This window comes from Nuphar pumila, chromosome 1 (assembly GCF_984573655.1).
Source record: "Nuphar pumila chromosome 1, dmNupPumi1.hap1.1, whole genome shotgun sequence".
Classification (NCBI taxonomy): domain Eukaryota; kingdom Viridiplantae; phylum Streptophyta; class Magnoliopsida; order Nymphaeales; family Nymphaeaceae; genus Nuphar; species Nuphar pumila.
This window is the reverse complement of record NC_143249.1, coordinates 76403344-76980059: the sequence shown is the minus strand read 5'-3', so window position 1 is coordinate 76980059 and position 576716 is coordinate 76403344.

Sequence of the window (576716 nt, the reverse complement as noted above, 5' to 3'; positions counted from 1 at the left end):
AAAAACTATGAACTCCCTCCAATCGAGTTTCTCTACAAACATCAATTCATGTCAATCATGACATTGCTTTATGTCACTCCTCTCATATCAAGCATCAAATTTTTTTGTCCTTTTTTATCTCACCCTAAATTCGTATAGAACATCACCCTTTCTTTATGTCTATTCTCACTCCTTCTACTCATATCCATAAAATACTTCTTATATAAGAAATCATTACTCCTCACTCATGTATGTCTTTTGTTTTCTTCTAAAGTTATCTTTCACGAATTTAGAATACTTTCTCATAAAGTAAAAGATCATTTAAAGTTGTTTGTTTTATTAGGCCATTATTCATCTCACATGATATGGCTCTATAATACTCCTTCACCTTCTTTTCACGAATTGCCTTTACTCATCACAACAACCTGTGGATATCTTCAAAATATATCAAAGAACACTCCTCTTTAAGCTTACTCTTTCATCCCATCTTATTCTCATTTTTTTTGCTACTTCTAATAAAACACTCCATACTCAAGTTGTGTCTCACATCACAACATCGACAAACTCTCACACTATAAAAATTTCTCTAAGTAGAAAAATAATGTTTAAAATTATTCTATCAACACTATCTTCCAAATAATGATTTGATCTATCATTCACATGAACTTTAAGTTACAACTCACGTATTCTCTTTTCAACTAAAATCTAAAATTCAAATGTCACTCACTTCTTATCATAATTATTTTCTTCTTTCTATTTAATAGATTGATTCATCCCTCACCAATTTACTCGAATCTCTATCATCCTTCAAGCCTTCACCCTCTCCAAGTCTTTATTTTCTTTCAAAAGCTTTCATTCTCTCAAGCCCTTTGAAAATGGCCTCCTCTTCAAGATCATCCGACATCAACATGATTGAAGCTTCGGATATGAGATTTCTAGATCTCATTCACACATATCATTCCATTAGCTCCATGCCCATCCAAACCGGCAAGTTAGTTCATCTTGAATCTTTTCCATCATTTGATCTACAAACTTCACTATCCTAATTTATTCATGTCCTAGCCTCTCCCCAATCTATGACCATTTATCCACATCTCATCAAAGTTTTCTACACCAATCTTTCAGTCGACCACGACCACTCCACTGTCACTTCCATGATTCATGGAAAAGTCATCTCCTTCAACATTTTTCAGTTAGGCTGTATTCTAAATATTTCTTCCTACGGCATTGAGCTCCCTAACATAGTTCCTATCGACCGAACTGTGTTTAAGAAAATCCTCCTCTCCACTCGCTTAACCCATCTTCTGTGGCACATAAGCAACTTGAAGCCTCATGCTCTGTTGTTGTCACAAATCCTTTCCTCAAATGTAGTCCCTAAGTCACCTTCTAAGGGATTTATTGCCAATGAAATCTCACTCCTTCTCTATGCAATCTTCTGTTCCTTTCTAATAAACTGGTCCAGTGTCATCTTTAATAACATGATTAACTTTCGCTCTTTTTGCTCTCTTCCTTTCGGGTACCTCATCACCCTTCTCCTTCAATACTTCGAAATACCTCTTGAAACCGATGTCGTCCACTACTCCAACCGCACGTTTGATGACTCCTCCCTCCCTGAGGAAGAGTCCCCTCAACTCAACTCTGACGACGAAGGCCCTCAAGAAGCAGATCCAGCAGCAACTTCTAAACTCGACTTCTTCTCAATAATTGTCGATGTACAGAACACCCAGGATCTTCTTCTGAAGAGTCAAGCATCTCTGCATCAAGCCTTCGAATCTCTGAAAATCGGCCAAGATGCATTACTTCAGAAGTTTCACCCCTCATCCGGCTCAGAATGAACTATTTTTTATTGGTCTGTAATAACTTTTATACTCTGATCCCCTCCTTTTTGTCCATGACAAAGGGGGAGAAAAACCTGTCTTCAATATTGGAGAAAAATACTCTGACATTTTTCTACATTTTTTATGCATTTTTTTTTATATTATTATTACTATGCATAATGGCTTTTTTGACAGGGGGAGCATATTTTGTCATCATCAAAAAGGGGGAGAATGTTGAGAAACTATATTTTGATGACACACAATATGATACACTGTCATATATGATATGATAATATGCCTTCATGAATGATGTTATATTATGACTGGATATGTCATGTATTTAACAAGTATTTGATGCAAGGTTAATTCACCCAAAAAGGATGGAGACCTTCTGCTCAAGTACAACCTTGGTGCAATCATACTCCCTGAAGAAAAAGCTTGATGGGCCATTCATTCTTAAAGATCATCAAAAGAGATTGGCTACATCAAGATGAAGATTTTTTTATTCTTCTTTAGAGTCCTATGTAACAGAACCTTCAGAAGCATGCATATTGCATATTACATGCTTTTATCATACAAGCCACTCATTCACAAAAGCTATGTTTCATAAAAATATACGACATTTTCAAAAAGCACCTTTTTGAAATCTAATCATTGTACCTTCTTACAAACTTTTATGAAAAAGGTATTTTGACAAGATATAATAGCTCATGATTTCAAAGCATTAATTGTACCTTCTATCATGTATAAGACAACTTGAAAAGAAATAAAAAGTAATGATTTCAAGTATGTAAGGAAAAAGACAAACATAAAAATCGGCTAGTTGAACTAAACAAAGAAAACTAATATTATAATATGTTTAGAAAAGACTTTAGTTACTTTATACAACTCAAGAATGTCGACTTACTTAAAGTCATCATTCTTTCTGTAAAACATTAAATACTACATCAAAAACTCTTTTGTAAATGACTATCTTAACCCCACTCAAGAATGTCGACTTGCTTAAATCTTCATTCTCTCTGTAGACATTAAGTAGCACATCATAAAGTATTTTTTTAGATATGACTATTTACAAAATAAAGAACTCAAAGCATTTATTGTACTTACACCCATTTAAGTAAAGAAGTGACGATTTCTAAATAAAATACTAAAGTACTACAAATCATTAATTTGAATAAAGACAAAACTACATGATGGTTTAAAATCCAACGTTCAATGTACTACACATCATTTATTATGAAAATAGACTTTTTACATAAAATAATCATACCTAAAATACTACAACGAATAGTGTACCCCAAATATTACACTTATAGAAAGAAGACTTTTTCGAAAAATACATAAAGTTGTTTTTGAAAATGACTTGACATCTCAGATTCCAAAAAGACAATAATTTCAAAAAAGGCAATGACTATTTTTTGAAGGCTATATAAACACAAACAAAATAGTTCTTCAAACAAGGAACATGTGAGCTTACAACGAGAAAAATTCCTATTCGATATTTGAAAAGAGAGCCTAGAAAAAGAAAGAGAAAAAGTCAAGAATAGCTATTTGACAAAGAGAATCATCTGAGTGAAAAGAACAGAACATTCTGAGAATCCTTCATTCGTGCATTCATATCATTCTGAAGGTTCTATAGGAAATATTGTAACTTTTTGTTATTCACTGTATTCCTTCTCTGTTGAGAGAACAAGACCTCTGTGGAAGAGGGTGTTCCCCTTCTCTGTTGAGAGAAGAAGACCTTTGAGGAAGAGGGTGTTGTACTATTTATCCGGTAACTCGGATGTTATAGTGGAAAGATCAAGTGTTTTGCTTGGGGACTGGATGTAGGTCAGTGACTCGACCGAACCAGTATAAATCCTGTGTTTTATGTGTTGTGCCTTATTGCATTTATTTTTTAATTTATCGATCTATTTCATATTTCACTATTCACCTGCCCTCTAGTGGAATTTCAATCATTTCTTTTTCTAGAGTGATTAACATGACTCAAATCCCTATGCCAGCCATATTTTTAGAGCCATCAAAGAACAGATTCCAAACTGGGGGCTGTTGGATATTGCAGATATGCTCATCAGGAAAATCATCCTATGCTTTAATTTCTTCTGTCAAAGGAAAATCTGCCAACTGATCTGCGATCGCTTGGCCTTTAATCGACTTTTGAGAAACATACTCTAAGTTATATTGCATCAAGAGGACTTGCCACTTCGCAATCCGTCCAGTGAGAAATGGTTGTTCCAAAATGTATCTGAGAGGATTAAGCTTTGATAGGAATTTGATTTCAGATGCCAACAAGTAATGTCTTAATTTCTGGCACATCCAAACCAGAGCTAGACAAGTTTTCTCCATCTGAGAATACTTCTTTTCGTAATCAATGAAAGTTTTGCTCACATAGTAGATGGCGTGCTCTATCAGGCTGCCTTCTTCATACTGTGCGAGGAATCCACCACAGGCATTCTGATTGACGAAAATATACAGTAAGAGAGGCTTCCCCAACTTTGGCGGCTTCAGAATTGGTGGATTAAGGAGATACTGCTTGATGCGCTCAAACGAGAGTTGGCATTTCGATCCCCATTCAAATTTAACTCCTTTTCTTAGCAAATGATTGAAAGGTTCACACCTCATAGCCAAATAGGAAATGAATCTGCGAATAGACTGAATATGCCCTTGGAGGCTTCGCAGTTCCCTGAGATTAGTTGGAGGCGGCATGTCAATAATGGCTTTTGCTTTGGCCAGGTCCACCTCTATTCCTTTCTTGTTGATGATGAAGCCGAGCAATTTGCCGGACTCTACCCTAAAAACACATTTCTAAGGATTAAGCCTCAACTTATATAGAATAAGTCTTTCAAAAACTTGACCAAGAGCATCAAGGTGATCCTCTTCTTCTTTAGACTTGACCAGAATGTCATCCACATATGCATCCATATTTTTGTGCATCTGGTTATGGAAAATAACGGCCATTTCCCTTTGGTAAGTTGCCCCGGCATTTTTGAGCCCAAATGGCATCACTATATAGCAGAAGGTTCCCCATGGGGTAGTAAATAAAGTCTTAGACTGATCACGAACGGCCAGCTTGATCTGATTATAGCCTGAATATCCATCCATAAAAGAAAACATGGCATGGCCTGCCGTGCTATCGATCAGAAGATCAAAATTGGGAAGTGGATAATCATCCTTCGGGGTAGCCTTATTGAGATCCCTGAAATCAATGCAAATCCGAACTTTTCTGTTCTTTTTAGGAACTGCCACGATATTTGCTAACCAATTTGGATAATCAAAGGCTCGGATGAAGCCTGCTTTTAATAAATCTTCAAGCCCTTCCTTGACTTGCTGCTCAACTCGAGGGTCCAATTTCCTCAGTTTCTGCTTGATTGGTCTGGAATCTGGTTTCAACTTGAGTCGATGCTCAACCAACATGGGATCTAATCCCGGCATATCTTCATAAGTCCAGGCAAATACTTCTTGATGTTGCTTAAGAAATTGGATGAGTCTTGCTTTTTCAAATGCATTTAGACTTGAACCGATTTTGAGGATTCTTGGATCATCTCTCGAACCAATGTTGATATCCTCAGTTGGATCTTGAACCAAAGACGAGGGTTCATCCTGCTTTTGAATATGAGCAAATTCTGGCAATTCCTGGATAGTGAAATCAAATTCTACTAGCTCTTCGATCTGCTCTGCTGCTTGGCTGACCTCTGCTCTGACTTTCACCTTAGGAATCCTTGCCAATTTTAAATCTTTGGGATTGATAATGAATTTCTTCATTGATTCAGGAGTTATGATCCTGAAAATGTCAAGAAAGGTTTTTAAGAGAAAGTACAAGCCAAAAACAAGCTTTTTGTACATAGCAAAGAATAATGGCATAGACAATATATAAGAAAGCAATGATAGATGCCCAAAATATGAAGAGAAGATTGATCTTTCATTGATTGGAAATGAGATATTTACAAGTTTTGACAAAAAGATGGGACTGTGTCGTCCCTACAAGATTATCAGAAAAATAAGAAAAGAAAGCAGGAAAACTAAGGCATCATCTTCACTTGTTTCCTCTAACAAATATTGTTTTCTTGCTGGAATCTTGGCCGGTGAACCCCAACCCTGAGCTGTCTGAATGCTGAACGGGAATGATAGGCTCCACTATGCCGTCCTCATTTTTTCCTATGCCTCAGAATGGCTGGTATCCATGTTTTATCAGTAGATCAAATCATTTTCTTGCTTTGGAAAATTATGGAAATAGAGGATGATCTTTAAAGGAGGTGTAGTTGATACGTCCTCCTAACTTGAAGAAACAGGGTCCCTGCCATTGGACTACTGCGGGCATATTTTCTCCTTCCATGACATCTTTCAGCTTTAGCATTTCTAAGCTCTCGCTGAGGTTGATTTCATCCGCTTCCCGGATGCTTGGAATATCTGCCGTAAATGTTGGGCGGGGAATCATAGGTTGTGGCAGTCTTTCTTCGGGATCCTCTCCCAGAATGGTGGTAATCATTCCTCCCTTGGACCATTTTATGCACTGGTGGAGGGTTGATGGAACGGCATTGGCATTATGGATCCATGTTCGTCCCAACAGAAGATTATAAGTTGGCGGCACGTTGACGACATGGAATAAAATTGTATGCACCGAGTAATTAATAAAAATTTCTAGAAAGATTTTGCCCTTGGCGGTCTGCCCGTGATTGTCGAAGCCATAGATGGTAATAGGATCAGACACATATTCCTCTTCTTTCAATCCTAAGGCCTTCGCTGTCATTTCTGGGAAAATGTTGAGGTTGCTGCCTCCATCAACAAGTACATGCGGGACAGTCATGCCCCTGGTCCTTACCACGATGTACAGTGCATTGTTATGGAAAGAATGAGGTTTTGGCAAGTCCTCATCAGAGAAGGTGATAGGCGCATTAGTCATTGCCTGATTTACGATCTGTGCCATGTCTTCTGGTGTAGTGACCGGCTTCACCTTAATCTTCCTCAGTAAATCATCTAGCATTTCTTGATGCTTGGGGGAATCATGAGTTAATTCAAAAATGGAAATGTTGGAGAGCGCTGTGATTGGCTTTTGGTGACTATTGGTCCGCTCTTCTGCTGCCTTAGAGGTTTCTGCTTCCTCTGCGCAGGCTCCTTTCTTAAGGAATCTTTTTGGAAAAACTTGAGTTTTTCCGCTCTCAACTGATGCATTCATTTGGTTCAAAAATGAGAAGATATTCATCTTCTGAGATGTAGGTTGATCCTGATGTAGAACCATTACCTGATGCTGAAGACTTATGTCTTCACTGAAGCATGAATGTATATGGTTTTGTGGAAGGAATGAATGTTCTGAAATGGTTGATGTGGAATGGTTTGGGAATGGAGCTGATAAAATTTCCATTTTTCCTTCCTCTTCATCTTCTACGAGAATACTTTTTTCAATGCAGTCCTGGATCAAATGTTTCAGGACGAAGCAATGTTTTGTATCATGTCCCATTGCCCTATGGAATTTACAGAACTGCTCTTTGAACTTTCCCATGATCACTGGTGGATCTGCGACTTTGGAAAGTTTCACCATTCCGTGGGACAATAGATATTCCAAAACCTTTTCTAGAGGTTGGTCCAAAGGAGTGAATTTCCGATCCTTGCTCAAATTGATGTGCTTGGGCTTTTCCTGAAGATCCCCTTTTTGTTGAGGACCATTCAAAAGAAGCTTATCATTGTTCTTGAAGAACTCTCCTTTTCTTCCTCTGTTCTGCTCAGACTTCGTGCCACTGCCACTGTCGTTCTTGCTACTGCTGCCCTGATTGTCACCTGGAGCATCGGCTGAGTATGTAAAATGTGCCTTCTTCTTCGGATCCTGGACATTCTTGGCCAAAGTGACACCTTCATACATTCCATTTTTCACTCCCATTTCGAGTCATTATGCTCGTTCTGTCAACTCAATAAATGATTTGGACAGGTATGAAAAAATGAGGCTTTTCAGGGGCTGAGAGAAGTTATTGAGGATGAATTGGAGAGCATGCTCCTCAGAAATGAGATTCCTCATCTTATTACAAATACTTCTCCATTTGTGAATGAAATCCCTGGCCTTTTCATTGGGCTCTTGCTTGAGGTTGCATAGGTGATTGAGCGTAGGCAGAGCTTCTGTATTGAACAGAAAGCGCTCAACAAACATATTAACAACTTTATCAAAATCCCTCAACTCGATGGGATTGACATGCTCAGCATACCATTTGGCAGCTATCCTCTCCAAACTGCGAGGGAAACAGAGAAAAAGGGCATGGTTATCCTCGCTGAACCTGGCACATTCTGCGAAAAACATTGCCAAATGGGCCTTGGGATTGCCGGTTCCATCGAACTTAATGAATTTCTGGGGGAGGTTCTCCAGATTGTTATCCCCTTCCAATCCGAGATAGAAGTCCTGCTTGGTGTATGACCTCTTCCCTTTGTCTCGGATTTGCAGATCCTTGACTATCTTTGTTAATGTTTGGATCGGATCCTCCGCAGGTGCCCCGTACTTGAGTTTCACTGATACAGGATGTTCAACTGCCCTCTTAGGCTGTCGCAGATGCTTGGGGACATACATCAACTGCTCTTCTTCTTCAGAGTCTTCTTCTACCGATTCTGAATTCTCAGAAGTACTGTCACGCTGTACTTTCTATTTACTGATTTTGACAGGCTTTTTCATGGGCTTTTTCTTAATCTTGCTTTTAGCGGCTGCTTTCCTTGGACCAGCCTTAGCCTGCTCTACCATCATTTTGGTCATCATTTTTTAAAAAACTCTGTACATAGCAGGATCGACATCACTTTCTTCCCCTGAGTCATGTTTCTTGGATGATCTGGGAGAATTCATTTCTTCTTTCTCGCTGTCGCTGTGCTGCTGAACAGTTTGCTTACCAGCTCTAGTCTGAACCATTTTTTAGATGCCAAAGTCTTCCTGCGAAATACAGGAATAGTTAGAGTATGGAGGAAACTTTTCTGAAAACCAGAATTTTTTGAAAAAAAGGAATGAAGGATTTTGGTAGACAATTTTTTAAGAGATTATCCCATTACCCGAGATTGGGTCGTCACAAGACTTGTGATAATTTATGTTACAATTTTTATGATAACTGAGAAATATGCCTTGTTATCTAGGCGAGGTCGTCAACCATGATAAAAGATATTGAAGAAAAGTAGGAGGAATGTCCCATTTACCCAGGATGAGGTCGTCACCAGAATCATGATCATTTGTGCTATAAAACAAAATAAAAGAATAGAATTTGGCCAAAAAAAATAATTTTTATTAATAGTAATATTCAAAGACAAAGAGAGGGTGGGCAGACAGTTTGCCACCACTCTTGATATTCAGAAGATACATTTGATCCAAGAAATACAGATAGAGAAATGAAGGAATCCCAAGTATATTTGGTGACATGGTATGCCCCAGACTACTGATCTAACTGCAGATTGAATTCTGGTATGTTGTCTGTTGGGAAGCGAATGTTGGCACAAACCTGTCACTGCGAGAACTGTCTGAGACATCTTTTTGGCTGATAATCGACACAGAAGAAGGGGCCGAGCAATCTTTAGCGCTTGCTGCGAGCATAGGTGTAACGGGGAACTGATTCTTTTCTGTTGAAGAAGTCCCAAACAATCTCCTCCTGATGTAGTTTCTCAATCAATGCTCCACACTGAATGGCAGACTTTGGCTTTTTGCTGTTGAATCTAAAGGAACTAGCCTTTGATGGAACATGTCGCAGGAACCACGACTGTAGGGCATAAGTGCATCCTTCCACCAGAATGGCCTCTCCAAGAGCGAAACGAGCCAAGCCTCGGTAAAGAAAGGCTAAAGCGGCCATAGAAACTGAAAGCTAACGGGTCTGCTTGCTTCCCCATCTTCGAAAGAGTTGGGCAACTCTGACATCCATGAAATTCTGACCATCTTGGAAGAAAGCTAATCCCACTGTGCATAGGATCATGACATGCTAAATTATGTCTTTCGCTGCTCGAGACAAGGTGTCAACCTCTTCGTAAGCTCCATACTTGCGATAGAGTCCGAATAGGTCAATGAACTGATTTCCATCGATCTTAGTGAGAGGCCAAGATCTACTCTCTGTCGCTCTGGCCAAAGCTTCTCGAACATCCACACCTTTGATGTTGATTAGGAATTGCTGCTCAACAGGATCATCTGGTTGACCAGCTGGTTCGGGCAATCCCATAATATCATTGAATTCGTCCATTAGTAGAGTCATCTCTCCCCATGGAAACCAGAATGTGCAGGTACGTGGATTCCACCGTTCTGCCATAGCTTGAATCAGACTTCCATTGATGGTTCGCTTGCCTACTACCGATGCAATCTCCAACCCACAGTCATCTAAGTGGTATGGGAACATACACGAGAAGGTGGCGAACCAAGAATAATACCACTGAGGGAAGAAAGGATGAGACTGGATGACCCGATGATCCGGGGATCCATCCTGTTTCTGATAGAAGACATGATCTCTAGGAAAGACAACATCGAGAGAATTGGACGCCACTGGAATAATACTAGGGCAAAGAAGAGATGGAAGATCAGATAGAATGCAGGACTTACAAATAGACTCTTAAAGAATCAAACCTGGAAATTTTTGAAAGATCGAGGAAATTTTAAAGGAATTTTCCAGGTTTTTTTTGAAGAAAATTTGATCAAAAAAGAGAAAAGAAATGTAGGTAGAGGAAAATATACACCTGGGGTTTCTGGAAAATAGGGAAAATTTTGAATAATACACCGAGAGTTTTTGAAAAGGTTTGATACATATATATAAGAGAATAAGAGAAACATCGCATAACCAAAGCTGCACAAACAAGGATGCGCACACAACACTCCCTAAAGGCTGACTCTAAATGCAATATTTGAAATGGCTGATAGGACCTTAATCCTAACTCTAAGGTTTCAGATCATCTGATTCCAATCAAGATACGCCGATATACTCAAGCCGAAGCTCGAAGTACGTGGCATAGAAATATTTCTCTGGTTCTAAGGTAATGGCTTCCCAACATCCTTGAGCACCTACCGATATACCTCAGACTATGGCCCTTAGGTACGTGGTAGGGGGGTGCGAACCCAAATAAGTGGTCCAGTTGTGAGGCTCTCTCCCGAACTATGGTTCAGTGAGACAACCCAGCAACGTGAAGACCGGGACAATATAGGTAGGGATGTTTTCAAAAACATGTTCAGCATGCAATAAAATCAGATGTCTCTAATGCAAGTCCTAAAAGAGATAGATTAAAATGAAGAGAAGCATACACTTGCATACATTGTTTACATTCAATCCCTAAAATTGAGGAGAGTTGTATTTCAGACCTAAGTCTAATGTGAGCATGGAATAATCTCCTCAATATGGTCCTATCAAACCATACTTAAATCCTATATGCAATTATGTCAGCTTAGGACAGAGTCTAGGCCCCTAAGGTTTGCATGGAAATGAAGCTGAAATTTGAAGAATAAAGACTTAGATAATAGCAAAGCAAATCAAAGGTAGAGATTCAACCGGACGGAGACGTGTCCTATCACGGTCGCCAAAATTGTGATCATCGCAGAATTTTTCTTCTTGTGGTTTCTCTCTCTTCCTTCTCTTTTTCCTTTCCAACCTCTATTTCCTCCTTTTTGAAAGGAGAAAATAAAAAGACAGAAAAGAAAAGAGAAGAGAAAAGAAGAGAAAAGAAGAGAAAAGAGAGGGAGGAACTCTTTTGCGGGGTCTCACTTGACCTTAATTTTTAAGATATTTAAAAAAAATAACTCGCCTCCATTTTAAAATATTTGCGGGAAAATTGGGAGACGAGATTCGCTCGTCAGTACGAGGTTCGATCGTTCCTGACGCCTTTTTCAGGGGTAATCGAACCAAGGGTCGAATTCATGCCTTTTTGCTTTGCTAAAAGATTATCTAAGAATTTATTCTAAGTCTAAATGCACAAAGAATCATGCTTGTGCAATGCAAGGATGTATGCTCTTTTTGAAAAGTGATTTGGAAATCTCCAAGTGTTTCTGAGATAATAGAGTGAAGAAATGGCTTCTGAATCCTAACTTAGAACTTTGAGATAGATTAGGAGAGATATTTTGAAGTTCTAAGTCTTTGAAAATAATCAGAGTTTTGGGAGAATAAATCTAAACTTTGAAAGGAATGATTTTTGAAGTTGAGATAAAAGGAGAAGAAAGGAAGTTTCAAAATCATAAATGGACTTTGAACTGGAACTTTAAACCTAGATGTATGTTTGAAATTGAATCCTAACTTTGAAGTTTGAAATCAGAATGAGATTTAAGAAGTCCAAATAGGATTAAGAAATGGAATTGGATTTGAGAGTTGGAATTGGGAATAGAATTTGATTTGAAATCTGGAATTCAAAATGGAATTTGAATCAAAAATCTGGATCCTAAATAGAGTTGAAACCCAAGATGAAATTGAATTCTGGATTTAGAACCTTCAATGAGAATTGGATCTGAAATCTGAGATCCAATGATGCAATTGGATCCGAGATTTGAAATGGAATTTGGATCTGAAGTCTAAGATCCAAGATGGAATTGAATTCTGGATCCTAAATGGATTTTGAATTTGAAGTCTGAGATCCAAGATGGAGTTGGATTCTGGATCCTAAAATAGATTTTGGATCTAAAATTTGAGATCCAAGATGAAGTTGGATTCTGGATCCTAAAATGAATTTTTGGATCTGAAGTCTGAGATCCAAGATGAGGTTGAATTCTGGATCTAGGATCCTAAATGGGGATTGGATCTGAAGTCTGAGATCCAAAAGTGGAGATTGCACTTGGAAATCTGGATCCATAGTTGGGATTAGGATCTAACTTGGATTTGGATTTTGAAAGTCCAAATGAGACTTTCGAAGATGGATCTGGGTTTTGAAAACCCAGATTTAAATTTTAAATTTTGAGGAAGAGTAAAATTTTGAGATTTTAGAATCAATTTCAAAATTTGATTCTGAATTTGAAAATGAGAAAATAAACTTGATTTTTGATGCAGGAGATGACTTCAAAGTTAAATTGAACTTTGAAGTTTGGATTTTGTTTTGGAAATTAAAATTTGAATATAACATGAATTGGAAATTTTAAAGTCAATTTGGACTTTTGAAATCAAATTTGAATCTTGAAAATGAGATAGAATTTCGAATTTGAAATAGAAACTTGAAGAAAAGATATTTAAAATCACTTGGGTTTTTGAAAATATGATGCCATTCTATCCTAAATGATGAATGAATTTAAGAAATTTGAAATTGGATTTGAAAATCATATCCCATCCTTTAAATGAATTAGAAATAAGATTAAAGATATAATACATTCCTGACTATGGTCATTGAATGTATTATATAATAATCATATTTAAATTCAAGTGAAGAATAAAATACATTTTGGTGCTTTTACAGAGTTTAAAGTGAAATTAATTCTCAGTATATTCTGACTATGGCCATTGATATATGTATTGAATTGATTTTAAACTAAACTCTGATAAAAGAGGGAAATATTTAAAGAAAATATGATGGATTTTGAAAAGGATCCGGTGTGGATCCAGTGTTATTTTATAAAAGATAAAAATCCTAAGTTTTGTTTACATCCTGACTCTGACCATTGATGTAAATCATCAACTTAGGATTAATTACCTTTTGCAAAATGGTGCACGTGCCATTCGTGGTCCCATTTGTGAAATTTTTGAGAAATAAGATGAAAATGATATGAAAAATAAGCGATTTACATGCTCATTCATTCTATCTAGTGCAGAAAATGTAAATTCTCATTAACATATAACTATTACATCATTGAATTGAATTCGAAATGAAAATTCCTAATCTAGGAAGATAAAACAAGACCGTCCACATTTCCCCTCCAAAAGTTGAGTTAGTAGTAAAGCAGAAGAAAATATGAGATACAGTAAATGATGGAAAATATGATGTCAGAAACACAAGTGTTTATAATTAGGTAGGATATCTATTACAAAGTATTACATGGATGTACAACTAGACAAATACATGTAATGGAGAAGCTTATTACAATGAACCTATATAAGGGGACTCACCAATGAGTGGTGCCTATCCACCTAATTCCTGAATGCATGTTACCTAATTATCATGCAAATGCCATACATGATTTCTGGATGCATGGGGGCCCAACTACATTGATTCCTGATTGTATGATATTCCCACATTTGGAACAACAAATGATAGGAGTGTGATGGCAATGCAGTGTATTGCTGGAAGTGCAATGATGGTGCAAGGATGGTGACAGGGAATAGGTGATAACAAGTGATGGCTGGAGTAAAAAAAAAAGGGTAAGTGTTGCTGGATGTAAGTTACAGGAATTTTGAGGGAGTGCAGTACAATGAGAAGTGAAGCGGTGGATGCTAAAATGCTTTACATTCAGACCTATATGAGAATGCAGCAGGATATGGGTACAATACTGACAGCAAAATGAAGGTGTAAAGAGGGTAATGTATTATGCAGGAAATGTGGAAGGAAACAGTGATGCTACCATGTAATGCCATATGATGCAGATGAGGAAATGTTGCTGAGGAAATGTTGCTGGTGTTTTATGGGGATACTGACAGCATTTGATGGAATGTTTGGGCAAACAGGGAGGCTTTAAGAGGGGATAGAGAAGTGAATGGAAAGACAATATGTTGCATCAAATTTGTAGTGACAACAATAGTAATATAATAGTGGAAGTATGGTTGTGAATGGAAATACAGTGACATGGCTGCTTTATGATAGAAAACATGCTGGAGGAGTGCAATGTAGATGTCCTACATCAACTTAGTACCAAGACGTGGATGACAAACCTGACATGCTAATGGGGAGTCTAGACACCTATTTCCTTGGTTTTAATGGGTATATATCATTATGCGCAAAATCTCATGACTGTGTACCTCTCTGCAAAGGTTTCAGACCTATTTCTCATGTCCACCGAATATTTTCAAGTTGTCCCAATATTAACATCATTCTCAGAAATGCCCCGGTGTGTCATTGAGACTCAGCCCAACACATGACCTCCACACCAGAACTCGATAAACAATAGTGATGGCATAAAGAAGAACGAAATGTAGGAGCAAACATGAACAATAGAATGCATGCGAAGCGATAGATGAAAGCCCCCTTCTAGAAAATTAGGTGTTTCTGGTATATCCCGAAATGCAACAAATATTACTCTTAACAATGTGTAAACTAATTTTATCTGAATCTGATAAAGGCAGAACAGAAAGAAAAAAAAAAAAAACTTAACAGATACAAATACAGAGGCTAATAGAGATGCATGGCTTCTAGCTAGTTCCTATATAGAACAGTAGGTTTTGCAGAAAGCCATAACATCGCATATGCTGCCTAGTGATGGCGCGGCTGGAGCATTGCTTATGAGGGTATGGAAAACACCCAGTTGAGATGTAGTGGGGTGCAAGAATACAGAGATAAACAGTAGTGATTACAACTGCCACAGAATGGATTTTAAACATCTATGTGTTACATAATTTTCAACTACCCAAACTGTAGCAAACAAACAATATATATGAAATGCTAAAATCGACTAAAAAAAAATAATCACGAATCCTTACCTGCAAGCTGAATCCTTACGCAGGTCCACCACCAGGCCTTTATTGTTCCACCTTAAAAAAAAGGAACTCTGGGATAGCCACACAAATCTGAGACTTCCAAAAAAAAAAAAAAAATTCAAAGTTAGACGATGATGCTAAAATCCCATATAGATAGTTGGGTTTCTCCAGGGCCAGAACTTTCAGAGGGCCAGACTGATAGATTTTCTATTTTAATAAAATCAAAGTCATAGCTATGAGACAGTTGTAAAGTGTAAGTTATCTGTTAAACGATGGGAACCATGATAAAGTGCACAGGAATAAGTAGTTCTATCGAACCCAGAAAATTCTGATCCAAGGAGGAAGTTGGTCCGGGTTTTAGTGGTATATCCACTAATGCTGAGAAAGAATAGGCGCCCATTTCATCATGCCATTCCTAACGTGAATGCTATATTGAATTACTGCGGAAAGAATGGCTTGTTTCCTAAAAATCTTATGACAATGACTAATATCATCTCCAAAATGGGATATTTCCAGAACAACCAATGAACACAAGAAACACACTTGCTAGGAAATATTTCCACACGATAGCTATTCCTTTTTTATTAGGATGAGAATTAGAATTCAATAACCCATATTTCGATTTTGGAAGGTCGAAACTCCTATGATCGGTATCCATGCCACAGGTAAAGCCCCAATTTCGTGAGTTTCTGACAAGCTTTCATTAGGGCTTGAAAGGTCATCGCTCCGATACCTTGCTGGTTCAATTGTAGGTATAAGAAGGACGGTCATGTAATAGAGCAATATGTAGATACTGTGTGATATGCAAATTAGATAGAACCTCCCCTTCTTTTTCTTTTTTTTACAGCAAACAGAACTTTGTAAGGGATTGGATCTGCTATTGTAGGCAAAAATCAATGTTAATTTTGTAACAGCTTACCAATGAAGATGTTGATCACGCCAGCCAGTAATACACAGAGGCAACTCAAACGATGATTGTGAAAGTCACTTGATGGCAGAGATGATTTACAATAGAAACTTCAAAGGGGTAATGCCGATTTAAAAAAAAAGTAAAAGTAAATGATGCAATATGTCATAACAGGTGAAAAGGAAAACAAAGATAATGAAAAAGAAAAAGTAAAACGGAATGCAAATATGAAGGACTGGAATATGTAAGGCAAATGCACCAATCCGTATTTTCATAAGGAGAACGAAGTGAGGTTCTCTAATAAATTTCCCGGATTGCATTGCACGATTCATCGGCAAATGGGTATTCAATACCCATCTGCCTCAATAGCATGACATAACCAGATAGGATTTATGGGAAAGGCAATTACAAGAAAGTGATAAAAAGAAACAAACGGATGCAACAACCCCAGAATGAATGAAATCTCCTTCTGATGCCGTTTAAAATGGGATTGAAACGTAAAAAGATAAGTAAATAACAAAAGAACAGGAAATCAGATGTGGGAGCCAGGGACTCCATTAATTTTGCACTGTCGTGGATCGATTTGCCATGGGCAAATCGATACCACAGGGGGTGCTTGAATGAGGACGATGAGAGAAATAGAAAGAAAAAGAAAAGAAAAAAAAAGAATAAAAATAACAAAGAGAAGAAGGGGAAGCTTTACTTACCGTAGGTTGATCGAGAGGGAGTAGGAAGCTTTCTTGATATAGCCAAAGAGTAGGTCGATCTTGTGGGAGAGAGTTGGAAGGAGATCGGGAGGAGAAGACGTAATTGTGAAAATGGAAAAAGTGGAAAGGTGAAAAACGGATGATGCAGGAGAATGGCTGCGTGAGAGTGGGTGATTGCATGAAAGTCGATGGAAAAATGGATCCTCTCAGGAGGTGATTGAGTGCCTCTTCTTAAAGAGCGGCTGGAAAACTCGAGAAAGGGAACTGTTGAAGATGGAAGGTGGAGAGGAGAAGGGTTTGTTGAAGATGGAGGGTAGAAAATGAGAAAGAGGAGTGCGCGGAAATGAGGCCGTTTGCACTTTTCTTATTTTCCAAAAAGAGGATTCTTTTCAAGAAACTTTTTTGTAAAATGGTTTTTCAAATGAGGTTTTTAGCAAAAATAGCTTTAAAAAGCTTGAAACCATTCATTTTTCGCATAGTTTTTCCATTTTTTTTGGTTTTTGTGTTATTTTCCCATGTTTTTGTATTTTTAGAATAAAATCCTAAGATTTACGAAGAAGTAAAGATTTAAAACTAATAATTAATTTTTTTTGTATTTTTGAGAAATATTTACAAAAATAGAGTTTTTTTTTAGAATTCAAGGCTATTTTGGGGAAATTTCTTCAGAAAATGGTTTATATCCAGATTTTTAGGAAATATTCGAGGTATAAAACCTCGAATTGAGAAATACAGGGCTGCGGATCCAACAGGATACCAGATGGACTGTCTGAGCTTTTCAAAATTTATTTTTGATATTTTGAATTTTTTAATTTGAAAATTTGGATAACGAGGCCCAGATTTGGACTTTAAACACTGGATTCAGATCTGAAATCAAGTTAGATATATCCAGATAGAATTTTAATTCAGAAAATTTGAAGAATAACTGAAATTTGGTTTTGAAATTGCTTTGATTTTCTCAGAAGAATGGGGCCAGGGGCAAAAAGGTCATTTTTACAAGACTTTGAAAAATTTGGGGTGTTCACAGACCCGTCTCCGTCCAGTCAAATTTTTGCCTTTTGCTTTGCTTTGATATCATCTAAGTCTTTATTCTATAAATGTCAGCTTCATTTCCATGCAGACCTTAGGAGCCTAGACTCTGTCCTAGCTGACATCATTACATATAGGATTTAAGTATGGTTTGGTAAGACCATATTGAGGAGATTATTCCATGCTCACTTAGACTTAGGTCTAAAATACAACTCTCCTCAATTCTAGGGATTGAATGCAAAACAATGTATGCAAGTGTATGCTTCTCTACATTTTTTTCATCTCTTTAAGACTTGCATTAGAGCCATCTGATTTATTGCATGCTGAACATGTTTTTTGAAAACATCCCTACCTATATTGTCCCGATCTTCACGTTGCTAGGCTGTCTCACTGAACCATAGTTTGGGAGAGAGCCTCACAACTGGACCACTTATTTGGGTTCGCGCCTCCCTACCACGTACCTAAGGGCCATAGTCCGAGGTATATCGGTAGGTGCTCAAGGATGTTTGGAAGCCATTACCTTAGAACCGAAGAAATATTTCTATGCCACGTACTTCGAGCTTCGGCTTGGGTATAACGGCATATCTTGATTGAAATCAGATTATCTAAATCTTAGAGTTAGAATTAAGGTCCTATCAGCCATTTCAAATATTGCATTTAGAGTCAGCCTCTAGGGAGTGCTATTTGTGCATCCTTGTTTGTGCAACTATGGTTATGCGATGTTTCTCGTACTTTCTTATATATATGTATCAAACCTTTTTCAAAAAAAACCCTGGGTATATTATTCAAAATTTCCCTTTATTTTCAGAAACCCCAGGTGTATATTTTTCCTTTTACCCACATTCTTTTCTCTTTTAAATCAAATTTTCTTCAAAAACCCTGGAAAATTCTTTTAAAATTTCCTCGATCTTTCAAAATTTCCAGGTTTGTATCTATTCTTCAAAAGTCTATCCATAAGTCCTGCATTCTATCTAATTCTCCTCATTCTTCTTTGCCCCAGTATCATTTCGATGGCGTCCAATTCCCTCGATGTTGTCTTTTCCAGAGATCATGTCTTCTATCAGATAAACGATGGACTCCCGAATCATCGGGTTATCCAGTCTCATTTCTTCTTCCCTCGGTGGTATTATTCTTGATTCGCCACCTTCTCACGTATGTTCTCAGACCACTTGGATGACTGTAGATTGGAGATGTCATCGGCAGTAGGCAAACGAACCATCAACAAAAGTCTGATTCAGGCTATGGCAGAGCGGTGGAATCCACGTACCTGCACATTTTGGTTTCCGTGGGGAGAGATGACTCTACTGATGGACGAATTTAATGATATTATCAGATTGCCCAAACCAGCTAGTCAGCCAGATGATCCTGTCAAGCAGCAGTTCCTGATCAACATCAAAGGGGTAGATGTTCGAGAAGCTTTGGCCAAAGCAATAGGGAGCAGATCTTGGCCTCTCACTGAGATCAACGGAAGTCAGTTCATCGACTTGTTTGGACTCTACTGCAAGTACGAAGCTTACGAGGAGGTTGATACTTTGTCTCGAGCAGCAAAAGACATAATTCAGCATGCCATGATCCTATGCATAGTAGAATTAGCATTCTTTCAAGATGGTCAGAATTTTATCGATGTCAGAGTTGCCCAATTCTTTCGAAGATGGGGAAGCAAGCAAACCTGTCAGCTTTCAATTTCCATGGCAGCCTTAGCTTTTCTTTACCGAGGCTTGGCTCGTTTCACTCTTGGGGAGACCATTCTGGTGGAAAGATGCACTTATGCTTTGCAGTCGTGGTTCCTGCGACATGTTTCATCAAAGGCCAGTTCCTTCAGGTTCAACAGTAAGAAGCCGAAGTCAGCCAGTCAGTGTCGAGCCTTGATCGAGAAACTGCATCAGGAAGAGATCATTTGGGATTTCTTCGACATGAGAGAATCAGTTCCTCGCTACACTTATGCTTGCACCAAGCGCTACAGATTGCTTGGCCCCTTCTTATGTGTCGATTATCAGCCAGAAAGGTGTCTCAGACAATTTTCGTAGCAGCAGGTTCATGCCAACATTCGCTTCCCGACGGGTAACATGCCAGAATTCGATCTGCAGTCGAATCAATGGTCTGGGGCATACCATGTAACCAAGTATACTTGGGATTCCTTCATTTCTATGTCTGTATTTCCTGGATCAAATGTATCTCCTGAATATCAAGAGTGGTGGAAAACTGTTTGCCCACCCTCTCTTTGTCTTTGAATTTATCATCAATAAAATTTACTTTTGTTCTATTGAGAAGCTTTTTGGGCCAAATTTTATTTTTTTATTTTATAAGCATATATGGTCACGATTCTGGTGACGATCTCATCCCTGGCAAAATGGGACATCCCTCCTATTCCTCTTCAAATATCTTTTATCATGGTTGATGACCTCGCCTAGGTAACAAGGCACATTTCTCCGTTATCACAAAAATGGTAACACAATTATCACAAGTCTTATGATGACCCAATCTCGGGTAATGGGATAACCTCTTAAATTTGTCTACCAAATCCCTTCATCCTTGCTTCTCTAAAAAAAAAAATGGTTTTAAAAAAAGTTTCTTCCACACTCTGACCATTCCCTTTATTCTACAGGAGAACTTTGGCATCACAAAATGGTTCAGACTAGAACTGGCAAACAAACTGTTCAGCAGCACAGTGACAGCGAGAAAGAAGAAGTGAACTCTCCCAGATTGTTCAGAGGACATGACTTAGAAGAAAAAGATGATGTTGATCCTGCCATGTACAAAGTGTTTTAGAAAATGATGTCAAAAATGATGTCTGAGCAGGCTGGTGCTGGTCCGAAGAAAACATCATCTAACAGCAAAATCAAGAGAAAACCCATAAAAAGCATGTCAAGATCAGTAAGCAGAAAGTCCAACATGACAGCACCTCTGAGGACACGAAATCGGTAGAAGAGGGTTCTGAAGAAGAAGAGCAGGTGATGTATATCCCAAAGCATCTGTGACAGTCTAAGAGGGCAGTTGAAGAGCCTGTATCAGTGAATAAACCTAAATGCGGGGCCCTCGCAGAAGATCCAATCCAAGCGCTGACCAAGATAGTCAAGGATTTGCAAATCCGAGACAAAGGAAAGAAATCATATACCAGGCAAGACTTCTACCTCGGATTGGAAGGGGATAATAATCTAGAAAACCTCCCCAGGAAGTTCATCAAATTTGATGGATCCGGTGATCCCAAAGCCCATCTGGCAATGTTTTTCACAGAATGCGTCAGGTTCAGCGAAGATAACCATGCTCTCTTTCTATGCTTCCCCCGCAATTTGGAAGGCATAGCCGCTAAATGGTATGCAGAGCATGTCAACCCCATTGAATTGAGAGATTTCGACAAGGTTGTTAACATGTTCATTGAGCGATTTCTGTTCAATATAGAAGTTCTGCCTATGCTCAATCATTTATACAACCTCAAGCAAGAAAGCAATGAGAAGGCCAGAGATTTCATCCACAAATGGAGAAGTATTTATAACAAAATGAGGAATCCCATCTCTGAGGAACATGCCCTCCAAATTATCCTCAACAACTTCTCACAACCTTTGAGAAGCCTCATTTTCCCATATCCGCCCAAATCATTCATTGAGCTAACAGAACGAGCAAAATGGCTCGAAATGGGAATGGAGAATAGAATATATAAAGGCATCACTCTGGTAAAAAATGCACAGGATCAGAAGAAAAAGGCACATTTTACTTACTCGGCCGACACTCCAGGCGGCAATCATGGCAGCAACAACAAGAACGGTAACAGCAGTGGCACGAAGCCTGATCAGAACAGGGGGTGGAAAGGAAAGTTCTTCAAAAACAGTGATAAGCCTCTCTCAAGCGGTCCCCAACAAAAAGAAGATCTTTAGGAAAAGCCTAAACACATCAATTGGAGTAGGGATTGCAAATTTACTCCTTTAGAACAACCTCTGGAAAAAGTCCTGGAATATCTATTGTCTCATGGAATGGTTAAACTTCCCAAAATTGCAGATCCATCAGTGATCATGGGAAGATTCAAAGAGCACTTCTGCAAATTCCACAGGGCAATGGGGCATGATACAGAGTATTGTTTCGTCCTGAAGCACTTGATCCATGATTGTCTTGACAAGAACATCCTCATAGAAGATAAAGAGGAAGGTAAAATGGAAATCCTGTCAGCGTCATTCCCAAATCATTCTGCAGCAACCATCTCAGAATGCTCATTTCTTCCATAAAACCATATATGTCCATGCTCCAGTGAGGACATAAATCTCCAACATCAGGTAATGGTTCTGCATCGGGATCAACCTACACCCAAGAGAATGAACATCATCTCAATCCTAAGTCAAATGAACTCGTCAGTTGAGAACAAAAGGGTCCCTCGATTCTCCAAAAAGTTCATCAAAAAGCAAGCCTTTGCAGAAGAAGCAGAAACCTCTAAGGCAGCTGAAGAGCGAGTCAATCTGCTTCAGAAGCCAGTCACGGTGCTCTCCAACATTTCAATCTTGGAAATAACTCATGATTCCCCAAAGCATCAAGAAATGCTAAATGATCTGTTAAGAAAAATCAAGGTGAAACCAGACACTACTCCAGAAGATATGGCACAGATTGTAAACCAGGCGATGACCAATGCGCCTATCACCTTTTCAGATGAGGACTTGCCAAAACCTCATTCTTTCCATAATAATGCGTTATACATCGTGGTAAGGACCAGGGGCATGACTGTCCCACATGTGCTTGTCGATGGAGACAGCAGCCTCAATATTTGCCCAGAAATGATAGCGAAAGCCTTGGGATTAAAAGAGGAAGAATACGTACCTGATCCAATTACAATCTACGGCTTCGACAACCATGGGCAGACTGCCAAGGGCAAGATCTTTTTAGAAATTTTCATTAATTATTCAGTGCACAGAGTTTTATTCCATGTCGTCAATGTGCCGCCCACCTACAATCTTCTGTTGGGACGAACATGGATCCATTATGCCAATATTGTTCCATCAACCCTCCACCAATGCATAAAATGGTCTACGGGAGGAATGATCACCATCATTCTGGGAGAAGATCCTGAAGAGAGGCTACCACAGCCTATGATTCCCCGTCCAACATTTACAGCAGACATTCCAAGCATCCGAGAAAGTGATGAGATCAACCTCAGTGAGAGTTTAGAAATGCTGAAGCTGAAGGATGTCCAAGAAGAAGAAGACATTACTGCAGTAATCCAATGGCAAGGACCCCGTTTCTTCAAACTGGGAGGACGTATCAACTACACTTCCTTCAAAGATCATCCCTTATTTCCTCAGTTTTCCAAAGCCAGAAAGGGATTTGGTCTGCTGATAAAACACGGGTACCAGCCATTCTGAGGCATGGGAAAAAATAAAGACGGTATAGTGGAGCCGATCATTCCTGCTCAACATTCAGATAGTTCAGGGTTGGGGTTCATCGGCCAAGCTTCCAGCAAAGGAACAATATTTGTCAAAGGGACTAAATGAGGAGGATGATTCCTTAGTTTTCCTACTTTCTGTTCTTGTTTCTCTGTTAAATCTTGTAGGGATGACACAGTCCCCATCTTTTGTCAGTCTTGTAAATGTTTTATCTCCAATCAATGAAAAGTTATTCTTCTCTTCATATTTGGGCATCTATTATTCGTGCTTATATTTTGTCTGTGCCATTTTTCCTTTGTTTTTTTACAAAAGGCTTGTTTTTGGCTTGTACTTTCTCTTAAAAAACCTTTCTTGATGTTTTCAGGACCGTCAAAACATAACTCCTAAATCGATGAAGAAATTCATTATCAATCCCAAATTCTCCCAAAGGAAGTCAAAACTGGCAAGGATTCATAATATAAAAGTCAGAGCAGAGGTCAGCCAAGCAACAGAGCAGACCGAAGAGCTAGCAGAGTTTGATTCAACTATTCAAGAATTGCCAGAATTTGCTCACATTCAGAAGCAAGATGAACCATCATCTTTGGTTCAAGATCCAACTGAGGATATCAACATTGGTTCGGAAGATGATCCGAGAATCCTCAAAATCGGCTCGGGCCTAAATGCAGATGAGAAAGCAAGACTCGTCCAATTCCTTAAGCAGCATCAAGAAGTATTTGCCTGGACTTATGAAGATATGTCAGGATTAAATCCCAAATTGGTTGAGCATCGACTCAAGTTGAAACCAGATTCCAGACCAATCAAGCAGAAACTGAGGAAATTGGACCCTCGAGTTGAGCAGCAAGTTAAGGAAGGACTTGAAGAATTGTTAAAAGCAGGCTTCATCCGAGCCATTGATTATCCGGATTGGTTGGCAAATATCGTAGCAGTCCTTAAAAAGAACAGAAAAGTTCGGATTTGCATTAATTTCAGGGATCTCAATAAGGCTACCCCAAAGTATGATTATCCACTTCCCAATATTGATCTTTTGATCGATAGCACAGCGGGCCATGCCATGTTTTCTTTTATGGATGGATATTCAAGCTACAATCAGATCAAACTGACCATTCGTGATCAGTCAAAAACTTCCTTTACTACACCATGGGGAACCTTCTACTGTACTGTAATGCCATTTGGGCTCAAAAATGCCGGGGCAACCTATCAGAGGGCAATGGCAGTTATTTTCCATGATCAAATGCACAAAAATATGGATGCATATGTGGATGACATTCTGGTCAAATCTAAAGAAGAAAAGGATCACCTCGATGCTCTTGGTCAAGTCTTTGAAAGACTTATTCTTTACAAGTTGAGACTTAATCCTCAGAAATGTGTTTTCGGAGTAGAGTCTGGCAAATTGCTCGGATTCATAATCATTAAAAGGAGAATAGAGGTAGATCCTGCTAAAGCAAAAGCAATTATTGATATGCCACCCCCAACTAATCTCAGGGAATTGTGAAGCCTTCAAGGGCGTATTCAGTCTATTCGACGTTTCATCTCCAATTTGGCTATGAGATGTGAACCTTTCAATCATTTGCTAATAAAAGGAGTAAAATTTGAATGGGGATCGGAATGCCAACTCTCGTTTGAGCGTATCAAGCAGTATCTCCTTAATCCACCAGTTTTGAAACCACCAAAAATGGGAAAGTCTCTCTTATTATATATTTTCGTCATTCAGAATGCCTGTGGTGGATTCCTTGCACAATATGAAGAAGGCAGCCTGGTAGAGCACGCCATCTACTATGTGAGCAAAACTTTCATTGACTATGAGAAGAAGTATTCTCAGATGGAGAAGACTTGTCTAGCTCTGGTTTGGATGTGCCAGAAATTAAGACATTACTTGTTGACATCTGAGATCAAATTCCTATCAAAGCTTAATCCTCTCAGATACATTTTTGAACAACCATTTCTCACTGGACGGATTGCGAAATGGCAGGTCCTTCTAATGCAATATGACTTAGAGTATGTTTCTCAAAAGTCAATTAAAGGCCAAGCTATCGCAGATCAGTTGACAGATTTTCCCTGACAGAAGAAATAAAAGCAGAGGATGATTTTCCTGATGAGCATATCTACAATGTCCAACAGCCTCCAGTTTGGAACCTATTCTTCGATGGATCTAAAAATATGTCTGGCATAGGGATTGGAATTTTGCTAATCACTCCAGAAAAAGAAATTATCCCTTATTCTCTCAAGCTTGGATTCCAATGCACTCATAACATGGCCGAGTACGAAGCTCTAATACAAGGCCTCAAAATTCTGCAAAATTTCAATGTCAAGAGAGTGCATGCCTTTGGCGATTCGTTACTTGTCGTTAGTCAAGTTAACACTGAGTGACAGGTGAAAGATTCAAAATTGATCCCGTATCAGAAGATCGTCCTAGCTCTTGTGGACAGCTTCAAAGAATTTCAGCTCAATCACATCAGAAGAGAGCACAATCAGATAGCCGATGGCTTAGCTAGCCTGGGCTCTATTTTATCCTTCAAGGGCAGCAAATCATGTCGTTCTTTCAAAGTTGGTAGGCTTGAGCAACTTGCTTTCATTTTAACCATGCAAGTAAACCAGGTCAATCAGAAGGAGAAGCCTTGGTATCAAGATATCAAAAATTTCATTAAGACTGGTGAATTTCCACCAGAAATGTCAAAAAGAGAGCAACGCGCAATTCAGCACATGTCTGCTCGTTATTTCATCCTTGCCAATGTTCTATACCACCGTGGGTTCAGTTCTGAGTATGCAAGATGCTTAGACAAAGATGAAGCTATGGAAATTATCCAAGAGGCACATGAAGGGATTTGTGGTGGCCATGTTGGCTATCAAACTCTCGTCAAACAGATCGTTCGAGCAGGGTACTACTGAAAAACCATGCAACAGGACTGTCATCGATTCGTAAGGAAGTGCGTCAAGTGCCAAATGCACGCACCTTCCATTCATGCGTCAGCCGCATATCTACAATCAGTTGTTTATCCTTGGCCATTTTCTATGTGGGCTTTCGACGTCGTAGGCCCAATTACTCCTTCTGCTTCTAACGACCACAAATCTTTTCTGGCTGCTACAGAGTATTTCACCAAATGGGTTGAAGTTGTTACTCTACGCACAGTAGAAGGCCGCCATGTGGTTTCTTTCATTCACAAGAACATTATTTGCCGCTTCGGCATACCACATGACATTGTTTCAGACAATGGAAGCCATTTCAAAAATGAGAAGATGAAAACCTTCTGTAATAAATTCAAAATTTGCCATCATTTCTCAGCTCCCTACTATCTTCAAGGGAACGGCCAAGCAGAGGCTACCAATAAGATTTTGATCCGCATTTTAGAAAGAATTGTGAGAACAAGTCGAGATTGGCATGAGAAAATTCATGATGCACTTTGGGCATACCAAACCACCATTCGGACTCCGACCAATGCCACTCTATCAGAACTTGTTTACGAAATTGAAGTAGTGTTACCTCTCTATGTCCAGAAGTCTGCTCTCAAATTTGCCTCCCTTATAGAATTGCCACTTGATCAATATCAGTAGAAAAGATTGGTGCAGCTGGATCTACTGGATGAAATAAGGCTCAGGGCAGCAGAGCATGCTCAAGCTTATCGTCAAAGGGTAGCTCGACACTATGCCAAGTCCGTCATTGAGAGAAAATTCTGAGTTAACAATTTGGTACTCAGATCGACAGCTCATCTCAAGCACTGACCACGGGGCAAGTGGTCGCCCAATTGGGAAGGCCCTTATGTGGTTAAGGAAGCACTTCCTCGTAATTCATATTGTCTGATCAACGCAGATGGGGTGGAAATGCCAGATCCTGTCAATGCTCTACATCTGAAGAAATTTTATACTTGATATGTTCATTCTAGCCTTTGTACTATTCAAAGAGCCATTTTAATAAAAGAATGATCTTCTATCAATTCTCACATTCTTCTCCATAATACTGGGGCATTTTATTTTAGATTCATCTGTCTTCCCTTCATCATATTGTTATCATCGCAAAAATTTTTAACTTTTGCGAGTCAAACTGACCTTTGAAAAAGTTTTTGAAAATAACTCGCCTCTGTTTTAAAATGCAGGATAATTCCGAAGAATGGGACTCGTCTGTCGGTACGAGGTTCAACTGTTCCTGGCGCCTTTACCAGGGGTAATTAAACCAAGGATCAATCTTATACTCTGCTCTATTCAATTTGTCTAAACCATATTCTAATTCCTAAATGCACAAAGAATCAGGCATGTGCTATAAATTTTCTGAAAATGCATTTTTGAAAAACATGATGTTTGCTTTGAATAACTGAAGTACTTGGAAAGGATATCACATGGAAAATCGTGAATTAAGGTTGAGATGCTGTATTTGAGAAAGTGAAAATCGATTTCTGAAGTATTCAAGAGATTTTTGTGAAAATCGATTTTGAGAAATGTGAAATAACTTTGGAAAACTTGATTTCTTTGAATTAGAACTTTGAAATTGAAAATATAACTTAGAAAATTGAATTTGGAACTTGGGAAATACTTGAAATATCATTGAAAAATCACTGTTTTGAGAAAATCGACTTTTGAATAAGACTTAAAAATTTTGAGAAAATGGATTTTTCTGAATTGAAATTGGAATTTGTAAATGCATAAATTGAATGAATATGGATTTGAAATACTTGATTTTGAGGAATTGAGAAAATCTTTTTGTATTTTTGAGAAATGCAGTGCATTTTGAAGTTAGCCTAAGAGTGTAGGCTGAATGTGGCTAATACGAAGATTACAAATCTGGGTATCATTCGTATTCTGACTATGGCCATAAATACAAATTCCACCAAGTTTGTCAACTCCATAAGAGCTAGTGCATGTGCCATTCGTGTAGACCATAGTGAATTTATGAAAATGTGCATGAATGATACATTCATCAGATATTAATATTTGCAGAATTAAACTATATGCAATGCAATCCTAGTCTAAGCTGAAATTTAAATTCTTATTCCAAATTTAATTTAATTTACATCACTATTGAATTTAAATATAAGAAATTAAAGGAAAATAAAGTCTTCAATGTCCCTGCAAAACTTAGAAAACTTTATTAGTGATGATATGTTGGCTTTTCTAGGTTTACCCAGTAATATCTAGAGATTACTGGATTTTGCTAGATATAAGCATTTTTGCCATGATTCCCTTAAATCAAAATGATGAAATATGAAATAAAATTGAATAAATAAGGAAGATAAGATATGAAATTTCGAAATTGGGGTCAAAATGACCAAAATACCCCTGATAGCAAGACTATGGCCTTGAAATCAGGGTTTTCAGAAAGATATTTTATAAAATGCAAGTTTTGAAATTCAAATGAAGATAAATCAAACTAAATATGATGTGACATGATTAAAAATATGGAAATTAGGGTTTAGAATTTCGAAATTGAGGTCAAATGACCAAATTGCCCCCGATAGCAAGATTAGGGCCTTGAAATTAGGGTTTTTCAGAAAATATTTTGGTAAAACTTAGGTTTTAGGCACTAAATGAAGTCAAATAAGCATCAAATTAAACCTAAAGCATCCTAATATGATTATGGACATGATTAACCCCTAAAAATATATGCTTATACACGAAAATCCAAGAATATCACAAAAACTGTGATTTTGACAATATTTCAGGATTCTTCGGGTACCCTGTTTTGCAACTTGCTTAATTGAGCCATCAATCGGATTCTAAAATTCATCAAATTTGGTACCTGCACTTATTATAACCGTAATATCGGATTGAAATTATAAAAATAATTTTTTGACATTAATTTAATCCAAAAATAGCATCAAACCCTAAAAATATGCTATTTTTGACCTAGTTCACCAACCAGTCTCAGTTCAAGACCCGAACCAGGGGTCAATCCTCCATGAAAATTTTTGATTTTTGACAGAAACCAAATAGACAAGAAAACAAAATTTTTCTTTTTTACAGATCTGAAAAAGCCTTTAAAACCAGGGAGATCCCATTCCGGCAATCCAGCCTTGAATACATTGATTTTAACTTTGGTCCTAACTGATACTTTCAATTGAAAATTCCGGGATAAATAGCAGCACTCATTCAAAATATCTGAGATTTTAACAGTGAACAGTGATTAAAAAAATAACAGTACTCATTTTCTACAGATCATAAATTAGATCTATATTTTGGGATTTATGAATAACACAAGTCTGATTAGGGTTTTGGTAAACCCTAACGAGTTTTAAATTGAAAATCAGAGTCTCTGACAGAGGCAAAATACTCAACAGTAGTCAAAAATTTTCAAAATTTCACAGTAGATAGATCTAATCAATGTGAATCCATGGCACTTTACAGATCTAAAATCGGATATAGGATGAGAAAAATATCATCATAGCAAGTTACCTTCTTGATTTTAACAATGATTTTAAAGCTTTAAAAACCCGATTTGATGCCTGATTTTTATGACAGGGTTCCCGAAATCCAAAATCTCTGATTTTTTCACAGTAGTTCATTTACATATGCATGTATTACATATAAAAAAATCAGTAATTAACAGTGAATATTTCAATCTGAAATAACATTATCTTTACTGTTCTAAACCTAAAACACACAGAAATCTAAGAAACTTAAGAAACCATGCATTAACTAATGAAAATCAATAAAATAAACCATAAAACAGTAAATAAAAATTATTTCTATAGTGTAAAACGTATAATAAGTATGAATAAACCATTAAATAAATAAAAAATCAGGGAATCAATGGCTGGAATTCGATTTTACCTTTAAAGACATGGATTTAGCCCATTAAAAGGGTAAATCACATGTTTTATTGGTTAATAATGCAAAAGATAGTGCTAAAATCGATTCTAATGGATTAGAATCCCTGAAAACACACAAAAATAGAGTTAGATCATCTTCTTGGACCGTTCTTGATGGTTCTTGAGGTTGAATCTTGATTGAATCCACATAAGGAGGGGTGTCCAAGGCTAAATCTAGGTTTAAATCATTAAAAACACTAAATAAAATATTAAAAATTGAAGAAATTATTTACCTTGGAGTTGCAGAAATGGAGGAAGGTGAAGGTGCTGGAGAGGAGAGAGAAGCTCCAAGATTTGCTCAAGAGGTGGCTTGAAAAATCGTCCCCCCTATAGCCCCTTTTTATAGAAAATTTTTAGGTTTTAAAAAAAAATGGAAATTTTGGACTCTAAAGGGGGGGCGATTTTGGGGTGTAGTTACTATCCTACCCCTAGCCTAAATTATCCTATTTAATACCTAATTAACCCCTAGACTCTCCTAAAAAATCCCCAAATGTAATGCCACTTGGCATTTTTAACATTTGAGTTTTAAAACACCTTTTAAAAACCTTTAAAAACACTAGTTTTAAAAACTAACTTTCAAAATGAGTTTTCAAAATAAATTTTAACTCTTCTAAACCCCTAACACTAACCAAGACACTGACTAACCCTAGTCTAGCCCTGACTTACTCGAATATGGCGCCACCCCGAGTGGGCCCTACTTGAGTTTTTCAAAAAGCGATTTTAAAACTTGAAATTGAAGGAGTTTTCAAAAGGATTTTCAAAAGAAATCTTAAAATTAGAATTTTTTAAATGGCATAGGGTTCTAACCGAGTCAGAACTCCTCTGGATATGGTGCCAACTGAGTGGGCCCACATCGAGTTTTGAAGAATTTTGAAATAAACACTGAAAATGGTTTTGAAAAGGGGTTAAAATCAGTATTTGAAATTCAAGATCTTTGAAAATAGGGTCTCAAGCGAACTGGAACTCTGAGTTAGAGTCCTGAACTCTTAGGATTCTGAGATTTTAGATTTTAGAATTCAAATGGAAGAATTTTCGAAAGATTTTATCAAAAATTGATGAAATAAGTCAAAAAAACATAGTCAGGGTCAGACCCCTAACTCGACCGACCTCTAAAATAGAGTCCTGAATTAACTGGACTCTGTAAAATGACCTAAATTTTGAAGACAATGGAAAAAGACTGACAATGAGAGTAAAACAGACCCCCGAACAGACTCCTAACTGGATTAGGACTCTGGGACAGAGTCCTGATCTGATTGAAACTTTCAAAAATTTGAGAAATTTGATGAATAAGAGGATCCAGAAGTGACACCACCTCAATGGGCCTCATCTGTGAATTGAAATCGATTGAAATTTGAAGTTAAAATGAATCCAGATTGTTTTCTGAGAAAATATTTCGAAATATGAGGTCCTGGGGTTGGAAAATGATAGAATGTTGACTAAAAACCCAGGTTTTGAAATTGAATTTGAAAGCAAGCTTTAAAACTCAAATCTGGATTGAATGTTTTGAAAACAGGAGTGCTGGATCTCGAAAATGAGATGGGATGACATGCAATGACATGCAATGCGATGAAATGATATGCAAAATGTGTGCAGTGATATGCAATTACATATGAAATGGACAAACACTGGATGAGGGTGAAAATTTGGGGTGTTTACAGATGCCCCTCTTTGCTACTAAGCCGGTATAGGGCCGAGCTTAGTGGCAAAGAAAACATACCAAATTTGAACCATAAAAATGCCCCAGTTGGATAAATCTGACTGGGTATGAAAGAATTAATCCAAATGATGATGGTAGATATGAAATGGAGAATAAGGAGAAAATTTTACTTCAAAAAGAAATGGATGGGACGGGAAATACCTCGTATGGAACGAAGCTCAGGCTTAACCCTTAACCTGACCGGGTTGAAAATGGAATACCTCATCAAAGAAGGCTCAGGTTTGTACCCTTAACCTGATTGGGCAGAAAATGGAATACCTCATCAAAGGAGGCTCAGGTTTGTACCCTTAACCTGATTGGGCAGAAAATGGAATACCTCATCAAAGGAGGCTCAGGTTTATACCCTTAACCTGATTGGGCAGAAAATGGAATACCTCATCAAAGGAGGCCCAGGTTTATACCCTTAACCTGATTCGGCAGAAAATGGAATACCTCATCAAAGGAGGCCCAGGTTTATACCCTTAACCTGATTGGGCAGAAAATGGAATACCTCATCAAAGGAGGCTGAGGTTTATACCCTTAATCTGATTGGGCAGAAAATGGACGGAATCCTCGAAAGAAGAGACCGTGATGGAACCTTCGGATTTTCGCACAATGAATCCGATAGGGGTTTTGCAAAAGGAAGAAAATTGGGGTCCCTAAAGCTTGAAAAGGGTTTGATTTTGGGCGTCTCATTGCTGAGACTAAATAGCTTTTGAAATTGCCTTTTGCTGAAATTGGTGGCCTAACCTCAAGCCGAAATTGGACTGTCTATGGTGGGACAGTGGGGACACAGGGAAGTGTGCAAATCTGAGAGCCCGTGCGCTCAGATTATACCAAAGAAGGGAAGGAATCTTGAAAACTCCCATAATCAAGTCCTAAAAGGGATGGTGTCAAGATGCGCCAAAGATGAACCTCAAGCTCTCGCTTTATGCCAGGATAGCTAGAAAATATTGTCAAAATGTTGAAAATTGTTGTTGATTCAAAATAATTGAAAATGATGCACATTGGTGTGAAAATATTCCCTCTTTCCTCCCTGAAGTATTACCTCCGACTGGGCTTAACTCCGAAGAATCAAGATTCGAATTCAAATTGCTTGCGATTGACTTTCTTTCAAGGAAGCTATCAATTTCCTTGATATGGACGGAAAAGAAAATATTCTTGATATTGCGAGAGCTATTGGTGAAAGAATATTGATAAAAGAATTTCACAAAATTAAAGAAGATTCTTGATAGATTTGGCAGTCTGATATCCTGAGATTCTTTTCTCATGATGATCTTTCTGCACTCTCTTTTTAGCAGATTGGAGCTCTCTTGGATTTTTCGGGAATTACATCATCCTTCATTTTGGAGATGTCCTGACTTTTCTCTCTCTTTGGGAAGGGTACGTGTAAACACCCTAAATTTTTACTCACCTCTCCAGCATTTCCACCAAGCATCCCCATTCAGCCTCTGAAATTGCCGGAGGGAAAAATGGTCATTTTCTGAGCCCAGACCTTGCGAAAGTCCAAATTTCACCTGGAACTCTCAAAATTTCTCTATTTTTAGCTCAGATGTTCAAAATTTTATTCCTGACCGGAAACAAGAATCTCCAAATCCCGGTTTAGGATTGCATTTCATAAGACTTGTCATTGCATAGCATTGCATGAACATTTCATATCACTGCACTGCACAGCATGTCATTTCGAGGTCCAGAACTCTTGATTTCAAAATTTTCAATCCAGATTTGAATTTCAACTCTTTTCAAAATTGATTTCAAAACCCTGGGTCTTCAAAATTATCAATTCTTCCCATTTTACCCCCAGGACTCTGAATTTCAAACTATTTCCTCAGGAAAACGATCTGGATAGTTTTCAATATGGATTTCAGCCACTTTACCTCAGATTTTGCTCTTTTGTCAGTTATTTCAACTATCATTCTTTTACAAAATCGCCCTACAGGGGCCAACTCTTTTCAAAAAAATTCTGTTTTACCAATTAGTCCAGATTTTATGAAAATTCCAAAAAGAAGTTGTTGTTTTATCCTTATTTCAATAAAGAAGCAATGTGGGACCCACATTGAGGTGGTGTCACATAGGCTTTTCTTTTGAAAAACCTGAATTTTGAAAAGCCCAAAAATATAGGAGCCTTATCCCCTGGATTGGCGCCACTTGTCTTTTCTCTCTCCTCCCATTTATCTGCCAAGTGTCAGTGTGGGGCTACCTTAAGAAGCCGCCACATGTCATTCCATGCCATGTGTCAGTATCCACCATATCCATCCTGCGCCATGTGTCATTCCAAAGATCACCCTGAGATGCCAAGTGTCATGTGTTGTCCTGTCCAAAAAAAGTAGAGCTTGTCTCCTCTGAGGTGGCGCCATTTGAAGTTTGTCTCCTACAGAGGACACATGGCATCCTCTACTCTTCTCAGAAAAAGCAGGTGACATGTGTCAATCTCTCATTTCCTCAGAAAAAGTAAATGCCACGTGTCATTTCCTACTCTCTTCAGAGAAAGCTAGAATTCAAACATTCAAATCTTTCCAGAGGTGGCACAAATCCTGAACTTCACCTTTTCCATTTTGTCTGAGATGGCGCCACATGGCTTGGACCTCCTTCTCTTCCCTCTGCCACGTGTCCATCTCTGCTTCTTTCAGAAAAAGCAGGATGACACATGTCTTTCCCCTACTTTTCTCAGAAAAGTAGATGACACATGTCATGTCTAGCTTCCTTCAGGAAAAGTAGATGACACATGTCACTCTTGGCTTTCTTCAGAAAAGCAACCATTCAAAAATTTTCAGACAAGAGCTAGGTGGCGAAAATCCTGGAGTTCTACCTTTTTCTACTCTGTCTATGAGGGCGCCACATGTTCCTTGCTTTTCCCTCCTGCCACATGGCATTGTAGGAGCCACTCTGAGGAAATGCCACATGTCCATCCTTCATTTCTCCAGAGCCAACCTCCATTTGAAATTCAAATCTCCTTCTGAGGTGGCGCCATTTGAGAAAACTCCTCCAGACAGCTGACACTTGTCTGCCACATGTTCAGACCTCCCTGCATCAGAAAAAGTAGAAAACCCCCCTCTGAGGTGGCGCATTCTGCTTCTTCCATTCCTGTTCTCCTGCCACATGGCAGTGTGGAACCACCCTGAGGTGGCGCCACATGTCAGCCTCTCCTTTCCTGCAGAAAAGTAGAATTTGAATTCCTCTGAGGTGGCACAGTCTGCTTCTTCCCCTCCTGTCCTTCTGACATGTGTCAAGAGCTTCTAGAGGTAGCGCCACATGGCATGCTCCTACTGTTTTCAACTTTACACCTCAGAACACCTTTTGAGGTGGCGCCAATCCAGAGCCCCACTTGGCTTCATTTCTTTTATTTATTTTATATTTTTAATAAAAATAGCTCCTGAGGTGGCGCCATTTGAGAAGCTTCAGAAAATTAGGAATTTGAATTTCAAACTCCAAGAGAGCACCCTCTGAGGTGGCACAATCTGGGAGCCTTCTGCAGAGAAAATCAAGCAAACCCCAATTTTGAAAATTTTCAAATTCTACTGAGGTGTCTCACCCACAAAATTTCCCATTTTATTTTCTCAAAAAAATCAAAATAGCACCCCTGAGATGGCGCCATATGGAGGGCTCAGATTGAGCCTGTTTGAAATTTAAATTTTTTAGAAAAATTCTATAAAAATAAGGCTCCACGCCCAGCCTAGGGGAGCTCCTTTTGGACTTTGAAATTCAACCTAGATTTTCTTCAGAACACGATTTTGAACATTGGAATTCACGCCCCATTTGGCCTCAGTGGAGAAGGTGCAGTGAAGTACCTACAGTGCTCGTGCTGTGGCCAATTCGATTCAAGCGTGGGTCGACCTTGGTGAATCATCCGAAGCCCGGAGCGAAGGACGAACAAAGCCCTTGGTAGCAGTCTCTTTCAAGAGTTTCAAAGCTGCGTAACGAAGCAAGGTGCACCTCTTGATTTCATATCATGATTTGATTCAGTAGTCGTTTGAAGAAAGGGCTCATCCGAGGGATGGATTGAGCCATTCTCATTAAACGACATATATAAAAATACATGATTATGCTTCCTTGATGATTTTTAGCATTCATGCATTTAGCTAGATTTAACTTGCATTTTATTTCGTTAATTTAGCATGTTTCATGAATTAATTAGGATTAATTTAGCATTTATTTCAATTCTGCTCAGTTTCAGTAGTTCTCTGTTTTTGTCATTCAGTCCACACATTATTTCATGCATTTAGTTTTTATTAAATATTAAAAAAAAATCATGGAATGCGCCCTTAGATGTCCCTAAAAATGTGAAAAAAATTCGGAAGCATTTGAATTTGTTTACTACGGTAAACATTCAAAATGGAAAGTCGGGTTGTGTTACCCGGGATGGGTTTTAAAAACTCTTTTCCGACTTGTGAAATCGAGATCTCCCTCATGGGAGATTCGATTTTCGATCCGAAAGATGTTCTGAGCTCCGGAGGATGGCTAGTTTTTAACCTGATTTTTTCCGATTTTTCTGATTTTTGTTTATATCTGACAAAAATCCGAGAGTGCGGGACACGTGTTAGAGCCTGATTTGGTCCTCTGAGACTTTGGATCGAATTAGGTCGATAGGTTCTCTTTGGGTATTGCTCCAAATCCGAATCTGTAAAAAATTAATGTTATGTCCGAGATGTCCTTTGTTTGCATCTGAAAGCTCGTGATTTTTAGAACAGTTGTGATACCTGTTTTGGATTTTTCTTGTCAGTCCTCTGTTTTGTCACATTTGTCTGTTCTGTTAATTTAGGCATGAAAAGTTATATTTTTATATGTGTTTCTGTTGATAAAATGCAGAAGTCATGAACATGAAAGTTGTCCATGTAGATGTCTTGAGTTACTCTGTTAAATATCAGAAATTTCCATGGCTGTTTTCTATTTTTTTAGCATTTTATATTAGATTAAGTAGATTTTACCTTCATCAGAACCAAATCCCTGCTACCGAACTCACCATGGCTCAAATCCCGAGACTATAAAAACCAAAAATGTTCCATTTTGGGTCCTTTAGTAGTCTGCAAAATATCATAAGTTTTAATGGTGTAAATTTTGTATTATCATATTAAGCATTGCATTTGGTTCGGGTCCGTAGGCGAAATCCACCATTTTTAGGACTTTCTTTAAATTTTAGCATTCAAATCATATCATTTCGTAAATTTTAGCATTCTAGGCTGTTTATCAGAGTATATAGATGCTTCATACTGAATTTGGTGTAATTTGGAATTCATTTGAGGTTTGATTTAGCCATATCATCAAAACAAGGCCCCGCGGGACCCGGTTTTAAGCGAAAAACAAGCGAAATTCATTATTTTGGATAAATTGCAAAATGTCAAATTCTGATTTTACAGTTCTAATGTGTTTAGCAGCACGTCATAATGTCTCATACTGCATTTCATCATCATTTGATTCAATTTGAATTTCGAAATCTCAATTTTACCAAGTTTTCCTTCAAAAAACCCTGATTTTAAAGGTATAACTTTATAATTAGGGGTATTTTGGTCATTTTGACCACTATTTCGAATTTCAAACTATTTTTTACTGAATTTCTTGCATTTTCCTTATTTCAAATATCAAGGAAGCATGAGAATAGGGTTTATATCCAATTAAGTCCAATAAATTCGTAATATTATTGGAAAATCTTGGAAAAACCCACATATTTGAGCTAACCTTATTTCAAGTTTGGTAGGGACATTCAAAAGAAGGAGCTGAAGTCTGCAATTTCCATTTATTTCATTTATTTAGTGATGTAATAATGTAAATTTTGGAATAAGAAATTTTATTTTCTGCTTAGACTAGGATGCATATCATATAGTTTGAATTTATGCAATATCCTGTTTCTATGATTCATACATTTTATTTCAAAAGCACTATGGATGTTCACGAATGGCACGTGCACCAACTCTTAGAGAGTTGACGGACTCGGTGGAGTCCATATTTACGGCCCTAGTCGGAATATGGACGAGACCCAGATCCATCATCTTTCTACTAGTCACATTGAGCCTATACTCTTAGGCTATCTTAAAATGCACATCATATTTCCATTATTTTCAAAGCATTGTGCATTAAATCAACTAAACTCTGAACATATTCATGGCCACATTCAGAATATGTGAAGGATTTATTTTGACTTAATACACATTTTTCCAACAAATTTCTTAGAAAATCTTTCAAAGTGCATTCATGAATCCATATCATTTGCATCATGAAATGATTGGTTTTCTCATGATTTTCTCAAGAAAACTTCATTCTCAAGAAAATCGATTTCTCAAGAAACTCTGAGGATTTTCCAAAATCGGTTTTCCCAAGTCAAGTTTTTCCACAGTTTTCCATGGGAAAGGTTATTTTCCCAAGATTTTCAAAAAGAAATCTCTCACCTTTCTCAAAGATCAAAATCGATTTCCAAGTATTTCAAGGGTAAGATTCCCAGGATTTCAATTTCCCAAGTTCAGTTTCTTCTCCAATGAGTTTTCTTATAAATTTTCCATCATTTCCCTAAGAAAATTCTCAAAGTCCGAGTTTTCCTGAGAAGTGTTTCCCTTTTCAAATGTTCACCTTTTTCTCAAGAATCACTTCTAATTTTCTCAGGACTTTCAATCATTCATGATTTTCCCAAGTCTTCATAAACTTTCTCAGGATTTCAAATCTTTTCATTAGAGTTGCCTGAGAAATCGATTTCCATCTTTTTCCTGAGAAATATTTTCCAAGCCCAAATGTTTTCCAAGCATACATCATGTTTTTCCTACTTCCATTTTCCAAAATCTCATAGCACATGCCTGAATTCTCTGTGCATTTAGGATAGAACACAATTTCGATAATTTCACTAAGTCAAGCACAATTTTGGTCCTTGGTTTGATTACCCCTGTTAAAGGCGGCAGGAACGGTCGAACCTCGTACCGACAGGTCGAGCCCCATCCCATGGATTTTCCTGCAATTTTCAAAACGGAGGTGAGTATTTCAAAACAATTTCCAAAATTCGGTCAAGTTTGAAGCGCGAAAGCATTTTCCTCTTTCTCTTCCGCAAGGAAGGGAAGACGGGGAAAATTTCGCGACGATAACAAGTTTGGCGACCGTGATGGGACCTGACCTTGCCTGACCTGAATTGTGCTTGACTTAGTTCAATTATCAAAATTATGTTCACAAAATGTCAGCTCTTTACTTTTTATATCATGTGAACCTAGGAGCCTAGATTCTGACCTAGCTGACATTGACTGCATATAGCCTAGGCATGGTTTGGTAGGACCAGATTGAGGAGAAATTTTCATGCTCACATAGACTTAGGTCTAAATACAACTCTCCTTAATTTAGGATCTGAATGCAAACAATGTATGCTTCTTCAAAAGATTTTCAAAAGCTATCTCTCTAGGACTTAGAGCCCTCTATTTCTTGCATGTGATCATTTTTCAAAACCTCCATCACCTATCATTACCCGGTCTTCACGTTGCTGGACTCTCTTCCAGAACCCTAGTTCGGGACAGAGCCTCACAACTGGGCCAATTATTTGGGTTAACACCCCCCTACCACGTACCGCGGGCCACAGTCCGAAGTATATCGGTAGGCGCTCAAGGATGTTGGAAAACCTTACCATAGAACCGGAGTTGAAATTTTATGCCACGTACCTCGGATTTCGATTCGGGTATATCGGCATAACTGGATTGGACAAAGATGATCTGAACCTAGAGTTAGGGTTAGGGTCCTACAGCTGTTTTCAAAGTAATGCATCTAGAGTCAGCCTTTTAGGGAGTGCTGAATGTGCATAAATGTTTGTGCAGGATGTGATTGTATGATACCTTTATTTCTCTTATATTTTCTCCAAAAATATTTTCAAATATCCATATTCTCATCTTTTCCTTCATTTTCTCAAACCCTGGATGATTTTCGCAAATATCCAATTTCTTTCAAAACTCCAGGCGATTTTCCATTCTACCTTTCTACTGGATCTCGAATTTCCAGCTGCATTTTTATCTTGCCTGTAATTTTCCAAAATCATATGTTTTCTCTCATTGGATTTTAAATCCTTTTGTCTATTTGCAAAATTCTTCACCATGCATACCTTGATTATTGCAATAGAAATTGTTTATCCCTTTATTCTAAATTCGTTTGCGGATTGTTTTTCCAAGAGATATTTCTTTCCTTCAAAAATGGTGTTTTCCTCGTGGTTGACGACCTCGCCTAGGTAACAAGGCACATTTTCTGTTGTTTATTTCCCTTGCAAAAGGATGACAACACAATTGTCATAATCCTTATGACGACTCAATTTCTATTAATGGGATAATCTTCCAATGGTCTACCATATTTTCTTCAATATTTCCTTCCAAAAATCCAAAAAAAAATCCTCAAAATTTGATCCTGTCTTTGCCCTGCAGAGTCATGCAAAGAGCCTTCTTTAAATTTTATTTCCTCTTCCCAGTTACACTGGGGCATCTTTTGAAAATTTGTTTTCAAACATTCTGTATGCAGGCAGGATAAACCAATCTCTCATTTTGCATATATATGCACTCATTTGCATCAATTTGCATTCATTTGCACTTCATTTGCATTTCATGTGCATGTGCATTGCATTTGCATTAACTATGCACCCAATTCCATTTCCCATTCAGGATAAGGGATAAATCCTGAGACTATGAATGATTTCCCATCTTAATCATCAATCTCTGACTCTAGTCTACAATCTCTGGATAGGATCCTCTTTTCAAAAATCCAGTTCCCGCATTGACAATTTGCAAAATTGTGTTCCCCTAACCGGGTTCTCTTTTGAAGATCCGAATTCCGATTCAGCTTTCTTTCAAACTCCAACTTTCAAGTTGGTCCATATCTTTCCTTTGTTGATCCGAGTTCCGACTCGTGATCTCTATAGCTTGTTCGAGCTCAGATTCGAGCTCTTCATTTTTCTTTTGATGATCCGGGTTCCGACTCGAGATCTCTTTATTTACTCGAGCCTTGACTCGAGCTCTTTATTTTTCTTTTGTTGATCCGGGTTCCGACTCGAGATCTCTTTATTCATTCAAGCTCTGACCCGAGCTCTTTATTTTCCTTTGTTGATCCGGGTTCCGACTCGTGATCTCTTTACTTTATTCGAGTTATGACTTGCGCCATTCATTCTTCTGCATTGATCCAAGGGTCAGTCGATTTCTCAAATTTGATATTTTGCCCACCAATTCCAATTCAAATCCTCGGGTCATTCAATTCTTCAATTTCGACCTCCGGGTCACCCAATTTCCAATTTTCAAATTACCAAAATTCTCAATTTCGACCGCCAGGTCATCCGATTTCTATTTCCTGTTCAGGATAAGGGGATAATCCTGAAACCATTCATAGAAGCGATCCAACTCTCTATAATGGTCCTCGTTCTTCATTAAACTGATAAGTGTTCCCAAGCGAACTGATAGTCGTTCTTCATCGAACTGATAGTGTTCCAAGTGAACTAATAGTCGTTCTTCATTGAACTGATAGTGTTCCAAGTGAACTGATAGTCGTTCTTAATTGAACTGATATTATTCCTACTGATGGTCGTTCTTAATTGAACTGATATTGTTCCCAGCGAACCGATGGGCGTTCTTAATTGAACTGATATTGTTTCCAGCGAACCGATGGTCGTTCTACATTAAACTGATATTATTCCCAGCGATGGTCATTCTTAATTGAATTGATATCGTTCCCAGTGAACCGATGGTCGTTCTTAATTGAACTGATATTGTTCCTAGTGAACCGATAATCGTTCTTAATCGAACTGATATTATTCCTAAAGATGGTCGTTCTTAATTGAACTAATATTGTTCCTAGTGAACTGATAGTCGCCTCCTTTGGGGAAAGGAGGATAATTTTTGTCACGGATGTGTTGAGTCGGACCTCAAGTACTCTCTTTCACCAAGGATTTCAAGAAAATTTTGTCAATTTGTCAACCAGATTATTTGTTGATTCCAAAAACTTTGTCTTACAAATTTTACATCAGTTTACCTTTAGCATTACTTCCAAAAGAGTGAAGCTTTTGCGAGAAGAGATTCAAACATCAAATTCTTTCTATTGGCCAACCAAAAGGATGAAGGATAAATCCTTGATATGGCCAGAAAAGAAGATTCAATGTTATTGAAAAGCCGTAAATGATTGATATTGATCGCAGTTATGGCACATCTCTAAAGATTATTCTTGTAAAGACGAGGCAGTGGAAATATCCTGAGTGCTAGAAAAGAGAGCATTTACCTAAACCCTGTCTCCTCAAAATCACCTAAGCTGCAATTAAATATCCGCAAAAGGGATCTCTCAATTGTCGACAAGATGAAGGCGAATTAAGCGAGTAGACCCCCGGGGCCAAAGAAGATTTGAAACATCTCCAAGATGACGGAGTTTGTGACGGATCCTTCCAGGGAAAGTCCAAAGCACTGTCGAGATGAAGGCAGATTCAATGAACCTATCGACAATCCCTAAAAGATATTTAATTTCAGCTATCCTTCAAAAATCCCCAACCAATTAGCCAATATCATCAACATGACCCCTGAGGCAAAGAAGGATCGAAACATCTCCAAGTTGAAGGAGTTTGTGACGTACCCTTCCAAAAGAGAGAAAAAGTAAGAACATCTCCAAAATAAAGGAGAATGTAGCCAAAACACCAGAGAGCCAAAAGAGTGCAGAAAGATTATCAGGAGAGAAGCTCCCAGGATATCAAACAGCCAAATCTAGCAAGAACCTTCTTTAAATTTGTGAAATTCTATTATCAATACTCTTTCATCAATCGCTTTCATAATATCAAATTCTCTTTCCTATTCATATCAACGAAATTGATAACTTCCTTGAAGAAGGTCAATTGCAAGCAATTTGGGTTTCCAATTTCGATTCTACGAAGTGAACCTTGTTTGGAGGTAATGCTTTGGGTAGAAAAGAAAGAATATCTTTGCAACCACATGCAACATTTTCAAAAACTTTGAATCAACAACAGAATTCTCAATATTTTGACAATATTTTCTTGCTATCCTGACGTGAAGTGAGAGCTTGATATCCGTCTTTGATACATCCTGACACCAATTTTAAATCCCTCTTAAGGACTTGATTTCTTCCCTTCTTTGAGAGCATGAACTCTCAGATTTGAACACTTCCCCACTGTCCCACCATAGACAGTCCCATTTCGATTCGAGGTCGAACAACCAATCATTCTCTCGCAAAAGGCAATTTCAAAAGCTGATTTTAGTCTCAGCAATGAGGCACCCAAAACCAATCCCTTTTCAAGCTTTAGGGACCTCATTTTCCTTCCTTTTGCAAAACCCCTGTCGGATTTACTGTGCAAAATCCGAAGGTTCCATCATGGTCTCTTCTTTCGAGGATTCCATTCCATTTTCCGCCCGATCAGGATAAGGGTATAAACCTGAGCCTCAATCAAAGAGGTATTTCATCTTCCACCCGATCAGGATAAGGGTACAAACCTGAGCCTCATTCAAAGAGGTATTTCATTTTCCGCCCGATCAGGATAAGGGTACAAACCTGAGCCTCATTCAAAGAGGTATTTCATTTTTCGCCCGATCAGGATAAGGGTACAAACCTGAGCCTCAATCAAAGAGGTATTTCATCTTCCGCCTGATCAGGTTAAGGGTACAAACCTGAGTCTCATTTCAATGAGATATTTCATTCCCCCAATCAGGTTAAGGGTCAAACCTGAGCTTCGTTCCATGCGAGGTATTTCTGTCCCATCCAGGTTAAGGGCAAAAACCTGAACTTCGCTCTCATAGAGCAAATCTTTCCTCTTCATTCTCCATTTCACATCTACCATCTTCCTCGTGCTAATTTCTTCACACCCAGTCAGATCCTTCTAACTGGGGCATTTTTATGTATAGCCCAAATTTGGTGTGTTTTTCATTGTCACTAAGCTCGGCCACAAGCCGGCTTAGTAGCAAAGAGGGGCATTTGTAAACACCCCAAATTTTCACTCACCTCTCCAGCATTTCCACCAAGCATCCTCATTCAGCCTCTGAAATTGCCGGAGGGCAAAATGGTCATTTTCTGAGCCCGGACCTTGCGAAAGTCCAAATTTCACCTGGAACTCTCAAAATTTCTTTATTTTTAGCTCAGATGTTCAAAATTTTATTCCTGACCGGAAACAAGAATCTCGAAATCCCGGTTCAGGATTGCATTTCATAAGACTTGTCATTGCATAGCATTGCATGAACATTTCATATCACTGCACTGCACAGCATGTCATTTCGAGGTCCAGAACTCTTGATTTCAAAATTTTCAATCCAGATTTGAATTTCAACTCTTTTCAAAATTGATTTCAAAACCCTGGGTCTTCAAAATTATCAATTCTTCCCATTTTACCCCCAGGACTCTTAATGTCAAAATATTTCCTAAGGAAAATGATCTGGATAGTTTTCAATATGGATTTCAGCCACTTCACCTCAGATTTTGCCCTTTTGTCAGCTATTTCAACTATTATTCTTTTACAAAATCGCCCTACAAGGGCCAACTCTTTTCAAAAAAATTCTGTTTTACCAATTAGTCCAGATTTTATGAAAATTCCAAAAAGAAGTTGTTGTTTTATCCTTATTTCAATAAAGAAGCAATGTAGGACCCACATTGAGGTGATGTCACATAGGCTTTTCTTTTGAAAAACCTGAATTTTGAAAAGCTCAAAAATATAGGAGCCTTGTCCCCTCGATTGGCGCCACTTGTCTTTTCTCTCTCCTCCCATTTATCTGCCAAGTGTCAGTGTGGGGCTACCTTAAGAAGTCGCCACATGTCATTCCATGCCATGTGTCAGTATCCACCATATCCATCCTGCGCCATGTGTCATTCCAAAGATCACCCTGAGATGCCAAGTGTCATGTGTTGTCCTGTCCAGAAAAAGTAGAGCTTGTCTCCTCTGAGGTGGCGCCATTTGAAGTTTGTCTCCTACAGAGGACACATGGCATCCTCTACTCTTCTCAGAAAAAGCAGGTGACATGTGTCAATCTCTCATTTCCTCAGAAAAAGTAAATGCCACGTGTCATTTCCTACTCTCTTTAGAGAAAGCTAGAATTCAAACATTCAAATCTTTCCAGAGGTGGCGCAAATCCTGAACTTCACCTTTTCCATTTTGTCTGAGATGACGCCACATGGCTTGGACCTCCTTCTCTTCCCTCTGCCACGTGTCCATCTCTGCTTCTTTCAGAAAAAGCAGGATGACACATGTCTTTCCCCTACTTTTCTCAGAAAAGTAGATGACACATGTCATGTCTAGCTTCCTTCAGGAAAAGTAGATGACACATGTCACTCTTGGCTTTCTTTAGAAAAGCAACCATTCAAAAATTTTCAGACAAGAGCTAGGTGGCGAAAATCTTGGAGTTCTACCTTTTTCTACTTTGTCTATGAGGGCGCCACATGTTCCTTGCTTTTCCCTCCTGCCACATGGCATTGTAGGAGCCGCTCTGAGGAAATGCCACATGTCCATCCTTCATTCCTCCAGAGCCAACCTCCATTTCAAATTTAAATCTCCTTCTGAGGTGGCGCCATTTGAGAAAACTCCTCCAGACAGCTGACACTTGTCTGCCACATGTTCAAACCTCCCTGCATCAGAAAAAGTAGAAAACCCCCCTCTGAGGTGGCGCATTCTGCTTCTCCAATTCCTGTTCTCCTGCCACATGGCAGTGTGGAACCACCCTGAGGTGGCGCCACATGTCAGCCTCTCCTTTCCTGCAGAAAAGTAGAATTTGAATTCCTCTGAGGTGGCACAGTCTGCTTCTTCCCCTCCAGTCCTTCTGACATGTGTCAAGAGCTTCCAGAGGTAGCGCCACATGGCATGCTCCTACTGTTTTCAACTTTACACCTCAGAACACCTTTTGAGGTGGCGCCAATCAAGAGCCCCACTTGGCTTCATTTCTTTTATTTATTTTATATTTTTAATAAAAATAGCCCCTGAGGTGGCGCCATTTGAGAAGCTTCAGAAAATTAGGAATTTGAATTTCAAACTCCAAGAGAGCACCCTCTGAGGTGGCGCAATCTGGGAGCCTCCTGTAGAGAAAATCAAGCAAACCCCAATTTTGAAAATTTTCAAATTCTGCTGAGGTGTCTCACCCACAAAATTTCTCATTTTATTTTCTCAAAAAAATCAAAATAGCACCCCTGAGATGGCGCCACATGTAGGGCTCAGATTGAGCCTGTTTGAAATTTAAATTTTTCAGAAAAATTCTATAAAAACAAGGCTCCACGCCCAGCCTAGGGGAGCTCCTTTTGGACTTTGAAATTCAACCTAGATTTTCTTCAGAACACGATTTTGAACTTTGGAATTCATGCCCCCTTTGGGCTCAGTGGAGAAGGTGCAGTGAAGTACCTACAGTGCTCGTGCTGTGGCCAATTCGATTCAAGCGTGGGTCGACCTTGGTGAATCATCCGAAGCCCGGAGCGAAGGACGAACAAAGCCCTTGGTAGCAGTCCCTTTCAAGAGTTTCAAAGCTGCGTAATGAAGCAAGGTGCACCTCTTTTCCTCTTGATTTCATATCATGATTTGATTCAGTAGTCATTTGAAGAAAGAGCTCATCCGAGGGATGGATTGAGCTATTCTCATGAAACAACATATATAAAAATACATGATTATGCTTCCTTGATGATTTTTAGCATTCATGCATTTAGCTAGATTTAATTTGCGTTTTATTTCGTTAATTTAGCATGTTTCATGAATTAATTAGGATTAATTTAGCATTTATTTCAATTCTGCTCAGTTTCAGTAGTTCTCTGTTTTTGTCAGTCAGTCCACACGTTATTTCATGCATTTATTTTTTATTAAATATTCCAAAAAAATCATGGAATGCGCCCTTAGATGTCCCTAAAAATGTGAAAAAAATTCGAAAGCATTTGAATTTGTTTACTATGGTAAACATTCAAAATGGAAAGTCGGGTTGTGTTACCCGGGATGCGTTTTAAAAACTCTTTTCCGACTTGTGAAATCGAGATCTCCCTCATGGGAGATTCGATTTTCGATCCGAAAGATGTTCTGAGCTCGGGAGGATGTCTAGTTTTTAACCTGATTTTCTCAGATTTTTCTGATTTTTGTTTATGTCTGACAAAAATCCGAGAGTGCGGGACACGTGTCAGAGCCTGATTTGGGCCTCTGAGACTTTGGATCGACTTAGGTCGATAGGTTCTCTTTGGGTATTGCTTCAAATCCGAATTTTTCAGCCTCTGAGGATTTTTTCTTGTCAGTCCTCTGTTTTGTCACATTTGTTTGTTCTGTTAATTTAGGCATGAAAAGTTATATTTTTATCTGTGTTTCTGTTGATCAAATGCGGAAGTCATGAACATGAAAGTTGTCCATATAGGTGTCGTGAGTTACTCTGTTAAATATCAGAAATTTCCATGGCTGTTTTCTATTTTTTTAGCATTTTATATTAGATTAGGTCGATTTTACCTTCGTCAGAACCAAATCCCTGCTACCGAACTCACCATGGCTCAAATCCTGAGACTGTAAAAACCAAAAATGTTTCATTTGGGGTCCTTTAGCAGTCTGCAAAATATCAGAAGTTTTCATGGTGTAAATTTTGTAATATCATATTAAGCATTGCATTTGGTTCGGGTCTGTAGGCGAAATCCACCATTTTTAGGACTTTCTTTAAATTTTAGCATTCAAATCATACTATTTCATAAATTTTAGCATTCTAGGCTGTTTATCAGAGTATATAGATGCTTCATACCAAATTTGGTGTAATTTGGAATTCATTTGAGGTTTGATTTAGCCATATCATCAAAACAAGGCCCCGCGGGACCTGGTTTTAAGCGAAAAACAAGCGAAATTCGTTATTTTGGATAAATTGCAAAATGTCAAATTCTGATTTTACAGTTCTAATGTGTTTAGCAGCATGTCATAATGTCTCATACTGCATTTCATCATCATTTGATTCAATTTGAATTTCGAAATCTCAATTTTACCAAGTTTTCCTTCAAAAAACCCTGATTTTAAAGGTATAACTTTATAATTAGGGATATTTTGGTCATTTTGACCACCATTTCGAATTTCAAACTATTTTCTACTGAATTTATTGCATTTTCATTATTTCAAATATCAAGGAAGCATGAGAATAGGGTTTATATCCAATTAAGTCCAATAAATTCGTAATATTATTGGAAAATCTTGGAAAAACCCACATATTTGAGCTAACCTTATTTCAAGTTTGGCAGGGACATTCAAAAGAAGGAGCTGAAGTCTGCAATTTCCATTTATTTCATTTATTTATTGATGTAATAATGTAAATTTTGGAATAAGAAATTTTATTTTCTGCTTAGACTAGGATGCATATCATATACTTTGCATTTATGCAATATCCTGTTTCTATGATTCATACATTTCATTTCAAAAGCACTATAGATGTTCACGAATGGCACGTGCACCAACTCTTAGAGAGTTGACGGACTCGGTGGAGTCCATATTTACGGCCCTAGTCGGAATATGGACGAAACCTAGATCCATCATCTTTCTACTAGTCACATTGAGACTACACTCTTAGGCTATCTTAAAATGCACATCATATTTCCAATATTTTCAAAGCATTGTGCATTAAATCAACTAAACTCAGAACATATTCATGGCCACAGTCAGAATATGTGAAGGATTTATTTTGACTTAATACACATTTTTCCAACAAATTTCTTAGAAAATCTTTCAAAGTGCATTCATGCATCCATATCATTTGCATCATGAAATCATTGGTTTTCTCATGATTTTCTCAAGAAAACTTCATTCTCAAGAAAATCGATTTCTCAAGAAACTCTGAGGATTTTCCAAAATCGGTTTTCCCAAGTCAAGTTTTTCCACAGTTTTCCATGGGAAAGGTTATTTTCCCAAGATTTTCAAAAAGAAGTCTCTCACCTTTCTCAAAGATCAAAATCGATTTCCAAGTATTTCAAGGGTAAGAATCCCAGGATTTCAATTTCCCAAGTTCAGTTTCTTCTCCAATGAGTTTTCTTATAAATTTTCCATCATTTCCCTAAGAAAATTCTCAAAGTCCGAGTTTTCCTGAGAAGTGTTTCCCTTTTCAAATGTTCACCTTTTTCTCAAGAATCACTTCTAATTTTCTCAGGACTTTCAATCATTCATGATTTTCCCAAGTCTTCATAAACTTTCTCAGGATTTCAAATCTTTTCATCAGAATTGCCTGAGAAATCGATTTCCATCTTTTTCCTGAGAAATATTTTCCAAGCCCAAATGTTTTCCAAGCATACATCATGTTTTTCCTACTTCCATTTTCCAAAATCTCATAGCACATGCCTGAATTCTCTGTGCATTTAGGATAAAACACAATTTCGATAATTTCACTAAGTCAAGCACAATTTTGGTCCTTGGTTTGATTACCCCTGTTAAAGGTGGCAGGAACGGTGGAACCTCGTACCGACAGGTCGAGCCCCATCCCATGGATTTTGCTGCAATTTTCAAAACGGAGGTGAGTATTTCAAAACAATTTCCAAAATTCGGTCAAGTTTGAAGCGCGAAAGCATTTCCCTCTTTCTCTTCCGCAAGGAAGGGAAGACGGGGAAAATTTCGCGACGATAACAAGTTTGGCGACCGTGATGGGACCTGACCTTGCCTGACCTGAATTGTGCTTGACTTAGTTCAATTATCAAAATTATGTTCACAAAATGTCAGCTCTTTACTTTTTATATCATGTGAACCTAGGAGCCTAGATTCTGACCTAGCTGACATTGACTGCATATAGCCTAGGCATGGTTTGGTAGGACCAGATTGAGGAGAAATTTTCATGCTCACATAGACTTAGGTCTAAATACAACTCTCCTCAATTTAGGATCTGAATGCAAACAATGTATGCTTCTTCAAAAGATTTTCAAAAGTCTATCTCTCTAGGACTTAGAGCCCTCTATTTCTTGCATGTGATCATTTTTCAAAACCTCCATCACCTATCATTACCTGGTCTTCACGTTGCTGGGCTCTCTTCCAGAACCCTAGTTCAGGACAGAGCCTCACAACTGGGCCAATTATTTGGGTTAACACCCCCCTACCACGTACCGCGGGCCACAGTCCGAAGTATATCGGTAGGCGCTCAAGGATGTTGGAAAACCTTACCTTAGAACCGAAGTTGAAATTTTATGCCACGTACCTCGGATTTCGATTTGGGTATATCGGCATAACTGGATTGGACAAAGATGATCTAAACCTAGAGTTAGGGTTAGGGTCCTACAGCTGTTTTCAAAGTAATGCATCTAAAGTCAGCCTTTTAGGGAGTGTTGAATGTGCATAAATGTTTGTGCAGGATGTGATTGTATGATACCTTTATTTCTCTTATATTTTCTCCAAAAATATTTTCAAATATCCATATTCTCATCTTTTCCTTCATTTTCTCAAACCCTGGATGATTTTCGCAAATATCCAATTTCTTCCAAAACTCCAGGCGATTTTCCATTCTACCTTTCTACTGGATCTCGAATTTCCAGCTGCATTTTTATCCTGCCTGTAATTTTCCAAAATCATATGTTTTCTCTCATTGGATTTTTAATCCTTTTGTCTATTTGCAAAATTCTTCACCTTGCATACCTTGATTATTGCAATAGAAATTGTTTATCCCTTTATTCTAAATCCGTTTGCGGATTGTTTTTCCAAGAGATATTTCTTTCCTTCAAAAATGGTGTTTTCCTCGTGGTTGACAACCTCGCCTAGGTAACAAGGCACATTTTCTGTTGTTTATTTCCCTTGCAAAAGGATGACAACACAATTGTCATAATCCTTATGAGGACTCAATCCCTAGTAATGGGATAATCTTCCAATGGTCTACCATATTTTCTTCAATATTTCCTTCCAAAAATCCAAAAAAATTTCCTCAAAATTTGATCCTGTCTTTGCCCTGCAGAGTCATGCAAAGAGCCTTCTTTAAATTTTATTCCCTCTTCCCAGTTACACTGGGGCATCTTTTGAAAATTTGTTTTCAAACATTCTGTATGCAGGCAAGATAAACCAATCTCTCATTTTGCATATATATGCACTCATTTGCATCAATTTGCATTCATTTGCACTTCATTTGCATTTCATGTGCATGTGCATTGCATTTGCATTAACTATGCACCCAATTCCATTTCCCATTCAGGATAAGGGATAAATCCTGAGACTATGAATGATTTCCCATCTTAATCATCAATCTCTGACTCTAGTCTACAATCTCTGGATAGGATCCTCTTTTCAAAAATCCAGTTCCCGCATTGACAATTTGCAAAATTGTGTTCCCCTAACCGGGTTCTCCTCTGAAGATCCGAATTCCGATTCAGCTTTCTTTCAAACTCCAACTTTCAAGTTGGTCCATATCTTTCCTTTGTTGATCCGAGTTCCGACTCGTGATCTCTATACCTTGTTCGAGCTCAGATTCGAGCTCTTCATTTTTCTTTTGTTGATCCGGGTTCCGACTCGAGATCTCTTTATTTACTCGAGCCTTGACTCGAGCTCTTCATTTTTCTTTTGTTGATCCGGGTTCCGACTCGAGATCTCTTTATTCATTCGAGCTCTGACCCGAGCTCTTTATTTTCCTTTGTTGATCCGGGTTCCGACTCGTGATCTCTTTACTTTATTCGAGTTATGACTTGCGCCATTCATTCTTCTGCATTGATCCAAGGGTCAGTCGATTTCTCAAATTTGATATTTTGCCCACCAATTCCAATTCAAATCCTCGGGTCATTCAATTCTTCAATTTCGACCTCCGGGTCACCCAATTTCCAATTTTCAAATTACCAAAATTCTCAATTTCGACCGCCAGGTCATCCGATTTCTATTTCCCGTTCAGGATAAGGGGATAATCCTGAAACCATTCATAGAAGCGATCCAACTCTCTATAATGGTCCTCGTTTTTCATTGAACTGATAAGTGTTCCCAAGCGAACTGATAGTCGTTCTTCATCGAACTGATAGTGTTCCAAGTGAACTGATAGTCATTCTTCATTGAACTGATAGTGTTCCAAGTGAACTGATAGTCGTTCTTCATCGAACTGATAGTGTTTCAAAGAACTGATAGTCGTTCTTAATTGAACTGATATTATTCCTACCGATGGTCGTTCTTAATTGAACTGATATTGTTCCCAGCGAACCGATGGGCGTTCTTAATTAAACTGATATTGTTTCCAGCGAACCGATGGCCGTTCTTCATTGAACTGATATTATTCCCAGCGATGGTCATTCTTAATTGAATTGATATCGTTCCTAGTGAACCGATGGTCGTTCTTAATTGAACTGATATTGTTCCTAGTGAACCGATAATCGTTCTTAATCGAACTGATATTATTCCTAAAGATGGTCGTTCTTAATTGAACTAATATTGTTCCCAGTGAACTGATAGTCGCCTCCTTTGGGGAAAGGAGGATAATTTTTGTCACGGATGTGTTGAGTCGGACCTCAAGTACTCTCTTTCACCAAGGATTTGAAGAAAATTTTGACAATTTGTGAACCAGATTATTTATTGATTCCGAAAACTTTGTCTTACAAATTTTACCTCAGTTTACCTTTAGCATTACTTTCAAAAGAGTGAAGCTTTTGCGAGAAGAGATTCAAACTTCAAATTCTTTCTATTGGCCAACCAAAAGGATGAAGGATAAATCCTCGATATGGCCAGAAAAGAAGATTCAATGTAATTGAAAAGCCGTAAATGATTGATATTGATCGCAGTTATGGCACATCTCTAAAGATTATTCTTGTAAAGACGAGGCAGTGGAAATATCCTGAGTGCTAGAAAAGAGAGCATTTACCTAAACCCTGTCTCCTCAAAATCACCTAAGCTGCAATTAAATATCCGCAAAAGGGATCTCTCAATTGTCGACAAGATGAAGGCGAATTAAGCGAGTAGACCCCCGGGGCCAAAGAAGATTTGAAACATCTCCAAGATGACGGAGTTTGTGACGGATCCTTCCAGGGAAAGTCCAAAGCACTGTCGAGATGAAGGCAGATTCAATGAACCTATCAACAATCCCTAAAAGATATTTAATTTCAGCTATCCTTCAAAAATCCCCAACCAATTAGCCAATATCATCAACATGACCCCTGAGGCAAAGAAGGATCGAAACATCTCCAAGTTGAAGGAGTTTGTGACGTACCCTTCCAAAAGAGAGAAAGAGAGGAAAAAGAAAGAGAGAAAAAGTAAGAACATCTCCAAAATAAAGGAGAATGTAGCCAAAACACCAGAGAGCCAAAAGAGTGCAGAAAGATTATCAGGAGAGAAGCTCCCAGGATATCAAACAGCCAAATCTAGCAAGAACCTTCTTTAAATTTGTGAAATTCTATTATCAATACTCTTTCATCAATCGCTTTCATAATATCAAATTCTCTTTCCTATTCATATCTAGGAAATTGATAACTTCCTTGAAGAAGGTCAATTGCAAGCAATTTGGGTTTCCAATTTCGATTCTACGAAGTGAACCTTGTTTGGAGGTAATGCTTTGGGTAGAAAAGAAAGAATATCTTTGCAACCACATGCAACATTTTCAAAAACTTTGAATCAACAACAGAATTCTCAATATTTTGACAATATTTTCTAGCTATCCTGACGTGATGTGAGAGCTTGATATCCGCCTTTGATACATCCTGACACCAATTTTAAATCCCTCTTAAGGACTTGATTCCTTCCCTTCTTTGAGAGCATGAACTCTCAGATTTGAACACTTTCCCACTGTCCCACCATAGACAGTCCCATTTCGATTCGAGGTCGAACCACCAATCATTTTCTCGCGAAAGGCAATTTCAAAAGCTGATTTTAGTCTCAGCAATGAGGCGCCCAAAACCAATCCCTTTTCAAGCTTTAGGGACCCCATTGTCCTTCCTTTTGCAAAACCCCTATCGGATTTACTGTGCAAAATCCGAAGGTTCCATCATGGTCTCTTCTTTCGAGGATTCCATTCCATTTTCCGCCCGATCAGGATAAGGGTATAAACCTGAGCCTCAATCAAAGAGGTATTTCATCTTCCACCCGATCAGGATAAGGGTACAAACCTGAGCCTCATTCAAAGAGGTATTTCATTTTCCGCCCGATCAGGATAAGGGTACAAACCTGAGCCTCATTCAAAGAGGTATTTCATTTTCCGCCCGATCAGGATAAGGGTACAAACCTGAGCCTCATTCAAAGAGGTATTTCATTTTCCCCCCGATCAGGATAAGGGTACAAACCTGAGCCTCAATCAAAGAGGTATTTCATCTTCCGCCCGATCAGGTTAAGGGTACAAACCTGAGTCTCATTTCAATGAGATATTTCATTCCCCCAATCACGTTAAGGGTCAAACCTGAGCTTCGTTCCATGCGAGGTATTTTTGTCCCATCCAGGTTAAGGGCAAAAACCTGAACTTCGCTCTCATAGAGCAAATCTTTCCTCTTCATTCTCCATTTCACATCTACCATCTTCCTCGGGCTAATTTCTTCACACCCAGTCAGATCCTTCTAACTGGGGCATTTTTATGTATAGCCCAAATTTGGTGTGTTTTTCATTGCCACTAAGCTCGGCCACAAGCCGGCTTAGTAGCAAAGAGGGGCATCTGTAAACACCCCAAATTTTCACTCACCTCTCCAGCATTTCCACCAAGCATCCTCATTCAGCCTCTGAAATTGCTGGAGGGCAAAATGGTCATTTTCTGAGCCCGGACCTTGCGAAAGTCCAAATTTCACCTGGAACTCTCAAAATTTCTCTATTTTTAGCTCAGATGTTCAAAATTTTATTCCTGACCGGAAACAAGAATCTCGAAATCCCGGTTCAGGATTGCATTTCATAAGACTTGTCATTGCATAGCATTGCATGAACATTTCATATCACTGCACTGCACAGCATGTCATTTCGAGGTCCAGAACTCTTGATTTCAAAATTTTCAATCCAGATTTGAATTTCAACTCTTTTCAAAATTGATTTCAAAACCCTGGGTCTTCAAAATTATCAATTCTTCCCCTTTTTACCCCCAGGACTCTGAATTTCAAAATATTTCCTCAGGAAAAGGATCTGGATAGTTTTCAATATGGATTTCAGCAACTTCACCTCAGATTTTGCCCTTTTGTTAGCTATTTCAACTATCATTCTTTTACAAAATCGCCCTACAGGGGCCAACTCTTTTCAAAAAAATTCTGTTTTACCAATTAGTCCAGATTTTATGAAAATTCCAAAAAGAAGTTGTTTTATCCTTATCTCAATAAAGAAGCAATGCGGGACCCACATTGAGGTGGTGTCACATAGGCTTTTCTTTTAAAAAACCTGAATTTTGAAAAGCCCAAAAATATAGGAGCCTTGTCCCCTGGATTGGCGCCACTTGTCTTTTCGCTCTCCTCCCATTTATCTGCCAAGTGTCAGTGTGGGGCTACCTTAAGAAGCCGCCACATGTCATTCCATGCCATGTGTCAGTATCCACCATATCCATCCTGCGCCATGTGTCATTTCAAAGATCACCCTGAGATGCCAAGTGTCATGTGTTGTCCTGTCCAAAAAAAGTAGAGCTTGTCTCCTCTGAGGTGGCGCCATTTGAAGTTTGTCTCCTACAGAGGACACATGGCATCCTCTACTCTTCTTAGAAAAAGCAGGTGACATGTGTCAATCTCTCATTTCCTCAGAAAAAGTAAATGCCAAGTGTCATTTCCTACTCTCTTCAGAGAAAGCTAGAATTCAAACATTCAAATCTTTCCAGAGGTGGCGCAAATCCTGAACTTCACCTTTTCCATTTTGTCTGAGATGACGCCACATGGCTTGGACCTCCTTCTCTTCCCTCTGCCACGTGTCCATCTCTGCTTCTTTCAGAAAAAGCAGGATGACACATGTCTTTCCCCTACTTTTCTCAGAAAAGTAGATGACACATGTCATGTCTAGCTTCCTTCAGGAAAAGTAGATGACACATGTCACTCTTGGCTTTCTTCAGAAAAGCAACCATTCAAAAATTTTCAGACAAGAGCTAGGTGGCGAAAATCTTGGAGTTCTACCTTTTTCTACTTTGTCTATGAGGGCGCCACATGTTCCTTGCTTTTCCCTCCTGCCACATGGCATTGTAGGAGCCGCTCTGAGGAAATGCCACATGTCCATCCTTCATTCCTCCAGGGCCAACCTCCATTTGAAATTCAAATCTCCTTCTGAGGTGGCGCCATTTGAGAAAACTCCTCCAGACAGCTGACACTTGTCTGCCACATGTTCAGACCTCCCTGCATCAGAAAAAGTAGAAAAACCCCCTCTGAGGTGGCGCATTCTGCTTCTTCCATTCCTGTTCTCCTGCCACATGGCAGTGTGGAACCACCCTGAGGTGGCGCCACATGTCAGCCTCTCCTTTCCTGCAGAAAAGTAGAATTTGAATTCCTCTAAGGTGGCACAGTCTGCTTCTTCCCCTCTTGTCCTTCTGACATGTGTCAAGAGCTTCCAGAGGTAGCACCACATGGCATGCTCCTACTGTTTTCAACTTTACACCTCAGAACACCTTTTGAGGTGGCGCCAATCCAGAGCCCCACTTGGCTTCATTTCTTTTATTTCTTTTATATTTTTAATAAAAATAGCCCCTGAGGTGGCGCCATTTGAGAAGCTTCAGAAAATTAGGAATTTGAATTTCAAACTCCAAGAGAGCACCCTCTGAGGTGGCACAATCTGGGAGCCTCCTGCAGAGAAAATCAAGCAAACCCCAATTTTGAAAATTTTCAAATTTTGCTGAGGTGTCTCACCCACAAAATTCCCATTTTATTTTCTCAAAAAAATCAAAATAGCACCCCTGAGATGGCGCCACATGGAGGGCTCAGATTGAGCCTGTTTGAAATTCAAATTTTTCAGAAAAATTCTATAAAAACAAGGCTCCACGCCCAGCCTAGGGGAGATCCTTTTGGACTTTGAAATTCAACCTAGATTTTCTTCAGAACACGATTTTGAACTTTGGAATTCACGCCCCCTTTGGGCTCAGTGGAGAAGGTGCAGTGAAGTACCTACAGTGCTCGTACTGTGGCCAATTCGATTCAAGCGTGGGTCGACCTTGGTGAATCATCCGAAGCCCGGAGCGAAGGACGAACAAAGCCCTTGGTAGCAGTCCCTTTCAAGAGTTTCAAAGCTGCGTAACGAAGCAAGGTGTACCTCTTTTCCTCTTGATTTCATATCATGATTTGATTCAGTAGTCGTTTGAAGAAAGAGCTCATCCGAGGGATGGATTGAGTTATTCTCATGAAACGACATATATAAAAATACATGATTATGCTTCCTTGATGATTTTTAGCATTTATGCATTTAGCTAGATTTAATTTGCATTTTATTTCGTTAATTTAGCATGTTTCATGAATTAATTAAGATTAATTTAGCATTTATTTCAATTCTGCTCAGTTTCAGTAGTTCTCTGTTTTTGTCAGTCAGTCCATAGGTCATTTCATGCATTTATTTTTTATTAAAAATTCCAAAAATATCATGGAATGCGCCCTTAGCTGTCCCTAAAAATGTGAAAAAAATTCGAAAGCATTTGAATTTGTTTACTATGGTAAACATTCAAAATGGAAAGTCGGGTTGTGTTACCCGGGATGCGTTTTAAAAACTCTTTTCCGACTTGTGAAATCGAGATCTCCCTCATGGGAGATTCGATTTTCGATCCGAAAGATGTTCTGAGCTCAGGAGAATGTCTAGTTTTTAACCTGATTCTCTCAGATGTTTCTGATTTTTGTTTTTGTCTAAAAAAATCCAAGAGTGTGGGACACGTGTCAGAGCCTGATTTGGGCCTCTGAGACTTTGGATCGACTTAGGTTGATAGGTTCTCTTTGGGTATTGATCCAAATCCAAATTTGTAAAAAATGAATGTTATGTCCGAGATGTCCTCTATTTGCATCTGAAAGTTCATGATTTTTAGAACAGTTGTGATACCAGTTTCGGATTTTTCTTTTCAGTCATCTGTTTTGTCACATTTGTCTATTCTGTTAATTTAGGCATGAAAAGTTATATTTTTATCTGTGTTTCTGTTGATCAAATGCAGAAGTCATGAACATGAAAGTTGTCCATGTAGGTGTCACGAGTTACTCTGTTAAATATCAAAAATTTTCATGGCAGTTTTCCATTTTGTTAGCATTTTATATTAGATTAGGTCGATTTCACCTTTGTCAGAACCAAATCCCTGCTACCGAACTCACCATGGCTCAAATCCTGAGACTGTAAAAACCAAAAATGTTACATTTTGGGTCCTTTAGCAGTCTGCAAAATATCAGAAGTTTTCATGTTGTAAATTTTGTATTATCATATTAAGCATTGCATTTGGTTCGGGTCCGTAGGCGAAATCCACCATTTTTAGGACTTTCTTTAAATTTTAGCATTCAAATCATATCATTTCATAAATTTTAGCATTCTAGGCTGTTTATCAGAGTATATAGATGCTTCATACCGAATTTTTTGTAATTTAGAATTCATTTGAGGTTTGATTTAGCCATATCATCAAAACAAGGCCCCGCGGGACCCGGTTTTAAGCGAAAAACAAGCGAAATTCGTTATTTTGGATAAATTGCAAAATGTCAAATTCTGATTTTACAGTTCTAATGTGTTTAGCAGCATGTCATAATGTCTCATACTGCATTTCATCATCATTTGATTCAATTTGAATTTCGAAATCTCAATTTTACCAAGTTTTCCTTCAAAAAACCCTGATTTTAAAGGTATAACTTTATAATTAGGGGTATTTTGGTCATTTTGACCACCATTTCGAATTTCAAACTATTTTTTACTGAATTTCTTGCATTTTCATTATTTCAAATATCAAGGAAGCATGAGAATAGGGTTTATATCCAATTAAGTCCAATAAATTCGTAATATTATTGGAAAATCTTGGAAAAACCCACATATTTGAGCTAACCTTATTTCAAGTTTGGCAGGGACATTCAAAAGAAGGAGCTGAAGTCTGAAATTTCCATTTATTTCATTTAATTAGTGATGTAATAATGTAAATTTTGGAATAAGAAATTTTATTTTCTGCTTAGACTAGGATGCATATCGTATAGTTTGAATTTATGCAATATCCTATTTCTATGATTCATACATTTTATTTCAAAAGCACTATGGATGTTCACGAATGGCACGTGCACCAACTCTTAGAGAGTTGACGGACTCGGTGGAGTCCATATTTACGGCCCTAGTCGGAATATGGACGAGACCCAGATCCATCATCTTTCTACTAGTCACATTGAGCCTACACTCTTAGGCTATCATAAAATGCACATCATATTTCCAATATTTTCAAAGCATTGTGCATTAAATCAACTAAACTCTGAACATATTCATGGCCACAGTCAGAATATGTGAAGGATTTATTTTGACTTAATACACATTTTTCCAACAAATTTCTTAGAAAATCTTTCAAAGTGCATTCATGCATCCATATCATTTGCATCATGAAATCATTGGTTTTCTCATGATTTTCTCAAGAAAACTTCATTCTCAAGAAAATCGATTTCTCAAGAAACTCTGAGGATTTTCCAAAATCGGTTTTCCCAAGTCAAGTTTTTCCACAGTTTTCCATGGGAAAGGTTATTTTCCCAAGATTTTCAAAAAGAAGTCTCTCACCTTTCTCAAGGATCAAAATCGATTTCCAAGTATTTCAAGGGTAAGATTCCCAGGATTTCAATTTCCCAAGTTCAGTTTCTTCTCCAATGAGTTTTCTTATAAATTTTCCATCATTTCCCTAAGAAAATTCTCAAAGTCCGAGTTTTGCTGAGAAGTGTTTCCCTTTTCAAATGTTCACCTTTTTCTCAAGAATCACTTCTAATTTTCTCAGGACTTTCAATCATTCATGATTTTCCCAAGTCTTCATAAACTTTCTCAGGATTTCAAATCTTTTCATCAGAGTTGTCTGAGAAATCGATTTCCATCTTTTTCCTGAGAAATATTTTCCAAGCCCAAATGTTTTCCAAGCATACATCATGTTTTTCCTACTTCCATTTTCCAAAATCTCATAGCACATGCCTGAATTCTCTGTGCATTTAGGATAGAACACAATTTCGATAATTTCACTAAGTCAAGCACAATTTTGGTCCTTGGTTTGATTACCTCTGTTAAAGGCGGCAGGAACGGTCGAACCTCGTACCGATAGGTCGACCCCCATCCCATGGATTTTCCCGCAATTTTCAAAACGGAAGCGAGTATTTCAAAACAATTTCCAAAATCCGGTCAAGTTTGAAGCGCGAAAGCATTTCCCTCTTTCTCTTCCGCAAGGAAGGGAAGACGGGAAAAATTTCGCGACGATAACAGTACGTCACAAACTCCTTCATCTTGGAGATGTTCCGATCCTTCTTTTCTCTCAGGGATTATATTGATAGTTATTAGCTCTTTGGTTGGAAGTCTCTTGATGATAGCGGTAATTAAATATCCTTTAGGGTTTGTCGGTAGGCTCATCACACTCGCCTTCATCTCGACGGTGATCTGAACTTTCCCTGGAAGGATCCGTCACAAACTCCATCATCTTGGAGATGATCCAAATCTTCTTTGGCCCCGGGGGTCTACTCGCGTAATTCGCCTTCATCTTGACGACAGTTGAGAGATCCCTTTTGTAGATATTTAATTGCAGCTTAGGTGATTGAGGAGATATGGAAATTGAGTGGATTTTTCTGTATCACCCAGGATATTTCGACTGCTTTATTTTTCAAGAATGATCTTTAAAACCGTGACATTGACTGCGATCAATATCAATCACTCATGGCTTTGCAATAACATTGAATTCTCTTTGTTGGCCATATCGAGGATTTATTCTGCGTCCTTTTGGTTGGCCAATAGAAAGATTTTGAGCTTTGAATCCTTTTTCGCGAAAGCTTTGTCCTTTCGGAAGTAATACTGAGGCTATTCTGAGGTAATAATTTTATGCAATAAAGATTTTTGAAATCAACAAATATTTAATGACAAATTGGCAAAATTGTTTCTTGAAATCCTTTGTGAAAGCGAGCATTCGAAGCACAACGCAACACATCCGTGACAGAATATGTCTTCTCCTTTCCCCAAAAGAGAAGATTCAGAAATTGGAATTAGAAATTACTCCTCTCTTCCCTGAAGAGGAGGTGTTTGCAAAATGAACTTTCGAAGAGAAATTAAGCTTTCGTCAAAACTTTCTAACATTAGGCTTCTCTTATGGAAAGGGGGCCAGAATTGGTGAGATTGGTAAATTGGTCATGAAGGAACTAGTTCATCACACTCTCCCTGAAAAGAGGGTCCTTCATGATGAAGTGGCCTAGTCTGAAATTATGGGGTCACAAGGAAGGCAAGTCTCCGTCGAGTCTCTCCCTATAAAAAGGGTTCCTTGTGTGAAATTTGGAATTTTCTTTTGCAAACGGTTCACAAAGACACGAGTTCCTTCAAACTCTCCCTGAAAAGGGGCTAAGTGAACGAATTGGATAGCATACGAAAAGAGCGAGCTCCCTCGAACTCTCCCTATAAAAAGGGTCTCTCGCAAGAGAAAATGATTGAAATTGGGTATTGGGTGACTCAAAAGGGTCGAATTTTGGAAATTGGAATTTTAAAATTTGGGTTCTGAAATTTGGTATTTGAAATTGAAAGTTGGAAATCTGAAAATTGGGAATTTAAAAATTGGAAATTGGAAATTGATTGGCTAAAAAGGTCGAAATTGTGAATTGGTTTACTGAGAATGACATGGGTTCTATAGGGATTCAGCCTAAGAACGACATTGGTTCTATTGAGAACGGCATTGGTTCCGCAGAGGTTCAATCTACATACTATCAATTCCATAGAAATTCAACCTAAGGATCATAGCTTAAGAAGGAATGATTCCAACTCATGAGCTTTGAATGGACTAGGTACTAAACTGGGTTTTTGAGGAAAGTTTTGAATCGGAATTCAACTCTTCAAGAAAAACTAGATGAATTGGATTTTGAAAGAAAATTCGGGTCGGAACTCGGATCTTCTAGACCAACTTGCAGGGTAGTTTGAGTAGAAGTTCAAACTTGTAAAGGAAAGCTAAGCGAATTGGATTTGAAAGAAAATTCAAGTCGGAACTTGGATTTTCTAGACCAACTCTGAAGGAAAAGAAAACTCGAGTCGGAACCCGAATCTTCGAAGGAAAACCAGGTCCATTATGGAAGGAAAAGAAATCTGAGTCGAAACTCGAATCCTGAAGGAAAGGCAGATCAATTTGGAAGGAGAAGAAATTCGAGTCGGAACCCGAATCCCAAAGGAAACTAGATTAACTAGAAGGAAAGAAGATTCGAGTCAGAACTCGAATCCCAAAGGCAAACTTAAACCGGTGTGGAAGGAAAGGAAATTTGAGTCGGAACTCGAATCCTGAAGGAAAACTAGATTAACTGGAAGGAAAGAAGATTCGAGTCGGAACTCGAATCCCGAAGGAAAACTAGACCGATTAGAAGGAAAAGAAATTTGAGTCGAAACTCGAATCCCGAAGGAAAACTAGATTATCTAGAAGGAAAGGAAATTCGAGTCGGAACTCGAATCTCAAAGGAAAACTAAACCGGTTAGAAGGAAAAGAAATTCGAGTCGGAACTCGAATCCCGAAGGAAAACTAGATTATCTAGAAGGAAAGGAAATTCGAGTCGGAACTCGAATTCCAAAGGAAAAATAAACCGGTTAGAAGGAAAAGAAATTCGAGTCGGAACTCGAATCCCGAAGGAAAACTAGATCAATTAGAAGGAAAGGAAATTTGAGTCGGAACTCGAACCTCAAAGGGAAACTAAACTGGTTAGAAGGAAAAGAAATTCGAGTCGGAACTCGAATTCCTGAGGAAAACTAGATTAATTATAAGGAAAGGAAATTCGAGTCGGAACTCGAACCTCAAAGGGAAACTAAACCGGTTAGAAGGAAAAGAAATTCGAGTCGGAACTCGAATTCCTAAGAAAAACTAGATTATCTAGAAGGAAAGGAAATTCGAGTCGGAACTCGAACCTCAAAGGGAAACTAAACCGGTTAGAAGGAAAAGAAATTCGAGTCGGAACTCAAATTCCTAAGGAAAACTAGATTATCTAGAAGGAAAGGAAATTCGAGTCGGAACTCGAATCTCAAAGGGAAACTAAATTAGTGGACACTGAATTTTAAAGTGTACCAGTGCAAACACCGGATTTTGAAAATGTGCCAATACAAGCATTATGTTTTGAAAAATTACCAGTACGAATACCGGGCTTTTGAAGATTACCAGTACGAGCGCTGGATTTTGGAAAATTACCAGTACGAGCACTGGATTTTGAAAGATTACCAGTACGAGCACTGGATTTTAAATGGTTACCAGTACGAGCACTGGGTTTTAAATGGTTACCGGTACGAGCACTGGGTTTTGAAAGTTTACCAACACGAACACTGGATTTTTGAAAAATTACCAGCACGAACACTGGATTCTGAAGAATTACTAATTGATTTTGATGGAAGATTTTTAGTCTTCACCCTTACGACAACTTGGACAACTGTCGGGGCCTCAGGATTTATCCCTTATCCTGAATGGGGAGTTCAATGCAAATTGATGCAGATGAATGCAGATGAATGCGAATGAATGCATGCAAATGCAAATGAATGTAAATGGGTGCACATGTGTGCAAAATGAGAGATTTGTTTGATCCTGCCTGCATACGGGGTATTTGTAGATAAAATGAAAATTTAAAAAAAAAATGCCCCAGTGTAATGGGGGAAGAATATTTTGAACAAAAGGGTAAATGATTGATGTTCGAAGAGCGCTCTCTGAAGGTGACACGGCAACTGGCTTTTGATTGATTCAGAAGAGACTCGGAAGAGGTCATTCCTCATAAAAGAACGTCTTGCGAGAAAAATTGACAACTTTATTGATGTATTGAAGAAAAGGTAACAAATAAAGGAGAGACAAACGGGATTACATCATCTCTTTAAAATAATAAAAGCAAGACGGGAAATTGGGAAAGCGCTAGTGTTGTCAATTTTTTGAATGATTGAGGATGATCAGGATGATTGGTCCTCCTTTTTATCTTCAGCGAGGAGATTCTTGTCAATGCTATCTTGGACAATATTTTTAAGGACAAAACAATGCTCGGTATCGTGACCCATTGCCCGATGAAATTTGCAGAACTGATCTTTAAACCTTCCCATGGTCACAGGAGGATTTGCTATCTTGGGGAGTCTAACCTTCCCTTTGGCTATCATGCATCCCAGAACTCGCTCCAGTGGCTGTTCTAAGGGAGTAAAATTGCGATCGTATCCCCAACCATCATGCTTTGGTTTTCCTTGGAATTTTAATTCGAATTGGACACTTGAGGAAGACTTGTCATCTCGCTTGTCCATTTTATCCTTCTGACTTGCGAGGTCATTTCTCTCTGAGTTTGGATTTCCTGAGCCTCCAGTATGATTTTTTCTATCTCCTCTTTTGTTTTGTCCATTGCTATTTCTGGTGGAGTTGGTAGAAAATGTGGAGTGAGCCTTCAGAGACCCGACTGTATCTTTTGTGTGCATGTATTCCAAGAAACTCCCGAGTATTTGATCTAACGGGGCCATCTTGTGGTCCTGGTTCGGATCATCACGCTGCATCTCTTGTCGAGTACTTGATTTTTGCTGAGACTTGGATAAGACAGTTGACCAGTACTCTTTCTCATTTTCAATAAAGAGATTCTTGTCGATATGATCTTGGACAATGTTTTTGAAGACGAAACAGTGGTCTGTGTCATGCCCTACTGCCCGATGAAATTTGCAGAACTGGTCTGTGAATCTTCCCATGACTGTGGGAGGATTTGAGACTCTTGGAAGCTTTACCAATTCCTTGGCCAACATATATTCAAGGATTTCATCAAGAGACTGCTCGAGAGGAGTAAACTGGCGATCGCAATCCCAGCCGTCCCGCTTTATCTTTTCTTTGTATTGACTCAATTTTCCACTCTGCTTTAAAGATTTCTCTTTCTGACTTGTATGATTGCCTTTGTTATCCTTGCACCTCTCGTGGTGGGCCTTGACAGAATTTGTCTTTTTTGAATCTTGATTATTCCTGACGGGAGTGATGCTCTTGTAGAAATCTTTGCTCGTGAAGACCTTCTTGCCCTTGTCACGGGCTTGCAAATCTTTAATCTTCTTTGCCATTTCCTTCAGCTGTATTTGGACCGGATCATCCATTGCTTGATTTTTCCATTTATAAGTTGTCCCTTGCCTATGAGGGGATCTTTAAAGTGCTTGCCAGACTTCATACTCTTCATCAGTGTCACCTACTGATTCTGATTCATCAGATGTATCCTCGTGTTGGATATGTTTCTTGGATAGTTTCAAGACTTTCTTGGCTGACCGGCCTTTTGCCCTCTGCTTGACCTGGATCTTTTCTGTACTAGCTTCAGCTTGTTCTGTCAACATTTTGGTCATCATCTCTTTGAACATAGCATATATCTGGGGATCAACATCATCCTCTGCTTGCTGACCCTGACTTCTGACTGATCGGGGTGAGTCCATTTCCTCTTCTGAAGCGACTGAGTATGCAATGCCTTCAACTGATGAGGTTTTCTTTTCTGACCTTGTCTGAACCATCAAGTATCAAAAATGCTCTCCTGAATGTTACTGATGCTCTCTGCAAGGTAGAACTGATGGTTAGGCTTTTGAAAGAAATTGGGTTGGAGGAAGATATTTGTTGAGAATTTTGGTAGACAATTGAAAGAGTATCCCATTACTAGGGATTGAGTCATCGCTAGAGTTACGACAATTGCGTTGCCATTCTTTGCAAAATAAACAACTGGAAATATGCCTTGATACCTAGGCGAGGTCGTCAAACCAAGATGAGATGTAAAATTTTATTGAGGGGAAAAACATGATTTTATCAATAATACACTTGACAGAGGGGAGGGGGACAGACAATTTTCCACCACTCCAGATAATCAGAAGACACACGAGGGCCAGGAAAAATAGTAAGATTGACAAAGGAATCCCAGCCATGTCTGGCAGAATGGTATGCTCCGGACCACTGGTCTGATGCGAGGTTGAACTCTGGCAGAACCCCTGATAGTGGATGAATCTCTACGCGCTTCTGCCTCTGAGAGAACTGCCTGACACACCGCTCTGGATGGTAGTATGCGCAGAAGAACGAGCCAAGTAGCCTGAATCGCTTGCCGTATGCATAAGTGTATCTGGGAGGTGATTCCTGACGATCGAAGTAGTCCCATACGACTTCTTCCTCCTGAAGGTTATCGATCAAGAACCAGTATTGCGCAACTGGTAGAAGCTTTTCACCATTGTATCTGAAGGAACTGGCTCGAGCTGGCACATGCCGGAGGAACCAAGACTGCAATGCGTAGGTGCACCCTTCGACTAGAATTGATTCTCCGAGTGCGAAACGAGTCAACCCTCGGTATAGAAAGGCGAGTGCGGCCATGGCTATCGAGCGGCGGCTGGTCTGTCGACTCCCCCACCTTCGTAGAAGCTGAACCATTCTGATATCCATATAATTCCGTCCGTCGGGAAAGAAAGCTAATCCCACCATGCACAGAACCATCGCATGCTGAATTCTTTCTCGAGCTGTCCTGGACAACGAGCTGACTTCTACGAATGTCCCATACTGTTTGTAGATTTCGAGCAGATTCACATATTCATTTCCATCTTCCTCGATCAGCGGCTAAGACTTACGCCCTATCATGCGAGCTAAAGCATCTTTAGGGTCCAGACCCTTGACATTAATCAAAAACTGTTTCTCCAATGGATCTCCAGGCTGACCGGCTGGCTCGAGCAATCCCATGATTTCTGAAAATTCATCTATCAGCACCGTCATCTCGCCCCACGGGAACCAGAAGGTAGAAGTGCTCGGATTCCATCGTTCTGCTAGTGCATGGATCAAATTGTCGTTAACTGTCTGCTTTCCCACTGCGGACGCCAGTTCTAACCCACAATCGTCCAAGTGGTCTGGAAACATACGAGAGAAATTCTTGAACCATAAATAGTACCACCGGGGAAAGAAGGATCCGGTGCTGAGGACTCGATGCTCGAGAAGACTTTGTCGCACCTCGTAGGAGATGTGACCCTCAGGGAAGACTGAATCAAGCTGACTGGATGCCATCAGACTGGAAAACATGGAAAATTGGAATAAGACTTGGGAAAATACAAGAAATTTGAGGAAAATGCAGGCAGGATAAAAATAAAGCAGGAAATTCGAGATCCAGAAGAAAGAAAGGATGGAAAATAACCTGGAGTTTTGAAGAAAATGGAGGGAAATTTGGAAAATCGTCCAGGGTTTATTGAAATATAAAGAAGTACTTCAGAAAATGAAGTATTTGAAAATCGTCCAGGATTTAAAACCTGGACAGTACATGGACATGGATTGGGGATTTTTGGAAAAATCGTCCAGTATTTTTTTTTTTTAGAAAATTGGGAAAATATGGAAAATAAAAAGGACATGATTATAACACATTCTGCACAAACAAGTATGCACATACAACATTCCCTAAAAGCTGACTCTAGATGCACAAATTTTGAAATTGCTGTAGGACCTTAATCCTAACTTTAAGGTTCAGATCAACTGTGTCCAATCATGCTATGCCTATATACTCAAGCCGAGACTCAATGTACGTGGCATAAAATCAATTTCTTTAGTTCTAGGTTCAAGTTTTCCAACATCCTTGAGCACCTGCCGATATACGTTGGACTATGGCCCTTGGTACATGGCAGGGGGGGTTTCACCCAAATAGGTGGCCCAGTTGTGAGGCTCTGTCCCGAACTATGGTTCTGGAAGAGAGCCCAGCAACGTGAAGACCAGGACAATATAGGTGGGGGTGGTTTTTGAAATATGAGCACATGCAAGAAAACAGAAGGCTCTAAAACCTAAAGAGATAGAGATTTTGAAAAGTTTTGAAGAAGCAAACATTGTTTTCAATCAAACCTAGATTAAGGAGGGTTGTATTAGACCTAAGTCTATGTGAGCATGAAAATTTCCTCCTCAATATGGTCCTACCAAACCATACTTAGTCTATATGCAATTCATGTCAGCTGGGTTCAAGCCTAGGCTCCTAGGTTCACATGATAGCATAAATTAAAAGCTGACATTCCATGGAACACGATTTTGACAATTTGAACTAAGTAGAGCATTAAATTGATCAGGCGAAGACAGGTCCCATCTCGGTCGCCAAACCTGTTATCATCGCAAAATTTTTAACTTTTGCGAGTCAAACTGACCTTTGAAAAAGTTTTTGAAAATAACTCGCCTCCGTTTTAAAATGCAGGATAATTCCGAAGAATGGGACTCATCTGTCGATACGAGGTTCAACCGTTCCTGGCGCCTTTACCAGGGGTAATTAAACCAAGGATTAATCTTATACTCTGCTCTATTCAATTTGTCTAAACCATATTCTAATTCCTAAATGCACAAAGAATCAGGCATGTGCTATAAATTTTCTGAAAATGCATTTTTGAAAAACATGATGTTTGCTTTGAATAACTGAAGTACTTGGAAAGGATATCACATGGAAAATTGTGAATTAGGGTTGAGATGCTGTATTTGAGAAAGTGAAAATCGATTTCTGAAGTATTCAAGAGATTTTTGTGAAAATCGATTTTGAGAAATGTGAAATAACTTTGGAAAACTTGATTTCTTTGAATTAGAACTTTGAAATTGAAAATATAACTTAGAAAATTGAATTTGGAACTTGGGAAATACTTGAAATATCATTGAAAAATCACTGTTTTGAGAAAATCGACTTTTGAATAAGACTTAAAAATTTTGAGAAAATGGATTTTTTTGAATTGAAATTGGAATTTGTAAATGCATAAATTGAATGAATATGGATTTGAAATACTTGATTTTGAGGAATTGAGAAAATCTTTTTGTATTTTTGAGAAATGCAGTGCATTTTGAAGTTAGCCTAAGAGTGTAGGCTGAATGTGGCTAATACGAAGATTACAAATCTGGGTATCATTCGTATTCTGACTATGGCCATAAATACAAATTCCACCAAGTTTGTCAACTCCATAAGAGCTAGTGCATGTGCCATTCGTGTAGACCATAGTGAATTTATGAAAATGTGCATGAATGATACATTCATCAAATATTAATATTTGCAGAATTAAACTATATGCAATGCAATCCTAGTCTAAGCTGAAATTTAAATTCTTATTCCAAATTTAATTTAATTTACATCACTATTTAATTTAAATATAAGAAATTAAAGGAAAATAAAGTCTTCAATGTCCCTGCAAAACTTAGAAAACTTTGTTAGTGATGATATGTTGGCTTTTCTAGGTTTACCCAGTAATATCTAGAGATTACTGGATTTTGCTAGATATAAGCATTTTTGCCATGATTCCCTTAAATCAAAATGATGAAATATGAAATAAAATTGAATAAATAAGGAAGATAAGATATGAAATTTCGAAATTAGGGTCAAAATGACCAAAATACCCCTGATAGCAAGACTATGGCCTTGAAATCAGGGTTTTCAGAAAGATATTTTATAAAATGCAAGTTTTGAAATTCAAATGAAGATAAATCAAACTAAATATGATGTGACATGATTAAAAATATGGAAATTAGGGTTTAGAATTTCGAAATTGAGGTCAAATGACCAAATTGCCCTCGATAGCAAGACTAGGGCCTTGAAATCAGGGTTTTTCAGAAAATATTTTGGTAAAACTTAGGTTTTAGGCACTAAATGAAGTCAAATAAGCATCAAATTAAACCTAAAGCATCCTAATATGATTATGGACATGATTAAACCCTAAAAATATATGCTTATACACGAAAATCCAAGAATATCACAAAAACTGTGATTTTGACAATATTTCAGGATTCTTCGGGTACCCTGTTTTGAAACTTGCTTAATTGAGCCATCAATCAGATTCCAAAATTCATCAAATTTGGTACTTGCACTTATTATAACCCTAGTATCGGATTGAAATTATAAAAATAATTTTTTGACATTAATTTAATCCGAAAATAGCATCAAACCCTAAAAATATGCTATTTTTGACCTAGTTCACCAACCAGTCTCAGTTCAAGACCCGAACCAGGGGTCAATCCTCCATGAAAATTTCTGATTTTTGACAGAGACTAAATAGACAGAAAAACAAAACTTTTCCTTTTTACAGATCTAAAAAAGCCCTTAAAACCAGGGAGATCCCCTTCCGGAAATCCGGCCTTGAATACATTGATTTTAACTTTGGTCCTAACTGATACTTTCAATTGAAAATTCCGGGATAAATAGCATCACTCATTTAAAATATCTGAGATTTTAACAATGAACAGTGATTAAAAAAATAATAGTACTCACATTTTACAGATCATGAATCGGATCTATATTTTTGGATTTATGAATAACACAAGTCTGATTAGGGTTTTGGTAAACCCTAACGAGTTTTAAATTGAAAATCAGAGTCTCTGACAGAGGAAAAATACTAAACAGTAGTCAAAAATTCCCAAAATTTCACAGTAGATATATCTAATCAATGTGAATCCATGGCATTTTACAGATCTAAAATCGGATATAGGATGAGAAAAATATCATCATAGCAAGTTACCTTCTTGATTTTAACAATGATTTTAAAGCTTTAAAAACCCGATTTGATGCCTGATTTTTCTGACAGAGTTCCCGAAGTCCAAAATCTCTTATTTTTTTACAGTAGTTTATTTACATATGCATGTATCACATATAAAAAAATCAGCAATTAACATTGAATATTTCAATCCGAAATAACATTATGTTTACTGTTCTAAACCTAAAACACACAGAAATCTAAGAAACTTAAGAAACCATGCATTAACTAATGAAAATCAATAAAATAAACCATAAAACAGTAAATAAAAATTCTTTCTATGGTGTAAAACGTATAATAAGCATGAATAGACCATTAAATAAATAAAAAATCAGGGAATCAATGGCTGGAATTCGATTTTACCTTTAAAGACATGGATTTAGCCCATTAAAAGGGTAAATCACATGTTTTATTGGTTAATAATGCAAAAGATAGTGCTAAAATCGATTCTAATGGATTAGAATCCTTGAAAACACACAAAAACAGAGTTAGATCATCTTCTTAGACCGTTCTTGATGGTTCTTGAGGTTGAATCTTGATTGAATCCACATAAGGAGGGGTGTCCAAGGCTAAATCTAGGTTTAAATCATTAAAAACACTAAATAAAATATTAAAAATTGAAGAAATTATGTACCTTGGAGTTGCAGCAATGGAGGAAGGTGAAGGTGCTGGAGAGGAGAGAGAAGCACCAAGATTTGCTCAAGAGGTGGCTGAAAAAATCGTCCCCCCTATAGCCCCTTTTTATAGAAAATTTTTAGGTTTTAAAAAAAAAATGGAAATTTTGGAAATTTTGGACTCTAAAGGGGGGGCGATTTTGGGGTGTAGTTACTATCCTACCCCTAGCCTAAATTATCCTATTTAATACCTAATTAACCCCTAGACTCTCCTAAAAAATCCCCAAATGTAATGCCACTTGGCATTTTTAACATTTGAGTTTTAAAACACCTTTTAAAAACCTTTAAAAACACTAGTTTTAAAAACTAACTTTCAAAATGAGTTTTCAAAATAAATTTTAACTCTTCTAAACCCCTAACACTAACCAAGACACTGACTAACCCTAGTCTAGCCCTGACTTACTCGAATATGGCGCCACCCCGAGTGGGCCCTACTTGAGTTTTTCAAAAAGCGATTTTAAAACTTGAAATTGAAGGAGTTTTCAAAAGGATTTTCAAAAGCAATCTTAAAATTAGAATTTTTGAAATGGCATAGGGTTCTAACCGAGTCAGAACTCCTCTGGATATGGTGCCAACTGAGTGGGCCCACATCGAGTTTTGAAGAATTTTGAAATAAACACTGAAAATGGTTTTGAAAAGGGGTTAAAATCAGTATTTGAAATTCAAGATCTTTGAAAATAGGGTCTCAAGCGAACTGGAACTCCGAGTTAGAGTCCTGAACTCTTAGGATTCTGAGATTTTAGATTTTAGAATTCAAATGGAAGAATTTTCGAAAGATTTTATCAAAAATTGATGAAATAAGTCAAAAAAACATAGTCAGGGTCAGACCCCTAACTCGACCAACCTCTAAAATAGAGTCCTGAATTAACTGGACTCTGTAAAATGACCTAAATTTTGAAAACAATGGAAAAAGACTGACAATGGGAGTAAAATAGACCCTCGAACAGACTCCTGACTGGATTAGGACTCTGGGACAGAGTCCTGATCTGACTGAAACTTTCAAAAATTTGAGAAATTTGATGAATAATAGGATCCAGAAGCGACACCACCTCAATGGGCCTCATCTGTGAATTGAAATCGATTGAAATTTGAAGTTAAAATGAATCCAGATTATTTTCTGAGAAAATATTTTGAAATATGAGGTCCTGAGGTTGGAAAATGATAGAATGTTGACTAAAAACCCAGGTTTTGAAATTGATTTTGAAAGCAAGCTTTAAAACTCAAATCTGGATTGAATGTTTTAAAAACAGGAATGCTGGATCTCGAAAATGAGATGGGATGACATGCAATGACATGCAATGCGATGAAATGATATGCAAAATGTGTGCAGTGATATGCAATTACATATGAAAGGGACAAACACTGGATGAGGGTGAAAATTTGGGGTGTTTACACATATGCAGGCAGGATTAGACAAAAACTCCTTTTCTCAAATTCTACCAATTTTCAATTGATCTTATGATCTTTATTAATTTCATTCATTTGGTTCATTTCTCAATTTAATCAAATTTTCATCAAACTATTGCCAATTTTTGTCAAATTTTAACAATTTTTCGTCAATTTTATTATTAAATTTTATCCATCTTTATTTTTTTTTAAAATACCCTTTCAGGTAAAGGGATAAACCTGAATCCTCCTTTCAATGAGGTATTTTTTTTATTGTTTTCCTCGTTCAGGATAAGGGGATAAATCCTGAAAGCGGACCACATACAGTTAAACTATGATGGTCCATTGAATTGAGAATTTTCACCAAGAATCTTTGCTTTTAAAATTCTTTTGAAAATCGAGCTCGTCTTTAAAACCTAGTCCTCGCACTGGTTACTTCTCGAAATTTTCAACTATGCATCAAGCTCATTTTCAAAATCCAGTCCTCGCACTGGTTACTTCTCGAAATTTTCAACTATGCATCGAGCTCATTTTCAAAATCCAGTCCTCGCACTGGTTACTTCTCAAAATTTTCAACTATGCATCAAGCTCATTTTCAAAATCCAGTCCTCGCACTGGTTACTTCTCGAAATTTTCAACTATGCATCAAGCTCATTTTCAAAATCTAGTCCTCGCACCGGTAACTTTCTAAATTCAACCTTCTGATCAAAGTTTTTCCTTTTACAAATCGAGTTCTGACTAGAACTTCCTAATTCGACTTATTTCAAAGGATCCATCTTTCGTTGGTCATATATCTCAAAAGACCTAACACTCGTTGGTCATATATTCCAAAAAAGATCCAACACTCGTTGGTCATATATCCCAAAGGATCCAGCTCTTGCTGGTCATGTATTTCAAAAGTCCCAGCTCATGCTAGTTGAGCTCCCAAATCAATTCACTTCATAATCAAACCTTCGGGTTTCAGTTACCCAAATTCTATCATTTCCAAAACCTTCAGATTTTTTATCTCTCAATTCTATCAGTTCCCAACCTTCGGGTTGCAATATTCTCAAAATTTCATCATTTTCTCAACCCTCGGGTTATAATCTCCCAATTTCAATCATTTTTCAAACCTTCAGATAAAATCAAAATCCAGTATTTTTCACTGGTCGGGATTATCAAAATCCAGTTTCTCATAACTGGTCAGAATTTCAAATCCAGTATTTTTCACTGGTCGAGTTTATCAAAATCCAGTATTTTTCACTGGTTGGGATTATCAAAATTCAGTTTCTCATAACTGGTCGGGATTATCAAATCCAGTTTCTCATAACTGGTCGGGATTATCAAATCCAATATTTTTCACTAGTCGGGATTATCAAATCCAGTATTTTTCACTGGTCGGGATTATCAAAATCCAGTTTCTCATAACTGGTCAGGATTATCAAATCCAGTTTCTCATAACTGGTCGGGATTATCAAAATTTAGTATTTTTCACTGGTCGGGATTATCAAAATCCAGTATTTTTCACTGGTCGGGATTATCAAAATCCAGTATTTTTCACTGGTCGGGATTATCAAAATCCAGTTTCTCATAACTGGTCAGGATTTCAAATCCAGTATTTTTTTCACTGGTCAGGATTTCAAGATCCGGTTTCTTATAACTGGTCAGGATTATCAAATCCAGTTTCTCATAACTGGTCGGGATTATCAAAATCCAGTATTTTTCACTGATCGGAATTATCAAAATCCAGTTTCTCATAACTGGTCGGGATTATCAAATCCAGTTTCTCATAACTGGTCGGGATTTCAAATCCAGTATTTTTTTTCACTGGTCGGGATTATCAAATCCAGTTTCTCATAACTGGTCGGGATTTCAAGATCCAGTTTCTAATAACTGATCGGGATTATCAAATCCAGTTTCTCATAACTGGTCGGGATTATCAAAATCCAGTATTTTTCACTGGTCGGGATTATCAAAATCCAGTATTTTTCACTGGTCGGGATTATCAAAATCCAGTTTCTCATAACTGGTCAGGATTATCAAATCCAGTTTCTCATAATTGGTCGGGATTTAAAATCCAGTATTTTTCACTGGTCGGGATTATCAAAATCCAGTATTTTTCACTGGTCGGGTTTATCAAAATCCAGTTTCTCATAACTAGTCAGAATTATCAAATCCAGTTTCTCATAACTGGTCGGGATTTCAAATCCAGTATTTTTTTCACTGGTCGGGATTATCAAATCCAGTTTCTCATAACTGGTCGAGATTTCAAGATCCAGTTTCTCATAACTGGTCAGGTTTTCAAAATTTAGTTTCTCATAACTGGTCGGGATTATCAAAATCCAGTTTCTTATAACTGGTTGGGATTTCCAAAATCTAATGTCTTTCACCACTCAAGATTTTCAAAGTCTGATTCTTACACCATTCCTCTAAATTGTAGCCAAAGGTCTCATCAAAATCTATATTGAGTGATTATTTCACAAAAGGATTCTGGAATATTGTGCCAATTTGCTAAAAACATTTGTTGATTCTAATATTCTTACTACACAAAAGAATTACCTCAGATTACCTCTAGTGTTCTTTCCAAAAAGGTGAAACTTTTTGCGAAAAAGGGATAAAATTGAAATCTTTTCCCTGTTGATCATCCTAAAGGATGTAAGAAATATCCTCAGTATGATTAGTGAAAGAAATATTTAATGATGTTGAAAAGCCAGAAGCGAATTGATATTGATCATGGCGATGGCGCATGTTTTAGGACGACTCTCTGGCAATTAGGCAATGGAAATATCCTGAGCGATAAAAAGAATCTACTCAATCCATGTCTCCTCGTCCATTTAAGCTGCAATCAAATATCTGCAAAAGGGATCTCTCAATTGTCGTCAAGATGAAGACGAATATGCGAGCTAGACCCCCGAGGCCAAAGAAGATTTGGATCATCTCCGAGATGAAGGAGTTTATGACAGATCCTTCTAGGGAACGTTCAGATCACCGTCAAGATGAAGGCGATTGCGCTGAGCCTCCCGACAAACCCTAAAAGATATTTGATTTCCGCTATCCTCTAGAGATTTTTGACCTTTTGAGCCAATATCATCAGCATAATTCCTGAGACAAAAGAAGGATCGGAACATCTCCAAGATGAAGGAGTTTGTGACGTACCCTTCCTCGAAAAAGAGAGAAAAGTCAGGACATCTCCAAATGAAGGATGATGTAAAAACCAAAAAAGCTCAATGATTCAAAAAGAGTGCAAAACGATCATCATGGGAAAACACCCAGATATCAAACTGCCAAAATTGCCAAGAATCATTTTTTCTTATGCAACATTCTTTTATCAATATCTTTCCACTACTTGCTTTTATGAAATTAAGAATATTTCTTCTCTTCTCATATCAGAGAAATGGATAGCTCCCTTGAAGAAAATCATCAGCGCTAAAAATTTGAATTTGACTCTTAAAACCGAGGGGTTAACCTCGTTGGAGGAAATACTCTAGGTAAAAGAGGGAATGTCTTTTGCACATACGTGCACATTTTCAAGCGTTTGAGTCAACTGCAATTTTATCTTATTGGCAAAATTTTCTAGCTATTCCTAGAATGAAATAAATATTCAATATCCATTTTGATGCAACCTAGCGTTGTTTATATCTTCTGAAAGAGTTGCCTCATCCAGGAGAGGTATCCCTTCCTGTCCCATCACGGTTTCTTCATTCAAGAAATCCGTATGGTCGTTCCCACTCAGGTTAAGGGTCAAAACCTGAATTTTCTGTGAGAGGTCATCGATTTCAAAAGTTGATTCGGTCTCAGCAATGAGGTGCCCAAGATCATCCATTTTTCCAAGCTTTAGGGAACTCCATTTTCCTCCTTTCACGAACTCCCTTCGGATTTGTTCGTCCAAACTCTGAAAGGTCCCATCATGGTTTCTTCGTTCAAGGATTCCATTTGGTCATCCCCTTTAGAATAAGGGTTAAGCCTGAACCTCGCCCCTCGAGGTATCTTCCTTTTTAGGTTTGGGTTAAACCTGAGTCTCGTTCCGACGAGATTCCCCATTTCGATAAGGTATTTTCCTCCAGTCCTATCATGGTTCTTCCCATCGAGGAATCCATGCTTTGTATATCCATTTTGTGAAGGATCATACTCGAACTTCATATTACAGGGCATCTTTCTCAAAAATGTCCCATCGAGGTCCTCATATATTTCCTTTCCTCATTGAATTCATCTTGATATATTTTCGTCCCATCCAGGATAAGGGCTAAACCTGAGTCATTCCAAAAAGCTGATCTCGTCTCACCCATGAGACTTGACCAAAATTCTTATTTCTCACCATGTCTGGGATCTTTGCCCAAAATCCCATCACGATTTCCTCATTTCTATTATTCAGTCATATCATTTTCGAGGATTTCGTCCCCCCCAGAACCATTCAGGATAAGGTGTTTAGCCTGAAAAAAATCATGTTTTTAAGATAAATTCTTCCACACCCCGTTCAGATCTGCTGACTGAGGCATTTTTCAAAATTTGGAGTGTTTTCTTTGCCACTAAGCTCAGCTTTCAACTGACTTAGTAGAAAAGAGGGGCATCTGTGAACACTCCAAATTTTTTAAAATCTTGTAAATATTCCCTTTTCGCCCCTGGCCCCCATTTTCTGAGTAATTGAGTCAGTTTTAAATCTAAATTCCAGTTTATTTCTCAGATTTTACTAAAATTAAATTCATTTTATATATCTGACTCGATTTCGGATCCGGATCCAATATCAGAATCTAAATCTGAGCTTTGTTATTTAATTTTTAAACCAAATTCTCAAAATTACCAAAATAACTTTTGAAAGGCTCAGACAGTCCATCTGGTATCCTGTTGGATCCACAACTCTGTATTTCTCAATTCGAGGTTAAAAACTTGAATATTTCCTCAAAACTCAGATCCAAACCCATTTTTTGAAGGATTTTCCAAAGAATAGCTTTAAAATTCTCAAAAAAACCCTCTTTTATAAATATTTCTCAAAAATACAAAAAATATATATAGTGTTAAATCTTTTGTTGTCCTGTAGTTTCGGGGTTTTGTTTCAAAAATACAATATATATATATGGGAATATGAAGAAAAAGCGGAAAAATTCAAAGTAGAAAAGAAAATCGGTCCAGAGACCCCTTTTAGAAAAATTCCTTTCAAAAGAACCCTGTTTTTGAAAAACAGAAAAATTGCAACGGTCTCTCTCCCGCGCTCTCTCCCTCTGGAAGCCTCCATTGAGCCCTCCATCCTTCAATCGTTCGCCTCTCGCTCGACCCTCGATCACCAACAACCTCCCCATTTCTAGAACCCTCCTCTTCCTCTTTAAAAGAGGAGCACGCAGGGGACTCCAGGCATCGGTTCTCACCCTTTCCCCTTCTGCCTTTTCTCTGGAGTTTTTCCTTTGATCGACGGGAGGGCCTCCAATCTAGCAAGAACAGAAAAAAGGTAAGCAGTTCAGTTCTTCTCCTTCTTTTACTTCATTTTACCTTTTAATTTCTTTATCGTATCTTCCTTGATTCTGCACAATTTGTTTTCTTCTTTCCTTCTTACCATCATTATTCACCGAAGGCACTTTTGCATCTTCGACCTGCCTATCGCAGCCTCGATGGTGCATATCGCCACAACAACGTCGCCTCTAACTCAATGTTCACTATATTGGAGGACACAACAAATCTGTGTTTCTAGTATTCCATCATCTCTGTTGTTCCCGGCATTTTGGTTTAGTTTATCTCTCTTTTATTTGTCACCAATTAGCATAAACATGCTTCCCTTTTTTTTTAAATTTTGAAATCTTTCTTTTATTATTTCCTGTTTACATTATGGTCAAATATGCTTTCTAATTCGATTTTCTATTTTTACGCGATTCTCAATCTATATTTTTCTCTAATTTCTCGTTCCTTTTGATAATCATCTTTTGGTTTTTTTTATTTTCAGTCTTCGGTTTCTGCATTTTATAGATTCCCGATCTCCTATTTTGTTTTGATTATCTACTGATTCTGATCACCTGTTCTGTCTGAATCCCCTACTTCCTCTCTGTATATTACAGCATCGATTTCTCTGTCTCCCCTGCATTAATTTGTTTATTACATACAATCATGGCATAGTAAATGCAATTTAGATCTTGCTTCATTTCAGTTGCTTCTTCCCATCTAATTTCTCATTTTTCTCTAAATACCTCAACCATCTTGAGTGATCCAAGTGGAGGAATCGTCTTATTATTATGTGTTTTCTGAAGGTAGTTGAGGTGTTTGATCAAATTAGTGGGTTCTGAAGGTTGCTTGTTTCGTATTTTATGTTCTGATTGACATATTCCATAAACCTGGTCTCAAGTTGTATGTCTTAGAGTTGCAGCAATTGTTTCTCATTGGTCGATCCTGGTTCATCGGCAAAGCCATTATGGGATATAGTCGTAGTTCTTTTACCCTACTTACTTTATTCATAATTTCCTCATTCAATCAAAAGAATTTTTTTTTCTCAACAATTGAAGCTTGTAATAGATTCCATAAACTGAGCATACTGAAGGAAATATTGCTGAAACCAGTTTGAACTTTTATTGGAAACGCTAAAGAGCTTCCAGGCTTTTAAAATTCTGCAATCAGTTTCATGAAGTTTGTTCCCTTGCGATAAGCTGATTCACTGGTCCAATCCCTGCACATCAACACAATTAACGTGATCACATTTTATTCTCACCCATTTGGTATGAAGCAGGGAAGAGGTTTGTTGCAGAGAATATGATTGGATTCATATTGTCCTCATTAAATTTGCTGAAGAAAGGCACTTGCAATTTTGCAATGTGTCTGTTATAATTGCTCGACTACCTCGCTGACTAGAGATTGTTTGCCCATTAGAGGGAAGTCTTGGGATGGTTATTTCCAGGATAATGTCTAAAGTCGTACAGGCTATGTTGTTGCTGCAAAATAGTTATCATCTTCACAAGCTCCTAATAGGGGTCCCTCTTGGAGCACTTACACATCAGCTTCTGTATGCACTCTCTGTGTTGGCACATCCCTTGTGCACATTTGCTTCCCATCACTGTACCCATCTCTACCTGTCATCACCTCATTTTACTAAGCACAGCCTCCTTGCATTCACTCTTAGTCATTCACTATTCATTTTCACCTGCACATTAACGTTATCTTCTGCATATGGGGGTGCCATAAGTTATGCATCTACTCCTGAACATCGAGCCCTCAGCACCAGAACTTTCATTTCCCGGTGGTATTATTCAAGGCTCAAAAGCTTTTCTCACATGTTCCCGGACCATTTGGTTCCATCGCTCTGCCATTGCATGGATCAGGTTGTCGTTTACTATCTGCTTTCCACCTGCTGACGCCACTTCTAATTCATGTACGCGGGGGTACATGCACTTTTTGGTTCCCATGGGGAGCGATGACCCTTTTAATGGATAAATTTTTAGAGATCATGGGATTACCACAACCAGCCGGTCAGCCAGGAGATTCGTTGGAGCATCAATTTCTGATCAATGTTAAGGGTTTGGACCCTCGAGATGCCTTAGCTCGTATGACAGGCCGCCGATCTTGGCCGCTGATTCAGATGGATGAAAATGAATATGTCAATCTACTTGAGTTATACCATCAATACGGGACCTTCATCGAAGTCAGCTCACTATCAAAGACAGCCAGAGAAAGAATCCAGAATGCAATGGTTTTATGCAGTGTAGGATAAGCCCTTTGTGAACACCCCAAATTTTTCAAAAATTCCGTAAATATCCCCTTTTTTCTCCTGGCCCCATTTTCTGGGTAATTGAGTCAGTTTTAAATCTAAATTTCAGTTTATTTCTCAGATTTTGCTGAATTAAATTCATTTTATATATCAGACTCGATTTTGGATCTAGATCCATTGTCAAAATCCAAATCTGAGCCTCGTTGTCCAATTTTCAAATTAAAATTACAAAAAAACCAAAAAATAGTTTTGAATGGCTCGGGCAGTCCATCCGGCATCCGTTTGGATCCACTGCTCTGTATTTCTCGATTCGAGGTTTAAAACTCGAATATTTTCGCAAATCCCGGATCTAAACTTCTCTTCTGAAGAAAATTCCAAAAAGATAAACCTAAATTCTCAGAAAATACTTCTTTGATAAATATTTTAAAATTTTGCCAAATTAATTTAAAACCCTTTAGTTTTCAAAGTTTTTATATCAAAAACATCAAAAAAAAATAGAAAATGCAAAGAAAGAGTAAAAAAGATAATAAGGGAAAAGAAAACACAAAAAAAAAAAGTTTTAGAAACCCCTCTTTTGAAATAGATTTTGCTAAAAACCCCGTTTGGAAAAGCCTTTTTGAAAGAAGCCACGTTTTGGAAATTTTTTAAAACTTTTTGGTGAATTTTTTCTAATGCTTTTCCCGTTATATATACGAGCCACAGGGGGGTCTCGAAAAGATCATCAATTCCTCACCCCTCTATTGCGTAGAATCACGATCTTTTTCTTTCCCCATCTTTTTCTCCTTCCCCTCTCTCCTTTCTTTCTTCCGATCCCTCTGGTTTTCTCCCACTTGACTGAAGGAAACCGATCGCCATCAAGCAAAGTAAGGTAAGTGTTCTTTCTCATCTTGTTTTCCTGATTTCTTTTTCTTTTGTTTACTTGCTTCCAGCCCCATTAATGCACAGCCAGTGGTGTCGAGTTGTTTATACAACATCAAACCGCTTCCGTGCAACAGTAACAGATCATTTTGTCCAACATTCCCTTTTATATTTATCAAATTTCTCTGGTTTACAGACTAACATCTGTTGATATTCGGTATTTTCCCTGTTATAATCTATGTATTATATTATCTATCCTTCACTCTTAACATCTTATTGATATCATTTTCTGCTTTGAAATTCTTTCGTTGTTAAGCACATAATCATCATTTGAGTTATCCTGTTCATTAACACAGTTAGTCACTTATCTCTGTTTCAATGTGCTTGAATTCCTGTTTTACTTTGTTCTTTTTCATTAATTCTTGTTTTGATCTGCGTGATTCCTGTTTTGATTTCTGTTTTGAATGGCTATTTCTGTTATGATTATTTTAACGCATATTGTTTCCTGTGTTTCCGGCATTTAACCTTTCATCATCGTGTTCTATGTTCCCTTCCTTATTTCCATTTTGATTTTCCTGTTTCTTTTTTTTTTTCTGCATTTCTGATTCTACTGTTGAAACCCATGATATCTCTAGATCGAAGTCATCATATGGCATCCCATTTAGCATAACTTGACAGTCTCGTTCATTCCCCTGTATATATTAATCAACATAAGCATATCTTCATGTTGTTACTCATCGATCCAGCGTATTTCTCTCTGCTATTTCTTTGATGTTTCTGTAATTTGCGATATGGGGATGTTGTTTGTTTTTGTGATTTATGTTTTCTAAAATTCTATCTGTGCAATTTGCAAATTATTTTGATGATTTCCATCCTTTTGGGACATGTTTCTGCAAGCCATGATTCAGATAGGTTGTTCATCACAAACTATTCTTATGTCCCCAATTCTTATACTAAAGGCAAGTGAGATAACTGATATACATACCACCATGTGTGGGAAACGTGAGATAATATTGATGATTAAATAAGGTTACCATGGGTCGAACTGACCCAAAATGTCTGTAAATGCCATGCAAGATGGGATGGTGGCCAAGGAGATCAGTGTGAGGCACCCACCAAACAGGCTTAAGTTTTGTCCCATTCAAATGAGCAAAGTTTCTGTAGACCTTTGCTGTGTTGCGGTCTTATGGAATCCCAAAGGCTAGCCAATGCGTCCCTGAGAAAGCAGAACTCTGTACCATAAGGGCTCTAGCCACAGGATGACGCCTATCTCCAGTTGTGAAGGCATTCATTACCATCTCACCCTTAACAGAAAATCGAAAATTCCAATTTCAAAATTGGAACATGCGGCAAAATGCAGTGCTATATTTTTTTTTTATATAATTCAAGACATGTTCTTTATTATCATAAGTGATGTAGTTCTTTGTTCCAAAGTTATGTTTATAGCTTATGCCATTGTAGTTTTTTCTATTGTCTTTTTTTTTAATTTAGTCATGGGTTTTATTATCGCAACTAGCGAATTACTTTGGTTCCAAAGCTAAAATTAATAGCTAATGTAGGCATAGTTTTACAGTAGAGATCACTGCGCATGAAAACCATAACTGAGGAAGGTTTTGAGAATGTTTAGTAGTTGCATTTTTTTGGGTAAGAATTCCAATGCAACAGTGAGAGTTTATGCATCTTGTAAGACTTTTTGCTTATTGCTTTGTTGGAGTTGCTAGCTGAAGTTGTTCCATAAACTTCCATAAGTGGTTGTAGTGGATTTGTTCAGTAATTGCAGCATTCCTCATCTGAACTATGGGCATTCCTAAGGTGGCAAGTCAACTTCCATCTTCTGTGAGGCACTAGAGCAATTTGATGGTTCAAGAAGCTCGTAATTTGCAGTCCGTAACATGGTCTGCCAATTCCAGTCCATAAGACCGAATGAGTTCACCTAGTTATATTGGACAATCTCTTTGGCTTTGTTTCTGGAACACAAATTTTTGGCCTGATTTGACATGTTCTTTCCTGGTATGACCCTTAGAAGTGATTGTGTGGCCTTTTATCTTTCCTTTCAAGTTACTAATCATGAGGTGTGCATTCCCCTTAAGGATTTCTTGAAAATTATGTCAAGCTTTCACTACCATTACAAAGAGTTGTGGTGATCATAGCTGGTATGGTTAAATCCATCATTATGATCCTTCTGGCAGTTGTCATACATTGTAAGAGGATCTCAAAGACAAAGTGTAGCGCCGAAAGCAAAGTTGTTCTGGGTTTTAGATGTTACTGGTTCTGCTGCTTTGGTCATATCTGCTGAAGAACTTATTGCCTTCTAGAGGCAATCTCATAAATGTGTAGATTATAACCACCACCTGTGTTAGCAATACCTTAACCATCATCTGTCCAATGCACTTGTACTGATACCTTCCCCCCTTGAACTTCATTGTCACCTATACATCTTATAAAATTCCCAGCACCTTCACCTTCTTCTTCCACTGTACTTATACACTCCTGTGTAGCCCTCTCTGCTGATATATTTCCTCCATGCCCCTGCACTATTAGATTCTTCACTGACCACTTACCTTATATCAGTCTTCTGTCATCACTGAACATCACCCAAACTCCACTAAGGTACTGTTACATTTCCAACACCATCAAGCTTACACTCCACCTACTATTATCTTGTAACATTCATTAATAGTTACCTATTGTATAAGCAACGTCCACCACGGCCATCCCTTAATGAAATTGTTCACCTACAACACATCGTTGCTGTCACTGCCCTACAAGCATTCTAACCCCCATGTTACCCTCATTACCATCATATTTATAACAATACACACACTCCACTGTGGTGGAACCTCCCTCCCAAGACCATCGCTTGAAGCTGTAGCCTTTTTTTCCCAGCTACAGCAGTGCTTAGGCACTGCTGCAGCTCCGCTTCGGATGATTGCAATAGCATCAATCCGGCGATTTCCCACATCATCTTACCAACAACCTCATCACTAGTCATCTGTATTTTCGGCATTACAACATCCCTTTACTGCTACCTCCATTCATCCTCCTTCCTGTTATCGTCGCGAAATTTTTCCCGCCTTCCCTTCCTTGCGGAAGAGAGAGGGAAATGGCTTTCGCGATTCAAACTTGACCGGATTTTGGAAAATGTTTTGAAATACTCGCCTCCATTTTTGAAAATTGCAGGAAAATCCATGGGATGGGGCTCGACCTATCGGTACGAGGTTCGACCGTTCCTGCCGCCTTTAACAGGGGTAATCGAACCAAAGACCAAAATTGTGCTTGACTTAGTTAAATCATCGAAATCGTGTTCTACCCTAAATGCACAGAGAATTCAGGCATGTGCTATGAGATTTTGTAAAATGCAAGTTGGGAAAACATGATGTATGCTTGGGAAACATTTGGAGTTGGAAAATATTTCTCAAAGAAAAGGTGAAAGTCAATTTCTCAGGAAACTCAGATGAAAAGGGTTTTGAAATCACGAGAAAGTTCATAAAGATGTGGGAAAATCATGAATGGATGAAAATCCTGAGAAAATAGAAAGAATTCTTGAGAAAAGGGTAAACATTTGAAGGGAAAATACTTGTCAGGAAAAGCTTCAAGTTTTAAAAGCTTTCTTTGGAAAATGATTGAAATTCATTGAAAAATTCTTTGGGGAAAGAAAATTGAAACTCGGGAAACTGAAATCCTGAGAATCTTAGCCTTGAAACACTTGGAAATTGATTTTGATCTTTGAGAAAGGTGAGAGACTTCTTTTGAAAATCTTGAGAAAATAACCTTTTTCCATGGAAAACTGTGGAAAAACTTGACTTGGGAAAAACCGATTTTGAAAAGTTCTCAGAGTTTCTTGAGAAATCGATTTCTTGAGAATGAAACTTTTTTAAGAAAATCCTGAGAAAATCAATGTTTTCATGATGCAAATGATATGAGTGAATGAATGCACTTTGAAAGATTTTCTAAGAAATTTGTTGGAAAAATGTGTATTAAGTCAAAATAAATCCTTCACATATTCTGACTGTGGCCATGAATATGTTCAGAGTTTAATCGATTTAATGCATAATACTTTGAAAACATTAGAAATATGATGTGCATTTTAAGATAGCCTAAGAGTGTAGGCTCAGTGTGACTAGTAGAAAGATGATAGATCTGGGTCTCGTCCATATTCCGACTAGGGCCGTAAATATGGACTCCACAGAGTTCATTAACTCCCTAAGAGTTGGTGCACGTGCCATTTATGTACATCCATAGTGCTTTTGAAATAAAATGCATGAATCACATAAACAGGATATTACAGGAATTTAAACTATATGATATGCATCCAAGTCTAAGCAGAAAATTAAATCTCTTATTCCAAAATTTACATTATTACATCACTAAATAAATGAAAGAAATGAAAATTGCAGACTTCAGCTCCTTCTTTTGAATGTCCCTGCCAAGCTTGAAATAAGGTTAGCTCAAATATGTGGGTTTTTCCAAGATTTTCCAATAATATTCTGAAATTATTGGATTTAATTGGATATAAACCCTATTCTCATGCTTCCTTGATATTTGAAATGATAAAAATGCAAGAAACTCATTAGAAAATAGTTTGAAATTCGAAATTGGGGTCAAAATGACCAAAATACCCCTAATATTAAAGTTATACCTTTAAAATTAGGGTTTTTGAAGGAAATTTTGGTAAATTGAGATTTTGAAATTCAAATTGAATCAAATGATGATGAAATGCAGTATGAGACATTATGACATTCTGCTAAACACATTAGGACTGTAAAATCAGAATTTGACATGCTATCATTCATCAAAAATAACGAATTTTGCTTGATTTTCGCTTGGATCGGGGTCCCGCGGGGCCCTGTTTTGATGATATGGCTAAACCGAGCCTCAAATGAATTCCGAATTACACCAAATTCGGTATGAAGCCTCTTTCTACTCTGATAAACAGCCTAGAATGCTAAAACTCACGAAATGATATGATTTAAATGCTAAAATTTAAAGAAAATCCTAAAATGGATGAATTTCACCTACGGACCCGAACCAAATACAATGCTTAATATGATAATGCAAAAGTTACACCATAAAAACCTATGATATTTTGCAGACTGCTAAAGGACCCGAAATTGACCATTTTTGGTTTTTACAGCCTCGGGATTTGAACTACGGTGAGTTCGGTAACGGGCATTTGGTTCTGTCGGAGGTAAAATCGACCTAATCTAATGTAAAAATGCTAACAAAATAGAAAACAGCCATGGAAATTTCTGATATTTAACTGAGCTACTCACGACACATACAGGGACAACTTTTATGTTTATGACTTTGGGATTTGATCAACATAAACATGGATAAAAAATACAACGTTTCATGCCTAAAGCAACAGAACAGACAAATGTGACAAAACAATGGACTGACAATAAAAATCAGAAACAGATCTTAAAGCTGTTCTAAAAATCATAAGCTTTCATATTCAAACAGAGGACATCCCGAACATGACATTTACTTTTTACAGCTTCGGATTTGGAGCAATACCCAAAGAGAACCCATCTCCTTAAATTGATCCAAGATCTCAAAGGCCCAAATCGGGCTCTGACATGTGTCCCGAACTCTCAGACTTTTTTCAGATATCAAAAAAATTCAGAAAACTATCATAAAATCATGTTAAAAACTTAACATCCTCCCGAGTTCAGAACATCTTTCGGATCGAAAATCGGACCTCCCACGAGAGAGATCTTTATTTTACAAGTTGGAAATGAATTTTTAAAATGCATCCCGGGTAACAAAACCCGACTTACCATTTTGAATGTTTACCGCCGTAAACAAATTCAAATCCTTCCGATTTTTTGGCACATTTCTAGGGACACCTAAGGGCGCATTCCACGATTTTTTTAGAATTTTTAATGAAAAATAAATACATGAAATAACGTGTGGACTGACTGACAAAAAAAGAGAGTTACTGAAACTGAGCAGAATTGAAATAAACACCCAATTAAACCTAATTAACTTATAAAACATGATAAATTAACGAAATAAAATATAAATTAAATTTAGCTAAATGCATGAATGCTAAAAATCATCAAGGAAGTATAATTGTATTTTTATATATGTCGTTTTATGAGAATAGCTCAATCCATCCCTCGGATGAGCTCTTTCTTCAAACGACACGTGAATCAAATCATGATATTATGAAATCAAGGGGAAAGGAGGTGCACCTTGTGTTTTTATGCAGCTTTGAAACTCTCGAGATGGACGGCTACCAACGGCTCCTTTCGCCCTTCGATTCAAGCTTCAGGTGGTTCACGAAAATCGACCCACGTCTAGATCAAATTGGCCACGGCACGAGCAAGGTCGGTGCTTCACTGCACCTTCTCCACTGAGCTCAAAGGGAGCGTGAATTCCAAACTTCAAAATCGTGTTCTGAAGAAAATCTAGGTTGAATTTCAAAGTCCAAAAGGAGCTCTCTTAGGCTGGGCGTGGGGCCTTGTATTTGTAGCATTCTTCTGAAAATTTTGAATTTCAAACAGACTCAATCTGAGCCCTCCATGTGGCGCCATCTCAGAGCATGCCATTTGGAATTTTGAAATAAATAAAATATGAATTTTGTGAGTGAGACACCTCAGCAGAGTTTGAAAATTTTCAAAATTGGGGTTTGCTTGATTTTCTCTGCAGGAGGCTCTCAAATGGCGCCACCTCAGGGGGTGCTCTCTTGGGGTTTGAAATTCAAACTCCTAATTTTCTGAAGCTTCTCATATGGCGCCACCTCATGGGGCTACTTTTATAAAATAAATAAAATTAAATACAAAAATGGAGCCAAGTGGGGTTCTGGAATGGCGCCACCTCAAAAGAGATTCCGAGGTGTAATGTTGGAAACAGTAAGAGCATGCCATGTGGCGCCAACTCTGAGGAGCTCTTGACACGTGTCAGAAGGACAGGAATGAAAGAAGCAGAATGCGCCACCTCAGAGGAATTCAAATTTCTGCTTTTTCTGCAGGAAAGAAGAGGCTGACACGTGGTGCCACCTCAGGGTGGCTCCACACTGCCATGTGGCAAGAGGAGAGGAATGGAAGAAGCAGAATGCACCACCTCAGAGGGGAGCCTTTTCTACTTTTTCTGATGCAGGGAGGTCTGGACATGTGGCAGTTCAGGATGATTATGCCTTTGACAAGTGTCAGCTGTTTGAAGGAGTCTTCTCAAATGGCGCCACCTCAGAGGGAGATTTGAAATTCAAATGGGGGTTGGCCCTGAAGGAATAGAGAGTGGACATGTGGCAACACCTCAAGGTGGCTCCTACAGTGCCATGTGGCAGTTGGGAGGAGCAAAGAACATGTGGCGCCCTCATAGACCATCTGGAAAAGGAAGAACCCAGGAGTTGCACCACCTAGGCCTTGTCTGAAAATTTTTGAATGGTTTGCTTTTTCTGAAGAACGCCAAGAGTGACATGTGTCTTCTACTTTTTCTGAAGGAAGCTAGAAATGACATGTGTCATCTACTTTTCTGAGAAAAAGTAGGGGAAGACATGTGTCATCCTGCTTTTTCTGAAAGAAGCAGAGATTGACACGTGTCACCTGCTGCAGGAGAGAATACCTCAGATGGTGCCACCTCAGAAGGAGACAACTCTACTTTTTCTGGAGGAAGCCAGGAGTGACATGTGTCTCCTACTTTTCTGAGAAAAGTAGGGAGAGACATGTGTCAGTCTACTTTTCTGAAGGAGGGAGAGGTCGACACGTGTCCTCTACAGGAGACACACTTCAAATGGCGCCACCTCAGAGGATACAAGCTTTACTTTTTCTGGACAGGACAACATATGACACTTGGCATCTCATGGTGACTTTGAATGACACATGGCACATGGTGAAGATGGTGGATACTGACACATGGCATGGAATGACATGTGGCGGCTTCTTAAGGTAGCCCCACACTAACACTTGGCAGATAAATGGGAGGAGAGAGAAAAGACAAGTGGCGCCAATCCAGGGGACAAGGCTCCTATACTTTTGGGTTTTTCAAAGTTCAGGTTTTTCAAAAGAAAAGCCTATGTGACACCACCTCAGTGTGGGTCCCACATTGCTTCTTTATTGAAATAAGGACAAGACAACAAAACCTTTTTTTGGGAATTTTCACAAAATCTGGACTAATTGGTAAAACAGAAATTTTTGAAAAGAGTTGGCCCCTGTAGGGCGATTTTGTAAAAGAATGATAGTTGAAATAGTTTGACAAAAGGGCAAAATCTAAGGTGAAGTGATTGAAATCCATATTGAAAACTATCCAGATCGTTTTTCTGAGGAAATATTTTGAAATTCAGAGTCCTGGGGGTAGAATGGGAAGAATTAATAATTTTGAAGACCCAGGGTTTAAAATCGATTTTGAAAAGAGTTGAAATTCTAATCTGGATTGAAAATTTTGAAATCAAGAGTTCTGGATCTCGAAATGACATGTTGTGCAGTGCAATGATATGAGATGCTCATGCAATGATATGCAATGCCATGTCTTATGCAAATATAATCTTGAACCAAGACTTGGAGATGCCTGTCTCCTGTCAGGAATAAAATTTTGAACATCTGAGCTAAAAATAGAGAAATATTGAGAGTTCTAGATGAAATTTGGACTTTTGCAAGGTCCGGGCTCAGAAAATGACCATTTTGCCCTCCGGCGATTTCAGAGGCTGGATGCTGATGCTTAGTGGAAATGTTGGAGAGGTGAATGAAAATTTGGGGTGTTTACAGATGCCCCTCTTTGCTACTAAGCCGGCTTGTGGCCGAGCTTAGTGGCAAAGGAAAACACAGCAAATTTGGGCTATATAGAAAAAAAATGCCCCAGTTAGAAGGATCTGACTGGGTATGAAGAAATTAGTCCGGTGATCAAGATAGATATGAAATGAAGAATGAAGAGGAAAGATTCACTCTGTGAGAGTGAAATTCAGGTTTTATGCCCTTAACCTGGATGGGACAGAAATACCTCTCATGGAGCGAAGCTCAGGTTTTAACCCTTGACCTGATTGGGGAATGGAATATCTCATCGAAATGAGACTCAGGCTTGTACCCTTAACCTGATCGGGCGAAAGATGAAATACCTCTTTGAATGAGGCTCAGGTTTGTACCCTTATCCTGATCGGGCGAAAAATGGAATACCTCTTTGATTGAGGCTCAGGTTTGTACCCTTATCTTGATCGGGCAGAAAATGGATATCCTCTTTGATTGAGGCTCAGGTTTGTACCCTTATCCTGATTGGATGGAAGATGAAATTCCTCTTTGATTGAGGCTCAGGTTTGTACCCTTATCCTGATCGGGTGGAAGATGAAATACCTCTTCGACGGAGGCTCAGGTTTGTATCCTCATCCTGATTGGGTAGAAAGTACCTCTTCAAATGAGGCTCAGGTTTCTACCCTTATCCTGATCGAGCGGAAGATGAAATACCTCATCAAAGGAGGCTCAGGTTTGTACCCTTATCCTGATTGGGCGGAAAATGAGATACCTCTTTGATTGAGGCTTAGATTTGTACCCTTATCCTGATCGGGTGGAAAATGGAATACCTCTTTGATTGAGGCTCAGGTTTGTACCCTTATCCTGATCGGGCAGAAAATGAAATACCTCATCGTAGGAGGCTCTGGTTTGTACCCTTATCCTGATTGGGCGGAAAATGAAATACCTCATCGCAGGAGGCTCAGGTTTGTACCCTTATCCTGATTGGACGGAAAATGAAATACCTCTTCGCAAGAGGCTCAGGTTTGTACCCTTATCCTGATTGGGCGGAAAATGAAATACCTTTTCGCAAGAGGCTCAGGTTTGTACCCTTATCCTGATCAGGCGAAAAATGGAATACCTCTTTGAATGAGGCTCAGGTTTGTACCCTTATCCTGATCAGGCGGAAAATGAAATACCTCATCGCAGGAGGCTCAGGTTTGTACCCTTATCCTGATTGGGCGGAAAATGAAATACCTCTTCGCAAGAGGCTCAGGTTTGTACCCTTATCCTGATCGGGCGGAAAATGGAATACCTCTTTGAATGAGGCTCAGGTTTGTACCCTTATCCTGATTGGGCCTCTTTGATTGAGGCTCATGTTTGTACCCTTATCCTGATCGGGTGGAAAATGGAATACCTCTTTGATTGAGGCTCAGGTTTGTACCCTTATCCTGATCGGGCGGAGAATGGTATGATGGAACCTTCGGATTTTGCACAATAAATCCGACAGGGGTTTTGCAAAAGGAAGGAAAATGGGGTCCCTAAAGCTTGAAAAGGGGTTGATTTTGGGCGTCTCATTGCTGAGACTAAATAGCTTTTGAAATTGCCTTTTGCGAGAAATGATTGTTGGTTCGACCTCGAACCGAAATGGGACTGTCTATGGTGGGACAATGGGGACACAGGGAAGTGTGCGAATCTGAGAGCTCACGTTCTCAAAGAAGGGAAGGAATCAAGTCCTTAAGAGGGTTTTAAAAATTGGTGTCAAGATGTATTGAAAACGGATATCAAGCTCTCACTTCACGTCAGGATAGCTAGAAAATATTGTCAAAATGTTGGAAATTTTGCTATTGATTCAAAATTTTTGAAAATGTTGCGCATTGTTGCAAAGATATTCTTTTTTTTCGACCCAAAGCATTACCTCCAAACAAGGTTCGCTTCGTAGAATCGAGATTGCAAATTCAAATTGATTATGATTGCCCTTCTTCAAGGAAGCTATCAATTTCCTTGATATGAACAGGAAAGAGAATTTGATATTATGAAAGCAATTGATGAAAGAATACTGATAATAAAATTTCACAAATTTAAAGAGGATCCTTGATAGATTTGGCAGTTTGATATCCTGGGAGCTTCTCTCATGATAATCTTTCTGCACTCTTTTGGCTCTCTGGTGTTTTGGCTACATTCTCCTTCATTTTGGAGATGTTCTAACTTTTTCTCTCTTTCTTTTTCCTCTCTTTCTCTCTTTTGGGAAGGGTACATCACAAACTCCTTGAACTTGGAGATGTTTCGATCCTTCTTTGACGGTATTGGCTCATGGGTTAGAGATCTTTGGATGATAGCTGAAATTAAATATCTTTTAGGGATTGTCGAGAGGTTCATCGCATCTGCCTTCATCTCGACAGTGCTTTGGACTTTCCCTGGAAGGATCCGTCACAAACTCTGTCATCTTGGAGATGTTTCAAATCTTCTTTGGTCCCGGGGGTCTGCTCGCTTAATTCGCCTTCATCTTGACGACAATTGAGAGATCCCTTTGTGGATATTTAATTGTAGCTTAGGTGATTTTGAGGGGACAGGGCTTGGGTGAATTCTCTCTTTTTTTTTCTAGCGCTTAGGATATTTCCACTACCTCATTTTTGCAAGAATAATCTTTAGAGATGTGCCATTGACTGCGATCAATATCAATCATTTATGGCTTTGCAATAACATTGAATCTTCTTTTGCTAGCCATATCGAGGATTTTTCCCTCATCCTTTTGGTTGGCCAATAAAAGGAATTTGAATTTTGAATCTCTTTTCGCAAAAGCTTCACTCTTTTGGAAGTAATGCTGAAGGTAAACTGAGGTAAAGATTTATGCAATAAAAATTCTTAAATCAGCAAATAATTTGATTGACAAATTGACAAAATTTTCTTGAAATCTTTGGTGAAAGTGAGCATTTGAGGTTCTGCTTAACGCATCCGTGATGAAAATTATCCTCTCCTTTCCCCAAAGGAGGCAACTATCAGTTCACTGGGAACAATATCAGTTCAATTAAGAACGACCATCGGTTCGTTGGAAACAATATCAGTTAAGAATGCCCATCGGTTCGCTGGGAACAATATCAGTTCAATTAAGAACGACCATCGGTGGGAATAATATCAGTTCAATGAAGAGCGACCATCGGTTCATTTGGAACAATATCAGTTCAATTAAGAACGACCATCGGTTCACTGGGAACAATATCAGTTCGATTAAGAATGACCATCGGTTCACTGGGAACAATATCAGTTCGATTAAGAACGACCATCGGTTCACTGGGAACAATATCAGTTCGATTAAGAACGACCATCGGTTCACTGGGAACAATATCAGTTCGATGAAAAACGACTATCAGTTCACTTGGGAACGCTATCAGTTTAATGAAGAACGAATATCAGTTTGCTTGGAACACTTATCAGTTGGATGAAGAACAATTATCAGTTCGCTTGGAACACTTATTAGTTCACTTGGAACACTATCAGTTCGATGAAGAACGACTATCAGTTCACTTGGAACACTATCAGTTCAATGAAGAACGATTATCAATTCGCTTGGGAACACTATCAGTTCGATGAAGAACGATTATCAGTTCGCTTGGAACACTATCAGTTCACTTGGAACACTATCAGTTCAATGAAGAACGACTATCAGTTCACTTGGAACACTATCAATTTAATGAAGAATGATTATCAGTTCGCTTGGGAACACTATCAGTTCGATGAAGAACGACTATCAGTTCGCTTGGAACACTTATCAGTTGGATGAAGAACGATTATCAGTTCGCTTGGAACACTTATCAGTTCACTTGGAACACTATCAGTTCGATGAAGAACGACTATCAGTTCACTTGGAACACTATCAGTTCAATGAAGAACGATTATCAGTTCGCTTCGGAACACTATCAGTTCGATGAAGAACGATTATCAGTTCGCTTGGAACACTATCAGTTCACTTGGAACACTATCAGTTCGATGAAGAACGACTATCAGTTCACTTGGAACACTATCAGTTCAATGAAGAACGAGGACCATTAGAGAGTTGGATCGCTTCTATGAATGGTTTCAGGATTATCCCCTTATCCTGAACGGGGAATGGAAATTGGATGACCTGGCGGTCGAAATTGAGAATTGAGTGACCCAAAGGTCAAAAATTGGGAATTGAGTGACCTAGAGGTCAAAATTGAGAATTTGGGTGACCCGGATGTTAAAATTGGAAATTGAATGATCTGGAGTCAAAATTGAGAATTTGGTAATTGGAATTGAGAATTGGAATTTGAAATTGAAAATTGGGTGACCCTGGGGTCAAAATTGGGAATTGACTGATCCAAAGATTTGAATTGAAAATTGGTGGGCGAAATATCAAATTTGAGCAATTGACAGACCCTGAGGATCGAAATGACTTGGATCAACAAAGGAGAATGATGAGTTCGAGTTAGAGCTCGAATAAAACACAGAGATCACGAGTCGGAGCCCGGATCAACAAAAGAAAATGAAGAGCTCGAGTCAGGGCTCGAGTAAGGTAATGAGATCACGAGTCGGAACCCGGATCAACAAAAGAAAATGAAGAGCTCGAGTCAAAGCTCGAATAAGGTAATGAGATCACGAGTCAGAATCCGGATCAATAAAAGAAGATGAAGAGCTCGAGTCAGGGCTCGAATAAGGTAATGAGATCACGAGTCGGAACCCGGATCAACAAAAGAAGATGAAGAGCTCGAGTCAGGGCTCGAGTAAATAAAGAGATCTCGAGTCGGAACCCGGATCAACAAAAGAAAAATGAAGAGCTCGAATCAGAGATCGAATAAGGTAAAGAGATCACGAGTCGGAACTTGGATCAAAAAACAAAATAAAGAGCTAGAATCAGAGCTCGAATAAGATAAAGAGATCTTGAGTCAGAACCCGGATCAACAAAGAAAATGAAGAGCTCGAATGAATAAAGAGATCATGTAAACACCCCAAATTTTCACTCACCTCCCCGACATTTCCACCAAGCATCATCATTCAACCTTTGAAATCGCCGGAGGGCAAAATGGTCATTTTCTAAGCCTGGACCTTGCAAAAGTCTAAATTTCATCTGCAACTCTCAAAATTTCCCTATTTTTAGCTCAGATGTTCAAAATTTTACTCCTGACAGGAGACAGACATCTCCGAGTCTTGACTCAAGATTATATTGCATAAGACATGACATTGCCTATCATTGCATGAGCATTTCAAATCACTGCACTGCACAACATGTCATTTCGAGGTCCAGAACTCTTGATTTCAAAATTTTCAATCCAGATTAGAATTTCAATTCTTTTCAAAATTGATTTCAAAACCCTGGGTCTTCAAAATTATCAATTCTTCCCATTTTACCCCCAGGACTCTGAATGTCAAAATATTTTCTCAGGAAAATGATCTGGATAGTTTTAATATGGATTTCAGCCACCTTATCTCAGATTTTGCCCTTTTGACAATTTCAAATATCTTCCTTTTACAAAATTGCCCTACAGGGGCCAACTCTTTCCAAAAATTCCTGTTTTACCAATTAGCCCAGATTTTATGAAAATTCCAAAAAGAGGTTGTTGTCTTGTTCTTATTTCAATAAAGAAGCAATGTGGGACCCACACTGAGGTGGTGTCACATAGACTTTTCTTTTGAAAAACCTGAACTTTGAAAAACCCAAAAAAATAGGAACCTTGTCCCCTAGATTGGTGCCACTTGTCCTTTCTCTCTCCTCCCATTTACCTGCCATGTGTCAGCATAGGGTTCACCTAGAGTTGGCGCCACATGTCACCTTCTCTCTTCTGCCACCCTTTGACACGTGTCAGTGTGGGACCACCTTAAGATGCCGCCACATGTCATTAGTCATCCTCTTTATTTTATGCCACGTGTCAATGTCTACCATCTTCATCCTGTGCCATGTGTCATTCCAAGGTCACCATGAGATGCCACGTGTCATGTGTTGTCCTGTTCAGAAAAAGTAGAACTTGTCTCCCCTGAGGTGGCACCATTTGAATTATGTCTCCTGCAGGTGACACATGTCACTCTCTCCTTTCCTCAGGAAAAGCAAGCGACACGTGTCAATCTCTGCTCCTTTCAGAAAAAGCAGAGGACACATGTCTCCCTCCTATTTTTCTCAGAAAAGTAGATGACACATGTCATCTCCAGCTTCCTTTAGAAAAAGTAGAAGACACATGTCACTCCCTGCTTTTCTCAGAAAAAGCAAGTGACACATGTCACCCGCTGCTCTTCTAAGAAAAAGCAAGGGACACGTGTCTCTCTCTGCTTTCATCAGAAAAAGCAAGTGACACATGTCACCCTCTGCTCTTCTCAGAAAAAGCAAGGGACATGTGTCTCTCTCTGCTTTCTTTAGAAAAAGTAGAGGACACATGTCATTTTCTGCCTCCTTCAGAGAAAGCTAGAATTCAAATGTTCAAACTCCAGTCTGAGGTGGCGCAAATCCTGAACTTCACCTTTTCTATTTTGTGTGAGATGGTGCCACGTGTCCCTTTTCCTCCCTCTTGCCACATGTCATTGTAGGAGCCACCCTGAGGTGGTGCCACATGGCAGTCTCTCCTTTCCTCTAGAAAAAGCAGAAATTTAAACTTCAAACTCTCTCTGAGGTGGCACCATCTGAATCCTCTGCCTTTCCTTCTGACACATGTCAATGAAGATGCTCTGAGATGGCGCCACATGTCAGTCTCTCCTTTCATCAGAAAAAGTAGAATTCAAACCCCTCTGAGGTGGCGTCTTCTGCTTCCTCTGCTCCTACCTTCTGACACATGGCAATGTGGATGCTCTAAGATGGCGCCACATGGAAGTCTCTCCTCCTTCCAGAATAAAGCAGAATTTGAATTTCAAACTCCAAGACAACACCCTTTGAGATGGCGCCACATGGAGGGCTCAGATTAAGCTTCTTTGAATTTCAAAATTTTCCAAAAATCTCTATAAATACAAGGCCCCATGCCCAGCCAAGAGGAGCTTCTTTTGGATTTAGTATTTTCACTCTGAGAGCCCTGTTTGAGAATTGAACTTCAGAATTCCATTTTCATTCTTTCTTGGTTTCTTCTGGATTCACGCCCCTCTGGAGCCCATTATCAAGGTAGCCACTCATTTTGGGAGTTCCAAAACCGCTGGAGAACACAAGGTAAGCTTCCATTCCTATTGATTTCACTATGATAATTCTTTTGGTTTGATTCGTGTTGTCGTTTGAAGAAAGAGCTCATCCGAGGGATGGATTGAGCTATTCTCATAAAACGACATATATAAAAATACATAATTATACTTCCTTGATGATTTTTAACATTCATATAGTTAGCTAGGTTTAATTTGCATTTTATTTCATTCATTTAGCATATTTCATGAATTAATTAGGATTAATTTAGCATTTATTTTAATTCTGCTTATTTTCAGTAGGTCTCTGTTTTTGTCAGTCAGTCCACACGTCATTTCATGCATTTGTTTTTTATTAAAAATCCCAAAAAAAGCACGGAATGCGCCTTTAGGTGTCCCTGAAATTTTGCCAAAAATTCGGAGGCATTTGAATTTGTTTACTGCGGTAAACATTCAAAATGGCAAGTTGGGTTTTGTTACCCGGGATACGTTTTGAAAATCATTTTCCGACTTGTAAAATCGAGATATCCCTCATGGAAGATCCGATTTTCGATCCGAAAAATGTTCTGAACTCGGGCGAATGTCTAGTTTTTAATATGTTTTTTTCAGATTTTTATAATTTTTTGTACATCTGACAAAAATCCGAGAGTTCGGGACACGTGTCAGAGCCTAATTTGGGCCTCTGAGATCTTGGATCGACTTAGGGCTATGGTTTCTCTTTGTGTGTTGCTCTAAATCCGAAACTGTAAAAAGTGAAAGTTATGTTCGTGGTGTCCTCTGTTTGCATCTAAAAGCCTGTAATTGTTAGAACCGTGTTGACCCCTGCTTCGGATTTTTCTTGTCAGCCCCCTTTTTTGCTACATTTGTCTGTTCTGTTAGTTTAGGCAGGAATAGTTATATTTTTTCGGTATTTATGTTGATCAAATGCCGAAGTCATAAACATGAAACTTGTTTATGTAGGTGTCGTGCATAGCTCTGATTAATTTCATAAATTTCCATGGCCGTTTTGTATTTTTTTAGCATTTTACATCAGATTAGTGTGATTTTTACCTCTGTCTGAACTAAATCCATGTTATTGAACTCACCATGGCTCAAATCCCGAGGCTGTAAAAACCAAAAATGTTCCATTTCGGGTCTTTTAGCAGTCTGCAGAATATCAGAAGTTTCCATGGTGTAAATCTTGCATTATCATATTAGGCATTGCATTTGGTTCGGATCCATAGGCAAAATCCATCATTTTAGGACTTTCCTTGAATTTTAGCATTTAAATCATATCATTTCGTGATTTTTAGCATTCTAGGTTGTTTATCAGAGTGTTTAGATGCTTCATACCGAATTTGGTGCAATTTGGAATCCATTTGAGGTTCGGATCATCCATAATACCCAAAAACAGGGCCCCGCAGGACCCGGATCCAAGTGAAAAACAAGCGAAATTCGTTATTTTGGCTAAATTTCAAAATGTCAAATTCTGATTTTACAGTCCTAATGTGTTTAGAAGCATGTCATATTGCATTTCATCATCATTGAATTCAATTTGAATTTCGAAATCCCAATTTTACTAAGTTTTCCTTTAAAAAACCCTGATTTTAAAGGTATAACTTTATAATTAGGGGTATTTTGGTCATTTTAACCTCAATTCCGAATTTCAAATTGTTTTTCACTGAATTTCTAGCATTTTAATCATTTCAAAATATCAAGGAAGCATGAGAATAGGGTTTATATCTAATTAAATCCAATAATTTCATAATATTATTGGAAAATTTTGGAAAAACCCACATATTTGAGCTAACCTTATTTCAAGTTTGGCAGGGACATTCAAAAGAAGGAGCTGAAGTCTGCAAATTTCTTTTATTTCCTTTATTTAGTGATGTAATAATGTAAATTTTGGAATAAGAGAGTTAATTTCCTGCTTAGACTAGGATGCATATCATATAGTTTGAATTTATGCAATATCCTGCTTATATGATTCATGCATTCTATTTCAAAAGCACTATGGATGTTCACGAATGGCACGTGCACCAACTCTTAGGGAGTTGATGAACTCGGTGGAATCCATATTTACGGCCCTAGTCGGAATATGGATGAGACCCAGATCCATCATCTTTCTACTAGTCACATTGAGCCTACACTCTTAGGCTATCTTGAAAATGCACATCATATTTCCAAAGTTTTCAAAATCATGTGCATCAAATCAACTAAATTCTGAACATATTCATGGCCACAGTCAGGATATGTGAAGGATTTATCTTGACTTAATGCACATTTTCCAACCAATTCCTCAGAAAATCTTCTCAAAGTGCATTCATTCACTCATGTCATTCGCATCATGAAATCATTGATTTTCTCAAGAAAACTTCATTCTCAAGAAATCAATTTCTCAAGAAATTCTAAGGATTTTTCAAAAATCGGTTTTCCAAAGACAAAGTTTTTCACAGTTTTCTTTGGAAAATGATATTTTCTTAAGAGATTCAAAAGAGTTTTCCAATCTTTCTCCAAGATCCAAAATCGATTTCCAAGTATTTCAAAAGGGTAAAATTCCCAGGATTTCAACTTCCCAGGTTTTGAATTTCCTTCTCCAATGAGCTTTCCTATGAATTTCCATCATTTTCCTAAAAAAAAAAAAAACTCTCAAAGTCCAAGTTTTCCTAAGAAGTGTTTCCCTTTTCAAAAGGTTCATCTTTTCTCAAGAATCACTTCCATTTTCTCAAGATTTTCAACTATTTCTGATTTTTCCACATCTTTATAAGCTTTCTCATGTTTTCAAAAACCCCTTTTTTTATCTGAGTTTCCTGAGAAATTGACCTTTTTCCTGAGAGATTCTTTCCAACTCCAAATGTTTTTCTAAGCATACATCATGTTTCCCAAGCTGCATTTTCCAAAATCTCATAGCACATGCCTGAATTCTCTGTGCATTTAGGATAGAACATAACTTTGATAATTTAACTAAGTCAAGCATAGTTTTGGTCCTTGGTTCGATTACCCCTGTTAAAGGTGGCAGGAACGGTCGAACCTCGTACCGACAGGTCGAGCCCCATCCCATGGATTTTCCCGCAATTTTCAAAAACGGAGGCGAGTATTTCAAAACAATTTCCAAAATCCGATCAAAGTTTGAGGCGCGAAAGCGTTTCCTCTTTCTCTCTTCCGCAAGGAAGGGAAGACGGGGGAAAAATTTTCGCGACGATAACAGATCACGAGTCGGAACCCGAATTAACAAAGGAAAATGAAGAGCTCGAATCAGAGCTCGAATAAAGTAGAGAGATCACGAGTCGGAACTCGGATCAACAGAGAAAAATGAAGAGCTCGAGTTAGAGCTCGAATAAAGTAAAGAGATCGCCAGTCAGAACTCGGATCAACAGAGAAAATGAAGAGCTCGAATCTGAGCTCGAATAAATAAAGAGATCACGAGTCAGAACTCGGATCAACAGAAGAAAAATATGGACCAACTTGAAAGTTGGAGTTTGAAAGAAAAAGAAGCCTGAATCGGAATTCAGATTTTCAGAAGAGAACCCGGTTAGGGGATCAAAATTTTGCAAATTGTTATTGTGGGGACTGAATTTTTGAAAAGAGGATTCTATCTGAAGAATTTTGAGGGAAAATCAACAGAGATTGTAAACTGGAGATTGATGATTAAGATGGGAAATCATTCATAGTCTCAGGATTTTTCCCTTCTCCTGAATGGGATGTGAATTGGGTGCATAATTAGTGCAAATGAAATGCACATGCACATGAAATGCAAATGAAGTGCAAATGAATGCAAAATTAATGCAAATGAGTGCATATATATGCAAAATAAGAGATTGGTTTATCCTGCCTGCATACAGGATGTTTTGAGGTATTGATAAATTTTCAAAAAAAATGCCCCAGTGTAACTAGAAAGGAAAATTTTGAATAAAAGAAGGATAATTGATGAATAAGGCGACAAGCTTCTTGACTGGTAGATGTCCTCAAGATCATTCCTCACAAGAGAGACATTGTGAAAAGGAAGAAAAACAAATAAGATGGCGCCAAGCTATTGGAAAATTTGATGATTTTATTGATACTTTGAAATCAAGGAAAGAGAATGGGATTACATTATTCTTTTTGAAAAAGCAAGATGAGAAATGGGAAATTGTTGGCATTGTCATCTTCTTGAATGATTGTAAAAAAAAATCTTAGTCAGGATGACTAATCCTCCTTTTCATCTTCAACGAGGAGCTTCTTGTCAATGCAGTCTTGAACAATGTTCTTAAGGACGAAGCGGTTTTCTGTATCGTGCCCTACTGCTCGATGAAACTTGCAAAACTGTTCTTTGAATCTGCCCATAATTGTTGGAGGATCAGCGACTTTAGGAAACCGGACAATGTCTTTCGCAAGCATACACTCGAGGATACTCTCGAGTGTCTGATCCAGAGGGGTGAATTCTCGATCAGTTCTCCAGTCCTTGCGCTTTGATTTTTCCTGATCTTTCTTTTGATGCTGAGGGTTCGATTGGAGAGGTTTATCATTGTTGATGTCCTTCCCTTTTTGCCTTTTGATTCTCTCTAAACTGTTGCCATGATCATTCTTGTTGCCTTTGCTATTATTGAAATATTTGGCCGCAAAAGTGAAGTGAGCCTTCTTCTTTTGTTCACCTTGAGGGTTATTCTTGGAAAATGTGAAGCTTTCATAGACTCCATTCTCCATGCTCAGCTCGAGCCATTCTGCTCGCTCAATGAGATCAATGAAAGATTTGGAGGGTGAGGTAGAGATTAATCCTCTCAGAGGTTGCGAAAAATTATTGAGGATCAGCGATAGAGCATGCCTTTTTGATATAGGATCCCTCATTTTGTTGTAGGTCTCTCTCCATCTGCGAATGAAGTCCCTCGCCTTTTCATTTTCATTCTGCCTTAGATTGCAGAGATGGCTCAATGTTGGGAGCGCTTCAGTATTGAACAGAAATTGCTCAATGAATAGATTGACCACCTTATCGAATTCTCGCAGCTCGATTGGATTGATATGCTCAGAGTACCACTTGGCGGCAGTGCCTTCTAGGCTACGAGGAAAACAGAGAAATAGGGCCCTATTGTCTCTCTTAAATTTGGAGCATTCGGCGAAGAACATGGCAAGGTGGGCTTTGGGATCACCAGAACCATCGAATTTAATGAACTTGCGGGGCAGATTTTCCAGATCTTCGTCTCCTTCTAGACCATCATAGAAGTCCTTGCTAGTGAAAACTTTCTTACCCTTGTCGCGGGCTTGCAGATCTTTAACCACTCTAACCATTTCCCTGAATTGTGCTTGCAGGGGCTCTTCTGCAACTTGACTTCTTGGTTTGTGGCCCCTCCTTTGGCCACGTTTCTGAAATGTCGGAGGCACCTCATATTCTTCATCGGTATCATCTTCATCTGAAGTATCTTGAACATTCTCCTCGGAGGACTTGGTTGACCTCTTGGCCACACGATCTCTAATTTTCTGACTGAATGGATTTTTGTCTGAGCTGGTGCCAGCCTGCTCACTCATCATCCTCTTCATCATTTTCTGAAACATCGCGTACATCTGAGGGTCGATACCGTCATCTTCTGTCTGCTCTTGGTCTTTGTCTGACCTTGGCGAATTCATCTCTCCTTCTGATGTTGATGAGTAGCTGAAATGCTGCGATGATGTTTTCCTTCCGGACCTTGTCTGAACCATCAGATGCTGTGAAGGCTTTCTTGTGTTCTCTTTCTTTCTCTTTCTCTGCAGGACTCTGCAGGGCAAAGATAAGATCAAATTTTGAGGAAAAATTTTGGATTTTGAGAAAAATATGGTAGACCATTGGAAGATTATCCCATTACTAGGGATTGAGTCATCGTAAGGATTACGACAATTGTGTTGTCATCCTTTTGCAAGGGAAATAAACAATGAAAAAATTGCCTTGTTACCTAGGCGAGGTCGTCAACCACGAGGAAAACATCATTTTGAAGGAAAGAGATATCTTTTGGAAAACAATCCGAAAATGGATTTAGAATAAGGAGAAGTCAAGTGGGTAAACAATTTCCACCACAATAATCAAGGTATGCCTGAGGAAAATAAGATGAAGAATTTTGCAAATAGACAAAAAGGATTGAAAATCCAATGAGAGAAAACATATGATTGCAGGCAGGATAAAAAAAATGCAACTGGAAATTCGAGATCCAGTGGAATGGGAGAATAGAAAATCACCTGGAGTTTTGAAAGAAATTGGATATTTGAGAAAATCATTCAGGGTTTGAGAAAATGAAGGAAAAGGTGAAAAATATGGATATTTGAAAATAGTTTTGGTGAAAATATGAAGCATAATCACATCCTGCACAAACATTCATGCACATTCAGCACTCCCTAAAAGGCTGACTCTAGATGCATCATTCTGAAAAACAGCTGTAGGACCCTAATCCTAACTCTAAGTTCAGATCATCTTTGTCCAATTCAGTTATGCCGATATACCTGAATCGAAATCCGAGGTACGTGGCATATGATTTCAACTCCGGTTCTAAGGTAAGGTTTTCCAACATCCTTGAGCGCCTACCGATATACTTCGGACTGTGGCCCGCGGTACGTGGTAGGGGGGTGTTAACCCAAATAAGTGGCCCAGTTGTGAGGCTCTGTCCCGAACTAGGGTTCTGGAAGAGAGCCCAGCAACGTGAAGACCGGGTAATGATAGGTAATGGAGATTTTGAAAAATGATCACATGCAAGAAATAGAGGGCTATAAATCCTAGAGAGATAGATTTTGAAAACTTTGAAGAAGCATACATTGTTTGCATTCAGATCCTAAATTAAGGAGAGTTGTGTTTAGACCTAAGTCTATGTAAGCATGAAAATATCTCCTCAATCTGGTCCTACCAAACCATGCCTAGTCTATATGCAGTCAATGTCAGCTAGGTCAGAATCTAGGCTCCTAGGTTCACATGATATTGAAAGTAAAAGAGATGACATTTTGTGAACATAATTTCAATAATTGAACTAAGTCAAGCACAATTTTGATCAGACAAGGACAGGTCCCATCACGGTCGCCAAACCTGTTATCGTCGCGAAATTTTTCCCGCCTTCCCTTCCTTGCGGAAGAGAGAGGGAAATGGCTTTCGCGATTCAAACTTGACCGAATTTTGGAAAATGTTTTGAAATACTCACCTCCGTTTTTGAAAATTGCGGGAAAATCCATGGGATGGGGCTCGACCTGTCGGTACGAGGTTCGACCGTTCCTGCCGCCTTTAACAGGGGTAATCGAACCAAGGACCAAAATTGTGCTTGACTTAGTTAAATCATCGAAATCGTGTTATACCCTAAATGCACAGAGAATTCAGGCATGTGCTATGAGATTTTGTAAAATGCAAGTTGGGAAAACATGATGCATGCTTGGGAAACATTTGGAGTTGGAAAATATTTCTCAGGGAAAAGGTGAAATTCAATTTCTCAGGAAACTCAGATGAAAAGGGTTTTGAAATCACGAGAAAGTTCATAAAGATGTGGGAAAATCATGAATGGATGAAAATCCTGAGAAAATGGAAAGAATTCTTGAGAAAAGGGTAAACATTTGAAGGGAAAATACTTGTCAGAAAAAGCTTCAAGTTTTGAAAGCTTTCCTTGGAAAATGATTGAAATTCATTGGAAAATTCTTTGGGGAAGGAAAATTGAAACTCGGGAAACTGAAATCCTGAGAATCTTAGCCTTGAAACACTTGGAAATTGATTTTGATCTTTGAGAAAGGTGAGAGACTTCTTTTGAAAATCTTGAGAAAATAACCTTTTCCATGGAAAACTGTGGAAAAACTTGACTTGGGAAAAACCGATTTTGAAAAATTCTCAAAGTTTCTTGAGAAATCGATTTCTTGAGAATGAAATTTTTTTAAGAAAATCCTGAGAAAATCAATGATTTCATGATGCAAATGATATGAGTGAATGAATGCACTTTGAAAGATTTTCTAAGAAATTTGTTGGAAAAATGTGTATTAAGTCAAAATAAATCCTTCACATATTCTGACTGTGGCCATGAATATGTTCACAGTTTAATCGATTTAATGCACAATACTTTGAAAACATTAGAAATATGATGTGCATTTTAAGATAGCCTAAGAGTGTAGGCTCAGTGTGACTAGTAGAAAGATGATAGATCTGGGTCTCGTCCATATTCTGACTAGGGCCGTAAATATGGACTCCACAGAGTTCATTAACTCCCTAAGAGTTGGTGCACTTGCCATTCGTGTACATCCATAGTGCTTTTGAAATAAAATGCATGAATCACATAAACAGGATATTGCAGGAATTTAAACTATATGATATGTATCCTAGTCTAAGCAGAAAATTAAATCTCTTATTCCAAAATTTACATTATTGCATCACTAAATAAATAAAAGAAATGGAAATTGCAGACTTCAGCTCCTTCTTTTGAATGTCCCTGCCAAGCTTGAAATAAGGTTAGCTCAAATATGTGGGTTTTTCCAAGATTTTCCAATAATATTCTGAAATTATTGGATTTAATTGGATATAAACCCTATTCTCATGCTTCCTTGATATTTGAAATGATGAAAATGCAAGAAATTCAGTAGAAAATAGTTTGAAATTCGAAATTGGGGTCAAAATGACCAAAATACCCCTAATATTAAAGTTATAATTTTAAAATTAGGGTTTTTGAAGGAAATTTTGGTAAAATTGAGATTTTGAAACTCAAATTGAATCAAATGATGATGAAATGCAGTATGAGACATTATGACATGCTGCTAAACACATTAGGACTGTAAAATCAGAATTTGACATGCTATCATTCATCAAAAATAACGAATTTTGCTTGATTTTCGCTTGGATCGGGGTCCCGCGGGGCCCTGTTTTGATGATATGGCTAAACCGAGCCTCAAATGAATTCCAAATTACACCAAATTCGGTATGAAGCCTCTTCCTACTTTGATAAACAGCCTAGAATACTAAAACTCACGAAATGATATGATTTAAATGCTAAAATGTAAAGAAAATCCTAAAATGGACGAATTTCACCTACGGACCCGAACCAAATACAATGCTTAATATGATAATGCAAAACTTACACCATAAAAACCTCTGATATTTTTCAGACTGCTAAATGACCTGAAATTGACCATTTTTGGTTTTTACAGCCTCGGGATTTGAACTACGGTGAGTTCGGTAACGGGCATTTGGTTCTGTCGAAGGTAAAATCGACCTAATCTAATGTAAAAATGCTAACAAAATAGAAAACAGCCATGGAAATTTCTGATATTTAACTGCGCTACTCATGACACATACAAGGACAACTTTCATGTTTATGACTTCGGGATTTGATCAACATAAACATGGATAAAAAATACAACTTTTCATGCCTGAAGCAACAGAATAGACAAATGTGACAAAATAGAGGACTGACAAGAAAAATCCAAAACAGATCTTAAAACTGTTCTAAAAATCATAATCTTTCATATGCAAACAGAGGACATCCCGAACATGATATTCACTTTTTACAGATTTGGATTTGGAGCAATACCCAAAGAGAACCCATCTCCTTAAGTCGATCCAAGATCTCAGAGGCCCAAATCAAGCTCTGACACGTGTCCTGAACTCTCAGACTTTTGTCAGACATAAAAAACCTTCAAAAAATCTCAGAAAATCATGTTAAAAACTAGACATCCTCCCAAGTTCAGAAAATCTTTCGGATTAAAAAGAAGACCTTCCACGAGAGAGATCTCGATTTTACAAGTTGAAAATGAATTTTTAAAATGCATCCCGGGTAACAAAACCCGACTTACCATTTTGAATGTTTACCATAGTAAACAAATTCAAATCCTTCCGAATTTTTGAAAAATTTATAGGGTCACCTAAGGGCGCATTCCACGATTTTTTTAGAATTTTTAATGAAAAATAAATATATGAAATAACGTGTGGACTGACTGACAAAAATAGAGAGTTACTGAAACTGAGCAGAATTGAAATAAACACCCAATTAAACCTAATTAACTTATAAAACAAGCTAAATTAACGAAATAAAATATAAATTAAATTTATCTAAATGCATGAATGCTAAAAATCATCAAGGAAGTATAATTGTATTTTTATATATGTCGTTTTATGAGAATAGCTCAATTCATCCCTCGGATGAGCTCTTTCTTCAAACGACACATGAATCAAATCATGATATTATGAAATCAAGAGGAAATGAGGTGCACCTTGTGTTTTTATGCAGCTTTGAAACTCTCGAGATGGACGGCTACCAACGGCTCCTTTCGCCCTTCGATCCGAGCTTCAGGTGGTTCACGAAAATCGACCCACGTCTAGATCAAATTGGCCACGGCACGAGCAAGGTCGGTGCTTCACTGCACCTTCTCCACTGAGCTCAAAGGGAGCGTGAATTCTAAACTTCAAAATCGTGTTCTGAAGAAAATCTAGGTTGAATTTCAAAGTCCAAAAGGAGCTCTCTTAGGTTGGGCGTGGGGCCTTGTATTTGTAGCATTCTTCTGAAAATTTTGAATTTCAAACAGACTCAATCTAAGCCCTCCATGTGGCGCCATCTCAGGGCATGCCATTTGGAATTTTGAAATAAATAAAATATGAATTTTGTGAGTGAGACACCTCAGCAGAGTTTGAAAATTTTCAAAATTGGGGTTTGCTTGATTTTCTCTGCAGGAGGCTCTCAAATGGCGCCACCTCAGGGGGTGCTCTCTTGGGGTTTGAAATTCAAACTCCTAATTTTCTGAAGCTTCTCATATGGCGCCACCTCATGGGGCTACTTTTATAAAATAAATAAAATTAAATACAAAAATGGAGCCAAGTGGGGTTCTGGAATGGCGCCACCTCAAAAGCGATTCCGAGGTGTAATGTTGGAAACAGTAAGAGCATCATGTGGGGCCAACTCTGAGGAGCTCTTGACACGTGTCAGAAGAACAGGAATGAAAGAAGCAGAATGCGCCACCTCAGAGGAATTCAAATTTCTGCTTTTTCTGCAGGAAAGAAGAGGCTGACACGTGGTGCCACCTCAGGGTGGCTCCACACTGCCATGTGGCAAGAGGAGAGGAATGGAAGAAGCAGAATGCACCACCTCAGAGGGGAGCCTTTTCTACTTTTTCTGATGCAGGGAGGTCTGGACATGTGGCAGTTCAGGATGATTATGCCTTTGACAAGTGTCAGCTGTTTGAAGGAGTCTTCTCAAATGGCGCCACCTCAGAGGGAGATTTGAAATTCAAATGGGGGTTGGCCCTGAAGGAATGGAGAGTGGACATGTGGCAACACCTCAAGGTGGCTCCTACAGTGCCATGTGGTAGTTGGGAGGAGCAAAGAACATGTGGCGCCCTCATAGACCATCTGGAAAAGGCAGAACCCAGGATTTGCACCACCTAGGCCTTGTCTGAAAATTTTTGAATGGTTTGCTTTTTCTGAAAAACGCCAAGAGTGACTTGTGTCTTCTATTTTTTCTGAAGGAAGCTAGAAATGACATGTGTCATCTACTTTTCTGAGAAAAAGTAGGGGAAGACATGTGTCATCCTGCTTTTTCTGAAAGAAGCAGAGATTGACACGTGTCACCTGCTGCAGGAGAGAATACCTCAGATGGTGCCACCTCAGAAGGAGACAACTCTACTTTTTCTGGAGGAAGCCAGGAGTGACACGTGTCTCCTACTTTTCTGAGAAAAGTAGGGAGAGACATGTGTCAGTCTACTTTTCTGAAGGAGGGAGAGGTCGACACGTGTCCTCTGCAGGAGACACACTTCAAATGGCCCCACCTCAGAGGAGACAAGCTTTACTTTTTCTGGACAGGACAACATATGACACTTGGCATCTCATGGTGACTTTGAATGACACATGGCACATGGTGAAGATGGTGGATACTGACACATGGCATGGAATGACATGTGGTGGCTTCTTAAGGTAGCCCCACACTGACACTTGGCAGATAAATGGGAGGAGAGAGAAAAGACAAGTGGCGCCAATCCAGGGGACAAGGCTCCTATACTTTTGGGTTTTTCAAAGTTCAGGTTTTTCAAAAGAAAAGCCTATGTGACACCACCTCAGTGTGGGTCCCACATTGCTTCTTTATTGAAATAAGGACAAGACAACAAAACCTTTTTTTGGGAATTTTCACAAAATCTGGACTAATTGGTAAAACAGAAATTTTTGAAAAGAGTTGGCCCCTGTAGGGCGATTTTGTAAAAGAATGATAGTTGAAATAGTTTGACAAAAGGGCAAAATCTGAGATGAAGTGATTGAAATCCATATTGAAAACTATCCAGATCGTTTTCCTGAGGAAATATTTTGAAATTCAGAGTCCTGGGGGTAGAATGGGAAGAATTAATAATTTTGAAGACCCAGGGTTTAAAATCGATTTTGAAAAGAGTTGAAATTCTAATCTGGATTGAAAATTTTGAAATCAAGAGTTCTGGATCTCGAAATGACATGCTGTGCAGTGCAGTGATATGAGATGCTCATGCAATGATATGCAATGCCATGTCTTATGCAATATAATCTTGAACCAAGACTTGGAGATGCCTGTCTCCTGTCAGGAATAAAATTTTAAACATCTGAGCTAAAAATAGAGAAATTTCGAGAGTTCCAGATGAAATTTGGACTTTTGCAAGGTCCGGGCTCAGAAAATGACCATTTTGCCCTCCGGCGATTTCAGAGGCTGGATGCTAATGCTTAGTGGAAATGTTGGAGAGGTGAATGAAAATTTGGGGTGTTTACACTTCCTTGTACCCGGACATGGCATTATCTGCACTTCCATTTTCCCGACTTATTATGTCCCCACTTCACTACTTTCATGCATAATCTCATGTAAACTCAGTTCACTGCACTACACCTCATTCATCATTGTTGCGCAGCCTCTCAAAATCACCTCTACACTTCCACTATCCAGCCATTTCTATTTCCTGCTCATTGCACTTTCACCAACCTCCCTGCACTCTTCCATTGGCATAGGCAGCAACACTAGGCACCCTGTAATCCACACCATCTGCATCTTGTAATGCATAAACATCCCATTATGCCTCCTCACCTGTGTCATATATATATATATATATGTATATACATGCATATGTATATATATATATATATGTATATGTATATGTATATGTATATATATATATATATATGTATATATACATTACTTACCATCCTTACCACCCTCTATTCACTTGTATGACCATTTCTCTACTCATACCTCTTTTCATCAATGCACATACATATACCCTTGTATAAACCTTTGGCATATTGCATGAATATTTCATCAAACCAATATATGTATTTCCTAATCCCTATGATACATTGAAATTTGCATTTGAAATGCAAATCATATGCATGAATCGCTTGTCACTACCATTGTATATTATGTAAATTTCCTTTCATATGCATATTTTACTCTGTGCTAACTTGAATTTTGCAGGAATCGTGCAGAAAATGTCATTTTTTCCCTTAGATTAAGAGTTTTAAATTGTAATAACTAGATATAATGAGAATTCTTTACATTTCCAATCTTAGATAGAATGAATGAGTATATAAATGTCATAAATCGCTTGTTTTCCATATCATTTTCATCTTATTTTTCAAAAATTTCACAAGTAGGACCACGAATAGCACATGCACCATTCTAATAGGAGGTGGTTTAATTCTAAGTTGATGATTTGCATCAATGGCCATAGTCAGGATGTAGACAAGACTTAAGATTTTCATCTTTTATGGAATAACATTGGATCTACACTGGGTCCCTCCTCAAAAATCATCATATTTTCAAATATTTTCTTCCTTTATTAAAGTTTAATTTGAAATTAACTCAACATATATATCAATGGCCAAAGTGAGGATATATTGAGGGTTAATTTCATCTTAAACTCTATAAAGGTACCAAAATATGTTTTATTCTTCACCTGAATTCAAATATGATTATCATATGATACATTCAATGACCATAGTCAGGGATATATTATATCTTCAATCTTATTTTAATTCATTTAAAAGAATGAAACATGCTTTTCAAATCCAATTTCAAATTCTTTTTCATTCATCATTTAGGATAGAATTACATCATATTTTCAAAATTCTTTTCCAAAATCCAAGTGATCTCGAATATCTTTCTTTAATCTCTATTTCAATTCATTCTTCTATCTTATTTCAAAGATTCAAATTTTAATTTCAAAGTCCAATTTGACTTTGAAATTTCAAATTCATTTTTTATATTCAAAATTCCATTTCCAAATTCAAATCAAATTTCAAAGTTCAATTTAACTTTGAAATTCATGATTCATCTTCTAAAGTCAAACCTCAAAATCAAACTTATTCTTCATCTTCAAAGTTATACCTAAAGATTGAGTCTTAATCCTCAATTCAAAATCAAAGTTTTGAGATTGATTTTAAATCTCAAAAATTCAGTTTTCCCTAAGTTTTAAATTTAATCTGGGTTTTCAAAACCCAGATCCTTCTTCAAAAGTCCCATTTCTGATCTTCAAAAGATCCAAAATTCCACCTTGGGTTCTAAATTTAGAATCCAATTTCATATTGGATCCAAAATCTTCAAAAACCAACTCAATCTGGGATCTCAGACTTCGGATCCAAATTCCATTAGGATTCCAGATTTCAGATTCAACTTTATCCCGGATCTTAGATTTCAGATCTAATTCCATTTAGGATCCAGAATTCAACTTTATCTTGGATCTTAGACTTCGGATCCAATTTCATTTAGGATCCAGAATTTAACTTTATCTTGGATCTTAGACTACGGATCTAATTCCATTTAGGATCCAGAATTCAACTTTATCTTGGATCTGACTTCATATCCAATTCCATTTAGTATCCTAGAATTTAACTTCATTTTGGATCCCAGACTTCGAATCCAATCCCATTTAGGATTCCAGAATCCGGATCCAACCCCATCTCGGATCTCAGATCCAATTTCATCTTGGATATTAGACTTCAAATCAAAATTTCATTCTAGATTTTCAAATCTAATTTCATTCCCAGATTTCAAAGCCAATTTCAAATTTATTTCTCAAGTCTAAATTCCAATTCAACTCCTGTTTAGATATTGAATTCAAAATCGATTCTTGAAAATTGATCCAAATTCAAGGTCTATTATGACTTTGAAAAATCATATTTATTTCAAAAATTCCAATTCTAAATTCCTTTCTCTTCATCCATAGACTTATCTCTCCAAATCCAAGACTTGAAAATTTCAGTCTCTTCTTCCAGATCAATTCAAAATCTAAAATCAAATTTCATCTTTTGAATCATTTCTTCACTCCATTGTCAAGTTCATCTCAGAAAACTTGGAAATTTTCAAATCATTTTTTCAAAAAAGCATACATCTTTGCATTCACACAAGCATGATTCTTTGTGCATTTAGATTTAGAATAAATTCTTAGATGATATTTTAGCAAAGCAAAAAGGCATAAATTCGATCCTTGGTTTGATTACCCCTGGTAAAGGTGCCAGGAACGGTCAAACCTCGTACCGACGAGCGAATCCCGTCTCTCCATTTTCTCATAGATTTTCAAAACGGAGGAGAGTGATTTTAAAACATTTTCAAAATTTTGGTCAGATGAGACCTTGCAAAAGAATTCCTCTCTCTTCTTCTTCCTTTTCTCATTCTCTCTTCTTTTCTGTCTTTTATTCTCCTTCAAAAAGGGAATAGAGGTTAGAAAGGCGAAGAGAAGGAAAAAGAGAAACGAGAGAAAATTTTTTGCATGATCACAAAAGTTGGCGACCGAGATGGGACCCGTCTTTGTCCGGTTGGATCTATACCTTTTTCTTTGCTTTGATATTTTCTAAAGTCTTTATTCTACAAATGTCAGCTTCATTTTCATGCAAAACCTTAGGAGCCTAGATTATGTCCTAAAGCTGATATCATTGCATATAGGATCTAAGTATGGTTTGGTAGGACCATATTGAGGAGGTTATTCCATGTTCACATTAGACTTAGGTCTGAAATACAACTCTCCTCAATTCAAGGGATTGAATGCAAACAATGTATGCAAGTGTATGCTTCTCTTCATTTTAAATTCTATCTCTTTAGGACTTGCATTAGAACTTTCTGGTTTATTGCATGTTGAACATGTTTTTGAAAACATCCCTACTTATATTGTCCTGGTCTTCACGTTGCTGGGCTGTCTCACTGAACCATAGTTCGGGAGAGAGCCTCACAACTGGACCACTTATTTGGGTTCGCACCCCCCTACCACGTACCTAAGGGCCATAGTCTGAGGTATATCGGTAGGCGCTCAAGGATGTTGGGAAGCCTTTACCTTAGAACCAAAGAAATATTTATATGCCACGTACTTCGAGCTTTGGCTTGAGTATATCGGCGTACCTTGATTGGAATCAGATGATCTGAACCATAGAGTTAGGATTAATGTCCTACAAACCATTTCAAATATTGCATTTAGAGTCAGCCTTTAGGGAGTGTTGTGTGCGCATCCTTGTTTGTGTAGCTTGGATTATGTGATGTTTCCTTGTATTCTTCTATATATCAAACCTTTTTCCAAACCCTGGGTATATTATTAAAAAATTCCCCTTATTTTCAAAAACTCCAGATATTTTTTTCCTTTATCTACATTCCTTTCTCTTTTAGATCAAAATTTTCTTTAAAAGCCTGGAAAATTCCTTCAAAATTTTCTCAATTTTTTCAAAAATTTCTGGGATCTAAATCTATTCTTCTTGTTTTTAAAAGTTTATCCGTAAATCCTGCATTCTATCTAATTCTCTTCTTCTTTGCCTCAGTATCATTCTGATGGCGTCCAATTCCCTTGATGCTGTCTTTCTCAGAGATCATGTCTTCTATCAGATAAAGGATGGATCCCCAGATCATCGGGTTATCCAGTCTCATTCATTCTTCCCTCGGTGGTATTATTCTTGGTTCGCCACCTTCTCGCGTATGTTCCCAGACCACTTGGATGATTATGGATTGGAGATGACATCAGCAGTAGGCAAGCGAACCATCAACGACGGTCTAATTCAGGCTATGGCAGAACGGTGGAATCCATGTACCTGCACATTTTGGTTTCCATGAAGAGAGATGACTCTGCTAATGGACGAATTCAGTGACATCATGGGATTGACAGAACCAGCTGGTCAGCAAGATGATCCGGTCGAGCAGCAGTTCCTGATCAATGTCAAAGGGAAAAATGTTCGAGAAGCATTAGCCAGGGCCACAGGGAGCAGATCTTGGCCTCTCACTGAGATCAACGGAAGTCAGTTCATTGATCTGTTCGCACTCTATCGCAAATATGGAGCCTACGAGGAAGTTGATACCTTGTCTCGAGCAGCGAAAGAAAGAATCCAGCATGCCATGGTCCTATGCACAGTGGGATTAGCATTCTTCCAAGACGGTCAGAATTTCATCGATGTCAGAGTCGCCCAACTCTTTCGAAGATGGGAAAGCAAGCAGACCCGTCAGCTTTCAGTATCCATGGCAGCTTTAGCCTTTCTCTATCGAGGCTTAGCTCGTTTTGCCCTTGGAGAGACCATTCTGGTGGAAGGATGCACTTATGCCCTGCAGTCGTGGTTCCTGCGACATGTGCCATCAAAAGCCAGTTCCTTCAGGTTCAACAGCAAGAAGCCAAAGTCTGCCGTCAGTATCGAGTTTTGATTGAGAGTCTGCATCAGGAAGAGATCCTTTGGGATTACTTTGACAGACAAGAATCAGTTCCTCGCTACACTTATGCTCGTAGCAAGCGTTACAGATTGCTTGGCCCTTTCTTCTGTGTCGACTATCAGCCAGAGAGGTGTCTCAGACAGTTCTCGCAGCAGCAGGTTCGTGTCAACACTCGTTTCCTGGTGGGCCACATGACAGAATTCGATCTGCAGTCGGATCAGTGGTCTGGGGCATACCATGTAACAAAATACACTTGGGACTCCTTCATTCCTTTGTCTGTATTTCCTGGACCCAATGTATCTTCTGAATATCGAGAATGGTGGCAAACTGTCTGCCCACCTTCTTTTTGTCTTTGAATTTGTCATCAATAAAAGATCAACTTTTGTTCTGTTAAAAAGCTTTTTGAGCCAAATTTTATTCTTTTATCTTGTTTTATAGCATAAATGGTCACAATTCTTGTGACGACCTCATCCCTAGTGATGAGACATTTCCTTCTATTCTTCTTCAAATATCTCTTATCATGATGGACGACCTCGCCTAGGTAACAAGGCGCATTTTCCGTTATCGCAAAAATGGTAACACAATTATCACAAGCTTTGTGGTGACCCAATCCCTGGTGATGGGATAACCTATTTAATTGTCTATCAATTCCTTTGTTCTTGTCTTTTCTCATAAAATTGTGTTTTCAAAAGTTTGTCTGCGCTCTAACCATTCCCTTATTCTGCAGAAATCATTGGCATTGTCAGAATGGTTCAGACAAGAGCTGGAAAGGAAACAGCCCCTCAGCACAGTGACAGCAAGATTGAAGCAATCGACTCTCCCAAGTCAGTCAGAGGGTAGGGTCAAAACAAAGGCGATGATATCGACCCCACCATGTACAGTCAGTTTCAAAAGATGATGGCCAGAATGACGTCAAAGCAAACTGAGGCCAGTCTGAAGAAGGTTGTTCCGAAAAGCAAACTGAAAAAGAAGGCTGTGAAAAAGCAAGTCAGGATTGTCAGAAAGAAGATCCAGCCTAACACCACTTCTGAGGAATCAGAATCAACCGAGGAAGAATCAAAAGAAGAAGATCAGTTTGTTTATAGTCAGAATCCTCCGCGACAGTTCGTCAAGATCACTGCAGAGCCCGAATCTGTGAACAAATCTATTCTAGTTGAGGACCCAATGCATGAGCAAATGAGAGAAATGACTCGGGCAATTAAGGACATTTAGGCCAAGAGCAAAGGCAAGCAGACCTATTCTAGCAAAGATTTCTATAACGGCCTAGACGGGGATGATAATCTGGAAAATCTCCCTCGCAAATTCCTCAAGTTTGACGGAACGGGCAACCCAAAGGCTCATTTGGCCACGTTCTATGCAGAGTGCGGTCGTTTCAGGAGAGACAACAGAGCTCTGTTGATCTGCTTTCCTCGCAGCCTAGAAGGTACAACAGTCATATGGTATGCGGACCACATCAACCCTATCGAACTACGAGAGTTCGATAAAGTCGTGAATCTTTTTATTGAGCACTTCATGTTCAACATTGAGGCCTCACCAACTCTCAACCATCTATACGATTTGAAACAAAATGAGAATGAAAGAGCTGGCGAATTCATCCACAGGTGGAGGAGCACCTGTAACAAAATGAAAGTCTCCATCCCAGAGGAGCACGCCCTGCAAATTATTTTGAAAAACTTTGCTCAGCCTCTGAGGAATCTCATTTCCACATCTCCTGCCAAATCATTTATTAAACTAATTGAGAGAGCTGAGTGGCTCGAAACAGGACTGGACAATGGCCTATATGAAGGTTACCCTTTCATCCAAGGGAACTCTGAGCAGAAGAAGAAAGTACATATTGCTTATTCTACAGATTTCTCAAGCCACAGCAGCAGTTCTGGCGGCAAAAAGAACAAGAAAATTTGCAACAAGAATTCAGGACACTCCAGGGCCGAAAGAACAAACTCTGCAACCCAGAAAGGGAAATTTGTTAAGCCACAACCCGTCCAGCCAGTACAACAACCTGAAGCAAAACAGCATGAGAAGCCAAGGCATGAAGGATGGAGTTATGATCGGAAATTCACTGCTTTAGAGCAATCCCGGGAAGACATCCTGGAATACATGTTATCAAAAGGGATGATCAAACTCCCCAAAGTGGTGGATTCTCCAGTTACTATGGGTAAGTGGACCGATAAATTCTACAAGTTTCACCGGATTTTTGGACATGACACCGAACATTGTTTTGTCCTTAAGAACATCATCCAAGATTGTATCGATAAAAAATTATTAATCGATGATGAGGATGAGCAACAGCCCGAGATTTTGTCCAAACCTTTCCCAAAACATTCAGCTTCAGTGATTTCAGAACAAACAGTCTTTCTCAAGAACAGTATTCAGCCGTGTTCCAGCCAGGACATCCAGGATCAGCATCAGGTCCTAGTCCTACGTCAAGCACAGTCTTCCACCAAGAGGGTGGATATCACTTCATTTTCTAGCAGCAAGAAACCAACTAAGGAGCCAGCAAAGGTGACGACAGAAATTGCCAAGCCAATTCCCAGGATTCCGAAGCGCTTCATCAAAGCAGCTTCAAAGAAGAGTGAGACATTAGGATCAGTTCAGAAACCGATCACGGCATTATCGAACATTTCCATCCTGGATCTGACCCATGCTTCACCTGAACATCAGCAAATGCTAGAGGACCTATTGCGGAAGATCAAAGTCAAGCAGAACACGGCCCCGCAGGACATGGCTCAGATCGTCAACTAGGCCATGACGAATACGCCAATAACATTTTCAGATGAGGATTTGCCAAAGCCTCATTCATTCCACAACAACGCCTTATACATAGTGGTGCGAACCAGGGGCATGACAGTCCCTCATGTGCTTGTTGACGGAGGCAACAACCTCAATATCTGTCCAGAGATGACAACCAGGGCCTTGGGCCTCAAAGAAGAAGAGTATACCCCGGATCCGATCACGATCTATGGTTTTGACAACCACGGGCAGACAGCCAGGGGGAAAATCTTCCTTGAAATTTTCATCAACTATTCTATGCATAGAGTTCTATTCCACGTGGTAAATCTGCCACCCACATACAACCTTCTGTTGGGACGCACTTGGATCCACAATGCCAATGTTGTTCTTTTAACCCTGCAGCAGTGCATCAAATGGTCAAAGGGAGGCATGATTACCACAGTTTTGGGAGAAGATCCGGAAGAGAGACTCCTGCAGTCGATGATCCCCCGTCCTACTTTCACTGCCGACATCCCAAGCATTCGGTAGGTCGATGAGATTAAGTTGAGTGAAAGTTTGGATATGCTGAAGTTGAAAGAAGTCCAGCCAACAGAGAATGTCACCGTAGTAGTCTAGTGGCAGGGACCTCATTTCTACAAGATTGGTGGATGCCTCAATTGCACTTCTTTCAAGGATCACCCTCTTTTCCCTCAGTTCTGAAAAACTAAGAAGGGATTTGATTTACTGATGAAGCATGGCTATCAGCCCTTCAGAGGCCTTGGTAAAAACGAGGATGGCATGATAGAGCCAATCGTCCCCGCTCGGCATGTTTATGGTACAGGCTTGGGTTTTACTGGTCAATCCTCCGGCAAAAAGACTACCTTCATCAAAGAAGCAGAATGAAGACAATGCCTTTGCTTTCTGTTTTTCTTTTCCTGTTCTCCTTATGTCATCTTGTAGGGGCAAGTCCACCCCAGTTTTCCTTTCTTCATCAACAATCATCTGTAAATATCAAAGTTATTCAATCAATGAAAATTTTGTTTCATCTTCTCATCTTGGCGTACACGATTCTTTGCTTATATCTTTTTTTATGTCATCATTCTTTCCTATACAAAAGGCTATTTTTGAATATCTTACTTTTTTCTCAAAAACCTTCTTTGCGCTTTTAAGGGTTGCCAGAATCATGGCTCCTAAATTGCTCAAAAGGCTCGTTATCAATTTCAATTTTTCTCAAAGTAATTCCAAACCAGCCAGAATCTGCAAGGCAAAGGCAGGGGAAGAGGTTAGCAAAATGGCAGGACAGATCGAAGAATTAGCAGAGTTTGATTCAACGATTCAAGAATTGCCAGAATTTGCCAGTATTCAGAAGCAGGATGAACCATCGCCATTGATTCAAGATTCGACAGAGGATGTCAATATTGGTTCAGAAGATGATCCGAAGATCCTCAAAATTGGTGCTAATTTAGGTTCAAATGAGAAGGAAAGGCTCATCCATTTTCTCAAACAGCACCAAGAAGTCTTTGCCTGGACTTATGAGGATATGCCAGGCTTGGATCCCAAGTTGGTCGAGCATCGTCTCGTGCTGAAACCAGACGTTAAGCCAATCAAGCAGAAATTAAGGAAAATGGATCTCCGCGTGACACCACAAGTTAAAGAAGGACTTAAGGAGTTGCTAAATGCAGAATTCATCAAGACTTGATTATTCAGAATGGTTGGCGAACGTCGTAGCAGTTCCCAAGAAGAATGACAAAGTCCGAAGCTGCATCGATTTCAGAGATCTGAACAAGGCCACCCCAAAAGATGATTATCCACTCCCCAACATCGATCTTTTGATCGATAGCACGACAGGCCATGTCATGTTTTCCTTTATGGATGGATACTCAGGCTACAATCAAATTAAACTGGCCACTCGTGACCAATCCAAAACTTCTTTTATCACGCCTTGGGGTACTTTTTGCTATACAGTCATGCCGTTTGGGCTCAAGAATGCTGAGGAAACCTATCAGAGAGCGATGGCGGTTATTTTCCATGATCAGATGCACAAGAACATGGATGCCTATGTAGATGACATCCTGGTCAAATCAAAAGAAGGGGAAAATCATCTTGATGCTCTCGGTCAAGTCTTTGAGAGACTCATTTTGTACAGATTGAGACTCAATCTGCAGAAGTGCGTCTTCGGAGTGGAGTCAGGCAAGTTGCTTGGATTTATGATCAGCAAGAAAGGCATAGAAGTGGATCCTGCCAAGGCAAAGGCAATCATTGATATGCCTCCTCCCACCAATCTAAAAGAACTGCAAAGCCTTCAGAGGTGCATTCAATCGATTCGCCGCTTCATCTCTAATTTGGCCATGAGATGCGAGCCCTTCAATCACTTATTGAGAAAAGAAGTGAATTTTGAGTGGGGACCAGAATGTCAACTCTCATTTGAGTGCATCAAGCAGTATCTTCTCAATTCACCCGTTTTGAAGCCACCAGAACTGAGGAAGCCACTTCTTTTATATATTTCTGTCAACTAGAATGTTTGTGGCGGATTCCTTGTACAATATGAGAAAGGCAGCCGAATAGAGCATGCCATCTACTACATAAGCAAGACTTTCATCGACTATGAGAAAAGATATTCTCAGATGAAAAAGACATGTCTAGCCTTAGTGTGGATGTGTCAGAAGCTGAGACATTATCTGATGGCCTCAAAAATTAAAATTTTGTCAAGACTCCATCCCCTCAAGTACATCCTTGAGCAGCCTTTCCATACTGGACGGATTGCAAAATGGCAAGTCCTCCTGATGCAATACGACTTGGAGTATGTTTCTCAGAAGTCAGTCAAGGGTCAGTCCATTGCAGATCAGTTGGCAGATTTCCCATTGACAGAAGAGATCAAGGCGGAAGACCATTTTCCCGATGATCGCATCTGCAATATTCAGGAGTCCCCAGTTTGGACCCTTTTCTTTAATGGAGCCAGAAACATGTCTGGTATAGGGATTGGGATCTTGTTGATCACTCCCGAAAAGGAGATGATCCCTTATTCTCTCAAGCTCAACTTTCAGTGTACTCATAACATGGCCGAGTACGAAGCTTTGATACAAGGCCTCAAAATTTTGCAAGACTTCAATGTCAAAAGAGTATATGCCTTCAGCGACTCATTGCTTGTTGTCAGTAAAGTTAATGCTGAGTGGCAAGTCAAGGATTCAAAATTGATTCCCTATCAGAAGATCACCTTGGCTCTCATAGACAACTTTGAAGAATTTTAGCTCAATCATGTCAAAAGGGAATACAATCATATAGCCGATGGTTTGGCCTATCTTGGCTCCATTTTGTCGTTTAAAGACAATGAATCTTGTCGTTCCTTCAAGATTGGCAGACTTGATCAACCTGCTTTCATTCCAACAGAGCGAGTAAACCAAGCCACTCAGAAAGAGAAGCCTTGGTACCAAGACATCAAAAACTTCATTGAAACTGGTGAATTTCCATCGAAAATGCTGAGAAAGGAGCAACATGCAATCCAACGCATGTCGGCTCGTTATTTCATCCTCGCCGATACTCTTTACCATCGTGGGTGCATATCTGAGTATGCCAGACGCTTAGATAAGGATGAAGCCATGGAAGTTGTCCAAGAGGCACACGAGGGAATTTGTGGTGGTCACGTCGGTTACCAAACACTCGTCAAGCAAATCATCCGGGTAGGATATTACTGGAAAACCATGCAGCAGGATTGCCATCGTTTTGTAAGGAAGTGCGTAAAATGCCAAATGCATGCACCTTTCATTCATGCGCCAGCCGCATATTTACAGTTCGTGGTTTCTCCTTGGCCTTTTTCAATGTGGGCATTCGACATGGTAGGTCTGATCACTCCTTCTACATCTAACAGCCACAGATACTTTCTCGCAGCTACATAATACTTCACCAAATGGGTCGAGGTTGTAGCTCTACGAAGGGTGAAAGGCCGGCATGTGGTTTCTATTATTCATAAGAATCTTCTTTGCCGCTTCGGCATCCCACATGATATTGTGTCAGACAATGGCAGTCATTTCAAGAATGAGAGGATGAAGACCTTCTGCTCAAAGTTTAGGATTCATCATCACTTCTCAACTCCTTATTATCCTCAAGGGAATGGCCAGGTAGAGGCCACCAACAAGATCTTGATCCGCATTCTGGAAAGAACTGTGGAGACAGGCCGCGATTGACACGAGAAGATGCATGATGCACTCTGGGCGTACCGAACCACCATTCAGACCCCAACCAACGCTACTCCTTCAGAGCTTGTTTATGAAACTGAAGTAGTGCTACCTCTTCATGTTTAAAAGCTTGTATTCAAGTTCGCATCTCTCATCGAACTCTCACTTGATCAGTATCAGTAGTAGAGGTTGGTACAGCTTGATCTGTTGGACGAGAAAAGACTCAAGGCAACAGAACATGCTCAAGCTTATCGACAGAGGATAACTAGACACTATGCCAAGTCAGTTATTGAGAGAAGATTTCGAGTTAATGATCTTGTGCTTAGATTGACAACTCATCTCAAGCATCGGCCACGGGGCAAGTGGTCACCCAATTGGGAAGGCCCTTATGTGGTTAAGGAGGCGCTGCCTCGCAATTCCTATCGTCTGATCAACACAGATGGGGTGGAACTGCCAGATCCTATCAATGCTTTACATCTGAAGAAGTTTTATGCTTAAAATGTTCATTCTATCTTTTGTACTCTTCAAAGAGCCATTTTCAATAAAACAATAATCTTCTATCAAATTCTCACATTCTTCTACATGATACTGGGGCATTTTATTTTGATCTATACTTGTCTTCCTTCATCATATGTAGGCAGGATCAGACGAACTCTTTTTCTAAAAATCTTATCAATTTTTCAGCTAATCTTGTTATCTTTATTAATTGCATTCATTTTATTTCCCAATTTAATTTATTATCCATTTTATCATTTTTTGTCAAGTTTTTATCAATTTTATTAAAATTTTAATCTTTATACCCTTTCAGATTAAGGGACAAACCAGATGCCTCTTTTCAATGAGGTACTTCTTGTTCTTTCCCCTTTCAGGTTAAGGGATAAACCTGAACCTTCACCCGCGAGGTCCTTTTTCTTTTCAAAGCAAGGGATAATCCTGAAGTCATTTATCATCAATTTTCCCTCAAAATTTCTACCAATCCTTTTTTATTGTTGATTTCACTAACTTTATTGATTCTTTCCTTTCATCAATTCCTTTTATTCTTTGTCAATCTCTATCAATCTTTTTCAATTTTTGTCAAATTCTCTTCAGGATCAGGGATAATCCTGGAAGCCATCATAAATAAAATTCAAATCTTAGGCCACCTTGGGTCGAGGATCTTGAATAAGTTGCTCATCTTCATCGTCAGAATCTATTCAGGCTTTTTGTCAATTCTTCCAGAATCCGACTCCCGGGTTGGAATCATTTCCTCCCCATCTGAGTTCCGGCTCAGGTTTTCGTTTTCTTTTTATTTTTCTTTAAAAAAAAAAGGGTCTCGGTTCTGACTCAGGTATCATATATATTCTTATTTCCGGAGTTACGAGTTCTGACTCGGGCTTCCTTTTGGTTCCGATGTTCACATTGGACCAATTGTTACATCGAGAATTCGAGTTCTCAAAGTCAATTTTCTCATACATTCTTTTATTTTGAAAAATCGGGTTCCGACTCGGGTTTTTCCTATTATATATATTCTTATTTTTGGAGTTACGAGTTCCGACTCGGGCTTCCTTTTGGTTCCGATATTCGCATTGGACGAATTGTTACATCGAGAGTTTAAGTTCTCAAACTCGATTTTCTCATTCATTCTTTTATTTTGAAAAACCGGGTTCCGACTCGGATTTTCCCTTTTATATATATTCTTATTTCCGGAGTTGCGAGTTCCAACTCGGACTTCCTATCGGATTCAACGCTCGTGTTGGAACCGATCGTTCCTTGGAAAATTCGAGATTCCAAAAACTTGATTTTGTCTTTTGTCTTTTATTTTGAAAAGCTGGGTTCCGACTCAGGTTTTCACTTTTGTATATATTCTTATTTCTGAATCTTTGAGTTCCGACTCGGACTTTTTATCGGATTCGACGCTCGTGTTGGAACCGATCATTCTTTTGAAAATTTGAGTTGTCAAAACTTGGGTTTTCCATTTCGTCATTATTTTGAAGATCCGGGTTTTGACTCAGGTTTTTCCCTTTTTTATATCGTTTGAAGTTTCGAGTTCCGACTCAGACTTCCTATTGGATTCGACGCCCATGTTGGAACCGATCGTTCCTTTGAAGATTCGAGCTTTCAAGCTCGGGTTTTTCATTTTATCTTTGTTTTGAAAATCCAGGTTCTGACTCGGGTTTTCCCCTTTATCTTCCATTTTTGTGATTTCGAGTTCCGACTCATATTTCCCCTTTTGATCCAATGCTCGTATTGGACCAAAGTCTTCCCTACTCCCCTTTCAGGTTAAGGGATAAACCTGAACTTCCCCTAAAGGATAAGGGATAATCCTGAAACATCGGCAATCATTCTCGCGTCAATTTCCAAATATCTTAGGAGTGTCAGTCTCTTCTTCAAAATCCAGTGCCCGTACTGGTGTATTTTCAAAAACCAATGCTCGTACTGGTGTGTTTTTCTAAAATCCAGTGCCTGTACTGGTGTGCATTTTCAAGAACCCGGTGCTCGTACTAGGGCATTTTCAAAATCTAGTGTTCGTATTGGTGCATTTCAAAACCCAGTGCTCGTACTGGTGTGTTTTTTTCAAAATCCAGTGCTCGTAATGGTGTGCACTTTCAAAAACCCAACGTTCGTACTGGTGCATTTTTGAAAACCCAGTGCTCGTACTGGTGTGCACTTTCGAAAACCCAATGCTCGTACTGGTGTGTTTTTCAAAATCCAGTGCTCGTACTGGTGTGCATTTTTGAAAACCCAGTGTTCGTACTAGCGTATTTTTGAAAACCCAATGCTCGTACTTGTGTGCACTTTCGAAAACCCAACGCTCGTACTGGAGCATTTTCGAAATCCAGTACTGGTGTGTCTTTTAAAGCCCAGTGCTCGTACTGGTATATCTTTTAAATCCAGTGTTTATGCTGATACATCTAGCGCTCGTGCTAGTGTTTGGTTGACTGATTAGTCAACCCTCCAGGTTCAGTCTTTGTACTAACCATTCATCAGCATTCAAGCTCTAAATTCTTAATTTCAACCTTCGGGTTACCATTTTGTCAAAAATCAATCCTTTTCTCTTGCGAAGGACCCTCTTCAGGGAGAGATCGAGGGAGCTCGTTCCTTTCGCATGCAACCATCTTTCGTTCGCAAGAACCCTCTTCCAGGGAGAGTTTCAAGGGACTCGTTTTCTTCGCGAATAGTTTGCAAAACAACAACCAACTTTACACAAAAGAACCCTTTTTCCAGGGAGAGCTTCGATGGAAGCTCGTTTCTTTTTGTGGCCCCCATTTTTCTCATCTTTGGCCAACCCCTTCGCGAAGGACCCTCTTCTAGGGAGAGTGTAATGGACTCGTTCCTCTATGATACTTTCTCAAACTTTGTTTTTCGACCGCCTTTCCATAAGAGAAGCCTAGAGATAGAGAGTTTTGACGAAAACTTAATTTCTCTTCGAAAGTTCCGTTTTGCAAACACCTCCTCTTCAGGGAAGAGAGGAGTATTTCCAACTTCCCATTCAGGTAAGGGCTAAGCCTGAGTCTCTCTTTTTGGGGAAAAAGAGAGGAAAATTTTGTCACGGACGTGTCGATCAGACGTCAAGCAATTGCATTCATCAAGGATTTCAAGAGTATTTTGCCAATTTGCTATCAAAAAGTCATTGTTGATCTCAAAGCTTTCATTGCACAAAGAATTTTCCTCAAACTACCATCAGTATTGTTTTCAAAAGGACAAAACTTTGCGGAAAAAGAGCAGAATTCAAGCTTTTTCTGTTGGTCAACCAAGAGGATGGAGAAAAATCTTCGATATGACCGGCAAAAGAAAAATTCAATGATGTTGAAAAGCCATAAGCGAATCGATATTGACCATAGCTATGGCACATTCTTAAGGATCATTCTTTTGGCAGTAAGACAATGGAAATATCCTGGGCAGTAAAAAGAACCTACCCAATCCATATCTCCTCAGTCATTTAAGCTGCAATCAAATATCTGCAAAAGGGATCTCTCAATTGTCGTCAAGATGAAGACGAATATGCGAGCTAGATCTCCGGGGCCAAAGAAGATTTGAATCATCTCCGAGATGAAAGAGTTTGTGACGGATCCTTCCAGGGAACGTTCAGATCACCGCCAAGATGAAGGCGACTGCGATGAGCCTTTCAGCAAACCCTAAAAGATATTTGATTTCTGCTATCATCCAGAGATTTTGACCAATGAACCAATATCATCAAGTATAATTCCTGAGAAAGAAAAAGAAGGATCAGAGTATCTTCAAGATGAAAGAGTTTGTGATGTACCCTTCCCTGAAAAAGAGAGAAAAGTCAAGACATCTCCAAAATGAAGGATGATGTAAAAGCCCAAGAAAGCTCCATGACTCAAAAGAGTGCAAAAGATCATCATGGGAAAAGCCTCAGGATATCAAACTGCCCGAAGCAGTCAGGAATCATCTTTATTTATGTGAAATTCTTTTATCAATATCTTTCCACTCAATTGCTTTTATGAAGCTAAGAATATTTCCTCTCTTTTCATATTAAGGAAATTGATGTCTTCCTTGAAGAAACTCAACAACAACAAATTTGAATTTGATTCTTGATTCTACAGAGTTAGCCCAATTGGAGTTAATACTCTTTGTAGAAAGAGGTGATATTTTCACACATAAGCACAATTCAATCACTTTGAATCAACTACAACTTTTGGCATCTTTTTGGCAATATTTTCTCGTTATCCCAACATGAAGTAAGAACTTGACGTCTGTTTTGATGTATTCTGACGTCATCCCTTCTTAGGACTGAAAAATCCTTTCCTTCCGTCTGATCTGAGCACTCTCAGATTTGCACGCTTCTTTGTGTTCCCCACTGTCCCGCCACGGGCAGTTCCCACTCAAGATAAGGGTTAAACCTGAACTTTTTGCAAAAGGTTTGTTATTGTCAAAAGCTATTTCAGTCTCAGTAATGAGGCGCCCAAGATCAACCCCTTTTCAAGCTTTAGGGACCCCCATTTTCATCCTTGTGCAAACCCCTCTTGGACTTGTTGTGTGAAGCCTAGAGGTCCCATCACAGTTTTTCTCGCTCTTTGAGGACTCTGTATCCGTTCAGGCTAAGGATTAAACCTGTTACCTCGCTCCTCGAGGTATCACCCAAACCTTCTGCGAGAGGTCGTCTGTTTTTAAAAGCTGATTTAGTCTCAGCAATGAGGCACCCCAGATCATCCCTTTTCCAAGCTTTAAGGAACCCCATTTTTCTCTTCTTGCAAACCCCTTCCAGATTTGTTCGTCCAAATTCCGAAGGTCCGATCATGGTTTCTTCATCCGAGGATTCCGTAAGGTCGTCCCTTTCAGGATAAGGGTTAAGCCTAAACCTCACTCCATGAGGTATATTCCATTCAGGTTGGGGTTAAACCTGAGTCTCGTTTTGACTGGATATCCTTTCTAGTCCCACCACGATTTCTTCATTTGAGAACTCCGTACAGTCTCCCACTCAGTTCAAGAGTTAAAACCTGAATCTTGCTTTGGCGATGCATTTCTTTCTATCCCATCACGGTTTCTTAATTCTAAGATTCTGTATGGTTGTCCCTTTCAAGATAAGGGTAAAGCCTGAACCTCGCTCCACGAGGTACCTACCATTCAGGTTTGGGTTAAACCTGAGCCTCATTTCGACGAGGTAATCCTCCCAGTCCTATCATGGTTTTACCCTATAAAGGAATCCATGCTCTATATACATCCATCCAGGAAAGGTTTATACTCAAGCTCCACCTCACGAGGCATTTCTCTCAAAAATGTCCCATCAAAGTCCGCTTATATTCCTTTCCCCATCCAAATTATCTTGATTTATCTTCATCCCCTCCAGGTTAAGGGCTAAACCTGAGTCATTCCAAATGTTGATTTTGTCTCACCCATGAGACTTGATCAAAATTCTGATTTTCCACCATTTTGGAACCTTTACCCAAAGTCCCATCACGACTTCCTCACTCCTGTTATTCAGTTATATCATTTTCGAGGATTTCGTCTCCCCAATACCATTCAGGATAAGGTATTAAGTCTGAGAAACCATGTCTTTCAAACAAATTCTTCCACACCCAGTTCAGATCTGCTGACTGGGGCATTTTTTTAAAAATTTAAAGTGTTTTCTTTGCCACTAAGCTCGGCTTACAACCAACTTAGTAGCAAAGAGAGGCATCTGTGAACACCCCAAATTTTTCAAAAATTCTGTAAATATCTCCTTTTTGCCTCTAGCCCCATTTTCTAGGTAATTGAGTCAGTTTTAAATATAAATTCCAGTTTATTTCTCAGATTTTGCTGAAATTAAATTCAATTTATATATCTGACTCGATTTCGGATCCGGATCCATTATCAAAATCCAAATCTGAGCCTCGTTATCCAATTTTCAAACTAAAATTACAAAAATACCAAAAAAATAGTTTTGAATGGCTTGGGCAGTCCATCCGGCATCCGTTTGGATCCATTGCTCTGTATTTCTTGATTTGAGGTTTAAAACTCGAATATTTTCGCAAATTCTGGATCTAAACCTGTCTTCTGAAGAAAATTCCAAAAAGATAAACCCAAATTCTAAGAAAATACTTCTTTGATAAATATTTTTAAATTTTGCCAAATTAATTTAAAACCCTTTAGTTTTCAAAGTTTTTATATCAAAAACATCAAAAAAAAAAATAGAAAATGCAAAGAAAAAGAGTAAACAAAATAATAAGGGAAAAGAAAACACACAAATAAAAATAAGTTTTAGAAACCCTTCTTTTGAAATAGATTTTGCTAAAAACCCCGTTTGGAAAAGCCTTTTTGAAAGAAGCCACATTTTGGAAAATTTTTAAAAATTTTTGGACCTCCTCTGAAATTTTTCTAACGATTTCCCGTTATATATATGAGCCGCAGGGGGGTCTCGAAAAGATCATCCATTCCTCACCCCTCCATTGTGTAGAATCATGATCTCTTTCTTTCCCCATCTCTTTCTCCTTCCCCTCTCTCCTTTCTTTCTTCTGATCCCTCTGGTTTTCTCCCACTTGACTGAAGGAAACCGATCGCCATCAAGCAAACTAAGGTAAGTGTTCTTTCTCATCTTGTTTTCCTGATTTCTTTTTCTTTTGTTTACTTGCTTCCATCCCCATTAACGCACAACTAGTGGTGTCGAGTTGTTTATACAACATCAAACCGCTTTCGTGCAACAGTAACGGATCATTTTGTCCAACATTCCCTTTTATATTTATCAAATTTCTCTAGTTTACAGATTAACACTGTTGATATCCGGTATTTTCCCTGTTATAATCTATGTATTATATTATCTTTCCTTCACTCTTAACATCTTATTGATATCATTTTCTACTTTGAAATTCTTTCGTTGTTAAGCACATAATCATCATTTGAGTTATCCCGTTTATTAACACAATTAGTCGCTTATCTCTGTTTCAATGTGCTTGAATTCATGTTTTACTTTGTTCTTTTTCATTAATTCTTGTTTTGATCTGCGTGATTCCTTTTTTGATTTCTGTTTAGAATGGCTATTTTTGTTTTGATTATTTTAACGCATATTGTTTCCTGTGTTTCCGGCATTTAACCTTTCATCATCGTGTTCCATGTTCCCTTCCTTATTTCCATTTCGATTTTCCTGTTTTTTTTTTTCTGCATTTCTGATTCTACTGTTGAAACCCATGATATCTCTAGATCGAAGTCATCATATGACATCCCATTTAGCATAACTTGACAGTCTCGTTCATTCCCCTGTATATATTAATCAGCATAAGCATATCTTCATGTTATTACTCATCGATCCAACGTATTTCTCTCTGCTATTTCTTTGATGTTTCTGTAATTTGCGATATGGGGATGTTGTTTGTTTTGGTGATTTATGTTTTCTAAAATTCTATCTGTGCAATTTGCAAATTATTTTGATGATTTCCATCCTTTTGGGACATGTTTCTGCAAGCCATGATTCAGACAGGCTGTTCATCAGAAACTATTCTTATGTCCCCAATTCTTATACTGAAGGCAAGTGAGATAACTGATATACATACCACCATGTGTGGGAAACGTGAGATAATATTGATGATTAAATAAAGATACCATGGGTCAAACTGACCCAAAATGTCTATAAATGCCACGCAAGATGGGATGGTGGCCAAGGAGATCAGTGTGAGGCACCCACCAAACAGGCGTAAGTTTTGTCCCATTCAAATGAGCAAAGTTTATGTAGACCTTTGTTGTGTTACGGTCTTATGGAATCCCAAAGGCTAGCCAATGCGTCCCTGAGAAAGCAGAACTCTGTACCATGAGGGCCCTAGCCACAGGATGACGCCTATCTCCAGTTGTGAAGGCATTCATTACCATCTCACCCTTAACAGAAAATCGAAAATTCCAATTTCAAAATTGGAACATGAGGCAAAATGCAACGCTATATTTTTTTTATATATAATTCAGGACATGTTCTTTATTATCATAAGTGATGTAGTTCTTTGTTCCAAAGTTATGTTTATAGCTTATGCCATTGTAGTTTTTCCAATTGTCTTTTTTTTTTTTAATTTAGTCATGGGTTTTATTATAGCAACTAGCGAATTACTTTGGTTCCAAAGCTAAAATTAATAGCTAATGTAGGCATAATTTTCACAGTAGAGATCACTGCGCATGAAAACCATAACTGAGGAAGGTTTTGAGAATGTTTAGTAGTTGCATTTTTTTGGGTAAGAATTCCAATGCAACAGTGAGAGTTTATGCATCTTGTAAGACTTTTTGCTTATTGCTTTGTTGGAGTTGCTAGCTGAAGTTGTTCCATCAACTTCCATAAGTGGCTGTAGTGGATTTGTTCAGTAATTGCAGCATTCCTAAGGTGGCAAGTCAACTTCCATCTTCTGTGAGGCACTAGAGCAATTTGATGGTTCAAGAAGCTCGTAATTTGCATTCTGTAACATGGTCTGCCAATTCCAGTCCATAAGATCGAATGAGTTCACCTAGTTATATTGGACATTCTCTTTGGCTTTGTTTCTGGAACACAAATTTTTGGCCTGATTTGACATGTTCTTTTTTGGTATGACCCTTAGAAGTGATTGTGTGGCCTTTTATCTTTCCTTTCAAGTTACTAATCATGAGGTGTGCATTCCCCTTAAGGATTTCTTGAAATTTGTGTCATGCTTTCACTACCATTACAAAGAGTTGTGGTGATCATAGCTGGTATGGTTGCATCCATCATTATGATCCTTTTGGCAGTTGTCATACATTGTAAGAGGATCTCAAAGACAAAGTGTAGCACCGAAAGCAAAGTTGTTCTGGGTTTTAGATGTTACTGGTTCTGCTGCTTTGGTCATATCTACTGAAGAACTTATTGCCTTCTAGAGGCAATCTCATAAATGTGTAGATTATAACCACCAACTGTGTTAGCAATACCTTAACCATCATCTGTCCAATGCACTTGTACTGATACCTTCCCCCCTTGAACTTCATTGTCACCTATTGTGATCATTGCAAAATTTTTCCTCTCTTTATGGTTTTCTCTCTTTTCCTTCTCTTTTCCTTTTCTAACCTCTATTTTCCTCCTTTTTGAAGGGAGAAAAATAAAAAAAAGAAAAGAAAGAGAGAAGAGAAAAGAAAGAAAGAAAGAGAGAAGAGGAACTCTTTTGCGCGGTCTCACTTGACCTTGATTTCAAAAATATTTAGAAATTTAACTCGCCTCCGTTTTTGAAAATTTGCGGGAAAAAATGGAGAGATGGGATTCGCTCGTCGGTACGAGGTTCGACCGTTCCTGGCGCCTTTACCTGGGGTAATCGAACCAAGGATCGAATCTATGCCTTTTGCTTTGCCTAATTATTATCTAAGAATTTATCCTAAGTCTATATGCACAAAGAATCATGCTTGTGCCATGCAAAGATGTATGCTTCTTTTAAAAAGATGTTTTTTGAAAATTTCCAAGTGCTCTGAGATGAACTTGGTAAAGGAGTGAAGAAATGTTTGAATCTAACTTTAGAACTTGAGATAGATCAGAGAAGTTCTAAGTCTTTGAAGTAAATCAGAATTGGAAAAATAAATCTTGATTTTGAGAAAGAATGACTTGAAGCTTTTGAAAATGAAAGGAAAATGAAGTTTCAAAGTCAGAAATGGACTTTGAATTTTGAACTTGAATTTAGGAAAAGAAATGAATACTTGAGATGGAATTGAATTTAGATTTTGAAGTTTGAAATTGGAATGGACTGAGAAAATCAAATGGTATTTAAGAATAGAAATGGATTTAAGAGATTCAGATTAGATTCGAAAATGGAATTGAAATCTAGAATTGGAATTGGATTCTGAATCCTAAACAGAATGGGATCCGAGATTTAGAATCCAAGATGGACTTGGGTTCTGGATCCTAAAATGGAGTGGATCTGAAGTCTGAGATCCAAATATAGAATTGTGTTCTGGATCCTAGAATGGAGTTTGGATCTGAAGTCTGAGATCCGATGTAAAAATGGGTTCTGGATCCTAGAATGGAGTGGATCTGAAGTCTGAGATCCAAAGTAGAGTTGGGTTCTGGATCCTAGAATGGAGTTTGGATCTGAAGTCTGAGATCCAAAGTGTGATTAAATTCTGGACCCTAAAATAGATTTGGAGTTTGTTAAATTCAGAAGATGAATTAAGAACTTCCAAGTTTGAATTGAGCTTTGGAAAATGAAATTTTGGAATTTGAATCTTGAATATACAAATGAATTTCAAAGTCAAATTGGACTTGAATTTGGAGCTTGAATTTGGAATTTTTAGAAGATGAAAAGAATCTCAAAGTTAAATTGAACTTTGAGTTTGATTGGAGTTTTGAATATAAATTGAATTTGGAATTTCAAAGTCAAATTGAACTTTGAAATCTGATTTGAATTTGAATATAAAAATGACTTTGAAATCTCAAAGTTAAATTGAACTTTGAGATTGAAAATGAAATTGAATTTGAAAAATGAAAGGATGAATTGGATTTTACAAGACTTGAAGATAGATTGAGGAAGATATTTACATTTACTTGGAGTTTTTTTTTTTTTTTTTGAAAATATGATGCAGTTCTTTCCTAAATGATGAATGAATTTGAAGAATTTAAAATTTGGGTTTTGAAAAGCTATTCCATTCTTTAAATGAATTAAAATAAGATTGAAGATATAATACATCCTTGACTATGGTCATTGAATGTATTATATAATAATCTATATTTAGATTCAAGAGAAGAATGGAATATATTATGTGCTTTTATAGAGTTTAAAATGAAATTAACTCTCAATATACCCTGACTATGACCATTGGTATATATTTTGAGCCAATTTTAAGTTAAACTCTAATAAAAGAAGGAAATATTTGAAAATATGATGATTTTTGAAGAGGATCCGGTGTGGATCCAGTGTTATTTTATAAAAGATAAAAATCCTAAGTTTTGTTTACATCCTGACTATGGCCATTGATGTAAATCATCAACTTAGGATTAATTACCTCTTACGAAATGGTGCACGTGCCATTCGTGTTGCCATTTTGTGAGTTTTTGAAGAATAAAGGCAAAAATGCATGAAAAACAAGCAATTCATGATATTTACAATGCTCATTCATTCTATCTAAAGCTGGAAATGTAAATTCTCATTTTAAAATCTAACTATTACAACATATAAGATCAAATTTACAACTCCAAGTAATGATATTTTTCACACATTCACTGCAAAACACTTTAGTTAGTATGAAAAATAGAAGAGAAATCGCCCAGATCATGTAAATGTTTAATGATGAAGTGCTCATGTACCGAGATACAAATGATGGGAAAGATGGAAAATGATATATACATGTATGCATACCTATGTATAGATACATGCCTATATATAAGAGTTATATATATATATATATATATATATATATATATATATGTCACATATATACATTCAATATAGGTGGATGAAAGTGATAGTGTTGTAAGCACAATGGTGCTTGTGGGAGATGCGTGTGTGTAAATGTAAATGCTATGCAGGTGCATCTGTAAAATGCATGTGTAGGATGCCTACGATATCTGTACATCATGAACTAAAAGGTTATGAACTTATGCGAAGGAGACGAATCCTAAGCGAGATGAATATACAGTTGGAGATAATGACATTGGCGGGAGTGCTCAACATTGGTGGCTAACCACCGGTTAATGAGAGAAAGCTTCTCAACCTGAAGGCAAATCAAGTTCAGCCAATTGAAGTCCCCTAACAATTTGACTTCTTAAATTTGATGTATCATAGCACCATAACTGGATGAATTACCTTCAGCAGCCATAGATTGATTTACAACCACATTGTTCAAGGGATCTCAGCAGCCTTGATATATTTCATACAGCAGTCACTAATCAATCCTGGGATTGTTTAGTAAATAAACTCTTTTTACTTAATGAATCAGGGTTCTGAATGGCTAGTGACTTAACCTGTGTGTACCGAGTAACTGTATAGGTGGAGATAGAGACTGCAGATGTAATGCTGCAGATTGGTGTGAAGGTGGTGGGAAGTAAAACAAAATATGTGAATGAGTTGTTGCCTAGCAAGTGGTAGGTAATTGAATATAGGGGATGCAATGGAGCTACCTAATGTGAGTTTACATTCATAATATAAACAAATGAATGTTAATTAATCTCTAGAATACACCTGTGAACTATGTAACAAACTAACATTTGAATTCATGAATTCTGGTAGGATGGTGATTCAATTTGACACAATTGAAAGACGACATCAAGAGATTTGATACAAACTCTAACTCTGTTCAGTGTACCACACAATTTGCTGGAATTTGAGGCTTTAGCTACGACCCTCTAAGGCTGATTCAACATAGAAACAGGTACATTATTTCTAGTTATAAATTTTATTGATATTGAATGGGCTATCTCTAAGGAAAGAGACGTGAGGTGGAAATGTTTATGAAGCCAAATGATAGGCCCCTCAATCATAAATCCTCTGACCTCTCTGAGTGTAAATGATCAGATTACAACTTGTCATGCTTTCAGAAAGAAAAAAAAAACAAACAAGAAATGTATGAATATGTAAAAGTGTATATTGTTTCTGCCCTCAACTTTGCAGAGCCATACCTTTCAAATTATAAAATGTTCTTCAATGAAATTTAACATATGGACTTACTGTATGCCAATGAATGTACATACAAGAGATGGTCCCAAAATCATAAGTGGGCTTCGATATATCCGAATGAGAGCATGGCTGAAAATCAAGGCTGCACACCTGCGAAAAAAAAACAAAGTTATATCTATCCTGCGATTCTACCAAAAGTTGATCAGTTATGCCAATCATTCTTCTTCTCCTCCTTTTTCTTTTAGCTGCAAACCTTTATTCATGCCTATCTACAAACTCAGACGTATGAGGGCCAAAACTTTAGCCTTTAAGCAGTGCATAGATTGATCAGGATTGGCTTTCAAGGGTGACAGTTCTGGGTGTACACAGACACAGTGAATGGAAAGAAAGAAAGAAAAAAAATCCAGATGAGATGAAGTGTACAGGTGCTGTTATGCGTGAGAGAGTGATGTGAGAAAGGGGAGTGCTTGATGGATGCCAGTGCGATGGTGGTAAATACATCAGATACTTCAATTAAAAATGGGCCAAGGAATAAACACGGGGACTGAAGGTCGACGCAGGATGACAGTGAGTGCAGTATACCTACAGTGGAATGATGAGATAGTTATGAACAATATTATTTGCAGCCTGTAGATGCTTCAGATCCCAATTCGTACTAACACTTGCCTATGACTATGAAAATTTCTAATTAAGGTAAAATGAGAACTATCCCTAATCAGATGATAATTTCACAAAATATCTCTTGCGACATATCAAAATTTTGAGGTTTTTGATGGTGGGCATTGACCCCAGCATATTCCAATTTGTTCACGTCAAGAGATACCTTGATCCTTCTGGTGTTTCTGCTGCACAGTGGCTTCACACCACCGTAGTTGGTAATGGAGTTATGGCTACGCAGGAAATTACAAGTCCATGTTAGGACTTTTCAGCAAACCCAAATATTGTTGCAAATATAACAAGCAAACTTTTGAGCAGGGTAGTCCACGACAAGAATGTACAGGGCAGTGTTTGCAGCGACCAATGGAAGTTCCTTCATGATACCCACCAGACTGAAAAAAAATGTCAAATACCAGCAAATTCTGATGGTGTTTGCCATTACTTTCATACCTTGATGAGGGCCGATCCAGGTATGTCTCTCCTTCAGTAGGGGACTGTTATTGAGACTGGTCCAAAACCATTGCTGGAGCAGAACAATTTTGAATATGGTTTGTATTGCAGTGATATAAAGCACAACCTGCACTCATAAATCTACTTAGGCCACCAGCATTATTCATTAACAATGTGATCACTGTAAGCATATTTAATGGAGGTTACTGGTTCAAGAGCAGCGGCTTGGTTGCCTGCGTGTATATACGTACACTTCTGCTCACGCAATCTCTCCATCTTCAATCATTCAGGGCTTGGCTTAGTAAAATGGCGAATTAAACACCCATAAGTAAATGTAAACCACATTGTTCCAACCCTTAATAACGTGATAGACTCTCCTATGTGAAGAATCTGGCGTTTCACGATGATGACAAAGAAGATTGTCCAACCCTCAGGAGTATAGGCCAGAAAACTTAGAGCACCAGATGCTGAAAAGAACGTCATAGCATAAAAAAAAAAGAAGAACTCCTTTTGCTCTGGAGCATCAAAACTTGAACTCAGAGAGAGACTGAATGAAGGGCTTAACACTTAACATGCCACCAGGGGATGTTTAGCAGGGCTGATGTTGAGGGTGCGATGATGAAGCATAGCGAGATGCTAAAAAGAAATAAAATATAACAACTGAAAAAGAGATATGAAAAGCATGATGAACAGATGAGCAGGGCTACACATATATATAAAAAAAAAATGCAAAGCCTTAGAGCATGGTCCCTAGATGTATATACACTATAGTTCTCAGATTGCGATGGGGAAGACGCAGATCTTAGTGGACAGATGGTTTTATAGACGCCTAAATCATGCTAATGAAAATGGCATCCTGTATACAAAACTGATAATGATGCTAAATGATCCTTGCGACCGATGGCTATTCCTGAAATTAATAAGAAATTCAAACAGGAAGAGATTGTCATATTCATAAAACCAAACGAGGAAAACATAGTGAATGAAAATGATGAAGGAAAGAGAATGTAATGTGCGAGATGTAAATTGCCTCAGGAAAAATACTGAGTAGAAAATAAATGAACTTAGCAAACAAATGAAAATAAAATAAGAATAATAATGATAAAAGAACAGGGAAACTGGAAATCAGATACAGTATAAAACTAGATATAAGGAAGAGGAAATAAGATGTTGGGACCATATGTCCCCTTTTGCTGTAGCACAAGGGTGGGCTGGTGTTGCACAAGCAAACCCACACCACCAATAGTGCGTCGATGGGAAGACGAAAAGGAAAGAGGGCTAAACAGAAAACTTAGGAAAAATAACAGAGGAGGAAGGGAATTTTCTTACCTGTTTGCTGCAGGGATGTAAATCGAGGAGGGCTAGGGCCGATCGAGCTCCTTGGTGGTACCTTTGCAATGAAGTCGACTTACCTCAATTGGTGGAGAAAGCCAGAGGAAGAAAACAAGAAGGGGATGGTGCAGAAGAGAAGAATCGTCAAAGGGGAAGGATGGGAACCGAGTGTGAAGGGGGAAGAAGAAGTGGGGAGGTGAAGAAGCGGTCCCCGGAAAGGTTTTCGTTTGCCGATTTTAAAAGGGAAGAAAAAGGTTTCGGTTGGGGGATGAGAGGCTAGAGAGGAAGTTGTTGGCGATGAAGGGCTTTTGAGAATGGAGGGAAGGAGAGGTTGCACATGGTGGTTCGAGAGTGAGAGAGGGAGAAGGCGGCTGAGGGAGAAAACTCGAGAGGGTCTCCCCCCCAAAACCCTAACTCGACTTGTGAGTTTTGCAAGGGTTTTACTTTTTCCAAAAAGAGGTCTTTTATGAAAAGATTTTTCTAAAACGGGTTTTCAAAAACCATTTTTTTGCAATTTCCTTCATTTATTTTTGATTTTTTGTTCTTTTCTCGGTATTTCTACATTTTTTTGTATTTTTGGAATAAAAATCCTAAAATGTACGGCAAAACAAGGATTTAAACTAAATTTTTTGTATTTTTGAGAAATATTTACAAAAAGAAGGTTTTCAAGGCTATTTTGAGGAAATTTCTTCAGAAAATGGGTTTGGACCTAGGTTTTGAGAAAATATTTGAGTTTTAAACCTCGATTTGAAAAATATAATTCGATGGATCCAAACGGGTGCCGGACGAACTGTCTGAGCTTTTTCAAAAAGTTATTTTGGAAATTTTGAGAATTTTAATTTTAAATTTTGGACAACGAAGCTCAAATTTGGATCTTTTATCTGGATCCGAATCCGAAATTGAGTCAGATATACAAAATGAATTTAATTTTAGAAAACTTGAGAAATAAAATGGGATTTATATTTAAAAGTGACTCAATTACCCAAAAAATGAAGATAAAGGGCAAAAAGGGAATATTTACAAACTTTTGAAAAATTTGGGGCATTCACACCTATACATCTTGTAAAATTCTTAGCACCTTCACCTTCTTCTTCCCCTATACTTATACACTCCTGTGTAGCCCTCTCTGCTGCTATATTTCCTCCATGCCCCTGCACTGTTAGATTCTTCACTGACCACTTACCTTATATCAGTCTTCTGTCATCACTGAACATCACCCAAACTCCACTAAGGTACTCGTACATTTCCTGCACCATCAAGCTTACACTCCACCTACTATTATCTTGTAACATTCATTAATAGTTACCTACTGTATAAGCAATGTCCACCACGGCCATCCCTTAATGAAATTGATCACCTACAACACATCGTTGTTGTCACTGCCCTACAAGCATTCTAACCCCCATGTTACCCTCATTACCATCATATTTATAACAATACACACACTCCACTGTGCTGGAACCTCCCTCCCAACACCATCGTTTGAAGTTGTAGCCTTTTTTTCCCAGCTACAGCAGTGCTTAGGCACTGTTGCAGCTCCACTTCGGATGATTGTAGAAGCATCAATCCGGCGATTTCCCACATCATCTTACCAACAGCCTCATCACTAGTCATCTGTATTTTCGGCATTACAACAACATCCCTTTACTGCTACCTCCATTCATCCTCCTTCCTTGTACCCGGACATGGCATCATCTGCACTTCCATTTTCCCGACTTATTATGTCCCCACTTCACTACTTTCATGTATAATCTCATGTAAACTCAGTTCACTGCACTACACCTCATTCATCATTGTTGCGCAGCCTCTCAAAATCACCTCTATACTTCCACTATCCAACCATTTCTATTTCCTGCTCATTGCACTTTCACCAACCTCCCTGCACTCTTCCATTGGCATAGACAACAACACTAGGCACCCTGTAATCCACACCATCCGCATCTTGTAATGCATAAACATAACATTATGCCTCCTCACCTGTGTCATATATATATATATATATATATATATATATATATATATATATATATATATATATATATATATATATGCATATATACATTACTTACCATCCTTACCACCCTCATTACCATCATATTTATAACAATACACACACTCCACTGTGCTGGAACCTCCCTCCCAACACCATCGTTTGAAGCTGTAGCCTTTTTTTCCCAGCTACAGTAGTGCTTAGGCACTGTTGCAGCTCCACTTCGGATGATTACAGAAGCATCAATCCAACGATTTCCCACATCATCTTACCAACAACCTCATCACTAGTCATCTGTATTTTCGGCATTACAACAACATCCCTTTACTGCTACCTCCATTCATCCTCCTTCCTTGTACCTGGACATGGCATCATCTGCACTTCCATTTTCCCGACTTATTATGTCCCCACTTCACTACTTTCATGTATAATCTCGTGTAAACTCAGTTCACTGCACTACACCTCATTCATCATTGTTGCGCAGCCTCTCAAAATCACCTCTACACTTCCACTATCCAGCCATTTATATTTCCTGCTCATTGCACTTTCAACAACCTCCCTGCACTCTTCCATTGGTATAGACAACAACACTAGGCACCCTGTAATCCACACCATCCGCATCTTGTAATGCATAAACATAACATTATGCCTCCTCACCTGTGTCTTATATATATATATATATACATTACTTACCATCCTTACCACCCTCTATTCACTTGTATGACCATTTCTCTACTCATACCTCTTTTCATCAATGCACATACATATACCCTTGTATAAACCTTTGGCATATTGCATGAATATTTCATCAAACCAATATATGTATTTCCTCATCCCTATGATACACTGAAATTTGCATTTAAAATGCAAATCATATGCATGAATCTCTTGTCACTTGCATTGTATATTATGTAAATTTCCTTTCATATGCATATTTTACTCTGTGCTAACTTGAATTTTGTAGGAATCATGCAGAAAATGTCATTTTTCCTCTTAGATTAGGAGTTTTAAATTGTAATAACTAGATATAATGAGAATTCTTTACATTTCCAATCTTAGATAGAATGAATGAGCATATAAATGTCATAAATTGCTTGTTTTCCATATCATTTTCATCTTATTTTTCAAAAATTTCACAAGTGGGACCACGAATAGCACGTGCACCATTCTAATAGGAGGTGGTTTAATTCTAAGTTGATGATTTGCATCAATGTTCATAGTCAGGATGTGGACAAGACTTAAGATTTTCATCTTTTATGGAATAACATTGGATCCAGACTGGGTCCCTCCTCAAAAATCATCATATTTTCAAATATTTTCTTCCTTTATTAAAGTTTAATTTGAAATTAACTCAACATATATATCAATGGCCATAGTGAGGATATATTGAGGGTTAATTTCATCTTAAACTCTATAAAGGCACCAAAATATGTTTTATTCTTCACCTGAATTCAAATATGATTATCATATATTACATTCAATGACCATAGTCAGGGATGTATTATATCTTCAATCTTATTTTAATTCATTTAAAAGAATGAAACATGCTTTTCAAATTCAATTTCAAATTCTTTTTCATTCATCATTTAGGATAAAATTACATCATGTTTTCAAAATTCTTTTCTAAAATCCAAGTGATTTTGAACATCTTTCTTCAATCTCTATTTCAATTCATTCTTCTATCTTATTTCAAAGATTCAAATTTTAATTTCAAAGTCCAATTTGACTTTGAAATTTCAAATTCATTTTTTATATTCAAAATTCCATTTCCAAATTCAAATCAAATTTCAAAGTTCAATTTAACTTTGAAATTCATGATTCATCTTCTAAATTCAAACCTCAAAATCAAACTTATTCTTCATCTTTAAAGTTATACCTAAAGATTGAGTCTTAATTCTCAATTCAAAATCAAAGTTTTGAGATTGATTTTAAATCTCAAAAATTCAGTTTTCCCTAAGTTTTAAATTTAATCTGGGTTTTCAAAACCCAGATCCTTCTTTAAAAGTCCCATTTCGGATCTTCAAAAGATCCAAAATTCTACCTTGGGTTCTAAATTTAGAATCCAATTCCATATTGGATCCAAAATCTTCAAAAACCAACTTAATCTGGGATCTCAGACTTTGGATCCAAATTCCATTAGGATTCCAGATTTCAGATTCAACTTTATCCCAGATCTTAGATTTCGGACCCAATTTCATTTAGGATTCAGAATTCAACTTTATCTTGGATCTTAGACTTCAGATCCAATTCTATTTAGGATCCAGAATTCAACTTTATCTTGGATCTTAGACTTCGGATCCAATTCCATTTAGGATCCAGAATTCAACTTTATCTTAGATCTGAGACTTCGGATCCAATTCCATTTAGTATCCTAGAATTTAACTTCATTTTGGATCCCAAACTTTGGATCCAATCCCATTTAGGATTCCAGAATCCAGATCCAACCCCATCTCGGATCTCAGATCCAGTTCCATCTTGGATATTAGACTTCAAATCAAAATTTCATTCTAGATTTTCAAATCTAATTTCATTCCCAGTTTTCAAAGCCAATTTCAAATTTATTTCTCAAGTCTAAATTCCAATTCAACTTTTGTTTAGATATTGAATTCAAAATCGATTCTTGAAAATCGATCCAAATTCAAGGTCTATTATGACTTTGAAAAATCATTCTTATTTCAAAAATTCCAATTCTAAATTCCTTTCTCTTCATCCATAGACTTATCTCTCCAAATCCAAGACTTGGAAATTCCAGTTTCTTCTTCCAGATCTATTCAAAATCTAAAATCAAATTCCATCCTTTGAATCATTTCTTCACTCCATTGTCAAGTTCATCTCAGAAAACTTGAAAATTTTCAAATCATTTTCTCAAAAGCGCATACATCTTTGCATTCACACAAGCATGATTCTTTGTGCATTTAGATTTAGAATTAATTCTTAGATGATATTTTAGCAAAGCAAAAAGGCATAAATTCGATCCTTGGTTTGATTACCGTTGGTAAAGGCGCCAGGAATGGTCAAACCTCGTACCGACGAGCGAATCCCGTCTCTCTATTTTCCCACAAATTTTTAAAACGGAGGCGAGTGATTTTAAAACATTTTTAAAATTTTGGTCAGATGAGACCTTGCAAAAGAATTCCTCTGTCTTCTTCTTCCTTTTCTCATTTTCTCTTCTTTTCTGTCTTTTATTCCCCTTCAAAAAGGGAATAGAGGTTAGAAAGGCGAAGAGAAGGAAAAAGAGGAACGAGAGGAAAATTTTTGCATGATCACAGAAGTTGGCGACCAAGATGGGACCCGTCTTCATCTGGTTGGATCTATGCCTTTTGCTTTGCTTTGATATTTTCTAAAGTCTTTATTCTACAAATGTCAGCTTCATTTTCATGCAAAACCTTAGGAGCCTAGATTCTGTCCTAAAGCTGACATCATTGCATATAGGATCTAAGTATGGTTTGGTAGGACCATATTGAGGAGGTTATTCCATGTTCACATTAGACTTAGGTCTGAAATACAACTCTCCTCAATTCAAGGGATTGAATGCAAACAATGTATGCAAGTGTATGCTTCTCTTCATTTTAAATTCTATCTCTTTAGGACTTGCATTAGAGCTTTCTGGTTTATTGCATGTTGAACATGTTTTTGAAAACATCCCTACTTATATTGTCCTGGTCTTCACGTTGCTGGGCTGTCTCACTGAACCATAGTTCGGGAGAGAGCCTCACAACTGGACCACTTATTTGGGTTCGCGCCCCCTACCACGTACCTAAGGGCCATAGTCTGAGGTATATCGGTAGGCGCTCAAGGATGTTGGGAAGCCTTTACCTTAGAACCGGAGAAATATTTATATGCCACGTACTTCGAGCCTTGGGCTTGAGTATATTGGCGTACCTTGATTGGAATCAGATGATCTGAACCATAGAGTTAGGATTAAGGTCCTACAAACCATTTCAAATATTGCATTTAGAGTCAGCCTTTAGGGAGTGTTGTGTGCGCATCCTTGTTTGTGCAGTTTGGATTATGCGATGTTTCCTTGTATTCTTCTATATATCAAACCTTTTTCCAAACCCTGGGTATATTATTCAAAATTTCTCCTTATTTTCAAAAACCCCAGGTGTATATATTTTTCCTTTACCTACATTCCTTTCTCTTTTAGATCAAATTTTTTTTTAAAACCCTGGAAAATTCCTTCAAAATTTTCTCAATTTTTTCAAAAATTTCTGGGATCTATATCTATTCTTCTCGTCTTCAAAAGTTTATCCGTAAGTCCTGCATTCTATCTAATTTTCTTCTTCTTTGCCTCAGTATCATTCTGATGGCGTCCAATTCCCTTGATGTTGTCTTTCTCAGAGATCATGTCTTCTATCAGATAAAGGATGGATCCCCGGATCATCGGGTTATCCAGTCTCATTCCTTCTTCCCTCGGTGGTATCATTCTTGGTTCGCCACCTTCTCGCGTATGTTCCCAGACCACTTGGATGATTGTGGATTGGAGATGACATCAGCAGTAGGCAAGCGAACCATCAACGGCAGTCTGATTCAGGCTATGGAAGAATGGTGGAATCCACGTACCAGCACATTTTGGTTTCCATGGGGAGAGATGACTCTGCTAATGGACGAATTCAATGACATCATGGGATTGACAGAACCAGCTAGTCAGGCAGATGATCCGGTCGAGCAGCAGTTCCTGATCAATGTCAAAGGGACAGATGTTTGAGAAGCAATAGCCAGGGCCACAGGGAGTAGATCTTGGCCTCTCACTGAGATCAACGAAAGTTAGTTCATCGATCTGTTCGGACTCTATCGTAAATATGGAGCCTACGAGGAAGTTGATACCTTGTCTCGAGCAGTGAAAGAAAGAATCCAACATGCCATGGTCCTATGCACAGTGGAATTAGCATGCTTCCAAGACGGTCAGAATTTCATCGATGTGAGAGTCGCCCAACTCTTTTGAAGATGGGGAAGCAAGCAGACCCGTCAGCTTTCAGTATCCATGGCAGCTTTAGCCTTTCTCTACCGAGGCTTAGCTCATTTTGCCCTTGGAGAGACCATTATGTGGAAGGATGCACTAATGCCCTGCAGTCATGGTTTCTGCGACATGTGCCATCAAAAGCCAGTTCCTTCAGGTTCAACAGCAAGAAGCCGAAGTCTGTCGTTCAGTATCGAGTTTTGATTGAGAGTTTGCATCAGGAAGAGATCCTTTGGGATTACTTTGACAGACAAGAATCAGTTCCTCGCTACACTTATGCTCATAGCAAGCGTTACAGATTGCTTGGCCCTTTCTTTTGTGTCGACTATCAGCCAGAGAGGTGTCTCAAACAGTTCTCGCAGCGGCAGGTTCGTGTCAACACTCATTTTCTGGTGGGCCACATGCCAGAATTCGATCTGCAGTCGGATCAGTGGTCTGGGGCATACCATGTAACAAAATACACTTGGGACTCCTTCATTCCTTTGTCTGTATTTCCTGGACCCAATGTATCTTCTGAATATTGAGAATGGTGGCAAATTGTCTACCCACCTTCTCTTTGTCTTTGAATTTGTCATCAATAAAAGATCAACTTCTGTTCTGTTAAAAAGCTTTTTGAGCCAAATTTTATTCTTTTATCTTGTTTTATAGCATAAATGGTCACGATTCTCGTGACGACCTCATCCCTAGTGATGAGACATTTCTTTCTATTCTTCTTCAAATATCTCTTATCATGATGGACGACCTCGCCTAAGTAACAAGGCGCATTTTCCATTATCGCAAAAAGGGTAACGCAATTATCACAAGCTTTGTGGTGACCCGATCCCTGGTGATGGGATAACCTGTTTAATTGTCTATCAATTCCTTCGTTCTTGTCTTTTCTCAAAAAATTGTGTTTTCAAAAGTTCGTCCGCGCTCTAACCATTCCCTTATTCTGCAGAAATCATTGGCATTGTCAGAATGGTTCAGACAAGAGCTGGAAAGGAAACAACCCCTGAGCACAGCGACAACGAGATTGAAGCAATGGACTCTCCCAAGTCAGTCAGAGGGCAGGGTCAGAACAAAGGCGATGATATCGACCCCGTCATGTACAGTCTGTTTCAAAGGATGATGGCCAGAATGATGTCAGAGCAAACTGAGGCCAGTCTGAAGAAGGCTGTTCCGAAAAGCAAACTGAAAAAGAAGGCTGTGAAAAAGCAAGTCAAGATTGTCAGAAAGAAGATCCAGCCTGACACCACTTCTGAGGAATCAGAATCAGCCGAGGAAGAATCAGAAGAAGAAGAGCAGTTTGTTTATAGTCAGAATCCTCCGCGATAGTTCGTGAAGATCACTGCAGAGCCCGAATCTGTGAACAACCTATTCCAGTTGAGGACCCAATGCACGAGCAAATAAGAGAAATGACTCGGGCAATTAAGGACATTCAGGCCAAGAGCAAAGGCAAGCAGACCTATTCTGGCGAAGATTTCTATAACGTCCTAGACGGGGACGATAATCTGGAAAATGTCCCTTGCAAATTCCTCAAGTTTGACGGAACGGGCAACCCAAAGGCTCATTTGGCCACGTTCTATGCAGAGTGCGGTCGTTTCAGGAGAGACAACAGAGCTCTGTTGATCTGCTTTCCTCGCAGCCTAGAAGGTACAACAGTCAGATGGTATGCGGACCACATCAACCCTATCGAACTACGAGAGTTCGATAAAGTCGTGAATCTTTTTATTGAGCGCTTCATGTTCAACATTGAGGCCTCACCAACTCTCAACCATCTATACAATTTGAAACAAAATGAGAATGAAAGAGCTGGTGAATTCATCCACAGGTGGAGGAGCACCTGTAACAAAATGAAAGTCCCCATCCCAGAGGAGCACGCCCTGCAAATTATTTTGAAACTTTGCTCAGCCTTGTAGGAATCTCATTTCCACAGCTCCTGCCAAATCATTTATTAAACTGATTGAGAGAGCCGAGTGGCTCAAAACAGGATTAGACAATGGCCTATATGAAGGTTACCCTTTCATCCGAGGGAACCTTGAGCAGAAGAAGAAATCACATGTTGCTTATTCTACAGATTTCTCAGGCCACAGCAGCAGTTTTGGCGGCAAAAAGAACAAGAAAAATCGCAACAAGAATTCAGGACACTCCAGGGCCGAAAGAACAAACTCTGTAGCCCAAAAAGGGAAATTTGTTAAGCCACAGCCAGTACAACAACCTGAAGCAAAACAGCATGAGAAGCCAAAGCATGAAGGATGGAGTTATGATCGGGAATTCACTACTTTGGAGCAATCCCGGGAAGACATCCTGGAATACATGTTATCAAAAGGGATGATCAAACTTTTCAAAGTGGTGGATCCTCCACTTACTATGGGTAAGGGGACCGATAAATTCTGCAAGTTTCACTGGACTGTTGGACATGACACCGAACATTGTTTGGTCCTCAAGAACATCATCCAAGATTGTATCGATAAAAATTTATTAATCGAGGATGAGGATGAGCAACAACCTGAGATTTTGTCCAAACCTTTCCCAAAACATTCAGCTTTAGTGATTTCAGAACAAATAGTCTTTCTCAAAAACAATATTCAGTCGTGTTCCAGTCAGGACATCCAGGATCAGCATCAGGTCCTAGTCCTACGTTAAGCACAGACTTTCGCCAAGAGGGTGGATATCACTTCATTTTCTAGCAGCAAGAAACCAACTAAGGAGCCAGCAAAGGTGACGACAGAAATTGCCAAGCCAATTCCCAGGATTCCGAAGCGCTTCATCAAAGCAGCTTCAAAGAAGGGTGAGACTTCAGGATCAGTTTAGAAACCAATCACGGCATTATCGAACATTTCCATCTTGGATCTGACCCATGCTTCATCTGAACATCAGCAAATGCTAGAGGACCTGTTGCGGAAGATCAAGGTCAAGCCGAACACGACCCCGCAGGACATGGCTTAGATCGTCAACCAGGCCATGACGAATGTGCCAATAACATTTTTAGAAGAGGATTTGCCAAAGCCTTATTCATTCCACAACAACGCCTTATACATAGTGGTGCGAACCAGGGGCATGACAGTCCCTAATGTGCTTGTTGATGGAGGCAGCAACCTCAATATCTGTCCAGAGATGACAGTCAGGGCCTTGGGCCTCAAAGAAGAAGAGTATACCCTGGATCCGATCACGATCTATGGTTTTGACAACCACGGGCAAACAGCCAGGGGGAAAATCTTCCTTGAAATTTTCATCAACTATTCTGTGCATACAGTTTTATTCCACGTGGTAAATGTGCCACCCACATACAACCTTCTGTTGGGACGCACTTGGATCCACAATGCCAATGCTGTTCTTTTAACCCTGCAGCAGTGCATCAAATGGTCGAAGGGAGGCATGATTACCACAGTTTTGGGAGAAGATCCAGAAGAGAGACTCCTGCAGCCGATGATCCCTCGTCCTACTTTCACTGCCGACATCCCAAGCATTCGGGAGGTCGATGAGATTAATTTGAGTGAAAGTTTGGATATGCTGAAGCTGAAAGAAGTCCAGCTGTGAACACCCCAAATTTTTCAAAAGTTTGTAAATATTCTCTTTTTGCCCTTTATCTTCATTTTTTGGGTAATTGAGTCACTTTTATTTCTCAAGTTTTCTGAAATTAAATTCATTTTGTGTATCTGACTCAATTTCGGATCCGGATCCAGATAAAAGATCCAAATCTGAGCTTCGTTGTCCAATGTTTAAAATTAAATTCTTAAAATTTCCAAAATAACTTTTTGAAAAGCTCAGACAGTTCATCCGGCATCCGTTTGGATCCATCGCGTTATATTCCTCGATTCGAGGTTTAAAACTCGAATATTTTCTCAAAACCTGGGTCCAAACCCATCTTTTGAAGAAATTTTTCAAAATGATCCCGATTTCTCAGAAAACTCCTCTTTTGCGAATATTTCTCAAAAATAATTTTAAAAATCCCCCATTTCCCCATAGATTTTAGAATTTTATATCAAAAACGCCAAAAAAAAATATATTAGGAAAAACAACAAAAATTCAAAACAAAAAGAAAATTACAAAAATGGTTTTAAGAAAAACCCTTTTTCGAGGATAAACTTTTGAAACAAGCCTTCTTCTGGAAAGTTTGTAAATTTGAAGGACCCCCTTTACAAAACTTTTTTTTAGGGTTTTTGTAAAAGGGTCGGATGGGTTACAGCGCCTTCGCCCCCCATGTGCGACCCCCATTCTCATCCTCCATCCACCCTTCATCTTCAACTGTTTCCCTCCTTCGCGAACCTCCTTCTCCCCTATAAAGGAACCATGCAACGAAAACCCTAGGCACCACGTTTCACCCCCGCACCCCTCTTCTTCCAGCAGCAGATCCATCTTCACACTTCCATCGCACCTTTCCTTCAGCCATCCAGCTTCACCCTCTCACCTTCTCCATTACGATCTACCATTCCCTCGATTCCTTCTCCTATTTTATATCTGAGGGCTTCACCTTGGAGTGACCAAAAAAGTCGATTGTGGTTCAGAAAGCCACAGGTAAGTAAAGGCCTCCTTCTTCTTCTCTCTTCACCTTCTGCAAATGTTTTCATATAGTTATCCTGCTTCAAGATTTTATTCCTTCTTTTGTTTTCTTTTCCCATTCTTTTAAGGCATTAAGGGAAAGATTGATCTGCATATAGCAGAATCGACCTACCCATTGCCATAACAATGGAATCTATGATTCCAACATTCCCTCTATATATATATATATATATATATATTTTTATCATTTTCTTGGTAATTCCTCTGATATCATGGTTTTAATGAATGTTTATGCCTCTTGTTATGCTTATGTGATTTATTTTTATTTTTATTTTTTTTCTTTTTCTTTATATTTTGTTCTTGTTCATTGCATCATTTTACTCAGATTCATTATCAATGTCGTATGCCATCCATTCCACATGTTCGCATACATCCTTCATCCTCCTACATCAATTATATGAATTCGAAGATGTCCTATCGATCTAATTTAGCAATCAAATCAGGTTTTACTTTGTCCCATGTTTTAACCCTATTTTGGTTCCATCAAAGGGGCACCGCAGGTGTGACCGACCTGCACATGGCAGAATCAATCCATCTGTTTCCTCGGTAGAGGAATACGCTATTCCAATCTACTTCATTTTTTTTATTTTTTTTCTGATTTCTGTTCTTCTTTTTTTTTTTTTCTTATTAATGATTTCTTGCTTGCATATGGCCTTTAATCTCATTTTGGATAAACCAGCATGGAATCATTGAGTTCCATTTCACTGTCTTCTGCTGGTCGTGATGGCCTATGGGGTCTGAGCTTCCATTTTTTTTAGATATATATCTTCAACACCTCGTTGAAGATATGTTGTTCCTGAAGTTCTAATGAGTCTTTATTGTTTCTGCTCTTATTAAATATCATCCACATCGCATCTCATTATGAATCACCTGGGTGTTTCCTAACTAGCATTCTCTGCATCATATATATTTACCTTGTAGATTCATCTTTGATGTTAGTCCATTTAAGATATCATTTTAGGTGATCTGTTGTGTGGCTTATAGGTGGATCCAACAGAAACCTACCTGCTGTGATTTGGTTGATCCACTTCTTGAAAAGAGGTTAAGTAGCTAAAATCATATTCGGGTTTGCCATGGTTCTGCAAAATTTTTGATCCAACAGAATTTTCATTATGTATCTTGGTCATTCGCCCATTCATCGTTGCTTTGGATCTGCTGTGACTTTGATTAATATTTGCTGCCTCAAGTATTGTGGTTTGTAGCCGTCAATATCCCTTTCAAATTATCTGATATCGTATACTGTTCCAGCTTCATCTCGTGTCAAGTGTAAAACCCTGCACATTGTCTTTACAACATTTTTTTTAAGTTTGTTTGGTGCTGGTCATTTGTATATTGGCTATAACACTTAAGAGCTGTCATGAGCAGGTTGTGATTACCTACTTATTTCAGGGGTCATAATAAGTGAAAGCTTGTTTGTGGATGTCCAGATTCAATAATGCCTAATCTTATACTCATATTGTAATGCGTGTTCGAAGATTGCCATCATGAGGGCTCCATGGATTTTATTGATTAATGAGAGACAATTTTCAAAAGTCCAGATATCTCTTATTTTAACCCTATTTGTCTGTAAGTTGTTTTCTCTGTTAAATATTGCTGTATATTACAATCTGTTTCCTGTATCTTTGTTTCCTGTACAGTAGGTTTTCTTCTTTGGCAGTTCAATGTTTGAATCTCTAATGCTGCGATCAACATTCCAGGTTTAGTTATGCATTTCTTTATTTTATTTTCTTCTTCTAATTGCTATACTTTTGATGTTATGTTTTTTTTTGTTTTTTTTTATCCCTTGTTTGGCATCCCTGTCATCCTCTTTGCATCTATGTAAAACACTCTTACAGAGTGACAGAGCACATCACAGTATGTATTTGAAATCCCCTGTGGGTAACGATGAGGCCATCGTTTCTCACGCCAAGGTTTGTTTGTATCAGTTAAATTAGAGCTAACACCTTCGATGAGTGATGATTGCCCAGAAAATTCAGAGGATACACTTGTAAAATCCAAAGTATAAAAGCCATTCTCTTTAGTAGTCATCTTGAAGGTTTTTTATTACACAACCATCATCCATCGGCAAGTAGTGGACTGATGAAATCTGGTGAATAAAGGGTGTTCCATCAATCCCTCATGATTTAGGTGGCATTGATAATAATTGTTCGGATAATGGCCATAAAAACAGTTTCAACAAAATTTCAAGAGAGTGTTGTCTCCAGCTCGTCTAGGTGATGATTCCTGTCAATTGTTGATGTGCTGTTTGCATTCACAAATTCAAAAAGGGTGAAACAAAAGTTGGCACCCCATCATGATGTCCTGCCCATATACGTCCCAGCCACACTTTCCTTCACTTGGTCTTCCACTTTCAGTCCCCTACTGTACCATATTCACAACCTCCCTCTGCAACATATGACTCCCACCAGCATGCACATCTGTTGGTTACATTCATCACCATGGTATGTCCTGCACTTCCTTAAACATGCAGCAACCTTTTTTTTATCTTTTTTTCGCATATTCTATAGCATTTTGCTTATATAGATAGCCTTTTTACAAACATGCTGTAGCCTTTTCTATATATTGTAGTCCTTCTAAACTTGGTGTAGCCCTTTTATATACTGTGGCTCCTCTACAAATATGTTATAGTTTTCTTTTTCCTTTACTACAGCCTGTTTATATAGCCCTTCACAACCTTATATTTTTCTGCAAGCAGCACTATTCGTCCTCCCCCCCAGCTGCGCTCTTGTAATGTCATTATTGCACGCAGCATCACCCTGCACCATATCACACCCACAACACTTCATCTCCCACATTACATTGTTATCACCACCAGCATTTATTCACACCCTTCACCTGCACATAACACTTTTATTTCTGTTGTAACATTCCATTCACCTACAATCTTCCACATGTTCTACCTATACAAGCATTGATTGATTCCAGCATGTTCCTAGAGTGTATTGAATGCTCAAATTACCAAAGCCACTGGTGTTTGTTTTTCTGTTGTAAATTTTATTTACATTCATGGACTGTATAACTTCATCTGTATCCATGAACCAACACACCATCAGCACACCAGCCTCCTGTTGCAACTTTGTTCCAGCACTTTCACATGCACAACAAATCTACCCCTCGTACATCGGCAGCTAGTCTCAAAAGTGAACATCTAAAGCCGACTCACAACAACAAATGTTGTACCTTTTACCGCATATATCTCATTATATCCATTCACTATGGGCGTCCGAGTCAGTTTATTGTAAAGTATTTTTTTCCTACCACCTATTGGACACCTATCATTTCCACTACCCTCATTGTTTTCCATTTTTAATACCCCTGCAACCCTTTTACTATCACCATGCCTTGGCATCTACCTTGTTATGTTCTCCTTGCACTTACAGCGGTGTAAGGCACGGCTGTGATTTCTTTGAGCCCACAGCAGTGCAAAGCACTGCTGTGTCCTTCTTGCATTGCAGCAGTGCAAAGTACTGTTGTGTTCTCCTTGCATTCACAATAGTGCAAGGCACTGTAAGGTTCCCCTTTGCACTCACAGTCGTGCAAAGCACAGTTGTGGTTCATTTGAACCTACATCAGTGTGAAACACCATTGTGTTTTCTCCTATCATTTGCAACAGTGCAAAGCACTGCTGTGAGCTCATACACCCATGACATTTTGTCATAAGCATTCATAAATCATCCATTTCAAGCATCCTCAGTAGCATATAACATCTACTTGCAACATCTTGTATATTTCCATTTGTTACATCTATATTTTCGCATTGCATTCTTCATCAATGTCAAAACTTGCTCATATACGTTCATGTTATCATTAGGCATCTCACATGCATTTTATTATGTGTCTCTCTTTTCGTTTATGATAACCTACTTTGTTTTGCAGGAATTAAAAAAAAAAAAGAGAGAGAGAGAGAGCAGGGGAATAATATATGTTATTTCTCTTCTTAGCTCAGAAGTTGCGAATTTCAATTTCAGAATTGAAATAGCTAGGATATAAAAGAGAAATTTGTATTTCCAGTTCTAGATTAGAATGAATGAGCATTGTAAATATCATAAATTGCTTGTTTTTCATGCTTTTACCTTTATTTTTCAAAATCTCACAAATGGGAACACGAATGGCACGTGCACCATTTCATAAGAGGTAATAAATCCTAAGTTGATGATTTACATCAACGGCCATAGTCAGGATGTAAACAAAACTTAGGATTTTTATCTTTTATAAAATAACACTGGATCTACACCGGATCCTTTTCAAAAATCATCATATTTTCAAATATTTCATCTTTTATCAGAGTTTAACTTAAAATTAATTCAATATATATACCAATGGCCATAGTCAGGGTATATTGAGTCAATTTCATTTTAAACTCTATAAAAGCACAAAATATGTCTCATTCTTCACCTGAATTTAAATATAGATTATTATATAATACATTCGATGACCATAGTCAAGGATGTATTATATCTTCAATCTTGTTTTAATTCATTTAAAGAATGGAATAGCTTTTCAAAAATCCAATTTCAAATTCTTTAAATTCATTCATCACTTAGGATAGAACTGCATCATATTTTCAAAATTCTTTTTTTCAAAACTCCAAGTGATGTAAATATCTTCTTCAATCAATCTTCAATTCTTGTAAATTTTCAATTCTATTTCAGTCTTCAATCTCAAAAGTTCAATTTAACTTTGAGATTTCAAATTCATTTTATATTCAAAGATTCCAATTCAAATCAGATTTCAAAGTTCAATTTGACTTTGAAATTCCAAAATTCAAATTATATTCAAAACCCCAATCAAATTCAAAGTTCAATTTAACTTTGAGATTCTTTTCATCTTCTAAATTCCAAATTCAAACATCCAATTCAAAGTCTAAATTGACTTTGAAATTCATTTGTATATTCAAGATTCAAATTCTAAATTTCATTTTTTAAGTTCAATTCAAACTTGGAAGTTCTTGATTCATCTTCTGAATTTAACAACTCCAAAAACCATTTTAGGATCCAGAATCCAACTCTATCTTGGATCTCAGACTTCACATTCAAATCCATTGTAGGATCCAGAACCCAATTCTACATTGGATCTTAGACTTCAGATCCAATCCCATTTTAGGATCCAGAATCTAATTCCCACTTTGGATCACGGATTTCAGATCCAAATCCATCTTAAGATCTAGACTTCGGATTTGAATTCCATATTTCAAATCAAATTTTATTTTCAATTCCAACTTTCAAATCCGATTCCATTTCATTTCCAGATTTCAAATCCAAAATCAACTTTCAGACCTCATCTGAACTTCCTAAATCCATTTCTATCTTTTACCATTTGGATTTCTCAAATCCATCTTGATTTCAAATCTTAAATTCAATTCCATTTTCAATTTTATCTCTTCTCCTAAATCTAAGTTCAAAGTCCATCTTCTAAACTTTGAAAATTTCTTTTCTTTCCCTTTTATCTCAGCTTTAAATCATTCTTTTTCTCAAAAATCAAGATTTATTTTCCCAACTCTGATTATTTCAAAGACTTAGAACTTCTCTGATCTATCTCAAAGTTCTAAGTTAGATTCTACCATTCAAAACCATTTCTTCACTCCATTATCAAGCACTTGGGGATTTTTCAAAACATCTTTCAAAAGAGCATACATCCTTGCATTGCACAAGCATGATTCTTTGTGCATTTAGACTTAGGATAAATTCTTAGATAATATTTAGGCAAAGCAAAAGACATAAATTTGATCCTTGGTTCGATTACCCCTGGTAAAGGCACCAGGAACGGTCAAACCTCGTACCGACGAACGAATCCTGTCTCTCCATTTTTCCGCAAATATTTTCAAATCAAGGTCAAGTGAGACCCCGCAAAAAGAGTTCCTCTTCTCTTTTTCTTTCTTTTCTTTTCTCTTCTCTCTTTCTTTTCTGTCTTTTATTTTTTCTCCCTTCAGAAAGGAGAAAAATAGAGGTTGGAAAAGGAAAAGAGAAGGAAGAGAGAGAAACCACAAGAGAGGAAAAATTTTGCTATGATCACAGTTTTGGCGACCGTGATGGGACTGGCGTCTTCGTCTGTTCGAATCTATGCCTTTATTCTTTTATGTCAGCTACATTTTCATGCAAACCTTAGGAGCCTAGACTCTGTCCTAAAGCTGACATCATTGCATATAGGATCTAAGCATGGTTTGGTAGGACTATATTGAGGAGATTATTCCATGTTCACATTAGACTTAGGTCTTAAATACAACTCTCCTCAATTCTAGGGATTGAATGCAAACAATGTATGCAAGTGTATGCTTCTTTTCATTTAAATTCTATCTCTTTAGGACTTGCATTAGAGCCTTCTGATTTTATTGCATGCTGAACATGTTTTCAAAAACCTCCTTACCTATATTGTCTTGGTCTTCACGTTGTTGGGCTGTCTCACTGAACCATAGTTCGGGAGAGAGCCTCACAACTGGACCACTTATTTGGGTTCGCGCCCCCCTACCACGTACCTAAGGGCCATAGTCCGAGGTATATCGGTAGGTGCTCAAGGATGTTGGGATGCCATTACCTTAGAACCGGAGAGATATTTTTATGCCACGTACTTCGAGCTTCGGCTTGAGTATATCGGCGTACCTTGATTGGAATCAGATGATATAAATCTTAGAGTTAGGATTAAGGTCCTATCAACCATTTCAAATATTGCATTTAGAGTCAGCTCTAGGGAGTGTTGTTTGCGCATCCTTGTTTGTATATCTATGATTGTCTGATATTTCCCTTATATTTTCTGAAACCCTGGGTATATATTCTTCAAAATTTCCTCTTTGTTTTTAAAACCCAGATGTATTTTCTTCTTCTTCTTTTGATTTCTTTAAATTCTTCTGATTCTGCCTGCAAGTTCTTCAAATTTTAAATCTTTACCATTTATTCTCAAATTCCATTTTTCCTCTCATTTTCTTCTGATTTTATATTCTTGTTTATATTTTTCATAAAAATCTCTTTCTGTCAAGAGATATCCTTTTCAAAATAATATTTTCTTTTTCATATTTTTAGTTAGTTACTCTCCCTCGTAGAGTAAACAACACAATTGTCACAAATTTTGTGACGACTCAATCCCTAGTAATGGGATACAATTTTTTTAGATCTCAACCTAAATCCTTCCTCTTGTCAAAACTTCTCGAAAAAGTTTCTTTGGTCTAAAAACCTCCACTTTCCTCCACAGAGAGAGTGCTGATATTCAAAATGGTTCAGACCAAAGCTGGAAAAGAAACAGTTCCTCAACACAGCGACAGTGAGGCAGAAGGGATGAGCTCTCCTAAATCAGTCAGGGGACAGGGTTAGAACAGGGGAGATGACATTGACCCCGCTATGTATGATATGTTCCAAAAGATGATGGCAAGAATGATGTCGGAGCAAGCCGAGGCCAAGCTGAAAGAGGCAGTTCCTAAAAGCAAGCTGAGGAAGAAGCCTGTAAAGAAGCAAGTCAGAATCATCAGAAAGAAGGTACAACCAGATACCACTTCTGAGGAATCAGAGTCAGTCGAGGAAGAGTCAGAAGAGGAAGAACAGATTGTCTACAAACAGGATCCTCCAAGGCAGTCCATAAAGATGGCTGCAGAAGAGCCCAAATCCGTCAATAAGCCCAAGTCTGGGACTCCAGCAGAGGACCTGATGAGCAAGCAGATGAAGGAGATGAATCGAGCGATCAAGGACATTCAAGCCAAGGGTAAGGGCAAGCAGACCTACACTGGCGAAGATTTTTACGATGGACTAGATGGGGATGATAACCTAGAGAATCTTCCTCGCAAGTTTCTCAAGTTTGATGGAACTGGCAACCCTAAAGCCCACTTAGCCACATTCTATGCAGAATGTTGTCATTTCAGAAAAGACAATAGGGCTTTATTCATTTGCTTTCCCCGCAGTCTGGAGGGTATAGCAGCCAGGTGGTATGCCGACCATATCAATCCTATCGAACTACGAGAGTTCGATAAAGTGGTAAATTTGTTCATTGAGCGCTTCCTGTTCAATACTGAGGTTTCACCAACGCTCAATCACCTTTACAACTTAAAGCAGAATGAAACTGAAAGAGCAGGAGAATTCATCCACAGGTGGAGAAGCACCTGCAACAAGATGAAAGTTCCCATTCCAGAGGAGCATGCATTGAAAATAATCCTCAGCAATTTCTCTCAGCCCCTGAGAAGCCTCATTGCCACCTCTCCGGCAAAATCCTTTATCAAGTTGATTGAGCGAGCCGAATGGCTCGAGGCACGAATAGAAAGCGGAATTTACGAGGGCATGCCTCTGACCAAAAATATCCAAGACCAGAAAAACAAAGCGCAGTTCACTCATGCAGCTGATACCTCTGGCAATGATCATGACAGCAGCAGAAGAAACAGAAATGACAACAAGAATAGCCAGAACCACGGCGCGGCTCAAAGGGAGAAGCCTTCCAAGCAGAATAACAAGTCGTCTTAGTCTAACTTTTCATAAAAAAAAAGATAAAGCGCGAAGGTTCGAGTAATGATCGTGAGTTCACTCCTCTGAAGCAAACGCTCGAAGAAGCCCTTGAATTCATGCTGGCCAAAGGATTGGTTAAACTCCCAAAAGTCGCGGATCCTCCCACGGTTATGGGAAGGTTCACAAATCAGTTCTGCAAGTTCCATCGAGCAGTGGGGCATGACACCGATCACTGCTTCGTCTTCAAAAATATTGTTCAGGATTGCGTCGACAAGAGTCTCTTTGTTGAAGACGAAGAGGAAGACGAGCTAGCCGTCATGACCAAGTCTCTCCCGGGCTACTCAGAAGATTGAAGATGCTAGAATTCTCCTACTTTTCTCCCCTTCGCCAGTCACCTTTGTAGGGGGGCCAGTCAGTCCAGTCCTTTTGTGACCTTTTGGTCAAAATACTTGTAAATATTTCAGTTCTTTGTTATCAGTTTTGCTCATCAATGAATGTCAATTTTCCTTTATATCTCTGATATCACAATACTTATTTCCTCTGCCACATAGGGGCATTTGCTTTTGAAAATCTATATTTCAAAAAAATCTCTTCATCGGCTTCTATAAAAAAACACATTTTTCCTGTTCTTCTCAGAATGCGGGACCAATCCTGACATCATTCACGAGAGAAATGATATTACCTATGAGGTTTTTTTAAAAATCATGAAATTTTGAAAGTCTTCATAAACAAAAAGTTCAAATATTTTTTTATCCAATTTTTGTCAAAGATCAACCCTCGTGTTGATCATATTTTCCAAAAAAATAGGTTTTGAACCATTGCATTGAAAAATCAACCCTCGTGTTGATCACATTCTCAAAAATAGGTTTTTATTGCATTGAAAGATCAACCCTCGTGTTGATCATATTTCTAAAGAAATTGATTTTCAAACCATTACAAAGAAAGATCAACCCTCGTGTTGATCATATCTTTCAAAAATAGGCTTTCAAATCATTATATTCAAAGATCAACCCTTGTGTTGGTCTTATCTTCCAAAATGGGTTTCAAATTATTATATTCAAAGATCAACCCTTGTATTGATCTTATTTTCATAAATCAGATCTATTGTTGATCTTCTTTTTCAAAAATTGGTTTTCAAACCATTGCCTTAAAAAATGGACCCTCATGTTGATCTCTCGTGTTTGATTCCCTTTCAGAGATTCAGTCCTCGCACTGATCATTCTTCTCACAATTGATTTTCTTCCCAAAAATGATTTCTCACTTATCCTTTTTAAATGAACATCTTCCTTTCGAGATCCCATATGCAGGCAGGATCAGAAAAAACTCCTTTCTTTCAAATCTTATAAATTTTTAGCTGATTTTGTTATCTTTTATCAATTTCATTCATTTTATTTATATTTTTATCAAGTTCTATATCAATTTTATCAAAGTTTATCAAGCTTTATTAAATTTTCCTCAATCTCATCAAATCTGAACCCTTTCAGGATAAGGGATAAACCTGATGCCCCTTTTCAATGAGGTATTCTTTTATTCTGTGTTCCCGCTCAGGTTAAGGGATAAACCTGACCCTCGTTGTCCGAGGTGTTCCCATTCAGGATAAGGGATAATCCTGAAACCCCTTGTAGGAGCAATTACGCTACCTATGAGGATTCTTTTGTAAATACAAGTTTTGCCAATCTTTATTGATTTTCTAGATTTATATCAATTTTCCTTCATTTAATTTTCTTAAATTCTATTCTTTTTCCCATTCAGGATAAGGGATAATCCTGAAACCCCTCGTAGGAGAAATAACGCTACCTATGAGGATTCTTTTTCAAATTTTCTCGATTTTGTAAATGTCTATTAATTTCTCTTTATTGATTTTCTCCCAAAATTCTATTCTTTCACGTTACCCTTTCAGGTTAAGGGATAAACCTGATGCCTCTTTCCCATGAGATATTTCCTTTATTCTTCTGCCCTTTCAGGTTAAGGGATAAACCTGACCCTCGTCGTCCGAGGTGTTCCCATTCAGGATAAGGGATAATCCTGAGACCCTCGTAGGAGCAATAATGCTACCTACGAGAATTCTTTTGCAAATGCAAGTTTCATCAATCTTTATTGATTTTCTAAATTTATATCAATTTCTCTTCAATTTTATTCGTTTTCCCATTCAGGATAAGGGAAAATCCTGAGACCCCTCGTAGGAGCAATAACGCTACCTACGAGAATTCTTTTGCAAATACAAGTATCCTCAATCCTTATTTTCTAAATTTATATCAATTTTTCTTCATTAATTTTTCTTAAATTCTATTCTTTTTCCCATTCAGGATAAGGGATAATTCTGAAACCCCTCATAGGAGAAACAATGCTACCTGTGAGAATTCTTTTCCAAAATAAATTCTCAAATAAATTTCTTTTCTTCTTCTCCATTTTTATAAATTTTATTCTTTTTCCCCTTTCAGGTTAAGGGGTAAACCTGAATCATTCCTTTCTAAATTCTCATCAAATGTCTATTCCATTTCCCCTTCAAGATAAGGAAAAATCCTGAAAACACCGACAACCATTCTCGCTCAATTCTCAAGTATCTTAGAATGTCGGTGTCCCTTTTTTCTTCAAATCTCCGTCAGAAAACCCAGTACTCATACTGGGGCATTTTTAAAAAAATCCAGTACTCATACAGGTAAGCCTAGCACTCGTGCTAGTGTCTGGCTGACTGATCAGTTAGCCTCTCAAGATCAATCTTTGCACTAACCATTCATCAAAAATCAAAGCTCTAAATCCAATGTTGACCTTCGGGTCATTCAAATCTCAAATTCAAGCCTTCATGTTACAATCTTTCCTCAATTCTCCTTAAATTCTGCCAATCTTCTTCTATCCCTTCTCATCAATTCTCCTTTGAGATTCGAGTTTCAGCTTGAACTTCCAACTCTTTCCTTGAGATTCGAGCCTTGACTCGAATTTTCCAACTTTCCTTTGAAGATTTGGGTCTTAACTCGAGTATTCTTTCCTTCAAAAATCTGAACTTCCAAGTTTTCCTTCCAAATTCAAGCCCTGACTCGAACTTTCCTGCTTTCCTTCGAAAATTTGTGTTTTATCTCGAGTTTTCTTGCCTTCAATAAATAAACCTTCAAATTTTGATTCGAGCCCTGACTCGAACTTTCCTGCTTTCCTTCGAAAATTTGGGTTTTATCTCGAGTTTTCTTGCCTTCAATAAATAAACCTTCAAGTTTTTATTCAAGCCCTGACTCGAACTTTCCTGCTTTCCTTCAAAAATTTGGGTTTTATCTTGAGTTTTCTTGCCTTTAATAAATAAACCTTCAAATTTTGATTCGAGCCCTGACTCGATTTTCCTGCTTTCCCTCGAAAATTTGAGTTTTATCTCGAGTTTTCTTCAATAAAAGAACTTTCCAAGTTTTCCTTCAAGATTCGAGCCCTGACTCGAATTTTCCTACTTTTCCTTCCAAAATTTAGGTTTTATATCAAGTTTTCTTGCCTTCAGTAAATGAACCCTCAAAGTTTTGATTCGAGCCCTGACTCGAACTTTCCTGCTTGCCTTCGAAGATTTGAGTTTTATCTCGAGTTTTCTTGCCTTCAATAAATGAATTTTCAAGTTTTCCTTTGAGATTCGAGCCCCGACTCGAACCTTCCAGTTTCCCTTTAAAGATTCGAGTTTCGACTCGAATTTTCTTGTTTTCCTTGTAAAAACCTGAGTCCTAATTCGGTTGGTTTTTCAAAACCAACCTCTGAGTTAGGCTTACCTTTAACATCCAGTTTTATGTCAAGCTTACCTTCAGAACTTTAAATCTACATTTACCTTCAGAATTCAGCCTCATGTTGGATTCTTCCCCAGAATCCCACTGATATATCAAAATTCGATGTTAAGCAAAGGTTTCGTCATCAAGGATTTCAGGAATATCTTGCCAAATTGCCATAAAACAGTTGTTGATCTCAAACTCTTATTACATAAAGAATTTCCTCCAATCTTGTAAGACCCGCAATTTTTCAGAAAATATCTGAATAAAATTCATGAGGCATTTACCGGTAAAAATGGCATTTTTCTCAGAATGCGAAACGAATCAATTCCTGCGAGCCAGTTACACTTAGGATATTCGTCGAATCGCGAATATATGCTCAAACACTCTGGAAGCCATAACTTCCTATCTGAACAAAATCAAAGGATTCCTGCGAGCCAACTTTCTTAGTGGCATCAATACGAAGATAATGGCGTACTCAGAATTTTTCGTAAAAAAATCGCCGAAAACCCGAAATTCTTGCGGGACCCACAGAAATATGGGTGGGACCCACAGAAATATTTCTCAGAAAATATTCTAGAAGATTCTAGAATATTCCAGCACCTTCCAGCACCTTCCAGAGCCTTCCAGCTCCTTCCAGCACCTTCCATGGAAGGGATTCTCAGAAAAGCCCAAGGGTAAAGAGGGGATTCTGAAACTTGGGGCCCAAGTTTCAGAACCTATAAATAGAGGACCCCCCCCTCCTTTAGAAAATCGCCAACCCCTCTCTCTCTCCTCCTTTTCTAAACCTCCCCTACCTAGCCTAGCCCACCTGAGCCCACCTGACCTGGTCTGAGCCTGCCTGACTTAGCCTGAGCCTGCTTAACCTGGTCTGAGCCTGCCTGACCTGGTCCTAACCCACCTGACCTAGGTCTGAACCTACTTGACCTAAGTCTGAACCCAGTTGACTTGACTTGAACCTGGTTTGGTTCAAAGTCAAAGTCCAAGTCCTTTTTCGTCCGAAGTTCGAAGTTGATCCTTTTTCGAAGTCGAGCCTCGTTCGAAGCGTTTGAAGCAATCGGAGTTGTTTCTTCCTCAAATTGAAGTAAGTTCGCTTCATTAAACCATCTCTCTCAAGTATTTGATTGTTTGTATATAGCATATACTTTCTGAAGTAGTATCTTGCTTTAGTTCTTGGTTGAGCCCTCTAGGACACTTCGGTGTTCACGCGCTCGCCTCGTAACTATCGTCGGATATATATGTTTGAATACGCAGTATATGCGTTCTTCAAAATAGTATCTCACCCTAGTTCTTGGTTGAGCCCTCTAGGACACTTCGGTGTTCACTCGCTCGCCTCGTAACTATCGTTGGATACAGATCTAGGTGTATATCTGCTGATACTGCCGACGCGTCTTATATCGCACAGGCCATGTAATTTACCTTTGCCGTCGCGTCGTATGATGCCAAGGCTCCCTGCTTTCTGTACTTCCGATTACTGCACTTTCGATTATGCATTTACTTACGCCGTCGCGTCGAACGATGCCAAGGCTCCTGCTTTCTGCAATGTATTTACTTACGTCGTCGCGTCGAACGATGCCAAGGCTTCTGCTTTGTTATATATGTAGAATATTTCGTTCAGTTACACACCCTGAACAATAGTATATGCATTTTCTTTACGCCGCCGCTGTATAAAGCACAGGCTTCTGCTTATATTACATACATGGCGCGTAAGTGAGCGTTCAAACGGAGATCAACTCCAAAATCGCCCATGCGATTCCCTTACCGCTCCTCGTACAAGATTCTGCTTGACGAATGAAGCCCCTATTGGAAAGGCTTCGCCTTTTGGCAAAATGCTCTTTACGTAAAGACTAAATCAATTACGTATGGTCTGGCTATGGCCCAAGGTTCCTGCAACCTTGATGGATGCAAAGTACGCACAACGGTGCGCACCCATTTCCTGAGTTAAGCGTAGCGACTTCCCACCAAAGAGGGGAGATGCCGCTGAAACGGATAAAAGAAACGCACGCTTTCTCCGTAAAAGAGAGGAAGTGCTGCTGAAATTCCTGAAGGAGCTAAGAATGGCTCAGAAAGAACGTAGCAGAAGTGCTACTCAGTTATGGAACGCCTTCTACGATGTAGAAGGGTTCGTCGCACCACTGCCAGTAGAGCAGAGAAGGTGTTGACAAAATGGTTGGCAGAAGAGCTGCCAAAACCAGTTAAGTGGCACAATGATGTCCTTTGTGGGAACGATGTCAGAATGACTCGTCTCCCTGACACCTGCAAGGGCATCATACTTGTAAGAGCCGTTGCGCCAAAGTAGTGGTAGCGCCTTGACAAGGTCCTGAGCTTGTTGCGTAAAAATACGCCGAGTAGCCGATCCGTAGAGATCGAGTCATGTGCATGCTCATTAAGAATTATCAGACAGCCAGACTCGTAAGGGCCGCTGAGCCGGAGTGTGTTGTTTCCACCGAAAGAGGTGAAGTGCTCGTCAAGGCCGAAGTGCCGAGAGCAGAGTTAAGCATGCATATGAATAAAAACCTTTGTTCCACGGTGAAAGCCGTGTGGTTGATTGGGGTCGGGTACATACTTCTCAAAGGCTGCCCTATAGGCATGCAATGTTCGTCAAGTAATTGTAAGACCGGCAGGCCCCTTTCAGAATTTCTCACCGAGGAAGACGGTGATGGCGCAGCCTTGAGTGACATATATTTCACCCGAACCTGATAGAGTTCATTGATGGCCTTCGTCACTCAGAGGTATGGAGGTCGTGGTTATCCTTAAATATCTAAGGATTGAACCCAACTACTGCAGTAGCAGAATGCATTCGGATACCTAGTAAGGATCTCTTCTGGTATGCTGTACCGTCCTACTAGGGGGATGGGGTCAACAGGCCTCTGGGGTATCTAAAATACATAGAATAATCAACCCCCAGATCGTCGCGTTGTCGCCCAGATATGAGTCTCCTAAGCCCAGGGAGAGGTGCAATTATCGAAACAAAGCATTAGCTTAGGTACAACGCTATTTTGAATGTATGAGTGGATGACGTTGTTGAGTCAGTCCTGCATAACCTTTGTGAAGGTGTCATAGTCGGTATACTATTGGACCGATTGGGAAAGAACCCCATTGATATCCGTACGACTAAGTGAAGCTCGGAGAGCTGTCCTTAGATTCGTAGGATACGGATGTGCCAAGCATAAAGGCTTGAGCTAGACATCCATTCGTGACTCTGAGGAAGTCAAGGCTAAGTCGTAGAGACTTGAGAGGTTATTCTAACTCACAGCCCTGAAGAGGCTTATGCGAAGTCATGACGACTTGCGTGGATGTTCAACTCATAGCCCTGATGAGGCTTGTGCGATATACGCTAAGTCATGGAGGCTTGAGCGTCGTATTACGAACTGCGACCCTGAGTGGTCTATGCATTTACTTGAGTTGAATAGATAGGTGTTTGCCTACTTACCAGACCATCAGTGGTTCTGACCCCGTTTAATGGGGATTTCAGGTGTTGAACCTGCGTGGCGATATGCAGAGCAAGGCGGCATCAAGTTCCAGGGTTTCTCTAGACAGAGTTGTACTGCTTCCTTTTTATTGAACCTTCACTGCTTTTCTAAGCAGTAGTGTTGTAATAAACATGTGCTTTCGATAAAATGGAACACTTTGGTGGTCAATGAGTTGCTTGGCTACATACCTGCAACGTGCTCGGAGTTTTCTAAAACCGACGACTCATTATCGTCTTATTCCGCTGCTAAAAGCTTTTCTAAGTTCCGCTGCAAAGAAAAAAAAAAAAAAAAAGAAATCCATGAAAATTTTAACTTAGCTTTGTTTTGAAAATCCGGGGCGTTACAAATCTCCTTTAGTATTCCTTCCAAAAGGGTGAAGCTTTTGTGAAGAAAGACTCAAACTTCAAATTTTTTGTTAGTCAACCAAGAGGATGAAGAAAAAATCCTCGATATGACTGGCGAATGAAAACTCAATGACGCTGAAGAGCCATAAATGAGTTGATATTGATAATAGCTATGGCACATCCCTAAAGATTATTCTTTTGCAGTAAGACAGTGGAAATATCCTGGGCAGTAAAAAAGGGACCTACCCAATCCATATATATCCTCAGTCCTTCAAAGCTGCAATCAAATATCCGCAAAAAGGATCTCTCAATTGTCGTCAAGATGAAGACGAATTATGCGAGCTAGATCTCCGGGGCCAAAGAAGATTTGGACCATCTCCGAGATGAAAGAGTTTGTGAAGGATCCTTCCAGGGAAAGTTCAGATCACCGTCGAGATGAAGGCGAGTGTGATGAGCCTACCGACAAACCCTAAAAGATATTTGATTTCTGCTATCATCTAAAGACCTTTTTACCGACATCATCAAGCCTAATTCCTGAGAGAGAAATGAAGGATCAGAGCATCTCCAAGATGAAGGAGTTTGTGACGTACCCTTCCCCAAAAAAGAGAGAAAGTCAGGACATCTCCAAAATGAAGGATGATGTAAAAGCCCAAGAAAGCCCCATGACTCAAAAGAGTGCAAAAAGATCATCATGGAAAAATGCCCAGGATATCAAATTGCCCAAACTGCAAAGAATCTTCTTTATCTATGTAAAATTCTTCTATCAATATCTTTTCATTCAATTACTTTTATGAAGCTAAGAATATTTCCTCTCCTTTCATATCAAGGAAATTGATAGCATCCTTGAAGAAAACCAACAACAAAATTTGACTTTGATTCTAGATTCTATAGAGTTAACCTGGTTGGGGGTAATACTCTAGGTGGAAGAGGGAACATCTTCTGAAAGTGCTTACCTTAAAGTTACCTTGAATCAACTATAAATTTTATCACTTTGGCAATATTTTCCAGCTTTCCTGATAAGAAACAAGAACTTGACATCCGTTTTGATACATCTTGGTATTGCCTTCTCCGTCTTTCTCTTTGTCGAGAGACTCGCCTTCTCCTTGATGAAAGGATTGCCTTCCTCGTCTTTCGCTTTGTCGAGAGACTCGCCTTCTCCTTGATAAAAGGATTGCCTTCTTCGTCTTTCGCTTTGTCGAGAGACTCGCCTTCTCCTTGATAATAGGATTGCCTTCTCCGCCTTTCGCTTCGTCGAGAGACTCGCCTTCTCCTTTCTAAAAGGATTGCCTTCTCTGTCTTTCGCTTTGTCGAGAGACTCGCCTTCTCCTTGATAAAAGGATTGTCTTCTTCGTCTTTCGCTTTGTCGAGAGACTCGCCTTCTCCTTGATAAAAGGATTGCCTTCTCTGTCTTTCGCTTCGTCGAGAGACTCGCCTTCTCCTTTCTAAAAGGATCGCCTTCCCCGTCTTTCGCTTTGTCGAGAGACTCGCCTTCTCCTTTCTAAAAGGATCGTCTTCCCCGTCTTTCACTTTGTCAAGAGACTCGCCTTCTCCTTTCTAAAAGGATCGCCTTCCCCGTCTTTCGCTTTGTCGAGAGACTCGCCTTCTCCTTTCTAAAAGGATCGCCTTCCCCGTCTTTCGCTTTGTCGAGAGACTCGCCTTCTCCTTGATAAAAGGATTGCCTTCCCCGTCTTTCGCTTTGTCGAGAGACTCGCCTTCTCCTTGATTAAAGGATTGCCTTCCCTGCCTTTCGCTTTGTCGAGAGACTCGCATTCTCCTTGATAAAAGGATTGCCTTATTCATCTTTTGCCTTAATCAAAAGATTTGCCTTCTCCTTGTTAAAAGGATTGCCTTCTTCATATTTCACATTTTGCCTTCTCCTTACCCAAAGGATTGCCATCTTCATATTTCACATTTTGCCTTCTCCTTACCAAAAGGATTGCCATCTTCATATTTCACTTTTGCCTTCTCCTTGCTAAAAGGATTGCCATCTTCATATCTTCATATTTTACCTTCTCCTTGCTAAAAGGATTGTCATCTTCATTGTCATCTTCATATTTCACTTTTGCCTTCTCCTTGCTAAAAGGATTGCCATCTTCATATCTTCATATTTTACCTTCTCCTTGCTAAAAGGATTGCCATCTTCATTGTCATCTTCATATTTCGCTTTCACCTTCTCCTGTCCAAAGGATTTGCCTTGTTCCATCTTTCGCCTTGTCAAGAGATTCTTCTTTTCCTCACTAAAAAGATCACCTTATTATCTTTCACACCCTCGAAGGGTTTGCCTCCTATTACCTTATTCATCGTTCATTGCCTCACATCTCCTTATTTTCCATCTCTCACATTTCCAGAAGAGTTGCCTCATTCAGCTGAAGTATCTCTTCTGTCCCATCACGGTTTCGAGAAATCCGTATGGTTGTACCCACTCAGGTTAAGGGTCTGTGATCATCGCAAATTTTTTCCTCTCTTGAAGTTTCTCTCTCTTCCTTCTCTTTTTCCTTTTTAACCTTTATTTTCCTCCTTTTTGAAGGGAGAAGAATAAAAGACAGAAAAGAAAGAGAGAAGAGAAAAGAAAGAAGAGAAGAGAGGAATTCTTTCGCAGGGTTTCACTTGACCTTGATTTGAAAATATTTAAAAAATAACTCGCCTCCGTTTTTGAAAAATTTGTGGGAAAATGGAGAGACGGGATTCGCTCGTCGGTACGAGGTTCGACCATTCCTGGCGCCTTTACCAGGGGTAATCGAACCAAGGTTCGAATCTATGCCTTTTGTTTTGCCTAAATATTATCTAAGAATTTATCCTAAAGATCTAAATGCACAAACAATCATGCTTGTGCAATGCAAGGATGTATGCTCTTCTTAAAAAGATTTTTTGAAAATTTCCAAGTATTCTGAGATGAACTTGATAAGGGAGTGAAGAAAAATGATTGAATCTAACTTAGAACTTGAGATAGATCAGAGAAGTTCTAAGTTTTTGAAGTAAATCAGAGTTTGAAAAAATAAATCTTGAAAGAATGATTCGAAGCTTTGAAATGAAAGGAAATGAAGTTTCAAAGTCAGAAATGGACTTTGAATTTAATCATGGATTTAGGAGAAGAAAATGAAATTTTGAAGTGATATTGAATTCGAATCTTAGAATGGATCTGAGAAAATCAAATGGTATTTTAAAATAGAAATGGATTTAGGAAGTTCAGATGAGATTTTAAAAAGGGAATTGGATTTGAAATCTAGAATTGGGAATGGAATTGGATCTTAAAATGGACTTAAGATCTGAAATCTGAGATCCGATGTAGAATTGGGTTCTGGATCCTAAAATGAATTTGGATCTGAAGTCTGAGATCCAAAGTGGAATTGGATTCTGTATCCTAAAATGAATTTGGATCTGAAGTCTGAGATCCAAAGTGGAATTGGATTCTGGATCCTAAGATGGATTTTGGATCTGAAGTCTGAGATCCAAAAAGTGGAACTGGGTTCTGGATTCTAAAATGGATTTGGGTCTAAAGTTTGATATCCAAAGTGAAATTGGATTCTGGATCCTAAAATGGATTTGGATCTGAAGTCTGAGATCCAAAGTAGAGTTGGATTCTGAAAAATGGATTTGGATCTGAAGTTTGAGATCCAAGATGAAATTGGGTTCTGGATCCTAAGATGGATTTGGATCTGAAGTCTGAGATCCGATATGAATGTTGAATCCTGGATCCTAAAATGTATTTGGAGTTTGTTAAATTAAGAAGATGAATCAAGAATTTCCAAATTTGAATTGACCTTGAAATTTATAATTTGAATCTTGAATATACAAATGAATTTCAAAGTCAATTTAGACTTTGAATTTGAAGTTTGAATTTGAAATTTAGAAGATGAAGAGAATCTCAAAGTTAAATTGAACTTTGGATTTGATTTGGAGTTTTGAATATAAATTGAATTTGGAATTTCAAAGTCAAATTGAACTTTGAAATCTGATTTGAATTGGAATTTTGAATATAAAATACATTTGAAATCTCAAAGTTAAATTGAACTTTTGAGATTGAAAATGAAATAGAATTGAAAATGAACGGATGAATTGGTTTTTACAAGAATTGAAGATTGATTGAAGAAGATATTTACATCACTTGGAGTTTTGAAAAAGGAATTTTTGAAAACATGATGCAGTTCTATCCTAAATGATGAATGAATTTAAAGAATTTTGAAATTGGATTTTGAAAAGCTATTTCATTCTTTTAAATGAATTAAAATAAGATTGAAGACATAATACATCCCTGACTATGGTCATTGAATGTATTATATAATAATCTATATTTAAATTCAGGTGAAGAATAAAATATATTTGGTGCTTTTATAGAATTTAAAATGAAATGAACTCTCAATATACCCTGACTATGGCCATTGGTATATATTTTGAGTTAATTTTAAGTTAAATTCTGATAAAAGGAGAAAATATTTAAGAAAAATATGATGAATTTTGAAAACGGATCTAGTGTGGATCCAGTGTTATTTCGTAAAAGATAAAAATCCTAAGTTTTGTCCACACCCTGACTATGACCATTGATGTGGATCATCAACTTAGGATCAATTACCTCTTACGAAAATTGTGCACGTGCCATTCGTGTTTCACCATTGTGAGAATTTGAGAAATAAAGGCAAAAATGCATGAAAACAAGCAATTCATGATGTTTATAATGCTCATCCATTCTATCTAGAACTGGAAATATAAATATTTTCATTATATCTAACTATTACATTATAGGAATGAATTCTGAAGAGATGGAAAACATCTATCTTGAAAAAGGGAAATCCATAATCCTGCAAAACAAAGTTAGCTCAAGGTGAATGAAAGATATCATATCAGAGTACAAGTGCATGAGTCTATACTTACTTCACTTTAGAAAATGCACACGCAAATCACTGCTCTTATGCTAAATTGGAAATATATTTGCATGACTTAGTGGGAAAATACACACGAAACTTCTAACTACCATGCAGCTGATTAGGAAGTCTATGTAAAAATTGATCTACATATTCGGTGAAGATATCTAACAGATGTCAAATATGAAGAAACCCTAAAAACTAACTATGGGCGGTGGTGGGATGCACTACTTGATGAAGAGACAGCATGCTGTGAATGGTAGTGAAAGGCTGTGAAAGAGGATATGTTCAAGTATAGAGTGATGACAGTGTGAATGAGAAGGTTACAGCAGCTGTCTAATTGTAGTAGCTGAGGGTGAATTTCACAGGTAAAATGACAGCAGCAGGAGATGAAGTTTTCCAGCAGTATGATGATGAAGTGGCATGTGTGGAGAAATGATGCAGTGGCAGGTGGATGAGGGCACAGGTAGAATGGAGGGTGCTGCAAGGGTAAGGTGGCTGAAGGTCACTGCTGGTTATGATGAAAGTGTAAAACCGGGTGGCTGAAGGTAATGTACTGTGTGCGTGAAATGAGAAAGGTGATGCTGTGGAAGGTGATGCTGTGGAAGGTGTAGTGGAGACGTGCTGTGAGGTGTTTGTGAAGGTGGCTGTAGGAAATTACAACAACTGCTATAGAGGGTGGTAGAAATGGTGGTGCACAGGATATATGGTGATTAGTGTTGCAGGAAAAACAAATCAGCATAGGTGTAAACACCCCAAATTTTTCAAAATTTTGTAAAAATGACCCTTTTGCCCCTAACCCCGTTTTCTGAGAAAGTCAAAGCAATTTCAAGGCTAAATTTCAGTCATTCTTCAGATTTTCTGAATTGAATTCCATATTGGTATATTCAAAATTAATTCTGGATCCGAATCCAGTATTTTAAATCCATATTTCTTCAAAATCCGGATCCAAAACCCATTTCAGAAGAAATTTTCTCAAAATAGCTTTTAAATTCTCAGAAAAATTCCATTTTGTAAATATTTTTGCAAAAACACAAAAAAATTAGTTTTAATCTTTGTTTTCTCACAAACCTTAGGATTTTATTCTAAAAATACAAAAAAATTGAAAGATAACGCAAAAATCAAAAAAATCGGGAAAATTATGAGAAAAACGAATGAGTTTAAAACTTTTTAAGTCAATTTTGCTAAAAAAAATCATTTAAAAAAAAAGCACTTTTTTGAAAAATCTGGTAAAAGAGCCTTCTTTTTGGAAATTACGTGAAAAATCTGAGGGACCGAACATTTTTTTAGGGTTTTCTCGCAAGAGGTCGGAGGCCGAACATTTTCTCCCCTCCTCCAGAAGCTTCTCCCTCTCTCACTCTCGAAGCCCTCAGTCGCACTCCTCCATGGCCCTCTTTCTCTCCTCCTTCGTCCATCGCGGAAAAATCTCCATTCTCAGCATCTCCAGCCACCCATCACCAACCGCATCCTCGTTCTTCCTCCTTAAAAGGGGACTCAAGAAACCCTAAACGGCATCCATCTTCTGCCTCTCCACCTTCTTCTTCTTCACTACCGCTTCTTCACCTCCCCATTTCTTCTTCTCGATTTTCTTCCTCCCTCCTTCTTCTCTTCGATTTCCTCTTTCAAGCCCTAAAAATCCTGCAAATAATAGATGCCGACAGCAGCACCAGTTTCCCCTTTTCCCTTCTTCGGATCCTCTCCTTCGAGCAATCAAAGGATCTTCGGCTCCCGGCAAAAGAAGCAAGAGGTAAATGCCTCATCTCCCTCTTTCCCTTTTCCATTTCAAGTTTCCTTATGATTCCTTTCTTTTGTTTTTATTTTGTTTTACCTTTTTTTTTTTTTTTTTTTTTTCCCCATTCTTCTTGCGTTTTTCTCCACGAAAGCATCAGTGGTAAAAACAGGTTTACTTGTGGTAAATCAATCCTTCACGCTGCTACATTAACGGAATTCTTATGATTCCGACATTTTTTTCTTATTTTATTTTATCTTTTTCATTATTCACCGATCTTCTGTTTCCCGATAATCACCCATTGTATGTGATTTCTTACTAATATCATTGAATTCCTGCGTTTAGTCTTTTGTTTTTTTTTCCTCCTCTAGCTTTATGTTGTGCATTACATTACCTGTATTTGATAAGCAATGGTTTCTTTTTCTAAAATTTGTTGGATGGAAATGATTGGGTACTTTTCCTATTCGATTTTATTATAGTATCCTCACCCATTTAATTTCTTTTCTTTTCTTCTTTTTTTCTTCATATATACTTTTAGTTTATGTTCATGCATTTACATCTTTTTGATCTGAGAAACGAGCATTAATGAATCGGGAATGAGAAAGTATACTTTCGGTTCGGTACATGTGAACTTCTAAAGAAGGGTTTGATTGCAGAGGAATGGGTATTCAAGAATCAGCAATAAGAAAGTTTGCTTTCAGTTGTTTGCATGTGAAGTTCTGAAGAAGGGTTTGACAGATTCGATGCCTAGCGTGTATTGAGATTTTGGTCGATGTGTTTAATGTGTTATGTCTCTTCAAGGAGAGTCCAGGAGGGAGTACTCGTCCACTATGAGCATCCTAATGTAACTTTAGATTTTCTATGGATGGTTATGCATGTGCCTGATTGTTGTCTAGGCTCCTGTAAGTGAAGTTTGCACTAAAAGCATCTTTCTGGTTTGATATCACTGTTGATCTAGCTGTTGTTTTGTATATGATCCTCATGTGCAATGTCTATAGATGCTTGCATTACATTTTCTAAATATTATGCCTGATCTGCACCAGTTAAATCGGATTCAGACTCCTGCCATTGGCTACTCATTTCTAATAATATCATCTTCAGTGGAAATGGTTTTTCTTTTTATGTAGAGATTATAGGCATAAGGAAATATCTTATTATCATCAGAAGCAATCTACTGCTTGAGTTATAGAGACTGAGCGTCAATAGCTCTTTCACGATTTTCGGTGGCCATTTGCTTGAGGTTCTCATCAAAATATCCATTGTTATGATGAGGAATCTGCTCAGTTGATACTTGTACCTGCTGAAATTGTATCGGAATGTGAGGGCCTCTTTGGTGCACTTCCTAGTTCTAATTAGTACCAACACCCTGGCATAAAAGCAAGAAATGACTCAGCATTCTGGTGTTCCCAAAGTTCTCTCATGAATCCGGACTCCTAATTCTGGAGGGTGAAACCTCAAAGTAAATCCTGTATTTCAGGTGGGTATGTTTAAATAATCAAGGTGACTCAGCAGGTAATCCCAGACTCAGTAAGTTAAACTCATGCCACATCTTCTCCATTTGCCTACCACACATTTTTTTTTTCTTTCTTCTGTTGACATTCCCATCAGCGTTTTTTTAGGCATATATCAGTGACCTTGTTGTTCCATCCCCTGTGTAATGTAGATTTCTGTTCCTAGCAGCATCAATATTTTGCAATAAAAGATCACCTCATATAACTCTCAAATCGATGATGTTATTTCTATTAAGATATCCTTATATAAAAAAAAAAGTCTTATTGCATGCTTTAAAATCATATTTGCTTGATATATGATATCCTGATCATTTGATTCATTGAGGTTTCAAAACCAGGTTTTGAGTTTTGCTGAAAATCCATTGAAGTGTTAGTTGCAAACTAGATTTTAGTGCATCTTAAGACATGCTTTACTCATTAAAGTTTTGAGTTGTGATTTCCTGCATATTCAATGTACATTGTATATGAGCCCTAAACCAATTCACAATGAAAATTCTGTAATATAGTGATCTTGACAGTTTTGAGTTATAAGATGGAAGGCCTGAAAGTGTGAATGATCTTACTATTCAACTCTATGGCACAGGATGCCACTTGTCGCGGTAAGTCTGGAGTTTTATGCCCATCTTTGTTTCCGGTCTTACCTTGCAGCACCCTGCGATATAACAGGTTTTTGGAACTTTTGCATAATACTGTATGTCATTTTGTGGACTTCTGAGAGTTAGCAGGATACATTTGATGCTAATCATGATTCAGAATAATGGTGACAATGATGTTGCTGTTTACTGCCGGGCAGTCCTCAGATTTTAGTAATCTAGTAACTCTGATTTGATTATGTTATAATCAACAGATTTTTCTGCTTCGAGCTGCTATTTTCATCCTTTTCCAGTCTCTATTTATTGTAAGTTTTTCCTACAATATTCTTCATGGATCTGAATGAAAGCATATCAGGTTTTGGTTTGTTAATACTCCAACTTTTTCTCTTCTCGTGGGTTAGGAGGGTTCTTGGATCCATCATGGTAGCATGTGTGGTAGCAATTATGACTATACCTTTGCTTGCAAGTTATTCATTGATGGCAATATTCTCAGGGTTCATCCTTTCGTTCACAATCAATTTTGCATTATTGTTGAAGAATGTCCCCTATGTAACAATTAATATTGGACTATTTATTCTGCAGAAGAATTTTGTGCCTCAATGCCAAAGAGGAGCTGCAAAGGCAATCTCACTGATAGGAATGTCACTTGCAAGAGCAATTGGCCCTGCAGGAGGAGGTTCACTTTTTGCTTGGGCATAAGCATGCCAACGTTCCTCCTTCTTACCAGTTTGCTGGATAGTGGTATTGATATAAGCATTAATGGAGTCCCAGGGGTATGTACCTAGAGAGCTTAATGTCACATAATCGGGTACATTTTCTTATTTTCATCATATATATGTCCATTATTTTGCTGCAATAATTCCCTCTCATGCTGCATGCTGTAATAGAATGAGTCACGGAAATGTTAGCAGTTCAAGGTTAACTCTCCAGCTTTGACTTGATAATAATTTGGGCTGCTTCTGCAATTTATCCAGAATGTGTGTGTGTTCGGCAGGTTGAATACAAATTTCTTGTGCTCTGTAATTTTGGTCTTCATCGTCCATGTTATAGGTCCCTTTCTATAATAATCCATCATACTTGCCATTCAATCACCCAATCTCAGCACAACATCAACCATGCATGCTTCTGCACCGGTTATATAAGCCACGTGCATTCACCATCTACAGCAGTGTTTGGTATTGCTGTAGTCACCTGCACGTCTATAGCAGTGCCCATGTGCTGCTATGACCCTCTTTTGCTACCCATTTCATATATACAGCATTTCCTGTATACATCATGCCTGTTACACTTGTCACTTTCACAGCGACATTTGCACTTACATTTTCACATATAGTTCCATTATTCCATCGCAGCCCACACTGTCATACCACACACTCACCTTCAGCTATAGCAGTGCTTGGCACTGCTGTAGCTTTTCATAGATTTACAGCAACTCCAAGGCACTGCTGCAATACCTCCCTTTGCGCCTACAGCAGTGACAATGCCCTGTTGTGGTTTTTCCACCAAAACTCTACAGTAATGGCCAAACATTACAGCAATCCCACACCACCCTGCAAAAACCTACACAGCACCTACCCACTCTCAGCACTTTATCTAAATACATGGCACCACTTCTTATTTTTTCCAGCACCCATACCACAGTCACTATCTCTGCACTTCACTTATGCCTTCATTCATCTTTAATACCAATCTTCAAATCTGTTGTGAGCTCCTCACAGTGAATCATAGTTTCTGTAGTTCACAACTGCCGCCTATGTTAGCATTTCCTTTGTACCAGCTGCTACAACAATTTTCAGCAACAAATTACCATCATCAATCACCTATTCTACATTCACATTATATGTATATATACATACATATATATATATATATATATATATATATATATATATATATGTGTGTAAGAATATATGTATATGTATATATATAGGTATATATATATATACATACGTATATATATACAAATACACTGAATGGCTACCCTTCCATGTCTTGGATCACCTACATTATTTTGAGGTATTAAGTGCAAAGTAAGTATATAAATGTCTCATAATTCGTATCTTTGAAATCAACATGATATATGTAAATTTTCCTTTGTTTGATTGTAGTAACTATGTGTTTCGCAGGGAATATGTGGAAGATATCATCATTGGGAGTTGTAAATTCAATTTTGGTATATTGTAATGGTTAGATCTTAATGAAAATTTACATTTCCTGTTTTAGATAGAATGAATGAGCATTGTATACATCATGAATTGCTTGTTCTCATGCATTTTTTCCTTTATCTCTCAAAATTCTCACAAATGGCAACACGAATGGCACGTGCACCATTTCGTAAGAGGTAACTAAATCCTAAGTTGATGATTTACATCAATGGCCATAGTCAGGATGTAAATAAGACTTAGGATTTTTATCTTTTACGAAATAACACTGGATCCACATTGGATCCATTTTCAAAATTCATCATATTTTCCTTAAATATTTTCTTCTTTTATCAGAATTTAACTTAAAATTAATTCAAAATATATACCAAATGGCCATAGTCAGAGTATATTGAGAGTTCATTTCATTTTAAATTCTATAAAAGCACCAAATGTGTTTCATTCTTCTCTTAAATCTAAATACAGATTATTATATAATACATTCAATGACCATAGTCAAGGATGTATTATATCTTTAATCTTGTTTCAATTCATGCAAAGAATGAAATATGATTTTCAAAATCCAATTTCAAAATTCTTTAAATTCATTCATCATTTAGGATAGAATTGCATCATATTTTCAAAATTCTTCTTCATAAATTCAAGTGATTCTTTCCCTCATTTCTCAGATCAAATCCTATTCATAAATTCAAATTCAACTCTATTTTCTCAAAAGGATTCAAGAATTCAATTTCAAGGTCCCATTTGACTTTGAAACTTCAGAATCATCTTATATTTCAAATTCCAAATTCTATCTCAAATTCAAAGTCCAATTTGACTTTGAAATTCCAAAATCATTTTTGTATTCAAACTTTAAATTTCCAATTTAAATTCAAAATTCAATTCAAAGGTCAATTTAAACTTTGAAATTTCTGATTCATCTTCTGGTTCCAAATTCAAACTTCAAATTCAAAGTCTAAATTGACTTTGAAATTCATTTATATATTCAAGATTCAAATTCTAAATTTCATTTTTCAAGTTTGATTCAAAACTTGGAAGTTCTTAATTCAACAACTCCAAATCCATTCTAGGATCCTGGATTCAACATTCATATCGGATCTCAGACTTCAGATCCAATTCCCCCTCAGGATCCAGAATCCAACTCTACCTTTGGATCTTAGACTTCAGATCCGATTCTACTTTAGAATCCAGAATCCAATTCTACTTTTGGATCTTAGACTTCAGATCCAATTCCATTTTAGGATCCAGAATCCAATTTCACTTTTGGATCTCAGACTTCAGATCCAATTCCATTTTTAGGATCCAAAATCTAATTCTACCTTGGGTCTCAGACTTCAGATCCAATTCCATTCTAGGATCCAGAACCCAATTCTACATTTGGATCTCAGACTTCAGATTCAAAATCCATCTTAGGATCCAGAATTTAATTCCATTTCCAAATTTTAGATTTCAAATCAAATTCCATCTACAGATCACATCTGAATTTCTTAAATTCATCCCTATTTTTAAATACCATCTGGATTTCTCAGATCCCTTTTAAATCTCCAACTTCAAAAATCTAAATTCAATTCCATCTCAAGTATTCATTTCCTAAATTCAAAGTTCAAATTCAAAGTCCATTTCTGACTTTGAAACTTCATTTTAAAGCTTCAAGTCATTCCTTCTCATTTATTCTTCCAACTCTGATTTACTTCAAAGACTTAGAACTTCTATGATCTATCTCAAGTTCTAAGTTAGATTCTATCATTCAAAAACTATTTTTTCACTCCATTATCAAGCACTTGGAGATTTTCAAAAACATCTTTCAAAAAGAGCATACATCCTTGCATTGCACAAGCATGATTCTTTGTGCATTTAGATTTAGAATAAATTCTTAGATAATATTTAGGCGAAGCAAAATGCATAGATTCGATCCTTGGTTCGATTACCCCTGGTAAAAGCGCCAGGAACGGTCGAACCTCGTACCGATGAGCGAATCCCGTCTCTCCATTTTTCCCGCACATTTTTCAAAACGGAGGCAAGTTAAATTTCTAAATATTTTCAAATCAAGGTCAAGTGAGACCGCGTAAAATAGTTCCTCCTCTCTCTCTCTTTCTTTCTTTTCTCTTCTCTCTTTCTTTTCTGTCTTTTATTTCTCTCCCTTCAAAAAGGAGGAAAATAGAGGTTAGAAAAGGAAAAGAGAAGGAAGAGAGAGAAACCACAAGAGAGGAAAAATTTTGCGATGATCACAGTTTTGGCGACCGTGATGGGACCCGTCTTCATCCTGTTGGATCTATGCCTTTGCTTTGCTTTAATATTATCTAAGTCTTTATTCTTCTATGTCAGCTTCATTTTCATGCAAAACTTAGGAGCCTAGACTCTGTCCTAAAGCTGACATCTTTGCATATAGGATCTAAGTATGGTTTGGTTGGACTATATTGAGGAGATTATTCCATGTTCACATTAGACTTAGGTCTTAAATACAACTCTCCTCAATTTTAGGGATTGAATGCAAAACAATGTATGCAAGTGTACGCTTCTCTTTATTTAAATCTATCTCTTTAGGACTTGCATTAGAGCCTTCTGATTTTATTGCATGTTGATCATATTTTGAAAAACATCCCTACCTATATTGTCCCGGTCTTCACGTTGCTGGGCTGTCGCACTGAACCATAGTTCGGGAGAGAGCCTCACAACTGGACCACTTATTTGGGTTCGCGCCCCCCTACCACGTACCTAAGGGCCATAGTCCGAGGTATATCGGTAGGTGCTCAAGGATGTTGGGAAGCCTTTTACCTTAGAACCGAGAGATATCTTATATGCCACGTAATTCGAGCTTCGGCTTGAGTATATCGGCATACCTTGATGGAAATCAGATGATCTAAATCTTAGAGATAGGATTAAGGTCCTATCAGCCATTTCAAATATTGCATATAGAGTCAGCTTTAGGGAGTGCTATTTGTGCATCCTTGCTTGTATGTCTATGATTGAATGATATTATATATGTATATATCTTTCTTATATTTTCCAAAAACCCTGGGTATATATTATTCAAAATTTCCTCTTTTAAAACCCCAGGTGTATTGCCTTTTCTTTCTGATTTCTTCAAAATCTTTTTTATCCTGCCTGCTATTTTTCAAAATTTTTAAATCCTTGTCATTTATTTTTCAAAATTTGTTTTCCTCCATCATGAGAGAAATGATATTGCCTATGAGGATTTTCAAAATCATAAAATTTCTGCAAAAGTCTTCAAAAATTTAAATATTTTGATCTAAATCCCTTTTAAATAAACTAGCATGCTGATTTTCCTTTTCCAAATTAGGATTTGAAAACCATTTGTCTTCAAAAAATCATCACCTCATGTTTTTTTTCTCTTTCAAAACTGGTTTTTAAACCACTGTCCTCGAAATCAAACCTCATGATGATCTCTCATGATGATTCTCCTTTTTAAAGGATCAGATCTCGCGCTAATCGTTCTTCTTACAAATAAATTTTCCTCCCAAAATGATTTCTCACTTATCTTTTAAATAAACATTTTCCTTTCAAGATCCCATATGCAGGCAGGATCAGAAAAACTCCTTTTTCTCAAATCTTGTAAATCTTCAGTTATTTTTATATCTTCATCAGTTTCATTCATTTTATTCATATTTTATCAAGTTTACATCAATTCTATCAAGTTTTATCAAGTTTATCAAATATTTCCTCAAATTCCATTAAATTTTATCAATTCTTTTACCCTTTCAGGTTAAGGGATAAACCTGATGCCTCTTTCCCATGAGGTATTCCCTTTATTCTTTTCCTCCTTAGGTTAAGGGATAAACTTGACCCTCGTTGTCCGAGGTGTTCCCATTCAGGATAAGGGACAATCCTGAAACCCCTTGTAGGAGCAATAACGCTACCTATGAGGATTCTTTTGTAAATACAAAGTTTCGTAAACCTTCATTTGATTTTCTAAATTTATATCAATTTTTCTTCATTTAAATTCCTTAAATTCTTTTCCCATTCAGGATAAGGGATAATCCTGAAACCCCTCATAGGAGCGATATTGCTACCTGTGAGAATTCTTTGTGCAAAACAATTTTTCTTCAATCTCTTTCTATTTTTGTAAATTTTTATCAATTTCTCTTTTAATTTTTCCCAAAATTCTTTTATTCTTTACCCTTTCAGGTTAAGGGATAAACCTGATGCCTCTTTTCCCATGAGGTATTCTTTTATTTTTTCTTTCTCACTCAGGTTAAGGGATAAACCTGACCCTCGTTGTCCGAGGTGTTCCCATTCAAGATAAGGGATAATCCTGAGACCCCTCGTAGGAGCAATAACGCTACCTATGAGAATTCTTTTGTAAATACACGTTTTGCCAATCTTTATTGATTCTTTGTAGATTTATATCAATTTCCCTTCATTAAATTTTCTTAAATTTTATTCTTTTTCCCATTCAGGATAAGGGATAATCCTGAGACCTCTCGTAGGGGCAATGATGTTACCTATGAGAATTCTTTTTGCAAATACAAGTCTCATCAAATTGATTTTCTAAATTTCTTTTATTAAATTCTATTCTTTCCCCTTTCAAGTTAAGGGATAAACCTGAACCTCGACATTCGAGGTATTCTTTCTCAGGATAAGGGATAATCCTGAGATCGCTCATAGGAGCAACAAATGCTACTTGTGAGAATTCTTTTACAAAGTAAATAAATTCCCTCAAAATTTTCTCCATTTTTTTTCATCAATATTTCATCAAATTTTATTTTCCTTCTATCTGTTTAAATTTTATTCTTTTTCCCGTTCAGGACAAGGGGTTAATCCTGAAAATTGGATCACATACAGCCAAATGTGCTGGTCCATCTAAATCCTAGATCATAAATCATAAATCTTGTCATCCCTTCTAAATTCAAGTCTCAAGTATATCCTCAAAAATCTCCTTCCCTCTCAGGTTAAGGGATAAAACTGAATCATTGTCTATTATATCCTAAATTCTCACCAAATGTCTATCAATTCATCAAATGTCTTTCATTATCAAGCCCTCGGGTTACCATTTTATCAATGTCTATCATCTTCAAGCCTTCGGGTCACAACTTCATCAAAGCATATCATTTTCAAGCCTTCGGGTCATAATTTTATCTATATCTCTCAAAATCTCAAGCCTTCGGGTTACAATCTCATTCATGTCTATTAAATCTCAACCCTTGGGGTTACAATCTCATTTCACATCTATCCTCTTCAAAGCCTTCGGGTTACAAATTCATTAATGTATGTCAAAAGTTCAAACCTTCGGGTTACAATCTCGTCAAATATCCATCATTCTCAAGCCTTCGGGTCACCACTCTATCAATGACAATCATTTTACCAACTAAAATCCTGCTTTCGAGCTGGTCGGGCAATCAAATCCTGCTTTCGAGCTGGTACTTCCAAAAATCCTGCTTTCGAGCTGGTCGGTCAATCAAAATCCTGCTTTCGAGCTGGTCGGTCAATCAAAATCCTGCTTTCGAGCTAGTCGGTCAAACAAATCCTGCTTTCGAGCTGGTCGGTCAAACAAATCCTGCTTTCGAGCTGGTCGATCAAACAAATCCTGCTTTCGAGCTGGTCGGACAAACAAATCCTGCTTTCGAGCTGGTACTCCCAACAAATCCTGCTTTCGAGCTGGTCGGTCAAATAAAACCTGCTTTCGAGCTGGTCGGGCAATCAAATCCTGCTTTCGAGCTGGTCGGGAAACAAATCCTACTTTCGAGCTGGTCGGGCAAACAAATCCTGCTTTCGAGCTGGCCAGTCAATCAAAATCCTGCTTTCGAGCTGGTACTTCCAAAAAATCCTGCTTTCGAGCTGGTCGGGCAAACAAATCCTGCTTTCGAGCTGGTCGGGCAATCAAATCATGCTTTCGAGCTGGTACTTCCAAAAAATCCTGCTTTCGAGCTGGTCGGGCAAACAAATCCTGCTTTCGAGCTGGTACTTCCAAAAAATCCTGCTTTCGAGCTGGTCGGTCAAAACAAAAATCTAAATATTCCCTCCCAAGTTTCAACTCAAAAGTTTCGTCAAAATTTATATTGAGTGATTATTTCACAAAGGATCCTTAAAAACTTTGACAATTTGCTAAAGATACTTGTTGATTCCAATATTTTGACTACACCAAAAGAATCGCCTCTATTTATTTCTAGTATTTCTTTCCAAAAGGGGTGAGACTTTTTGGCGAAAAAGAGGTAAAATTCAAATCTTTTCCCTGTTGATCAACCAAAAGGATGAGAGAAATATCCTCGGTATGATTGGCGAAATAAATATTCGATGACATTGAAAAGCCAAAAGCGAATTGATATTGATCATGGCTATGGCGCATGTTTAAAGACGGCTATCTGGCAATCAGGCAGTGGAAATATCTTAAGCCATAAAAGAATCCACTCAAATCCATGTCTCCTCATTTCATTTTAAAGCTGCAATCAAATATCTGCAAAAGGGATCTCTCAATTGTCGTCAAGATGAAGACGAATAGGCGAGCAGACCCCCGGGGCCAAAGAAGATTTGGATCATCTACCGAGATGAAGGAGTTTGTGAAGGATCCTTCCAAGGAAAGTTCAGATCACCGTCGAGATGAAGGCGAGTGTGATGGGCCTACCAACAAACCCTAAAAGATATTTGATCTCTGCTATCACCTAAAGACCTTTTGAGCCAATATCATATATAATCTCTGAGATAAATGAAGGATCGGAACACCTCCAAGATGAAGGAGTTTGTGACGTACCCTTCCCTTGAAAAAGAGAGAAAAGTCAGGATACATCCAAATGAAGAATGATGTAAAAGCCCGAAAAAGCCCAATGACTCAAAAAGAGTGCAAGAAGATCATCATGGGAAAACACCCAGATATCAAACTGCCAAAATTGCCAGAAGTTATCTTTTCTTATGCGAAATTCTTTTATCAATGTATTTTCGCTACTTGCTTTTATGAAATTAAGAATATTTCCTCTCTTCTCATATCAGGGAAATGGATAGCTTCCTTGAAGAAAGTCATCAGCGCTAAAATTTTGAATTTGACTCTTAAAACCGAGAAATTAGCCTCGTTGGAGGAAATGCTCTAGGTAAAAGAGAGAATATCTTGGCACACACGTGTACATTCTTCAAACATTTAAGTCAACTACAATTTTATCCTATTGGCAAATTTTTCTAGATATTCGAAATAATGAAATAAGCATTTAATATCCATTTTGATGCAACCTAGCATTGTTTATATCTTCCAGAAGAGTTACCCCATTCAGTTGAAGTATCTCTCCTGTCCCATCACGGTTTCTTCATCCAAAGATTCCGTATGGTCGTCCCTTTCAGGTTAAAGGTTAAGCCTGAACCTCGCCCCTCGAGGTATCTTCCTTTTTCAGGTTTAAGTTAAATCTGAGTCTCGTTCTGACGAGGTCCCTCGTTTCAACGAGGTGTTTCCTTCCAATCCCATCATGGTTCTTCTCATCGAGGAATTCATGCTTTGTATATCCATCCAGAATAAAATCATACTTGAACTTCATCTCACGAGGCATTTTCACAAAAAAGTCCCATCAGGGTCCTCATATATTCCTTCCCCCCATTCAGGTTGTCTCGATATATCTTCGTCCCATCCAGGTTAAGGGCTAAACCTGAGTCATTCCACAAGATTGATCTTGTCTCACCCATGAGACTTGATCAAAATGCTTATCTTTTATCATTTCGGGATCTTCACCCAAAGTCCGATCACGATTTCCTCATCTCTATCATTCAGTCATATCATTGTCGAGGATTTTGTTCCCCCAAGCCATTCAAGACAAGGCTTTAAGCCTGAAAAGCCATAATTCTTCCACACCCAGTTCAGATCTGCTGACTGGGGCATTTTTCAAAATTTGGAGTGTTATCTTTGCCACTAAGCTCGGCTTTCAACCGGCTTAGTAGCAAAGAGGGGCATCTGTAAACACCCCAAAATTTTCAAAATTTTGTAAAAATGACCCTTTTGCCCCTAACCCCGTTTTCTGAGAAAGTCAAAGCAATTTCAATTCTAAATTCCAGTCATTCTTCAGATTTTTTGAATTGAATTCCATATTGGTATATTCAAAATTAATTCTGGATCCGAATCCAGTATTTTAAATCCATATTTCTTCAAAATCCGGATCCAAAACCCATTTCAGAAGAAATTTTCTCAAAATAGCTTTTAAATTCTCAGAAAAATTCCCTTTTGTAAATATTTTTGCAAAAACACAAAAAAAATAGTTTTAATCTTTGTTTTCTCACAAACCTTAGGATTTTATTCTAAAAATACAAAAAAAATGAAAGATAACGCAAAAATCAAAAAAATCGAGAAAATTATGAGAAAAACGAATGAGTTTAAAACTTTTTAAGTCAATTTTGCTAAAAAATTCATTTAAAAAAAAAACACTTTTTGGAAAAATCTGGTAAAAGAGCTTTCTTTTTGGAAATTACGTGAAAAATCTGAGGGACCGAACATTTTTTTAGGGTTTTCTCTCAAGAGGTCGGAGGCCGAACATTTTCTCCCCTCCTCCAGAAGCTTCTCCCTCTCTCACTCTCGAAGCCCTCAACCGCACTCCTCCATGGCCCTCTTTCTCTCCTCCTTCGTCCATCGCGGAAAAATCTTCATTCTCAGCATCTCCAGCCACCCATCACCAACCGCATCGTCCTTCTTCCTCCTTAAAAGGGGACTCAAGAAACCCTAAACGGCATCCATCTTCTGCCTCTCCACCTTCTTCTTCTTCACTACCGCTTCTTCACCTCCCCATTTCTTCTTCTCGATTTTCTTCCTCCCTCCTTCTTCTCTTCGATTTCCTCTTTCAAGCCCTAAAAATCCTGCAAATAATAGATGCCGACAGCAGCACCAGTTTCTCCTTTTCCCTTCTTCGGATCCTCTCCTTCGAGCAATCAAAGGATCTTCGGCTCCCGGCAAAAGAAGCAAGAGGTAAATGCCTCATCTCCCTCTTTCCCTTTTCCATTTCAAGTTTCCTTATGATTCCTTTCTTTTGTTTTTATTTTGTTTTACCTTTTTTTTTTTTTTCCCCATTCTTCTTGCGTTTTTCTCCGCGAAAGCATCAGTGGTAAAAACAGGTTTACTTGTGGTAAATCAATCCTTCACGCTGCTACATTAACGGAATTCTTATGATTCCGACATTTTTTTCTTATTTTATTTTATCTTTTTCATTATTCACTGATCTCCTGTTTCCCGATAATCACCCATTGTATGTGATTTCTTACTAATATCATTGAATTCCTGCGTTTAGTCTTTTGTTTTTTTTTCCTCCTCTAGCTTTATGTTGTGCATTACATTACCTGTATTTGATAAGCAATGGTTTCTTTTTCTAAAATTTGTTGGATGGAAATGATTGGGTACTTTTCCTATTCGATTTTATTATAGTATCCTCACCCATTTAATTTCTTTTCTTTTCTTCTTTTTTCTTCATATATACTTTTAGTTTATGTTCATGCATTTACATCTTTTTGATCTGAGAAACGAGCATTAATGAATCGGGAATGAGAAAGTATACTTTCGGTTCGGTACATGTGAACTTCTAAAGAAGGGTTTGATTGCAGAGGAATGGGTATTCAAGAATCAGCAATAAGAAAGTTTGCATGTGAAGTTCTGAAGAAGGGTTTGACAGATTCGATGCCTAGCGTGTATTGAGATTTTGGTCGATGTGTTTAATGTGTTATGTCTCTTCAAGGAGAGTCTAGGAGGGAGTACTCGTCCACTATGAGCATCCTAATGTAACTTTAGATTTTCTATGGATGGTTATGCATGTGCCTGATTGTTGTCTAGGCTCCTGTAAGTGAAGTTTGCACTAAAAGCATCTTTCTGGTCTGATATCACTGTTGATCTAGCTGTTGCTTTGTATATGATCCTCATGTGCAATGTCTATAGATGCTTGCATTACATTTTCTAAATATTATGCCTGATCTGCACCAGTTTAATCGGATTCAGACTCCTGCCATTGGCTACTCATTTCTAATAATATCATCTTCAGTGGAAATGGTTTTTCTTTTTATGTAGAGATTATAGGCATAAGGAAATATCTTATTATCATCAGAAGCAATCTACTGCTTGAGTTATAGAGACTGAGCGTCAATAGCTCTTTCATGATTTTCGGTGGCCATTTGCTTGAGGTTCTCATCAAAATATCCATTGTTATGATGAGGAATCTGCTCAGTTGATACTTGTACCTGCTGAAATTGTATCGGAACGAGAGGGCCTCTTTGGTGCACTTCCTAGTTCTAATCAGTACCATCACCCTGGCATAAAAGCAAGAAATGACTCAGCATTCTGGTGTTCCCAGAGTTCTCTCATGAATCCGGACTCCTAATTCCGGAGGGTGAAACCTCAAAGTAAATCCTGTATTTCAGGTGGGTATGTTCAAAGAATCAAGGTGACTCAGTAGGTAATCCCAGACTCAGTAAGTTAAACTCATGCCACATCTTCTCCATTTGCCTACCACACATTTTTTTTTCTTTCTTCTGTTGACATTCCCATCAGTGTTTTTTTAGGCATATATCAGTGACCTTGTTGTTCCATCCCCTGTGTAATGTAGATTTCTGTTCCTAGCAGCATCAATATTTTGCAATAAAAGATCACCTCATATAACTCTCAAATCGATGATGTCATTTCTATTAAGATATCCTTATAAAAAAAAAAAGTCTTATTGCATGCTTTAAAATCATATTTGCTTGATATATGATATCCTGATCATTTGATTCATTGAGGTTTCAAAACCAGGTTTTGAGTTTATCTGAAAATCCATTGAAGTGTTAGTTGCAAACTAGATTTTAGTGCATCTTAATACATGCTTTACTCATTAAAGTTTTGAGTTGTGATTTCCTGCATATTCATTGTACATTGTATATGAGCCCTAAACCAATTCACAATGAAAATTCTGTAATATAGTGATCTTGACAGTTTTGAGTTATAAGATGGAAGGCCTGAAAGTGTGAATGATCTTACTATTCAACTCTATGGCACAGGATGCCACTTGTCGCGGTAAGTCTGGAGTTTTATGCCCATCTTTGTTTCCGGTCTTACCTTGTAGCACCCTGCGATATAACAGGTTTTTGGAACTTTTGCATAATAATGTATGTCATTTTGTGGACTTCTGAGAGTTAGCAGGATACATTGGATGCTAATCATGATTCAGAATAATGGTGACAATGATGTTGTTGTTTACTGCCTGGCAGTCCTCAGATTTTAGTAATCTAGTAACTCTGATTTGATTATGTTATAATCAACAGATTTTTCTTGTTCGAGCTGCTATTTTCATCCTTTTCCAGTCTCCATTTATTGTAAGTTTTTCCTACAATATTCTTCATGGATCTGAATGAAAGCATATCAGGTTTTGGTTTGTTAATACTCCAACTTTTTCTCTTCTCGTGGGTTAGGAGGGTTCTTGTATCCATCATGGTAGCATGTGTGGTAGCAATTATGACTATACCTTTGCTTGCAAGTTATTCATTGATGGCAATATTCTCAGGGTTCATCCTTTCGTTCACAATAAATTTTGCATTATGGTTGAAGAATGTCCCCTATGTAACAATTAATATTGGACTATTTATTCTGCAGAAGAATTTTGTGCCTCAATGCCAAAGAGGAGCTGCAAAGGGAATCTCACTGATAGGAATGTCACTTGCAAGAGCAATTGGCCCTGCAGGAGGAGGTTCACTTTTTGCTTGGGCATAAGCATGCCAACGTTCCTCCTTCTTACCAGTTTGCTGGATAGTGGTATTGATATAAGCATTAATGGAGTCCCAGGGGTATGTACCTAGAGAACTTAATGTCACATAATCGGGTATATTTTCTTATTTTCATCATATATATGTCCATTATTTTGCTGCAATAATTTCCTCTCATGCTGCATGTTGTAATAGAATGAGTCACGGAAATGTTAGCAGTTCAAGGTTAACTCTCCAGCTTTGACTTGATAATAATTTGCGCTGCTTCTGCAATTTATCCAGAATGTGTGTGTGTTCGGCATCTTGAATACAAATTTCCTGTGCTCTGTAATTTTGGTCTTCATCGTCCATGTTATAGGTCCCTTTCTATAATAATCCATCATACTTGCCATTCAATCACCCAATCTCAGCACAACATCAACCATGCATGCTTCTGCACCGGTTATATAAGCCACGTGCATTCACCATCTACAGCAGTGTTTGGTATTGCTGTAGTCACCTGCACGTCTATAGCAGTGCCCATGTGCTGCTATGACCCTCTTTTGCTACCCATTTCATATATACAGCATTTCCTGTATACATCATGCCTGTTACACTTGTCACTTTCACAGCGACATTTGCACTTACATTTTCATATATAGTTCCATTATTCCATCGCAGCCCACACTGTCATACCCCACACTCACCTTCAGCTATAGCAGTGCTTGGCACTGCTGTAGCTTTTCATAGATTTACAGCAACGTCAAGGCACTGCTGCAATACCTCCCTTTGCGCCTACAACAGTGACAATGCCCTGTTGTGGTTTTTCCACCAAAACTCTACAGTAATGGCCAAACATTACTGCAATCCCACACCACCCTGCAAAAACCTACACAACACCTACCCACTCTCAGCACTTTATCTAAATACATGGCACCACTTCTTATTTTTTCCAGCACCCATACCACAGTCACTATCCCTGCACTTCACTTATGCCTTCATTCATCTTTAATGCCAATCTTCAAATCTGTTGTGAGCTCCTCACAGTGGATCATAGTTTCTGTAGTTCACAACTGCCGCCTATGTTAGCATTTCCTTTGTACCAGCTGCTACAACAATTTGCAGCAACAAATTACCATCATCAATCACCTATTCTACATTCACATTATATATGTGTGTGTGTAAGAATATATGTATATGTATATATATAGGTATATATATATATATACAAATACACTGAGTGACTACCCTTCCATGTCTTGGATCACCTACATTATTTTGAGGTATTAAGTGCAAAGTAAGTATATAAATGTCTCATAATTCGTATCTTTGAAATCAACATGATATATGTAAATTTTCCTTTGTTTGATTGTACTAACTATGTGTTTCGCAGGGAATATGTGGAAGATATCATCATTGGGAGTTGTAAATTCAATTTTGGTATATTGTAATGGTTAGATCTTAATGAAAATTTACATTTCCTGTTTTAGATACAATGAATGAGCATTGTATACATCCTGAATTGCTTGTTCTCATGCATTTTTTCCTTTATCTCTCAAAATTCTCACAAATGGCAACACGAATGGCACGTGCACCATTTCGTAAGAGGTAACTAAATCCTAAGTTGATGATTTACATCAATGGCCATAGTCAGGATGTAAACAAGACTTAGGATTTTTATCTTTTACGAAATAACACTGGATCCACATTGGATCCATTGTCAAAATTCATATTTTCCTTAAATATTTTCTTCTTTTATCAGAATTTAACTTAAAATTAATTCAAAATATATACCAAATGGCCATAGTCAGGGTATATTGAGAGTTCATTTCATTTTAAATTCTATAAAAGCACCAAATGTGTTTCATTCTTCTCTTAAATCTAAATACAGATTATTATATAATACATTCAATGACCATAGTCAAGGATGTATTATATCTTTAATCTTGTTTCAATTCATGCAAAAAATGAAATATGATTGTCAAAATCCAATTTCAAAATTCTTTAAATTCATTCATCATTTAGGATAGAATTGCATCATATTTTCAAAATTCTTCTTCATAAATTCAAGTGATTCTTTCCCTCATTTCTCAGATCAAATCCTATTCATAAATTCAAATTCAACTCTATTTTCTCAAAAGGATTCAAGAATTCAATTTCAAGGTCCCATTTGACTTTGAAACTTCAGAATCATCTTATATTTCAAATTCCAAATTCTATCTCAAATTCAAAGTCCAATTTGACTTTGAAATTCCAAAATCATTTTTGTATTCAAACTTTAAATTTCCAATTTAAATTCAAAATTTAATTCAAAGGTCAATTTAAACTTTGAAATTTCTGATTCATCTTCTGGTTCCAAATTCAAAGTCTAAATTGACTTTGAAATTCATTTGTATATTCAAGATTCAAATTCTAAATTTCATTTTTCAAGTTCGATTCAAAACTTGGAAGTTCTTAATTCAACAACTCCAAATCCATTCTAGGATCCTGGATTCAACATTCATGTCGGATCTCAGACTTCAGATCCAATTCCCCCTCAGGATCCAGAATCCAACTCTACCTTTGGATCTTAGACTTCAGATCCGATTCTACTTTAGGATCCAGAATCCAATTCTACTTTTGGATCTCAGACTTCAGATCCAATTCCATTTTAGGATCCAGAATCCAATTTCACTTTTGGATCTCAGACTTCAGATCCAATTTCATTTTTAGGATCCAAAATCTAATTCTACCTTGGGTCTCAGACTTCAGATCCAATTCCATTCTAGGATCCAGAACCCAATTCTACATTTGGATCTCAGACTTCAGATTCAAAATCCATCTTAGGATCCAGAATTTAATTCCATTTCCAAATTTTAGATTTCAAATCAAATTCCATCTACAGATCACATCTGAATTTCTTAAATTCATCCCTATTTTTAAATACCATCTGGATTTCTCAGATCCCTTTTAAATCTCCAACTTCAAAAATCTAAATTCAATTCCATCTCAAGTATTCATTTCCTAAATTCAAAGTTCAAATTCAAAGTCCATTTCTGACTTTGAAACTTCATTTTAAAGCTTCAAGTCATTCCTTCTCATTTATTCTTCCAACTCTGATTTACTTCAAAGACTTAGAACTTCTCTGATCTATCTCAAGTTCTAAGTTAGATTCTATCATTCAAAAACCATTTCTTCACTCCATTATCAAGCACTTGGAGATTTTCAAAAACATCTTTCAAAAAGAGCATACATCCTTGCATTGCATAAGCATGATTCTTTGTGCATTTAGATTTAGAATAAATTCTTAGATAATATTTAAGCAAAGCAAAAGGCATAGATTCGATCCTTGGTTCGATTAACCGTGGTAAAGGCGCCAGGAACGGTCAAACCTCGTACCGACGAGCGAATCCCGTCTCTCCATTTTTCCCGCACATTTTTCAAAACGGAGGCAAGTTAAATTTCTAAATATTTTCAAATCAAGGTCAAGTGAGACCGCGCAAAATAGTTCCTCCTCTCTCTCTCTTTCTTTCTTTTCTCTTCTCTCTTTCTTTTCTGTCTTTTATTTCTCTCCCTTCAAAAAGGAGGAAAATAGAGGTTAGAAAAGGAAAAGAGAAGGAAGAGAGAGAAACCATAAGAGAGGAAAAATTTTGCGATGATCACAATAGGCTATGGCGAATGCCAAGGAGGGGAATGCAGGTATTGTGCAACAAGGCATAAGAGTTATGCTGGAAAGTAGCCAGTACACGTAGAGGTGTGAATGGATGATGGCGACTTCAGTCCAGATGATTCTATCTAACACTTTAAGGTGTTTTTACAGAAAATCCACAGGTAATGTCATTAAGCCTGACACCTTCACCAACTTCCAGTGACAGCTGAATTTTCAATGACTTTTCAAAGTATCATAGCTCAACCCAGATGTTGCTGCAAACACTTCAACTATTGGCTTGGTACCACCACTATCTGAAACACAACATGTAATCTTTAGAACAGAGCACTCCAGTGCAAGAATAGATAGAACAGCGTTGACAGTAGCTGATGGAGATTCCTTCACGGGACCTACTGTGCTGATATCAACATCAGCAGGCCCTGATCACTTTTACACCTTAATAAGAACCGACCCAGGTATGTTTTCTCTTTCAATAGATGGTTGTTAGGAAACAACCATGAACCAAATCCCTTACAATGTAAAACATAACTCATGAATAACAGGAGTAAGCTGCAACCTAAACATATCTGAAACAAGATGGACAAATCTGTAATGAAAGAGAGAAAAAAAGAAAAGAAACCAAGGGATACAAGACGCAATAGAAGGATCCATCTGCATCAATTTATTTCGCTTGAAGAAAATTTTGGATCATTGTTGTAAATTCTGAGGCTCGACTTTCCAGCTTCCTTCACTGCTACAACGTAAATCAACCTGTGGCCAAGGAACATTTTCACACAGTCCAGCACTTGACTAAAGCTCCACATTCTGCCAAACGTGCTGAAGGTGGCCTGCTATCCTCATGATACCTATTCATGTCAATCTCGGAACCAGATGGACCAACTAAATAGCAGAAAGCCTATAAAATGCTGATTTTACCAGTGATCTATGAAAGACTTCGCTCTGCTGCCCAGGAACCGAACTGAATATAGGTTTAGTATATATTTCAGATTAGGACAATGCCAGCATATTGGTGGCTTACCCCACGAAAAAAAAAGGCAATCAAACAGGAATAGAAAGAAAAATTGCTAATGGGAAATTAAGACTTAGAAGAAAATTAAAATACAGATAGCAAGTTGAGAATCAATGAGAGCATCAATCATAGCCCAGGATCCAAAAGGGAATAAGATGCAATCTTATGATGCTTAGAATGATTTAATCACAAAGATGTATGAACTTGCAGAGGAAAAAAAAATCGTGAATGAGATTAGCAAAATATGCTACCGTGTCACTGCTAACGTTAATGCTGGGAATGCATGACCATGTCTATGATGCTATACATGATGCGAAAACAGGGAGCTGGGGATCAAGAGTGGCAGATTGTATCAAGATTTGGGGCAAGGTTTGTCCTAAAAAAAAAACGTTTATATTGATGCCACCAATATGGACCAAACGATCCATTGGTACTAGCACAACCTCCTAACTTCCCCTTTAGGTGTAGGTGTAAACAGATAGGGAAGAAGTTTATGAAATGACGTCTTGACCAAGCACAGGGGAGATGGATATCGATCAGACTGGTGGGGGCATGACAACGCAGATCAGCAGATGACGCCATCTAAATGTAGACAAACCAAATTGGAAGCAGGCATCAGACACTGTGGGGATGCAATAAAACAGAAGATGGTCATGGCAAACTGTAACATGCGATTAAGTAAAAAAAAATACTTGTCGAAAATCAGGTGAACTGGAAATCAAACTAAGAAGAAAATGTAATGAGCAATTACATGTAATATATAAAATAACAAAACAAACAAAACAACAAAAGAAAAAATGGATGAGATGTCATCGGATATAGCCTCACTTGCAGAATTTGCTGAAATGGAGGCAGTGATGTTGTTGCATCATGTAGCATCAAGGCTGCTAGTAAACAGATTGATACTACAAGCATGCCTTTATGGGTAGTAAAATGAAGGAGAGGGAAATCGAGATCATGATGGAGCCAAACTAGAGTGAACTAAATGGTGAGGAAGAAGGTGACATAAGGTAACGAGGCATATGAGCAGAATATAGGTAAGCTAATCACCCAAATGAGGTGCAGAGGTGGGATAATGAAGTGAGAATCAACATGATGATAAAAAAATAAATAAATAAATGTACATCGTGATAATGAAAAAGATGCAGGGCAAACTAACACACTTTTTAAATAAACATGGGGGGAGATAAAGAGAAATGAGACACCCATAAACAAACAATAAAAAAAAATAATTAGATAAATTGATGGTAGGGAAGAAGCACAAATTGTAAGAAACAGGGAGGAATTGATGTTGGAAGGTACTATATAAGATGAAGCTGAGCCTCTGATGCAAGTTAGAATTCGAAATAAGCATAGGAAATCCACAGCGTAAAGGAAAAATCATTCAAGGCCAATCAACGAAGATAGGATGTAAATATCTAATCAAGTTCTGCAAAAAATTAACTAGATTCTAAAAATAAGGGGGAAGAAAATGTAGGAATCGACGGATTCCATTGATGTTGCAAGAGGTGGGTCGATCCTCTTATCTGCAGGTCGACCCTTCCCTTTGTGCCTCAAAAAAAAAAAATAACAATGAAGAAGGGTGAAAACTTAAAATGAAATACCATGAATAGAGGGAGAAGGAAAATAGGGAAAGAATTTTAACGGAGAATTAAAAAAAAAACAATAACGAAACAGTTACTTACCTGTAGCTTCGCAGGGGAGGGGAGGTCGATCAATTTCCTCCAGCCGAAGGAGAGAAAAAAAAAATTGATCAGATCAGAAGGGTGCGAGGGTGAAGCTGGATCAGAGGATGGGATAAATGGAGAGGTAGGAGACAGATCCTTCCATCGACTGCTGTGTGCTCCTTTTAAACTGGGAGAAGGAGGATTCGAGAGGTAGTTGGTTAGAGATGGAGGGAGGAGAACCCAGGCGATGGTTTTGTTGAAAATCAATGGTGGGAGGCGGAGGGAAGCCGTTGCAAATTTCCTCAAATTCCCAATAGAGGATCCCCTTTTAGGATTTTTCTAAAAAGTGGCTTTTGGTTTCCAAAAAAAGAGGTTTCTTTTGAGAAATTTTCTAAAAAAATAGTTTAAGATGAGGTTTTTAGTAAAGGTTAGCTTCAAAAGGCTAGAAATTATATGTTTTTCTCGTAACTTTTACAAATTTTTGGGTTTTGTGTTATTTTTCTTTTTTTTTTGTATTTTTGGAATAGAAATCTAAGATTTACGAGAAAACAAAGTTTAGACACTAAAAAGTTTTTGTGTTTTTCTGAAAAATATTTACAAAAGTGTTTTTCCGAGAATTTCAGTCCATTTTGGGAAAAATTCTTCAGAAGAATGGGTTTGGACCCAAGTTTTGAGAAAATGTTCGAGTTTTGACACTCGAATCGAGAAATATAACGTGATGGATCCAAACGGATGTCTGATGGACTGTCCGAGCTATTTTAAAAACTATTTTTGGTATTTTCTGTAATTTTAATTTAGAATTTGGACAACGAGACTCAGATTTGGATCTGGACAATGGATCCAGATTCAAAATCAATTTAAACATATAAAATGAATTTAATTTCAGTAAAACTCGAGAAATGAACTGGAATTTAGATTTAAAAATGACTCATTTGCTAAAAAAATGAATTTAGGGGCAAGAAGGGAATATTTAAAAGATTTTGAAAAATTTGGGGTGTTCACAGATGCCCCTCTTTGCTGCTAAGCCGGTTGAAAGCCGAGCTTAGTGGCAAAGAAAACACTCCAAATTTTGAAAATGCCCCAGTCAGCAGATCTGAACTGGGTGTGGAAGAATTTATTTGAAAGACATGTTTTTCAGGCTCAAAGCCTTGTCCTGAATGGCTCAGGGGAGACGAAATCCTCAACAATGATACGACTGAGTATAAAATGAGGAAATCGTGATGAAACTTTGGGTGAAGATCCCGAAATGATGAAAGATAAGAATTTTGATCAAGTTTCATGGGTGAGACAAGATCAGCCTTGTGGAATGACTCAGGTTTAGCCCTTAACCTGGATGGGACGAAGATATCTCAAGATAACCTGAATGGGGAAAGGAATATGTGGGGACCCTGATGGGACATTTTAGAAAATGCCTCGTGAGATGAAGCTCAAGTAGGATCCTATCCTGGATGAATATACAAAGCATGGATTCCTCGATAGGAAGAACCATGATGGGACTGGAGGAAAATGCCTCGTCAAAACGAGGGAAAAACTCGTTGGAACGAGATTCAGGTTTAACCAAAACCTAAAAAGGAAGACACCTCGAGGGGCGAGGTTCAAGCTTAACCCTTAACCTGAAGGGGACAACCAAATGGAATCCTCGAAAGAAGAAACCATGATGGGACCTTCGAAGTTTGGACGAACAAATCCGAAAAGGGGTTTGCGAAAGGAGAAAATGGGGTTCCCTAAATTTTGAAAAAGGGATGAACTTGGATGTCTCATTGCTGAGACAAAATCAGTTTTTGAATTTAATGACCTCTCGCAGGAAGTATAGGTTTTGACCCTTAACCTGAGTGGGAACAACCATACGGGATCCTCGGGTGAAGAAGCCGTGATGGGACAGGAAGAGATATTTCACCTGAGTCAGGCAACTCTTCTTGGAATGTGAGAGATGGAAAATAAGGAGATGGCAATCCCTTTGGCAAGGAGAAGGCAAAAATGTGAAATATGAAGATGGCAATCCTTTTAAGAGAGAAGGCAAAATGTGAAATATGAAGATGACAATCCTTTTAAGAGAGAAGGCAAAATGTGAAATATGAAGATGACAATCCTTTTAAGAGAGAAGGCAAAAATGTGAAATGTGAAGAAGGCAATCCTTTTGGTAAGGAGAAGGTAAAATGTGAAATATGAAGATGACGATGAAGATGGCAATCCTTTTAGCAAGGAGAAGGTAAAATATGAAGATATGAAGATGGCAATAGTAAGGAGAAGGCGAAATGTAAATATGAAGAAGACAATCCTTTTAACAAGGATAAGGCAAGATGGGAGATATGAAGAAGGCAATCCTTTTGGTAAGGAGAAGGAAAAATGTAAAATATGAAGAAGGCAATCCTTTTAACAAGGAGAAGGCAAAATGTAAGATATGAAGAAGGCAATCCTTTTAGCAAGGAGAAGGCAGGATGTGAAATATGAAGAAGGCAATCCTTTTGGCAAGGATAAGGCAAAATGTAAAATATGAAGATGGCAATCCTTTTGGCAAGGAGAAGGCAAAATGTGAAATATGAAGAAGGCAATTCTTTTAACAAGGAGAAGGCAAATCTCTTGATAAAGCGAAAGATGAAGAAGGCAATCCTTTTTATCAAGGAGAAGGCGAGTCTCTCGATCAAAGCAAAAGACGAGGAAGGCAATCCTTTTATCAAGGAGAAGGCGAGTCTTTCGACAAAGCGAAAGACGAAGAAGGCAATCCTTTCATCAAGGAGAAGGCGAGTCTCTCGACAAAGCGAAAGACGGAGAAGGCAATCCTTTTATCAAGGAGAAGGCGAGTCTCTCGACAAAGCGAAAGACGAGGAAGGCAATCCTTTTATCAAGGAGAAGGCGAGTCTCTCGACAAAGCGAAAGACGAGGAAGGCAATCCTTTTATCAAGGAGAAGGCGAGTCTCTCGACAAAGCGAAAGACGGGGAAGGCGATCCTTTTATCAAGGAGAAGGCGAGTCTCTCGACAAAGCGAAAGACGGAGAAGGCAATCCTTTTATCAAGGAGAAGGCGAGTCTCTCGACAAAGCGAAAGACGGAGAAGGCAACACCAAGATGTATCAAAACAGATGTCAAGTTCTTATTTCTTTATAAAGAAAGCAGGAAAATTTTGCCAAAATGATAAAATTTATAGTTGTTTTAAGGTATTTGAAGGTGAGCATTTTTGAAAGATGTTCCTTCTTCCACCTAGAGTATTACCCCCAACTAGGTTAACTCTATAGAATCCAGAATCAAAGCTAAATTTTTGTTGTTGGTTTTTCTTCAAGGATGCTATCAATTTCCTTGATATGAAAGGAGAGGAAATATTCTTAGCTTCATAAAAGTAATTGAATGAAAAGATATTGATAGAAGAATTTCACATAGATGAAGAAGATTCTTTGTAGTTTGGGCAGTTTGATATCTTGGGCATTTTCCCATGATGATCTTTTTGCACTCTTTTGAGTCATAGGGCTTTCTTGGGCTTTTTACATCATCCTTCATTTTGGAGATGTCCTGACTTTTCTCTCTTTTTTCGGGGAAGGGTACATCACAAACTCCTTCATCTTGGAGATGCTCTGATCCTTCATTTTCTCAGGGATTATACGTGATATTGGCTCAAAAAGGTTTTTAGGTGATAACAGAAATCAAATATCTTTTAGGGTTTGTTGGTAGGTCCATCATATTCGCCTTCATCTCGACGGTGATCCAAACTTTCCCTGAAATGATCCGTCACAAACTCCGCCATCTTGGAGATGTTTCAAATCTTCTTTGGCCCCGGGGGTCTACTCGCTTAATTTGCCTTCATCTTGACGACAATTGAGAGATCCCTTTTGCGGATATTTGATTTGCAGCTTAGCTGACTTGAAAAGACATGAATTGGGTAGGTTCTTTTCTGACTGCCCAGGATATTTCCACTGTCTTACTGCCAAAGAATAATCTTTAAGAATGTGCCATAGCTATGATCAATATCAGCTCATTTATGGCTCTTCAGCATCATTGAATACTTCCTTTACCGGTCATGTCAAAGATTTTTCTTCATCCTCTTGGTTGACCAACAGAAAATTTGGAGTTTGAGCCTTTCTTCACAGAAGCTTCACCCTTTTGGAAGGAATACTTAAGGAGATTTGAGGAAATTCTTTATATAATTTTGAGATTAACAACTACTTTATGGCAAGTTGGCAATATATTCCTGAAATCCTTAATGACGAAACCTTTGCTTAACATCGAATTTTGACATATCAGTGGAATTCTGGAGAAGAATCCAACATGAGGCTGAATTCTGAAGGTAAATATAAATTTAAAGTTATGAAGGCAAGCTTGACATAAAACTGGATTTTGAAGGTAAGCCTTTGAAAGAGTATTCGAATCAGGACTCGGATTCTACAAGGAAAACAGGGAAATTCGAGTTTAAAACTTGAATTTTCAAAGGAAAACTGGGAGGTTCGAGTCGGGGCTCGAATCTCAAGGGAAAACTTGAAAATTCATTTATTGAAGGCAAGAAAACTTGAGATAAAACTCAATTTTTCGAAGGACAGCAGGAAGGTTCGAGTCAGGGCTCGAATCTCAAAGGAAAACTAGAAAGTTCATTTATTGAAGGCAAGAAAACTTGAGACAAAACTCAAATTTTTGAAGGAAAGCAGGAAAGTTTGAGTCAGAGCTCGAATCTTGAAGGAAAAACTTGGAAATTTATTGAAGGCAAGAAAACCCGAGATAAGACTCAAATTTTTGAAGGGAAGCAGAAAAATTCGAGTCAGGGCTCGAATCTCGAAGGAAAACTTGAAAGTTTAGATTTTGAAGGTAAGAAGACTCGAGTTAAGACCCAAATCTTCAAAGGAAAGCTGGAAAATTCGAGTCAAGGCTCGAATCTGAAAGGAAAACTTGAAAGTTTTATTTATGGAAGGAAAGAAAACTCAAGATAAAACCCAATTTTTCAAAGAAAAGCTGGAAAGTTCGAGTCAGGGCTCGAATCTGAAAGGAAAACTTTGAAAGTTTTATTCATTGAAGGAAAGAAAGCTCGAGATAGAACTCATTTTTTCAAAGGAAAGCTGGAAAGTTCAAGTCAGGGCTCGAATCTTGAAGGAAAACTTGGAAGTTCAGATTTTTGAAGGAAAGGAAGACTCGATTTAAAACCCAAATCTTTGAAGGAGAGTTGGAGAGTTCGAGTCAAGGCTCGAACCTCGAGAACAAAAAGTTTGAAGTTCGAAATCGAAACTCGGATCTCAAAGGAGAATTGATGAGAAGGGATAGAAATTGATGGAAGATTGACAGAATTTGAGGAAAATTGAGGAAAGATTGTGACCTGAGGGCTAACTGATCGGTCAGCCAGACACTAGCATGAGTGCTAGGTTTACCTGTATGAGTACTGGATTTTTCAAAAAAATGCCCCAGTGTGAGTACTGGGTTTTCTGATGGAGATTTGAAGAAAAAGGGGACACCGACATTCTTTAAGATATTTGAGATTTGAGCAAGAATGATTGTCAGTGTTTTCAGGATTTTCCCTTATTATGAAGGGGAAATGGAATCGACATTTGATGAGAATTTAGAAAGGAATGATTCAGGTTTACCCCCTTAACCTGAAAGGGAAAAAGAATAGAATTTAAGAAAAATTAAGGGAGAAAAATTGATATAAATTTAGAAAATAAGGATTGAGGATATTTGTATTTGCAAAAGAATTCTCGTAGGTAGCGTTATTGCTCCTACGAAGGGTCTCAGGTTGATCCCTTATCCTGAAATGGGAAAAAGAATAGAATTTAAGGAAAAAATAAGAGAAATTGATACAAATTTAGAAAATAAAGGTTGACGAAACTGGTATTTACAAAAGAATCTTCGTAGGTAGCATTATTGCTACTACAAGGGGTCTCAGGATTTTCCCTTATCCTGAACGGGAAAAAGAATAGAATTTAAAGAGGTTTAATGAAGGGAAATTGATATAAATCTAGAAAATCAATAAAGATTGGCAAAAACTTGTATTTACAAAAGAATCCTCATAGGTAGCGTTATTGCTCCTACAAGGGGTCTCAGGATTATCCCTTATCCTGAATGGGAATGCCTCGGACAACGAGGGTCAGGTTTATCCCTTAACCTGAGCGGGAAATGGAATAAAGGAAATACCTCATGGGAAAGAGGCATCAGGTTTATCCCTTAACCTGAAAGGGAAAAGAATTGATAAAATTTAATGGAATTTGAGGAAATATTTGATAAACTTGATAAAATTGATGTAAACTTGATAAAATATGAATAAAATGAATGAAACAAATAAAGATACCAAACATTAACTGAAAATTTATAAAATTTGAGAAAAAGGAGTTTTTCTGATCCTGCCTGCATATGGGATCTTGGAAGGAAAATGTTCATTTAAAGATAAGTGAAAAATCATTTTTGGGAAGAAAATCTACCGTAAGAAGAATGATCAGTGCGAGAACTGATCCTTCAAATCAAACATGAGAGATCATCATGAGGGTCAATTTTTGAAGGCAATGGTTTGAAAATCTAATTTTTGAAAAAGAAGATCCACAACAGATTTGATTTCTAAAAATAATAGTTTGAAACTGATAATAAGATCAATACAAGGGTTGATCTTTGAAGATAATGTTTAAAAATCAATCTTGGAAGATAAGACCAACACAGGGGTTGATCTTTGAATATAATGATTTAAAACCCATTTTTGGAAGATAAGACCAATGCAAGGATTGATCGTTGAATATGATGATTCATAACCCATTTTGGAAGATAAGATCAATGCAAGGATTGATCTTTGAATATGATGGTTTGAAAAACCATTCTTGGAAGACAAGACCAACACAGAGGTTGATCTTTGACTATAATGATTTAAAATCAATTTTTGGAAGATGAGACCAATGCCAAGATTGATCTCTGAATATAACGTTTTGAAAAACCACTTTTGGAAAATATGATCAACACAAGATTTGAGACCTATTTTGGAAGATAAGATCAACACAAGGGTTGATCCTTCAATGCAATGGTTCAAAAACCTATTTTGGAAAACATGATCAACACGAGGATTGATTTTTCAATGCAATGGTTCGAAAACCTATTTTTGAAAACATGATCAACACGAGGGTTGATTTTTGACAAAGCTTGGACCGAAGAATATTTGAACTCTTTGGTCATAACGAAGACTTTTTGAAATTTCATGATTTTTTAAAAGCCCTCATAGGTAATATCATTTCTCTTGTGAATGATGTTAGAATCGGTCCCGCATTCTAAAAAGAACAGGAATTTAAATGCGGTTTTAATAGAAGCCGATGAAGAGATTCTTGAAATATATAGATTTTCAAAAAGCAAATGCCCCTATGTGGCAAAGGAAGAAAGTATTGTGATATTACAGATATAAAGAAAAATTGACATTTCATTGATGAGCAAAACTGATAACAAAGAACTGAAATATTTACAAGTATTTTGACCAAAAGGTCACAAAAGGACTGGGCTGATTGGCCCCCTACAAGGTGACTGGCAAAAGGGGAGAAAAAGTAGGGGAATTCTGACATCTTTAGTCTCTTGAGTAGCCGGGGAGAGACTTGGTCATGACGGCTAGGTCATCTTCCTCTTCGTCTTCAACAAAGAGACTCTTGTCGATGCAATCTTGAACAATATTTTTGAAGACGAAGTAGTGATCGGTATCATGCCCCACTGCTCGATGGAACTTGCAGAATTGATTTGTGAACCTTCCCATGACCGTGGGAGGATCTGCGACTTTTGGGAGTTTAACCAATCCCTTGGCCAGCATGAATTCAAGGGCTTCTTCAAGCATTTGCTTCAGAGGAGTGAACTCACGATCATTACTCCAACCTTCGCGCTTTATCTTTTCTTTCTGCGGAAAGTTAGACTGAGACAGCTTGTTATTCTGCTTGGAAGACTTCTTCCCTTGAGCCGTGATGTGGTTCCGGCCATTCTTGCTATCATTTCTGTTTCATCTGTTGTTGTCATGATCATTGCCAGGGGTATCAGCTGCATGAGTGAACTGCGCTTTCTTTTTCTGGTCTTGGATATTTTTGGTGAGAGGCATTCCCTCGTAAAGCCCGCTTTCTATTCCTGCCTCGAGCCATTCGGCTCGCTCAATCAATTTGATAAAGGATTTTGCTGGAGAAGTGGCAATGAGGCTTCTTAGGGGCTGAGAGAAATTGCTGAGGATTATTTGCAATTCATGCTCCTCTGGAATGGAAACTTTCATCTTGTTGCAGGTGCTTCTTCACCTGTGGATGAATTCTCCTACTTTTTCAGTCTCATTCTGCTTTAAGTTATAAAGGTGATTGAGTGTAGGGGAAACCTCAGTATTGAATAGGAAACGCTCTATGAACAGATTGACTACCTTATCGAACTCTCGCAGTTCGATAGGATTGATGTGGTCGGCATACCACTTGGCTGCTATACCCTCCAGACTGCGGGGAAAGCAAATGAACAGAGCCCTGTTATCTTTCCTGAAACGGCAACATTCTGCATAAAAGGTGGCTAAGTGGGCTTTAGGGTTGCCAGTCCCATCAAATTTAAGAAACTTGTGGGGAAGATTCTCCAGGTTCTCGTCCCCATCTAGACCATGGTAAAAATCTTCGCCAGTGTAGGTCTGCTTGCCCTTACTTTTGGCCTGGATGTCTTTAATCGCTCGATTCATCTCCTTCATCTGTTTGCTCATCAGATCCTCTGCTGGAGTTCTAGACTTGGGCTTATTGACAGATTCGGGCTCTTCTGCAGCTCTCTTTATAGACTGTCTTGGAGGATTCTGTTTATAAACGATCTGCTCTTCCTCTTCCGATTCTTCCTTGACTGACTCTGATTCTTCCGAAGTAGTGTCCGACTGTACTTTCTTCCTGATGATTCTGATTTGCTTTTTTACAGGCTTCTTCCTCAGCTTGCTTTTAGGAACTGCCTCTTTCAGCTTGGCGTCGGCTTGCTCCGACATCATCCTTGCCATCATCTTTTGGAACATATCATACATAGCGGGGTCGATGTCATCTTTCCTGTTCTGACTCTGTCCCCTGACTGATTTAGGAGAGCTCATCCCTTCTGCCTCACTGTCGCTGAGTTGAGGAACTATTTCTTTTCCAGCTCTTGTCTGAACCATTTTCGAATATCAGGGCTTTCTGTAGAGGAAAGTGGAGGTTTTAGACCCAAGAAACTTTTTGGAGAAGTTTTTGACAAGAGGAAGGATTTAGGTTGAAATCTAAAAAATTGTATCCCATTACTAGGGATTGAGTCCCCAAAAAATTTGTGACAATTGCGTTGTTCACTCTACGAGGGAGAGTAACCAACTAAAATATGAAAGAAAATACCATTTTGAAAAGGATATCTCTTGATGGAAATAGATTTTTATGAAAATATAAACAAGAATATAAAATCAGAAGAAAAATAAGAGGAAAAATGGAATTTGAGAATAGATGGTAAAGATTTAAAATTTGAAGAACTTGCAGGCAGGATCATAAGAATTTTTGAAAATTTTTAGAAGAAGAAGAAGATACACCTGGGTTTTAAAAAGATGAAATTTTGAAGAATATATACCCAAGGTTTTGGAAAATATAAGGAAGATATAAAATATCACAATCACAGATATACAAGCAAGGACGCGCAAACAACACTCCCTAAAGCTGACTCTATATGCAATATTTGAAATGGCTGATAGGACCTTAATCCTAACTCTAAGATTTATATCATCTGATTCCAATCAAGGTATGCCGATATACTCAAGCCGAAGCTCGAGGTACGTGGCATATAAGATATCTCTCCGGTTCTAAGGTAATGGCTTCCCAACATCCTTGAGCACCTACCGATATACCTCGGACTATGGCCCTTAGGTACGTGGTAGGGGGGCGCGAACCCAAATAAGTGGTCCAGTTGTGAGGCTCTCTCCCGAACTATGGTTCAGTGAGACAGCCCAGCAACGTGAAGACCGGAACAATATAGGTAGGGATGTTTTCAAAATATGATCAACATGCAATAAAATCAGAAGGTTCTAATGCAAGTCCTAAAGAGATAGATTTAAATAAAGAGAAGCATACACTTGCATACATTGTTTTGCATTCAAACCCTAGAATTGAGGAGAGTTGTATTTAAGACCTAAATCTAATGTGAACATGGAATAATCTCCTCAATATGGTCCTACCAAACCATACTTAGATCCTATATACAAATAATGTCAGCTTAGGACAGAGTCTAGGCTCCTAAGTTTTGCATGGAAATGAAGCTGACATTTGTAGAATAAAGACTTAGACAATATAAAAGCAAAGCAAAGGCATAATTCGACCAGACGGAGACGAGTCCCATCACGGTCGCCAAAACTGTGATCATCGCAAAATTTTTCCTCTCTTGTGGTTTCTCTCTCTTCCTTCTCTTTTTCCTTTCTAACCTTTATTTTCCTTTTTTTTGAAGGGAGAAGAATAAAAGACAGAAAAGAAAGAGAGAAGAGAAAAGAAAGAAGAGAAGAGAGGAATTCTTTCGCGGGGTTTCACTTGACCTTGATTTGAAAATATTTAAAAAATAACTCGCCTCCATTTTTGAAAAATTTGCGGGAAAATAGAGAGACGAGATTCGCTCGTCGGTACGAGGTTCGACCGTTTCTGGCGCCTTTACCAGGGGTAATCGAACCATGGGTCGAATCTATGCCTTTTGCTTTGCCTAAATATTATCTAAGAATTTATCCTAAAGATCTAAATGCACAAAGAATCATGCTTGTGCAATGCAAGGATGTATGCTCTTCTTAAAAAGATTTTTTGAAAATTTCCAAGTATTCTAAGATGAACTTGATAAGGGAGTGAAGAAAAATGATTGAATCTAACTTAGAACTTGAGATAGATCAGAGAAGTTCTAAGTTTTTGAAGTAAATCAGAGTTTGGAAAAAAAATCTTGAAAGAATGATTCGAAGCTTTGAAATGAAAGGAAATGAAGTTTCAAAGTCAGAAATGGACTTTGAATTTAATCATGGATTTAGGAGAAGAAAATGAAATTTTGAAGTGATATTGAATTCGAATCTTAGAATGGATCTGAGAAAATCAAATGGTATTTTAAAATAGAAATGGATTTAGGAAGTTCAGATGAGATTTTGAAAAGGGAATTGGATTTGAAATCTAGAATTGGAAATGGAATTGGATCTTAAAATGGACTTAAGATCTGAAATCTGAGATCCGATGTAGAATTGGGTTCTGGATCCTAAAATGAATTTGGATCTGAAGTCTGAGATCCAAAGTGGAATTGGATTCTGGATCCTAAAATGAATTTGGATCTGAAGTCTGAGATCCAAAGTGGAATTGGATTTTGGATCCTAAGATGGATTTTGGATATGAAGTCTGAGATCCAAAAAGTGGAACTGGGTTCTGGATTCTAAAATGGATTTGGGTCTGAAGTTTGAGATCCAAAGTGGAATTGGATTCTGGATCCTAAAATGGATTTGGATCTGAAGTCTGAGATCCAAAGTAGAGTTGGATTCTGAAAAATGGATTTGGATCTGAAGTTTGAGATCCAAGATGAAATTGGGTTCTGGATCCTAAGATGGATTTGGATCTGAAGTCTGAGATCCGATATGAATGTTGAATCCTGGATCCTAAAATGTATTTGGAGTTTGTTAAATTCAGAAGATGAATCAAGAATTTCCAAATTTGAATTGACCTTGAAATTTATAATTTGAATCTTGAATATACAAATGAATTTCAAAGTCAATTTAGACTTTGAATTTGAAGTTTGAATTTGAAATTTAGAAGATGAAGAGAATCTCAAAGTTAAATTGAACTTTGGATTTGATTTGGAGTTTTGAATATAAATTGAATTTGGAATTTCAAAGTCAAATTGAACTTTGAAATCTGATTTGAATTGGAATTTTGAATATAAAATACATTTGAAATCTCAAAGTTAAATTGAACTTTTGAGATTGAAAATGAAATAGAATTGAAAATGAACGGATGAATTGGTTTTTACAAGAATTGAAGATTGATTGAAGAAGATATTTACATCACTTGGAGTTTTGAAAAAGGAATTTTTGAAAACATGATGCAGTTCTATCCTAAATGATGAATGAATTTAAAGAATTTTGAAATTGGATTTTGAAAAGCTATTTCATTCTTTTAAATGAATTAAAATAAGATTGAAGACATAATACATCCCTGACTATGGTCATTGAATGTATTATATAATAATCTATATTTAAATTCAGGTGAAGAATAAAATATATTTGGTGCTTTTATAGAATTTAAAATGAAATGAACTCTCAATATACCCTGACTATGGCCATTGGTATATATTTTGAGTTAATTTTAAGTTAAATTCTGATAAAAGGAGAAAATATTTAAGAAAAATATGATGAATTTTGAAAACGGATCTAGTGTAGATCTAGTGTTATTTCGTAAAAGATAAAAATCCTAAGTTTTGTCCACACCCTGACTATGGCCATTGATGTGGATCATCAACTTAGGATCAATTACCTCTTACAAAAATGATGCATGTGCCATTCGTGTTTCACCATTGTGAGAATTTGAGAAATAAAGGCAAAAATGCATGAAAACAAGCAATTCATGATGTTTATAATGCTCATCCATTCTATCTAGAACTGGAAATATAAATATTTTCATTATATCTAACTATTACATTATAGGAATGAATTCTGAAGAGATGGAAAACATCTATCTTGAAAAAGGGAAATCCATAATCCTGCAAAACAAAGTTAGCTCAAGTTGAATGGAAGATATCATATCAGAGTACAAGTGCATGAGTCTATACTTACTTCACTTTAGAAAATGCACACGCAAATCACTGCTCTTATGCTAAATTGGAAATATATTTGCATGACTTAGTGGGAAAATACACAGGAAACTTCTAACTACCATGCAGCTGATTAGGAAGTCTATGTAAAAATTGATCTACATATTCGGTGAAGATATCTAACAGATGTCAAATATGAAGAAACCCTAAAAACTAACTATGGGCGGTGGTGGGATGCACTACTTGATGAAGAGACATCATGCTGTGAATGGTAGTGAAAGGCTGTGAAAGAGGATATGTTCAAGTATAGAGTGATGACAGTGTGAATGAGAAGGTTACAGCAGTTGTCTAATTGTAGTAGCTGAGGGTGAATTTCACAGGTAAAATGACAGCAGCAGGAGATGAAGTTTTCCAGCAGTATGATGATGAAGTGGCATGTGTGGAGAAATGATGCAGTGGCAGGTGGATGAGGGCACAGGTAGAATGGAGGGTGCTGCAAGGGTAAGGTGGCTGAAGGTCACTGCTGGTTATGATGAAAGTGTAAAACCGGGTGGCTGAAGGTAATGTACTGTGTGCGTGAAATGAGGAAGGTGATGCTGTGGAAGGTGTAGTGGAGACGTGCTGTGAGGTGTTTGTGAAGGTGGCTGTAGGAAATTACAACAACTGCTATGGAGGGTGGTAGAAATGGTGGTGCACAGGATATATGGTGATTAGTGTTGCAGGAAAAACAAATCAGCATAGGCTATGGCGAATGCCAAGGAGTGGAATGCAGGTACTGTGCAACAAGGCATAAGAGATATGCTGGAAAGTAGCCACTACACGTGGAGGTGTGAATGGATGATGGCGACTTCAGTCCAGACGATTCTATCTAACACTTCAAGGTGTTTTTGCAGAAAATCCATAGGTAATGTCATTAAGCCTGACACCTTCACCAACATCCAGTGACAGCTGAATTTTCAATGACTTTTCAAAGTATCATAGCTCAACCCAGATGTTGCTGCAAACACTTCAACTATTGGCTTGGTACCACCACTATCTGAAACACAACATGTAATCTTTAGAACAGAGTACTCCAGTGCAAGAATAGATAGAACAGCGTTGACAGTAGCTGATGGAGATTCCTTCACGGGACCTATTGTGCTGATATCAACATCACCAGGCCCTGATCACTTTTACACCTTAATAAGAACCGACCTAGGTATGTTTTCTCTTTCAATAGATGGTTGTTAGGAAACAACCATGAACCAAATCCCTGACAATGTAAAACATAACTCATGAATAACAGGAGTAAGCTGCAACCTAAACATATCTGAAACAAGATGGACAAATCTGTAATGAAAGAGAAAAAAAGAAAAGAAACCAAGGGATACAAGACGCAATAGAATGATCCATCTGCATCAATTTATTTCGCTTGAAGAAAACTTTGGATCATTGTTGTAAATTCTGAGGCTCGACTTTCCAGCTTCCTTCACTGCTACAACGTAAATCAACCTGTGGCCAAGGAACATTTTCACACAGTCCAGCACTTGGCTAAAGCTCCACATTCTGCCAAACGTGCTGAAGGTGGCCGGCTATCCTCATGATACCTATTCATGTCAATCTCGGAACCAGATGGACCAACTAAATAGCAGAAAGCCTATAAAATGCTGATTTTACCAGTGATCGATGAAAGACTTCGCTCTGCTGCCCAGGAACCGAACTGAATATAGGTTTAGTATATATTTCAGATTAGGACAATGCCAGCATATTGGTGTCTTACCCCACGAAAAAAAAAGGCAATCAAACAGGAATAGAAAGAAAAATTGCTAATGGGAAATTAAGACTTAGAAGAAAATTAAAATACAGATAGCAAGTTGAGAATCAATGAGAGCATCAAACATAGCCCAGGATCCAAAAGGGAATAAGATGCAATCTTATGATGCTCAGAATGATTTAATCACAAAGATGTATGAGCTTGCAGAGGAAAAAAAAAAATCGTGAATGAGATTAGCAAAATATGCTACCGTGTCACTGCTAACGTTAATGCTGGGAATGCGTGACCATGTCTATGATGCTATACATGATGCGAAAACAGGGAGCTGGGGATCGAGGGTGGCAGATTGTATCAAGATTTGGGGCAGGGTTTGTCCTAAAAAAAAAAAACGTTTATATTGATGCCATCAATATGGACCAAACGATCCATTGGTACTAGCACAACCTCCTAACTTCCCCTTTAGGTGTAGGTGTAAACAGATAGGGAAGAAGTTTATGAAATGACGTCTTGACCAAGCACAAGGGAGATGGATATCGATCAGACTGGTGGGGGCATGACAACGCAGATCAGTAGATGATGCCATCTAAATGTAGACAAACCAAATTGGAAGCAGGCATCAGACACTGTGGGGATGCAATAAAACAGAAGATGGTCATGGCAAATTGTAACATGCGATTAAGGAAAAAAAAAATACTTGTCGAAAATCAGGTGAATAGGAAATCAAACTAAGAAGAAAATGTAATGAGCAGGTACATGTAATATATAAAATAACAAAACAAACAAAACAACAAAAGAAAAAATGGATGAGATGTCATCGGATATAGCCTCACTTGCAGAATTTGCTGAAATGGAGGCAGTGATGTTGTTGCATCATGTAGCATCAAGGCTGCTAGTAAACAGATTGATACTACAAGCATGCCTTTATGGGTAGTAAAATGAAGGAGAGGGAAATCGAGATCATGATGGAGCCAAACTAGAGTGAACTAAATGGTGAGGAAGAAGGTGACATAAGGTAACGAGGCATATGAGCAGAATATAGGTAAGCTAATCACCCAAATGAGGTGCAGAGGTGGGATAATGAAGTGAGAATCAACATGATGATAAAAAAATAAATGTACATCGTGATAATGAGAAAGATGCAGGGCAAACTAACACACTTTTTAAATAAACATGGAGGGAGATAAAGAGAAATGAGACACCCATAAACAAACAATAAAAAAAAAAAAACTAGATAAATCGATGGTAGGGAAGAAGCACAAATTGTAAGAAACAGGGAGGAATTGATGTTGGAAGGTACTATATAAGATGAAGCTGAGCCTCTGATGCAAGTTAGAATTCAAAATAAGCATAGGAAATCCACAGCGTAAAGGAAAAATCATTCAAGGCCAATCAACGAAGATAGGATGTAAATAATTAGTCAAGTTTTGCAAAAAATTAACTAGATTCTAAAAATAAGGGGGAAGAAAATGTAGGAATCGGCGGATTCCATTGATGTTGCAAGAGGTGGGTCGATCCTGTTATCTGCAGGTCGACCCTTCCCTTTGTGCCTCAAAAAAAAAAATAACAATGAAGAAGGGTGAAAACTTAAAATGAAATACCATGAATAGAGGGAGAAGGGAAACAGGGAAAGAATTTTAATGGAGAATTAAAAAAAAAACAATAACGAAACAGTTACTTACTTGTAGCTTTGCAGGGGAGGGGAGGTCGATCAATTTCCTCCAGCCGAAGGAGAGAAAAAAAAAATTGATCAGATCAGAAGGGTGCGAGGGTGAAGCTGGATCAGAGGATGGGATAAATGGAGAGGTAGGAGACGGATCCTTCCATCGACTGTTGTGTGCTCCTTTTAAACTGGGAGAAGGAGGATTCAAGAGGTAGTTGGTTAGAGATGGAGGGAGGAGAACCCAGGCGATGGTTTTGTTGAAAATCAATGGTGGGAGGCGGAGGGAAGCCGTTGCAAATTTCCTCAAATTCCCAATAGAGGATCCCCTTTCAGGATTTTTCTAAAAAGTGGCTTTTGGTTTTCAAAAAAAGAGGTTTCTTTTGAGAATTTTTCTAAAAAAATAGTTTAAGATGGGGTTTTTAGTAAAGGTTAACTTCAAAAGGCTAGAAATTATTTGTTTTTCTCGTAACTTTTCCAAATTTTTGGGTTTTGTGTTATTTTTCTATTTTTTTGTATTTTTGGAATAGAAATCTAAGATTTACGAGAAAACAAAGTTTAGACACTAAAAAGTTTTTGTGTTTTTCTGAAAAGTATTTACAAAAGTGTTTTTCCGAGAATTTCAGGCCATTTTGGGAAAAATTCTTCAGAAGAATGGGTTTGGACCCAAGTTTTGAGAAAATGTTCGAGTTTTGACACTCGAATCGAGAAATATAACGTGATGGATCCAAACGGATGTCGAATGGACTGTCCGAGCTATTTTAAAAACTATTTTTGGTATTTTCTGTAATTTTAATTTAGAATTTGGACAACGAGACTCAGATTTGGATCTGGACAATGGATCCAGATTCAAAATCAATTTAAACATATAAAATGAATTTAATTTCAGTAAAACTCAAGAAATGAACTGGAATTTAGATTTAAAAATGACTCATTTGCTAAAAAAATGAATTTAGGGGCAAGAAGGGAATATTTAAAAGATTTTAAAAAATTTGGGGTGTTCACAGGGTCAAACCTGTATTTTCTGCGAGAGGTCATCAATTTTAAAAGCTGATTCAGTCTCAGTAATGAGACTCCCAAGTTCACCCCTTTTTCAAAGCTTTAGGGAACCCCATTTCCTTCCTCCTTTCGCAAATCCCTTTCAGATTTGTTCGTCCAAACTCTGAAAGTCTCATCACGGTTTCTTCATCCAAGGATTCTGTATGATCATCCCCTTCAGGTTAAGGGTTAAGCCTGAACCTCGTGCCTCGAGGTATCTTCCTTTTTCAGGTTTTTGGTTAAACCTGAGTCTCGTTCCAACGAGTTTCCCTCGTTTCGACGAGGTGTCTCCTTTCAGTCCCATCATGGTTCTTCCCATCGAGGAATCCATGCTTTGTATATCCATTCAGGATAGGATCCTACTTGAGCTTCATCTCATGAGGCATTTTCTAAAAATGTCTTATCGAGGTCTTCATATATCACTTTCCCCATCCAAATTACATTGATATATCTTCGTCCCATCCAGGTTAAGGGCTAAACCTGAGTCATTCAAAAAACTGATCTCTTCTCGCTCATGAGACTTGATCAAAATCCTTATCCTTCACCATTTTCGGGACCTTCACCCAAAGTCCCATCACGATTTCCTCATTCCTATCATTCAGTTGTATCATTTTCAAGGATTTCGTCTCCCCAAAGCCATTCAGGATAAGGTATTAAGCCTGAAAAACCATGTCTTTCAAATAAATTCTTCCACACCCAGTTCAGATCTGCTGACTGGGGCATTTTCAAAATTTGGAGTGTTATCTTTGCCACTAAGCTCGGCTTCTTACCGGCTTAGTAGCAAAGAGGAGCATCTGTGAACACCCAAAATTTTTCAAAAGTTTGTAAATATTCCCTTTTTGCCCTTTATCTTCATTTTTTGGGTAATTGAGTCGCTTTTAAATATAAATCCCATTTTATTTCTCAAGTTTTCTGAAATTAAATTCATTTTGTGTATCTGACTTAATTTCGAATCCGGATCCAAATAAAAGATCCAAATCTGAGCTTCGTTGTCCAATGTTTAAAATTAAATTCTTGAAATTTCCAAAATAACTTTTTGAAAAGCTCAGACAGTTCATCCGACATCCGTTTGGATCCATCGCATTATATTCCTCGATTCGAGGTTTAAAACTCGAATATTTTCTCAAAACCTGGGTCCAAACCCATCTTCTGAAGAAATTTTCCAAAATGATCCCGATTTCTTATAAAACTCCTCTTTTGCGAATATTTCTCAAAAATAATTTTAAAAATCCCCCATTTTCCCTTAGATTTTAGAATTTTATATCAAAAACGCTAAAAATATATATATATATATATTAGGAAAAACAACAAAAATTCAAAACAAAAAGAAAATTATAAAAATGATTTTAAGAAAAACCCTTTTTCGAGTATAAACTTTTGAAACAAGCCTTCTTCTGGAAAGTTTGTAAATTTGAAGGACCCCCTTTACAAAACTTTTTTTTAGGGTTTTTGTAAAAGGGTCGGATGGGTTACAGCGCCTTCGCCCCCCATGTGCGACCCCCATTCTCATCCTCCATCCACCCTTCATCTTCAACCGTTTCCCTCCTTCGCGAACCTCCTTCTCCCCTATAAAGGAACCATGCAACGAAAAACCTAGGCATCGCGTTTCACCCCCGCACCCCTCTTCTTCCAGCAGCAGATCCATCTTCACACTTCCATCGCACCTTTCCTTCAGCCATCCAGCTTCACCCTCTCACCTTCTCCACTACGATCCACCATTCCCTTGACTCCTCCTATTTTATATCTGGGGGCTTCACCTTGGAGTGACCAAAAGGGTCGATTGTGGTTCAGAAAGCCACAGGTAAGTAAAGGCCTCCTTCTTCTTCTCTCTTCACCTTCTGCAAATGTTTTCATATAGTTATCCTGCTTCAAGATTTTATTCCTTCTTTTGTTTTCTTTTCCCATTCTTTTAAGGCATTAAGGGCAAGATCGATCTGCATATAGCAGAATCGACCTACCCATTGCCATAACAATGGAATCTATGATTCCAACATTCCCTCTATATATATTTTTTTTTATCATTTTCTTGGTAATTCCTCTGATATCATGGCTTTAATGAATGTTTATTCCTCTTGTTATGCTTATGTGATTTATTTTTATTTTTATTTTTTTTCTTTTTCTTTATCTTTTGTTCTTGTTCATTGCGTCATTTTACTCAGATTCATTATCAATGTCGTATGCCATCCATTCCACATGTTCGCATACATCCTTCATCCTCCTACATTAATTACATGAATTTGAAGATGTCATATCGATCTGATTTATCAATCAAATCAGGTTTTACTTTGTCCCATGTTTTAACCCTGTTTTGGTTCCATCAAAGGGGCACCGCAGGTGTGACCGACCTGCACATGGCAGAATCAATCCATCTGTTTCCCCAGTAGAGGAATACGCTATTCCAATCTACTTCATTTTTTTTATTTTTTTTCTGATTTTTGTTCTTTTTTTTTTCTTTCTTATTAATGATTTCTTGCTTGCATATGGCCTTTAATCTCATTTTGGACAAACCAGCATGGAATCATTAAGTTCCATTTCACTGTCTTCTGCTGGCCGTGATGGCCTATGGGGTCTGAGCTTCCATTTTTTTTAGATATATATCTTCAACACTTTGTTGAAGATATGTTGTTCCTGAAGTTCTAATGAGTCTTTATTGTTTCTGCTCTTGTTAAATATCATCCACATCGCATCTCATTATGAATCACCTGGGTGTTTCTTAACTAGCATTCTCTGCATCATATATATTTACCCTGTAGATTCATCTTTGATGTTAGTCCATTTAAGATGTCATTTTAGGTGATCTGTTGTGTGGCTTATAGGTGGATCCAGCAGAAACCTACCTGCTGTGATTTGGTTGATCCACTTCTTGAAAAGAGGTTAAGTAGCTAAAATCATATTCGGGTTTGCCATGGTTCTGCAAAATTTTTGATCCAACAGAATTTTCATTATGTATCTTGGTCATTCGCCCATTCATCGTTGCTTTGGATCTGCTGTGACTTTGATTAATATTTGCTGCCTCAAGTATTGTGGTTTGTATCCGTCAATATCCCTTTCAAATTATCTGATATCGTATACTGTTCCAACTTCATCTCGTGTCAAGTGTAAAACCCTGCACATTGTCTTTACAACATTTTTTTTAAGTTTGTTTGGTGCTGGTCATTTGTATATTGGCTATAACACTTAAGAGTTGTCATGAGCAGGTTGTGATTACCTACTTATTTTAGGGGTCATAATAAGTGAAAGCTTGTTTGTGGATATCCAGATTCAATCATGCCTAATCTTATACTCATATTGTAATGCGTGTTCGAAGATTGCCATCATGAGGGCTTCATGGATTTTATTGATTAATGAGAGACAATTTTCAAAAGTCCAGATATCTCTTATTTTAACCCCATTTGTTTATAAGTTGTTTTCTCTGTTAAATATTGTTGTATATTACAATCTGTTTCATGTATCTTTGTTTCCTGTACAGTAGGTTTTCTTCTTTGGCAGTTCAATGTTTGAATCTCTAATGCTGCGATCAACATTCCAGGTTTAGTTATGCATTTATTTATTTTATTTTCTTCTTCTAATTGCTATACTTTTGATGTTATGTTTTTTTTGTTTTTTTGTTTATCCCTTGTTTGGCGTCCCTGTCATCCTCTTTGCATCTATGTAAAACACTCTTACAGAGTGACAGAGCACATCACAGTATGCACTTGAAATCCCCTGTGGGTAACGATGAGGCCATCGTTTCTCACACCAAGGTTTGTTTGTATCAGTTAAATTAGAGCTAATAACACCTTCGATGAGTGATGATTGCCCAGAAAATTCAGAGGATACACTTGTAAAATCCAAAGTATAAAAGCCATTCTCTTTAGTAGTCATCTTGAAGGTTTTTTATTACACAACCATCATCCATCGGCAAGTAGTGGACTGATGAAATCTGGTGAATAAAGGGTGTTCCATCAATCCCTCATGATTTAGGTGGCATTGATAATAATTGTTCGGATAATGGCCATAAAAACAGTTTCAACAAAGTTTCAAGAGAGTGTTGTCTCCAGCTCGTCCAGGGGATGATTCCTGTCAATTGTTGACGTGCTGTTTGCATTCACAAATTCAAAAAGGGTGAAACAAAAGTTGGCACCCCATCATGATGTCCTGCCCATATACGTCCCAGCCACACTTTCCTTCACTTGGTCTTCCACTTCCAGTCCCCTACTGTACCATATTCACAACCTCCCTCTGCAACATATGACTCCAACCAGCATGCACATTTGTTGGTTACATTCATCACCATGGTATGTCCTGCACTTCCTTAAACATGCAACAACCTTTTTTTTTTCTTTTTTTCGCATATTCTATAGCATTTTGCTTATATAAATAGCCTTTTTACAAACATGCTGTAGCCTTTTCTATATATTGTAGTCCTTCTAAACTTGGTGTAGCCCTTTTATATACTATGGCTCCTCTACAAATATGTTATAGTTTTCTTTTTCCTTTACTACAGCCTGTTTATATAGCCCTTCACAACCTTATATTTTTCTGCAAGCACTATTCGTCCCCCCCAGCTGTGCTCTTGTAATATCATTATTGCACGCAGCATCACCCTGCACCATATCACACCCATAACACTTCATCTCCCACATTACATTGTTATCACCACCAGCATTTATTCACACCCTTCACCTGCACATAACACTTTTATTTCTGCTGTAACATTCCATTCACCTACAACAATGCCTAGCATTGTTGTAATCTTCCACATGTTCTACCTATACAAGCATTGATTGATTCCAGCATGTTCCTAGAGTGTATTGAATGCTCAAATTACCAAAGCCACTGGTGTTTGTTTTTCTGTTGTAAATTTTATTTACATTCATGGACTGTATAACTTCATCTGTATCCATGAACCAACACACCATCAGCACACCAGCCTGTTGTTGCAACTTTGTTCCAGCACTTTCACATGCACAACAAATCTACCCCTCATACATCGGCAGCTAGTCTTAAAAGTGAACATCTAAAGCCGACTCACAGCAACAAATGTTGTACCTTTTACCGTATATATCTCATTATATCCATTCACTGTGGGCATCCGAATCAGTTTATTGTAAAGTATTTTTTTCCTACCACTTGCTGGACACCTATCATTTCCACTACGCTCATTGTCTTCCATTTTTAATACTCCTGCAACCCTTTTACTATCACCATGCCTTGGCATCTACCTTGTTATGTTCTCCTTGCACTTACAGCAGTGTAAGGCACGACTGTGATTTCTTTGAGCCCACAGCAGTGCAAAGCACTGCTGTGTCCTTCTTGCATTGCAGCAGTGCAAAGTACTGCTGTGTTCTCCTTGCATTCACAATAGTGCAAGGCACTGTAAGGTTCCCCTTTGCACTCACAACCGTGCAAAGCACAGCTGTAGTTCATTTGAACCTACATTAGTGTGAAACACCATTGTGTTTTCTTATATCATTTGCAGCAGTGCAAAGCACTGCTGTGAGCTCATACACCCATGACATTTTGTCATAAGCATTCATAAATCATCCATTTCAAGCATCCTCAGTAGCACATAACATCTACTTGCAACATCTTGTATATTTTCATTTGTTACATCTATATTTTCGCATTGCATTCTTTATCAATGTCAAAACTTGCTCATATACGTTCATGTTATCATTAGGCATCTCACATGCATTTTATTATGTGTCTCTCTTTTCGTTTATGATAACCTACTTTGTTTTGCAGGAATTAAAAAAAAAAAGAAGAGAGAGAGAGAGCAGAGGAATAATATATGTTATTTCTCTTCTTAGCTCAGAAGTTGCGAATTTCAATTTCAGAATTGAAATAGCTAGGATATAAAAGATAAATTTGCATTTCCAGTTCTAGATTAGAATGAATGGGCATTGTAAATATCATAAATTGCTTGTTTTTCATGCTTTTACCTTTATTTTTCAAAATCTCACAAATGGGAACACGAATGGCACGTGCACCATTTCATAAGAGGTAATAAATCCTAAGTTGATGATTTACATCAATGGCCATAGTCAGGATGTAAACAAAACTTAGGATTTTTATCTTTTATAAAATAACACTGGATCTACACCGGATCCTTTTAAAAAATCATCATATTTTCAAATATTTTATCTTTTATCAGAGTTTAACTTAAAATTAATTCAATATATATACCAATGGCCATAGTCAGGGTATATTGAGAGTCAATTTCATTTTAAACTCTATAAAAGCACAAAATATGTCTCAATCTTCACCTGAATTTAAATATAGATTATTATATAATACATTCGATGACCATAGTCAAGGATGTATTATATCTTCAATCTTGTTTTAATTCATTTAAAGAATGGAATAGCTTTTCAAAAATCCAATTTCAAATTTTTTAAATTCATTCATCACTTAGGATAGAACTGCATCATATTTTCAAAATTCTTTTTTTCAAAACTCCAAGTGATGTAAATATCTTCTTCAATCAATCTTCAATTCTTGTAAATTTTGAATTCTATTTCAGTCTTCAATCTCAAAAGTTCAATTTAACTTTGAGATTTCAAATTCATTTTATATTCAAAGATTCCAATTCAAATCAGATTTCAAAGTTCAATTTGACTTTGAAATTCCAAAATTCAAATTATATTCAAAACCCCAATCGAATTCAAAGTTCAATTTAACTTTGAGATTCTTTTCATCTTCTAAATTCCAAATTCAAACTTTCAATTCAAAGTCTAAATTGACTTTGAAATTCATTTGTATATTCAAGATTCAAATTCTAAATTTCATTTTTTAAGTTCAATTCAAACTTGGAAGTTCTTGATTCATCTTCTGAATTTAACAACTCCAAAAACCATTTTAGGATCCAGAATCCAACTCTATCTTGGATCTCAGACTTCAGATCCAAATCCATTGTAGGATCCAGAACCCAATTCTACATTGGATCTTAGACTTCAGATCCAATCCCATTTTAGGATCCAAAATCTAATTCCCACTTTGGATCTCGGATTTCAGATCCAAATCCATCTTAAGATCTAGACTTTGGATTTGAATTCCAGATTTCAAATCAAATTCTATTTTCAATTCCAACTTTCAAATCCGATTCCATTTCATTTCCAGATTTCAAATCCAAAATCAACTTTCAGACCTCATCTGAACTTCCTAAATCCATTTCTATCTTTTACCATTTCGATTTCTCAAATCCATCCTGATTTCAAATCTTAAATTCAATTTCATTTTCAATTTTATCTCTTCTCCTAAATCTAAGTTCAAAGTCCATCTTCTAAACTTTGAAAATTTCCTTTCTTTCCCTTTTATCTCAGCTTTAAATCATTCTTTTTCTCAAAAATCAAGATTTATTTTCCCAACTCTGATTATTTCAAAGACTTAGAACTTCTCTGATCTATCTCAAAGTTCTAAGTTAGATTCTACCATTCAAAACCATTTCTTCACTCCATTATCAAGCACTTGGGGATTTTTCAAAACATCTTTCAAAAGAGCATACATCCTTGCATTGCACAAGCATGATTCTTTGTGCATTTAGACTTAGGATAAATTCTTAGATAATATTTAGGCAAAGCAAAAGGCATAAATTCGATCCTTGGTTCGATTACCTCTGGTAAAGGCGCCAGGAACGGTCGAACCTCGTACCGACGAGCGAATCCCGTCTCTCCATTTTCCCGCAAATATTTTCAAAACGGAGGCGAGTTATTTGCTAAATATTTTCGAATCAAGGTCAAGTGAGACCCCGCAAAAAGAGTTTCTCTTCTCTTTTTCTTTCTTTTCTTTTCTCTTCTCTCTTTCTTTTCTGTCTTTTATTTTTTCTCCCTTCAGAAAGGAGGAAAATAGAGGTTGGAAAAGAAAAAGAGAAGGAAGAGAGAGAAACCACAAGAGAGGAAAAATTTTGCGATGATCACACCAGCCAACAGAGAATGTCACCGCAGTAGTCTAGTGGCAGGGACCTCATTTCTACAAGATTGGTGGACGCCTCAATTGCACTTCTTTCAAGGATCACTCTCTTTTCCCTCACTTCTCAAAAACCAAGAATGAATTTGATTTACTGATGAAGCACGACTATCAGCCCTTCAGAGGCCTTGGTAAAAACGAGGACGGCATGATAGAGCCAATCGTCCCTGCTAGGCATGTTGATGGTACAGGCTTGGGTTTTACTGGTCAATCCTTCGGCAGAAAGACCACCTTCATCAAAGGAGCAGAATGAAGACAATGCCTTTGCTTTCTGTTTTTCTTTTCTGGTTCTCCTTATGTTATCTTGTAGGGGCAAGTCCACCCCAGTTTTCCTTTCTTCATCAACAATCATCTGTAAATATCAAAGTTATTCAATCAATGAAAATTTTGTTTCCTCTTCTCATCTTGGCGTACACGATTCTTTGCTTATATCTTTTTCTATGTCATCATTCTTTCCTATACAAAAGCCTATTTTTGAATATCTTACCTTTTTGTCAAAAACCTTCTTTGCGTTTTTCAGGGTTGCCAGAATCATGGCTCCTAAATTGCTCAAAAGACTCGTTATCAATTATAATTTTTCTCAAAGTAATTCCAAACCGGCCAGAATTTGCAAGGCAAAGGCAGGGGAAGAGGTCAGCAAAATGGCAGGACAGATCGAAGAATTAGCAGAGTTCGATTCAGTGATTCAAGAATTGCCAGTATTCAGAAGCAGGATGAACCATCGCCATTGATTCAAGATTCGATAGAGGACGTCAATATTGGTTCAGAAAATGATCCGAAGATCCTCAAAATTGGTGCTAATTTTGGTTCAAATGAGAAGGAAAGGCTCATCCATTTTCTCAAACAACACCAAGAAGTCTTTGCCTGGACTTATAAGGATATGTCGGGCTTGGATCCCAAGTTGGTCGAGCATCGTCTCGTGCTGAAACCAGACGTTAAGCCAATCAAGCAAAAATTAAGGAAAATGGATCCCCGCGTGGCACCACAAGTTAAAGGACTTGAGTTGCTAAAGGCAGGATTCATCAGGACTATTGATTATCCAGAATGGTTGGCGAACGTCGTAGCAGTTCCCAAGAAGAATGGCAAAGTCCGAATCTGCATCGATTTCAGAGATCTGAACAAGGCCACCCCAAAAGATGATTATCCACTCCCCAACATTGATCTTTTGATAGATAGCACGGCAGGCCATGCCATGTTTTCCTTTATGGATGGATACTTAGGCTATAATCAAATTAAACTGGCCACTCGTGACCAATCCAAAACTTCTTTTACCACACCTTGGGGTACTTTTTGCTATACAGTCATGCCGTTTGGGCTCAAGAATGCTGGGGAAACCTATCAGAGAGCGATGGCGGTTATTTTCCATGACCAGATGCACAAGAACACAGATGCCTATGTAGATGACATCCTGGTAAAATCAAAAGAAGAGGAGAATCATCTTGATGCTCTCGGTCAAGTCTTTGAGAGACTCATTCTGTACAGATTGAGACTCACTCTGCAGAAGTGCGTCTTCGGAGTGGAGTCAGGCAAGTTGCTTGGATTTATGATCAGCAAAAAAGGCATAGAAGTGGATCCTGCCAAGGCAAAGACAATCATTGATATGCCGCCTTCCACCAATCTAAAAGAACTGCGAAGCCTTCAGGGGTGCATTTAATCGATTCGCCACTTCATCTCTAATTTGGCCATGAGATACGAGCCCTTTAATCACTTATTGAGAAAAGAAGTGAAATTTGAGTGGGGACCAGAATGTCAACTCTCATTTGAGCACACCAAGCAGTATCTTCTCAATCCACCCGTTCTGAAGCCACTAGAACTGGAGAAGCCACTTCTTTTATATATTTCTGTCAACCAGAATGCTTGTGGTGGATTCCTTGCACAGTACGAGGAAGGCAGCCGAATAGAGCATGCCATCTACTACATAAGCAAGACTTTCATCGACTATGAGAAAAGATATTCTCATATGGAAAAGACATGTCTAGCCTTAGTGTGGATGTGTCAGAAGCTGAGACATTATCTGATGGCCTCAGAAATCAAAATTTTGTCAAGACTCAATCCCCTCAAGTACATCATTGAGCAGCCTTTCCTTACTGGACGGATTGCAAAATGGCAAGTCCTCCTGATGCAATACGAGTTAGAGTATGTTTCTCAGAAGTCAGTCAAGGGTCAGTCCATCGCAGATCAGTTGGCAGATTTCCCATTGCCAGAAGAGATCAAGGCGGAAGATGATTTTCCCGATGATCGCATCTGCAATATTCAGGAGTCCCCAGTTTGAACTATTTTCTTTAATGGAGCCAGAAACATGTCTGGTATAGGGATTGGGATCTTGTTGATCACTCCCGAAAAGGAGATGATCCCTTATTCTCTCAAGCTCAACTTTCAGTGTACTCATAACAAGGCCGAGTACGAAGCTTTGATACAAGGCCTCAAAATTTTGCAAGACTTCAATGTCAAAAGAGTACATGCCTTCAGCGACTCATTGCTTGTTGTCAGTCAAGTTAATGCTGAGTGGCAAGTCAAGGATTCAAAATTGATTCCCTATCAGAAGATCGCCTTAGCTCTCATAGACAACTTTGAAGAATTTTAGCTCAATCATGTCAAAAGGGAATACAATCATATAGCCGATGGTTTGGCCTGTCTTGGCTCCATTTTGTTGTTTAAAGACAGTGAATCTTGTCGTTCCTTTGAGATCGACAGACTTGATCAACCTGCTTACCTGCTTTCATTCCAACAGAGCGAGTAAACCAAGCCACTCAGAAAGAGAAGCCTTGGTACCAAGACATCAAAAACTTCATTGAAACTGGTGAATTTCCATCAGAAATGCCGAGAAAGGAGCAACGTGCAATCCAACGCATGTCGGTCTGTAATTTCATCCTCGCCAATGCTCTTTACCGTCGTGGGTTCAGTTCTGAGTATGCCAGATGCTTAGATAAGGATGAAGACATGGAAGTTGTCCAAGAGGCACACGAGGGAATTTGTGGTGGTCACGTCGGCTACCAAACACTCATCAAGCAAATCATTCAGGAAGGATATTACTGGAAAACCATGCAGCAGGATTGCCATTGTATTGTAAGGAAGTGCGTAAAATGCCAAATGCACACACCTTCCATTCATGCGCCAGCCGCATATTTGCAGTCTGTGGTTTCTCCTTGGCCGTTTTCAATGTGGGTCTTCGACGTGGTAGGTCCGATCACTCCTTCTGCATCTAACGGCCACGGATACTTTCTCGCAGCTACAAAATACTTCACCAAATGGGTTGAGGTTGTAACTCTGCGAATGGTGGAAGGCCGGCATGTGGTTTCTTTTATTCATAAGAATCTTCTTTGCCGCTTCGGCGTCCCACACGATATTTTGTCAGACAATGGCAGTCATTTCAAGAATGAGAGGATGAAGACCTTCTGCTCAAAGTTTAGGATTCATCATCACTTCTTAGCTCCTTATTATCCTCAAGGGAATGGCCAGGCAGAGGCCACCAACAAGATCTTGATCCGCATTCTGGAAAGAACTTTGAAGACAGGTCGCGATTGGCATGAAAAGATGTGATCATGCATATAATTCAGGGTTTATTAACATTTAAATATGCATGATTTTATGAAATAATGTTTCAAAAACCCAATTTTATGTTAGTTTTTGAGTAAATGTGCTAAAATAATTTAAAATTAGAAAATGAATAAAAAAATAGTTTTATTTTACATTCTTATGCCTATTTTAGTTTTAGTTGGTTTTAGTTTTTATTAAAAAGAAAAAAATTAGAAAAATAGTTTTATTCATTTTAAGTGTTGTGTTTTTTTTTTAAAAAGAAAAGAAAAAATATAGTAGATTAGTTTTGAAGTTCTTTTATAAAGAGTTTTGTTTTTGAAAATTTTCACAGTTTTCTTTACTTTTGAAAAGAATAAAAATAAAAATAATAAAAAAAAAATAATAATAATAATACAAACCGGGTGGAACCGGTTTGTATTTATAAAAAGAAGAAAGTGAAAACCAAACCGGCTGGAACCGGTTTGGAAGTTTTGAAAATAAACAATGGTTGTTTCAAACCGGTTCCAACCGGTTTGAACCCTTTTAAAAAGGGGCGTAAAGCAGAATCGTGGGGGTCTTCCCTTGTGCGCCAGATTCCTCTTTTTCCCCTCTTTTCCCTCTCTTTCTTCCCTCTACCACCGGCCATTCTTCCCTCCTTCTTCCTCTTCTCCCTAGTTCTCTGTTCTTTCACGCCGGTGGAGGTCTTGCAGTCGGATGAAGGCATACAGGAGGAGGCCGAATTCTTTTCTAATCCTTCCAGGTGATTCACGGTAAGAACTTCTTCTTCTTCTTCTTCTTCTTCTTCTCAATCTTTTTCTTTTCAGCATAATCTGGTTCTTCATCTTCTTCTACTCTACCTCTCCTCCGTTCTTCTTTCAATCGTTCATATTTCTGTTAGCATATTAGATTAGCATATTTTGTTTGCTGAAAAATCAAAATAAAAATAAAATAAACACTTGTTATCGGATATTGATTTCTGTTCCTGTTTCATTCCTGTTGTTCGTCTTGTTCATCTTTAGTTTTTTTTTGTCTCTTTCAATTGTTGATTAAAGTTCTGTGTAATTCATCGTAAATTTTCTGTGTTGCATTCAAGTGATTTTCTGTTTGTTTGTTTTGTTCGTTGATTTGATTTTTTTTTGTGTGTGTTTTTTTTTTTATTGTTTCTCATTCAGCGCACCTCCTGTTTCTTCCCTCTCTGCATTATTTTGTGTTGTCATTCAATATTTTTTTCTCTGCTTTTATTTCAGCACGATCTCCTGTTCTGATTAATAGTTTAGTTGTAGTTTTCTTTTTCCTATGTTTTTTTTTCTTTTTCTTTCCCCAATCAGAATCCGATCATTCGCTGATCGTGAATACATTACATTTGTTGGTTACAACATCTAATCAAAGTCTGACTATGGTATCTGTGTGGTTTTGCTGAGAGAGCCGACACTTCTGGATTCATCAGATCTCAAATTTGGGTGATCAAGAGCTACTGAATTGAAAGATCGTGCATGAGTGAATCCAGATCTAATTCAGCATCTCTGTTGTTGATCTCTTTTCCACAGATCAATTCATCAGTAGTGGCATTTTCATCTAGCATTCAGTTACACATACTTTACATTCTTGTGAAAATTTGTTTCTATCACATTCAACCGTCAACAACATCTGATCTGCTTCAGCATCACCACCGTGAATTCAACACTGATTCACTTGAAATTTAATCCTTGCTGCTGATTTAACATAAGACTCCCATAGGGTCTATTGTGAAGAGTTGTTGCTGGAACCCCTTTTTGAAAGTTACTGTTGCAGGTGGAAGTATTGTGTAAGCAAGAGTAAGATTCGAATATAAATGCCATATAGTGTGTGAATAGTCCTGTTAGTGCCATAGAGCTTTTTACAGCAAGAGATAGTGAGAAGGCCTAATCCAGTTTGAATTTTGATTAGTTGTTTTGAAACTAGATTTACTTAGTAGATTTGAAATGATGAGCATTAAATAATAGCATTGTAAGACTTAGCTAATTAGTAGTTAGTTATACTTCATTAAGAACATGTTAGTTAGTTTTCGATATTATGTTTAGTCTTAGAATTAACTAGTGAATTGTCGTCAAGTTTACATAGTTATTGTCATTTGGATTTTTTTTTTTTCTTTCCATATGGTCTTTTATTGTTTTTATCATTAATTAGCATATTCTGCGTAGTGTAGTCTTTATTGGTATCTTGTGCTGCTCGTGTCCTTTTGACTTGTGCAGGATAGCACGGGACTGAAGCGGAAGCGATTACATGACACGAAGTACGAAGAATAAAGCTTCCTTTTGCTTTTATGTTTAAGAATTAGAATTTTAATTGGGTTTGTAAATATTGCATTTTACGCCCTCTGCGAAGGGTATTCATTTGTTGTAATAGTTAGTTGTTTTTACTTTTCTTGAATATTTTACATTTCAAATAATTTGGCAATAAAGATTAGTTTAGATTTGTGTACTTGAATACGATATATTCCCGTTCCCTGAGTTCGACCCGGTCTCATCCACTAGTGAGAACCGGTTTTTATTATTTGATGTCTGGTTTTCACATGTTTTACATTTAAAAATCTTTTCAAAATTACAACGATTTAAAAAAAGACATCAAATTTTTGGCGCCGTTGCCGGGGAACGGCATAATATTAGTATTCACTTTATTGCCTAGTGTTTGCTTTGCATTTAGGTTTAGAACCACGTATGTGCATATCTTAGAGAAGAGCTTACTTTTCTGCACAGCTCACCTATTAGGATTCCCTTAGAGGTGGCTGTGTACGATTGGTACCGTACACATAGATTTTATATTTCTTTGCATAATCTCTGTTATGTGTAACTGCGTGGTGTTTGTTTAGTTTTTGTTGTTTTTAGTTTACTCGCTTTGTGGTTTGCGTGGTTTGGCCGCTTAGTGCGTTAGTTAGGTAGAAAACCCAAAGTTAGGACGTGAGCTACACCGGTCTACTCTAAGGTGTATGCAAGGGCGACGCTCACTTGACCCTGAGCTGGTAGAGCCGATTGAGGACCCCGAGTCCCTTATTAGGAGAGCCCAGAGATCTGCAACCATGGCTGAGAATCAACAGATTACTCGTCCCCTTAGGGAGTACTTCATGCCTAACACCTATACTCCCGCCTCCTGCATCACAAGACCTGATGTAGGAGCAAATCAGTTTGAGATTAAGGCCAGTGTAATCCAAATGTTACCCTCATTTTATGGCCTTAGCAAAGAAGATCCATATCGTCATCTCGACGAATTCTTAGAGATTTGATCTACAGTGAGAATAAACAACTTTGGAGATGATGCTATGAGGTTGACCCTGTTTCCCTTCTCTCTGAAGGATAAAGCCAAACACTGGCTGAAGGCATTAGATACAGTTAGAATTACCACATGGGAACATATGCAAAGAGAATTTTTAAAGAAATATTTCCCAATTGGTAAGACGAATCAGTATCGAAAAGTCATCACCAGTTTTACGCAAATAGAGGGGGAACTGTTTCATGAGACTTGGGAGAGGATGAAGGATCTTCTCCGCAAGTGTCCCCACCACCAGGTGCCTCGATGGCAACTGGTGCAATATTTCTATGACGGTCTTACTGAGAAGAATCGTCAAATGGTTGATGCCGCATGTGGGGGCACTTTCATGCTCAAGAGTGAGGATGAAGCGTGGTTGCTCTTTGAGACATTAAGCGAGAATTCGATGCACCACGCGACAGCTTCACGGTCTGATAGAGTTACACCTGTACATGATAGTACTAAGAAGGCAGGTATTTTTGAAATAGGGATGAACCTTGAGTTAAGCAACAAGGTAGACCAACTATCCCAGAAATTAGATCAATTATTGTTGGGTCCCTCTCCTGCCATGCAGGTGTGTGCGTTGTGTGCGAGTCCTGCACACCATGTTCTCCAATGTCCAGCTGCGCCACAGTATCCTGAGTTTGTCCAAGAGCAAGCTCAGATAGCTCAAAACTTCGCTAGGCCCGCACCCAATCCATTTGCCAATACTTACAACCCGGGCTGGCGAAACCATCCAAATTTCTCATGGCGTAACTCACAGGCTCAAGCCCCTAACCCTTCCCATAGTCAATCCAGACAAGGTGGTTATACACCTGGATTTCAAAGATCCAATGACCCTCCAGCCCAACCTGCTTATACTCAACCCCATTTTCAGGAGCCTTCATCTAGTCAATCTTTTGAGGATAAGATTTTGCAAGCTTTGAGCTCACATACCCAGTCGATTGCAAAGTTAGAAACTCAAATGGGGCAGCTCGCTGAAGCACTTAGCAGGAGAACTGAGGGAGCATTGCCTAGTCAGCCTATAGTTAACCCTAGGGGTAAAGAACCTCTGCAGAGTTTGCATATGACAGATACACATCAAGAGCAAGCTCAGGCAGTAGTAACCCTTAGAAGTGGGAAGCAGTACCATTCGAGGGAGGCTGCAGAAGAAAGAGAGAAGATAAGTAAGAAGCAGCCTGTCCCTAATGTTGTACCCCAAGAAAGCGAGAAGGTTCTTCCATTTGAGCCTTCCACAACCCATATTCCTAAAGCCCCCTTTCCTGAGGCGTTAGAGAAACCGAGAGCATTAGGTAAGTCGGGAGTAAACATGCAAGAGATGCTTGAGATATTCAAGCACGTCCATATAAACCTTCCCTTACTAGATGCCATCCAGCAAGTCCCTGCATATGCAAAGTTCCTCAAAGAGCTTTGTACGCAGAAAAGGAAGTTGAGGTCCCATGCGCAGAAGAAAATATATTTGACGGAGCAGATCAGTGCAGTATTGCAACACCAGACTCCACCCAAACTTAAGGACCCAGGGACCCCTATCATATCATGTGTCATAGGAAACATTACTGTTGAGCGTGCTTTGCTTGATCTTGGGGCAAGTGTTAACATTTTGCCGGGTTTCTTCTATGACAAATTTGGATTGAAAGAGATGAAATCTACACCTATGACGCTTCAATTAGCAGATAGATCGATTAAGGTCCCGAGAGGGATACTTGAAGATGTGTTAGTCAAGGTGGAGGATTGTTATTTCCCTGTCGACTTCGTGATATTAGATATGGAGGGAGTTGATAGCATCAGACAAACTCCTATTATTCTTGGTCGCCCTTTCCTAGCTACCGCCAATGCGTGCATTAATTGCCGCACTGGTAAAATGGATGTTTCATTTGGAAATAGGAAAATGAGGATGAACATTTTTTGTGCATCGATGGAGTCTGATACTGAAGAAGCTTCTTTTGAGGTTGATATCATTCAAGATATTATAGAAGCTGAACATGATTGGTTGTTGAGTGATCCACCTCAAGAGGAGATTGATGAATCATTCAAAGAGGATCGCTTTGATATGATAGATAGTGAGGCAAATAATGTCAGTGGGATTTGGCATCCTGAACCACTTCCAGAATTAGCTGAGAAGCCCGCAAAGCCATCAATAGAGAGTCCCCCAGAGTTGGAGTTGAAGCCTTTACCAGCTTCACTCAAGTATGTCTTTTTAGGAAAAGAGCAGACTCTCCCAGTTATTATTTCTGCAAACCTGACAGATTCACAGGAGCATCAGTTGTTACAGGTTTTGCATGAGCACAAGGAAGCTATTGGATGGTCTGTGGCGAATTTAAAGGGGATTGACCCCTCCTTTTGTATGCATCGGATCATTATGGATGAGGGAGCTAAACCTTCAAGAGAATCACAAAGGAGATTAAATCCTCACATGAAAGAAGTGGTGAAGAAGGAAGTAGTTAAATTGTTAGATGCTGGGATTATTTATCCTATCTCTGATAGTCAGTGGGTGAGTCCTACCCAGGTTGTTCCCAAAAAGTCTGGGCTCACTGTGGAAAAGAATGAGAAAGGAGAGAGCATTCCCATGAGGATTACTACGGGATGGCGAGTATGTATTGACTATAGGAAGTTGAACATTGCAACTAGGAAAGATCATTTCCCGTTACCGTTCATCGACCAAATTTTAGAAAGACTTGCAGGCCAGCAATATTATTGCTTTTTAGATGGATATTCCGGATATAACCAGGTGGCCGTTCATCCCGAGGATCAGGATAAGACGACATTTACATGTCCCTATGGTACATTTGCATATAGGAGGATGCCGTTTGGGCTTTGTAATGCCCCGGCTACATTTCAGAGATGTATGATGGCGATTTTCTCTGACATGATGGATGATGTCCTTGAGATTTTCATGGACGATTTCTCGGTTTATGGCTCTTCTTTTGATAATTGTCTCCAAAAATTATCTCGTGTACTTCAGCGCTGTAGGGAGACAAATCTAGTGTTGAGTTGGGAAAAGAGTCATTTCATGGTACAGCAGGGGATTGTTCTTGGACATATTGTGTCTGAGAAAGGTATTGAGGTCGATAAGGCAAAAGTGGAGACCATTGTCAAATTAGCTCCACCGACCTCTGTGAGGCAAGTGCGTTCATTTTTAGGGCATGCAGGTTTCTATAGACGGTTCATTAAGGATTTTAGTCAGATTTCTAGACCGTTGTGTAACCTGCTGTCGAAAGATCAGTCGTTTGTGTTTGATGATGCCTGTCTGAAGGCATTTTTAGCCCTAAAGGAAGCATTGACCACTGCTCCTATTCTCAGATCTCCTGAGTGGTCAGTGCCTTTTGAGATTATGTGTGACGCTTCAGATTATGCGGTTGGAGCTATTTTAGGACAGAAAATTGAGAAACGATCTCATGTTATTCATTATGCTAGTAGGACTCTTTCTGACACACAAATGCATTATACTACCAATGAGAAGGAGTTACTAGCCGTTGTATTTGCACTTGAGAAGTTTCGATCATATTTGTTAGGCTCCAAAGTTATCATTTACTCAGATCATGCTGTATTAAGATATTTGATGAGTAAAAAGGATGCTAAACCACGTCTCATTCGTTGGATTCTTCTGTTACAAGAATTTGATATTGAGATTCGAGATAAGAGTGGATGTAAGAATCTTGTAGCAGATCATCTGTCTAGACTGACTATAGATTCATCTATTGATCAAGGACAGATTGTTGATTCTTTTCCGGATGAGCAGTTATTTCATGTCAAGCGTTTACCTTGGTTCGTGGATATTGTAAATTTTCTGGTTACTAGAGAGTATCCTGCGCACTGGAACCGGAATGAAAAAGATAGATTTTTTGCGCAGGTAAAACATTATTTTTGGGAGGAACCAGAATTATTTAGATCTTGCCCGGACCAGATGATTCGAAGATGTGTGCCCGAAGAAGAGTATCATTCCATTTTATCCTTTTGTCATTCTTTAGCTTGTGGAGGTCATTTTTCTAGTCGGAAGATCGCTGCAAAGGTCCTTCAGTCTGGATTTTGGTGGCCCACACTTCATAGAGATGCTCACGAATTCTGTAGGAAGTGTTTGCGATGTCAGCAAACAGGTCGCATTACCAAGCGCGGCATGATGCCTCTTTTACCTATTCTGATTGTGGAAATTTTTGATGTTTGGGGCATTGATTTCATGGGTCCTTTTCCGCCATCATTTGGATTTACATATATTTTAGTGGCGGTTGATTATGTTTCAAAATGGGTCGAGGCTGTGGCCACCCGGACCAACGATCATAAAGAGGTGCTTCGGTTTATTAAGCACAACATTTTTAGTCGGTTCGGAGTTCCTAGAGCGATCATCAGTGATGGTGGGACGCATTTTCGTAATGTGCAGGTAGCTTCCTTACTTAGGAAATATTCTGTGCATCATCGGATTGCTACACCTTACCACCCACAAACCAGTGGCCAAGTTGAGGTATCTAACAGGGAGATAAAGAGGATTCTTGAAAAGACAGTCAGACCAGACCGCAAGGATTGGTCTCAGCGCCTTGATGATGCCTTGTGGGCTTATAGGACTGCTTTCAAGACCCCGATTGGTATGTCACCATTTCGATTAGTTTTCGGTAAACCTTGCCATCTTCTTGTTGAGTTAGAACATCGAGCATATTGGGCTATAAAAAAATTCAATTTCAACATGACCCAAGCTGGAGTCCAGAGAAAATTACAGTTGAGTGAGCTAGAGGAATTGCGTAATGAAGCCTATGAGAGTGCAAAGATTTACAAAGCTCGAACTAAGCATTTTCATGATCGATATATTGTTAGGAAACAGTTCGAGCCTGGGCAAAAGGTATGGCTTTATCATTCACGTCTTTATCTTTTTCCAGGTAAGTTGAAGTCAAGATGGAATGGTCCATTTGTTGTGCATAGGGTGTTTCCATATGGAGCAATAGATCTTTTTGACCCTCGTACGGGTGCTATTTTTAAAGTAAATGGGCAACGGCTGAAGCCTTATATCTCAGATATTGTGACAGGACAAGACATTGAGGATGTTGATCTTTTAGAAGTTTAGGACTCACACATGTTTGTATATATTTTAAAAAATTTGTAAATATTCATAGAAAAACAATTTTTTAAGAGTACTTTCATATAGTTCATGTGCATAATTCATAAACCATAATCATGGTAGGCATATTTTCACATTTTAGATTTCATTGAGTTTACTTTCTTTCCCTCATTGATTTTATCTCATGTGCATTCACTTAGTTTCACATAAGCATGGGGGAATGCCACTGGGACAGTGTAATTCAAGCATGGGGGAGGGTGTAGTAGCTCACCAGAATATTTTTGTCTACGTTCTTGCACATGTTTACACATCTCTCATAAAAAGTAGATTTTTAAAGAAAGAGTTTGAACTTATATGAATGTTATTTCAAATCTGATGTTTTTAGAGGATTTTTAAGCCCCACGAAATTTTTTTTCTGACATAGATCTAAAAATTATGGTTGTTTATGTGGATTTCGAGGAAATGATGATAGATACATGTTAGAATTTATTTTGAGTCATAAATATGAATATGCACAGTTCTATTTTTGAAAAACTAAGCAAATGAACAAAAGCATAAAAATGAGCTCAAAAAGTGAGAAAAAGCATGCGTTAGGTTGTTTGGATAATTCCACAATCCTTAATAGATGGAACTTAGATGTAAGTTGAAACTTTTAAGTCCATTTGCATAAGGGAGAGTGGAAAACTTCGTGATCCTAAGTAACTGAGAACAGATACAAGTTGAAATGTTTGACTCTCATGTTATAAGGGTGAATGAAGGAAGTCACTTTTATGTCTTAGTTGATATCTTTTGGTATGAAGAAAAAAAATATAGAAGATATTGACATTGCACAAGGTATAAAAGCAGACCACACGCAAGCTATAAGAGAAAAATAAGTGCGCAAAAAGAAAAAGCGTGAAAAGAAAAAAAGAAAGGAAAGAGCTTAAAAAGAAAAGTTCAATGCTTAGAAGTGTGATTGAGAAAACCTGTGCAGAAAACATATGAGTGAGGATAAGTAAATAATATGTTTTTATTGGATTTTCTAAGAATAAAACATAAATAATTGTGATTTTTAGAAAAGTGAAAGAAATTCTTTTTCTATGGTGGTACATAAAAGACTCTAATTATATTTTGATTTTGAAATAACAGGAAATATTTGTAAAAATAAAGTCTTTGATTACCTACTGATTATGAGGATGTGTAATATTATGCATACATGACAGAGATGTTTGTGGGTAGCATCACTGCAAACCCTCACGAGACCTTACTCGTCCACTGGGGTAACCCAGGGGGTGAAAGGGCTTGTTGCATGAGCTAAATGCAACCGTGATTCCTACGAAAGTGAGTTAGGTGATAGTTTGATTTCTTGCATTTTTCTAGTTTGCTCGAGGACTAGCAAAACATAAGCAAGGGGGTATTTGATCATGCATATAATTCAGGGTTTATTAACATTTAAATATGCATGGTTTTATGAAATAATGTTTCAAAAACCCAATTTTATGTTAGTTTTTGAGTAAATGTGCTAAAATAATTTAAAATTAGAAAATGAATAAAAAAATAGTTTTATTTTACATTCTTATGCCTATTTTAGTTTTAGTTGGTTTTAGTTTTTATTAAAAAGAAAAAAATTAGAAAAATAATTTTATTCATTTTAAGTGTTGTGTTTTTTTTTTAAAAAGAAAAGAAAAAATATAGTAGATTAGTTTTGAAGTTCTTTTATAAAGAGTTTTGTTTTTGAAAATTTTCACAGTTTTCTTTACTTTTGAAAAGAATAAAAATAAAAATAATAAAAAAAAAATAATAATAATAATACAAACCGGGTGGAACCGGTTTGTATTTATAAAAAGAAGAAAGTGAAAACCAAACCGGCTGGAACCGGTTTGGAAGTTTTGAAAATAAACAATGGTTGTTTCAAACCGGTTCCAACCGGTTTGAACCCTTTTAAAAAGGGGCGTAAAGCAGAATCGTGGGGGTCTTCCCTTGTGCGCCAGATTCCTCTTTTTCCCCTCTTTTCCCTCTCTTTCTTCCCTCTACCACCGGCCATTCTTCCCTCCTTCTTCCTCTTCTCCCTAGTTCTCTGTTCTTTCACGCCGGTGGAGGTCTTGCAGTCGGATGAAGGCATACAGGAGGAGGCCGAATTCTTTTCTAATCCTTCCAGGTGATTCACGGTAAGAACTTCTTCTTCTTCTTCTTCTTCTTCTTCTTCTTCTCAATCTTTTTCTTTTCAGCATAATCTGGTTCTTCATCTTCTTCTACTCTACCTCTCCTCCGTTCTTCTTTCAATCGTTCATATTTCTGTTAGCATATTAGATTAGCATATTTTGTTTGCTGAAAAATCAAAATAAAAATAAAATAAACACTTGTTATCGGATATTGATTTCTGTTCCTGTTTCATTCCTGTTGTCCGTCTTGTTCATCTTTAGTTTTTTTTTGTCTCTTTCAATTGTTGATTAAAGTTCTGTGTAATTCATCGTAAATTTTCTGTGTTGCATTCAAGTGATTTTCTGTTTGTTTGTTTTGTTCGTTGATTTGATTTTTTTTTTTTGTGTGTTTTTTTTTTTATTGTTTCTCATTCAGCGCACCTCCTGTTTCTTCCCTCTCTGCATTATTTTGTGTTGTCATTCAATATTTTTTTCTCTGCTTTTATTTCAGCACGATCTCCTGTTCTGATTAATAGTTTAGTTGTAGTTTTCTTTTTCCTATGTTTTTTTTTCTTTTTCTTTCCCCAATCAGAATCCGATCATTCGCTGATCGTGAATACATTACATTTGTTGGTTACAACATCTAATCAAAGTCTGACTATGGTATCTGTGTGGTTTTGCTGAGAGAGCCGGCACTTCTGGATTCATCAGATCTCAAATTTGGGTGATCAAGAGCTACTGAATTGAAAGATCGTGCATGAGTGAATCCAGATCTAATTCAGCATCTCTGTTGTTGATCTCTTTTCCACAGATCAATTCATCAGTAGTGGCATTTTCATCTAGCATTCAGTTACACATACTTTACATTCTTGTGAAAATTTGTTTCTATCACATTCAACCGTCAACAACATCTGATCTGCTTCAGCATCACCACCGTGAATTCAACACTGATTCACTTGAAATTTAATCCTTGCTGCTGATTTAACATAAGACTCCCATAGGGTCTATTGTGAAGAGTTGTTGCTGGAACCCCTTTTTGAAAGTTACTGTTGCAGGTGGAAGTATTGTGTAAGCAAGAGTAAGATTCGAATATAAATGCCATATAGTGTGTGAATAGTCCTGTTAGTGCCATAGAGCTTTTTACAGCAAGAGATAGTGAGAAGGCCTAATCCAGTTTGAATTTTGATTAGTTGTTTTGAAACTAGATTTACTTAGTAGATTTGAAATGATGAGCATTAAATAATAGCATTGTAAGACTTAGCTAATTAGTAGTTAGTTATACTTCATTAAGAACATGTTAGTTAGTTTTCGATATTATGTTTAGTCTTAGAATTAACTAGTGAATTGTCGTCAAGTTTACATAGTTATTGTCATTTGGATTTTTTTTTTTTCTTTACATATGGTCTTTTATTGTTTTTAGCATTAATTAGCATATTCTGCGTAGTGTAGTCTTTATTGGTATCTTGTGCTGCTCGTGTCCTTTTGACTTGTGCAGGATAGCACGGGACTGAAGCGGAAGCGATTACATGACACGAAGTACGAAGAATAAAGCTTCCTTTTGCTTTTATGTTTAAGAATTAGAATTTTAATTGGGTTTGTAAATATTGCATTTTACGCCCTCTACGAAGGGTATTCATTTGTTGTAATAGTTAGTTGTTTTTACTTTTCTTGAATATTTTACATTTCAAATAATTCGGCAATAAAGATTAGTTTAGATTTGTGTACTTGAATACGATATATTCCCGTTCCCTGAGTTCGACCCGGTCTCATCCACTAGTGAGAACCGGTTTTTATTATTTGATGTCTGGTTTTCACATGTTTTACATTTAAAAATCTTTTCAAAATTACAACGATTTAAAAAAAGACATCAAGATGCATGATGCACTCTGGGCGTACCGAACCACCATTCGAACCCCAACCAATGCTACTCCTTCAAGGCTTGTTTATGGAACTGAAGTAGTGCTACCTCTTCACGTTCAAAAGCCTGCATTCATGTTTGCATCGCTCATCGAACTCCCACTTGATCAGTATCAGCAGCAGAGGTTGGTACAACTTGATCTGTTAGATGAGAAAAGACTCAAGGCAGCAGAACACGCTCAAGCTTATCGGCAGAGGATAGCTAGATACTATGCCAAGTCAGTTATTGAGAGAAGATTCCGAGTTAATGATCTTGTGCTCAAATCGACAGCTCATCTCAAGCATCGGTCATGGAGCAAGTGGTCACCCAATTGGGAAGGCCCTTATGTGGTTAAGGAGGCACTGCCTCGCAATTCCTATCGTCTGATCAACACAGATGGGGTGGAACTGCCAGATCCAATCAATGCTCTACATCTGAAGAAGTTTTATGCTTAAAATGTTCATTCTATCTTTTGTACTCTTCAAAGAGCCATTTTCAATAAAACAATAATCTTTTATCAAATTCTTACATTCTTCTCCATGATACTGGGGCATTTTATTTTGATCTATACTTGTCTTCCTTCATTATATGCAGGCAGGATCAAACGAACTCTTTTTCTAAAAATCTTATCAATTTTTCAGCTAATCTTGTTATCTTTATTAATTGCATTCATTTTATTTCTCAATTTAATTTATTATCCATTTTATCATTTTTTGTCAAGTTTTATCAAGTTTTTATCAATTTTTTTAAAATTTTAATCTTTATACCCTTTCAGGTTAAGGGGCAAACCTGATGCCTCTTTTTAATGAGGTACTTCTTGTTCTTTCCCCTTTCAGGTTAAGGGATAAACCTGAACCTCGTCCCGCGAGGTCCTTTTTCTTTTCAGAGCAAGGGATAATCCTGAAGTCTTTTATCATCAATTTTCCCTCAAAATTTCTACCAATCCTTTTTTATTGTTGATTTCACTAACTTTATTGATTCTTTCCTTTCATCAATTCCTTTTATTCTTTGTCAATCTCTATCAATCTTTTTCAATTTTTGTCAAATTCTCTTCAGGATCAGGGATAATCCTGGAAGCCATCATAAATAAAATTCAAATCTTAGGCCACCTTGGGTCGAGGATCTTGAATAAGTTGCTCATCTTCATCGTCAGAATCTATTCAGGCTTTTTGTCAATTCTTCTAGAATCCGACTCCCGGGTTGGAATCATTTCCTCCCCATCTGAGTTCCGGCTCAGGTTTTTGTTTTCTTTTTATTTTTCTTTAAAAAAAAAAGGGTCTCGGTTCCGACTCAGGTCTCATATATATTCTTATTTCCGGAGTTACGAGTTTCGACTCGGGCTTCCTTTTGGTTCTGATGTTCGCATTGGACCAATTGTTACGTCGAGAATTCGAGTTCTTAAACTCGATTTTCTCATTCATTCTTTTATTTTGAAAAACTGGGTTCTGACTCGGGTTTTCCCTTTTATATATATTCTTATTTTCGGAGTTACGAGTTCCGACTCGGGCTTCCTTTTGGTTTCGATGTTCGCATTGGACCAATTGTTACATCGAGAGTTCGAGTTCTCAAACTCGATTTTCTCATTCATTCTTTTATTTTGAAAAACCGGGTTCTGACTCGGATTTTCCCTTTTATATATATTCTTGTTCCCGGAGTTGCAAGTTCCAACTCGGACTTCCTATCGGATTCAACGCTCGTGTTGGAACCGATCGTTCCTTGGAAAATTCGAGTTTCCAAAAACTCGATTTTCTCTTTTGTCTTTTATTTTGAAAAATCGGGTTCCGACTTGGGTTTTCGCTTTTGTATATATTCTTATTTCTGAAGCTCTGAGTTCCGACTCAGACTTCCTATCGAATTCGACGCTCATGTTGGAACCGATCATTCTTTTGAAAATTCGAGTTGTCAAAACTCGGGTTTTCCATTTCCTTATTATTTTGAATATCCGGGTTCCGACTCAGGTTTTCCCCTTTTTTATATCGTTTGAAGTTTCGAGTTCTGACTCAGACTTCCTATTGGATTCGACGTCCATGTTGGAACCGATCGTTCCTTTGAAGATTCGAGCTTTCAAGCTCGGGTTTTTGTTTTGAAAATTCGGGTTCTGACTCGGGTTTTCCCCTTTATCTTCCATTTTCGCGATTTCGAGTTTCGACTCGGATTTCGCCTTTTGATCCAATGCTCGTATTGGACCAAAGTCTTCCCTACTTCCCCTTTCAGGTTAAGGGATAAACCTGAACTTCCCCTTCAGGATAAGGGATAATCCTGAAACACCGGCAATCATTCTCGCGTCAATTTCCAAATATTTTAGGAGTGTCGGTCTCTTCTTCAAAATCCAGTGCCCGTACTGGTGCATTTTCAAAACTAGTGCTCGTACTGGTGTGTTTTTCAAAATGTAGTACTCGTACTGGTGCATTTTAAAAACCCAGTGCTCGTACGGGTGTGTTTTTCTAAAATTCAGTGCTCGTACTGGTGTGCATTTTCAAGAACCCGGTGCTCGTACTGGGGCATTTTCAAAATCCAGTGTTCATATTGGTGCATTTCAAAACCCAGTGCTCGTACTGGTGTGCTTTTTTTAAAATCCAGTGCTCGTACTTGTGTGCACTTTCGAAAACCCAGCGTTCGTACTGGTACATTTTCGAAAACCCAGTGCTCGTACTGGTGTGCACTTTCGAAAACCCAAAGCTCGTAATGGTGTGTTTTTCAAAATCCAGTGCTCGTACTGGTGTGCATTTTCGAAAACCCAGTGTTCGTACTGGCGCATTTTTGAAAACCCAGTGCTCGTACTAGTGTGCACTTTCGAAAACCCAGCGCTCGTACTGGTGCATTTTCGAAATCCAGCGCTCGTACTGGTGTGTCTTTCAAAACCAGTGCTCGTACTGGTACATCTTTTAAATCTAGTGGTGGTACATCTAGCGCTCATGCTAGTGTTTGGTTGACTGATAAGTCAACCCTCTAGGTTCAGTCTTTGTACTAACCATTCATCAACATTCAAGCTCTAAATTCTCAATTTCAACCTTCGGATTACCATTTTGTCAAAAATCAATCTTTTTCTCTTGCGAAGGACCCTCTTCAGGGAGAGATCGAGGGAGCTTGTTCCTTTCGCATGCAACCATCTTTCGTTCGCAAGAACCCTCTTCCAGGGAGAGTTTGAAGGGACTCATTTTCTTCGCGAACAGTTTGCAAAACAACAATCAACTTTACACAAAAGAACCCTTTTTCAAGGGAGAGCTTCGACAGAAGCTCATTTCTTTTTGTGGCCCCTATTTTTCTCATCTTTGGCCAACCCCTTCGCGGAGGACCCTCTTCTAGGGAGAGTGTGATGGACTCGTTCCTCTGTGATAATTTCTCAAACTTTGTTTTTCGGCCGCCTTTCTATAAGAGAAGCCTAGAAATAGGGAGTTTTGACGAAAACTTAATTTCTCTTCGAAAGTTCCGCTTTGCAAACACCTCCTCTTCAGGGAAGAGAGGAGTATTTCCAACTTCCCATTCAGGTAAGGGCTAAGCCTGAGTCTTTCTTTTGGGGAAAAAAGAGAGGAGAATTTTGTCACGGACGTGTCGATCGGACGTCAAGCAATTGCATTCATCAAGGATTTCAAGAGTATTTTGCCAATTTGCTATCAAAAAGTCATTGTTGATCTCAAAGCTTTCATTGCACAAAGAATTTTCCTCAAACTATCGTCAGTATTATTTTCAAAAGGACAAAACTTTGTGGAAAAAGAGCAGAATTCAAGCTTTTTCTGTTGGTCAACCAAGAGGATGAAGAAAAATCTTCGATATGACCGGCAAAGAAAAAAATCAATGATGTTGAAAAGCCATAAGCGAATCGATATTGACCATAGCTATGGCACATTCTTAAGGATCATTCTTTTGACAGTAAGACATTGGAAATATCCTGGGCAGTAAAAAGAACCTACTCAATCCATATTTCCTCAGTCATTTAAGCTGCAATCAAATATCTGCAAAAGGGATCTCTCAATTGTCGTCAAGATGAAGACGAATATGCGAGCTAGATCTCCGGGGCCAAAGAAGATTTGAATCATCTTCGAGATGAAAGAGTTTGTGATGGATCCTTCCAGGGAACGTTTAGATCACCGCCAAGATGAAGGCGACTGCGATGAGCCTCCCGGCAAACCCTAAAAGATATTTGATTTCTGCTATCATCTAGAGATTTTGACCAATGAACCAATATCATCAAGCATAATTCCTCAGAAAGAAAAAGAAGCATCAGAGCATCTCCAAGATGAAGGAGTTTGTAACGTAACCTTCCCTGAAAAAGAGAGAAAAGTCAAGACATCTTCAAAATGAAGGATGATGTAAAAGCCCAAGAAAGCTCCATGACTCAAAAGAGTGCAAAAGATCATCATGGGAAAAGCCCCAGGATATCAAACTGCCCGAAGCTGTCAGGAATCATCTTTATCTATGTGAAATTCTTTTATCAATATCTTTTCACTCAATTGCTTTTATGAAGCTAAGAATATTTCCTCTCTTTTCTTATCAAGGAAATTGATGTCTTCCTTGAAGAAACTCAACAACAACAAATTTGAATTTGATTCTTGATTCTATAGAGTTAGCCCAATTGGAGTTAATACTCTAGGTAGAAAGAGGTGTTATTTTCACACATAAGCACAATTCAATCACTCTGAATCAACTATAATTTTTGGCATCTTTTTGGCAATATTTTCTTGTTATCCCAACATGAAGTAAGAACTTGACATCCGTTTTGACGTATCCTGACATCATCCCTCATTAGGATTGAAAAATCGTTTCCTTCCGTCTGATCTGAGCACTCTTAGATTCGCACGCTTCCCTGTGTTCCCCACTGTCCCGCCACGGGCAGTTCCCGCTCAGGATAAGGGTTAAACCTGAACTTTTTGCAAAAGGTCTGTTATTGTCAAAAACTATTTCAACCTCAGCAATGAGGCACCCAAAATCAACCCCTTTTCAAGCTTTAGAGATCCCCATTTTCATCCTTTTGCAAACCCCTCTTGGACTTGTTGTGCGAAGCCTAGAGGTCCCATCACAGTTTTTCTCGCTCTTTGAGGACTCTGTATCCATTCAGGCTAAGGATTAAACCTGTTACCTCGCTCCTCGAGGTATCACCCAAACCTTCTGTGAGAGGTCGTCTGTTTTTAAAAGTTGATTTAGTCTCAGCAATGAGGCGCCCCAGATCATCCCTTTTCCAAGCTTTAGGGAACCCCATTTTTCTCTTCTCGCAAACCCCTTTTGAATTTGTTCGTCCAAATTCCGAAGGTGCCATCATGGTTTCTTCATCCGAGGATTTTGTAAGGTCGTCCCTTTCTGGATAAGGGTTAAGCCTGAACCTCACTCCATGAGGTACATTCCATTCAGGTTAGGGTTAAACCTGAGTCTCGTTTCGACTGGATATCCTTTCTAGTCCCACCACGGTTTCTTCATTTGAGAACTCCATACAGTCTCCCACTCAGGTCAAGGGTTAAAACCTGAATCTTGCTTTGGCGATGCATTTCTTTCTGTCCCATCACAGTTTCTTTGTTCGAGGATTCTGATGATGCATAAAATATACATTTTATTAACATGTTTTCACTGCATAAATGCATCATCTATAGGTTAAGGGCATACACTTAGGTGCATAATGATGTTAGGAAGCTCTGGATTGAATTTCATCAAAATCGGAGTTAATTTGAAAGAATTAATGCATTTACAGTGTAACGGGTCAAATCTCGGAGCCGATTTAGAAGATTTGGATCCAGACACCTATTTGGATCTTGGATTTAGGTCAAAACACATGGATTCAACCCAGCTCTAGCCCATTTGAGTTTTTCATAAATACTTTTCTAAAAACCCTATGCAGAAAGAGGCGCCCAGAAATTATTTTGTTTTTAACATTGTTTTGGTAAAAACGCCCAAAATAGCAAAATCGTGTATAGGGGTGTAAACACCCCAAATTTTCACCCTCATCCAGTGTTTGTCCATTTCATATGTAATTGCATATCACTGCATACATTTTTGCATATCATTTTATCGCATTGCATGTCATTGCATGTCATCCCATCTCATTTTCGAGATCCAGCACTCTTGTTTTTAAAATATTCAAATCCAGTTTCTGGTTTTTAAAACTTTTCTTTCAAAAACAATTTTAAAACCTGGGTTTTTATTCAACATTCTGTCATTTTCCAACCCCCGAGACCTTATATTTTGAAATACTTTCTTAGAAAAATGATCTGGATTCATTTCAAACTCAATTTCAATTGATTTCAATTCTCAGATGAGGCCCATTTAGGTGGTGTCGCTTCTGGATTCCTTCATTTATCAAAAATCTTAGAGTCCTAGTTGGATCAGGACTCTTTTTCCAGAGTCTTAGTCGGATCAAAACTCTACTTTTCACTACCTTTTTACCTATCTTTGAAGAAAACCTTTCAAAATCTTCTGTTTTGGCCAAAATTTCAGAGTCCTAGTTGGATCAGGACTCTTCTTCAAGAGTCCAGTCGGATCAGGACTCTTCTTCAGAGTTTCAATTGGATTGGGACTCTAATCTTTTATAGCTATTTTTATCCATTTTCAATCAAATCTTTCAAAATGAGTCAGAAACTCAGAGTTTTAGTCAAAATAGGACTCTGTTCAGAGAGTCCTAGTTGGATCAGGACTCTGATCCTGATTTCAATTTTGAGAGAATCTTTCAGAAATCTTTCAATCTACCAAAACTATTACACTTTTATCAAAGAATTTTAAAATTCTGAGGTTTTATCTCAGAGTCCTGATCAAATCAGGACTCTACCCCAGAGTCCTGATCGAAGTAGGACTCTATTCAAAATTGGTTTTCATATTTCATTTTCACTGGTTTTCAAAAGCTTTGCTTAAATTTCATCCTTTACTTACCAGAAAACCAAAACTTCTTAGAATTCTGATCGAATCAGGACTCTTCCTCAGAGTCCTAATCAAATCAGAACTCTGAACCAAAACTTCGATTTTATCCTGTTTTTAACTGTGTTTCAAGATTCTCTCATTTGTTTTCTCAGAAAATCCAAAAATCTGAGAGTCCTAGTTCAATCGGGACTCTGTCCTCAGAGTCTCAGTTGAATCAGAACTCTGTTTTATTTCAATATTTGTTATTGTTTTCACTGTTTTGACAAGTTCTTTCAACTGTTTTTCAGAAAATACCAAAAAAAAATCTAGAGTTTCAGTCCGATCAGGACTCTGTCCCAGAGTCCTAATCCAGTTAGGACTCTATTTTAGAGTTCGGTCGAGTTAGGAGTCTAACCCTGACTGTGTTTTCTGACTTATTTCATCATTTCTTAATAAAATCTTTTGAAAATTCTTTCATTTGGCTTTTAAAATCTAAAATCTCAGAGTCCTAAGAGTTCACAACTCTAACCCGGAGTTCCAGTTTGCTTAAGACTCTACTTTCAAACTTTGAATTTCAACTATTGATTTTAACCCCTTTTCAAAGCCATTTTCAGTATTTATTTCAAATTTTTAAAACTCTGATGTGGGGTCCACTCAGTTGGCTCCATATCCAGAGGAGTTCTGACCCAGTTGGAACTCTATTCCATTTCAAAAACTTTTAATTCCAAGTCTACTTTTGAATCTCTTTTGAAAAACCTCTCATTTTCAAGTTTTAAAATCGTTTTTGAAAATTCAAGTGGGGCCCACTCGGGGTGGCGCCATATTCGAGTAAGTCAGGGCTAGACTAGGGTTAGTCATTGTCCTAGTTAGGTTAGGGGTTTAGAGGAGTCAAAATCAATTTTAAAAATCCATTTTATTTAACTTTTAAACCATTGGTTTTTAAAGGTTTTAAATTCAGGTTTTAAAAACCAAATGTGGGTCCATACTAGGTGGTGTCACATTTGGACTTTTTAGGGTTTAATTAGGTATTAATTAGAGTTTAATTAGAGTTCATTTAGGGTTAGGAAACTACAAAAAATCGTTGCCCTTAGTGGATTTATTAGAAAGAGTCCTGAAAAAATGAAAAACCTCTTAATTAACCCTAATTAAGTGACTTTTTGAAAATCTATAAATAGGGGACCTAAAGGGGGTCAAAGGGGAGCTCTTTTTCTCTCAAATTTTCGTGGTCTCTCTCTCCTCTCCAGCACCTCCACCTTCCTCTATTGCAGCTGCAGCCCCAAGGTGAGTTTATTTACTATTATTTTATTATTATTTTATTAGTTTTTATGATTTTTCAATAGATTTCACCATGGAAACTCTTGTGTTCATGGATTTAACCATGGATTTCGTCCAAGAACCCCAAAATCGACCCAAGAAGATGATCTAACTCAGTTTGAGGGTGATTTCAAGGATTCTAATCCATTAGAATCGATGAGAGGTACGTTTTTCATGTTCTTAACCGACGAAACGTGAGATTTACCCGTTAAATGGGTTAAATGCATGATTTCAAAGGTGAAAGCAAATTCAAGCCATGGATTCCCTGTATTTTATTTTTTTATTTGCTTATTCATGTTTATTACACGTTTTCCGGCATAGAAATCAATTTTATTTTACTGTTTTAGTATTTATTTTATTGTTTTTCATTAGTTAATGCATGTTTTCTCAAGTTTATTAGATTTCTGTGTGTTTTTAGTTTAGAACAGAAAAGAGCATGCTGTTTCGGATTGAAATATGTGCTGTTAATTTCTGATTTTTTTATATGTGATGAATGCATATGTGATTGATCTACTGTAAAACAATCAAAGATTTTGGACTTCGGGAACCCTGTCATAAAAATCAGACATCAAGTCGGGTTTTTAAAACTTTAAAATCGTTGTTAAAATCAAAAAGGTAACTTGTTGTGATGATATTTTTCTCATCCTATATCCGATTTTATATATGTAAAGTGACATGGATTCACATTGATTAGATCTATCTACTGTGAAAGTTTCAGAATTTTTTATTACTGTTTATTATTTTGCCTCTGTCAGAGACTCTGATTTTCAATTTAAAACTCGTTAGGGTTTACCAAAACTCTAATCAGACTTGTGTTGGCCATAAATCCCAAACCACAGATCCGATTCATGATCTGTAAAAAGTGAGTATTGTTATTTTTTTGTCTACTATTTACTATTAAAATTTCAGAGATTTTTGTTTAGTTTTTATATTTATGTTTGTATTTTTAATCTGAAACAGCTGTTTTAATCCCTGTTAAAAGTGATATACTTTAGCTCAGATTGCTGGAAAGGGTTTCTCCCTAACCGGAGATGCTTTTTCTGATATGTAAATTGGGAAATCTCTGTTTTCCTTCTTAGTTAGTCTCTGTAAAATTTCATGGATTTTCATGGAGATTTGACCCCTGGTTCGGGTCTTGGACTGAGACTGGTTGGTAAACTAGGTCAAAAATAGCATATTTTTAGGGTTTAATGCAATTTTCGGATTAATTTAATGTTAATAAATTATTTTTATAATTCCAATTCGACATTAGGGTTATAACAAGTGCAGGTACCGAATTTGATGAATTTTGGAATCCGATTGATGGCTGAATTAATAAAATTGCAAAACAGGATACCTGAAAGATCCAAAAACACTGTTAAAATCATATTTTTTGTGATATTATTGGATTTTCGTGCATAAGCATATAGTTTTAGGGTTTAATTATGTTCATAAGCATCTTAGGATACTTTAGGTTTAATTTTGTAGTTATTTGATTTTATTTAGGGCATAAAACCCAAGTTTTTACCAAAATCTATTTCAGAAAACCCTGATTTCAAGGCCATAGTCTTGCTATCAGGGGTAATGTGGTCATTTGACCTCAATTTCGAAATCCCTAACCCTAGTTTTCACATATTTAAGCATGTCACATCATATTTATCTTAGTTTATTCCATTCAAATTTCAAAACTTGCATTTTATCAAAATATCTTTCTAAAAACTATAATTTCAAGGCCATAGTCTTGTTATTAGGGGTATTTTGGTCATTTTGACCCCAATTTCGAAAATTCAAATTTCATTTTCATATTTATTCAATTTTATTTCATATTTTATCAATTTTGATTTAAGGGAATCATGGAAAAGGCTTATATCTAGCAAAATCCAGTAATTTCTAGATATTACTGGATAAACCTAGAAAAGCCCACATATATTCACTAACCTAACTTTCTAGTTTTGCAGGTATATTGAAGACTTTATTTTTCATGTATTTAAATTTCAATAGTGATGTAATTTGTAATTAAACTTTGGAATAAGAATTTACATTTCCTGCTTAGCTTAGGCTGCATTGCATATAGTTTATTTTCTTTTTAATAATGTTAATGTGTGATGGATGATGATTCATGCATATTCAAACTCACCATGGTCTACACGAATGGCACATGCACTAGCTTTTATGAAGTTTATAAACTTGGTGGAATTCGTATTTATGGCCATAGTCAGAATATGAAGGATATCTAGATTTATGATCTTCACATTAGCCACATTCAGCCTACACTCTTAGGCTAACTTCAAAATGCACTGCATTTCTTAAAATACAAAAAGTATTTCTCAATTCCTCAAATCCATATTCATTCATTTCATGCATTTGCCAATTCCAATTCAAATTTCAATTCAAAGAAGTTCATTTTCTCAAATTTTCCTAAGTCTTATTCAAAAATCGATTTTCTCAAAATATGGATTTGCCAATGATATTTCAAGTATTTCCCAAGTTCCAAATTTGATTTTCTAAGTTATATTTTCAATTTCAAAGTTTGAATTCAAAGAAATCAAGTTTTTCAAAGTTATTTCACATTTCTCAGAATCGATTTTCACAAAATCCTTATATTTCTTCAGAAATCGATTTTCACTTTCTCAAATACAGTATCTCAATCATGATTCATGATTTTCAAAGAGTTTATTTCCCAAATATTTTCCAATCTTTGAAGTAAACATCATGTTTTCAAATATGCATTTTCAGAAAATTCATAGCACATGCCTGATTCTATGTGCATTTAGAAATTAGAATATGATTTAGACAAGTTGAATAGAGCAGAGCAGTAGATTGATCCTTGGTTCGATTACCCCTGTTAAAGGTGGCAGGAACGGTCGAACCTCGTACCGACAGGCGAGTCTCATTCTACGGAATTTTCCCGCATTTTAAAACAGAGGCGAGTCATTTTCAAAAACTTTTTCAAAGGTCAGTTTGACTCGCAAAAAGTAAAAATTTTGCGATGATAACAAGGGGTGAGGGGCACCCATTCCAGCCTTGTCTTTGCTTTGGTTTTCGTGCCCTAGGTGCACGAATCTAACTCCAGCCCCCTTCTTAACCCTCACCTCCTTCCATCTCCATTGAAGCCATGAATCAAAGCTTGAAATCCAAGCATTATTCGTGCCTCCCTTCCAAATCTTTCCAGTTCTTAATCTCCCGTGTTGGTTAATCTCATGGTGGCTGTGTTTTGCAGGTGCAGCAGAGGTGGGAAACATCTTTTCTCGTATGGAAGTGTGAAACACTCCAACAAGAAGGGCCGACTCTACCTCCATCCGGTCTTCTACGCCCCCCGATCGAGAATCGGTTCACACTTCATCTTCGGTGGATTTCCAACGTGTTGCAGCTGTAAGATATGGTACCATGGTGTATTTCCAGCATCAACGAGGTTCCGAACGGTGCAAAGCCAAGCAAAGTCCGCTCTTTTTTCCCCCTCAGTAGTCGGATCGCCCTGGAGGTTGGTTCTCTCATCCCTTTCTTCTAGATAGAACCTAATCATGTGCGTGAGTTGTGTGTGTTGTGTTTTCTGTATTTTTGTCCAGCTTTAGCATAGATTTGTCGTGCATAAACCAGCACATAGTGTGTTTAGGGGTTTGGTTTATTAAAAATAATCTTTTTATTCCAACGTTGGAGTTTTTAGATGTTATTGGGTATGTGCGTGTGCTTGAAAGAATATTTTTGTGTGTCTGCGTCTTCCTTGTGTTTTCTCAGCATTAGTTAGGTTTGAATGTGTTTTCTTAGCAGTATACTTTATAGATCTTGTCATAGTTATGTCATTTTTTATTTTCTTAGCCATTTGAGTGATTTTAGTAAATAGCGATTTATGGAGTTAGCTTATTTGATTGCAGTCTGTTGTAGCATGTCTTCTATATAATTTTCTGTAGATAGATTAGGTGCTTAGTTAATTCCCTGTGTAGATCTAGGTTGATTCAATATGATAGTTAATTTAGATTATAGTTTTCATTTCTGTTTTAGTTTTAATTAGTTGATTAGAATAAATTTCTGTGTTATCATTTTTCTGGTTCAGCGTTTTCTGATTTTCTTACAGCATGTTAGGTAGATTAAGAAGTTGTGTTTCATAGTTTTAACATTCAATTTCATTAGCATGTATTAGTGTAATTTCTATTTGGCGTTTTGATCTTAATCGCATGTAATGTAACTAGTTAGAGAATGTTTTCGGTTTTGTTTAAATTTCCAGCATGATTAGTCATTTCAGTTTGTGTGCTTTTAGTTTACTTAGTTAGTAATATTCAGATGTTTAGCTTAGTTTAATTTAGCTTTGTAATTATCATTGTGTTTTTAGTTTAAAACTAGATATTTTATTTTTGCGTGTAAGTGTAGTCATCTTCTCTATAGGTAGGGCGGCCATTAGAGGTCCAGCAAGGTAATAAAGTCCATTTGGTAAGTTATTAAGTTTTAGGAAATTCTAATTAGTATTATGTCTAGGTTCAGTGTATTAGTTTTAGTTATTTTTGTAATTAAATTGTGAAATTCGATTTTGGTGTAGTGTTTAATTAGGTTGTTTTTTGCAATTCGTGATTTAGGTAGGTATAGTCTTTGCATTAATTATAAATATGTTATTTTAGCTAAGGGTAGTCTAGTTTAGCCAAGTGATTCAATTTGATTTGTAAATAGAAGGGCAATGTGGTCTTTAAAGTGAGAAGACGTTTTTGGTAAAAGACTACCTCCTCCAAATTTGTGAAGTGCAATTAAGGAGAGCTCTATTTTCCAGCCAAGTCATAAATGACTTCTCCTTTCCAATGTGGAAACCCTTTGGAATTCCAAAAGTCTTCCTAAAAGTGTCTATACCTTTTGGGCAAGATTTGAAATTCTAAATGTCATTTAAAGCCAACCCAAAAACGTGTGATGCTTTGGGAAATGTTTTCAAAGAGGATTTAAAGCTTGGAATTTCAAAAGAGTTTCCAAAATGGTTTATACGATTTTGGCAAAAATTTAAATGTTATCTCTTCTTTTAAGACCAGCCAAAATCGTATTGTGTGTTTTAAAGAAGGTTTTCAAAAGGCTCTTTTGCTTTTAATGAAAATATAGGAAAACGCATGAGTCTTAATGGTTGGACGGTTTTTGAAATGAATACTGTAAGACCCGCAATTTTTCAGAAAATATCTGAATAAAATTCATGAGGCATTTACCGGTAAAAATGGCATTTTTCTCAGAATGCGAAATGAATCAATTCCTGCGAGCTAGTTACACTTAGGATATTCGTCGAATCGCGAATATATGCTCAAACACTCTGGAAGCCATAACTTCCTATCTGAACAAAATCAAAGGATTCCTGCGAGCCAACTTTCTTAGTGGCATCAATACGAAGATAATGGCGTACTCAGAATTTTTCGTAAAAAAATCACCGAAAACCCGAAATTCTTGCGGGACCCACAGAAATATGGGTGGGACCCATAGAAATATTTCTCAGAAAATATTCTAGAAGATTCTAGAATATTCCAGCACCTTCCAGAGCCTTCCAGCTCCTTCCAGCACCTTCCATGGAAGGGATTCTCAGAAAAGCCCAAGGGTAAAGAGGGGATTCTGAAACTTGGGGCCCAAGTTTCAGAACCTATAAATAGAGGACCCCCCCCTCCTTTAGAAAATCGCCAACCCCTCTCTCTCTCCTCCTTTTCCAAACCTCCCCTACCTAGCCTAGCCCACCTGACCTGGTCTGAGCCTGCCTGACTTAGCCTGAGCCTGCTTGACCTGGTCTGAGCCTGCCTGACCTGGTCCTAACCCACCTGACCTAGGTCTGAACCTACTTGACCTAAGTCTGAACCCAGTTGACTTGACTTGAACCTGGTTTGGTTCAAAGTCAAAGTCCAAGTCCTTTTTCGTCTGAAGTTCGAAGTTGATCCTTTTTCGAAGTCGAGCCTCGTTCGAAGCGTTTGAAGCAATCGGAGTTGTTTCTTCCTCAAATTGAAGTAAGTTCGCTTCATTAAACCATCTCTCTCAAGTATTTGATTGTTTGTATATAGCATATACTTTCTGAAGTAGTATCTTGCTTTAGTTCTTGGTTGAGCCCTCTAGGACACTTCGGTGTTCACGCGCTCGCCTCGTAACTATCGTCGGATATATATGTTCGAATACGCAGTATATGCGTTCTTCAAAATAGTATCTCACCCTAGTTCTTGGTTGAGCCCTCTAGGACACTTCGGTGTTCACTCGCTCGCCTCGTAACTATCGTTGGATACAGATCTAGGTGTATATCTGCTGATACTGCCGACGCGTCTTATATCGCACAGGCCATGTAATTTACCTTTGCCGTCGCGTCGTATGATGCCAAGGCTCCCTGCTTTCTGTACTTCCGATTACTGCACTTCCGATTATGCATTTACTTACGCCGTCGCGTCGAACGATGCCAAGGCTCCTGCTTTCTGCAATGTATTTACTTACGCCGTCGCGTCGAACGATGCCAAGGCTTCTGCTTTGTTATATATGTAGAATATTTCGTTCAGTTACACACCCTGAACAATAGTATATGCATTTCCTTTACGCCGCCGCTGTATAAAGCACAGGCTTCTGCTTATATTACATATATGGCGCGTAAGTGAGCGTTCAAACGGAGATCAACTCCAAAATCGCCCATGCGATTCCCTTACCGCTCCTCGTACAAGATTCTGCTTGACGAATGAAGCCCCTATTGGAAAGGCTTCGCCTTTTGGCAAAATGCTCTTTACGTAAAGACTAAATCAATTACGTATGGCCTGGCTATGGCCCAAGGTTCCTGCAACCTTGATGGATGCAAAGTACGCACAACGGTGCGCACCCATTTCCCGAGTTAAGCGTAGCGACTTCCCACCAAAGAGGGGAGATGCCGCTGAAACGGATAAAAGAAACGCACGCTTTCTCCGTAAAAGAGAGGAAGTGCTGCTGAAATTCCTGAAGGAGCTAAGAATGGCTCAGAAAGAACGTAGCAGAAGTGCTACCCAGTTATGGAACGCCTTCAACGATGTAGAAGGGTTTGTCGCACCACTGCCGGTAGAGCAGAGAAGGTGTTGACAGAATGGTTGGCAGAAGAGCTGCCAAAACCAGTTAAGTGGCACAATGATGTCCTTTGTGGGAACGATGTCAGAATGACTCGTCTCTCTGACACCTGCAAGAGCATCATACTTGTAAGAGCCGTTGCGCCAAAGTAGTGGTAGCGTCTTGACAAGGTCCTGAGCTTGTTGCGTAAAAATACGCCGAGTAGCCGATCCGTAGAGATCGAGTCATGTGCATGCTCATTAAGAATTATCAGACAACCAGACTCATAAGGGCCGCTGAGCCGGAGTGTGTTGTTTCCACCGAAAGAGGTGAAGTGCTCGTCAAGGCCGAAGTGCCGAGAGCAGAGTTAAGCATCCATATGAATAAAAACCTTTGTTCCATGGTGAAAGCCGTGTGGTTGATTGGGGTCGGGTACATACTTCTCAAAGGCTGCCCTATAGGCATGCAATGTTCGTCAAGTAATTGTAAGACCGGCAGGCCCCTTTCAGAATTTCTCACCGAGGAAGACGGTGATGGCGCAGCCTTGAGTGACATATATTTCACCCAAACCTGATAGAGTTCATTGATGGCCTTCGTCACTAAGAGGTATGGAGGTCGTGGTTATCCTTAAATATCTAAGGATTGAACCCAACTACTGCAGTAGCAGAATGCATTCGGATACCTAGTAAGGATCTTTTCCGGTATGCTGTACCGTCCTACTAGGGGGATGGGGTCAACAGGCCTCTGGGGTATCTAAAATACATAGAATAATCAACCCCCAGATCGTCGCGTTGTCGCCCAGATATGAGTCCCCTAAGCCCAGGGGGAGGTGCAATTATCGAAACAAAGCATTAGCTTAGGTACAACGCTATTTTGAATGTATGAGTGGATGACGTTGTTGAGTCAGTCCTGCATAACCTTTGTGAAGGTGTCATAGTCGGTATACTACTGGACCGATTGGGAAAGAACCCCATTGATATCCGTACGACTAAGTGAAGCTCGGAGAGCTGTCCTTAGATTCGTAGGATACGGATGTGCCAAGCATAAAGGCTTGAGCTAGACATCCATTCGTGACTCTGAGGAAGTCAAGGCTAAGTCGTAGAGACTTGAGAGGTTATTCTAACTCACAGCCCTGAAGAGGCTTATGCGAAGTCATGACGACTTGCGTGGATGTTCAACTCATAGCCCTGATGAGGCTTGTGCGATATACGCTAAGTCATGGAGGCTTGAGCGTCGTATTACGAACTGCGACCCTGAGTGGTCTATGCATTTACTTGAGTTGAATAGATAGGTGTTTGCCTACTTACCAGACCATCAGTGGTTCTAACCCCGTTTAATGGGGATTTCAGGTGTTGAACCTGCGTGGCGATATGCGGAGCAAGGCGGCATCAAGTTCCAGGGTTTCTCTAGATAGAGTTGTACTGCTTCCTTTTTATTGAACCTTCACTGCTTTTCTAAGCAGTAGTGTTGTAATAAACATGTGCTTTCGATAAAATGGAACACTTTGGTGGTCAATGAGTTGCTTGGCCACATACCTGCAACGTGCTCGGAGTTTTTTAAAACCGACGACTCATTATCGTCTTATTCCGCTGCTAAAAGCTTTTCTAAGTTCCGCTGCAAAGAAAAAAAAAAAAATCCATGAAAATTTTAACTTAGCTTTGTTTTGAAAATCCGGGGCGTTACAGAATTGGTATCAGAGCAAGAGTCTGAGAAACCTGGTTCGAGATCCGTCTTGTCCACCATATCGCACTGTAAGTATATTTTGTACTTCTTGTTCTGATCTGGGTGCATCTTTGTATAGATGGCAACTCACGACTCCCAAGGATACTGCTATCGTTGCGGAATCATGCACGATGAGTGGGTATGCCCATATGAAGTCCAAGACTGCCAGTATTGTGGCGAAGAAGGGCATTCCGCCAACGAATGCCAAATGAAGCATACCGCCGATATGGGTCGGCGGGGATCGCTTGGTCTTAGGGATGAGACCTCGCATGTTAGTGGGCCACATTACTCCAGTAGAAGGAGTAGCCGTACTCCAGCAACTTCTGATGAACTACCGTCTCTGGTAGGATTTGACTTGAACTTCCTTGAGGGATTTGGTCAATCGCAAGGCTATCAACAGACATCATGTACGCCTAGCTTGCACAGTTGGGAGGAGGGATGCAACAACTCCTGCTATAATCCCATTATGATTTCAGATTCCTCGAATCAAAGTACTATTATATGGGGGAACAGAGCGGCTACACCAACGCCGAGTCTGAATGGCCAGGAAGAGGGATACAACCTATATCATCCCGTTATGGTCTCGGATTCTCCGAGCCATGATGCCACTGAATGGGCAAGTGGACCGGCATCACTGATCTATCCACAAGAGTCGCTTGAGAGTGCGGAAGTGCCGCCCAAGCCAAAGCTAGTTGTGCCTGCACCAAGGCAATGTGGAAGTAAACGATACTTCGGGTTCTTTGGGTCAAGAAAGAAATCCAGTTTCTAGAAGAGACTGGTAGTGTTTTGGAGTCAATAGACTCATGTACCTAGTTTCTCAATGCCTAAAAGTCTGCCAGTGCGGCATGACGTTTTGTTTAAGGCGATGCTTGTGTAAATGTGATGTATATTAAGTAAATAAAACTTTGCTTTGATATATACATTGTGAAACTAAAACACGTTGTTTGTATGTGGTAGATAAATGGCTCCTACGACGAGGAGAACCATACCAAGCGAGGAGTCCCATACTCAAGGATTTCTGCTGGAAACACTCAACAATTTGGTTACTGCCATTCGAGAAACAAGGCCAGAACCAGTCGCACCTCGAAGCAAAAACCTTGGTGGAATAACCTATGAAAAATTCCTTAAGCTTGATCCACCAGTCTTCGCCGGTAGAGCCGATCCTGAACTGGCAGAAAGTTGGGTCGAAGAGACCGAACGCGCCTTCCTGGTGCTGGGAGTACCAAAAGAAAAGAAGACCAACTTTGGCACGTACAGGCTGAAAGACAACGCACGGAAGTGGTGGGATACCACTAAGATTATCCAGTTCTCGGAAGTTGAAGTCATTCCTTGGACTGACTTCCGGAGAGCTTTCATGGATAATTACTTTCCATTACACTCCAGAAACAAGAAGAAGATGGAGTTTCTGGAATTGGAGCAGGGTGGCACGAATCTGATTGACTATACCACCAAATTTCAAAATCTTGAATGGTACTGCTCCCGGTTATTTGAGACCGACCAAGAAAGGGCCGACAAGTACATCAATGGACTGCGAGAAGGGCTAAGGTCACGGGTTATCACCAGCATGCCCCAAACGTTTCAAACGGCTGTGGCAGCAGCTTCAAAAATACAAGTGGATTGGGAGCGATCAAAAGTGATCATAGCAAAAAGGCCCATAGTTGATGGTGGGAACAAGAAGAGAATGTTTCCAAGTGGCCAGGGTTCACGACAACCCTTTCAGAAGAAAAGGTTCCAAGGTGGGAACAATACTCAACAAGTTGTAAGGCCAAGGCAGAACATGGCTCCAAACAACTTGCAGTCCAACCCAAACTGCCCAAAATGCCATGTTAATCACGCAAGAGGACCATGTCCACGTGACACAGGTGGATGCTTCTACTGTGGCAAAGTGGGCCACATTGCAAGACAATGCAGGAAGAAGCTTATTGATGAGCAGAGGAGGAATGACGGATATGCCGGACCCTCTCAACAAGTACCACAACGAACACTAGTCCAACGACCCCCACCTAGAGTAGAACAAAGGCCTGCTGCAGGTCGTGTATACGCTGTAACGACTGAACAAGTCGAAACCGGTGACCTCATTGAAGGCACCGTACCTGTTAATGGACATGCAGCTTACGTCTTGTTTGATTGTGGTGCTACTCATACGTTTATCTCCGACAATTTCACCGAACAACTCCACGCCTCGGTGCAACCGATTGATAAAATGATCGAAGTATATAACCCGTTGGGTTCACGCACCAAATGTATCCGGTGTGTGAAAAATTTGGATATTGAGATAGCAGGGCAACACTTGCGTACTGACGCCATCCTGATCGATATGATACAGTACGATGTCATTCTGGGAATGAATTGGTTGGCTCAGAATAATGCCAAGATTCTGTGCCGCGAGGGCAGAGTGATTCTATCTCGACCCGGATTACCTAAGATGGAATACCGGTTATCCAAACCAGTTCCACAAAAAAGGCTCATATCAGCACTTAAGGTACAAAAATACCTTAGGAAGGGTTGTGTGGCCTTCCTGTTGAGTCTCTCGGCGGAAAAATCCAACGACCAACCCCTTGAGAGTTTGGAAGTAGTGCGGGAGTTTCCCGATCTGTTTCCTGAGGAATTGCCAGGACTTCCGCCACTTCGTGAGGTTGAATTTGGAATTCAATCCTTACCTGGAACAGCGCCAATATCCAAAGCCCCTTATCGTATGGCACCAGCTGAACTCAGTGAGTTGAAGTGTCAGTTGGAAGAACTGATGGAACAAGGGTTCATCCGACCAAGTATGTCACCATGGGGAGCCCCGGTACTATTTGTAAAGAAGAAGGATGGATCCCTTCGGTTATGCATCGATTATTGGATGCTTAACCAGGCAACCATTAAAAATAAGTACCCGTTGCCTCGGATTGAGGACTTATTCGATCAGCTCAGAACAGCGAGAGTGTTCTCCAAGATCGACCTCAGGTCTGGATACCATCAGCTCAGAGTTAAGGAGGAGGATATACCTAAGACTGCCTTCAGAACGAGATATGGCCATTATGAGTTCGTAGTAATGCCCTTCGGACTTACAAATGCGCCTGCTGTCTTTATGGACCTGATGAACCGAGTGTTCAAACCATACTTAGACACTTTTGTCATCGTCTTCATTGATGACATTCTCGTGTATTCAGAGAATGAGGAACAACACAAGGAGCACTTGAGAATCGTCTTGAAAACCCTTCAAGATAATCAGTTATATGCAAGTTTTCAAAATGTGAATTCTGGCTAGACAAAGTAATGTTCCTTGGCCATGTGATCTCAAAAGATGGAATCGCAGTAGATCCTGCGAAGGTCGAAGCTGTGATAGACTGGAAGCAACCAGAAAATATCACTGAGGTCCGCAGCTTCCTTGGACTTGCCGGATATTATCGGAAGTTCATACAGGACTTCTCCCGAATCGCCGTACCAATGACGAAATTACTGAAAAAGGGAGTCAAGTTTGAATGGACTGACCAGTGTAAGGAATGCTTTGAGGTTCTCAAACAGAGGCTTACCACTGCCTTTGTCCTTACCTTACCTTCTGGTCAGGGAGGCTTCATTGCTTATACCGATGCCTCGGGAACAGGTCTGGGTTGTGTATTGATGCAGCATGGCAAAGTAATCGCCTATGCATCCCGTCAGTTAAGAATTCATGAGAAAAACTATCCAACCCACGATCTTGAGCTTGCCGCGGTAGTGTTCGCGCTTAAAATCTGGCGACACTACCTATATGGAGAGAAATTCGAGGTCATGTCGGACCATAAAAGCCTAAAATACCTCTTTTCTCAAAAAGAACTCAATATGCGGCAACGGCGATGGCTGGAATTCCTCAAAGACTATGAATTCACGCTTTCCTATCACCCTGGAAAAGCGAATGTTGTAGCAGATGCCCTTAGTCGCAAGACTGTTGGCACTCTGGCCAGCCTCACCGGACAATGGAAGCTGATGGAGGATTTTGTCAGTTGGAAGCCATTCCTGGCTGACCCAGGAAAGATTCGATTGTCATGCCTGACAATCCATATCGAGATCCTCGATCGCATTATAGCCGAACAGTTCAAGGACCCCCAGTACTTGGAATTAAAAGCTCGTGCTGCAAAAGATGACACTTTCTTCCATTTAAAAGAGGATGGAGGAATATGGATGGAAGAAAGAATTTGGGTTCCAAATAACCCTGAGCTAAGACAGGAAGTACTTCAGGAGGCTCATAACAGCAAATACACCATTCACCCTGGAGGTACGAAAATGTTTCGGGACTTACAGAGAAAGTACTGGTGGAGGGGTATGAAACGGGATGTGGCTACATTTGTCTCAAGGTGTTTAATCTGCCAGCAAGTAAAAATTGAGCATCAACGACCTGGTGGAAAAATGCAACGGATCGAGATTCCAGAATGGAAATGGGTGGGCATTACGATGGATTTCATCGTTGGATTGCCTCGGTCCAAGAGACAACACGACTCAATATGGGTGATCGTAGACAGACTCACCAAGTCTGCTCACTTCCTGCCAATCAACACTCGATACTCAACTGAACGATTGGAGGAGATCTACATTCGGGAAATCGTTAGACTCCATGGAGTGCCGATTTCGATCATATCCGATCGTGACCCGAAATTTACCTCTCACTTTTGGGAGCAGCTTCAAAGAGCCCTGGGGACGAAACTCAAGTTCAGTACAACATTCCATCCCCAAACAGATGGGCAATCAGAACGAACCATACAGACTCTCGAAGATATGCTAAGAGCCTGTATGCTAGAATGGAAAGGTGATTGGGATTCCCACCTAGCGTTGGCTGAATTTGCTTATAATAATAGCCACCACGCTAGCATTGGGATGGCACCGTATGAAGCCTTGTACGGGCGACCCTGTAGATCACCAATCCATTGGGGTGAAGTGGGTGAGCGAACCTTGGACTCACCCATAGTGTTGCAGCATTATACTGAGCAGGTCCACATGATCAGGAAGAAGCTACTGACTGCTCAGAGTCGACAGAAGAGCTACGCTGATCAGCGGCGTAGGGAACTCACTTTTGCGGTTGGAGATAAGGTTTTTATCAAGGTCTCCCCAACCAAGAGTGTGTTTCGTTTCGGAAAGAAGGGGAAGCTCAGCCCCAGATTCGTTGGTCCCTTCGAGGTTTTGAGCCGGATAGGAGAGACCGCCTACAGAGTAGCATTGCCACCGCAGTATACACAGATACACAATGTATTTCATGTGTCAATGCTTAGAAAATACGTTCACGACCCTTCCCACGTCATCCAACATGAAGATATTGACATCCAGGAGGATATGACAGTGGAAGAAAGGCCAGTAGAGATCATGGACCGACGGGAGCAAGTGCTAAGGACAAAGGTCATTCCAGTTGTCAAAGTAAGATGGCAACATCACGGAGTCGATGATTGCACTTGGGAGCCCGAATCGGATATGCGGGATAAATATCCTGAACTCTTCACCTTGTACTCTTAGCTGAATTTCGCGGACGAAATTCCTTTAAGGGGGTAATGATGTAAGACCCGCAATTTTTCAGAAAATATCTGAATAAAATTCATGAGGCATTTACCGGTAAAAATGGCATTTTTCTCAGAATGCAAAACGAATCAATTCCTGCGAGCCAGTTACACTTAGGATATTCGTCGAATCGCGAATATATGCTCAAACACTCTGGAAGCCATAACTTCCTATCTGAACAAAATCAAAGGATTCCTACGAGCCAACTTTCTTAGTGGCATCAATACGAAGATAATGGCGTACTCAGAATTTTTCGTAAAAAAATCGCCGAAAACCCGAAATTCTTGCGGGACCCACAGAAATATGGGTGGGACCCACAGAAATATTTCTCAGAAAATATTCTAGAAGATTCTAGAATATTCCAGCACCTTCCAGCACCTTCCAGAGCCTTCCAGCTCCTTCCAGCACCTTCCATGGAAGGGATTCTCAGAAAAGCCCAAGGGTAAAGAGGGGATTCTGAAACTTGGGGCCCAAGTTTCAGAACCTATAAATAGAGGACCCCCCCCTCCTTTAGAAAATCGCCAACCCCTCTCTCTCTCCTCCTTTTCCAAACCTCCCCTACCTAGCCTAGCCCACCTGAGCCCACCTGACCTGGTCTGAGTCTGCCTGACTTAGCCTGAGCCTGCTTGACCTGGTCTGAGCCTGCCTGACCTGGTCCTAACCCACCTGACCTAGGTCTGAACCTACTTGACCTAAGTCTGAACCCAGTTGACTTGACTTGAACCTGGTTTGGTTCAAAGTCAAAGTCCAAGTCCTTTTTCGTCCGAAGTTCGAAGTTGATCCTTTTTCGAAGTCGAGCCTCGTTCGAAGCGTTTGAAGCAATCGGAGTTGTTTCTTCCTCAAATTGAAGTAAGTTCGCTTCATTAAACCATCTCTCTCAAGTATTTGATTGTTTGTATATAGCATATACTTTCTGAAGTAGTATCTTGCTTTAGTTCTTGGTTGAGCCCTCTAGGACACTTCAGTGTTCACGCGCTCGCCTCGTAACTATCGTCGGATATATATGTTCGAATACGCAGTATATGCGTTCTTCAAAATAGTATCTCACCCTAGTTCTTGGTTGAGCCCTCTAGGACACTTCGGTGTTCACTCGCTCGCCTCGTAACTATCGTTGGATACAGATCTAGGTGTATATCTACTGATACAGACGACGCGTCTTATATCGCACAGGCCATGTAATTTACCTTTGCCGTTGCGTCGTATGATGCCAAGGCTCCCTGCTTTCTGTACTTCCGATTACTGCACTTCCGATTATGCATTTACTTACGCCGTCGCGTCGAACGATGCCAAGGCTTCTGCTTTGTTATATATGTAGAATATTTTGTTCAGTTACACACCCTGAACAATAGTATATGCATTTCCTTTACGCCGCCGCTGTATAAAGCACAGGCTTCTGCTTATATTACATATATGGCGCGTAAGTGAGCGTTCAAACGGAGATCAACTCCAAAATCGCCCATGCGATTCCCTTACCGCTCCTCGTACAAGATTCTGCTTGACGAATGAAGCCCCTATTGGAAAGGCTTCGCCTTTTGGCAAAATGCTCTTTACGTAAAGACTAAATCAATTACGTATGGCCTGGCTATGGCCCAAGGTTCCTGCAACCTTGATGGATGCAAAGTACGCACAACGGTGCGCACCCATTTCCCGAGTTAAGCGTAGCGACTTCCCACCAAAGAGGGGAGATGCCGCTGAAACGGATAAAAGAAACGCACGCTTTCTCCGTAAAAGAGAGGAAGTGCTGCTGAAATTCCTGAAGGAGCTAAGAATGGATCAGAAAGAACGTAGCAGAAGTGCTACCCAGTTATGGAACGCCTTCTACGATGTAGAAGGGTTCGTCGCACCACTGCCGGTAGAGCAGAGAAGGTGTTGACAGAATGGTTGGCAGAAGAGCTGCCAAAACCAGTTAAGTGGCACAATGATGTCCTTTGTGGGAACGATGTCAGAATGACTCGTCTCCCTGACACCTGCAAGGGCATCATACTTGTAAGAGCCGTTGCGCCAAAGTAGTGGTAGCGCCTTGACAAGGTCCTGAGCTTGTTGCGTAAAAATACGCCGAGTAGCCGATCCGTAGAGATCGAGTCATGTGCATGCTCATTAAGAATTATCAGACAGCCAGACTCGTAAGGGCCGCTGAGCTGGAGTGTGTTGTTTCCACCGAAAGAGGTGAAGTGCTCGTCAAGGCCGAAGTGCCGAGAGCAGAGTTAAGCATGCATATGAATAAAAACCTTTGTTCCACGGTGAAAGCCGTGTGGTTGATTGGGGTCGGGTACATACTTCTCAAAGGCTGCCCTATAGGCATGCAATGTTCGTCAAGTAATTGTAAGACCGGCAGGCCTTTTTCAGAATTTCTCACCGAGGAAGACGGTGATGGCGCAGCCTTGAGTGACATATATTTCACCCGAACCTGATAGAGTTCATTGATGGCCTTCGTCACTCAGAGGTATGGAGGTCGTGGTTATCCTTAAATATCTAAGGATTGAACCCAACTACTGCAGTAGCAAAATGCATTCGGATACCTAGTAAGGATCTTTTCCGGTATGCTGTACCGTCCTACTAGGGGGATGGGGTCAACAGGCCTCTGGGGTATCTAAAATACATAGAATAATCAACCCCCAGATCGTCGCGTTGTCGCCCAGATATGAGTCCCCTAAGCCCAGGGGGAGGTGCAATTATCGAAACAAAGCATTAGCTTAGGTACAACGCTATTTTGAATGTATGAGTGGATGACGTTGTTGAGTCAGTCCTGCATAACCTTTGTGAAGGTGTCATAGTCGGTATACTACTGGACCGATTGGGAAAGAACCCCATTGATATCCGTATAACTAAGTGAAGCTCGAAGAGCTGTCCTTAGATTCGTAGGATACGGATGTGCCAAGCATAAAGGCTTGAGCTAGACATCCATTCGTGACTCTGAGGAAGTCAAGGCTAAGTCGTAGAGACTTGAGAGGTTATTCTAACTCACAGCCCTGAAGAGGCTTATGCGAAGTCATGACGACTTGCGTGGATGTTCAACTCATAGCCCTGATGAGGCTTGTGCGATATACGCTAAGTCATGGAGGCTTGAGCGTCGTATTACGAACTGCGACCCTGAGTGGTCTATGCATTTACTTGAGTTGAATAGATAGGTGTTTGCCTACTTACCAGACCATCAGTGGTTCTGACCCCGTTTAATGGGGATTTCAGGTGTTGAACCTGCGTGGCGATATGCGGAGCAAGGCGGCATCAAGTTCCAGGGTTTCTCTAGACAGAGTTGTACTGCTTCCTTTTTATTGAACCTTCACTGCTTTTCTAAGCAGTAGTGTTGTAATAAACATGTGCTTTCGATAAAATGGAACACTTTGGTGGTCAATGAGTTGCTTGGCCACATACCTGCAACGTGCTCGGAGTTTTCTAAAACCGACGACTCATTATCGTCTTATTCCGCTGCTAAAAGCTTTTCTAAGTTCCGCTGCAAAGAAAAAAAAAAAAAAGAAATCCATGAAAATTTTAACTTAGCTTTGTTTTGAAAATCCGGGGCGTTACAAATACTTTCCTAATGTGTTTTTAAAGCTAGAAAAGGAGAGTAAGTCCATTACCAAATTCGTGGATTCATATTCATTAGCCCTCTTTAATGTTTTCTTATTTAGTAATTAACATTGATTTAGTACTAATTAAGTTAGTCATTATTGTCTTAGATTAGGTCTAGTAAAAATCGTTTGACATGTTTTTAGGAAAATTGTGATCATCGCAAAATTTTTCCTCTCTTGTGTATTTTTCTCTCTTCCTTCTCTTTTCCTTTTCTAACCTCTATTTTCCTCCTTTTTGAAGGGAGAAGAATAAAAGAAAGAAAAGAAAGAGAGAAGAGGAACTCTTTTGCGCGGTCTCACTTGACCTTGATTTGAAAAATATTTAGAAATTTAACTCGCCTCCGTTTTGAAAATTTGCGGGAAAATGGAGAGACGGAATTCGCTCGTCGGTACGAGGTTCGACCGTTCCTGGCGCCTTTACAAGAGGTAATCGAACCAAGGATCAAATCTATGCCTTTTGCTTTGCTTAAATATTATCTAAGAATTTATCCTAAAGATCTAAATGCACAAAGAATCATGCTTGTGCAATGCAAAATGTATGTTCTTTTTGAAAATGATTTGAAAATTTCCAAATGTTTCTGAGATGAATTTGATAATACGGTGAAGAAATGGTTGAATCTAACTTAGAACTTGAGATAGATCAGAGAAGTTCTAAGTTTTGAAATAATCAGAGTTTGGAAAATAAATCTGGATTTTGAAAGGAATGATCTTGAAGTTGAGATAAAAAGGAGAAGGAAGGAAATTTCAATGTCATAAATGGTCTTTGAATTTAGAGTTTTGAATTTGGATGAATGTTTTGAAAATGGAATTGAATTCTAGCTTTGAAGCTTTAAAATCAAAATGAGATTTTAGAGATTAGAATAGAATTGAGAAACAAAGTTGGATTTGAAAAGTTGGAATTGAGAATAGAATCTGATTTGAAATCTGGGATTCAAGATGGAATTTGAATCCATAGTCTGAATCCTAAATAGAGTTGAAATCCAAGATGAAGTTGAATTCTGGATCTGGATTCCCAAATGGGAATTTGGATCTGAAATCTGAGATCCAATGATGAAGTTGAATTCTGGATCTTATTTGGATTAGGATCTGAAATCTGAGATCCAAAATAGAGTTGGATTCAGGACCCTAAGATGGATTTTGGATCTAAAATCTGAGATCCGAAGTGGAACTGGGTTTTGGATCCTAGAATGGATTTGGATCTGAAGTCTGAGATCCAAGGTGGAACTGGGTCTGGTAGTTCTACCCCATCGGCATTGATGAGCCGATATGAGTTGTGGGGTAATACTTCTTTGATGACATAAGGACCTTCCCAATTTGGCGACCATTTCTTGCTGGGATGATGCTTGAGATAAGTTGTGGATCGAAGTACTAAATCATTAACTTTGAATCTCCTTTCGATGACAGACTTCGTGTATTGCCCGGCTATTCTTTGACAATAGGATTGAGCATGCTCTGCTGCTTTTAGCCTTCTCTCATCGAGCAAGTCTAACTGTACCAGTCACTGCTGCTAGTATTGATCAAGAGGTAATTCTAGAAGGGATACAAATTTCAAAGCGGGCTTCTAAATATGTAGAGGCAATACTACTTCGGTTCCATACACCAATTCTGATGGAGTAGCATTTTTTGGAGTGCGAATGGTGGTCCGGTAGGCCCATAGTGCATCGTGGATCTTCTCATGCCAGTCACGGCCTGTTTCTACAGTTCGCTCCAAGATACGAATTAATATCTTGTTGGTAGCTTCTGTCTGACCATTCCCTTGAGGATAATATGGAGCGGAGAAATGATGATGAATTTTGTACTTTGAGCAGAATGTCTTCATTCTTTCATTCTTGAAATGACTGCCATTATCTGACACGATATCATGTGGTATGCCCAATTGACAAAGGATACTCTTGTGGATGAATGAGACCACATGTCGTCCTTCTACTGTGCGGAGAGTAATAGCTTCTACCCACTTGGTGAAATATTTTGTTGCAGCAAGAAAGTATTTTTGGTCATTTAAAGCAGAAGGAGTGATGGGACCTACGACATCAAAGGCCCACATAGAGAACGACCATAGAGAGACAACAGATTGCAAGTATGTTGTCGGCGCATGAATAGAGGGTGCATGTATGTGGCATTGAACACACTTTTTTCACAAAATGGTAATAGTCTTGCTGCATAGTCTTCCAGTAGTAACCTGCTCGGATGATTTGCTTGACAAGGGTTTGGTAGCCGACGTGGCCACCACAAATGCCTTCGTGTGCCTCCCGCACGACTTCTTTGGCTTCATTTTCCTCTAAGCATCTGGAATACTCGGAACTGAATCCATGATGATAAAGGATGTTTGCCAGAATGAAATATCGGGTAGACATACGCTGGATTGCTCACTGCTCTTTCTTTGAGAGTTCTGGAGAAAATTCACCGGTTTCTATGAAGTTCTTGATGTTGTAATACCAAGGTTTCTTTTTTTGCTCAGCTTGGTTTACTTGTTTTGTTGGAAGGAAGGTAGGTTGGTCAAGTCTACCAATTTCAAAGGAGCGACAAGATTCTCCATTTTTGAATGCCATAATGGAGCCCAGATTGGCTAGGCTATCAGCCACTTGATTGAAATCTCTCTTGAAATAGAAGAGTTGAAATTCTTCAAAATTGTTGGCAAGAGTTGAGATGATCTTTTGATAGGTAAGTAGTTTCTGATCCTTGACTTGCCATTCGACCTGAACTTGATTGACAACTAGAAGCGAGTCGCCCCAGGCATGCACTCTTTTGACATCGAAGACTAGTAGAATCTTTAGACCTTGAATTAGAGCTTCATACTTGGCCATATTGTGGGTGCATGGAAAATCGAGCTTAAGAGAAAAGGGAATCATCTCCTTTTCAGGAGTGATTAATAAGATCCCAATGGCTATTCCAGCCATATTCTTGGAACCATCAAAAACTAAATTCCAGACTGGAGATTGCTGGATATTGCATATTTGCTCATTACGGATGTCATCTTCGGCTTTCACTTCTTCTGCCAAGGAAAAATCTGCCAATTGATCTGCAATTGCTTGACATTTGATTGATTGCTGAAAGACATATTCTAAGTCATACTGCATTAGTAAGACTTTCCATTTGGCGATCCGTCCACTGAGAAAAGGTTGTTCTAGGATGTACTTGAGAGGATTGAGTTTGGACAGGATTTTGACTTTAGATGCCAGCAAGTAGTGTCTTAAGTTTTTACACATCCATACTAGAGCTAGGCAGGTTTTTTCTATTTGGGAATATTTCTTTTCATAGTCTATGAAAGTCTTACTTATATAGTAAATGTCATGCTCAATCAGACTACCTTTTTTGTATTATGCCAAGAATCCGCCACATGCAACTTGATTAACTGAGATATATAACAAAAGGGGTTCTCCCAATTCTGGCGGTTTCAGGATGGGAGGATTGAGGAGATACCTTTTGATACGATCGAATGATTGCTGACACTCTGATCCCCATTCGAACTTCACTCCTTTTTTGAGTAAATGATTGAAAGGCTCACATCTCATTGCCAAGTTGGATATAAATGGCCGGATTGATTGCATGCGTCCCTGAAGGTTACGCAATTCTTTAAGATTAGTTGGGGGCAGCATATCAATGATGGCCTTTGCTTTAGCTTGGTCTACTTCTATTCCCTTTTTGCTAACCAGAAAACCCAACAGTTTACCTGATTCAACCTCGAAAACGCACTTCTGAGGGTTGAGTCTCAGCGTATAGAGAATGAGTCGCTTAAATACTTGATCAAGAGCTTCAATGTGATCTTCTTCCTCTTTGGATTTCACGAAGATATCATCAACATACACATCCATGATTTTGCGCATTTGATCATGAAAAATGATGGCCATTGCTCGTTGATATGTTGCTCCAGCATTCTTGAGTCCAAACAGCATAACAGTATAACAGAAAGTGCCCCAAGGCGTAGTGAAGGAAGTTTTTGATTGGTCGTAGGCGGCCAACTTAATCTGATTATAGCCGGAATATTCGTCCATAAAAGAGAACATGACATGTCCTGCCGTGCTGTCGATTAAAAGATCGATATTTGGAAGTGGGTAATCATCCTTCGGAGTTGCTTTGTTGAGGTCTCAGAAGTCTATGCAAATCCTCACTTTGCCATTTTTCTTTGGAACAACGACAATATTGGCTAACCAATCTGAGTAGTCAATAGTTCAAATGAATCATGCTTTGAGCAAGTCTTGGAGTCCTTCTTTGACTTGTTCTATTCTTGGATCCATTTTCCTCAGTTTCTGCTTGACTGGCTTAACACCTGGCTTCAAAATGAGGCGGTGTTCGACTAACTTGGGATCTAAGCCCAGCATATCTTCATATGTCCATGCGAATACTTCTTTATGTTGTCTGAGAAGATTGGTGAGCCTTTCCTTCTCTTCCAAACTCAGACTGGTGCCAATCTTGAGAATCTTGGGATTGTCTTCTGAACCGATGTTGACATCCTCAGTCGGATCTTGGACTAGAGTGGATGATTCGTCCTGCTTTTGAACTGAGGTGAATTTTGGCAATTCTTACAGAGACTGATCGAATTCTGCATACTCATCTGACTGCTTTGTAATTTTGCCATCTTCTGTGCTGGCTTTGACTCAGTGAATTGCTGTCGACTTATGGAAAGCCTTTGGATTGAGAACGAGCTTCTTGATTGCTCGGGAATGCATTCTTAAATTTGGAGAAGAAACTTGATTCAGGGGAAGTCGCCTATCATAATACAAATAGCATTTGAAAAGAGTCATGAATGAAATTGTGAAATGAGGAGATAGAGTAAGGAGATAGATGGCATCCAGATAGACAAAGAAACTTGGAATTTTATTGATTTTGAATTGATCAGAGACATTGATAGAAAGAAACATTTATTTTGAAAAGAATAGAAAGGAAATACAAAAAATGATTTTCAATGTGCCCCCTTAACAAAAACAGTCTTCTTTGGTGAGCTTTTGCCAGAAAATCCTAGTCCTGCTCTATGATGATGATGCTCTGGAATCATTGGTTCAATGCGACCATCTTCATTTTTGCCCAATCTCTTGAAAGGTTGGTGGCCATGCTTCAGGAGTAAATCAAATCCTTTATTGACTTTCATGAACTGAGGGAATAACGGGTGGTCTCTGAGAGTGTTGTAGTCGAGTCGACCTACGATCTTGAAGAACTGAGGACCTCTCCATCGGGTCATGGCCATGGTATGCATGGATGGCTCTGGTGTATTTCTAAACTCTCTCTGAGACTGACTTCTTCTCTTTCCCTGATACTAGGGATATCTGCGGTGAATGCGGGTCTAGGGATCATGGGTTGTGGGAGCCTTTCTTCTAGGTCCTCTCCCAATACAGTTGTGATTATCCCACCTTTGGACCACTTTATACATTGATGCAAAGTGGAAGACACTGCATTTGTATTGTGGATCAGGGTCTTCCAAAAAGCAGATTATAGGTGGGTGGCACATTGACCACTTGAAAGAGCACTGAATGCACTGAGTAATCAATAAACACTTCTAAGAAGATCATTCCTTTTGCCGTTTGACCATGGTTGTCAAATCCATAAATGGTAATTGGATCTGGAATATACTCTTCTTCTTTGATGCCTAGTGCCTTTGCTGTCATCTCGGGACATATGTTGAGGCTACTGCCTCCATCAACCAGCACATGGGGTACTGTCATTCCCCTTGCTTGAACGACGATGTACATGGCATTGTTATGGAAAGTATGAGGCTTTGAAAGTTCCTCATCTGAGAAGGTGATTGGTGCATTAGTCATGGTTGAATTTACAATTTGAGCCATATCTTCAGGCGTGGTACTGGGCTTAACTTTAATCTTTCTAAGCAAATCGTCCAGTACTTGTTGATGCTTGCAAGAGTTTTTAGCTAAGTCCAAAATTGAAACATTGGACAAAGCAGCTAATGGCTTTTGAGTTGACATTTCTCCCTTTTCTGGCATGGGCTTGATAAACTGATTAAGGAATTCAGGAATTCCTTTTACTTTCTTAGGGGATGTCCTTATAGGTTCTTCAGATACTTTCAGCTTGCCAAATGCTGAAATTATATTCATCTTCTTAGTGATTGGGGGTGCTTGCCGTAGTACCAAAACCTGGTGTTGAATTTGCAGATCTTGAATGGAACATGACTTGATGTGTTCTTGAGGCTGGAACGACTGTTCAGTGATCACTGTGGTGGTGTGCGGAGAAAATTGTTGATTTAGAATGTCCATCTTCTCATCTTCAGCTCCTTCCACCAAGATATTCTTGTCGATGTAGTCCTGGACAATATTTTTTAGAACAAAGCAGTTCTCAGTGTTATGTCCCACTGTCCGATGAAACTTGCAGAATTGGTCTTTCCACTTCCCCATTGGCACATGGGGATCAGCTAGTCTAGGCAACTTGATCATCTCTTTTGATAGCATATATTCGAGCACCTCTTCGAGTGATTGGTCAAGAGGGGTAAATTTTCTGTCGTAGCTCCATCCTTCATGCCTAACTTTCTGTTTTGGTTCTGACTCTGGCTGAGACTTGTTGTATTGGGGAGCAGGCTTTCCTTTCGACTTGCCCTTGGAACTGCTAGCGCCATAGCAATAGTCTTTCTTTTGTTCTTTATAGTGATTGCGACTTTTGCGATTTTTATGGTTGGCAGAGTATGTGAAATGAGTCTTCTTCTTAGATTCACTTGGATGGTTGCTTTTGGCGAGGGTGATGCCCTCGTATACGCCATTTTCCATACTCAGCTCGAGCCATTCTGCTCTCTCTGTGAGCTCAATGAAGGAACGAGATGGTGAAGTCGAAATCAAACTTCTGAAAGGCTGTGAGAAGTTGTTAAGAATGATTTGGAGTGCATGCTCCTCAAAAATGGGGTTTGTCATCTTGTTGCAGGTTCCCTTCCATCTACGAATGAAATCTCTTGCTTTCTCATTCTCCTTCTGCTTCAAACTGCAGAGGTGGTTCAACGTGCGAAGTGCCTCAGTGTTGAACACGAAGCGTTCAACAAAAAGATTCACAACTTTATCAAACTCCTTAAGCTCGATGGGGTTGATATGCTCAGCATACCATTTAGCTACAACTCCTTTCAAGCTATGGGGAAAGCATAAAAATAGTGCTCTGTTGTCCCTCTTGAACCTTGAGCACTTTGCGAAGAACATGGCGAGATGGGCTTTCGGGTCGCCAGAACCGTCGAATTTGATGAATTTACGGGAAAGATTCTCCATATTTTCATCCCCTTCTAGGCCATCGTAGAAATCTTCACTGTTGAAGATTTTTTTGCCCTTGTTGCGAGCTTGCAGATCTTTTACTGCTCGAGCCATCTCTTTTAGCTGCGCTTGAAGTGGATCTTCTGTTGGCTGGACATTTGACTTGCGAATCACTTCTGGGATGATCTCATACTCATCATCTGCGTCCTCCGTTGATTCTTCTTCATCAGATGTATCCTCTAGCTGGATGCGTCTCTTGGAAGATTTGTTCAGTCTCTTGGTTATATGGCTCTTAAGCTTCTGGCTGAAGGGATTCTTGTCAGTACTGGTACTGGCTTGCTCACTCATCATCTTTTTCATCATCTTCTGAAACATTGCGTACATCTGAGGGTCTATGCCATCATCTTCTGGATGCTCTTGGTCTCTGACTGATCTTGGCGAATTCATCTCTCCTTCTGATGCTGATGAGTAGCTGATACGCTGCGATGATGTTTTCCTTTCGGACCTTTTCTGAACCATCAAATGTTGTGAAGGCTCTCTTGTGTCTCTTTCTTTCCCTTTCTGTGCAGGACTCTTGTGTCTCTTTCTTTGCAGGACTCTGCAGGGCAAAGACAGGATTAGATTTTAAGGAAGATTTTTGGAAGGAAATATTGAGGAAGATATGGTAGACCATTGGAAGATTATCCCATTACTAGGGATTGAGTTGCCGCGGAAATCACGATAATTGTATTGTTATTCTTTGCATGAGAAATGAGCAACGGAAATGTGCCTTATTACCTAGGCGAGGTCGTCAAACCATAAGAGAAAGAGATAAGGAAAATTTATTGAAGAAAGAATGTAATTTTATTGATCTTGACGAAGAGGTGGAGGATAAACAATTTTCCACCATTCATGATAATCAGCAGACACTTTAGGACCAGGAAAGAACTTGAGAGTAACAAAGGAATCCCAGTCGTAGCGGGCAAAATGATATGCCCCGGACCATTGTGCAGAGGTGAAGTCGAATTCGGCCATAGCTCCTGATAGTAGCCGAGTCTCGATGTACTGCTGCCTCTGAGAGAACTGTCGAACACATCGCTCCGACTGATAGTAAGTGCAAAAGAAGGGTCCCAGCAACTTAAACCGCTTGCCATAAGCATATGTGTATCTGGGAGGGTATAATTGTCGATCAAAGTAGTCCCAGATGATGTCATCTTCCTGAATGTTGTCGATCATGGACCAATACTGCACTACTGGAAGGAGCTCTTGACCATTGTATCTGAAAGAATATGCTCGGGTTGGAATGTGCCAGAAGAATCATGATTGAAGCGCGTAAATGCATCCCTCAACTAAGATGGACTCTCCGAGTGTGAAACGGGTCAATCCTCGGTACAGGAAGGCGAGCACTGCCATGGCTATGGAGAGACGGTTGGTTTGTCGACTTTCTCATCTTCTCATGAGCTAGATTATTCTGATATCCATATACTTTTGTTCGTCTGGGAAGAGGGTGTGATCATGCAAATTTTTTCCTCTCGTTCCTCTTTTTCCTTTTCTTCGCCTTTCTAACCTCTATTCCCTTTTTGAAGGGGAATAAAAGACAGAAAAAAGAGAGAATGAGAAAAGGAAGAAGAAGAGAGAGGAATTCTTTTGCAAGGTCTCATCTGACCAAAATTTTGAAAATGTTTTAAAATCACTCGCCTCCGTTTTGAAAATCTGCGGGAAAATGGAGAGATGGGATTCGCTCGTCGGTACGAGGTTTGACCGTTCCTGACGTGTTTACCAGAGGTAATCAAACCAAGGATTGAATTTATGCCTTTTTGCTTTGCTAAAATATCATCTAAGAATTTATTTTAAATCTAAATGCACAAAGAATCATGCTTGTGTGAATGCAAAGATGTATGATCTTTTGAGAAAATGATTTGAAAATTTCCAAGTTTTCTGAGATGAACTTGACAATGGAGTGAAGAAATGATTCAAAGGATGGAATTTGATTTTAGATTTTGAATAGATCTGGAAGAAGAGACTGGAATTTCCAAGTCTTGGATTTGGAGAGATAAGTCTATGGATGAAGAGAAAGGAATTTAGAATTGGAATTTTTGAAATAAGAATAATTTTTCAAAGTCATAATAGACCTTGAATTTGGATCGATTTTCAAGAATCGATTTTGAATTCAATATCTAAACAGGAGTTGAATTGGAATTTAGACTTGAGAAATAAATTTGAAATTGGCTTTAAAAACTGGGAATGAAATTAGATTTGAAAATCTAGAATGAAATTTTGATTTGAAGTCTAATATCCAAGATAGAACTGGATCTAAGATCCGAGATGGGGTTGGATTCGGATTCTGGAATCCTAAATGGGATTGGATCCGAAGTCTGGGATCCAAAATGAAGTTGAATTCTAGGATACTAAATGGAATTGGATCCGAAGTTTGAGATCCAAGATAAAGTTGAATTCTGGATCCTAAATGGAATTGGATCCGAAGTCTAAGATCCAAGATAAAGTTGAATTCTGGATCCTAAATGGAATTGGATCCGAAGTCTAAGATCTAAGATAAAGTTGAATTCTGGATCCTAAATGGAATTGGATCCGAAATCTAAGATCCGGGATAAAGTTGAATCTGAAATCTGGAATCCTAATGGAATTTGGATTCGAAAACTGAGATCCCAAATTGAGTTGGTTTTTGAAGATTTTGGATCCAATATGGAATTGAATTCTAAATTTAGAACCCAAGGTAGAATTTTGGATCTTTTAAAGATCTGAAATGGGACTTTTAAAGAAGGATCTGGGTTTTGAAAACCCAGATTAAATTTAAAACTTAAGGAAAACTGAATTTTTGAGATTTAAAATCAATCTCAAAACTTTGATTTTGAATTGAGGATTAAGACTCAATCTTTAGGTATAACTTTGAAGATGAAGAATAAGTTTGATTTTGAGGTTTGAATTTAGAAGATGAATCATGAATTTCAAAGTTAAATTGAACTTTGAAATTTGATTTGAATTTGGAAATGGAATTTTGAATATAAAAAATGAATTTGAAATTTCAAAGTCAAATTGGATTAAAATAAGATTGAAGATATAATACATCCCTGACTATGGTCATAGAATGTATTATATGATAATCATATTTGAATTCAGGTGAAGAATAAAACATATTTTGGTGCCTTTATAGAGTTTAAGATGAAATTAACCCTCAATATATCCTCACTATGGCCATTGATATATATGTTGAGTTAATTTCAAATTAAACTTTAATAAAGGAAGAAAATATTTGAAAATATGATGATTTTTTAGGAGGGACCCAGTGTGGATCCAATGTTATTCCATAAAAGATGAAAATCTTAGGTCTTGTCCACATCCTGACTATGGCCATTGATGCAAATCATCAACTTAGAATTAAACCACCTCCTATTAGAATGGTGCACGTGCTATTTGTGGTCCCACTTGCGAAATTTTTGAAAAATAAGATGAAAATGATATGGAAAACAAGCGATTTATGACATTTATATGCTCATTCATTCTATCTAAGACTGGAAATGTAAAGAATTCTCATTATATCTAGTTATTACAATTTAAAACTCCTAATCTAAGGAAAAAAATGACATTTTCTGTACGATTCCTGCAAAATTCAAGTTAGCACAGAGTAAAATATGCATATGAAAGGAAATTTACATAATATACAACGCAAGTGACAAGAGATTCATGCATATGATTTGCATTTTAAATGCAAATTTCAGTGTATCATAGGGATGAGAAAATACATATATTGGTTTGATGAAATATTCATGCAATATGCAAAAGGTTTATACAAGGGTATATGTATGTGCATTGATGAAAAGAGGTATGAGTAGAGAAATGGTCATACAAGTGAATAGAGGGTGGTAAGGATGGTAAGTAATGTATATATATATATGACACAGGTGAGGAGGCATAATGTTATGTTTATGCATTACAAGATGCGAATGGTGTGGATTACAGGGTGCCTAGTGTTGTTGTCTATGCCAATGGAAGAGTGCAGGGAGGTTGGTGAAAGTGCAATGAGCAGGAAATAAAAATGGCTGGATAGTGGAAGTGTAGAGGTGATTTTGAGAGGCTGCGCAACAATGATGAATGAGGTGTAGTGCAGTGAACTGAGTTTACATGAGATTATACATGAAAGTAGTGAAGTGGGGACATAATAAGTCGAGAAAATGGAAGTGCAGATGATGCCATGTCCGGGTACAAGGAAGGAGGATGAATGGAGGTAGCAGTAAAGGGATGTTGTTGTAATGCCGAAAATACAGATGACTAGTGATGAGGCTGTTGGTAAGATGATGTGGGAAATCGCCGGATTGATGCTTCTGCAATCATCCGAAGTGGAGCTGCAACAGTGCCTAAGCACTATTGTAGCTGGAAAAAAAAGGCTACAACTTCAAACGATGGTGTTGGGAGGGAGGTTCCATCACAGTGGAGTGTGTGTATTGTTATAAATATGATGGTAATGAGGGTAACATGGGGGTTAGAATTCTTGTAGGGCAGTGACAACAACGATGTGTTGTAGGTGAACAATTTCATTAAGGGATGGCCGTGCTGGACGTTGCTTATACAGCAGGTAACTATTAATGAATGTTACAAGATAATAGTAGGTGGAGTGTAAGCTTGATGGTGCTGGAAATGTAATAGTACCTTAGTGGAGTTTGGGTGATGTTCAGTGATGACAGAAGACTAATATAAGGTAAGTGGTCAGTGAAGAATCTAATAGTGCAGGGGCATGGAGGAAATATAGCAGCAGAGAGGGCTACACAGGAGTGTATAAGTACAGGGGAAGAAGAAGGTGAAGGTGCTGGGAATTTTACAAGATGTATAGGTGACAATGAAGTTCAAGGGGGGAAGGTATCAGTACAAGTGCATTGGACAGATGATGGTTAAGGTATTGCTAACACAAGTGGTGGTTATAATCTACACATTTATGAGATTGCCTCTAGAAGGCAATAAGTTCTTCAGTAGATATGACCAAAGCAGCAGAACCAGTAACATCTAAAACCCAGAACAACTTTGCTTTCGTCGCTACACTTTGTCTTTGAGATCCTCTTAGAATGTATGACAACTGCCAGAAGGATCATAATGATGGATGCAACCATACCAGCTATGATTACCACAACTTTTTGTAATGGTAGTGAAAGCATGACATAATTTTCAAGAAATCCTTAAGGGGAATGCACACCTCATGATTAGTAACTTGAAAGGAAAGATAAAAGGCCACACAATCACTTCTAAGGGTCATACCAGAAAAGAACATGTCAAATCAGGCCAAAAATTTGTGTTCCAGAAACAAAGCCAAAGAGATTGTCCAATATAACTAGGTGAACTCATTCGGTCTTATGGACTGGAATTGGCAGACCATGTTACAGACTGCAAATTACGAGCTTCTTGAACCTTCAAATTGCTCTAGTGCCTCACAGAAGATGGAAGTTGACTTGCCACCTTAGGAATGCCCATAGTTCAGATGAGGAATGCTACAATTACTGAACAAATCCACTACAACCACTTATGGAAGTTGATGGAACAACTTCAGCTAGCAACTCCAACAAAGCAATAAGCAAAAAGTCTTACAGGATGCATAAACTCTCACTATTGCGTTGGAATTCTTACCCAAAAAAATGCAACTACTAAACATTCTCAAAACCTTCCTCAGTTATGGTTTTCATGCGCAGTGATCTCTACTGTGAAAATTATGCCTACATTAGCTATTAATTTTAGCTTTGGAACCAAAGTAATTCTTTAGTTGCGATAATAAAACCCATGACTAAATAAAAAAAAAAGACAATAGGAAAAACTACAATGGCATAAGCTATAAACATAACTTTGGAACAAAGAACTACATCACTTATGATAATAAAGAACATGTCCTGAATTATATAAAAAAAAAATATAGCGCTGCATTTTGCCTCATGTTCCAATTTTGAAATTGGAATTTTCGATTTTCTGTTAAGGGTGAGATGGTAATGAATGCCTTCACAACTGGAGATAGGCGTCATCCTGTGGCTAGGGCCCTCATGGTACAGAGTTCTGCTTTCTCAAGGACGCATTGGCTAGCCTTTGGGATTCCATAAGACCGTAACACAGCAAAGGTCTACAGAAACTTTGCTCATTTGAATGGGACAAAGCTTACGCCTGTTTGGTGGGTGCCTCACACTGATCTCCTTGGCCACCATCCCATCTTGCGTGGCGTTTACAAACATTTTGGGTCAGTTCGACCCATGGTATCCTTATTTAATCATCAATATTATCTCACGTTTCCCACACATGGTGGTATGTATATCAGTTATCTCACTTGCCTTCAGTATAAGAATTGGGGACATAATAATAGTTTGTGATGAACAACCTGTCTGAATCATGGCTTGCAGAAACATGTCCCAAAAGGATGGAAATCATCAAAATAATTTGCAAATTGCACAGATAGAATTTTAGAAAACATAAATCACCAAAACAAACAACATCCCCATATCGCAAATTACAGAAACATCAAAGAAATAGCAGAGAGAAATACACTGGATCGATGAGTAATAACATGAAGACATGCTTATGCTGATTAATATATACAGGGGAATGAATGAGACTGTCAAGTTATGCTAAATGGGATGCCATATGATGACTTCAATCTAGAGATATCATGGGTTTCAACAGTAGAATCAGAAATGCAGAAAAAAAAAAAGAAACAGGAAAATCGAAATGGAAATAAGGAAGGGAACATGGAACACGATGATGAAAGGTTAAATGCCGAAAACACAGGAAACAATATGCATTAAAATAATCAGAACAGAAATAGCCATTCAAAACAGGAATCACGCAGATCAAAAAAAGAATTAATGAAAAAGAACAAAGTAAAATAGGAATTCAAGCACATTGAAACAAAGATAAGCGACTAACTGTGTTAATGAACAAGATAACTCAAATGATGATTATGTGCTTAACAACGAAAGAATTTCAAAGCAGAAAATGATATCAATAAGATGTTAAGAGTGAAGGAAAGATAATATAATACATAGATTATAACAGGGAAAATACCGGATATCAACAGATGTTAGTCTGTAAACCAGAGAAATTTGATAAATATAAAAGGGAATGTTGGACAAAATGATCCGTTACTGTTGCACGGAAGTGGTTTGATATTGTATAAACAACTCAACACCACTGGTTGTGCGTTAATGGGGCTGGAAGCAAGTAAACAAAAGAAAAAGAAATCAAGAAAACAAGATGAGAAAGAACACTTACCTTAGTTTGCTTGATGGCGATCGATTTCCTTCAGTCAAGTGGGAGAAAACCAGAGGGATCGGAAGAAAGAAAGGAGAGAGGGGAAGGAGAAAGAGATCGTGATTCTACAAAATGGAGGGGTGAGGAATGATGATCTTTTCGAGACCCCCCTGCGGCTCGTATATATAACGAGAAACCGTTAGAAAAATTTCAGAGGAGGTCCAAAAAGTTTTAAAAAATTTCCAAAACGTGGCTTCTTTCAAAAAGGCTTTTCCAAATGGGGTTTTTAGCAAAATCTATTTCAAAAGAGGGGTTTCTAAAACTTTTTTTTTGTGTGTTTTCTATTCCCTTATTATTTTTTTTACTCTTTTTCTTTGCATTTTCTATTTTTTTTTTATGTTTTTGATATAAAAACTTTGAAAACTAAAGGGTTTTAAATTAATTTGGCAAATTTTAAAAATATTTATCAAAGAAGTATTTTCTAAGAATTTGGGTTTATCTTTTTGGAATTTTCTTCAGAAGACAGGTTTAGATCCGGGATTTCCAAAAATATTTGAGTTTTAAACCTCGAATCGAGAAATACAGAGTAGTGGATCCAAACGGATGCCGGATGGACTGCCTGAGCCATTCAAAACTATTTTTTTGGTATTTTTATAATTTTAATTTGAAAATTGGACAACGAGGCTCATATTTGGATTTTGACAATGGATCCGGATCCGAAATCGAGTCAGATATATAAAATGAATTTAATTTCAGCAAAATCTGAGAAATAAACTGGAATTTAGATTTAAAACTGACTCAATTACCCAGAAAATGGGGCCAGGGGCAAAAAGGGGATATTTACAAAAATTTTGAAAAATTTGGGGTGTTCACAAATGCCCCCCTTTGCTACTAAGCCGGTTGTAAGTCTAGCTTAGTGGCAAAGAAAACACTCCAAATTTTGAAAAAAAATGCCCCAGTCAACAGATCTGAACTGGGTGTGGAAGAATTTGTTTGAAAGATATGGTTTTTCAGGCTTAATACCTTATCCTGAATGGTATTGGGGAGACGAAATCCTCGAAAATGATATAACTGAATAACAGAAGTGAGGAAGTCGTGATGGGACTTTGGGTAAAGGTCCCAAAATGGTGAAAAATTAGAATTTTGATCAAGTCTCATGGGTGAGACAAAATTAACTTTTGAAATGACTCAGGTTTAGCCCTTAACCTGGAAGGGACGAAGATAGATCAAGATAATTTGGATGGGGAAAGGAATATAAGCGGACTTTGATGGGACATTTTTGAGAGAAATGCCTCGTGAGGTGGAGCTTGAGTATAAACCTTTCCTGGATGGATGTATATAGAGCATGCATTCCTTTGTGGGGAAAAACCATGATGGGACTGGGAGGATTACCTCGTCGAAACGAGGCTCAGGTTTAACCCAAACCTGAACGGAAGGTACCTCGTGGAGCGAGGTTCATGCTTCACCCTTATCCTGAAAGAGACGACCATACAGAATCTGGTTGGTACTTTTGGAGATGGTATTTTTAAAACATATTTTTCAATGAAATCAAGGGAAAATCGTCAACCAAAGATATAAAAATCCGACTTTCCACAGAGTGGCGAGTACGGGTCGAATCCACAGGGAACAGGATAAATTCTGAACTAATTCTAAAATAACACTTTATTAATATAACAAGGTTTACAATCTATGTCAATATTACAATTTAAATCAAATTACAATCTAAACTATGAAAATAAACTAAAATAGGAGGCTGTCTTCTGCAGATCTCCAGGGGCAAAACTGTCTTTTCACTACAAGTGCAATTGCACTTCATAATTGCATTACACCTGTGGACCTGTTCTAACTTATCAACCTACACAATTAAAACACAAAGTTAGTACACAAATAATATTTAAATCTAAATTATAATCTACAACTAATTCTAAACTATTTTTTTGGTATTTTTATAATTTTAATTTGAAAATTGGACAACGAGGCTCATATTTGGATTTTGACAATGGATCCGGATCCAAAATCGAGTCAGATATATAAAATGAATTTAATTTCAGCAAAATCTGAGAAATAAACTGGAATTTAGATTTAAAACTGACTCAATTACCCAGAAAATGGGGCCAGGGGCAAAAAGGGGATATTTACAAAAATTTTGAAAAATTTGGGGTGTTCACAAATGCCCCTCTTTGCTACTAAGCCGGTTGTAAGTCTAGCTTAGTGGCAAAGAAAACACTCCAAATTTTGAAAAAAAATGCCCCAGTCAACAGATCTGAACTGGGTGTGGAAGAATTTGTTTGAAAGATATGGTTTCTCAGGCTTAATACCTTATCCTGAATGGTATTGGGGAGACAAAATCCTCGAAAATGATATAACTGAATAACAGGAGTGAGGAAGTCCTGATGGGACTTTGGGTAAAGGTCCCAAAATGGTGAAAAATTAGAATTTTGATCAAGTCTCATGGGTGAGACAAAATTAACTTTTGAAATGACTCAGGTTTAGCCCTTAACCTGGAGGGGACGAAGATAGATCAAGATAATTTGGATGGGGAAAGGAATATAAGCGGACTTTGATGGGACATTTTTGAGAGAAATGCCTCGTGAGGTGGAGCTTGAGTATAAACCTTTCCTGGATGGATGTATATAGAGCATGCATTCCTTTGTGGGGAAAAACCATGATGGGACTGGGAGGATTACCTCGTCGAAACGAGGCTCAGGTTTAACCCAAACCTGAATGGAAGGTACCTCGTGGAGCGAGGTTCAGGCTTCACCCTTATCCTGAAAGAGACGACCATACAGAATCTGGTTGGTACTTTTGGAGATGGTATTTTTAAAACATATTTTTCAATGAAATCAAGGGAAAATCGTCAACCAAAGATATAAAAATCCGACTTTCCACAGAGTGGCGAGTACGGGTCGAATCCACAGGGAACAGGATAAATTCTGAACTAATTCTAAAATAACACTTTATTAATATAGCAAGGTTTACAATCTATGTCAATATTACAATTTAAATCAAATTACAATTTAAACTATGAAAATAAACTAAAATAGGAGGCTAAGTCTTCTGCAGATCTCTAGGGGCAAAACTGTCTTTTCACCACAAGTGCAATTGCACTTCATAATTGAATTACACCTGTGGACCTGTTCTAACTTATCAACCTACACAATTAAAACACAAAGTTAGTACACAAATAATATTTAAATCTAAATTATAATCTACAACTAATTCTAAACTATTTCTAACTTAAACTACAGTTAAATAACTAAATAAAACTAAAGTTAAACTGTCTAATTGAACTAACTAAGCAAATCAATTCTAATTACTCTAAATATTGTTAATACACTAACTACAATGCTAGAAAACAGTAAAACTACACGAAATCAAACAATCACACAAAAGACTGTTTTGTCCCTAAAGAAGGCAAAAATGGACTCTGACAGCTTTTCGCAAATTACAGATTTGAGGAATCAAAAGATTTTCAAAATTCATGAAACCACTTCTATTCTGTAAAAGACATATCCAAAAAACTGACACATTTTACAGATTTAAAAAATACGTTCTGGATCTCCAGATCTAAGCGTTTCAAAATCAGGATAATCTAGGAAATCACAGGACCCGAAATTTGAAAACCCGAAAAAGTTGTTTTCATAAAACACTTAAAACACAGACCAAATCAACTCGGATCGATCTGAAATTTAGTCTGCAGACAGTTAACACACCAATGTAAAGAATAGAAAAATAATTTTTATAAAACTCAATAAAAATCCACATGAAATGATGAGTGCACGATCTGATAAAAATTAGGGTTTTGGTTCAGTGCACTATTCATCTATTTAAATCCACTAATGCATTTACACATGAGATAACACTGCAAAACAGTCTTAACCTAAGCTAAACTACTGTTAAACTATAGCAAGGACAACAATTAACTAATTAATTAAAATCTAAGAAATAACCTAAGTAAACAAGTGTTAGTTATAATCTACGCACATAGTTAATTCTAATCTAACCTAGACTCACTAACTCACTAACTAAATTAATTAACTATCTAACTAATGTTAAAGTCTAATAGAAACAGCTACTAACCTATGATCATGCTAACTAAGGTTAACTAGGGTTGGACTACACGACTTACAGTTAGTATCTAGGGTTCAACTAAGGTTTGTACTAAGGTATTTGGCTTCTAACTAAGGGAGTTAGGGTCTAATTATGATTGATATGGGTCGGTTAGGGTTAGTAACTAGACTACGTCTAAGAGTTAGTCTAACTAGGATCGGTTGTGATTAGTAGGATTACTTAAGGTAATTAACTACCTAGGGTTAGGAATTAATTAACTATCTAGATTAGTTGACTAACTATTATTAAATCTAACTACCTAGGGGTTAGTCTAATTAAGATACATGCTAACTAGGGTTAGGGGTTAACTAAGATTAACTTCCTAGGGTTAGTTGGGATAGATAGGTTCAACTAAGGCTAGGATTAATTTCTAACTAAGGTCGACTAAGGTTAATGGATTATATAGGGTTAGTCTAACTAGGATTAGGGTACGGTTAGAGTAACTAACTAGGTTTGGGTAAGGGTTAACTAGGGTCTACTAAGGTAGTTAAGTAGGGTTACCTAGCTAAGTTATTACTAACTATGGTTAGTTAGGATAACTAATTACCTACGATTAATAATTAATAAATTAAGTTAACTACATAGGTTATACACTAACTAGGGTTAGTAGGGGGCAGTTTTAAGAGATGGGGCTTTAAATTACACGCCACCCCATAAGGGACTAACTAGACTATCTAAAATTACTAACTACATTAAAGATCTAACACTAATATCTCCTTACTAAAATTGACCTTACATGAATTAACAATAAAACCTAATGTAATTAATTTAAACACTAACTAGAATGGAAACTAGCACTAATGACAATAACACCTAGCTAATGGACTTTTGTGAACACCCCAAATTTTTCAAAAGTTTGTAAATATCCCCCTTTTGCCCTTTATCTTCATTTTCTGGTTAATTGAGTCAGTTTTTAAATCTAAATTCCATCTTATTTCTCAAGATTTATTGAAATTAAATTCATTTCATAGATCTGACTCAATTTCAGATCCGGATCCAGATAAAAGATCCAGATCTGAGCTGCGTTGTCCAATGTTTAAAATCAAATTTTTCAAAATAACCTTTTGAAAAGCTCAGACACTTCGTCCGGTGTCCGTTTGGATCCATCATGTTATATTTATCGATTTGAGTTTCAAAAACTCGAACATTTTCTCAAAACTTGGGTCCAAAACCCATTCTTCTGAAGAAATTTCCCCGAAATGGTTTGAAATTCTCAGAAAAATATTTTGTAAATAAATCCTCAGAAAAATACAAAAATTAGTGTTTAATCTTCATTTTGTCGTAAAATTTTAGATTTTTATTTCAAAAAATACAAAAAATGGAAAATACAAATAGAAAAGAAACAAAAAAAAAATAGTTTTTGAAAAAACCCCTGTTAAAACCGTTCTTTTGCAAAAACCTTTTTTGAGAAAAACACCCTTTTGAAAAAATCGAGTTTTGAGAAAATTTCTTTTGCAAAAAAATTTTGTTAGGGCCCCCTCTCGTTGCAAAAACTTAAAAATCAAGGATCCCCTTGAAACTCACTTTTTTAGGGTTTTCGTAAAAGAGGGTTTTTAGGCCTTCTTCCCCTTTCACCAAAACCGCCATCTCCATGGACCCTCCGATCGCCCGAGCTCCTCCTCCTTCGTTCATCACCAAATAAACCTCCATCTTCTGCCCATCCCGAACCTTCCATCGCCAACGGCCGACGCCATGTGCGAAACCCCCATGTGCTCGAACCTTCCATGGCCTCCATCCACCCTCCATCACCGATCCTCCACGAACTTCTCCATAGCCACCGCCCATCATCAATGGTTTTCCGCACCCCTCATCCGCCCTTCATCTGCAACAACCCTTCCCATCTTCACTCTGCCTCCACCTTTCATCTCCAACAAAGAACTCCTTCCCGATCCTTCTTTCATCCTCTATATAAGCAAACTACAGGGGGGATCCAAAGGGGGATCATCCACTCCTTTCATCAACATTTCATACAACAATCTTCCTTCCTTTCCTCGTTCTCGGTATTTCTTTGGTATTTTTTTTTTCCAATCGACTGAAGGAGATAGATCAATCCCTTAACTGAAGACATCACAGTAAGTGCCCTGCCCTATCTCCTAATTTCCTCTGTTTTCCTTTTTTCTTTTTTTTTTATGAGCACCCGTGTAAGGTCGACTTGCTCATAGCAAGATCGGCCCAAACATGTGCTAAATCAATGGAATATCCATATTCCAATATTTCTTCTCGTCTTCTTCCCTTCCCCTTTTATGATTTCTCTTTAAGTTATGTACATTCTGAAATAGCATCCGTGTGTTTCTCTGCATTTCGAACATCTAAGTAAGTTTGATGATTCGAATGATATTCTCGTTCATTATATTTCATTCACTTTGGTTGCATTGTCTCCCATTACACTTGATTAATATGTTATCCTCCTGATGATTCATGTTCATTTCATGGTTCGTTACCTATTTCAATATTCTGTTTCAATTTGCGCATGACATTTCATCAGCATCCTGCGTTTTGATTACCGTTTCACCCTTATCACCATTAGCACAACAACCTCATGTTCTGACTCCACAAACCCTCTCTGTCGTTGTTAAACCCCACCCATGTTTATGTATCCACCGATGCTTGCAGGGATCTACAAAAATTAGAAAGGTTCTTAAGAAGACTCAAACGAAATTGACCCTTCTCAAATTTTCCTGATATTACTTTAACATCTAGACCCAAAATGTTCATAATGGCGTCTCCTGGCACCCGGATGATCCCTCATAAGGGAAGTCTATTAGCTGGGGTTTAGCCCCTTTGTTCTCTGAATTAAAAAAAAAAAGAAGTTCGGTTGTTTTAGCATCTGTGATTTTCTGCATCAATCGTGTTATGATATGATAAAGCATATATATATTTGTTAATAGCAATTTTTCTTTTATTGTTGTTCGCTTCATTACGTTTTCATATATCCAAATGTCATTCCAGTATGCTATTGTCTTGCTTGATCCAGATTTCTTGCCCCTCCATGTATCCATTTACGTCATATCAGTGAACGTTGACTGGTGGAAAGTCAACTACAAGGATGACAGGCCTGTGCTCCATCATTGATAATTGTTTCTGTTGTTTTTAATTAGGAATAATATCCACCTCCAGCACAGTCATCGTATGCTACATTAATCCCCTCTGGGATATCAGATCATCATATATATATATGTCTCTTTCTTAAATTTTTTTTTTCTCTTGATTACCTACCTGCATGTTTTGACAAACGTGTTCACCATACTTTGCATCTATATCATCTTTTGCTCTGTTTCACTATAGACTTTCATTGCATTTCCAATTACATCTGTTTCTTTTTTTATTATTATTTCCACCATCATTTGTTATATGTTCTGCTCCTTATGTAGTATCTCCCTTGTATCTCCATTTTTGTCAATTTCAGCGCCTGCTAGCACTAATATCCAATAATGAGGATAGGGAAGTTAATCTTACCAGGTGGGTGATCATCCCTGATAATAAGGCATTAAATCTTGGCCTTTCAAATAAACCAGTTGTCTCTGCCGATGCATGTCCCTGTACAAATCTTTACCTGTGACTCGATGACTCGAGCTTGCTAGGTTTGCTATCTAAAAAATCCCATATTGCTGGCTTACCATCTAGTGAAGAAGGCGTTTCGTTAAATCCTGAGTCAAATTTTGGAGAAAACTGTTTGCAGCACTTTTTTTTGGAACAAATTCAGAAAGAGAGCTCTTGCTGACTTCATTTAGCAGGGAGTTTTGAAGCATGAAATTTGCTTTCCCTCACCATATAGTGTACCATCATCCATACATCATCACTTCAATCATCTTCACATCCACAGCATCGCACATTCTTATGTATTTTCTGCAATATAGCTGTTATTAGAAGTTTTGTATTCTACATGTGGGATAGAGGGGATTGAGCTAACATTGGTAAGAGCTATGTTGGCTGTGCATTCTATGAAGCCTTTTCCAATCAGTAGCTTCCCATGAATAGGTATGAATTATTTGCCCATTTTCTTTACTGCTTAAGGTCTTCAGTTTAAATGGTTTTTCGTGAAATTCATGTGCATTAGTGGATTCTTGTATGTCATATTATTAATACAACTATGCTGCAAGCCGACGCTCATATCAGGACCATTCCATATGGGCTGAGTCTTCACGGATCCTGTGATTCAGTTGGATTTTCTTTGAAAGCATTAAAAGGATAGCTCTGTACTCTTTGTTCCCTTTATAACTCCTTGTTCTAAACTTCTTTCTTTTTCCTTGTAGATAAATTTGGAAGGGAAAAGGAACCAAGATTGTTGAAACAGTACAAAATTTGATCCTACAACTGCCTCTCGGGTTCAGGTCTCATAAAATTTTGAATCTAAGTTTGTGAATAGTTATTATTCCAGATTTAATATGATAAAACTAAACTGCTAAATCTGTGTAATATCAGTCCCATTCTTGCTTAAATTTGTTACTCTAGCAAAATTATCATTTAAGTTCATTCCAATCAGACGACTATAGGAGACTCACTTAGCCAAGTGCCAAGAACATGAAATCCTGTAGATCCTACAAACTGATATGTTGAAAGGTCTGAGTAAATTTATTGGCAAACATTGTTATATATATGATTTCACCATGTGAAGTTCTGTAGATTTACAGTAGGAAATTTCTTTTAAACATTCTGATGCATAGTGCTTTTGGATTTCATATTTCTATCAAATATTCTGGTTTATCATATTTTCACTTGAATTGAGAAGTGATGAACAATTCATAGTTGCCTTTGATTTTTTCTCTCTCTCTTAGATGTATAGTACAAATTACCCTATATACCTGCTACAATCTGATTTTATCACCCCATAATCTACATACCTACTCTCCAAATAGTAATATCTCATTACTAACAAATACCCCTTTGCTTGCACTTTACAGCATTACGTTTTTTTGGGGTTGCTTAATCTATTGTCATATGTGCATCTCGGTTCTTACCCTGTTAGGAATTCTTACATAAACACATTTGCTGTGTTTCACACCCCCAACAATTCAAGTGTCGTCCACCTTAGTAGCACCATGACCATGCCCAACACCTTGCTGTGTCTTCATAGTGGTCCATCATAAAACCACTGTGATTTTCTTTCCTCTATGGTAGTTCAACCATGGATTACCATAGTGGCTGCGTTTTCACAGCGGTTCACAACGAACCACTGTGCCTTCTCTTCCTTTATGGTAGTTCAATAATGAAATACCATCTTTGTCGTGATTTCACAGCGGATCACATTGAACCATGATGTCCCCTTTTCCTCTATGATAGTTCATCAAGAACTATCATAGCTGCCCCATTTCACAGTGGTTCACAATGAACCCCTGTGTCTCGTCCTTTCTATGATGGTTCATCAAAGATTACCACATTTCATGATGGTTTACTTTGGGTCACCCTGGCATTGCTCTCATCTATTACATATGCCTTCTCACATAGGTTTTCATTTATCTAGGATATTAGATATATGTATATACCCCTATATATGTACATACATGTAGACATACTCTCTCATAAATATAGAAGAGGCCATTGCCTCTTATATGCATTCTTTTCTATTCGGACATGTCTATCTAATTATCGGTATTCTTATGGATATTTTGCCATTTCCATTTTCTTTCATTTTATACTAACTAAGTGTTTTTGCAGGAAATATTCAGAAGTTGATGAAATTACCTTAGATCTAGGATTTTATTATTTCTTTGTATTCCCAAAGTTGTAATAGGCTAGATATTAGTGAAAACTCTACATTTCCAGTTTTAGATTAGAATGTATGAGCATATACCTATTCCTTGTTTTCATATCATCCTTCCCTTTTATTTCAAAATTTCACAAATGACAACACGAATGGCACGTATACCATTTTTGTAAGAGGTAATTGATCCTAAGTTGATGATCCACATCAATGGCCATAGTCAGGGTGTGGACAAAACTTAGGATTTTTATCTTTTACGAAAGAACACTGGATCTACACTGGATCCCTTTTCAAAATCATCATATTTTCAAATATTTCTTTCTTTTATTAGAGTTTAACTTCAAATTGGCTCAAAATATATACCAATGGCTATAGTCAGGGTATATTGAGAGTTAATTTCATTTTAAAATCTATAAAAGCAAAAAAATATGTTTTATTCTTCACCTGAATTTAAATATAGATTATTATATAATACATTCAATGACCATAGTCAAGGATGTATTATGTTTTCAATTCATGTAAAGAATGAAATGTGATTTTCAAATCCAATGTCAAAATTCTTTAAATTCATTCATCATTTAGGATAGAATTGCATCATATTTTCAAAATTCTTTTTCATAAATCTAAGTGATTCTTTTCTTCATTTCTCAGATTAAACCCTATTCATAAATTCAAATTCAACTCTATTTCTAAAAAAGATTCAAGAATTCAATTTCAAGGTCTCATTTGACTTTGAAACTTCAGAATCATCTTGTATTTCAAATTCCAAATTCTATCTCAAATTCAAAGTCCAATTTAACTTTGAAATTCATTTGTATATTCAAGATTCAATTTCTAAAATTCATTTTTCCAAATTCAATTCAAACTTAGAAATTCTTGATTCATCTTCTAAATTCCAGATTCAAACTTCAAATTCAAAGTCCAATTTGACTTTGAAATTCATATTCAAAGTTCAAAATTCTCAAATCAAATTTTGAAATTCCAAATCCAAAGTTAGATCCTAAATCCAACTTGGATCCAGATTTCCAAGTACAAATCTCCACTTTTTGGATCTCAAATTCAGATCCAAAACCCATTCTAGGATCTAGGATTCAACATTCATATCGGATCTCAGACTTCAGATCCAAATCTACTTTAGGATCCAAAATCCAATTCCACTTTTGGATCTTAGACTTCAGATCCAAATCCACTTTAGGATCCTAAATCCAATTCCACTTTTGGATCTTAGACTTCAGATCCAAATCCATTTTAAGATCCAGAATCCACTTCCACTTTGGATCTCAAACCTCAGATCCAAATCCATTCTAGGATCCAGAACCCAGTTCCACTTCGGATCTCAGACTTCAGATTCAAATCCATTCTAGGATCCAGAACCCAGTTCCACCTTGGATCTCAGACTTCAGATCCAAATCCATTCTAGGATCCAGAACCCAGTTCCACTTCGGATCTCAGATTTTAGATCCAAAATCCATCTTAGGGTCCTGAATCCAACTCTATTTTGGATCTCAGATTTCAAATCCTAATCCAAATAAGATCCAGAATTCAACTTCATCATTGGATCTCAGATTTCAGATCCAAATTCCCATTTGGGAATCCAGATCCAGAATTCAATTTCATCTTGGATTTCAACTCTATTTAGGATTCAGACTATGGATTCAAATTCCATCTTGAATCCCAGATTTCAAATCAGATTCTATTCTCAATTCCAACTTTTCAAATCCAACTTCGTTTCTCAATTCTATTCTAATCTCTAAAATCTCATTTTGATTTTAAAGCTTCAAAGCTAGAATTCAATTCCATTTTCAAAACATTCATCCAAATTCAAAGACCATTTATGACTTTGAAATTTCCTTCCTTCTCCTTTTTATCTCAACTTCAAGATCATTCCTTTCAAAATCCAGATTTATTTTCCGAACTCTGATTATTTCAAAACTTAGAACTTCTCTGATCTATCTCAAGTTCTAAGTTAGATTCAACCATTTCTTCACCGTATTATCAAATTCATCTCAGAAACATTTGGAAATTTTCAAATCATTTTAAAAAAGAACATACATTTTGCATTGCACAAGCATGATTCTTTGTGCATTTAGATCTTTAGGATAAATTCTTAGATAATATTTAAGCAAAGCAAAAGGCATAGATTCGATCCTTGGTTCGATTACCTCTGGAACGGTCGAACCTCGTACCGACGAGCGAATCCCGTCTCTCCATTTTCCCGCAAATTTTCAAAACGGAGGCGAGTTAAATTTCTAAATATTTTTCAAATCAAGGTCAAGTGAGACCGCGCAAAAGAGTTCCTCTTCTCTTTCTTTCTCTTCTTTTCTCTTCTCTCTTTCTTTTCTTTCTTTTATTCTTCTCCCTTCAAAAAGGAGGAAAATAGAGGTTAGAAAAGGAAAAGAGAAGGAAGAGAGAGAAATACACAAGAGAGAAAAAATTTTGCGATGATCACAGTTTTGGCGACCGTGATGGGACTCGTCTCCGTCCGGTCGAATTATGCCTTTGCTTTGCTCTAATATTCTCTAAGTCTTTTATGTCAGCTTCATTTCCATGCAAACCTTAGGAGCCTAGACTCTGTCCTAAAGCTGACATTTTTTACATATAGGATCTAAGTATGGTTTGGTAGGACTATATTGAGGAGATTATTCCATGATCACATTAGACTTAGGCTTTAAATACAACTCTCCTCAATTCTAGGGATTGAATGCAAACAATGTATGCAAGTGTATGCCGCTCTTCATTTAAATTCTATCTCTTTAGGACTTGCATTAGAACCTTCTGATTTTATTGCATGTTGATCATATTTTGAAAAACATCCCTACCTATATTATCCCGGTCTTCACGTTGCTGGGCTGTCTCACTGAACCATAGTTCGGGAGAGAGCCTCACAACTGGGCCACTTATTTGGGTTCGCGCCCCCCTACCACATACCTAAGGGCCATAGTCTGAGGTATATCGGTAGGTGCTCAAGGATGTTGGGAAGCCTTTACCTTAGAACCGAAGAGATATCTTTATATGCCACGTACTTCGAGCTTCGGCTTGAGTATATCGGCGTACCTTGATTGGAAACAGATGATATAAATCTTAGAGTTAGGATTAAGGTCCTACAAGCTATTTCAAATATTGCATTTTAGAGTCAGCCTTAGGGAGTGCTGTGTGCGCATCCTTGTTTGTGCAGCTATGATTGTGTAATATTTTCCTTATATCCTCCTATATATATCGAACCTTTTTCAAAAACCCTTGGTGTACTATTCAAAATTTCCCTCTATTTTCAAAAACCCCAGGTGCATATTTTTCCCTTACCTACATTCTTTTTCTCTTTTGTGTGTCAAAAGTTTTCTTAAAAACCCTAGAAAGACTCTTCTAAATCCTTTAAATTTCCAGGATTTGTATCTATCCTCTTCTTTCATCAAAAGTCTGCCCATAAGTCCTGCAGTCTATCTAATTCTCTTCCTCTCTTGCCTCAGTATCATTCTGATGGCGTCCGAATCTCCCGATGCTATCTTTCCCAGGGATCATGTCTTCTATCAAATAAGGGATGGGACCCCAGATCATCGGGTCATCCAGTCTCGTACCTTCTTCCCTCGGTGGTACTATTTCTGGTTCGCCACCTTCTCGCGTATGTTCCCAGACCACTTGGATGATTGTGGATTGGAAATGGCATCGACAGTTGGCAAGCGAATCATCAACGACAGTCTGATTCAAGCTATGGCAGAACGGTGGAATCCGCATACCTGCACATTTTGGTTTCCATGGGGAGAGATGACTTTGCTAATGGATGAGTTCAGTGACATCATGGGGTTTCCAGAGCCAGCTGGTCAGCCAGACGACCCGGTCGAGCAGCAGTTCTTGATCAATGTCAAAGGGATAGATGTTCGAGAAGCATTGGCCAGAGCTACAGGGAGCAGATCTTGGCCTCTCACTGAGATCACGGGAGTCAGTTCATCGATCTATTCGAACTATATCACAAGTATGGGGCCTATGAAGAAGTCGATACCTTGTCTCGAACAGCAAAGGAAAGAATTCAGCATGCCATGGTCCTATGCACAGTGGGACTAGCGTTCTTTCAGGATGGTCAGAATTTCATCGATGTCAGAGTCGCCCAACTCTTTCGAAGATGGGGAAGCAAGCAGACATGTCAGCTTTCGGTGTCCATGGCAGCTCTAGCCTTTCTCTACAGAGGCTTAGCTTGTTTCGCCCTCAGAGAAACCATTTTGGTGGAAGGATGCACGTATGCCTTGCAGTCATGGTTCCTGCGACATGTGTCGTCAAATGCCAGTTCTTTCAGATTCAGCAGTAAGCAGCCAAAGTCAGCCATTCAGTGCCAAGCTTTGATCGAGAAACTGCATCAGGAAGAGATCGTTTGGGACTTCTTCGACAGAAGAGAGACCGTTCCTCGATACACCTATGCTCGTGACAAGCGCTACAGATTGCTCGGCCCTTTCTTCTGCGTCGACTATCAGCCAGAGAGGTGTATCCAATAGTTCTCGCAGCGGCAGATTCGTGTCAACACCCGCTTCCCGACGGGACGCATGCCAGAGTTTGATCTACGGTCGGATCAGTGGTCTGGAGCATACCACGTCACCAAATATACTTGGGACTCTTTCATTCCTTTGTCTATATTTCCTGGTCCTAATGTATCATCAGAGTATCGAGAATGGTGGCAAACTGTCTGCCCACCTTCTCTTTGTATCTAAAATTTTGTCATCAATAAAATGCAACTTTTGTTCTGATAAAAAGCTTTTTATGGCCAAATTTTTATTTTATTTTATAAAGTCACAATTCTGGTGACAAATTCATCCCCGGTGATGAGACCTCTTTCTTATATTCTTTCTTCGATTATCTCTCATCCTAATGGACGACCTCGCCTAGGTCATAAGGCACATTTTCGTTGCCACAAAATGGGGACACAATTATTGCAAAATTTGTGATGACCCAATCCTTGGTAATGGGAGAACTTGTTTAAGTCGTCTATCAATCCCTTCTTTCATGTCTTTTTTTTTCAAAAGGTCGCATTTTCAAAAATTACTCCAGGCTCTAACCATTCTTCTACTTATACAGAAATCATCTGGCATTGTCAAAAATGGTGCAAACCAGAGCTGGAAAAGAGACTGCTCCTCAGCACAGCGACAGCGAGATCGAGGCAGTCAGCTCTCCTAAGTCAGTCAGGGGGCAGAATCAGAATCAGACCGATGATATAGACCCCGCCATGTATAACCTGTTCAAAAGAATGATGACCAGAATGATGTTAGAACAGGCTGAGGCCAGCCAGAAGGAGGTTGCTCCGAAAAGCAAGCCAAAGAAGAAGGTTGTGAAAAGGCCAATCAGGATCATCAAGAAGAAAGTCCAGCCCGACACCACTTCTGAAGAAACAGAGTCAGTAGAAGAGGAATCAGAAGAAGAAGAACAGTTTGTTTATCATCAGAATCCTCCACCGCAGTTTGTAAAGACCGCTGCAGAACCCGAATCAATCAACAAGCCCATTCCGGTTAATGACCCGATGCAAGAGCAGATGAAAGAAATGAATCAGGCTATCAAGGATATTCAGGCCAAAAGCAAGGGCAAGCAGACCTACTCCAGCGAAGATTTTTATCATGGCCTAGACGGGGATGATAATCTGGAGAATCTCCCTCGCAAGTTCCTTAAATTTGATGGAATGAGCAATCCTAAGGCTCATTTGGCCACTTTCTATGCTGAATGCGGCCGTTTCAGGAAAGACAATCGGGCATTATTCATCTGTTTTCCTCGCAGCCTAGAGGGGGTAGCAGCCAGGTGGTATGCAGACCACATTAATTCTATCGAACTATAAGAGTTCGATAAAGTCGTGAATTTGTTCATTGAGCGCTTCATGTTCAATGTCGAAGCCCCACCAACCCTCAATCATCTGTACAATTTAAAACAGAATGAGAATGAGAAAGCCAGCGAATTCATCCACAGGTGGAGAAGCACCTGTAACAGAATGAAGGTTCCCATCCCAGAGGAGCACGCCTGTAAACACCCCAAATTTTCACTCACCTCCCTGACATTTTCACCAAGCATCATCATCCAGCCTTTGAAATCGCTAGAGGGCAAAATGGTCATTTTCAGAGCCTGGACCTTACAGAAGTCTAAATTGCATCTGCAACTCTCAAAATTTCTCTATTTTTAGCTCAGATGTTCAAAATTCTACTCCTGACAGGAGACGACAATCTCCAAAGCCCGGTTCAGGATTACATTTCATAAGACATGTCATTGCATAGCATTGCATGAGCATTTCATATCACTTTACTGCACAATATGTCATTTCGAGGTCCAGAACTCTCGATTTCAAAATTTTCAATCCAGATTTGAATTTCAACTCTTTTTAAAATCAATTTCAAAATTATCAATTCTTCCCATTTTACCCCCAGGACTCTGAATTTCAAAATATTTTATCAGGAAAACAATCTGAATAATTTTCAATAAATTTCATCTCAGATTTCGCCCTTTTGTCAATATCTTCCTTTTACAAAATCACCCTACAGGGGCCATCTCTTTTCAAAATTTCTGTTTTGCCAATTAGTCTAGATTTTATGAAAATTCCAAAAAAAGGATTTACTGTCTTGTCCTTATTTCAATAAAGAAGCAATGTGGGGCCCACATTGAGGTGGTGTCACATAGGCTTTTCTTTTGAAAAACCTGAATTTTGAAAAAACCCAAAAATATAGGAGCCTTGTCCCCTGGATTGGTGCCACTTGTCTTTTTCTCTCTCCTCCTATTTACCTGCCAAGTGTCAGCGTGGAGTTCACCTAGAGGTGGCACCACATGTCATTTTCTCTCTCCTTCCATCCTCCGACACGTGTCAGTATGGGGGCCATCTTAAGATGCCGCCACATGTCATTAGACATCCTCTTCATTTTATGCCACGTGTCAGTGTCCACCATCTTCACCCTGTGCCATGTGTCATTCTAAGGTCACCCTGAGATGCCACATGTCATGTGCTGCCTTGTCCAGAAAAAGTAGAGTTTTCCCCTTCTGAGGTGGCGCCATCTGAGGTATTCTCTCTTGCAGCAGACACATGTCACTCCCTGCTTTCCTCAGAAAAAGCAAGTGACACATGTCATTCTCTGCTCTTCTCAGAAAAAGCAAGTGACACATGTCACTCCCTGCTTTTCTCAGAAAAAGCAAGTGACACATGTCACCCTCTGCTCTTCTCAGAAAAAGCAAGTGACACATGTCACTCCCTGCTTTTATCAGAAAAAGCAAGTGACACATGTCACCCTCTGCTCTTCTCAGAAAAAGCAAGGGACATGTGTCTCTCTCTGCTTTCTTCAGAAAAAGCAAGTGACACATGTCACTTTCTGCCTCCTTTAGAAAAAGCAACAATTCAAATATTCAAACTCCAGGCTGAGGTGGCGCAAATCCTGAAGTCTCCTCCCTAAATTCATTTTTTGAGATGGTGCCACGTGTCCCTTTCCCTCCTTTTCCTCCCTCTTGCCACATGTCATTGTAGGAGCCACCCTGAGATGGCACCACATGTCAGTCTCTCCTTTCCTCTAGAAAAAGCAGAAATTTAAATTTCAAACTCTCTCTCAGGTGGCATCTTCTGCTTCCTCTGCTCCTACCTTCTGACACATGGCAGTGTGGAGCCACCCTGAGGTGGCGCCACATGGCAATCTCTCCTTCTTCCAGGAAAACCAAGCTTTGAATTTCAAACTCCAAGAGGACATCCTCTGAGGTGGCGCCATTTGGGAGACTCCTGCAGAGAAAATCAAGCAAGCTTTTTGAAAAATTCCAAATTCCCCTGCTGAGGTGTCTCACTCACAAAATTCTCATTTTTATTTTCTCAAAAAATCAAAATGGCATGCCCTGAGATTGCGCCACATGGAAGGTCTAGATTCACTGTCTTTGAATTTTGAAAATCTCTAAAATTTCTACAAATACCCTAGCCCATGCCCAGCTCAGAGAGAGCCCTGTTTGAGAATTGAACTTCATAATTCCATTTTTTTTTTCTTTTTGGTGTCCTCTAGATTCACGCCCCTCTGGAGCCCATTATCAAGGTAGCAGCTCATTTTGGGAGTTCCAAAACTACTGGAGAACACAGGGTAAGCCTCCATTTCTATTGATTTCACCATGATAATGCCTTTTGTTTGATTCGTGTTGTCGTTTGAAGAAAGAGCTCATCCGAGGGATGGATTGAGCTATTCTCATAAAACGACAAATATAAAAATTTATAATTATGCTTCCTTGATGATTTTTAGCATTCATGCATTTAGCTAGATTTAATTTGTATTTTATTTCATAAATTTAGCATGTTTTATAAGTTAATTAGGTTTAATTAAGCATTTATTTCAATTCTGCTCAATTTTAGTAGCTCTCTATTTTTGTCAGTCAATCCACACGTCATTTCATGCATTTATTTTTCATTAAAAATTCTAAAAAAATCACGAAATGCGCCTTTAGGTGTCCCTAAAAATGTGCCAAAAATTATAAAAGATTTGAATTCGTTTACTGCGGTAAATGTTCAAAATGGTAAGTCGGGTTTTGTTACCCAGGATGCATTTTAAAAACGCATTTCCAACTTGTAAAATCAAGATCTCCCTCATGGGAGATCCGATTTTCGATCCGAAAGATTTTATGAGTTCGGAAAGATGTCTAGGTTTTAACCTGATTTTATCAGATTTTTCTGAATTTGTTTAATGTATGAAAAAAATCCGAGAGTGAGGGACATGTGTCAGAGCCTGATTTGGGCCTCTGAGACTTTGGATCGACTTAGGTCGATGGGTTCTCCTTGGGTATTGATCCAAATCCAAATCTGTAAAAAGTGAATGTTATGTTCGGGATGTCTTCTATTTGAATATGAAAGCCTGTGATTTTTAGAACAGTTGTAATATCTGTTTCGGATTTTTCTTGACAGTCACCTGTTTGGTCACATTTGTCTGTTCTGTTGATTTAGGCAGAAAAGGTTATATTTTTATCTCTGTTTCTGTTGATCAAATACCAAAGTCATGAACATGAAAGTTGTCCCTATAGGTGTCATGAGTATCTCTGTTAAATATCAGAAATTTCCATGTCTGTTTTCTATTTGTTTAGCATTTTATATCAGATTAGGTCGATTTTACCTCCGTCATAACCAAATCCCTGTTACCGAACTCACCATGGCTCAAATCCGGAGGCTGTAAAAACCCAAAATGTTACATTTCGGGTCCTTTAGCAGTATGAAAAATATCAGAAGTTTTCATGGTGTAAATTTTGCATTATCATATTAAGCATTGCATTTGGTTCGGATCCGTAGGCGAAATCCACCATTTTTACGACTTTCTTTAAATTTTAGCATTCAAATCATATCATTTTATGATTTTTAGCATTCTAGGTTGTCTATCAGAGTAGGTAGATGCTTCATACCGAATTTGGTGTGATTTGAAATTCATTTGAGGCTCGGTTTAGCTATATCATCAAAATAGGGCCCCGCGGGACCCAGATCCAAGCGAAAAACAAGCGAAATTCGTTATTTTGGATAAATTGCAAAATGTCAAATTCTGATTTTACAATCCTAAGGTGTTTAGCAGCATGTCATAATGTCTCATACTGTATTTCATCATCATTTAATTCAATTTGAATTTCAAAATCTCAATTTTACCAAGTTTTCCTTCAAAAAACCCTAATTTTAAAGGTATAACTTTATAATTAGGGGTATTTTGGTCATTTTGACCATCATTTCGAATTTCAAACTATTTTCTACTAAGTTTCCTGCATTTACATCATTTCAAATATCAAGGAAGTATGAGAATAGGGTTTATATCCAATTAAATCCAATAATTTCATAATATTATTGGAAAATCTTGGAAAAACCCACATATTTGAGTTAACCCCATTTCAAGATTTGGCAGGGACATTCAAAAGAAGGAGCTGAAGTCTGCAATTTCTTTTATTTTATTTATTTAGTGATGTAATAATGTAAATTTTGGAATAAGAAATTTAATTTCCTGCTTAGACTAGGATGCATATCATATAGTTTGAATTCATGCAATATCCTGTTTATATGATTCATGCATTTTATTTCAAAAGCACTATGGATGTTCACGAATGGCACGTGCACCAACTCTTAGGGAGTTGATAAACTCGGTGGAATCCATATTTACGGCCCTAGTCGGAACATGGACGAGACCCAGATCCATCATCTTTCTACCAATCACATTGAGCCTACACTCTTAGGCTATCTTAAAATGCACCTCATATTTCCAATTTTTCAAAGTATTGTGCATTAAATCAATTAAACTCTGAACATATTCATGGCCACAGTCAGAATATGTGAAGGATTTATTTTGACTTAATACACATTTTTCCAACAAATTTCTCAGAAAATCTTTCAAAGTGCATTCATACATTCATATCATTTGCATCATGAAATCATTGATTTTCTCATGATTTTCTTAAGAAAATTTCATTCTCAAGAAATTGATTTCTCAAGAAACTCTGAGGATTTTCCAAAATCGGTTTTCCCAAGTCAAGTTTTTCCACAGTTTTCCATGGAAAAGGTTATTTTCTCAAGATTTTCAAAAGAAGTCTCTCACTTTTTCTCAAAAATCAAAATCGATTTCCAAGTATTTCAAGGGTAAGATTCCTAGGATTTCAATTTCCCAAGTTCAGTTTTTTTTTTCTCCAATGAGTTTTCCTATAAATTTTCCATCATTTTCCTAAGAAAATTCTCAAAGTCCGAGTTTTCCTGAGAAGTGTTTCCCTTTTCAAATGTTCACCCTTTTTCTCAAGAATCACTTCTATTTTCCCAGGATTTTCAACCATTCATGATTTTCCCAAATCTTCATAAATTTTCTCGTGATTTCAAAACCCTTTTTCATCTGAGTTTCCTGAGAAATTGACCTTTTCCCTGAGAAATATCTTTCAACTCCAAAGGTTTTCTGAGCATACATCATGTTTTCCAACTTACATTTTCCAAAATCTCATAGCACATGCCTGAATTCTCTGTGCATATAGGATAGAACACGATTTTGATGATTTAACTAAGTCAAGCACAATTTTGGTCTTTGGTTCGATTACCCCTGTTAAAGGCGGAAGGAACGGTCGAACCTCGTACCGACAGGTCGAGCCCCATCCCATGGATTTTCCCGCAATTTTCAAAACGGAGGCGAGTATTTCAAAACAATTTCCAAAATCCGGTCAAGTTTGAATTGCGAAAGCGTTTCCCTCTCTCTCTTCCGCAAGGAAAAGAAGACGGGAAAAATTTTGCGACGAAAACAACGCCTTACATATTATTCTGAATAATTTTGCCCAGCCTCTGAGGAACCTCATTTCTACTTCGCCCGCCAAATCATTCATCAAACTAATTGAGAGAGCCGAATGGCTCGAGACTGGCCTGGACAATGGTCTGTACGAAGGATATCCTTTTGTCAGAGGGAATCCTGATCAGAAGAAAAAGGCGCATGTCGCCTATGCTACAAAACTCTCAAATCAAGGCAGCGGTAGTTCTGGCAACAAGAAGAGCAAGAAAAATCGTAACAAGAATGCCGGGCATTCCAGGGCCGAAAGGACAAACTCTGCAGCCCAAAAGGTGAAGTTTGTCAAGCCACAGCCTGTTCAGTCAGCACCTCAGCCAGAAACGAAACAGTCAGAAAAGCTGAAACACGAGGGTTGGAGTTATGACCGAGAGTTCACAGCTCTGGAACAGTCCCGTGAAGACATCTTAGAATATATGATGTCTAAGGGAATGATCAAACTCCCCAAAGTGGCAGATCCTCCAGTCACTATGGGCAAATGGACGGATAAATTCTGCAAATTTCACCGGACTGTTGGACATGACACAGAGCACTATTTTGTCCTAAAGAACATCATCCAGGATTACATCAACAAGAACCTGTTAATCGAGGATGAAGAAGAACAGCCGGAAATCCTGTCCAAACCATTTCCCAAACATTCAGCTTCAGTCATCACAGAACAAACATTTTCTCTGCAAGGTAGCATTCAACCATGTTCCAGCCAGGACATTCAGGATCAGCATCAGGTCCTCGTCCTCCGCCAAGCGCAGTCTTTCGCCAAGAGGGTGGATATCACTGCATTTTTCAGCAAATAGAAACCAGCAAAAGTGGCGGCAGACATTGCCAAGCTAGTTCCCAGAATCCTGAAGTGTTTTATCAAGGCAGCTTCGAAGAAAAAAGAGGCTTCAGAGTCAGTTCAGAAGCCGATTACTGCTTTATCCAACATTTCTATCTTGGATCTAACCCACGCTTCACCTGAGCACCAACAAGTGCTAGAAGAGCTTCTCAGAAAAATCAAAGTCAAGCCTAGCACCACACCGCAGGACGTGGCTCAGATCGTCAATCAGGCAATGACAAATGCACCAATCACTTTTTTGGATGAGGATCTGCCAAAACCTCATTCATTCCACAATAACACTCTCTACATAGTGGTGCGAACCAGGGGCATGACGGTCCCCCATGTGGTTGTCGATGGAGGCAGCAGCCTCAATATCTGTCCTGAGATGACGGCCAAGGCTCTAGGACTGAAAGAAGAAGAATATACCCCAGATCCGATAACGATCTACGGTTTTGACAACCACGGACAGATGGCCAAGGGGAAGATATTCCTCGAGATCTTCATCAACTATTCGGTGCATACTGTCCTTTTCCACGTAGTGAATGTGCCACCTACGTACAATCTATTGCTTGGACGCACTTGGATCCACAACGCCAATGCTGTTCCATCAACCTTGCACCAATGCATCAAGTGGTCGAAGGGAGGCATGATCACTACGGTCCTAGGAGAGGATCCAGAAGAGCGACTCCCGCAGCCGATGATTCCCCGTCCTACTTTCACGGCCGACATCCCGAGCATCCGAGAAGTCGATGAAATCAATTTAAGTGAAAGTTTGGACATGATGAAACTGAAAGAAGTCCAGCCGACGGAGAATGTTGCAGCAGTGGTTCAATGGCAGGGACCCCACTTCTTCAAACTAGGTGGGCGCCTCGACTGCACTTCCTTTCAGGATCACCCTCTTTTTCCTCAGTTCTCAAAAGCTAAGAGAGGGTTTGATCTTCTGATGAAACACGGTTATCAGCCCTTCAGGGGCCTGGGCAGGAATGAAGACGGCATTCTGGAACCGATCGTCCCCGCTCAGCATATCAAAGGTAAAGGCTTGGGTTTCACAGGTCAATCGTCCGGCAAGAAGACCATTTTCTTCAAAGGATCACAATGAAGACAATGCCAATGTTTTCTGCTTTTTCTTTCCTGTTTGAGTCATCTTGTAAGGGGCAAAAGATCCGCCCCAGTTTTTCTTCTGTCATCTGTAAATATCAAAGTTACTTAAATCAATAAAATTTTGATTCCTATTTCTCATCTTGATGTACACAAATTCTTGCTTATATCTCTTTTTCATAATTATCATCCTTTGTTTTCTTACAAAAGGCTATTTTCAAAAAACCTTTTATCTTTTCTCAAAAAACCTTCTTTGCGCTTACAGGATTGCCAGGATCATGGCTCCTAAATCGCTCAAGAAGCTCATCATCAATACCAATTTTTATCAAAATAAATCCAAACCGGCCAGAATCTGCAAGGCAAAAGAAGGGGTAGAAGTCAGCAAAGCGACAAAGCAGATCGAAGAGTTGGCAGAATTTGACTCGACGATTCAAGATTTGCCAGAATTTGTCAATATTCAGAAGCAGGATGAACCATCACCATTGGTTCAAGACCCGACAGAGGATGTCAACATCGGTTCGGAAGACGATCCGAAAATCCTCAAAATTGGTTCCAGTCTAAGTTTAGATGAGAAGGAAAGGCTCATCTACTTCCTCAAACAGCATCAGGAAGTCTTTGCTTGGACTTATGAGGATATGCCAGGCTTAGACTCCAAGTTAGTCGAGCATCGCCTTGTATTGAAGCCAGATTGCAAACCAATCAAGCAGAAATTGAGAAAGATGGATCCTCGAGTGGCACCGCAAGTTAAAGAAGGACTTGAAGAATTATTAAAAGCAGGATTCATTCAGACCATTGAATATCCAGACTGGTTGGCGAACATCGTGGCGGTTCCCAAGAAGAATGGCAAAGTCCGGATCTGTATTGATTTTAGAGATTTGAACAAAGCCACCCCAAAAGATGATTATCCACTTCCCAACATCGATCTTTTGATCGATAGCACGGCAGGCCATGCCATGTTCTCCTTTATGGATAGATACTCAGGCTATAATCAGATCAAATTGGCCGCTCGGGACCAATCCAAAACTTCTTTTACCACGCCTTGGGGTACATTTTGCTATACAGTCATGCCGTTCGGGCTCAAGAATGCTGGGGCAACCTATCAGAGAGCAATGGCAGTTATCTTTCATGACCAGATGCACAAGAATATGGATGCCTATGTGGATGATATTTTGGTCAAGTCCAAAGAAGAAGAAGATCATCTTGATGCTCTCAGCCAAGTCTTTGAAAGACTTATTCTCTACAAATTAAGACTCAATCCACAGAAATGCGTCTTCGGAGTGAAGTCAGGCAAGTTGCTTGGCTACATGATCAGTAAGAAAGGCATAGAAGTAGATCCTGCCAAGGCGAAGGCGATCATCGATATGCTGCCTCCCACTAATCTTAAAGAGCTGTGAAGCCTTCAAGGTCGCATTCAATCAATTCGGCGTTTTATCTCCAATTTGGCCATGAGATGCGAGCCCTTTAATCACTTGCTAAGAAAAGAAGTGAAGTTTGAGTGGGGATCAGAATGTCAGCTCTCATTTGAGCGCATCAAGCAGTATCTCCTCAACCCGCCCGTTCTGAAGCCGCCAGAACTCGGAAAACCACTCCTTTTATATATTTCCGTCAACCATAACGCTTGCGGCGGATTTCTTGCACAGTACGAGGAAGGCAGCCGGATAGAACATGCCATCTACTACATCAGTAAGACTTTCATCGATTATGAGAAGAGATACTCTCAGATGGAGAAGACATGTCTAGCCTTAGTATGGATGTGTCAGAAGTTAAGACATTATCTGATGGCCTCAGAGATCAAAATTCTGTCAAGACTTAACCCTCTCAAGTACATCTTTGAACAACCTTTCCTCACTGGACGGATTGCAAAATGGCAAGTCCTCCTGATGCAGTACAATTTGGAATATGTTTCTCAGAAGTCAGTCAAAGGTCAGTCCATCGCGGATCAGTTAGCAGATTTCCCGTTGACAGAAGAGATCAAAGCCGAAGATGATTTTCCTGATGATCGCATTTGCAGCGTTCAGGAATCCCCAATTTGGACTCTATTCTTTGACGGAGCCCGAAACATGTCCGGTATAGGGATTGGGATCTTGCTAATCACCCCTGAAAAAGAGATGATCCCTTATTCCCTCAAACTCGACTTCCAATGTACTCACAATATGGCCGAGTATGAAGCTCTAATACAAGGCCTCAAGATTTTGCAAGACTTTGGTGTCAAGAGAATACACGCCTTCGGCGACTCATTACTTGTTGTCAGTCAAGTTAATGTTGAATGGCAAGTCAAAGATTCAAAGTTAATCCCCTATCAAAAGATTGCCTTAGCTCTCATAGGCAACTTTGAAGAATTTCAACTCAACCATGTCAAGAGGGAATACAATCATATAGCAGATGGCTTAGCCTGTTTAGGCTCCATCCTGTCATTTAAAGACAGTGAATCCTGTCGTTCATTCGAAATCGACAGACTTGATCAATCTGCCTACATTCCAGCTGAACAAGTGAACCAAGCCACTCAGAAAGAGAAGCCTTGGTACCAAGACATCAAAAACTTCATCGAAACTGGTAAATTTCCAGCGGAAATGCCAAGGAAGGAGCAACACGCGTTTCAGCGCATGTCAGCCCGTTATTTCATCCTCGTCGATACTCTTTATCGCCGTGGATTCAGTTCTGAATGCGCCAGATGCTTAGATAAGGATGAAGCCATGGAAGTTGTCCGGGAGGCACACAAGGGAATTTGTGGTGGTCACATCGGCTACCAAACACTCGTCAAGCAGATCATCCGGGCGGGATATTATTGGAAGACCACGCAGCACGATTGCCATCAATTTGTAAGGAAATGCGTCAAATGACAGATGCACGCACCTTCCATTCATGCGCCAGCCGCATACTTGCAATCCGTGGTCTCTCCTTGGCCCTTTTCGATGTGGGCCTTCGACGTGGTTGGTCCAATCACTCCTTCGGCTTCTAATGGCCACCGATATTTCCTCGCAGCTACAGAATACTTCAGCAAATGGGTCGAAGTTGTAACCCTGCGAACAGTAGAAGGCCGGCATGTGGTTTCGTTTATTCATAAGAATCTTCTTTGCCGTTTCGGCGTCCCACATGATATTGTGTCAGACAATGGCAGCCATTTCAAGAATGAGAGGATGAAGACCTTCTGCTCGAAGTTCAGGATTCATCACCACTTCTTAGCTCCCTATTATCCTCAAGGAAATGGCTAGGCAGAGGCCACTAACAAAATTTTGATCCGCATCCTGGAAAGAACAGTGGAAACGGGCCGTAATTGGCACGAAAAGATGCATGATGCACTTTGGGCATACTGAACCACCATTCGGACCCCAACCAATGCTACTCCTTCAGAGCTCGTCTATGGAACAAAAGTAGTATTACCTCTTCACGTTCAGAAGCCTGCACTCAAGTTTGCATCGCTCATCGAGCTTCCGCTGGATCAGTATCAGCAGCAGAGGTTGATACAGCTTGATCTATTAGATGAAAAAAGGCTCAAGGCAGCGGAACACGCTCAGGCCTATCGTCAGAGGATAGCTCGGCACTACGCCAAATCAGTTATTGAGAGAAGATTCCGAGTCAATGATCTTGTGCTCAAATCAACAGCTCATCTCAAGCATCGGCCGAAGGGCAAGTGGTCACCCAATTGGGAAGGCCCTTATGTGGTTAAAGAGGCGCTGCCCCGCAATTCCTATCGTTTGATCAACGCAGATGGAGTAGAGCTGCCAGATCCTATTAATGCTTTACATTTGAAAAGATTTTACACTTGAATTGTTCATCATGGCCTTTTGTACTCTTTAAAAGTCTTTCAATAAAACAATAATCTTCTATTAAATTCTCCCATCCTTCCCCCTGATACTGGGACATTTTATTTTGATCTGTACTTATTTTCCTTCATCATAATGCAGGCAGGATCAGACAAATCTTTTTCTAAAAATCTTACCAATTCTTTGTTAACTTGGTTATCTTCATTAAATTGCGTTCATTTCATTTTTCTTTTTTATCTAATCAAATTTTATCAATTTATTGTCAATTTTGTCAATTTATCAAATTTCATTACGTTTTGTTCCTTTATCTTTTAAAAAAAAAAAACAACGCCTTCAGGTTAAGGGATAAACCTGATGCCTCTTTCCCATGAGGTATTCTTTTATTTATATTTTTCCCTCAGGTTAAGGAAAAAGCCTGACCCTCGTTGTCCGAGGTGTTCCCATTCAGGATAAAGGATAATCCTGATACCCCTCATAAGAGCATCGCTGCTACCCGTGAGAATTCTTTTTCAAAATAAATTTTCAATCAATCTCTTTAAATTCTTCTCCATTTTTATAAAATTTTATTCTTCTTCAGGCTTAAGGGATAAACCGGAATTATTTCCCATAAATTCTTCAATTCACCTCAAATTTTTGTTCTATATCCCCTCAGGATAGGGGAAGATCCTGAAGCCATCATAAATAAATTCGGATCTTAGGCCACCTTGGGCCAAGGATCTCGAATGAATCTCCCATCTTCTTCATCATCGGCAACTATTCATGCGTTTTGCCAATCCTTCTAAAAAGCCGACCTTTGGATAAGAGTTATTTCCTTCCCATCTGAGTTCCGACTCAGGCTTTCGTTTTTCCATCTTATGAATATTTAAAAAAAAAAAAAAAAAACGGGTTTCGACTCGGATTTTCTGTTTTGTATATTCTTATTTTTGAAGTCTCAAGTTCCGACTTGAACTTCCCTTTTGAATCCAATGCTCGTGTTGGACAAATCGTTGTTTTGAGAATTCGAGTTTTCAAACTCAATTCTCATTTATTTTCTTATATTTAAAAACCGGGTTCCGACTCGGATTTTCCTTTTGTATATTCTTATTTTTGAAGTCTCAAGTTCCGACTTGAACTTCCCTTTTGAATCCAATGCTCGTGTTGGACAAATCGTTGTTTTGAGAATTCGAGTTTTCAAACTCAATTCTCATTCATTTTCTTTAAAAACCGGGTTCCGACTCAGATTTTCCTTTTGTATATTCTTATTTTTGAAGTCTCAAGTTCCGACTTAAACTTCCTTTTTGAATCCAATGCTCGTGTTGGACAAATCGTTGTTTTGAGAATTCGAGTTTTCAAACTCAATTCTCATTCATTTTCTTATATTTAAAAGCTGGGTTCCGACTCGGATTTTTCTTTTGTATATTCTTATTTTTGAAGTCTCAAGTTTCGACTTGAACTTCCTTTTTGAATCCAATGCTCGTGTTGGACAAATCGTTGTTTTGAGAATTCGAGTTTTCAAACTCAATTCTCATTCATTTTCTTATATTTAAAAACCGGGTTCCGACTCGGATTTTCCTTTTGTATATTCTTAATTTTGAAGTCTCAAGTTTCGACTTGAACTTCCTTTTTGAATCCAATGCTCGTGTTAGACAAATCGTTGTTTTGAGAATTCGAGTTTTCAAACTCAATTCTCATTCATTTTCTTATATTTAAAAATCGGGTTCCGACTCGGATTTTCCTTTTGTATATTCTTATTTTTGAAGTCTCAAGTTCCGACTTGAACTTCCTTTTTGAATCCAATGCTCGTGTTGGACAAATCGTTGTTTTGAGAATTCGAGTTTTCAAACTCAATTCTCATTCATTTTCTTATATTTAAAAACCGAGTTCCGACTCAGATTTTCCTTTTGTATATTCTTATTTTTGAAGTCTCAAGTTCCGACTTGAACTTCCTTTTTGAATCCAATGCTCGTGTTGGACAAATCGTTGTTTTGAGAATTCGAGTTTTCAAACTCAATTCTCATTCATTTTCTTATATTTAAAAACCGGGTTCCGACTCGGATTTTTCTTTTGTATATTCTTATTTTTGAAGTCTCAAGTTCCGACTTGAACTTCCTTTTGAGTCCAATGCTCGTGTTGGACAAATCATTGTTTTGAGAATTCGAGTTTTCAAACTCGATTCTCACTCATTTCTTATGTTTGAAAAAACTGAGTCCCGACTTGGATTTTTCGCTTTTGTATATCCTTATTTTCTCTTGAATTTCCCGTGTCAATCTAATACTCGTATTTGGACCAGAGTTCTCCTTGAACTTCCCCTTCAGGATAAGGGATAATCCTGAAAACACCGGCAATCATTCTTATTCAATTCACAAACATCTTAGAATGTCGGTCTCTGTAAACACCCCAAATTTTCATTCACCTCTCCAACATTTCCACCAAGCATGAGCATCCAGCCTCTGAAATCGCTAGAGGGCAAAATGGTCATTTTCTGAACCCGGACCTTGCAAAAGTCTAAATTTCATATGCAACTCTCAAAATTTCTCTATTTTTAGCTCAGATGTTCAAAAATTTATTCCTGACAGGAGACAGACAGCTCCAAGTCTTGGTTCAAGATTGCATTTCATAAGACATGGCATTGCATATCATTGCATGAGCATCTCATATCACTGCATTGCACAGCATGTCATTTCGAGGTCCAGAACTCTTGATTTCAAAATTTTCAATCCAGATTAGATTTTTAACTCTTTTCAAAATTGATTTCAAAACCCTGGGTCTTCAAAGTTATCAATTCTTCCCATTTTACCCCCAGGACTCTGAATTTCCAAATATTTCCTCAGGAAAACAATCTGGATAATTTTCAATAAATTTCAACTCAGATTTTGCCTTTTGTCAGCTATTTCAACTATCTTCCTTTTACAAAATCGCCCTACAGGGGCCAATTCTTTCCAAAATTTTTTGTTTTACCAATTAGTCCAGATTTTATAAAAATTCAAAAAAGAAGTTGTTGTTTTATCCTTATTTCAATAAAGAAGCAATGTGGGACCCACACTGAGGTGGTGTCACAAAGGCTTTTCTTTTGAAAATTTTGAATTTTGAAAAACCCAAAAATATAGGAGCCTTGTCCCCTGGATTGGTGCCACGTGTCTTTTCTCTCTCCTCCCATTTCCATGCCAAGTGTCAGTGTGGGGCTACCTTAAGAAGCCGCCACATGTCATCCCATTTATCTGCCATGTGTCAGTGCCCACCATCTTCACCATGCGCCATGTGTCATTCCAAAGATCATCCATGAGATGCCACGTGTCATGTGTTGTCCTGTTCAGAAAAAGCAAAGCTTGTCTCCCCTGAGGTGGCGCCACTTGAAGTGTGTCTCCTGCAGAGGACACGTGTCAACCTCTCCCTCCTTCAAGAAAAGTAGCCTGACACATGTCTCTTCCCACTTTTCTCAGAAAAGTAGACTGACACATGTCTCTTCCTACTTTTCTCAAAAAAGTAGGAGACACATGTCACTCCTAGCTTCCTCCAGAAAAGTAGGCTTGTCTCCTCTGAGGTGGCGCCATTTGAAGAGTGTCTCCTGCAAAGGACACATGTCAATCTCTCATCTCCTCAGAAAAAGCAAATGCCATGTGTCATCCTCTACTCTTTTTCAGAAAAAGCAGGTGACATGTGTCATTCTTTGCTCTTCTCAGAAAAAGTAGATGCCATGTGTCATTTTCTGCTCTCTTCAGAAAAGCTAGAATTCAAATATTCAAATCTCTCCAGAGGTGGCGCAAATCCTGAACTTCTACCTTTTCCATTTTGTCTAAGATGGCGCCACATGGCTTGGACCTCCTTCTCTTCCCTCTGCCACGTGTCATTCTCTGCTTCTTTCAGAAAAAGCAGGATGACACATGTCTTCCCCCTACCATTTCTCAGAAAAGTAGATGACACATGTCATGTCTAGCTTCCTTCAGAAAAAGTAGAGGACATATGTCACTCTTGGCTTTCTTCAGAAAAAGCTACAATTCAAAAATTTTCAGACAAGAGCTAGGTGGCGAAAATCCTTGAGTCCTACCTTTTTCTACTCTGTCTATGAGGGCGCCACATGGTAGCCTCTCCTTTCCTGCAGAAAAGTAGAATTTGAATTCCTCTGAGGTGGCACAGTCTGATTCTTCCACTCCTGTCCTTCTGACATGTGTCAAGAGCCTCCAGAGGTGGTGCCACATGGCATGCTCCTATTGTTTCCATATTTACACCTCAGAACACCTTTTGAGGTGGCACCAATCCATAGCCCCACTTGGCTTCATTTCTTTTATTTATTTTATATTTTTAATAAAAATAGCCCCATGAGGTGGCGCCACCTGAGGACTCCCTACAAAAGGCAATTTTGAATTTCAAACTCCAAGAGAGCACCCTCTGAGGTGGTGCAATCTGGGAGCTTCCTGCAGAGAAAATCAAGCAGACCTAAATTTTGAAAAATTTCAAATCCTGCTGAGGTGTCTCACTCACAAAATTCTTATTTTTTATTCTCTCAAAAATCAAAATAGCACCCCTGAGATGGCGCCACATGGAGGGCTCAGATTGAGCCTGTTTGAAATTCAAATTTTTCAGAAAAATCTATAAAAACAAGGGTTCACGCCCAGCCTAAGGAGACCATTTTGAGCTCTTTTTGGACTTGGAAATCCGACCTAGCCTTCTTGAGAATCCGATTTTGAACTGTGGGAATTCACGCCCCCTTGGGCTCAGTGGAGAAGGTGCAGTGGGTCGATCTTGGTGAATCATCCGAAGCCCGGACCGGAGGACGAACGAAGCTCGTGATAGCCGTCCCTTTCAAGAGCTTCAACGCTGCCTAACGAAGCAAGGTGCACCTCTTTTCCTCTTGATTTGATTTCATAATTTGATTCGGGAGTCGTTTGAAGAAAGAGCTCATCCGAGAGATGGATTGAGCTATTCTCATAAAACGACATATATAAAAATACATGATTATGATTCCTTGATGATTTTTAGCATTCATACATTTAGCTAGATTTAATTTGCATTTTATTTCGTTTATTTAGCACGTTACATGAATTAATTAGGATTAATTTAGCATCTATTTCAATTCTGCTCATTAATTTAGCATTTATTTCGTTACTCCACACGTCATTTCATGCATTTATTTTTTTATTAAAAATCACAGAATGCGCCCTTAGGTGTCCCTAAAATTGTGCCAAAAATTCGGAAGCATTTGAATTTGTTTACTGCGGTAAACATTCAAAATGGCAAGTCGGGTTTTGTTACCCGGGATGCATTTTAAAAATTATTTTTCGACTTGTAAAATCGAGATCTCCCTCATGGGATATCCGATTTTCGATCCAAAAGATGTTCTGAACTAGGGAGAATGTCTAGTTTTTAACCTGATTTTCTCAGATTTTTATGATGTTTTTTGTATCTGACAAAAATACGAGAGTTCGGGACACGTGTCAGAGCCTGATTTGGGCCTCTGAGACTTTGGATCGACTTAGGCCGATGGGTTCTCTTTGTGTATTGCTCCAAATCCAAAACTGTAAAAAGTGAAAGTTATGTACGAGGTGTCCTCTATTTGAATCTGAAAGCCTGTGATTTTTAAAATAGTGTTGATACCTGCTTCGGATTTTTCTTGTCAGTCCTCTGTTTTATCACATTTGTCTGTTCTGTCAATTTAGGATTAAAATGTTATATTTTTATCCATGTTTCTGTTGGTCAAATGCAGAAGTCATGAACATAAAAGTTGTCCATATAGGTGTCTTGAGCATCTCTGTTAAATATTAGAAATTTCCACGGCTGTTTTCTATTTATTTAGCATTTTATGTTAGATCAGCTCGATTTTTACCTCTATCAGAACTAAATCCATGTTACCAAACTCACCATGGCTCAAATCTTGAGGCTGTAAAAACCAAAAATGCTCCATTTCGGGTCCTTTAGCAGTCTGCAAAATATCAGAAGTGTTCATGGTATAAATCTTGCATTATCATGTTAAGCATTGCATTTGGTTCGCATCCATAGGCAAAATCCACCATTTTTAGTATTTTCTTAAAATTTTAGCATTTAAATCATATCATTTCGTAAATTTTAGCATTCTAGGCTGTTTATCAGAGTAGGTAGAGGCTTCATACCGAATTTGGTGTAATTTGGAATCCATTTGAGGCTTGATTTGGCCATGATATCAAAATAGGGCCCCGCGGAACCCGGATCCAAGCGAAAAACAAGCGAAATTCGTTATTTTGGATAAATTGCAAAATGTCAAATTTTGATTTTACAGTCCTAATGAGTTTAGCAGCATGTCATAATGTCTCATACTGCATTTCACCATCATTTGTTTCAATTTGAATTTCAAAATCTCAATTTTTACCAAAATTTCCTTCAAAAAACCCTGATTTTAAAGGTATAACTTTAATATTAGGGGTATTTTGGTTATTTTGACACCAATTCCGAATTTCAAACTATTTTCTACTGAATTTCCTGTATTTACATCATTTCAAATATCAAGGAAGCATGAGAATAGGGTTTATATCCAATTAAATCCAATAATTTCATAATATTATTGGAAAATCTTGGAAAAACCCACATATTTGAGCTAACCATATTTCGAGTTTGGCAGGGACATTCAAAAGAAGGAGCTGAAGTCTGCAATTTCCATTTCTTTCATTTATTTAGTAATGTAATAATGTAAATTTTGGAATAAGATTTTAATTTCCTGCTTAGACTAGGATGCATATCATATAGTTTAAATTCATGCAATATCCTGTTTATGTGATTCATGCACATTATTTCAAAAGCACTATGGATGTACACGAATGGCACGTGCACCAACTCTTAGGGAGTTGATGAACTCAGTGGAATCCATATTTACGGCCCTAGTCGGAATATGGACGAGACCCAGATCCATCATCTTTCTACTAGTCACATTGAGCCTACACTCTTAGGCTATCTTAAAATGCACATCATATTTCCAATGTTTCCAAAGTATTGTGCATTAAATCAACTAAACCCTGAACATATTCATGGCCACAGTCAGAATATGTGAAGGATTTATTTTGACTTAATACACATTTTTCAAACAAATTCCTTAGAAAATCTTTTCAAAGTGCATTCATTCATTCATTTGCATCATGAAATCCTTGGTTTTCCCATGATTTTCTTAAGAAAACTTCATTCTCAAGAAATCAATTTCTCAAGAAACTCTGAGTATCTTCCAAAATCGGTTTTCCCAAGTCAAGTTTTCAAAGTTTCTCTTAAGAAACTTCTAAGTTGGATTTCCAAAATCAAAGTTTTCCCTTGATTTTCCCTGGAAAATGCCATTTTCTTAAGATTTTCAAAAAAGAGTTTCCCAATCTTCCTCAAAGATCAAAATCGACTTCCAAGTATTTCAAGGGTAAAATTCTCAGGATTTCAATTTCCCAAGTTTTGAATTTCCTTCTCCAAGGAGTTTTCCTATAAATTTTCCATCATTTTCCTAAGAAAACTCTCAAAGTCCAAGTTTTCCTAAGAAGTGTTTCCCTTTTCAAATGTTCACCCTTTTCTCAAGAATCACTTCTATTTTCCCAGGATTTTCAACCATTCATGATTTTCCCACATCTTTATGAACTTTCTCATGATTTCAAAACCCCTTTCATCAGAGTTTCCTGAGAAATTGACTTCCAATTTTCCTTAGAAACATCTTTCAACTCCAAATATTTTCCAAGCATACATCATGTTTTCTACCTTACATTTTTCAAAATCTCATAGCATATGCCTGAATTCTTTGTGCATTTAGGATAGAACACGATTTTGATGATTTAACTAAGTCAAGCACAATTTTGGTCCTTGGTACGATTACCCCTGTTAAAGGCGGCAGGAACGGTCGAACCTCGTACCGACAGGTCGAGCCCCATCCCATGGATTTTCCCGCAATTTAAAAAAACGGAGGCGAGTATTTCAAAACAATTTCCAAAAACCGGTCAAATTTGAAGCGCGAAAGCGTTTCCCCTCTTTCTCTTCCGCAAGGAAGGGAAGACGGGAAAAAAATTTCGCGACGATAACAGGTTTGGCGACCGAGATGGGACCTGTCCTTGTCTGATTTAAATTGTGCTTGACTTAGTTCAATTATCGAAATTATGTTCACAAAATGTCGGCTCTTTTACTTTTTGATATCATGCGAACCTAGGAGCCTAGATTCTGACCTAGCTGACATTGATTGCATATAGACTAGGCATGGTTTGGTAGGACCAGATTGAGGAGAAATTTTCATGTTCACATAGACTTAGGTCTAAATACAACTCTCCTCAATTTAGGATCTGAATGCAAACAATGTATGCTTCTTCAAAAATTTTCAAAATCTATCTCTTTAGGACTTAGAGCCCTCTATTTTCTTGCATGTGATCATTTTTTCAAAACCTCCATCACCTATCATTACCAGGTCTTCACGTTGCTGGGCTCTCTTCCAGAACCCTAGTTCGGGACAGAGCCTCACAACTGGGCCAATTATTTGGGTTAACACCCCCCTACCACGTACCGCGGGCCACAGTCCGAAGTATATCGGTAGGCGCTCAAGGATGTTGGAAAACCTTACCTTAGAACCGGAGTTGAAATTCTATGCCACGTACCTCGGATTTCAGTTCGGGTATATCGGCATAACTGGATTGGACAAAGATGATCTGAACTTAGAGTTAGGATTAGGGTCCTACAGCTGTTTTCAAATTGATGCATCTAGAGTCAGCCTTTTAGGGAGTGCTGAATGTGCATAAATGTTTTTGCAGGATGTGATTGTATGTATAATTTTCTCCATTCTTTATATTTCCCAATGTTTTTTTTTAACTCATCAGGTCTTTTTCAAAATATCCTTATTTTCCACGAGGTCTTTTTCTCAAACCCTGGATGATTTTCTCAAATATCCCATTTCTTTCAAAACTCCAGGCGATTTTCCATTCTACCATTCTACTGGATCTCGAATTTCCAGCTGCATTTTTATCCTGCCTGCAAAATTTTTCAAAAATTTTCCACATTTTCCTAAGTCTCATTCCAAGTCTTTCTCTGTTTTCAGTTCGATGGCATCTAGTCAAGTCGATCCTATCTTTCCTAAAGGTCACATCTCCTTCGAGGTGCGACAAGGTCATCCTGAGCATCGAGCCCTTAGCACCGGAGCTTTCATTCCCCGGTGGTACTACTCTTGGCTCAAAAGCTTTTCCCGAATGTTCCCGGACCATTTGAGCGAGTGCGGATTAGAACTGGCATCAGCAGTCGGAAAGCAGACCATCAATGGCAACCTGATCCATGCAATGGTGGAGCGATGGAATCCTCGAATGTGTACCTTCTGGTTCCCATGGGGAGAGATGACCGTTTTAATGGATGAATTTTCAGAAATCATGGGGTTGCCAGAGCCAGCCGGTCAACCAGGCGATCCATTAGAGCATCAATTCCTTATCAATGTCAAGGGTTTGGACCCCCGAGACTCCTTAGCTCGTATGGCAGGCCGCCGATCTTGGCCTCTGATCCAGTTGGAAGGAAATGAATATGTTGACCTACTTGAGTTGTACTGCCAGTACAGGACCTTCGTCGAAGTCAGCTCGCTATCAAGAACAGCCAAAGAAAGGATTCAGAATGCAATGGTGTTGTGCACTGTAGGATTATCCCTCTTCCCAGATGGACAAAACTACATGGACATCAGAATAATTCAGCTTATGAGAAGATGGGGAAGTCGGCAAACCAATCGCCTCTCCATAGCCATGGCAGCACTCACCTTCCTATATCGAGGTCTGACTCGATTCTCACTTGGAGAATCCATCTTAGTTGAAGGTTGCATCTACGCGCTTCAATCCTGGTTCTTCCAGCATGTTCCAGCCCGAGCAAACTCCTTTAGATACAATGGACAAGAACTTCTCCCAGTATCGCAGTACCGAACCATGATCAACAACATTCAAGAAGATGACATTGTCTGGGACTATTTTGATCGGCAACTATCTCCTCCCAGATATACGTACGCTTATGGCAAGCGGTTCAAGTTGCTGGGACCTTTCTTCTGCACTTATTACCAACCAGAGAGATGTGTTCGACAGTTCTCCCAAAGGCAGCAATACGTCGAAGCCCGACTGTTATCAGGAGCTATGGCAGAGTTCGACCTCACTTCCGCACAATGGTCCGGGGCATATCATTCTGCCCGCTACAGCTGGGATTCCTTTGTCTCTCTTAAAATCTTTCCTGGTCCTAGAGTGTCTGCTGACTATCATGAATGGTGGCAAATTGTCTGTCCTCCACCTCTTTGTCAAGATCAATAACATCATATTTTCCTCATTTCTATAAAATTTTCTCTCTTTCCATTGTGGTTTGATGACCTCGCCTAGGTAACAAGGCATATTTTCGTTGTTTATTTCTTTTGCAAAAAGAATGACAATGCAATTGTCGTGATTCCTGCGACGACTCAGTCCCTAGTAATGGGACATCTTTTCCAAATTGTCTACCATATTTTCAGCAAATATTTCTTCCAAAAAATCAATTCCTACAAAATCTAATCAGGTCTTTGCCCTGCAGAAAGCATCCACAGCATTTGATGGTGCAAACAAGATCAGGCAAAAGGACAGCAACACCGCAGTACTCGTCAGCCTCGGAAGAAGAAATGGGTTCCCCCCGATCCGAGAAGAGTCAAGAGCAGCAGCAAGAAGATGATGGCATAGACCCTCAAATGTATGCCATGTTTCGAAAAATGATGAACAAAATGATGAATGAGCAGCCTGGGACCAGCTCATAAAAGAACCCATTCAGAGAAAAGTTCCATGGCCACAGGGGTAAGAAGGCTCCCAAGAAGCAAATCCAGCCAGAAGAGATTTCAGATGAATCAGACTCAACTGAAAATACTGATGAAGAATATGAGGTACCTCCGGCATTTAAAAAACGTGGCCAAAGTAAATGGCCCGAGTTGTCAAGGAAATGGCCCGAGTTGTCAAGGATCTGCAAGCCCGCGACAAAGGGCAAGAAAGTCCTCACCAGCGAGGACTTCTATGACGGCTTAGAAGGGGATGATGATCTGGAAAATCTTCCCCGAAAATTCATCAAATTCGACGGCTCTGGCGACCCAAAAGCGCATCTCGTCACTTTCTTTGCAGAATGCTCTAGGTTTAAAAGGGACAACCGAGCATTGTTTCTATGCTTCCCCCGCAGCTTGGAAGGAGTTGCAGCTAAGTGGTATGCTGAGCATATCAACCCGATCGAGCTCAAGGAGTTCGATAAAGTTGTGAACCTATTTATTGAACGCTTCTTGTTCAACACAGAAGCACTGCCTACATTAAGCCATCTCTGCAATTTGAGGCAGAACGAGAATGAAAAGGCGCGAGACTTCATTCACAGATGGAGATCGGCCTGCAACAAAATGAGAGATCCTATCTCAGAAAGGCATGCCCTGTCCTTAATCCTCAACAACTTTTCGCAGCCTTTAAGAGGATTGATCTCCACAGCACCATCCAGGACTTTCATCGAATTGACTGAAAGAGCCGAATGGCTCGAACTAAGTGTGGAAAATGTAGTCTATGAAGGCTTCACCTTTTCCAAGAGCAACTCCCATGGTGAGCAGAAAAAGAAAGCTCACTTCACTTATTCTGCCAACAGCAACAACAAAGGCTGAAATCAGCACAAAGGGAAGAAGAAAGATTACTGCTACGGCTCAGGCAGTTCAAAAAACAAGGACCAGAAAGCAAAGCCTGCCCCTCAGTACAGCAAGCCTCCTCAGCAGGATCAAGGGCCGAAACTGCGCGAGAGGACTAAACATGAAGGATGGAGTTACGATAGAAAGTTTACTCCTTTAGACCAAACGCTCGAAGATGTGCTCAAATATATGCTGTCAAAAGAAATGGTCAAGTTGCCCAGATTGGCCGATCCCCCTGTGCCCATGGGGAAATGCAAAGATCAGTTCTGCAAGTTCCACAGGACAGTGGGACACAACACTGAGAACTGCTTTGTTCTTAAAAACATCATACAAGACCTCATTGAAAAAAATCTTCTAGTGGAAGGAGAAGAAGAAGAGAAAATGGACATTCTCAATCACCCCTTCCCTTCGCACACCACAGCAGTAGTGTCTGCACAGCCATTTCTGCCGCATGAACACATCAAGCCGTGTTCTGCACAAGATCTCCAGGTTCAGCATCAGGTGTCAGTGCTACGACAGGCAGCTCCAGATTCCAAGAAGATGGACTTAATTTCAGCATTCGGCAAAATGAAAGTTTCAGAAGCACCTGTGAAGTCAGCCCCCAAGTCAAAGGGAACTCCTGACTTATTCAAGCAAATTATCAAACCCAGGCTAGAGAATTCAAGTCAGAAGCCTCTGACCGCTCTATCCAATGTCTCCATCCTTGACTTGGCCAAGAATTTTAGCAAGCACCAGCAAGTGCTGGATGATTTACTCAGGAAAATCAAGGTTAAGCCCAGTACCACTCCTGAAGACATGGCACAGATTGTGAACTCCGCCATGACCAATGCACCAATTACCTTCTCGGATGAGGACCTTCCAAAGCCTCATTCCTTCCATAATAATGCCTTGTACATTGTCGTTAGAGTCAGAGGAATGACGGTTCCCCATGTGCTGGTCGATGGAGGCAGTAGCCTCAATATTTGTCCCGAGATGACCGCAAAGGCATTACGGATCAGGGATGAAGAATACATTCCAGATCCCATCACTATCTACGGGTTTGACAACCATGGTCAAACGGCAAAAGGCAAGATATTTCTGGAAGTATTCATCAACTATTCGGTGCATTCAGTACTTTTCCACGTGGTTAATGTACCACCTACCTACAACTTGTTGCTTGGAAGGACGTGGATTCATAATGCTAATGCAGTGTCTTCCACCCTCCATCAATGCGTGAAATGGTCAAAAGGTGGAATGATTACCACTATACTGGGAGAAGACCCAGAAGAAAGGCTCCCGCAGCACATGATTCCTCAGCCATCATTCAACGCAGATATTCCCAGCATCAGGGAAAGTGAAGAGATCAATCTCGGAGAGAATCGAGAAATTCTTCAGGCATCATCAGAGCCACCTCTGCACACGGTAGCCACGACCCGATGGAGAGGTCCTCAATTCTTTAAGGTTGGAGGCCGAATCAACTACAGCACCATTAAGGATCACCCCTTGTTTCCACAATTCAGGAAGTCAAGAAAGGGATTTGAGTTACTCCTGAAGCATGGTTATCAACCCTTCAAGGGACTCAGCAAGAATGAAGATAGCCGCATAGAGCCAGTGATCCAGAAGCATCGTCCCCACAGAGCAGGACTAGGGTTCTCCGGAGGAAGCTCGTCAAAGAAGAGTGTTTTTGTCAAAGGGGCACAATAAAGACCATTTGTTATTTCTTTCCATTCTTTCCAAAATAAATGTCTCATTTTATGTCATTGATCAATTCAATCAATAAAATTCCAAGTTTCTTTGTCTATCCGGATGCCATCTACTCCCTTTCTGTCTATCTCTTCATTTTATAATTCAATGCCATTTTATGCATGGTTCTCTTCAAATGATTGCTTGTCTTACTATAGGCTGATTTATCTGAACCAGATTTCTTCTCCAAAATTTTAGAATGACTTCTCGGACAATCAAGAAGCTCGTTCTCAATCCCAAGGCTTTTCAGAAATCGGCAGCAATTCACAGAATCAAATCAAGCACCGGAAATGATAAGATTGCAAAGCAGTCAGATGATTGTGCAGAATATGATCAGTCTCTTCAGGAATTACCAGAGTTCGCTGCAGTTCAGAAGCAGGATGAACCCTCTCCTCTAGTACAAGATCCGACTGAAGGTGTCAATATCGGTTCAGAGGAAAATCCCAAAATTCTCCAGATTGGAACCAGTCTGAGTCCGGAAGAAAAGAAAAGGCTTACAGATTTTCTCAAGCAGCATGAAGAAGTGTTCGCATGGACATATGAAGACATGCCGGGCTTAGACCCAAAATTGGTCGAACACCGACTCGTCTTGAAGCCGGATGCTAAACCAGTTAAGCAGAAGCTGAGAAAAATGGATCCTCGAATAGAACAACAAGTCAAGGAAGGACTCGAAGATTTGCTCAAAGCAGGATTTATCCGAGCTATTGACTACCCAGATTGGTTAGCTAATATCGTCGTTGTCCCAAAGAAAAGTGGTAAAGTAAGAATCTGCATAGACTTCAGAGACCTCAACAAGGCAACTCCGAAAGATGATTATCCACTTCCAAGCATCGATCTTTTAGTCGATAGCACGGCAGGACATGCCATGTTCTCCTTCATGGATGGATATTCTGGCTACAATCAGATTAAGTTGGCCGCCCGCGACCAATCAAAGACTTCCTTCACTACGCCTTGGGGCACTTTCTGCTACACAGTTATGCCCTTTGGGCTCAAGAATGCTGGAGCAACATATCAACGGGCAATGGCCGTTATATTTCATGATCAGATGCGCAAAATCATGGATGCGTATGTTGACGATATCCTCCTGAAATCTAAAGAGGAAGAAGATCACCTCGAAGCGCTTGATCAAGTCTTTAAGCGACTCATCCTTTATAAGTTAAGGCTTAACCCGCAAAAGTGTGTTTTTGGAGTTGAATCAGGCAAACTGTTGGGTTTTCTGGTCAGCAAAAAGGGAATTGAAGTCGACCCAGCCAAAGCAAAGGCTATTATTGATATGCCACCCCCGAAAAATCTCAAAGAATTACGTAGCCTTCAAGGACGTATGCAATCAATCCGGCGATTTATTTTCAACTTGGCAATGAGATGCGAACCTTTCAACCACTTGCTCAGAAAAGGAGTTAAGTTCGAATGGGGACCAGAGTGTCAGCAATCGTTCGATCGAATCAAGAAATATCTTCTCAATCCTCCAATCCTGAAACCGCCAGAATTGGGAAAACCTCTTTTATTATATATCTCAGTCAATCAAGTCGCATGCGGCAGATTCCTGGCGCAATACAAAGAAGGCAGCCTGATAGAGCATGCCATTTATTACGTGAGTAAGACTTTCATAGACTATGAAAAGAAATACTCTCACATAGAGAAGACCTGCCTAGCTCTGGTATGAATGTGTCAAAAGCTAAGACATTACCTGCTGGCATCCGAAGTCAAAATCTTGTCTAAACTCAATCCTCTCAAATACATCTTGGAGCAACCTTTCCTCAGCGGACGAGTCGCAAAATGGCAAGTCTTACTGATACAGTATGACTTAGAATATGTCTCGCAGCAATCAATCAAAGGCCAAGCAATTGCTGATTAATTGGCAGACTTTCCTTTGGCAGAAGAGGTGAAAGCCGAAGATGACTTGCCTGATGAGCAGATTTGCAATATCCAGCAATTTCCAGTCTGGAATTTATTTTTTGATGGTTCCAAGAATATGGCTGGAATAGGCATTGGGATCTTATTAATCACTCCTGAGAAGGAGATGATTCCATTTTCTCTCAAGTTAAATTTTCAATGTACACACAATATGGCTGAATATGAAGCCCTGATTCAAGGTCTAAAGATTCTACTAGACTTCAATGTTAAGAGAGTGCATGCTTATGGCGACTCATTACTTGTTGTCAATCAAGTTCGAGCCGAATGGCAGGTCAAAGATCAGAAACTATTTCCTTATCAGAAAATTGTTTCAGCTCTTGTCAACAAGTTTGAAGAATTTCAGCTCTTCCATATCAAGAGAGATTTCAATCAAGTGGCCGATAGCCTAGCCAGTTTAGGCTCCATTATGGCATTCAAGAATGGAGAATCTTGTCGCTCTTTTGAGATTGGCAGACTTGACCAACCTGCTTTCCTTCTAGCGGAGCGAGTAAACCAGGCTGAGCAAAAGAAGAAGCCTTGGTATTACAATATCAAAACTTTCATAGAAACTGGCGAATTTCCCCTAGAATGCTCAAAGAAAGAACAGCGAGCAATCCAGCGTATGTCCACTCGATACTTCATTCTGGCGAACATCCTATATCGTCGTGGATTCAGTTCAGAGTATTCCAGATGTTTAGATGAAGACGAAGCCAAAGAAGTCGTGCGAGAAGCACACGAAGGCATCTGTGGTGGCCATGTCGGCTACCAAACCCTTGTCAAACAAATCATCAGAGCAGGTTACTACTGGAAGACTATGCAACAAGACTGTTATCATTATGTGAAGAAGTGTGTGCAATGCCAGATACACGCACCTTCTATTCATGCTTCGGCAACTTATTTGCAGTCCGTTGTTTCTCCATGGCCATTTTCTATGTGGGCCTTCGATGTCGTAGGTCCCATCACTCCTTCAGCTTCAAATGGCCACAAATACTTCCTTGCCGCAACAGAATACTTCACCAAGTGGGTAGAAGCTATCACTCTTCGCACCGTAGAAGGACGACACGTGGTCTCTTTCATTCACAAGAACATCCTTTGCCGTTTCGGCATCCTAGATGACATTGTGTCAGACAATGGCAGTCATTTCAAGAATGAAAAGATGAAGACATTCTGCTCAAAATTCAAAATCTATCATCATTTTTCCACTCCATATTATCCTCAAGGGAATGGTCAGGCAGAGGTCACCAATAAGATTTTAATTCGTATCTTGGAGCGAACTGTGGAAACAGGCCGTGACTGGCATGAGAAGATCCACGATGCACTATGGGCCTATCGGACCACCATTCGTACACCAACGAATGCTACTCCATCAGAATTGGTCTACGGAACAGAAGTAGTATTGCCGCTACATGTTCAGAAGCCCGCTTTGAAATTTGCTTCACTTCTGCAATTACCTCTTGATCAATACCAGCAGCAGCGACTAGTGCAGCTAGACTTACTCGACGAGAGAAGGCTAAAAGCAGCAGAGCATGCTCAATCTTATCGCCAGAGAGTAGCCAGGCAATATGCGAAGTCTATCATCGAAAGAAGATTCAAAGTCAATGATTTAGTACTTCGATCCACAGCTTATCTCAAGCATCGTCCCGGCGGCAAATGGTCGCCAAATTGGGAAGGTCCCTATGTTGTCAAAGAAGCATTACCCCGCAACTCATATCGGCTCATCAATGCCGATGGGGTAGAATTGCCAGATCCTATTAATGCTCGTCACTTGAAAAAGTTTTATACTTAAAACATTTATTCTCCTCTTGTAATCCTTCCTATTTTCTTTCAAATAATGATCAAGCTTTCTTTCCCAGTTACACTGGGGCATTTTAAAATTTTGTTTTGTATGCAGGCAGGATAAACAAATTCCTCATTTCACGCACTTGTGCATCCATATGCATCAACTCATATTCATTTGTATCCAACTGCATTAACAACAATCTGGTCAGTATTGGGATTTCAACAAACAGTCCCATCACAATTCCTAATGATTCAAAATTGAAAGGTCATCACCCATACTGAACCAAAACCCAGCGCTCGAACTGGTATTATTTCAAAATCCAGTATTCAAACTGGTACATTTTTAAAATCCCAAAACCGAGTTCCGACTCTGGTTTTTTTTCAAATCATTCTCTTTTGTTGATCCGGGTTCCGACTCGTGATCTCTCTATTCATTCGAGCTCAGATTCGAGCTCCTCATTTTCTTTTGTTGATCCGGGCTCTGACTCGAGATCTCTCTATTCATTCGAGCTCAGATGCGAGCTCTTCATTTTCTTTGTTGATCCGGGTTCCGACTCGAGATCATTTTATTCATTCGAGCTCTAACTTGAGCTCTTCATTTCTTTCTTTTGTTGATCGGGTTCCGACTCGAGATCACTTTATTCATTCGAGCTCTAACTCGAGCTCTTCATTTTTTTTCATTTGTTGATCCGGGTTCCGACTCGAGATCACTTTATTCATTCGAGCTCTAACTCGAGCTCTTCATTTTTTTCTTTTGTTGATCCGGGTTCCGACTCGAGATCACCTTATTCATTAGAGCTCTAACTCGAGCTCTTCATTTTTTCATTTGCTGATCCGGGTTCCGACTCGAGATCACTTTATTCATTCGAGCTCTAACTCGAGCTCTTCATTTTTTTATTTGTTGATCCGGGTTCCGACTCGAGATCACTTTATTCATTCGAGCTCTAACTCGAGCTCTTCATTTTTTTCTTTTGTTGATCCGGGTTCCGACTCGAGATCACTTTATCCATTTGAGCTCAGATGCGAGCTCTTCATTTTCTTCTGTTGATCCGGGTTCCGACTCGAGATCACTTTATTCATTCGAGCTCTTCATTTTCTTTTGTTGATCCGGACTCTGACTCGAGATCTCTCTATTCATTCGAGCTCAGATGCGAGCTCTTCATTTTCTTTGTTGATCCGGGCTCCGACTCGAAATCACTTTATTCATTCGAGCTCTAACTCGAGCTCTTCATTTCTTTCTTTTGTTGATCGGGTTCCGACTCGAGATCACTTTATTCATTCGAGCTCTAACTCGAGCTCTTCATTTCTTTCTTTTGTTGATCCGGGTTCCGACTCGAGATCACTTTTTTCATTCGAGCTCTAACTCGAGCTCTTCATTTTTTTTCATTTGTTGATCTGGCTTCCGACTCGAGATCACTTTATTCATTCGAGCTCTAACTTGAGCTCTTCATTTTTTTCTTTTGTTGATCCGGGTTCCGACTCGAGATCACCTTATTCATTCGAGCTCTAACTCGAGCTCTTCATTTTTTCATTTGCTGATCCGGGTTCCGACTCGAGATCACTTTATTCATACGAGCTCTAACTCGAGCTCTTCATTTTTTCTTTTGTTGATCCGGGTTCCGACTCGAGATCACTTTATCTATTTGAGCTCAAATGCGAGCTCTTCATTTTCTTCTGTTGATCCGAGCTCCGACTCGAGATCACTTTATTCATTCGAGCTCTTCATTTTCTCTGTTAATTCGAGTTCCGACTCGTGATCTCTTTATCTTATTCGAGCTCTGATTCGAGCTCTTCATTTTCTCTATTGATTCGAGTTCCGACTCGTGATCTCTTTATCTTATTCGAGCTCTGATTCGAGCTCTTCATTTTCTCTGTTGATTCGGGTTCCGACTCGAGATCCCTTTACTCGAGCCTTGACTCGAACTCTTCATTTTCTTTGTTGATTCGGGTTCCGACTCGAGATCTCTCTATTCATTCGAGCTTTGACCCGAGCTCTTTATTTTCTTTTGTTGATCCGGGTTCCGACTCGTGATCTTTGTATTTTATTCGAGTTCTGACTCGAACTCATCATTCTCCTTTGTTGAGCATCAGGGTCTGTCAATTGCTCGAATTTGATATTTGGCCCTCCAAATTTCAATTTAAATCTTCGAATCAGACAATTCTCCAATTCCGACCTTCGGGTCACCCAATTTCCAAATTTCGACCTTTAGGTCACTCAATTCTCAATTTCGACTTTCGAGTCACAAAATTTCGACCTTTTGGTCAACCAATTCTCAATTTCGATTGTCAGGTCATTCAATTTCCAGCAACCAATTTTCCAATTTCCAATTTCGACCTTTGGGTCAATCAATCTCAATATCCAATTTCAATCATTTTCTCTTGCGAGAGACCCTTTTTAGGGAGAGTTCGAGGGAGCTCGTTCTTTTCGCATGCTATCCAATTCGTTCACTTAGCCCCTTTTCAGGGAGAGTTTGAAGGGACTCGCGTCTTTGTGAACCGTTTGCAAAACAATTTCCAATTTCACACGAGGAACCCTTTTTAAGGGAGAGGCTCGACGGAGACTCGTTTTTCTTGTGACCCCCCAATTTCATACTAGGCCATTTTCGTCATGAAAGATCCTCTTGGCAGGGAGAGTGTGATGGACTCGTTCCTTTCATGACCCAATTTTCAGACCTCACTATTATCGGCCCCCTTTCCATAAGAGAAGCCTAATATTAGGAAGCTTTGACGAAAGCTCAATTTCTCTTCGAAAGTCCGTTTTGCAAACACCTCCTCTTTAGGGAAGAGAGGAGTATTTCCCATTTCCCATTCAGGTAAGGGCTAAGCCTGAGTCTCTCTTTTTGGGAAAAAAGAGAGGAGAATTTTCGTCACGGATGTGTTGAGCCGGACCTCAGATGCTCTCCTTCACCAAGGATTTCGAGAAAATTTTGTCAATCTGTCAATCAAATTATTTGTTGATTTCAGGATCTTTATTGCACTAATCTCTATCTCAATTTACCTTCAGCATTACTTCCAAAAGAGTAAAGCTTTTGCGAAAAGAGGTTCAGAATTCAAATTCTTTCTATGGGCCAACCAAAAGGATGAAGGATAAATCCTCGATATGGCCAGAAAAGAAGATTCAATGTTATTGAAAAGCCGTAGATGATCGATATTGATCGCAGTCAATGGCGCATCTTTAAAGGCTATTCTTGTAAGGACAAGGCAGTGGAAATATCCTTAGTGCTAGAAAAGAGTGCATTTACCCAAGCCTTGTCTCCTCAGAATCACCTAAGCTGCAATTAAGTATCCGCAAAAGGGATCTCTCACCTGTCGTCAAGATGAAGGCGAATTAGGCGAGTAGACCCCCGGGGCCAAAGAAGATTCGAAACATCTCCAAGATGACGGAGTTTGTGACGGATCCTTCCAGGGAAAGTCCAAAGCACTGTCAAGATGAAGGCAGATGCGATGAACCTCTCGACAATCCCTAAAAGATATTTAATTTCAGCTATCATCCAAAAATCTCAACACCCATCACCCAAGAAGGATCGAAACATCTCCAAGATGAAGGAGCTTGTGACGTACCCTTCCAAAAGAGAGAAAGAAAGGAAAAAGAAAGAAAAAAAAAAAGTCAGAACATCTCCAAAATGAAGGAGAATGTAGCAAAAAACTCAAGAGAGCGAAAAGAGTGCAAAAAGATTATCATGAGAGAAGCTCTCAGGATATCAAATTGTCGGATCTATCAAGAATCCTCTTTAAATTTGTGAAATTTTATTATCAATATTCTTTCATCAATTGCTTTCATAATATCAAATTCTCTTTCCTGTTCATATCAAGGAAACTGATAGCTTCCTTGAAGAAGGGCAATTGCAAGTAATTTGGGTTTCCAATCTTGATTCTACAAAGTGAACCTTGTTTGGAGGTAATGCTTTGGGTAGAAAAGAAAGAATATCTTTAAAACAATGCGCAACATTTTCAAAAACTTTGAATTAACAACAAAATTCTTAGCATTCTGACAATATTTTCTAGTTATCCTGACGTGAAGTGAGAGCGTGATGTCCGTCTTTGATACATCCAGACACCAATTTTAAATCCCTCTTAAGGACTTGATTCCTTCCCTTCTTTGTGAGCGAGCTCTCAGATTTGCACACTTCCCTGTGTCCCCACTGTCCCACCATAGACAGTCCCATTTCGGTTCGAGGTCGAACCACCAATCATTTCCCGCAAAAGGCAATTTCAAAAGCTGATTTTGGTCTCAACAATGAGATGCCCAAAATTAATCCCTTTTCAAGTTTTAGGGACCCCATTTTCCTTCCTTTTGCAAAACCCCTGTCGGATTTACGGTGCAAAATCCGAAGGTTCCATCATGGTCTCTTCCTTCGAGGATTCCATTTCATCTTCCGCCCGATCAGGATAAGGGTACAAACCTGAGCCTCAATCAAAGAGGTATTTCATTTTCCGCCCGATCAGGATAAGGGTACAAACCTGAGCCTCATTCAAAGAGGTATTTCATTTTCCGCCCGATCAGGATAAGGGTACAAACCTGAGCCTCAATCAAAGAGGTATTTCATTTTCCACCCGATCAGGATAAGGGTAGAAACCTGAGCCTCATTCAAAGAGGTATTCCATTTTCCACCCGATCAGGATAAGGGTACAAACCTGAGCCTCAATCAAAGAGGTATTCCATTTTCCGCTCGATCAGGATAAGGGTACAAACCTGAGCCTCATTCAAAGAGGTATTCCATTTTCCGCCCGATCAGGATAAGGGTATAAACCTGAGCCTCAATCAAAGAGGTATTTCATCTTCTTCCCGATCAGGATAAGGGTATAAACCTGAGCCTCATTCAAAGAGGTATTTCATTTTCCGCCCGATCAGGATAAGGGTACAAACCTGAGCCTCATTCAAAGAGGTATTTCATTTTCCGCCCGATCAGGTTAAGGGTACAAACCTGAGCCTTCGTCGATGAGGTATTCCATTTTCCACCCGATCAGGATAAGGGTACAAACCTGAGCCTCCGTCGATGAGGTATTCCATTTTCCACCCGATCAGGATAAGGGTACAAACCTGAGCCTCATTCAAAGAGGTATTTCATCTTCCGCCCGATCAGGTTAAGGGTATAAACCTGAGCCTCAATCAAAGAGGTATTCCATTTTTCGCCCGATCAGGATAAGGGTACAAACCTGAGCTTCATTCAAAGAGGTATTTCATCTTCCGCCCGATCAGGATAAGGGTACAAACCTGAGCCTCAATCAAAGAGGTATTTCATTTTCCACCCGATCAAGATAAGGGTACAAACCTGAGCCTCATTCAAAGAGGTATTTCATCTTCCGCCCGATCAGGATAAGGGTACAAACCTGAGCCTCATTCAAAGAGGTATTTCATCTTTCGCCCGATCAGGATAACGGTACAAACCTGAGCCTCAATCAAAGAGGTATTTCATTTTCCGCCCGATCAGGATAAGGGTACAAACCTGAGCCTCATTCAAAGAGGTATTCCATTTTCCGCCCGATCAGGATAAGGGTATAAACCTGAGCCTCAATCAAAGAGGTATTTCATTTTCCGCCCGATCAGGTTAAGGGTACAAACCTGAGTCTCATTTCGATGAGATATTTCATTCCCCAATTAGGTTAAGGGTCAAACCTGAGCTTCGTTCCAAGCGAGGTATTTCTGTCGCATCCAGGATAAGGGCAAAAAACCTGAATTTCGCTCTCATAGAGCAAATCTTTCCTCTTCATTCTTCGTTTTATATCTACCATCTTCCTCGGGCTAATTTCTTCACACCCAGTCAGATCCTTCTAACTGGGGCATTTTTTTATATATAGCCCAAATTTGGTGTGCTTTTCTTTGCCACTAAGCTCGGCCACGAGCCGGCTTAGTAGCAAAGAGGGGCATCGATAAACACCCCAAATTTTCATTCACCTCTCCAACATTTCCACCAAGCATGAGCATCCAGCCTCTGAAATCGCTGGAGGGCAAAATGGTCATTTTCTGAGCCCGGACCTTGCAAAAGTCTAAATTTCATCTGCAACTCAAAATTTCTCTATTTTTAGCTCAGATGTTCAAAAATTTATTCCTGACAGGAGACAGACAACTCCAAGTCTTGGTTCAAGATTGCATTTCATAAGACATGGCATTGCATATCATTGCATGAGCATCTCATATCACTGCACTGCACAACATGTCATTTCGAGGTCCAGAACTCTTGATTTCAAAATTTTCAATCCAGATTAGATTTTTAACTCTTTTCAAAATTGATTTCAAAACCCTGGGTCTTCAAAGTTATCAATTCTTCCCATTTTACCCCCAGGACTCTGAATTTTCAAATATTTCCTCAGGAAAACAATCTGGATAATTTTCAATAAATTTCAACTCAAATTTTACCTTTTGTCAGCTATTTCAACTATCTTCCTTTTACAAAATCGCCCTACAGGGGCCAATTCTTTCCAAAAATATTTGTTTTACCAATTAGTCCAGATTTTATAAAAATTCAAAAAAGAAGTTGTTTTATCCTTATTTCAATAAAGAAGCAATGTGGGACCCAAACTGAGGTGGTGTCACAAAGGCTTTTCTTTTGAAAAATTTGAATTTTGAAAAACCCAAAAATATAGGAGCCTTGTCCCTTGGATTGGTGCCATGTGTCTTTTCTCTCTCCTCCCATTTTCATGCCAAGTGTCAGTGTGGGGCTACCTTAAGAAGCCGCCACATGTCATCCCATTTATCTGCCATGTGTCAGTGCCCACCATCTTCACCCTGCGCCATGTGTCATTCCAAAGATCATCCATGAGATGCCACGTGTCATGTGTTGTCATGTTCAGAAAAAGCAAAGCTTGTCTCCCCTGAGGTGGCACCACTTGAAGTGTGTCTCCTGCAGAGGACACGTGTCAACCTCTCCCTCCTTCAAGAAAAGTAGCCTGACACATGTCTCTTCCCACTTTTCTCAGAAAAGTAGACTGACACATGTCTCTTCCTACTTTTCTCAGAAAAGTAGGAGACACATGTCACTCCTAGCTTCCTCCAGAAAAGTAGGCTTGTCTCCTCTGAGGTGGCGCCATTTGAAGAGTGTCTCCTGCAAAGGACACATGTCAATCTCTCATCTCCTCAGAAAAAGCAAATGCCATGTGTCATCCTCTACTCTTTTCAGAAAAAGCAGGTGACATGTGTCATTCTTTGCTCTTCTCAGAAAAAGTAGATGCCATGTGTCATTTTCTGCTCTCTTCAGAAAAGCTAGAATTCAAATATTCAAATCTCTCCAGAGGTGGGGCAAATCCTGAACTTCTACCTTTTCCACTTTGTCTGAGATGGCGCCACATGGCTTGGACCTCCTTCTCTTCCCTCTGCCACGTGTCATTCTCTACTTCTTTCAGAAAAAGCAGGATGACACATGTCTTCCCCCTACCATTTCTCAGAAAAGTAGATGACACATGTCATGTCTAGCTTCCTTCAGAAAAAGTAGAGGACATATGTCACTCTTGGCTTTCTTCAGAAAAAGCTACCATTCAAAAAATTTTAGACAAGAGCTAGGTGGCGAAAATCCTGGAGTCCTACCTTTTTCTACTCTGTCTATGAGGGTGCCACATGGCAGCCTCTCCTTTCCTGCAGAAAAGTAGAATTTGAATTCCTCTGAGGTGGCACAGTCTGATTCTTCCACTCCTGTCCTTCTGACATGTGTCAAGAGCCTCCAGAGGTGGTGCCACATGGCATGCTCCTATTGTTTTCAGATTTACACCTCAGAACACCTTTTGAGGTGGCACCAATCCAGAGCCCCACTTGGCTTCATTTCTTTTATTTATTTTATATTTTTAATAAAAATAGCCCCATGAGGTGGTGCCACCTGAGGACTCCCTACAAAAGGCAATTTTGAATTTCAAACTCCAAGAGAGCACCCTCTGAGGTGGCGCAATCTGGGAGCTTCCTGCAGAGAAAATCAAGCAGACCTAAATTTTGAAAAATTTCAAATCCTGCTGAGGTGTCTCACTCACAAAATTCTTATTTTTTATTCTCTCAAAAATCAAAATAGCACCCCTGAGATGGCGCCACATGGAGGGCTCAGATTGAGCCTGTTTGAAATTCAAATTTTTCAGAAAAATCTATAAAAACAAGGGTTCACGCCCAGCCTAAGGAGACCATTTTGAGCTCTTTTTGGACTTGGAAATCCGACCTAGCCTTCTTGAGAATCCGATTTTGAACTGTGGGAATTCACGCCCCCTTGGGCTCAGTGGAGAAGGTGCAGTGGGTCGATCTTGGTGAATCATCCGAAGCCCGGACCGGAGGACGAACGAAGCTCGTGATAGCTGTCCCTTTAAAGAGCTTCAACGCTGCCTAACGAAGCAAGGTGCACCTCTTTTCCTCTTGATTTGATTTCATAATTTGATTCGGGAGTCGTTTGAAGAAAGAGCTCATCCGAGAGATGGATTGAGCTATTCTCATAAAACGACATATATAAAAATACATGATTATGATTCCTTGATGATTTTCAGCATTCATACATTTAGCTAGATTTAATTTGCATTTTATTTTGTTTATTTAGCACGTTACAAGAATTAATTAGGATTAATTTAGCATATATTTCAATTCTGCTCATTAATTTAGCATTTATTTCGTTACTCCACACGTCATTTCATGCATTTATTTTTTATTAAAAATCACAGAATGCGCCCTTAGGTGTCCCTAGAATTGTGCCAAAAATTCGGAAGCATTTGAATTTGTTTACTGCGGTAAACATTCAAAATGGCAAGTCGGGTTTTGTTACCCGGGATGCATTTTAAAAATTATTTTCCGACTTGTAAAATCGAGATCTCCCTCATGGAAGATTCGATTTTCGATCCGAAAGATGTTCTGAACTAGGGAGAATGTGTAGTTTTTAACCTAATTTTCTCAGAGTTTTATGATGTTTTTTATATCTGACAAAAATACTAGAGTTCGGGACACGTGTCAGAGCCTGATTTGGGCCTCTGAGACTTTGGATCGACTTAGGCCGATGGGTTCTCTTTGTGTGTTGCTCCAAATCCAAAACTATAAAAAGTGAAAGTTATGTACGAGGTGTCCTCTATTTTAATCTGAAAGCCTGTGATTTTTAAAACAGCATTGATACCTGCTTCGGATTTTTCTTGTCAGTCCTCTGTTTTATCACATTTGTCTGTTCTGTCAATTTAGGATTAAAAAGTTATATTTTTATCCATGTTTCTGTTGGTCAAATGCCGAAGTCATGAACATGAAAGTTGTCCATATAGGTGTCGTGAGCATCTCTGTTAAATATTAAAAATTTCCACGGCTGTTTTCTATTTATGTAGCATTTTATGTTAGATCAGGTTGATTTTTACCTCTATCAGAACCAAATCCATGTTACCGAACTGACCATGGCTCAAATCCCGAGGCTGTAAAAACCAAAAATGCTCCATTTCGGGTCCTTTAGCAGTCTGCAAAATATCAGAAGTGTTCATGGTATAAATCTTTCATTATCATGTTAAGCATTGCATTTGGTTCGGATCCATAGGCAAAATCCACCATTTTTAGTATTTTCTTAAAATTTTAGCATTTAAATCATATCATTTCGTAAATTTTAGCATTCTAGGCTGTTTATCAAAGTAGGTAGAGGCTTCATACCGAATTTGGTGTAATTTGGAATCCATTTGAGGCTTGATTTGGCCATGATATCAAAACAGGGCCCCGCGGGACCCGGATCCAAGCAAAAAACAAGCGAAATTCGTTATTTTGGATAAATTGCAAAATGTCAAATTCTGATTTTACAGTCCTAATGAGTTTAGCAGCATGTCATAATGTCTCATACTGCATTTCACCATCATTTGTTTCAATTTGAATTTCAAAATCTCAATTTTTACCAAAATTTCCTTCAAAAAACCCTGATTTTAAAGGTATAACTTTAATATTAGGGGTATTTTGGTCATTTTGACACCAATTCCAAATTTCAAACTATTTTCTACTGAATTTCCTGTATTTACATCATTTCAAATATCAAGGAAGCATGAGAATAGGGTTTATATCCAATTAAATCCAATAATTTCATAATATTATTGGAAAATCTTGGAAAAACCCACATATTTGAGCTAACCATATTTCAAGTTTGGCAGGGACATTCAAAAGAAGGAGCGGAAGTCTGCAATTTCCATTTCTTTCATTTATTTAGTGATGTAATAATGTAAATTTTGGAATAAGATTTTAATTTCCTGCTTAGACTAGGATGCATATCATATAGTTTAAATTCATGCAATATCCTGTTTATGTGATTCATGCACATTATTTCAAAAGCACTATGGATGTACACGAATGGCACGTGCACCAACTCTTAGGGAGTTGATGAACTCGGTGGAATCCATATTTACGGCCCTAGTCGGAATATGGACGAGACCCAGATCCATCATCTTTCTACTAGTCACATTGAGCCTACACTCTTAGGCTATCTTAAAATGCACATCATATTTCCAATGTTTCCAAAGTATTGTGCATTAAATCAACTAAACCCTGAACATATTCATGGCCACAGTCAGAATATGTGAAGGATTTATTTTGACTTAATACACATTTTTCAAACAAATTCCTTAGAAAATCTTTTCAAAGTGCATTCATTCATTCATTTGCATCATGAAATCCTTGGTTTTCCCATGATTTTCTTAAGAAAACTTCATTCTCAAGAAATCAATTTCTCAAGAAACTCTGAGTATCTTCCAAAATCGGTTTTCCCAAGTCAAGTTTTCACAGTTTCTCTTGAGAAACTTCTAAGTTGGATTTCCAAAATCAAAGTTTTCCCTTGATTTTCCCTGGAAAATGCAATTTTCTTAAGATTTTCAAAAAAGAGTTTCCCAATCTTCCTCAAAGATCAAAATCGACTTCCAAGTATTTCAAGGGTAAAATTACCAGAATTTCAATTTCCCAAGTTTTGAATTTCCTTCTCCAAGGAGTTTTCCTATAAATTTTCCATCATTTTCCTGAGAAAACTCTCAAAGTCCAAGTTTTCCTAAGAAGTGTTTCCCTTTTCAAATGTTCACCCTTTTCTCAAGAATCACTTCTATTTTCCCAGGATTTTCAACCATTCATGATTTTCCCACATCTTTATGAACTTTCTCATGATTTCAAAACCCCTTTCATCAGAGTTTCCTGAGAAATTGACTTCCAATTTTCCTTAGAAACATCTTTCAACTCCAAATATTTTCCAAGCATACATCATGTTTTCTACCTTACATTTTTCAAAATCTCATAGCACATGCCTGAATTCTTTGTGCATTTAGGATAGAACACGATTTTGATGATTTAACTAAGTCAAGCACAATTTTGGTCCTTGGTACGATTACCCCTGTTAAAGGCGGCAGGAACGGTCGAACCTCGTACCGACAGGTCGAGCCCCATCCCATGGATTTTCCCGCAATTTAAAAAAACGGAGGCGAGTATTTCAAAACAATTTCCAAAAACCGGTCAAGTTTGAAGCGCGAAAGCGTTTCCCCTCTTTCTCTTCCGCAAGGAAGGGAAGACGGAAAAAAAATTTCGCGACGATAACAGGTTTGGCGACCGAGATGGGACCTGTCCTTGTCTGATTTAAATTGTGCTTGACTTAGTTCAATTATCGAAATTATGTTCACAAAATGTCGGCTCTTTTACTTTTTGATATCATGCGAACCTAGGAGCCTAGATTCTGACCTAGCTGACATTGATTGCATATAGACTAGGCATGGTTTGGTAGGACCAGATTGAGGAGAAATTTTCATGTTCACATAGACTTAGGTCTAAATACAACTCTCCTCAATTTAGGATCTGAATGCAAACAATGTATGCTTCTTCAAAAAATTTCAAAATCTATCTCTTTAGGACTTAGAGCCCTCTATTTTCTTGCATGTGATCATTTTTTCAAAACCTCCATCACCTATCATTACCCGGTCTTCACGTTGCTGGGCTCTCTTCCAGAACCCTAGTTCGGGACAGAGCCTCACAACTGGGCCAATTATTTGGGTTAACACCCCCCTACCACGTACCGCGGGCCACAGTCCGAAGTATATCGGTAGGTGCTCAAGGATGTTGGAAAACCTTACCTTACAACCGGAGTTGAAATTCTATGCCACGTACCTCGGATTTCGGTTCGGGTATATCAGCATAACTGGATTGGACAAAGATGATCTGAACTTAGAGTTAGGATTAGGGTCCTACAGCTGTTTTCAAATTGATGCATCTAGAGTCAGCCTTTTAGGGAGTGCTGAATGTGCATAAATGTTTGTGCAGGATGTGATTGTATGTATGATTTTCTCCATTCTTTATATTTCCCAATGTTTTTTTTTAACTCATCAGGTCTTTTTCAAAATATCCTTATTTTCCACGAGGTCTTTTTCTCAAACCCTGGATGATTTTCTCAAATATCCCATTTCTTTCAAAACTCCAGGCGATTTTTCATTCTACCATTCTATTGGATCTCGAATTTCCAGCTGCATTTTTATCATGCCTGCAAAATTTTTCAAAAATTTTCCACATTTTCCTAAGTCTCATTCCAAGTCTTTCTCTGTTTTCAGTTCGATGGCATCTAGTCAAGTCGATCCTATCTTTCCTGAAGGTCACATCTCCTTCGAGGTGTGACAAGGTTGTCCTGAGCATCGAGCCCTTAGCACCGGAGCTTTCATTCCCCGGTGGTACTACTCTTTGCTCAAAAGCTTTTCCCGAATGTTCCCGGACCATTTGAGCGAGTGCGGATTAGAACTGGCATCAGCAGTCGGAAAGCAGACCATCAATGGCAACCCGATCCATGCAATGGCGGAGCGATGGAATCCTCGAACGTGTACCTTCTGGTTCCCATGGGGAGAGATGACCATTTTAATGGATGAATTTTCAGAAATCATGGGGTTGCCAGAGCCAGCGGGTCAACCAGGCGATCCATTAGAGCATCAATTCCTTATCAATGTCAAGGGTTTGGACCCCCGAGACTCCTTAGCTCGTATGACAGGCCGCCGATCTTGGCCTCTGATCCAGTTGGAAGGAAATGAATATGTTGACCTACTTGAGTTGTACCGCCCGTACGGGACCTTCGTCGAAGTCAGCTCGCTATCAAGAACATCCAAAGAAAGGATTCAGAATGCAATGGTGTTGTGCACTGTAGGATTATCCCTCTTCCCAGATGGACAAAACTACATGGACATCAGAATAATTCAGCTTATGAGAAGATGGGGAAGTCGGCAAACCAATCGTCTCTCCATAGCCATGGCAGCACTCGCCTTCCTATATCGAGGTCTGACTCGATTCTCACTTGGAGAATCCATCTTAGTTGAAGGTTGCATCTACGCGCTTCAATCCTGGTTCTTCCAGCATGTTCCAGCCCGAGCAAACTCCTTTAGATACAATGGACAAGAACTTCTCCCAGTATCGCAGTACCGAACCATGATCAACAACATTCAAGAAGATGACATTGTCTGGGACTATTTTGATCGGAAACTATCTCCTCCCAGATATACGTACGCTTATGGCAAGCGGTTCAAGTTGCTGGGACCTTTCTTCTGCACTTATTACCAACCAGAGAGATGTGTTCGACAGTTCTCCCAAAGGCAGCAATACGTCGAAGCCCGACTGTTATCAGGAGCTATGGCAGAGTTCGACCTCACTTCCGCACAATGGTCCGGGGCATATCATTCTGCCCGCTACAGCTGGGATTCCTTTGTCTCTCTTAAAATCTTTCCTGGTCCTAGAGTGTCTGCTGACTATCATGAATGGTGGCAAATTGTCTGTCCTCCACCTCTTTGTCAAGATCAATAACATCATATTTTCCTCATTTCTATAAAATTTTCTCTCTTTCCATTGTGGTTTGACGACCTCGCCTAGGTAACAAGGCATATTTTCGTTGTTTATTTCTTTTGCAAAAAGAATGACAACGCAATTGTCGTGATTCCTGCGACGACTCAGTCCCTAGTAATGGGACATCTTTTCCAAATTGTCTACCATATTTTCAGCAAATATTTCTTCCAAAAAATCAATTCCTACAAAATCTAATCAGGTCTTTGCCCTGCAGAAAGCATCCACAGCATTTGATGGTGCAAACAAGATCAGGCAAAAGGACAGCAACACCGCAGTACTCGTTAGCCTCGGAAGAAGAAATGGGTTCCCCCCGATCTGAGAAGAGTCAAGAGCAGCAGCAAGAAGATGATGGCATAGACCCTCAAATGTATGCCATGTTTCGAAAAATGATGAATGAGCAACCCGGGACCAGCTCAGAAAAGAACCCATTCAGAGAAAAGTTCCATGGTCACAGGGGTAAGAAGGCTCCCAAGAAGCAAATCCAGCCAGAAGAGATTTCAAATGAATCAGACTCAACTGAAAATACTGATGAAGAATATGAGGTGCCTCCGGCATTTCAAAAACGTGGCCAAAGTAAAAGCCGCAGATCAAAAAGCAGAGAGGCAGAAGAGCCTTTGCAAGCGCAGCTCAAGGAAATGGCCCGAGTTGTCAAGGATCTGCAAGCCCGCGACAAAGGGCAAGAAAGTCCTCACAAGTGAGGACTTCTATGACGGCTTAAAAGGGGATGATGATCTGAAAAATCTTCCCCGAAAATTCATCAAATTCGACGGCTCTGGCGACCCAAAAGCGCATCTCGCCACTTTCTTTGCAGAATGCTCTAGGTTCAAAAGGGACAACCGAGCATTGTTTCTATGCTTCCCCCGCAGCTTGGAAGGAGTTGCAGCTAAGTGATATGCTTAGCATATCAACCCGATCGAGCTCAAGGAGTTCGATAAAGTTGTGAACCTATTTATTGAACGCTTCTTGTTCAACACAGAAGCACTGCCTACATTAAGCCATCTCTGCAATTTGAGGCAGAACGAGAATGAAAAGGCGCGAGACTTCATCCACAGATGGAGATCGACCTGCAACAAAATGAGAGATCCTATATCAGAAAGGCATGCTCTGTCCTTAATCCTCAACAACTTTTCGCAGCCTTTAAGAGGATTGATCTCCACAGCACCATCCAGGACTTTCATCGAATTGACTGAAAGAGCCGAATGGCTTGAACTGAGTGTGGAAAATGGAGTCTATGAAGGCTTCACCTTTTCCAAGAGCAACTCCCATGGTGAGCAGAAAAAGAAAGCTCACTTCACTTATTCTGCCAACAGCAACAACAAAGGCCGAAATCAGCACAAAGGGCAGAAGAAAGATTACTGCTACGGCTCAGGCAGTTCAAACAACAAGGACCAGAAAGCAAAGCCTGCCCATCAGTACAGCAAGCCTCCTCAGCAGGATCAAGGGCCGAAACTGTGCGAGAGGACTAAACATGAAGGATGGAGTTACGACAGAAAGTTTATTCCTTTAGACCAAACGCTCAAAGATGTGCTCGAATATATGCTGTCAAAAGAAATGGTCAAGTTGCCTAGATTGGCCGATCCCCCTGTGCCCATGGAGAAATGGAAAGATCAGTTCTGCAAGTTCCACAGGACAGTGGGACACAACACTGAGAACTGCTTTGTTCTCAAAAACATCATACAAGACCTCATTGAAAAAAATCTTCTAGTGGAAGGAGAAGAAGAAGAGAAAATGGACATTCTCAATCACCCCTTCCCTTCGTACACCACAGCAGTAGTGTCTGCACAGCCATTTCTGTCGCACGAACACATCAAGCCGTGTTCTGCACAAGATCTCCAGGTTCAGCATCAGGTGTCAGTGCTACGACAGGCAGCTCCAGATTCCAAAAAGATGGACTTAATTTCAGCATTCGGCAAAATGAAAGTTTCGGAAGCACTTGTGAAGTCAGCCCCCAAGTCAAAGGGAACTCCTGACTTATTCAAGCAAATTATCAAACCCAGGCTGGAGAATTCAAGTCAGAAGCCTCTGACTGCTCTATCCAATGTCTCCATCCTTGACTTGGCCAAGAATTCTAGCAAGCACCAGCAAGTGCTGGATGATTTACTCAGGAAAATCAAGGTTAAGCCCAGTACCACTCCTGAAGACATGGCACAGATTGTGAACTCCGCCATGACCAATGCACCAATTACCTTCTCGGATGAGGACCTTCCAAAGCCTCATTCCTTCCATAATAATGCCTTGTACATTGTCGTTAGAGTCAGAGGAATGACGGTTCCCCATGTGCTGGTCGATGGAGGCAGTAGCCTCAATATTTGTCCCGAGATGACCGCAAAGGCATTAGGGATCAAGGATGAAGAATACATTCCAGATCCCATCACTATCTACGGGTTTGACAACCATGGTCAAACGGCAAAAGGCAAGATATTTCTGGAAGTATTCATCAACTATTCGGTGCATTCAGTACTTTTCCACGTGGTTAATGTACCACCTACCTACAACTTGCTGCTTGGAAGGACGTGGATTCATAATGCTAATGCAGTGCCTTCCACCCTCCATCAATGCGTGAAATGGTCAAAAGGTGGAATGATTACCACTATACTGGGAGAAGACCCAGAAGAAAGGCTCCCGCAGCCCATGATTCCTCGGCCATCATTCAACGCGGATATTCCCAGCATCAGGGAAAGTGAAGAGATCAATCTCGGAGAGAATCGAGACATTCTTCAGGCATCATCAGAGCCATCTCTGCACACGGTAGCCACGACCCGATGGAGAGGTCCTCAATTCTTTAAGGTTGGAGGCCGAATCGACTACAGCACCATTAAGGATCACCCCTTGTTTCCACAATTCAGGAAGTCAAGAAAGGGTTTTGAGTTACTCCTGAAGCATGGTTATCAACCCTTCAAGGGACTCGGCAAGAATGAAGATGGCCGCATAGAGCCAGTGATCCAGAAGCATCGTCCCCACAGAGCAGGACTAGGGTTCTCCGGAGGAAGCTCGTCAAAGAAGACTGTTTTTGTCAAAGGGGCACAATAAAGATCATTTGTTATTTCTTTCCATTCTTTCCAAAATAAATGTCTCATTTTATGTCATTGATCAATTCCATCAATAAAATTCTAAGTTTCTTTGTCTATCCGGATGCCATCTACTCCCTTTCTGTCTATCTCTTCATTTTATAATTCAATGCCATTTTATGCATGGTTCTCTTCAAATGATTGCTTGTCTTACTATAGGCTGATTTATCTGAACCAGATTTCTTCTCCAAAATTTCAGAATGACTTCTCGGACAATCAAGAAGCTCGTTCTCAATCCCAAGGCTTTTCAGAAATCGGCAGCAATTCACAGAATCAAAGCAAGCACCGGAAATGATAAGATTGCAAAGCAGTCAGATGATTGTGCAGAATATGATCAGTCTCTTCAGGAATTACCAGAGTTCGTTGCAGTTCAGAAGCAGGATGAACCCTCTCCTCTAGTACAAGATCCGACTGAAGGTGTCAATATCGGTTCAGAGGAAAATCCCAAAATTCTCCAGATTGGAACCAGTCTGAGTCCGAAAGAAAAGAAAAGGCTTACAGATTTTCTCAAGCGGCATGAAGAAGTGTTCGCATGGACATATGAAGACATGCCGGGCTTAGACCCAAAATTGGTCGAACACCGACTCGTCTTGAAGCCGGATGCTAAACCAGTTAAGCAGAAGCTGAGAAAAATGGATCCTCGAATAGAACAACAAGTCAAGGAAGGACTCGAAGATTTGCTGAAAGCAGGATTTATCCGAGCTATTGACTACCCAGATTGGTTAGCCAATATCGTTGTTGTCCCAAAGAAAAGTGGTAAAGTAAGAATCTGCATAGACTTCAGAGACCTCAACAAGGCAACTCCGAAAGATGATTATCCACTTCCAAGCATCGATCTTTTAGTCGATAGCACGGCAGGACATGCCATGTTCTCCTTCATGGATGGATATTCTGGCTATAATCAGATTAAGTTGGCCGCCCGCGACCAATCAAAGACTTCCTTCACTACGCCTTGGGGCACTTTCTGCTACACAGTTATGCCCTTTGGGCTCAAGAATGCTGGAGCAACATATCAACGGGCAATGGCCGTTATATTTCACGATCAGATGCGCAAAATCATGGATGCGTATGTTGACGATATCCTCCTGAAATCTAAAGAGGAAGAAGATCACCTCGAAGCGCTTGATCAAGTCTTTAAGCGACTCATCCTTTATAAGTTAAGGCTTAACCCGCAAAAGTGTGTTTTTGGAGTTGAATCAGGCAAACTGTTGGGTTTTCTGGTCAGCAAAAAGGGAATTGAAGTCGACCCAGCCAAAGCAAAGGCTATTATTGATATGCCACCCCCGAAAAATCTCAAAGAATTACGTAGCCTTCAAGGACGTATGCAATCAATCCGGCGATTTATTTTCAACTTGGCAATGAGATGCGAACCTTTCAACCACTTGCTCAGAAAAGGAGTTAAGTTCGAATGGGGACCAGAGTGTCAGCAATCGTTCGATCGAATCAAGAAATATCTTCTCAATCCTCCAATCCTGAAACCGCCAGAATTGGGAAAACCTCTTTTATTATATATCTCAGTCAATCAAGTCGCATGCGGCGGATTCCTGGCGCAATACAAAGAAGGCAGCCTGATAGAGCATGCCATTTATTACGTGAGTAAGACTTTCATAGACTATGAAAAGAAATACTCTCACATAGAGAAGACCTGCCTAGCTCTGTTATGGATGTGTCAAAAGCTAAGACATTACCTGCTGGCATCCGAAGTCAAAATCTTGTCTAAACTCAATCCTCTCAAATACATCTTGGAGCAACCTTTCCTCAGCGGACGAGTCGCAAAATGGCAAGTCTTACTGATGCAGTATGACTTAGAATATGTCTCGCAGCAATCAATCAAAGGCCAAGCAATTGCTGATCAATTGGCAGACTTTCCTTTGGCAGAAGAGGTGAAAGCCGAAGATGACTTCCCTGATGAGCAGATTTGTAATATCCAGCAATTTCCAGTCTGGAATTTATTTTTCGATGGTTCCAAGAATATGGCTGGAATAGGCATTGGGATCTTATTAATCACTCCTGAGAAGGAGATGATTCCATTTTCTCTGAAGTTAAATTTTCAATGTACACACAATATGGCTGAATATGAAGCCCTGATTCAAGGTCTAAAGATTCTACTAGACTTCAATGTTAAGAGAGTGCATGCTTATGGCGACTCATTCTTGTTGTCAATCAAGTTCGAGCTGAATGGCAGGTCAAAGATCAGAAGCTATTTCTTTATCAGAAAATTGTTTCATCTCTTGTCAACAAGTTTGAAGAATTTCAGCTCTTCCATATCAAGAGAGATTTCAATCAAGTGGCCGATAGCCTAGCCAGTTTAGGCTCCATTATGGCATTCAAGAATGGAGAATCTTGTCGCTCTTTTGAGATTGGCAGACTTGACCAACCTGCTTTCCTTCCAGCGGAGCGAGTAAACCAGGCTAAGCAAAAGAAGAAGCCTTGGTATTACAATATCAAAACTTTCATAGAAACTGGCGAATTTCCCCTAGAATGCTCAAAGAAAGAACAGCGAGCAATCCAGCGTATGTCCACTCGATACTTCATTCTGGCGAACATCCTATATCGTCGTGGATTCAGTTCAGAGTATTCCAGATGTTTAGATGAAGACGAAGCCAAAGAAGTCGTGCGAGAAGCACACGAAGGCATCTGTGGTGGCCATGTCGGCTACCAAACCCTTGTCAAACAAATCATCAGAGCAGGTTACTACTGGAAGACTATGCAACAAGACTGTTATCATTATTTGAAGAAGTGTGTGCAATGCCAGATACACGCACCTTCTATTCATGCTTCGGCAACTTATTTGCAGTCCGTTGTTTCTCCATGGCCATTTTCTATGTGGGCCTTCGACGTCGTAGGTCCCATCACTCCTTCAGCTTCAAATGACCACAAATACTTTCTTGCAGCAACAGAATACTTCACCAAGTGGGTACAAGCTATCACTCTTCGCACCGTAGAAGGACGACACGTGGTCTCTTTCATTCACAAGAACATCCTTTGCCGTTTCGGCATCCTACATGACATTGTGTCAGACAATGGCAGTCATTTCAAGAATGAAAAGATGAAGACATTCTGCTCAAAATCTATCACCATTTTTCCGCTCCATATTATCCTCAAGGGAATGGTCAGGCAGAGGCCACCAATAAGATTTTAATTCGTATCTTGGAGCGAACTGTGGAAACAGGCCGTGACTGGCATGAGAAGATCCACGATGCACTATGGGCCTATCGGACCACCATTCGTACACCAACGAATGCTACTCCATCAGAATTGGTCTACGGAACAGAAGTAGTATTGCCGCTACATGTTCAGAAGCCCGCTTTGAAATTTGCTTCACTTCTGCAATTACCTCTTGATCAATACCAGCAGCAGCGACTAGTGCAGCTAGACTTACTCGACGAGAGAAGGCTAAAAGCAGCAGAGCATGCTCAATCTTATCGCCAGAGAGTAGCCAGGCAATATGTGAAGTCTATCATCGAAAGAAGATTCAAAGTCAATGATTTAGTACTTCGATCCACAGCTTATCTCAAGCATCGTCCCGGCGGCAAATGGTCGCCAAATTGGGAAGGTCCCTATGTTGTCAAAGAAGCATTACCCCGCAACTCATATCGGCTCATCAATGCCGATGGGGTAGAATTGCCAGATCCTATTAATGCTCGTCACTTGAAAAAGTTTTATACTTAAAACATTTATTCTCCTCTTGTAATCCTTCCTATTTTCTTTCAAATAATGATCAAGCTTTCTTTCCCAGTTACACTGGGGCATTTTAAAATTTTGTTTTGTATGCAGGCAGGATAAACAAATTCCTCATTTCACGCACTTGTGCATCCATATGCATCAACTCATATTCATTTGTATCCAACTGCATTAACAACAATCTGGTCAGTATTGGGATTTCAACAAACAGTCCCATCACAATTCCTAATGATTCAAAATTGAAAGGTCATCACCCATACTGAACCAAAACCCAGCGCTCGAACTGGTATTATTTCAAAATCCAGTATTCAAACTGGTACATTTTCAAAATCCCAAAACCGATTTCCGACTCGGGTTTTTTTTTCAAATCATTCTCTTTTGTTGATCCGGGTTCCAACTCGTGATCTCTCTATTCATTCGAGCTCAGATTCGAGCTCCTCATTTTCTTTTGTTGATCAGGGCTCCGACTCGAGATCTCTCTATTCATTCGAGCTCAGATGCAAGCTCTTCATTTTCTATGTTGATCTGGGTTCCGACTCGAGATCACTTTATTCATTCGAGCTCTAACTCGAGCTCTTCATTTCTTTCTTTTGTTGATCCGGGTTCCGACTCGAGATCACTTTATTCATTCGAGCTCTAACTCGAGCTCTTCATTTTTTTTCATTTGTTGATCCGGGTTCCGACTCGAGATCACTTTATTCATTCGAGCTCTAACTCGAGCTCTTCATTTTTTTCTTTTGTTGATCCGGGTTCCGACTCGAGATCACCTTATTCATTCGAGCTCTAACTCGAGCTCTTCATTTTTTCTTTTGCTAATCCGGGTTCCGACTCGAGATCACTTTATTCATTCGAGCCCTAACTCGAGCTCTTCATTTTTCATTTGTTGATCTGGGTTCCGACTGGAGATCACTTTATTCATTCGAGCTCTAACTCAAGCTCTTCATTTTTTTCTTTTGTTGATCCGGGTTCCGACTCGAGATCACTTTATCCATTTGAGCTCAGATGCGAGCTCTTCATTTTCTTCTGTTGATCCGGGTTCCGACTCGAGATCACTTTATTCATTCGAGCACTTCATTTTCTCTGTTGATCCGGGTTCCGACTCGAGATCTCTCTATTTATTCGAGCTCAGATTCGAGCTCCTCATTTTCTTTTGTTGATCTGGGCTCCGACTCGAGATCTCTCTATTCATTCGAGCTCAGATGCGAGCTCTTCATTTTCTTTGTTGATCCGGGTTCCGACTCGAGATCACTTTATTCATTCGAGCTCTTCATTTCTTTCTTTTGTTGATCCGGGTTCCTACTCGAGATCACTTTATTCATTCGAGCTCTTCATTTTTTTTCATTTGTTGATCCGGGTTCCGACTCGAGATCACTTTATTCATTCGAGCTCTTCATTTTTTTCTTTTGTTGATCCGGGTTCCGACTCGAGATCACCTTATTCATTCGAGCTCTAACTCGAGCTCTTCATTTTTTCATGTGCTGATCCGGGTTCTGACTCGAGATCACTTTATTCATTCGAGCTCTAACTCGAGCTCTTCATTTTTTCTTTTGTTGATCCGGGTTCCGACTCGAGATCACTTTATCCATTTGAGCTCAGATGCGAGCTCTTCATTTTCTTCTGTTGATCCGGGCTCCGACTCGAGATTACTTTATTCATTCGAGATTTGATTCGAGCTCTTCATTTTCTCTGTTGATTCGAGTTCCGACTCGTGATCTCTTTATCTTATTCGAGCTCTGATTCGAGCTCTTCATTTTCTCTGTTGATTCGAGTTCCGACTCGTGATCTCTTTATCTTATTCGAGCTCTGATTCGAGCTCTTCATTTTCTCTGTTGATTCGGGTTCCGACTCGAGATCCCTTTACTCGAGCCTTGACTCGAACTCTTCATTTTCTTTGTCGATCCGGGTTCCGACTCGAGATCTCTCTATTCATTCGAGCTCTGACCCGAGCTCTTTATTTTCTTTTGTTGATCCGGGTTCTGACTCGTGATCTCTGTATTTTATTCGAGTTCTGACTCGAACTCATCATTCTCCTTTGTTGAGCATCAGGGTCTGTCAATTGCTCGAATTTGATATTTGGCCCTCCAAATTTCAATTTAAATCTTCGAATCAGACAATTCTCCAATTCCGACCTTCGGGTCACCCAATTTCCAAATTTCGACCTTTAGGTCACTCAATTCTCAATTTCGACTTTCGAGTCACAAAATTTCGACCTTTTGGTCAACCAATTCTCAATTTCGACCGTCAGGTCATCCAATTTCGACCTTCGGGTCATTCAATTTCCAGCAACCAATTTTCCAATTTCCAATTTCGACCTTTGGGTCAATCAATCTCAATATCCAATTTCAATCATTTTCTCTTGCGAGAGACCCTTTTTAGGGAGAGTTCGAGGGAGCTCGTTCTTTTCGCATGCTATCCAATTCGTTCACTTAGCCCCTTTTCAGGGAGAGTTTGAAGGGACTCGCGTCTTTGTGAACCGTTTGCAAAACAATTTCCAATTTCACACGAGGAACCCTTTTTAAGGGAGAGGCTCGACGGAGACTCGTTTTTCTTGTGACCCCCCAATTTCATACTAGGCCATTTTCGTCATGAAAGACCCTCTTGGCAGGGAGAGTGTGATGGACTCGTTCCTTTCATGACCCAATTTTCAGACCTCACTATTATCGGCCCCCTTTCCATAAGAGAAGCCTAATATTAGGAAGCTTTGACGAAAGCTCAATTTCTCTTCGAAAGTCCGTTTTGCAAACACCTCCTCTTTAGGGAAGAGAGGAGTATTTCCCATTTCCCATTCAGGTAAGGGCTAAGCCTGAGTCTCTCTTTTTGGGGAAAAACAGAGGAGAATTTTCGTCATGGATGTGTTGAGCCGGACCTCAGATGCTCTCCTTCACCAAGGATTTCGAGAAAATTTTGTCAATCTGTCAATCAAATTATTTGTTGATTTCAGGATCTTTATTGCACTAATCTCTATCTCAATTTACCTTCAGCATTACTTCCAAAAGAGTGAAGCTTTTGCGAAAAGAGGTTCAGAATTCAAATTCTTTCTATGGGCCAACCAAAAGGATGAAGTATAAATCCTCGATATGGCCAGAAAAGAAGATTCAATGTTATTGAAAAGCCGTAGATGATTGATATTGATCGCAGTCAATGGCGCATCTTTAAAGGCTATTCTTGTAAGGACGAGGCAGTGGAAATATCTTTAGTGCTAGAAAAGAGTGTATTTACCCAAGCCCTGTCTCCTCAGAATCACCTAAGCTGCAATTAAGTATCCACAAAAGGGATCTCTCACCTGTCGTCAAGATGAAGGCGAATTAGGCGAGTAGACCCTCGGGGCCAAAGAAGATTCGAAACATCTCCAAGATGACGGAGTTTGTGACGGATCCTTCCAGGAAAAGTCCAAAGCACTGTCAAGATGAAGGCAGATGCGATGAACCTCTCGACAATCCCTAAAAGATATTTAATTTCAGCTATCATCCAAAAATCTCAACACCCATCGCCCAAGAAGGATCGAAACATCTCCAAGATGAAGGAGCTTGTGACGTACCCTTCCAAAAGAGAGAAAGAGAGGAAAAAGAAAGAAAAAAAAAAAGTCAGAACATCTCCAAAATGAAGGAGAATGTAGCAAAAAACTCAAGAGAGCGAAAAGAGTGCAAAAAGATTATCATGAGAGAAGCTCTCAGGATATCAAACTGTCGGATCTATCAAGAATCCTCTTTAAATTTGTGAAATTCTATTATCAATATTCTTTCATCAATTGCTTTCATAATATCAAATTCTCTTTCCTGTTCATATCAAGGAAACTGATAGCTTCCTTGAAGAAGGGCAATTGCAAGTAATTTGGGTTTCCAATCTTGATTCTACAAAGTGAACCTTGTTTGGAGGTAATGCTTTGAGTAGAAAAGAAAGAATATCTTTGCAACAATGCGCAACATTTTCAAAAACTTTGAATCAACAACAAAATTCTTAGCATTCTGACAATATTTTCTAGTTATCCTGACGTGAAGTGAGAGCGTGATGTCCGTCTTTAATACATCCAGACACCAATTTTAAATCTCTCTTAAGGACTTGATTCCTTCCCTTCTTTGAGAGCGAGCTCTCAGATTTGCACACTTCCCTGTGTCCCCACTGTCCCACCATAGACAGTCCCATTTCGGTTCGAGGTCGAACCACCAATCATTTCCCGCAAAAGGCAATTTCAAAAGCTGATTTTAGTCTCAACAATGAGATGCCCAAAATCAATCCCTTTTCAAGCTTTAGGGACCCCATTTTCCTTCCTTTTGCAAAACCCCTGTCGGATTTACGGTGCAAAATCCGAAGGTTCCATCATGGTCTCTTCCTTCGAGGATTCCATTTCATCTTCCGCCCGATCAGGATAAGGGTACAAACCTGAGCCTCAATCAAAGAGGTATTTTATTTTCCGCCCGATCAGGATAAGGGTACAAACCTGAGCCTCATTCAAAGAGGTATTTCATTTTTCGCCCGATCAGGATAAGGGTACAAACCTGAGCCTCAATCAAAGAGGTATTTCATTTTCCACCCGATCAGGATAAGGGTATAAACCTGAGCCTCATTCAAAGAGGTATTCCATTTTCCACCCGATCAGGATAAGGGTACAAACCTGAGCCTCAATCAAAGAGGTATTCCATTTTCCGCCCGATCAGGATAAGGGTACAAACCTGAGCCTCATTCAAAGAGGTATTCCATTTTCCGCCCGATCAGGATAAGGGTATAAACCTGAGCCTCAATCAAAGAGGTATTTCATCTTCTCCCCGATCAGGATAAGGGTATAAACCTGAGCCTCATTCAAAGAGGTATTTCATTTTCCGCCCGATCAGGATATGGGTACAAACCTGAGCCTCATTCAAAGAGGTATTTTATTTTCCGCTCGATCAGGTTAAGGGTACAAACCTGAGCCTCCGTCGATGAGGTATTCCATTTTCCACCTGATCAGGATAAGGGTACAAACCTGAGCCTCCGTCGATGAGGTATTCCATTTTCCACCCGATCAGGATAAGGGTACAAACCTGAGCCTCATTCAAAGAGGTATTTCATCTTCCGCCCGATCAGGTTAAGGGTATAAACCTGAGCCTCAATCAAAGAGGTATTCCATTTTCTGCCCGATCAGGATAAGGGTACAAACCTGAGCCTCATTCAAAGAGGTATTTCATCTTCCGCCCGATCAGGATAAGGGTACAAACCTGAGCCTCAATCAAAGAGGTATTTCATTTTCCGCCCGATCAGGATAAGGGTACAAACCTGAGCCTCATTCAAAGAGGTATTTCATCTTCCACCCGATCAGGATAAGGGTACAAACCTGAGCCTCATTCAAAGAGGTTTTTCATCTTCCGCCCGATCAGGATAAGGGTACAAACCTGAGCCTCAATCAAAGAGGTATTTCATTTTCCGCCCGATCAGGATAAGGGTGCAAACCTGAGCCTCATTCAAAGAGGTATTCCATTTTCCGCCCGATCAGGATAAGGGTATAAACCTGAGCCTCAATCAAAGAGGTATTTCATTTTCCGCCCGATCAGGTTAAGGGTACAAACCTGAGTCTCATTTCAATGAGATATTTCATTCCCCAATCAGGTTAAGGGTCAAACCTGAGCTTCGTTCCAAGCGAGGTATTTCTGTCCCATCCAGGATAAGGGCAAAAAACCTGAATTTCGCTCTCATAGAGCAAATCTTTCCTCTTCATTCTTCGTTTCATATCTACCATCTTCCTCGGGCTAATTTCTTCACACCCAGTCAGATCCTTCTAACTGGGGCATTTTTTTATATATAGCCCAAATTTGGTGTGTTTTTCTTTGCCACTAAGCTTGGCCACGAGCCGGCTTAGTAGCAAAGAGGGGCATCTGTAAACACCGCAAATTTTCATTCACCTCTCCAACATTTCCACCAAGCATGAGCATCCAACCTCTGAAATCGCTGGAGGGCAAAATGGTCATTTTCTGAGCCCGGACCTTGCAAAAGTCTAAATTTCATCTGCAACTCTCAAAATTTCTCTATTTTTAGCTCAGATGTTCAAAAATTTATTCCTGACAGGAGACAGACAGCTCCAAGTCTTGGTTCAAGATTGCATTTCATAAGACATGGCATTGCATATCATTGCATGAGCATCTCATATCACTGCACTGCACAGCATGTCATTTCGAGGTCCAGAACTCTTGATTTCAAAATTTTCAATCCAGATTAGATTTTTAACTCTTTTCAAAATTGATTTCAAAACCCTGGGTCTTCAAAGTTATCAATTCTTCCCATTTTACCCCCAAGACTCTGAATTTCCAAATATTTCCTTAGGAAAACAATCTGGATAATTTTCAATAAATTTCACCTCAAATTTTGCCTTTTGTCAGCTATTTCAACTTTCTTCCTTTTACAAAATCGCCCTACAGGGGCCAATTCTTTCCAAAAATTTTTGTTTTACCAATTAGTCCAGATTTTATAAAAATTCAAAAAAGAAGTTGTTGTTTTATCCTTATTTCAATAAAGAAGCAATGTGGGACCCACACTGAGGTGGTGTCACAAAGGCTTTTCTTTTGAAAAATTTGAATTTTGAAAAACCCAAAAATATAGGAGCCTTGTCCCCTGGATTGGTGCCACGTGTCTTTTCTCTCTCCTCCCATTTCCATGCCAAGTGTCAGTGTGGGGCTACCTTAAGAAGCCGCCACATGTCATCCCATTTATCTGCCATGTGTCTGTGCCCACCATCTTCACCCTGCGCCATGTGTCATTCCAAAGATCATCCATGAGATGCCACGTGTCATGTGTTGTCCTGTTCAGAAAAAGCAAAGCTTGTCTCCCCTGAGGTGGCGCCACTTGAAGTGTGTCTCCTGCAGAGGACACGTGTCAACCTCTCCCTCCTTCAAGAAAAGTAGCTTGACACATGTCTCTTCCCACTTTTCTCAGAAAAGTAGACTGACACATGTCTCTTCCTACTTTTCTCAGAAAAGTAGGAGACACATGTCACTCCTAGCTTCCTCCAGAAAAGTAGGCTTGTCTCCTCTGAGGTGGCGCCATTTGAAGAGTGTCTCCTGCAAAGGACACATGTCAATCTCTCATCTCCTCAGAAAAAGCAAATGCCATGTGTCATCCTCTACTCTTTTCAGAAAAAGCAGGTGACATGTGTCATTCTCTGCTCTTCTCAGAAAAAGTAGATGCCATGTGTCATTTCCTGCTCTCTTCAGAAAAGCTAGAATTCAAATATTCAAATCTCTCCAGAGGTGGCGCAAATCCTGAACTTCTACCTTTTCCATTTTGTCTGAGATGGCGCCACATGGCTTGGACCTCCTTCTCTTCCCTCTGCCACGTGTCATTCTCTGCTTCTTTCAGAAAAAGCAGGATGACACATGTCTTCCCCCTACCATTTCTCAGAAAAGTAGATGACACATGTCATGTCTAGCTTCCTTCAGAAAAAGTAGAGGACATGTGTCACTCTTGGCTTTCTTCAGAAAAAGCTACCATTCAAAAATTTTCAGACAAGAGCTAGGTGGCGAAAATCCTGGAGTCCTACCTTTTTCTACTCTGTCTATGAGGGCGCCACATGGCAGCCTCTCATTTCCTGCAGAAAAGTAGAATTTGAATTCCTCTGATGTGGCACAGTCTGATTCTTCCACTCCTGTCCTTCTGACATGTGTCAAGAGCCTCCAGAGGTGGTGCCACATGGCATGCTCCTATTGTTTCCAGATTTACACCTCAGAACACCTTTTGAGGTGGCACCAATCCAGAGCCCCACTTGGCTTCATTTCTTTTATTTATTTTATATTTTTAATAAAAATAGCCCCATGAGGTGGCGCCACCTGAGGACTCCCTACAAAAGGCAATTTTGAATTTCAAACTCCAAGAGAGCACCCTCTGAGGTGGCGCAATCTGGGAGCTTCCTGCACAGAAAATCAAGCAGACCTAAATTTTGAAAAATTTCAAATCCTGCTGAGGTGTCTCACTCACAAAATTCTTATTTTTTATTCTCTCAAAAATCAAAATAGCACCCCTGAGATGGCACCACATGGAGGGCTCAGATTGAGCCTGTTTGAAATTCAAATTTTTCAGAAAAATCTATAAAAACAAGGGTTCACGCCCAGCCTAAGGAGACCATTTTTGAGCTCTTTTTGGACTTGGAAATCCGACCTAGCCTTCTTGAGAATCCGATTTTGAACTGTGGGAATTCACGCCCCCTTGGGCTCAGTGGAGAAGGTGCAGTGGGTCGATCTTGGTGAATCATCCGAAGCCCGGACCGGAGGACGAACGAAGCTCGTGATAGCCGTCCCTTTCAAGAGCTTCAACGCTGCCTAACGAAGCAAGGTGCACCTCTTTTCCTCTTGATTTGATTTCATAATTTGATTCGGGAGTCGTTTGAAGAAAGAGCTCATCCGAGAGATGGATTGAGTTATTCTCATAAAACGACATATATAAAAATACATGATTATGATTCCTTGATGATTTTTAGCATTCATACATTTAGCTAGATTTAATTTGCATTTTATTTCGTTTATTTAGCACGTTACATGAATTAATTAGGATTAATTTAGCATCTATTTCAATTCTGCTCATTTTCAGTAGTTTTCTGTTTTTGTCAGTCAGTCCACACGTCATTTCATGCATTTATTTTTTATTAAAAGTCCCAAAAAAATCACAGAATGCGCCCTTAGGTGTCCCTAGAATTGTGCCAAAAATTCGGAAGCATTTGAATTTGTTTACTGCAGTAAACATTCAAAGTGGCAAGTCGAGTTTTGTTACCCGGGATGCATTTTAAAAATTATTTTCCGACTTGTAAAATTGGGATCTCCCTCATGGCAGATCCTATTTTCGATCCGAAATCTGTTCTGAACTCGGAAGAATGTCTAGTTTTTAACCGGATTTTCTCAGATTTTTATGATTTTTTTCATATCTGAAAAAAATCCGAGAGTTCGAGACACGTGTCAGAGCCTGATTTGGGCCTCTGAGACTTTGGATCGACTTAGGCCGATGGGTTCTCTTTGTGTGTTGCTCCAAATCCAAAACTGTAAAAAGTGAAAGTTATGTCCGAGATGTCCTCTAATTTCATATGAAAGCCTGTGATTTTTAAAACAGTGTTGATACCTGCTTATGAGTTTTCTTGTCAGTCCTTTGTTTTATCACATTTGTCTGTTCTGTCAATTTAGGATTAAAACGTTATATTTGTATCCATGTTTCTGTTGGTCAAATTCCAAAGTCATGAACATGAAAGTTGTTCATATAGGTGTCCTGCGCATCTTTGTTAAATATTAGAAATTTACAAGGCTGTTTTCTATTTATTTAGCATTTTATGTTAGATCAGGTTGATTTTTACCTCTGTCAGAACCAAATCCATGTTACCGAACTCACCATGGCTCAAATCCCGAGGCTGTAAAAACCAAAAATGCTCCATTTCGGGTCCTTTAGCAGTCTGCAAAATATCAGAAGTGTTCATGGTATAAATCTTGCATTATCATGTTAAGCATTGCATTTGGTTCGGATCCATAGGCAAAATCCACCATTTTTAGTATTTTCTTCAAATTTTAGCATTTAAATCATATCATTTCATACATTTTAGCATTCTAGGCTGTTTATCAAAGTAGGTAGAGGCTTCATACCAAATTTGGTGTAATTTGGAATCCATTTGAGGCTTGATTTGGCCATGATATCAAAACAGGGCCCCGCGGGACCCGGATCCAAGCGAAAAACAAGCGAAATTCGTTATTTTGGATAAATTGCAAAATGTCAAATTCTGATTTTACAGTCCTAATGAGTTTAGCAACATGTCATAATGTCTCATACTGCATTTCACCATCATTTGTTTCAATTTGAATTTCAAAATCTCAATTTTTACCAAAATTTCCTTCAAAAAACCCTGATTTTAAAGGTATAACTTTAATATTCGGGGTATTTTGGTCATTTTGATACCAATTCCGAATTTCAAACTATTTTCTACTGAATTTCTTGCATTTACATCATTTCAAATATCAAGGAAGCATGAGAATAGGGTTTATATCCAATTAAATCCAATAATTTCATAATATTATTGGAAAATCTTGGAAAAACCCACATATTTGAGCTAACCATATTTCAAGTTTGGCAGGGACATTCAAAAGAAAGAGCGGAAGTCTGCAATTTCCATTTCTTTCATTTATTTAGTGATGTAATAATGTAAATTTTGGAATAAGATTTTAATTTCCTGCTTAGACTAGGATGCATATCATATAGTTTAAATTCATGCAATATCCTGTTTATGTGATTCATGCACATTATTTCAAAAGCACTATGGATGTACACGAATGGCACGTGCACCAACTCTTAGGGAGTTGATGAACTCGGTGGAATCCATATTTACGGCCCTAGTCGGAATATGGACGAGACCCAGATCCATCATCTTTCTACTAGTCACATTGAGCCTACACTCTTAGGCTATCTTAAAATGCACATCATATTTCCAATGTTTCCAAAGTATTGTGCATTAAATCAACTAAACCCTGAACATATTCATGGCCACAGTCAGAATATGTGAAGGATTTATTTTGACTTAATACACATTTTTCAAACAAATTCCTTAGAAAATCTTTTCAAAGTGCATTCATTCATTCATTTGCATCATGAAATCCTTGGTTTTCCCATGATTTTCTTAAGAAAACTTCATTCTCAAGAAATCAATTTCTCAAGAAACTCTGAGTATCTTCCAAAATCGGTTTTCCCAAGTCAAGTTTTCACAGTTTCTCTTAAGAAACTTCTAAGTTGGATTTCCAAAATCAAAGTTTTCCCTTGATTTTCCCTGGAAAATGCCATTTTCTTAAGATTTTCAAAAAAGAGTTTCCCAATCTTCCTCAAAGATCAAAATCGACTTCCAAGTATTTCAAGGGTAAAATTCCCAGGATTTCAATTTCCCAAGTTTTGAATTTCCTTCTCCAAGGAGTTTTCCTATAAATTTTCCATCATTTTCCTAAGAAAACTCTCAAAGTCCAAGTTTTCCTAAGAAGTGTTTCCCTTTTCAAATGTTCACCCTTTTCTCAAGAATCACTTCTATTTTCCCAGGATTTTCAACCATTCATGATTTTCCCACATCTTTATGAACTTTCTCATGATTTCAAAACCCCTTTCATCAGAGTTTATTGAGAAATTGACTTCCAATTTTCCTTAGAAACATCTTTCAACTCCAAATATTTTCCAAGCATACATCATGTTTTATACCTTACATTTTTTAAAATCTCATAGCACATGCCTGAATTCTCTGTGCATTTAGGATAGAACACGATTTTGATGATTTAACTAAGTCAAGCACAATTTTGGTCCTTGGTACGATTACCCCTGTTAAAGGCGGCAGGAACGGTCGAACCTCGTACCGACAGGTCGAGCCCCATCCCATGGATTTTCCCGCAATTTAAAAAAATGGAGGCGAGTATTTCAAAACAATTTCCAAAAACCGGTCAAGTTTGAAGCGCGAAAGCGTTTCCCCTCTTTCTCTTCCGCAAGGAAGGGAAGACGGGAAAAAAATTTCGCGACGATAACAGTCTCCTGTTCAAATCTCCGTTGAAAAATCTAGTGCTCGTGCTGGTAGGCATTTTCAAAAATCCAGTGCTCGTACTGGGGTGCATTTTTCGAAAACCCAGTGCTCGTACTGGGGTACATCTCTCGAAAACCCAGTGCTCGTACTGGTGTGCATTTTCGAGACCCAGCGCTCGTACTGGGGCATTTTTGAAATCCAGTGCTGGTACATCTAGCACTCGTGCTAGTGTCTGGCTGACTGATCAGTTAGCCCTCCCGGTTCAGTCTTTGTACTAACCAATCCTCATCATTCAAGCTCTAAATTCTCAATTTCGACCTTCAGGTCATCATTTTATCAAAAATCAATCATTTTCTTTTGCGAAGGACCCTCTTCAGGGAGAGTTCGAGGGAGCTCGTTCCTTTCGCATGCAACCATCTTTCATTCACAAGAACCCTCTTTTCAGGGAGAGTTTGAAGGGACTCATTTTCTTCGCAAATAGTTTGCAAAACAACAATCAACTTTACACAAAAGAACCCCTTTCCTAGGGAGAGCTTCGACGGAAGCTCGTTTCTTTTTGTGGCCCCCATTTTCTCATCTTTGGCCAAACCCCTTCACAGAGGACCCTTTTTTTTTAGGGAGAGTGTGATGGACTCGTTCCTCTGTGATACTTTCTCAACTTTGTTTTCAGCCGCCTTTCCATAAGAGAAGCCTAGAGATAGGGAGTTTTGACGAAAACTTAATTTCTCTTCGAAAGTTCCGTTTTGCAAACACCTCTTTGGGGAAGAGAGGAGTATTTCTAACTTCCAGTTCAGGTAAGGGCTAAGCCTGAGTCTCTCTTTTTGGGGAAAAAGAGAGGAGAATTTTGTCACGGACATGTCAATTCGATATCAAGCGATCTCTTTCATCAAGGGTTTTAAGAATATTTTGCCAATTTGTTATCAAGTCATTGTTGATCTCAAAATTTTCATCATATAAAGAAATTACCTCAAGATACCTTTAGTATCATTTCCAAAAGAGCAAGACTTTTGCGAAATAAGAACTGAATTCAAGCTTCTCTGTTGGCCAACCAAGAGGATGAAGAAAAATCTTCGATATGATCGGCAAAGGAAAATTCGATGATGTTGAAAAGCCATGAGCGAATTGATATTGATCATAGCTATGGCACATTCTTAAAGACCATTCTTTGGCAATAAGACAGTGGAAATATCCTGGGCAGTAAAAAAGGAACCTACCCAATCCATATCTCCCCAGTCATTTGAGCTGTAAATCAAATATCCGCAAAAGGGATCTCTCAATTGTCGTCAAGATGAAGACGAATTATGCGAGTTAGATCTCCGGGGCCAAAGAAGATTTGGATCATCTCCAAGATGAAGGAGTTTGTGAAGGATCCTTCCAGGGAAAGTTCAGATCACCGTCGAGATGAAGGCGAATGTGATGGACCTACCGACAAACCCTAAAAGATATTTGATTTCTGCCATCATCTAGAGAATTTTGACCAATGAACCTATATCATCAAGCCTAACTCCTGAGAAAAACAAGGATCAGAACATCTCCAAGATGAAGGAGTTTGTGACGTACCCTTCCCCTGAAAAAGAGAGAAAAGTCAGGACATCCCCAAAATGAAGGATGATGTAAAAGCCCAAGAAAGTTCCATGACTCAAGAAGGTGCAAAAAGATCATCATGGGAAATGCCCAGGATATCAAACTGCCCAAAAATGTCAGGAATCATCTTTTTCTATGTGAAATTCTTTTATCAATATCTTTTCACTCAATTGCTTTTATGAAGCTAAGAATATTTCCTCTCTTTTCATATCAAGGAAATTGATGTCTTCCTTAATGAAGCTCAACAACAACAAATTTGAATTTGACTCTTGATTCTACAGAGTTAGCCCAATTGGAGCTAATACTCTAGGTAGAAAGAGGCGATATTTTCATACACAATTCAATCATTTTTAGATCAACTACAATTTTTTGGCATCCTATTGGCAATACTTTCTCATTATCCCAAAATGAAGTGTGAACTTGATGTTCGTTTTGACGTATCCTGACGTCATCCCTCCTTAGGACTGAAAAGACCTTTCCTTCCGTCTAATCTGAGCGCTCTCAGATTCGCACACTTCCCTATGTTTCCCCACTGTCCCACCATAGACAGTTCCCGCTCAGGATAAGGGTTAAAACCTGAACTTTTTGCAAAAGGTCTGTTATTGTCAAAAGCTATTTTCAGTCTCAGCAATGAGACGCCCAAGAACAACCCCTTTTCAAGCTTTAGGGACCCCCATTTTCATCCTTTTGCAAAACCCCTCTCGGACTTGTTGTGCAAAGTCTAGAGGTCCCATCACAGTTTCCCCGCTCTTCGAGGATTCTGTATCCATTCAGGCTAAGGACTAAACCTATTACCTCGCTCCTTGAGGTATAGCCCAAAAACCTTCTGCGAGAGGTCGTCTGTTTTTAGAAAGCTGATTTAGTCTCAGCAATGAGACGCCCCAGATCATCCCCTTTTCAAGCTTTAGGGAATCTCTTATTTTTCTCTTCTCGCAAACCCCTTTTGGATTTGTTCGTCCAAATTCCGAAGGTCCCATCATGGTTTGTTCATCCAAGGATTCTGTATGGTTGCCCCTTTCAGGTTAAGGGTTAAGCCTGAGCCTCATTCCACGAGGTATCTTTGCGTTCAGGTTAGGTTTAAACCTAAGTCTCATTTTCGATTAGATATCCTTTCTAGTCCTTTCCCGGTTTCTTCATTTGAGAACTTCGTGCGATTTCCCCCGCCCCCCCCCACTCAGGTCAAGGGTTAAACCTGAATCTCGCTTTTGCGATGCATTTGTTGTCCCATCACGACTCCCTCGTTCGAGGATTCTGTATGGTCGTCCCTTTCAGGATAAGGGTTAAGCCTGAACCTCGTACTTCGAGGTATTTTTTTTCCTTTTTCAGGTTTGGGTTAAACCTGAGTCTCGTTTTGACGAGGTGTTTTCCTCCAGTCCCATTGTGGTTCTTCCCCTCGAGGAATCCATGCTCTGTATATCCATCCAGGAAGGGATCATGCTAAAGTCTCATCTCACGAGGCATTTCTCTCAGAAATGTCCCATCGAGGTCCACTTATATTCCTTTCCCCCATCCCAAGTTATCTCAATACATCTTCGTCCCATCCAGGTTAAGGGCTAAACCTGAGTCATCCCACAAAGATTGATCTCGCCTCGCCCATGAGACTTGATCAGAACTCCTATCTTTCACCATTTTCGGGACCTTCACTCAAAGTCCCATGACGATTTCCTCATTTCTATCTATTCAGTCATGTCATTTTCGAGGATTTCGTCCCCCAGAGCCATTTAGGACGAGGCTTTAAGCCTAAAAAGCCATAATTCTTCCACCTCCCAGTTCAGATCTGCTGACTAGAGCATTTTCAAAATTTGGAGTGTTATCTTTGCCACTAAGCTCGGTTTCTTACCGGCTTAGTAGCAAAGAGGGGCATTTGTGACCACCCCAAATTTTTCAAAAGTTTGTAAATATCCCCCTTTTGCCCTTTATCTTCATTTTCTGGTTAATTGAGTCAGTTTTTAAATCTAAATTCCATCTTATTTCTCAAGATTTATTGAAATTAAATTCATTTCATAGATCTGACTCAATTTCGGATCCAGATCCAGATCTGAGCTGCGTTGTCCAATGTTTAAAATCAAATTTTTCAAAATAACCTTTTGAAAAGCTCAGACACTTCGTCCGGTGTCCGTTTGGATCCATCATGTTATATTTATCGATTTGAGTTTCAAAAACTCGAACATTTTCTCAAAACTTGGGTCCAAAACCCATTCTTTTGAAGAAATTTCCCCGAAATGGTTTGAAATTCTCAGAAAAATATTTTGTAAATAAATCCTCAGAAAAATACAAAAATTAGTGTTTAATCTTCATTTTCTCGTAAAATATTAGATTTTTATTTCAAAAAATACAAAAAATGGAAAATACAAATAGAAAAGAAACAAAAAAAAATTAGTTTTTGAAAAAACCCCTGTTAAAACCGTTCTTTTGCAAAAACCTTTTTTGAGAAAAACACCCTTTTGAAAAAATCGAGTTTTGAGAAAATTTCTTTTGCAAAAAAAATTTGTTAGGGCCCCCTCTCGTTGCAAAAACTTAAAAATCAAGGAGCCCCTTGAAACTCACTTTTTTAGGGTTTTCGTAAAAGAGGGTTTTTAGGCCTTCTTCCCCTTTCACCAAAACCGCCATCTCCATGGACCCTCCGATCGCCCGAGCTCCTCCTCCTTCGTTCATCACCAAACAAACCTCCATCTTCTGCCCATCCCGAACCTTCCATCGCCAACGGCCGACGCCATGTGCGAAACCCCCATGTGCTCGAACCTTCCATGGCCTCCATCCACCCTCCATCACCGATCCTCCACGAACTTCTCCATAGCCACCGCCCATCATCAACGATTTGCCGCACCCCTCATCCGCCCTTCATCTGCAACAACCCTTCCCATCTTCACTCTGCCTCCACCTTTCATCTCCAACAAAGAACTCCTTCCCGATCCTTCTCCCATCCTCTATATAAGCAAACTACAAGGGGGATCCAAAGGGGGATCATCCACTCCTTTCATCAACATTTCATACAACAATCTTCCTTCCTTTCCTCGTTCTCGGTATTTCTTTGGTATTTTTTTTTTCCAATCGACTGAAGGAGATAGATCAATCCCTTAACTGAAGACATCACGGTAAGTGCCCTGCCCTATCTCCTAATTTCCTCTGTTTTCCTTTTTTTTTTTTTTTTATGAGCACCCGTGTAAGGTCGATTTGCTCATAGCAAGATCGGCCCAAACATGTGCTAAATCAATGGAATATCCATATTCCAATATTTCTTCTCGTCTTCTTCCCTTCCCCTTTTATGATTTCTCTTTAAGTTATGTACATTCTGATACTTACAATAGCATCCGTGTGTTTCTCTGCATTTCGAACATCTAAGTAAGTTTGATGATTCGAATGATATTCTCGTTCATTATATTTCATTCACTTTGGTTGCATTGTCTCCCATTACACTTGATTAATATGTTATCCTCCTGATGATTCATGTTCATTTCATGGTTCGTTACCTATCTCAATATTCTGTTTCAATTTGCGCATGACATTTCATCAACATCCTGCGTTTTGATTACCGTTTCACCCTTATCACCATTAGCACAACAACCTCATGTTCTGACTCCACAAACCCTCTCTGTCGTTCTTAAACCCCACCCATGTTTATGCATCCACCGATGCTTGCAGGGATCTACAAAAATTAGAAAGGTTCTTAAGGAGACTCAAACAAAATTGACCCTTCTCAAATTTTCCTGATATTACTTTAACATCTAGACCCAAAATGTTCATAATGGCGTCTCCTGGCACCCGGATGATCCCTCATAAGGGAAGTCTATTAGCTGGGGTTTAGCCCCTTTGTTCTCTGAATTAAAAAAAAAAAGAAGTTCGGTTGTTTTAGCATCTGTGATTTTCTGCATCAATCATGTTCTGATATGATAAAGCATCTAGTATATATATTTGTTAATAGCAATTTTTCTTTTATTGTTGTTCGCTTCATTACGTTTTCATATATCCAAATGTCATTCCAGTATGCTATTGTCTTGCTTGATCCAGATTTCTTGCCCCTCCATGTATCCATTTACGTCATATCAGTGAACGTTGACTGGTGGAAAGTCAACTACAAGGATGACAGGGCTGTGCTCCATCATTGATAATTGTTTCTGTTGTTTTTAATTAGGAATAATATCCACCTCCAGCACAGTCATCGTATGCTACATTGATCCACTCTGGGATATCAGATCATCATATATATATATGTCTCTTTCTTAAATTTTTTTTTTCTCTTGATTACCTACCTGCATGTTTTGACAAACGTGTTCACCATACTTTGCATCTATATCATCTTTTGCTCTGTTTCACTATAGACTTTCATTGCATTTCCAATTACATCTGTTTTTTTTTTTTTTTTTTTTCCACCATCATTTGTTATATGTTCTGCTCCTTATGTAGTATCTCCCTTGTATCTCCATTTTTGTCAATTTCAGCGCCTGCTAGCACTAATATCCAATAATGAGGATAGGGAAGTTAATCTTACCAGGTGGGTGATCATCCCTGATAATAAGGCATTAAATCTTGGCCTTTCAAATAAACCAGTTGTCTCTGCTGATGCATGTCCCTGTACACATCTTTACCTGTGACTCGATGACTCGAGCTTGCTAGGTTTGCTATCTAGAAAATCCCATATTGCTGGCTTACCATCTGGTGAAGAAGGCGTTTCGTTAAATCCTGAGTCAAATTTTGGAGAAAACTGTTTGCAACACTTTTTTTTGGAACAAATTCAGAAAGAGAGCTCTTGCTGACTTCATTTAGCAGGGAGTTTTGAAGCATGAAATTTGCTTTCCCTCACCATGTAGTGTACCATCATCCGTACATCATCACTTCAATCATCTTCACATCCACAGCATCGCACATTCTTATGTATTTTCTGCAATATAGTTGTTATTAGAAGTTTTGTATTCTACATGTGGGATAGAGGGGATTGAGCTAACATTGGTAAGAGCTATGTTGGCTGTGCATTCTGTGAAGCCTTTTCCAATCAGTAGCTTCCCATGCTCCTGCATATCAGATAAAAAAAAAAAAAAGAAAGTGGGCCCTTTTCAGGAGTGTAACAGAATTTTATCGATCCTCATAGGTAAGTCGAGCTGATTGCCAAACTATCATGAATAGGTATGAATTATTTGCCCATTTTCTTTACTGCTTAAGGTCTTCAGTTTAAATGGTTTTTCATGAAATTCATGTGCATTAGTGGATTCTTGTATGTCATATTATTAATACAACTATGCTGCAAGCCGGCGCTCATATCAGGACCATTCCATATGGGCTGAGTCTTCACGGATCCTGTGATTCAGTTGGATTTTCTTTGAAAGCATTAAAAGGATAGCTTTGTACTCTTTGTTCCCTTTATAACTCCTTGTTCTAAACTTCTTTCTTTTTCCTTGTAGATAGATTTGGAAGGGAAAAGGAACCAAGATTGTTGAAACAGTACAAAATTTGATCCTACAACTGCCTCTCAGGTTCAGGTCTCATAAAATTTTGAATCTAAGTTTGTGAATAGTTATTATTCCAGATTTAATATGATAAAACTAAACTGCTAAATCTGTGTAATATCAGTCCCATTCTTGCTTAAATTTGTTACTCTAGCAAAATTATCATTTAAGTTCATTCCAATCAGACGACTATAGGAGACTCACTTAGCCAAGTGCCAAGAACATGAAATCCTGTAGATCCTACAAACTGATATGTTGAAAGGTCTGAGTAAATTTATTGGCAAACATTGTTATATATATGATTTCACCATGTGAAGTTATGTAGATTTACAGTAGGAAATTTCTTTTCAACATTCTGATGCATAGTGCTTTTGGATTTCATATTTCTATCAAATATTCTGGTTTATCATATTTTCACTTGAATTGAGAAGTGATGAACAATTCATAGTTGCCTTTGATTTTTTCTCTCTCTCTTAGCTATATAGTATAAATTACCCTATATACCTGCTACAATCTGATTTTATCACCCCATAATCTACATACCTACTCTCCAAATAGTAATATCTCATTACTAACAAATACCCCTTTGCTTGCACTTTACAGCATTACGTTTTTTTGGGGTTGCTTAATCTATTGTCATATGTGCATCTCGGTTCTTACCCTGTTAGGAATTCTTACATAAACACATTTGCTGTGTTTCACACCCCCAACAATTCAAGTGTCGTCCACCTTAGTAGCACCATGACCATGCCCAGCACCTTGCTGTGTCTTCACAGTGGTCCATCATAAAACCACTGTGATTTTCTTTCCTCTATGGTAGTTCAACCATGGATTACCATAGTGGCTGCATTTTCACAGCGGTTCACAATGAACCACTGTGCCTTCTCTTCCTTTATGGTAGTTCAATAATGAAATACCATCTTTGTCGTGATTTCACAGCGGATCACATTGAACCATGATGTCCCCTTTTCCTCTATGATAGTTCATCAAGAACTATCATAGCTGCCCCATTTCACAGTGGTTCACAATGAACCCCTGTGTCTCATCCTTTCTATGATGGTTCATCAAAGATTACCACATTTCATGATGGTTTACTTTGGGTCACCTTGGCATTGCTCTCATCTATTGCATATGCCTTCTCACATAGGTTTTCATTTATCTAGGATATTAGATATATGTATATACCCCTATATATGTACATACATGTAGACATACTCTCTCATAAATATAGAAGAGGCCATTGCCTCTTATATGCATTCTTTTCTATTCAGACATGTCTATCTAATTATCGGTATTCTTATGGATATTTTGCCATTTCCATTTTCTTTCATTTTATATTAACTAAGTGTTTTTGCAGGAAATATTCAGAAGTTGATGAAATTACCTTAGATCTAGGATTTTATTATTTCTTTGTATTCCCAAAGTTGTAATAGGCTAGATATTAGTGAAAACTCTACATTTCCAGTTTTAGATTAGAATGTATGAGCATATACCTATTCCTTGTTTTCATATCATCCTTTCCTTTTATTTCAAAATTTCACAAATGACAACACGAATGGCACGTATACCATTTTTGTACGAGGTAATTGATCCTAAGTTGATGATCCACATCAATGGCCATAGTCAGGGTGTGGACAAAACTTAGGATTTTTATCTTTTACGAAATAACACTGGATCTACACTAGATCCCTTTTCAAAATCATCATATTTTCAAATATTTCTTTCTTTTATTAGAGTTTAACTTCAAATTGGCTCAAAATATATACCAATGGCCATAGTCAGGGTATATTGAGAGTTAATTTCATTTTAAACTCTATAAAAGCACAAAAATATGTTTTATTCTTCACCTGAATTTAAATATAGATTATTATATAATACATTCAATGACCATAGTCAATGATGTATTATGTTTTCAATCTTATTTCAATTCATGTAAAGAATGAAATATGATTTTCAAATCCAATGTCAAAATTCTTTAAATTCATTCATCATTTAGGATAGAATTGCATCATATTTTCAAAATTCTTTTTCATAAATCTAAGTGATTCTTTTCTTCATTTCTCAGATCAAACCCTATTCATAAATTAAAATTCAACTCTATTTCTCAAAAAGATTCAAGAATTCAATTTCAAGGTCCCATTTGACTTTGAAACTTCAGAATCATCTTGTATTTCAAATTCCAAATTCTATCTCAAATTCAAAGTCCAATTTAACTTTGAAATTCATTTGTATATTCAAGATTCAATTTCTAAAATTCATTTTTCCAAATTCAATTCAAACTTAGAAATTCTTGATTCATCTTCTAAATTCCAGATTCAAACTTCAAATTCAAAGTCCAATTTGACTTTGAAATTCATATTCAAAGTTCAAAATTCTCAAATCAAATTTTCAAATTCCAAATCCAAAGTTAGATCCTAAATCCAACTTGGATCCAGATTTCCAAGTACAAATCTCCACTTTTTGGATCTCAAATTCAGATCCAAAACCCATTCTAGGATCCAGGATTCAACATTCATATCGGATCTCAGACTTCAGATCCAAATCTACTTTAGGATCCAAAATCCAATTCCACTTTTGGATCTTAGACTTCAGATCCAAATCCACTTTAGGATCCAAAATCCAATTCCACTTGTATGAAATGCACATCATGTTATTAGTATATTCATGCATTTTTAGGTGATTTTAAGGTTTAGAACCCATGATTGGATGTATTTTGTCATAATGGAGTCATGGTTCGAATTTCAAGTAAATCAGAGTTAAATTGAGTGAGATATTGCAATTTTAGTGCTTGGGCACAGATTTCAAGGTAATTCGAATCAAGATCCGACCCAATTAGAGCATCTTGGGCCTTGGATCAAGTTATTAAACATCATAATCCATCTCACATGTGATCCAAAACACACTTATAAAATGTTTTCAGAAAAACCCCTCCCAAAAGAGGCGCAGAGCAAAATTTTCTATTTTAAACCTCTTTTGAAATTTTGGAAACTTGAGCCAAAGCATAAAACCATTTTTTCTGAAAACCCTAGACGTCTTTGCCTAAGGATTTGCGCCCCATCTACTAATTCTTGCTCCAGCCATCTCCTTTCCCAACCATTACACACCATCACCATTGTTTCTTTGGGTTTTGCTTGAGATTCATGCATTATCCATTATTATCTCTCATCGTTTTCATATCTCTTTTTCAATTCTATCCTCCCTTGATGTGTGCTGATCATAGGTGCTTTCTTTTGCAGGTGTAGCAGAGGTTGAAGACGCCATTCTTGCATGGAGTGCCGTCTACTCCAACAAGATCGATCGGCCCTACCTCCATCCGATCCTCTACTCCAACCGATTGTGAATCGGATCACCTTCCGCCTTCGGTGTACTTCAATTGTGTTGCAGTTGCAAGAATGAGTTCCATTGTGCTGCTCCAGCATCATTGAAGAAGATGGAATGCATCTCCATAGGCTGATTCCGCTCACCTCTACCCCCACATTTGTCGGATCGCCCTTGAGGTAGGTCTTTCCCTTCTCTTTCTTTTAGATAATATCGTGTCCTCTGATAGTCGTGTCTTGCTACTCTCAACCCTTTCTAATTTTTCTCGTTCTTTTACAGCAAACCACTGTCGCATTTCAGTTATTTTCGATGTATGAATGCTGGGTCTGGTCGTAGGATAGGCGTCAGTCTATGTCCTACAGTTTTTTTTTAGCCAAAAGCAAGAATCGGCTAGATCTATTCAAGCCGATTTTCACATTTTATTATTTTCTGGTTTCTGAATTTTTTAGTAGTAAATTGTGTCAAAAAAAGAAATGTTCCAGCAGTTTAAGTTTTCATTTAGCTTAATTTTATGTTAGATTTATAGTCATTGAGTAGTGGTGTCAAGTTGAATCAATCGATTGGTGCGTGTCTTGTTTAAGTCTAGCGATTTTCTTAGATTTCATTTTAGTTTAATTTTTGTTACAATTTCAGTCAGTCATGTCTTAGCTAAGATGAGTTTAGCTGTAATTAGGTTGAAGCTTGGTTGTTATTGAAATTAAAGTTTGTTTCAAAAAGAAAAAGAAAAAAAAAATCTCGTTTTCCATAGTTTAGGTAAAGTCGATTTTGGGCATGTAGAGTGGTTGTCTTCTCCAAAGAGAAGCCTGCCATTAGAGTTCCAGCTTGGTTTTAGGTTTCATTTGGTAAGTCTATTAGAATTAGGTAGGTTAATTAGAGTGTCTAGATTCAATGTATGGTGATTAGTGTAAAAAACGTTTTTAGCAATTGTGTTTAGGTAATCCTTGATTTGTGTGTTAGTTGTCAAAAAAATCGAATTTGATAACTTAGGACATTTTTTGAATGTTTTAGGTAATTGGAGCAGGTCCAAATTCGTGTTCTACATGCCATTCCTACCCGTTGAGTTATTCGTGTAGAGGTTAATTTAGTTAGGTTAATGTTAGATTAGATTAGCTAGTTAATTAGTCTTGCATTTTAGATAAAGAGCAATTAGGTAATTGTGGTTGAAAAAACGATTTTGGTAGATTTGAAACTCATCCAAATTCATGGGATTCATTTAAGGCAAGCTTTGACCCTGTGTAATTCAGCCAAGAGAGAAAGAATTATCTTCTAAATTTTGGAAACAAAATTTGATTTTTAAATCACTTTCTAAAAGTGTTGTGCATGGTTTTGAGAAAGAGTTTAACTTTTCTATCTTCTTTTAATGAAAACCTAAAAACGTGTGGGTCCCTCAAGCTGGACGGTTTTACATTTTCAAGCTTTCCAATTGGGTTACTAAGGCAATTATGGAAGATGATCTCCTTGCCAAATTCGTTGCATCTCATTCATAAGCCCTTTTACTAACTTCCTGTCCTGACATAGCTCATATAGAATATCATTAATTTTAGTATGTATTAACTTAGAGATAGGTTTTAGAAATCGTGATTCACCATTTAGGTAGGTCTTCATTAGTGTTTATTGACTTCCATTTAGGCGTGTAACTTAGATAGCTTCATTTTAATTTTTTTTATTTTTGGTTTTAAATAAATAGTCTTTATTTCTTAGGTTTCTATTTTAATTAATTCTCCAACTTGGTTAACTTAGTGGGTCCATTGAGGTGGGACGTGAGTCTAGTCAAGATCAATAAAAATTTTGTCTTCCCTAACTAACTCTAGTTAGCAAAATAACTTTAGAGAATTTAATTTGTTAATATTAGATTGATATGCTTGTTTCAATTTGGTTTCATAGTTAATCGTTGGGTCTTTAGTTAATTAATATTTCACAATAGAGAGAGTCCCTTAGAACTAACTACATTCAGCAATATAAGTATTCAAAGTAATATTATATACTAGTTCATGATAGTTTAAACTTGGCAATTTGTTTAGAGTAGATTTATCATTAACTTGTTTAGTTCATTTATATGTTCGTATAGTTATTTTAATTGTTGTTATTCTCTGTAGTTTAACATTAGATTAGCAGTGTTTAGGACTGTTTTTGCCTCTAATTTACTGTCATAGTGTCATTAGTGGATTCGTGCAAATGAATAGTGCACTTATTTAAAAACCAGATTTTTACTGCAACTTGCACTCATCATTTTATGTGCAAATTTTTAGAGTTTTTCCAGAATTTTTGTTCTGTTCTCTTCATCAGAGTGTTCACTGTCAGCAGACCAAAAATCAGCTCATTTGAGTTGATTTGGTCTGATTTTTAAGCATTTTCCAAAATAAGCTTTTTCGGGTTTTTCAGTTTCGGGACCTGCATTTTCCAGAATTTTCACGAATTTGAAACGCTTATATCTGGAGCTTCATAATGAATTTTTCAAATCCGTACAGTCTAACAGATTCTTGAATCTGTCAGAAACAGAACAGAAGAAATTTTGTGAAAATCGGACTGACCCAAAATGTTTGTAAACGCCACGCAAGATGGGATGGTCGCCAAGGAGATCAGTGTGAGGCACCCACCAAACAGGCGTAAGCTTTGTCCCATTCAAATGAGCAAAGTTTCTGTAAACCTTTGCTGTGTTACGGTCTTATGGAATCCCAAAGGCTAGCCAATGCGTCCTTGAGAAAGCAAAACTCTGTACCATGAGGGCCCTAGCCACAGGATGACGCCTATCTCCAGTTGTGAAGGCATTCATTACCATCTCACCCTTAACAGAAAATTGAAAATTCCAATTTCAAAATTGGAACATGAGGCAAAATGCAGCGCTATATTTTTTTTTATATATAATTCAGGACATGTTCTTTATTATCATAAGTGATGTAGTTCTTTGTTCCAAAGTTATGTTTATAGCTTATGCCATTGTAGTTTTTCCTATTGTCTTTTTTTTTTTAATTTAGTCATGGGTTTTATTATCGCAACTAGCGAATTACTTTTGTTCCAAAGCTAAAATTAATAGCTAATGTAGGCATAATTTTCACAGTAGAGATCACTGCACATGAAAACCATAACTGAGGAAGGTTTTGAGAATGTTTAGTAGTTGCATTTTTTTGGGTAAGAATTCCAACGCAATAGTGAGAGTTTATGCATCCTGTAAGACTTTTTGCTTATTGCTTTGTTGGAGTTGCTAGCTGAAGTTGTTCCATCAACTTCCATAAGTGGCTGTAGTGGATTTGTTCAGTAATTGCAACATTCCTCATCTGAACTATGGGCATTCCTAAGGTGGCAAGTCAACTTCCATCTTCTGTGAGGCACTAGAGCAATTTGAAGGTTCAAGAAGCTCGTAATTTGCAGTCTGTAACATGGTCTGCCAATTCCAGTCCATAAGACCGAATGAGTTCACCTAGTTATATTGGACAATCTCTTTGGCTTTGTTTCTGGAACACAAATTTTTGGCCTGATTTGACATGTTCTTTTCTGGTATGACCCTTAGAAGTGATTGTGTGGCCTTTTATCTTTCCTTTCAAGTTACTAATCATGAGGTGTACATTCCCCTTAAGGATTTCTTGAAAATTATGTCATGCTTTCACTACCATTACAAAGAGTTGTGGTGATCATAGCTGGTATGGTTGCATCTATCATTATGATCCTTCTGGCAGTTGTCATACATTCTAAGAGGATCTCAAAGACAAAGTGTAGCGCCGAAAGCAAAGTTGTTCTGGGTTTTAGATGTTACTGGTTCTGCTGCTTTGGTCATATCTACTGAAGAACTTATTGCCTTCTAGAGGCAATCTCATAAATGTGTAGATTATAACCACCACTTGTGTTAGCAATACCTTAACCATCATCTGTCTAATGCACTTGTACTGATACCTTCCCCCCTTGAACTTCATTGTCACCTATACATCTTGTAAAATTCCCAGCACCTTCACCTTCTTCTTCCCCTGTACTTATACACTCCTGTGTAGCCCTCTCTGCTGCTATATTTCCTCCATGACCCTGCACTATTAGATTCTTCACTGACCACTTACCTTATATCAGTCTTCTGTCATCACTGAACATCACCCAAACTCCACTAAGGTACTATTACATTTCCAGCACCATCAAGCTTACACTCCACCTACTATTATCTTGTAACATTCATTAATAGTTACCTGCTGTATAAGCAACGTCCACCACGGCCATCCCTTAATGAAATTGTTCACCTACAGCACATCGTTGTTGTCACTGCCCTACAAGAATTCTAACCCCCATGTTACCCTCATTACCATCATATTTATAACAATACACACACTCCACTGTGCTGGAACCTCCCTCCCAACACCATCGTTTGAAGTTGTAGCCTTTTTTTCCTAGCTACAGTAGTGCTTAGGCACTGTTGCAGCTCCACTTCGGATGATTGCAGAAGCATCAATCCAGCAATTTCCCACATCATCTTACCAACAGCCTCATCACTAGTCATCTGTATTTTCGGCATTACAACAACATCCCTTTACTGCTACCTCCATTCATCCTCCTTCCTTGTACCCGGACATGGCATCATCTGCACTTCCATTTTCCCGACTTATTATGGCCCCACTTCACTACTTTTATGTATAATCTCATGTAAACTCAGTTCACTGCACTACACCTCATTCATCATTGTTGCGCAGCCTCTCAAAATCACCTCTACACTTCCACTATCCAGCCATTTCTATTTCCTGCTCATTGCACTTTCACCAACCTCCCTGCACTCTTCCATTGGCATAGACAACAACACTAGGCACCCTGTAATCCACACCATCCGCATCTTGTAATGCATAAACATAACATTATGCCTCCTCACCTGTGTCATATATATATATATATATATATATATATATATATATATATATATATATATATATATATATATATATATATATATACATTACTTACCATCCTTACCACCCTCTATTCACTTGTATGACCATTTCTCTACTCATACCTCTTTTCATCAATGCACATACATATACCCTTGTATAAACCTTTGGCATATTGCATGAATATTTCATCAAACCAATATATGTATTTTCTCATCCCTATGATACACTGAAATTTGCATTTAAAATGCAAATCATATGCATGAATCTCTTGTCACTTGCGTTGTATATTATGTAAATTTCCTTTCATATGCATATTTTACTCTATGCTAACTTGAATTTTGCAGGAATCGTGCAGAAAATGTCATTTTTCCCCTTAGATTAGGAGTTTTAAATTGTAATAACTAGATATAATGAGAATTCTTTACATTTCCAGTCTTAGATAGAATGAATGAGCATATAAATGTCATAAATCGCTTGTTTTCCATATCATTTTCATCTTATTTTTCAAAAATTTCACAAGTGGGACCACGAATAGCATGTGCACCATTCTAATAGGAGGTGGTTTAATTCTAAGTTGATGATTTGCATCAATGGCCATAGTCAGGATGTGGACAAGACTTAAGATTTTCATCTTTTATGGAATAACATTGGATCCACACTGGTTCCCTCCTCAAAAATCATCATATTTTCAAATATTTTCTTCCTTTATTAAAGTTTAATTTGAAATTAACTCAACATATATATCAATGGCCATAGTGAGGATATATTGAGGGTTAATTTCATCTTAAACTCTATAAAGGCACCAAAATATGTTTTATTCTTCACCTGAATTCAAATATGATTATCATATAATACATTCTATGACCATAGTCAGGGATGTATTATATCTTCAATCTTATTTTAATTCATTTAAAAGAATGAAACATGCTTTTCAAATCCAATTTTAAATTCTTTTTCATTCATCATTTTGGATAGAATTACATCATATTTTCAAAATTCTTTTCCAAAATCCAAGTGATCTCGAATATCTTTCTTTAATCTCTATTTTAATTCATTCTTCTATCCTATTTCAAAGATTCAAATTTTAATTTCAAAGTCCAATTTGACTTTGAAATTTCAAATTCATTTTTTATATTCAAAATTACATTTCTAAATTCAAATCAAATTTCAAAGTTCAATTTAACTTTGAAATTCATGATTCATCTTCTAAATTCAAACCTCAAAATCAAACTTATTCTTCATCTTCAAAGTTATACCTAAAGATTGAGTCTTAATCCTCAATTCAAAATCAAAGTTTTGAGATTGATTTTAAATCTCAAAAATTCAGTTTTCCCTAAGTTTTAAATTTAATCTGGGTTTTCAAAACCCAGATCCTTCTTCAAAAGTCCCATTTCGGATCTTTAAAAGATCCAAAATTCTACCTTGGGTTCTAAATTTAGAATTCAATTCCATATTGGATCCAAAATCTTCAAAAACCAACTCAATTTGGGATCTCAGTCTTCGGATCCAAATTCCATTAGGATTCCAGATTTCATATTCAACTTTATCCCAGATCTTAGATTTCGGATCCAATTCCATTTAGGATCCAGAATTCAACTTTATCTTGGATCTTAGACTTCGGATCCAATTCCATTTAGGATCCATAATTCAACTTTATCTTGGATCTTAGACTTCGGATCCAATTCCATTTAGGATCCAAAATTCAACTTTATCTTGGATCTCAGACTTCATATCCAATTTTATTTAGTATCTTAGAATTCAACTTCATTTTGGATCTCAGACTTTGGATCCAATCCCATTTAGGATTCCAGAATCCGGATCCAATCCCATCTCGAATCTCAGATCCAGTTCTATCTTGGATATTAGACTTCAAATCAAAATTTCATTCTAGATTTTCAAATCTAATTTCATTCCCAGTTTTCAAAGCCAATTTCAAATTTATTTCTCAAGTCTAAATTCCAATTCAACTCCTGTTTAGATGTTGAATTCAAAATCGATTCTTGAAAATCGATCCAAATTCAAGGTCTATTATGACTTTGAAAAATCATTCTTATTTCAAAAATTCCAATTCTAAATGCCTTTCTCTTCATCCATAGACTTATCTCTCCAAATCCAAGACTTGGAAATTCCAGTCTCTTCTTCCAGATCTATTCAAAATCTAAAATCAAATTCCATCCTTTGAATCATTTCTTCACTCCATTGTCAAGTTCATCTCAGAAAACTTGGAAATTTTCAAATCATTTTCTCAAAAGATCATACATCTTTGCATTCACACAAGCATGATTCTTTGTGCATTTAGATTTAAAATAAATTCTTAGATGATATTTTAGCAAAGCAAAAAGGCATAAATTCAATCCTTGGTTTGATTACCCTTGGTAAACATGTCAGGAACGGTTAAACCTCGTACCGACGAGTGAATCTCGTCTCTCCATTTTCCCACAGATTTTCAAAACGAAGGTGAGTGATTTTAAAACATTTTCAAAATTTTGGTCAGATGAGACCTTGCAAAAGAATTCCTCTCTCTTCTTCTTCCTTTTCTCATTCTCTCTTTTTTTATGTCTTTTATTCTCCTTCAAAAAGGGAATAGAGGTTAGAAAGGCGAAGAGAAGGAAAAAGTGGAACGAGAGGAAAAATTTTGCATGATCACACCCTCTTCCCAGACGAACAAAACTACATGGATATCAGAATAATCTAGCTCATGAGAAGATGAGGAAGTCGACAGACCAACCGTCTCTCCATAGCCATGGCAGTGCTCGCCTTCCTGTACCGAGGATTGACCCGTTTCACACTCGGAGAGTCCATCTTAGTTGAGGGATGCATTTACGCGCTTCAATCATGATTCTTCCGACACATTCCAACCCGAGCATATTCTTTCAGATACAATGGTCAAGAGATCCTTCCAGTGGTGCAGTATTGGTCCATGATCGACAACATTCAGAAAGATGACATCGTCTGGGACTACTTTGATCGACAATTATACCCTCCCATATACACATATGCTTATGGCAAGCGGTTTAAGTTGTTGGGACCCTTCTTTTGCACTTACTATCAGTCGGAGCGATGTGTTTGACAGTTCTCTCAGAGGCAGCAGTACATCGAGACTCGGCTACTATCAGGAGCTATGGTCGAATTCGACTTCACCTCTGCACAATGGTCCGGGGCATATCATTTTGCCTGCTACGACTGAGATTCCTATGTTACTCTCAAGTTCTTTCCTGGTCCTAAAGTGTCTGCCGATTATCATGAATGGTGGAAAATTGTTTATCCTCCACCTCTTCGTCAAGATCAATAAAATTACATTCTTTCTTCAATAAATTTTTCTTATCTCTTTCTCTTATGGTTTGATGACCTCGCCTAGGTAACAAGGCACATTTCCGTTGCTTATTTCTCATGCAAAGAATAACAACACAATTATCGTGATTTCCGCGGTAACTCAATCCCTAGTAATGGGATAATCTTCCAATGGTCTACCATATCTTCCTCAATATTTCCTTCCAAAAATCCAAAAATTTTCCTCAAAATCTAATCCTGTCTTTGCCCTACAGAGTCCTGCAAAGAAAGGGAAAGAAAGAGACACAAGAGTCCTGCACAGAAAGGGAAAGAAAGAGACACAAGAGAGCATTCACAACATTTGATAGTTTAGAAAAGGTCCGGAAGGAAAACATCATCGCAGCGTATCAGCTACTCATCAGCATCAGAAGGAGAGATGAATTCGCCAAGGTCAGTCAGAGACCAAGAGCATCCAGAAGATGACGGCATCGACCCTCAGATGTACGCAATGTTTCAGAAGATGATGAAAAAGATGATAAGCAAGCAAGCCAGTACCAGTACTGACAAGAATCCCTTCATCCAGAAGCTTAAGAGCCATATAACCAAGAGGCTGAACAAATCTTCCAAGAGACGCATCCAGCTAGAGGATACATCTGATGAAGAAGAATCAACGGAGGACGCAGATAATGAGTATGAGATCATCCCAAAAGTGATCCGCAAGTCAAATTTTCAGCCAGTAGAAGATCCACTTCAAGCGCAGCTAAAAGAGATGGCTCGAGCAGTAAAAGATCTGCAAGCCCGCGACAAGGGCAAAAAAATCTTCAACAGTGAAGATTTCTACGATGGCCTAGAAGGGGATGAAAATATGGAGAATCTTTCACGTAAATTCATCAAATTCGACGGTTCTGGCGACCCGAAAGCCCATCTCGCCATGTTCATCGCAAAGTGCTCGAGGTTCAAGAGGGACAACAGAGCACTATTTCTATGATTTCTCCATAGCTTGGAAGGAGTTGTAGCTAAATGGTATGCTGAGCATATCAACCCCATCGAGCTTAAGGAGTTGGATAAAGTTGTGAATCTTTTTGTTAAACGCTTCTTGTTCAACACTGAGGCACTTCCCACGTTGAACCACCTCTGCAGTTTGAAGCAGAAGGAGAATGAGAAAGCAAGAGATTTCATTCGTAGATGGAGGGGAACCTGCAACAAGATGAGAAACCCCATTTTTGAGGAGCATGCACTCCAAATCATTCTTAACAACTTCTCACAGCCTTTGAGAAGTTTGATTTCGACTTCACCATCTCGTTCCTTCATTGAGCTCACAGAGAGAGCAGAATGGCTCGAGCTGGGTATGGAAAATGGCGTATACGAGGGCATCACCCTCGCCAAAAGCAACCATCCAAGTGAATCTAAGAAGAAGACTCATTTCACATACTCTGCCAACCATAAAAATCGCAAAAGTCGCAATCACTATAAAGAACAGAAGAAAGACTATTGCTATGGCGCTAGCAGTTCGAAGGGCAAGTCGAAAGGAAAGCCTGCTCCCCAATACAACAAGTCTCAGCCAGAGTCAGAACCAAAACAGAAAGTTAGGCATGAAGGATGGAGCTACGACAGAAAATTCACCCCTCTTGACCAATCACTCGAAGAGGTGCTCGAATATATGCTATCAAAAGAGATGATCAAGTTGCCTAGACTAGCTGATCCCCATGTGTCAATGGGGAAGTGGAAAGACCAATTCTGCAAGTTCCATCGGACAGTGGGACATAACACTGAGAACTGCTTTGTTCTAAAAAATATTGTTCAGGACTACATCGACAAGAATATCTTGGTGGAAGGAGCTGAAGATGAGAAGATTGACATTCTAAATCAACAATTTTCTCCGCACACCACCACAGTGATCACTGAACAGTCGTTCCAGCCTCAAGAACACATCAAGTTGTGTTCCATTCAAGATCTGCAAATTCAACACCAGGTTTTGGTACTACGGCAAGCACCCCCAATCACTAAGAAGATGAATATAATTTCAGCATTTGGCAAGCTGAAAGTATCTGAAGAACCTATAAGGACATCCCCTAAGAAAGTAAAAGGAATTCCTTAATTCCTTAATCAGTTTATCAAGCCCATGCCAGAAAAGGGAGAAATGTCAACTCAAAAGCCATTAGTTGCTTTGTCCAATGTTTCAATTTTGGACTTAGCTAAAAACTCTTACAAGCATCAACAAGTACTGGACGATTTGCTTAGAAAGATTAAAGTTTAGCCCAGTACCACGCCTGAAGATATGGCTCAAATTGTAAATTCAGCCATGACAAATGCACCAATCATCTTCTCAGATGAGGACCTTTCAAAGCCTCACACTTTCCATAACAATGCCATGTACATCGTTGTTTAAGCAAGGGGAATGACAGTACCCCATGTGCTGGTTGATGGAGGTAGTAGCCTCAACATATGTCCCGAGATGACAGCAAAGGCACTAGGCATCAAAGAAGAAGAGTATATTCCAGATCCAATTACCATTTATGGATTTGACAACCATGGTCAAACGACAAAAGGAATGATCTTCTTAGAAGTGTTTATTGATTACTCAGTGCATTCAGTGCTCTTTCATGTGGTCAATGTGCCACCCACCTATAATCTGCTTTTTGGAAGACCCTAATCCACAATACAAATGCAGTGTCTTCCACTCTGCATCAATGTATAAAGTGGTCCAAAGGTGGGATAATCACAACTGTATTGAGAGAGGACCTAGAAGAAAGGCTCCTGCAGCTCATGATCCCTAGACCCGCATTCACCACAGATATCCCTAGTATCAGGGAAAGAGAAGAAGTCAGTCTCGGAGAAAGTTTAGAAATACTCCAGACACCAGAGCCATCCATGCATACCATGGCCATGACCCGATGGAGAGGTCCTCAGTTCTTCAAGATCGGAGGTCGACTCGACTACAACACTCTCAGAGACCACCTGTTATTTCCTCAGTTCATGAAAGTCAATAAAGGATTTGATTTACTCCTGAAGCATGGCTACCAACCTTTCAAGAGATTGGGCAAAAATGAAGATGGTCGCATTGAACCAATGATTCCGGAGCATCATCATCATAGAGCAGGACTAGGATTTTCTGGCAAAAGCTCACCAAAGAAGACTGTTTTTGTTAAGGGGGCACATTGAAAATCATTTTTTGTATTTCCTTTCTATTCTTTTCAAAATAAATGTTTCATTCTATCAATGTCTCTGATCAATTCAAAATCAATAAAATTCCAAGTTTCTTTGTCTATCTGGATGCCATCTATCTCCTTACTCTATCTCCTCATTTCACAATTTCATTCATGACTCTTTTCAAATGCTATTTGTATTATGATAGGCGACTTCCCCTGAATCAAGTTTCTTCTCCAAATTTAAGAATGCATTCTCGAGCAATCAAGAAGCTCGTTCTCAATCCAAAGGCTTTCCATAAGTTGACAGCAATTCACTGAGTCAAAGCCAGCACAGAAGATGGCAAATTTACAAAGCAGTCAGATGAGTATGCGGAATTCGATCAGTCTCTGTAAGAATTGCCAAAATTCACCTCAGTTCAGAAGCAGGACGAATCATCCACTCTAGTCCAAGATCCGACTGAGGATGTCAACATCGGTTCAAAAGACAATCCCAAGATTCTCAAGATTGGCACTAGTCTGAGTTTGGAAGAGAAGGAAAGGCTCACCAATCTTCTCAGACAACATAAAGAAGTATTCGCATGGACATATGAAGATATGCTGGGCTTAGATCCCAAGTTAGTCGAACACCGCCTCATTTTGAAGCCAGGTGTTAAGCCAGTCAAACAGAAACTGAGGAAAATGGATCCAAGAATAGAACAACAAGTCAAAGAAGGACTCCAAGACTTGCTCAAAGCACGATTCATTTGAACTATTGACTACCCAGATTGGTTAGCCAATATTGTCGTTGTTCCAAAGAAAAATGGCAAAGTGAGGATTTGCATAGACTTCGGAGACCTCAACAAAGCAACTCTGAAGGATGATTACCCACTTCCAAATATCGATCTTTTAATCGACAGCACGACAGGACATGCCATGTTCTCTTTTATGGACGGATATTCTGGCTATAATCAGATTAAGTTGGCCGCCTACGACCAATCAAAAACTTCCTTCACTACGCCTTGGGGCACTTTTTGTTATACCGTTATGCTGTTTGGACTCAAGAATGCTGGAGCAACATATCAACGAGCAATGACCATCATTTTTCATGATCAAATGCGCAAAATCATGGATGTGTATGTTGATGATATCTTCGTGAAATCCAAAGAGGAAGAAGATCACATTGAAGCTCTTGATCAAGTATTTAAACAACTCATTCTCTATAAGCTAAGACTCAACCCTCAGAAGTGCGTTTTCGGGGTTGAATCAGGTAAATTGTTGGGTTTTCTGGTTAGCAAAAAGGGAATAGAAGTAGACCAAGCTAAAGTAAAGGTCATCATTGATATGCTGCCCCCAACTAATCTTAAAGAATTGCGTAGCCTTCAGGGATGCATGCAATCAATCTGGCCATTTATATCCAACTTGGCAATGAGATGCGAGCCTTTCAATCATTTACTCAGAAAGGAGTGAAGTTCGAATGGGGATCAGAGTGTCAGCAATCATTCGATTGTATCAAAAGGTATCTCCTCAATCCTCCCATCCTGAAACCGCCAGAATTGGGAAAACCCCTTTTGTTATATATCTCAGTTAATCAAGTTGCATGTGGCGGATTCTTGGCATAATACGAAAAAGGTAGCCTGATTGAGCATGACATTTACTATATAAGTAAGACTTTCATAGACTATGAAAAGAAATATTCCCAAATAGAAAAAACCTGCCTAGCTCTAGTATGGATGTGTCAGAACTTAAGACACTACTTGCTGGCATCTGAAGTCAAAATCCTGTCCAAACTCAATCCTCTCAAGTACATCCTAGAACAACCTTTTCTCAGTAGATGGATCGCCAAATGACAAGTCTTGCTAATGCAGTATGACTTAGAATATGTCTTTCAGCAATCAATCAAATGTCAAGCAATTGCAGATCAATTGGCAAATTTTTCCTTGGCAGAAGAAGTGAAAGCCGAAGATGACATCCCTGATGAGCAAATATGCAATATCCAGCAATCTCCAGTCTGGAATTTAGTTTTTGATGGTTCCAAGAATATGGCTGGAATAGCCATTGGGATCTTATTAATCACTCCTGAAAAGGAGATGATTCCCTTTTCTCTTAAGCTCGATTTTTCATGCACCCACAATATGGCCAAGTATGAAGCTCTAATTCAAGGTCTAAAGATTCTACTAGACTTCGATGTCAAAAGAGTGCATGCCTGAGGTGACTCGCTTCTAGTTGTCAATCAAGTTCAGGTCGAATGGCAAGTCAAGGATCAGAAACTACTTTCCTATCAAAAGATCATCTCAGCTCTTGCCAACAATTTTGAAGAACTTCAACTCTTCTATTTCAAGAGAGATTTCAATCAAGTGGCTGATAGCCTAGCCAATCTGGACTCCATTATGGCATTCAAAAATGGAGAATCTTGTCGCTCCTTTGAAATTGGTAGACTTGACCAACCTACCTTCCTTCCAACAGAACAAGTAAACCAAGCAGAGCAAAAAAAGAAGCCTTGGTATTACAACATCAAGAACTTCATAGAAACCGGTGAATTTTCTCCAGAACTCTCAAAGAAAGAGCAGTGAGCAATCCAGCGTATGTCTACCCGGTATTTCATTCTGGCAAACATCCTTTATCATCGTGGATTCAGTTCTGAGTATTCCAGATGCTTAGACGAAAACGAAGCCAAAGAAGTCGTGCGGGAGGCACACGAAGGCATTTGTGGTGGCCACGTCGGCTACCAAACCCTTGTCAAGCAAATCATCCGAGCTGGTTACTATTGGAAGACTATGCAGCAAGACTATTACCATTTTGTGAAAAAAGTGTGTTCAATGCCACATACATGCACCCTCTATTCATGCGCCGGCAACATACTTGCAATCTGTTGTCTCTCTATGGCCGTTCTCTATGTGGGCCTTTGATGTCGTAGGTCCCATCACTCCTGCTTTAAATGACCACAAATACTTTCTTGCCGCAACAGAATATTTCACCAAGTGGGTAGAAGCTATTACTCTCCGCACAGTAGAAGGACGACATGTGGTCTCATTCATCCACAAGAGTATCCTTTGTCGATTCGGCATACCACATGATATCGTGTCGGATAATGGCAGTCATTTCAAGAACGAAAGAATGAAGACATTCTGCGCTCAAAGTACAAAATTCATCATCATTTCTCTGCTCCATATTATCCTCAAGGGAATGGTCAGACAGAAGCTACCAACAAGATATTAATTCGTATATTGGAGCGAACTGTAGAAACAGGTCGTGACTGGCATGAAAAGATCCACGATGCACTATGGGCCTACCGGACCACCATTCGCACTCCAAAAAATGCTACTCCATCAGAATTGGTCTATGGAACCGAAGTAGTATTGCCTCTACATATTTAGAAGCCCGCTTTGAAATTTGTATCCCTTCTAGAATTACCTCTTGATCAATACCAGCAGCAGTGACTGGTACAGTTAGACTTGCTTGATGAGAGAAGGCTAAAAGCAGCAAAGCATGCTCAATCCTATTGTCAAAGAATAGCCGGGCAATACGCCAAGTCTATCATCGAAAGGAGATTCAAAGTTAATGATTTAGTACTTCGATCCACAACTTATCTCAAGCATCGTCCCAGCAAGAAATGGTCGCCAAATTGGGAAGGTCCTTATGTCATCAAAGAAGTATTACCCCGCAACTCATATCGGCTCATCAATGCCGATGGGGTAGAATTACCAGATCCCATTAATGCTCGACACTTGAAAAATTTCTATACTTGAAGGATCTATTCTTCCTTTGTAATCTTCCTATTTTCTTCAATAAGGATCAAACTTTCCTTTTCCAGTTACACTGGGGCATTTTTAAATTTTTTCTGTATCCAGGCAGGATAAACAAATCTCTCATTTTACACACTTGTGCACCCGTGTGCATCAATTTGCATTCATTTGCATTCAACTACATTAATATCAATTTGGTCATTATTGAGATTTCATCAAATAGTCCCATCACAATTCCCAAATGTAATTCAAAATTACAAGACAGTCATTAACACTAAACCAAAAACCAGTGATCGAATTGGTACTATTTCAAAACCCAGTGCTCGAACTGGTACATTTTCAAAAATTCAGTGCTCGAACTGGCATATTGATGATGTATGAAATGCACATTATGTTATTAGTATATTCATGCATTTTTAGGTGATTTTAAGGTTTAGAACCCATGATTGGATGTATTTTGTCATAATGGAGTCTTGGTTTGAATTTCAAGTAAATCAGAGTTAAATTGAGTGAGATATTGCAATTTTAGTGCTTGGGCACAGATTTCAAGGTAATTCGGATCAAGATCCGACCCAATTAGAGCATCTTGGGCCTTGGATCAAGTTATTAAACATCATAATCCATCTCACATGTGATCCGAAACCCACTTATAAAATGTTTTCAGAAAAACTCCTCCCAAAAGAGGCGCAGAGCAAAATTTTCTATTTTAAACCTCTTTTGAAATTTTGGAAACTTGAGCCAAAGCATAAAACCATTTTTTCTGAAAACCCTAGATGTCTTTGCCTAGGGATTTGTGCCCCATCTACTAATTCTTGCTCCAGCCATCTCCTTTCCCAACCATTACACACCATCACCATTGTTTCTTTGGGTTTTGCTTGAGATTCATGCATTATCCATTGTTATCTCTCATCGTTTTCATATCTCTTTTTTAATTCTATTCTCCCTTGATGTGTGCTGATTATAGGTGCTTTCTTTTGCAGGTGTAGCAGAGGTTGAAGACGCCATTCTTGCATGGAGTGCCGTCTACTCCAACAAGATCGATCGGCCCTACCTCCATCCGATCCTCTACTCCAACCGATTGTGAATCGGATCACCTTCTGCCTTCGGTGTACTTCAATTGTGTTGCAGTTGCAAGAATGAGTTCCATTGTGCTGCTCCAGCATCATTGAAGAAGATGGGATGCATCTCCATAGGCTGATTCCGCTCACCTCTACCCCCACATTCGTCGGATCGCCCTTGAGGTAGGTCTTTCCCTTCTCTTTCTTTTAGATAATATCGTGTCCTCTGATAGTCGTGTCTTGCTACTCTCAACCCTTTCTAATTTTTCTCGTTCTTTTACAGCAAACCACTGTCGTATTTCAGTTATTTTCGATGTTTGAATGCTGGGTCTGGTCGTAGGATAGGCGTCAGTCTATGTTCTACAGTTTTTTTTTAGCCAAAAGCAAGAATCGGCTAGATCTATTCAAGCCGATTTTCACGTTTTATTATTTTCTGGTTTTTGAATTTTTTAGTAGTAAATTGTGTCAAAAAAAGAATTGTTCCAGCAGTTTAAGTTTTCATTTAGCTTAATTTTATGTTAGATTTATAGTCGTTGAGTAGTGGTGTCAAGTTGAATCAATCGATTGGTGCGTGTCTTGTTTAAGTCTAGCGATTTTCTTAGATTTCATTTTAGTTTAATTTTTATTACAATTTCAGTCAGTCATGTCTTAGCTAAGATGAGTTTAGCTGTAAATAGGTTGAAGCTTGGTTGTTATTGAAATTAAAGTTTGTTTCAAAAAGAAAAAGAAAAAAAAAATCTCGTTTTCCAAAGTTTAGGTAAAGTCGATTTTGGGCATGTAGAGTGGTTGTCTTCTCCAAAGAGAAGTCTGCCATTAGAGTTCCAGCTTGGTTTTAGGTTTCATTTGGTAAGTCTATTATAATTAGGTAGGTTAATTAGAGTGTCTAGATTCAATGTATGGTGATTAGTGTAAAAAACGTTTTTAGCAATTGTGTTTAGGTAATCCTTGATTTGTGTGTTAGTTGTCAAAAAAATCGAATTTGATAACTTAGGACATTTTTTGAATGTTTTAGGTAATTGGGGCAGGTCCAAATTCGTGTTCTACATGCCATTCCTACCCGTTGAGTTATTCGTGTAGAGGTTAATGTTAGATTAGATTAGCTAGTTAGTTAGTCTTGCATTTTAGATAAAGAGCAATTAGGTAATTGTGGTTGAAAAAACGATTTTGATAGATTTGAAACTCATCCAAATTCATAGGATTCATTTAAGGCAAGCTTTGACCCTGTGTAATCCAGCCAAGAGAGAAAGAATTATCTTCTAAATTTTGGAAACAAAATTTGGTTTTTAAATCACTTTCTAAAAGTGCTGTGCATGGTTTTGGGAAAGAGTTTAACTTTTCTATCTTCTTTTAATGAAAACCTAAAAACGTGTGGGTCCCTCAAGCTGGACGGTTTTACTTTTTCAAGCTTTCCAATTGGGTTACTAAGGCAATTATGGAGGATGATCTCCTTGCCAAATTCATTGCATCTCATTCATAAGCCCTTTTACTAACTTCCTATCCTGACATAGCTCATATAGAATATCATTAATTTTAGTATGTATTAACTTAGAGATAAGTTTTAGAAATCATGATTCACCATTTAGGTAGGTCTTCATTAGTGTTTATTGACTTCCATTTAGGCGTGTAACTTAGATAGCTTCATTTAATTTTTTTTTATTTTTGGTTTTAAATAAATAGTCTTTATTTCTTAGGTTTCTATTTTAATTAATTCTCCAACTTAGTTAACTTAGTGGGTCCATTGAGGTGGGACGTGAGTCTAGTCAAGATCAATAAAAAATTTGTCTTCCCTAACTAACTCTAGTTAGCAAAATAACTTTAGAGAATTTAATTTGTTAATATTAGATTGATATGCTTGTTTCAATTTGGTTTCATAGTTAATCGTTGGGTCTTTAGTTAATTAATATTTCACAATAGAGAGAGTCCCTTAGAACTAACTACATTCAGCAATATAAGTATTCCAAGTAATATTATATACTAGTTCATGATAGTTTAAACTTGGCAATTTGTTTAGAGTAGATTTATCATTAACTTGTTTAGTTCATTTATATGTTCGTATAGTTATTTTAATTGTTGTTATTCTCTGTAGTTTAACATTAGATTAGCAGTGTTTAGGATTGTTTTTGCCTCTAATTTACTGTCATAGTGTCATTAGTGGATTCGTGCAAATGAATAGTGCACTGATTTAAAAACCAGATTTTTACTGCAACTTGAACTCATCATTTTATGTGCAAATTTTTAGATTTTTTCCAGAAATTTTGTTCTGTTCTCTTCATCAGAGTGTTCACTGTCAGCAGACCAAAAATCAGCTCATTTCGAGTTGATTTGGTCTGATTTTTAAGCATTTTCCAAAATCAGCTTTTTCGGGTTTTTCAATTTCGGGACCTGCATTTTCCAAAATTTTCACGAATTTGAAACGCTTATATCTGGAGCTTCATAATGAATTTTTCAAATCTGTACAGTCTGACAGATTCTTGAATCTGTCAGGAACAGAACAGAAGGAATTTTGTGAAAATCAGACTTTGTTTGCCCCTTCAAACTCTCTGTTTGCGAAAAGCTGTCAGAATCCACTTTTGCACTAGTCGAGGGTAAACCAGTCACTTTCTTAGTTTTGTGATTTTCGGTAGTTTTAGTGTTTTTCTGCAGGTTAGTTTGTGTATTTGAAATAATTAACTTAGTTAGACCTAGAATAATTAGTTGAGGTAATTAGATGTATTAGTTAGTTAATTTTGAATTTTATTAATTCTTTGTAGAATTAGATTTAGTATAATTTTAGATTTAATTATCAGAATTGTGTACTGACTTGTTCTTTTCTTTGTGTTAGCTTGATAAGCTTACTACAGATTACAAGGTTAATCTTGCCAAGCGCGGAAAAAAAATTATACTTGGTGAAAGGACAAAATTGCCCTTGGTGATCTGGAGAAGAATTAGAATTTTATTTCTAGTTATCTGTAATTTTTAGTTTGTAATTCTTTTAGATTTGTATTGATTAACTGAGATTATGAGTTTGATATTAATAAATTGAAATTCTTTAAAAGTAATTTGGATAGTTCTCGTTCCCTGTGGATTCGACCCGTACTTGCCACATTCATGGAAAGTCGATTTTTATTACTTTTGGTTGACGATTTTTCAATTGTTTTATTGAAAAATATTGTTTAAAAATACCATTGCAAAAAGGGCAACCAATATTTGGCATCGTTGCCAGGGAACGGCGAATATATTCTGTTATTTCTTCAATTTCAATTTATTAATTTGTGTTAGTTAGTTAGTTGTTATTATTTTTCTAGTTAGTAGGATTAACATAGTTAGTAAATATAGGATTCACTTACTGTTTTTCTAGGATTCACTGAAATACATTCTTCAAGGAGCGATTAGACAGGTGGGTTTTAGAGAACATAGTTTGTGATTTCCTGCATTTCTTTATTTTGGTAATATAGATTAGGTTTTGTTTTGTTCTTTATCTATCATAGTTAGTTAATTCTGACATAGTTAGCATAGCATTGTTAGTTAATCTTTACTTTTGTTATTTGAATTACAATATTTAGTTTAGATTAGTTTAGTTTAGATTTAGGTCGTTTCATACATCTGGTCTTAGCACTAGTGTATGCAGGGGCGAAGTGCTTTGGGAACTCCATTGCATCCATTTGTTGACAACCCAGAGAGAATTTTACATTCTCCTCGAAGTTCGACAGCAGTGAGTGATATGGATCCTCCAGCTCCAGTTCCTCCTCGCGCTCTGAGGGAGTACTTCACTCCCACAGACTATGTTCAGGCATCCTGCATTCGAAGACCCGATGTAGGAGCGCCTCATTATGAGATTAAGGCCAGTATCATTCAAATGCTTCCATCATTCTATGACCTTAGTCATGAGGATCCCTATAGGCACTTAGATGAATTCCTCGAAATCTGTTCTATAGTGAAGATACAAAATTTCGATGATGATGCTTTGAGATTGACCCTGTTCTCGTTCTCAGTGAAGGACAAGGCCAAGTATTGGCTAAAATCCTTAGATTTCATAGAAATAGGGTCTTGGGATCAGTTGCAGCAGGAGTTCCTGAGGAAATACTTTCCCATAGGTAGGACGAATCAGTATAGGCAAGCCATCACTAGCTTTTCAGAGCTAGATGGTGAGCAGTTTCATGAGACCTGGGAGAGAATGAAGGATCTCCTTAGGAAGTGTCCCCATCATCAGGTGCCGAGATGGCAACTGGTGCAGAGTTTCTACGATGGATTGTCTGACAAGAATCGTCAGATGATCGATTGTTCTTGCGGAGGAACATTCATGTTGAAGAGTGAGGATGAAGCATGGAGATTGTTTGACACATTAGCAGAAAATTCCCTCCATCATGCTTCTAGCTCTCATTCTGATAGAACCGCACCGAGCATTTCGAAGAAAGGTGGTATTCTCGAGATTGGTCCATCTACTGCATTACAATGCAAAGTGGATATGATTACACAGAAGTTGGATCAACTTCTCGTGGGCCCATCTACCAGTCAGCAAGTGTGTACTCTTTATGCCAGTCCGGCACATCCGATTACTGAGTTCTCTTTGGCAGCTCAGTACCCTGAATTTTTGCAAGAGCAAGTTCAGGTTGCTTAGGGTTATGCCAAACCCCTGAATAATCCATATTCACCTACATATAACCCGGGGTAGCATAACCATCCTAACTTTTCATGGAAGAATCCTCAGCCTTCCACTCAGCTTCCATCTTTTCAGCCGGCTAGACCGCCACCATTCACTCAGACATTTCAGAGGCCAAGCTATCCTCAGAACACTCCTTCTTTTCCTCCTCAGATCTCACAAGAGTCTGCTGAGCAGACTTCTTTCGAGGAAAGACTTCTCCAAGCGTTCCAAGAGGTGAAAACCTCTAATCAGAATGCCTTCGAGAAGTGCAGTCAGATCTTGAGCTCACATACTCAGTCCATCGCAAAGTTAGAGTCGCAGATGGGACAAATAGCAGAAGCGATTAGTCAGAGACCTGAGGGTAGTCTGCCGAGTCAGGCAGTGATGAACCCGAAGGGCAAGGAATCAATGACGGGAGGCTTGTACATCACTGAGTCACAGCAACAGGCCAAATCTGTTATGGCCCTTAGGAGTGGACGTGAGTATCACGTCGAGAGTAGAGAGAGAACAAATGATCCAGACCCGACCATACCATCTTCTGCGGCTCAGTCCTCTACCCCAGTTCAGGAGCAGGATAGCAGTGAGCCTTCTCACAAAGAGGAAGACCCCCAGATGTATATCCTAAAACCACCCTATCACAAAGCGTTAGAATCTAGCGTGGGCAGAGGAAAGCAAAGCACGAAGGTCCAGGACATGCTTGAGATCTTCATGCATGTACAGATCAACCTGCCTTTGCTAGATGTCATTCAGCAGGTGTCGGCTTATGCCAAATTCCTGAAGGAACTATGTACCCAAAAGAGGAAATCTAGAGGAAGAGTTCCTACCAAGGTCCATCTGACTGAGTAGGTGAGTTCAGTGATTCAGCACCAGACTCCACCAAAGCTCAAGGACCCTGAAGCCCCGATCATTGCATGTACCATAGGAAACATCCGCATAGAACGCGCTTTGCTCGATCTTGGAGCAAGCGTGAACATTCTACCTGGATATTTCTATGATTCATTTGGGCTAGGAGAAATGAGATCGACCCCGATCACACTTCAGCTAGCAGATCAATCTATCAAGGTTCTGAGAGGTGTATTGGAAGACGTGCTAGTTAAAGTGGATGAGTTCTACTTTCCAATCAATTTCATTTTGCTTGATATGGAAGGAGTTGATAGCCAGCACCAGACTCCGATCATTCTGGGCAGACCATTCTTGGCGACTGCCAATGCATGCAACAATTGCAGAATTGGAGCCATGAACTTGTCATTCGGCAATAGAAAGGTCAGGCTGAACATTTTCAATGCCGCGATAGGTCCAGTGGGAGATATGGAGTGCTTCCAGGTTGATATAGCACATGATTTAGTGGAAGCACAGCCAGAGTTGTATATGACAGAGGATTCTTTGGATTTGTATCATACAGAAGATGATAGTTGTAGAGTTAGTGTAGATGTGTCAGTAGTTTCGTCAGGATTCCCTCCTTGGAGAGGGAGCATTGAGCCTCTTCCACCACTCGCGGAAACCCCCGCCAAATCTTCGATAGAGTCTCCACCACAACTTGAGCTGAAACCCTTGCCGGATTCACTCAAGTATGCATATCTCGGAGTTGATGAGACTCTGCCTGTGATCATCTCGTCACTGCTCACAGAGGAGCAGGAGCAGAGACTGCTAGACATTTTACGAGAGCACAAGGCAGCGATTGGCTGGGAGTTGCTGATTTGAAAGGGATTGATCCTTTATTTTGCATGCATCGGATTCATTGTGACGAAGAAGCCAAGCTGGTGCGTGACATGCAGAGAAGATTAAATCCTAACATGAAAGAGGTGGTGAAAAATGAGGTGGTCAAGTGGTTGGATTCTGGGATTATTTACCCCATTTCTGATAGCCAGTGGGTCAGTCCGATTCAGGTTGTGCCGAAGAAATCTGGACTCACTATTGTGGAGAACAAAAAGGGGGAAAGCATTCCGATGAGGACCACCACAGGGTGGCGAGTCCGTATTGATTACAGGAAGCTGAATGCTGCAACACGGAAGGATCATTTCCCGTTGCCATTCATTGATCAGATTTTGGAAAGACTCGCAGGACAGAGCTACTACTGTTTCTTGGACGGATACTCTGGATATAATCAAGTAGCTGTCCATCCTGATGACCAGGAGAAAACAACATTTACATGTCCGTATGGCACTTTTGCGTTCAGACGTATGCAATGCCAATTCCACCAAGTTTGTCAACTCCATAAGAGCTAGTGCATGTGCCATTCGTGTAGACCATAGTGGATTTGAAATATGTGCATGAATGACAAGCATAACAGTTATATATCAAAGTTCAAAACTATATGCAATGCAAATCCTAATCTAAGCAGAAATTGAAATTCTTATTCCAAATTTAATTACAATTTACATCACTAATTGAATTTAAATACATAAAATTAAAGGAAAGTAAAGTCTTCAATATCCCTGCAAAACTAGAAAACTTGTTAGTGAAGATATGTTGGCTTTTCTAGATTTATCCAGTAATATCTAGAAATTACTGGATTTTGCTAGATATAAGCCATTTTCCATATGATTCCCTTATATAAACTTAATAAAATATGAAATAAGATGAAATAAATATGAAAATAGAATTTGAAATTTTGAAATTGGGGTCAAAATGACCAAAATACCCCTGACAGCAAGACTATGGCCTTAAAATCAGGGGTTTTAGAAAGATATTTTGTAAAATACAACTTTTGAAATACAAATACTGATAAATTAACTCAAATATGATATGACATGATTAAAAATGTGAAAATTAGGGTTTTGAATTTCGATATTGAGGTCAAATGACCAAATTACCCCTAATAGCAAGACTATGGCCTTGAAATTAGGGTTTTCTGAAATAGATTTTGGTAAAAACTTGGGATTTATGATTGAAATAAACATAAAATCAAGCATGAAACATCCTAATATGATTCTAAACATGAATAGACCCTCAAATTGTGAAATTATACACGAAAATCAAGAAATATCACAAATATCATGATTTTGGCAGTGTTTTTGGATCTTTCAGGTACCCTGTTTTGCAATTTGATTTATTCAAGCATCAAATGAATTCAAAATTTAATAAAAATCGACACCTGCACTTATTATAACCCTAAAATCAGATTGGAATCATAAAAATGTATTTTTGACATTATTTTAATTCAAACATTGCATTAAAACCCTAAAATAAGCTATTTTAACCCATGGTCACAGACCAGTTTCAATGTTAGACCTGAATCAGGGGTTAAATCACCATGAAAATTTCTGAAATTTCATAGAGGTAAACTAGACAAAAAAACATATATTTCCCTATTTACAGATCGGAAAAAGCATCTCCGGTTAGGGAGAAACCTTTCCGGCAATCTAAACTAAAATTTAATGAATCCGGCATTGGTTAAAACAGATACTTTGGGTTGAAAATACAGAAATAAATAGCAAACTTAATCAAAAAAATTTGAAATTTCATCAGTAAATAGTAGACCTAAAAATAATGAAACTCTTTTTTTACAGATCATGAATCGGATCTACGGTATGAGATCTATGATCAACACAAGTCAGATTAGGGTTTTAGCAAACCCTAACGAGTTTTAAATTTTAAATCTGATTCTCTGACAAAGTAAAAATACTAAACAGAAACTAAAAATTATCAAAATTTCACAGTAAATAGTTCACATCAATAGGAATCCACTTCACTTTACGGATTTTGAATCGAATATTAGATGAGAGAAATATCACAACTACAAGTTACCTATGAATTTCAATATCGATTCTAAATGACTAAAAATCACGGTTTAATCTTTTGTTTTTTTGACAGAGTTCCCGAATCTTAAAACATTCTAAATTTTTATAGTAGTTCACTGACATATCCATGTATCACATATTAAAAAATCAGAAATTTACAGTGAGTACGTTAATACGAAATAACATGTTCTTTGCTAATTCAAGCTTAAAACACACAGAAATTTGATAAAACTCAATAAAACATGCTTTAATCAATGAAAACAATACAAAAAATACTTAAACAGTAAAACAAAATTAATTTCTATGCTGGAATACATGTAATATATATGAATAAGTAAAAAAATAAATAAAACACAGGGAATCCATAGCTGAAATTGCTTTTACCCTTGAAACCATGGATTTAATCCATTTAATCGGATAAATCTCATGTTTTCTTGGTTAAGAATATAAAAAATAATGCAATAAATGATTCTAATGGATTAGAATCATGAAAAACAGCATTGAATAGGGTTATATCATCTTCTTGAATTGAACTTGAGGTTCTTGAGGTTGAATCCATGGTTTAATCCATGAAAGAAAAGGTGTCAATGGTGAAATCTAATATAAAATCATAAAAAACTAATACAAAATAATAAAATAATATTAAATAACTCACCTTGGGGCTGCAGCTGCAATGAAGAAATGTGGAGGTGCTGGAGAGGAGAGAGAAGCCACGGAAATTTGAGAGAAAAAAGAGCTCCCTTTGACCCTCTTTAGGTCCCCTATTTATAGATTTTTTTTTTTGGATTTGTTTAGGAAGAGTTTTGATTTTTTGGACTCTTTTTAATTATTTTTTATAAACCACATGGGGAGGACGATTTTTTTGGAGAATTCTAACCTAAATAGACTCTAATTAATCCCTAATTAACACCTAATTAAACCCTAGAAAGTCCAAATGTGGCACCACCTAGTATGGACCCACATTTGTTTTTTAAAACTTGAATTTAAAACCTTTAAAAACCAATGGTTTAAAACTTAAATAAAATGGATTTTTAAAATTGATTTTGACTCACCTAGACATCTAACCTAGGTAGGACATTGACTAACCCTAGTCTAACCCTGACTTTTACAAATGTGGCGCCACCTTGAGTGGGCCCCACTTGAATTTTCAAAAACGATTTTAAAGCTTGAAATTGAGAGAATTTTCAAAAGATTTTCAAAAGTAAACTTGAAATCAAAAGTTTTGAAATGTCATAGAGTTCCAACTGGATCAAAACTTCTCTGGATATGGCACCAACTGAGTGGACCTCACATCAGAGTTTTGAAAATTTGAAATAAATACTGAAAATGGCTTTAAAAAGGGGTTAAAATCAATAGTTGAAATTCAAAGTTTTGAAAGTAGAGTCTCAAGCGAACTGAAAATCCGGGTTAGAGTTATGGATTTTTAGGACTCTGTGATTTTGGTTTTTAAAAGCCAAATGAAGGAGTTTTTGAAAAGATTTCATCGAAAATGGTGAAACAAGTCAGAAAATACAGTCAGGGTTAGACTCCTAACTCAATCAGAACTCTGAAATAGAGTCCTGAATTAACTGGACTCTACAAAATGACCTAATTTTTGAAAAAAACAAATGAAAATAAATGAAAATAGAAGTAAAAACAGACTCTAGAACAGACTCCTGACTGGATTAGGACTCTGGGACAGAGTCCTGATCGGACTGAAACTCTAGATTTTTTTGGTATTTTCTGAAAAACAATTGAAAGAACTTGTGAAAACAGTGAAAGCAATAACAAATATTGAAATAAAATAGAGTTCTGATTCAACTGAGACTCTGAGAACAGAGTCCTAATTGAACTAGGACTCTCCAATTTTTGGATTTTCTAAGAAAACAAATGAGAGGATTTTGAAAAACAAGTGAAAACAGTATAAAATTGAAGTTTTGGTTCAGAGTCTTGATCTAATTAGGACTCTGAGAAAGAGTCCTGATTCAATCAGAACTCTAAGAATTTTGGTTTTTCTGGTAAGCAAATGATGAATTTTAAGCAAAGCTTATGAAAACCAGTGAAAATGAAGTGAGAAAATAAACTTTGGATAGAGTCCTGATTCGATCAGGACTCTGGGGTAGAGTCCTGATTTAATCAGGACTCTGGGATAAAACCTCAGAATTTTGAAATTCTTTGATAAAAGTATAATAGTTTTGGTAGATGGAAAGATTTTTGAACAATTCTCTCAAAATTGAAATCAGAATCAGAGTCCGGATTCAACTAGGACTCTCTAAACAGAGTCCTGTTTTGACTAAAACTTTGAGTTTTTGACTCATTTTAAAAGATTTGGTTAAAAACAGGTAAAAATAGTGACAAAAGACAGAGTCCTAGTCCGACTGGAGCTCTAAAGAAGAGTCCTAATCCGACTGGGATTCTTGAAGAAGAGTCCTAATCCAACTAGGACTCTGGGATTTTGGCCAAAACAGAAGATTTTGAAAGGTTTTCTCCAAAAACAGGTAGAAAAAGTAGAGTTCTGATCCGACTAGGACTCTGAAAAAAGAGTCCTGATCCAACTAGGACTCTAAGATTTTGGCCAACATGGAGGAAATGGACAAGGGATATGATCATAACTGGTTTAAAATCAAAATAGAGTTTTGAAAATGTTTTAAAAAGATAAAAAGATAGTGTCCTGATCCAAGTAGGACTCTGAAATTTTTGAGAAATTTAATAAATTTAGGAATTCAGAAGCGACACCACCTAGATGGGTCTCATCTGAGAATTGAAATCAGTTGAAAATTGAGTTTAAAATGAATCCAGATTATTTTCTGAGAAAACATTTCAAAATATAAGGTCATGGGGGTTGGCAAATGACAGAATGTTGATTAAAAACTCTGGTTTTAAAAATTGATTTTGAAAGAAAAGTTTTAAAACCCGAATCTGGATTAAATATTTTGAAAACACGAGTGCTGGATATCGAAAATAAGATGTAATGACATGCAATGCAATAAAATGGTATGCCGAATGCATGCAATGATATGCAATGACACATGAAATATATAAACACTGGATGAGGGTGAAAATTTGGGGTGTTTACAATGGGTCACAAAACTGGATATTTGAAATAGCGCTCAAGTGAGAAAAATGCTCAAGTGAGAAGAATTGAAAAATGGTGAAAAATTGAAAATCAAAAGAAAAAGAATGAGCTTAATGAGGAAAATTCATTGCTTAGGAATAATTGTGAAATACTGTGCAGAAAATATACAGGTGGGGATAAATGAATAATAACATGATAATACTTGATTTTCTGAGAAAATTCATAGATAATTACAGTTTTAGAAAAGTGAAAGAAAAGGTTTTTACTGTGGTGGCATAAGAATTCTAAATTTGTTATGAGAGTGTACATTACATGAAATATTTGCTTAAACTGATTTCTTAATTACCTAATATTTCTGAAAAATCATTCTTGCATGACATTGATGTTTGTGGGTAGCATCGCTGCAAACCCTCACGAGACTTTACTCGTCCACTGGGGAAACCCAGGGATTTAAAGGGCTTGTTGCATGAGCTAAATGCAACCATGATTCCTACGAAAGTGAGTTAGAATTTTAATTGTGTATTGCATATTTATTTATTTTCATAACTTAGTTAGTTGTTTGTTAAGGGACTAATAAACATTCAAGCATGGGGGTATTTGATGATGCATGAAATGCACATCATGTTATTAGTATATTCATGCCTTTTTAGGTGATTTTAAGGTTTAGAACTCATGATTGGATGTATTTTGTCATAATGGAGTCTTGGTTCGAATTTCAAGTAAATCATAGTTAAATTGAGTGAGATATTATAATTTTAGTGCTTGGGCACGAATTTCAAGGTAATTCGGATCAAGATTCGACCCAATTAGAGCATCTTGGACCTGGGATCAAGTTATTAAACATCATAATCCATCTCACATGTGATCCAAAACCCACTTAGAAAATGTTTTCAGAAAAACCCCTCCCAAAAGAGGCGCAGAGCAAAATTTTCTATTTTAAATCTCTTTTGAAATTTTGGAAACTTGAGCCAAAGCATAAAATCATTTTTTCTGAAAGCCCTAGACGTCTTTGCCTAGGGATTTGCGCCCCATCTACTGATTCTTGCTCCATCCATCTCCTTTCCCAGCCATTACACACCATCACCATTGTTTATTTGGGTTTTGCTTGAGATTCATGCATTATCCATTGTTATCTCTCATTGTTTTCAATTCTATTCTCCCTTGCTGTGTGCTGATCATAGGTGCTTTCTTTTGCAGGTGTAGCAGAGGTTGAAGATGCCATTCTTGCGTGGAGTGTCGTCTACTCCAACAAGATCGATCGGCCCTACCTCCATCCGATCCTCTACTCCAACCGATTGTGAATCGGATCACCTTCCACCTTCGGTGTACTTCAACCGTGTTGCAGCTGCAAGAACGAGTTCCATTGTGCTGCTCCAGCATTATTGAAGAAGATGGGATGCATCTCCATAGGCTGATTCTGCTCACCTCTACCCCCACATTCATCGGATCGCCCTTGAGGTAGGTCTTTCACTTCTCTTTCTTTTAGATAATATTGTGTCCTCCGATAGTCGTGTCTTGCTACTCTCAACCCTTTCTAATTTTTCTCGTTCTTTGACAGCAAACCACTGTCGTATTTCAGTTATTTTCGATGTTTGAATGCTGGGTCTGGTCGTTGGATAGGCGTCAGTCTATGTTCTACAGTTTTTTTTAGCCAAAAGCAAGAATCGACTAGATCTATTCTAGCCGATTTTCACGTTTTATTATTTTCTGGTTTCTGAATCTTTTAGCAGTAAATTGTGTCAAAAAAAGAATTGTTCCAGCAGTTTAAGTTTTTATTTATCTTAATTTTATGTTAGATTTATAGTCGTTGAGTAGTGGTGTCAAGTTGAATCAATCCATTGGTGCGTGTCTTGTTTAAGTCTAGCGATTTTCTTAGATTTCATTTTAGTTTAATTTTTGTTACAATTTTAGTCAGTCGTGTCTTAGCTAAGCTGAGTTTAGCTGTAATTAGGTTGAAGCTTGGTTGCTATTGAAATTAAAGTTTGTTTCAAAAAGAAAAAGAAAATAAAATTTTCGTTTTCCATAGTTTAGGTAAAGTCGATTTTGGGCATGTAGAGTGGTTGTCTTTTCCAAAGAGAAGTCTGCCATTAGAGTTCCAGCTTGGTTTTATGTTTCATTTGGTAAGTCTATTAGAATTAGGTAGGTTAATTAGAGTGTCTAGATTCAATGTATGGTGATTAGTGTAAAAAACGTTTTTAGCAATTGTGTTTAGGTAATCCTTGATTTGTGTGTTAGTTGTCAAAAAAATCGAATTTGATAACTTAGGATGTTTTTTGAATGTTTTAGGTAATTGGGGCAGGTCAAAATTCGTGTTCTACATGCCATTCCTACCCCTTGAGTTATTCGTGTAGAGGTTAATTTAGTTAGGTTAATGTTAGATTAGATAAGCTAGTTAATTAGTCTTGCATTTTAGATAAAGGGCAATTAGGTAATTGTGGTTGAAAAAACGATTTTGGTAGATTTGAAACTCATCCAAATTCGTGGGATTCATTTAAGGCAAGCTTTGACCCTGTGTAATCCAGCCAAGAGAGAAAGAATTATCTTCTAAATTTTGGAAACAAAATTTGATTTTTAAATCACTTTCTAAAAGTGTTGTGCACGGTTTTGGAAAAGAGTTTAACTTTTCTATCTTCTTTTAATGAAAACCTAAAAACGTGTGGGTCCCTCAAGCTGGACAGTTTTACATTTTCAAGCTTTCCAATTGGGTTACTAAGGCAATTATGGAGGATGATCTCCTTGCCAAATTCGTTGCATCTCATTCATAAGCCCTTTTACTAACTTCCTATCCTGACATAGCTCATATAGAATATCATTAATTTTAGTATGTATTAACTTAGAGATAGGTTTTAGAAATCGTAATTCACCATTTAGGTAGGTCTTCATTAGTGTTTATTGACTTCCATTTAGGAGTGTAACTTAGATAGCTTCATTTATTTTTATTTTTTTCGGTTTTAAATAAATAGTCTTTATTTCTTAGGTTTCTATTTTAATTAATTCTCCAACTTAGTGGGTCCATTGAGGTGGGACGTGAGTCTAGTCAAGATCAATAAAAAAATTGTCTTCCTTAACTAACTCTAGTTAGCAAAATAACTTTAGAGAATTTAATTTGTTAATATTAGATTGATATGCTTGTTTCAATTTGGTTTCATAGTTAATCGTTGGGTCTTTAGTTAATTAATATTTCACAATAGAGAGAGTCACTTAGAACTAACTACATTAAGCAATATAAGTATTCCAAGTAATATTATATACTAGTTCATGATAGTTTAAACTTGGCAATTTGTTTAGAGTAGATTTATCATTAACTTGTTTAGTTCATTTATATGTTCGTATAATTATTTTAATTGTTGTTATTCTCTGTAGTTTAACATTAGATTAGCAGTGTTTAGGATTGTTTTTGCCTCTAATTTACTGTCATAGTGTCATTAGTGGATTCGTGCAAATGAATAGTGCACTGATTTAAAAACCAGATTTTTACTGCAACTTGCACTCATCATTTTATGTGCAAATTTTTAGAGTTTTTCCAGAATTTTTGTTCTGTTCTCTTCATCAGAGTGTTCACTATCAGCAGACCAAAAATCAGCTCATTTCGAGTTGATTTGGTCTGATTTTTAAGCATTTTCCAAAATCAACTTTTTCGGGTTTTTCAGTTTCGGGACCTGCGTTTTCCAGAATTTTCATGAATTTGAAACGCTTATATCTGGAGCTTCATAACGAATTTTTCAAATCCGTAAAGTCTGACAGATTCTTGAATCTGTCAGAAACAGAAAAAAAGAAATTTCGTGAAAATCAAACTTTTTTTGCTCTTTCAAACTCTCTATTTGCGAAAAGCTATCAGAATCCACTTTTGCACTAGTCGAGGGTAAAACAGTCACTTTCTTAGTTTTGTGATTTTTGGTAGTTTTAGTGTTTTTCTGCAGGTTAGTTAGTGTATTTGAAATAATTAACTTAGTTAGACCTAGAATAATTAGTTGAGGTAATTAGACGTGTTAGTTAGTTAATTTTGAATTTTATTAATTCTTTGTAGAATTAGATTTAGTATAATTTTAGATTTAATTATCAGAATTGTGTACTGACTTGTTCTTTTCTTTGTGTTAGGTTGATAAGCTTACTATAGATTACAAGGTTAATCTTGTCAAGCGCGGAAAAAAATTGTACTTGGTGAAAGGATGAAATTGCCCTTGGTGATCTGGCGAACAATTAGAATTTTATTTCTAGTTATCTATAATTTTTAGTTTGTAATTCTTTTAGATTTATATTGATTAACTGAGATTATGAGTTTGATATTAATAAATTGAAATTTTTTAGAAGTAATTTGGATAGTTCCCGTTCCCTACGGATTCGACCCGTACTTGCCACATTCGTGGAAAGTCGGTTTTTATTACTTTTGGTTGATGATTTTCCAACTGTTTTATTGAAAAATATTGTTTAAAAATACCATTGCAAAAAGTGCAACCACATATTTCCCAAAAACCAGTGCTCGAACTGGTACTATTTCAAAACCCAGTTCTTGAACTGGTACATTTTCAAAATCCAGTGCTCGAACTGGCACATTTTCAAAATTCATTGCTCGTACATGCATATTTCTCAAAAACCAATGCTCGAACTGGTACTATTTCAAAACCCAGTGCTCGAACTGGTACATTTTCAAAATTCAGTGTTCAAACTGGTACATTTTCAAAATCCAGTGCTCGTACTGGCATATTTCTCAAAAACCAGTGCTCGAACTGGTACTATTTCAAAACCCAGTGCTAGAACTGGCATATTTTCAAAAATTCAATGCTCATACTAGCACATTTCCAAAATCCGGTGATTGTGTTGTTGCATTTTGTAAAACCCAGTGCTTATACTGGTATCCTTCCAAAATCTAACCCCGTGTTAGTATCCCATCAGTCGATCTTCTAGGTTCAGTCCTCGTACGAACCTCTCATCAAAATTCAATTTCCAATTTTGACCTCCGAGTCATCCAATTTCCAATCTTGACCTCCGGGTCATCCAATTTCCAATCTTGACCTCCGGGTCATCCAATTTTCAATTTTGACCTCTGGGTCATCCAAGTTCCAATTTCAACCTTCGGGTCATTCAATTCTAAAATTTCGACCTTCGGGTCATTCAATTCTTTAATTTTGACTTAGGGTCATTCAATCCTCAATTTTGGCCTTCGGGTCACCCAATTCCCAATTTTCAATTCTCAATTTCGACCGTCAGGTCATCCAATTTCAAACCTTCGGTTTACCAATTCTATCTCAATCATTTTCGACCTACGGGTCACATGTGCCAATCTAGGTCGTATTCATTCTGCCTATTGGCCCAATATCCAATTTCAATCATTTTCTCTTGGGAGAGACCCTTTTTATAGGGAGAGTTCGAGGGAGCTCATTCTTTTTGCATGTTATCCATTCGTTCACTTAGCCCCTTTTCAGGGAGAGTTTGAAGGGACTCGTGTCTTTGTGAACCGTTTGCAAAACAATTTCCAATTTCACACAAGGAACCCTTTTATAGGGAGAGGCTTGACGGAGACTCGCTTTCCTTGTGGGGCCCCAGTTTTCATACTAGGCCATTTCGTCATGGAAGACCCTCTTTTCAGGGAGAGTGTGATGGACTCATCCCTTCATGACCCAATTTACCGACCTCACTACTATCGGCCCCCTTTCCATAAGAGAAGCCTAATGTTAGAGAGCTTTGACGAAAGCTCAATTTCTTTTCAAAAGTTTGTTTTGCAAACACCTCCTCTTCAGGGAAGAGAGGAGTAATTTTCATTTCCCATTCAGGTAAGGGCTAAGCCTGAGTCTTCTCCTTTGTGGAAAGGAGAGGATAACTTTCGTCACGGATGCGTTAAGACGGATTTCAAATGCTCTCTTTCACTAAGGATTTCAAGAACATTTTGCCAATTTGTCAAATACCTGTTGATTTCAAAATCTTCATTACACAAATCTTTACCTCAGTTTACCTTCAGCATTACTTCCAAAAGAGTGAAGCTTTTGCGAAGAAGGATTTAAAATTTAAATTATTTCCATTGGCTAACCGAAAGGATGAAGGATAAATCCTCGATATGGCCAGCAAGGAAAAGTCAATGTTATTGCAAAGCCATAAATGATTGATATTGATCGTAGTTATGACACATCTTTAAAGACCATTCTTGTAAAGATGAGGCTGTGGAAATATCCTAAGCGCTAGGAAAAGAGAGAATTCACCCAAGCCCTGTCTCCTTAAATCACCTAAGTTGCAATTAAATATCCGCAAAAGGGATCTCTCAATTATCGTCAAGATGAAGATGAATTATGTGAGTTAGATCCCCGGGGCCAAAGAAGATTTGAATCATCTCCAAGATGAAGGAGTTTGTGACGGATCCTTCCAAGGAAAGTCCAAAGCACCGTCAAGTTGAAGGCGGATGCGATGAACCTCCCGACAATCCCTAAAAGATATTTAATTTCCGCTATCATCCATAGATCTCCAACCCATGAGCCAATATAATCCCTGAGGCAAAGAAGGATCGGAACATCTCCAAGTTGAAGGAGTTTGTGACGTACCCTTTCAAAAAGAGAGAGAGAGAGGGAAAAGAAAAAGAGAGAGAGAGAGGGAAAAGAAAAAGAGAAAAGGCAGGACATCTCCAAAATGAAGGATGATGTAATAAACTCCCCTGAAGCCCAAGAGAGCCCAAAAGAGTGCAGAAAGATTATCATGAGAGAAACATCCCCGGATATCAAACTGCCAAATCCATCAAGAATCTTCTTTAATTTTGTGAATTTTCATTATCAATATTCTTTCATTAATTACTTTCATAATATTAAATTCCCTATTTCCTATTCATATCAAGGAAATTGATAGCTTCCTTGAAGAAGGTCAATCGCAAGCAATTTGGATTCCAAATCTTGATTCTATGAAGTCAATCCCGTTTGGAGGTAATACTTTAGGTAGAAAAGAAGGAATATTTTTGCAACAATGTGCATCATTTTCAAATGCTTTGAATCAACAACAAAATTTTCAACATTTTGACAATATTTTCTAGCTATCCTGACGTGAAGTGAGAGTTTGATGTCCATTCTTGATATATTCTGACACCATTTTCATCCCTCTTTAAGACTTGATAACAGGAGTTTTCAAGATTCCTTCCCTTCTTGTATAATCTGAGCGCCCAGGCTCTTAGATTTGCACACTTTCCTGTGTTCCCACTGTCCAACCACAGACAGTCCCATTTCGGTTCGAGGTCGAACCACCAATCATTTTTAGCAAAAGGCAATTTCAAAAGCTGATTTAGTCTCAGCAATGAGACGCCCAAGATCAATCCCTTTTCAAGCTTTAGGGACCCCATTTTCCTTCCTTTTGCAAAAACCCCTGTCGGATTTATTGTGTAAAATCTGAAGGTTCCATCGTGGTCTCTTCCTTCGAGGAGTCCATTCATTTTTCGCCCGATCAGGTTAAGGGTATAAACCTGAGCCTCATTCTGATGAGGTATTTCATTTTTTCTGCCCAATCAGGTTAAGGGTACAAACCTGAGCCTCATTCTGATGAGGTATTTCATTTTTCTGCCCGATCAGGTTAAGGGTATAAACCTGAGCCTCATTTTGATGAGGTATTTCATTCCTCAATCAGGTCAAGGGTTAAAACCTGAGCTTCATTCCATATGAGGTATTTTGGTCCCATCCAGGATAAGAACAAAACCTGAACTTCACTCTCGTAGAGTGAATAGTTCTTCTTCACTCTCCATTTCATAACTACAATCTTCATCAGGGTCAATTTTCTCATACCCGGTCAGATCCTTCTAACTGGGGCATTTTATATAGCCCAAATTTGGTGGGTTTTCTTTGCCACTAAGCTCGACCACAAGCCGGCTTAGTAGCAAAGAGGGGCATCTGTAAACACCCTAAATTTTCACTCACCTCCCCAACATCTCCACCAACCATTGTGAGCCATCCTTTAGGATTACCGGAGGGCAAAATGGTCATTCTTTGAGCTTGCATCCTGTAAAACTCCAGATTTCATCCCCGATTCTCAAAAATTTTCTATTGTTTTGCTCAAAATCATCTCTAGTCACAAAATCTCAAAGTCTTATTCATATCAAGAGATTGAAATTTCTAATTCTTCATGCGGTATAAAATCCTCCGAGACGTCATTGCATATCATCGCATGAGCATTTCATATCACTGCATGACACAATATGTCATTTTGAGGTCTAGAACTCCTTATTTTCAAAATTTTTAATCCAAATTCGAGTTTTTAACTTTTTCAAAATTGATTTCAAACCCCCTGGGTCTTTAAAATTGTCAATTCTTCCCATTTTTCCCCCAGGACTCTGGATTTCAAAAGATTTTCTCAGGAAAACGATATGGATAGTTTTAATATGGATTTTCAAATCTTATCAACTGGATCGGCTCTGCCAAAAGAAGGGGATGAAGCCTTGAATTTCAAATCTCAATTTTTCTCTACAAAAAGACTTTGAATTTCTTTACAAAATTTCTCCATTTTGCCCTAAAGGGCCACCTTTCTTTCAATTTTTTGCAAATTATGCTTTGTATTTTCTAGTTAGTCTAATTTTCATAAAAATTTCAAAAAAAGAATTTTACATTTTACTTTAATTTTGTTTTTATTCTAAATAAAGAAAAGAGGTGGGACCCACTCTGAGGTGATGTCACACTTCCTTTTTATTTCCTTTTACTTAAATTTTTATTTGCATGAGGCCACCCAGAGATGGTGTCACCTCCTTCTCTCTCCTTCCACCTTCTGCCACTTGTCGTTTGTTTTCCCTTTTAGTTCTGCGTCATTTGGAAGTGTGGGGTCACTCAGAGGTGGCGCCACATGGCCTCTCCTCTCTTTATTCTCTTATTCCTTTGCCATGCGTCAGTGTGGGGTCACCCTAAGGTGATGCCACATGTGTCCTTCAGAAAAGCAGAAAATCAAAAAGCCTCAAATGTAGGAGCCTTGTCTCTGAATGGGCGCCACATGCCACTTTCTCTCACCTTTCATTTCTTTGCCATGTGTCAGTGTGGGGTCATCCTAAGGTGACACCACGTGTCCTCCTCCCTGCACCTCCACTAGTTGCCACTTGTCCTCTCTAGTTGCCACTTATCCTCCCTACATCTTCCTCTTTTTACCCTTTGACATGTGTCAATGTGGGGCCTCTTTGAGGTGGCGCCACATGTCTTCAATCTCCTTCTTTATTTCATGCCACGTGTCAGTGTGGGGTCACCCTGAGGTGACGCCACATGTCATTCTCTTTCTCTCTTATTCACTTGCCACATGGCAATGTGGGGCCACCTTGAGGTGGCGCCACATGGCCATCCCTCCTTCCTCCATAACCAACCAAATTCAAATTTCAAATGCTCCTGAGGTGACGCCATCTGAGGTACTTCCTCCTGCAGCTGACATGTGTCAGTGTGGAGCCACCATGAGGTGGTGCCACATGTCCAGCTCTCCCTTCTTCAGAAAAAGTAGAATCACCCCCCTCTGAGGTGGCGCCATTTCTGAAAAAGAGCTCTACTCAAAAATAGCTCTGCAGCTTGATTTTAGGAAAAAGCAAAAAAACCAAAATTCAAAAAAAACCCTGAGGTGGCACCATATGCTTCCTCTGCTCCTTTCCTCTGACACATGGCAGTGTAGAGCCACCCTGAGTTGATGCCACATGTCCATCTCTGCTTCATCCAGAAAAAGCAAAAGTTCAAAATTTCAAACTCCACATTGAGGTGGCGCAAATCTAGAATTTTTCTCTTTAATTTTCATTTTTTTTTGCTTTACAAAATAACAAAGTGGGCCCACACATAGGTGGCACCACACTAGAGCTCCCTACAGAGAAAATCAAGCCAACCTCATTTCAAAAAATTTCAAATTTTGCTGAGGTGTCTTATTTACAAAATTTGCATTTATTTTATCTAAAAAAAAATCCAAAGTAGCATCCTCTGAGATGGCGCCCACATGACGGATCCAGATTTATTCTATTTGAATTTCAAAACTCTCCAGAAAATCTATAAATACCCTAGCCCATGCCCAGTCTAGGGGAGGAGACTTTTCTCTTTGGATCTGAATTTCAACCTCAGTTTTAAATTCCCATTTTCTTCTTTGAGTCCATGCCCCCTTTGGCCTCATCTGAAACTTTGCACCTGAAGCTCCAGAAATACCATAAGAACACAAGGTGAGCTTCCATTCGAGTTGATTCTACTGAAATAATGTTCTTATTTTAATTTACATACTGAATCACATGAATTTTCGTTTTAAAGAAAGAGTTCGTCCAAATGATGGATCAAACCATTCTCATAAAATGACATATATTAAGTATGATCATGCTTCCTTGATGATTTTCTAGCATTCATGCATTAGTTAGATTTAGTTCATATTTTATTTCATTAATTTAGCATATTTTAGGAATTAGTTAGATTTTCTTTAGCATTTATTTCAACTCTGTTTAGTTTCTGTAATTCTCTGTTTTTGTCAGTTAGTCCACTCATTATTTTATGTTTTTATTTTTCTTCAAAAATGTCAAAAAATCACATTATGGGTGTATAGCTGTCCCTGATATTCTGCACAAAAATCAGAGTTGTTTGAGTTCATTTGCTTTGTTCAAAATTCGAAATTCCAAGTCGAGTTTTAAGACCCAGGAAACGTTGATGATGTTGGATCTCAATTTGTAAAATCGAGATCTCCCTCATAGAAGATCCGATTCCCGATCCAAAAAATGCTCTGAACTCGGAATTGAGTCTAGTATTTAATATGATTTTATCAGATTATTTGAATTTTTTTACTGTCTGACAAAAATCTGAGAGTTTGGGACACGTGTCAGAGCCTAATTTGAGTCTCTAAGACTCTGGATCGACTTAAGTCGACTGGTTCTCTCTGAATATAGCTCAAAATCCGGATCTGTAAAAAGTGAACTGTTCTAAATGTACCCTGTTTGATTCTAAAATTTTGCAATTTTTAGGACAGTCTTCATGCCAGTTTCGTATTTTTTATTTCAGTCTCCTGTTTTGGTATTTATATCTGCTCTTCTGGTTTATGCGTGTAATGTTGTGTTTTTATTTCTCAGCCAGTTAGTCAAATGCCAAATCCATATAAATAAATGTTGTTTATATGCATGTCAGTAGTTCCCCATTTAATTTTCAAAAGTTTTGGTGGTCAATTAGCATTTTTTATCCATTTTCACAATAGATCCTATTGATTTTAGTCCCTTCAGAACCAAATATCTTGTACTGAACTCACCGTAGGTCAAATCCCAGAGCTGTAAAAACCAAATCTGTTCATTTTCATGTCCTTTAGCAGCCTGAAAAATATCAGACATTTCTATGGTGGATTTCTGCATTATTGTGTTAAATGCTATGTTTGGTTCGTATCCGTAGGCAAAATTTGCTTGTTTTAGGGTTTTTTTTGAGATTTTGCATTTAGGCCATGTCATTTCATGCATTTTATCATTTTATGTTGTTCCTAAGGGTAGAGGGATGCTCTCTACCCAATTTGGCATGATTTGAGAACAGTTTGATGACCAGTTTAACTGTATCATCAAAACAGGGTTCCCGCGGGACCCTGATCCAGGCGAAAAACAAGCAAAATTCTTTATTTTGTCCAAATTTCAAATGTTAATTCTGATTTTTACAGTCCCATCATATTTAGTAGCATGTCATCATGCATTTCATAATCATTTGATTTCATTCGCATTTTAAAATCCCCAAATTTTGTCAAAACTCCTTCAAAAAACCTGATTTTAAAGGTATAACCTCAATATTAGGGGTATTTTGGTCATTTTGACCACAATTCGGAATTTCAAACTATTTATTACCTGATTTTCATGCATTTGCATAATTCAAATATCAAGGAAGTATGAAAATCGGGTTTATATCCAACTCAATCCAATAATCTCAGGATATTATTGGAAAACCTTGGTAAAACCCACATATTTGAGCTAACCCCATTTCAAGCTTGGCAGGAACATTTAAAGGAAGGAACTGAGATTTGCAATTTTCTTTCTTTCATTTTATTTAGTGATGTAATAATGTAACTTTGGAATAAGAGATTTATTTTTCTGCCTAGATTAGGATGCATATCATATAGTTTGAATTTATGCAATATCCTGATTCTGTGATTCATACATTTTATTTTGAAAATCACTGTGGATGAACACGAATGGCACGTGCACCAACTCTTAGGGAGTTGATGAACTCGGTGGAGTCCATATTTACGGCCCTAGTTGGAATATGGACGAGACCCAGATTCAGCATCTTTCTACTAGTTACATCGAGCCTACACTCTTAGGCTATCTTCCAAAATTCACTGCATATCTTCAATTTTTATAAAGTATTTTAGAATTAACTAAGTAAACTACAAGCGTATTTACGGCCTGTGATCATTGCAAAATTTTTCCTCTTCTTCCTTTTCAGGGGGAAAAGAGAAAATTTCTTGCAAGGTCTCACTTGACCTTTGAAAAAAAGATTTTGAAAATTTACTCGCCTCCGTTTTGAAATTTTGCGTGAAAATGGAGAGACGGGATTCGCTCGTCGGTACGAGGTTCAACTGTTCCAAGCGCCTTTACCAGGGGTAATCGAACCAAGGATCAAATTCATGTCTTTGCTTTGCCCAAATTTATCTAAGTAATTACTCTAAGTCCTAGATGCACACTGAATTAGGCTTGTGCTATGATTTTTTACTTGAGAAGAATGCATATTTTTAGAAATGCTTCAGAAAATTTGAGATTTTTCAAGTGATTTTGGGGATGAATTTTGAAAACATCCTTTAAGAAACGGCCCGAAAGTTCAGAAATTGATTTAAAATTTATTGAAGAATATTGTAAATTGCAACAATAATTTTCTGAAAGACGCGATAAATCGCAGGATGATTTGCTAAAAGTCATTGTAAATCGCATAATGATTTATGGAAGATGTGATAAATCGCGACACCGTAAATCGCATGATGATTTGCTAAAAGTCATTGTAAATCGCACAATAATTTATGAAAAGACACGGTAAACCGCAATAGCAATTTACTGAAGGATATCGCAAATCAGATGACGATTTTGAAATTCAAGAATTTGAAATGAATTTAAAAGCATTGAAATCGAAGATCTGGAAATTAAATTCTGAAATTGAATTCAAAATTTAAAGTTGAATTTGAAAATCAGAAGTTAGAATTGAATTTAGAAGTTAAAAGATTGAACTTTAAACTTAAAATTGAAGAATTGAAGAAGTGAAGTTTGAAATTGAAAATGTAATTGAATGGAGAGAATTAATTTGAAAATAAGGAATTGAAATTGCATGAAATTGGGAATGAAATTAGAAAAAGGATAACTTTGAAATGAAAACTGTTTTTAAAAAATTTATTTCCAAAATTCATTCGAGAATAACTTGAATAATTTGAAAGATAATGATGCAGTTCTATCTTAAATGATGGATGCATTAAAGGGAATTTGAAATTAGGTTTTGAAAAGCATATTTCATTCTTTAAGTGAATTGAAATAAGATTGAAGATATGATACATTTCTGACTATGGCCATAAAATATATTATATAATAATCATATTTAAATTCATTTGAAGAATGAAATACATTTTGGTGCCTTTATAGAGTTTAAAATAAAATTAACTCTCAATATATCCTGACTATGACCATTGATATATGTTTTGAATTATTTTTAAATTAAACTCTGATAAAGGAAGAAAATATTTAGAAAAACATGATGATTTTTTGAAAGAGATCCAGTGTGGATCTAATGTTATTCCATAAAAGATGAAAACCCTAAGTTTTGTTCACATTTTGACTATGGCCATAAATGCAAATCGTCAACTTAGGATTTAATCACCTTTTATTAGAATGGTGCTTGTGACATTCGTGTTTCGCCATAGTGTTATTGAAAATAAGAATAAAATCAAACATGTTGATTATGAAAAATGAAAGTTAAACTACATGCTCATTCATTCTAACCTAAGCATAAAGTAAACTTCTCATTGATTAATTTATTACAACCTTTGAATTGATAAAACGATTGAAAAGAAATAACAAAAATTGAAAATCCTGCAAAATGAGTAAACTTGTTAAAAATAAGTGTAGGCTTTTATGAATTTTTCTTCAGTTGTTGAAAAATTGAAGAATACATTCAAAATTAGCCTTTTATGCCTCAGAGATAAAGAAAATTAAACAAAATAAATACATATGATGCATGATTTTGTGAAAGCATTTGAAAAGGCATTTTTGGATAGATGGAGTCTTAAACAATTGAAATTTAACTTAAAATGAATTCATGGACTTACAACTCAGCAAGAAAGCATTCCCTTTTTACAGAATATCAAAATCATTCTTGAAACTAGAGTTATGATCAAAACATTAGAGCATTAATTTCAGAAACAAGAAATTGGATTTTAACATACAGGTTTTAGTAAACTGGATGTTACATAGACTAAACAGACCCAATTTCTCCCAAATTTGAGGGAAACGTTGCTTAACTCAATTAAGAAGCTAACCCAATTTACAGAATTGAAAAATCGATTTTGGTTTGAAAATGGCGATTTCGGGAAGTCACTGTTTCTAAACAGGAAGTGAACCTGTTACAGAATTTAAAGTTCTGTAACCAGTCTCGGTTTTTAACAGATTTGAAATAACAAATGAGCATAAAAAGTTATGAAATTTTTTAAATGTAAACTAGACACATAGAATAAGAAAACCCTTTTTACGGATTTGGAAATTGATCTTCCATTGGGGAGATATGACTCTTACAAAATGAACTAAAAACCTGTGTCACTAAAATAAGGTAGACTAATAGGGGTCTGATTTTTTATCCAAATGGGGCATCAAATGAACATAGAAATCGCTGAAAATTTACAAAAATAAACTAGACTCCATAAAAAAGATACTATTTTTTACGGTATTGAAATCCGATCTCTGGTTGGGGAGATATGGCCCTGACAAGTTGGTCCTAATTCGGGTAGCGATTTACAACGATTTGTTACTGAACAACACCATAAACTGCTGTAGTGTTTTGCAAAAATACTATAAATCGCTATAGGATGACCGAGCAACACTACAAATCGTTGTAGGGCTTGTTGGAGACCCAAAAATACTACAAATCGTAGTTAAAAGATCAGACAACACTACAAATTGTTGCAGGATGACCAAATAACACTACAAATCATAGTAGGGACTCATTGGAGACCCAAAAAAATTGTAACAACGATTTGCTGAATAATGTTGCCAATTAAATGGCGATTTGTTGAAGGAGTGCTACAACAGTCATGATATGGGAGCCAAAATCAGAATATATACAAAATCTGGATACAGGGTTCTGGTATTTAATCAAAATAAAATAGCAATTGACCATGAAAAATTCTGAAGGGAAGAACTAGACATATAAAAGAAGAGAACCCGTTTTACAGAATTGAAAAATGATCTCCCATTAGAAAAATAAAATTCTGACAAAATGGATTAAAATCTGGACCGTTAAAATAACATAGAGTGACAAAGTTGTGGTTTTTGACCCAAAAAAGGTATGAAAACACCATAAAAATCGCTGAAATTTGGTATGGACAAACTAGGTTTAATTTAAAAAACACTCCTTTTTATGGATTGGAAACATCATCTCTGGTTAGGGAGAAATCACTCCCGCAAGTTGGTCCTGATTCTGCTAAAATCCTAACGGTGCAAAATAACAGGTTCTGAATCTTGATTTTTAAAGTGGGTCAAACAAACTCAGAATGATCTGATGGTGGAGAGCATGAAGACATATGCATAAAGTTGCAGTAAAAAATGCAGATCAAAATGAGCTCTGATTACATATAAATCGATAGATCTAAAATGCACCAGAATTGAAAGTATAATCTAGAAAGCAACTGAACATGATGAAAGAAAACTGCACATGCGTAGATGTTCAAACATGAGATCTAATGCCTTAAAACATGAATGAATGCATAAATGATGAAAAATTAAGGCATAAAATGCTTTAAAAGAAAACCAAAATGGCTGAGACACAAATCTAACTTGTTATAGCCCATTTGAAAGAATGATTTGATCTAAAAAGATCAAATCACTTCAATTCTTTTGGCTTAATCAAAATATGTTAAACATAAATTAAAATACAGCAAATAGGAAGATGAAAACTCAGATTCTAATCCATTAATCATGCTATGACAAAAAATTTTAAGAGAATAGAAGAGGAATACTCACCTTGGCTGAAGGGGTCTGAAAGAAAGGGCTGGAAACTCCTCCAAATTTCGTAAACTCCCAGTGAGAGAGAGAGAGAAATAGACTGCTGACCACCAATCGCTGATTGTTTTTTTTTTTCTCCTTTTCTTTTTCCTTTCTTCCTCTTCTTATTCTTCGTTTTCCTTCTTTTCCTGCTCATTTTCTGCTTTTTTCTGCTTCTTTTCCTCCTTCTTTCCTCCTCCTTTTCTTCCTCTGTTTCCTCCTCCTTTTCTTTCCCTTTTTCTGGAGGGTCTAGGGTTGAGATAGCATCGGGCGACCTTTCTTAAAAAAATTGTTTTTTTATGATTTTAAAGGTTTTAAAATTTAAGTTAAACAAAATATAAAGGAGAATTTTAAAAATAGCAGATTTAAAAGGAACTTTTTGCAAAATGATGGTTGTTTTCAAAAGATTTTTCTGAAAAGGGCTCTTTAAGCTAAAAGAGGATTTTAAAAAGGAGGTTCCTAAAACCGTTTTGTTTTTTTTTCTGTATTTTTTTGCGTTTTTGAAATAAAACTCTAAAAACTGAAGGGAAATAAAGGGGTTCAAAAACTAATTTTTTTGTATTTTTGAGAAATCTTTACAAAAGAGAGGTTTTTCTAAGAATTCGGGTTTGATTTCCTCAGAAAACGGGTTTGGATCTGGTTTTTGAGGAAATCTTCAAGTTTTTGACCTCGAGTTGAGAAATGCAAGGCATCGGATCCAAATAAACACTGGATGGATTGTCTGAGCCTTTCAGAAAAATATTTTTGTAAATTTAATTTAGAAATTGGATGGCGAGGCTCATATTTGGATTTTAACACTGGGTCTGGATCCAAAATCGAGTCAGATATAGAAAATGGATTTGATTCCAGTAAAACTCGAGAAATAAGCTGGAATTTAGATCGAAACTGACTCAATTATCTTAGAAAATGGGACCAAGGGCAAAAAGGGGATATTTGCAAAACTTTGAAAAATTTGGGGTGTTCACAGATGCCCCTCTTTGCTACTAAGCTGGTTTAAAGCCGAGCTTAGTGGCAAAGAAAACACTCCAAATTTTGAAAAATACCTGTGATCATCGCAAAATTTTTCCTCTCTTGTATTTCTTTCTCTTCCTTCTCTTTTCCTTTCTAACCTCTATCTTTTCCTTTTTTGAAGGGGAAAATAAAAGACAGAAAAGAAGAGAGAAGAGAAAAGGAAAGAAAAGTGAGAGAAACTCTTTCGCGAAGGTCTCACTTGACCTTATTTTTTGGAAAGATTTAAAAGATTACTCACCTCCATTTTTGGAATATTTGTGGGAAAATCGGGAAACAGGATTCGCTCGTCGGTACGAGGTTCGACCGTTTCTGGCGCCTTTACCAGGGGTAATCGAACCAAGGATCGAATTTATGCCTTTTTGCTTTGCTGAAATATGATCTAAGAATTTATTCTAAGTCTAAATGCACAAAGAATCATGCTTGTGTAATGCAAATGCAGAAATGTATGCTTTTGAGAAAACACTTTTGGAAATCTGAGATTTTTCCAAGTGATTCTGAAGTAAATGTGATAAGGGAATGAAGAAATGATTTTTGAATAGTTGAATTTAACTTAGAACTTAAGATAGATATGAAAAAGATGTTTGAAGTTCTAAGTCTTTGAAATAATCAGAGTTGGGAAAATAAATCTTTAATTGAAAAGAATGGTTTGAAGCTGAGAGGAAAAGAAATGAAGTTTCAGAGTCAGAAATGGACTTTTGAATTTTGAATTTTTGAACCTGGATTCAGGAGAGGAGATGAAATTTGAAATGGAATTGAATTCCAGATTCGAAGTTTGAAATCAAAATGAATTTGGATTTTGAAAAATCCAAATGGAATTTTAAAAATAGAATTGAATTTAAGAAGTCCAGATGTGATTTGAAAATGAAATTGGTTTTGAAATCTGAAATAGGATTTGATCTGAAACCTGGAAATGGATTTTTGGTCTAAGATATAAAATCGATTTTTTATCTAAAATCTAGCATCCTAAATGGTTTTGGATCCGAAGTCTGGAATCCAATATGGAGTTGAATCCGAAATCTAAGATCCTAAACGGAATTGGATCCGAAGTTTGGAATCCAAAACGGAGTTGAATCCAAAATCTAGGATCCTAAATGGAATTGGATCCGAAGTCTGGGATCCAAAAATGGAGATTGGGTTTTGGAAACCTGGATTTAAAGTGGAATTGGGTTCTAATTTTAGAATTGGATTTTGAAAGTCTAAATGGGACTTTTGAAGATGGATCTGGGTTTTGAAAACCCAGATTGAATTTAAAACTTAGAAAAAAATCAAATTTTGAGATTCAGAATCAATCTCAAAACTTTGATTTTGAATTTGAGAATCAAGACTCAATGAAAAAAACAAAGGATGAACTTGATTTAGAGCTTGAGTTTTTGAAATCAGATGATGAATCAGGAATTTCAAAATTTTAAATTGAACTTTGAATTTTGAATCCGGGAAATGAATTTTGGAATTTCAAAGTTAAACTGAACTTTGAAATTTGATTGGAGTTTTGAATATGAAATGAATTTGAAACTTCAAAGTCAATATTAGACTTTGAAATCGGATTTTGAGCTTTTGAAATGAGATAGAATTGATGAATAGAATTTAAAGAAAAATATTCAAGATCACTTTGATTTTGAATTTTTTTTTTGAAAATATGATGGAATTCTATCCTAAATGATGAATGAATTTAAAGAATTTAAAATTGGATTTTGAAAATCATATTTCATTCTTTAAATGAATGTAAATAAGATTGAGGATATAATACACTCCTCACTATGGTCATTGAATGTATTATACAATAATCATATTTGAATTCAGGTGAAGAATAAAACATATTTTGGTGCTTTTATAGAGTTTTAAAATGAAATTAACTCTCAATATATCCGGACTATGGCCATTGATATATATTTTGAGTTAATTTTAAATTAAACTCTGATAAAAGAAGAAAATATAAAAAAATATGATGATTTTTGAAAAGAGATCCAGTGGGGATCCAGTGTTATTCCATAAAAGATGAAAATCCTAAGTTTTGTTCACATCTTGACTATGGCCATTGATGCAAATCATCAACTTAGGATTTAATCACCTCTTACTAGAATGATGCACGTGTCATTCGTGTGTCCATTTGTGATTTCTTGAGAGATAAAAGAAAATAATGAAACAGAGGATATTTACATGCTCATTCATTCTATCTAAGCTAGAAATGTAAATTTCTCATTAATATCTAAGTTGTTACAATCTTGGAATTGAAATTTAAAATTGAGAATCCCTAATCTAAGAAGAAGATCAACCTTCTAGATGTATTTCCTGCAGAGGACTTGAGTTAGCTGCCAAGCAAAACTATCTGATATAGAAGAAAAGGTAAGTTTTGAACTGAAACTAAATGAATATGCTGAGGAAGGTAAGCATATAGATGCATATGAAGACCAAATTAGCGATCTACAGAATATGTTAATGGTGTACATCTATAGTCATAAAACATAGAAATATATACATATATATATATATAAAGGCCAATATGTTGTTAATATATATTCTGCACAGGGCCTAGTGCTGAGTTATCAAAAGTGGGCTTCAAGTATCACAAGTATATACATGTATATCGTCAGTGACCCTCTTGCCATTGCTAGGATTTTACTGAGGGAAAGTTCCCTTTTAGTAAGAAGATAGCCTTAACATCATAGACCCACTTGAAATGCCAAACCAGTCCTACATTATGTTTTTCAGCCGCAGGTACAAACTGGTCATTATATACAGAAGGTGCTGCTAAGGTGATGTAAAGGTGTGTGTAAGTTAGTGACAGCATAGGTGAATATGTTGTCAGATGGGGTATTCATGGGGGGGTGTTGTTACAGTAGCAGCAATGGATGGAGCCCCTTTCAGCGATTGGCTGATATGGTGAGAGTGTTGTTTGTGAGGTGAAGGCATTTGGAATGGGATGGTGATGGTGCAGTGAAGGGCTGGTGCACAGTGTGGCTGGGGTAGTGTACACAGTGGAGTGTTTTGCAGCAGCTGTACATAACTTGAAATGGTGTGAGTGAGGCAACAAAGTGTTTTGCAGCAGTAGTGTATAGATGTGGAATTGCAACACATAAGTGTGTGGCTGCAATAATGTAACGATAAATGTTATGCTAAGACAGGGGCTAAGCGTTGCAAGAGATATCATTGGGGAAAGAGGTGCCAGCAAGTTGGTGGCTGGGCTGCTATGATATGTGACACAGGATAGATACGACAGTGTTTGCCATGAAGAAGAGACTGAGGTGTATGTGTGTGCTGGTAGGGTAACAAAATGAAAAATAAACACTGTATGTGAGAATACAACTTTCTAAGGTCTGTAGGCTGTATTCGTGAAATTCTTCATCAACTTCTGAGGTAATAACCGATCAGCAAGGGGACACAGTCATCAATATGAGGCTCAAATTGATATCCAACAACTCGACTCAGAACAAATCATCTGAATGTTTGCATGAACTATTCCAGATTTTAGTCACTTATTTTGCAATAGATAAACAACTTCAATTGATCCAAAAAAAAAATGCTAAGGCCAGGAAAACATTTTTTTATCATACCACAAGTTATAACCAGAGCCATGAACCATGTTGTAACAAAGACCACACACATGAAGGTGATGGCATAAATATTTCCAATCAAAGTGATATCCTAAAAAAAAAAAGAAAAATAGAATAAGAATAATAAAAAAAGATAAAGATAGCAACTATGAAAAGACCCATGAGAATCCAGTTCATTTCTGGAATATAAATCTGCCCATATGTCCATTTTGAAGCGTGGGCAACCTTCTGCAAACCTCCAGGATCCTTCCTGCAAGGATCTGATTCAAGCATAGATATATGATAGAATAATGCTTTATACACCTGGACAATGAGATACCGACGAGAACGTATCCAGCAGAATGTGTTGAAACAACAATAAAGAAAGAAGTAACACAGCAAAAGGAGCAAGCAATCGATGTCAGGAACCAAGCTGATATGATGCAAAATTGAAACTGATAAACCATAACAGAGCCCAAGGGTTTTGAATGAAGCAAGATGCTAAAAGATGATGTTAACAACGCAATAATACAGCAAAATGATGGAACCTTAGCAGTTATAGGGGCAGTTGAGGGAATTCATGCAGGGTATCTCATTGTGGCTACTGTAACAGACTCACCAAATGCAAAATCACGCAAATGACAGGATAATCAACTATGGAAAAGGGAGAAGTGATATGCAAAGGGGAATTACTTAGTGGCACGAGAGGGGTTTTCACTATGAATCGTGCATAGTCTATTCCAGATCAACCACAGACTTTCAACTTTTTATAAGCATTTTCAGAGGGATATTCTCAGTGTAACAGAAGTTTGCCTTTGAAGACTTGCTTTTAACATGATCTTTTGGTAAAAGGAAATGTTGCTTTCCTGTTCCTTGGAACCCACAAAAAGAAAAGAAAAAAAAAGAAAAAAAGAAAAAAAGAAAAAAAGAAAAAGAACCACCAGGATGATATACCTGCGTTACATCCACTGGAACATCCCAATTTACTTGTATAAACATCATCAATGCAAGGCACCTAACCGTATGAGGCTTTAAATGAATCAGGTGAGACAATAACATATCAAAACTACTTTCATAATGTAAATTCTGGTAATCCCAGCAGAATAAAAGGTGATGCGTGCCATTTTGAAGCACTGAGAATTCGGTTTCTTTTTTAAAGTACGCACTACTTGAACTCACCCATCATGGTTGAGAATAACAATGATCATGATACAACAGACATTTTATCGGGATATCAACTGGTAAAAATCAGAAAGCGAGAACAGGGTATCGAAAATCAACAAAGGAAATCAAGATATGAGTCAATTATCACCACAAAACAGGAGATCAGATGTAAAAGGGAAACTGAAATGATAACAACAAAAGTAAAAATGAAATAAAATAACAAAAGAGAAAAAAAGAGGGGAAAACCCAAAACAGAACAAAATATGATGCACAATACTGAGTGAATAAGGGTTTGATGTTGATGATGATGCTTAGATGAATTACGAAGGGAGAAATAACCGAATGGCATTGTTCCTCAGGTTAAACATGTGCAAGGCGATATACGAAATAAAATTGAGGATTCAATGCAAAATCGAAAACTGAAACAAGCATGGGAAATCGAAATGTGAAGGAAGGATTATACATGAACAGACAATGAAAATAAAAAAAAATGGGAATGAGAAACAGGAAATCGAGTTATAAACAGACATTTAAAATCTGTGAAAACTACAGGAATTCATGAATAAATTGAAGAATAATAACAAATAAAAAAAAAGTGTCAGAATGCATATATTCCCTTGTTGTAGCCGTAGATGGATCGATCCTGCTATATGCAGGTCGATCTCATCATTAGCGCCTTATATATATAAAAAAAAACAGAGAAGAATGAGATTAAAACGAAGAGATACTATAAGAGAAGAGTTACAGACAATCGATGAGGGGAGGAAAAAGATCACTCACCCGATGGAAAGGCTTCAACCAAAGAAGGAATGGCCTCTGCTGGTATAGTGTGAGATCAACTAGTTTGATCGATCAGGTGGTACTTCCTCCAGATTCGTCGTTGCAGGGGCTCAATGAAGTTGTGCAGGAGAGGATTCTTTCTTCTCGATGACGCTTCGTGGCTGATGCTTCGGGATTGAAGCTCCTTCCATTGATGGGGGAAGCCAGCAAGAAGAAATAAGGAGAAGAGGACAAGGGAAGAAGGATAAAGAAGAAGGGTTGAGAAGAGCATGTGATGGAGGTGTGATAACAGATGGATTAAAGGGGACTCCTGCGGTTTTCTTTTATAAGAGAAAACCGTTAGGTATTTTTCGAAAATGGTCCCCAAAGTTCTTTAAAATTTTCAAAATGAGGGTTGCATTTTACAAAACTTTTTGGAAAGGGGTTCTTAGTAAAACCGAATTCCAAAGAGGGGTTTCTAAACTAGAACTTTTTGTGTTTTTCTTTTCTATTTTGATTTTTTTGCTCTTTTTCTTTGCATTTCCTTTTTTTTTGGTGTTTTTGAAATAAAAATTCTAAAACTAAGGGATTTTTAACTAAATTTATAAATATTTACAAAAGAAGGGTTTTCTGAGAATTCAGGGTTATTTTTGGAAAAATTTCTTCAGAAAACGGGTTTGGATCCAGGTTTTGAGAAAATATTCCAGTTTTGAACCTCGAATCGAGAAATACAGAGTTGTGGATCCAAACAGATACCGGACGAACTGTCTGAGCCTTTCAAAAGTTATTTTGGTAATTTTGAGAATTTGTTTAAAAATTGGGTAACAAAGCTCTGATTTGGATTCTGATATTGGATCTTGTTATCATCGCAAAAATTTTCCCTTCCCTGCGGAAGAGAGGGGAAACCTTCCACGAGTCAAACTTGACCAAAGTTTTGAAAATTGTTTTGAAATACTCGCCTCTGCTTTGAAAATAGTGGGAAATATTTCGAAGAATGGGACTCGACCTGTCGGTACGAGGTTTGACCGTTCTTGCCGCCTTTAACAGGGGTAATCGAACCAAGGACCAAATGTGTGCTTGACTTAGTTAAATCATCAAAATCGTGTTCTATCCTAAATGCATAGAGAATTTAGGCATGTGCTATGAAATTTTGTAAAAATGCAAGTTGGAAAACATGATGTGTGCTTGGAAAATGTTTTGGAGTTGGAAAATGTTTCTAAGGTAGATGATGGAAATCAATTTCTCAAGAAAATTCAGATGAAAGGATTTGAAAATCATAAGAAAGTTTCTGAGGATGTGAGAAAATCCTAGGAAAGTGGAGAGAATTCTTGAGAAAAGATAAACATTGAAAGAGAAAATGTTTGCCAGGAAAACTCCAGCTTTGAAAATTTTCTTTTAGAAAATGATTGAAAATTAATAGGAGAACTCTTTGGAGAAGGAAAATCAAAACTCAGGAAATTGAAATTTTGAGAATCTTAGCCTTGAAATATTTGAAAATCGATTTTTAAGTTTTTGAAGATGTTAGAAAATTTTCTTTGAAGAATTGAAAATGAATTCTAAGAAAGGAGTGTTTTCCAGGAAAATCATAGGAAACTTAACTTGAGAAAATCCAACTTTGAAAATTTTCAGAGTTTCTTGAGGAATCGATTTCCTTGGAGTGAAATTTTTCTTGAGAAAAGTTTGAGAAATGCAGGTGATTTCATGATGCAAACTATCCTGAATGAATGAATGCCTTTTTATGAAAACCTCTTTTCAGGAAAATATGCAGTTTTAGAATTAAACTAAGGTAAGATTACTACATATTCTGACTATGGCCGTAAATATGCTTGTAACGTACTTAGTTAATTCTAAAATATTTTGTAAAAATCAAAGATATGCTGTGAATTTTGGAAGATAGCCTATAAGTGTAGGCTCGGTGTGACTAATAGAAATATACTGAATCTGGGTCTCATCCATATTCTGACTAAGGCCGTAAATATGGACTTCACCGAGTTCATCAACTCCCTAAGAGTTGGTGCACGTGCCATTCGTGTACATCCATAGTGATTTTGGAAATATAATGCATAAATCACATAATCATGATATTACAGAAATTCAAACTATATGATATGCATCCTAATCTAAGCAGAAAAGTAAATATTTTATTCCAAAATTTCATTAAATTATTACATCACTAAATAAAATAAAAGAAACAAAAAATTACAGATTTCAGCTCCTTCCTTTGAATATCCCTATCAAACTTAAAATGGGGTTAGCTCAAATATGTGGGTTTTTCCAAGATTTCCAATATTATATTGAGATTATTGGATTGAGTTGGATATAAACCCGATTTTCATACTTCCTTGATATTTGAAATGATGAAAATGCAATAAAATCAAGAAATAAATAATTTGAAATTCGAAATTGTGGTCAACATAACCAAAATACCCCTAATATTGAAGTTATACCTTTAAAATCAAGGTTTTTTGAAGGAATTTGGTAAAGTTTGAGATTTTGAAATTTGAATTGAACCAAATGATGATGAAATGCATGATGAGACATGATGACATGCTTCTAAACATATTAGGACTATAAAAATCAGAATTTGTGTTTGAAACTTGGCCAAAATAACGAATTTCGCTTGTTTTTCGCTTGGACCAGGGTTCTGCGGGAACCCCGATTTGATGATACGGCTGAACCGGTCATCAAACAGTACTCAAATCATGCCAAATTTGGTAGAGAGTACCCCTCTACCCTTAGGAATAGTATAAAACGATAAAATGCATGGAATGATATGACCTAAATGCAAAATTTTAAAGAAAATCTTAAAATAAGCAAATTTCGCCTATGGGTACGAACCAAACATAACATTTAATGCAATAATGCAGAAATCCACCATAAAAATGTCTGATATTTTTCAGGATGCTAAAGGACATGAAAATGAACATCTTTGGCTTTTACAGCTCTGGGATTTGACATACAGTGAGTTCAGTCCAGAGATTTGGTTGTGACGGGACTAAAATCAATAGGATCTGATGTGAAAATGGATAAAAATTGATAATTGACCACCACAATTTTTGAAAATTAAATGGGGAACTACTGACATGATATGAACAACTTTTATTTGTATGGATTTGGCATTTGATCAACGGACTGAGAAACAAAAATATGACACTACACGCATAAACCAGAAGATCAGATGTAAATACCAAAACAGGAGGCTGAAATAAAAAATACGGAACTGGCATGAAAACTGTTCTAAAAATTGCCAAAGTTTTGAATCAAATAGAGGACATTCAGAACATATAGTTCACTTTTTATAGATCCGGATTTGGAGCTATATCCAGAGAGAACCAGTCGATCCAGAGTCTTAGAGACTCAAATGAGGCTCTGACACCTGTCCCAAACTCTTGGATTTTTGTCAGACAGCCAAAAAACTCATAAAAATCAGAGAAAAATATATTAAATACTAGACTCAATCTCGAGTTCAGAGAATTTTTTGGATCAAAAATTGGATCTCACATGAGGGAGATCTCGATTTTATAAGTTGCAACCAAATGTTCTGAACGTTTCCCGGGTCGTAAAACCCGACTTGGCATTTTGAACTTTAAACATAGTAAATAAACTAAAAAAAATTCGATTTTTTTGCGGATTATCAGGGACAGCTGTGGGCACATAATATGATTTTTTTGGCATTTTTAGAGAAAAAAAAACATAAAATAATGAGTGGACTGACTGATAAAAACAGAGAGTTACAAAAACTAAACAGAATTAAAATAAATGCTAAAAAAAACTAACTAATTCTTAAAATATGCTAAATTGACGAAATAAAATATGAACTAAACCTAACTAATACATGAATGCTAAAAATCATCAAGGAATCATGATCCTACTTAATATATGTCGTTTTATGGGAATGGTTCAATCCATCATTCGGACGAACCCTTTCTTTAAAACGAAAAAAACCATGGGATTCAGAATTGAAACGAGAATATTATTTCAATAGCATCACTCGAATGGGAGCTTACCTTGTGTTCTTTTGCTGTTTTGAAACCTCAAAGACGGGCGGCTACGGGATGGCTCCTTGAGAATGGACTTCAGAGAGGGCGTGAATTCAGAGGAAAACAAAAGAAGCTAAAAAAAATGAAATTCTAAGTTGAAGTTCAGATCTAACAAAAGAGCCTCTCTCACTGGGCGTGGGCTAGGGTATTTATAGAATTTTTGGAGATTTTTGAAATTCTTAGAGGATGCTATTTTGGATTTTTGGAATAAAAATGCAAATTTTGTAGATATAACACCTCAGCAAAATTTGAAAATATTCAAAAATAAAGTTTGCTTAATTCTCTCTGCAGGAGCTTCCCATATGGCGCCACCTCAGAGGATGCTACCTTGGAGTTTTCCTTTATTTGAAATTCAAAGTCTTGTTTTCCTGGAAGAATGAGAGACCGCCATGTAGCGCCACCTCAGTGTGGCTCCACACTGACATGTGTCAGAAGGAAAGAACAGAGGAAGCATATGGCGCCACCTCAGTCTGGAGTTTGAATATTTGAATTCTTGCTTTTTCTGAAGGGAGCAGAGAGAGACATGTGGCATTTGCTTTTTCTAAAAAGAGCAGAACTTGACATGTGGCATTTGCAGTGTCATTTGCTTTTTCTGAAGAAAGCAAAAGCTTGACATGTGTCATTTGCTTTTTCTAGAGGAAGCAGAGATGGACATGTGGCATTTGCTTTTTCTGAAGGAAGCAGAGCTTGACATGTGTCAGCTGCAGGAGGAAGCACCTCAGATGGCGCCACCTCAGGGGGGACACATCTACTTTTTCTGGAGAAAGGATAGTTGGACACGTGGTGACTCAGGGTGGCCCCAGAGTGCCATGTGGCAAGGGAGAGAGAAATAAAGGTGGTGGACATGTGGAGCTACTTTAGGGAAGCTCCACCTTGACACGTGGCATGAAATAGGAAAAGGTGATTGAAGACATGTGGTGCCACCTCAAAGAGGCCCCACACTGACACATGTCAGAAGATAGAAAAAAGAAGCTGTAGGGAGGACAAGTGGCAATTAATGAAGGTGCACGGAGGAAGACACGTGGCGTCACCTCAGGGTGACCCCACACTGATACACGACAAAGAAATGGAAGGTGAGATAAAATGACATGTGGCGCCACCTCTGGTGAACCCCACACTGACACATGGCAGCGGATGGAAGAAGAGAGAAAGGGCCCAGTGGCGCCTATTCAGAGACAAGGCTCCTATATTTTTGGGTTTTTTGAAATTCAAGTTTTACAAAAGGAAAGCCTATGTGGCACCACCTCAAGGTGGATCCCACATTGTTTATTTATTGTAATAAAAGCAAGAAAGTAAAACCTCTTTTTGGAATTTTCATAAAAACTTGGACTAACTTGCAAATAAGAAATACGTGGCCTAATTGCAGAAATTTTGAGGAGAGGTGGCCTTTGTAGGGCATTTTTGTAAAAGAATGATATTTGAAATTGCTGACAAAAGGGCAAAATCTGAGATAAAATGGCTAAGTTCAAAGCTAAAATCCATATTGAAAACTATCCAGATCGTTTTCCTAAGAAAATCTTTTGAAATTCAGAGTCCTGGGGGTAAAATGGGAAGAATTGACAATTTTAAAGACCTAGGGTTTTGAAATCGATTTTGAAAAGTGTTAAAAACTCAAATCTGGATTGAGAGTTTTGAAATCGAGAGTTATGGACCTCGAAATGACATGTTGTGCAGTACAGTGATATGAAATGCTCATGCAATGATATGCAATGACATGTCTTATGAAATGTAATCTTGAACCAGGATTTGGAGATTCTCGTCTTCTGTCAGGAGTAAAATTTTGAAAATCTGAGCTAAAAATAGAGAAATTTTGAGAGTTGCAGATGAAATTTGGACTTTTGCAAGTTCCAGGCTCAAAAAATGACCATTTTGCCCTTCGGCGATCTCAGGGGACGAATTGTGATGTTTGGTGGAAATGTCGGGGAGGTGAGTGAAAATTTGGGGTGTTTACAGATGCTCATCTTTGCTACTAAGTCGGCTTGTGGCCGAGCTTAGTGGCAAAGAAAAACACACCAAATTTGGGCTATATATAAAAAAATGCCCTAGTTAGAAGGATCTGACTAAGTATAGAGATATTAGCCTAGTGAAGATGGTAGATATGAAATGGAGAACGAAGAGGAATAGATTCGCTCTGTGAGAGTGAAGTTCAGGTTTTGCCCTTATCCTGGATGGGACGAAAATACCTCGTATGGAACGAAGCTCAGGTTTGACCCTTAACCTGATTGGGGAATGAAATACCTCATCAAAATGAGGCTCAGGTTTATACCCTTAACCTGATTGAGGAATGAAATATCTCATCAAAATGAGACTCAGGTTTGTACCCTTAACCTGATCGGGCGGAAAATGAAATACCTCATCAAATGAGGCTCAGGTTTACACCCTTAACCTGATCGGGCGAAAAATGAAATACCTCATCAAAGGAGGCTTAGGTTTATACCCTTATCCTGATTGGGCGGAAATGAAGTACCTCATCAAAGGAGGCTCAGGTTTGTACCCTTAACCTGATCGGGCGGAAAATAAAATACTTCATCAAAGGAGGCTCAGCTTTGTACCCTTATCCTGATCGGGCAGAAAATGAAATACCTCATCAAATGAGGCTCAGGTTAATACCCTTAACCTGATCGGGCGGAAAATGAATGGAATCCTCGAAGGAAGAGACCATGATGGAACCTTCAGAGTTTGCACAATAAATCCGACAAGGTTTTTGCAAAATGAAGGAAAATGGGGTCCCTAAAGCTTGAAAAGGGATTGATCTTGGGCGTCTCATTGCCTAGACTAAAATCAGCTTTTGAATTTGCCTTTTGCGAGAAAATGATTGGGGGTTCGACCTCGAACCGAAATGGGACTGTCTATGGCGGGACAGTGGGGACACAGGGAAGTGTGAGAATCTGAGAGCCCAGGTGCTCAGATTATAAAAAGAAGGGAAGGAATCTTGAAAACTCCCGTAATCAAGTCCTAAAGAGGGATTGAAAATTGGTGTCAGGATGTATAAAAAACGGACATCAAGCTCTCACTTCACGTCAGGATAGCTAGAAAATATTGTCAAAATGTTGAGAATTCTGTTGTTGATTCAAAGTATTTTAAATTGATGCACATTGTTGCGGAAATATTCCTCTTTTCTACCTGAAGTATTACCTCCAAACGAGATTGACTTTATAGAATCAAGATTTGGAATTCAAATTGCTTGCGATTGACCTTCTTCAAGGAAGCTATCAATTTCCTTGATATGAACAGGAAAGAGAGAATTTAATATTATGAAAGCAATTGATGAAAGAATATTGATAATAGAATTTCACAAATTTAAAGAAGATTCTTGATAGATTTGGTAGTTTGATATCCTGGGAACTTCTCTCATGATATTCTTTCTGCACTCTTTTGAGCTTTCTTAGGCTTCGGGGGAGTTTATTACATCATCCTTTATTATGGAAGATGTCCTAACTTTTTCCCTCTTTCTTTTCCCTCTCTTTCTCTCTTTTTGGAAGGGTACGTCATAAACTCCTTCAACTTGGAGATGTGTCGATCCTTCTTTGCCTCAGGGGTTATGTTTGATGATGTTGGCTCATGGGTTGGAGATCTTTGGATGATAGCGGAAATTAAATATCTTTTAGGGATTGTCGGGAGGTTCATCGCATTTGCCTTCATCTCGACAGTGCTTTGAACTTTCCCTGGAAGGATCCGTCACAAACTTTGTCATCTTGGAGATGATCCAAATCTTCTTTGGCCCCGGGGATCTACTCGCCTAATTCGTCTTCATCTTGACGACAATTGAGAGATCCCTTTTGCGAATATTTAATTGCAGCTTAGGGGATTTGAGGAGGCAGAGTTTTGGTGAACTCTCTCTTTTTCCAAGCGCTCAGGATATTTCCACTGCCTCATTTTTGCAAGAATGGTTTTTAGAGATGTGCCATAACTGCGATCAATATCAATCATTTATGACTTTGCAATAACATTGAATCTTCTTTGTTGGCCACATCGAGGATTTATCCTTCATCCTTTTGGTTGGCCAATAGAAAGAATTTGAATTTCGAATCCTTTTTTTCGCAAAAGCTTTGCTCTTTTGGAAGTAATGCTGAAGGTAAACTAAGGTAAAGATTTGTGCAATAAAGTTTTTGAGATCAACAAGTAATTGACAATTTGGCAAAATGTTTCTTGAAATCCTTGGTGAAAGAGAGCATTTGAAATCCTGCTTAACGCATTCGTGACGAAAATTATCATCTTTTTTCCAAAGGAGACGGCTATCAGTTCACTGGGAACAATATCAGAACGATCATCGTTGGGAATAATATCAGTTCAATTAAGAACGACCATCGGTTCAATGAGAATAATATATGTTTAATTAAGAACGACCATCGGTTCACTGAGAATAATATCAGTTTATTGAAGAATGACTATCAGTTCCTTGGGAACACTATCAGTTCAATGAAGAACGACTATCAGTTCACTTGGAACACTATCAGTTCAATGAAGAACGACTATCAGTTCACTTGGAACACTATCAGTTCAATGAAGAACGACTATCAGTTCACTTGAAACACTATTAGTTCAATGAAGAACGATTATCAGTTCACTTCGAACACTATCAGTTCAATGAAGAACGACTATCAGTTCACTTGGAACACTATCAGTTCAATGAAGAACGGGGACCATTATAGAGAGTTGGGTCACTTCTATGAATGGTTTCAGGATTATCCCCTTATCCTGAACGAAGAAATGGAAAGTGGATGACCTGACGATCGAAATTGAGAATTTGGTAATTTGAAAATTGTAAATTGGGTAACCCGGATGTCAAAATTAAATAATTGAATGACCCGAGGGTCGAAATTGAAGAATTGAATGATCCAAAGATTTAAATTAAAAATTGGTGGACAAAAGGTCAAATTAGAGAAATTAACTGACCTTGAAGATCGAGGTGACTTGGATCAACAAAGGAGAATAAAGAGTTCGAGTAAGAGCTCGAATAAAGTAAAGAGTTCACGAGTCGGAACTCGGAACGACAAAGGAAAATGAAGAGCTCGAATAAGGTAGAGAGATCACGAGTCGGAACTCGGATCAACAAAGGAGAATGAAGAGCCCGGGTCAGAGCTCGAATAAAGTAAAGAGATTACGAGTCGGAACCCAGATCTACAAAGGAGAAATAATTTGAAGGAAAACGCGAGTCGAAACTCGGATCTTCAAAGGAAACATAATTTGAAGAAAAACCCGAGTCAGAACTCAGATCTTTAAAGGAAAAATAATTTAAAGGAAAACCCGAGTCGAAACTCGGATCTTCAAAGGAAAAATAATTTGAGGAAAAACCCGAGTCGGAACTCGGATCTTCAAAGGAAAAATATAAACCAACTTGAAAGTTGGATTTTGAAAAAAAAGAAATATGAGTCGAAACTCGATTTTCTAAAAGAAAAAATGGACCAACCTGAGAGTTGGGTTTGAAAGAAAAGAAGTCTGAATCAGATTTCAGATCTTCAGAGGAGAACCCGATTAGAGGATCAAAATTTTGCAAATCGCCAGTGCGGGGACTAGATTTTGGAAAGAGGATTATATCTGAAGAATTTTGAGGAAAAATCAATAGAGATTGTAAATTGAAGTTAGGGATTGATGATTAAGATGAGAAATCATTCATAGTTTCAGGATTTATCCCTTATCCTGAATAGAAATTGAAGAATTTTGGGAAAATCATGGAAAATGATTCAGGTTTATCCCTTAACCTGAATGGGAAATTTGATGCAAATTGAATGCGAATGAATAAGAATGAGTGCAAATTGATGCAAATGAATGCAAAATTAATGCAAATGGGTGCATATACATGCAAAATGAGAGATTGGTTTATCCTGCCTGCATACAAGATGTTTTGAGGTAAAGATAAATTTTCAAAAAAATGCCCCAGTGTAACTAGGGAGGAAAATTTTGAATAAAAGAAGGATAATTGATGAATAAGGCGACAAGATCCTTGACTGATAGACGTCCTCAAGAGCATTCCTCACAAGAGAGACATTGTGAGAAACAAATAAGATGGCGCCAAGCTATTGGAAAATTTGATGATTTTATTGATGCTTTAAAATCAAGGAAAGAGAATGGGATTACATTATTCTTTTGAAAAAACAAGATGAGAAATGGGAAAGTGTCAGCATTGTCATCTTTTGGAATGATTGTGGAAAAAGCTTAGTCAGGATGACTGGTCCTCCTTTTCATCTTCAACGAGGAGCTTCTTGTCAATGCAGTCTCGAACAATGTTCTTAAGGACGAAGCAGTTTTTTGTATCGTGCCCCACTGCTCGATGAAACTTGCAAAACTATTCTTTGAATCTGCCCATAATTGTTGGGGGATCAGCGACTTTAGACAACCGGACAATGTCTTTCGCAAGCATATACTCCAGGATACTCTCGAGTGTCTGATCCAGAGGGGTGAATTCTTGATCAGTGCTCCAATCCTTGCGCTTTGGTTTTTCTTGATCTTTCTCCTTATGCTGAGGGCTGGATTGGAGAGGTTTATCATTGTTGATGTCCTTCCCTTTTTTCCTTTTGAATCTCTCCAAACTGCTACCATGATTATTCTTGTGGCCTTTGCTATTATTGGCCGAAAAAGTGAAGTGAGTCTTCGTCTTGGCATCTTGATTGCTTCTTGCAATAGTAATGCCCTCATAGACCCCATTCTCCATTCTCATCTCGAGCCATTCGGCTCGTTTAATGAGTTCAATGAAAGACTTGGAGGGTGAGGTAGAGATGAGACTCCTCAAAGGCTGTGAAAAGTTGTTCAGGATGATTTGGAGTGCATGCTCCTCTGAAATTGGGCTCCTCATTTTATTGCAGGTCTCTCTCCATCTGCGAATGAAGTCCTTTGCTTTTTCATTTTCATTATGCTTTAGATTGCAAAGATGGCTCAATGTTGGGAGCGCTTCCGTGTTGAACAGAAAGCGTTCAATAAACATATTTACAACTTTATCAAATTCTTTGAGCTCGATGGGATTGATATGCTCAGCATACCATTTAGCTGCAATGCCTTCTAGGCTGCGAGAAAAACAAAGAAATAGGGCCCTATTGTCTTTCTTGAATTTGGAGCACTCAACGAAGAACATGGCAAGGTGGGCTTTGGGATCACAAGAACCGTCGAACTTGATGAACTTTCTGAGGAGGTTCTCCAGATTATCGTCTCCTTCTAAGCCATCGTAGAAATCTTCACTTGTGAAAACTTTCTTACCCTTGTCGCATGCTTGAAAATCCTTGACTACTCTCGCCATTTCTTTGAACTGCGCTTGAAAAGGATCTATTACTGCGTGAACTTTTGGCTTGCGAGTGATTTCTGGAATGATCTTGCATTCTTCATCTGTATCATCTGTTGATTCTCCTTCGTCTGAAGTATCTTAAACATGCGTATCAGAAGACTTGGTTGCTTTCTTGGCCACACGATCTCTGATTCTCTGACTGAATGGATTTTTGTCTAAGTTGGTGCCAGCCTGCTCACTCATCATCTTCTTCATCATTTTCTGGAACATAGCATACATCTGGGGATCTATGCCGTCATCTTCTTGTTGACTTTGACTCCTGACTGATTTTGGCGAATCCATTTCTTCTTCTGAAGCTGAGGAATAGATAATGCGTTGTACTGGTGCAGTCTTCTTCCTTGACCTTCTCTGAACCATCAAATGCTGCGAAGGCTCTCTGCAGGATGAAGTCTTGATTAGACTCTGAGGAAATTTTGGATTGGAAGGAAAATGATTATTGACGATATGGTTGACAATTGGAAGAATATCCCATTACTAGGGATGGAGTCACCGCTGAAATCACGACAATTGTGTTGTCATTCTTTGCAAGAGAAATAAACAACAAAAAATGTGCCTTGTTACCTAGGCGAGGTCGTCAACCACAAGGAAAATACCATTTTTTGAAGGAAAGAGATATCTCTTGGAAAAATAATCCGCAAGCAAATTTAGAATAAGGAGACGACAAGTGGATAAACAATTTTCACTGCAATAATCAAGGTATGCACGAGGAAAATAAGGTGAAGAATTTTGCAAATAAACAAAAGGATTAAAAATCCAATGAGAGAAAACATATGATTTTGGAAAATCGCAGGCAGGATAAAAATGCAGCTGGAAATTCGAGATCCAGTAGAATGGAAGAATGAAAAATCACCTGGAGTTTTGAAAGAAATTGGATGTTTGGGAAAATCATCCAGGGTTTGAGAAAATAAAAGAAAAATATGAGAATATGGATATTTGGAAAAATATTTTTGGGGAAAATATGAGAGGAATAATGATAATACAAACAGTCACATCCTGCACAAACATTTATGCACATACAACACTACCTAAAAGGCTGACTCTAGATGCATCATTTTGAAAAGCAGCTGTAGGACCTTAATCTTAACTCTAGGTACAGATCATCTTTGTCCAATCTAGTTACGCCGATATACTCAAGTTGAGACTCGAAGTACGTGGCATAGAATTTCAACTCTGGTTCTAAGGTAAGGTTTTCCAACATCCTTGAACGCCTACCGATATACTTCGGATTGTGGTCCTTAGTACGTGGTAGGGGGGCGTCAACCCAAATAAGTGGCCCAGTTGTGAGGCTCTATCCCGAACTAGGGTTCTGGAAGAGAGCCCAGCAACGTGAAGACCGGGTAAAGATAGGTAAAGGGGGGTTTGAAAAATGATCACATGCAAGAAATAGAAGGCTCTAAGTCCTAGAGAGATAGATTTTTGAAAACTTTTGACGAAGCATACATTGTTTGCATTCAGATCCTAAATTGAGGAGAGTTGTGTTTAGACCTAAGTCTATGTGAGCATGAAAATATCTCCCCAATCTGGTCCTACCAAACCATGCCTAGTCTACATACAATCAATGTCAGCCAGGTTAGAATCTAGGCTCCTAGGTTCGCATGATATCAGAAAGTAAAGAGCTGACATTTTGAGAACATAGTTTTGATAATTGAACTAAGTCAAGCACACTTTTGATCAGACAAGGACAGGTCCCATCACAGTTGCCAAACATGTTATCGTCGCAAAATTTTTCCCTTCCCTACGGAAGAGAGGGGAAACGATCCTGCGAGTCAAACTTGACCAAAGTTTTGAAAATTGTTTTAAAATACTCGCCTCCATTTTGAAAATAGTGGGAAATATTTCGAAGAATGGGACTCGACCTATCGGTACGAGGTTCGACCGTTTCTGCCGGCTTTAACAGGGTAATCGAACCAAGGACCAAATGTGTGCTTGACTTAGTTAAATCATCAAAATCGTGTTCTATCCAAAATGCACAGAGAATTCAGGCATGTGCTATGAAATTTTGTAAAAATGCAAGTTGGAAAACATGATGTATGCTTGGAAAATGTTTTGGAGTTGGAAAAGGTTTCTAACGTAGATGATGGAAATCAATTTCTCAAGAAAATTCAGATGAAAAGATTTGAAAATCATAAGAAAGTTTTTGAGGATGTGAGAAAATCTTGGGAAAGTGGAGAGAATTCTTGAGAAAAGATAAACATTGAAAGAGAAAATGTTTGCCAGGAAAACTCCAGCTTTGCAAATTTTCTTTGGAAAATGATTGAAAATTCATAAGAGAACTCTTTAGAGAAGGAAAATCAAAACTCAGGAAATTGAAATTCTGAGAATCTTAGCTTTGAAATATTTGAAAATCGATTTTTGAGTTTTTAAAGATGTTAGAAAATTTTCTTTGAAGAATTGAAAATGAATTCTAAGAAAGGAGTGTTTTCCAGGAAAATCATAGGAAACTTAACTTGAGAAAATCCAACTTTGAAAATTTTCAGAGTTTCTTGAGGAATCGATTTCCTTGGAGTGAAATTTTTCTTGAGAAAAGTTTGAGAAATGCAGGTGATTTCATGATGCAAACTATCCTGAATGAATGAATGCCTTTTTATGAAAACCTCTTTTCAGGAAAATATGCAGTTTTAGAATTAAACTAAGGTAAGATTACTACATATTCTGACTATGGCCGTAAATATGCTTGTAACATACGTAGTTAATTCGAAAATATTTTGTAAAAATCAAAGATATGCTGTGAATTTTGGAAGATAGCCTATAAGTGTAGGCTCGGTGTGACTAATAGAAATATGCTGAATCTGGGTCTCGTCCATATTCCGACTAAGGCCGTAAATATGGACTTCACCAAGTTCATCAACTCCCTAAGAGTTGGTGCACGTGCCATTCGTGTACATCTATAGTGATTTTGGAAATACAATGCATAAATCACATAATCATGATATTACAGAAATTCAAACTATATGATATGCATCCTAATCTAAGGAGAAAAGTAAATATCTTATTCCAAAATTTCATTAAATTATTACATCACTAAATAAAATAAAAGAAACAAAAAATTGCAGATTCCAGCTCCTTCCTTTGAATATCCCTGTCAAACTTGAAATGGGGTTAGCTCAAATATGTGGGTTTTTCCAAGGTTTCCAATAATATACTGAGATTATTGGATTGAGTTGGATATAAACCCAATTTTCATACTTCCTTGGTATTTGAAATGATGAAAATGCAATAAAATCAAGAATTAAATAATTTTAAATTCAGAATTATGGTCAAAATGACCAAAATACCCCTGTTATTGAAGTTATACCTTTAAAATCAGGGTTTTTTGAAGGAATTTTGGTAAAGTTTGAGATTTTAAAATTTGAATTGAACCAAATGATGATGAAATGCATGATGAGACATGATGACATGCTTCTAAACATATTAGGACTGTAAAAATCAGAATTTTTGTTTGAAACTTGGCCAAAATAATGAATTTCGCTTGTTTTTCGCTTGGACCAGGGTCCCGCGGGAACCCCGATTTATGATACGGCTGAACCGGTCATCAAACGGTACTCAAATCATGCCAAATTTGTAAGAGAGTACCTCTCTACCCTTAGGAATAGTATAGAATGATAAAATGCATGGAATGATATGACCTAAATGCAAAATTTCAAAGAAAATCTTAAAATAAGCAAATTTCGCCTATGGGTACGAACCAAACATAGCATTTAACACAATAATGTAGAAATCCACCATAGAAATGTCTGATATTTTTCAGGATGCTAAAGGACATGAAAATGAACATCTTTGGATTTTACATTCTCGGGATTTGACCTACGATGAGTTCAGTAGCAGAGATTTGGTTGTGATGGGACTAAAATCAATAGGATCTGATGTGAAAATAGATAAAAATTGATAATTAACTACCAAAATTTTCGAAAATTAAATGGAGAACTACTGACATGCATATGAACAACTTTTATTTGTATGGATTTGGCATTTGATTAACGGGCTGAGAAACAAAAATATGACACTACACGCATAAACCAGAAGATTAGATGTGAATACTAAAACAGGAGGCTGAAATAAAAAATATGGAACTGGCATGAAAACTGTCCTAAAAATTTCCAAAGTTTCGAATCAAATAAAGGACATTCAGAACATAAAGTTCACTTTTTATAGATTCAGATTTAGAGCTATATCCAGAGAGAACCAGTCGACTTAAGTCAATCCAGAGTCTCAGCGACTCAAATCAGGCTCTGACACGTGTCCTGAACTTTTGGATTTTTGTCAGACATCCGAAAAACTCATAAAAATCTGATAACATTATATTAAATACTAGACTCGATTCTGAGTTCAGAGAATTTTTTGGATTGAAAATCGAATCTCACATGAGGGAGATCTCGATTTTATAAGTTGGGAGAAAATGTTCTGAACGTTTCCTGGGTCATAAAACCCGACTTGGCATTTTGAACTTTAAACACTGTAAATGAACTCAAAAATTTTTGTTTTTTTTTTGCAGATTATCAGGGACAGCCGTGGGCACGTAATATGATTTTTTTGGCATTTTTAGAGAAAAATAAAATAAAATAACGAGTGGACTGACTTATAAAAACAGAGAGTTACAGAAACTAAACAAAATTAAAATAAATGCTAAAAAAAATCTAACTAATTCTTAAAATATGCTAAATTGACGAAATAAAATATGAACTAAACCTAACTAATGCATGAATGCTAAAAATCATCAAGGAATCATGATCCTACTTAATATATGTCATTTTATGGGAATGGTTCAATCCATCATTCGGACGAACCCTTTCTTTAAAATGAAAAAAAACCATGGGATTCAGAATTGAAATGAGAACGTTATTTCAGTAGCATCACTCGAATGGGAGCTTATCTTGTGTTCTTTTGCTATTTTGAAACCTCAAAGACGGGCGGCTACGGGATGGCTCCTTGAAAATGGACTCCAGAGAGGGCGTGAATTCAGAGGAAAACAAAAGAAGCTAAAAAAATGAAATTCTAAGTTGAAGTTCAGATCTAACAAAAGAGCCTCTCTCACTGGGCGTGGGCTAGGGTATTTATAGAATTTTTGGAGATTTTTGAACTTCAAACAGAGTAAATTTAGACCTTTCATGTGGCGCCATCTCAGAGGATGCTATTTTTGATTTTTGGAATAAAAATGCAAATTTTGTAGATATGACACCTCAGCAAAATTTGAAAATATTCAAAAATAAAGTTTGCTTAATTCTCTCTGCAAGAGCTTCCCATATGGGGCCACCTCAGAGGATGTTACCTTGGAGTTTTCCTTTATTTGAAATTCAAAGTCTTGTTTTCCTGGAAGAATGAGAGACTGCCATGTGGCGCCACCTTAGGGTGGCTCCACACTGACATGTGTCAAAAGGAAAGAACAGAGGAAGCATATGGCGCCACCTCAGTCTGGAGTTTGAATATTTGAATTCTTGCTTTTTCTGAAGGGAGCAGAGAGAGACATGTGGCATTTGCTTTTTCTGAAGAGAGCAGAACTTGACATGTGTCATTTGTTGTGTCATTTGCTTTTTCTGAAGAAAGCAAAAGCTTGACATGTGTCATTTGCTTTTTCTGGAGGAAGCAGAGATGGACATGTGGCATTTGCTTTTTCTAAAAGAAGCAGAGCTTGACATGTGTCAGCTGCAGGAGGAAGCACCTCAGATGGGGCCACCTCAGGGGGGACACATCTACTTTTTTGGAGAAAGGATAGCTGGACACATGGCGACTCAGGGTGGCCCCAGAGTGCCATGTGGCAAGGGAGAGAGAAATAAAGGTGGTGGAAATGTGGCGCTACTTTAGGGAAGCTCCACCTTGACACGTGGCATGAAATAGGAAAAGGTGATTGAAGACATGTGGCGCCACCTTAAAGAGGCCCCACACTGACACATGTCAGAAGATAGAAAAAGGAAGATGTAGGGAGGACAAGTGGCAATTAATGAAGGTGCAGGGAGGAAGACACGTGGTGTCACCTTAGGATGACCCCACACTGACACACGACAAAGAAATGGAAGGTGAGAGAAAATGACATGTGGCGCCACCTCTGGGTGAACCCCACACTAACACATGGCAGAGGATGGAAGGAGAGAGAAAGGGCCCAGTGGTGCCTATTCAGAGACAAGGCTCCTATATTTTTGGGTTTTTCGAAATTCAAGTTTTACAAAAGGAAAGCCTATGTGGCGCCACCTCAGGGTGGATCCCACATTGTTTACTTATTGTAATAAAAGCAAGAAAGTAAAACCTCTTTTTGGAATTTTCATAAAAACTTGGACTAACTTGCAAATAAGAAATACTTGGCCTAATTGCAGAAATTTTGAAGAGAGGTGGCCCCTGTAGGGCATTTTTGTAAAAGAATGATATTTGAAATTGCTGACAAAAGGGCAAAATCTGAGATAAAATGGTTAAGTTCAAAGCTAAAATCCATATTGAAAACTATCCAGATCGTTTTCCTGAGAAAATCTTTTGAAATTCAGAGTCCTGGGGGTAAAATGGGAAGAATTGACAATTTTAAAGACCCAAGGTTTTGAAATCGATTTTGAAAAGAGTAAAAAACTTGAATCTGGATTAAGAGTTTTGAAATCGAGAGTTCTGGACCTCGAAATGACATGTTGTGCAGTGCAGTGATATGAAATGCTCATGCAATGATGTGCAATGACATGTCTTATGAAATGTAATCTTGAACCAGGATTTTGAGATTCCTGTCTCCTGTCAGGAGTAAAATTTTGAAAATCTGAGCTAAAAATAGAGAAATTTTGAGAGTTGCAGATGAAATTTTGACTTTTGCAAGTTTCAGGCTCAGAAAATAACCATTTTGTCCTTCGGCGATCTCAGGGGATGAATTATGATGTTTGGTGGAAATGTCGGAGAGGTGAGTGAAAATTTGGGGTGTTTATAGATGCCCATCTTTGCTACTAAACCGACTTGTGGCCGAGCTTAGTGGCAAAGAAAAACACACCAAATTTGGGCTATATATAAAAAAATGCATCAGTTAGAAGGATTTGACTGAGTATAGAGATATTAGCCTAGTGAAGATGGTAGATATGAAATGGAGAACGAAGAGGAATAGATTCGCTCTGTGAGAGTGAAGTTCAGGTTTTGCCCTTATCCTGGATGGGACGAAAATACCTCGTATGGAACGAAGCTCAGGTTTGACCCTTAACCTGATTGGGGAATGAAATACCTCATCAAAATGAGGCTCAGGTTTGTACCCTTAACCTGATTGGGGAATGAAATATCTCATCGAAATGAGACTCAGGTTTGTACCCTTAACCTAATCGAGCGGAAAATGAAATACCTCATCAAATGAGGCTCCGGTTTACACCCTTAACCTGATCAGGCGGAAAATGAAATACCTCATCAAAGGAGGCTTAGGTTTATACCCTTATCCTGATTGGGCGAAAATGAAATACCTCATCAAAAGAGGCTCAGGTTTGTATAATTAACCTGATTGGGCGAAAAATGAAATACCTTATCAAAGGAGGCTTAGGTTTATACCCTTATCATGATCAGGCAGAAAGTGAAATACCTCATCAAATGAGGCTCAGGTTTATACCCTTAACCTGATCGGGTGGAAAATGAATGGAATCCTCGAAGGAAGAGACCATGATGGAACCTTCGGAGTTTGCACAATAAATCCGACAAGGTTTTCACAAAAGGAAGGAAAATGGGGTCCCGAAAGCTTGAAAAGGGATTGATCTTGGGTGTCTCATTGCTGAGACTAAAATCAGCTTTTGAATTTGCCTTTTGCGAGTAAATGATTGGGGGTTTGACCTCGAACCGAAATGGGACTGTCTATGGCGGGACAGTGGGGACACAGGGAAGTGTGCGAATCTGAGAGCCCAGGCGCTCAGATTATAAAAAGAAGGGAAGGAATCTTGAAAACTCCCGTAATCAAGTCCTAAAGAGGGATTGAAAATTGGTGTCAAGATGTATAAAAAACGGACATCAAGCTCTCACTTCACGTCAGGATAGCTAGAAAATATTGTCAAAATGTTGAGAATTCTGTTGTTGATTCAAAGTATTTTAAATTGATGCACATTGTTGCGAAAATATTCCTCTTTTCTACCTGAAGTATTACCTCCAAACGAGATTGACTTCATAGAATCAAGATTTAGAATTCAAATTGCTTGCGATTGACCTTCTTCAAGGAAGCTATCAATTTCCTTGATATGAACAGGAAAGAGAGAATTTAATATTATGAAAGCAATTGATGAAAGAATATTGATAATAGAATTTCACAAATTTAAAGAAGATTCTTGATAGATTTGGTAGTTTGATATCCTTGGAGCTTCTCTCATGATCTTCTTCCTGCACTCTTTTAAGCTTTCTTAGGCTTTGGGGAGTTTATTACATCATCCTTTATTATGGAAGATGTCCTAACTTTTTTTCTCTTTCTTTTCCCTCTCTTTCTCTCTTTTTGGAAGGGTATGTCATAAACTCCTTCAACTTGGAAATGTGTCGATCCTTCTTTGCCTCAGGGGTTATGTTTGATGATGTTGGCTCATGGGTTGGAGATCTTTGGATGATAGCGGAAATTAAATATCTTTTAGGGATTGTCGGGAGGTTAATCGCATTTGCCTTCATCTCGACAGTGCTTTGAACTTTCCCTGGAAGGATCCGTCACAAACTCTGTCATCTTGGAGATGATCCAAATCTTCTTTGGCCCCGGGGATCTACTCGCCTAATTCGTTTTCATCTTGACGACAATTGAGAGATCTCTTTTGCGGATATTTAATTGCAGCTTAGGGGATTTGAGGAGGCAGGGTTTGGGTGAACTCTCTCTTTTTCCAAGCGCTCAAAATATTTCCACTGCCTCATTTTTGCAAGAATGGTCTTTAGAGATATGCCATAACTGCGATCAATATCAATCATTTATGGCTTTGCAATAACATTGAATCTTCTTTGCTGGCCACATCGAGGATTTATCCTTCATCCTTTTGGTTGGCCAATAGAAAGAATTTGAATTTCAGATCTTTTTTTTCGCAAAAGCTTTGCTCTTTTGGAAGTAATGTTGAAGGTAAACTAAGGTAAAAATTTGTGCAATAAAGTTTTTGAGATCAACAAGTAATTGACAATTTGGCAAAATGTTTCTTGAAATCCTTGGTGAAAGAGTGCATTTGAAATCCTGCTTAACGCATCCGTGACGAAAATTATCATCTTCTTTCCAAAGGAGACGGCTATCAGTTCACTGGGAACAATATCAGAACAATCATCGTTGTGAATAATATCAGTTCAATTAAGAACGATCATCGGTTCGCTGGGAACAATATCAGTTCAATTAAGAACGACCATCGGTTCACTGAAAACAATATCTGTTCAATTAAGAACGACCATCGGTTCACTGAGAATAATATCAGTTCATTGAAGAATGACTATCAGTTCCTTGGGAACACTATCAGTTCAATGAAGAACGACTATAAGTTCACTTGGAACACTATCAGTTCAATGAAGAACGACTATTAGTTCACTTGGAACACTATCAATTCAATGAAGAACGACTATCAGTTCAATGAAGAACGGGGACCATTATAGAGAGTTGGATTACTTCTATGAATGGTTTCAGGATTATCCCCTTATCCTCAACGGGGAAATGGAAATTGGATGACTTGACGATCGAAATTGAGAATTTGGTAATTTGAAAATTGGAAATTGGGTGACCCGGAGGTCGAAATTAAAGAATTGAATGACTCGAGGGTCGAAATTGAAGAATTGAATGATCCAAAGATTTAAATTGGAAATTGGTGGACAAAAGGTCAAATTAGAGAAATTGACTGACCCTGAAGATCGAGGTGACTTGGATCAACAAAGGAGAATAAAGAGTTCGAGTCAGAGCTCGAATAAAGTAAAGAGTACACGAGTCAGAACTCGGAATGACAAAGGAAAATGAAGAGCTCGAATAAGGTAAAGAGATCACGAGTCGGAACTCGGATCAACAAAGGAGAATGAAGAGCTCGGGTCAGAGCTCGAATAAAGTAAAGAGATTACGAGTCGGAACCCAGATTAACAAAGGAGAAATAATTTGAAGGAAAACCCGAGTCGGAACTCGGATCTTCAAAGGAAACATAATTTGAGGAAAAACCCGAGTTGGAACTTGGATCTTCAAAGGAAAAATAATTTATAGGAAAACCCGAGTCGGAACTCGGATCTTCAAAGGAAAAATAATTTGAGGAAAAACTCGAGTCAGAACTCGAATCTTCAAAGGAAAAATATAAACCAACTTGAAAGTTGGATTTTGAAAAGAAAGAAATTTGAGTCGGAACTCGATTTTCTAAAAAAAAAAGTGGACCAACATAAGAGTTGGGTTTGAAAGAAAAGAAGTCTGAATCGGAATTCAGATCTTCAGAGGAGAACCCGATTAGAGGATCAAAATTTTGCAAATCGGTAGTGCGGGGACTGGATTTTGGAAAGAGGATTATATCTAAAGAATTTTGAGGAAAAATCAATAGAGATTATAAACTGAAGTTAGGATTTGATGATTAAGATGAGAAATCATTCATAGTCTCAAGATTTATCCCTTATCCTGAATAGAAATTGAAGAATTTTGGGAAAATCATGGAAAATGATTCAGGTTTATCCCTTAACCTGAAGGGAAAATTTGATGCAAATTGAATGCGAATGAATAAGAATGAGTGCAAATTGATGCAAATGAATGCAAAATTAATGCAAATGGGTGCATATACATGCAAAATGAGAGATTGGTTTATCCTGCTTGCATACAGGATGTTTTGAGGTAAAGATAAATTTCCAAAAAAATGCCCCAGTGTAACTAGGGAGGAAAATTTTGAATAAAAGAAGGATAATTGATGAATAAGGCGACAAGCTCCTTGACTGATAGACGTCCTCAAGATCATTCCTCACAAGAGAGACATTGTGAGAAACAAATAAGATGGCGCCAAGCTATTGGAAAATTTGATGATTTTATTGATGCTTTAAAATCAAGGAAAGATAATGGGATTACATTATTCTTTTGAAAAAGCAAGATGAGAAATGGGAAAGTGTCAGCATTGTCATCTTCTGGAATGATTGTGGAAAAAGCTTAGTCAGGATGACTAGTCCTCCTTTTCATCTTCAATGAGGAGCTTCTTGTCAATGCAGTCTTGAACAATGTTCTTAAGGACGAAGCAGTTTTTCCTATCGTGCCCTACTGCTCGATGAAACTTGCAAAACTATTCTTTGAATCTGCCCATAATTGCTGGGTGATCAGCGACTTTAGGCAACCGGACAATGTATTTCGCAAGCATATACTCTAGGATACTCTCGAGTGTCTGATCCAGAGAGGTGAATTCTCGATCAGTGCTCCAATCCTTGCGCTTTGGTTTTTCTTGATCTTTCTCCTTATGCTGAGGGCTGGATTGGAGAGGTTTATCATTGTTGATGTCCTTCCCTTTTTGCCTTTTGAATCTCTCCAAACTGCTACCATGATTATTCTTGTTGCCTTTGCTATTATTGGCCGAAAAAGTGAAGTGAGTCTTCTTCTTGGCATCTTGATTGCTTCTTGCAATAGTAATGCCCTCATAGACCCCATTCTCCATTCCCATCTCGAGCCATTCGGCTCGTTCAATGAGTTCAATGAAAGACTTGGAGGGTGAGGTAGAGATGAGACTCCTCAAAGGCTGTGAAAAGTTGTTCAGGATGATTTGGGGTGCATGCTTCTCTGAAATTGGGCTCCTCATTTTATTGCAGGTCTCTCTCCATCTGCGAATAAAGTCCTTTGCTTTTTCATTTTCTTTATGCTTTAGATTGCAAAGATGGCTCAATGTTGAGAGCGCTTCCGTGTTGAACAGAAAGCGTTCAATAAACAGATTTACAACTTTATCGAATTCTTTGAGCTCGATGGGATTGATATGCTCAGCATACCATTTAGCTGCAATGTCTTCTAGGCTGCGTGAAAAACAAAGAAATAGGGCCCTATTGTCTTTCTTGAATTTGGAGCACTCAACGAAGAACATGGCAAGGTGGGCTTTGGGATCACAAGAACTGTCGAACTTGATGAACTTTCTTAGGAGGTTCTCCAGATTATCGTCTCCTTCTAAGCCATCATAGAAATCTTCACTTGTGAAGACTTTCTTACCCTTGTCGCGTGCTTGCAAATCCTTGACTACTCTGGCCATTTCTTTGAACTGCGCTTGAAAAGGATCTGTTACTGCTTGAACTTTTGGCTTGCGAGTGATTTCTCGAATGATCTTGCATTCTTCATCTGTATCATCTGCTGATTCTCCTTTGTTTGAAGTATCTTGAACATGCATATCAGAAGACTTGGTTGCTTTCTTGGCCACACGATGTCTGATTCTCTGACTGAATGGATTTTTGTCTGAGCTGGTGCCAGCCTGCTCACTCATCATCTTCTTTATCATTTTCTGGAACATAGCATATATCTGGGGATCTATGTTGTCATCTTCTTGTTGACCTTGACTCCTGACTGATTTTGGTGAATCCATTTCTTCTTCTGAAGCTGAGGAATAGATAATGCGTTGTACTGGTGCAGTCTTCTTCCTTGACCTTCTCTGAACCATCAAATGCTGCGAAGGCTCTCTGCAGGATGAAGTCTTGATTAGACTCTGAGGAAATTTTGGATTGGAAGGAAAATGATTATTGACGATATGGTTGACAATTGGAAGAATATCCCATTACTAGGGATGGAGTCACCGCTGAAATCACGACAATTGTGTTGTCATTCTTTGCAAGAGAAATAAACAACAAAAAATGTGCCTTGTTACCTAGGCGAGGTCGTCAACCACAAGGAAAATACCATTTTTTGAAGGAAAGAGATATCTCTTGGAAAAATAATCCGCAAGCAGATTTAGAATAAGGAGACGACAAGTGGATAAACAATTTTCACTGCAATAATCAAGGTATGCACGAGGAAAATAAGGTGAAGAATTTTGCAAATAAACAAAAGGATTAAAAATCCAATGAGAGAAAACATATGATTTTGGAAAATCGCAGGCAGGATAAAAATGCAGCTGGGAATTCGAGATCCAGTAGAACGGAAGAATGGAAAATCACCTGGAGTTTTGAAAGAAATTGGATGTTTGGGAAAATCATCCAGGGTTTGAGAAAATAAAAGAAAAATATGAGAATATGGATATTTGGAAAAATATTTTTGGGGAAAATATGAGAGGAATAATGATAATACAAACAATCACATCTTGCACAAACATTTATGCACATACAGCACTACCTAAATGCTGACTCTAGATGCATCATTTTGAAAAGCAGCTGTAGGACCTTAATCTTAACTCTAGGTTCAGATCATCTTTGTCCAATCCAGTTATGCCGATATACTCGAGTTGAGACTCAAAGTACGTGGCATAGAATTTTAAGTCCGGTTCTAAGGTAAGGTTTTCCAACGTCCTTGAGCGCCTACCAATATACTTCGGACTGTGGCCCTTAGTACGTGGTAAGGGGGCGTCAACCCAAATAAGTGGCCAAGTTGTGAGGCTCTATCCCAAACTAGGGTTCTGGAAGAGAGCCCAGCAACGTGAACACCGGGTAAAGATAGGTAAAGGGGGGTTTGAAAAATGATCACATGCAAGAAATAGAAGGCTCTAAGTCCTAGAGAGATAGGTTTTTGAAAACTTTTGACGAAGCATACATTGTTTGCATTCAGATCCTAAATTGAGGAGAGTTGTGTTTAGACCTAAGTCTATGTGAGCATGAAAATATCTCCCCAATCTGGTCCTACCAAACCATGCCTAGTCTACATGCAATCAATGTCAGTCAGGCTAGAATCTAGGCTCCTAGGTTCGCATGATATCAGAAAGTAAAGAGCTGACATTTTGAGAACACAGTTTTGATAATTGAACTAAGTCAAGCACACTTTTGATCAGACAAGGACATGTCCCATCACGGTTGCCAAACCTGTTATCGTCGCAAATTTTTTTTCTTCCCTACGGGAGAGAGGGGAAACGATCCTGCGAGTCAAACTTGACCAAAGTTTTGAAAATTATTTTGAAATACTCGCCTCCGTTTTGAAAATAGTGGGAAATATTTCGAAGAATGGGACTCGACCTATCAGTACGAGGTTCGACCATTCCTGCCGGCTTTAACAGGGGTAATCGAACCAAGGACCAAATGTGTGCTTGACTTAGTTAAATCATCAAAATCGTGTTCTATCCAAAATGCACAGAGAATTCAGGCATGTGCTATGAAATTTTGTAAAAATGCAAGTTGGAAAACATGATGTATGCTTGGAAAATGTTTTGGAGTTGGAAAAAGTTTCTAAGGTAGATGATGGAAATCAATTTCTCAAGAAAATTCAGATGAAAGGATTTGAAAATCATAAGAAAGTTTCTGAGGATATGAGAAAATTCTGGGAAAGTGGAGAGAATTCTTGACAAAAGATAAACATTGAAAGAGAAAATGTTTGCCAGGAAAACTCCAGCTTTGAAAATTTTCTTTGAAAAATGTTTGAAAATTCATAAGAGAACTCTTTGAAGAAGGAAAATCAAAACTCAGGAAATTGAAATTCTGAGAATCTTAGCCTTGAAATATTTGAAAATCGATTTTTGAGTTTTTGAAGATGTTAGAAAATTTTCTTTGAAGAATTGAAAATGAATTCTAAGAATGGAGTGTTTTCCAGAAAAATCATAGGAAACTTAACTTGAGAAAATCCAACTTTGAAAATTTTCAGAATTTCTTGATGAATCGATTTCCATGGAGTGAAATTTTCCTTGAGAAAAGTTTGAGAAATGCAGGTGATTTCATGATGCAAACTATCCTGAATGAATGAATGTCTTTTCATGAAAATCTCTTTTCAGGAAAATATGCAGTTTTAGAATTAAACTAAGGTAAGATTACTACATATTCCGACTATGGCCGTAAATATGCTTGTAACATACGTAGTTAATTCTAAAATATTTTGTAAAAATCAAAGATATGCAATGAATTTTGGAAGATAGCCTAAGAGTGTAGGCTCGGTGTGACTAATAGAAAGATGTTGAATATGGGTCTCGTCCATATTCCGACTAGGGCCGTAAATATGGACTTCACCGAGTTCATCAACTCCCTAAGAGTTGGTGCACGTGCCATTCGTGTACATCCATAGTGATTTTGGAAATATAATGCATGAATCACATAATCATGATATTACAGAAATTTAAACTATATGATATACATCCTAATCTAAGCAGAAAAGTAAATATCTTATTCCAAAATTTCATTAAATTATTACATCACTAAATAAAATGAAAGAAACAAAAAATTGCAGATTCCAACTCCTTCCTTTGAATATCCCTGTCAAACTTGAAATGGGGTTAGCTTAAATATGTGGGTTTTTCGAAGGTTTCCAATAATATACTGAGATTATTGGATTGAGTTGGATATAAACCCAATTTTCATACTTCCTTGGTATTTGAAATGATGAAAATGCAATAAAATCAAGAAATAAATAATTTGAAATTCGGAATTATGGTTAAAATGACCAAAATACCGTTGATATTGAAGTTATACCTTTAAAATTAGGGTTTTTTGAAGGAATTTTGGTAAAGTTTGAGATTTTGAAATTTGAATTGAACCAAATGATGATGAAATGCATGATGAGACATGATGACATGCTTCTAAACATATTAGTACTGTAAAAATCAGAATTTGTGTTTGAAACTTGGCCAAAATAATGAATTTCGCTTGGACCAGGGTCCCGCGGGAACCCCGATTTATGATACAGCTGAACCGGTCATCAAACGGTACTCAAATCATGCCAAATTTGTTAGAGTGTACCCCTCTACCCTTAGAAATAGTATAGAATGATAAAATGCATGGAATGATATGACCTAAATGCAAAATTTCAAAGAAAATCTTAAAATAAGCAAATTTTGCGTATGGGTACGAACCAAACATAGCATTTAACGCAATAATGCAGAAATCCACCATAGAAATGTCTGATATTTTTCAGGATGCTAAAGGACATGAAAATGAACATCTTTGGATTTTACATCATCGGGATTTGACCTACGGTGAGTTCAGTAGCAGAGATTTGGTTCTGACGAGACTAAAATCAATAGGATCTGATGTGAAAATAGATAAAAATTGATAATTGACCACAAAAAATTTTGAAAATTAAATGGGGAACTACTGACATGCATGTGAACAACTTTTATTTGTATGGATTTGGCATTTAAGCAACGGGCTGAGAAAAAAAATATGACACTACACGCATAAACCAGAAGATCAGATGTAAATACCAAAACAAGAGGCTGAAATAAAAAATATGGAACTGGCATGAAAACTGTCCTAAAAATTGCCAAAGTTTCGAATCAAATAGAGGACATTCAAAACATAAAGTTCACTTTTTATAGATCCGGCTTTGAAGCTATATCCAGAGAGAACCGGTCGACTTAAGTCGATCCAGAATCTCAGAGACTCAAATCAGGCTCTAACACGTGTCCCGAACTCTAGGATTTTTGTCAGATAGACGAAAAACTCATAAAAATCTGATAAACTTATATTAAATACTAGACTTAATGCCGAGTTCAAGGAATTTTTTGGATCGAAAATTGGATCTCTCATGAGGGAGATCGCGATTTTATAAGTTGCGACCAAATGTTCTGAACGTTTCCCGGGTCATAAAACCCGACTTGGCATTTTGAACTTTAAACGCAGTAAATGAACTAAAAAAATCGATTTTTTTTTCAGATTATCACGGACAGTGTGGGCACATAATATGATTTTTTTGGCATTTTTAGAGGAAAAACAAAACATAAAATAACGAGTGGACTGACTGATAAAAACAGAGAGTTACAAAAACTAAACATAATTAAAATAAATGCTAAAAAAAATCTAACTAATTCTTAAAATATGCTAAATTGATGAAATAAAATATGAACTAAACCTAACTAATGCATGAATGCTAAAAATCATCAAGGAATCATGATCCTACTTAATATATGTTGTTTTATGGGAATGGTTCAATCCATCATTCGGACGAACCCTTTTTTTAAAACGAAAAAAAACCATGGGATTCAGAATTGAAACGAGAATATTATTTCAATAGCATCACTCAAATGGGAGCTTACCTTTTGTTCTTTTGCTGCTTTGAAACCTCAAAGACGGGCGGCTACGGGATGGCTCCTTGAGAATGGACTGCAGAGAGGGCGTGAATTCAGAGGAAAACAAAAGAAGCTAAAAAAAAATGAAATTCTAAGTTGAAGTTCAGATCTAACAAAAGAGCCTCTCTCACTGGGCGTGGGTTAGGTTATTTATAGAATTTTTGGAGATTTTTGAAATTCAAACAGAGTAAATCTGGACCTTCTATGTGGCACCATCTCAGAGGATGCTATTTTGGATTTTTGGAATAAAAATGCAAATTTTGTAGATATGACACCTCAGCAAAATTTGAAAATATTCAAAAATAAAGTTTGCTACCTTGGAGTTTTCCTTTATTTGAAATTCAAAGTCTTGTTTTCCTGGAAGAATGAGAGACTGCCATGTGGCGCCACCTCAGGGTGGCTCCACACTGACGTGTCAGAAGGAAAGAACAGAGGAAGCATATGGCGCCACCTCAGTCTGGAGTTTGAATATTTGAATTCTTGCTTTTTCTAAAGGGTGCAGAGAGAGACATGTGGCATTTGCTTTTTCTGAAGAGAGCAGAACTTGACATGTGTCATTTGCTTTTTTTGAAGAAAGCAAAAGCTTGACATGTGTCATTTGCTTTTTCTGGAGGAAGCAGAGATGGACATGTGGCGTTTGCTTTTTTTGAAGGAAGCAGAACTTAACATGTGTCAGCTGCAAGAGGAAGCACCTCAGATGGCGCCACCTCAGGGGGGACACATCTACTTTTTTGGAGAAAGGATAGCTGGACACGTGGCGACTCAGGGTGGCCCTAGAGTGTCATGTGGCAAGGGAGAGAGAAATAAAGGTGGTGGACATGTGGCGCTACTTTAGGGAAGCTCCACCTTGACACGTGGCATGAAATAGGAAAAGGTGACTGAAGACATGTGGTGCCACCTTAAAGAGGCCCCACACTGACACATGTCAGAAGATAGAAAAAGGAAGATGTAGGGAGGACAAGTGGCAATTAATGAAGGTGTAGGGAGGAAGACACGTGGCGTCACCTCAGGATGACCCCACATTGACACACGACAAAGAAATGGAAGGTGAGAGAAAATGACATGTGGTGCCACCTCTGGGTGAATGTTATCGTCGCGGAATTTTTCCCGTCTTCCCATCCCTTGCGGGAGAGAAAGAGGAAAATGCTTTCGCGATTCAAACTTGACCGGACTTTGGAAAATGGTTTTGAAATACTCCCCTCCATTTTGAAAATTGCGGGAAAATCCATGGGATGGGGCTCGACCTGTCGGTACGAGGTTCGACCGTTCCTGCCGCCTTTAACAGGGGTAATCGAACCAAGGACCAAAATTGTGCTTGACTTAGTTAAATCATCAAAATCGTGTTCTATCCTAAATGCACAGAGAATTCAGGCATGTGCTATGAAATTTTGGAAAATGGAAGTAGGAAAAACATGATGTATGCTTGGAAAATATTTGGAGTTGAAAGATATTTCTCAGGAAATCAATCTCCCAGGAAACTCAGATGAAGAAGATTTGAAATCTCAGGAAAGTTTATAAAGATTTGGAAAACCATAAGGAAATAAGACTCTCGGGAAAACCTTGAGAAAATTTATAAAGACTTGGAAAACCATGAAGAAATGAGAATCTCGGGAAAATCTTGAGAAAATTTATAAAGATTGGGAAAAGTATGAAGAAATGAGAATCTCGGGAAAATGGAAGGAATTCTTGAGAAAAGATGAACATTTGAAAAGGGAAACACTTCTCAGGAAAACTTGAACTTTGAGAATTTTCTTAGGAAAATGATGGTTAGTTTATAGGAAAACTCATTGGAGAGGAAAAACGGAAACTTGGGAAATTGAAATCCTGGGAATCTTACCCTTGAAATACTTGGAAATCGATTTTGATCTTTGAGGAAGATTGGAAAACTCTTTTTGAAAATCTTAAGAAAATAACATTTCCAAGGAAAAATGAAGGAAACTTGGATTTTGGAAATCCAACTTAGAAGTTTCTTGAGAGACTAGTTTCCATGGAAAACTGTGAAAACTTAACTTGGGAAAACCGATTTTGGAAAATCCTCAGAGTTTCTTGAGAAATCGATTTCTTGAGAAAACCAATGATTTCATGATGTAAATGATATGAGTGAATGAATGCACTTTGAAAAGATTTTCTGAGGAATTGGTTGGAAAAATGTGTATTAAGTCAAAATAAATCCTTCACATATCCTGACTGTGGCCATGAATATGTTCAGAGTTTAATTGATTTAATGCACAATACTTTGAAAATATTAGAAATATGATGTGCATTTTAAGATAACCTAAGAGTGTAGGCTCAATGTGACTAGTAGAAAGATGATGGATCTGGGTCTTGTCCATATTCCGACTAGGGCCGTAAATATGGATTCCACCGAGTTCATCAACTCCCTAAGAGTTGGTGCACGTGCCATTCGTGAACATCCATAGTGCTTTTGAAATAAAATGCATGAATCATAGAAACAGGATATTGCATGAATTTAAACTATATGATATGCATCCTAGTCTAAGCAGAAAATTGAATCTCTTATTCCAAAATCTACATTATTACATCACTAAATAAATGAAATAAATGGAAATTGCAGACTCTAGATCCTTCTTTTGAATGTCCTTGCCAAACTTGAAATAAGGTTAGCTCAAATATGTGGGTTTTTCCAAGATTTTCCAATAATATTGTGAAATTATTGGACTTAATTGGATATAAACCCTATTTTCATGCTTCCTTGATATTTGAAATAATGAAAATGCAAGAAATTCAGTAGAAATAGTTTGAAATTCAAAATTGGGGTCAAAATGACCAAAATACCCCTAATTATAAAGTTATACCTTTAAAATCAGGGTTTTTTGAAGGAAAACTTGGTAAAATTGAGATTTCGAAATTCAAATTGAATCAAATGATGATGAAATGCAGTATGAGACATTATGACATGCTGCTAAGCACCTTAGGACTGTAAAATCAGAATTTGGCATTTTGCAATTTATCCAAAATAACGAATTTCGCTTGTTTTTCGCTTGGATCCGGGTCCCGCGGAGCCCTGTTTTGATATTATAGCCAAACCGAACTTCAAATGGATTTCAAATTACACCAAATTCGGTATGAAGCATCTACCTACTCTGATAAACAGCCTAGAATGCTAAAAATCACGAAATGATATGATTTGAATGCTAAAATTTGAAGAAAATCCTAAAAAGGGTGGATTTTGCCTATGGACCCGAACCAAATGCAATGCTTAACATGATAATGCAAGATTTATACCATGAAAACTTCTGATATTTTGCAGACTGCTAAACGACCCGAAATGGAACATTTTTGGTTTTTACAGTCTTGGGATTTGAGCCATGGTGAGTTCGGTAACAAGGATTTGGTTTTGATGGAGGTAAAATTGACCTAAGCTGATATAAAATGCTACAAAAATAAAAAACAGCCATGGAAATTTCTGCTATTTAACAGAGCTACTCACGACACCTACATGAACAAATTTCATGTGCATGACTTCCGCATTTGATCCACAGAAACACTGATAAAAACATAACTTTTCATGCCTAAATTAACAGAACAGACAAATGTGACAAACAGAGGACTGACAAGAAAAATCCGAAACAGGTATCACAACTATTTTTAAAATCACAAGCTTTCAGCTGCAAACAGAGGACATCTCGGAAATAACATTCACATTTTACAGATTTGAATTTGGATCAATACCCAAAGAGCACCCATCAACCTAAGTCAATCCAAAGTCTCAGAGGCCCAAATCAGGCTCTGACACATGTCCCGCACTCTCGGATTTTTTTCAGAAATAAAAAACATCATAAAAATCTGAGAAAATCAGGTTACAAACTAGACATCCTCCCGAGTTCAGAACATCTTTTGGATCGAACATCGGATCTCCCATGAGGGAGATATTGATTTTACAAGTCGGAAATGAGTTTCTAAAACGCATCCCGGGTAACAAAATCCGACTTGCCATTTTGCATGTTTACCGCAGTAAAAAAATTCAAATGCTTCCGAATGTTTTGCACATTTTTAGGGACATCTAAGGGCGCATTCCATGATTTTTTTAGAATTTTTAATGAAAATTAAATGCATGAAATGACGTGTGGACTGACTGACAAAAATAGAGAACTACTGAAACTGAGCAGAATTGAAATAAATGCTAAATTAATCCTAATTAACTCATGAAACATGCTAAATTAACGAAATAAAATGCAAATTAAATCTACCTAAATGCATGAATGCTAAAAATCATCAAGAAAGCATAATCATGTATTTTTATATATGTCATTTTATGAGAATAGCTCAATCCATCCCTCGGATGAGCTCTTTCTTCAAACGACTACTGAATCAAATCATGATATGAAATCAAGAGGAAAAGAGGTGCACCTTGCTTCGTTACGCAGCTTTGAAACTCTTGAAAGGGACTGCTACCAAGGGCTTTGTTCGTCCTTCGCTCCGGGCTTCGGATGATTCACCAAGATCGACCCACTGCACCTTCTCCACTGAGCCCAAGGGGGCGTGAATTCCCAGGCTCAAAAATTGTGTTCTAAAGAAAGTCTAGGTTGAATTTCAAAGTCCAAAAGGAACTCCCCCCTAGGCTGGGCGTGGAGCCTTGTTTTTATAGAATTTTTCTGAAAATTTTGAATTTCAAACAGGCTCAATCTGAGCCCTCCATGTGGCGCCATCTCAGGGGGTGCTATTTTGATTTTTGAGAAAATAAAATGGGAAAATTTGTGGGTGAGACACCTCAGCAGAATTTGAAAATTTTCAAAATTGGGTTTGCTTGATTTTCTCTGCAGGAGGCTCCCAGATTGCGCTACCTCAGAGGGTGCTCTCTTGGAGTTTGAAATTCAAATTCCTAATTTTCTGAAGCTTCTCAAATGGCGCCACCTCTGGGGCTATTTTTATTAAAAATATAAAATAAATAAAAGAAATGAAGCCAAGTGGGGCTCTGGATTGGTGCCACCTCAAAAGGTGTTCTGAGGTGTAAAGCTGGAAACAGTAGGAGCATGCCATGTGGCACCACCTCTGGAGGCTCTTGACACATGTCAGAAGGATAGGAATGGAAGAAGCAGACTGTGCCACCTTAGAGGAGTTCAAATTCTACTTTTCTGTAGGAAAGGAGAGGCTGACATGTGGTGCCACCTCAGGGTGGCTCTACACTGCCATGTGGCAGGAGAACATGAATGGAAGAAGCAGAATGCGCCACCTCAGAGGGGGGGTTTTCTACTTTTTCTGATGCAGGGAGGTCTGGACATGTGGCAGACAAGTGTCAGCTGTCTGGAGAAGCCTTCTCAAATGGCGCCACCTCAGAAGGTGATTTGAATTTCAAATGGGGGTTGGCTCTGGAGGAATGGAGGATGGACATGTGGCATTTCCTCAAAGTGACTCCTACAGTGCCATGTGGCAGGAGGGAAAAGCAAGGAAGATGTGGCGCCATCTTGGGCCAAGTAGAAAAAGGTAGAACTCCAGGATTTGCGCCACCTAGCTCTTGTCTGAAAATTTTTAAATGGTTGCTTTTTCTGAAGAAGCCAAGAGTGACACGTGTCCTCTACTTTTTCTGAAGGAAGCTAGACATGACATGTGTCATCTACTTTTCTGAGAAATGGTAGGGGGAAGACATGTGTCATTCTGCTTTTTCTGAAAGAAGCAGAGAATGACACGTGACAGAGGGAAGGGAAGGAGGTCCAAGCCATGTGGCGCCATCTCAGACAAAATGGAAAAAGGTGAAGTTCAGGATTTGCGCCACCTCTGGAGAGATTTGAATATTTGAATTCCAGTTTTTCTGAAGAGAGCAGGAAATGACACGTGGCATCTACTTTTTCTGAGAAGAGCAGAGAATGACATGTGTCATTTGCTTTTTCTAAGAAGAGCAGAGAATGACATGTGTCACCTGTTGCAGGAGAGAATACCTCAGATGGCGCCACCTCAGAAGGAGACAACTCTACTTTTTCTGGAGGAAGCTAGGAGTGACACGTGTCTCCTACTTTTCTGAGAAAAGTAGGGAGAGACATGTGTCAAGCTACTTTTCTGAAGGAGGGAGAGGTTGACACGTGTCCTCTGCAGGAGACACTCTTCAAATGGCGCCACTTCAGAGGAGACAAGTTTTGCTTTTTCTGGACAGGACAACACAGGACACTTGGCATCTCAGGGTGATCTTTGGAATGACACATGGCGCAGGGTGAAGATGGTGGATGCTGACATATGGCATGGAATGAAGAGGGGGTCTAATGACATGTGGCGGCTTCTTAAGGTAGCCCCACACTGACACTTGACAGATAGATGAGAGGAGAGAGAAAAGACAAGTGGCACCAATCCAGGGGACAAGGCTCCTATATTTTTGGGTTTTTCAAAATTCAAATTTTTCAAAAGAAAAGCCTGTGTGACACCACCTTAGTGTGGGTCCCACATTGCTTCTTTATTGACATAAGGACAAGACAGTAAAACCTCTTTTTGGAATTTTTATAAAATCTGGACTAATTGGTAAAACAGAAATTTTGAAAAGGGTTAGCCCCTGTAGGATGATTTTGTAAAATGAAGATAGTTGAAATTGCTTGACAATAGGGCAAAATCTGAGGTGAAGTGATTGAAATTCATATTGAAAACTATCCAGATCATTTTCCTGAGGAAATATTTTGAAATTTGGAGTCCTGGGGGTAAAATGGGAAGAATTGGTAATTTTGAAGACCCAGGGTTTTGAAATCAATTTTAAAAGGAGTTGAAATTCTAATCTGAATTGAAAATTTTGAAATCAAGAGTTCTGGACCTCGAAATGACATGCTGTGCAGTGCAGTGATATGAAATGCTCATGCAATGATATGCAATGCCATGTCTTATGCAATATAATCTTGACTCAAGACTTGGAGATTCCGGTCTTCTGTCAGGAATAAAATTTTGAACATCTGAGCTAAAAATAGAGAAATTTTGAGAGTTCCAGATGAAATTTAGACTTTTGCAAGGTCTGAGCTCAAAAAATGACCATTTTTCCCTCTGGCGATTTCAGAGGCTGGATGATGATGTTGGGTGGAGAGGTGAATGAAAATTTGGGGTGTTTACAGATGCCCCTCTTTGCTACTAAGCCGGCTTGTGGCCGAGCTTAGTGGCAAAGAAAAACACACCAAATTTGGGCTATACAAAAAAAAATGCCCCAGTTAGAAGGATCTGACTGGGTATGAAGAAATTAGCCCGAGGAAGATGGTAGATATGAAGCGAAAAAGGGAGAGAAAAGACTCACTCTGTGAGAGTGAAATTCAGGTTTTTGCCCTTATCCTGGATGGGACAGAAATACCTCGCTTGGAACGAAGCTCAGGTTTTAACCCTTGACCTGATTGGGGAATGGAATATCTCATCGAAATGAGACTCAGATTTGTACCCTTAACCTGATCGGGCGGAAGATGAAATACCTCTTTGATTGAGGCTCAGGTTTATACCCTTATCCTGATCGGGCGGAAAATGGAATACCTCTTTGATTGAGGCTCAGGTTTGTACCCTTATCCTGATCGGGCGGAAAATAGAATACCTCATCGACGGAGGCTCAGGTTTGTACCCTTATCCTGATCGGGTGGAAAATGGAATGGAATCCTCGAAGGAAGAGACCATGATGGAACCTTCGGATTTTGCACAATAAATCCGACAGAGGTTTTGCAAAAGGAAGGAAAATGGGGTCCCTAAAGCTTGAAAAGGGGTTGATCTTAGGCGTCTCATTGCTGAGACTAAAATCAGCTTTTGAAATTGCCTTTTGCGGGAAATGATTGGTGGTTCGACCTCGAACCGAAATGGGACTATCTATGGTGGGACAGTGGGGACACAGGGAAGTGTGCAAATCTGAGAGCTCATGCTCTCAAAGAAGGGAAGGAATCAAGTCCTTAAGAGGGATTTAAAATTGGTGTCAGGATGCATCGAAAACGGACATCAAGCTCTCACTTCACGTCAGGATAGCTAGAAAATATTGTCAAAATGTTGGAAATTTTGCTGTTGATTCAAAATTTTTGAAAATGTTGCACATGGTTGCAAAGATATTCTTTCTTTTCTACCCAAAGCATTACCTCTAAACAAGGTTCACTTTGTAGAATCAAGATTGGAAACCCAAATTACTCGTGATTGACCTTCTTCAAGGAAGCTATCAATTTCCTGGATATGAGCAGGAAAGAGGATTTGATATTGTGAAAGCAGTTGATGAAAGAGTATTGATAATAGAATTTCACAAATTTAAAGAAGATTCTTGATAGATCTGGCAGTTTGATATCATGGGAGCTTCTCTCATGATAATCTTTCTGCACTCTTTTGACTCTGTGGTGTTTTGGCTACATTCTCCTTCATTTTGGAGATGTTCTGACTTTTCTCTCTTTTTTTTTCCTCTCTTGCTCTCTTTTGGGAAGGGTACGTCACAAACTCCTTCATCTTGGAGATGTTTCGATCCTTCTTGGGCGATGGGTTTGGAGATCTTTGGATGATAGCTGAAATTAAATATCTTTTAGGGATTGTCGAAAGGTTCATCGCATCTGCCTTCATCTCGACAGTGCTTTGGACTTTCCCTGGAAGGATCCGTCACAAACTCTGTCATCTTGGAGATGTTTCGAATCTTCTTTGGCCCCGGGGGTCTACTCGCCTAATTCGCCTTCATCTTGACGACAGGTGAGAGATCCCTTTTGCGGATATTTAATTACAGCTTAGGTGATTCTGAGGAGACAGGGTTTTGATGAATGCTCTCTTTTTCTAGCGCTCAGGATATTTTCACTGCCTCGTCTTTACAAGAATAGTCTTTAAAAGTGTGTCATTGACTGCGATCAATATCAATCATCTATGGCTTTTCAATAACATTGAATCTTCTTTTCTGGCCATATCGAGGATTTACCCTTCATCCTTTTGGTTGGCCAATAAAAAGAATTTGAATTCTGAATCTCTTTTCGCAAAAGCTTCATTCTTTTGGAAGTAATGCTAAAGGTAAACTGAGGTAAAATTTGTAAGACAAAGTTTTTGGAATCAACAACTAATCTGGTTGACAAATTGACAAAATTTTCTTGAAATCCTTGGTGAAAGAGCATTTGAAGTCCGGCTCAACACATTCGTGACCAAAATTATCCTCTCCTTTCCCCAAAGGAGGCGACTATCAGTTCACTGGGAATAATATCAATTCAATTAAGAACGACCATCGGTTCGTTGGAAACAATATCAGTTCAATTAAGAACGCCCATCGGTTCGCTGGGAACAATATCAGTTCAATTAAGAACGACCATCGGTGAGAATAATATCAGTTCAATTAAGAACGACTATCAGTTCTTTGGAACACTATCAGTTCAATGAAGAACGACTATTAGTTCACTTGGAACACTATCAGTTCAATTAGAACATTATCAGTTCGATGAAGAACGACTATCAGTTCGCTTGGAACACTATCAGTTCGATGAAGAACGACTATCAGTTCACTTGGAACACTATCAGTTCAATGAAGAACGACTATCAGTTCGCTTGGAACACTATCAGTTCGATGAAGAACGACTATCAGTTCACTTGGAACACTATCAGTTCAATGAAGAACGACTATCAGTTCGCTTGGAACACTATCAGTTCAATGAAGAACGAGGACCATTATAGAGAGTTGAATCGCTTCTATGAATGGTTTCAGGATTATCCCCTTATCCTGAACGGGGAATGGAAATTGGATGACCTGGCGGTCGAAATTGAGAATTGAGTGACCCGAAGGTCGAAATTGGAAATTGAGTGACCCGAAGGTCGAAATTGGAGAATCAAATGATCCGAAGATTTAAATTGAAAATTGGTGGGCACAAGATCAAATTTGAGACATTGACTGACCCTGAGAATTGAGTTGATTTGGATCAACAAAAGAGAATAATGAGTTCGAGTCAGAGCTCGAATAAAATACAGAGATCACGAGTCGGAACCCGGATCAACAAGAGAAAATGAAGAGCTCGAATGATGTAGAGAGATCACGAGTCGGAACCCGGATCAACAAAAGAAAATGAAAAGCTCAAATTAGAGCTTGAATGAGGTAAAGAGATCACGAGTCGGAACCCGGATCAACAAAAGAAAATGAAGAGCTCGAATCTGAGCTCGAATGAATAAAGCGATCTTGAGTCGGAACTCGGATCAACAAAAGAAAAATGAAGAGCTCGAATCTGAGCTCGAATGAATAAAGAGATCTCGAGTCGGAACCCGGATCAACAAAAGAAAAATGAAGAGCTCGAATCTGAGCTCGAATGAATAAAGAGATCTCGAGTCGGAACCCGGATCAACAAAAGAAAAAAAATGAAGAGCTCGAATCTGAGCTCGAATGAATAAAGAGATCTTGAGTCGGAACCTGGATCAACAAAAGAAAAAAAATGAAGAGCTCGAATCTGAGCTCGAATGAATAAAGAGATCTCGAGTCGGAACCCGAATCAACAGAAGATGATGAAGAGCTCGAATCTGAGCTCGAAGAGATCTCGAGTCGGAACCCGGATCAACAGAAGATGATGAAGAGCTCGAATCTGAGCTCGAAGAATAAAGAGATCTCGAGTTGGAACCCGGATCAACAGAAGATGAAGAGCTCGAATCTGAGCTCGAACAAGGTATTGAGATCACGAGTCGGAACTCGGATCAACAAAAGAAAGATATGGACCAACTTGAAAGTTGGAGTTTGAAAGAAAATGAGCTTGGATCGGAATTCAGATCTTCAGAGGAGAACCCGGTTAGGGGATCAAAATTTTGCAAATTGTTAGTGCAGGAATTGGATTTTTGAAAACAGGATCCTATCTGAAGAATTTTGAGAAAAAAAATCAACAGAGATTGTAAACTGGAGTCAAAGATTGATGATTAGGATGAGAAATCATTCATAGTCTCAGGATTTATCCCTTATCCTGAATGGGAAATGGAATTGGGTGCATAGTTCAAATGCAATGCACATGCACATGAAATGCAAATGAAGTGCAAATGAATGCAAATTGATGCAAATGAGTGCATATATATGCAAAATGATAGAATGGTTTATCCTGCCTGCATACACGATGTTTTGAGGTAAAGATAAATTTTCCAAAAAAATGCCCCAATGTAACTAGGGAAAAAATTTTGAATAAAAGAAGGATAATTGATGAATAAGGCGACAAGCTTCTTGACTGATAGATGTCCTCAAGATCATTCCTTACAAGAGAGACATTATGAAAAGGAAGAGGAAGTAAATAAGATGGCGCCAAGCTATTGAAAAAAATTTGATGACTTTATTGATGCTTTAAAATCAAGGAAAGAGAATGGGATTACATTATTCTTTTGAAAAAGCAAGATGGGAAATGGGAAATTGTTGGCATTGTCATCTTCTTGAATGATTGTAGAAAAAATCTTTGTCAGGGTGACTAGTCCTCCTTTTCAACTTCAACGAGGAGCTTCTTGTCAATGCAGTCTTGAACAATGTTTTTAAGGATGAAGCAGTTTTCTGTATCGTGCCCTACTGCTCGATGAAACTTGCAAAACTGTTCTTTGAATCTGCCCATAATTGCTGGAGGATCAACGGCTTTAGGCAACCGGACAAGGTCTTTCTCAAGCATATACTCGAGGATACTCTCGAGTGTCTGATCAAGAGGAGTGAATTCTCGATCAGTTCTCCAGTCTTTGCGCTTTGATTTTTCCTGATCTTTCTTTTGATGCTGAGGGCTGGATTGGAGAGGTTTATCGCTGTTGATGTCCTTCCCTTTTTGCCTTTTGATTCTCTCCAAACTGTTGCCATGATCATTCTTGTTGCCTTTGCTATCATTGAAAGACTTGGCCGCAAAAGTGAAGTGAGCCTTCTTCTTTTGTTTACCTTGAGGGTTATTCTTGGAAAATGTGAAGCCTTCATAGACTCCATTCTCCACGCTCAGCTCGAGCCATTCTGCTCGCTCAATGAGTTCAACAAAAGATTTGGATGGTGAGGTAGAAATTAATCCTCTCAGAGGTTGCGAAAAATTGTTGAGGATCAGGGATAAAGCATGCCTTTCTGATATAGGATCCCTCATTTTGTTACAGGTCTCTCTCCATCTGCGAATGAAGTCCCTTGCCTTTTCATTTTCATCCTGCCTTAGATTGCAGAGGTGGCTCAATGTTGGGAGCGCTTCAGTATTGAACAGAAATCGCTCAACGAATAGGTTGACCACCTTATCGAATTCTTGCAGCTCGATTGGATTGATATGCTCAGAGTACCACTTGGCGGCAGTGCCTTCTAGGCTACGAGAAAAACAGAGAAATAGGGCCCTATTGTCTCACTTGAATTTGGAGCATTCGGCGAAGAACATGGCGAGGTGGGCTTTGGGATCACCAGAACCATCGAACTTGATGAACTTGCGGGGCAGATTTTCCAATTCTTCGTCTCCTTCTAATCCATCATAAAAATCCTCGCTAGTGAGGACTTTCTTGCCCTTGTCGCGAGCTTGCAGGTCTTTAACAACTTTGGCCATTTCTTTGAACTGTGCTTGAAGCAGTTTTTCTATTACTTGGACCTTTGGTTTGCGAGTTGCTCCATGAATGATCTCGCATTCTTCCTCGGTATCATCTTCGTCTGAAGTATCTTGAACATTCCTCTCAGAGGACTTGGTTGACCTCTTTGCCACACGATCTCTAATTCTCTGACTGAATGGATTTTTGTCTGAGCTGGTGCCAGCCTGCTCACTCATCATCCTCTTCATTATTTTCTGAAACATCGCGTACATCTGAGGGTCGATGCCATCATCTTCTGGCTGCTCTTGGTCTTTGTCTGACCTTGGCGAATTCATCTCTCCTTCTGATGTTGATGAGTAGCTGATACGCTGTGATGATGTTTTCCTTCGAGACCTTGTCTGAACCATCAAATGCTGTGAAGGCTTTCTTGTATTCTCTCTCTTTCTCTTTCTCTGCAGGACTCTGCAGGGCAAAGACAGGATCAAATTTTGAGGAAATTTTTTTGGATTTTTGGAAGGAAATATTGAAGAAAATATGGTAGACCATTGGAAGATTATCCCATTACTAGGGATTGAGTCGTCATAAGGATTATGACAATTGTGTTGTCATCCTTTTGCAAGGGAAATAAACAACAGAAAATGTGCCTTGTTACGTAGGCGAGGTCGTCAACCACGAGGAAAACACCATTTTTGAAGGAAAGAAATATCTCTTGGAAAAACAATCCGCAAACGGATTTAGAATAAAGGGATAAACAATTTCTATTGCAATAATCAAGGTATGCAAGGTGAAGAATTTTGCAAATAGACAAAAAAGATTGAAAATCCAATGAGAGAAAACATATGATTTTGGAAAATTGCAGGCAGGATAAAAATGCAGCTGGAAATTCGAGATCCAGTAGAAAGGTAGAATGGAAAATCGCCTGGAGTTTTGAAAGAAATAGGATATTTTAAAAAGTCATCCAGGGTTTGAGAAAATGAAGAAAAATGTGAGAAATATGGAAATTTGAAAATATTTTTGGTAAAATATGAGGGAAATAAAAATAGCATACAATCTCACATCCTACACAAACATTTATGCACATTCAGCACTCTCTAAAAAGGCTGACTCTAGATGCATCGTTTTGAAAAACAGTTGTAGGACCTTAATCCTAACTCTAGGCTCAGATCATCTTTGTCCAATCCAGTTATGCCGATATACCCGAATTAAAATCTGAGGTACGTGGCATATAATTTCAACTCCGGTTCTAAGGTAAGGTTTTCCAACATCCTTGAGCGCCTACCGATATACTTCGGACTGTGGCCCGCGGTACGTGGTAGGGGGTGTTAACCCAAATAATTGGCCCAGTCGTGAGGCTCTGTCCCGAACTAGGGTTCTGGAAGAGAGCCCAGCAACGTGAAGACCGGGTAAAGATAGGTAAAGGGGGGTTTGAAAAAATGATCACATGCAAGAAACAGAGGGCTCTAAGTCCTGGAGAGATAGATTTTGAAAACTTTGAAGAAGCATATATTGTTTGCATTCAGATCCTAAATTGAGGAGAGTTGTATTTAGACCTAAGTCTATGTGAGCATGAAATATACCTCCTCAATTTGGTCCTACCAAACCATGCCTAAGTTATATGCAGTCAATGTCAGCTAGGTCAGAATCTAGGCTCCTAGGTTCGCATGATATAAAAAGTAAAAGAGCTGACTTTTTGTGAACATAATTTTGATAATTGAACTAAGTCAAGCACAATTTAAGTCAGACAAGGACAGGTCCCATCTCGGTCGCCAAACCTGTTATCGTCGTGGAATTTTTGCCGTCTCCCCTTCCCTTGCGGGAGAGAAAGAGGAAAATGCTTTCGCGATTCAAACTTGACTGGATTTTGGAAAATGGTTTTGAAATACTCGCCTCCGTTTTGAAAATTGCGGGAAAATCCATGGGATGGGGCTCGACCTGTCGGTACGAGGTTCGACCGTTCCTGCCGCCTTTAACAGGGGTAATCGAACCAAGGACCAAAATTGTGCTTGACTTAGTTAAATCATCAAAATCGTGTTCTATCCTAAATGCACAGAGAATTCAGGCATGTGCTATGAAATTTTGGAAAATGGAAGTAGGAAAAACATGATGTATGCTTGGAAAATATTTAGAGTTGAAAGATATTTCTCAGGAAATCAATCTCTCAGGAAACTCAAATGAAGAAGATTTGAAATCTCAGGAAAGTTTATAAAGATTTGGAAAACCATAAGGAAATGAGAATCTCGGGAAAACCTTGAGAAAATTTATAAAGACTTGGAAAACCATGAAGAAATGAGAATCTCAGGAAAATCTTGAGAAAATTTATAAAGACTGAGAAAAGTATGAAGAAATGAGAATCTCGGGAAAATGGAAGGAATTCTTGAGAAAAGATGAACATTTGAAAAGGGAAACACTTCTCAGGAAAACTTGAACTTTGAGAATTTTCTTAGGAAAATGATGGAAAGTTTATAGGAAAACTCATTGGAGAGGAAAAACGGAAACTTGGGAAATTGAAATCCTGGGAATCTTACCCTTGAAATACTTGGAAATCGATTTTGATCTTTGAGGAAGATTGGAAAACTCTTTTTGAAAATCTTAAGAAAATAACATTTCCAAGGAAAAACGAAAGAAACTTGGATTTTGGAAATCCAACTTAGAAGTTTCTTGAGACTAGTTTCCATGGAAAACTGTGAAAACTTAACTTGGGAAAACCGATTTTGGAAAATCCTTAGAGTTTCTTGAGAAATCGATTTCTTGAGAATGAAATTTTCTTGAGAAAATCCTGAGAAAACCAATGATTTCATGATGCAAATGATATGAGTGAATGAATGCACTTTGAAAAGATTTTCTGAGGAATTGGTTGGAAAAATGTGTATTAAGTCAAAATAAATCCTTCACATATCCTGACTGTGGCCATGAATATGTTCAGAGTTTAATTGATTTAATGCACAATACTTTGAAAATATTAGAAATATGATGTGCATTTTAAGATAGCCTAAGAGTGTAAGCTCAATGTGACTAGTAGAAAGATGATGGATCTGGGTCTTGTCCATATTCCGACTAGGGCCGTAAATATGGATTCCACCGAGTTCATCAACTCCCTAAGAGTTGGTGCACGTGCCATTCGTGAACATCCATAGTGCTTTTGAAATAAAATGCATGAATCATAGAAACAGGATATTGCATGAATTTAAACTATATGATATGCATCCTAGTCTAAGCAAAAAATTGAATCTCTTATTCTAAAATCTACATTATTACATCACTAAATAAATGAAATAAATGGAAATTGCAGACTCTAGCTACTTCTTTTGAATGTCCCTGCCAAACTTGAAATAAGGTTAGCTCAAATATGTGGGTTTTTCCAAGATTTTCCAATAATATTGTGAAATTATTAGACTTAATTGGATATAAACCCTATTTTCATGCTTCCTTGATATTTGAAATAATGAAAATGCAAGAAATTCAGTAGAAATAGTTTGAAATTCGAAATTGGGGTCAAAATGACCAAAATACCCCTAATTATAAAGTTATACCTTTAAAATCAGGGTTTTTTGAAGGAAAACTTGGTAAAATTGAGATTTCAAAATTCAAATTGAATCAAATGATGATGAAATGCAGTATGAGACATTATGACATGCTGCTAAGCACCTTAGGACTGTAAAATCAGAATTTGGCATTTTGCAATTTATCTAAAATAACGAATTTCGCTTGTTTTTCGCTTGGATCCGGGTCCCGCGGAGCCCTGTTTTGATATTATAGCCAAACTGAACTTCAAATGGATTTCAAATTACACCAAATTCGGTATGAAGCATCTACCTACTCTGATAAATAGCCTAGAATGCTAAAAATCACGAAATGATATGATTTGAATGCTAAAATTTGAAGAAAATCCTAAAAAGGGTGGATTTTGCCTATGGACCCGAACCAAATGCAATGCTTTACATGATAATGCAAGATTTATACCATGAAAACTTCTGATATTTTGCATACTGCTAAACGACCCGAAATGGAACATTTTTGGTTTTTACAGTCTTGGGATTTGAGCCATGGTGAGTTCGGTAACAGGGATTTGGTTTTGATGGAGGTAAAATTGACCTAAGCTGATATAAAATGCTACAAAAATAAAAAACAGCCATGGAAATTTCTGCTATTTAACAGAGCTACTCACGACACCTACATGAACAAATTTCATGTGCATGACTTCCGCATTTGATCCACAGAAACACTGATAAAAATATAACTTTTCATGCCTAAATTAACAGAACAGACAAATGTGACAAACAGAGGACTGACAAGAAAAATCCGAAACAGGTATCACAACTATTTTTAAAATCACAAGCTTTCAGCTGCAAACAGAGGACATCTTGGAAATAACATTCACATTTTACAGATTTGAATTTGGATCAATACCCAAAGAGCACCCATCAACCTAAGTCAATCCAAAGTCTCAGAGGCCCAAATCAGGCTCTGACACATGTCCCGCACTCTCGAATTTTTTTCAGAAATAAAAAACATTATAAAAATCTGAGAAAATCAGGTTACAAACTAGACATCCTCCCGAGTTCATAACATCTTTTGGATCGAAAATCGGATCTCCCATGAGGGAGATCTCTATTTTACAAGTCGGAAATGAGTTTCTAAAACGCATCCCGGGTAACAAAACCCAACTTGCCATTTTAAATGTTTACCGCAGTAAACAAATTCAAATGCTTCCGAATTTTTTGCACATTTTTAGGGACATGGCGCATTCCATGATTTTTTTAGAATTTTTAATGAAAATTAAATGCATGAAATGACATGTGGACTGACTGACAAAAACAGAGAACTACTGAAACTGAGCAGAATTGAAATAAATGCTAAATTAATCCTAATTAACTCATGAAACATGCTAAATTAACGAAATAAAATGCAAATTAAATCTAGCTAAATGCATGAATGCTAAAAATCATCAAGGAAGCATAATCATGTATTTTTATATATGTCGTTTTATGAGAATAGCTCAATCCATCCCTCGGATGAGCTCTTTCTTCAAACGACTACTGAATCAAATCATGATATGAAATCAAAAGGAAAAGAGGTGAACCTTGCTTCGTTACGCAGCTTTAAAACTCTTAAAAGGGATTGCTACCAAGGGCTTTGTTCTTCCTTCGCTCCGGGCTTCGGATGATTCACCAAGATCGACCCACTGCACCTTCTTCACTGAGCCCAAGGGGGCGTGAATTCCCAGGCTCAAAAATCGTGTTCTAAAGAAAGTCTAGGTTGAATTTCAAAGTCCAAAAGGAACTCCCCCCTAGGCTGGGCGTGGAGCCTTGTTTTTATAGAATTTTTCTGAAAATTTTGAATTTCAAATAGGCTCAATCTGAGCCCTCCATGTGGCGCCATCTCAGGGGGTGCTATTTTGATTTTTGAGAAAATAAAATGGGAAAATTTGTGGGTGAGACACCTCAGCAGAATTTGAAAATTTTCAAAATTTGGTTTGCTTGATTTTCTCTGCAGGAGGCTCCCAGATTGCGCTACCTCAGAGGGTGCTCTCTTGGAGTTTGAAATTCAAATTCCTAATTTTCTGAAGCTTCTCAAATGGCGCCACCTCAGGGGCTATTTTTATTAAAAATATAAAATAAATAAAAGAAATGAAGCCAAGTGGGGCTCTGGATTGGCGCCACCTCAAAAGGTGTTCTGAGGTGTAAAGCTGGAAACAATAGGAGCATGCCATGTGGCACCACCTCTGGAGGCTCTTGACACATGTCAGAAGGACAGGAATGGAAGAAGCAGACTGTGCCACCTCAGAGGAGTTCAAATTCTACTTTTCTGCAGGAAAGGAGAGGCTGACATGTGGTGCCACCTCAGGGTGGCTCCACACTGCCATGTGGGAGGAGAACATGAATGGAAGAAGCAGAATGCGCCACCTCAGAGGGGGGGTTTTCTACTTTTTCTGATGCAGGGAGGTCTGAACATGTGGCATACAAGTGTCAGTTGTCTGGAGAAGCCTTCTCAAATGGCGCCACCTCAGAAGGTGATTTGAATTTCAAATGGGGGTTGGCCTTGGAGGAATGGAGGATGGACATGTGGCATTTTCTCAAAGTGGCTCCTACAGTGCCATGTGGCAGGAGGGAAAAGCAAGGAACATGTGGCGCCATCTTAGGCCAAGTAGAAAAAGGTAGAACTCCAGGATTTGCGCCACCTAGCTCTTGTCTGAAAATTTTTGAATGGTTGCTTTTTCTGAAGAAGCCAAGAGTGACACTTGTCCTCTACTTTTTCTGAAGGAAGCTAGACATGACATGTGTCATCTACTTTTCTGAGAAATGGTTGGGGGAAGACATGTGTCATTCTGCTTTTTCTGAAAGAAGCAGAGAATGACACGTGACAGAGGGAAGAGAAGGAGGTCCAAGCCATGTGGCGCCATCTTAGACAAAATGGAAAAAGGTGAAGTTCAGGATTTGCGCCACCTCTGGAGAGATTTGAATATTTGAATTCCAGTTTTTCTGAAGAGAGCAGGAAATGACACGTGGCATCTACTTTTTCTGAGAAGAGCAGAGAATGACATGTGTCATTTGCTTTTTCTAAGAAGAGCAGAGAATGACATGTGTCACCTGTTGCAGGAGAGAATACCTCAGATGGCGCCACCTCAGAAGGAGACAACTCTACTTTTTCTGGAGGAAGCTAGGAGTGACACGTGTCTCCTACTTTTCTGAGAAAAGTAGGGAGAGACATGTGTCAGGCTACTTTTCTGAAGGAGGGAGAGGTTGACACGTGTCCTCTGCAGGAGACACTCTTCAAATGGCGCCACTTCAGAGGAGACAAGTTTTGCTTTTTCTGGACAGGACAACACAGGACACTTGGCATCTCAGGGTGATCTTTGGAATGACACATGGCGCAGGGTGAAGATGGTGGATGCTGACATATGTCATGGAATGAAGAGGGGGTCTAATGACATGTGGCGGCTTCTTAAGGTAGCCCCACACTGACACTTGGCAGATAGATGAGAGGAGAGAGAAAAGACAAGTGGCACCAATCGAGGGGACAAGGCTCCTATATTTTTGGGTTTTTCAAAATTCAAATTTTTCAAAAGAAAAGCCTGTGTGACACCACCTCAGTGTGGGTCCCACATTGCTTCTTTATTGACATAAGGACAAGACAGTAAAACCTCTTTTTGGAATTTTTATAAAATCTGGACTAATTGGTAAAACAGAAATTTTGAAAAGGGTTAGCCTCTGTAGGATGATTTTGTAAAATGAAGATAGTTGAAATTGCTTGACAATAGGGCAAAATCTGAGGTGAAGTGATTGAAATTCATATTGAAAACTATCCAGATCGTTTTCCTGAGGAAATATTTTGAAATTTGGAGTCTTGGGGGTAAAATGGGAAGAATTGGTAATTTTGAAGACCCAGGGTTTTGAAATCAATTTTGAAAGGAGTTGAAATTCTAATCTGGATTAAAAATTTTGAAATCAAGAGTTTTGAACCTCGAAATGACATGTTGTGCAGTGCAGTGATATGAAATGCTCATGCAATGATATGCAATGCCATGTCTTATGCACTATAATCTTGACTCAAGACTTGGAGATTCCGGTCTTCTGTCATGAATAAAATTTTGAACATCTGAGCTAAAAATAGAGAAATTTTGAGAGTTCCAGATGAAATTTAGACTTTTGCAAGGTCTGAGCTTAAAAAATGACCATTTTGCCCTCTGGCGATTTTAGAGGCTGGATGATGATGCTGGGTGGAGAGGTGAATGAAAATTTGGGGTGTTTAAGTGAACCCCACACTAACACATGGCAGAGGATGGAAGGAGAGAGAAAGGGCCAAGTGGCGCCTATTCAGAGACAAGGCTCTTATATTTTTGGGTTTTTCGAAATTCAAGTTTTACAAAAGGAAAGCCTATGTGGCGCCACCTCAGGGTGGATCCCACATTGTTTATTTATTGTAATAAAAGCAAGAAAGTAAAACCTCTTTTTGGAATTTTCATAAAAACTTAGACTAACTTGCAAATAAGAAATACTTGGCCTAATTGCAGAAATTTTGAAGAGAGGTGGCCTTTGTAGGGCATTTTTGTAAAAGAATGATATTTGAAATTGCTGACAAAAGGGCAAAATCTGATATAAAATGGTTAAGTTCAAAGCTAAAATCCATATTGAAAACTATCCAGATCGTTTTCCTGAGAAAATCTTTTGAAATTCAGAGTCCTGGGGGTAAAATGGGAAGAATTGACAATTTTGAAGACCCTGGGTTTTGAAATCAATTTTGAAAAGAGTTAAAAACTCGAATATGGATTGAGAGTTTTGAAATCGAGAGTTCTGGACCTCGAAATGACATGTTGTGCAGTGCAGTGATATGAAATGCTCATGCAATGATATGCAATGACATGTCTTATGAAATGTAATCTTGAACCAGGATTTGGAGATTCCCATCTCTTGTTAGGAGCAAACTTTTGAAAATCTGAGCTAAAAATAGAGAAATTTTGAGAGTTGTAGATGAAATTTGGACTTTTGCAAGTTTCAGGCTTAGAAAATGACCATTTTGCCCTTCGGCGATCTCAGGGGATGAATTGTGATGTTTGGTGGAAATGTCAGGGAGGTGAGTGAAAATTTGAAGTGTTTCCAGATCCAGATTTGAAATCGAGTCAGATATATAAAATGAATTTAATTTCAGTAAAATCTGAGAAATAAACTGGAATTTAGATTTAAAACTGACTCAATTACTCAGAATATGTGGTCAGGGGCAAAAAGGGAATATTTACAATATTTTTAAAAAATTTGGGGTGTTCACAGATGCCCCTCTTTTCTACTAAACCGGTTGAAATCCGAGCTTAGTGGGAAAGAAAACACGCCAAATTTTGAAAGTCAGCAGATCTGAGCTGGGTGTGGAAGAATTTATTTGAAAGATGTGATTTCTTAGGCTTAATACCTTATCCTGAATGGCTTTAGGGAGACAAAATCCTCGAAAATAATATGACTGAATAACAAAAATGAGGAAATCGTGATGGGACTTTGGATGAAAATCCCGAAATGGTGAAAAATAAGGATTTTTGATCAGGTCTCATGGGTGAGACAAGATCAGCTTTTTGGAATGATTCAGGTTTAGCCCTTTAACCTGGATGGGACGAATATACATCAAGATGAATTGAATGAGGAAATGAATACATGAGGACCTTGATGGGACATTTTTAGAAAATGCCTCATGAGATGAAGCTCAAGTAGAATCCTATCCTGGATAGATATACAAAGCATGGATTCCTCGATGAAAAAAACCATGATGGGACTGAAAGAAAACACCTCGTCAAAACGAGGAACCTCGTCGGAATGAGACTCAGGTTTAACCCAAACCTGAAAAAGGAAGATACCTCAAAGGGCGAGGTTCACGCTTAACCCTTAACCTGAATGGGACGGCCAAATGGAATCCTCGAATGGAGAAACCATGATGGGACCTTCGGAGTTTTGGACGAACAAATCCAAAAGGGGTTTACGAAAGGAGGAAAATGGGATTCCCTAAAGCTTGGAAAAAGGGATGATCTTGGGCGCCTCATTGCTGAGACTAAATCAGATTTTAAAATTGATGACCTTTCGCAGAAAGCACAGGTTTGACCCTTAACCTGAGTGGGTACGACCGTACGAAATTCTCGAATGAAGAAACTGTGATGGGACAGGAAGAGATACCTCTCCTGAATGAGGCAACTCTTTTGGAAGATATAAACAATGCTAGGTTGCATCAAAATGGATATTGAATATTTATTTCATTCTTGGAATGGCTAGAAAATTTTGCCAATAAGATAAAATTGTAGTTGACTCATACGCTTGAAAATGTGCACGTATGTGAAAAAGACATTCTCTCTTTTACCTAGAGTATTTCCTCCAATGAGGTTAACTCCTCGGTTTTAAGAGTCAAATTCAAATTTTTAGTGCTGATGATTTTCTTCAAGGAAGCTATCCATTTCCTTGATATGAGAAGAGAAGAAATATCCTTAATTTCATAAAAGCAAGTAATGAAAAAGATTTTGATAAAAGAATTTTGCATAAGAAAATATGACTTTTGGCAGTTTGATATCTGTGTGTTTTTCCATGATGATCTTTTGGCACTCTCTTTGAGACATTGAGCTTTCTTGGTTTTTTTTATCATCCTTTATTTTAGAGATGTCCTGACTTTTCTCTCTTTTTTCGGGGAAGGGTACGTCACAAGCTCCTTCATCTTGGAAATGCTCTGATCCTTCTTTTATCTCAGGAATTATACTAATGATATTGACTCAAAAGGTCTTTATATGATAGCAGAAATCAAATATCTTTTAGGGTTTGTCGGTAGGTTCATCGCATTCGCCTTCATCTTGACGGTGATCTGAACTTTCCCTGGAAGGATCCGTCACAAACTCCTTCATCTCGGAGATGATCCAAATGTTCTTTGGCCCCGAGGGTCTAGCTCGCATATTTGTCTTCATCTTGACGACAATTGAGAGATCCCTTTTGCAGATATTTGATTGCAGCTTAACTGGATTGAGGAGACATGGGTTGAGTGGATTCTTTTTATAGCTCAGGATATTTTCACTGCCTGATTGCCAGATAGTCATCTTTAAACATGCGCTATAGCTATGATCAATATTGATTCACTTCTGGCTTTTCAACATCATTGAATATTTCTTTCGCCAATCATACCGAGGATATTTCTTACATCCTTTTGGTTGATCAATAGGGAAAAGATTTAAATTTTATCCCTTTTTCTCAAAAATTTCACCCTTTTGGAAAGAATACTAGAGGTAATCTGAGGTGATTCTTTTGTGCAGTAAGATATTGGAATCAACAAATATTTTTACCAAATTGGCAAAGTTTTCGAGAATTCTTCGTGAAGTAATCACTCAATATAGATTTTAATGAGACCTTTAGCTACAATTTAGAGGAATGGTGTGAAAATCAAAATTCAGAAATTTTGACTGGTGAAAGACACTAGATTTTGAGAAATCCTGACAAATTATAAGAAATCGGATTTTGATAATCCTGACCAGTTATGAGAAGCTGGATTTTGAAATCCCGACCAGTTATGAGAAACTGGATTTTGAAATCCCGACCAGTTATGAGAAACTGGATTTTGAAATCTCGACCAGTGAAAAATACTGGATTTTGATAATCCCGACCAGTGAAAAATACTAGATTTGATAATCCCGACCAGTGAAAAATACTGGATTTGAAATCCTGACTAGTGAAAATACTGGATTTGATAATCCTGACCAGTGAAAGCACTGGATTTGATAATCCCGACCAGTGAAAAATACTGGATTTGAAATCCCGACCAATGAAAAATACTGGATTTGATAATCTCGACCAGTAAAAAATACTGGATTTTATAATCCCGACCAGTGAAAAATACTGGATTTGAAATCCCAACCAGTGAAAAATACTGGATTTGATAATCCCGACTAGTGAAAAATATTGGATTTGAAATCCTGACCAGTGAAAATAGTGGATTTTGATAATCCCGACCAGTGAAAAATACTGGATTTGAAATCCCAACCAGTGAAAAATACTGGATTTGATAATCCCGACCAGTGAAAAATACTGGATTTGAAATCCCGACCAGTGAAAATACTGGGTTTTGTAATCCCGACCAGTGAAAAATACTGGATTTGATAATCCCGACCAGTGAAAAATACTGAATTTGAAGTCTCGACCAGTGAAAATACTGGATTTTGTAATCCCGACCAATGAAAAATACTGGATTTGAAATCCCGACCAGTGAAAAATACTGGATTTGAAATCCTGACTAGTGAAAAATACTGGATTTGAAATCCTGTCCAGTGAAAAATACTAGATTTTGATTTGAAAAGGTTTTATCTGAAGGTTTGAAAATGATTGAAATTGGGAGATTATAACCCGAGGGTTGAGAAAGTGATGAAATTTTGAGAATATTACAACCCAGAGGTTAAGAGCTAATAGGATTGAGAGATTAAAAATCTGAAGGTTTTAGAAATGATAGAATTTAGGAAACCGAAACCCGAAGGTTTGATTATGAAGTGAATTGATTTGGGGGCTTGGTTTGATTTTTGCATGGGTATTTTTTACACATTATTTTCAATAAAAGCATTTGGAAAATCGTCAACCAAAAATAATAAAAACCGACTTTCCACAGATGTGGCGAGTACGGGTCGAATCCACAGGGAACGGAATACATTCTGAATTAAATCTAAAACATCAATTTATTAATATCATAAAGGTTTACAACTATATTAATATTACAATTCTAATTAAATGACAATCCAGAAATAAAAATGAACTAAAACAAGTTGCTAAGTCTTCTCCAGATTGTCAGGGGTAATTCTGTCTTTTCGTCACACGTGCATCTGCACTTCGCATTGTAAATACACCTGTAGATCTGTTTCTAACTTATCAACCTAAAACAATTAAAATCAAGAGTCAGTAAACAATCACTAATTAATTCTAAGTTACATATACAATTATTTCTGTACTAATAACTAAATTAAACTACGATTAAAAATAAAGAAAACTTAAAACTATAATTTCTAACTAAACTAACTAAGTAAATATACTTTAACTAGCCTAACTACTGGTAGTTCACTAACTATATGTTAGAAAATACTAAAAACTACTTAAAATCAATCAACTAGGTAAATGACTGTTTTGTCCCTGAACAGTGCAAAATTGGATTCAAATAGGTTTTCGCAAACATGAAGTATGCAGGGGCAAACGAAGTCCGATTGTAAGTATTTCTCTTCTATTCTCTTTCTAACAGACTCAAGAGTCTGTCGGACTTTACGGAACTGAAAAACTCATCCGGAAACTCCGGATATAAGCGTTTCAAATTCGATAAAAATTATAGAACCATTGGACCCGAAATCTAAAATCGCGTAAAACCTAATCTTGCAGAACGCTTAAAATGCAAACCAAATCAACTCTGAACGAGTTGATTTTTTGTTTGCACGCAGTTAACACCCTAATGAATAGCATAAAATAGTAATTTCAAAAAAACTCAGAAGATTGTCACAGGGTATAACGAGTGTAAATCAGAGCAAAAATCAGGGTTCTACTTCAGTACACTATTCACTTAAATGAATGCAGAACTTGCACTATTGCTCACAACACCTATGCTTACAGTGATATGAAAAGAGAGGAAATATTCTTAGCTTCATAAAAGCGTTTGAATGAAAAGATATTGATAGAAGAATTTCACATAGATAAAGAAGATTCTTAACAGTTTCGGGCAGTTTGATATCCTGGGCTTTTTCCCATGATGATCTTTTTGCACTCTTTTGAGTCATGGAGCTTTCTCAGGTTTTTACATCATCCTTCATTTTGGAGATGTCCTGACTTTTCTCTCTTTTTCGGGGAAGGGTATGTCACAAACTCCTTCATCTCGGAGATGTTCCGATCCTTCCTTTTCTTTCTCTGGAATTATGATTGATGACATTGGTTCTTGGGTTGAAATTTTTAGATGATAGCAGAAATCAAATATCTTTTAGGGTTTGTCGGGAGGCTCAACGCAGTCGCCTTCATCTTGACGGTGCTCAAAACGTTCCCTGGAAGGATCTATCACAAACTCTTTCATCTCGGAGATGGTCCAAATCTTCTTTGGCCCCAGAGATTTAACTCACATATTCGTCTTCATCTTGACGACATTTGAGAGATCCCTTTTGCGGATATTTGATTGCAGCTCAAATGACTGAGGAGATATGGATTGGGTAGATTTTTTTTTATCTCCCAGGATATTTCCACTGCCTTACTGCCAGAAGAATGGTCTTTAAGAATGTGTCATAGCTACGATCAATATCAGCTCACTTATGGCTTTTCAACGTCATTGAATTTTCCTTCGCCAGTCATATCAAAGATTTTTCTTCATCCTCTTGGTTGACCAACAGAAAATTTGAACTTTGAGTCTTTCTTCACAAAAGCTTCACCCTTTTGAAAGGAATACTAAGGAGATTTGAGGAAATTCTTTATGTAATAAAAAGTTTGAGATCAACGACTATTTTATGGCAATTTGGCAAGATATTCCTGAAATCCTTGATGACGAAAACTTTGCTTAACATCGAGTTTTGACACATCAATGGGGTTCTGGAGAAAAATTCAACACGAGACTGAATTCTGAAGGTAAATACAAATTTGGAGTTTTTAAAGGCAAGCTTGGCATAAAACTGGATTTTGAAGGTAAGCCCAACTCAAAAGTTGGTTTTCTTTTGAAATAATATCCGAATCAGGACTCAGATTCTAAAAGGAAAACAGGAAAATTCGAGTCGAAACTCGAGCCTTTGAAGGAGAGCTAGGAAGTTTGGTTTTTAAGGAGAGAAAATTCAGGTCGAAACCCAAATCTTCAAAGGAAAATTTGAGTCGTAACTCAAATCTTTAAAGGAAAGCTGGAAAGTTCAAATTTTTTGAAGAAAAAGAAGACTCGAGTTAAAACTCAAATCTTCAAAGGAGAGCTGGAAAATTCGAGTCGGGGCTCGAATCTTCAAAGAAAAACTGGAAAGTTCAGATTTTTAAGGAAAAAGAAGACTCGAGTTAAAGCTCAAATCTTCAAAGAAAAGCTGGAAAATTCGAGTCAAGGCTCGAATCTCAAAGGGAAACTTTGAAAGTTTATTTATTGAAGGAAAGAAAACTCGAGATAAAACTCAATTTTTCGAAGGAAAGCTGGAAAGTTCGAGCCAGGGCTCGAATCTGGAAAGTTTGGGTCAAAAACTTGAATCTAAAAGGAGAATCGGAAGTTCGAGTCGAAAATTGAATCTCAAGGAAAATCTTTAATCAAAAGATTGAATTTTGAAAATCGCCGGTACGAGGACTGGGATTGAAAGTTTTGGGAATGACCAGTTTGAGGACTGGATTATCTGACTTGCAATGAAGAAGATCATCATGGTTGATTGTATGTGGTCTGATTTCAGGATCATTCCCTTATCCTGAGCAGGGAACAAATAGAATTGAGGCAAATTAATGAAAAAGGGATAAAAATTGATGAAAGATTGACAGGAATTAAGAAAAATTGAGGAAAGATTGATGAAGACTGTAACCTCAAGGCTTGAAATTGAGAATTGAATAACCCAAAGGTCAAAATTTGAATTAGAACTTTGATTTTTGATGAATGGTTAGTGCAAAGACTGAACCTGAGGGGCTAACTGATCGGTCAGCCAGACACTAGCACGAGCGCTAGATGTACCAGTGCGAGCACTGGATTTTTGAAAATGTATCCGCACGAGCTCTGGCTTTTCTGACCGAGAGTCGAAAGAGGAGACCAGCATTTTCAAGACATTTGGAAATTGAAGTGAGAATGATTGTCAGGGTTTTCAGGATTATCCCTTATCCTGAAGAGGAAAAAGGAAAAAAAGTGATGAAGGTTGATGAAGAATAAAATTTGATAAAAATTTAATAAAGGAAAGATTGACAAAGCATCAAATAAAATTGATAAAAATTGATAAAGAATCAATAAAATTGACAAAGAATAAAAATTGATAAAGACTAACGAAAGTCTGATGAAAATTGGTGGAAAATTTGATGATAAAAGACTTCAGGATTATCCCTTATCTTGAAGGAAGAAGGAGAAATGCCTCGATAAACGAGGTTCAAGTTTATCTTAACCTAAAAGGGAAAAAGAAAATACCTCAAAGGCCGAGGTTCAGGTTTATCCCTTGGCCTGAAAGGGAGAAGAAAATACCTCGAAGGCCGAGGTTCAAGTTTATCCCTTAACCTGAAAGGGAAAAGAAAATACCTCAAAGGCCGAGGTTCAGGTTTATCCCTTAACCTGAAAGGGGAAAGAAAATACCTCGAAGGCCGAGGTTCAGGTTTATCCCTTAACCTGAAAGGGTAAAAGAATAAGATTTATAAAAGTGGAGAAAAATCAAATAAATTTATGAAAATTTGTTTTTGAAAAGAATTCTCACAGGTAGCCTTGTTGCTTCTGTGAGGGGTCTTAGGATTATCCCTTATCCTGAATGGGAAAAGAAAAGAATTTAAGGAAAATTAATGAAGAGAAATTGATATAAATTTAGAAAATCAATAAAGATTGATAAAACTTGTGTTGCAAAAGATTTCTCATAGGTAGCATTATTGCTCCTATGAGGGGTTTCAGGATTTTTCCTTATCCTGAATTGGAACACCTCGGACAACGAGGGTCAGGTTTATCCCTTAACTTGAAAGGGTAAAAGAATAGAATAGAATTTGGGAAAGCTTAATGAAGAAAAATTGATAAAAATTTACAAAAATAAAGAAAGGTTGATAAAAATGGTTTTTTTTGCAAAAGAATTCTCATAGGTAGCAATATGGCTCCTATGAGGGGTCTCAGGATTATCCCTTATCCTGAATGGGAACACCTCGAAGAACGAGGGTCAGGTTTATCCCTTAACCTAAAAGGGTAAAAAGTTGATAAAATTTAATAAAATTGAGGAAAAATTGATAGAACTTGATAAAATTTGATAAAATTGATGTAAACTTGATAGAAATATGAATAAAATGAATGAAACTAATAAAGATAACAAGATTTAACTGAAAATTTTATAAGATTTGAGAAAAACGAATTTGTCTGATCCTGCCTGCATATGGGATCTTTGAAGTGAGAGGAGAATGTTCCTTTAAAAGACAGGTGAAAAATCATTTTTGGGAAAAAATCAACCGCAAGGTTAAGTTGGGAGAATGATTGACGTGGGAGCTGATCTTCGAAGAAGAATCAACACGAGGGTCGATTTCTGAAGAGAGATCATCATGAGGGTTGATTTGAAAAATGGTTCGAACCTATTTTGAAAAAGAATATCAATAACAGGGTTGATTTTTGAAAACAATGGTTTGAAACTAGTTTTGTAAAATAAGATCAACACAAGGGTTGATTGTTGAAGATAATGGTTCGAAACCATTTTTAGAAAAGAAAATCAACATAAGGGTTGATTTTTTTTTTAAGATGGTGATTCGAAGCCAGTTTCAAAAAAGAAAATCAACACAAGGGTTGATTTTTGAAGATAATGGTTTTGAAGCCCAATTTTGGAAAAGAAAATCAACACAAGGGTTGATTTTGGAGATAATGGCTCGAAACCAATTTTAAAAAAGAGAATCTACACAAGGGTTGGTTTTTGAAAAAGATTGGACCAAAATATTGAACCCTTGGAGATCGTAACGAAGAATTTGCAGAAAATTTTCAAAATTTCATGATTTTGAAAAACCCTCATAGGTGCTATCATTTCTCTCACGAACGATGTCGGGATCGTCCCTCCTTCTGAGAAAAATAAGAATTTAATGCGGTTTTTAATAGAAGCTGATGACGAAGAAGATTTTTGAAATGAAAATATAATTTTTCAAAAACAAATGCCCCTGTGTGGCAGAGGAAGGAAGTATTTTGATATCAAAGATATGAAGAAAATTGACATTTTATTGATGATCAAAACTGATAACAAAAGACTGAAATATTTACAAGTACTTTGACCAAAAGGTCACAAAAGACTGGGCTGACTGACCCCTACAAGGTGACTGGCAAAAGGGGAGGAAAGCAAAAAATTTTGTCATGATCAATCTTCTGAGTAGTCTGGGAAAGGCTTGGTCATGATGGCTAGCTCGTCTTCCTCTTTGTCTTCAACAAGGAGACTCTTGTCGAGGCAATCCTGAACAATATTTTTGAAGACGAAATAGTGATCGGTGTCATGCCCCACTGCTCGATGGAACTTGCAGAACTGATTCATGAACCTTCCCATGACTGTGGGAGGATTCGTGGCCTTTGGGAGTTTCATCAATCCCTTGGTAAGCATGAATTCAATAGCTTCTTCGAGCGATTGTTTAGAGGAGTGAATACACGATCATTACTCCAACCTTCACACTTTATCTTTTCTTTTTGCGGAAAGTTAGACTGAGGCGGCTTGTCATTCTGCTTGGAAGACTTCTCCCCTTGAGCTGCACTGTGGTTCTGGCCATTTTTGCTGTCATTTTTGTTTCTTCTGCTGCTGTCATGATCATGGCCGGAGGTATCAGCTGCGTGACTGAACTGCGCCTTCTTCTTCTGGTCTTGGATATTCTTGACCAAAGGCATGCCCTCGTAGAGCCCATTTTCCATTCCTGACTCGAGCCATTCAGCTCGCTCAATCAATTTAATAAAGGATTTTGCTAGAGAAGTGGCGATGAGGCTCCTCAGGGGCTGAGAGAAATTGTTGAGGATTATCTGCAGTGTGTGCTCCTCGGGGATAGGAACTTTCATCTTATTGCAGGTTCTTCTCCACCTGTGAATGAATTCTCCTGCTCTTTCATTTTCATTCTGCTTCAGGTTGTAAAGGTGATTGAGTGTAGATGAAGCCTCAATGTTGAATAAGAAGTGCTCAATGAACAAATTCACCACCTTATCGAACTCTCGTAGTTCGATAGGATTGATGTGGTCGGCATACCACCTGGCCGCTACACCCTCTAGGCTGCGAGAAAAACAGATGAACAGAGCCCTGTTATCTTTCCTGAACCGGCTGCACTCTGCATAAAATGTGGCCAAGTGAGCTTTTGGATTTCCGGTTCCGTCAAACTTGATAAATTTACAGGGAAGGTTCTCCAGATTATCATCCCCGTCGAGACCATCATAGAAATCCTCGCCTGAATAGGTTTGCTTGCCCTTGCTCTTGGCCTGAATGTCCTTGATTGTATGATTCATTTCTCTCATTTGCTCGTGCATTGGATCCTCAACTGGAATAGGTTTGTTCACAGATTCGGGTTCTGCAGTGATCTTCATGAACTGCCGCGGAGGATTCTGACTATAGACAAACTGCTCTTCCTCTTCTGACTCTTCCTCCGTTGATTCTGTGTCCTCAGAAGTAGTATCTGGCTGCACCTTCTTTCTGATGATTCTGACTTGCTTTTTTACAGGCTTCTTCCTCAGTTTGCTCTTAGGAACTGTCTCTTTCAGATTGGCCTTGGCTTTCTCCGACATCATCCTAGCCATCATCTTTTGGAACAGACCATACATAGCGGGGTCAATATTATCTCCTTTGTTCTGATCCTGTCCTCTGACCGACTTAGGAGAGTCCATTCCTTCTGCCTCACTGTCGCTGTGTTGAGGAACTGTTTCTTTTCTAGCTCTTGTCTGAACCATGATAGAGTATCAATGTTCTCTGTGGGAAAAAATGGGATATTTAGACAAACATTGGAGAAAAATTTGAAAAAAGAAAAATTTGACAAAAGATATCCTATTACTAAGGATTAGGTCGTCGCGGGAATTTGCGACAATCGCGTTGTTTCTCTGTGGGGGCGAAAAACAACTGGGATATAAAGGAAAAGTGCTATTTTGAAAAGGATATCTCTTGATGAAAAGAGATTTATGAAAAGGGTAAACAAGAATAGAATCAGGAGGTACATTGGAAAGATAGGAGGAAAAAGAATTTAAAAATAGATGGCAAGGATTTAAGATTTTGAAAATTGCAGGCAGGATAAAAAAGATTGAAGAAATCAGAAGAAGGAAAGAAAAATACACCTGGGTTTTTAGAAACAAAGAGGAAATTTTGAATAATATATACCCAGGGTTTTGGAGAATATAAGGAAGATATAAAATATCACACAATCACAGATGTACAAACAAGGATACACAAACAGCATTCCCTAAAGCTGACTCTATATGCAATATTTGAAATAGCTAATAGGACCTTAATCCTAACTCTAAGATTTAGATCATCTGATTCCAATCAAGGTATGCCGATATACTCAAGCCGAAGCTCGAAGTACGTGGCATAAAATATTTCTCTGGTTCTAATGTAATGGCTTCTCAACATCCTTGAGCACCTACCGATATACCTCGGACTATGGCCCTTAGGTACGTGGTAGGGGGGCGCGAACCCAAATAAGTGGTCCAGTTGTGAGGCTCTCTTCCGAACTATGGTTCAGTGAGACAGCCCAGTAATGTGAAGACCGGGACAATATAGGTAGGGATGTTTTCAAAATATGTTCAAATGCAAGAAATCAGACGGTTCTAATGCAAGCCCTAAAGAGATAGAATTTAAATGAATAGAAGCATACACTTGCATACATTGTTTATATTCAAACCCTAGAATTGAGGAGAGTTGTATTTCAGACCTAAGTCTAATGTGAACATGGAATAATCTCCTCAATATGGTCCTACCAAACCATACTTAAATCCTATATGAAATGATGTCAGCTTAGGACAGAGTCTAGGCTTCTAAGGTTTGCATGGAAATGAAGTTGACATTTGAAGAATAAAGACTTAGATAATATCAAAGCAAAGTAAAAGGCATAGATCCGACCGAACGAAGACGAGTCCCATCACGGTCGCCAAAACTGTGATCATCGCAAAAAATTTCCTCTCTTGTATTTCTCTCTCTTCCTTCTCTTTCCCTTTTCTAACCTCTATTTTCCCTTTTTGAAAAGGAAAAATAAAAGACAGAAAAAGAAGAGAGAAGAGAAGAGAAAGAAAAGAAGAGAGAGAGAAAACTCTTTTGCAAAGTCTCACTTGACCTAAATTTTTGAAAAATATTTAAGAAAGTAACTCGCCTTTGTTTTGAAATATTTGCGGGAAAAATCTGGAGACGGGATTCGCTCGTCGGTACGAGGTCCGACCGTTCCTGGCGCCTTTACCAGGGGTAATCGAACCAAGGGTCGAATTCATGCCTTTTTGCTTTGCTAAAAGATTATCTAAGAATTTATTCTAAGTCTAAATGCACAAAGAATCATGCTTGTGCAATGCAAGATGCAAAAATGTATGCTTTTTGAGAAAACACTTTTGGAAATCTGAGATTTTCCAAGTGATTCTGAAGAAAAATGTGATGAGGGAATGAAGAAAATGATTTTTTGAATAATTGAATCTAACTTAGAACTTGAGATAGATTTGAAAAAAAGGCGTTTGAAGTTCTAAGTCTTTGAAATAATCAGAGTTGGGAAAATAAATCTTGTCTTTGAGCAAGAATGATTTTGAAGCTGAGATAATTAAGGTAAAGGAAAGGAAGTCTCAAAGTCAGAAATGGACTTTGGATTTAGAATTTCAAACTTGGAGTTAGGAGAGGAAATGAAGCCTCGGAATGGAATTTGAATTCCAGATTCAAAGTCCGAATCTAGAATGTGATTGGAGAAATCCGAATTGAGTTTGAAAAACTAGAATTGGTTTTTAGGAGATCAAGATGGATTTGGATTTTGAAATCTGGAACTTGAAAGATTTAGATTTGAAATCTAGGATCCAAGATGAGATTAAGTTCTGGAATTCTAAATGGAATTGGATCCGAAGTCTGAGATCCAAGATAGAGTTGAATTCTGGATCCAAGTTGGAATTTGGATCTGAAGTCTGAGATCCAAAATGAAGTTGAATTCTGGATCCTAAATGGATTTTGGATCTGAAGTCTGAGATCCAAAAATAAAGTTGAATTCTAGGATCCTAAATGAAATTGGATCCGAAGTCTAAGATCCAAAGTGAAGTTGAATTTTGGGATCCTAAAATGGAATTGGATCCGAAACCTGAGATCCAAAATGGAGACTGGATTTGGAAATATGGATCCCTAAATGGAGTTGAATTCTAATTTTAGAATTGGATTTTTAAGTTTAAATTTAGAAGATGAATCAGAGATTTCAAAGTTAAATTAAACTTTGAAATTGAATTTGAGATATTGAATTGAATTTGAGTTTGAATCTTGAAAATAAACTTGAAATTTCAAAGTTGATTTGAAATTTGAATTTTGATTTAAAACTAGAAATTGAATTTTGAATATACAAATGAATTTCAAAGTCAAATTGGACTTTGAATTTGAAGCTCGAATATTGGAATTTAGAAAATGAATCAAGAATTTCAAAGTTAAATTGAACTTTGAATTGGATTAGAGTTTCGAATATAAAATAAATTTTAAATTTCAAAGTCAAATTGGACTTTGAAATTGGATTTCGAAAATGAGATAGGATTGATGAATTGGAATAGAATTTGAAGAGAGATATTCAAGATCACTCGGATTTGAAAAAAAAAAAATTGAAAAATATGATGCAGTTCTATCCTGAATGATGAATGAATTTAAATAATTTACAACTGGATTTTGAAAATCATATTTCATTCTTTAAGTGAATTAAAATAAGATTGAGGATATAATACATTTCTAACTATGGTCATTAAGTGTATTATATAATAATCCTATTTAAATTCAGATGAAGAATAAAATATACGTTGGTGCTTTTATAGAGTTTAAAATGAGATTAACTCTCAATATATACTGACTATAGCCATTGATATATATTTGGAGTTAATCTTAAGTTATACCTTGATAAAAGAAGAAAATATTAAAAATATGATGATTTTTGAAAAGGATCCAGTGTGGATCCAATGTTATTCCATGAAAGATAAAAATCCTAAGTCTTGTTCACATCCTGACTATGGCCATTGATGTAAATCATCAACTTAGGATTTAATCACCATTTATAAAATGGTGCACGTGCCATTCGTGTTCTCATTTATGAATTTTTGAGAAATAGGGATGAAAATGATATGAAATAAGCAATTTATGATATTTACATGCTCATACATTCTAATCTAGAAGCTGAAAATATAATATTCTTATTAATGATCTAAATATTACATTATGGAAATGGATAAAAAAATGAGAAATATCTAACTTAAGAAAGGAAGATCTAAATTCCTCATATATTCTTGCGAAATAGAGTTAGCATGAGCAATTCAAGAAAAATGTCATATTGAAGAACTAGCATGTGTATATATATATATATATATATATATATATATATATATATATCTAAGAGCTAAATGAGAATATACCTATTTACAGTATAAGAGTAACATCCTAAGTTTTTATGAAAATTGAATGTGACAATGTAAGTGTAATACACTGAACTAATAGGAAAATATTCATTGGTATTGGAGGTAAATGCATATTAAACTAATGGAAATCCTACCTAAGAAAGAGTTTTGGCCACACCAAGGATCCATTTAAGCTCATAGTTATCTGAATTATCCATAAAGTAACATCTCCAAGATGATATACCTTGACATGTGTTGTTTTCATCTGATATAGTTTGGTATTGCATATCACAAACTTCAACAATAAGGTACTGCCATAAATTTCCAGTAGTAGTTCAAGGACAAGGTCTCCAGATAATTATATCTAGTTCTTACCTACTGATAGAGACACCTACACGTAATATTCTGGGTGCACATAAAAAAAAAGAAGAAACTATATCAAAACAGCAATCTAGTTTAGGGATTTATCTGGGAAGGTCAATTCCATCTAAGTTCCTCATTTCCACCTATGAGAAAAAACTAATCATTGCTAGGGGAAGATTAATTTTAATATCACATTTGTATGGCCATAGGCCATAGGTGGCATGTGGTAAACAAGCCATATGAGTAGAGTTTGTGTTGTTGAAGTTTGGCTAGTTTAGGCTCAATATGTGTTTGAGCTCAAGACTGAGTTTGTCATGTTTTAAACTTGAGCTCAGCCACAACCTCTCATAAAGCCACGCTCAAACTGACTCATTTCACTAGAAGATAACTTTAAAGAATGACAAAAAAAAATGTTTGATGCTATCAAGGTAACAAACATTCATGAAACAAGGAAGACCCCAAGCCCATGGATTTTAGCAACTTTATATTGACAGGTAAACACCTAACCAATCACATGAAAATAAGAAAACACTATGCTAAGCTGAGAACCATATGTTCAAACTGATCCACAACTTGATAGTTCACAAACAGAAATTATCAAAGAAACCTGGGCATTAGTTTTGCTTTTTCTTTTTTTTATATTTTCTGGTAAAAGATCAAATATTTGCTAAAAAAAAATGCTTAAATTAGTGGAGGGAATTTATGTATCACATAGAATTGATTATCAGGTAACAAATGAAAAATATATAAGGATGAGGCACCTTAACAGCAGCCAACACAATCGGCAAATAGATCGCAGGAAGCCACTTGTGTCTGGTATAGGAAGAGGGTTACCCTAGGTGGTGATGATGGTTGGATGACACTCCAATCATCTCTAGAAAACATGCTGAAATGGCGACCTGAACCTGTACAATCTGGATACATTGGGTGGCTTCAACAGCCAGGGGATGAATTGATTCCTCTACAAAGGCAGCAAAGCCCACAAGTAGAGCTGGGAATGGAAAATGATGATAAAGAATGGATGAAGGTGCTGGGGGGGGGGGGTTTGGAAGTAGCTGAAAAGAAGTGAGTCACATAAGGGCCAACAGGTGGTTTTTGCAGAAAAATGTATTGAAGGAATTGGAGACTGATAGTGCTGCTGTAAGTCACAGCAGGGAGGGGGCTAAGACTGTGCAATGAACAAAATTTGTGGAGGCATGGTAGCTACTGTTGTAGCTTCATTGGGTAAGAGACTGATATGAGGCATGGGCAGTAATGAAGGAGGTAGTGTTGTAGCATTGGCTGGGATTTGTAATGGGAGTTTAGTAACATTGAAAGAATCAAATGAATGTTGGGCCACCTAGATGTTGTAGATGACCGACACCCCCACGGATGCCCGAGAATGAAGTTACAGCAATGCCTAAGCACTACTGTAAACACTAAAGAGGGGAGGAATGGAAATATGTGTTATGCTACAAGAGAGTGATAAAGCTGGGTGTATTAAGTGGTGAGTGGGTTTTTGCAAGAAGAGTGGCAGAGTGTGTGTGCACCGGGTTAATGGAGCATATACACAAGTTAATATAGATGCCTGCAACAAAACAATATTGATATGCTAATGCACATGACAGTATAGCAAGATTAACGAGGTGAAAGTAATGTTTAATCAACTATTAATCAAGAAAGAAAACAGAGCTTTTGGGAAATGCTAACCAATAACTTCAGAAATACCTCACAGTGCAGATGATTTTTTCTGTGATACTGTATTGAGCTTCATTTCCACTTGAAGATATGCACACACTGTATTGAGCTTCATTCCCACTTGAAGATATACACACATATCCTAAAGAAAATGTTGTCAAATATCTTCAATACTTAGCATATACTTTTGTGATCATAGATTGCAAAACAGTAGATCATGAGAGACTGAATAAACACACGAACAACATGCTGAACCGGCATATACAGATGAACCGAACAACTGATGATGGATATCCAACTTTGATCTCTATCAACCCACAAACAGGTTGCCCACCTCTGTTTGACCCTAATAACAAGATGATTTTTAGTGGGCCCGACGAGCTCTTTGTCACAAGAGGTATGCTCCTCCAGGCCTGATCCATTCCAGGGGTGATCAAAGGCCATTTAGGTGATATACGAGCAACACAAAATGATAACTGAAATCACAATCCTCAGAACAGAATGCTTTACTCACTACTCACGATCTTCTCAAATATTGTTCCCTCTTATATGATCTTAATCGACCCACAAGCATATACAGACATTGAATCCACCGATTGGTGGGAAGGTTTATGTACAACGGCATATGTAAATGGAGTGACCCCCTGTAACGACATTTATGTAACTACATTTTGCCAATGATTATTACCTTGACATCTGGATTTCTTCAATGCTCATTGCCCACTTACCTTGAAGCACCTTAACGTCTGAATGTGTATGGAATTTACTTACGAAATGGGGAAATGATCTTTTTACAATGAAGTAGTAAATACAGAAAATGAAATTGTCAAGAAATATAAGCGACTATGATGAATCGGGATATTGATTGAGTAGATGTAATGCAGTGGCTGGTGTGAACCAGAGAATCAAATGCTTAACCAGATATCAAGATGGACACGAGAAATCTTAAAAAAAAAAGTAAAAATAAAAAGGTAAACGAAGATCAAAATACCGTGGATGGTTTAAATGAAAGTAAGAAAAATGGCTTATCAGTAAGAGTGATCGTGATATCAAACAGGAAATCAAGATTTAGCATAGAAATCTCGATGTAAACAGGCGATTGAAAACCAACAAGATCAAAAGAAAAAGTAAAAGATTATACTGAAACGAGATATAGGAACAAAAAGCAGAATATAAGGTAAAGGATGAAGCCTAATGCTGGATGGACTTGAGACTAACAGAAAAGGAAAATAAGTGAATAACAAGAAAGAGAAAAAAAAGGAGAATCGAAAATCAGAATGCATGCTAATCTGCTAGAATTTCAATAGGGGATCGAAACCACAAAAGGAAATACATATATATAAAAAAAAAAAACTAACTATAAAAGAAAAAGAGAAACAAAATCAAAAGGGAAAATCAGAGGAGAAATTCCAACGCAAACTATAATCAAGATGGAAAGAAGGAAAACACAGATCAGAATTAAAAAAAAAATTACAAATAAATAAGAAAGAAAATGTTGGAATTAGGATATTTCGGTTGATGTTGCACGTACATAGGTCGATCTTGTTGCAAACAGATCGATTCTACGTGTGTGCTTTGATAAAAAAAAGAAGGAAAAAAAAATCAGAAAACAAGATGAAAGAAGAAAACAAAAAGGAAAAAAGGAGCGTTGCTTACCTTAGCCTTGGCGTTGTTGGCTGGTAGGCTTCCTTCAGCTGATCGGAAGAGGAAACTACCAGAATCCAGAGAAGAAAGAAGAGGGAGAAGAAGAAGATGTGTATGGAAGGGTGAGAACGGATGGGCCAGAGGGTTTCCCCTTTGCCGATTTTTAAAGAGGATGAAGAGGAGTCCATAAGGGGCTTCCATTGCAGATGGATGGAGGAGAGAAAGAGAGGTTGTTGCAGATCAATGGTCGAGGAAGGGTATGGTGATTGGGCGGTTGATGGAGAGGAAGAGGATCGGAGGGTGATGGGGAAGCTTCCAAGGAGTTCAAGAGTAGGCGAGAGAGAGCGAGAGGGAGAGAGGCGATGGCCATCCGACCTCTTCTTGCGAAGGTTTCTCAAAGAGAAAACCCTAAAAAGGACTTTCAACGGGCCCCTTTTGATTTAAAATATTTATAACAAGGGGGCTCCTTTCGAGAGTTTTCTTAAAAAGTGATTCTTCATAAAAAATGATTTTCAAAAAGGGGTTTTTAGAAAAAGGATATTTTCAAAAAGGAGGTTTTAAAAAACTATTTTTTTTTCTTCTCTATTTTTTTTTTGTTTTGTTCTTTTCTTCATTTTCTATATTTTTTGGTATTTTTGAAATAAAGATTCTAAAGCTATGGGATTTCTAAAAAAAGTTTTCAAATATTTACAAAAGAAGGGTTTTTTTGAAAGTTCGAGGTTATCTTTTGGAATTTTCTTCAGAAAATGGGTTTACATTCGGATTTTGAAGAAATATTCGAGGTTTTAAACCTCGAACCAAAGAATATAGAGTCTCGAATCCAAATGGACACTGGATCGACTATCTGAGCATTTTAGAATTTATTTTGGGTATTTTTGTAAAATTTAATATGAAAATTGGATAGTGAGGCTCAAATTTGGATTTTAACCCTAGATCTGGATCCGAGATCGAGTCAGATATGTAAAATGAATTTAATTTCAGTAAAACCTGAGAAATAAACTAGAATTTAGATTTAAAACTGACTCAATTACACAGAAAATGGAATCAGGGGCAAAAAGGAGAATATTTAAAAGATTTTAAAAATTTTGGGGTGTTCACAGCAGGATCCACTTCTATGCCTTTCTTGCTGATCATATAGCCTAGCAGTTTGCCCGACTCTACTCCGAAGACACACTTCTGCGGATTGAGCCTCAACTTGTACAGAATAAGTCTTTCAAAGACTTGGCCGAGAGCATCAAGATGATCCTCTCCTTCTTTGGACTTGACCAGGATGTCATCCACATAGGCATTCATGTTCTTATGCATCTGGTCATGGAAAATAACTGTCATTGCTCTCTGATAGGTTGCCCCAGCATTCTTAAGCCCAAATGACATCACTGTATAGCAAAAAGTACCCCAAGGCGTGGTAAAAGAAGTTTTTGACTGGTCACGAGTGGCCAATTTGATCTGATTATAGCCTGAGTATCCATCCATAAAGGAAAACATGGCATGTCCTACCGTGCTATCGATCAAAAGATCGATGTTGGGAAGTGGATAATCATCCTTTGGGGTGGCCTTGTTGAGATCCCTGAAATCGATGCAGATTCGGACCTTGCCATTCTTTTTGGGAACTGCTACAACATTTGCCAACCAGTCCGGGTAGTCAATAGTCCGGATGAATCCTGCTTTTAACAACTCCTCTAGTCCTTTAACTTGCGATGCTACTCGGGGATCCATTTTCCTCAGCTTCTGTTTGATTGGCTTGCAGTCTGTCTTCAGCACGAGACGATGCTCGACTAACTTTGGATCCAACTCTGGCATATCCTCATAAGTCCACGCAAAGACTTCATGATGTTGTTTGAGAAAATAGATGAGCCTTTCCTTCTCATCTGAACTTAAGCTGAAACCAATTTTGAGGATTTTCGGATCATCTTCTGAACTGATATTGACATTTTCTGTTGGATCTTGAACCAATGGTGATGGTTCATCCTGCTTCTGAATACTGGCAATTCTTGAATCGCTGAGTCGAACTCTGCTAATTCTTTGATCTGCCCTGTTATCTTGCTGACCTTTGCCTCTACCTTTGCCTTGCAGATTCTGGCCGGTTTGGAATTACTTTGAGAAAAATTGGAATTGATAACGAGTTTTTTGAGCAATTTAGGAGCCATGATTCTGGCAATCCTGAAAAGCACGAAGAAGGTTTTTGAGAAAAAGGTAAGATATTAAAAAAAACAACCTTTTGTATAGAAAAGAATGATGACATAGAAAAAGATAAAAGAATCGTGTACGCCAAGATGAGAAAAGAAAACAAAATTTTCGTTGATTGAATAACTTGGATATTTACAGATGGTCATTGATGAAGAAAGGAAAAACTGGGGTGGACTTGCCCTTACAAGACGACAATAGGAAAAGAAAACAGAAGGCAAAGGCATTGTCTTCATTCTGCTCCTTTGATGAAGGTGGTTTTTCTGCCTGATGACTGACCGGTGAAACCCAAGCCTGTACCATCAACATGCTGAGCGGGGACGATTGGCTCTATCATGCCGCCCTCATCTTTACCAAGGCCTCTAAAGGGCTGATAGTCGTGCTTCATCAGTAAATCAAACCCCTTCTTGGTTTTTGAGAACTGAGGGAAAAGAGGATGATCCTTGAAAGAAGTGCAATTAAGGTGTCCACCTAGCTTGAAGAAACGAGGGCCCTGCCACTGTACCACTCCTGTGATATTCTCTGTCGGCTGGACTTCTTTCAACTGGAGCATATCCAAACTTTCACTCAAGTTAATCTCATCAACCTCCTAAATGCTTGGGATGTCAGCAGTGAAAGTGGTACGAGGAATCATAGGTTGCGGGAGTCTTTCTTCCGGATCTTCTCCCAGAACAGTGGTAATCATGACTCCCTTCGACAATTTGATGCATTGGTGAAGGGTTGAAGGAACGACGTTGGCATTATGGATCCAGGTACGCCCTAACAGAAGGTTGTACGTGGGTGGCACATTTACCACATGAAATAACACAGTGTGTACTAAATATTTGATAAAAAATTTGAGAAAAATCTTCCCCCTGGCTGTTTGCCCGTGGTTGTCAAAACCATAGATCGTGATCGGATCTGGGGTATACTCTTCTTCTTTGAGGCCCAAGGCTCTGGCTGTCATCTCTGGACAGATATTGAGGTTGTTGCCTCCGTCAACAAGCACATGAGGGACAGTCATGCCCCTGGTCCGCACCACTATATATAAAACATTGTTGTGAAATGAATGAGGCTTTGGCAAATCCTCATCAGAAAATGTTATTGGTGCATTCGTCATAGCCTGGTTGACGATCTGAGCCATATCCTGCGAAGTCGTGCTAGGTTTGACCTTGATCTTTCTTAGTAGATCATCTAGCACTTGCTGATGTTCTGGTGAAGCATGGGTCAGATCCAGGATAGTGATGTTTGATAAAGCAGTGATTGGCTTCTGAACTGATCCCAAAGTCTCACCTTTCTTTGAAGCTACCTTGATAAAGCGCTTCGGAATCCTGGGGATTGGCTTGGCAATCTCTACCATCACCTTCGCTGGCTCTTTTACTGACTTCTTGTTGCTGACAAACAAAGTAATATCCACCCTCTTGGCGGAAGACTGTGCTTGACGTAGGACTAGGACATGATGTTGATCCTGGATGTCCTGGCTGGAGCATGGTTGAATGTTGTTCTGGAAAAGAACTTCCCGCTCTGAAATCACTGAAGCTGAATGTTTTGGGAAAGGCTTGGACAAAATCTCGGGTTGTTTTTCGTCTTCATCCTCGATCAACAAATTCTTTTCGATGCAGTCCTGGATGATGTTTTTGAGGACAAAACAGTGTTCGGTGTCATGTCCGACAGTCCGATGAAATTTGCAGAATTTGTCCGTCCATTTTCCCATAGCAACTGAAGGATCTGCATGTATTCGAGGATATCCTCCCGGGATTGCTCCAGGGTTGTGAATTCCCGATCATAACTCCATCCATCATGCTTTAGTTTCTCTTGCTGCTTCGCTTCTAGCTGTTGTACTGGTTGGATGGGGTGTGGCTTAACAAATTTCCCTTTCTGAGATGCAGAGTTTGTTCTTTCGGCCCTGGAGTGTCCTGAATTCTTGTTGCGATTTTTCTTGCTCTTCTTGCTGCCGGAACTGCTGCTGTGGCCTGAGAAATCTGTAGAATAAGCAACGTGTGCTTTCTTCTTATGCTCAGGGTTCCCTCGGACGAAAGGGTAACCTTCATATAGGCCATTGTCTAATCCTGTTTCGAGCCATTCGGCTCTCTCAATCAGCTTAATGAATGATTTCGTCGGAGATGTAGAGATTAGATTCCTCAGAGGCTGAGCAAAGTTATTCAGAATAATTTGCAGCGCGTGCTCCTCTGGGATAGGAACCTTCATTTTGTTACAGATGCTCCTCCACCTGTGAATGAATTCGCCAGCTCTTTCATTCTCATTTTGTTTTAAATTGTACAAATGGTTGAGAGTTGGTGATGCTTCAACATTGAACATGAAACGTTCGATGAAAAGATTCATGACTTTATCGAACTCTCGTAGTTTGATAGGGTTGATGTGGTTCGCATACCATCTGGTCATTGTTCCCTCTAGGCTGCGAGGAAAGCAAATGAATAGAGCTCTATTGTCTTTCCTGAAACGACCGCATTTTGCGTAGAATGTGGCCAAATGAGCCTTGGGATTGCCCGTTTTGTCAAACTTGAGGAATTTTCGAGGGAGATTCTCCAGATTGTCATCCCCGTCTAGGCCGTTGTAGAAATCTTCACCAGAATAGGTCTGCTTGCCTTTGCTCTTGGCTTGAATGTCCTTAATTGCCTGAGTCATTTCTCTCATTTGCTCGTGCATTGGATCCTCAACCGGAATGGGTTTGTTTATCGATTCGGGTTCCGCAGCGATCTTCACAAACTGCCGCGGAGGATTCTGATTGTAGACAAACTGCTCTTCTTCTTCTGATTCTTCCTCTGCTGATTCTGATTCTTCAGAAGTAGTGTCAGGCTGGGCCTTTTGCCTGACAATCCGGACTTGCTTTTTCACAGCTTTCTTCTTCAATTTTCTCTTAGGAACGACCTTCTTTAGACTGGCCTCAGCTTGCTCTGACATCATTCTTGCCATCATTTTCTGGAACAGACCATACATAGCGGGATCGATATCATCGCCTTTGCTCTGACTTTGCCCTCTGACTGACTTGGGAGAGTTCATAGCTTCAATCTCGCTATCGTTGTGCTGAGGGGCGGTCTCTTTCCCAGCTCTTGTCTGAACCATTCTGACAATGCCAATGATTTCTGCAGAATAAGGGAATGGTTAGAGCGCGGAAGAGGCTTTGAAAACACAACCTTTTGAAAAAGGACAAGAACGGAGGAATTGATAAACAATCAAACAGGTTATCCAATCACCAGAGATCGGGTCACCATAAAATTTGTGGTAATTGCGTTACCATTTTTGCGATAACGGCAAATGCGCCTTGTTACCTAGGCGAGGTCGTCCATCATGATAAGGGATATTTTGAAGAAGAATAGAAGGAAATGTCTCATCACGAGAATCGTGACCATTTATGCTATTAAAACAAGATAAAAGAATAAAGTTTGGCCCAAAAATCTTTTTAACAGAACAAAAGTTGATCTTTATTGATGACAAATTCCAAGACAAAAAGAAGGTGGGCAAACAGTTTGCCACCATTCTCGATATTCAGAAGATACATTGAGTCCAGGAAATACAGACAAAGGAATGAAGGAGTCTCAAGTGTATTTTGTTACATGGTATGCCCCAGACCACTGATCCGACTGTAGATCGAATTCTGGCATGCGACATGTGCCATCAAAGGCCAGTTCCTTCATTAAAAACGCAATCAGTTTGTACTCTCAATCATAACAATCACACAAGACAATGCACATGAGAAATTTCATGTAAATTATCATTTTTCCTACAAAGCATCAACTGCCAATGATCATTTGTCAAACAAGTATAGAACAGTGAAACCAATCAATAATCCTTACAAATAACAAAGACCAAATTACAAAACCAGAAAGGAACGCAAAATGGGAATCGAACCAGCTGATAAACACAATCGAAACCAACCTGTGAACGCCACGAAGCAAATGTCGCAGTGCAGTGTTTATGTTGAGCACCCGAATCGCGCCCAACTTCAATCCGTAGCATATATAATTCCCGTTCATCGCTATCTGCCGCCCAAGAACAAATCACAGGTCTGAAATGTACTTGGTGATAGGATTGACTTCCAATTGAGGTTGTACCTCACCAGGGATCCTCTCATCGATGTCATAGACTACACGATCGCCACTGATATGGAGACCTTTGGAAGTTTACTGCTAGGCAATGGACTAGGGCTTGCAATAGCTGGTGGACCGGCCACACTAATGGGAGGTGCAGTGGGTGTCATCGGCACAACCGGCACACTTGCACGCAATTGAGTGTAAGGCTCAGACGAAGAGGGGACAGCGGGAGGTGAAAATTCCAGACTCGTAGGCACCGTCAGAGGATGGCCACCAGAGGATTGGGTTCCGAGAAGAGCCATGAGTCGGGCACCCGGGTTCGGGGCGAGGGCAGCAAAAGGGAGGTGGGGTGAGTTTGTTCGGGGGAGAAAACAGGGTGAGGAGTGGCGAGAACTGTCTGAGACACCTCTTTGGCTGATAGTCGACACAGAAGAAAGGGCCAAGCAATCTATAACGCTTGCTATGAGCATAAGTATAGCGAGAAACTGACTCTTGCCTGTCGAAGTAATCCCAAAGGATCTCTTCCTGGTGCAGACTCTCAATCAAAGTTCGATACTGAACGACAGACTTCGGCTTCTTGCTGCTGAACCTGAAGGAACTGGCCTTTGATGGCACATGCCGCAGGAACCATGATTGTAGAGCATAAGTGCATCCTTCCACCAAAATGGTCTCTCCAAGGGCGAAACGAGCTAAGCCTCGGTAGAGAAAGGCTAAAGCTGCCATGGAAACCGAAAGTTGACGGGTCTTCTTGCTTCCCCATCTTCGAAAGAGTTGGGCGAATCTGACATCGACGAAATTCTGACTGTCCTGGAAGAATGCTAATCCTACTGTGCATAGGATCATGGCATGTTGTATTCTTTCTCTAGCTGCTCAAGACAAGGTGTCAACTTCCTCGTAGGCTCCGTACTTGCGATAGAGTCTGAACAAGTCGATGAACTGACTTCCGTTGATCTCAGTGAGAGGTCAAGATCTACTCCCTGTTGCCCTGGCTAATGCTTCTCGAACATCTATCCCCTTGACATTGATCAGGAACTGTTGCTCGACCGGATCATCTGGCTGACCAGCTGGCTCTGGCAATCTCATGATGTCGCTGAATTCGTCCATTAGCAGAGTTATCTCTCCCCAGAGAAACCAAAAGGTGCAGGTACGTGGATTCCATCGTTCCGCCATAGCTTGAATCAGATTGTCGTTGATGGTTCGCTTGCCTACTGTTGATGCCATCTCCCATCCACAATCATCCAAGTGATTTGAGAACATATGCGAGAAGGTGGCGAACCAAGAATAATACCACCGAGGGAAGAAGAAATGAGACTGGATAACCCGATGATCCGGGGATCCATCCTTCATCTGATAGAAGACATGATCTCTGGGAAAGACATCGTCGAGGGATTTGGATGCCATTGGAATGATACTGGGGAAAATTGAGGAGAATTAGATAGAATGCAGGACTTATGGATAGACTCTACAAATCCTAGAATTTTTTTGAAGGGTCAAGGGAATTCAAAAAAAGGATTTTCAGGGGTTTTAAAGAAAATTTGACACAAAAGAGAAAAGAATGTAGGTAAAGGAAAAAATATACACCTGGGGTTTTTTGAAAATAAGGCAAAATTTTGAATAAAACACCCAGGGTTTGGAAAAAAAGGTTTGATATATAGAAGAATACATGAAAACATCGCATAATCAAAGCTGCACAAACAGAGATGTGCACACAGCACTCCCTAAAGGCTGACTCTAAATGCAATATTTGAAATGGCTTGTAGGACCTTAATCCTAACTCTATGGTTCAGATCATCTGATTCTAATCAAGGTATGTCGATATACTCAAGCCGAAGCTCGAAGTATGTGGCATAGAAATATTTCTCCAGTTCTAAGGTAAAGGCTTTCCAACATCCTTGAGCGCCTACCGATATACCTTGGACTATGGCCCTTAGGTACGTGGTAGGGGGGCGGGAACCCAAATAAGTGGTCCAGTTGTGAGGCTCTCTCCCGAACTATGGTTCAGTGAGACAGCCCAGCAACGTGAAGACCGAGACAATATAGGTAGGGATGTTTTCGAAAGCATGTTCAACATGCAAAAAACCAGAAAGCTCTAATGAAAGTCCTAAAAGAGATAAAATTTAAATGAAGAGAAGCATACACTTGCATACATTGTTTGCATTCAATCCCTAAAATTGAGGAGAGTTGTATTTTAGACCTAAAATCTAAGTGAACATGGAATAATCTCCTCAATATGGTCCTACCAAACCATACTTAGATCCTATATGCAATGATGTCAGCTTTAGGACAAAATCTAGGCTCCTAAGGTTTGCATGGAAAATGAAGTTGTCATTTGAAGAATAAAGACTTAGAAAATATCAAAGCAAAGAAAAAGGCAAAAAATTCGACTGGACGAAGATGGGTCCCATCACGGTCGCCAACTCCTGTGATCATGCAAAATTTTTCCTCTCGTTCCTCTTTTCCTTCTCTTCGCCTTTCTAGCCTCTATTCCCTTTTTAAAGGGGAATAAAAAGATAGAAAAGAAGAGAGAATGAGAAGAGGGGAGAAGAGAGAGGAACTCTTTTGCAAGGTCTCATCTGACCAAAAATTTTGAATTTTTTTTTAAAATCACTCACCTCCATTTTAAAAATCTGTGGGAAAATGGAGAGACGGGATTCGCTCGTCAGTACGAGGTTCAATCGTTCCTGGCACCTTTATCAGGGGTAATCGAACCAAGGATCAAATTTATGCCTTTTTGCTTTGCTAAAACTTTATCTAAGAATTTATTCCTAAGTCTAAAAATGCACAAAGAATCATGCTTGTGTGAATGCAAAGATGTATGCTCTTTTGAGAAAATGATTTGGAAATTTCCAAGTATTTCTAAGATGAACTTGACAATAGAGTGAAGAAATGAAATCTGAATCTAACTTAGGATTTTAAGATAGATCTGATAGAATAGACTTGAATTCCCAAGTTTTGGAATGATCAGGATTTGGAGAGATAAATCTACGGATGAAGAGAAAAAGAATTTAGAATTGGTATTTTAAAATAAGAATGATTCTTCAAAGTCGTAATGGTCTTTGAATTGGGATCGACTTTCAAGAATTGACTTTGAATTCAATATCTAAAAAGGAATTTTGAATTTGGAATTTTAGATTTGAGAAATAAATTTGAATTTGGCTTTGAAAATTGGAAATGAAATTAGATTTGAAAATCTAGAATGAAATTTTGATCTGAAGTCTAATATCCAAGATGGAACTGGATCTGAGATCCGAGATGGGGTTGGGTCCGAATTCTGGAATTCTAAATGGAATTAGATCCGAAGTCTAAGATCCGAGATGAAGCTGAATTCTAGAGTCCGAGATGGAATTGGATCTAAAGTCTAAGATCCAAGATAAGATTGAATTCTGGATCCTAAATGGAATTGGATCCGGAGTGTGGGATCCAAAATAAGGTTGAATTCTGGATCCTAAATGGAATTGGGTCTGAAGTCTGGGATCCAAAACGGAGTTGAATCTGAGATCTGGAATTGAATTGGATCCTAATTTTGGAATTGGGTTTTGAAAATCCAAATGGGATTTTTGAAGATGGATCTGGTTTTCTTGAAAAACTTGAGAAAAATCGCATCTTTGAGATTCAGAATCAATCTCAAACTTTGATTTTGAATTTAAGAATCAAGACTTTGAAGATAAAGAACAAACTTGATTTTAAAGTTTGAATTTGAAATCAGAAGATGAATCAAAAATTTCAAAGTTAAATTGAACTTTGAAATTGATTTTGAGATATTGATTTGAATTCGAACTTGAATCTTGAAAATGAATTTGGAATTTCAAAGTTGATTTGAACTTTGAAATTTGATTTGAATTGGAAATTGAAGTTTGAATACAAAATAAATTTTGAAATTTCAAAGTCAATTTGGACTTCAGAATTGAATTTTGAGATGAGATAGATTTGAATTTGAATTTATAAATAAGAATTGATTTGAGAAATGAAGAAGGTATTTGAAGAATTATCTCAAAAATCACTTGGATTTTGAAAATGAAATTAAAAGAATTTTGAAAATATGATGTAATTATGTCCTAAATGATGAATGAAAAAGGAATTTGAAATTAAGTTTTAAAAAGAATATTTCATTCTTTAAATGAATTGAAATAAGATTGAAAATATAATACATCCCTGACTATGGTCATTGAATGTATCATATAATAATCATATTTAAATTCAAGGGAAGAATAAAATACATTTTTGTGCTTTTATAGAGTTTAAAATGAAATTAACTCTCAATATATCCTGACTATGGCCATTGATATATATATTTTGGGTTAATTTTAAATTAAACTCTAATAAAAGAAGAAAATATTTTAAAAATATGATGATTTTTGAAGAGGATCCAGTGTGGATCCAGTGCTATTCCATAAAAGATGAAAATCCTAAGTCTTGTTCACATCTTGACTATGGCCATTGATGCAAATCATCAACTTAGGATTTGAATCACCTCTTATAAAACGGTGCACGTGCCATTCGTGTGCCCATTTATGAAATTTTGCAATAAAAGGGGAAAATGATATGAAACAAACAATTTATGTTGTTTACAATGCTCATTCATTCTATCTAAAAGTTAGAAATGTAAGGTTCTTATTAATGATCTAACTATTACACCATTTAATAAAAAAATCCTAAGCTAAGAAGAGAAATAATACTTTTCCACATGTTTCCTGCAAAACCGGATTAGCATTAGGGAAAATACGAAATATATAATAAAAAAATGAAAAGAGAAAGTTAGAACACATGTGATGGAATGGTCATGTATCGGCCTTATACTCATGAAGGGCTTCAATGAAGGTGAATGTACATGGGGACATACATACATAGGTATCCTCTCTAAGGTGGGCATGGAATATATGGATATATATAGGGATATATATATATACATATATATATTCATATATATATATACATATATATATATATATATATATATATATATAGATACATATATATATATATATATGTATATGTATATATATACATATATGAAGACTGACTACAACGAATATACAGGGTGGTCTTATGGAGATGCAGTGGGAAGGTGTGTTAATGTGGCCAAGTGCAGCAAGGCTGCAATGTGACTGTGCTGTTATTTATAAAGGCAACAAATGTGATATGTAGAACATGCACATGATGAGGTCACAGTAGCCTCAAGCTGCTGTGAATGCTAAAAAAAATGCTCTAAAGGTGAGAAATCAACAGCAACCAGGGGCTGTTGTGAACCTGAGATTATAAATGGTCATGGAAATGGTGTTGTTGGAAATGGAGTTGAGGTATGAATGTTATTAGATGGCTCAATTTTGACAAAAAGCCTAACTTCAATAATTTTAGCAATCAACAATTGCATATCATTCTAGCCTGTCTAGATTATCTCTCTACAGATTTTATTATCAGTGGTAAGGATGGAGTAAAACATACAAGTAAATTAGCTCCAACACAGCTTCACCAACAGATATTATACCAATTACAGGTGATGCCTTAACTCATATCATAAGAGAGAAAGGAAAAAAAAAAAGAAGCAAATGGACAGAGGATCGCTGGTATGGTATGGTAATCAAAGGCAAGTGAATCGGATGTTCAGAACACATTAGGATGCAGGGGATAGTAGGTGGCAAGTGAACATTTGAACAGTAAATACAGCATATAGACAAGTTGTAATGCAGTTACAATGAATTTGATTAGCCAACTAATTCCCGCAATATGATTACACAAATAAGTTAACCCTAAACAGCCTACAGCCTCCTTAGAATTTAATGCTAAAAAATAAAATTTAATACTAAAGACTTACGTCGATAGCCCAGTGACTTCCTCTGATATTAGGAAAGCAATGGAGATGGAACTTGCAGGCCTGCTAACAATTTTAAGAAGAAAAACTGTTAAAAGCAACTAAATAAAGTAGAAATCAAACTGACTATTAAGAGTAAATTCAGCATAGAACCCGGATTATCTACAGACATGAGGAGAACGATGAGTGTCTTCGATCCCTGAATAACATAACAAATTGTAAATAATAAAGAAGTGATGTTGGCATCGGTCCATAGGTGAGGGATTAAGCAGCAACACTTTGATGGATTTCATTCACCAGAGGTCATTCGAACATGATGGCTTTGTATCAGTAGCTTAAAACTCGATCCATTTGGAACTAAACAGGGGATGAACATATTGAATGATAATGTATCACAAAAAGAGCAGAATGAGATGCAGAAGATGCCATATCCAGAAAATGCAAAACACTCAATCATGATAAACATTCTAAATACGCAAATGAGAGCACCCTGAGCAACAAACGTGATGGTCTAAATTGGAGGTGATGAATTTGAATGCTCAGATACACGAAGCATCTGAATGAAACACCTAGATGATGAATCCACATAATGGACTTTGAAAATACAGATGAAAGAAAATCGTAAATGAGATATACATTGACGAATTATATAGAGAACTGATACTGCAAATCTAAATGTAATGGCTAATCAAAACGACATATACAATTGGATGAGCAAAAAAAAAGAAAAAAAAATTCTATCGAATGATGAAACCAGAAGGTAACTTCATGAGATGAAAAAATACAATTTAAACTGAAATGTGGATCTGAACAGGAGAGATCACAAACACGCGTGTGATCCGATTCAAAGTAGGTCGACCTCCATTGTATCCCTGATGTAGGAATGAGTAAAAAGCTGATCACATGAGAAGCATATCCAGTTTAACATTAATTTAGAAAATACACGAAATCGAAATGCAAATGAGCCAGGCTTAACAGCGTTGGCTATGGCTTTTGTTGGATTAAACCAATGCTAAAGGAGACTCAAATGAAACAGAAATTTAATGACCGTGACCCATTAATGGCCAAATGTTATACAGATGTAACTGGGTGTATAGAGGCTATGAAATTAATGAGTGGGTTGTAAACATAAATGCGTCGTGAACTCAAAGGATGACATTCTAGCAGTGTAATTGTTGATAATGTGCGAGGATGATGATTCAAACAGAAACGCAGCAAAGGAAGCAATGGAACAGATATTATCCCAGGCAAAAAGATCAAAGGCGATAGCTAATCAGATATAAAATATCAACCTTACGATTAGAAAAAGAAATGAAATACAATTACAAAGGTTAGAACGTGTGAAACATGATGCTCCCACTCATGCTTTTATAAGAAAATATAAACAAAAGAAAGGAGGTTTGAAGGAGTTTAACAAATTCTCTGGATCGCCATTCGTGCATCACATGACTCATTGGCAAATGGGTACTCAGTACCCAGATATGCCTTCTCTGAATGCCAACCACGGAACGTAACCAGATGGGACTCATAGAAGCATCGATTATGAAAAAAAGAAAAAAAAATGAACACATGCAACAATTCAGAATGACTATGATATCATCCGATGTCATTCAAAGCAAAAAAAAAAAAAAATCAAAACGTAAAGATAATTAGCGTAAATAGCATAAAAGAGAGTAGGGAATCCATTAAAATAAAACAGAGGAAAATCAGGCATAGATAGGTTTTTAAACCGAAATCAAGGAAATCTAACAAATACATAGATGAGATGTGGGGATGAACCCTTCGTTGCTTTTGCATAAGGGCAGATCAATGTTGCATAAGCAACTCAACGTTACCCATGATGTGTTAATGGGGTTTTAAAAAAAAAAAAAAAAGAAGAAACAAGAAAAGCAAGAAATCAAAAAGAGAATTAGAGATTACAGAAGGGAAGGAATGTGCTTACCTCTTTCGCGCGTGAGAAAGAGGGAGATAACTTCCCTCAGTTGATTGAGAGAGAAAACCAGAGGAAGGCCAAGAGGGAATCAGTGGGAAAAGAGAGAGATCGAGAATATCCAATGGAAAGGTGGATGGCGGATGATGCAATCTGTTGTAGGGCTCTCTTCGGGACCTCAAAATGAAGAAGGATGCAACACTGAGCTAAAAAACCGATGATCCCCCTCTTCCCCTGTGTGCCCCTTTTAAAGAAGAAGAAGAAACCTCCAGAAGGGGCTTCCGTTGCAGATGAATGGAGGAGAATCGAATGGGTGGTTGGCGATCGACGGTTTGGAGTATGGCTATGGAGGGTTCGGTGATGGAGGGTTTCGGTGAGGGTAGCGCGATGGTGAGAGAAGAGAGAGAGGGTCTAAAGAAAACCCTCACTTCGACCTTATGAAACCGAGGGTTGTAAAGGGGCTTTTCCCAAAATTTTCCAAAAAGGGTCTTTTTTTTTTTAAAAAAAAGTTTTTCTCAAAACAGTTTTTTTTAAAAAACATTTTTTTTTTGTAATTTTCTTTACAATTTTTTGATTTTTTTGTTCTTTTCTTCATATATATATATATATATATATATATATATATATATATATATGTATATATATATATATATATATATGTGTGTTAAATCTTTTTGGTTATTTTCTATATTTTTATATTATTTTGTGATTTTGGAATAGTATTCTAAAAATCTAGGCAAAAGGAGAGATTCTTGTATTTTTGAGAAATATGTACAAAAGATGAGTCTTCTGAAAAAAACTTTTGAAATTTTCTTAGGCAACGGGTTCGGATCTGAAATCGAGTCAGATATAGAAAATTGATTTGATTCCGGTGAATCCGAGAACAAACTGGAGTTTTGTTTTAAAATGACTCAATTTTGTCAGAAAATGAGGGTTAGGGGCAAAAAGAGGATGTTTACAATCATTTTGAAAATTTTGGGGTGTTCACAATGGCGGCCTTCTATTGTGCGTAGAGTGACGGCTTCAACCCATTTTGTGAAGTACTATGTAGTAGCCAGAAAATATATGTGGCCATTGGAAGCGGAACGAGTAATTGGGCCTACGACGTCAAAAGCCCACATGGAAAATGGCCAAGGAGAAATAACCGACTGCAAATATGTGGCCGGCGCATGAATGAAAGGTGCGTGTATTTGGCACTTGACGCACTTTTTCACAAACCGATGACAGTCCTGTTGCTTGATTTTCCAGTAGTACCCTGTTCGGATGATCTGTTTGACGAGAGTTTGATAGCCAACATGGCCACCACAAATCCCTTCATGTGCCTCTTGGATAATTTTCATAGCTTCCTCTTTGTCTAAGCATCTCGCATACTCAGAACTGAACCCACAGCGGTAGAGAACATTGGCAAGGATGAAATAACGGGTAGACATGCGCTGAATTGCATGCTGCTCCCTTCTTGGCATTTTTGGTGGAAATTCACCAGTTCTAATGAAATCTTTGATATCTTGGTAACAAGGCTTCTCTTTCTGATCGACCTGGTTTACTTGCATGGTTGAAATAAAAGCAGGTTGCTCAAGCCTACCAACTTCGAAAGAACGACATGATTCCTTGCCTTTAAAGGATAAGATGGAGCCTAGGCTGGCTAAGCCATCGGCTATTTGATTGTGCTCTCTCCTGATGTGATTGAGTTGAAATTCTTCGAAGTTGTCCACAAGAGCTAGGACGATCTTCTGATAGGGGATCAATTTTGAATCTTTTACCTGCCACTCAGTAATGAATCGCCAAAGGCATGCACTCTCTTGACATTGAAATTTTTTAGAATTTTGAGGCCTTGTATTAGAGCTTTATATTCGGCCATATTATGAGTGCATTGGAAACCAAGCTTGAGAGAATAAGGGATCATTTCTTTTTCTAGAGTGATTAGCAAAATTCCAATCCCTATGCCAGACATATTTTTAGAGTCATCGAAGAATAGGTTCCAAACTGGAGTATGTTGGACATTGTAGATGTGTTCATCAAAAAAATCATCTTCTACTTTTATTTCTTCTGTCAGGGGAAAGTCTGCCAACTGATCTGCGATAGCTTGGCCTTTAATTGACTTTTGAGAAACATACTCCAAGTCATATTGCATTAGAAGGACCTGCCATTTCGCAATCCGTCTAGTAAGGAAAGGTTGTTCGAGAATGTATTTGAGAGGATTAAGTCTTGACAAAAATTTGACCTCAGATGCCAACAAGTAATGTCTCAATTTTTGGCACATTCAAACCATAGCTAGACAAGTCTTTTCCATCTAAGAATACTTCTTCTCATAGTCAATGAAAGTTTTGCTCACATAGTATATGGCATGCTCTATCAGGCTGCCCTCTTCATACTGTGCGAGTAACCCACCACAGGCATTCTGATTGACAGAAATATATAATAAGAGAGGCTTCCCCAATTTTGGGGGCTTCAAAACTGGTGGATTAAGGAGATACTGCTTGATGCGTTCAAACGAGAGTTGACACTTCAATCCCCATTCAAATTTTACTCCTTTTCTAAGCAAATGATTGAAAGGTTCGCATCTCATGGCCAAATTGGAGATGAAACGTCGAATATACTGAATACGCCCTTGAAGGCTTCGCAGTTCCTTGAGATTAGTTGGGGGTGGCATATCAATAATTGCTTTTGCTTTAGCTGGATCCACCTTTATTCCTCTTTTGCTGATAATGAAACCGAGCAATTTGTCGAACTCTACTTCGAAAACACATTTCGGAGGATTAAGTCTCAACTTGTAAAGAATGAGTCTTTCAAAGACTTGACCAAGAGCATCGAGGTGATCCTCTTCTTCTTTAGATTTGACCAAAATGTCATCCACGTATGCATCCATATTTTTGTGCATTTGATCGTGGAAAATAACTGTCATTGCCCTGTGATAGGTTGCCTCGGCATTTTTTAGCCCAAATGGCATGACTGTATAGCAGAAGGTTCCCCATGGTGTAGTAAAGGAAGTTTTTGACTGATCACGAACGACCAGTTTGATTTGATTATAGCCTGAATATCCATCCAGAAAAGAAAACATGAAATGGCCCGCTGTGCTATCGATCAATAGATCAATATTGGGAAGTGGATAATCATCCTTCGGGGTAGCCTTATTGAGATCTCTGAAATCAATGCAAATCTGGACTTTGCCATTCTTTTTAGGAACTACTACGATGTTTGCCAACCAATCTGAATAATCAATGGCTTGGATGAAGCCTGCTTTTAGCAAATCTTTCAGTCCTTCCTTGACTTGTTGCTCAACTCGAGGGTCTAACTTCCTCAGTTTTTGCTTGATTGGTCTAGAATCTGGTTTCAACTTGAGTCGATGCTCAACCAGCTTGGGATCTAATTCTGGCATATCTTCATAAGTCCAGGCAAATACTTTTTGATGTTGCTTAAGGAATTGGATGAGTCTTTCTTTTTCATCTGCATTTAGACCCGAGCCGATTTTGAGGATTCTCAGATCATCTTCCGAACCAAAGATGATGGTTCATCCTGCTTGTGAGCAAATTCTGGCAATTCTTGAATAGTTGAATCAAACTCTGCTAGCTCTTTGGTCTGCTCTGTTGCTTGGCTGACCTCTGCTCTGACCTTTATTTTATGAATCCTTGCCAGTTTTGACTTCTTTTGGGAGAATTTGGGATTGATAATGAACTTTTTCATCGATTCAGAAGTTATGTTTCAATGATCTTCTGAAAATGCCAAAAAAAGTTTTTTTTAAGAGAAAGTACAAGCCAAAAACAAGCTTTTTGTACAAAAGCAAAGAACAATGATACAGACAAAATAAGCAAGAATGATAGATGCCCAAATATGAAGAGAAGATTAATTTTTCATTGATTGGAGATAAAACATTTACAAGACTGACAAAAGATGGGGACTGTGTCGTCCCTACAAGATTTAACAAAGAAACAAGAACAGAAAGCAGGAAAACTGAGGCATCATCCTCCTCATTTGGTCCCTTTTACAAATATTGTTCTTTTACTGGAAGCTTGGCCAACGAACCCCAACCCTGAACAATCTGAATGTTGAGCAGGAATGATCGGCTCCACTATACCATCTTCATTTTTTCCCATGCCTCGGAATGGCTGGTACCCGTGTTTTATCAGCAGATCAAATCCCTTTCTAGCTTTGGAAAACTAAGGAAATAAGGGATGATCTTTGAAGGAAGTGTAGTTGATACGTCTTCCCAACTTGAAGAAACGAGGTTCTTGCCATTGGATTACCATAGCAATGTTTTCTTCTTCTTGGGCATACTTCAGCTTCAATATCTCTAAGCTCTCGCTGAGGTTGATTTCATCACTTTCTCGGATACTGGGGATGTCCGCTGTAAAGGTCGGACGGGGAATTATAGGTTGTGGTAGCCTCTCTTCGGGATCTTCTCCCAGAATGGTGGTGATCATCCCTCCCTTGGAGCATTTTATGCATTGGTGGAGGGTTGACGGAACAACATTAGCATTGTGGATCCATGTTTGTCCCAACAGAAGATTGTAGGTTGGTGGCACATTGACGACATGGAACAAAACCGTGTGTACTGAATAATTGATGAAAATTTCTAAAAAGATTTTTCCTTTTGCAGTCTACCCATGATTGTCGAAGCCATAGATTGTAATTGGATCAGGCACATATTCTTCTTCTTTCAATCCTAAGGCTTTTGCTGTCATCTCTGGGCAAATATTGAGGTTGTTGCCTCTATCAACGAGCACATGTGGGACAGTCATGCCCCTGGTTCTTACCACAATATACAATGAGTTGTTATGAAAAGAATGAGGTTTTGGCAAGTCCTTGTCAGAAAAGGTGATATGTGCATTAGTCATTGCCTGGTTTACAATCTGTGCCATATCTTCTGGAGTAGTGTCTGGCTTCACCTTAATTTTTCTTAACAGATCATTTAGCATTTCCTGATGCTTTGGGGAATCATGAGTCAATTCCAGGATTAAAATGTTGGAGGGCGCCGTGACTGGCTTCTGGAGCAGATTGGCTCGCTCTTCAGCTGCCTTAGAGGTTTCTGCTTCTTCTGCAAAGGCTTGCTTTTTAATGAACCTTTTGGGGAATCCAGGGACCCTTTTGTTCTCCACTGACGAGTTCATCTGACTTAGGATTGAGATGATGTTCATTTTCTTGGATGTAGGCTGGTCCCGATGCAGAACCATTACCTGATGTTGGAGATTTATGTCCTCACTGGAGCATGGACATATATGGTTTTGTGGAAGAAATGAGCATTCTGAGATGGTTGTTGTGGAATGGTTTGGGAATGGTGCTGACAGTATTTCCATTTTACCTTCCTCTTCATCTTCTATGAGGATGTTTTTGTCAATACAATCTTGGATCAAGTGCTTCAGGATGAAGCAATACTTTGTATCATGTTGTGATCATCGCAATTTTTTTCCTCTCTTGTGGTTTCTCTCTCTTCCTTCTCTTTTCCTTTTCTAACTTCTATTTCCTCCTTTTTGAAGGGAGAAAATAAAAGAAAGAAAAGAAGAGAGAAGAGAAAAGAAAAGAAGAGAGAAGGGGAACTCTTTTGCGGGGTTTCACTTGACCTTAATTTGAAAATATTTAGCAAATAACTCGCCTCCGTTTTGAAATATATCGTGGGAAAATGGAGAGACGGGATTCACTCATCAGTACGAGGTTCGACTGTTCCTGGCGACTTTACCAGGGGTAATCGAACCAAGGATCGAATTTATGCCTTTTGCTTTGTCTAAATATTATCTAAAAATTTACCCTAAGTCTTAGATGCACAAAGAATCATGCTTGTGCAATGCAAGGATGTAAGCTCTTTTGAAAGAGTTTTTAGAAAATTTCCAAGTAACCTGAGATGAATTTGATAATGGAGTGAAGAAACAGTTGAATCTAACTTAGAACTTGAGATCGATCAGAGAAGTTCTAAGTCTTTGAAATAATCAGAGTTTGGGAAAATAAATCTTGATTTTGAAAAGAAAGATTTTGAAGATGAGAGATAAAGAAATGAGGCTTCAAAGTCAGAAATGGACTTTGAAGTTGAATTTGAATTTTAAACTTGGACTTAGGAAAGGAAATGAATATTTGAAATGGATTTTGAATTTCAAATTTGAAATCCGAATGGACTTTGAGAAATCCAAATGGTATAGGAAATAGAAAATGGATTCAGATGAGGTCTGAAAATGGAACTTGGATTTTAAATCTGGAAATGAAATGGAATTGGATTTAAAAAGTTGGAATTTGAAAATAGAATTTGATTTGAAATTTGGAACTCAAATCCGAAGTTTGGATCTTAAGATGGATCTGGATCTGAAGTATGAGATCCAAAGTAGAATTGGACTCTGGATCCTAAAATGGATTTTGGATCTGAAGTCGGAGATCCAAGGTAGAATTTGGATTCTGGATCCTAAAATGAAATTGGATCTGAAGTCTGAGATCCAAAATAGAGTTGGACTTTGGATCTGTGATCATCGCAAAATTTTTCCTATTCTCTTGTTGGTTTATCTCTCTTCCTTCTCTTTTCTTTTTCCAGCCTCTATTTTCCTCCTTTTTGACGGGAGAAGAATAAAAGATAGAAAAGAAAGAGAGAAGAGAAAAGAAAGAAAGAGAGAGAGAGGAATCCTTTTGCGCGGTCTCACTTGACCTTAATTTGAAAATATTTAGAAAGTTAACTCGCCTCCGTTTTGAAATATTTGCGGGAAAAATGGAGAGACGGGATTCGCTCGTCGGTACGAGATTCGACCGTTCCTGGCGCCTTTACCAGGGGTAATCGAACTAAGGATCGAATCTATGCCTTTTGCTTTGCCTAAATATAATCTAAGAATTTATTCTAACTCTAAATGCACAAAGAATCATACTTGTGCTATGCAAGGATGTATGCTCTTTTGAAAAGAATGTTTTGGAAATTTCCAAGTATTTTAAAATGAACTTGATAAGGGAGTGAAGAAATGTTTGAATCTAACTTAGAACTTCGAGATAGATCAAAGAAGTTCTAAGTCTTTAAAGTAAATCAGAGTTGGGAAAATAGATGAGAAAGAATGACTTAAAGCTTTAAAAATGAAAGGAGATGAAGTTTTAAAGTCAGAAATGGACTTTGAATTTAATCATGGATTTGGGAGAAGAAGATGAAGTTCTTTGAAGTGATATTGAATTTGAATCTTAGAATGAACCTGGGAAAATTAAATGGTATTTAAGAATAGAAATGGATTTAGGGAGTTCCAATGAGATCTGGAAATGGACTTGGATTTGAAATCCAGATTTTGAAATTGAATTGGATCTAAAAATGGATTTAAAATTTGGGATCTAAGGCCTGATATAAAATTGGGTTCTGGATCCTAAGATGGATTTTGATTTGAAGTCTAAGATCCAAAGTAGAATTGGACTCTAGATCCTAAAATGGGATTGGATCCGGAGTCTGAGATCCAAAGTGAAATTGGATTCTGGATCCTAAAATGAAATTGGATCTGAAGTCTGAGATCCAAAGTGGAATTCGGTTCTGGATCCTAAATGGATTGTGGATCTGAAGCCTGAGATCCAATATGAGGTTGGATTCCGGATCCTAAGGAAATTGGATCTGAAGTCTGAGATCCAAAAGTGGAATTGGAGTTTGGATCCTAAAGAGAATTGGATTTGAAGTCTGAGATCCAATATGAGTGTTGAATCTTGGATCCTAAAATGGATTTGGAGTTAAATTCAGAAGATGAATCAAGAATTTCTAAGTCTGATTTGAATTTGGGAAATGAAGGAAAGAATTACTTGGATTTTATGAAAAAGAATTTTGAAAATATGATGTAATTCTATCCTAAATGATGAATGAATTTAAATTTTTGAATTTTGATTTTGAAAAACTATCTTATTCTTGAAATGAATTAAAATAAGATTGAAGATATAATACATCCCTGACTATGGTCATTGAATGTATTATATAATAATCTATATTTAAATTCAGGTGAAGAATAAAATACATTTGGTGCTTTTATAGAATTTAAAATGAAATTAACTCTCAATATACCCTAACTATGGCCATTGGTATATATTTTGAATTAATTTTAAGTTAAATTCTGATAAAAGAAGAAGATTTTTAAGAAAAATATGATGAATTTTGAAAACGGATCCAGTATGGATCCAATGTTATTTCGTAAAAGATAAAAATCCTAAGTCTTGTTTACATCCTGACTATGGCCATTGATGTAAATCATCAACTTAGGATTTAACTATCTCTTACGAAATGGTGCGTGTGCCATTCGTGTTGCCATTTGTGAGAAAAAAAGTAAGCAATTTATGATATACAATGCTCATTTATTCTATTTAAAAGCTGGAAAATGCAAAATTTCTCATGATCATCTAACTATTACATTATTGACTTAAATAAAGAATTTCTAAGTTAAGAAGAAGATTGCTTTTTTCATGTACTTCCTGCAAAAGGCGGAGTTAGCACAAGATAATAGGCAAAAAAAAAAATGCTATATTAAAACTAGAGACGTACCTGAAAATATCCATTCCACTGAAGGATGAATATACTAAATACAAAGCCTTTCTTTTTGTCCTAGTCACAGACAGCATACAAGGTATATTATTATAACTGCAACAATGTACCCCTTTCAACTTTCAATAAAACTTTCAAAAGAAACCAAATTCCCCTTTTACACTTAAATCTTGAATAGTGCACAGCCTGTTTGGAGGATCCTGTTAAACACCAAAACAATGATAACTTTACTTATCTGTGCAGGAGTGATAATCCATTTTGGCGATATGCATAAACCTTGAATTCCTTTCTAAGGCAACCTTTTGGAATTTTCAAAGGATGGTATACTCTGCTTTACACAATATTCAGACTCATGCCAGACTGGATCTTTTAATTTGATAAAGAACTTTTTCAAACTCTCAAAGGACACTGAATGATGCTTTCTTAATATTCATATTCATGCACACCTTTTGATGTGGATATTTGATACTTCCACTCTATGAACGTGGGCAGTATGCTCACGATGGAGGTGATGCTTGTGAACTTTAGCAGCCGTGAGCTTCTTTGAAGATCTCATAGTAGAATGAAGGCTAAGTGAGAGTTGTGCAAACGTGGGTAGTTTTAACATAGTGTAACGATACCTGGAGAATGGATACACAGTCTTTACTATAAACCAGAAATAATTTAGACATTTTATGTTCATTCAAGGACTACTGATAGAATTCGTCTGTAGGAAAAGAAAAAAAATACAAGTCTTCTAAAGATACTCACATCACATCAATTTCAGGGAAGCATATATATATATATATATATATATATATATATATATATATATATATATATATATAACCAGTATGGACTTTGTAGAGTTTAAAACAAACATTAACTGCCAGGCTGCTAACATTGATAAAAAGAGAAAAACTTTTACACGTTGTTAATCAAATGGAATTCAAAACTTTTTTTTTTTTTTTTTAAAGGGCAGTATCATTGAGCACCAGATCTCATGTTATCAATTTGAAAACAGTAATATCATCAAAAGCATATCCACCGTAAATATGAGATCTCAGATTAGCATCCAAACGTATCTGCAAAGATAAATGTGTTACTTCTCTTTGATGCAATACAGCCTTTTCCTGCAAACAAACTACCTAATTTGTGAAGAGAGTGCGTCAGAACAAATTGTCATATATATTCAATACAAATTTTAGAATTTACCTGCTCAACAACATATAAATCCTAGTCTCCAATGATGCACCTCATCCCAAAGCAGCAACCTGTTTTCTCAAACTCTCTGGCTCTTGCTTTTTGCTATTTCATGGAATATATCAATGCTCATTCTGCAGAGCAGAGGCTTCACGCTGATTTCCTGCATCTCGTGAATTCACATTTCCTACATATGCTCTGTATCTTTGCATAATCTTCAGCTGGGGTATTGATATTTTGATTTAGGCACCATTTTATTCAAAATATTTTGAACAGCCATCTCAAATGCCTTATCTGTAATAAGGATTGATGTGGTTGCTAAAAGAATGAAAATGGAGTTTTCTCTTGGGAGACATCGATTTTCTGCTCTAAAGCCTTTAGAGACATGGCTCAATAAGGCAGCACATCCATCAGAATTTTGCAGTTCCCTGATCTCAAACAGATAGTTGGTCAATTCATAGGAACCTCAATGATTGCTTGTATGGAAATGTCATTTTGAACCAACCTTGGTGCTTTTGGTTACAGGGTTTTGCTCCGTGGGAGGACCACTGTCAATAGGAACTTACTTACAGCAATTCACTTATTTACAAGGGGTTGTGAAAATGGGGGTAAGCAAGTTTTGACAAGGTAGATATAGGTGACGAAAAATACAGGTGACACCATTAAGATATAAATGCTAGGTGTAAAGTGTATGGTGTAATGTAAATAAAGAATATCAAAATATATTGAACTAATGATATGCAGGAAATAGTAAATATACCATAATCGACCTGTAGGGAATATCTTCTACCCACTGCTCTATGGATTAACCTGCTGCAATTTATTGAGTTAGTAACCAAAGATAGGGTTACAGAAAAAGAGTGTATGTCCTAGTAGAAAGTTGTGAATAGTTCATGCTCATTACTGACAAAACTCAGTTTCTCACCTTAGAATAACAAAGGAAGATATTCAATAAACTGAAATGAAACAACAAGAGATAATCATGCAACCATTCCTAATCAAATTTCAGATTCCTTCAAAACAAAACTGGCTATGTGCCCAGTATCCAAAAGAGGCATGCCATTTACTGACCTGAAAAGGATTCATGTCCACAAACTGATAAATACTAAATAGAAAACACATTTTTTTTTTATACAATCTGGAAAATATACAGAGTTCTTGGCTATCATCGAATCGGCACATATGCCATGAGAGACATCAACAAGCTATCCTTAGAATGAATTATCAAGGAATGTATGGCCACTGCAATCATGCATGTGGAATTAACCTATATTTGTCATAAAGAATTAGGCACGATGATAGCACATTCAATGTACATACCTTAAGCAAATACTGCATATGTTGGGAGATGTAGGATCAATGGAGGACTTCTGCAGTGGTAAGGTAAACTGAGCGTGCTGAGGGACAGGGCAACTTTGTACAAAATATATATTCCATTTGATATGGCTATCTTGGACGTCAAACGATCCGGCCCTCACGGTGGGGGATGAACATTAGCAACAAAAATTCCCGGAAAGTGGAGCCCCTCAGATTTCACGACCATTAAACTTATCTTCTCTTTTCTTTAACATAAATCGTGGATCAGAGAAAATCATGACTATTTATATGATCTTATTTTCCTGTGAAGCAGACCAGCCTCTACTGCATGCACACTTTTTAGATAATGATAGACAGAAACCGATTGTGTAACATGAGCATCCAAAAAAAAAAAATTTGTACCGTAATGCTGCAAATAGATTGTAAAATGAGAAATAGTAATAACACAGACACTGAATGTCGAGTCATCGGAAGATGAGATATCAGAACGCTATCCAAAATAAGAAGTTAGGCATGAAATCAGAGAAAAATAGAAAATCAAAACATCGACAAAACAACCATACATAAAAGAAAAAAGAAAAACATCAGAAATGAAGTAAAAATAAGTTATAAATTGGAACGCGTCGCAGAGGAGAAAGAAACAAAACAAAATATATCGGAATGTGGATTCCGTTCGTTGTAGCACAAGGGAAGAATTGGTGTTGCTATAAGCAACCCAACACAACCCAAGGGTGCGTCAATGGAGTAAAACAAAAACAAAGAGAAGAAAAAAAAAAGAAAAAAAAAAAGAGAAACAATACAGAGAAATTTAACAAAGAAGAAGGAGAAAGGGGATCATTTACTGTGGATCGGCGATAGCTGAGATGGGAGGGGTCCTTTTTTCGGATATTGCTATCGCAGGATTGGATTTCTTTGCACAATAACAAGGGACGACAGAGGAATGGGAAAGGGGGTATTCCCTCTGGATGTTTGTAGAGAGGGCCAACTTCCTTCAGCTAGTGGGGAGAGATCGAGAGAGGTCCAATACAACTGCGCAGGAGATGATTCTTTCTTATGGACATCGGATGGCTTCGATTCTTCCAAACAAGATAACAAAAACAAGGGGAAAATAAGGGGCACTCGAGAAGGAGGAATGTGCAGAGGTGAGGAGCGGTCAATGCATGAAGGAGAACGAGGTAATGGTGGGGTGAAGACGGGTGAAGAAAAATGGATTTCTGGATGTCTTTTGAAGGGAAAACAAGAAGGCTCGAGAAGGGTGAGGCCGTTGAAGATGAGCGGTTGAGGCGAATGGCCATGGCGATCGATCGAGTCCGATGGTGAGGAGGCTTCCAGAAGGTTTTGGAGATGGAGTGAAGGAAAAAGGGAAAGATGGCTGAGGGTTTTGGAAGACCGAGAGGAGGGTGCGCGGGAGGCGGCTGAGGTGAAGGAAGGAAGATGGCGAGAGTTAGGGTTTTCAAAACCCTAACTCGACTTTTAAATGAAAATAAGGTTTTTCCACGGAAGGGCCTCTTGAAAAAGTTTTCTCTAAAACGGGTTTCTAAAAACCATTTTGCAATTTTCTTCATTTATTTTTTATTTTTTTTGTTCTTTTCTCGGATTTTTATTTTTTTTGTATTTTTTGGAATAAAAATCCTAAAATGTACGGCAAAACAAGGATTAAACTAATTTTTGTGTATTTTTGAGAAATATTTACAAAAAGAAGGTTTTCGAGGTTATTTAGAGGAGATTTCTTCAGAAAGAGGGGTTTGGACCCAGGTTTTGGAGAAAATGTTCGAGTTTTGACACTCGAATCGAGAAATACAATGTGATGGATCCAAACGGATGTCGGATGGACTGTCCGAGCTATTAAAAACTATTTTTGGTATTTTCTGTAATTTTAATTTAAAAGTTGAACAATGAGACTCAGATTTGGATCTGGATAATGGATCCAGATCCGAAATCAATTTAAACATATAAAATGAATTTAATTTCAGTAAAGCTTGAGAAATGAACTGGAATTTAGATTTAAAATGACTCATTTGCTCAAAAAATGAATTTAGGGGCAAGAAGGGAATATTTAAAAGATTTTAAAAAATTTGGGGTGTTCACAGATGCCCCTCTTTGCTACTAAGCCGGTTGAAGGCCGAGCTTAGTGGCAAAGAAAACACTCCAAATTTTGAAAAAAAATGCCCCAGTCAGCAAATCTGAAATGGGTGTGGAAGAATTATGGCTTTTCAGGCTTAGAGCCTTGTCCTGAATGGCTTGAGGGGGGCGAAATCCTCGACAATGATATGACTGAATGATAAAGATGAGGAAATCGTGATGGGACTTTGGGTGAAGATCCCGAAATGATGAAAGGATTTTGATCAAGTCTCATGAACGAGGCGAGATCAGCTTTTTGGAATGACTCAAGCTTAGCCCTTAACCTGGATGGGACAGAGATATATCAAGATAATCTAAATGGGGAAAAGAGTATGTGATGACCTTGATGGGACATTTTTGAGGAAACGCCTCATGAGATGAAGCTCAAGTAGGATTTTATTCTGGATGGATATACAAAGCACGGATTCCTCGATAGGAAGAACCAGGATGGGACAGAGATACTTCAACTGAATGGGGTAACTCTTCTGGAAAATATAAACAACTCTAGGTTGCATCAAAATGGATATTGAATATTTATTTTATTCTTAGAATATCTAGAAAATTTTGCCAATAGGATAAATTTATAGTTGACTTCAACGCTTGAAAATGTGCATATGTGTGCAAAGATATTCCCTCTTTTACCTAGAGTATTTCCTCCAACGAGGTTAACTTCTCGGTCTTAAGAGTCAAATTCAAAATTTTAGCGCTGATGATTTTCTTCAAGGAAGCTATCTATTTCCTTGATATGAGAAGAGAAGAAATATTCTCAATTTCATAAAAGCAAGTAGTGAGAAGATATTGATAAAAGAATTTTTCATGAGAAAAGATGACTTTTGGCAATTTAAGCAGTTTGATATCTGGGTGTTTTCTCATGATGATCTTTTTGCACTCCTTTTGAGTCATTGAACTTTTTCGAGCTTTTTACATCATCCTTCATTTTGGAGATGTCCTGACTTTTCTCTCTTTTTCAGGGAAGGGTACGTCACAAACTCCTTCATCTCGGAGATGCTCCGATCCTTCTTTTATCTCAGGGATTATATATGATATTGGCTCAAAGGTCTTTAGATGATAGCTGAAATCAAATATCATTTAGGGTTTGTCGGTAGGTTCATCACACTCGCCTTCATCTCGACGGTGATCTAAACTTTCCCTGGAAGGATCCTTCACAAACTCCTTCATCTCGGTAGATGATCCAAATCTTTTTTGGCCCCGGGGGTCTGCTCGCCTATTCGTCTTCATCTTGACGACAATTGAGAGATCCCTTTTGCAGATATTTGATTGCAGCTCTAAGTGGATGAGGAGACATGAATGAGTGGATTCTTTTTATCGCTCAGGATATTTTCACTGCCTAATTGCCAGAAAATCATTTTAAAACATGCGCCATGGCCATGATCAATATCAATTCGCTTCTGGCTTTTCAACGTCATCGAATATTTCTTTCGCCAATCATACCGAAGATATTTCTCTCATCCTTTTGGTTGATCAACAGGGAAAAGATTTGAATTTTACCTCTTTTTCGCAAAAAGTTTTACCTTTTTGGAAAGAATACTAAAGGTAATCTGAGATGATTCTTTTGTGCAATAAGAATATTGGAATCAACAAATATTTTTAGCAAATTGGCAAGGTTTTCAAGCATCTTTTGTGAAATAATTACTCAATATAGATTTTGATGAAACCTTGAGTTGAAATTTTTAGGAAGGAATATTTAGATTTTTGTTTTTGATCGACCAGCTCGAAAGCAGGATTTTTTTGGAAGTACCAGCTCGAAAGCATGATTTTTTAGAAGTACCAGCTCGAAAGCAGGATTTTTTTGGAAGTACCAGCTCGAAAGCAGGATTTGTTTGCCCGACCAGCTCGAAAGCAGGATTTGTTTGACCGACCAGCTCGAAAGCAGGATTTTTTTTGACCGACCAGCTCGAAAGCAGGATTTGTTTAACCGACCAGCTCGAAAGCAGGATTTTTGGAGGTACCAGCTCGAAAGCAGGATTTTTGGAGGTACCAGCTCGAAAGCAAGATTTGATTGCCCGACCAGCTCGAAAGCAGGATTTGATTGACCGACCAGCTCGAAAGTAGGATTTGTTTGGCCGACCAGCTCGAAAGCAGGAGTTGTTTGACCGACCAGCTCGAAAGCAGGATTTGATTGACCGACCAGGTCGAAAGCATGATTTTTTAGAAGTACCAGCTCGAAAGCAGGATTTTTTTGGAAGTACCAGCTCGAAAGCAGGATTTGTTTGCCCGACCAGCTCGAAAGCAGGATTTGTTTGACCGACCAGCTCGAAAGCAGGATTTTTTTTGACCGACCAGCTCGAAAGCATGATTTGTTTGACCTACCAGCTCGAAAGCAGGATTTTTGGAGGTACCAGCTCGAAAGCAGGATTTTTGGAGGTACCAGCTCGAAAGCAGGATTTGATTGCCCGACCAGCTCGAAAGCAGAATTTGATTGACCGACCAGCTCGAAAGTAGGATTTGTTTGCCCGACCAGCTCGAAAGCAGGATTTGTTTGACCGACCAGCTCGAAAGCAGGATTTGATTGATCGACTAGGTCGAAAGCAGGATTTGTTTGCCCGACCAGCTCGAAAGCCGGATTTTTTTGACTGACCAGCTCGAAAGCAGGATTTTTTTGGAAGTACCAGCTCGAAAGCAGGATTTGATTGCCCGACCAACTCGAAAGCAGGATTTGTTTGACCGACCAGCTCGAAAGCAGGATTTGTTTGACCGACCAGCTCGAAAGCAGGATTTTTTTGATCGACCAGCTCGAAAGCAGGATTTTTTGGAAGTACCAGCTCGAAAGCAGGATTTTGATTGCCCGACCAGCTCGAAAGCAGGATTTGATTGCCCGACCAGCTCGAAAGCAGGATTTGATTGACCGACCAGCTCGAAAGCAGGATTTGTTTGCCCGACCAGCTCGAAAGCAGGATTTTGATTGCCCGACCAGCTCGAAAGCAGGATTTGATTGCCCGACCAGCTCGAAAGCAGGATTTGATTGGTAAAATGGTTGGTATTGATAGAGTTGTGACCCGAAGGTTTGGAAATGATGGATATTTGATGAAATTGCAACCCGAAGGCTCGAACTTTGATATACTTTGATGAATTTGCAACCCGAAGGCTTTGAGGAGGATATACGTGGATGAATTTGTAACCCGAAGGCTTGACATTGATAGACATTAATGAGATTGCAACCCGAAGGCTTGAAATTTTAAGAGATATAGATAAAATTGTGACCCGAAGGCTTGAAAATGATATACTTTGATGAAGGTGTGACCCGAAGGCTTGAAGATGATAGACATTGATAAAATGGTAACCCGAGGGCTTGATAATGAAAGACATTTGATGAATTGATAGACATTTGATGAGAATTTAGGATATAATAGCCAGTGATTCAGGTTTATCCCTTAACCTGAAAGGGAAGAGGGAGATTTTTTAGGATATACTTGAGACTTGAATTTAGAAGAGATATGACAAGATTTATGATTTATGATCTAGGATTTAGATGGACTAGCACATTTGGCTGTATGCCGTTCAATTTTCAGGATTAACCCTTATTCCGAGCGGGGAAAAGAAGGAATAAAATTTAAGAAGATAGAAGGAGATAGAATTTAATAAAAGATTAACAAAAATGGAGAAAATTTGAGAAAATTTATGAAAATTTATTTTGTAAAAAGAATTCTCACGAGTAGCATTATTGCTCTTATGAGTGTTCTCAGGATTATCCCTTGTCCTGAGAAAGAATACCTCGAATGTCGAGGTTCAGGTTTATCCCTTAACCTGAAAGGGGAAAGGATAGAATTTAAGAAAATATAATTTTTAGAAAATCAATTTAATGAAACTTGTATTTGCAAAAAGAATTTTCATAGGTATCATTATTGCCCCTACAAGAGGTTCTCAGGATTATCCCTTGTCCTGAATGGGAAAAGAATCTAGGGAATTTAAATGAAGGGAAATTGACATAAATTTAGAAAATCAATGAAGGTTTATGAAACTTGTATTTACAAAAGAATCCTCATAGGTAGCGTTATTGCTCCTACAAGGGGTTTCAGGATTTTCCCTTATCCTGAATGGGAAATGGAATAGAATTTAAGAAAATTTAATGAAGGAAAATTGATATATATCTAGAAAATTAACAAAGATTGATGAAACTTGTATTTACAAAAGAATCCTCATCGGGTAGCGTTATTGCTCCTACGAGGGATTTCAGGATTATCCCTTATCCTGAATGGGAAAAAGAATAGAGTTTAAGAAAAATTAGCGAAGGCAAAATTGATATAAATCTAGAAAATCAATAAAAGATTGGCAAGACTTGTATTTACAAAAGAATCCTCATAGGTAGCGTTATTGCTCCTACGAGGGGTTTCAGGATTTTCCCTTATCTTGAATGGGAACACCTCGGACAACGAGGGTCAGGTTTATCCCTTAACCTGAGCGGGAAGAAGAATAAAGGAAATACCTCATGAGAAAGAGGCATCAGGTTTATCCCTTAACCTGAAAGGGTAAAAGAATTGATAAAATTTAATAGAATTGAGGAGAAATTGATAAAACTTGATAAAACTTGATGAAAAATGAATGAAACTTATATAAATATCAAATTTACCTGAAAATTTTATAAGATTTAAGAGAAAAAGGAGTTTTTCTGATCCTGCCTGCATATGGGATCCTGAAAGGAAAATGTTTATTTAAAAGATAGATGAAAAATCATTTTTGGGAAGAAAGTCCACTGTAAGGAGAATGATCAGTGCGAGATCTGATCCTTTTAAAAGGAATCATTATGAGAGATCATCATGAGGGTTAATTTTGAAGATAATGGTTTAAAAACTCATTTTGAGAAAAATTAATGTGATAGTTTATTTTGAAGAAGATTTGGACCAAAGCATTGAATTTTTGGTGAACAAGGCGAAGATTTTGTAGAAATTCTCAAGATTTTTGTGATTTTGAAAATCCTCATAGGTAATATCATTTCTCTCATGATGATGTTTTTAGGATTGTCCCTTATTTAAAAAGAATATGAGAAATACAAATTTTTCAAAAATATATGCCCCATCGTGGCGAAGGATAGAGGTATTTGATATCAACAAGTGTGAAGAAAATTGACATTTCATTGATTAATAATAATGACTGCAATATTTACAAGTTTTGTTGACCAAAGGTCACAAAAGACTAGGACTGAGTTGTCCCTATTAGGTGACTGAAAAAGAGAGAAAGCAGAAAAATATTGACATGGTTCGGGAAGCTAGGCCAGGACGGGTAGCTACTCTTTTTCTTGATCTTCCACCAGCAGCTTTTTGTCAATGCAGTCTTGGACGATGTTTTTGAAAACAAAGCAGTGCTCGATGTCATGCCCCATCGCCCGATGAAATTTGCAGAACTGATCCTTGAACCTTCCCATAGTCACAGGTGGATCTGCTACCTTGGGAAGTTTAACCATCTCTTTTGTTGTCATATACTCAAGAACTTCCTCAAGTGTTTGCTCTAAGGGGGTAAACTCGCGGTCATATCCCCAACCGTCATGCTTCGACTTCCCTTGGGGCTTAGACTCTAACTGGATGCTCGAGGGAGGGCTGCCATTGTGCCTGCTGATCCCACTCTTTTGACTGAAACAGTCATCTCTGCTTGACCCGCCAGTGTGGTTCTTTCTGCCACCTCTTTTGTTTTTGCCATTGTTGTTAGAGGAACTGGTAGAAAAGGTAAAGTTGGTTTTCTTTTTCACATCCTGACTGCCTCCTGCCAAGGTGATGCCATGATAGGTTCCATTCTCTAATCCCATTTCGAGCCATTCGACTCACTCTATTAACTTGATGAAAGATTTAGACGGAGAAGTAGAGATCAGACCCTTCAGAGGTTGAGAGAAATTGTTCAAAATTATTGAGAGTGCATGCCCCTCTGATATCGGATCTTTCATCCGGTTGCAGGTGGATCTCCATCTATGAATGAAATCTTTTGCCCTCTCATTGTCATTTTGCTTTAGGTTGAAAAGATGGTTGAGGGTAGGCGGAGCCTCGGTATTGAAGAGAAACCTTTCAATGAACAAGTTGATGACCTTGTCGAACTCTCGCAGTTCAATCGGGTTGATGTGGTCGGCATACCATCTTGCTGCAACTCCCTCCAGACTGCGTGGAAAGCACAGGAATAAAGCCCTATTATTCTTTCTGAATCGGTTGCACTCGGCGAAAAATGTAGCCAGATGAGCCTTGGGGTGAGCTTCGACGGAAGCTTGTTTCTTTTTGTGGCCCCTGTTTTTCTCATCTTTGGCCAACCCCTTCACAGAGGACCCCCTTCTAGGGAGAGTGTGATGGACTCGTTTCCTCTGTGATACTTTCTCAAACTTTGTTTTTCAGCCGCCTTTCCATAAGAGAAGCCTAGAGATAGGGAGTTTTGATGAAAACTTAATTTCTCTTCGAAAGTTTCATTTTGCAAACACCTCCTCTTTGGGGAAGAGAGGGGTATTTCCAACTTCCCATTCAGGTAAGGGCTAAGCCTGAGTCTCTCTTTTTGGGGAAAAAGAGAGGAGAATTTTTCCATGGACGTGTCAATTCGACATCAAGCAATTACATTCACCAAGGATTTATAGAACACTTTGTCAATCTGCTATCAAAAGTCATTGTTGATCTCAAAGTTTTCATCATATAAAGAATTACCTCAAACTATCTTTAGTATTATTTCCAAAAGAGCAAGACTTTTGCAAAATAAGAACTGAATTCAAGCTTTTTCTATTGGTCAACCGAGAGGATGAAGAAAAATCTTCGATATGACCGGCAAAGGAAAAATTCAATGATGTTGAAAAGCCATAAGTGAATGGATATTTATCATAGCTATGGCACATTCTTAAAGATCGTTCTTTTGGCAGTAAGACAGTGGAAATATCCTGAGCAGTAAAAAGAGAACCTACCCAATCCATATATCATCAATCCTTCAAAGCTGCAATCAAATATCCGCAAAAGGGATCTCTCAATTGTCGTCAAGATGAAGACGAATTATGCGAGCTAGATCTCCGGGGCCAAAGAAGATTTGGATCATCTCCGAGATGAAGGAGTTTGTGAAGGATCCTTCCAGGGAAAGTTCAGATCACCGTCGAGATGAAGGCGAGTGTGATGGACCTACCGACAAACCCTAAAAGATATTTGACTTCTGCTATCATCTAAAGACCTTTTTGAACCAATATCCTCAGCCTAATTCCTGAAAAAGAAAAAGAAGGATCGAAACATCTCCAAGATGAAGGAGTTTGTGACGTACCCTTCCCCCAAAAAAGAGAGAAAAGCCAGGACATCTCCAAAATGAAGGATGATGTAAAAAGCCCAAGAAAGCTCCATGACTCAAAAGAGTGCAAAAAGATCATCATGGGAAATGCCCAGGATGTCAAACTGCCCGAAATTACCAGAAATCATCTTTATCTATGTGAAATTATTTTATCAATATCTTTTCACTCAATTGCTTTTATGAAGCTAAGAATATTTCCTCTCTTTTCATATCAGGGAAATTGATATCTTCTTTAAAGAAACTCAACAGCAACAAATTTTGAATTTGACTCTTGATTCTACAGAGTTAGCCCAATTGGAGCTAATACTCTAGGTAGAGAGAGGTGATATTTTCATGCACAATTCAATCATTTTAGATCAACTACAATTTTTGACATCTTATTGGCAATACTTTCTCATTATCCCAAAATAAAGTGTGAACTTGATGATTCGTTTTGACGAATCTTGACGTCATCCCTCCTTAGGACTGAAAAGTCCTTTCCTTCCGTCTGATGTGAGCGCTCTCAGATTCGCACACTTCCCCGTGTTCCCCGCTGTCCCACCATAGACAGTTTCCGTTCAGGATAAGGGTTAAACCTGAGCTTTCTGCAAAAGGTCTGTTATTGTCAAAAGCTATTTTCAGTCTCAGCAATGAGACGCCCAAGAACAACCCCTTTTCAAGCTTTAGGGACCCCCATTTTCATCCTTTTGCAAACCCCTCTTGGACTTGTTGTGCGAAGTCTAGAGGTCCCATCGCAGTTTTTCTCGCTCTTCGAGAATTCTGTATCCATTCAGGCTAAGGATTAAACCTGTTACCTCGCTCCTCGAGGTATCACCCAAACCTTCTGCGAGAGGTCGTCTGTTTTTAGAAAGCTGATTTAGTCTCAGCAATGAGACGCCCCAGATCATCCCCTTTCCAAGCTTTAGGGAATCCCTTATTTTTCTCTTCTCGCAAACCCCTTTTGGATTTGTTCGTCCAAACTCCGAAGGTCCTATCATGGTTTCTTCACCCGAAGATTCTGTATGGTCGCCCTTTTCAGGTTAAGGGTTAAGCTTGAACCTCGCTCCGCGAGGTACCTTTCCATTCAGGTTAAGGTTAAACCTGAGTCTCACTTCAACTAGATATCCTTTCTAGTCCCACCACGGTTTCTTCATCCGAGGATTCCGCACGGTTTCCCCCCACTCAAATCAAGGGTTAAACCTGAATCTCGCTTTTGCGATGCATTTGTTTTCCCATCACGGTTTCCTGTGTTCAAGGATTCTGTATGGTCATCCCCTTCAGGTTAAGGGTTAAGCCTGAACCTCGTTCTATGAGGTACCTTCCGTTCAGGTTTGGGTTAAACCTGAACCTCGTTTCGACGAGGTAATCCTTCCAGTCCCATTGTGGTTTTCCCCACAAAGGAATCCATGCTCTATGCATCCATCCAGGAAAGGATCATGCTAGAATTTTATCTCACGAGGCATTTTTCTCAAAATGTCCCATTGAGGTCGGCCTATGTTCCTTTCCCCATCCAATTTTTTCTTGATATATCTTCATCCCATCCAGGTTAAGGGCTAAACCTGAGTCATTCTAAAAAGCTGATCTTGTCTCACCCATGAGACTTGATCAAAATTCCTATCTTTTCACCATTTTTTTGGGGATCTTTACCCAAGGTCCCATCACGTTTTCCTCATTCCTATCATTCAGTCATATCATTGTCGAGGATTTCATCCCCCCAAAACCATTCAGGATAAGGTCTTAAGCCTGAAAAGCCACGTTCAAAATAATTCTTCCACGCCCAGCTCAGATCTGCTGACTGGGGCATTTTTCAAAATTTGGAGTGTTTCTTTGCCACTAAGCTCGGCTTTCAACCAGCTTAGCAGCAAAGAGGGTGTTATCATCGCAAAATTTTTACTTTTACGAGTCAAACTGACCTTTGAAAAAGATTTTGAAAATGACTCGCCTCCGTTTTAAAATGTGGGAAAATTCCGTAGAATGGGACTCGCCTGTCGGTACGAGGTTCGACCGTTCCTGCCACCTTTAGCAGGGGTAATCGAATCAAGGATCAATCTACTGCTCTGCTCTATTCAACTTGTCTAAATCATATTCTAACTTCTAAATGCACATAGAATCAGGCATGTGCTATGAATTTTCTGAAAATGCATATTTGAAAACATGATGTTTGCTTTGAATAACTGAAACACTTAGAATAGATATCACATGGAAAATCATGAATTGGGATTTGAAATGTACTTCTGAGAAAAGTAAAAATCGATTTTGAGGAATCCTTGACATTTGGTGAAAATCGATTCTGAGAAACTTGGTTTCTCTGAATTCAAACTTGGAAATTGAAATTCTAACTTAGAAAATTTGAATTTGGAACTTGGGAAATACTTGAAATATCATTGGCAAATCCATATTTTGAGAAAATCGATTTTTGAATAAGACTTAGAAAAATTTTGAAGAAATTGATTTCTCTGAATTGAAATTGAAATAAATGCATGAATTGAATGAATATGGATTTGAAATACTGGATTTTGAGGAATTGAGAAAATCCTTTTTGTATTTTTGAGAAATGCAGTGCATTTTGAAGTTAGCCTAAGAGTGTAGGCTTAATGTGGCTAATACGAAGATTACAAATCTAGGTATCATTCATATTCTGACTATGGCCATAAATACAAATTCCACCAAGTTTGTCAACTCCATAAGAGCTAGTGCATGTGCCATTCGTGTAGACCATGGTGAGTTTGAATATGCATGAATCATCATCCATCACACATTAGCATTATTAAAAAGAAAATAAACTATATGCAATGCAACCTAAGCTAAGCAGGAAATATAAATTCTTATTCCAAATTTAATTTAATTTACATCACTATTGAAATTTAAATACATGAAAAATAAAGTCTTCAATGTACCTGCAAAACTAGAAAGTTAGGTTAGTGAATATATGTGGGCTTTTCTAGATTTATCCAGCAATATCTGGAAATTGCTGGATTTGGCTAGATATAAGCCTTTTCCTTGATTCCCTTAAATCAAAATTATAAAAATATGAATTAAACTTAAATAAACATGAATATAAGATATGAAATTTTGAAATTGGGGTCAAAATGACCAAAATACCCCTAATAACAAGACTATGGCCCTGAAATTAGGGTTTTTAGAAAGATATTTGGATAAAATGCAAGTTTTGAAATTTGAATGGAATAAGCTAAGCTAAATATGATGTGACATGATTAAAAATATGGAAATTAGGGTTAAGGATTTCGAAATTGAGGTCAAATGACCAAATTGCCCCCGATAGCAAGACTATGGCCTTGAAATCAGGGTTTTCTGAAATAGATTTTGGTAAAAACTTAGGTTTTATGCACTAAATGAAATCAAATGAGCATCAAATTAAACCTAAAGCATACTAATATGATTATGAACATGATTAAAACCTAAAAATATATGCTTATGCACGAAAATCCAATAATATCACAAAAACTGTGATTTTAGCAGTGTTTTTGGATCTTTCAGGAACCCGGTTTTGCAATTTGCTTAATTCAGAGATCAAATGGATTCCAAAATCCATAAAAATTGGTACCTGCACTTGTTATAACCCTAATGTCGAATTGGAATTATAAAAATAATTTTTTGACATTTAATTAATCCGAAAATTGCATTAAACCCTAAAAATATGCTATTTTTGAACTAATTCACCAACCAGTTTCAATCTAAGACCTGAACCAGGGGTCAAATCTCCATGAAAATCCATGAAATTTTATAGAGACTAACTAAGAAGAAAAACAGAGATTTCCCAATTTACAGATCGAAAAAATCATCTCCGGTTAGGGAGAAACCCTTCCAGCAATCTGAGCTAAAATATATCACTTTTAACAGGGATTAAAACGGCTACTTCAGATTGAAAATACAAACATAAATAGCAATTCTAAACAAACATCTCTGACATTTTATTGGTGAATAGTAGACAGAAAAATAATAATACTCACTTTTTACAGATCTAAAATCTAATATAAGATGAGAGAAATATCATCACAGCAAGTTACCTTCTTGATTTTAACCACGATTTTAAAGCTTTAAAAACCCGATTTGATGTCTGATTTGTTTTACAGGGTTCCCGAGATCCAAAACCTCTGATTTTTCTACAGTAACTCAATAACTCATGCATGCACCACATATAAAAAAATAAGAAATAAAAAATGAGAACTTCAATCCGAAATAACATTATCTTTACTGTTCTAAAACCTAAAACACACAGAAATTTAAGAAACTTGAAGAACCATGCATTAACTAATGTAAATAAATAAAATAAACCATAAAACAGTAAATAAAAATTATTTCTATGCTATAGAACGTAAAACAAACATAAATAAACCATGAAAATAAAATAAAAATAGGGAATCAATGGCTGGAATTTGATATCACCTTTAAAACATAGATTTAACCCATTAAAAAGGGTAAATCATATATTTTATTGGTTAATAATGTAAAGAATCATATTAAAATTAATTCTAATGGATTAAAATCTCTGTAAATCATCCAAAACAGGGTTAGATCACCTTCTTGGATCGTTCTTGCTGATTCTTGATGGTTCTTGAGGTTGAATCCATGGTTTAATCCATGAAGGGGATGACACCAATGGCTAAAATTGATTTAAAACATGAAAAAGTATTAAATAAAACTAAAAAATATTAAAAATATTACCTTGGTGCTTGCAGCTGCAATGGAGAAAGGTGGAGGTGCTGGAGAGGAGAGAGAGGCCACGAAAATTTGAGAGAAAAGAGCCCCCCTTAGGTCCCTTTTTATAGTTTTTCAAAAAGTCACTTAATTAGGGTTAATTAAGAGGTTTTTCATTTTTTTAGGACTCTTTCTAATAAATCCACTAAAGGCAACGATTTTTTGTGGTTTTCTAACCCTAAATGAACTCTAATTAAACCTTAATTAACACCTAATTAAACCCTAAAAAGTCCAAATGTGGTACCACCTAGTATGGACCCACATTTGGTTTTTAAAAACCTGAATTTAAAACCTTTAAAAACCAATGGTTTAAAACTTAAATAAAATGGATTTTTAAAATTGATTTTGACTCCTCTAAACCTCTAACCTAACTAGGACAATGACTAACCCTAGTCTAGCCCTGACTTACTCGAATATGGCGCCACCCCGAGTGGGCCCTACTTGAGTTTTTTTTTTTTTTAAAAATGATTTTAAAACTTGAAATTAAGAAAGTTTTCAAAAGATTTTCAAAAGTAAACTTTGAAATTAAAATTTTTGAAATGGCATAGGGTCCTAACTGGGTCAGGACTCCTCTGGATATGGTACCAACTGAGTGGGCCTACATCGAGTTTTGCAAATTTTGAAATAAACACTGAAAATACCTTTGAAAAGGGGTTAAAATTAATAATTAAAATTCAAAATCTTTGAAAATAGGGTCTCAAGCGAACTGGAACTCTGGGTTAGAGTCTTGAACTCTTAGGACTCTGAGATTTTAGATTTTAAAAGCCAAATGAAAGAATTTTCAAAAGATTTTATCAAGAAATGATGAAATAAGTCAGAAAACACAGTCAGGGTTAGACTCCTATCTCGACCGAACTCTAAAATAGAGTCCTGAACTAACTGGACTCTGTAAAATGACCTAAATTTTGAAAATAATCGAAAAAGACTAAAAATGGAAGTAAAACAAACTTAAAAACAGAGTCCTGATCGGACTGAAACTTTCAAAAATTTGAGAAATTTGATGAATAGAGGAATTCAGAAGCGACACCACCTCAATGGGTCTCATCTATGAATTGAAATCGATTAAAATGTGAATTTGAAATGAATCCAGATTGTTTCCTTGAGAAAATATTTCGAAATATAAAGTCCTGGGGTTGGAAAATGACAGAGTATTGAATAAAAACCCAGGTTTTGAAATTGATTTTGAAATAAAGCTTTAAAATTCAAATCTGGATTGAATGTTTTGAAATAGGAGTACTGGATCTCAAAAATGAGATGTAATGACATGCAATGCCATGCAATGCAATGAAATGGTATGCCAAATGCATGCAATGATATGCAATGACACATGAAATATAGGTACTGGATAAGAGTGAAAATTTGGGGTGTTTACAGATGCCCCTCTTTGCTGCTAAGCCGGTTGAAAGCCGAGCTTAGTGGCAAAGAAAACATACCAAATTTGAACCATAAAAATGCCCCAGTTAGATAAATCTGACTGGGTATGAAAGAATTAATTCAAATGATGATGGTAGTTATAAAATGGAGAATTTTATTTCAAAAGAAGTGAGATTCAGGTTTTGCCCTTAACCTGGATGGGACGGGAAATACCTCGTATGGAACGAAGCTCAGGCTTAACCCTTAACCTGACCGGGTTGAAAATGGAATACCTCATCAAAAAAGGCTCAGGTTTGTACCCTTGTCCTGATTGGGTGGAAAATGGAATACCTCATCAAAGGAGGCCCAGGTTTATACCCTTAACCTGATTGGGCAGAAAATGGAATACCTCATCAAAGGAGGCCCAGGTTTATACCCTTAACCTGATTGGGCAGAAAATGGAATACCTCATCAAAGGAGGCCCAGGTTTATACCCTTAACCTGATTGGGCAGAAAATAAAATACCTCATCAAAGGAGGCCTAGGTTTATACCCTTAACCTGATTGGGCAGAAAATGGAATACCTCATCAAAGGAGGCCCAGGTTTATACCCTTAACCTGATTGGGCAGAAAATGGAATACCTCATCAAATGAGGCTCAGGTTTATACCCTTAACCTGATTGGGCAAAAAAATGGAATGGAATCCTCGAAAGAAGAGACCGTGATGGAACCTTCGGATTTCCGCACAATGAATCCGATAGGGGTTTTGCAAAATGAAGGAAATTGGGGTCCCTAAAGCTTGAAAAGGGTTTGATTTTGGGCGTCTCATTGCTGAGACTAATTAACTTTTGAAATTTCCTTTTGCTGAAATTGGTGGCTTAACCTCAAGCTGAAATTGGACTGTCTATGGTGGGACAGTGGGGACACAGGGAAGTGTGCGAATCTGAGAGCCCGTGCGCTCAGATTATACCAAAGAAGGGAAGGAATCTTGAAAACTCCCGTTATCAAGTCCTAAAAGGGATGGTGTCAGGATGCGCCAAAGATGAACCTCAAGCTCTCGCCTCACGCCATGATAGCTAGAAAATATTGTCAAAATATTGAAAATTGTTGTTGATTCAAAATAATTGAAAATGATGCACATTGTTTTGAGAGTATTCCCTCTTTTCTACCTGAAGTATTACCTCTGACTGGGCTTAACTCCGTAGAATCAAGATTCGAATTCAAATTGCTTGCGATTGGCTTTCTTTCAAGGAAGCTATCAATTTCCTTGATATGGACGGGAAAGAAAGTATTCTTGATATTACAAGAGCTATTGGTGAAAGAATATTGATAAAAGAATTTCACAAAATTAAAGAAGATTCTTGATAGATTTGGCAGTCTGATATCCTGGGATTCTTTTCTCATGATGATCTTTCTGCACTCTTTTTTTTTTAGCAGATTGGAGCTCTCTTGGATTTTTCGAGAATTACATCATCCTTCATTTTGGAGATGTCCTGACTTGTCTCTGTCTTTTTTTTTTTTTTGGGAAGGGTACGTCACAAACTCCTTCATCTCAGAGATGTTCCGATCCTTCTTTTCTCTCAAGGATTATCTTGACGATTATTGGCTCATTGGTTGGGAATCTCTTGATGATAGCAGAAATTAAATATCTTTTAGGGTTTGTCGGTAGGCTCATCACACTCGCCTTCATCTCGACGGTGATCTAAACTTTCCCTGGAAGGATCCGTCACAAACTCCGTCATCTTGGAGATGATCCAAATCTTCTTTGGCCCCGGGGGTCAACTCGCTTAATTTGCCTTCATCTTGACGACAATTGAGAGATCCCTTTTGCAGATATTTAATTGCAGCTTAGGTGATTGAGGAGATATGGAAATTGAGTGGATTTTTCTGTATCACCCAGGATATTTCGACTGCTTTATTTTTCAAGAATGGTCTTTAAAAATATGCCATTGACTGCGATCAATATCAATCACTCATGGCTTTGCAGCAACATTGAATTCTCTTTGCTGGCCATATCGCGGATTTATTCTTCATCCTTTTGGTTGGTCAATAGAAAGATTTTGAACTTTGAATCTTTTTCGCAAAAGCATTGTCCTTTCGGAAGTAATACTCAGGGTATTCTGAAGTAACAATTTTGTGCAATAAAGATTTTTGAAATCAACAAATATTCGACGACAAATTGGCAAAACTTTCTTGAAATCCTTTTGTGAAAGCGAGCATTTGAAGCACAACGCAACACATCTATGACAAAAATTCTCTTCTCCTTTCCCCAAAGGAGAAGATTCAGAAATTAGAATTGGGAATTACTCCTCTCTTCCCTGAAGAGGAGGTGTTTGCAAAACGAACTTTCTAAGAGAAATTAAGCTTTCGTCAAAACTTCCTAACATTAGGCTTCTCTTATGGAAAGGGGGCCGGAATTGGTGAGGTTGGTAAATTGGTCATGAAGGAACGAGTTCATCACACTCTCCCTGAAAAGAGGGTCCTTCATGATGAAATGGCCTAGTCTGAAATTATGGGGCCACAAGGAAAGCAAGTCTCCGTCGAGTCTCTCCCTATAAAAAGGGTTCCTTGTGTGAAATTTGGAATTTTGTTTTGCAAACGGTTCACAAAGACACGAGTCCCATCAAACTCTCTCTGAAAAGGGGCTAAGTGAACGAATTGGATAGCATGCGAAAAGAGCGAGCTCCCTCGAACTCTCCCTATAAAAAGGGTCTCTCGCAAGAGAAAATAATTGAAATTGGGTATTGGGTGACTCAAAAGGGTCAAATTTTGGAAATTGGAATTTTGAAATTTGATATTTGAAATTGGAAATTGGAAATTGGAAATTGGAAATTGGAAATTGGAAATTGGAAATTGATAATTGGAAATTGGAAATTGGAAATTGGAAATTTGGAAATTGATAATTGAAAATTGGAAATTGATTGACCCGAAGGTCGAAATTGTGAATTGGTTTACTGAGAATGACATGGGTTCTATAGGGATTCAGCCTAAGAACGACATTGGTTCAATTGAGAACGGCATTGGTTCGATTGAGAACGACATTGGTTCAATTAAGAACAACCTTGGTCCCACAGGGGTTCGACCTACGAACTATCAATTCCATAGGAATTCAACCTAAGGATCATAGCTTAAGAATGAATGATTCCAACTTGTGAGCTTTGAATGGACCAGGTGCTAAACTGGGTTTTTGAGGGAAGATTCGAATCAGAATTCAATTCTTCAAGGGAAACTAGATGAATTGGATTTTGAAAGACAATTCGAGTCGAAACTCGGATCTTCTAGACCAACTCGCAAGATAGTTTGAGTAGAAGTTCAAACTTGTAAAGGAAAGCTAAGCGAATTGGATTTGAAAGAAAATTCAAGTCGGAACTTGGATTTTCTAGACCAACTCTGAAGGAAAAGAAAACTCGAGTCGGAACCCGAATCTTCGAAGGAAAACCAGGTCCATTATGGAAGGAAAAGAAATCCGAGTCGGAACTCGAATCCTGAAGGAAAGGTAGATCAATTTGGAAGGAGAAGAAATTCGAGTCGGAACCCGAATCCCGAAGGAAACTAGATTAACTAGAAAGAAAGAAGATTTGAGTCGGAACTCGAATCCCAAAGGAAAACTAGACCGGTCAGAAGGAAAAGAAATTCGAGTCGGAACTCGAATTTCAGAGGAAAACTAAACCGGTTAGAAGGAAAAGAAATTCGAGTCGGAACTCGAATTCCTGAAGGAAAACTGAATCAATTAGAAGGAAAGGAAATTCGAGTCAGAACTCGAACCTCAAAGGGAAACTAAACCGGTTAGAAGGAAAAGAAATTCGAGTCGGAACTCGAATTCCTGAAGGAAAACTGGATCAATTAGAAGGAAAGGAAATTCGAGTCGGAACTCGAACCTCAAAGGGAAACTAAACCGGTTAGAAGGAAAAGAAATTCGAGTCGGAACTCGAATTCCTGAAGGAAAACTAGATCGATTAGAAGGAAAGGAAATTCGAGTCGGAACTCGAATCCCAAAGGAAAACTAAACCGGTTGGAAGGAAAAGAAATTCGAGTCGGAACTCGAATTCCTGAGGAAAACTAGATCAATTAGAAGGAAAGGAAATTCGAGTCAGAACTCGAATCCCAAAGGAAAACTAAACCGGTTAGAAGGAAAAGAAATTCGAGTCGGAACTTGAATTCCTGAAGAAAACTAGATCAATTAAAAGGAAAGGAAATTCGAGTCGGAACTCGAATCCCAAAGGAAAACTAAATTAGTTAGAAGGAAAAGAAATTCGAGTCGGAACTCGAATTCCTGAAGAAAACTAGATCAATTAAAAGGAAAAAAAATTCGAGTCGGAACTCGAATCCCAAAGGAAAACTAAATTAGTTAGAAGGAAAAGAAATTCGAGTCGAAACTCGAATTCCTGAGGAAAACTAGATTAATTAGAAGGAAAGGAAATTCGATTCGGAACTCGAACCTCAAAGGAAAACTAAACCGGTTAGAAGGAAAAGAAATTCGAGTCGGAACTCGAATTCCTGAGGAAAACTAGATTAATTAGAAGGAAAGGAAATTCGAGTCGGAACTCGAACCTCAAAGGAAAACTAAACCGGTTAGAAGGAAAAGAAATTCGAGTCGGAACTCGAATTCCTGAGGAAAACTAGATTAATTAGAAGGAAAGGAAATTCGAGTCGGAACTCGAACCTCAAAGGAAAACTAAATTAGTGGACACTGAATTTTAAAGTGTACCAGTGCAAACACCGGATTTTGAAAATGTGCCAATACAAGCATTATGTTTTGAAAAATTACCAGTACGAATATCGGGTTTTGGAAGATTACCAGTACGAGCGCTGGATTTTAGAAAATTACCAGTACGAGCACTGGATTTTAAAAGGTTACCAGTACGAGCGCTGAATTTTAAATGGTTACCAGTACGAGCACTGGGTTTTGGAAATTTACCAGCACGAACACTAGATTTTTGAAAAATTACCAGCACAACACTGGATTCTGAAGAATTACTAATTGATTTTGATGGAAGATTTTCAGTCTTCACCCTTACGACAACTTGGACAATTGTCGGGGCCTCAGGATTTATCCCTTATCCTGAATGGAGAGTTCAATGCAAATTGATGTAGATGAATGCAGATGAATGCAAATGCAAATGAATGTAAATGGGTGCACATGCATGCAAAATGAGAGATTTGTTTGATCCTGCCTGCATACAGAAAGTTTTGAAGCCAATTTTCAAAATAATGCCCCAGTATAACTGGGGGAGTAAGATATTGGATGAAAGGATAAATAATTGATATTTGAGGAATGTTCTCTGAAGATAACAGTGGAAAGATTGACGATGTGCTTCTTGATGAATTCGAGAGACACTCTGAAAGAGGTTACTCCTTGTAAAAAGACATTTTGTAAAGAAGGAGAAATACAAAAGATGATGCCAAACTATGAGGAAGATTGATAATTTTATTGATGAAAGAGATGAGACCATGCCATCCATACAAAATAACGAAAGCAAAATGCAAGAATGAAAGAGTGATGGCCTTGTCACTCTTAGGGTGCTGATGAGTTGGCTGCTTTATCTTCTTCTTTGCCTTCCACAAGGATATTTTTATCGATATAGTCTTGAATGATATTCCTGAGAACGAAGCAGTACTCGATATCGTGCCCCATGGCCCGATGAAACTTGCAGAATTGATCTTTAAATCTTCCCCTAATGATAGGAGGATCATCGACTCTTGGGAGCTTAATCATCTCCTTGGCCAACATATATTCAAGGATTTCTTCACGCGATTGATCTAGGGGAGTAAAGTCACGTTTAAAACTCCAGTTGTCGTGCTTCGACTTTTCTTGAGGTCTCGACCCTTGCTCAAAAGATCGTTGAGGTTGCTTATCATACTGGGGAATCGACTCACCTTTTTGCTCATTTTTGCTGAGGTTTGGTCCCCCTGGGCCAGAGCTGTGATCTTTCACATTTCCCTTATAATGGTTCTTGTTGTTGCTGGTAGAGTAGGTAAAATGGGTTTTCTTGTTAGATTCCTGCTGACTGCTGCTTTTGGTGAACATGAAACCTTCATAAGATCCATTTTCCATACTCAACTCAATCCATTCAGCTCGTTCTGTCAGTTCTATGAAGCTCTTTGATGGAGATGTAAAAATCAGTCCCCTCAGGGGTTGCGAGAAGTTGCTCAGGATCAAAGATAGTGCGTGTCCTTCTGCTATTGGCTCACGCATCTTATTGCAAGCGGATCTCCATCTATGAATGAAATCCCTGGCCTTCTCATTTTCCTTCTGCTTTATCTGAATCTGCTTAGTACTGGCTTCGGCTTGCTCTGCCAGCATCTTACTCATCATCTTTTTGAACATGACGTACATCTGGGGATCTACGTCATCTTCTGCTTGCTGACCTTGACTACGGGGTGAGTCCATTTCCTCTTCTGAAGCGACTGAGTATGCAATGCCTTCAACTGATAGGATTTTCTTTCCGGACCTTGTATGAACCATCGAGTATCACGAGTATTCTTTTAGATGTTGCTGATGCTCTCTGCAAGGTAGAACTGATGGTCAGGCTTTTGAAGGAAATTTGGTTGGAGAAGAATATTTGTTGAGAATTTTGATAGACAATTGAAATAATATCCCATTACTAGGGATTGAGTCGTCGCTGGAATTACGACAATTGCATTGCTATTCTTTGCAAAATAAACAACTGGAAATATGCCTTGTTACCTAGGCGAGGTCGTCAAACCAAGGTGAAATGTAGAATAAAGGAATTTTATTGAGGGGAAAAACATGATTTTATCAATAATACACTTGACATAGGGGAGGGGGACAGACAATTTTCCACCACTCCGGATAATCAGAAGACACACGAGGGCCAGAAAAAATAGTAAGATTAATAAAGGAATCCCAGCCATGTCTGGCAGAATGGTATGCTTCGGACCATTGATCTGATGCGAGGTCGAATTCTGGCAGAACCCCTGCTAGTGGACGAATCTCTACGCGTTTTTGTCTTTGAGAGAACTGCCTGACACACCGCTCTGGATGGTAGTATGCGCAGTTGAATGGGCCAAGTAGCCTGAATCGCTTGCCATATGCATAAGTATATCTGGGAGGTGATTCCTGACGATCAAAGTAGTCCCATACGACTTCTTCCTCTTGAAGGTTGTCGATCAAGAATCGGTATCGCGCAATTGGCAAAAGCTTTTTACCATTGTATCTAAAGGAACTGGCTCGGGCTGGCACATGCCGGAGGAACCAAGATTGCAGGGCGTAGGTGCACCCTTCGACTAGAATTGATTCTCCGAGTGCAAAATGAGTCAACCCTCGGTATAGAAAGGCGAGTGCGGCCATGGCTATCGAGAGGCGGCTGGTCTGTCGACTTCCCCACCTCCTTAGAAGCTGAACTATTCTGATATCCATATAATTCCGTCCATCAGGAAAGAGAGCGAGTCCACATATTCGTTTCCATCCTCCTCTATCAATGGCCAAGACTTGTGTCCTGTCATGCGAGCTAAAGCGTCTCGGGGATCCAGACCCTTGACATTGATCAAAACTGTTTCTCCAATGGATCTTCAGGCTGACCGGCTGGCTCGGGCAATCCCATAATCTCTGAAAATTCATCCATCAACAAAGTCATTTCTCCCCATGGGAACCAGAAAGTAGAAGTGCTCGGATTCCACCGTTCTGCTAGTGCGTGGATCAAATTGCCGTTGACTGTCTGCTTTCCCACTGCGGACGCCAGTTCTAATCCACAATCGTCCAAGTGGTCCGGAAACATACGAGAGAAATTCTTGAACCATAAATAGTACCACCGGGGAAAGAAGGATCCGGTGCTGAGGACTCGATGTTCAGGAAGACTTTGTCGCACCTCGTAGGAGATGTGACCCTCAGGGAAGACTGAATCAAGCTGACTGGATGCCATCGGACTGGAAATCATGGAAAATTGGAATAAGACTTGAAAAAATACAGGAATTTTGAAAGAGAATTGCAGGCAGGATAAAATGAAGTAGGAATTCGAGATCCAGAAGAAAGTGAGGATGGAAAATCACCTGGAGTTTTGAAGAAAATTAAGGGAAATTTGGAAAATCATCCAGGGTTTATTGAGAAAGAAGTATTTCATAAAATGAGATATTTGAAAACCGTCCAAGGTTTAAAACATGGACAGTACATGGACATAGATTGGGGAATTTTGAGAAAATCGTCCAGTATTTTAGAAAATTGGGAAAATATGGAAAATAAAAAGGAAATAACACATTCAATTACATTCTGCATAAACAAGTATGCACGTACAGCATTCCCTAAAAGCTGACTCTAGATGCACAAATTTTGAAATAGTTGTAGGACCTTAATCCTAACTCTAAGGCTCAGATCATCTGTGTCCAATTATGCTATGCCTATATACTCAAGCCAAGGCTCGATGTACGTGGCATAAAATCAATTTCTCTGGTTCTAGGTTCAAGTTTTTCAACATCCTTGAGCACCTGCCGATATACGTTGGACTATGGCCCTTGGTACGTGGCAGGGGGGGTTTCACCCAAATAGGTGGCCCAGTTGTGAGGCTCTGTCCCGAACTATGGTTCTGGAAGAGAGCCCAGCAACGTGAAGACCAGGACAATATAGGTAGGGGTGGTTTTTGAAAACATGAGCACATGCAATCAAACAGAAGGCTCTAAATCCTAAAGAGATAGAATTTTGAAATATTTGAAGAAGCAAACATTGTTTTCATACAATTCCTAAATTGAGGAGTGTTGTATTAGACCTAAGTCTATGTGAGCATGAATAATTCTCCTCAATATGGTCCTACCAAACCATACCTAGTCTATATGCATTCCATGTCAGCTGGGTTCAGGTCTAGGCTCCTAGGTTCACATGATATCATAAAGTAAAGCTGACATTCCATGGAAATCGATTTTGACAATTTGAACTAAGTAGAGCATTAGATTGATCAGGCGAAGACAGGTCCCATCACGGTCGCCAAACCTGTTATCATCGCAAAATTTTTAACTTTTTGCGAGTCAAACTGACATTTGAAAAAGATTTTGAAAATGACTCGCCTCAGTTTTAAAATGCGGGAAAATCTCGTAGAATGGGACTCGCCTGTCGGTACAAGGTTCGACCGTTCCTGCCACCTTTAGCAGGGGTAATCGAACCAAGGATCAATCTACTGCTCTGCTCTATTCAACTTGTCTAAATCATATTCTAACTTCTAAATGCACATAGAATCAGGCATGTGCTATGAATTTTCTGAAAATGCATATTTGAAAACATGATGTTTGCTTTGAATAACTGAAACACTTAGAATAGATATCACATGGAAAATCGTGAATTGGGATTTGAAATGTACTTCTGAGAAAAGTAAAAATCGATTTTGAGGAATCCTTGACATTTGGTGAAAATCGATTCTGAGAAACTTGGTTTCTCTGAATTCAAACTTGGAAATTGAAATTCTAACTTAGAAAATTTGAATTTGGAACTTGGGAAATACTTGAAATATCATTGGCAAATCCATATTTTGAGAAAATCGATTTTTGAATAAGACTTAGAAAAATTTTGAAGAAATTGATTTCTCTGAATTGAAATTGAAATAAATGCATGAATTGAATGAATATGGATTTGAAATACTGGATTTTGAGGAATTGAGAAAATCCTTTTTGTATTTTTGAGAAATGCAGTGCATTTTGAAGTTAGCCTAAGAGTGTAGGCTTAATGTGGCTAATACGAAGATTACAAATCTAGGTATCATTCATATTCTGACTATAGCCATAAATACAAATTCCACCAAGTTTGTCAACTCCATAAGAGCTAGTGCATGTGCCATTCGTGTAGACCATGGTGAGTTTGAATATGCATGAATCATCATCCATCACACATTAGCATTATTAAAAAGAAAATAAACTATATGCAATGCAACCTAAGCTAAGCAGGAAATGTAAATTCTTATTCCAAATTTAATTTAATTTACATCACTATTGAAATTTAAATACATGAAAAATAAAGTCTTCAATGTATCTGCAAAACTAGAAAGTTAGGTTAGTGAATATATGTGGGCTTTTCTAGATTTATCCAGCAATATCTGGAAATTGCTGGATTTTGCTAGATATAAGCCTTTTCCTTGATTCCCTTAAATCAAAATTATAAAAATATGAATTAAACTTAAAAAAACATGAATATAAGATATGAAATTTCGAAATTGGGGTCAAAATGACCAAAATACCCCTAATAACAAGACTATGGCCCTGAAATTAAGGTTTTTAGAAAGATATTTGGATAAAATGCAAGTTTTGAAATTTGAATGGAATAAGCTAAGCTAAATATGATGTGACATGATTAAAAATATGGAAATTAGGGTTAAGGATTTCGAAATTGAGGTCAAATGACCAAATTGCCCCCGATAGCAAGACTATGGCCTTGAAATCAGGGTTTTCTGAAATAGATTTTGGTAAAAACTTAGGTTTTATGCACTAAATGAAATCAAATGAGCATCAAATTAAACCTAAAGCATACTAATATGATTATGAACATGATTAAAACCTAAAAATATATGCTTATGCACGAAAATCCAATAATATCACAAAAACTGTGATTTTAGCAGTGTTTTTGGATCTTTCAGGAACCCGGTTTTGCAATTTGCTTAATTCAGAGATCAAATGGATTCCAAAATCCATAAAAATTGGTACCTGCACTTGTTATAACCCTAATGTCGAATTGGAATTATAAAAATAATTTTTTGACATTTAATTAATCCGAAAATTGCATTAAACCCTAAAAATATGCTATTTTTGACCTAATTCACCAACCAGTTTCAATCCAAGACCTGAACCAGGGGTCAAATCTCCATGAAAATCTATAAACTTTTATAGAGACTAACTAATAAGAAAAACAGAGATTTCCCAATTTACAGATCGAAAAAATCATCTCCGGTTAGGGAGAAACCCTTCCGGCAATCTGAGCTAAAATATATCACTTTTAACAGGGATTAAAACGGCTACTTCAGATTGAAAATACAGAAATAAATAGCAATTCTAAACAAACATCTCTGACATTTTATTGGTGAACAGTAGACAGAAAAATAATAATACTCACTTTTTACAGATCTAAAATCGGATCTGTGGTTTGGGATTTATGACTAACACAAGTCTGATTAGGGTTTTGGTAAACCTTAACGAGTTTTAAATTTAAAAACAGATTCTCTGAAAGGGGAAAAATACTAAACAGTGATTAAAAAATCCGAAAATTTCACAGCAGACAGATCTACTCAATGTGAAACTATAGCACTTTACAGATCTAAAATCGAATATAAGATGAGAGAAATATCATCACAGCAAGTTACCTTTTTTATTTTAACCACGATTTTAAAGCTTTAAAAACCCGATTTGATGTCTGAATTGTTTTACAGGGTTCCCGAAATCCAAAACCTCTGATTTTTCTACAGTAACTCAATAACTCATGCATGCACCACATATAAAAAAATCAGAAATAAACAATGAGAACTTCAATCCGAAATAACATTATCTTTACTTTTCTAAAACCTAAAACACACAGAAATTTAAGAAACTTGAAGAACCATGCATTAACTAATGTAAATAAATAAAATAAACCATAAAACAGTAAATAAAAAGTATTTATATGCTATAGAACGTAAAACAAACATAAATAAACCATGAAAATAAAATAAAAATAGGGAATCAATGGCTGAAATTTGATATCACTTTTAAAACATAGATTTAACCCATTAAAAAGGGTAAATCATATATTTTATTGGTTAATAATGTAAAGAATCATATTAAAATTAATTCTAATGGATTAAAATCTCTGTAAATCATCCAAAACAGGGTTAGATCACCTTCTTGGATCGTTCTTGCTGATTCTTGATGGTTCTTGAGGTTGAATCCATGGTTTAATCCATGAAGGGGATGACACCAATGGCTAAAATTGATTTAAAACATGAAAAAGTATTAAATAAAACTAAAAAATATTAAAAATATTACCTTGGTGCTTGCAGCTGCAATGGAGAAAGGTGGAGGTGCTGGAGAGGAGAGAGAGGCCATGAAAATTTGAGAGAAAAGAGCCCCCCTTAGGTCCCTTTTTATAGTTTTTCAAAAAGTCACTTAATTAGGGTTAATTAAGAGGTTTTTCATTTTTTTAGGACTCTTTCTAATAAATCCACTAAAGGCAATGATTTTTTGTGGTTTTCTAACCCTAAATGAACTCTAATTAAACCTTAATTAACACCTAATTAAACCCTAAAAAGTCCAAATGTGGTACCACCTAGTATGGACCCACATTTAGTTTTTAAAAACCTGAATTTAAAACCTTTAAAAATCAATGGTTTAAAACTTAAATAAAATGGATTTTTAAAATTGATTTTGACTCCTCTAAACCTCTAACCTAACTAGGACAATGACTAACCCTAGTCTAGCCCTGACTTACTCGAATATGGCGCCACCCCGAGTGGGCCCTACTTGAGTTTTTTTTTTTTTTTAAATGATTTTAAAACATGAAATTGAGAAAGTTTTCAAAAGATTTTCAAAAGTAAACTTTGAAATTAAAATTTTTGAAATGGCATAGGGTCCTAACTGGGTCAGGACTCCTCTGGATATGGTACCAACTGAGTGGGCCTACATCGAGTTTTGCAAATTTTGAAATAAACACTGAAAATACCTTTGAAAAGGGGTTAAAATTAATAATTAAAATTCAAAATCTTTGAAAATAGGGTCTCAAGCGAACTGGAACTCCGGGTTAGAGTCCTGAACTCTTAGGACTCTGAGATTTTAGATTTTAAAAGCCAAATGAAAGAATTTTCAAAAGATTTTATCAAGAAATGATGAAATAAGTCAGAAAACACAGTCAGGGTTAGACTCCTAACTCGACCGAACTCTAAAATAGAGTCCTGAACTAACTGGACTCTGTAAAATGACCTAAATTTTAAAAATAATCGAAAAAGACTAAAAATTGAAGTAAAACAGACTTAAAAACAGACTCCTGACTGGATTAAGACTCTGAGACAGAGTCCTGATCGGACTGAAACTTTCAAAAATTTGAGAAATTTGATGAATAGAGGAATTCAGAAGCGACACCACCTCAATGGGTCTCATCTGTGAATTGAAATCGATTAAAATGTGAATTTGAAATGAATCCAGATTGTTTCCTTGAGAAAATATTTCGAAATATAAAGTCCTGGGGTTGGAAAATGACAGAGTATTGAATAAAAACCCAGGTTTTGAAATTGATTTTGAAATAAAGCTTTAAAATTCAAATCTGGATTGAATGTTTTGAAATAGGAGTACTGGATCTCAAAAATGAGATGTAATGACATGCAATGCCATGCAATGCAATGAAATGGTATGCCAAATGCATGTAATGATATGCAATGACACATGAAATATAGGTACTGGATAAGAGTGAAAATTTGGGGTGTTTACAGAGGGGCATCTGTGAACACCCCAATTTTTTTAAAATATTGTAAATATTCCCTTTTGCCCCTGACCCTCATTTTCTGACAAAATTGAGTCATTTTAAAACAAAACTCCAGTTTATTCTCGAATTTTCTGGAATCAAATCAATCTCTGACTTAATTTTGGTCCATATCCAGTTAAAATCAAAATCTGAGCCTCACTATCCAAATTTTGATCAAAATTCATAAAATTCCAAAAATAAATTTTTGAAAGGATTAGACAGTCCATCCGGCATTTGTTTGGGTCCATTGTCCTATATTCCTCGATTCGAGAACCAAAACTCGAATACTTTCTCAAAATCTTGGATCCGAACCCGTTTTCTAAGAAAATTTCAAAAGTTTTCTCAGAAGACTCATCTTTTGTACATATTTTTCAAAAATACAAAAATAGTTTTTAAATCTCTCATTTTGCTTAGATTTTAGAATATTATTCCAAAATCACAAAAATATATATATATATAGAAAATGACGAAAAGATACAATATATATATGTGAAGAAAAGAACAAAAAAATCAAAATAGCAAAGAAAATTACAAAAAAAGGGTTTTAAAAACCCTTTTTGAGAAAACTTTTTAAAAGGACCCTTTTTATTGAAAATTTTGGAAAAGCCCTCCATAACAAAAACCCGTAGAAGCTCTCCTTCTCTCGGCCTTCCCTCACGAACCTTCTGAAAACCCTCCATCACCGACTTCCTCCATGAGTTTCCTCCATCGCCTTCCCTCGATCGATCGATCTATCCACCCTTCATCTCCAACGGAATCCCCATCCTTCCTCAACCCTTCAATCCTCCTCCCTCCTCTCCTCACCATCGTTCATCTCCAACGGTTCCCCCTCTTTTCCACCTTCCATCGCTAACAGTCGCTCCTTGTCAACACTTCCCCTTCTCGATGGTTCCTCTGATGTCTATATTAACAGGCATCAAGGGAAAAGAAGAGGCATCCCTTACTTTCATCATCCGTTATCGACACCCATTCTTCATCTCACTGTACCGAGTTTGTCTGCTAAGCCATTATCAACATCATCTGTAATTCTCTGGTCATCCATTTTGTTTTTCCATTGACTACTCTTCTAGAGGAATCATCTGCAAATATTACCCATCGTCTCCATCGAAGGCCGACCTCCTCCTCCTAGACCCCTGCAGCCTCTTGAAGGTCTCTGGGGCAAGAAGAGAAGGAAAAGGGGAATCTCGCTCTTCACAAAATTCTGCAAGCTACGGTAAGAATGTCTTCACCTTCTAGCTTCATATTCTATTTTCCTTCTGTTAGTCTTTCCGATCGCCCCTCTCTTCTCTGTATATTTTTTTTTTGTTGTTTCTTTTCCTCTCTTCTCTTTTGTTTATCATTCTAGTAAAGCACCTAACGGTAGCACCGATTCGCCTATAGCGAAATCAGGTCACCGATGTGCAAAACTGACGGAATCAGAGTATTCCAACATCTTAAATTCTTGCTTATATTAGCACCGATTAGTTATAAACTTTCATTTGTTCCTTTTTGGATTTTAGTCTCCCTTCTAGGTTTCATCCTCATTTTTTTTTTTGGTTTTTGAATTGTGATTTTCTATTTCTTTTTTTTTTTTATTGAGGCACAAGGATTCCCTATATTCGATCGAGTGACCATGTGATGGCTGATCAAACTAACTTCCAGTAATTAACTGTTAGAAGCCCCTCTTTCACTGTCTTTGAACTAGTATTCGGCAAAACTCCCTTAGGAAGGCTCGTCTGGATGCCGATATCTGATTCAAAGGTCGATTGACAGAGTCTTACTGAATTAACAGGGGGAATATCTCATTCGCCTGTCTTTTTTTTCTCTCTCATTTGCCCGTGGATCTCCACCTGGTTGCTCACCTGCGCCTTCAAACACCCGTATGTTAACCCATCTCATCGTTTTGATTCATACCATGTTAGTCTAATACTTTCTTTTTTTTTGTTTTGTGATTTACAGTTAACATATGATTAATCAATTTGGCTTATAATGCTTTGCTCTCCTTTATTTCTCATTCGTTTTCTTTTTCTTAGTTTTTTTTTTTTTTTCTTCTTTGTATCTTCATAAGAGTTTGTAATTAGTGTCCAATTTTTCCCCTTTCATTTTATCCAACCTGTGTCTTCCTCCAAGTTCGTCAGGAATCAAACCAGTGATCAGCTTCTGTAATGTCTGATATGCATTTTTCTTTATGATGCTTGTATCTAAAGTCTGTCTAAATTTTTTTTTATCACCATCCGTGCTTTGTTATCTGCATAATAAGTGTAATTGCACGATGTATGAAGTGGTCTGGATGTAAAAGGGCTTCCACTAGCCCAAAACTATATGTTAAATTGTTTATTGCCCCCCTTCCTTTCAAGCTTATTAGAGTTCATTTGATATCAAACTTCTCTGATGGATCGATGGTGGGTAATCAAACGCCTATGTGTGTGAGAAATTGAAGAACCAAGGATAGGCCCAAATGTTTAAAAACATAAAACCTTTTTTTGTGCTGATTTAATACTCTTTCCTGCTTAAACCTTTTTTTTTTCTCTCGCTTTGGTCAGTTTGTTCCAATCCCCCGCGAAGGTGGGCTCCTTTGTGCTTATAAATTCCAGCAACCTTGCTTGTGTATTTGATCCCCCACAGGTCTCTATTACTTCCCTTGGTTGATATGAATAGCACCATTATGATGCCAAGTAAGTTATGGTTCAGAAATCACATTACAGATTTTAGCTATGCTATAACGTATCCAGAAGGACATCAGATCAGGATTGTGAGGAATGCAAGAATGGCTTTCCAAGCCACACTGGTGTAACAGTGCAGGAATTGAACTGTCGATGAAAAGGGATATCCTGTGGTTTAATCATTTTTTTTTATCGCTTAATATTAAGCAAAATTGATTGTGTTTCTGCTATATATTCAGGTTTGTCTATGGATTTTTGCTGTGAATATTGGATTAATCCATCTCTTGTCACTGATTGCGTGCCACCATCATTCATATCAGAGATTCGATTGTTGCTTGTATATAAAGGTTGCTTAGGTGTTTGGAGCTTTTCAACCTGTCAAAATACATCGATACCCCTCCCTTGTCATCGGTGCTCATGCACTGCTTAATGTCAGGTTTAGCTATTATCTCATTTTTTTATTTCTTTTTGAATGGTTATGTTCACCTTTCTAAGTGACTTAGTCAAAATCAGAATCTCTGATTCACCATGCACCAGTTAAACCCACCATATCATTATAGCCCCCACTACCATACCCACCATGGCTTCCTGTATTTCGGTAGCACAACAGCCCTATGGTTGCTCTAGTTTTTTTTTTTTTGTTTCGTAACTTCATTATATGCCATATATTGCACCTTCCCTCCATATATTTCACCACCAACAGCTTCCACCTACCTCATTTATCATTCATATTCAGTACATTCATCAGGTTGTAATCCTGTAAGTATAATTTCATCTTGTTATTATGTGTTTCCCTACATCATGAGGTATATTCATCCGCACTTCATAGCATGCCTACAAACTTATTTTTTTTTTATCTTTTTTTTACTGCTGGATGTTTAAAAACTTCATTTGTTGAAAATCTGATGAACAGGAGTGTCCAATAATGACTGAATAATTTGATTTATGGTTTTGTGGATCATTGAGATTATGTGGAATTACTGAACACTGTTGCCCATTTCAGCAATTACTGAGTATTTCTTGTTGACTAAAATCGACCATCTGGATAAATGAACTGATATCTGGTAACTTTCTAAAGTTTTGATGCATGACCACCCTCCGGCATTAATCAGAGGCCAACATCAATTCAGCTGTGGGAATCCTCAGTGATCATTCTATTTAAATCATTATCGAATCTCATTGATGTTAGTTATTTTTTTTATTTGTTTTTCAGAAAATCCACTCTCCAGAAAGGCATATTTTACAGCTATTGCCAAATATCTCTTGTGCTAGGCATTGCAGCAACTGCCTATTGGATATTACGCCCGAACTTGGTAGGTGAATCTAACTAAAATAAGTAGTGTTATGCTGAGCTTTCATTTGCTGTGATTTGTTCTCTTTTGAATGTTGTCTTAGTTGAATGTTATTGATCAACAAGAAGCTTCATTATTGATAAACAGATGGCTAACCTCTAGCTGGATATTGTTGCTCAACTAGAGTATCTTTTTGCTCATGACTACAAATTGTGAGCCTTGCGCGGTTTCATGGTGGGATTTTGTGCAATTCACTATTCGTCTCCAAAAGTCGTGTAAGAGTCCGTAGGATGCATGTCTGGATTTAGTCATAATTCTGAGATTCTGTTAGTAATATGTTAGCATTAAATGAATTTGCTTTATGAGTTAGTACATCTGTATCAACTCACTTACCCAGCATTTGAGGCTTTTCACAAATGGTATATGTCATGATAATTGCATTTTGTAAGTTGGATATATCTATTGTTGCTATGTCTGCTGCACCTACCACATGTTATACTGCCAATAGTTCACTATCCTATTCAAGCATCCTGCATCCTTCCCCACTTATCCAATCATTCCTTTTGCCACCAAAAGCCAGTTACCGTTAACAACTACCATAATGGCTGACAGTATGAGTGTGCTCAGAAAACAGAATACGGCAAGGATGTTTAATATAGCCGGAAAGTCACTTGTTAGGATGGCCGAAAGTGGTCTGCAGAATCCAACTCGCAGAAATGTACCTGCTGCAAGTAGGCCTGCCACTGGGAGTGACCTGTTGATTCACTGTGCTATGTTAGACTGGGTGAATGATTCCATCTGCTATGCATGCTGAGGTCGATCTGTTGCAGAGAACCAAGTGAAGGAATCAATGTTTTCATAAATCTAAGTTACCGTTAGCTCTTATCTCCATGATAATTCCTGCATTATTATCTCTGGTACTCATCATTTCTGCACTTCCCTATTATATATCATTAGCCATCTGTCATTACTTGTACCATCTCTTACTAGTTGCCCTCACTCTACCGCCCACTGGAGGCAAGATAAGCTCCATTGGCAATTATATATCAGAATATGACACACACTTCCTCTATGCATAGGTCGGCCCAAGTGTAGATACTGTCCCCTTTAGTGGCCTGGTGAGCAAGTCATCATCTGACTAATTCGTTGCAGTATTACATTAAACCACACAATGTATACACATATATCATGACTGTGTGCAGACCTGTAGATCTCTATGTGTCATGTTCTAGTATGTTGAGACCAATTGACCATGGTCTCATATGAAGTAAATTGTTAGGGTCCAATGATTGACCCTATTCCTACCCACAGTGACTTCACCACCATGATATCACGCCCGGGCCTCCTCTCTAATACTTGCACATCCATTGAACCATCATACATGTGCATAGTATGTCATTCACTGTACAATAAACCAATTGTGTAAAGATGCATTTTATCATTTATTTCAAGGCAAGATTCTGAAGGTCTTTTTCGTATGTAGTTTCTCATTTGATCTTAGATGCACTGTACTCATATACAAACATATATACATATATATGTCCATATCCACATGTGTATACATATATATATACATATATATATATATACATATATATATATATATATATATATATATATATATATATATATATATATATATATATATATATATATATACATATGCCCCTACGTTTTCCCAAGCTATTGATATATATATGTCTACTCATATGTATATATATCCACATACATATATATGCATATATATATATATCATTTTTTTTTCTTTCCATCATATATATCTTGGCATATAAGCATTTCACCATTGATCACCATGTGATATGTGTAATTTCTTTCTATTTTCCATATTAATCAAGTGTTTTGCAGGGAAGATGTGGGAGGTGTCATCATTGGGAGTTGTAAATTCAATTTTATGTATTCTAATAGAAAGATCTTAATGAAAATTTACATTTCCAGTTTTAGATAGAATGAATGGGCATTGTAAATATCATAAATTGCTTGATCTCATGCTTTTTACCTTTATTTTTCAAAATCTCACAATGGTGAAACACGAATGACGCGTACACCATTTTGTAAGAGGTAATTAATCCTAAGTTGATGATTTACATCAATGGCCATAGTCAGGATGTAAACAAAACTTAGGATTTTTATCTTTTATAAAATAACATTGGGTCCACACTGGATCTTCTTCAAAAATCATCATATTTTCAAATATTTCCTTCTTTTATTAGAGTCTAACTTAAAATTGGCTCAAAATATATACCAATGGCCATAGTCAGGGTATATGGAGAGTTAATTTCATTTTAAACTCTATAAAAGCACAAAAATATGTTTTATTCTTCACCTGAATTTAAATATAGATCATTATATAATACATTCAATGACCATAGTCAAGGATGTATTATATTTTTCATCTTATTTTAATTCATTTGAAGAATGAAATAGCTTTTCAAAATCCAATTTCAAGATTCTTTAAATTCATTTCATCATTTAGGATAGAATTGCATCATATCTTCAAAATTCTTTTCAAAATCCAAGTAATCTCAAAAAATTCTTCTCCAAATCTCTATTCATTCTTCTATCTTATTTCAAAGATTTAGATTTCAATTTCAAAGTCCAAATTTGACTCTGAGATTTCAAAATTTGATTTTATATTCAAAATTCCATTTCCAAAAAAATCCATTTTCAAAATTCAATTTAAAAAATTCTGATTCATCTTCTGATTCCAAATTCAAAACTTCAAATTCAAGGTCTAATTTGACTTTGAAATTTATTTGTATATTCACGATTCAAATTCTAAAAAATTCATTTTCCAAAGTTCAATTCAAACTTTGAAGTTTCCGATTCATCTTCATATTCAAAACCAAGTTTATCTTCCTATCTTCAAAATTCAAAAATCAAAAATTTGAAATTGATCCTAAGCTTGACCTTTCCTAAATTTTAAATTCAAACTGAGTTTCCAAAACCCAGATCCATATTCAAAAGTCCCATTTGGACTTTCAAAGCTCAAATTCAAAATTAGATCAACTTGGATCCAGATTTCCAAATACAAGTCTCCATCTTGGATCTCAGACTTCAGATCCAAAATCCATTCTAGGATCCAAATCCAATTCCACTTTGAATCTCAGAAATCAAATCCAAAATTCCCTTTTGGATCCAGAATCCAATGCCACTTTGGATCTCAGACTTCAGATCCAAAATTCATCTTAGGATCCTGTGAACACCCCAATTTTTTTAAAATCTTTTAAATATTCCCTTCTTGCCCCTAAATTCATTTTTTGAGCAAATGAGTCATTTTAAATCTAAATTCTAGTTCATTTCTCAAGCTTTACTGAAATTAAATTCATTTTATATGTTTAAATTGATTTCGGATCTGGATCCATTATCCAGATCCAAATCTGAGTCTCATTGTTCAACTTTTAAATTAAAATTACAGAAAATACCAAAAATAGTTTTTAATAGCTCGGACAGTCCATCCGACATCCGTTTGGATCCATCACATTGTATTTCTCGATTCGAGTGTCAAAACTCGAACATTTTCTCCAAAACCTGGGTCCAAACCCCTCTTTCTGAAGAAATCTCCTCTAAATAACCTCGAAAACCTTCTTTTTGTAAATATTTCTCAAAAATACACAAAAATTAGTTTAATCCTTGTTTTGCCGTACATTTTAGGATTTTTATTCCAAAAAATACAAAAAAAATAAAAATCAGAGAAAAGAACAAAAAAAAATAAAAAATAAATGAAGAAAATTGCAAAATGGTTTTTAGAAACCCGTTTTAGAGAAAACTTTTTAAAGAGGCCCTTCCGTGGAAAAACCTTATTTTCATTTAAAAGTCGAGTTAGGGTTTTGAAAACCCTAACTCTCGCCATCTTCCTTCCTTCACCTCAGAAATATAAATTTCTCATTAATATCTAAGTTGTTACAATCTTGGAATTGAAATTTAAAATTGAGAATCCCTAATCTAAGAAGAAGATCAACCTTCTAGATGTATTTCCTGCAAAGGACTTGAGTTAGCTGCCAAATAAAAATAACTTATATAGAAGAAAAGGTTAAGTTTTGAACTAAAACTAAATGAATATGCTGAGAAAGGTAAGCATATAGATGCATATGAAGACCAAATTAGCGATCTACAGAATATGTTAATGGTGTACATCTATAGTCATAAAACATAGAAATATATATACATATATATATACATATATATATATATAAAGGCCAATATGTTGTTAATATATATTCTGCACAGGGCCTAGTGTTGAGTTATCAAAAGTGGGCTTAAGTATCACAAGTATATACATGTATATCGTTAGTGACCCTCTTGCCATTGCTAGGATTTTACTGAGGGAAAGTTCCCTTTTAGTAAGAAGATAGCCTTAACATCATAGACCCACTAGAAATGCCAAACTAGTCCTACATTATGTTTTTCAGCCGCAGGTACAAACTGGTCATTATATACAAAAGGTGCTGCTAAGGTGATGTAAAGGTGTGTGGAAGTTAGTGACAGCATAGGTGAATATGCTGTCAGATGGGGTATTCATGGGAGGGTGTTGTTACAGTAGCAACAATGGATGGAGCCCCTTTCAGCGATGGGCTTATATGGTGAGAGTGTTGTTTATGAGGTGAAGGCATTTGGAATGGGATGGTGATGGTGCAGTGAAGGGCTGGTGCACAGTGTGGCTGGGGTAGTGTACACAGTGGAGTGTTTTGCAGCAGTTGTACATAACGTGAAATGGTGTGAGTGAGTGAGGCAACAAAGTGTTTTGCAGCAGTAGTGTATAGATGTGGAATTACAGCACATAAGTGTGTGGATGCAATAATGTAATGATAAATGTTATGCTAAGACAGCTAAGCGTTGCAAGAGATATCATTGGGGATAAGAGGTGCCAGCAAGTTGGTGGCTGGGCTGCTGTGATATGTGACACAGGATAGATGCGGCAGTGTTTGCCATGAAGAAGCGACTGAGGTGTATGTGTGTGCTGGTAGGGTAACAAAATGAAAAATAAACATTGTAAGGTGCTATGTGGAGGGAATGGTATATATATTGATAAGTATAACAGGCAGAGACACAGTAGTGAAAGAAGCAACAGGAAAAATGCAACATACATGATAGTATACATATTGTTACTTGTGAGAATACAACTTTCTAAGGTCTGTAGGCTGTATTCATGAAATTCTTCATCAACTTCTGAGGTAATAACCGATCAGCAAGGGGACACAGTCACCGATATGAGGCTCAAATTGATATCCAACAACTCGACTCAGAACAAATCATTTGAATGTTTGCATGAATTATTCCAGATTTTAGTCACTTATTTTGCAATAGATAAACAACTTCGATTGATCCAAAAAAAAATGCTAAGGCCAGGAAAACATTTTTTATCATACCACAAGTTATAACCAAAGCCATGAACCATGATGTAACAAAGACCACACACATGAAGGTAATGGCATAAATATTTCCAATCAAAGTGATATCCTAAAAAAAAAAGAAAAATAGAATAAGAATAATAAAAAAAATAAAGATAGCAACTATGCAAACACCCATGAGAATCCAGTTCATTTCTGGAATAGAAATCTGCCCATATGTCCATTTTGAAGCGTGGGCAACCTTCTGCAAACCTCCAGGATCCTTCCTGCAAGGATCTGATTCAAGCATAGATATATGCTAGAATAATGCCTTACACACCTGGACAATGAGATACCGACGAGAACATATCCAGCAGAATGTGTTGAAACAACAATAAAGAAAGAAGTAACACAGCAAAAGGAGCAAGCAATCGATGTCAGGAACCAAGCTGATATGATGCAAAATTGAAACTGATAAACCATAACAGAGCCCAAGGGTTTTGAATGAAGCAAGATGCTAAAAGATGATGTTAACAACGCAATAATACATCAAAATGATGGAACCTTAGCAGTTATAGGGGCAGTTGAGGGAATTCACACAGGGTATCCCATTGTGGCTACTGTAATAGACTCACCAAATGCAAAATCACGCAAATGATAGGATAATCAACTATGGAAAAAGGAGAAGTGATATGCACAGGGGAATTACTTAGTGGCACGAGAGGGGTTTTCACTATGAATCGTGCATAGTCTATTCTAGATCAACCACGGACTTTCAACTTTTTATAAGCATTTTCAGAGGGATATTCTCAGCGTAATAGAAGTTTGCCTCAGAAGACTTGCTTTTAACATGATCTTTTGGTAAAAGGAAATGTTGCTTTCCTGTTCCTTGGAACCCACAAAAAGAAAAGAAAAAAAGAAGAAAAAGAACCACCAGGATGATATACCTGCGTTACATCCACTGGAACATCCCAATTTACTTGAATAAACATCATCAATGCAAGGCACCCAACCGTATGAGGCTTTAAATGAATCAGGTGAGACAATAACATATCAAAACTACTTTCATAATGTAAATCCTGGTAATCCCAGCAGAATAAAAGGTGATGCGTGCCATTTAGAAGCACTGAGAATTTGGTTTCTGTTTGAAAGTATGCACTACTTGAACTCACCCATCATGGTTGAGAATAACAATGATCATGATACAACAGACATTTTATCGGGATATCAACTGGTAAAAATCAGAAAGCGAGAACAGGGTATCGAAAATCAACAAAGGAAATCAAGATATGAGTCAATTATCACCACAAAACAGGAGATCAGATGTAAAAGGGAAACTGAAATGATAACAACAAAAGTAAAAATGAAATAAAATAACAAAAGAGAAAAAAAAGGGGAAAACCCAAAACAGAACAAAATATGATGCACAATACTGAGTGAATAAGGGTTTGATGTTGATGATGATGCTTAGATGAATTACGAAAGGAGAAATAACTGAATGGCATCGTTCCTCAGGTTAAACATGTGCAAGGCGATATACAAAATAAAATTGAGGATTCAATGCAAAATCGGAAACTGAAATAAGCATGGGAAATCGAAATGCGAAGGAAGGATTATACATGAACAGACAATGAAAAAAAATGGGAATGAGAAACAGGAAATTTGAGTTATAAACAGACATTCAAAATCTATGAAAACTATAGGAATTCATGAATAAATTGAAGAATAATAACAAATAAAAAAAAGTGTCGGAATGCATATATTCCCTTGTTGTAGTCGTAGATGGATCGATCCTGCTATATGCAGGTCGATCTCATCATTAGCACCTTATATATAAAAAAACAGAGAAGAATGAGATTAAAACGAAGAGATACTGTAAGAGAAGAGTTACGGACAATCGATGAGGGGAGGAAAAAGATCACTCACCTGATGGCAAGGCTTCAACCAAAGAAGGAATGGCCTCTGCTGGTATAGTGTGAGATTGACTAGTTTGATCGATCAGGTGGTACTTCCTCCAGATTCGTCGTTGCAGGGGCTCAATGAAGTTGTGTAGGAGAAGATTCTTTCTTCCCGGTGACGCTTAGTGGCTGATGCTTCAGGATTGAACCTCCTTCCATTGATGGGGGAAGCCAGCAAGAAGAAATAAGGAGAAGAGGACAGGGGAAGAAGGATGAAGAAGAAGGGTTGAGAAGAGCATGCGATGGAGGTGTGATAACGGATGGATTGAAGGGGACTCCTGCGGTTTTCTTTTATAAAAGAAAACCGTTAGTTATTTTTCGAAAATGGTCCCCCAAGTTCTTTAAAATTTTCAAAATGAGGGTTGCATTTTACAAAACTTTTTGGAAAGAGGTTCTTAGTAAAAACGAATTCCAAAGAGGGGTTTCTAAACTAGAACTTTTTGTGTTTTTCTTTTCTATTTTGATTTTTTTGCTCTTTTTCTTTGCATTTCCTATTTTTTTTGGTGTTTTTGAAATAAAAATTCTAAAACTAAGAGATTTTTAAACTAAATTTACAAATATTTACAAAAGAAGGGTTTTTTGAGAATTCAGGGTTATTTTTGGAAAAATTTCTCCAGAAAACGGGTTTGGATCCAGGTTTTGAGAAAATATTCGAGTTTTGAACCTCGAATCGAGAAATACAGAGTTGTGGATCCAAACGGATACCGGACGAACTAGATCAAAAGTTATTTTGGTAATTTTGAGAATTTGGTTTAAAAATTGGGTAACAAAGCTCAGATTTGGATTTTGATATTGGATCCGGATTCAAAATCGAGTCAAATATATAAAATGAATTTAATTTCAGTAAAATCTAAGAAATAAACTGGAATTTAGATTTAAAACTGACTCAATTACTCGAAAAATGGGGTCAGGGGCAAAAAGAGAATATTTACAACATTTTTAAAAAATTTGGGGTGTTCACAAATGCCCCTCTTTGCTACTAAGCTGGTTGAAAGCCGAGATTAGTGGCAAAGAAAACACGCCAAATTTTGAAAATGCCCCAGTCAGCAGATCTGAGCTGGGTGTGGAAGAATTTATTTAAAAGATGTGATTTCTCAGGCTTAATACCTTATCCTGAATAGCTTTAGGGAGACGAAATCCTCGAAAATGATATGACTGAATAACAGAAATGAGGAAATCGTGATGGGACTTTGGATGAAAATCCTAAAATGGTGAAAAATAAGGATTTTTATCAGGTCTCATGGGTGAGACAAGATCAGCTTTTTGGAATGATTTTGTAACGCCCCGGATTTCCAAAACAAAGCTAAGTTAAAATTTTCATGAATTTCTTTTTTTTTTCTTTGCAGCGGAACTTAGAAAATCTTTTAGCAGCGGAATCAGACGATAATGAGTCGTCGGTTTTTAGAAAACTCCGAGCACGTTGCAGGTATGTGGCCAAGCAACTCATTGACCACCAAGGGGTTCCATTTTATCGAAAACCACATGTTTATTACAACACTACTGCTTAGAAAAGCAGTGTAGGTTCAATAAAAGGAAGCAGTACAACTCTGTCTAGAGAAACCCTGGAACTCGATGCCGCCTTGCTCCGCATATCGCGACACAGGTCCAACACCTGAAATCCCCATAAAACGGGGTCAGAACCACTGATGGTCTGGTAAGCATGCAGTCATACACCCATTCAACTCAAGTACAATAATGATCACTCAGGGTCGCAATGCGCAATAACGACGCTCAAGCCTCCAAGACTTAGCGTATATCGCAGGAGCCTCCGCAGGGCTTATGAGTTGAATATCCGCTCAAGTCCTCATGACTTAGAGCAAGCCTTTTCAGGGCTGTGATTTGGATAACCGCTTAAGTCTCCAGGACTTAGCCATGACCTCTTCCGGGTCTTAAAGTGATGTCTAACTCAAGTCTTCATACTTGGCACATCTGTATCCCACGCATCTAAGGACAGCTCCTCGAGCTTCGCTTAGTCGTGCGGATACAACACGGGTCTTTGCCCAGTCGGTCCAGTCGTATACCGAACATGACACCTTCACAAAGGTTATGCAGGACTGACTCAACACGTCATCCACTCATACATTCAAAGCATCGCTGTACCTAAGCTAATGCATTGTTTGATAATTAACCGCTCCCGCCTTTGGTACGCAGGTAGAGCTATTGTCCGGGCATCAACGCGACGTTCTGGGGGTTGATTATTCTATGTATTTTAGATAACTCAGAGGCCTGTTGACCCTATCCATAGTAGGGCAGTGTGTTTCAACTGGGAGAACCCTACTAGGCCCATATTCGGATGCATCCTCTACTTGCAGTAGTTGGGTTCAATCCTTAGATCTTAAGGATAACCACGACCCCAAAACCCATGAGTGACTGAGGCCATCGTGGACTCTATCAGGTCCAAAGAAAAATATGTGTCACTCAAGGCTGTACCATCACTGTCATTCCACAGTGAGCATAATTCCTGAAGGGGTCTGCCAGTCTTACAATTACTTGGACAGATTCTGCATGCCATTTAGGCAGCCCGTGCTTTTAGCACTACGGGAGTATGTACCCGACCCCATTCAGTCCGCCCTAACACAGTCATTACTGAGGGGGTACCCCTAACACGATTTTCAACCGTGGGGTATGTGCGACCTTAAGTCTTATTCATATGCATGCAGAACACCGCTCTTGGCACTTCGGCCACCATGAGCATCACACCTCTTTTGGGTGGAAACAACACACTCTGGCTCATCAGCCCTTACGAGTCTGGTTGTGTAACCGTTCTCAATGAGCATGCATATGACTCGATCTAAATAGATCGGCTACTCGGCGTATTTTTACGCAACGAGTCCAAACCTAGTCAAGGCGCCACCTCTACTCTGGCTCGACGGCCCTTACGAGCAAGGTGCCCTTGCAGGCACAAGGATACGAGCCGATCTGGCATCGTTCCATCAACGGACATCATTATGCCGTTCCATTGGTTCCGGCAGCTCTTCTGCCAACTATTTCGTCAGCACCTCCCCTGCTCTATCGGCAGCGGTGCGACGAACCCTTCTACGTTGTAGAAGGCATTCCATGAACTGGGTAGCACTCTGCTATATGTCAGAGTATCCTGCTACGTTCTTTCTGAGCTATTCTTAGCTTCTTCAGAATTTTCAGCAGCACTTCCTCTCTTTTACGGAGAAAGCGTGCGTTTCTTTTATCCATTTCAGCGGCATCTCCCCTCTTTGGTGGGAAATCGCTATGCTTAACTCGGGAAATGGATGCGCACCGTTGTGCGTACTTTGCATCCATCAAGGTTGCAGGAACCCTGGGCCATAGCCAGGCCATTCGTAATTGACTTAGTCTTTACGTAAAGAGCATTTTGCCAAAAACCGAAGCCTTTCCAATAGGGGCTTCATTCGTCAAGCAGAATCTTGAACGAGGAGCGGTCAGGGAATCGCATGGGCGATTTGGAGTTTGATCTCCATTTGAACGCTCATTTATGCGCCATATATGTAGTATAAGCAGAAGCCTGTGCTTTATACAGCGGCGGCGTAAAGAAATGCATATACTATTGTTCAGGGTGTGTAACTGAACGAAATATTCTATATATATAACAAAATAGAAGCCTTGGCATCGTTCGACGCGATGGCGTAAGTAAATACAATGCAGAAAGCAGGAGCCTTGGCATCGTTCGACGCGACGGCGTAAGTAAATGCATAATCGGAAGTGCAGTAATCGGAAGTACAGAAAACAGGGAGCCTTGGCATCATACGACGCGACGGCAAAGGTAAATTACATAGCCTATGCGATATAAGACGCGTCGGCAGAATCAGCAGATATACACCTAGATCTGTATCCAACGATAGTTACGAGGCAAGCGAGTGAACACCGAAGTGTCCTAGAGGGCTCAACCAAGAACTAGGGCGAGATACTATTTTGAAGAACGCATATACTGCGCATTCAAACATATATATCCGACGATAGTTACGAGGCGAGCGTGTGAACACCGAAGTGTCCTAGAGGGCTCAACCAAGAACTAAAGCAAGATACTACTTCAGAAAGTATATGCTATATACAAACAATCAAATACTTGAGAGAGATGGATCAACGAAGCGAACTTACTTCAAATCGTGGAAGAAACGGCTCCGGGTTGCTTCTTTGGCTTCGAGCCTTCCTTCGAGAGGTCAGACTAAGTCAGATGAAGCTGACTTAGTTGAGAAAGAGGTAGAGTAGGTCAAGCTACTCAACCTAATTGGTTTGAACCAAACAGAGTTCGATCCAAGTCAACTGGGTTCAGCAGGTTCGAACTCAGCTCAAGTAGGCTAAGTCTGGGTTCAGAAATCCAAACCGAAATCTGGACCAAAAAGGACTTTGACTGTAAGACCCGCAATTTTTTAGAGAAATCTGAATAAAATTCATGAGGCAATTACCGGTAAAAATAGCATTTTCTCTCAAAATGCGAAACGAATCAATTCCTGCGAGCCAGTTATACTTAGGATATTCGTCGATTCGCGAATATATGCTCAAACACTCTGGAAGCCATAACTTCCTATCTGAACGAAATCAAAGGATTCCTGCGAGCCAACTTTCTTAGTTACGTCAATACGAAGGGAATGGCGTACTCAGAATTTTTCGAAAAAAAAGCACCGAAAACCCAAAATTCTTGCGGGACCCACGAAAATATTGGTGGGACCCACAGAAATATTTCTCAGAAAATGTTCTAGAATATTCTAGAATATTCTAGCACCTTCCAGCATCTTCCAGGACCTTCCAGCTCCTTCCAGCACCTTCCATGGAAGGGATTCTCAGAAAAGCCCAAGGGTAAAGAGGGGATTCTGAAACTTGGGTCCCAAGTTTCAGAACCTATAAATAGAGGAGCCCCCCTCTCTTTAAAAATCACCAACCCCTCTCTCTCTCCTCCTTTTCCAAACCTCCCCTACCTAGCCTAGCCCACCTGACCTGGTCTGAGCCTGCCTGACTTAGCCTGAGCCTGCTTGACCTGGTCTGAGCCTGCCTGACCTGGTCCTAACCCACCTGACCTAGGTCTGAACCTACTTGACCTAAGTCTGAACCCAGTTGACTTGACTTGAACCTCGTTTGGTTCAAAGTCAAAGTCCAAGTCCTTTTTCGTCTGAAGTTCAAAGTTGATCCTTTTTCGAAGTCGAGCCTCGTTCGAAGTGTTTGAAGCAATCGGAGTCGTTTCTTCCTCAAATTGAAGTAAGTTCGCTTCATTATACCATCTTTCTCAAGTATTTGATTGTTTTATATAGCATATACTTTCTGAAGTAGTATCTTGCTTTAGTTCTTGGTTGAGCCCTCTAGGACGCTTCGGTGTTCACGCGCTCGCCTCGTAACTATCATCGGATATATATGTTCGAATGCGCAGTATATATGTTCTTCAAAAATAGTATCTCGCCCTAGTTCTTGGTTGAGCCCTCTAGGACACTTCGGTGTTCACTCGCTTGCCTCGTAACTATCGTTGGATACAGATCTAGGTGTATATCTGCTGATTCTGCCGACGCGTCTTATATCGCACAGGCTATGTAATTTACCTTTGCCGTCGCGTCGTATGATGCCAAGGCTCCCTGTTTTCTGCATTTCTGATTATTGCACTTCCGATTATGCAATGTATTTACTTACGCCGTCGCGTCGAACGATGCCAAGGCTTCTGTTTTGTTATATATGTAGAATATTTCGTTCAGTTACACACCCTGAACAATAGTATATGCATTTCTTTACGCCGCCGCTGTATAAAGCACAGGCTTCTGCTTATACTACATATATGGCGCGTAAATGAGCGTTCAAATGGAGATCAACTCCAAATCGCCAATGCGATTCCCTGACCGCTCCTCGTTCAAGATTCTGCTTGACGAATGAAGCCCCTATTGAAAAGGCTTCGGTTTTTGGCAAAATGCTCTTTACGTAAAGACTAAGTCAAATACGTATGGCCTGGTTATGGCCCAGGGTTCCTGCAACCTTGATGGATGCAAAGTACGCACAACGGTGCGCGTCCATTTCCCGAGTTAAGCGTAGTGATTTCCCACCAAAGAGGGGAGATGCCGCTGAAATGGATAAAAGAAATGCACGCTTTCTCCGTAAAAGAGAGGAAGTGCTGCTGAAAATTCTGAAGAAGCTAAGAATAGCTCAGAAAGAATGTAGCAGGATACTCTGACATATAGCAGAGTGCTACCCAGTTTATGGAATGCCTTCTACAACGTGGAAGGGTTCGTCGCACCGCTGCCGATAGAGCAGGGGAGGTGCTGACGAAATGGTTGGCAGAAGAGCTGCCGGAACCAATGGAACGGCATAATGATGTCCGTTGATGGAACGATGCCAGATCGGCTCGTATCCTTGTGCCTGCAAGGGCACCTTGCTCGTAAGGGCCGCTGAGCCGGAGTAGAGGTTGCGCCTTGACTAGGTTTGGACTCGTTGCGTAAAAATACGCCGAGTAGCCAATCTATTTAGATCGAGTCATATGCATGCTCATTGAGAACGGTTACGCAACCAGACTCGTAAGGGCCGAAGAGCCAGAGTGTATTTTTTCCACCCAAAGAGGTGTGATGCTCGTGGTGGCCGAAGTGCCAAAGAGCGGTGTTCTGCATGCATATGAATAAGACTTAAGGTCGCACATACCCCGCGGTTGAAAATCGTGTTAGGGGTACCCCCTCAGTAATGACTGTGTTGGGGCGGACTGAATGGGGTCGGGTACATACTCCCGTAGTGCTAAAAGCACGGGCTGCCTAAATGGCATGCAGATTCTGTCCAAGTAAGTATAAGACTGGCAGACCCCTTCAGGAATTATGCTCACTGTGGAATGACAGTGATGGTACAGCCTTGAGTGACATGTATTTTACTTTGGACCTGATAGAGTCCACGATGGCCTCAGTCACTCATGGGTTTTGGGGTCGTGGTTATCCTTAAGATCTAAGGATTGAACCCAACTACTGCAAGTAGAGGATGCATCCGAATATGGGCCTAGTAGGGTTCTCCCAGTTAAAACACACTGCCCTACTATGGATAGGGTCAGCAGGCCTCTGGGGTATCTAAAATACATAGAATAATCAACCCCCAGAACGTCGCGTTGATGCCCGGACAATATCTCTACCTGCGTACCAAAGGCGGGAGCGGTTAATTATCAAACAATGCATTAGCTTAGGTACAACGATGCTTTGAATGTATGAGTGGATGACGTGTTGAGTCAGTCCTGCATAACCTTTGTGAAAGTGTCATGTTCGGTATACGACTGGACCGACTGGGCAAAGACCCGTGTTGTATTCGCACGACTAAGCGAAGCTCGAGGAGCTGTCCTTAGATGCGTGGGATACGGATGTGCCAAGTATGAAGACTTGAGTTAGACATCACTTTAAGACCCGGAAGAGGTCATGGCTAAGTCCTGGAGACTTGAGCGGTTATCCAAATCACATCCCTGAAAAGGCTTGCTCTAAGTCATGAGGACTTGAGCGGATATTCAACTCATAGCCCTGCGGAGGCTCCTGCGATATAGGCTAAGTCTTGGAGGCTTGAGCGTCGTTATTGCGCATTGCGACCCTGAGTGGTCATTATTGTATTTGAGTTGAATGGGTGTATGACTGCATGCTTACCAGACTATCAGTGGTTCTGACCCCGTTTTATGGGGATTTCAGGTGTTGGACCTGTGTCGCGATATGCGGAGCAAGGCGGCATCGAGTTCCAGGGTTTCTCTAGACAGAGTTGTACTGCTTCCTTTTATTGAACCTACACTGCTTTTCTAAGCAGTAGTGTTGTAATAAACATGTGGTTTTCGATAAAATGGAACCCCTTGGTGGTCAATGAGTTGCTTGGCCACATACCTGCAACGTGCTCGGAGTTTTCTAAAAACCGACGACTCATTATCGTCTGATTCCGCTGCTAAAAGATTTTCTAAGTTCCGCTGCAAAGAAAAAAAAAAGAAATTCATGAAAATTTTAACTTAGCTTTGTTTTGGAAATCCGGGGCGTTACATTGACTTTGACTTTAAACCCAACTAGGTTCAAGTCAAGTCAACTAGGTTTGGACTAGGTCAAGTGGGTTCAGACCCAGGTCAGGTGGGTTAGGACCAGGTCAGGCAGGCTCAGGCTAAGTCAGGCAGGCTCAGACCAGGTCAGGTGGGCTCAGGTGGGCTAGGCTAGGTAGGGGAGGTTTAGGAGAGAGAGAGAAGGCAAGAGAGAGAGGGGGGGTCGAAATTATGAGAAGAGAGAGAGTGGGGAGGGCTATTTATAGCCCACCTCCTCTTGGGATTTTTTATCCCCCTTTTGCCCCTGAGCTTTATTTTAATTCCTGGAGGTTCCTTTTGAGGTGGGGCCCACAAGATATTTTCATAGGATATTTTGTGGGTCCCACAATATATTTTCTGAGGAATATTTCTGTGGGTCCCACCAACATTTCCGTGGGTCCCGCAAAAATTTCGGGTTTTTCGGCGATTTTTTTCCAAAAAATTCTGAGTACGCCATTCTCTTCGTATTGACGTAACTAAGAAAGTTGGCTCGAGGAAATCTTTTGATTTCGTTTAGGTAGGAAGTTATGGCTTCCAGAGTGTTTGAGCATATATTCGCAAAGCGACGAATATCCTAAGTATAACTGGTTCGTACAAATCGATCTGATTCGTATTTCGGGTTCAGATGCTATTTTTACTTGAAAATGCCTCGAGAATTTTTTTTCAGAAAGATACTGAAAAATTGTGGGTCTTACATCATTACCCCCTTAAAGGAATTTCGTCCGCGAAATTCAGTTAAGTGTACTAAGTGCGTAACTCGGGATATTTCTCCCATATGTTAGATTCATAATGTTGTTCACTTAGTTCAACATCGTATTTATTCCAATCATAACCTCATATCATGATTCATGATCGATGAGGTATGTCTCTCATAAAATTATGCTACAACCACGATAGTTTGTTGAATCAATGTTCTTCCAACCGGCTATCAACATAGCCATCTTGTGTAACTATTTTATACACATAGATCATTCTTATTAGAATTTTAACCATTTTGGAACAAGTCCTTTGTCAGACTACCTGGTATTGGAAACGTACCTCCTCACAGGTTCACCCTCGTCAGACTTACCTAATATTGGATCAGTACACCCTCACAAAATCATACTAGATAAGCTACTGATTTTGGAACATATACACTCGCACGGAGCTGTATACCTTCACAGGCTCACTCTGGCTAGACGATCTGATCTTGAATATGTAAAACCTCACAGGACTCTCTTCTTGGGAACAATTCCTCGATGGTTTATTAAGTAACTTTTAACATTCTAATTACGCAAACTTAACTTCTCAATCATGGGGTCTATAGCCATCAACTTTTGGGCATAAGCACTTAAGATTTTAATTCGACAAATCCAAAATTACTTTAGAGAGCAAGAATATATATCGATCCAGATGACCGTACACAAGGTCATAAGCCACTTGTCTCAAGCATTCATTGGATCTTTTCTTTCAATCGCTTTTTACCCATTACAACTCTATCTATCGAGGTATCCAGATTCCTTGATATGGTCATCATTCGTGAGTTGTTCGGCTGTCACCGCATAGATACGACCTGCCACAGGTTTCTGCTCTGCCTCAGGTAATGGCAGACGTTGTTGTTGAGAGGGTCTTCCATATCCCATATTTCTTCGTTGAAGATCTGAGGCCTTCTTGCGGCATTCTCTTACACGATGCCCTAGTTTGCCGCAATACAGGCAACCTCCCGTATCGCGAGGACAAACCCCTCCGGGATGATCTGAGCTATACCTTGGGCATCGAAAATTAGACTGTTGGTAGGGCTGATTGGCTTCTACCATATGCAATGGCCGCTCAACCGGTGAAGTGAAATTCTTTTCCTGAAAATCTCTTTTATACAAAGGTGGTTGCGATTCTTGGCCACCTGGGAACGTTCTCTTATTGTTCACATCATCAACTACGGGCCTCTTTGCTATGATCACCTTAGATCGCGCCCAATCCTCGCTAATCTTTGAAAATGCTGCCACAGCAGCTTGAAAAGTTGAAGGCATGCTTGTTATCACACGAGATCGCAACCCTCCTTGCAATCCATTTATATATTTATCGGCCCTTTCTTGGTCGGTGTCGAATAATCGGGAGCAGTAGCGCTCTAGATTCTGAAACTTGGTAGTATAGTCAATGAGACTCATACCACCCTGCTCTAGTTCCAGAAACTCCATCTTCTTTTTATTCCTGGAGTGCAACGGGAAGTAATTATCCAAAAATGCTCTCCGAAAATCATTCCAAGAGATGACTTCGTGATGTGAGAACTGGATAATCCTAGTGGTATCCCACCACTTTCGTGCATTATCCTTCAGCCTGTATGTGCCGAAGTTAGTCTTTCTATCCTCTAGTACTCCCAATACCAGGAATGCACGCTCCGTTTCCTTGATCCAGCTTTCTGCGAGCTCTGGATCGGCTATGCCAACGAAAACTGGTGGGTCGAGTTTGAGGAACTTCTCATAAGTTATTCCTCCAAGGTTCTCGTTGCGAGGCGGGGCTGGTGCTTGCCTTGATTCATGAATGGCAGACACAAGCCTGTTGAGTGTTTCCAGCAGGGAGCCCTGCGTATTTGACTCCTCACTCGGCATGGTTCTCCTTGTCCTAGGAGTCATTTATCTAATCACACAAATCTACTCAAATCAGAAAAAGTGTAAGATTTATACTTACAGTGCGATACCGGAAACATGACGGATCTTGAACCAGGTTTCTCAGACTCATGCTCTGATACCAATTCTGAAGCGCCCCGGATTTCCAAAACAAAGCTAAGTTAAAATTTTCATGAATTTCTTTTTTTTTTCTTTGCAGCGGAACTTAGAAAATCTTTTAGCAGCGGAATCAGACGATAATGAGTCGTCGGTTTTTAGAAAACTCCGAGCACGTTGCAGGTATGTGGCCAAGCAACTCATTGACCACCAAGGGGTTCCATTTTATCGAAAACCACATGTTTATTACAACACTACTGCTTAGAAAAGCAGTGTAGGTTCAATAAAAGGAAGCAGTACAACTCTGTCTAGAGAAACCCTAGAACTCGATGCCGCCTTGCTCCGCATATCGCCACGCAGGTCCAACACCTGAAATCCTCATAAAACGGGGTCAGAACCACTGATAGTCTGGTAAGCATGCAGTCATACACCCATTCAACTCAAATACAATAATGACCACTCAGGGTCGCAATGCGCAATAACGACGCTCAAGCCTCCAAGACTTAGCGTATATCGCAGGAGCCTCCGCAGGGCTATGAGTTGAATATCCGCTCAAGTCCTCATGACTTAGAGCAAGCCTTTTCAGAGATGTGATTTGGATAACCGCTTAAGTCTCCAGGACTTAGCCATGACCTCTTCCGGGTCTTAAAGTGATGTCTAACTCAAGTCTTCATACTTGGCACATCCGTATCCCACGCATCTAAGGACAGCTCCTCGAGCTTCGCTTAGTCGTGCGAATACAACACGGGTCTTTGCCCAGTAGGTCCAGTCGTATACCGAACATGACACCTTCACAAAGGTTATGCAGGACTGACTCAACACGTCATCCACTCATACATTCAAAGCATCGTTGTACCTAAGCTAATGCATTGTTTGATAATTAACCGCTCCCGCCTTTGGTACGCAGGTAGAGATATTGTCCCGGCATCAACGCGACGTTCTGGGGGTTGATTATTCTATGTATTTTAGATACCCCAGAGGCCTGTTGACCCTATCCATAGTAGGGCAGTGTGTTTTAACTGTGAGAACCCTACTAGGCCCATATTCGGATGCATCCTCTACTTGCAGTAGTTGGGTTCAATCCTTAGATCTTAAGGATAACCACGACCCCAAAACCCATGAGTGACTGAGGCCATCGTGGACTCTATCAGGTCCAAAGTAAAATACATGTCACTCAAGGCTGTACCATCACTGTCATTCCACAGTGAGCATAATTCCTGAAGGGGTCTGCCAGTCTTATAATTACTTGGACAGAATCTGCATGTCATTTAGGCAGCCCGTGCTTTTAGCACTACGGGAGTATGTACCCGACCCCATTCAGTCTGCCCCAACACAGTCATTACTGAGGGGGTACCCCTAACACGATTTTCAACCGCGGGGTATGTGCGACCTTAAGTCTTATTCATATGCATGCAGAACACCTCTCTTGGCACTTCGGCCACCATGAGCATCACACCTCTTTTGGGTGGACACAACACACTCTGGCTCATCAGCCCTTACGAGTCTGGTTGTGTAACCGTTCTCAATGAGCATGCATATGACTCGATCTAAATAGATCGGCTACTCGGCGTATTTTTACGCAACGAGTCCAAACCTAGTCAAGGCGCCACCTCTACTCTGGCTCGACGGCCCTTACGAGCAAGGTGCCCTTGCAGGCACAAGGATATGAGCCGATCTGGCATCATTCCATCAACGGACATCATTATGCCGTTCCATTGGTTCCGGCAGCTCTTCTGCCAACCATTTCGTCAGCACCTCCCCTGCTCTATCGGCAGCGGTGCGACGAACCCTTCTATGTTATAGAAGGCATTCCATGAACTGGGTAGCACTCTGCTATATGTCAGAGTATCCTGCTACGTTCTTTCTGAGCTATTCTTAGCTTCTTCAGAATTTTCAGCAGCACTTCCTCTCTTTTACGGAGAAAGCGTGTGTTTCTTTTATCCATTTCAGCGGCATCTCCCCTCTTTGGTGGGAAATCGCTATGCTTAACTCGGGAAATGGATGCGCACCGTTGTGCGTACTTTGCATCCATCAAGGTTGCAGGAACCCTGGGCCATAGCCAGGCCATACGTAATTGACTTAGTCTTTACGTAAAGAGCATTTTGCCAAAAACCGAAGCCTTTCCAATAGGGGCTTCATTCGTCAAGCAGAATCTTGAATGAGGAGCGGTCAGGGAATCGCATGGGCGATTTGGAGTTTGATCTCCATTTGAACGCTCATTTATGCGCCATATATGTAGTATAAGCATAAGCCTGTGCTTTATACAGCGGCGGCGTAAAGAAATGCATATACTATTGTTCAGGGTGTGTAACTGAACGAAATATTCTACATATATAACAAAACAGAAGCCTTGGCATCGTTCGATGCGACAACGTAAGTAAATACATTGCAGAAAGCAGGAGCCTTGGCATCGTTCGACGCGACGATGTAAGTAAATGCATAATCCGAAGTACAGTAATCGTAAGTACAGAAAACAGGGAGCCTTGGCATCATACGACGCGACGGCAAAGGTAAATTACATAGCCTGTGCGATATAAGACGCGTCGGCAGAATCAACAGATATACACCTAGATCTGTATCCAACGATAGTTACGAGGCAAGCGAGTGAACACCGAAGTGTCCTAGAGGGCTCAACCAAGAACTAGGGCGAAATACTATTTTGAAGAACGCATATACTACGCATTCGAACATATATATCCGACGATAGTTACGAGGCAAGCGCGTGAACACCGAAGTGTCCTAGAGGGCTCAACCAAGAACTAAAGCAAGATACTACTTCAGAAAGTATATGCTATATACAAACAATCAAATACTTGAGAGAGATGGATCAACGAAGCGAACTTACTTCAAATCGTGGAAGAAACGGCTCCGGGTTGCTTCTTTGGCTTCGAGCCTTCCTTCGAGAGGTCAGACTAAGTCAGATGAAGCTGACTTAGTTGAGAAAGAGGTAGAGTAGGTCAAGCTACTCAACCTAAGTGGTTTGAACCAAACAGAGTTCGATCCAAGTCAACTGGGTTCAGCAGGTTCGAACTCAGCTCAAGTAGGCTAAGTCTGGGTTCAGAAATCCAAACCGGAATCTGGACCAAAAAGGACTTTGACTTTGACTTTAAACCCAACTAGGTTCAAGTCAAGTCAACTAGGTTTGGACTAGGTCAAGTGGGTTCAGACCCAGGTCAGGTGGGTTAGGACCAGGACAGGCAGGCTCAGACCAGGTCAGGTAGGCTCAGGTGGGCTAGGCTAGGTAGGGGAGGTTTAGGAGAGAGAGAGAAGGCAAGAGAGAGAGGGGGGGTCAAAATTATGAGAAGAGAGAGAGTGGGGAGGGCTATTTATAGCCCAAGCCCACCTCCTCTTGGGATTTTTTATCCCCCTTTTGCCCCTGAGCTTTATTTTAATTCCTGGAGGTTCCTTTTGAGGTGGGGCCCACAAGATATTTCCATAGGATATTTTATGGGTCCCACAATATATTTTCTGAGGAATATTTCTGTGGGTCCCACCAACATTTCCGTGGGTCCCGCAAAAATTTCGGGTTTTTCGGCGATTTTTTTCCGAAAAATTCTGAGTATGCCATTCTCTTCGTATTGACATAACTAAGAAAGTTGGCTCGAGGAAATCTTTTGATTTCGTTTAGGTAGGAAGTTATGGCTTCCAGAGTGTTTGAGCATATATTCGCAAAGCGACGAATATTCTAAGTATAACTGGTTCGTACAAATCGATCTGATTCGTATTTCGGGTTCAGATGCTATTTTTACTTGAAAATGCCTCGAGAATTTTTTTTCAGAAAGATACTGAAAAATTGTGGGTCTTACAGATTTAGGTTTAGCCCTTTAACCTGGATGGGACGAATATACATTAAGATGAATTGAATGAGGAAAGGAATACATAAGGACCTTGATGGGACATTTTTAGAAAATGCCTCGTGAGATGAAGCTCAAGTAGAATCCTATCCTGGATGGATATATAAAGCATGGATTCCTCGATGAGAAAAACCATGATGGGACTGGAAGAAAACACCTCGTCAAAACGAGGAACCTCGTCGGAATGAGACTCAGGTTTAACCCAAACTTGAAAAAGGAAGATACCTCAAGGGGCGAGGTTCAGGCTTAACCCTTAACCTAAAGGGGACGGCCAAATGGAATCCTCAAATGGAGAAACCATGATGGGACCTTCGGAGTTTTGGACGAATAAATCCGAAAAGGGTTTGCGAAAGGAGGAAAATGGGGTTCCCTAAAGCCTGGAAAAAGGGATGATCTTGGGCGCGTCATTGTTGAGACTAAATCAGCTTTTAAAATTGATGGCCTTTCGCAGAAAGCACAGGTTTGACCCTTAACCCGAGTGGGTACGACCATACAGAATTCTCGAATGAAGAAACTGTGATGTGACAGGAAGAGATACCTCTCCTGAATGAGGCAACTCTTTTGGAAGATATAAACAACGCTAGGTTGCATCAAAATAGATATTGAATATTTATTTCATTCTTGGAATGGCTAGAAAATTTTGCCAATAAGATAAAATTGTAGTTGATTCATACACTTGAAAATGTGCACGTATGTGAAAAAGACATTCCCTCTTTTACCTAGAGTATTTCCTCCAACGAGGTTAACTCATCGGTTTTAAGAGTCAAATTCAAATTTTTAGTGCTAATGATTTTCTTCAAGGAAGCTATCCATTTCCTTGATATGAGAAGAAAAAAAATATCCTTAATTTTATAAAAGCAAGTAATGAAAAAGATTTTGATAAAAGAATTTTGCATAAGAAAATATGACTTTTGGCAATTTTGGCAGTTTGATATCTGTGTGTTTTTCCATGATGATCTTTTGGCACTCTCTTTGAGACATTGAGCTTTCTTGGGTTTTTACATCATCCTTCATTTTGGAGATGTCCTAACTTTTCTCTCTTTTTTCGAGGAAGGGTACGTCACAAGCTCCTTCATCTTGGAGATGCTCTGATCCTTCTTTTATCTCATGAATTATACTGATGATATTGGCTCAAAAGGTATTTAGATGATAGCAGAAATCAAATATCTTTTAGGGTTTGTCGGTAGGTTCATCGCATTCGCCTCCATCTTGACGGTGATCTGAACTTTCCCTGGAAGGATCCGTCACAAACTCCTTCATCTCGGAGATGATCCAAATCTTCTTTGGCCCCGGGGGTCTAGCTCGCATATTTGTCTTCATCTTGACGACAATTGAGAGATCCCTTTTGCAGATATTTGATTGCAGCTTAACTGGATTGAGGAGAAATGAGTTGAGTGGATTCTTTTTATAGCTTAGGATATTTCCACTGCCTGATTGTCAGATAGTCGTCTTTAAACATGCGCTATAGCTATGATCAATATCGATTCACTTCTGGCTTTTCAACATCATTGAATATTTCTTTCGCCAATCATATCGAGGATATTTCTTACATCCTTTTGGTTGATCAACAGGGAAAAGATTTGAATTTTACCCTTTTTTCGCAAAAATTTCACCCTTTTGGAAAGAATACTAGAGGTAATCTGAGGTGATTCTTTTGTGCAGTAAGATATTGGAATCAACAAATATTTTTAGCAAATTGGCAAAGTTTTCGAGAATTCTTCGTGAAGTAATCACTCAATATAGATTTTAATGAGACCTTTAGCTGCAATTTAGAGGAATGGTGTGAAAATCAGAATTCGAAAATCTTGACTGGTGAAAGACACTAGATTTTGGGAAATCCTGACCAATTATAAGAAACTGGATTTTGATAATCCCGACCGGTTATGAGAAGCTGGATTTTGAAATCCCGACCAGCTATGAGAAACTGGATTTTGAAATCCCGACCAGTTATGAGAAACTTGGTTTTGAAATCCCGACCAGTGAAAAATATTGGATTTTGATAATCCTGACCAGCGAAAAATACTGGATTTGATAATCCCGACCAGTGAAAAATACTGGATTTGAAATCCCGACTAGTGAAAAATACTGGATTTGATAATCCCGACTAGTGAAAGCACTGGATTTGATAATCCCGACCAGTGAAAAATACTGGATTTGAAATCCCGACCAGTGAAAAATACTGGATTTGATAATCCCGACCAGTAAAAAATACTGGATTTGATAATCCCGACCAGTGAAAAATACTGGATTTGAAATCCAGACCAGTGAAAAATATTGGATTTGATAATCTCGACCAGTGAAAAATACTGGATTTGAAATCTCGACCAGTGAAAATACTTGATTTTGATAATCCCGACCAGTGAAAAATACTGGATTTGAAATCCTGACCAGTGAAAAATACTGGATTTGATAATCCCGACCAGTGAAAAATACTAGATTTGAAATCCCGACCAGTGAAAATATTGGATTTTGTAATCCCGACCAGTGAAAAATACTAGATTTAAAATCCCGACCAGTGAAAAATACTGGATTTGAAATCCCGACCAGTGAAAAATACTGGATTTGATAATCCCGACCAGTGAAAAATACTGGATTTGATAATCCCGACCAGTGAAAAATACTGGATTTGAAATCCCGACTAGTAAAAATACTGGATTTTGATAATCCCGACCAGTGAAAAATACTGAATTTGAAATCCTCACCACTGAAAAATACTGGATTTTGATTTGAAAAGGTTTTATCTGAAGGTTTAAAAATGATTGAAATTGGGAGATTATAACCCGAGGGTTGAGAAAGTGATGAAATTTTGAGAATATTGCAACCCAGAGGTTAAGAGCTAATAGGATTGAGAGATTAAAAATCTGAAGGTTTTAGAAATGATAGAATTTGGGAAACCGAAACTCGAAGGTTTGATTATGAAGTGAATTGATTTGGGGGCTCAACTAGCATGAGCTGGGACTTTTGAAATACATGACCAGCGAGAGCTGAATCCTTTGGGATACATGACCAACGAGTGTTGGATCTTTTTGGAATACATGACCAACGAGTGTTGGATCTTTTGGAATATACGACCAACGAGAGTTGGATCCTTTGGAATACATGACCAACAAGCGTTGAATCTTCTGGAGTACATGACCAACGAGTGTTGGGTCTTTTGGAATACACGACCAACGAGAGCTGGATCCTTTGAAATATATGACCAACTAGAGCTGGATCCTTTGAAATAAGTCAATTTTTGGAAGTTCAAGTCAAAATTTGATTTGAATTTAGAAAGTTACCGGTGCGAGGACTGGATTTTGAAAAATGAGCTTGATACATGATCAAAAATTTTGAGAAATAACCAGTGCGAGGATTGGGTTTTTCAAATGAGCTTGATATATGATCGAAAAAGTTTGAGAAATAACCAGTGCGAGGACTGGGTTTTGAAGATAAGCTCGATTTTCAAAATGAATTTAGAAAGTAAAGATTCTTGGTGAAAATTCTGAATTCAATGGACCATCATAGTTTAACTGTATCTGGTCCGCTTTCAGGATTTATCCCCTTATCCTGAACGGGGAAAAGAATAAAGGAGTACCTCATTATAAGGAGGCATCAGGTTTAGCCCTTAACCTGAAAGGGAACGAATGAAAATTGAAGAATGATAGAAATTGATGCAAGATTGATAGAAATTGACAAAAATTTAAGGAAAGATTGATGAAAGTTCTGAATTTTGATAGGCCATCATAGTTAACCGTATGTGGCCTGGTTTTCAGGATTAACCCCTTATCCTGAACGGGGAAAAGAATAAAGGAGTACCTCATTGAAAGGAGGCATCAGGTTTATCCCTTAACCTGAAAGGGTATTAGAGATAAAGATTTAAATAATAAAATTGATGAAAAATGGTTAAAACTTGACAAAAATTGTCAATAGTTTGATGAAAATTTTGATTAAATTGGGAAACGAACAAAATTAATGAAATTAATAAAGATCACAAGATTAATTGAGAATTAGTAGGATTTGAGAAAAAGAGTTTTTTGTCTAATCCTGCCTGCATATGATGAAGGGAAGACAGATGTATCTAAAATAAAATGCCCCAGTATTATGGAGAAGAATGCGAGAATTGATAGATGATTGTTTTATTGAAACGGCTCTTTGAATAGTATAAAGGCTAGAATGAACATTTCAAGTATAAAACTTCTTCAGATGCAGAGCATTGACAAGATCTGGCATTTCCACCCCATCTGTGTTGATCAGACGATATGAATTGCGAGGCAGTGCTTTCTTAACCACATAAGGGCCTTCCCAATTGGGTGACCACTTGTCCCATGGTCGATGCTTGAGATGAGCTGTCGATCTGAGCACCAAATCGTTAACTCGGAATTTTCTCTCAATGACGTATTTGGCATAGTGTCGAACTATCCTCCGACGATAAGCTTGAGCATGCTCTGCTGCCTTGATCCTTTTTTCATCCAGTAGATCCAGCTGCACCAATTTCTGTTGCTAATATTGATCAAGTGGCAATTCTATAAGGGAGGCAAATTTGAGAGTGGGCTTCTGGACATGGAGAGGTAACACTACTTTAGTTTCGTAAACAAGTTCTGAAGGAGTGGCATTAGTCGGAGTCTGAATGGTGGTTCGGTATGCCCACAGTGCATCATGAATTTTCTCATGCCAATCTCGACCTGTTTTCACAGTCCTTTCTAAAATATGGATCAAAATCTTATTGGTAGCCTTTACTTGGCCATTTCCTTGAGGATAATAGGGAGCTGAGAAATGATGGCAAATTTTGAATTTAGAACAGAAGGTTTTCATCCTCTCATTTTTAAATGGCTTCCATTGTCTGAAACAATGTCATGTGGTATGCCGAAGCGGTAAAGAATGTTCTTGTGAATGAAAGAAACCACATGGCGGCCTTCTATTGTGCGCAGAGTGACGACTTCAACCCATTTTGTGAAGTACTCTGTAGCAGCCAGAAAATATTTGTGGTCGTTGGAAGCGGAAGGAGTAATTGGGCCTACGACGTCGAAAGCCCACATGGAAAATGGCCAAGGAGAAATAACTGACTGCAAATATGTGGTCGACGCATGAATGGAAGGTGCGTGCATTTGGCACTTGACGCACTTCTTCACAAACCGATGACAATCCTGTTGCATGGTTTTCCAGTAGTACCCTACTCGGATGATCTGTTTGACGAGAGTTTGATAGCCAACATGGCCACCACAAATTCCTTCATGTGCCTCTTGGATAATTTTCATAGCTTCCTCTTTGTCTAAGCATCTCGCATACTCAGAACTGAACCCACGGCGGTAGAGAACATTGGCAAGAATGAAATAACGGGTAGACATGTGTTGAATTGCATGTTGCTCTCTTCTTGGCATTTTTGGTGGAAATTCACCAGTTCTAATGAAATCTTTGATATCTTGGTACCAAGGCTTCTCTTTCTGATTGACCTGGTTTCTTGTATGGTTGAAATGAAAGCAGGTTGCTCAAGCCTACCAACTTTGAAAGAACGACATGATTCCTTGCCTTTAAAGGATAAGATGGAGCCTAGGCTGGCTAAGCCATCGGCTATTTGATTGTGCTCTCTCCTGATGTGATTGAGCTGAAATTCTTCGAAGTTGTCCACAAGAGCTAGGACGTTCTTCTGATAGGGGATCAATTTTGAATCTTTCACCTGCCACTCAGTGTTAACTTGACTGACAACAAGTAATGAATCGCCAAAGGCATGCACTCTCTTGACATTGAAATTTTTCAGAATTTTGAGGTCTTGTATTAGAGCTTCATATTCGGCCATATTATGAGTGCATTGGAAACCAAGCTTGATAGAATAAGGGATCATTTCTTTTTCTGGAGTGATTAGCAAAATTCCAATCCCTATGCCAGATATATTTTTAGAGCCATCGAAGAATAGGTTTCAAACTAGAGGCTGTTGAACATTGTAGATGTGCTCATCAGGAAAATCATCTTCTGCTTTTATTTCTTCTGTCAAGGGAAAGTCTGCCAACTGATCTGCGATAGCTTGGCCTTTAATTGACTTTTGAGAAACATACTCTAAGTCATATTGCATTAGAAGGACCTGTCATTTCGCAATCCATCCAGTAAGGAAAGGTTGTTCGAGAATGTATTTGAGAGGATTAAGTCTTGACAAAAATTTGACCTCAGATGTGAACAAGTAATGTCTCAATTTTTGGCACATCCAAACTAGAGCTAGACAAGTCTTTTTCATCTGAGAATACTTCTTCTCATAGTCAATGAAAGTTTTGCTCACATAGTATATGGCATGCTCTATCAGGCTGCCCTCTTCAAACTGTACGAGGAACCCACCACAGGCATTCTGATTGACGAAAATATATAATAAGAGAGGCATCCCCAATTTTGGCGGCTTTTAAACTGGTGGATTAAGGAGATACTGCTTGATGTGTTCAAACGTGAGTTGACACTCCGACCCCCATTCAAATTTTACTCCTTTTCTAAGCAAATGATTGAAAGGTTCGCATCTCATGGCCAAATTGGAGATGAAACGTCGAATAGACTGAATACGCCCTTGAAGGCTTCGCAGTTCCTTGAGATTAGTTGGGGGTGGCATATCAATAATTGCTTTTGCTTTTGCTTTAGCTGGATCCACCTCTATTCCTCTTTTGCTGATAATGAAACTGAGCAATTTGTCAGACTCTACTCCGAAAACACATTTCTGAGGATTAAGTCTCAACTTGTAAAGAATGAGTCTTTCAAAGACTTGACCAAGAGCATCGAGGTGATCCTCTTCTTCTTTAGATTTGACCAGAATGTCATCCACATATGCATCCATATTTTTGTGCATTTGATCATGAAAAATAATTGTCATTGCCCTCTGATAGGTTGCCCCGGCATTTTTGAGCCCAAATGGCAAGACTGTATAGCAGAAGGTTCCCCGTGGTGTAGTAAAGGAAGTTTTTGACTGATCATAAACAACCAGTTTGATCTGATTATAGCCTGAATATCCATCCATAAAAGAAAACATGGCATGACCCGTTGTGCTATCGATCAAAAGATCAATATTGGGAAGTGGATAATCATCCTTCGGGGTAGCCTTATTGAGATCTCTGAAATCAATTAAAATTCGGACTTTGCCATTCTTTTTAGGAACTGCTACGATGTTTGCCAACCAATCCGGATAATCAATGGCTCGGATGAAGCCTGCCTTTAGCAAATCTTCCAGTCCTTCCTTGACTTGCTGCTCAACTCGAGGGTCTAACTTCCTCAGCTTTTGCTTGATTGGTCTAGAATTTGGTTTCAACTTACATCGATGCTCAACCCGCTTGGGATCTAATCCTGGCATATCTTCATAAGTCCAGGCAAATACTTCTTGATGTTGCTTAAGGAATTGGATGAGTCTTGCTTTTTCATCTGCATTTAGACTTGAGCCGATTTTGAGGATTCTCAGATCATCTTTCGAACCAATGTTGATATCCTCAGTTGGATCTTGAACCAAAGATGATGGTTTATCCTGCTTGTGAGCAAATTCTGTCAATTCTTGAATAGTTGAATCAAACTCTGCTAGCTCTTCAGTCTGCTCTGTTGCTTGGCTGACCTCTGCTCTGACCTTTATTTTATGAATCTTTGCCAGTTTTGACTTCTTTTGGGAGAATTTGGGATTGATAATGAACTTCTTCATCGATTCTAGAGTTATGTTTTAATGATCTTCTGAAAATGCCAAAAAAGGTTTTTTTTTTAAGAGAAAGTACAAGCCAAAAACAAGCTTTTTGTACAAAAGCAAAGAACAATGATACAGACAAAATAAGCAAGAATGATAGATGCCCAAATATGAAGAGAAGATTAACTTTTCATTGATTGGAGATAAAACATTTACAAGACTGACAAAAAATGAGAATTGTGTTGTCCCTACAAGATTTAACAGAGAAACAAGAACAGAAAGCAGGAAAACTGAGGCATCCTCCTCCTCATTTGGTCCCTTTTACAAATATTGTTCTTTTGCTGGAAGTTTGGCCGACGAACCCCAACCCTGAACTATCTGAATGTTGAGCAGGAATGATCGGCTCCACTATACCGTCTTCATTTTATCCCATGCCTCGGAATGGCTGGTATCCGTGTTTTATCAGCAGATCAAATCCTTTTCTGGCTTTGGAAAACTAAGGAAATAAGGGATGATCTTTGAAGGAAGTGTAGTGTTGTCATCGCAAAATTTTTTTCCCTCCCTTGCGAGAGAGAAACGAATTTTGCGAGTCAAACTCGACCAAAGTTTTGAAAATGGTTTATGAAAATTAACTCGCCTCCGTTTTGAAAAATTGCGGGAAAATTCCATGGAATGGGATCCGCCTGTCGGTACGAGGTTCAATCGTTCCTGGCGCCTTTACCAGGGGTAATTGAACAAAGGACCAATTATGTGCTTTAACTTGACTCAAATATCTAAATTATGCTTTATTTTTTCTAGAATGCACAGAGAATCAGGCTTGTGCTATGAAATTTTGAAAATAATGCAAGTTTGAGAAAATATGATGTTTGCTTTGGAAAATATGCTTGGAAAATGATTGGAAAAGTACTTGAAAATTGAATTCCTGGGAAAATCATTGAAGTTCATTGGAAATCAGAAATTTGCATTGGAAAATGAATACTCAGGAAAACTTGTACTTTGGAAAATCGATTTTGAGATTTAGATTGCTTTTCTGAGGAAATGGATTTGAGAATTCTGAGAAACTCAAGAAATTCATTGGAAAAGGATTTCTGAAAAGGAAAATGAATTCTCAGGAAAACGAGAATTCTGAGAAGATGGATTTCTGAAAACTTGGGATTTTGAAATTTGAGAATGTTAAAACATTGGAAAATCTTCATTTGAACTTGGAAAATTCTTTGAAATGTCATTTAAAAACTTAGGATTCTGAGAAAATCAAATCCTAAGAAAGACTTGGAAATTCTTGGGAAAACTGATTTTTCTGCAATGGAATTGAGAAATGATTTGGAAAATGATGCAATTTGAATGATATGAATGAATGAATATGAATTTGAAAAGGGAATTTCATTGAGGAATTGGGAAATCCTTTTAAAACTTTGAGAAATGCAGTGCATTTTGAAGTTAGCCTAAGAGTGTAGGCTGAATGTGGCTGATATAAAGATCATAAATCTTGGTTTTCTTCGTATTCTGACTATGACCATAAATACGAATCCCACCGAGTTTATAAACTCCATAAAAGCTTGTGCACGTGCCATTCGTGTAAACCATAGTGGATTTGAAATAAATGCACATGGATCATATATCAGATATTGGAATTTTGCAGAAATTAAACTATATGCAATGCGACCATATTCTAAGCAGAAAAGTAACTCTTATTCCAAATATTACATTGATTTTTACATTCAATTGAAATAAAAGCTAAATCTTCTTCTTGAATGTTCCTGCAAAACTAGAAAAACAATGTTAGCACAAAAATGTAGGTTTTTCTGAATTTATCCGAAAATATTGGAAATTATCGGATATTATTCAGATATAAACCCAAATTCATACCCCCTTTGATATAAACATGATAAATAATGAATAAATTTCAAAAATAAACTTGAAAATTCGAAATTGGGGTCAAAATGACCAAAATACCCCTGATGACCTTGAAATCAGGGTTTTCTGAAAGAATTTTTGTAAATTTTGGAATTTTGAAAATCAAATGAAATAAATCAAACATAATATGATAAAATATGATGATATGCATGAAATTTTGGAGAATTAGAAATTGAAATTTCGAAATTTAGGTCAAAATGACCAAAATACCCCCGATAACAAGAATATGGCCTTGAAACCAGGGTTTTCTGAAATAAATTTTGCAAAAAATGAAAAATGTGAAATTCAAATGACATTGAAATTAACCCTAATATAATTCTATATGCTCATGTACACGATAAAAACCTTAAAATGACGAAAATATCATAAAATATCAAATTTAACCTGATTTTCGCTTCTAAACTTAAAGATAAACTAACACATGGAGCAAATGAACTTGGAATTAAGCCAAATTTGGCATGGACACCAAAAATATCCCTAAAAACAGAATGGAGCTCGAAAATCTAATATTTTTATATTTATTAATATGGAAATTCAAGTAAAAACCCTAAATTTTGTTATTTTTGCCTAAAATGTTGATTCTAAAGAGGATTTAGGATATCAAACTTCCATAAACATTTCCAAAATTTTATGGGGTGACAGAGGACAGTAAAGCAAGGATTTGTTTCTTTTACACTTTTTGGTTTTGACCTATGGTCGGCGCTGTGCCACTCCGGCAAGTCGGATCAGAATCCGACGACTCTAGGATTTGGGGAAACAGGCAAGTTTCGGTAAAAAAATGTGGGAAAAATAGTAAACAGATGGGAAAAAGGTTGAAATTGTGGAAAAATGTCCCTAACAAACAGAGAAAAGTTTGATATTTTGACACCATTGGGATTCGGGTTACGGTTTGGAAAAGGCCATACTGTTATCAGAGACCTAAATCTCTGAGATTTCTGGATATTGAAATCTGTCAAACAGAAATTAAAAATCCGTCAAAAATAATGAAACAGATCCAAAAATTCCCCAATTTTGTGAAATGACAGGCAGTTATGTTAGGAACAACTTTCATGTTGAAAGTTTTTGCATAAAGGTTACAGATTGTATGGACTCGGTGCATTAGGGTCTGTCTATACCCTGACGAAGAAAAATCAAGATTTTCCCATGAGTATGGAAAATTTGATTTTTTTCAGAGGTCAAAACTACTTAGAAAAATCTAAAAATTTCTAGATCACTAGTAGATTTAATTATAAATCCACTATGATTTTTGGAGAACAATCCAAATCTCCCACAAGGGTGGTGCCGGAGGTTTTTGTCTGCTAAAGCATAAATTGAAAGTTCAGAGAAGTCCAAAACCCGAATTGAGATTTAATTTTTTAATAGAGTTGAAAAACTCGAATTAATTCAAGATCTTGGCAGGAAATCAATGACAAATAGAGGCATTTACAAATGAAATTTTTAGTATTTTTGAATGAAAGATCTTATATAAAATCATAACTGGACTCTACACCTAGATTAAAAGCTATAAACTAATAAGTAAACATGGATGAAATTAAGTAAAATACCTACTAAGCCATAACATAAATTAAACGTAATGCATCTACTCAATGAAATCTACATGTAACCAAAAATAAAATCAAAATGATAAGGGAGGTATGATCTTTTGTTTAATATTGCTCTCGAAATGAGAGATCCAATCTATTGAACGAATGGATCTCTTCTTTCACATAGCCATATGGGACGTAGGTTTTCTTATTCCCTACTATTCAAAACCACAAAAGAGAACCCCTGCATCATTATAGATCTGGCTGCACATCATTCTTATGAAAATAAGACTTGCATGTTCCCTTTTAATCATACGACCCTAGTGAAATTTAATGAAGAACTTAGTAAAAATAGAATGAACTCACCTTGGCACCTTGCTGGAATAACTTGCAGCAAGGGAGATGGTTGAAGCAAAGTAGCTGGACGTCCAAGGGAGTTGTTGGTGATATTGTGGTGGCTGGAAGGTGCCTTCAAGATTGGTGGCTCAGCAGCAAGCAATGATGGTGGCTGGAGCAATAATGGAGGCTGTTGCACCGTGGGAGGTCTTGAAGGTAGCACGAGTTGCTGCCAAGGTGAAGAAGGTGAGTTGTGTTGACGCGACTGCAATGGAGGACCTTGGTTGGAGATGGCTGAAGGAGATGCTGAACCCGATTTGAAGGAGTTTGTTGCAGCTGTAATGGCTGTTGTAGTTGCTACCAAGGTGTGGCTGGAGCAGTGAGAGCTAGAGCCAATGGAGATGCTGCAATAGTGGAGGACGACTAGAGGGGTTGCACCTTGTTGATGGGCTGAAGGTACAAGGGGTGCTGCAAAGGGGGAATCCAAAGAGAAGGGAGAGGGAGCAAGGGGCTGAATGGGAGACAGTTAGAGAGAAGAGGCGTGAGATGAGATGAGGAGGCAGCTCACGTCTGATCTTCTCTTGTCATTACTTAGGGAAAAATAGACCCCAAAACCTAAGTTTTTAATCAAAAGGGTTAATGGGGAATAAGAGAGAGAGAGAGAGAGAGAGAGAGGGATGTGAGAGATGGGCCTAGCGTGAGATGGATATGCTGCAGTTGGGAACTGGAAGTGTGTGCTGTAGGTTGTAGGAGGTTGAAGTTGAAGCAAGGTGGAGGTGGCTGCTGATGGCTTGAATCCAGAGGAGCTGCTGCCAAGGAAGCACCGGCTGGAAGAGATGGGGGTGACGGAGGAAGCTTGGTTGTTGTGGCACTGGTTGATGGGATGCAGCAGGTGGCTGCAACCAGATGGTGATGCACCGGCTGAAGGAAGGAGCTTGTGGTGGCCGTCGGCTGGAGCTATGGCCTGAGGAAGGTGGCTGTGATGGAGGCCCAGCTGGTGGTTGTGATGGAGGCTGCAAGGATGAGGTTTCAATGGCTGGAAGTTGCAGCCAAGGGGTGAGAAAGAGAGAGTTCAAGGGAGAGACAGGGGGAGGTGCGTTAGATGAGAATGAGCAGCCGTTAGTTTTCTTTTTTCTTTTTTTTTTGTCAATTACTTAGGTTTTAATCACAAAAAGCCTAAGTTTCTAATAAGGTGCTATGGCCTTTTTGGAATGACTCTACGTGAATCTACAGCCAAAGAGAATAAGGAAGAAAGGGGAAAGAAAGGAAGGGAAGAAGGAAGGGAAGAAGGAAAGAAGGAAGGGAAGGAAAAGGAAAGAAGAGGGAAGAAGAAGAATAAGAAAAAGAAAGAAAAGGGAAAAAGAAAGGAAAGAAAGAAAAGGAGGGAAAAAGGAAAAGGGAAAGAAAAATGAGGAAAAAAATGGAAAGTGGGGCTAGAGGCTTGGGCGACCACCTTGTGGGTCCCACCTCTCTAAAACGCAAAATAAAATAAATAAATAAAAAACAAAAATGAACAAATAAAAAGAAAATTGAAAGGAATAAAAGAATATATATATATATATATATATATATATATATATATATATATATATATATATATATATATATATATATATATCTTTTTTAATAAAACAGAAATGTAAATGAGTGGGCCATCTCAGAGCGGGTCCAAATTCCACTTTTGAAATTCATTTTGACGATTAGAGGGGTAAAATAGTCTTTTTAGAAAATTTCCAGACGAAACGAGCTATTTTTTGCAGTTTTTGAAACGAGCTCGGATTTTGAAATTCAATATCTCGTTGCGAAGCAAATCCAATGTAGAATTCAAAAATGTAATTTTGAAAGAAATCTAGATTGTTTTTCTCAAGAAAATACTTCCAAATTTATTTCCAAACGAAACAAGCTATTTTTGGCAATTTTTGAAACGAGCTCGGATTTTGAAGTTCAATACCTCGTTGCGAAGCAAATCCAGTGTAGAATTCAAAAATTTGAGTTTGAAATAAATCCAGATTATTTTTCTTGAGAAAATATTTCCAAATTTAGACTCCCGGGGGTAAAAATGTCAATTTTGGAAACCCGAGGTTTTGAAGTTAATTTCTGAAAGCTTTTAAAACCCGATCTGGATTGAAATTTATAAAACTGGAGTTCTGGACTTCGAAAATGAAATGAAATGTGATGAAATGTTATGAAATGCTGAGAAATGATATAAAATAATGAGAAATGACATGCGAAATGCAGACCCTGAATGAAGAATTTTGGATGTTAGACCCCGATTGACAGTTGTACCAGTTCAAAAAGCATTAAAGTTGATAAAATTTGCAAAATAGCTCAAGAAATGGTTTTCGGGACTCTACTGGGTTAGAGTGACACTGAAAATTAGGGTTTGAGCTGGGTTTTAGAGTTTCAGAACTCCAATGAGCTGACAATGATACTGACTCAACTGACCTTTTCGATTGAATTTTCAAGAAAAACTGCCATTTTTAGAGAAATGGTACGAAATAGTCATTGGATTGAAGTGAATTACAGACCAGAGCTGGGTTTGAGCTAGAACAAAAGTCAGTAATACTGATATGAACTAAAATCAAAGCTTAAACACTAGCTCAATTGACTAAACTCAGCTCAATTTCAGCTGAAAGAGCTGAAATGAACTAAAATGGGTTCCTGGACACTTAGAAATGGTTTTGAACTGAAACCGGAGTGCTTGAACTTCTGGTGAGCTCAAGTTAGACTCTGAGGAATATGACTAACTTAGAGACAATTGGCTTAGATTTGATTGAGCAATGATCTCATTTCTGAAGAAATGATCCCATTTTGGCAGGAATGGTCAGGAATGAAAATGGTTTGTTCATTGTGAGCTCAGATGAGCTTGAAATGACTGATATTCTAACTGTTTTGAACTGACCAACAAGCTTTGTTGACTCCGACTGACTAGGGTCCGGGATGACCTAGGGGTAAAATGGTAATTTTCCTAGTGAAAATGGGTAAAATGGTGATTTTCTGAAACTGACTCGGGGTTTGACTCCTACACTAACCTAACAGGGTTGGCACTGCACGAGGAGGGTTATTTGAGAATGGATGATGAAAATTTGGGGTGTTTACAGATGCCCCTTTTTGCTACTAAGCCGGCTTGAGGACGAGTTTAGTGGCAAAGAAAAACACACCAAATTTGGGCTATAAAAATGCCCCAGTTAGAAGGATCTGACTGGATACGAAGAGATTAGCCCTGATGAAAATGATAGATATGAAGTGAAGAATAAAGAAGAAAATTTTACTTCAAAAGGAAGTGAGATTCAGGTTTTGCCCTTAACCTGGATGGGACGAAAAATACCTCGTGTAGAAACGAAGCTCAAGTTTGACCCTTAACCTGACCGGGGAATGAAATACCTCATCAAAGGAGGCTCAGGTTTGTACCCTTATCCTGATTGGGAGGAAAATGAAATACCTCATCAAAGGAGGCTCAGGTTTGTACCCTTATCCTGATTGGGCGGAAAATGAATGGAATCCTCGAAGGAAGAAACCATGATGGAACCTTCGGATTTCCGCACAATGAATCTGATAGGGGTTTTGCAAAAGGATGAAATTGGGGTCCCTAAAGCTTGAAAAGGGGTTTGATTTTGGGTGCCTCATTGCTGAGACTAAATAACTTTTGAAATTGGTGACCTTTTGCGAGAAAATGATTGGTGGCTTAACCTCAAGCCGAAATTGGACTGTCTATGGTGGGACAGTGGGGACACAGAGAAGTGTGCGAATCTGAGAGCCCATGCGCTCAGATTATACCAACAGAAGGGAAGGAATCTTGAAAACTCCCGTTATCAAGTCCTTAAAAGGGATAACAACTGATGTCAGGATGCGCCAAAGATGAACCTCAAGTTCTCGCTTCACGCCAGGATAGCTAGAAAAATATTGTCAAAATGTTGAAAATTATTGTTGATTCAAAATAATGTTAAATGATGCACATTGTTTTGAAAATATTCCCTCTTTTCTACCTGAAGTATTACCTTCGACTGAGCTTAAGTTCGTAGAATCAAGATTTGAATTCAAATTTCTTGCAATTGACTTTCTTTCAAAGAGGCTATCAATTTCCTTGATATGAATAGAAAAGAGAGTATTCTTGATATTGTGAAAGCAATTGGTGAAGGAATATTGATAATAGAATTTCACAAATTTTAAAGAAGATTCTTGACAGATTGGGCAGTCTGATATCCTGGGATTCTTTTCTCATGATGATCTTTCTGCCCACTTTTTTTTTTCTTTTTTTTTTGCAGAATTAGAGCTCTCTTAGGCTTTTGGGGATTTTATTACATCATCCTTCATTTTGGAGATGTCCTGACTTTTCTCTCTTTTTTTTTTTGAAGGGTACGTCACAAACTTCTTCATCTTGGAGATGTTCCGATCCTTCTTTTTCTCTCAGAGATTATATCGACGGTTATTGGCTCATTGGTCGGAAATCTCTTGATGATAGCGGAAATTAAATATCTTTTAGGGTTTGTCGGGAGGCTCATCGCAGTCGCCTTCATCTTGACGGTGCTCTGAACTTTCCCTGGAAGGATCCGTCACAAACTCCGTCATCTTGGAGATGATTCAAATCTTCTTTGGCCCCGGGGGTCTACTCGCCTAATTCGCCTTCATCTTGACGACAATTGAGAGATCCCTTTTGCAGATATTTAATTGCAGCTTAGGTGATTGAGGAGATATAGGGATTTAATGGATTTTTCTGTATCACCCAGGATATTTTGACTGTTTTATTTTCCAAGAATGATCTTTAAAAATGTGCCATTGACTGCGATCAATACCGATCACTTATGGCTTTGCAACAACATTGAATTTCCTTTTGCTGGCCATATCGAGGATTTATTCTTTATCCTTTTGGTTGGCCAATAGAAAGAATTTGAATTTTGAATCCTTTTTCACGAAAGCTTTGACCTTTCGGAAATAATACTGAAGGTATTCTGAGGTAATGTTTTTGTGCAATAAAAAGTTTTGAAATCAACAAATATTTAATGACAAATTGGCAAGATTTTCTTGAAATCCTTTGTGGAAGCGAGTATTTGAAGCACAACGCAACGCATCCATGACAGAAATTTTCTTCTCCTTTCCCCAAAGGAGAAGATTCAGAAATGGGAAATAGAAATTACTCCTCTCTTCCCTGAAGAGGAGGTGTTTGCAAAATGAACTTTCGAAGAGAAATTAAGCTTTCGTCAAAACTTCCTAACATTAGCCTTCTCTTATGGAAAGGGGGCCGGTAATGGTGAGGTCGGTGAATTGGTCATGAAGGAGCGAGTCCATCACACTCTCCCTGAAAAGAGGGTCATTCACGATGAAATGGCCTAGTACGAAATTATGGTCACAAGGAAAGCGAACTTCCGTCGAAGCTCTCCCTGAACTAAGGGTTCCTTGTATGAAATTGGAATTTTGTTTTGCAAACGGTTCACATAGACACGAGTCCCTTCAAACTCTCCCTGAAAAGGGGCTAGGTGAACAAAGGATAGCATGCAAAAAGAACGAGCTCCCTTGAACTCTCCCTGTAAAAAGGGTCTCTCGCAAGAGAAAATGACTGAAATTGGTATTGGGTGACCAAAAGGGTCGAAATTGGAAATTGAAATTTTGAAATTGGAAATTGGAAATTGGAAATTTGGAATTTGGAAATTGATATTTGGAAATTGGAAATTGATTGACCCGAAGGTCGAAATTGGAATCTATTGACCCAAAGGTCAAATTTGAAAATTTGGCAATTGGTTGACCTGGAGTTCGAAATTGGAAATTTGGAAATTGATTGACCCGAAGGTCAAAATTAGAAATTTGGAAATTGGTTGACCCGGAGGTCTCAAATTGGTAATTGGGTGGCCCAAGGGCCGAAATTGGAAATTGGAATTTTGAATTTAGAAATTGGAAATTGAAAATTTTGAAATTGATTGACCCGAAGGCCGAAATTGGAAATTAGTTTATTGGGAACAACATGGGTTCAATCGGAATTCAGCCTAAGAATGACACTGGTTCAATTGAGAACGACATTGGTTCACTGGGAACGACATGAATTCAATAGGAATTCAGCCTAAGAACGTGGATCAAGAGGACTTTAACCTACAGATCAAATATCTGAAAAATACCAATCCAAAAAGAGTTCGACCTAAGGACTGTAAAGAATATTGGATCAGGCGGACTTCAACCTACAGATCAAATTTTTGGCAGTGGGATTAGTTCTGAAGGGATTCAACCTAAGAATCGGGGATCAATAGGAATTCAACCTACAGATCGAATTTTTGAGGATGAGATTGGTTTGAAAGGGGTTCAACCTACAAATCACATTGGTTTCGCAGGGGTTCAACCTACGAACTATCAATTCCATAGGAATTTAACCTAGGGATCACAGTCTAAGAAGTAAGGATTCAACTTGTGAGCTTTGAATGGACCAGGTGCTAAACTGGGTTTTAAAAGAAGATTCGAATCGGAATTCAAATCTTCAAGGAAAAACTAAATGAATTGGGTTTTGAAAGAAAATTTAAGTCAGAACTCTAATTTTCTAGACCAATTCTAGACATTTGAATTGGATTTGAAAGAAAATTCGAGTCGGAACTCTAATTTTCTAGACCAATTCAGAAGGAAAAGAAAACTCGGATCGGAACTCGAATCTTCGAAGGAAAACTAGATCCATTGTGGAAGGAAAAGAAATTCGAGTCGGAACTCGAATCCTGAAGGAAAAGTAGATCAATTAGAAGAAAAGAAAATTTTAGTCGAAACTCGAATCCCGAAGGAAAACTAGATTAATTAGAAGGAAAGAAAAATCGAGTCAGAACTCGAATCCCGAAGAAAAACTAGACCGGTTAGAAGGAAAGAAAATTCGAGTCGGAACTCGAATCCCGAAGGAAAACTAGACTAATTAGAAGGAAAAAAAATTGAGTCGGTACTCGAATCCTGAAGGAAAACTAGACTGGTTAGAAGGAAAGGAAATTCAAGTCGAAACTCGAATCCCGAAGAAAACTAGACTAATTAGAAGGAAAGAAAATTTGAGTCGGAACTCGAATCCCGAAGGAAAACTAGACCGGTTAGAAGGAAAGAAAATTCGAGTCGAAACTCGAATCCCGAAGAAAAACTAGACTAATTAGAAGGAAAGAAAATTCGAGTCGGAACTCGAATCCCGAAGAAAAACTAGACCGGTTAGAAGGAAAGAAAATTCAAGTCGGAACTCGAATCCCGAAGGAAAACTAGACTAGCATAGATTAGGTTTGGAAACATTAACCAGTAAACCAGATTTAGAAAGTTTGACCAATAAAAATTGGATTTTGAAAGTCCGACCAATAATAATTGGATTTTGAAAGATGTACCAGTGTGAATACCGGATTTTGGAAATAAACCAGTATAAGTACTGGATTTTGAAAATGGATCAGTACGAATACTGTTTTTGGAAGAATTACCAGCACGAACACTGAATTTTGAAGATTTACCAGCACAAACACTGGATTTAGAAAATTTTACCAGCACGAACACTGGTTTTTGAAAATCTTACCAGCACGAACACTGGATTTTGAAAATTTACTTGCACGAACACTAGATTTAGAAAATTTTACCAGCACGAACATTGGTTTTTGAAAATCTTACCAGCACGAACACTGGATTTTTGAAAATTTACCCAACTGATTCGGATGAGAGATTTTTAATCTTCATCCTCACGATGACTTAGACAACTATCGGGGTCTCAGGATTTATCCCTTATCCTGAATGGGTAGTTCAGGTTTATCCCTTAACCTGAAGGGGAAATTCAGGTTTATCCCTTAACCTGAAGGGGAAATGAATTTGATGCAAATGAATGTAAATGGATGCAAATGAATGCATGTAAATGCAAATGAATGCAAATGTATGCAAAATGATGTAAATGAATGCACATGCATGCAAAATAAGAGATTTGTTTGATCCTACCTGCATACAGGATGTTTTGAAGACAATTTTCAAAATAATGCCCCAGTATAACTGGGGAGTGAGAAGTTGGATGAAAGGATAAGTAATTGATATTTGAAGAATGCTTTTTAACTTTGGATTGATTCTGGGACTCTGAAGAGGGTCATTCTTCATGGAAGAATATTTTGCAGAGAAGGAGAATAAAAGGTGACATCAAGTTTATGAGGAAAATGGGTAATTTATTCAATCATTGAAGAGAAATAACAAGTTGGTAAGAAAACTAGGACTGTATTGTCCTTTTAAAATGACCAAAAGCAAAATGATTAAAGATGACATAGCCTTGACATTATCAGTTTCTTGGAAAACTTGATCAGGATGGTCAACTGGTATCTTCCTCATTTTCAACAAGGATCTTGTCGATGCGATCTTGAATGATGTTCTTCAGGACGAAACAATTCTCAGTGTCATGCCCTACTGCCCAATGAAATTTACAGAATTTTTCTTTGAATCTGCCCATGACTGTTGCAGGATCAGCTACTTTAGGTAAACAGATCATATCTTTTGCGAGCATGTATTCCAGAACACTCTCTAGTGTCTGATCCAGAGGGCTGAACTTTTGATCCTTTCTCCAATCCTTGTGCTTTGGCTTTTCTTGACCTTTCTCTTTATGTTGAGGACTAGATTGAAGAGGCTTATCATTGTTGGAGAACTTTCCTTTTTGGCCCTTAGATCGCTCTGAATAGTTATCATGATTGCAATCATCGGCAGAAAGAGTAAAGTGAGCCTCTGGAGATCCGACCATATCTTTTGTGAGCATGTATTCCAGGAAACTCT